Source organism: Phyllobates terribilis, unplaced genomic scaffold (assembly GCF_046119375.1).
Source record: "Phyllobates terribilis strain yellow unplaced genomic scaffold, ASM4611937v1 Scaffold_4__5_contigs__length_816908805, whole genome shotgun sequence".
In the NCBI taxonomy this organism is placed as follows: domain Eukaryota; kingdom Metazoa; phylum Chordata; class Amphibia; order Anura; family Dendrobatidae; genus Phyllobates; species Phyllobates terribilis.
The window spans coordinates 216,253,184-216,829,899 of NW_027362764.1; the positions used below are offsets into that span (position 1 = coordinate 216,253,184).

The following is a 576,716-nucleotide window of genomic DNA, read 5'->3' on the forward strand; positions in this document are numbered from 1 at the left end:
ATGGCCCGGGTTTTCCTAGATTATGGTGCGGGGAGGGGGTTGCGGGAAGTGGGGGTGTCAGAGAACCTCCCGACCAATGTTTTATCGGGGACTGATCTGGGAAGGTTGATTGCCCAACATGTTCCTGACAACCCTCCCAGATCTGATATGTCATATAATGCCAATGATATGAACACTAATATGATGCATAATGATGATATGTATTGTGGTAACAGAGTGCCCAGCCATGTCGCCCTGCGGGGTGACGTTGCTGATGACCCCAAAGATGGAGCCAGCATGAGTGCTAAGGGCGATGGGAGCAGGCACGGGGACCTTGAAGCCAGTGGCCCGTGCCACCGACCCGTGTCACTATGGACTGTGACTTTGCTGGTAGTAGCTGCCCCATGATTGGCACATCTCCTGAGGTATTGGGGGATGATGGGGAGGTGGTGCCTCCAGCCTGTCAGGCTTAATCCAAGGGGTTGTTGTCCTCCGGGGAGACGGCCTACATAGCCTCTGTCACCCGGAGTATGAGTACCCAGAATGCACGCGATGCGCTGCCTTCTGGGCCCTCATCCCATGTTGGGACAACAGAACTGGCTGTGGACCCAGAGCTGGTCCCAGACAGTTCCAGTGAGGTGGGGGCCCCAACGTCGCTTCTGGCTACCTCCAACCAGGAGTTCCAGGCGGCTCTGCGCAACCTAGAGGCATTAAGGGACCTCGCAGAGAAGCCCATCTCCGAATCTAATAAGGAGAGGGTATTCTGGGATCAGGGGAGGTTGTACCGAAAAACGGTCCCCTGTAACCCCCAACAGGAGTGGATGAGGGAGAGACAGCTGGTCGTGCCCTATCAGTTTAAGGAGGAGTTGTTGCGGGTTGTCCATGAGATTCCACTGGCTGGACACTTTGGGGGGGCTGCAAAACCAAGGCCCGGCTGTCGCACCACTTCTATTTGCCCCAAATGGGGACAGACATTGCCAACTACTGCCACTCCTGTATCACGTGCCAAAGAGTGGGGAAGTCGGGGCGTGCCCCCAAGGCTCTCCTGATCCCTTTGCCAGTGATAGAGGAGCCATTTCAGAGGATTTCTGTGGACATCATTTGCCCGCTTGCCATCCCCAGCAGCTCTGGAAAGCAGTTCATCCTTGCTGTGGTAGACTATGCTATCCGGTACCCAGAGGTAGCATCTGTCCTCCATTCGAGCCGATAAGGTGGTGGATGCCCTGCTGGCCATTTTTTCATGGGTAGGATTTCCCAGGGAGATGCTTACGGACCAGGGGACTCAGTTCATGTCTCGGTTGATGGAAGCTCTCTGTAAGAAAATGCAGGTGCAGCACTTGGTATCAAGTTCGTAGCACCCACAGACCAATGGTTTGTGTGAACGATTCAATGGTACCCTTAAGCAGATGCTTAAGATGATGGTCGAGTCCCATGGGCACGACTGGCAACGGTATCTCCCACACCTGCTCTTTGCTTACAGAGAGGTACCACAGGCCTCAACGGGGTTCTCCGCCTTTGAGCTCCTGTATGGCAGACGAGTCTATGGACCCCTTGGTCTGGTAAGAGAATCCTGGGAAAGGGAACTGAACTCACCCAAAGTGTCCGTCATAGAGTATGCCATGCAGCTCCGTGCCATGCAGCTCCGTGACATAATGCAGGCAATGACGCAGCTGGTGCATGAGAATATGGTGCACGCCCAGTCCAGCCAGAAGCTGTGGTATGACCGGAACGCCCGGGAGTGAGTGTACGAAGTGGGTCAGAAGGTGTGTGTCCCATATCCCATATGCCAGCGCCTCAATGATGTGAACTATGTGGTCACCATTGACCATGCCAGGAAGAGGCAGAAGGTCTTCCACATCAACATGATGAAAGCTCATCATGACCGGGAGGCCTGTGCACTTCCTGTACGTAGCGTCCCCGAAGAAGGTGAGACAGAAGTCCTGGTAGACTTACTGGCCGCCGCCCAGGATGGAGGGTCCATTGAGGACGCGGAATTCAACCCACAGCTATCCACGGACCAGAAGTCCCAGCTACAAGAGATGTTGCGGCCTTACCTGACCCTCTTCATGGGTGTACCAGGGAGGAAGCAGCTAGCTGTCCACCAGGTGGACACAAGGAGTCACCCCTCAGTCCGTCAGCCCACATACCGGGTCTCCCTAGAGGTGCAGAAAGACAAGAAGGCAGAGATAGGTGAGATGTTGGGCCTAGGGGTGATCCAACGGTCAAAAAGTACGTGGGCCTCGATTGTAGTCCTGGACCCGAAAAAGGACCGGACCACCCGTTTCTGCGTGGACTACAGGAGGACAAATATCATCACAGCTTCCGATTCGTACCCAATGCCACGCATCGATGAGCTGCAGGATCGCTTAGCCGGGGCCCTTTACTTGACAATTATGTACCCGAGTCGAGGATACTGGCAGATTCCTCTGTCTCAGGAGGCCCAGGAGACGTTCACCTTCATTACACCGTTCGGGCTGTATGAATCCCCCGTCATGCCCTTTGGCATGAGGAATGCCACTTTCCAGCGATTAGTCAACCAGCTGCTCGAGGGACAGGAGGGGTTCGCGGTTGCGTAACTGGATGACATTGCCATCTTCAGTCCCACCTGGGAGGAACACCTGGCGCACCTGGAGCAGGTGAGCACGTTCGCTCATCACTAGTAGAGACATAATAGTCAATCTATGTATATATATATACTATAGTATGGTTGTGTCACGCGAGGTGTAGGAAAGACTAAATGCAGCAAAAAAAAAGAGATGAGGGGAAGAGAGCCCAGACACTAGGGAAAGGGGGAGTGGAGACCTCCTAGGCTGATCTGATATCACCCTGTCTCCCATAGCGTCCCTATATTGGTTCCTCACCAATCGCCACACAGGAACCTAAACCCTGTATTTCCCTAGAGCTTGGCCCTGGATAGGAAAGGGGGGATGAGCACCAGTCAATACCCACTAACAACTAAAGACGACAAGCGAGACAAACATGGGAGAAAGTAACTTAGTTTGAGCCGACTTCAGAGAGATTACACCAAACGTCCTCCTAGGCACCAGAGCGGAAGTAAGCAGACTGCAATAGCTCCAAGCCTTCACAAGGGAACATGTGAATATCACCGGCCCCTTCCTGTAGCAAACAGAAAGTATTTAAACACCCAGGCCTGGGTGTCAATTAGCAGGAGGGAGGTAGCCACTGGGTCCTAGAGTGATGCAGATCTAAGAAGGTGTCTGTAATGCAAAACAAAGAGATCTTCTGCAACCAACTGCAGGGAGATTGTCTGTCACATCCGTGACAGTTTGTCAACAAACAAAAAGGTCCTAATTATTCAATACCTGTTGCACAATGCAAATATTAGAGGGTGTCAAGGAAATATTAATGTAAGGAAAATGTTCTTCCATATCTGCCTGACATAGATATTCACCCCCTCCCTTATCCATCTTTTGAGAGCTGTCTCCATGAAAATATACAGTATCTTCATGCAAATTATCACCCACAGTCAAAAGGCCTTACACAAACAAATGCCAGTGTAACATACCTGGCGGCGTCCTTGCATGGTGGTCCATCTCCCACTGTGCAAGAGCGCGCACTTGATCTCCAGTCCAGAATGTCTCTCTGGCTTCCCTCCATGCTGTCTGTTTGTGTCTGTTTCTGCTGCTTAAGGGCGGCGCCCGATCACTTCCTGCTTATTGTACCTGCTGTGGGTCACACCCCTTGTGCGTCCTCAGCCTATTGCTGTCTGTCACCTGGTATATAGCTCAGCTGCTCCCATCTATCCCTGCCTGAGCATAGTGTTTCTTTCAGTGTGTGCTTGCACTCTGAAGGTGCCAGGTCCCGTTCTGTGTTCTCTTGTCTGCCTATCCTGGAGGCTGTATTTCCAGGCCTGTCTGAACACGCTCCTAGCCTGTTCCTCCTGCCTTCTAGGGGCCGATTACCTAGACCCGTTCCTGTATCTTGTCTGACCTGTCTGAACTCGCTCTTAGCCTGTTCCTCCCGCCTTCTAGGGGCCGATTACCTAGACCCGCTCCTGTATCTTGTCTGTCCTGTCTGAACACGCTCCTTGCCTGTTCGTCCTGCCTCTCTGGGGGCCGTATTCCCAGACCTGCTCCTGTATTCCGCTGCAGTGTCGGTCTCCTCCGTACACTCAGTTCCAGTCTGAACTCTCTCCTATCCTTTACCTGTTTTGCCTCTATGTCCGTTCCCTTCCTTTTTCTGCAGAGTCTGAACTCGTACCTAACTCCTGCTTGTTGTCTTTGTACTCCCGTTTGTGAGTTTGTGGTCCACTCGCTACTTTTCTGCAAGTACTCTGTGAGTATCTGGCTCTGCCTTTCCCTTCCTGTCTGTTCCGTGTGAACAGAGCCCTGTCCCCCCTGCTCTGCCTTGCCAGCTCTGACTCCTTTGCTCACCGCTCCGGCGGTTCTAGCCTGCTCTGACTCCTTTGCTCGCTGCTCCGGCAGCCTTGCTCCGCTCTGACCCTTTTGCTCACTGCTCCGGCAGTCTCGCTCCGCTCTTATCCTTTTGCTCACTGCTCCGGCAGTCTTGCTCCACTCTTGCTCACTGCTCCAGGCGGTCTCGTCCTGCTTTACTCTTGCTCACTGCTCCGGCAGTCTCGCTCAGCTCTGACCCTTTGCTCACCGCTCCTGGCGGCCTTGTCCTGCTCTACTCTTGCTCACCGCTCCAGGCGGCCTTGTCCTGCCCTGTTCTCGCTCACCTCTCTGGGCGGCCTCACTCTGCTGTGTTTGTCCGCCACATCTGTGGTTCTGTTCCTGAGTCCCAGTGTGTACTGGGTCCAATCCCGCCAGTGTCCCTACCTGCTAGTGCCTCCCTGTCTGCACTCTAGCTGTGCTTGCCTGTACCCCTCTGCCTGTATTGTTCCTGAGTCCCAGTGTGTACTGGGTCCTATCCCGCCTGTGTTCCTACCTGCTAGTGCTTCCCTGTCTGCACTCTAGCTGTGCTTGCCTGTACCCCCCTGCCTGCATACCCGCCTGCCTGCATACCAGTCGTGCCTGCCTATACCCACCAGTCTGTGTGCCAGCCTACCAGTCTGTTCCTGTATTCCCCTGTGTGGGTCAACAGCCGTGTCCGGGGTCTGTCCTGGAGTAGCACCTGGTCCCTCTGCTCGGTTCCTCCTTGGTGCACTGGCGTCGTATGCCGTCGTGCGACCCTGGTCGGATCGGGTGAATACCTAGTTACGCCCCTCCAGGCATTCACTCTCCGGCACGGTCCAGTGGAATCACTACAATCACATGCACACGCCGCTCAGCCCGGGCGTGTGCATTACAGCCAGCCAAGAGGTGTCACAAACCTTCATTAAGATGCGAGCCTCTTGTCCCTGGCACACACAGGGGGGTAATTACTGGCAGGATTGCATTAATTTGCTTGTAACTGGGAAAGTTGCTTTCCCGAGCTTAACAAAGAAATCTCCAGACAATCCGACTGTGAAACGAAATATGAAATATCGTAAGTTCCATGCATCTGACAATAATGGGAACCATATTTCTAGTGACAGAAACAGCCGAGGAATGCATACATAGTTTTTCATTGTTGCAAGCCAAATCAGAGAGCTGTAGCGCATAAACACCAGAATAGCAGACTGCAGCTATGCGATGTGTGGTCTCTAACTGAAGATAAAATCATAAGGGAAAAAATGGCGTCGTTTGTAAGCTTCTGCGATCAACGAGCGATGGGTTATTGCAAAAGTTAGCGTTCTTAATAAAAATGTACAGGCTGGAGACCGGCCCACATGATGTCACCACGAGGGGTGTGTGGACAGATCTCCCCTTAGGTATAAGAGAACCCATGGACAGTACAGACTCACTCATTGCCAGGGGGGTATAAAGATTATATGCAGCGGGTCGCGTTCCATAATGCTCAATTCAAACTGGGGAGCCCCTCCTCCACCTATATTGAATCGTGTCCGCGATCGTATAGTGTAAGTTGTCTTCTTTTATCCAGTTTATTTTATGTAACTACTTATGTATTTTTAATGTCTCCTTTGTAACATTCTTGTATATATATTTCTTAAACACTGCCTCCCTTTTGGAATAAATATAAAATGTAATAGTTCTGTTTCTTTTGTTCTGTAACCATTCCCTTCTCCAAAGCCATATACGTTACCAGAATGCAGGCGTCCGGCCAGGCCTGTGGTGGCAGAGGATAATAACAATTGGGCTATCGTGAAGCTGACAGTGATGGTACGGAGGGCGTAAACCCGGATTCCAGGTTTTGGAACCCTGAGGTGTGACGCCATACTCTCCCTGGTCGCTTGCCGATATCCATATAGCGAGTAGTCTGGATCGCGTGCTCGTGGTTCCGGACGAAATACTGACAGCGTGACGACACGGTGAGATATCGCATGATCTCCCCGGTGTCGTCGCCTGTTTGGTGATCCCTGACAGAGGGACATTAACATATATGGTTGACATTGATATTTGACAATGGAAAATGTAAGTGTGACGCGAGTCACTACAGAAATAACAGTCTCAGAAGAGGAGAGAAAAGACTAATATTACTGAAAGAAATATAATATTAGAGCTACTTACTAGATAAAAATAGGGAGGTCAAACAATCCAAAGTCAAGTCCAGGAAGATGGCGCAGTACAAAGGGAGCAGACAAAAGAGTAGTCAGATAACAAGCAAATGGTCAAAATCCAGGTAAGGGAAAATAATCAGGCTGGGTCAGGCACAGAGCACAGAGAGATCAGTCCTACACAGGTCATACCAAGTGTACAATTGACACTGGGTGAAGGAGCTAGCATGCTTAAGTAGAAGACTAATCAAGGGAAGTGAACACAGATGATTGCAGAAACAACCCAGCAAACCCAAAACAGACTGACAGCCTCCACACAATAGTAACCTAGCAGACAAGGAAAGTGTGGAGACCGTGACAGTACCCCCTCTTCAAGGGGGGGCCACCGGACCCCCAGGTCTCCCAGGAAACCGCTGATGAAAGACCCGGACCAACCGATCAGCCCTCACAGAATGAGCCAGAACCCAGGACCGTTCCTCAGGTCCATACCCCTTCCAATGTACAAGATATTGAAGGGAATTCCGGACCATATGGGAATCAATGATCTTTTGTACCTCATATTCTAAGCTTCCCTCAATAGACACCGGAGGAGGCGGGGGCGAGGGAGACAGAACAGGGGGAATAAATTCCTTCAACAAAGACTTGTGGAACACATTAGGAATACGGAAAGACTGAGAGAGTCGTAGTTGGAAGGAAACCGGATTGACCACCTCCAGAATCTCATATGGACCAATGAATCTAGGACCCAACTCCAGCGAGGGTATCTTCAATCTAATATTCTTAGAGGATAGCCATACCTTATCCCCCACCTTGAAGGTGGCACCTGACGAGCGTTTCCTATCGGCCTTTTGTTTCTGTCGATGCTGAGCCACCCCAATATTCTTTTTAACCTCCCTCCAGACATCCCCCAACTCTTGAATGGTTACATCTACCCCAGGACACCCAGAACTTATCCTGGAGAACTCCCCAAAATGAGGATGAAACCCATAATTACAGAAAAACGGAGAGATTCCTGTGGACTGATTAACCCGACTGTTAAAGGCAAACTCAGCCAGAGGAAGAAAGGATGACCAATTCCCCTGCTGATCAGTGACAAAACATCTTAAAATTTGTTCCAAAGACTGATTTGTCCTTTCGGTCTGACCGTTAGTTTCAGGATGATAAGCAGAAGAAAATGACAAATCAATCCCCAACCTTCTGCAGAAAGCTCTCCAAAATTTAGAGACAAATTGTACTCCCCTATCAGATACAATATTAAGAGGAATCCCATGCAATCATACCACATGAGTAATAAACAGTTTGGAGAGCGTCTCTGAATTGGGTAACCCGAATAATGGAACGAAGTGAGCCTGTTTGCTGAATCGATCGACTACCACCCAAATAGCCGTCATCCCCCCAGACAGAGGTAAATCGGAAATGAAATCCATGGACAAATGAGTCCATGGTCTTTCTGGAATGGGCAAAGGAGCCAATTCCCCAGCCGGCCGGCAATGTTGCACTTTAGCGCGTGCACAAGTTTCACAAGCAGACACAAAATCTTTAATGTCCCTACGCATAGCAGACCACCAAAAGAGTCTAGCAACTGCCTTCTGGGTGGCAGTAACTCCAGGATGACCACTCAACACAGAATCATGGAATTCTTGCAAAAGGCGTAATCTGAGATACACAGGGACAAGCAACTTGCATTCAGGAATATTGGAATGAGCCAAGGACTGAGCAGTACGAATTTCTGCTTCCAGCTCAGAGGAAACCATGGCCACAACTATACCCTGAGGAAGAATAGAGGAAGGAGGCTCCGGAGGGAACACAGAATCAAGGCTACGAGACAGGGCATCCGCCCTCACGTTCTTAGACCCAGGCCTGAACGTAATAGAAAAATTAAATCTTGAAAAAAATAAAGACCATCTGGCCTGTCTAGGTGTCAACTGCTTAGCAGATTCGATATACGCTAGATTCTTGTGATCTGTCACCACGGTGACCAGATGAATGGCTCCCTCCAAAAAATGCCTCCATTCTTCAAAAGCCAATTTGACAGCAAGTAACTCTCGATTACCCACATCATAGTTTCTTTCAGCAGGAGAAAATTTCTTAGAGAAAAAGGCACATTGTCACAAATTAGTTAAAGTTTTAGGACCTTGAGACAATACAGCCCCCACCCCAACCTCGGAAGCATCCACCTCCACAATGAACGGCCTCTGGAGATCTGGTTGAACAAGTACAGGAGCAGACATAAAACATTTCTTCAAGTTTTCAAAAGCCCCGACAGCTTCTGACGACCAAACCTTTAGCTCCGCCCCTTTGCGAGTGAGGTCCGTAAGAGGCTTGACGATCTGAGAAAAACCTTTAATAAATTTTCTGTAATAATTTGCGAACCCTAAAAAGCGCTGCAGAGCCTTAAGGTTGCTGGGTTGAACCCAATCAATGATGGCCTGAACCTTCCCAGGATCCATCTTAAACCCGGAGGCTGACACAATGAAGCCCAAGAATGATATTTCTTGAACAGAAAAGGTACATTTTTTCATCTTGGCAAACAAACAATTATCTCTTAACCTTTGCAAAACCAAACGGACATGTTTATAATGAATATCCAGATCAGGTGAAAAAATTAGAATATCATCTAAATAAACTACAATGAATCTCCCAATATAATCAGAGAGAATATCATTCATAAAATTCTGAAAGACCGCGGGTGCATTTGTTAGCCCAAAAGGCATGACGAGATTTTCAAAAAGACCTTCAGAAGTTAAAAACGCTGTCTTCCACTCATCACCCTCTCGAATACGTATCAGGTTATATGCCCCTCTAAGATCCAGTTTGGAAAACCATTTGGCCCCCGAAAGTTGATTATATAGATCGGGGATAAGTGGAAGCGGATAAGTATTTTTAACAGTTATCTTGTTTAATTCTCGGAAATCGAGGCAGGGACGGAGACCTCCATCTTTTTTTTTAACAAAAAAGAATCCGGCTGCAACCGGCGATAAGGAAGGATGAATATGACCTTTCCGTAAACTTTCGTTAATATAAGCCTTCATGGATGCCCGCTCAGGGCCAGACAAGTTATACAAGCGAACTTTGGGTAATTTGGCATTAGGAATGAGATTAATAGCACAGTCATAGGGACGGTGAGGAGGTAAGATCTCAGACTCTACTTCCGAAAAAACATCTCCGAAGTCCTTCAGGTATTCCGGAAGACCCTCCAGACTAACGGAGCAAGCATGCACAGATTTAAGACATTTTTCAATACAATGAGGGTCCCATTTGACAATATCTTTCTGATACCAGTCAATGATCGGATTATGTATGCGCAGCCAAGGAAGACCCAACACAATCCCAGCAGGTAAATTGTCCATGACATAACAGGAGATTAATTCTGTATGCAGTGACCCCACCTTGAGTGTGAACTCCACCGTAACTAACTGAACCAGATTTTTTAGCAACGGTGTTCTATCAATAGCCACAATTTGAATAGGGTCTTCTAACTTAACTGTCCCTAATCCTAATTTCTGAACAAGTCCCGAATCAATGAAATTAGCCGCGGCTCCACAGTCAATAAAGGCAAATGTTCATAGACACTGAAACAGAAGTTCAGCATTCAACGACACTTTATCAGAGGAGTAAAAGGGTACCTGTAAGTCTGGGTGACCTCCTCGACAATCACCCAGACCTAGGCTTTTCCCGACGGCTTATTCGTTGCAGGTCGTGCTGGGCAATCCTTTAAGAGATGTCCAGATTGGCCACAATACAGACAAAGTCCAAGTTCCAGGCGGCATCTCCTCTCCTTAACCCTTGAGCTGGCAGCTCCAACCTCCATAGGTTCTGCCTCTGGTAAACGACCCGGGCGCGGTGGACAAAATGGAACCTCGTGTTGAACCTTGCATCTCTCCCGCATCCTCCGATCCATGCGGATAGCCTGAGTCATGGCCTCCCCCAAACAACCAGGTGGAGCATGCAGAGCCAGAGCGTCCTTTAGAGGCTCCGAAAGACCCCTGAGGAATTGGCACCTGAGAGCCGCGTCATTCCAGAGAACCTCAGTAGACCACTGACGAAATTCAGAACAGTAGTCTTCTGCTGTGTGGTTACCCTGTGTCAGGTTCATGATCCTTGTCTCTGCCACCTTGACCCTGTCAGGTTCGTCATAGATCTGTCCTAAAGCGTCAAAGAAAGCGTCCACAGAAAGAAGTTCAGGAGAAAAAGGGGGTAGAGAAAATGCCCAAGTCTGGGGACCCCCATGCAGAAGTGACATTATAATTCCCACCCGCTGTGACTCATTCCCTGATGACCGAGGACGCAAGGTAAACAATAATTTACAACTTTCTTTGAAAGTTCTGAACTGATCTTTCTCCCCCGAAAATTTGTCAGGGAGTGCTATAGCCGGTTCAGGGGGGCTCAAAGATACGTCAGATGGTTCAGAAGTAGTGTTGAGCGAATATGCTCGACACTGCTCGGTACTCGCCCGAGCATCACGCTACTTGGGATGTTCGGCGAGCACCGAGCATTTCCGGGTTACTCGGGCGGGAGCTCGGGTCTCCGCCCTGCATGTTTGTCGCTCTTTACAGAGCCAATGAACATGTAGGGATTGCCAGCCAGTCACTGTAATGCCGCAGCCATGTTGTTTGTGGGCATTACAGTGCTTGGCTGGCCGCACAGCGTCACCTCGAGTATTTAAAACCAGGCGCCGCCATCTTGGACACAGTCGCTCCGGATCAGACAGTGTAGGGACAGCGCTGCTGATTTAGGGAGAGATATATCCTGCAAAATAGTTAGTGTAGGGTCTGTAAAGGCTGCCAGATCAAACAAACAGTCCTTCTCAGGACTAATATCCATCCCAGGTATATCAGGCAGGCAGGCAGGCTGTATAGGAGACGCAGTGGTTATACCAGCAAACGCTGCATTACAGTCCTGTGTGCTGCTCCTGTTGCTGAAATTGCTGGACTTAGCTCCAGGTCCCGGGGGCCAGGAAAAATCCTTTTTTTTATCTAAATCCTCTTTTTTTTTTCCTCCTTCACAATGTACAAATACCCATCTTATTAACCTTTTGGTGTCCCCCCCCCCAAAAAAAAAAAGTGTGCCTCTGATTTTTCAGACACAAATATATCTGTTGAAAATAGTCTGGTGTAGGCCAGAGAAATAGAAGTGTGGTTTTGCAGTTCTATGGGCCATTTGTATCTAAAAAAAACAGTTTGAGTGTGTCGCTCACTGTTCAGCCGCAAATATATATAATTTAAAAAGTCTGGTATACACCAGTAAATTATTACTGTGGTTTTGATGTTCCACGGTAAAACATCTCTATTATCCTGTTTTTGGCATTTTTTGCTGTATAAAAATAATAATAGTGTCTCCCTGATTTTTCAGACACAAATATATCTGTTGAAAATAGTCTGGTGTAGGCTCGAGAAATACAAGTGTGGTTTTGCAGTTCCACGGTACAAGCCTCTGTATTATCCACTTTTGGGCCATTTGTATCTAAAAAAAACAGTTTGAGTGTGTCGCTCACTGTTCAGCCGCAAATATATATATATTTTAAAAAGCCTGGTATACACCAGTAAATTATAACTGTGGTTTTGCTGTTCCACAGTAAAAAATCTCTATTATCCTGCTTTTGGCATTTTTTGCCATAAAAAATAAATAGTGTCTCCTGATTGTTCAGACACAAATATATCTGTTGAAAATAGTCTGGTGTAGGCCCAAGAAATACAAGTGTGGCTTTGCAGTTTCACGGTTCAAACCTCTGTATTATCCAGTTTTGGGCCATTTGTATCTAAAAAAAACAGTTTGAGTGTGTCGCTCACTGTTCAGCCGCAAATATCTCTATTTATAAAAGTGTGGTATACCCCAGTAAACAATAACTGTGGTTTTGCCATCCCACGGTAAAAAATCTCTATTATTCAGGTTTTGGTAGTTTTTTCCGTAAAGAAAAACAGTAGTGTCTCCTGACTGTTGTGACACAAAAATATATCTGTTGAAAATAGCCTGGGTAGGCCCGACATCCCAGTGTGGTTTCGCAGTTCCACGGGTCAAATCGCTGTACTATCCAGTTTTGGGCCTTTGGTATCTAAAAAAAAAGCAGTTTGAGTGTGTCGCTCACTGTTCAGCCACAAATATCTCTATTTAAAAAAGTGTGGTATACCCCAGTAAACAATAACTGTGGTTTTGCCATCCCACGGTAAAAAATCTCTATTATTCAGGTTTTGGTAGTTTTTTCCGTAAAGAAAAACAGTAGTGTCTCCTGACTGTTGTGACACAAAAATATATCTGTTGAAAATAGTCTTGTGTAGGCCCGACATCCCAGTGTGGTTTCGCAGTACCACGGGTCAAATCGCTGTACTATCCAGTTTTGGGCCTTTGGTATCTAAAAAAAAAAGCAGTTTGAGTGTGTCGCTCACTGTTCAGCCGCAAATATCTCTATTTAAAAAAGTGTGGTATACCCCAGTAAACAATAACTGTGGTTTTCCTCTTCCACGGTTCTAATCTACTCTTTATTACCCTTTTTCCATTGATAGTGCAAGTGTAAGCTTTTTTACTTCATTTAAAATGGGCAAGGCGCGTGGCAAGGGACGTGGAAGTGGACGTTCTGGTGATGGTTCGTGCAGAGGACGGGGCCGTGGCCAAGGTGAAAATGTGCCACAACCAACAGCCACATCTTCTCGCTCCCACTTCTTGACCGAATTACTAGGGAAGCACAGAACAATACCAGTATTGAGAACTGATCAGTGTGAACAGGTTATTAATTGGATAGCAGACAATACTTCCAGTTACCTGGGCACCACCACCTCCGGTCTGTCTTCCACACGGTCAACTCTTAGTAGCCGTGAGTCTCGACCGCATACTCCTCCTCACCCTGATGCTCCTTCCTCCTACCATGCTGAGTGTCGTCAGACAGCAAGTGATCTAACACTTGGACACTCTGAAGAGCTGTTCACTGGTCCATTTCCATATTTGGGCCCCTCGCCTGATACGCTTGAAGTGGTGGAAGAGGAAATCCCATGTTGCGATGCCCAAATATTTGAACAGCCACGACCACAGGAAGTCGACGTTGGCAATCTGTCACAAGAGGTGGACGATGACGAGACACAATTGCCAGGAAGTGAGGAGGAGGATCGTGGTGCGCAAGTGGAAGAGGAGGAGTTGGAGGATGATCTAGTAACTGACCCAACGTGGAAGGAGGACATGCAGAGTGAGGCCAGCAGCACACAGGGGGAGGGAGGCAGAGTACCCCAACAGGCATGAAGAAGCAGTGTGGTGGCCGCAGACAGAAGGCAGGCAACCGTTCCCCGTAACACCAACACGAGGGACGTTGCCAGTACAAGCGGTAGGTTTTCCAGAGTCTGGAATTTTTTTAAAGACTCTGCTGATAACCTCAAAAAGGCCATATGTTCCACCTGCCATGCCAGCATCAGCAGGGGTGACAAAACTACCAGCCTGACCACCACCAGCATGATCAGGCACATGGCAGCAAAGCACCCGACTTTGTGGGGCGAAACCCAGGGTCCACGACCAGTGTCAGCGGGTGTCACCACTGCTTCTTCCACTGTTGTGCGTGCAATAGAACCCCCTGTTGTGTGTGCAAGGCAATCCCCTGTCCATACTGCATGTAAAGATGCCCCCTCCTCTCAGTCTTCACTTGTTATGGCAGTTTCTCAAGAAACAGCATCAACGTCCACGTCCATGTCCCACCGCAGCGTTCAATTGTCCATATCCCAGACCTTTGAATGAAAGCGGAAATTCGCAGCTAACGCCCCACAGGCCACAGTCCTAAATTCGCACATTTCACGACTGCTTGCATTGGAAATGCTGCCTTTTAGGCTGGTGGAGACGGAATCCTTCCGCAATCTTATGGCGGTGGCCGTCCCTCTGTACTCTGTCCCCAGCCGACACTATTTTGCCCGGTGTGCCATCCCCGCACAACACAAGCGCGTGTCCCAAAGCATCTGCCGTGCCCTCAACAACCCAGTTATTGGGAGAGTCCACCTGACAACGGACACGTGGACAAGTGCTTGTGGCCAGGGACGGTACATCTCTCTGACGGCACACTGGGTAAACATAGTGGAACCCGGGACCCAGTCGGACCTTGGGAAGGAACACATCCTCCCCACACCGAGGATTGCGGGCCCTATGTCAGTCAGAGTTGCCCCCACAGTGTACAGCTCCTGCGCATCCTCCTCCTCCTCATGTTCAGCCTCCATCTCAGATATCACCACATCAGTTACAAGCTGGAAGCATTGCAGTACTGCCTCCACCAAGCGGCAACAGGCTGTGCTGAAACTCATAAGCTTAGGTGATAAACCTCACACTGCTTGTGAGTTGTGGACAGCTGTGAAAGAGCAGGCAGATCTGTGGCTGAGACCGCTGAACCTACATCCCGGCATGGTCGTGTGTGACAATGGCCGTAACCTGGTGGCGGCTCTGAGGCGAGGTGAGATCACACACGTACCATGTCTGGCTCATGTGCTTAACCTCGTGGTTTCAGCGGTTTCACGAGTTGCCAGATCTGCTCGTGAAAGTACGCCGCCTGTCAGCTCATTTTCGCAAGTCGGCTACAGCTTCCGCCGCCCTTGCTGTGTTGCAGCAGCGTTTGCAGCTTCCGGCACACCGACTGGTGTGTGATGTCCCCACACGTTGGAACTCTACCCTCCACATGTTGGAAAGGATTTGTGAGCAGAAGAGAGCAGTTGTGGAGTACCAGCTGCAACAAGGCCGTCGATATTCAGGTCAGACTCCACACATAAGACCTCAGGAGTGGACCTGGATGTCTGACATATGTACCATCCTGACAAACTTTGAGGAAGCCACCAAGATGGTGAGTGGCGATGACGCCATCATTAGTGTCAGTATCCCACTTGTCTGTCTTTTGCAACACTCTCTGCAGAGAATTAAAGAGGAGGCATTGCAGCCAGAGTATGATGAGATGGATCAAGAAGCCGTAGCGGGCGATTACACACAGCCCAGCCTCATCTCATCCCAACGTGCATTGGGGGACAATGAGGCAGAGGAGGAGGAGGAGGAAGAACAGGAGCTGCTATCATGCGTTGTAGACGGTAGTACCTGTACAAGTGTCATACCATCGGTTCAGCGTGGGTGGCCTGAGGACAGGGGGAAGGAGGAGGAGAGCAAGGTCAGTCGTCATCTTGGTGAGGACACGGAAATCTTGCCCGTTACCAGTCTGGCACGCATGGCTGACTTTATGTTACGCTGCCTTAACCATGACCCTCGCGTTGTCAAAATGTTGGGTGACAGTCATACTGGTTGGTGACACTTGTAGACCCCCGCTACAAGGAGAACTTTCACTCTCTTATTCCTGAGGTCGAGACGTCTACAAAAATGGGGCAATACCAGAAGGCCCTTGCTGCAGAACTCTTAATAAAAATTCTCATCTGAACACGCTAGCGGCAGAGGTCACAGTTCGTTGCCCAACCAAGGCGTACAGGCGAGAGAGATGCAACTCCAACCCAGCAGAGGCAGGGGAACACTGTCAACGTTCTGGGACAGTTTTCTGACACCCGCCCAGCTTACAGGCCCTGAGGCGCGGGGTACTCTCACAAGGAGTGGAAAGTTTGAAAAGATGGTGAGGGAGTACCTTGCCGATCGTACCAGCGTCCTCCGTGATTCCTCTGTGACTTTTAATTATTGGGTATCCAAGCTGGACACTTGGAATGAACTCGCTCTGTACGCCTTGGAGGTCCTGGCCTGCCCTGCCGCTAGCGTGTTATCGGAGCGTGTTTTTAGTGCCGCTGGGGGAATTATAACTGATAAGCGCACTCGCCTGTCAACTGACAATGCTGACAAGCTGACCCTTATCAAAATGAACAAGGGCTGGATTGGGCCAGACTTCTCATCACCACTAAATGACAGCAGAGTAACATAAAGTCAAATCCACTGTGTTATTTCGGGAGGTGTATTCACATGCACCGCTTCACACCCACACATGGGTATACGCTTCCTCGTTTCGGCTGTTTAATCTTCTTCTCCTTATCCTCAGCCTCCACCACCACTATACCACCAGGGTGCCAGCATTGCAAGTTCCTCCGTCCTAATTTTTGGCAGCTTTTGCTGGGAAAGCATAAGCAAATACCATGGGACACCCACTCCCCAATAATGGGACTTATGTTTGTAATATGCTGTACTGCATGGCTCTTGTAAGGGGCATTGCAAGTTGCTCTGTCCTAATTTTTGGCAGCTTTTGCTTGCAAGGCATAAGCAAATACTATGGGACACCCACTCCCCAATAATGGGACTTATGTTTGTAATATGCTGTACTGCATGGCTCTTGTAAGGGGCATTGCAAGTTGCTCCGTCCTAATTTTTGGCAGCTTTTGCTGGGAAAGCATAAGCAAATACTATGGGAGACCCACTCCCCAATAATGGGACTTATGTTTGTAATATGCTGTACTGCATGGCTCTTGTAAGGGGCATTGCAAGTTGCTCCGTCCTAATTTTTGGCAGCTTTTGCTGGGAAAGCATAAGCAAATACTATGGGACACCCACTCCCCAATAATGGGACTTATGTTTGTAATATGCTGTACTGCATGTGACGCGCCCCCTGGGCCGTGTGTACACGTGTGTGGGATACCCGGTGCCGGGTCTCTGGGGTCTGTAGTCTCCGTGGCGGTGACCTGGTCCCATGGCTCAGGCTGGTCAAACCAGTGGCAGTCTTTCTTAGGTTTTGAGGTTAATTGTCTGACTGCGCCACCCGTGGATTGCGGTCAGGGAGTACCACCGCTGCGAGGCAGACCGCTGAGGCTGGTGTTGTGTGCGCAGCATAGAATGGGAATACTCCCCTCGGGAGGAGTATAGCCTCAGGGCAGTGAGTGTGGATGATGGGGGTGATGGTGCACGAGTGCAGCAGGAACGACTCAGAGTCTTTGCAGTGCAGTTCAGGGTCTTTACTGATGATTATAAGGTAGACCCTCCCGGGAGTACTGGCTAGCATAAGAGGCCTGGTCAGTCTGTGAGCAAGCAGGAGTTCCCCTGGCCAGGTGGAGTTGTAGGCCTCCCCGTCTGTCTGCACTCTTCCTGGCTACCTTGCTGTAAGCGGGTAGAAGTAGCCCACGTCCCTGAGTGTACCGTGTAGTGCTCACCCGTATGGCTGGTGACTTGGGGCCTTCTGTTAGCCTCCACTCCACGACGGCAGTGCTGGTCCCTTGCTGGTGACTGAGCCTCCGGGCTTTTATGGCCAGAGGACCCGAAATCCCCTGCCGGCTGGTTTCTGCTGCTGAATATATAAGTCCTCACAGCTTCGGACTCCTGTGTCCGGTTCCTATTGTCTTCTGCCAGGGCGAGCTCTGCTCAGCTTCCAGCCCCTGGTCTTTAGCTCCTAGCTCCTACAGAGCTCCTTGCTGTTACTTTCCCTTGCTCTCACTCTGACTGACTGTTCTCTGACTCACTCAATCCCGCCCCAGATCCAGTTTATAAGGGCAGAATTCTCCCCTCCCAGGACTGGGGCAGGAGGATGTTGCATGTTTAAGGGATCCTGACCAGGAAACCTCCCACTTGCTCTCCGACGTAATATCTCTATTACTGTGGTGACCAGACCCCTGGGGTGCCACACATGGCTCTTGTAAGGGGAATTGCAGTTCCTCATAATTTTTGGAAAGCCTTCCATTCACTGCTTAGGCCAACAGTGCACGGGAGACCCAGTTGCTATAAATCGAAAAAAAGGTATAGTTAATGCCCACTGACCTCCATGTCATTTCCAAGGGGCATTGGAGTGGCTTGAAATTTTTGGTAGGCATTGCACTCACTGTATGCCCTATAACTGTGTAGCCGAACCGCTCCTTTTGTTACAGAAACATATCCTACAAGACATATATGGTTGACTGGCCTGATATTGATGTGAATGGTCCCTGTTCCTCCTGCTCTTTCTCCTTTGCCACCACCTCATCCATCATTTATCACCTGAATCTTTGTTTTAATGGGAGTCATAGAACTGGGATAGTAGCAGGAAAACATTCAGCAATCCTCGGAGGAGGTAGGATATGCGCCAAAACGCGGACCACCTCAGGCCTAGCCGCTACTACATACATGTGCTTGCATTCCAAGAAAACAAAGCAGATGCTAACTTCTATCATCATCATCATGCTCCTCACCTAGGCACTCTCAACTCCCCTGATGGAGAAGCCAGGGCCCACCGGAGGAGTCTGGTTCTCTGGTGGGCTCGTCCAATGCTGCCCTAAAGCAGGCCAGGCTAAGAAAAGTGTGGGGAAAGGTGACAGGAGAAATCAGGGCAGCTGGGGACCGAGTATGGACACCTGGCCGCCACCTGGCGGCTGGGGACCGAGCGTGGACACCCGGCCGCCGGGCGGCTGGGGACAGAGTATGGATACCTCGCTGCCGAAGCGGCCATGAGGTACTGGCCAGCTTCGGCCTCCTCCAAACTAAAAGGCCCCATTTCAAGTGAAAGCTAGCAGTATGGTATTGCAGCCTGCGGGTGGGTGGGTGGTTGGCTGCATATTTTCGCTTGCATTGCAAGGAATGGGGGAGGTACAATTGAACATTGCCCTGGGACAAGGACTTGCATGGGGATAGTTGCAAGTCTGCATCTTCTGATGCGGCAAGGATCACTTCTGATGGGCACACTTTTAGACAGTGACCTGGGGGTCAGAGATGCTTCCAGGGGTCTTCCCCATGCTGATCCCTTGTCTTTTCAGCACTGTATGCATATGTCACACAGCACATGGCCAGATAAGGTTGTAAAATGTTAAAATGACATTTCCCGGTGAAAGCATTTGTCACGGTTGAAAGCAATACAAAAGTGCAAAAATGTATGAAAAATGCTACTTGTGAACATAGCCCAAGGTGTGGAGGAGTATTTTTGTTTTTGGTTATTTATTTTACCTTATACACAAGTTTTTACCCTGGAAAGGAAATTCCTTAACATATTTCACAGGAAAACCGTTTCAGTTTCGTTTTTGAACGTTTTATTGTGAGCCCGCAAAAGTGGCTTAATACCTCTGACCACGTTGTTGACAGCAGTGACCTGGGGGTCAGAAATGCTTCCAGGGGCGATCCCCATGCTGCCCCCATGTCCACACTTTTAGACCCCCTCTACAAGGAGAACTTTCACTCTCTTATTCTTGAGTTGGAGAGGTCTACAAAAATGGGGCAGTACCAGAAGGCCCTTGCTGCAGAACTATTAAAAAAATTCACATCTGAACACGGTAGCGGCAGAGGTCACAGTTCGCTGCCCAACTAAGGCATACAGGCTAGAGAGACGCAACTCCAATCCAGCAGAGGCAGGGGAACACTGTCAATGTTCTAGGACAGTTTTCTGAGACCTGCCCAGCTTACAGGCTCTGAGGCGCAGGGTACTCTCACAAGGAGTGGAAAGTTTCAAAAGATGGTGAGGGAGTACCAGCGTCCTCCGTGATTCCTCTGTGCCTTTTAAATATTGGGTATCCAAGCTGGACACTTGGAATGAACTCACTCTGTATGCCTTGGAGGTCCTGGCCTGCCCTGCCGCTAGCGTGTTATCGGAGCGTGTTTTTAGTGCCGCTGGGGGAATTATAACTGATAAGCGCACTCGCCTGTCAACTGACAATGCTGACAAGCTGACCCTTATCAAAATGAACAAGGGCTGGATTGGGCCAGAATTCTCATCACCACCAAATGACAGCAGAGTAACAAAGTCAAATCCACTGTGTTATTTCGGGAGGTGTATTCCCATGCATCGCTTCACACCCACACATGGGTATACGCTTCCTCATTTCGGCTGTTTTTTGCTTTTTGCTCTTCTCCTTATCCTCAGCCTCCACGACCACTATACCACCAGAGTGACCGTGGTCCATGTTGCCAGCATTGCAAGTTCCTCTGTCCTAATTTTTGGCAGCTTTTGCTTGGAAGGCATAGGCAAAGACTATGGGAGACCCACTCCCCAATAATGGGAATAATGTTTTTAATATGCTGTACTGCATGGCTCTTGTAAGGGGCATTAAAATCATCTTGCTAAGCTACTGTGACCTCCACGTCTCTTCCAAGGGTCGTTAATATTGTCTTTTTATTCCACTGCGACCTCCACCACTCTTCCAAGGGGCATTAAAAGTGTCTTGTTAAGCTACTGTGACCTCCACGTCTCTTCCACAGGGTGTTGATATTGTCTTTTTATTCCACTGTAACCTCCACCACTCTTCCAAAGGGGCATTGATATTGTCTTTTTATTCCACTGCGACCTCCACCACTCTTCCAAGGGGCATTAAAATGTCTTGTTAAGCTACTGTGACCTCCACGTCTCTTCCACGGGGCATTGATATTGTCTTTATTCCACTGTAACCTCCACCACTCTTCCAAGGGGCATTAAAACTGTCTTGTTAAACAACTCTGAACTCCACATCTCTTCCAAGGGGCATTAAAACCATCTTGTTAAGCTACTGTGACCTCCACATCTCTTCCAAGGGGCATTAAAACTGTCTTGTTAAACCACTCTGAACTTCACGTCTCTTCTAAGGGGCATTAAAACAGTCTTGTTAAACCACTCTGAACTCCACAGCTCTTCCAAGGGGCATTGACATGTTGTTTTTAATTACCTCTAACCTCCATGACTCTTGCAACGGGCATTGCATTTCCTCCTAATTTTTGTCAGCTTTTGCTTTTCAATGCATAGGCAAACACTAAGGGAGACCCACTCCCCATTAATGGGTAGAAGGTTTTTAATATGCTGTAATCCACGTCTGTTTCAAGGGGCATTGCAATGCCTAATAATTTTTGGAATGCCTTCCATTCCCTGCTTAGGCCAACAGGGTACAGGAGAGCCAGTTGCTATAAATGGAAAAAACTGTTTAGTTAAGGCCCTCTGACCTCCATGTCACTTCCTATGGGCATTGTAGTGCCTCGAAATTTTTGGTAGGCATTGCATTCACTGTATGCCTTATAACTGTGTAGCTGAACCGCTCCTTTTGGTACAGAAACATATCCTACAAGACATGTGTGGTTGGCTGGCCTGATATTGATGTGAATGGTCCCTGTTCCTCCTGCTCTTTCTCCTTTGCCACCACCTCATCCATCATTCATCACCTGAAGCTTTGTTATAACGGGAGTCATAGAACTGGGATAGTAGCAGGAAAACATCCAGCAATCCTCGAAGGAGGTAGAATATGTGCCAAAACGCTGACCACCTCAGGCCTAGCTGCTACTACATACATGTTCTTGCATTCCAAGGAACAGAAAGCTAAGGAGGTGGATGGCCTCATGATCATGAATAATTTACTCGTTGTGTAGGAGGCCGACCACTGCTGCTGTCTACCTTCTGAACTTTGTGTTGAAGCCTGATTGACCCAGGACCCGCAATCCTCTATGTCTGGAGGACGTGTTGCATCCCAGTGTCCAACTGTGTCCCGGCTTCCACAATATTAACCCAGTGTAAAGGCATCAGTGAGATGGACCATTCCTGGCCACATTCACTTGTCCACGTGTTTGTGGTTAGGCTGTCCTTCCCACTAAATGCACTGGAGAGCACAGGTAATGTTTTGGTATGCACGCTTGTGTATAAGGCGCACCGAGACAAATAGGGGCTGCTGGGGACCGTTTATGGACACCCAGCCACCCCCACGCGGCTGGGAACTGGGAACTGTGTGTGGGCACCAGGCCGCGGGGCGGCTGGGGACTGAGTATGGACACCCGGCCGCCCCCTGGCGGCTGGGGACCAAGCGTGGACACCCGGCCGCCGGGCAGCTGTGGACTGAGTATGAATACCAGGCTACCGACGCAGCCATGATGTGGTGGCCAGATTCCACCTCCACATGCCTAAAATGCCCAATTTCAAGTGCAAGCAAGCTAGCAGTATGGTATTGCAGCCTGGGGGTGGGTGAGTGGCAGGCTGCATACTTGCGCTTGTATTGCAAGTTATGGGGGAGGTACAATTGAACACTGCCCTGGGACAAGGACTTGCACGGGGATAGTTGCAAGTCTGCATCTTCTGATGCGGCAAGGATCACTTCTGATGGGCATACTTTTAGGCAGTGACCTGGGTGTCAGAGATGCTTCCAGGGGTCTTCCCCATGCTGTTCCCATGTCTTTTTAGCACTGTATGCATTTGTCACACAGCACATGGCCAGATAAGGTTGTAAAATGTTAAAATGACATTTCCCGGTGAATGCATTTGTCACGGTTGAAAGCAATACAAACGTGCAAAAACGCATAAAAAATGCTACTTGTGAACATAGCCCAAGGTGTGGAGGAGTATTTTTGTTTTTGGTTATTTATTTTACCTTATACACAAGTCTTTACCCTGGAAAGGATGTTCCTTAACCCCTTTCCGACCTGGTCAGTAATAGTACGCACCAGGTCGGGAAGGCCGGTTCAGCGGGGGCTCCGGCGGTGAGCCCGCACTGAAGCGAGCACATGTCAGCTGATTATTGGAATCGCAATCCACCCGCGGCTGTTAACATGTTAAATCTCTGACAGTGGCATTTAACTCGCGCTTCCGGGAGTCCTAAGCCCCGCCCATCAGTGACCCCATCACGTGATCGCGGGTCACCAATGGGTGGGCATGACAACTCAGGGTCTGCAGCAGACACCTGTGGTTGTCATGTCTCAATTGCTATGAGCGCCACCTAGTGGTCAGCGCTCATAGCAAGTGAGCATTTCTCCTGCATACAAGCGATCTGCTCATCGCTTGTATGCAGTAGAAGCAATCAGACAACTGCTTCTTCTAGTCTCCTCTGGAGACTATAGAAGCAAGCAGAAAGTGTAAAAAAAAAGTTTTAAAAAAAATAAAAAATATATAAAAGTTTAAGTCACCCCCCCTTTCGCCCCATAAACGGCGTAATGAGAAAAAAATTTTAAACGCCAGAATTAAGTTTTTTTGGTCGCTACAACTTTGCAATAAAATGCAATAACGGGCGATCAAAACATCGGATCTACCCCAAAATGGTATCAATAAAAACGTCAGCCCGGCACGCAAAAAATAAGCCCTCACCTGGCCCCAGATCCCGAAAAATGAAGAAGCTAAGGGTCTCGGAAAATGGCGTCATTTTTTTTTGTTTTTTTAAGCAAGCTTTGGATTTTTTTTTCACCGCTTAAATAAAAAAGAACCTATACATGTTTGGTGTCTATGAACTCGTAACGACCTGGAAAATAAGGATGGCAGGTCAGTTTTAGCAATCTGTGAACGTGGTAAAAAAATGACCCAAAAAACAACTGTGGAATTGCATTTTTTTTGCAGTTTCACTGCACTTGGAATTTTTTTCCCATTTTCAAGCACACGATATGGTAAAACCAGTGATGGTGTTTAAAAGTACAACTCGTCCCGCAAAAAATAAGCCCTCACATGGCCATATTAAACGAAAATTAAAAAAGTTCTGGCTCTGGGAAGAAGGGGAGCAAAAAAGGAAAACACAAAAACAGAAAGACCCATGGTCGTTAAGGGGTTAACATATTTCACAGGAAAGCACTTTCACTTTCGTTTTTGAACGTTTTATTGTGAGCCTGTAAAAGTGACTTAATACCTCTGACCACGTTGTTGACAGCAGTGACCTGGGGGTCAGAAATGCTTCCAGGGGCGATCCCCATGCTGCCCCCATGTCATTTGAGCACTGTCACTATCGTTTTGGGCACTTTTTAGGCTTTCTACAGACTGCCAGGGGAGCCGCCGCAAAAATGTTCAGGTCTCCCATAGACTAACATTGGGCTCGTTGCTCGGGTCGAGCACCCGAGTATCACAGTGAGCTTGGCCCGAGCTTCGAGCACCCGAGCATTTTAGTGCTCGCTCAACACTATTCAGAAGTCATGACAGTGGTCGGAGAGGAAAGATTCCGAGGGACTGTAAACGTACCAGAAATCTGGTCTTGTAACTGAGCCTGTGAGGACGCCAGTTTGTGTTTTTCCAAGGCCAGATCCTGAACTAACTGAGTCAGATTCGCCACCTGATCACACAAAGTACGTAACGGATCCATAGGTGGGAAAAAGGAAAAAAAAAAGTGAACGGTCAATTGTAATGTGACACGAGTCACTACAGAAATAACAGTCTCAGAAGAGGAGAGAAAAGACTAATATTACTGAAAGAAATATAATATTAGAGCTACTTACTAGATAAAAATAGGGAGGTCAAACAATCCAAAGTCAAGTCCAGGAAGATGGCGCAGTACAAAGGGAGCAGACAAAAGAGTAGTCAGATAACAAGCAAATGGTCAAAATCCAGGTAAGGGAAAATAGTCAGGCACAGAGCACAGAGAGCTCAGTCCTACACAGGTAATACCAAGTGTACAATTGACACTGGGTGAAGGAGCTAGCATGCTTAAGTAGAAGACTAATCAAGGGATGTGAACACAGATGATTGCAGAAACAACCCAGCAAACCCAAAACAGACTGACAGCCTCCACACAATAGTAACCTAGCAGACAAGGAAAGTGTGGAGACCATGACAGTAAGTATCTGTATAAGATACAAGCAAGATAGCCCTGTAAGCTCAAAGCCCATGTGAGTCCATATGTATTGTATTTAAAGTTAGACGCTGCCGGGATTATCCCACAGAATAGTACATCTAAACTGAAATAGAGGTAGCTACGGAGCAACTTACATGTCCAAGTGGCTTGATGTGTGATGTGGTCCTAGGTGCCCCAAATGTGACATCACATCCATGTTAAGCAAACTTGTTGTCCTCCATTGTGTATACTTGTTTTTAAAATTTTGCAATACTTAATAAAGATTTATTTTAGAGGCAATAAGCACCTATTGTTTTTTCTTGGTGGTATTCATATTTCATCTATTGCCTCCAGTTATAATGTTCTGGATTATTCATGCTCCTTATGTTGATAGTCATTAATTATTTTTTAATTGAGTCTGTTGATTGCTACTAAGTTAGGAGAAGACTATCTTCTTGGTTAATTTTTGTATATATTTTTTTTATGAGTGAGCACGCCAGATGGTAGCAGTAAAGCGTGGCCACCCTGAATACTTCCTGGCCAATGTGTATCTTACAGCTTACATGTGGAAGCCACCAAGCATTTAAACTAAAATAATGATGATGTTTTATAAACTTAGCTGGTAAATATGCAATAAAAAGAAACATTTTGTGTATGATAATTAATAGCCATTTCCTTATCTGCCTCTTTTTGTTGTTTTAAAGTTTTACTGTTTCTCTAATGATTGAATATGAGATTCACAGTAATGATCTTCCAATAAGTCATAGACACGTGAGAAGTCAGGAACCTCAATCCAACATTGATTTCCACAACAAAAGAGCAACTCTGCATTCTAGATGTATTGCTTTTGAGTTAAACTTATTTATTTATATTTTCTTTTTCTTTTCTAGTTGAAGCTATTTCTGTGGAATTCTCTATAACGCTGGGTTTATTATTACTAGTATATATATTCTATCTTTTCTATGCATTTTTTTGACCTTTTATTCATTGGCGGTACTGATTTGGATGGTATATCTGTGTATGTTTAGAAGTATGTGTACAGTCATGGCTGGAAGTGTTGGCAACCTTGAAATTGTGGTAGAAAATGAAGTTTTTCTCCCAGAAAATTATTGCAATTACAAATGTTTTGTTATACACATGTTTATTTCCTTTGTGTGTGTTGGAACAACACAAAAAAAAAGAGAAAAAAAGTCAAATTGGACAAAATTTAACACAAAACCCCAAAAATGGGCCTGAAAAAATTCTTGACACCTTTCCAAAATTGTGGGTAAACAAGTTTGTTTCAAGCATGTGATGCTCATTCAAACTCCCCTATGGCAAGTAACTAGTGTGGACAATATGAAAATCACACCTGAAACCAGATAAAAAGGGAAGAAGTTGACTCAATCTTTTGGTCATGACTGTACAGTATGCACTTGAGACATATTGTATGCTAATTCATACTTCAACCTTTATGTATCTTTGCTTAGTTGATGAATAGCTCTCTTCGATTACACAGTTTCACATTTCATTTGTAACAATATTCTTTATCATATATTATTTCTAAATATTTATATATACTGCTATGCATTTTATATAATATATTGTTTTATATAATAACTTAGATTTGTGTCTTAATATGTATAGCTCTGTAAAATTGTTCTGCATTTTTGTTTTTTTATATTTGATATATTTAGCATCCATGATTACCATTGGAGTAATGTATTATGTTTATGCACTTGTTGCACTTATATGCACTTTACTCACTTGTGCTTTATTCACGTATTTCTTTCACTATTGTGTTTTGTGATATAACATTTTTTGCACGATCATTTTATTATTTAATTCCTTTTACATCATGTCATGCACTTTAACAATGTATTATATGTGTATATCTATATTTTATAATTGCTGTTTTTTTTATTCTCTTATACTTTTGTCTTCGTTTTATATTTCAATTATGTTCTATCAATTATATATATATGCAACTTTGCTTTACATTTATATATAATGATGGTAGGGTATGAGATATATTTTTTGTGTTTTGTAGGTTTTGCTTCTTTTTGCTAGTGTGAACATGCTCCTATTTCTTGCATGTGTACCATCTTAGACCTCAGTTCACATTGCTTGTTTTTTTGTCTTGTTTGCATTCTGTGCAAATTAAGGGTGTGGCATCCCCTTTGTTGAGCTGATTAGTATATATGTAGCTTACCACGGGCCTAGGTGGTCTGGAGTTGGGACCCGGTCCTATTTGTCTACCCTTTTATATGCATTACTTCAACTTTGATATACAGTAAGGTTTTTAATATAGACAGTGTAGGTACCGTCCCAATTTAGGGTCACCTTGTCGCTGGTGGGACGGCTTGTATACTCTTTTTGATCAAAAATAGTTCACTAAGTGCCCTATATTTAATATGCAGCTTTGCTTTACATTTATATATAATGATGGTAGGGTATGAGATATATTTTTTGTCTTTTGTAGGTTTTGCTTCTTTTTGCTAGTGTGAACATGCTCCTATTTCTTGCATGTGTACCATCTTAGACCTCAGTTCACATTGCTTGGTTTATTATATATATATTGTAGTATATTTTCATCTTACATACTCTTTATATGACACACATCAAATTTGGTTATATTTTACTAGCCATTGAACCCGTTCTACGCCCGGGTGGCGAGCATTTTTATTGGTATATGGTCTCCCATGCTGGTATGTGCTGCCCCCCTCCTGGTATTTGTGCTGCCCCCATCCTATCCCCACCATCCCCTCACCCCCAATCCTGGTATGCATAGCACCCCTCACACCCAATCCTGGTATGCATGGCACCCCTCATCCCCAATCCTGGAAGGCATCGCACCCCTCATCCCCAATTCTGGTATGCATGGCACCCCTCACCTCCAATCCTGGCAAGCATGGCACCCCTCAACCCCAATCTTGGTATGCATGGCACCCCTCACCCCCAATCCTGGTATACATGGCACCCCTCACCCCCAATCCTGGTATACATGGCACCCCTCATCCCCAATCCTGGTATGCTTGGTACTCCTCATCCCTATACTGTTATGTGTGGTATCTCTTATCCTGGTATGCATGGCATCCCTCACCCCTAATCCCGGTATGCATGGCACCCCTCATCTCCAATCCTGGTATGCATGACACCCCTCATCCCCAATCCTGGTATGCATGGCACCCCTCATCCCCAATCCCGGTATGCATGGCACCCCTCATTTCCAATCCCGGTATGCATGGCACCCCTCATCCCCAATCCCGGTATGCATGGCTCCCTCATCCCCCATCCTGGTATGAATGGCTCCCTCATCCCCAATCCTGGTATGCATGGTACCCCTCATCACCAATCCTGGTATGCATGGCTCCCTCATCCCTAATCCTGGTATGCATGGCTCCCTCATCCCCAATCCTGGTATACATGATACCCCTCATCCCCAATCCTGGTATGCATGACACCCCTCATCCGCAATCCTGGTATGCATGGCACCCCTCATCCCCAATCCTAGTATGCATGGCACCCCTCATCCCCAATCCTGGTATGCATGGCTCCATCATCCCCAATCCTGGTATGTATGGCTCCCTCACCCCCATCCTGGTATGCATGGCACTCCTCATCCCCAATCCTGGTATACATGGTACCCCTCATCCCTATCCTGGTATGTATGGTACCCCTCATCCTGGTAGGCATGGCACCCCTTAACCCTATCACTAATCATGTTTTCTGTCATGCGATTTTCTTGTGTAAATACGGTTGAAAGAAAATCATTTAGCATATTGGCTTTTTCCTCATCCTCATCCACCATTTCACCCAGACTATTTTTAAGGGGGCCAACATTATCATTTTTTAGTTTTTTATTATTTATGTAGTTGAAGAATATTTTGGGATTATTTTTACTTTCTCTGGCAATGATTCTCTCTGTCTCAATCTTTGCTGCCTTGATTTGGTTTTTACAGAATTTATTTAATTTTCTATATTTATTTAATGCCTCATCACTATCTACTTGCTTTAGTTCTCTAAATGCTTTCTTTTTGTCACTTATTGTGCCACTCTATTTAGCCATAATGGTTTCCTCCTATTTCTAGCATGTTTATTCCCATAGGGTATATATTGTGCACAGGTCCTATTAAGGATGCTAATAAATGTCTCCCATTTGCTTTGTGTAGCTTTATGTCTCAGGATTAGAGATGAGCGTTGTTCTACTCGAACTGTTCGCCAATCTCAAATTCGAGCTGTTTTGGGCGGTGTTCGAGCCGTTCGGCGAACACGAACAATTTGAGAAAAATTCGGCTGTTCGAGGTTATGTTCGATAACTGTTCGTGCACCAAAATCATAACTGGATTTTTTCTCAGTAATGATGAAAATTAATGTTAATACGCAGTTTGAGTGTACAGCAGGGTGGGGGGAGGGGCAGGGGATGGATCTCTGCAGGAACAATGAAGATCTCCATTTTTTTTTTCTCTTTCCCGCATTTACAGTGGGGAGGTGCAATCTGTCAGCCTATCAGCAGCGCACACACGGAGCGAAGTGCTTTTTTTCACACAAGCAAGGGCATGTGTCATTGGCAGTGTATGTCACATGTCCTTGCCCTATAAGACCAAGCCATTTTCCCCGTCGCCACCATTTTCTCACTGCTGCAGCTGCGTGTTAGACGGCACCGCTGTTGCTGTGTGCGCTATACCTTGTTAATTTCAAGCCAATTTTCGCACAAATCTACAGATAGCTTGGGAGTAGGGAATAGTTGTGATTGCAGTCCTTTTAAGGACTAGGTTACAGCATTTCCTATGACTTTTATCAGGCAGGTCTGTGCTCTTAAATAGATAGGTTGTGGGAGTAAAGACTAATTGTAATTGGAGTCCTTTTCAGGACTAGGTTACATCAGTTCCTATCAGTTTTTGCCAGGCAGGTCTGTGCCAGTGATGTGCAAGTTTTTTTCACAGCATTTGGCTAAATCTAGCAAAGCTAATCCTTTTTGGCCTATTGCAGAGTGTGTTAGTCAGTGGAGTAGCCTATCTGTGTTGCAAGATATACCACCTGTGTATAGAATACCAATTTTTTTACTGCACCTAGTGAAGTAAAATCTTTTGGGCATAGCATCATTCTATTAGTCCATCTATACTGACCTCCATCAGGTTGCAAATTGAATATAATTTTTTTCTGCATCTAGCTCTGAAAAAATATTGGGCTTCTAGCTGTGTGTGGGACTTGTTGTATTAGTCCATCTATACTGACCTCCATCAGGTTGCAAACTGAATATATTTTTTTGTGCATCTACCTCTGAAAAAATATTGGGCTTCTAGCTGTGTGTGGGACTTGTTCTATTAATCCATCTATACAGACCTCCATCAGGTTGCAAACTGAATATATTTTTTTCTGCATCTACCTCTGAAAAAATATTGGGCTTCTAGCTGTGTGTGGGACTTGTTGTATTAGTCCATCTATACTGACCTCCATCAGGTTGAAAATTAAAAATAACTTTTATCTGCATCTACAGTACCTCTGAAAAAATATTTGGGCTTCTAGCTGTGTGTGGGACTTGTTCTATTAGTCCATCTATACTGACCTCCATCAGGTTGCAAATTGAATATAATTTTTATCTGCATCTAGCTCTGAAAAAATATTTGGCCTTCTAGCAGTGTGTGGGACTTTCTCTATTAGTCCATCTATACTGACCTCCATCAGGTTGCAAATTAAAAATAATTTTTATCTGCATCTACCTCTGAAAAAATATTTGGGCTTCTAGCTGTGTGTGGGACTTGTTCTATTAATCCATCTATACAGACCTCCATCAGGTTGCAAACTGAATATATTTTTTTCTGCATCTACCTCTGAAAAAATATTGGGCTTCTAGCTGTGTGTGGGACTTGTTGTATTAGTCCATCTATACTGACCTGCATCAGGTTGCAAACTGAATATAATTTTTTCTGCATCTACCTCTGAAAAAATATTGGGCTTCTAGCTGTGTGTGGGACTTGTTCTATTAATCCATCTATACGGACCTCCATCAGGTTGCAAACTGAATATATTTTTTTCTGCATCTACCTCTGAAAAAATATGTGGCCTTCTAGCAGTGTGTGGGACTTTCTCTATTAGTCCATCTATACTGACCTCCATCAGGTTGCATACTGAATATAATTTTTTTTTGCATCTAGCTCTGAAAAACTATTTGGCCTTCTAGCAGTGTGTGGGACTTTCTCTATTAGTCCATCTATACTGACCTCCATCAGGTTGCAAATTCAAAATAATTTTTTGTCTGCATCTAGCTCTGAAAAAATATTGGGCTTCTAGCTGTGTGTGGGACTTGTTGTATTAGTCCATCTATACTGACCTCCATCAGGTTGCAAATTAAAAATAATTTTTATCTGCATCTACAGTACCTCTGAAAAAATATTTGGGCTTCTAGCTGTGTGTGGGACTTGTTCTATTAGTCCATCTATACTGACCTCCATCAGGTTGCAAATTGAATATAATTTTTATCTGCATCTAGCTCTGAAAAAATATTTGGGCTTCTAGCTGTGTGTGGGACTTGTTCTATTAGTCCATCTATACTGACCTCCATCAGGTTGCAAATTAAAAATAATTTTTATCTGCATCTACCTCTGAAAAAATATTTGGGCTTCTAGCTGTGTGTGGGACTTGTTCTATTAATCCATCTATACAGACCTCCATCAGGTTGCAAACTGAATATATTTTTTTCTGCATCTACCTCTGAAAAAATATTGGGCTTCTAGCTGTGTGTGGAACTTGTTGTATTAGTCCATCTATACTGACCTCCATCAGGTTGCAAACTGAATATATTTTTTTCTGCATCTACCTCTGAAAAAATATTGGGCTTCTAGCTGTGTGTGGGACTTGTTCTATTAATCCATCCATACAGACCTCCATCAGGTTGCAAACTAAATATATTTTTTTTTCTGCATCTACCTCTGAAAAAATATGTGGCCTTCTAGCAGTGTGTGGGACTTTCTCTATTAGTCCATCTATACTGACCTCCATCAGGTTGCAAATTCAAAATAATTTTTTGTCTGCATCTAGCTCTGAAAAAATATTGGGCTTCTAGCTGTGTGTGGGACTTGTTGTATTAGTCCATCTATACTGACCTCCATCAGGTTGCAAACTGAATATATTTTTTTCTGCATCTACCTCTGAAAAAATATTGGGCTTCTAGCTGTGTGTGGGACTTGTTCTATTAATCCATCTATACAGACCTCCATCAGGTTGCAAACTGAATATATTTTTTTCTGCATCTACCTCTGAAAAAATATTGGGCTTCTAGCTGTGTGTGGGACTTGTTCTATTAATCCATCTATACAGACCTCCATCAGGTTGCAAACTGAATATATTTTTTTCTGCATCTACCTCTGAAAAAATATTGGGCTTCTAGCTGTGTGTGGGACTTGTTCTATTAATCCATCTATACAGACCTCCATCAGGTTGCAAACTGAATATATTTTTTTCTGCATCTACCTCTGAAAAAATATTGGGCTTCTAGCTGTGTGTGGGACTTGTTGTATTAGTCCATCTATACTGACCTCCATCAGGTTGCAAACTGAATATATTTTTTTCTGCATCTACCTCTGAAAAAATATTGGGCCTTCTAGCAGTGTGTGGGACTTTCTCTATTAGTCCATCTATACTGACCTCCATCAGGTTGCAAATTCAAAATAATTTTTTGTCTGCATCTAGCTCTGAAAAAATATTGGGCTTCTAGCTGTGTGTGGGACTTGTTGTATTAGTCCATCTATACTGACCTCCATCAGGTTGCAAATTAAAAATAATTTTTATCTGCATCTACAGTACCTCTGAAAAAATATTTGGGCTTCTAGCTGTGTGTGGGACTTGTTCTATTAGTCCATCTATACTGACCTCCATCAGGTTGCAAATTGAATATAATTTTTATCTGCATCTAGCTCTGAAAAAATATTTGGCCTTCTAGCAGTGTGTGGGACTTTCTCTATTAGTCCATCTATACTGACCTCCATCAGGTTGCAAATTGAATATAATTTTTATCTGCATCTAGCTCTGAAAAAATATTTGGCCTTCTAGCAGTGTGTGGGACTTTCTCTATTAGTCCATCTATACTGACCTCCATCAGGTTGCAAATTAAAAATAATTTTTATCTGCATCTACCTCTGAAAAAATATTTGGGCTTCTAGCAGTGTGTGGGACTCATTGTATTAGGCCATCTATACCAAGCTCCACCAGCTTTGAAATTAATAATAATTTTTAGCTGCATCTAGCCCTGAAAATAATTTTTCCCAATAGTGGTAGCAATAGAAATATGGGGCGCGCGCCTGGCTAACAAAAATATACGCTTCATAACACAAAACACCAGCCTAGCGCACTGCATTAATAAGATGGCATCATCGTCTCTCCCAGTGCTAGGCCTACTACGCAGGCTAGTATTCCTGTGCCTAAAACACAATGTATGGGTCCCCGCAAGCCACTATGCTGAGGGGTATAAAGCTGCTGCTAACGCTTTATAACAATTCAATTGGCAGATTTTCACAGAGCTCTTCCACAACGCCCACCCATCGGGGAACAGTTGCCCACCCTCCCTATGGGATCTAGTGGCGAATAGTTGATGCCATTAATCAGAGCGTCAGTTGCCCCGTCAACGTGGCAAGCATACGGTAAGGCATGGGAAGAGTGGACACGACTAGTAGCAGGCAGACGGGTTGACCAATGTGAACAAGCCAGATCACAAGTCACCATAGAATTTCTCCACCAGCTAATGATGAGGGGCATATCAGGGGCGTCAGCGCAGCGGTGTCTGACCGGAGTAGCATTTCACTTCCAACTACTGAATTGGGGAGATGTGACAAAGATTCATCATCAGACAATCCATAAAAGGGTGGAAAAGGGGTCAGCCAAGTCAGGAATGTAGACGTCCCATCCCGTGTCACTAAAACTGATTTCTCACATCTTATCCCTAACACCATTAACATGACACTCACAATTTGAAGCAACACTAATGTCTACTGCATTTGTGATCGCCTTCTTCGGGTCGCTATGTATAAGCGAATTAGGCCCTCAATCCAAAATTACCACCAGTGGACGCTTATTACACCAGGAAGTAGTCATAGCCAATAATGCAATACGTGTACGCATACACCAATCGAAAACGGTTCCAGCGGGCAGGGGTACTTGGGTACTTCTACAACCCACAAACGGTACACTGAGTCGGGTAACAATAGTAAAAACATATCTAACCATCAGATCACAAAGTAATTTCTTCGTATCACACATTGATGGAACGCCATTATCAAAATACCTGTTCCAAGCTATATTTAATAAATGCATAACATCGGCAGGGAACCACCCCAAAGATTACGGGACACACTCATTCCGCATAGGTGCAGCCACGGAAGCAGCAAGAGCAGGACTGTCAGAAACGGAAGTTCAGAGGATAGGGAGATGGCGATCCACGTGTTTCGCGAGATACATAAGACCGGACTTGTTATCCTAACGTGGTTTGTTTCTTTTACAGGTGACGCTAAGCCAACAGTGTGAGTGATAGGCCACTCGTATATATATTGGGCACAAAATAGGGCGAAAGTCCGCCCAGGCGGGAGGAAATTAGAGTTTCATAACACATATTTCAACTGAAGAGGTATTAGAGGCCTGCTATGGCCACAGGTACTAATGGAGGTAAGCAAGGTAGGGAGAGAGGCAAGAGGTCCGGTCATCTTAGTTATACAGGCCGGGGGAAACAACCTAGGTCATCACAAGAGCGCATAACTAATGGCAATAATGAAACTAGACACTGAGCGCTTCAGAGAATTTTTCACAAAATTAGCTATAGTATGGTCAGAGATTGTGCCGATAGCGGTATGGCAAGGTGCGCGAGACATCACGGCCATCGAATGGACAAGGCGGGTAATAAATATTCGGATGGCAAAATTTAGAAGAGACAGAGGCGGTGTAGTGATACGACACCGACAACTGGAAGGAGATAAAGCAGGCCTCATACGGCCCGACGGTGTTCACTTAATAGATATTGGACTGGACATATTCCTGTCAGGACTCCAGGACGGAGTGGAACAAGCGTTAAGAGTGATGGGTGGGGGTCAGAGTCCTGCATACGAGTACGCTGGATCCTCCGTGGCCTGGAAATAGAAAGGACATGTTGGAGAGTTACACTTGTTGGCCAACTTGCCGGAGTGGGGACCCAGGGCATGCTGCAACAAGCTGAATTATTTTAGAAATAAAATGCCTTTCTAATGGAATGAGTATAAAGAGTTAATAAAGCTGTGACCGATCCTCACCCATCCAGTTGTAAGAGTTACATTATTGGGTTGTCCATGAAAGGGGGGCGGTAGGGGGGCTGAGCATCTGGGTTTGGTTGCGGGTCCCCACAGTCTGCCTAGGCTAGATTAATTTAAAAATTCTTATTAGATACACAGGCGGTGCAGCTTGCTTCGCAGCTGGGCTACTACGCCCAAAGTATTGCCTAGGCTAGATGCAGTTAAAAATTCTACGCTGACTAGCAGACACTGAAGATTTGGAGCAGACCTCTGAGTAAACAGCTCTTCAGACTCAACCATCTGTGTTACCCCAAGCCATAGTGTATGTAGTTTCTTACAGTTAAAAGGGGGGGGTGCGACCCAACCCACCTGGAATTGACGATGCCAACGTCACGTAAGACACAGCAAGGGGACTCCCAAAATTGTGGCACAGACACCACTTAACCCTAGAACGCATACCTGTGGCCTTGCAGGCCCGCCCAGTTAATTGTTTTCTATTTTCTGCAAGATTGCTTTAGTTAGAATTTTGAAACTCTAGGTATTCTTCATGTATATAGTTGTTTGTCATTTGAGTTTGAGTTATTCCATGTTATTTGCACACGGGCCTAAAGGGCCCCAGGTATGTGAAAGTGTAGATTTTTATGGTCATGCGTTCTAGGGTTAAGTGGCATCAATTGCCCCACTGTTGCTTAAAACGGTTGGTGAGGTGATTTTACCAAATCCCCAAGCTTTTAGTCTCCCAAGGATGACACAGGGGTAGAAATGTCCTTGCGAATCCATGATTTGATCATCTTTATGAACGTGAGTCTGTCTACATTCTCAGTGGACAGCCGCGTGCGCTTATCTGTCAGCACACTACCAGCAGCGCTGAACACACGTTCAGAGAGAACGCTGGCTGCATGGCATGACAAGATCTCCAAGGCGTGAGTGGCGAGCTCCGGCGATTTTTCAAGATTGGAATACCAAAATGAGCAAGGGTCCAGTGACACAGTCATGGCTTCGATGTTCACTTGGAGATTCTCCTGTACCATCCTCTCTAGGCATTGACTATTTGTCAGACTTCTTGTCTCCTGTGGCCTTGCAAAGGATGGTCTAAAAAAGTGGTGAAACGATTCCACAAAATTGCTGTTACCAGCAGATACTGTGTTACTGTTACTGTTTGAGTGATGAAGACTCGACAGTCCCACCGTTGGCAAGTTAGAACTGTGAGATTCACTACGTGCACCACTGGTGTTTTGTGGAAAAGCACATGTAAGATTCTGCAACAGATACTCCTGCTTTCGTCAATACCTTTTTATGGCAGGAATTATTTCGGCAAATATACTTTTGTACCGGGGATCTAAGAGTGTGGCAACCCAGTAGTCGGGATTACTTCGAATTCAGACAATCCGGGGGTCATGTTGCAGGTAGTGCAGCAAGAAGGCACTCATGTGTCTTGCGCATCCAGAAGGACCAAGTCCTTGTTGTGTTGGTAGCGAGGTAAGAATCATGCTTCCTTCCTCTGCCCTCTCCCTCCAACCTCGCACAACAGAAATGTGATCAAGGTCTCCCTCATCTGATGAGTCTTCCATGCCCATTGCCAGTTCGTCCTCCACTTCTTCCTCGGCTCCTGCACCTTCCTCAACAGTTTGGCTGCTACCATGCGCCCTGGTTAATCCCTCTCCCTCACCCTCCCATGCCTGCCGCCTTGGTGCTGCCAACCGTCTGGACCTTGGAGATGTTATCCCTTCCGCATACGACTCCTCCTCTACTTCCTCCACCTCCTCTTGTCCCACCACCTGACTCCGAATTCTGTTTAACATGTGCTCCAGCATGTAAATCACCGTAATAGTCATGCTGATAATGGCATCGTCAGCACTAAACATCTTCGTCGCCATTTCAAGACTGTGCAGAAGGGTGCATAGGTCCCTGATCTGAGACCACTCCTCCAGCGTGATTTGCCCCACCTCTGGATCTCGTTGGCCCAGGCTATACGTCAGAACGTATTGCACCAGGGCTTGTCGGTGCTGCCACAGTCGCTGCAACATGTGCAGAGTTGAATTCCACCGTGTCGGCACATCGCATTTCAGCTGGTGAACTGGCAGGCCCAACGACTTCTGTAGAGATGTAAGTCGTTGAACTGCGGGATGCGAACGGCGGAAGTGAGCACACAGCGAACGTGCACTCTGAAGAAGGCCATCTAGTCCGGGATAGTGGGCTAAAAATTGCTGGATAACCAGGTTCAACACGTGAGCCATACAAGGCACGTGTGTGACATTGCCCCGGCGAAGTGCCGCACCCAGGTTTGCAGCATTGTCGCACATGGCCTTCCCTGGTTGCAGGTCCAGTGGAGACAACCTTTCATGAAACTGGGTCTCCAGAGCTGACCAAAACTCCTCAGCTGTGTGACTCACATTTCCCAGACATTTCAAAGTAAACACTGATGCGTTGAGCCCTGCTGCCAGCATAGTAAGGAGGTGTGCAGGATTCCTTCTGCGCAGTTAGAAAACAGGTGGCATTACCAGACAGGCTTTGGGTGCAGGTGAAGGACCGAGAGGAGGTTGAGGAGGCAGAAGCAGTGGAGGAAGTTCGAGATAAAGAGGATTAACACACAACTCGTGGGGACGGTAAGACTTGGACAGCAGCCCCTTGTCCTGCTGTCACCATAGTTACCCAGTGCCCAGTCAGCGACATGTAACGCCCCTGTCCATGCCTTCTCGTCCAAGTGTCTGTGGTGAAGTGCACCCTGTCACACACAGAGTTTCTCAAAGAAGCGGTGATGTTGTGTGCGACATGCTAGTGGAGCGCAGGCACACCTTTCTTTGAGAAGTAGTGCCGACTGGGCATCTGGTACTGGGGCACTGTGACGGACATAAGGTCTTGAAAATCCTCTGTGTCCTCCAGGTGGAAAGGCAGCATTTCTGTAGCCAAGAGCTTGCAGATGGTGAAATTCAACCTCTTAGCTTTCTCATGGCTAGGAGGAAATGGTCTTTTACTTTTCCACATCTGAGGGACCGAGGGCTGGCTGTTGTGCTTAGACGGTGTTGAGTAGGGTGTCCCCGGCAACTGCTGGTCTGTGAGGAAGATGCAGGCGGACATGTTAGGTTGCCTTGATCCAAAGGTGGTGCTCTCGATGTCGGAGAGCGCTCAACACTAGCAGGTGTTTCCACTTCCCAATGAACTGACGACTAGTGTTGAGCCACCCCCGTAGTGTTCGAGTTCGGTTCGGTTCGTCGAACACCCGTGTGTTCGCCGGACTGTTCGTCGAACTGTTCGTCGAACACCTTCGAACACCGTTAAAACCAATGGCAGGCAAACAAAAACACATAGAAACACATAGAAAACACCTTCAAAGGTGTCCAAAAGCTGACACATTGCTCAGAAGACGTAACTAACACATGGAAAAGTGACAAGTACATATAGTCATGCGAAAATAAAAGAGGTGGAGGAGTAAAAGGAGGGGCAGACACAGATATAGGCATGTCATGCCCTTCTAAAATCCAAAAAGTGAGAAGCCGACACGGCCAGTCCGCTCCTGCCCGTGCCACCTCCGTGTCGCCGGGTTTGTGCCAGAGCCGCGGTGAACCCTGATGGCCAGCCCCCCTCTCCCAATACTGGTGCCTGTCCGCTGGTGGTTCGAGCGAGCCCCCCTGTGGTGGAGGCAGCTCTAAGCTTTTTAATTTAAATTGTCTCTCTAATTTGAATGAATACACTTTAAATCCATTTACAAGGATCTATTGGAGGGCAAGTTCAGCTCCAGTAGCGTCCACTAAAGCTGCTGCAGTTAAAAAGCTTTTATAAGGATCGAGCTCGGCTGTCCACCGCAAGGCATCCTACTGCCAGTCCCAGCCTTTATGCCTTGGGGTGCCTCCTGATGCTCTTCACTGAGTATCCCATGGTCCCGAAGCATTTCCTTTGAAAAAATTAAGTGTCTAAACTACAGGTGGTGTAGCTTGCTTAACAGCCGGGATAATCCGCTGACTATCAGACACTGCTACTAGGCACAAAGTATTTCCTGGGCTAGATGCAGTTAAAAATTTGTAATTAGATACTCTCGTTGGATGCTGAGAAAGAATTCCATAGAGTCTCCTGGCACGCCATATATGATTCTCTTAAAAAGCTTGGGGTAGGGGTCTAGGGGACCCTTTTATAGCCAAAATCACGGCCCTGTATCACAATACGTCACCTAGGCTGAAGATAAATGGAACTGTAGCACCCTGAGGGCTCGGTTGCTACAGAGGTATTGCACCTCACCCAGAGGTGTGATATCTCACTCTCAGGTAAGGATGGAGTGTGGATCAGGACCCGACACCTGCATGCATTACACCACATTGCCGTGGGGCAGGGCGACCAATATGCCTCTGAGATGGGCACGACAGTCCCTGTCCCTGGCTGGAGTGGGGGGAGGGAACACTGAGGAAGGGGAACCCTGTAGTGCAGGAGCAGGGAGGAAGCAGTTCCTGGGTGCATTGAGAAGGGAGTATAAAAGGTGGGCACCATCTTAGTTCAGTGCAGAGAAGTCTGAGCAGAAGTGGCAGGGAGCAGGGGCTCTGCATGAGCTCTGCTCCGGAGGCGGGCCTAGTAACAGAGGCCCAGGCCTGGAAGAGGGAGAAGGAAGGAAGAGGAGCGGAGAAGGCTCCAGGAACGAGGAATGAAGGGATCCCAGGGGTGCGGACGGGCGAGTCGCCACCGCACGCCCGAATCCACCTGCGTGGAGGGGTCAGGCCAAAGGGGGAGACCGGTCCCCGAAACTAGTGGAGGCAGGAAACGACCCTCAGCTAGAAACCGGAGGCTGTGACATTTTATGTGGCGCAGCCCCTCGCTACACCCGCTAGGAAGGCACCACATAGGGTCAGGGAAACTGGCGCCAAGTTTACCAAGAGGAGGCCCGAGGCAGCCGGACAGAAGGGTTGGTAAGAAAGGCCAGACAAAGGACACACAAAGGGGGTCCTGTGAAGCGCTCCAAAGTTATCTGGGAGTTGTCTGAGCCCCTCACCTGGTGAGCACAGTACGACGTGGGCAGCCGTTACCTGCAGACGTGGTCTGGATAATAAGAACTGTGAGTAAAGGCCCTGGACTGCATCACTGACTCCGTGTCGTTACTGCTGCTGCCCTGCACCATCACCCCCATCCTCCGCATACACTGCCCTGAGGCTATACTCCTCCCATGGGGAGTTATGCTACGCTCTGCTGCACCCACAACACCAGCCTCAGCGGTCTGCCCTGCAGCGGCGGTTCACTCTGACCGCAATCCACGGGTGGCGTAGTCGGACATTTAAACATCAAAACCACATAAATAGTTCCGCCACTGGTTTGACCACCCTGAGCCACGGAACCGGGTCGCCGCCACGAAGACTACAACCACCAGCATCCACCAAAAAGGGTCCGGCTCCGGGTGTCCCAAGGCCCAGGGGGTGCATCAGAACATTTTCATCACCTTTCACAATCACCAATGGGACAAGGCAGGGATGTCCTCTGTCCCCTCTCTTATACATCCTAGTGACGGAGCACCTGCTCTCATCAATTCGCCATAACCCCAATATTAGGTGGATTGAGGTGGGAGGCACCGAGTACAAGTGCTCTCTATTTGCTGATGATGTCCTAGTATATATCACTCAATCACATATATCCATCCATGCTGTTATGGCTGAAATAGATCACTTTGTTACATGGTCAAATTTTAAAATCAATGCAGCGAAGTCTGAGGCCCTTGATGTCTCCCTCCCCAAATCCATATAGGATTCCATCCAGTCCAACTTTCCCTTTGCCTGGCCCTCACAGGGTATCAAATACTTAGGAATTCCTATTCATAGAGACCTCTCCCATCTATGTTATCTTAATTTTGGGCCCTTTATTGAACAACTCCATACAGACCACAGTTGGCAAGTTAGAACTGTAAGATTCACTACGTGAACCACTGGTGTTTTGTGGAAAAGCACAAATTATTATGCAAAAAGTGTTTAGGAGTGATAAGGGAAGAATTTGTTTGTTTGTCAGTTAAACTCATTGATGGTGATGTGTGTCAGGGCTCTTTATATCACTGTAAGCAATTGCAGACACCTGTGCTAATTAGTTTGGCAGGTGTGTCCAATGAAAGGCAAGACTACTTAAGAAGGTTGTCTCACATTATTAAGCAGCCTACATTTTCTGCCAAAATGGGAAAGAAAAAGGATGTGTCGGCTGCTGAGAAGCAACAAATTGTGGAGTGTTTAGGTCAAGGCATGACTACAATCAACATTGTGCGATGATCAGGATGAAGTGTCTTGGCAATCAAGAAGTATGTAGCTGATTCACAGTACACACGTGTGCGTGCTGATAAGGGCAAATTGAGGACTCTTTCCTACAGGCAATTACGTCAGGTTGAAAGAGCAGCGGCAAAAAAGCCTTGTCATAGCAGCAGACAAGTTTTTGAAGCTGCTTGTGCCTCCAACGTCCCCCGAACAACAAGATGCAGGGTCCTTCAGAGGTTTGCAGCTGTGCATACGCCATCCTGTCGACCTCCTCTATCCACTTCACACAAGCAGAAACGGCTCCAGTGGGCCAAACATTACATGAAGACTGATTTCAAAACTGTTTTGTTCACGGATGAGTGCCGTGCAGCACTCGATGGTCCAGATGGATGGAGTGGAGGATGGCTGGTTGATGGACACCCCACGCAAACACGGCTACAGCGCCAACAAGGAGGAGGTGGAGTAATGTTTTGGGCTGGAATCATGGGGAGAGAGATTGTCAGCCCCTTTAGGATCCCTGAAGGCGCTAAAGATGAACTCCATAATGTATGTGGATTTTCTCAAACAGCACTTCCTGCCATGGTTCAAGAAGAAGAACCGTGTATTTCACAGCAAGATCATTTTTCTGCATGATAATGCACCATCTCATGCTGCACATAAAACATCTGCATCTCTGGCTGATATGGGCATAAAAGGGGACAAACTTATGGTGTGACCCCCATGCTCCCCTGACCTCTACCCCATTCAGAACCTTTGGAGCATCATTAAAAGGAGTGTCTATGATGGCGGGAGGCAGTTCACATCTAAGCAACAGCTCTGGGAGGGTATTCTGTCCTCATGCAAAACAATTGAAGCAGAAACCATCCAAAACCTGACAAATTCAATGGACGAGAGAGTTCAGAAGCTCCTTTCGAACAAGGGGTCCTATGTGAAAATGTAACATCACCTAGAATAAAGTTTTGAGTTGAAAACTGTTTGATTTCAGTTTCTAACAACCTGCTAATGCTTATAATTTCAAAAATGACCATTTTTTTGGTCTTTATTAAAATGAAAAGGTTGATTGAAAAGTTTGGGGGATCTAAGAGTGTGGTAACCCAGTAGTCATGATTACTTCGAATTCTGACAATATGAGGGTCATGCTGCAGGTAGTGCAGCAAGAAGGCACTTATGTGTCTTGCGCATCTCGGAGCCCCAAAATTATTTTCCGGGCTAGATCCAGCTAAAAATTATTATTAATTTTAAATCTGGTGAAGCTTTAGTATAGATGGCCTAATAGGATCAGTGCTGCACACTGCTACAAAGCCCAAATTATTTTCCAGTCAAGATACAGATAAACATGATTAGTAATTTTAAATCTGGTGGAGCTTATTATAGATGGCCTAATAGAATCAGTGCTGCACACTGCTACAAAGCCCAAATTATTTTCCAGCCAAGATACAGATAAACATGATTAGTAATTTGAAAGCTTAAAACGGTTGGTAGGGTGATTTTAACCAATCATCAAGCTTTTACTCTCCCCAGGATGACACAGGGGTAGAAAAGTCGTTTCGGATCCATGATTTGTTCATCTTTATGAACGTGAGTCTGTCTACATTATCAGTGGAGAGCCGCGTGCGCTTATCTGTCAGCACACCACCAGCAGCGCTGAACACACGTTCAGACAGAACGCTGGCTGCGGGGCATGACAAGATCTCCAAGGCGTAAGTGGCTAGCTCCGGCCATTTATCCAGATTGGAAGCCCAAAAAGAGCAAGGGTCCAGTGACACAGTCGTGGCTTCAATGTTTACTTGGAGATACTCCTGTACCATCGTCTCTAGGCGTTGACTATGTGTCAGACTTCTTGTCTCCTGTGGCCTTGCAAAGGATGGGCTAAAAAAGTGGTGAAATTATTCCACAAAATTGATGTTACCAGCAGATACTGTGGTTCTGTTACGGTTTGAGTGCTGAATACTTGACGGTCCCACGGTTGGCAAGTTGGAACTGTGAGATTCACTACGTGCACTACTGGTATTTTGTGGAAAAGCACATGTAAGATTCTGCAACAGTCTCTGCTGATACTCCTGCATGCGTGCATCCCTTTCTATGGCAGGAATAATTTCTGCAAATTTACTTTTGTACCGGGGATCTAACAGTGTGGCAACCCAGTAGTCAGGATTATTTCTAATTCTCACAATTCGAGGGTCATGTTCCAGGTAGTGCAGCAAGAAGGCACTCATGTGTGTTGTGCACCCAGGAGCACCAAGTCCCTGTTGTGTTGGTGGCGAGGTAACAATCATGCCTCCTTCCTCTGTCCTCTCCCCCCAACCTCGCACAACAGAAATGTGATCAAGGTCTCCCTCATCTGATGAGTCTTCCATCAGTTCGTCCTCCACTTCTTCCTGGGCTCCTGCACCTTCCTCACTAGTTTGGCTGCTACCATGCGCCCTGGTAAAACCATCTCCCCCACCCTCACATGCCTGCCGCCTTGGTGCTGCCGACCGTCTGGACCTTGCAGATGTTAGCCCTTCCGCATACAACTCCTCCTCCTCTACTTCCTCCACCTCCTCTTGTGCCACCACCTGACTCCGAATTCTGTTTAACATGTGCTCCAGCATGTAAATCACCGGAATAGTCATGCTGATAATGGCATCGTCAGCACTAAACATCTTCGTCGCCATTTCAAAACTGTGCAGAAGGGTGCATAGGTCCCTGATCTGAGACCGCTCCTCCAGCGTGATTTGCCCCACCTCTGAATCTCGTTGGCCCAGGCTATACGTCAGAACGTATTGCACCAGGGCTTGTCGGTGCTGCCACAGTCGCTGCAACATGTGCAGAGTTGAATTCCACAGGGTAGGTACATCGCATTTTAGCCGGTGAAGTGGCAGGCCCAACGACTTCTGTAGAGATGTAAGTCGCTGAGCTGCGGGATGCGAACGGCGGAAGTGAGCACACAGCGACCGTGCCCTCTGCAGAAGGCCATCTAGTCTGGGATAGTGGGCTAAAAATTGCTGGACAACCAGGTTCAACACGTGAGCCATACAAGGCACGTGTGTGACATTGCCCCGGCGAAGGGCCGCACCCAGGTTTGCAGCATTGTCGCACACGGCCTTCCCTGGTTTCAGGTCCAGTGGAGACAACCATTCATGAAATTGGTTCTCCAGAGCTGACCACAACTCCTCAGCTGTGTGACTCACATTTCCCAGACATTTCAATGTAAAAACCGCCTGATGACGTTGAGCCCTACTGCCAGCATAGTAAGGAGGTGTGCAGGATCCCTTCTGCGCAGTTAGAAAGCTTGTGGCATGACCAGACAGGCTTTGGGTGCAGGTGGAAGACCGAGAGGAGGTTGAGGAGGCAGAAGCAGTGGAGGAACTTTGACATACAGAGGATTGACGCACAACTCGTGGGGACGGCAAGACTTGGACAGCAGCCCCTTGTCCTGCTGTCACCATAGTTACCCAGTGCCCAGTCAGCGACATGTAACGCCCCTGTCCATGCCTACTCGTCCAAGTGTCTGTGGTGAAATGCACCCTGTCACACACAGAGTTTCTCAAAGAAGCGGTGATGTTGTGTGCGACATGCTGGTGGAGCGCAGGCACACCTTTCTTTGAGAAGTAGTGCCGACTGGGCATCTGGTACTGGGGCACTGCGACGGACTTAAGGTCTCGAAAATCCTCTGTGTCCACCAGGCGGAAAGGCAGCATTTCTGTAGCCAAGAGCTTGCAGATGGTGAAATTCAACCTCTTAGCTTTCTCATGGCTAGGAGGAAATGGTCTTTTACTTGTCCACATCTGAGGGACCGAGGGCTGGCTATTGTGCTTAGACGGGGTTGATAAGGGTGTCCCCGGCAAACTGCCGGTCTGTGAGGAAGATGCAGGCGGACATGTTAGGTTTCATTGATCCAAAGGTGGTGCTATCGATGTCGGACAGCGCTCAACACCAGCTGGTGTTACCACCTCCAAAGAAAATGATGACCTGCCAATCACGCTGGCTGTTGCGGTTAAAGAGGTGGCAGGTCTGCGCCCCAAAACAGGTGTGACTGCTGTCCCCCCAGTCTCAGAGGATGAAGAGGCCGCGGATGCACAAGATATGGCAGACGGTGGTTGGCCGGGCCGGCTTGGCCGCATTGTAGCACACTGAGCTTCCCACTGCAACTTATGCTTCATGTCCATGTGCCGGTTCATGCATGAAGTACTGAAACTATGTATTTTTTGGCCTCTACTTAGCTTTTGCTGACAAATGTTACAGATAACACGAGTTGGGTCATCTTTATCGATCTGAAAAAATGCCCAGGCTATGCAAGGCTTAGCACCCATGCGACCTGAAGAGCCACCACGACTTGTGGTGAGAGGCAGAGTTGTGTTTGAGGATGCAGTTGTTGACGTGCTTCCAGTACTACGTCTCTGTCCAGGAAGGCGCAACCTGACCTCGTCGTCACTAGCATCTTCCTCCACCTCCTCTGCTGACCTCATCTCTTGGCTGACTGTGGGTTGACAGTAAGTGGGATCTCCAACCTCATCATCATCACCCTGTGCGTTATCACACCCGTCGTCCTCAGAGCCAACCTGTTCCTGCCCTGACAAAAAACTAAAGTTGTCGCTCCAATCAGGTATTTGAGTCTTCCTCATTGTCTCCACCAACAGGAGTTACAGTTTGGGAATGAGGGTCTACATTATGGTCAGAACCTTCTGCGTCTGGTCCTGGATCCGACTCATAAAGATTCTGGGCATCAGTGCAGATCATTTCCTCGTCTGGATTCACAGAAGCGCTGGAGTCGACCTCTGATTCCCAGGCTATAGTATGAGTAAACAGCTCTGCAGACTCAACCATCTGTTCTACCTCATACTCAGACGGGCAGCTGGAGATTTGGGAGCTGTGAGGAAGCAAGTGCGATTGGGGTGACACCTTTGAGGACTGGAGTATTTGTGATGTTGAAGTTGATGTGGAGGAGAGCCCACTTAAAGGAGCACTTGATATCCATTGAAGCACCTGCTGTTTTTGTGCCTCATCTGGAATTTGTAGCGATTGGCGTGGCCGTAAGAAAGGGATCTTATCACATTGTCCGCTAAAAGAAGTAGACATTTTAGTTTGGCTGGAAGATGGTCTTTCTTCTGAAGATGTTACTGTTGCTTTAACACCTACCCCACGGACACAACCTTTTTTCCCCTTTCCAACACGCCTATTCCCCTTTCCACCAGCAGCAGGCCTTTTTCCACTCATTTTGGTGGTTAACTAATTCACAACTCTGGAGTTGTTTGCACAAAAAAACAATGGATGGGAACCGAGCAGAGCTGAGTGGCCAAAACTGTGGTATTAGGCCAAAACTATTGGCTGGGTTAGATGCAGAAAAAAATTATATTCAATTTGCAACCTGATGGAGGTCTGTATAGATGGATTAATAGAACAAGTCCCACACACAGCTAGAAGCCCAATATTTTTTCAGAGGTAGATGCAGAAAAAAATATATTCAGTTTGCAACCTGATGGAGGTCAGTATAGATGGACTAATACAACAAGTCCCACACACAGCTAGAAGCCCAATATTTTTTCAGAGCTAGATGCAGAAAAAAATATATTCAGTTTGCAACCTGATGGAGGTCTGTATAGATGGATTAATAGAACAAGTCCCACACACAGCTAGAAGCCCAATATTTTTTCAGAGGTAGATGCAGAAAAAAATATATTCAGTTTGCAACCTGATGGAGGTCTGTATAGATGGATTAATAGAACAAGTCCCACACACAGCTAGAAGCACAATATTTTTTCAGAGCTAGATGCAGAAAAAAATATATTCAGTTTGCAACCTGATGGAGGTCTGTATAGATGGATTAATAGAACAAGTCCCACACACAGCTAGAAGCCCAATATTTTTTCAGAGGTAGATGCAGAATAAAATATATTCAGTTTGCAACCTGATGGAGGTCAGTATAGATGGACTAATACAACAAGTCCCACACACAGCTAGAAGCCCAATATTTTTTCAGAGGTAGATGCAGAAAAAAATATATTCAGTTTGCAACCTGATGGAGGTCAGTATAGATGGACTGGTACAACAAGTCCCACACACAGCTAGAAGCCCAATATTTTTTCAGAGGTAGATGCAGAAAAAAATATATTCAGTTTGCAACCTGATGGAGGTCTGTATAGATGGATTAATAGAACAACTCCCACACACAGCTAGAAGCCCAATATTTTTTCAGAGGTAGATGCAGAAAAAAATATATTCAGTTTGCAACCTGATGGAGGTCTGTATAGATGGATTAATAGAACAAGTCCCACACACAGCTAGAAGCCCAATATTTTTTCAGAGGTAGATGCAGAAAAAAATATATTCAGTTTGCAACCTGATGGAGGTCTGTATAGATGGATTAATAGAACAAGTCCCACACACAGCTAAAAGCCCAATATTTTTTCAGAGGTAGATGCAGAAAAAAATATATTCAGTTTGCAACCTGATGGAGGTCTGTATAGATGGATTAATAGAACAAGTCCCACACACAGCTAGAAGCCCAATATTTTTTCAGAGCTAGATGCAGAAAAAAATTATATTCAATTTGCAACCTGATGGAGGTCAGTATAGATGGACTAATAGAATGATGCTATGCCCAAAAGATTTTACTTCACTAGGTGCAGTAAAAAAATTGGTATTCTATACACAGGTGGTATATCTTGCAACACAGATAGGCTACTCCACTGACTAACACACTCTGCAATAGGCCAAAAAGGATTAGCTTTGCTAGATTCAGCCAAATGCTGTGAAAAAAACTTGCACAGCACTGGCACAGACCTGCCTGGCAAAAACTGATAGGAACTGATGTAACCTAGTCCTGAAAAGGACTCCAATTACAATTAGTCTTTACTCCCACAATCTATCTATTTAAGAGCACAGACCTGCCTGATAAAAGTCGTAGGAAATGCTGTAACCTAGTCCTTAAAAGGACTGCAATCACAACTATTCCCTACTCCCAAGCTATCTGTAGATTTGTGCGAAAATTGGCTTGAAATTAACAAGGTATAGCGCACACAGCAACAGCGGTGCCGTCTAACACGCAGCTGCAGCAGTGAGAAAATGGTGGCGACGGGGAAAATGGCTTGGTCTTATAGGGCAAGGACATGTGACATACACTGCCAATGACACATGCCCTTGCTTGTGTGAAAAAAAGCACTTCGCTCCGTGTGTGCGCTGCTGATAGGCTGACAGATTGCACCTCCCCACTGCAAATGCGGGAAAGAGAAAAAAAAATGGAGATCTTCATTGTTCCTGCAGAGATCCATCCCCTGCCCCTCCCCCCACCCCGCTGTACACTCAAACTGCGTATTAACATTAATTTTCATCATTACTGAGAAAAAATCCAGTTATGATTTTGGTGCACGAACAGTTATCGAACATAACCTCGAACAGCCGAATTTTTCTCAAATTGTTCGTGTTCGCCGAACGGCTCGAACACCGCCCAAAACAGCTCGAATTTGAGATTGGCGAACAGTTCGAGTAGAACAACGCTCATCTCTACTGACGACCTGCCAATCACACTGGCTGTTGCGGGTAAAGAGGTGGCAGGTCTGCGTCCAAAAACATGTGTGACTGCTGTCCCCCCAGTCACAGAGGATGAAGAGGCTGCGGATGCACAAGATGGGGCAGACGGTGGTTGGCCCAGCCGGCTAGGCCGCATTGTAGCACAGTGAGCTTCCCACTGCAACTTATGCTTCATATCCATGTGACGGTACATGCATGAAGTACTCAAACTATGTATTTTTTGGCCTCTACTTAGCTTTTGCTGACAAATATTACAGATAACACGAGTTGGGTCATCCTTATCGATCTGAATAAATGCCCAGGCTATGCAAGGCTTAGAGCCCATGTGACCTGAAGAGCCACTACGACTTGTGGTCAGAGGCAGAGTTGTGGTTGAGGATGCAGTTGTTGACGTGCTTCAAGTACTCCGTCTCTGTTCAGGAAGGCGCAACCTAACCTCGTCGTCAATAGCATCTGTGATGCCCCGCTGCGCTTGGTATCACAGATCCTACAAGAGTGCATTGATGGAATCCTCCACAAGAGGCCCCCATAAACATTCACACATCTCCATCTTCCACCTCAGACCAGCAGAGGGAGCCCGTTAGGGATATAAATAGGGAAGGTGGAGCTAGGCAGTTCAGTTCCTCTGAAGAGTTCCTGCAGTAGAGAAGCCTAAGAGAGGTCAGTCTGCAGTGGAGCTCAGTCTAGTCTAGAGAATGCAGTTAATATTTCAGCAGTGTAGCACGAGGCTCCTGCTTGCTAGATTCAGGGAGCCCAGATAGAGCTTAAGGTGTGCCGGTGCCGTAAGATCAGTGAAGCGCGGCAAGCTGCCGTTAGTGTGTATAGCCTAGTGAGGGCCCAAGTAGGCCGAAGGCGAGTGGCGAGTTAGTACATAAGGGGCAGAGGAGCTTAACCAGCTCACCCTGAAGCATTTACCGGACACAGGATCCGAGCTTACCGGTATCTCTATGACCCAGTAAGGCATAACCGGAATCCCTGGAGAACTACAAGTCCCAGGATCACTAAGGTGCTGATATGTAACAGAGCCAGGAGACGCTTAGGCCCCGCATACTGGGAGCGTGAACTCCAAGAGAAGGCCCTACCACAAGGTCAGCCAGCGCAGGACAGAGACAAAGTTAGGCCTAGCTCCAGGCAGGTCAGAAACTTACTACGCAGAGGCAAGAAACAGGAGGCCCTACACCCGCTCATTGGGGAGGATCCTGATATGCACCCTTCACCCTACAGTGCTCCGGGATGTGCCTGAATTTCCACCAGTAAAAGGTACTGAAGTGACTACCGTGTCCGTTCCCGTTCTTGCTCTGACCCAGCTGGGTCTCGCCTGTCCTGCATTCTCCCTGCATACGCTGCCCTGAGACCTAGCTCCACCTGTGGGGAGCTATACCATCGAGCTGCCTTATCACCGGCCTCAGTGGACTGCTGCAGCGCTGGTGCTTGTCACCAGATACCACAGGTGGCGTCATGAACTCTTATAAAATTAACAATTATCCACCCTTTTAAAGAGAGACCCCAGGGTACGGGCCAGGGAGCCGACCACCGCGACATCCCCAAGGCCAGGCAAATGCCTGGGTACCGAGTCATCCCCATCCCCAGGGCTAGTCACATCCTCCTCCACCTCCTCTGCTGACCTCATCGACTGTCTGACTGTGGGTTGACAGTAAGTGGGATCTCCAACCTCGTCATCATCACCCTGTGTGTTATCACACCCGTCACCCTCAGAGCCAACCTCTTCCTGCCCTGACCGAAAAGTCAAGTTGTCGCTCCAATCAGGTATTTGAGTCTCATCATCGTCTTCATCATTGTCTCCACCAACAGGAGTTACAGTTTGGGAACAAGGGTCTACATTATGCTCAGAACCTTCTTCATCTGGTCATGGATACAACTTAGAAAGATTCTGGGCATCGGATCAGATCATTTCCTCATCTGGATTAACAGAAGCTCTGGAGCAGACCTCCGTTTCCCAGGCTATAGTATGAGTAAACAGCTGGGCAGACTCAGCCATCTGTGTTACCCCATACTCAGACGGGCAGCTGGAGACTTGGGAGCTGTGAGGAAGCAAGTGCGATTGGGGTGACACCTCTGAGGACTGGAGTATTTGTGATGTTGAAATTGAGGTGATGGAGAGCCCACTTGAAGGAGCACTTGATATCCGTTGAAGCACCTGCTGTTTTTGTGCCTCATCTAGAATTTGTAGCGATGGGCGTGTCCGTAAGAATGGGATCGTATCACATTGTCCACGAAAAGAAGTCGACATCTTAGTTTGGCTGGAAGATGGTCTTTCTTCTGCAGATGTTACTCCCCCCCCACCGTGGGGGGCCTCGACCCACCGGCGGACAGGCACCAGTATTGGGATAGGGGGGCTGGCCGTCAGGGTCCACCGTGGCTCTGGCACAAACCCGGCGACACAGAGGTGGCACAGGCAGGAACGGACTGGCCGTGTCGGCTTCTCACTTTTTGGATTTTAGAAGGGCATGACATGCCTATATCTGTGTCTCCCCCTCCTTTTACTCCTCCACCTCTTTTCTTTTCGCATGACTATATGTACTTGTCACTTTTCCATGTGTTAGTTGTGTCTTCTGAGCAGTTTGTCAGCTTTTGGACACCTTTGAAGGTGTTTTCTATGTGTTTCTATGTGTTTTTGTTTGCCTGCCATTGGTTTTAACGGTGTTCGAAGGTGTTCGACGAACAGTTCGACGAACAGTTCGGCGAACACACGGGTGTTCGACGAACCGAACCGAACTCGAACACTACGGGGGTGGCTCAACACTACTCAGGATATCGTCCCAGTTTATTGCACTAAGATCATCTCTCAACCGTTGGAAATTTACCTTCCTGAAGTTTAGTGTCCTTGTAACCCCTCTGCTACACATCTTATTAAAGGTTACATGAAAACTTATTATTTTGTGATCACTATTACCCAAGTGACCCCCAACTCGTATATTTGATATGCGGTCTGGCCTGTTGGTTAATATTAGGTCTAGCAGTGCCCCCCTTCTTGTTGGGTCCTGAGCCAGTTGTGAAAGGTAATTGTCTCTCATAGTTGTCAAAAACCTATTACCTTTGCTTGAACTACAGGTTTCTGTTCTCCAATGTATTTCAGGGTAGTTGAAGTCCCCCATAATAATGACTTCTCCTTGAGTCGCTGCTTCATCTATTTGCTTTATGAGGATATTCTCCGCTGCTTCCATTATTTTTGGAGACTTATAACAAACCCCTATCAGTAATTTATTATTTTTACCCCTCCCCTTATTTCCACCCACAGGGACTCTACATTTTCATTAGATTCACATATATCCTCCCGCAAGATGGGTTTTATGGATGATTTTACATGTAAACACACACACACCCCTCGCTTGTTTGTACGGTCATTTCTGAACAGACTATAGCCCTGTAAATTAACTGCCCAGTCATGGCTCTCGTCCAGCCATGTCTCAGATATCCCCACCATGTCATAATTATTTTCCAACAAAATTAATTCTAATTCCTCCATTTTGTTCCCACCTCCCATCTTCCCCACCTATAAAATGAATACGCTCCCCCCAATCCCTAGTTTAAACACTCCTCCAACCTTCTAGCCATTTTCTCCCCCAGCACAGTTGCACCCTCCCCATTGAGGTGCAGCCGGTCCCTAACGTAGAGTCTGTAGCCAACTGAGAAGTCAGCCCAGTTCTCCAGGAACCCAAATCCCTCCTTCCTACACCAGTTCTTGAGCCACTTATTTTTCTCCCTAATCCCCCATTGCCTCTCTGGCGTGGCACATGGTACAGGTAGTATTTCAGAGAATACCACCTTGGAAGTCCTTGCTTTAAGCTTGCAGCCTAATTCCCTGAAATCATCTTTAAGGACCTTCCACCTACCTCTAACTTTGTCATTTGTGCCAATGTGCACCATGACCGCTGGGTTCTCACCAGCCCCTCCCAGTAATCTGTCAACCCGATCAGCGATGTGCCGGACTCTAGCGCCAGGTAGGCAGCACACTGTTTGACGATCCCTGTCTTTGTGACAGATTGCCCTATCTGTTCCCCTAATAATTGAGTCCCCCACTACCAGCACCTGCCTGGCCTGCCCTGCTCTCCTATTTCCCTCCTTACTGGAGTTGACACTCCTCCGGCTTTCAGGGGACATGCCTTGCTGCAGCAGTGCTACCCCTGTACCTTCACCCCCCTCATCTGCCAACTTTGCAAACTTATTGGGGTGTGCCAGATCACGACTAGCCTCCCTGGCACTCTTCCCTCTACCCCCCTTCTATCTGTCACCCAGCTAGCTGCCTCACTGTCCTGCAGCTCCCTACTACCACCCTCCCACACATCTACCCCAGTGAGCAGCTGCTCAGTGAGCAGCAGACTCCTTTCCATATTGTCAATGGATCTCAGTGTTGCCAGCTGCTCATTTAGATCCAGTACCTGGGCTTCCAAACGCATAACGTGCACACATCTCGCACAGCAGTATGCACCCCCGACCGGCTGTTCACGGATTGCATACATGTGGCAAGATGTACACTGGATAGCATTGCCAATAATGGAGCTCATTTCCTAATGGGGATTGCACTAGACAGAAATTTTAGGTAAAAAGAAATGTAAAGAATTAATAAAATACAGACAGCAATTCAATCCAAATTCCTCCCTTCCAAACTCCCTGAATCCAAGTCACTGAAAAACAAGTCACACACTTACTTCCGTTGGCACTTACACTCCGGTCACACTCAGCTCGTTCACACTCGCATTGTTAATCTTTATACAGTTTTGATGAACATTGCGATTAAATGAATGGTTTATAACTTTTTTCATGGTTACACTTATATTGTTATCTCTATGACCGTGCTAGGCGGCGACTATTGCTCTTTTAAAGAGAAGTGTCTACCATCATATGATCTTAGCATTTCCTGGAAAGTTCAGGCTCTGGCATCTTTCTTCATTTCCTGCCTTGGAGCTCCGTCATTATGTAAACTTCATAAGTGAAGTATGTATCTGCATAGCTCGGATTGGTACAACCACAGTTAAATAGCTCATATTTTGCATGGCTCATTAATTCCTTGACTGAGCTATATGCGAAAAGCAATTAGAATGCGTTCTCTTGGGTGAGCACACACCTAACACTGTGTGTATACAATGATGAATGTTCTTATATAGTTTAGTTTTTAATACAGTGCCAGAATTTTTATCACGTTAATAAACCATTTTTTTCACCCTCAATGTAGAGTACTACATGATCTATATCACCTATGTATTATATTATAGATCTTGAAATCTTTATACTCACCTATTTAACATAAATTTCCTTGTCTGATAAGGTATGTTTTTTATCATTTTAATTATGTAATAATAAACATTATTAGTTTCAGTTATTGAGTTCTGCACTTTTCATGTAGCACACATGATATTTTCGAGCAATACGGAACTATTTACTTTATTTAGAGTTATTCTATTTGCAGCATAGCTGGGAAGGACAGGGTTAAATCCAAGCTCTGCAGGGTCTTGATTAGATGCACATGTAGGGTTTTGCTATGAACCAGGAAGAAGCTTCATGGAGTGGTAGTCTTCTGAGGGAGTGTCAGTCTGCTGGATGTTGAGCAGAGTTGAGAGTGCTGCTGGTGATTATCCAGCCAAAATGTGAGCTGTAGATGAGAGACACATGGTGAATGGAGACTGAGCTAAGTAGACTGTTTGTGAGCTTCAGATAACCATGTGGAAGCTGCAGCCTGTTTAGTGTTAGCTGTGCTCAGAGTTGAACACTTCTGTTTGACACTGGAAGCTGCTGGAGCTGAGTTGAAGGGGATACAGAGACTGGCGGGATGTTGTCTCTTCTGTGTATGAAGTCTGCTCTGGGAGAAATGACTGTAATCTGTTGAGTGATCCCCCACTGACATATGTGATCATGATTAAAAAATGCACAGGCCATGTGCAGAGAACCGCAAGTGTCAGTGGCTGCTATGGACAATAGCTGTTTTGTTTGACTGAGCTGGAGCCAGCTTAGCAGTGTAAGGCTATGTGCCCACGATGCAGAAATGCTCAGGATTTTTCCTGAGCGTTTCTGCATCTCCCTGGCAGAAAAAATGCATGCGGATTGTACATGCATTTTTCCTGCCAGGGACAAGCGGATGTGAAGCGTTCTTCACATGCATTTCCGCATGCGGGTTGACAAGCACTTTCCAAGCGATTTTAGCATCACTTGGAAAGTGCTTGTCAACTTGGTCACACTATATAAATCCATGAAAACAGCATGGATTTACATACTGTGACCTTAAAGAATGGTTAAAAATAAAAAATAAATCTATACTTACCTTCCGATGGCCCCCACAGTCTTGCTTCGCTCCGTCCTGGCTGCCGGCAGATCGGCACTGCACTGAAGGACCTGCCGTCACATGACTATGACGTCAGCGCAGGTCCTTCAGTCCATCGCGAGCTGCCGGCATGGGAGTACGAGCGCAGCGGGGGGCCGTCAGAAGGTAAATATACCATTTATTTTTTATTTTAGTCTTTTTTTTTACAGGTTCTATGGTACCCGGGTCCGGAGGAGAGTCTCCTGTCCTCCACACCCGGGTACCATCCGCACATTGGAACGCATGGAATGCGCATCTACATATACAGTGATGCGGAATCCAAGCATTTCAATGCAAGTCAATGGCGGCGAAAACGCAGCACTTCCGAAAAATAATTGGTAGTGCTGCGTTTTTTTCCGCAATGACAATCCGCAGCGGAAATTTCCGCAGCATGTGCACAGCACATGCGGATTATCATTGGGGAACATGGCAGGCCTTCTACCATGCGTTTTTGCCGCTGCGGAAATGCTTAAAAAACGCATCGTGGGCACACAGCCAGGGTCTATTTTGTTTAGTTAGTGCCTGGACAAGGCTAGGGATTTATGTTTATGATTTGTTTTTGGTGCTGGGCAACCTGTAGAAAGCAATAAAAATTGCATATGTTGGACCAAAACTGCATTGCCTGTGTGAACGCTACCTAATGCCTAATACATACCAGAGAGAGTGAATCCCTACATATCGTTTTGGTTTATTATTTATTTATATAGCCTATAAAGCACCAACAAATTCCATGGCCCTTTACATCACTCACTGCCCTCATAAACCAAGCTCCCCATCAGTATGTTTTTGGAGTATTGGAAGAAACCAAACATACAAACTCCATGCAGATGTCTTTGATTGGGTTCAGATCACAGGACCCAAACACTGTGAAGCAACAGTACTAACACCTAGTCATTATGGTCCCTTATTTTGCTGAAAGTTTTATCAAACTGTCTTGGCTATTTTGGATTATCCTGGAATTTTTATTTAAAGTGATAGTCCAACAAATATTTATTTAATCTAAATAAGTTCAAAATTCTGTACTGATGTATCCCCTGCCCTGCATATGATAAAATAGTGCACAATATGTTGGGGCCACAATTTTTATGCAGACTCAGAACCTGTTTATGGAAGTTCCGCTTGCTGCTGTTAACCACTTAAGTGCTATTGTCAATCTCTGACAGTGGTATTTAAAGTGCATGTTCATGAGGGCACACCATTCCACATGCCCATCAGGTCCTCTGCAAAGCTGTTGTAATGTTCCAAATAAATAAAAAAGTATACATATTTGGTATAGCCGCTTCTGGAATGACCCAACCTATTAAACTGTCACACTAGTTAACCCCTTCAGTGAACACTGTAAAAAAAAACAAGACAAAAAACTATGCTTTTTTAATCATACAATCAAACAAAATGTGGAATAAAATGAGATCAAAAACACAAATGTAAATAAAAATGGTAACGCTGAAAACGCAAAAAACAAGCCACCATATAGCTCCATCAGCAGAAAAATAAAAAAAGTTATAGCTCTCAGAATACAGCGATGCAAAAATAATAATTTTTTCTATAAAATAGTTTTTATTGTGTAAAAGCACCACAGCATAAATTATATAAATGTGGTATCGCTGTAATCGTACTGACTTGAAGAATAAAGCTGCCTTTTCAATTTCACAACACGCGGAACAGCATACAAAAATTCCCCCCAAAATTTCCTGAATTCTTGGTTTTTGTTCATTCTGCCTCTCAAAAATCGAAATAGAAAGTGATCAAAAAATGTCATGTGCCCGAAAACAGTACCAATAAAAGGCCTCACATGACTCTGTCTGCAGTAATATGGGAAAATTATAAATCCAGCAAATTCTGCACTCCAAAATCCAAATGCCCATCTCCGTTCTGAGCTCCACAGTTTGCCTAAAACACATTTAGGGTATGTGCACACGATGCAGAAATGAAGCAGAAAATTTCTGCATCATTTCTGCATCTCCCTGGCAGAAAAAACGCATGCGGATTGTACATGCGTTTTTCCTGCGGAATACATGCGGATTCACATGCGTTTCTGCATGCGGATTGACAAGCGCTTTCCAGGCGATTTTAGCATCACTTGGAAAGTGCTTGACAACTAGGTCACACTATATAAATCCATGCAAACAGCATGGATTTATATAGTGTGACCGTATAAGAATGTTTAATAATAAAAAAATAAAGCTATACTTACCCTCTGATGCCCCGGTGTGTGCTGGCGCGTTCGTTCCTGGCTGCCGGGATATCGCGAGACACTGCGCTGAAGGGCCTGCGGTCACATGACTGTGACGTCACCGAAGGTCCTTCAGTCTTGCAATCGAGCAGAGGGAAGGAGATCGGGGGCCGTCAGAAGGTCAATATATGTTTATTTTTTATTTTATTCTTGTTTTACAGCTTTTTAAATGGTACCTGGGTGTTGAGGAGAGTCTCATCTTCTCCACACTCGGGTACCATCCGCACATTAGAACGCGCCAATGACGCAAGTACAAATGCAGTCTTGCGGAATTGGCGCGTTCGAATGCAAGTCAATGGCGGCGAAAACGCCGCGTTTACGCAAAATTAATTGGCATGCTGCGGATTTTTGAGCGCAGCATTTACGCTGCGGAAAAATCCGCATCATGGGCACAGCACATGCGGATTTCAATTGGGGAACATTGCTGCCCTTCTACCATGCGTTTTTAATATGTTTCCGCGGCGTTTACGCAGCTGCAAAAACGCCGCGAAAACGCATTAAAAACGCATCGTGTGAACTCAGCCTTAGGCTATGTGCCCACGATGCAGAAATGCTCAGGATTTTTTCCTGAGCGTTTCTGCATATCCCTGGCAGAAAAAAACGCATGCGAATTGTACATGCATTTTCCTGCCAGGGACATGCGGAAATGAAGCGTTCTTCACTTGCATTTCCGCATGCGGGTTGACAAGCGCTTTCCAAGCGATTTTAGCATCACTTGGAAAGTGCTTGTCAACTTGGTCACACTATATAAATCCATGCAAACAGCATGGATTTATATAGTGTGACCCCAAAGAATGGTTAAAAATAAAAAAACAAATGTATACCTACCCTCCGATGGCCCCCCGTGTCCTGCTTCACTCCGTTCTCTCTTGCCAGCAGCAGTGGATTGAAGGACCTGCCGACATCAGCGTCGCGTGACCCGTCGCATGACTCTGAGGTCAGCACAGTTCCTTCATTCCATCGCGAAGTGCCGGGAAGCAAGGAGGAGCGCAGCGCGGGCCACCGGAAGGTAAATATATATTTATTTTTTATTTTATTATTTTTTTACAGATTTTTTAATGGTACCTGGGTGTGGATGAGACTCTCCTCTCCTCCACACCCGGGTACCATCCGCACATTAGAACGCGCCAATTACGCAAGTACAGATGCAGTCTTGCGGAATTGGCGCATTCTAATACAAGTCAATGGCGGCGAAAACGCAGCACTTCCGCAAAATAATTGGTAGTGCTGCGTTTTTTTCCGCAATGATAATCCGCATGCAGATTATCATTGGGGGACATGGCAGGCCTTTTACCATGCATTTTTAAGCATTTCTGCAGAGTTTTTGCCGCTGCAGAAACTCTTAAAAAACGCATCGTGGGCACACAGCCTTAGCATCCACATGTTTGGCATTTCTGTACTGTACACTATGGCACTATAATGTACTGGACACTACAATGTAAGGACACTACAGTCATGGCCAAAAGTTTTGAGAATGACACCAAAATTATATTTTCACATGATCTGCTGGCCTCTGGTTTTTATTAGTATTTGTCTGATGTTTATATCACATACAGAAATATAATTGCAATCATATTATGAGTACCAATAGGTTATATTGACAGTTAGAATGAGTTAATGCAGCAAGTCAATATTTGCAGTGTTGCCATTCTTCTTCAAGACCTCTGTAATTCTCCCTGGCATGCTCTCAATCAACTTTTGGACCAAATCCTGACTGATAGCAGTCCATTCTTGCATAATCATTGCTTGCATTTTGCCAGAATTTGTTGGTTTTTGTTTGTCCACCCGTCTCTTGATGATTGACCACAAGTTCTCAATGGGATTAAGATCTGGGGAGTTTCCAGGCCATGGACCCAAAATCTCTATGTTTTGTTCCATGAGCCATTTAGTTATCACCTTTGCTTTATGGCAAGGTGCTCCATCATGCTGGAAAAGGCATTGTTGGGCGCCAAACTGCTCTTGGACGGTTGGGAGAAGTTGCTCTTGGAGGACATTCTGGTACCATTCTTTATTCATGGCTGTGTTTTTAGGCAAGACTGTGAGTGAGCCGATTCCCTTGGCTGAGAAGCAACCCCACACATGAATGGTTTCAGGATGCTTTACAGTTGGCATGAGACAAGACTGGTGGTAGCGCTCACCTCTTCTTCTCCGAATAAGCTGTTTTTCAGATGTCCCAAACAATCGAAAAGGGGATTCATCAGAGAAAATGACTTTGCCCCAGTCCTCAGCAGTCCACTCCCTGTACCTTTTGCAGAATATCAGTCGGTCCCTGATGTTTTTTCTGGAGAGAAGTGGCTTCTTTGCTGCCCTCCTTGAAACCAGCCCTTGCTCAAAGAGTCTCCGCCTCACAGTGAGTGCAGAAGCACTCACACCAGCCTGCTGCCATTCCTGAGCAAGCTCGGCACTGCTGGTAGTCCGATCCCGCAGCTGAAACAGTTTTAAGATACGGTCCTGGCGCTTGCTGGTCTTTCTTGGGCGCCCTGGAGCCTTTTTGACAACAATGGAAGCTCTCTCCTTGAAGTTCTTGATGATGCGATAGATTGTTGACTGAGGTGCAATCTTTGTAGCTGCGATACTCTTCCCTGTTAGGCCATTTTTGTGCAGTGCAATGATGGCTGCACGTGTTTCTTTAGAGATATCCATGGTTAACTGAAGAGAAACAATGATACCTAGAACCAGCCTCCTTTTAAAGTGTCCAATGATGTCATTCTTACTTAATCATGACTGATTGATCGCCAGCCTTGTCCTCATCAACACCCACACCTGTGTTAATGGATCAATCACTAAAACGATGTTAGCTGCTCCTTTTAAGGCAGGACTGCAATGATGTTGAAATGTGTTTTGGGGGTTAAAGTTCATTTTCTGGGCAAATATTGACTTTGCAAGTACAGTAATTGCTGTTAAACTGATCACTCTTTGACATTCAGGAGTATATGCAAATTGCCATTACAAAAAATGAAGCAGTAAACTTTGGAAAAATTACTATTTGTCTCATTCTCAATACTTTTGGCCATGACTGTACAATGTATGGGCGCTACAATAGCAGATTTGCAATTTTCACTCAGCAACATCCACTGCTGCTTGTTTCTGGAAAACACTCCTGGAGTCAAATCATTACTACACCTGTAGATAAATTCCCAAAGGGGTATAATTATCAAAATGGGGTCACATGAAGAGGGTACTCTGCTCTTCTAGCACTTAGGGGCTCTGTACATGGAACCTGTAAACTATTGTAGGAAAATCTGCACTCCAGGAACCAAATAGCGCTCCATCTCTATCGAGTCTTGCGGTGTGGCTAAGTAATGCCACATTCAGCAGAAATTGTGTGACAAATTTTTGCACCATTTTTATCAATTTCCCCTTGCGAAAATGTAAAATCTGGAGCTTAAACAAAATTTTGCTGATAAAAATGTAATTATTTTTTCTTCACTGCCCAATGGTATAAAATTCTGAGACACACCCGTGTTGTCAATATGATCACTGCACCCTTAGATGAATTAATTGAGAGGTGTAGTTTGTAAAATAGGGTCACTTATGGGAGGTTCTGCTGTTTTGGCACCTTAGGGAATCTTCCAGTGGGACATGGCACCTGCAAACCATAACAGTAAAATCTGCACTATAATATGGCACTCCTTCCCTTCTGAGTTTTGCACTGTACCTCAAAAGTATTTCCCTATTACATGTAGAGTATTGGCGTACTCAGAAGAAATTGCACAACAAACTGAGAGGTCCATTTTTCTTATTAGCCCTCATGAAAATTAAAAATTTGGGGCTAAAACAACATTTTAGAGGTAAATAATGCTGGCATGGCTTACCATCTCCCACCATGCAAGACCGCCAACTTACCTACCAGTCCAGGCTGTGCACTATGCTCCTCTACTTGCTGTGTGCATGTCTCTTGTTTGCTGGCTTAGGGCGGCGGCACTGGAACTACCCGATTCTTAAAGTTATAGTGTGCGCAGTCCTAATGCGTCCCCAGTCTATTGCTGTGAGTCACTGGATACTTAAACCTCCTCCACCCAGTAGGAGGTGCCTGAGCAACACTTTCTTACAGTGCGTTCTGTGCAACTGTGAGTTGCCAGGTCCTGTCCTGAATCTTGCTTGTGTCCGCCACACTGGGGGCTGAGTACCCAGGCCCGTACCTGTATCTGTGACTTCTAGTCTATTCCGCCACCCTGGGGGCTGAATGCCCAGGCTCGTTCCTATATCTCGTTCCTGTGTCAGTTCCTGTCTGAACTGTATCCTAGCCTATTACCTGTTTGTCTCTATGTCTGATCATTCCCTTTTCCTGCAGTGTCTGAACCAGTACCTAACTCCTACTTGTTGTCTCTGTACTTCTGTTTGTGAGTTTTGTGTCCACTCGCTACTTAATAGCAACTACCTTGTGTGTATCTGGTTCTGCTTGTCCCATTTCCCTGCCTCTGTATCTACCTCCTGTGTTCTAGCTATCTTCCTGTGTTTCCCTGTCCCTGTCTGTTCCATGTGAACAGAGCCCTGCCTGTCTGTCAGCACCTGCGGCTCTGCTCTGCCCTGTTCCGCTTCACCTCCGCACCTGCGGCTCTGCTCTGCTCTGCCCTGCTCTGCTCCACTTCGCCTCTGCACCTGCAGCTCTGCTCTGCTCTGCTTCCCCTCCACACCTGCGGCTCTGCTCTGCCCTGCTCTGCTTCCCCTCTGCACCTGTGGCTCTGCTCTGCTCTGCTCTGTTTCCCCTCCGCACCTGTGGCTCGGCTCTGCCCTGCTCCACTTCCCCTCCACACCTGTGGCTCTGCTCTGCTCTGCCCTGCTCCGCTTCCCCTCCGCACCTGCAGTTCTGCTCTGCCCTGCTCTGTTTCCCCTCCGCACCTGCGGCTCTGCTCTGTTCTGCCCTGCTCCGCTTCCCCTCCGCACCTGCGGCTCTGCTCTGCTCTGTCCTGCTCCACTTCCCCTCCGCACCTGCGGCTCTGCTCTGCCCTGCTCTGCTTCCCCTCCGAACCTGCGGCTCTGCTCTGCCCTGCTCTGCTTCCCCTCCGCACCTGTGGCTCTGCTCTGCTCTGCCCTGCTCCGCTTCCCCTTCGCACCTGTGGCTCTGCTCTGCCCTGCTCCACTTCCCCTCCGCACCTGCGGCTCTGCTCTGCTCCGCTTCCCCTCCTAACCTGCGACTCTGCTCCGCTACCCCTCCGCACCTGCGGCTCTCCTCTGCCATGCTCCGCTTCCCCTCCGAAGCTGCCGTTCTGCTCTGCTTCACTTCCCCTCCTCACCTGCGGCTCTGCTCTGTCCTCCTCCGCTTCCCCTTCGCACCTGCGATTCTGCTATGCTCTGCTCTGCCCATCTCCTCTTCACCTCCGCACCTGCGGTTCTGCTCTGCTGTCCTGTCTGAACTGTGTCCTAGCCCGTTACCTGTTTGTCTCTATGTCCGATCCTTCCCTTTTCCTGCAATTTCTGAACCAGTACCTAACTCCTACTTGTTGTCTCTGTACTTCTGTTTGTGAGTTTTGTGTCCACTCGCTACTTCATAGCAAGTACCTTGTGTGTATCTGGTTCTGCTTGTCCCGTTTCCCTGTCTCTGTATCTACCTCCTGTGTTCTAGCTATCTTCCTGTGTTTCCCTGTCCCTGTCTGTTCCATGTGAACAGAGCCCTGTCCTGTCTGTCAGCACCTGCGGCTCTGCTCTGCCCTGCTCCGCTTCACCTCCGCACCTGCGGCTCTGCTCTGCTCTGCCTGCTCTGCTCCGCTTCCCCTCCGCACCTGCGGCTCTGCGCTGTCCTCCTCTGTTTCCCCTTCGCACCTGCGATTCTGCTGTGCTCTGCTCTGCCCATCTCCTCTTCACCTCCGCACCTGCGGTTCTGCTCTGCTGTCCTGTCTGAACTGTGTCCTAGCCCGTTACCTGTTTGTCTCTATGTCCGATCCTTCCCTTTTCCTGCAATTTCTGAACCAGTACCTAACTCCTACTTGTTGTCTCTGTACTTCTGTTTGTGAGTTTTGTGTCCACTTGCTACTTCATAGCAAGTACCTTGTGTGTATCTGGTTCTGCATGTCCCGTTTCCCTGTCTCTGTATCTACCTCCTGTATTCTAGATATCTTCCTGTGTTTCCCTGTCCCTGTCTGTTCCATGTGAACAGAGCCCTGTCCTGTCTGTCTGCACCTGCGGCTCTGCTCTGCCCTGCTCCGCTTCACCTCCGCACCTGCGGCTCTGCTCTGCTCTGCCCTGCTCTGCTCTGCTTCCCCTCCGCACCTGCGGCTCTGCTCTGTCCTCCTCCGCTTCCCCTTCACACCTGCGATTCTGCTATGCTCTGCTCTGCCCATCTCCTCTTCACCTCCGCACCTGCGGTTCTGCTCTGCTGTCCTGTCTGAACTGTGTCCTAGCCCGTTACCTGTTTGTCTCTATGTCCGATCCTTCCCTTTTCCTGCAATTTCTGAACCAGTACCTAACTCCTACTCGTTGTCTCTGTACTTCTGTTTGTGAGTTTTGTGTCCACTCGCTACTTCATATCAAGTACCTTGTGTATATCTTGTTCTGCATGTCCCATTTCCCTGTCTCTGTATCTACCTCCTGTGTTCTAGCTATCTTCCTGTGTTTCCCTGTCCCTGTCTGTTCCATGTGAACAGAGCCCTGTCCGGTCTGTCTGGACCTGCGGCTCTGCTCTGCCCTGCTCCGCTTCACCTCCGCACCTGCGGCTCTGCTCTGCTCTGCCCTGCTCTGCTCCGCTTCCCCTCTGCACCTGCGGCTCTGCTCTGGTCCCCTTCCCCTCCGCACCTGTGGCTCTGCTCTGCCCTGCTCTGCTTCCCCTCTGCACCTGTGGCTCTGCTCTGCTCTGCCCTGCTCCTCTTCCCCTCCGCACCTGCGGATCTGCTCTGCCCTGCTCCGTTTCTCCTCCGCACCTGCAGCTCTGCTCTGCCCTGCTCCGCTTCCCCTCCGAAGCTGCCATTCTGCTCTGCTCCACTTCCCCTCCGTACCTGCGGCTCTGCTCTGCTCTGCACTGCTCCGATTCCCCTTCGCACCTGCGATTCTGCTATGCTCTGCTCTGCCCATCTCCTCTTCTCCTCCGCACCTGCGGTTCTGCTCTGCCCTGCTCCGCTTCCCCTCCACACCTGCAGTTCTGCTCTGCCCTGCTCCACTTCCCCTCCGCACCTGCAGCTCTGCTCTGATCTGCCCTGCTCCGCTTCCCCTTCGCACTGCTCCACTTCCCCTCCGCTCCTGTAGCTCTGCTCTGCTCTGCCCTGCTCCGCTTCCCCTCCGCACCTGCGTCTCTGCTCTGCCCTGCTCCGCTTCCCCTCCGCACCTGCGGCTCTGTTCCTGTATCCCAGTCTGTACTGGTCCCTATCCAGCCTGTTTACCTCTCTCCACAGGTGTTCTATGGGATTCAGGTCAGGACTCATTGCTGGCCACCTTAGAAGTCTCCAGTGCTTTCTCTCAAACCATTTTATAGTGTTTTTGGAAGTGTGTTTTGGGTCATTGTCCTGCTGGAAGACCCATGACCTCTGAGGGAGACCCAGCTTTCTGACACTGGGCCCTACATTATGCTGCAAAATTTGTTGGTAGTCTTCAGACTTCATAATGCCATGCACACGGTCAAGCAGTCCAGTGCCAGAGGCAGCAAAGCAACCCCAAAACATCAGGGAACCTCCGCCATGTTTGACTGTAGGGACCGTGTTCTTTTCTTTGAATGCCTCTTTTTTTTTCCTGTACACTCTATGTTTTGGCAAACTCCAGCCTGGCTTTTTTATGTCTCGGGGTAAGAAGTGGGGTCTTCCTGGGTATCCTACCATACAGTCCCTTTTCATTCAGATGCCAACGGATAGTACGGGTTGACACTGTTGTACCCTCCGACTGCAGGGCAGCTTGAACTTGTTTGGATGTTAGTCGAGGTTCTTTTTCCACCATCCGCACAATCTTGCGTTGAAATCTCTCATCAATTTTTCTTTTCCGTCCACATCTAGGGAGGTTAGCCACAGTGCCATGGGCTTTAAAGTTCTTGATGACACTGCGCATGGAAGAAACTGGAACATTCAGGTCTTTGGAGATGGACTTGTAGCCTTGAGATTGCTCATGCTGTCTCACAATTTGGATTCTCAAGTCCTCAGAAAGTTCTTTGGTCTTACTTTCTTTTCTCCATGCTCAATGTGGTACACACAAGGACACAGGACAGAGGTTGAGTCAACTTTAATCCATGTTAACTGGCTGCAAGTGTGATTTAGTTATTGCCAACAACTGTTAGGTGCCACGGGTAATTTACAGGTGCTGTTAATTAGACGAATTAGAGAAGCATCACATGATTTTTCAAAGGGTGCCAATACTTTTGTCCACCCCCTTTTTTAGGTTTGGTGTGGAATTCTATCCAATTTGGCTTTAGGTCAATTCCTTTTGTGTTTTTTTCATTGAAGACAAATTAAATGAAGAGAATAATACCAAAGAATTTGTGATTGCAATCATTTTCAGGAAGAAACTGAGTATTATCTGACAGAATTGCAGGGGTGCCAATACTTTTGGCCAGCACTGTAGCACCCTCAAACCATTCCAGCAAAATCTGAACTCTAATATGGCTATTCTTCCCTTCTGAGCTTTGCACTGTGCCTCAAAAGTAGTTTTTGACCACATATGGGATATCGGTGTACCCAGGAGAAGTTGTAAAACAAATTTTATGGTCCATTTTGCTACTGTTACCCTTGTGAAAATGAAAATTTTGGGACAAAACTAACATTTTTGTGGGAAAAATGTATTATTTAATTTTCATAATTTAATGTTATAAACTTGTGTGAAGCACCTGGGGGTTCAAAGTGCTCACCACACATCTAGATACATTCTTTGAGGGGTCTAGTTTATAAAATGGCATAATTTGTGGGGGGTTTACACTGTTTAGGCACATCAGGAAACCCGACATGGCGTCCACTAACGATTCCAGCCAATTTAGTGTTCAAAAAGTCAAATAGCGCTCCTTCCCTTCCGAGTCCTGCCATGCGTCAAAACAGTAGTTTTACACCACATATTGGATATTGGCGTACTCAGGAGAAATTGCACAGCATATTTTGTGGTGAAATTTCTCCCTTTACCCTTGTCAAAATAAAAAATTTGGGGCTAAAATAACATTTTTGTGGGAAAAATGTGACTTTATATTTTCACGGCTCTACTTTATAAAAGTCAGTGAAGCACCTGGGGGTTCAAGGTACTCACCACACATCTAGATACATTCCTTGAGGGGTCTAGTTTCCAAAATGGGTTCACTTGTGGGTGGTTTCCAGTGGTTTGGCACATTATGAGCTCTCTAAACGCGACATGGCATCTGCTAATATTTCCAGCAATTTTGCATTCAAAAAGTCAAATGGCGCTTCTTCACTTCAGAGCTCTGACATGCAACCAATCAGTAGTTTTCCTCCACATAGGGGAAGTACTTTTCCTCCACATAGGAGGAATAGGGCTAAGCAACAGCACGTGTGAAAAAAACTTGGGTATACTAGATCATAGACTGAACATGAGTCAGCAGTGTGATGCAGCAGCAAAAAAAGGCAAACACAATTCTGGGTTGCATTAACAGAAGCATAGAGTCTAGATCACATGAAGTAATTATCCCCCTCTACTCCTCTTTGGTCAGTCCTCACCTGGAATACTGTGTCCAGTTCTGAGCACCACATTTTAAAAAAGACATTGAAAAGCTGGAGCAAGTTCAGGGGAGAGCTACCAGGATGGTGACCGGTTTGCAAACTATGTCCTCTGAGAAATAGTTAGAGGATTTGGGAATGTTTAACTTGAAAAAAGAGAAGACTGAGAGGAGACTTAAAGAGAACCTGTCAAGTCCTGAGTACTATGTAAACTGCCACCACTGCGTTGTTAGTGATGCAATGTGCATCACTAACACGCTTTTTTTTTATTAAAATAGGCGCTAATATAATGTGTAAAATCCAATTTATACTGTATGTTTATATCATACCTGTTTGTTTAGTCATAAGGGTGTGAGTCCTCGCATTCAGTCAGGGTTGGCGCCACCCACGCATTTGAATTCTGCTCCCAGCTTGCGCTGATGTAAGTATGGGGTGCTTGCGCAGTATGTCATGGCCAGCAAAGCTTGACGAGCTGCTCCCCGCGCATGCGCAGTGAAGCTGTATAGTTCCCAGCTTCACTGGGCATGCACTCTGACGAATTACATATTATAACAAGGATGTTAAACTCAAACACACAGAGGGCCAAAATGAAAAACTTGGACAAAGTCGGGGACCAACGGGTATACAGCATAATGGGCACCATACAGTGACCATTTGACTCTCATACTGACACTGAGGCAAAATACAGAATAATGGGCCCCACATAGTCCTCCATACACAATAATGGGCTCCACATGGTCCTCCATATAGAATAATGGGCCCTACATAGTCCTTCATACAGAATAATGGCCCCACATAGAGGTGGTGGTTCTGATGTCGCGGGCCAAATAAAACCATCCTGCAGGCCAGATTTGGCCCATTGGCCAGAGTTTGACATGTATGTTTTAAAACCATTTAAAAAGAGAAAATAGGGGAATGTGTAGGATGCAAAAAAACAAACCCAGGGCACAAAATTCCATCCACATATACCTGGAGACCTGAGAATCAAACCACCACATTGGTTGTAAATATAAGATGGATAGGTATACACACATATAATATAAATAACATTTAAATAATGGATGGTAGTGTGATGCATAGAGTAGTGGTAGATGTAGATGTTGAGTAGTAGATAGTAGTGTGATGCATAGATAGGCATACAATGCATATATAAAAACACAAGAAAATAAACAGGGTGTGTGAAAATAATGCTCCAATGTGTGTCAGTATGAGACTCTCACAAATGTAGAACTAAGCCAGTGCAAACAAATGTGCAGACCAAGGTGCAAAATCAACCAACAACCACACATAACCATAATATGTTTAATACACCTGTAAAAAATGCAGGAGAATAGTTACCATATGAATGTGCTCCAGGGAAACCAAGGGGGAATTTGACTCTCATGTTGACACTGAGGCCAAATAGGTTATTGTTGTCTATCTCTAGAACTCTCTGCTGTATAAAAAGCATCTCTATCTCTATAGCATTCTCTGCTGTTTAAAAACGCATGCAAAAAACACAAGCAAACAATGCTATTAAAAAGCGGCACATAAACAGCAAATCCGCAATCATTTAAGACCTGCAAAAACGCTGAAAGGATTGACATGCTGCAGATTTGAATCTGTCTCAAATCTGCAAGTCACAAATAAGAAAAGTGTGAATGACATTTCTGGATTCTCATTCATTTTGCTGGCATCAGGATTCTCTTCAGGTTTTGAGACAAATCTGAGCAGCAAAAATGCTGCAAATCCATGGCAAAAACATGACGTGTGCACGCAGCCTTATTGTGCTGCAAAGTGCACTCCTTTGTTATCAAGTAGGAATTCCGGCCAGGGACTTTACTTGTCTTTCATAGGCCACTGTGCCAAACATAAGGCAGTGAGGAGACTGATTATATTATGCAGCAGAGGAACAGGAGCTTGTGTTACCTTGATAACAGCCATTCAGGGGTCATGAGCTACTAAATTTGTTAGTAGGGACAATTCTGGTATCAACGATGTCGTTCCCCTCTAACTTATATTAGAATAAATGCTGACAAAGAAGCAACAAGTGTTCGAGGAAGAATAGCAAATTACAAATTTATCCTGTTGGTCTGGTTTGTTGGGTGTATTGCCTGTTCACAAGCCGTAATATGTGGGCTTGTCCCTCATTCTTGAGTCTGTCTTTGGGAATTGATGGCGAAGAAAGTTTAACATTTAGGTATTTTATCACTGTTTTGCCACAGCTTAAACTATAAGCCATTGGTTCCCTGATTACTTATTTACCATCTTTACCATTTTTGGTAAAGATTATGATTTTAGGGCATTGACTGTTGGGAATTTCCCCAGTAGGCCCTTGTGCAGATTTCGGCTCCTGCATACCACTGGGCACAAAAAGCTAAAAAAAAATCCCCAAAAAACAAAGAGCTTTTATGATTACTACTATATTCTTTACCATCATACTCTTTTTTTTTTTTGTGAAAGTCAGTTTTTGTGTTTCAACTGGTGTGAATTCCTGCGACAGGTCCTTGTTGTCACGGGTGTGTTAGAAGTGACAGACAGTCGCCCTGCAGTTGGTTGAAGGAGATCTCTACGTTTGGCATTACAGACATCTTCCTAGAGGCTGTCTCTAGGACCCAGCGGCTACCTCCCTCTGGCTAATTAACTCCCTGGCCTGGGTGTATAAATACATGGTGTGTTCTAGAAGGAGGTGTCGGCAATATTCATTACTACCTGTGAAGGCTTTAGCAAGAGCTGTACTTTGTCCTCTCTTGAGCTTGAGGGCGAGTGCGCATTTGTCTGAAGTCGTCTAAGGCTAAGCTATTTCCCCCTGTTTGTCCTTCCTTGTTGTCTATAGTGTTTAGTGGAGATCGACTAGTGCTCATCTTCTAATTTCCCTAGCCTTAGCCATACGCCAGGGAAAGATAGGGCGAGGTACACGTGCGGCGATTGGTGAAGAGCCAACACTGGGACATTAGGGAATACAGGGTGACGCTAGATCAACTTAGGAGGTCTCCACTTCCCCCCTTTCCCTAGAGTCTGGGCTCACTTTCCCTCTTCCCTTTGTGTTGCACTAAGTCTTTCCCACACCTTGTGTGACACCTGTTCAAGATTTGGAACATAAAGACTGTTGTAGTGTTATTTTTCATCACTATCTCACGTGGTCAGAGAGGGTAATCAAACCAGGAATGGAAACCTAATTCTATGTTAGTCACATTCTGCTAAACCATGGTAGCAATAGAAAGCAATGTACAAAGCTGATAGCCCAGACAGTGATACCAGAATCGATGGTCACCACAAAGGCACCTGTCTGCCTTGTGTTCAATCTGTATAACATGCATGATTCAACCAGGTTTGGGCTGGTCTACAGACCTAGTCAATTGAATTCCACTTACAGATGTCTGCACAGGAAATTTAATTTTCCTGGATTTAGGCTGTGTGACCACGATGCGTTTTTTAAGCATTTCCGCAGTGGCAAAAACGCTGCAGAAACGCTTAAAAAACGCATGGTAGAATGCCTGCCATGTCCCCCAATGATCATCCGCATGTGCTGTGCACATGCTGCGGAAGTTTTCGCTGCGGATTATCATTGCGGAAAAAAAATGCAGCACTACCAATTATTTTGTGGAAGTGCTGCATTTTCGCCGCCATTGACTTGCATTAGAACGCGCCGATTCTGCAAGACTGCATCTGTACTTGCGTAATTGGCGCGTTCTAATGTGAGAATGGTACCCGGGTGTGGAGGAGAGGAGAGTCTCATCCACACCCAGGTACCATTAAAAAGCTGTAAAAAAAGAATAAAATAAAAAATAAATATATACTTACAGTACCTTCTGGCGGCCCGCGCTGCGCTCCTCCTTGCTTCCCGGCACTTGGCGATGGAATGAAGGACCTGCGCTGACGTCAGAGTCATGTGACGGGTCACGCGACGCTGACGTCGGCAGGTCCTTCACTCTACTGCTGCCGGCAGCCGGGACGGTGAAGCAAGACAGCACGGGCCATCGGAGGGTAAGTATATATTTATTTTTTTATTTTTTGACATTCTGTCGGTCACACTATATAAATCCATGCCGGTTGCATGGATTTATATACTGTGACCAAGTTGTCAAGCACTTTCCAAGTGATGCTAAAATCGCTTGGAAAGCGCTTGTCAACCCGCATTCGGAAATGCAAGTGAAAAACGCTTCACTTCCACATGTCCCTGGCAGGAAAACGCATGTACAATCCGAATGCGTTTTTTCTGCCAGGGATATGCAGAAACGCTCAGGAAAAAATCCTGAGCATTTCTGCATCGTGGGCACATAGTCTTACAGACAGCAACAGAAAGATATGATCCCAAAAAAAGGATAATTTTTGGACCATTTTTTAACTTTTAAAAGTCTGCCAGTGTACTATATCATTAAACAGGCTGTTTGTTACTACTGAAAGCTTGGTCACCCGCAGCCATATAAATTGGGGACAATTACTTTGTCATTGCTAAGGCTGTGTTTGTGTTAAAGAGCTTGAAAGGAGTTGGATACAGCCTAGTAGAGCTTAAGAGTGTCACACACATCTTTTAGGGCTATGGAAAGATTTTGAGGTCTTTTTATTTGCTGTTGATCAAATTTTCTGCAAAAAAATGCCAAAGTTGGAGAATTTGAACTTCAAAAGAATTGCTTGTATCCACTCAATTGTATCAAAGAAACAGGATTTTGTCTTTTCATAGAGGCTCTCTTCTTTATTTGTTGCTCCAGTTCATGTGCAAGTATTATAGTTTGAATATAGATTGCCTGTTTGAGACTCAAGCAGGATGTATCAAATTGATCAAAATGTTTTTCTTGCTTTTTTTCTCTGGGGATCTTATGAGAATTTTCTTAAGTTGTATTAAAAAAAATATAATTTTAACTTTTCACAAATACACTGTACATTGAATTTTTCAGATTATTTGGTTTACAGTTATTTTGCTAAAAATTGAGTTTAAAGAATTGTTCCAACTTGAAATAATAATATTCCACAGCAATCACCAAGGTGGGTCCATGCTTTTAACCACTAATGTTAGGCTGTTATTCATACGGGGAAACTACATGAATCTGCATTTCATTGCAAGGAAATGTATATAAGGTTGTACTGTGTCTTACAAAAGACAGCCATACATTTCAGTGCGCATCTTCTCTGTCTGCAAAAAAATCACGGTGACAAGTCCGCTTTTGAACCAAGTCACAGATCAAAACTACCCATACAAGTCTATGGATCCATGAAAATCACAGACAGCATCAGTGTACAATTCATGTGTTGTCTGTGATTAATACTGCAATGAGCAGGAAAAGCTTTTAAAGAAGTTGTCCAGTACTTTTTACAATGCCCCCAATTTATTTACCCTGTTCACATAAGGGATTTTGAAAGTACCTTTCATTGTCCTTTTGGCTGTGAGCGGCGCTATCTCTGGCTGCTCACGGGCATCACGTGACCCCCGGCTGCAGCCGACTCTGACATCCACTGATGCACTGATGTCACGTCAAATTCCGGCTGCAGCCGGGCATGACTCAGTGCTGCGCTCCCCGGTGAGTGATGGGCTGTGGGCGGGGTTACCTCGCGCGTCACACCCAGCAAAGATCGCGTGCTTTCCTCTCCTCATTCTTTGGGATTGGGGTGTGGTGTATCCCGCCCACAGCCTAGCATCCTCATCGGGGACCGCGTCACTGATGTCACGTCTCACTTGAAATGACATCAGTAGAAGGAAGAGCCGGCTGCAGCCGGGGGTCACGTGATGCCTGTGAGCGGCCAGCGATAGCGCCTCTCACAGGCCAGAAGGACAACAAAAGGTATTTACAAAAACCCTTATCTGAAAAGGGTAAATACATTGGGTGTCATTTGGGCCATTGTAAAAAGTACTGGACAACTCCTTTAAATTGATTTTGTTGTTTTCATATGTGAAAATCACTGATGAAACACAGATAGTAAAAACTAAAACTCCTACATGAAAAAACATGGATATCTGATGAGGCCTTCTCAGTGAGACTTTCTCTGCCCTAGAAATGAATTTAATTTGGTATCTGGACACTAAACATTTCAATTATAAGGCCTCCTTCACATGGTAGTTTATTGGTTAGTATTTTGCACCGGTATTTGTAAGGCAAAACTTGGAGCCTTAACACTCCTGGCTTTGGCTTCCAAATTTGGTTCCATCCATTTAGTCGTGACCGACCACTGGATACTTTGTAGGCTGTGCTTCCCCGTTTTCCACGGCTTCTTTCAATTGCTTGATGTTCACTCCCATGTGACTCCTAGTGCTATCCAGCCAACAGGGTTTTTGATCTCCTGTTTCCTTTTTCCAGTGACAATTCTGAGTACATAGTTTATAAGGCCGAAAAAAGACAAGCGTCCATCCAGTTCAGCCTATTTCTTGTGCAATGCAGCTATTCCGCTATTCCTATACCATGCGGTATAGGCCAATTTACATCATTGAGGAAAAATTCACTTCCCGACACCAATCTGGCAGTCAGATTAAATCCCTGGATTAATTAACTAAGCATAAGATGTAATTTTATTGTTCTCAAGAAAGGCGTCCAGGCCTCTCTTGAACTCTTTAAGTGAGTTGGACATCACCACTTCCTCTCCCAGAGAGTTCCAGAGTCTCACGGCTCTGACCGTAAAGAATCTCCTTCTATGCTGGTGCAGGAACCTCCTTTCCTCCAGACGCATAGTGTGCCCCCTCGTCTTTGTCACCATCCTTGGTATAAACAGGTCATGGGAGAGATCTCTGTACTGCCCCCTGATGTATTTATACATGTTTATGAGGTCTCCCCTAAGCCTTCTCTTTTCCAACGTAAATAGGCCTAATTTTGACAACCTCTCTGGGTATTCTAGTCCCTCCATTCCCTTTATTACCTTAGTCGCCCTCCTTTGTACCCTCTCTAGCTCCAATATGTCTTTCCTGAGCACCGGAGCCCAGAACTGTGCACAATATTCTAAGTGCGGCCTTACCAGCGCTTTATACAGAGGAAGAACAATGTTCTCATCATATGCCCCTATTCCTCTTCTGATGCATGCCATGACTCTATTTGCCTTCGCAGCTGCTGCCTGACACTGGGCACTCCAATTTAATTTGCTATTAACCAAGACGCCCAGGTCCTTCTCCATGTCAGATTTCCCCAACGGTTTCCCATTTAATATGTATGGGTGACTGCTGTTTTTCTTTCCCATGTGCATGACCTTACATTTATCGGCATTGAACCCCATTTGCCATTTTTTGGCCCAACTCCCCAATTTATCTAAATCCTCCTGTAGCTGTGCCCTATCCTCATCTGTATTAACTACTTTACAAAGTTTAGTATCATCTGCAAATATTGCTATTTTACTATGCAACCCTTCCACTAGATCATTAATAAATATATTAAATAATATAGGGCCCAAGACAGACCCTTGAGGCACCCCGCTAGTAACCCTGATACCCCCTGAGCTTACTCCATTGATAACCACCCTCTGCTTTCTATCACTCAGCCAGCTATTTACCCACTTGCACACATTATCCCCCAGACCAAGCATTCTCATTTTATATACCAACCTTTTGTGTGGCACGGTATCAAACGCTTTGGAGAAGTCAAGGTATACAACATCCACTTACCCTCCCCGGTCCAGCTGTGAGCTCACCTCCTCGTAGAAGGCGATCAGGTTTGTTTGGCAGGAGCGATCCCTCATGAATCCATGTTGATATGGAGTTAGACAGTTATTATCATTAAGATATTCTACAATAGCATCTCTAAGAAATCCTTCAAACAATTTACCCACAACAGACGTTAAGCTGACTGGTCTATAGTTCCCAGGGTCACTTTTAGACCCCTTTTTGAATATTGGTACCACATTTGCTTGGCGCCAGTCTAGTGGGACAGTCCCTGTCCATAAAGAGTGCTTGAATATAAGATACAGCGGTCTGTCTATCACATTACTTAATTCTCTTAGTACCCGGGGGTGTATGTCATCTGGGCCTGGTGACTTGTCTATTTTGATATTATTTAGGCGTTTCTGAACTTCCTCCTGGGTTAGGTGTGTGATATTTAGCGGAGGGTTTACTTTATCACTCTGCATTTCCTCTGATAAATTGTTTTCTTTTGTGAAAACAGTGGAGAAGAAGCTATTGAGTAGGTTTGCTTTACCCTCATCGCCCTCTATGATTTTACCCAGGTTATTTTTCAATGGGCCAATGCCATCAGTTTTAATCCTTTTACTGTTTATATAGTTAAAGAACAGTTTGGGATTCGTTTTACTTTCCTTGGCAATTAGTCTCTATGTCTGTGGAAACAGTTCTGTGGAAACTGTTTGGGTAAGAATACAAGGAGAGAACAACGGAAAGGACACCATTGTAGGCATTTACTACAGGCCACCTGGGCAAGCTGAAGATATGGATGAACTCTTTATGTATCAAATGACCAAGTTCTCCAAAAAATATGACGTAGTGGTCATGGGAGATTTCAACTATCCAGACATTTGTTGGGAATCTCTCTCAAGTAAAACTAACAGGTCAAGCAAATTCTTATCCTCTCTTGCTGACAACTTTATCTTCCAAAAGGTAGGGGAGAAAACAAGGGGATCTGCTACTTTGGATCTAATTCTTATAAACAGGGAGGAAATGGTTGAGGAGGTAAAGGTGGCTGGGACCCTAGGAGGCAGCGATCATGCTATTATAGAATTTTGGATAACTAGAGGAGGAAGACATGTGAAGACTCAAACTTCAAGGTTAGATTTTAGAAAGGCAGATTTTAAGAGACTCAGAAAGAGAATAGGAGGGATCCAATGGCTGGATGTCCTTAAGGACAAAAATGTCCAGAAAGGATGGGAAATTTTTAAAAATGAGATTCTCACAGCACAATCGTTAACAATCCCGAAAAGTAGGAAGAATGGGAAGCATTTAAGGAAACCAGGATGGATGAACACAGAACTTAAACACATGCTAAAAAGAAAGAAAGAAATGTTTATTAAATGGAAAGAGGGAGGCATATCTAAAGAAGATTATAATGCAGTCTGCAGATCCTGCAGGGCACGTATCAGGTTAGCTAAAGCTGACAATGAATTAAGGCTTGCAAGAGATGTCAAAAGCAATAAAAAAGGATTTTGGGGGTATGTCAAAAGTAAAAGAAAAGTCAAAGATGCTATAGGATTTTTACAGGATGAAAATGGAGAAATGGTAAGAGAGGATGTTGAGAAGGCCGAACTTTTTAATTCCTATTTTGCATCTGTTTTCTCTCAGAAAGAAAATGTAACATCAACTGATCTTCACTGTCCTTTTAAAGGAATAGAGGAATCCAAGTTATCAGTAAACAGAAAGATTGTGAGGGAATATTTAGCTAACATAAATGAGTTCAAGTCTCCAGGTCCAGATGAATTACACCCCAGAGTACTGAAGGAGATTGTAGAAGAAATTTTAGAACCACTCTCCATAATCTTTGAAAATTCTTGGAGAACAGGAGAAGTCCCAGAAGACTGGAGAAGAGCAAATGTTGTTCCTATCTTCAAAAAGGGGAAGAAGGTGGACCCAGGGAACTATAGGCCGGTGAGTCTGACTTCTATACCAGGAAAGATCTTTGAACAAATTATTAAACAACATGTATGTAAGTACATGGATAAGAATGAAGTGATTAACCAGAGTCAGCATGGGTTTGTAACCAACAAGTCATGTCAGACTAACTTAATTTCCTTCTATGACAGAATCACTGACTGGGTGGATCAGGGAAATGCTGTAGATATAGTATATCTTGACTTCAGCAAAGCATTTGACAAAGTATCTCACATCATCCTTATTGAAAAAATGACCAAGTATGCAATGGACCAGGCAACTGTTAGGTGGATTCATAACTGGCTTAGTGATCGGACTCAAAGGGTGGTTGTAAATGGCTTCACATCCAGCTGGATGAATGTCTCAAGTGGGGTACCACAGGGCTCCGTCCTGGGACCTGTATTGTTCAACATCTTTATCAATGATTTAGATGAAGGAATTGAGGGTAAACTGATTAAATTTGCTGATGACACAAAGCTAGGAGGGATAGCTAATACTAGAGAAGAGAGAGAGAGGATTCAAAAAGACCTAAATAAACTGGAGCAGTGGGCAGCAACCAACAGAATGGTTTTTAACAGGGAAAAATGCAAAGTACTACATCTGGGCAATAAAAATGAAAAAAGCATATACAGAATGGGAGGAATAGAGCTAAGCAACAGTACATGTGAAAAAGACTTAGGTATACTAATAGATCATAGACTGAACATGAGTCAACAGTGTGATGCAGCAGCAAAAAAGGCAAATACAATTCTGGGATGTATTAACAGAAGCATACAGTCTAGATCACGTGAAGTCATTATCGGTCTTTACTCCTCTTTGGTCAGACCTCATCTGGAATACTGTGTACAGTTTTGGGCACCACATTTTAAAAAAGACATAGACAAACTGGAGCAAGTTCAGCGAAGAGCGACCAGAATGGTGACTGGTCTGCAAACCATGTCCTATGAGGAACGGTTGCAGGATTTGGGAATGTTTAGCTTGCAAAAAAGAAGACTGAGAGGAGACTTAATAGCTGTCTACAAATATGTCAAGGGCTGTCACATTGTAGAAGGATCATCTTTATTCTCATTTGCACAAGGAAAGACTAGAAGCAATGGGATGAAACTAAATGGGAGGAGACACAGATTAGATATTAGAAAAAACTTTTTGACAGTTAGGGTGATTAATGAGTGGAACAGGCTGCCACGAGAGGTGGTGAGTTCCACTTCAATGGACGTCTTCAAACAGAGGCTGGACAGACATCTGTCTGAGATGATTTAGTGAATCCTGCTTTGAGCAGGGGGTTGGACCAGATGACCCAGGAGGTCCCTTCCAACTCTACCATTCTATGATTCTATGATTCTATGATTCTCCTCTTTTGCTATTCTTATTTGTTTCTTACAGATTTAGTTTTTTTCCCTATAAGATATTAGCGCTTCCTCGCTGCCTTCTTGTTTAAGTTTACCGAAAGCCCTTTTTTTGTTTTTCATTGCCCTCTTGACTTCCTTATTTAGCCACATTGGCTTCCTCCTATTCCTAGCCCTTTTATTCCCATAAGGTATGTACCTTCTACAGTGACTATGTAGGACTGTTTTGAAAATTTCCCATTTTCTATCCGTGCTCCTATTACTAAAGATACTATCCCAGTCTATAAGGTGAAGGGCATCTCTTAGCTGATCAAACTTTGCCCTCCTGAAGTTCAGTGTTTTTGTGACTCCCTTGCTGGGCACCCTACTGAAGCACATGTGGAATTGTATAATGTTGTGGTCACTATTTCCCAGGTGCCCCCCGACCTGCACCTCAGTTATTCTGTCTGGCCTGTTAGTTAATATTAAGTCTAAAAGGGCCGTCCCTCTAGTTGGTTCCTGCACAAGTTGTGACAAATAATTGTCTTTGATAATTGACAGAAACCTGTTTCCTTTCTGAGATCTACAGCTTTCGGTTTCCCAGTCTATATCGGGGTAGTTGAAGTCCCCCATAATAATCACCTCGTTATTTTTTGCTACTTCGTCTATTTGTCTCATTAATAGACTTTCCGTGGCTTCTGCTATATTTGGTGGTTTATAACAGACTCCTATGATAATTTTATTATTGTTTTTTGCCCCATGTATCTCCACCCATAAGGACTCGACCTCCTCATTTCCCTCCCATACATCCTCCCGTATTGTAGGCTTTAGACACGTCTTTACATATAGACAGACTCCACCCCCTTTCCGACTTCTTCGATCCCTTCTAAACAGACTGTAACCCTGTAAGTTAACTGCCCAGCCATAGCTTTCATCTAACCATGTCTCGGTTATTCCCACTATGTCATAGTTACCTGTAGATATTTCTGCTTCCAGTTCATCCATCTTGTTTGTCAGGCTCCTGGCATTTGCTAGCACGCAGTTTACACGATTTTGTTTTTTTCCAATCTTCTCCCTGTGGATTGTATTAGAAATTTTCTTACCTCCTCTCCAAGTATCCTGTCTTGGACCTTCTTTGTCGCACTTCATATCTTTCATTAGTATGTTCTCTGGTTGCATGTTCGTGTCCGGCGTTTTTCTTCCCATCCCCTCTTCTTCTAGTTTAAAGTAGTATATCCTTTTCTAGTGAATTTGTCCTCATCTCAAGTACACAAATGGTCAGTTTGTCAGGTGATCTTTCCTTCCAAGGACTACTCTGAGTTTGTATGACTAAGGACATTTTTGTTGATGATCCTAACTGTCCACAGAATGCTTAGACATCTTCTCTAGCATCACATCTCAAGGAATCAACTTTTTTTGGCTTACAATTTCACATTTCAAATACTAATGAAAATTACTGACTAAATTACTTCAAATTACAAACTAATATGCAGCAAATTACTGACTACAATGTAAAGGTGTCTTAAGGTTTGTTAGATACTTTATGCAAAGCTATGACATTCATCAGAAATAAGTGCTTTTTTAGACTAAAAATAGGTCACATTGGTGGCCAACAGTATTTTGCATAAAAAAATGTTTTTGGTTTGAGATAAAATACACAACATTTTTCTTTTTTATGTAAAGTTTATTACGTATTCATCTCTTAAAGCTCTAAAGAATTATTTAAAATTCCAAAGAATCGCATCTGTTCCAGTGTATTTGAAAGGGGAGTTACATTTATATTCAGGGGGGTGGGCTTTACATTCATTTAAATCAAATACTTCACCATCTAGTGTAACACTTGCAAGAACAGTCAGAACTCTGATATTTCAATGAAAAGGAATTTCTTCATGTACTTGTAAGTAAAACAAGTCTGCTGACAGATGCAGTTTGCTTTTCATTCTTGTTCTTTTGTGATTGTCTAGAGAGCCCAAATACAGAATAGATAATGTCCAGATCATTGTGCTAAATGCTAGTTATTCAACAGAAGATTATCATTTTGCTTAGACATTTTTTGCTGTTATTTATAAAGTGCAAAGTTCCTCTTTTCTTACTTTATATATAATTTTTTATATATATGTTTGTTAATGTAATGTGCATTGTTAAAAATATCTTTATATAGGTTGTGAATAATACATATACGTATACATATATATATTGAAATTGGGCAATTACTGATTATATTATGTTCATACCATTCAGCAACATTTTCATCGACATGCACACAAAATGTCATTAAATGATATACAGTACAATAAATTATTAATCATATGATTGTGTATATGCAAAATAACTGAATATAATGCTAGGAATTTTTTGCTTTTTATTTAATTGACTATTATGACGTTTATAATAAGAAGTTATAACTGATGACTGCTGAGACATTTGCCTTAGTTAATAATATGTAAGATTAATAGGCAGAAGTTATTTTGTTTTACAAATGAGTTTGATGTTATTTTTTTGTTTATCAACCAGCAATGAAAATGTATCATATTAGGTGAAAACTGCAGGGCTTACGAGAGATCATTCATAGCTCTATATTTATATATTATATATATGCACTTATTTATTATATTATAGTTATGTTAATAAATCTGTCTTTATGTTATATTGTACTGTAGCTCATAGTTTTGTGATGTTAAGAACAAAAATAAATGTAATCAAATAAAAATTAATATAAAAATAAAAGTATGATTTAAAGGGAACTGATTATGTCCCCAAACACTATTAACCTGCAGATATGTGGTCAATCTAAAGGTTAATAGCGTTATAAAGCTATGCTGCCACCGCACTGAAAACCAGCTACCGGCAGGAAATAAACGGTATTCCTCCCGTCAGCCTATGTCTTTTAGTCATAGATGTACCGCGCAACATCATTTATTGCTCAGTATACAGTGAGCAGAGGCTGTAAGCACGTCACGACTATTGACTGGTAATATACATACAATATACTCGCAATATCCAATACATATGTTCACCTAGAAATTCTGTTTCTTTTGTTAATGCCATCTCCCAAAAAGTGTAATAAAAAATGATCAAAAAGTCATATGAACTTGAAAATGGTACCACTTAAAAGTACAACTTGTCATGTAGAAAATAAGTCCGCACACAGCTCCATTGATGAAAAATTCTAAAACGTATGGCTCTTGAAATTTGATGACACAAAAAACAATTCACTTTTTTGTGTTTTATTGTACAAAAGTTAGAAAACATAAATTAAAATTTATGTAAATTGGAACAGCTATAATCATACTGATCGACTGATCATACTGATTCACGTACCTTAACACTTTATTTTCAAGGGACATGATTAGCGGAAAATTTAAAGCATCAAAAAACAATGGTAGAATTGCTGTTTTCTTTTACTTTCTCCCCATTAAGAGTTAATAAAAGTTACGTAAAAAGTAATCTATAACCCAAATGATTCCACTTACAAATACAACTCATCCTGCAAAAAACAAGCCATCATAAAGTTATGTTGAAAAAAAATGAAAAAGTTGTGTCTCCTGGAATACGACCTTGAAAAAAAAAATTATATCTGCAAGGCCCAAAATAGGCCTGCATGGGGCATTATAAGGGGGGAACAGCCTGCATAGGGCATTAGGTGAGGGGAACAGCCTGCATGGAGCATTAATCATAGAATCATAGAATCATAGAATGGTAGAGTTGGAAGGGACCTCCTGGGTCATCTGGTCCAACCCCCTGCTCAAAGCAGGATTCACTAGATCATCTCAGACAGATGTCTGTCCAGCCTCTGTTTGAAGACGTCCATTGAAGGGGAACTCGCCACCTCTCGTGGCAGCCTGTTCCACTCATTAATCACCCTAACTGTCAAAAAGTTTTTTCTAATATCTAATCTGTGTCTCCTCCCATTTAGTTTCATCCCATTGCTTCTAGTCTTTCCTTGTGCAAATGAGAATAAAGATGATCCTTCTACAATGTGACAGCCCTTGACATATTTGTAGACAGCTATTAAGTCTCCTCTCAGTCTTCTTTTTTGCAAGCTAAACATTCCCAAATCCTGCAACCGTTCCTCATAGGACATGGTTTGCAGACCAGTCACCATTCTGGTCGCTCTTCTCTGAACTTGCTCCAGTTTGTCTATGTCTTTTTTAAAATGTGGTGCCCAAAACTGTACACAGTATTCCAGATGAGGTCTGACCAAAGAGGAGTAAAGACCGATAATGACTTCACGTGATCTAGACTGTATGCTTCTGTTAATACATCCCAGAATTGTATTTGCCTTTTTTGCTGCTGCATCACACTGTTGACTCATGTTCAGTCTATGATCTATTAGTATACCTAAGTCTTTTTCACATGTACTGTTGCTTAGCTCTATTCCTCCCATTCTGTATATGCTTTTTTCATTTTTATTGCCCAGATGTAGTACTTTGCATTTTTCCCTGTTAAAAACCATTCTGTTGGTTGCTGCCCACTGCTCCAGTTTATTTAGGTCTTTTTGAATCCTCTCTCTCTCTTCTCTAGTATTAGCTATCCCTCCTAGCTTTGTGTCATCAGCAAATTTAATCAGCTTACCCTCAATTCCTTCATCTAAATCATTGATAAAGATGTTGAACAATACAGGTCCCAGGACGGAGCCCTGTGGTACCCCATTTGAGACATTCATCCAGCTGGATGTGAAGCCATTTACAACCACCCTTTGAGTCCGATCACTAAGCCAGTTATGAATCCACCTAACAGTTGCCTGGTCCATTGCATACTTGGTCATTTTTTCAATAAGGATGGTGTGAGATACTTTGTCAAATGCTTTGCTGAAGTCAAGATATACTATATCTACAGCATTTCCCTGATCCACCCAGTCAGTGATTCTGTCATAGAAGGAAATTAAGTTAGTCTGACATGACTTGTTAGTTACAAACCCATGCTGACTCTGGTTAATCACTTCATTCTTATCCATGTACTTACATACATGTTGTTTAATAATTTGTTCAAAGATCTTTCCTGGTATAGAAGTCAGACTCACCGGCCTATAGTTCCCTGGGTCCACCTTCTTCCCCTTTTTGAAGATAGGAACAACATTTGCTCTTCTCCAGTCTTCTGGGACTTCTCCTGTTCTCCAAGAATTTTCAAAGATTATGGAGAGTGGTTCTAAAATTTCTTCTACGATCTCCTTCAGTACTCTGGGGTGTAATTCATCTGGACCTGGAGACTTGAACTCATTTATGTTAGCTAAATATTCCCTCACAATCTTTCGGTTTACAGATAACTTGGATTCCTCTATTCCTTTAAAAGGACAGTGAAGATCAGTTGATGTTACATTTTCTTTCTGAGAGAAAACAGATGCAAAATAGGAATTAAAAAGTTCGGCCTTCTCAACATCCTCTCTTACCATTTCTCCATTTTCATCCTGTAAAAATCCTATAGCATCTTTGACTTTTCTTTTACTTTTGACATACCCCCAAAATCCTTTTTTATTGCTTTTGACATCTCTTGCAAGCCTTAATTCATTGTCAGCTTTAGCTAACCTGATACGTGCCCTACAGGATCTGCAGACTGCATTATAATCTTCTTTAGATATGCCTCCCTCTTTCCATTTAATAAACATTTCTTTCTTTCTTTTTAGCATGTGTTTAAGTTCTGTGTTCATCCATCCTGGTTTCCTTAAATGCTTCCCATTCTTCCTACTTTTCGGGATTGTTAACGATTGTGCTTTGAGAATCTCATTTTTAAAAATTTCCCATCCTTCCTGGACATTTTTGTCCTTAAGGACATCCAGCCATTGGATCCCTCCTATTCTCTTTCTGAGTCTCTTAAAATCTGCCTTTCTAAAATCTAACCTTGAAGTTTGAGTCTTTACATGTCTTCCTCCTCTAGTTATCCAAAATTCTATAATAGCATGATCGCTGCCTCCTAGGGTCCCAGCCACCTTTACCTCCTCAACCATTTCCTCCAAAGTAGCAGATCCCCTTGTTTTCTCCCCTACCTTTTGGAAGATAAAGTTGTCAGCAAGAGAGGATAAGAATTTGCTTGACCTGTTAGTTTTACTTGAGAGAGATTCCCAACAAATGTCTGGATAGTTGAAATCTCCCATGACCACTACGTCATATTTTTTGGAGAACTTGGTCATTTGATACATAAAGAGTTCATCCATATCTTCAGCTTGCCCAGGTGGCCTGTAGTAAATGCCTACAATGGTGTCCTTTCCGTTGTTCTCTCCTTGTATTCTTACCCAAACAGTTTCCACAGAACTCCCAGTCTCTGAAGCTTCAATCTCTGTGCAGATATACGCTTTTCTAACATACAATGCAACACCTCCTCCTCGTTTATCAAGTCTGTTTCTTGCAAATAAGTTGTATCCTTTTAGCCTTTTATTCCAATCATGTGTATCGTCCCACCAAGTTTCAGTGATTCCAATGACATCATATTCCTTTTCCTGCATTAGTAGTTCCAATTCTCCTTGTTTGTTGCCCATGCTTTGTGCATTTGTATAAAAACATTTTAGTTTGTGATTGGTTTCTCTTCCTCCCATATTTTTATTATTTAAATTGTTTTGTCTTTGTTCTTCTTTTCCACTTCCAGTAGCAGAGATCTCAATAGTATTTGTCAGCTGTATGGATTTTTCTGGCCTTTTGCTTCCCTTCCCACATTGTTCTAGTTTAAAGCTCTTCTGATGAGTGTAGCAAGGCGACTTCCAAATACATGTTTTCCAGTCTTCGTAAGGTGCACCCCATCTCTAGCAAGTAGTCCATCGTATAGGTAATTCATTCCGTGATCCAGAAATCCAAATCCTTGTTGACGGCACCATCGACGTAGCCAGTTGTTCACCTGTAGAATCTTATTCCACCTCATTGTTCCATGGCCATCCACTGGGAGGATGGATGAGAAGACCACCTGCGCTCCCAATTCTTTCACTTTCTTGCCTAAGTCTTCAAAGTCACTGCAGATGGTTTCCAGGTCCTTTCTTGCGGTGTCATTTGTCCCCACATGTATTAGCAGGAATGGGTAGTGATCTGTAGGTCTGAAGAGTCTTGATATCCTGTCAGACACATCTTTAATTTTTGCTCCTGGAAGACAGCACATTTCTCTTGAGGTTATGTCTGGTCTGCAGATAGCGGCCTCTGTTCCTCTTAACAGGGAATCCCCCATAACCACCACTCTCCGTTTTTTCTTCACAACATTCTTCGTTCTCCATCCAGGAGTATTCTGAGGGCTTACAAGGTTATTCATTGCTGGCAAAGTCTTATTTTGCTGTATTTCTTCATGGTTCTCCTGCGTGAGAGCCTGGTACTGGTTCCTGAGCAGTATGGGTGCTGACTGCCTCTCGATCCTCCTGCTTCTGTGGGTCACATGCTTCCATTCCTCTGTTTCGTCAGGTGCAGTTCGAATTTCTTCTCTTTCTGAATCATGAAGAGATAATTCTGCTCTGTCTAAGAACTCTTCACCTTCCTTAATGATTTTCAAGGTAGTTAACCTCTCTTCTAGATTTCGCAACTTTTCCTCCAACAGGGACACAAGCTTGCATTTCTGGCATGTGAAGTTTGGCTTTTCCACTGGCAAGTCTGTGAACATGTAGCAGGATATGCAGCTCACCAAATGGCTCCTGGACTCTTCCATGTTCTTATTGTTAATGTTCTGAAAACAGTGAAAAAAGCTTAAAAAAAAAAGCTTCAAAATGCGGTTTACTGATGTCCTCTTTTCAGCTCCAACAGCCAAAATCCAGTGTTCTTTGAGCTCTCGGAGACTCTTCACTTACCCCAAAATGCAGTGGGAATATGCAAATTATCTCCTCAGGACTCCTCCCCTGGTTTACCGATGTCCTCTTTTCAGCTCCAACAGCCAAAATCCAGTGTTCTTTGAGCTCGCGGAGACTCTTCACTTACCCCAAAATGCAGTGGGAATATGCAAATTATCTCCTCAGGACTCCTCCCCTGGTTTACTGATGTCCTCTTTTCAGCTCCAACAGCCAAAATCCAGTGTTCTTTGAGCTCGCGGAGACTCTTCACTTACCCCAAAATGCAGTGGGAATATGCAAATTATCTCCTCAGGACTCCTCCCCTGGTTTACCGATGTCCTCTTTTCAGCTCCAACAGCCAAAATCCAGTGTTCTTTGAGCTCGCGGAGACTCTTCACTTACCCCAAAATGCAGTGGGAATATGCAAATTATCTCCTCAGGACTCCTCCCCTGGTTTACCGATGTCCTCTTTTCAGCTCCAACAGCCAAAATCCAGTGTTCTTTGAGCTCGCGGAGACTCTTCACTTACCCCAAAATGCAGTGGGAATATGCAAATTATCTCCTCAGGACTCCTCCCCTGGTTTACCGATGTCCTCTTTTCAGCTCCAACAGCCAAAATCCAGTGTTCTTTGAGCTCGCGGAGACTCTTCACTTACCCCAAAATGCAGTGGGAATATGCAAATTATCTCCTCAGGACTCCTCCCCTGGTATATAGGGGCCAGTATCCTGTATGGAGCATTATAAGGGGACCAGCATCCTGTACGGAGCATTATAGGGGGACTAGTGTCCTGTATGGAGCATTATATGAGGGCCAGAATTCTGTATGGAGCGTTTTATGGGGGCCAGTATTCCGTATGGAGCGTTATATGGGAGCCAGTATTCCGTATGGAGCATTTTATGGGGGCCAGTATTCTGTATGGAGCATTTCATGGGAGCCAGTATACTGTGTGGAGCGATTCGCCGGTTTCTGAACTATGGTGGAACTTACAATAGATAGCGCTCATGTAATGTAAGAAGTGAAATCTTTGCATTGTACTATACCTATATTTCTCTGCAGTACTGTATCTGTGCATCATGAATCGTGGTATGTGTTAAAGGGGCCCACTGAGACTCTTTCACCCGGGGCCCAGAAAAACCTGGAGCCAGCCCTGCCCAGAGATTCTGCAGAGTGGTGACATCACTCAGAAGAGGACCAGAACAGAGCTGGATATCGGAAAAGGAGGTGGTAGGTGAGTATATTATCACACAGACACTATATGCTGAAAATGCCTAGAAATGAGAACCATGCTGCTTGAATCATCCTAATAGATTCTGCACATGTATGGTCTGCAGAACATTTTCATAGTTATGATTACAAAAGCCCCCAGCCAGACTTATGACTGATGAAGTCTTGCGTGAAGCACCTGCCTCACTCATATTACATAATCACAGTATGACATTTCGCAGATTCTAAGCATAACGGGTTGTGCTGGTTACAGGATGTAACAATGAAACTTTTGTGGCAAGTAGGTTACTGAATACAGAGTTAAAAATTTCCTTTTTAGTATGATTAAAGCATTTCTTTATTTTACCTTTTTATTAGAGATTGTTTGTAATTCATATATTATATTGTTATTAACTTAGTAGTAGATTCTGTCAATACAGAACACTTTAACCACTACCTAAACTTAATTTGGAAATTGGCAGCTTTAGAGGTGACTGAAGGAGATTAGTGTAAAACTTGCCTTCTTTTAGCAACTGTAAGTATTTACAATATAGCAATGGTGAAGTGGAGTAAAATAAAATGAGAATGATTGGATTCTGTTTTCCTTGGCTGCCTCTATATGCTACACACCTTGTACACCAGCCAAGATATTTCCTACACACAGCAATGTAGTATGAATATTGGCATAAAAGAAATGGTAATTATAATATGAATCTTTATTCATATAGCACTAACATATTCTGCAGAACTTTACAAAATTGAGGGTACATGTACAGAGTCAGACAATATAGATTAACAAACAAATCAACAATACAAATAATGGGAAAGATAACTCGATTTCAATAACTTAAAGGGGTTGTCCACTACTTAGACAATTCATTCTGAATCACTATGTTTACCCCAGTAAAATAATAACATTTAAACTCACCTTCGGTGCTGGCGCCATTTGAGCGGTGTTGGCACTGGCTCTTCCAGGGATCACCTGACATTTTTATGTCACGCGATCCCTGCTGAAAATCAGCGCCCCCTTCACTTTCCCCTGCTTTGGACAAATCAAGACATATTGAGAAAGTGAGAGAGCAGCCCCAGGTCTGACTTTCTTTAGATGTTTGGATAGGAGAGTGAAGCCAGCACTGATTGCCGGCAGGGATCACGTGACATAACAATGTCACATGATCCCTGGGAGAGCCAGTACCAACATCATTGGAACGGCGCTAGCACCGGAGGTGAGTATAAGTGTTATTATTTTACTGGGGTAAACATAGGAATTTAGAAGGGGTTGTCCAAGTAGTTGAGAACCCCTTTAAGCTGCATTCATACTGAAGGATTATCATGAATGAATGTTCTTAAATGAACGCCGATCCGTAAATATTTACCAGTTGGTGGCCACTTTGTAAGGGTCACTTTATTGACCAGAAGTACTATCACTTTACTGACAATATAGGTGACACAGAAGTTAAAAGAATCCTATTTCTGATATACAGAAAAAAGTGACACAGCTAAGGCACACTCCTAGGACTGCTAATAGAAATAGAGGCCCCAAAGTAGCGAGAACCAAGCTAGAGGACAGCCAGAAAACATGTTATGGAATTATTCCCCCATTCCACTGGGCCGTATAGTGATGGACTAATCTGAAGAAAACATGTAGGACAGCCTATGGACTAGTACCCGAGGGGTTGAAGGAATTCCTTGGTTCTCCAGTGCGCAAATAGCCTAATGGAAACCATATGCAATGGACGCAAGAGGAGTACTGGCCCGGAGGGTATTCCCCCATAATGTGATGGGAATACAGGCGTCTTACAAAACAATGAAAGTTAGAGTGAGCTTGGATTTTGGGGTCCTCTGGGGAATGCCAACTTAGTGGGATGAAGAAAACTCCATTGTGTCAGCCTAGACAGCAGAATAGGCTCTGACCACACACGCTGTTTATTACTCCTCATATGTACAGTATTCTGTATCTGTCGCCACGTGCCTCTCTTTTGGAACTTTGGTCATCTGAAGAATGAAATACCTTTTATGGCTGTGTACCTTTTTAGCTGCTGTCTCAGTAACGTTTCACCTGGTTTACTGCTAAGATTGCCTGCTCTTTTGTCAACCTCCACTACATGAACTCCACGGGGAACGAAAACAAACAGCAAAGAGGCGAGGGGACAGTACTACCTGTGTTAATCCCCGCAAACCCACAGCCTAGCGTCTATTTCACTACACTGAAGTGCCAGGCACTAGGCACAACCACCACCCGACATGTGACATCAAGAAGAATCCGACCCATGCCCGGTGCACTGCGCTCTGTGTGTCAAATTTCCACATAATTTAATACCCGATTTGATGTATCTAGGTCAAGATGCAAGAACATTTCCAGATAACTCATCTTCTTACTGGGGGATAATTATTTCAATTTCATTTGGTTTAGCTTTTTTGTCTTCTGGTGGATTGACGTCTCTGGGAGATATGTACTATGTGTACGTACAATTTTATCGAGCACATCTGGGATGTCATTGGTTGCTAATTGCAAGAGGAACTGCCAGCAGCAGATCTTGATAATTTATGTGCTCAAGTGCAATCAGCACTGTAGAACATTCCTCAGACAACCATTAATAAACTCACTGATAGCAGCCAAGGAGTGTAAGTGGCGCTCATACTTAATACTGAATATATCAAGACATTTCAAAAATTTGGTTTCCATTTTTTATCATTTGAATATCAGTAATATGTCTGTCCATTGTATGATTTCAATAATTCCACCACTTTTCCTTCTTGGTGCTGCTGTGTCTATGTTGAGGAATGTATTTACTAATATACCAGTGCTTTTTTGGTGGCATATTCAGATTTCAGAGATAGGCGATACATTAGGGTATGTACATTGGTATGTAAATTTCAGTAAGCGTTTTTTACTTGTGTCATTTCTCGTAATTACACATAACTTAATTTATGAACATTTATGGTTTGATATCTTTGCTTGTGTGGCTTGGATGGATTGTTAATGACATCAGATGAGAATTTCATGTCAATAGTACCTTTAGAAATATATTTACTTAGAAAATTGGTGACATGTTCAATACTTATGTGACCCTCTATATGATTAGCCAATAACTGAGCGGGGGCGACATATCATATAGCTACTTAGGATGTCAAGTTCAACCTCTTCGGTTAGGTAGGATTGAGTAGGGTTTAACAGGGACAGTTATAATTATGTGACAATCCAATGACTATGCAGCCTACAGTACCCACTCCGACTTATTTGTGGACAATGTGCTATTATTGGTATTACGAAAGTGTACTGAATGACCCTCTTTGGTATTTGTATGTCAATGTATGCTTCTATTGGAAATACACAATTTAGTACTTCCTTTTTTCATCACTAGCATATTTTATTGATTACTTGTGAAATATTTTTTAATTTTTTTTTACATTTCTGATAAAGTAATATGTGTCACCCAGGGGGAATATAGGGGACTCGGTACCCGGGCATTTTACCTTGTTTAGGAGGTCACGGCAGTCGGCTCCTGGGCCCGTACACTGGGTCTCTCTTTAAAAAGGGGCTTTAGTGTACAGTTTGTCTCGTGATGCCACCTGTGGTTTCCGGTAATGGTTACCGGCGTTGCTGCAGACCTCCGGGGGGTGATGAGACGACACGCTCCGGGGCAGTGTAGGTGGAAATTGTGGTGATGCTGGGGCTTGCAGTGCAGGAGAGATGGCGCAGCAGGAGTAACTGACAGAGACAGGGGATTCACTTCAGTACCTTTACTGGTGCGGATGTCAGGTACGGTCCAGGGTGCTCGGTAGGAAGGGTGCACTTCAAGACTTCTCCCCAGTGAGTGGGTATAAGGTCATTATTGAAAAAATGACCAAGTATGCAATGGACCAGGCAACTGATAGGTGGATTCATAACTGGCTTAGTGATCGGACTCAAAGGGTGGTTGTAAATGGCTTCACATCCAGCTGGATGAATGTCTCAAGTGGGATACCACAGGGCTCTGTCCTGGGACCTGTATTGTTCAACATCTTCATCAATGATTTAGATGAAGGAATTGAGGGTAAACTGATTAAATTTGCTGATGACACAAAGCTAGGAGGGATAGCTAATACTAGAGAAGAGAGAGAGAGGATTCAAAAAGACCTAAATAAACTGGAGCAGTGGGCAGCAACCAACAGAATGGTTTTTAACAGGGAAAAATGCAAAGTACTACATCTGGGCAATAAAAATGAAAAAAGCATATACAGAATGGGAGGAATAGAGCTAAGCAACAGTACATGTGAAAAAGACTTAGGTATACTAATAGATCATAGACTGAACATGAGTCAACAGTGTGATGCAGCAGCAAAAAAGGCAAATACAATTCTGGGATGTATTAACAGAAGCATACAGTCTAGATCACGTGAAGTCATTATCGGTCTTTACTCCTCTTCGGTCAGACCTCATCTGGAATACTGTGTACAGTTTTGGGCACCACATTTTAAAAAAGACATAGACAAACTGGAACAAGTTCAGAGAAGAGCGACCAGAATGGTGACTGGTCTGCAAACCATGTCCTATGAGGAACGGTTGCAGGATTTGGGAATGTTTAGCTTGCAAAAAAGAAGACTGAGAGGAGACTTAATAGCTGTCTACAAATATGTCAAGGGCTGTCACATTGTAGAAGGATCATCTTTATTCTCATTTGCACAGGGAAAGACTAGAAGCAACGGGATGAAACTAAATGGGAGGAGACACAGATTAGATATTGGAAAAAACTTTTTGACAGTTAGGGTGATTAATGAGTGGAACAGGCTGCCACGAGAGGTGGTGAGTTCCCCTTCAATGGACGTCTTCAAACAGAGGCTGGACAGACATCTGTCTGAGATGATTTAGTATATCCTGCTTTGAGCAGGGGGTTGGACCAGATGACCCAGGAGGTCCCTTCCAACTCTACCATTCTATGATTCTATGATAAGGCCTCCTGATCTGTGTCTCCCTCTCTCTAAGCTCCTGGCCAGCCTGCAACTGGGCCTAGCTTCTGTGTCGTGCTGTTCCTTCACCTGTCGCTTGGTAGTAGGACCTTTTTCTGACAACCACTATTCCTGGATGCCGGGGCCTTCGTCGTTCCTAGTCCTGTCTAGGGTTTAGCTTCAGGTCGACCAGGGACTTATAGTCCTCCTGGTATGCTGGTGATCCCTACTGGGTATAAAAGACCCTGTAGGCACGGACCCGGTGTCTGGTTTGTGTCTTGGGGTGAGCCTATGATGCTCCTCTGCCCCTCAACTCCTCTCTCCTCTCCTCTTTGCCTCCGGCCACACTCGGGGCCCTCAATACAGCAGCAGATGTGCTTCATCTTCACTGCTCTCAGTGGCAGCACACTCTCTGACTAAACAACTAACTGAACTGCCTGGCTCCACCCTCCATATATATATCCCTATCCGGGCTCCCTCTGATGGTATGAGGTGGAAGGGTGGAGGTGTCTGCATGTAACGAGGGCCTCTTGTGGAGAAGTCCATCCATGCACCCTTTTGGGTTCTGTGGTACCTGTGGGTAGCAGGGTGCCACATTCCCCCCTAGTACAATTCAGTACTCCTGGACTGAAGCATTTTGTAACAGGTTACAACAATAACAATAATTATAATAACAATAACAATAATAAAGTTACAGTAAGTCCTGTAACCCGGTGTCCATTTCACCGAAGAAAGTGTAACATGAGTAACATGAGGGACCCGCCTGAAAACCCTCGACGTAGGCCCTGGGCATGGCTGCGGGGCATAAGTGATCCAGGTGTTGGACCACGTCTTCGGCCACGCCAAACGGGTTTTTGTTCAGTGGTCAAATAAGGGGGCACTTTTGATGAGTGCAACTATTTACAAGGACAGTTTTTGGCTGCTCACAGTCCTCAGCCTACAAGTCTCTGTACCCTGACGGGTAACTACAGGCACACATTAATTTCAGTTTACACAATAAACAGTAGGCAATACCCAACTGGGAAACTATTTATAATGTAGCCACTTTGTGCTTATCACCTAAACCTGGCAGGGATTTGTCCTTGTGTGCTGCGTGTGGACCTTCGTAGCACTGGGGTGATACTGGTGTCTGTGCATGCACTCTTTGCTAACCTATCAGGTGTACGTGCTGGTAGATTATAAAACTGCCTCAATCTCTCTATGGGACTGGCAAGTGCACTGATTACTGGGCCTTCAGGCTCTGCTTCAACGGGTGATCCTCCTCTGACTGGGGACTCTTCCTGTTCCTGAGCAGATTCCTCTAGGGCGCTCACAGGTTCTTCTTGTGGTTGATAGAAGTGTATTACTGGTATAATAATTGCTCCATCAAGTTGAGGCCAGTCCGCAGAGAAATCTCCTAGAACTGTGTGAAGCACATCTTCCTTGGGTTCTTCCGGTGCTTTAAGAGGTACTTCTTCCTCCATTGTCTTCAGTAGACCTGGGCACACTTTCAAGTGGTCTCTTGAGACTGTTGCGGTTGTCTTACCTCCATCCTTACTAATCAGGAAGGTTTTACTGTTGTCAAATCTGGAGTTTAACACAGTGTGGGGCTCTCTTTCCCACTGGTCATCGAGCTTGTGACCTCTTCTTTTCCGCTTCAGCACTATCTCTCCAGGTGCCAAGGGTTCTGCTGGTGCATGTTTATTGTACTTCTCTTCCTGTCTTTCCCTCACCTTGTTTAGACTATCTTTGACACAGGCCTGTACCTTCCTGTACTGCTCTTGCCGACTTGTGTCCCAGTCTTCAGTGGACGTATCTGCAGCAGGTTCCACCACTCCGAGCTCCAGGTCCATGGGCAATTTTCCAGGTCTAGCTCTCATAAGGTACGCTGGGGTACAATTAGTAGAACTCACGGATATGTGGCTATACAGGTCCACTAGGTAAGGTAGCTTTTCTGGCCACTGGTTCCTCTCTTCCAAAGGTAGGGTTTTCAACAGGTCTATAATGATGTTGTTCATTTTCTCGCACATACCGTTGGTTTGCGGATGATATGGCATAGTCCGGATCTTCTTACATCCATACAGGTGGCAGAATTCCTTGAATAGCTCAGCTTTGAAAGCAGGGTCTTGATCTGTGAGTACCTTTTCCGGATATCCATGGGGTCTGCAGAAGTAGGCTTGGAACGTTCTTGCTGCAGTTTCTGCTGTCAGGGCCTTGACAGGGGCTACCACCAGGAACCGGGAATAGTGATCCACCATGGTCAGGGCATAGGAGTAGCCTGATCTGCTGGGTGACAGTTTGACGTGATCCAGAGCGACAATCTCCAGGGGTTGAGTTGTTTTGATGGACTGCAAGGGTGCTTTCAGGCTGCCGTAGTCTTTCCTCCTAAGGCTACAGGTTCCACAATTCCGGCACCATCTTTCTATGGAACTCCGCATTCCAACCCAATAGAACCGGTCCTTCAGCAGGGTTTCCAGCTTCTTCCAGCCAAAGTGACCTGCTTGGTCGTGGTAGGCCTCTAACACCATCTGGATATCTGTACTAGGTACAACAATCTGCCACACCATTTCATGGGTCTTGGGGTTGACATACCTTCTGCACAGCTTCTCTCTGTAGATGAACAGCCGGCTTCTCTCATTCCACAGGTGCTTGGCTTGTGGGGGAGCATCCTTCTCCAGGTAAGAATCTTCTTGGGTTATCAGTCTTTTGATGAGGCTGACAACCGGGTCACTGTCCTGGGTCTCCTTCCAGCTGTGATGAGGTAGAGGGTTTGGCGTCCTACCATGACATCTTCTGGAGGCGTGTTGCTCGTGGACCATTCCATTTCTGTGGAAAGCAGGTAGTTCAATTTCTTCGAGATCATCCACTTCATCCTCGGTGTCCGACTGGTGGGGCATTCTCGACAAGGCATCAGCATTGGTATTCTTGTGACCTGCCCGGTACATGATTGTGAACTGATAATTCGACAGTCTGGCCACCCAACGCTGTTCCATGGCTCCCAACCTGGCTGTCTCCAGGTGTGTCAAGGGATTATTGTCAGTAAAGGCTGTGAATTTAGTTGAGGCTAGGTAATGCTTGAATCTTTCAGTGATAGCCCAGACCAAGGCCAGGAACTCCAGCTTGAAGGAACTGTAATTCTCCGGGTTCCTCTCAGTAGGGCGAAGCTTCCTACTGGCATACACAATTACCTTTTCTCTGCCGTTTTGCTTCTGGGACAACACAGCTCCCAGTCCCTCGTTGCTGGTGTCGGTATACAACAGGATAGGCTGGCTGTAGTCAGGGTAAGCCAGGATTTCTTCACCAGTTAGGACTTCCTTCATTACTGCAAAGGATTCAGCCTGTTCCATACCCCACTGGAATGGGGGATTTTTACCTCTTTTGGACTGTCCTACCAGGAGATCTTGTAAAGGTGCTGCCTTTTTGGTGTAATACTTTATGAACCTCCTGTAGTACTTGACCAGTCCCAGAAACTGACATACTTCCTTGATGTTTTTCGGTTCAGGCCACTCCTGGATGGCAGTGACCTACTCTAGGTCTGGTGCTACTCCCTCCGAGCTGACTACGTGTCCCAGGTACTGAACCTTCTGTTTGAGCAGGTGGCACTTGGAAGGTTTTAGTTTCATCCCATACCAGGACAATGCTTCAAATACCTCCGCCAGGTGCTTCAGATGGTCTTCATACGTCCTCGAGTACACGATAATGTCATCCAGGTACAGCAGCACTGTCTCAAAGTTCCGGTGTCCTAAGCAACACTCCATCAACCTCTGGAACGTTCCGGAGGCGTTGCCGAGTCCAAACGGCATGCTGTTGAATTCGCACAGTCCCATCGGGGTGGTGAAGGCTGTCTTCTCCCGGTCTTCCTCAGCAACAGAGACTTGCCAGTACTCGCTAGTGAGATCCAATGTAGAGAAGTAATTGACAGATTTTAGTGGAGCCAGGGATTCCTCTATACGGGGCAAAGGGTATGCATCTTTATGTGTTATTCAATTAATTTGTCTATAATCTACACACATCCTCATGCTACCGTCCTTCTTTTTGACCAGGACCAGGGGAGCTGCCTAGAGGCTACAGCTATCCCTTACTACCCCTGCATTTTTCATGTCATGCAACATTTCCTTGGCCTTTTGGTAATGTGCTGGTGGTATGGGTCTGTAACGCTCCTTAATGGGTGGATGGTTACCGGTGGGTATGTGGTGTTGTACCCCTTTAACCCTTCCAAAATCAAGTGGGTGCTTACTAAACAATTGTTCATATTCCTGAACCACTCTGTAAACACCGTGTTTCTGATGGATAGGGGTGGCGTCAGTCCCAACATGGAGCTGTTGATACCAATCCTCCAGCTGAGCTTCGGAGTCATTGTCCTCCACTGTATCTGGTGGGGTCAAGGATTCCACTGTGTGTATGGCATCATCATTCACAGTATACAGTCGGGCAACAGTGGCATATCTTGGCAATTTAACGTCCTCCTCCCCACAATTTAGGAGACGTACAGGTACCCTTCCATTGCGTACATCAACTACCCCTCTAGCAGTTAAAAGGGTAGGTCTGTTTTCTGAACTGATGGGCTCCACTACCGCCTGGTACTGTAGTTCTGTCCCTTGAGACCTATTGCTGCCCTACACCAAATCAGCATTTCACTCATTGGGGGAATCACAATGGGTATCGGGTCTGTCACCGGTACATTACCAATCTCACCACCTGTTAGTTTTACCTGTTGTTGGTACAGGAGGGCTCGAATTTCTTTCTGGAGCAACTTCCTCTGCCCTGGTTTGGCAGTGTCAGCAATCTGTTGGAGTAAAAACAACACTTCGCCCAAACAGTTACCAACAATATTTGTACCAAGTATCATATACAGATTGGTATCACCAGGGTTAGATTCTATAACAATTAGTCCTTGGTCCTTTAGTTCCACTCTCCCCACCTTCACTGTCACTTCCTTAACCCCTGCTAGGTTAAGAAGAAGGCTGTTAGAGGCATACACAGAGAGGTTCGGGGCTGGCGGGTGGAGTTCATCTATGGACCAGTACCTTTTGTAGAGGACATCAGGTATGATGGTTACCTGTGAGCCGGTGTCCAGTAATGCAGGTGTTCCTATGCCGTCCAGCACGATGGACAGGAAAGGCCTTCCTCCTACAAACCGGTCGTACCAGCTTGATGGGCCTGGTTGATTTACTCCTGGGTGTCGGCCCTTGGCCCCAGGGTTTGCCCGTTTAAAGGACAGTCCCGTGCGGTGTGGCCTGCCTTGTGGCAACGGTAGCAGATGAATTCTCCCGGAGGGCGACTTTGGTCGTTGGTTCTCCCACGGGGTGGCGTTGTCCTCCTATGGGGTGGCGTTGTCCTCCTCCTTCTCCTCATCCAGGGGACATCCTCAGGACTGTCGGCGAGTAGGATTCTTCCTTCCGGCTCGGGCTCCGTCTGTAGCTGCAGGGTGCTCAGGATAGTGGTCAGGGTTTTACTTAGCTGACGCACTTTAGAGCGCAGGCTGTCCAGCTCGCTAGGGGGCACTGTTTGCATCTTTGTTTCAGCCGTTAATGAAGGAGAAGTGGGTGCTGCGGGCACTGGGGTGGCCCCACCCTGGTAATGCTGGATAGCAGAACCACCGTACGGTTCTGCTCTCCTCCTGGGACCTCAACCCCCGGATGAACTGTTCTGTCAGCATTTTGTCCTCACCATGTATGCTGGCTGGACTAACCTGTTTCAGGGCCCACAGGGCTTCCTGTAAGCGCCAGGCAAAGTCCCGGATTTCTGGGTACAGTGGTAGAACCTCATCCAGAGATCTGTCTCAGTGCGGTTTTCAAACACAGTTTGCAGTCTCTTAAAGATAATGGATACTGATTCCTGGTCTGCTGCTGGCCAGGTTTCAACTTCCCGCTCTGCGGCACCAGTCAATTGTCCCAGCACAACAGCAGCTCTCTGTTTACCAGTCATTGAGTACATATCCAGTACACCGCATATTTTCCTTTTGAATCCAGACAGGGTGTCTGGTTTGCCGTCATACTGGGGAAGCCATTTTGCTCCAGGAATATACGGCAGGGCCATGGGTATTAACAGAGTCACGACCCCTGCTGGTGGGGCGGCCGCTCCGGCCTGAGCAGCGCCGGGCGCATGTCGAGCACCAGGAGCGTTAACCGGTGCTCCGGTGTTTTGCTGGTCGTCGGCCATGGTTGCGCCCCCCTAGTGAGCCGTAGCCTACCTCCTTTACTTTTGATCGGGTAAGCTGCAGCTCTGCAGACGACGGTCTCCTTCCAGGACCTGACGCTTCCTGGTGCTGCGTCAGAGTGCGAGGCGGGGCTTGAGCTTCACGCGCTTCCAACAGTCACGCCTCTCTGATTCCCGCGGTTACGCCCCTCTTCTTCCCGCGCGGCGACGCGGTAATGGCGGCGATGTTCACCACAGTACAAACACAGGTCAATTACGGCACACAGTACCCGGTGGCAACGGGCACGAAATCCTGTTTGTAATGCCAGGAAAGAGAGATGTGTCACCCAGGGAGAATATAGGGGAATCGGTACACGGGCCTTTTACCTTGTTTAGGAGGTCACGGCAGTCGGCTCCTGGGCCCATACTCTGGGTCTCTCTTTAAAAAGGGGTTTTAGTGTACAGTTTGTCGCGTGATGCCACCTGTGGTTTCCGGTAATGGTTACCGTCCCTGCTGCAGACCTCCGGGGGGTGATGGGACGGCAGCTGGCATGTTTCTGCTCCCCACAGGTGGAGCGGGCCCCCGGGGCAGTGTAGGTGGAAATGGTGGTGATGCTGGGACTTGCAGTGCAGGAGAGATGGCGCAGCAGGAGTAACTGACAGAGACAGGAGATTCACTTCAGTACCTTTACTGGTGTGGATGTCAGGTACGGTCCAGGGTGCTCAGTAGGAAGGGTGCACTTCAGGACTTCTCCCCAGTGAGTGGGTATAAGGCCTCCTGGTCTGTGTCTCCCTCTCTCTAAACTCCTGGACAGCCTGCAACTGGGCCTAGCTTCTGTGTCGTGCTGTTCCTTCACCTGTCGCTTGGTAGTAGGAACTTTTTCTGGCAACCACTATCCCTGGACGCCAGGGCCTTCATGGTTCCTAGTCCTGTCAAGGGTTTAGCTTCAGGTCGACCAGGGACTTGTAGTCCTCCTGGTATGCCGGTGATCCCTACTTGGTATAAAGGACCCTGTAGGCACGGACACGGTGTCCGGTTTGTGTCTTGGGGTGAGCCTATGATGCTCCTCTGCCCCCTCATCTCCTCTCTCCTCTCCTCTTTGCCTCTGGCCACACTCGGGGCCCTCAATACAGCAGCAGACGTGCTGCGTCTTCACTGCTCTCAGTGGCAGCACACTCTCTGACTAAACAACTAACTGAACTGCCTGGCTCCACCCTCTATATACATATCCCTATCCGGGCTCCCTCTGGTGGTATGAGGTGGAAGGGTGGAGGTGTCTGCATGTAACGAGGGCCTCTTGTGGAGAAGTCCATCCATGCACCCTTTTGGGTTCTGTGGTACCTGTGGGTAGCAGGGTGCCACAAATACATGTTAGTGTTGTTTATTGAATTTGTTTGTGTTTGTGTGTTGGCCCCCTACTAGTATATATTTCTTCTTGTGTTGGTCACGTTTCTTGCACACTGATCAAGAGATACAGTGCACACAGTTAAAGGATACAGAAGAAAATACACAAAGAATATCAATTAGATTTGCAGTTATTTTTTGTGTGGCAGCTAAGGAATGTAAATTACTGAAGCAGTAACAGTGGGTGATCCGAGGCTTGTGTGAAGTCACCTGCTACTAATAGCAGTAGAAGAGAGAGAGAATAGTAGATGGTTCAGTGATTTATGAGACAGTTTGGACTTTGTTCAGACACTGGAATAAGATGGTTTAAGGTGTTATAAGAAATGAATAGTGTATGTGAGCTGTAAACAGGCGAAGGAATGAGAGAGGGACTGATGTGTTTAGAATGCACCAAAGGTATGAGTAGATAGTCATTTGGAAATAATACAGCAGAGAAAATGAATATGGAAGCAGAGAAAATGATGAGACAAATAGTTGTAAATAGCACAACTCTAATAAACTAGCAGGAGAGGACACTGTGGATATGAGTTTACTTCACATTTTGCCATAAGCTGTTACTTTTTGTGGGACTACAGCTCTGCATACTGCGGAGCACTGGATACTACTCCTTGTATATTGTACTTCTGTAACGTAACCCTAGTGCTGTGTCTGAACAGGGTATATAGAGTGGCATACCGCTAATAGAGGCAGATCATTTGGATGCAGATACAGTTGAAAGCAATGATGAGCGAGCCCTCAGCTGATGCTACCCCCTTTATCATTCTCCCTGTGCACCTGATGTCTCAGTGAAACAATTACGATGATGTCAACTCATTACATCATGACTGCTGTGCTGAACAGTGCAGATCACATGATTCAGAAACCGGAGCAGTGGGGTAAAGGTCAGAGGTGAGTATATATATATATATATATATATATATATATATATATATATTTTTTTTTTAATCAATGGTCATTTTGTTGGGGCCTTCATACTATTTGAAGGGCTCATTGTGGGGCCACAATATTATTTTGAGTTCTATGTGGGGGCCATTATGTTACTTTGGGAGCCATCATACAATTTGTAGTGACATGTGTGAGCCATCATGCTACTTGGGGGGGCCATAATTCTATTTGGAGGGCTACTTGTGGGGTCATCATACCATCAAACCATCCCTCGAGAAGAACTGTGCTGCTAATTACAAACACGTCTCTAATCTTCCCTTCATTTCTAAACTCCTGGAACCCTTTGTCGGCCACAGTCTGATCTGCTATATCTCAGGTAACTCTCTTCTTTTCAATCTGGTTTCCACTTATTACAGTCTATTGAAACTGCCCTTACTAAAGTCTCTAAGACTTACCAACAGCTAAATCTAATGGTCACTACTCCCTGCTGATTCATCTGTATATCTCTGCAGCATTCAACACTGTGGATCACCAGCTCCTCCTCACTATGCTCCGTTCTATAGGCCTCAAGGATACTGCTCTCTCAGTTCTCCTCCTATCTCTCTGATTGCTCCTTCACTGCATCTTTTAATGGCACATCTTCTTCTCCTCTTCCCCTTATTTCAGGGTTCCTCAGGGCTCAGTCCTAGGCCCCCTCCTCTTCTCCTTATACATTGCCCCTATTGGACAAACCATCAGTAGATTTGGTTTTTAATACCATCTCTATGCTGTTGACACCCAATTATACACCTCTCTCTGGATATCACCCCTGCATTACTGCAAAATACCAGTGATTCTCTTTCAGCTGTCTCTAACATTTTGTCCTTCCTCTATCTAAAACTGAATCTGTCAAAAACTGAACTCCTTGTGTTTCCCCCCTCTAGTAAATTACCTATGCCTGATATTGCCATCTGTGTGTGGTTCTATCATTACTCCACAGCAACATGCCGGCTGTCTTGGGGTCATATTTGATTCAGATCTTTCATTCACCACCTACATTACTTGCTCGCTCATGTCACCACCTCATAAACATCTCTAGAATTCAACCTTTTCTTACTTTTTCTTTTTTAACTTACTCTGCAAAAACTCTTACTGTCGCTCTTATTCATTCTCGTCTAGACTATTGCAACTATCTACTAATCGGTCTCCCTATTACTAAACTCTCCCCTCTTCAATCTGTCCTGAATGCAGCAGCCTGAATCATATTCCATTTCAATCATTACACCGATGCCTCAATGCTGTGCCAGTGATTGCACTGGTTGCCCATCCGCTATAGGGTCCAATAAAAATCATTCTCACCCACAAAGCTCTCCTCGGTTCAGCACCACCCTTCATTTCCTCCCTCATCTCTGTCTACCACTCTACCAGTGCCCTCCACTCCGTTAATGACCTAAGGCTAACATCCTCAATAAACTGAACCTCCCACTCAACGTCTCTAAGACTTCTCGCATGCTGCACCAATTCTCTGGACTGCACTACCCAGGACAATTTAATTAATTCCCAATACCAACAGTTTTAGGCGTGGCCTAAAAACACATTTATTTAGACTGGCCTATCAACTCATCTCACTTATGTAGCTATTCTCGTTTTGCCCTTATAAAATTTTCTTCTAAATCAGGACACTCTTAGCATCTGTTCACACACCCTCCATGCACTTAATAGCGCTCTGTATTTGTACTGTACAGATACTGGCTGGTGACCGATTCATGCAGCGTTATGTGAATACCCTATTTATTATATTGATGGCTGGACCATACAATACATGCACTTTTACCATATACCTTTTGCGTCCCTCTATTTCCTCAAAGATTGTAAGCTTGAGAGCAGGGCTCTCACACCTCTTGGTATCTGTTTAATTATGTGTTACTCTGTAATGTCTTTATTGCCTGTATAAGTCCCATCTGAAATGTGAAGTGCTGCGGAATGTGGCACTATAGAAATAAAAATTATTATCATTACTACTATTTGGAGGGAAATTTGTAGGACCATCATACTATTTGGAGGGTTATGCGGGGGCCATCATACTATTTGGAGAGGTACAGGGGGGAAAATAAGTATTTGATTCATTGCCGATTTTGCAAGTCTTCCTTGTGAGCAAGGTTGTGTGGGACCCATTATATCTTGTGGAGGGTTGTGCAGGGGCCATTTTACTTTCTGGAGGGCTATGTGGGGGGCCATGGTTGGAGGGCTAATGGCGGCATTTATAATGTGTTCAGGCCATTATATTGGCCATTGTTTGTGGGCCACTATACTGTGTGGAGGGCCACTATTCTGTTTGGAGGGCCACTATACTATATGGAGGGTCATTCTATGGCATGGAGGGCTGTGTGGGGGACATTATTTTGTGTTGGGGTCACTGCGGGGGTATCATAATTTTCTGGGGGGTACTGCTGGGTCATCATATGTGTGTGCGTGTGGAGGATACGGTAGAGGAATTCACTGTAAAGGTAACTTACTATGTTTGGGGGGCACATTTGTTGGCATCATACTTTGTGTGGACCATGAAAGAGGTCTCTTAGTATGTGGGAATACTAAGGGACTTCAATAGGGGCAAAATCACTTTTTAAGGGCTTCAAAGTTGTGGAATATAGTCTTCTGTGATCCCAATGAATATTATTTTTTTTGGAGGAATGGGGGGTGTGGCAATAGGCAATAAGTACTCCATTCCCACTAAGGAGTGCCATGATTTCTATGTATGCCCATGGATATACATATAATATATATATGTATATACAGTATATTTACAGCGGGTGAAATAAGTATTGAACACGTCACCAATTTTTTAAGTAAATATATTTCTAAAGGTGTTATTGACATGAAATTCTCACCAGCTGTTTGTAACAACCCATCCAATCCACACAGATAAAGAAATCAAACCATAGATGTCCATATATTAAGTTATGTATAATATTGAGAAATAATGACACTGGGAAAAAGTATTGAACACATGCAGAAAGAGAAGTGCAAACAGCTGTAACACAGGTACTTTAGATGCAGTGACACAGAAACACAGAGCAGCCAGTACAGGGTTAATAAACAAGGGGGATTTACTGTAACAGGGTCAATCTCCACGCAGGGAATAACAGGGGAATTATGGGGAAATATGGGGACAACAAGGGGAGTAGCAGGTAACAGACAGCGGGCGGTCTCCGGTTTGACCCGCTGAGTAGTGTTGAGCCACCCCCGTAGTGTTCGAGTTCGGTTCGGTTCGTCGAACACCCGTGTGTTCGCCGAACTGTTCGTCGAACTGTTCGTCGAACACCTTCGAACACCGTTAAAACCAATGGCAGGCAAACAAAAACACATAGAAACACATAGAAAACACCTTCAAAGGTGTCCAAAAGCTGACAAACTGCTCAGAAGACATAACTAACACATGGAAAAGTGACAAGTACATATAGTCATGCGAAAATAAAAGAGGTGGAGGAGTAAAAGGAGGGGGAGACACAGATATAGGCATGTCATGCCCTTCTAAAATCCAAAAAGTGAGAAGCCGACACGGCCAGTCCGCTCCTGCCCGTGCCACCTCCGTGTCGCCGGGTTTGTGCCAGAGCCGCGGTGAACCCTGACGGCCAGCCCCCCTCTCCCAATACTGGTGCCTGTCCGCTGGTGGGTCAAGCGAGCCCCCTTGTGGTGGAGGCAGCTCTAAGCTTTTTAATTTAAATTGTCTCTCTAATTTGAATGAATACACTTTAAATCCATTTACAAGGATCTATTGGAGGGCAAGTCTCATGCCAGCAGCCGCGGTAATTCCAGCTCCAGTAGCGTCCACTAAAGCTGCTGCAGTTAAAAAGCTTTTATAAGGATCGAGCTCGGCTGTCCACCGCAAGGCATCCTACTGCCAGTCCCAGCCCCTATGCCTTGGGGTGCCTCCTGATGCTCTTCACTAAGTATCCCATGGTCCCGAAGCATTTCCTTTGAAAAAATTAAGTGTCTAAACTACAGGTGGTGCAGCTTGCTTAACAGCCGGGATAATCCGCTTACTAGCAGACACTGCTACTAGGCACAAAGTATTTCCTGGGCTAGATGCAGTTAAAAATTTGTAATTAGATACTCTCGTTGGATGCTGAGAAAGCATTCCATAGAGTCTCCTGGCACGCCATATATGATTCTCTTAAAAAGCTTGGGGTAGGGGTCTAGGGGACCCTTTTATAGCCAAAATCACGGCCCTGTATCGCAATACGTCACCTAGGCTGAAGATAAATGGAACTGTAGCACCCTGAGGGCTCGGTTGCTAAAGACGTATTGCACCTCACCCAGAGGTGTGATATCTCACTCTCAGGTAAGGATGGAGTGTGGATCAGGACCCGACACCTGCATGCATTACACCACATTGCCGTGGGGCAGGGCGACCAATATGCCCCTGAGATGGGCACGACAGTCCCTGTCCCTGGCTGGAGTGGGGGGAGGGAACACTGAGGAAGGGGAACCCTGTAGTGCAGGAGCAGGGAGGAAGCAGTTCCTGGGTGCATTGAGAAGGGAGTATAAAAGGTGGGCACCATCTTAGTTCAGTGCAGAGAAGTCTGAGCAGAAGTGGCAGGGAGCAGGGGCTCTGCATGAGCTCTGCTCCGGAGGCGGGCCTAGTAACAGAGGCCCAGGCCTGGAAGAGGGAGAAGGAAGGAAGAGGAGCGGAGAAGGCTCCAGGAACGAGGAATGAAGGGATCCCAGGGGTGCGGACGGGCGAGTCGCCACCGCACGCCCGAATCCACCTGCGTGGAGGGGTCAGGCCAAAGGGGGAGACCGGTCCCCGAACTAGTGGAGGCAGGAAACGACCCTCAGCTAGAAACCGGAGGCTCTGACATTTTATGTGGCGCAGCCCCTCGCTACACCCGCTAGGAAGGCACCACATAGGGTCAGGGAAACTGGCGCCAAGTTTACCAAGAGGAGGCCCGAGGCAGCCGGACAGAAGTGTTGGTAAGAAAGGCCAGACAAAGGACACACAAAGGGGGTCCTGTGAAGTGCTCCAAAGTTATCTGGGAGTTGTCTGAGCCCCTCACCTGGTGAGCACAGTACGACGTGGGCAGCCGTTACCTGCAGACGTGGTCTGGATAATAAGAACTGTGAGTAAAGGCCCTGAACTGCATCACTGACTCCGTGTCGTTACTGCTGCTGCCCTGCACCATCACCCCCATCCTCCGCATACACTGCCCTGAGGCTATACTCCTCCCGTGGGGAGTTATGCTACGCTCTGCTGCACCCACAACACCAGCCTCAGTGGTCTGCCCTGTAGCGGCGGTTCACTCTGACCGCAATCCACGGGTGGCGTAGTCGGACATTTAAACATCAAAACCACATAAATAGTTCCGCCACTGGTTTGACCGCCCTGAGCCACGGAACTGGGTCGCCGCCATGAAGACTACGACCACCAGCATCCACCAAAAAGGGTCCGGCTCCGGGTGTCCCAAGGCCCAGGGGGTGCGTCAGAACATTTTCATCACCTTTCACAATCACCAATGGGACAAGGCAGTGATGTCCTCTGTCCCCTCTCTTATACATCCTAGTGACGGAGCACCTGCTCTCATCAATTCGCCATAACCCCAATATTAGGTGGATTGAGGTGGGAGGCACCGAGTACAAGTGCTCTCTATTTGCTGATGATGTCCTAGTATATATCACTCAATCACATATATCCATCCATGCTGTTATGGCTGAAATAGATCACTTTGTTACATGGTAAAATTTTAAAATCAATGCAGCGAAGTCTGAGGCCCTCGATGTCTCCCTCCCCAAATCCATATAGGATTCCATCCAGTCCAACTTTCCCTTTGCCTGGCCCTCACAGGGTATCAAATACTTAGGAATTCCTATTCATAGAGACCTCTCCCATCTATGTTATCTTAATTTTGGGCCCTTTATTGAACAACTCCATACAGACCACGGTTGGCAAGTTAGAACTGTAAGATTCACTACGTGAACCACTGGTGTTTTGTGGAAAAGCACATGTACACTGCGTTCCAAATTATTATACAAAAAGTGTTTAGGAGTGATAAGGGAAGAATTTGTTTGTTTGTCAGTTAAACTCATTGATGGTGATGTGTGTCAGGGCTCTTTATATCACTGTAAGCAATTGCAGACACCTGTGCTAATTAGTTTGGCAGGTGTGTCCAATGAAAGGCAAGACTACTTAAGAAGGCTCTCTCACATTATTAAGCAGCCTACATTTTCTGCCAAAATGGGAAAGAAAAAGGATGTGTCGGCTGCTGAGAAGCAACAAATTGTGGAGTGTTTAGGTCAAGGCATGACTACAATCAACATTGTGCGATGATCAGGATGAAGTGTCTTGGCAATCAAGAAGTATGTAGCTGATTCACAGTACACACGTGTGCGTGCTGATAAGGGCAAATTGAGGACTCTTTCCTACAGGCAATTACGTCAGGTTGAAAGAGCAGCGGCAAAAAAGCCTTGTCATAGCAGCAGACAAGTTTTTGAAGCTGCTTGTGCCTCCAACGTCCCCCGAACAACAAGATGCAGGGTCCTTCAGAGGTTTGCAGCTGTGCATGCGCCATCCTGTCGACCTCCTCTATCCACTTCACACAAGCAGAAACGGCTCCAGTGGGCCAAACATTACATGAAGACTGATTTCAAAACTGTTTTGTTCACGGATGAGTGCCGTGCAGCGCTCGATGGTCCAGATGGATGGAGTGGAGGATGGCTGGTTGATGGACACCCCACGCAAACACGGCTACAGCGCCAACAAGGAGGAGGTGGAGTAATGTTTTGGGCTGGAATCATGGGGAGAGAGATTGTCGGCCCCTTTAGGATCCCTGAAGGCGCTAAAGATGAACTCCATAATGTATGTGGATTTTCTCAAACAGCACTTCCTGCCATGGTTCAAGAAGAAGAACCGTGTATTTCACAGCAAGATCATTTTTCTGCATGATAATGCACCATCTCATGCTGCACATAAAACATCTGCATCTCTGGCTGATATGGGCATAAAAGGGGACAAACTTATGGTGTGACCCCCATGCTCCCCTGACCTCTACCCCATTCAGAACCTTTGGAGCATCATTAAAAGGAGTGTCTATGATGGCGGGAGGCAGTTCACATCTAAGCAACAGCTCTGGGAGGGTATTCTGTCCTCATGCAAAACAATTGAAGCAGAAACCATCCAAAACCTGACAAATTCAATGGACGAGAGAGTTCAGAAGCTCCTTTCGAACAAGGGGTCCTATGTGAAAATGTAACATCACCTAGAATAAAGTTTTGAGTTGAAAACTGTTTGATTTCAGTTTCTAACAACCTGCTAATGCTTATAATTTCAAAAATGACCATTTTTTTGGTCTTTATTAAAATGAAAAGGTTGATCGAAAAGTTTGGGGGATCTAAGAGTGTGGCAACCCAGTAGTCATGATTACTTCGAATTCTGACAATATGAGGGTCATGCTGCAGGTAGTGCAGCAAGAAGGCACTTATGTGCCTTGCGCATCTCGGAGCCCCAAAATTATTTTCCGGGCTAGATGCAGCTAAAAATTATTTTTAATTTTAAATCTGGTGAAGCTTTAGTATAGATGGCCTAATAGGATCAGTGCTGCACACTGCTACAAAGCCCAAATTATTTTCCAGTCAAGATACAGATAAACATGATTAGTAATTTGAAAGCTTAAAACGGTTGGTAGGGTGATTTTAACCAATCATCAAGCTTTTACTCTCCCCAGGATGACACAGGGGTAGAAAAGTCGTTTCGGATCCATGATTTGTTCATCTTTATGAACGTGAGTCTGTCTACATTATCAGTGGAGAGCCGCGTGCGCTTATCTGTCAGCACACCACCAGCAGCGCTGAACACACGTTCAGACAGAACGCTGGCTGCGGGGCATGACAAGATCTCCAAGGCGTAAGTGGCTAGCTCCGGCCATTTATCCAGATTGGAAGCCCAAAAAGAGCAAGGGTCCAGTGACACAGTCGTGGCTTCAATGTTTACTTGGAGATACTCCTGTACCATCGTCTCTAGGCGTTGACTATGTGTCAGACTTCTTGTCTCCTGTGGCCTTGCAAAGGATGGGCTAAAAAAGTGGTGAAATGATTCCGCAAAATTGATGTTACCAGCAGATACTGTGGTTCTGTCACGGTTTGAGTGCTGAACACTTGACGGTCCCACGGTTGGCAAGTTGGAACTGTGAGATTCACTACGTGCACCACTGGTATTTTGTGGAAAAGCACATGTAAGATTCTGCAACAGTCTCTGCTGATACTCCTGCATGCGTGCATCCCTTTCTATGGCAGGAATAATTTCTGCAAATTTACTTTTGTACCGGGGATCTAACAGTGTGGCAACCCAGTAGTCAGGATTATTTCTAATTCTCACAATTCGAGGGTCATGTTGCAGGTAGTGCAGCAAGAAGGCACTCATGTGTGTTGCGCATCCAGGAGCACCAAGTCCCTGTTGTGTTGGTGGCGAGGTAACAATCATGCTTCCTTCCTCTGTCCTCTCCCCCCAACCTCGCACAACAGAAATGTGATCAAGGTCTCCCTCATCTGATGAGTCTTCCATCAGTTCGTCCTCCACTTCTTCCTGGGCTCCTGCACCTTCCTCACTAGTTTGGCTGCTACCATGCGCCCTGGTAAAACCATCTCCCCCACCCTCACATGCCTGCCGCCTTGGTGCTGCCGACCGTCTGGACCTTGCAGATGTTAGCCCTTCCGCATACAACTCCTCCTCCTCTACTTCCTCCACCTCCTCTTGTGCCACCACCTGACTCCGAATTCTGTTTAACATGTGCTCCAGCATGTAAATCACCGGAATAGTCATGCTGATAATGGCATCGTCAGAACTAAACATCTTCGTCGCCATTTCAAAACTGTGCAGAAGGGTGCATAGGTCCCTGATCTGAGACCACTCCTCCAGCGTGATTTGCCCCACCTCTGAATCTCGTTGGCCCAGGCTATACGTCAGAACGTATTGCACCAGGGCTTGTCGGTGCTGCCACAGTCGCTGCAACATGTGCAGAGTTGAATTCCACCGGGTAGGCACATCGCATTTTAGCCGGTGAAGTGGCAGGCCCAACGACTTCTGTAGAGATGTAAGTCGCTGAGCTGCGGGATGCGAACGGCGGAAGTGAGCACACAGCGACCGTGCCCTCTGCAGAATGCCATCTAGTCTGGGATAGTGGGCTAAAAATTGCTGGACAACCAGGTTCAACACGTGAGCCATACAAGGCACGTGTGTGACATTGCCCCGGCGAAGGGCCGCACCCAGGTTTGCAGCATTGTCGCACACGGCCTTCCCTGGTTTCAGGTCCAGTGGAGACAACCATTCATGAAATTGGTTCTCCAGAGCTGACCACAACTCCTCAGCTGTGTGACTCACATTTCCCAGACATTTCAATGTAAAAACCGCCTGATGACGTTGAGCCCTACTGCCAGCATAGTAAGGAGGTGTGCAGGATCCCTTCTGCGCAGTTAGAAAGCTTGTGGCATGACCAGACAGGCTTTGGGTGCAGGTGGAAGACCGAGAGGAGGTTGAGGAGGCAGAAGCAGTGGTGGAAAAATGACATAAAGAGGATTGACGCACAACTCGTGGGGACGGCAAGACTTGGACAGCAGCCCCTTGTCCTGCTGTCACCATAGTTACCCAGTGCCCAGTCAGCGACATGTAACGCCCCTGTCCATGCCTACTCGTCCAAGTGTCTGTGGTGAAATGCACCCTGTCACACACAGAGTTTCTCAAAGAAGCGGTGATGTTGTGTGCGACATGCTGGTGGAGCGCAGGCACACCTTTCTTTGAGAAGTAGTGCCGACTGGGCATCTGGTACTGGGGCACTGCGACGGACATAAGGTCTCGAAAATCCTCTGTGTCCACCAGGCGGAAAGGCAGCATTTCTGTAGCCAAGAGCTTGCAGATGGTGAAATTCAACCTCTTAGCTTTCTCATGGCTAGGAGGAAATGGTCTTTTACTTGTCCACATCTGAGGGACCGAGGGCTGGCTATTGTGCTTAGACGGGGTTGATAAGGGTGTCCCCGGCAAACTGCCGGTCTGTGAGGAAGATGCAGGCGGACATGTTAGGTTGCCTTGATCCAAAGGTGGTGCTATCGATGTCGGACAGCGCTCAAGACCAGCTGGTGTTACCACCTCCAAAGAAAATGATGACCTGCCAATCACGCTGGCTGTTGCGGGTAAAGAGGTGGCAGGTCTGCGCCCCAAAACAGGTGTGACTGCTGTCCCCCCAGTCACAGAGGATGAAGAGGCCGCGGATGCACAAGATATGGCAGACGGTGGTTGGCCCGGCCGGCTAGACCGCATTGTAGCACACTGAGCTTCCCACTGCAACTTATGCTTCATGTCCATGTGCCGGTTCATGCATGAAGTACTCAAACTATGTATTTTTTGGCCTCTACTTAGCTTTTGCTGACAAATGTTACAGATAACACGAGTTGGGTCATCTTTATCGATCTGAAAAAATGCCCAGGCTATGCAAGGCTTAGCACCCATGCGACCTGAAGAGCCACCACGACTTGTGGTGAGAGGCAGAGTTGTGTTTGAGGATGCAGTTGTTGACGTGCTTCCAGTACTACGTCTCTGTCCAGGAAGGCGCAACCTGACCTCGTCGTCACTAGCATCTTCCTCCACCTCCTCTGCTGACCTCATCTCTTGGCTGACTGTGGGTTGACAGTAAGTGGGATCTCCGACCTCATCATCATCACCCTGTGCGTTATCACACCCGTCGTCCTCAGAGCCAACCTGTTCCTGCCCTGACAAAAAACTAAAGTTGTCGCTCCAATCAGGTATTTGAGTCTTATCATCGTCTTCCTCATTGTCTCCACCAACAGGAGTTACAGTTTGGGAATGAGGGTCTACATTATGGTCAGAACCTTCTGCGTCTGGTCCTGGATCCGACTCATAAAGATTCTGGGCATCAGTGCAGATCATTTCCTCGTCTGGATTCACAGAAGCGCTGGAGTCGACCTCTGATTCCCAGGCTATAGTATGAGTAAACAGCTCTGCAGACTCAACCATCTGTTCTACCTCATACTCAGACGGGCAGCTGGAGATTTGGGAGCTGTGAGGAAGCAAGTGCGATTTGGGTGACACCTTTGAGGACTGGAGTATTTGTGATGTTGAAGTTGATGTGGAGGAGAGCCCACTTAAAGGAGCACTTGATATCCGTTGAAGCACCTGCTGTTTTTGTGCCTCATCTGGAATTTGTAGCGATTGGCGTGGCCGTAAGAAAGGGATCTTATCACATTGTCCGCTAAAAGAAGTAGACATTTTAGTTTGGCTGGAAGATGGTCTTTCTTCTGCACCTACCCCACGGACACAACCTTTTTTCCCCTTCCCAACACGCCTATTCCCCTTTCCACCAGCAGCAGGCCTTTTTCCACTCATTTTGGTGGTTAACTAATTCACAACTCTGGAGTTGTTTGCACAAAAAAACAATGGATGGTAACCGAGCAGAGCTGAGTGGCCAAACTGTGGTATTAGGCCAAAACTATTGGCTGGGTTAGATGCAGAAAAAAATTATTTTTAATTTGCAACCTGATGGAGGTCAGTATAGATGGACTAATAGACCAAGTCCCACACACCGCTAGAAGCCCAAATATTTTTTCAGAGCTAGATGCAGAAAAAAATTATTTTTAATTTGCAACCTGATGGAGGTCAGTATAGATGGACTAATAGACCAAGTCCCACACACCGCTAGAAGCCCAAATATTTTTTCAGAGCTAGATGCAGAAAAAAATTATATTCAATTTGCAACCTGCTGGAGGTCAGTATAGAAGGACTAATAGAACAAGTCCCACACACTGCTAGAAGCCCAAATATTTTTTCAGAGCTAAATGAAGAAAAAAATTATTTTTAATTTGCAACCTGATGGAGGTCAGTATAGATGGACTAATAGACCAAGTCCCACACACCGCTAGAAGCCCAAATATTTTTTCAGAGCTAGATGCAGAAAAAAATTATTTTTAATTTGCAACCTGATGGAGGTCAGTATAGATGGACTAATAGACCAAGTCCCACACACCGCTAGAAGCCCAAATATTTTTTCAGAGCTAGATGCAGAAAAAAATTATTTTTAATTTGCAACCTGATGGAGGTCAGTATAGATGGACTAATAGACCAAGTCCCACACACCGCTAGAAGCCCAAATATTTTTTCAGAGCTAGATGCAGAAAAAAATTATATTCAATTTGCAACCTGCTGGAGGTCAGTACAGAAGGACTAATAGAACAAGTCCCACACACTGCTAGAAGCCCAAATATTTTTTCAGAGCTAAATGAAGAAAAAAATTATTTTTAATTTGCAACCTGATGGAGGTCAGTATAGATGGACTAATAGACCAAGTCCCACACACCGCTAGAAGCCCAAATATTTTTTCAGAGCTAGATGCAGAAAAAAATTATTTTTAATTTGCAACCTGATGGAGGTCAGTATAGATGGACTAATAGACCAAGTCCCACACACCGCTAGAAGCCCAAATATTTTTTCAGAGCTAGATGCAGAAAAAAATTATATTCAATTTGCAACCTGCTGGAGGTCAGTATAGAAGGACTAATAGAACAAGTCCCACACACTGCTAGAAGCCCAAATATTTTTTCAGAGCTAAATGAAGAAAAAAATTATTTTTAATTTGCAACCTGATGGAGGTCAGTATAGATGGACTAATAGACCAAGTCCCACACACCGCTAGAAGCCCAAATATTTTTTCAGAGCTAGATGCAGAAAAAAATTATTTTTAATTTGCAACCTGATGGAGGTCAGTATAGATGGACTAATAGACCAAGTCCCACACACCGCTAGAAGCCCAAATATTTTTTCAGAGCTAGATGCAGAAAAAAATTATATTCAATTTGCAACCTGCTGGAGGTCAGTATAGAAGGACTAATAGAACAAGTCCCACACACTGCTAGAAGCCCAAATATTTTTTCAGAGCTAAATGAAGAAAAAAATTATTTTTAATTTGCAACCTGATGGAGGTCAGTATAGATGGACTAATAGACCAAGTCCCACACACCGCTAGAAGCCCAAATATTTTTTCAGAGCTAGATGCAGAAATTTTTTTTATTCAATTTGCAACCTGTTGGAGGTCAGTATAGATGGACTAATAGACCAAGTCCCACACACTGCTAGAAGCCCAAATATTTTTTCAGAGCTAGATGCAGAAAAAAATTATTTTTAATTTGCAACCTGATGGAGGTCAGTATAGATGGACTAATAGACCAAGTCCCACACACTGCTAGAAGCCCAAATATTTTTTCAGAGCTAGATGCAGAAAAAAATTATTTTTAATTTGCAACCTGATGGAGGTCAGTATAGATGGACTAATAGAACAAGTCCCACACGCTGCTAGAAGCCCAAATATTTTTTCAGAGATAAATGAAGAAAAAAATTATTTTTAATTTGCAACCTGATGGAGGTCAGTATAGATGGACTAATAGACCAAGTCCCACACACCGCTAGAAGCCCAAATATTTTTTCAGGGCTAGATGCAGAAAAAAATTATTTTTAATTTGCAACCTGATGGAGGTCAGTATAGATGGACTAATAGACCAAGTCCCACACACTGCTAGAAGCCCAAATATTTTTTCAGAGCTAGATGCAGAAAAAAATTATTTTTAATTTGCAACCTGATGGAGGTCAGTATAGATGGACTAATAGACCAAGTCCCACACACCGCTAGAAGCCCAAATATTTTTTCAGAGCTAGATGCAGAAAAAAATTATTTTTAATTTGCAACCTGATGTAGGTCAGTATAGATGGACTAATAGACCAAGTCCCACACACTGCTAGAAGCCCAAATATTTTTTCAGAGCTAGATGCAGAAAAAAATTATTTTTAATTTGCAACCTGATGGAGGTCAGTATAGATGGACTAATAGACCAAGTCCCACACACCGCTAGAAGCCCAAATATTTTTTCAGAGCTAGATGCAGAAAAAAATTATTTTTAATTTGCAACCTGATGGAGGTCAGTATAGATGGACTAATAGACCAAGTCCCACACACCGCTAGAAGCCCAAATATTTTTTCAGAGCTAGATGCAGAAAAAAATTATATTCAGTTTGCAACCTGATGGAGGTCAGTATAGATGGACTAATAGAATGATGCTATGCCCAAAAGATTTTACTTCACTAGGTGCAGTAAAAAAATTGGTATTCTATACACAGGTGTTATATCTTGCAACACAGATAGGCTACTCCACTGACTAACACACTCTGCAATAGGCCAAAAAGGATTAGCTTTGCTAGATTCAGCCAAATGCTGTGAAAAAAACTTGCACAGCACTGGCACAGACCTGCCTGGCAAAAACTGATAGGAACTCATGTAACCTAGTCCTGAAAAGGACTCCAATTACAATTAGTCTTTACTCCCACAACCTATCTATTTAAGAGCACAGACCTCCCTGATAAAAGTCGTAGGAAATGCTGTAACCTAGTCCTTAAAAGGACTGCAATCACAACTATTCCCTACTCCCAAGCTATCTGTATATTTGTGCGAAAATTGGCTTGAAATTAACAAGGTATAGCACACACAGCAACAGCGGTGCCGTCTAACACGCAGCTGCAGCAGTGAGAAAATGGTGGCGACGGGGAAAATGGCTTGGTCTTATAGGGCAAGGACATGTGACATACACTGCCAATCACACATGCCCTTGCTTGTGTGAAAAAAAGCACTTCGCTCCGTGTGTGCGCTGCTGATAGGCTGACAGATTGCACCTCCCCACTGCAAATGCGGGAAAGAGAAAAAAAAATGGAGATCTTCATTGTTCCTGCAGAGATCCATCCCCTGCCCCTCCCCCCGCCCCGCTGTACACTCAAACTGCGTATTAACATTAATTTTCATCATTACTGAGAAAAAATCCAGTTATGATTTTGGTGCACGAACAGTTATCGAACATAACCTCGAACAGCCGAATTTTTCTCAAATTGTTCGTGTTCGCCGACCGGCTCGAACACCGCCCAAAACAGCTCGAATTTGAGATTGGCGAACAGTTCGAGTAGAACAACGCTCATCTCTACCGCTGAGCCCCTAGTCCATAACAATGCACCTCACTTGCTCGGCTCCATGTCTTCTGGCGGCAGCGGGCGGTCTCCGGTTTGACCCGCTGAGCCCCTAGTCCATAACACTGCACCTCACTTGCTCGGCTCTACGGACCCTGCATCTCTTCTCCCTCTAGTCTGGCTTGACTCCCACTGTCAACTGCCTGCTTTCCCGCACAAAACTCATTTTTCTCCCTCTTCCTAGACACACTTCCATCTCTCCGGTCACCTGACCCCTGAGGTCTGGCTCTCGACACGCCCCAGCTTCCTGGTCACCTGACTCCTATGCTCGCAGTCTGTCTTCCCCCTGCAACCAGAGGCACGGCCCCAGCAGTTCCGGATCCCTTATTCTGAAAGTACATACACCCCGGTCTTCCCCCTTACACTTCCGCTCTCCTTTAACTCGCCATTCCACGGGAGAGAGTTCCTTCACCAAACGTTCACATTCTTGGACTTCCTGAATGATACGTTGCCATATAAATTGATCTTGTTCGTAACGGTGAGGAGGCACTCCTGCTGTTGTCCGTTCTGACCGGCATAACTCAGTTTGACCGATGGGGGGGTGCAGGGACACTTGGATTCCCAATCTCCGCCTGCCCGGTGGCTTCAACCGATGGTGTTCCTTCGCCGCCTGCACTGGGGACTGCAGGTAATCGAGTGCTGGGGCTCGGAGGTAGAATCATCAATTCTTCTTCATCCACATCGTGGCTTGGGGCAACTGTGACAGGACCCTCTCTTGAAGCAGGTGATCCTTCTTCATCTTCGTCATCTTTAGACAGACAGGGCCACAGCATACTACGGTGAACCACTCTGGTAGGAGCTCCTTCAGCCCCCTCGGGTTGAACTTCATACACAGATCCTTCAGCGCCAACCCTGCGCTTCACTCGGTGCGGGGTCCATTCCCACCTCTACTCAATTTGCCTCGGGGCTGCCTGTCTCAAACCAACACCCGCTCCCCGGGCCTCAGAGCTGTCCCTCGAAGAGGCAATATCTCATGATGTTTGAGCTCCCGAAACTTTTGTTGTACCAACCATCGGAGGGTCTGCAGTCGATGACGGTGTTCCTGGACCCAGGAAGACATCCCTGTCCGTGGGTAGTCCTCCTCGGGGTTCAGCTCTAACTCGGTAATCGCTCGCCCATTTCGGCCGAACAGTAAGGTATAAGGAGTGAACCCCGTCGTACTATTCACTCAGTTGTTGCAGACCCACACCAGCTTGGCCACAAACCCAGGCCACCGTACCTTCTGATTAGAGATGAGCGGTGTTCGACTAGAACTGTTCGCCAATCTCAAATTCGAGCTGTTTTGGGCGGTGTTCGAGTTGTTCGACGAACCCGAACGATTTGCAAAAAATTCGGCTGTTCGAGTTTATGTTCGATAACTGTTCGTGCATCAAAAGCGTGTCCTGCATGTCTGGCGCTATTTAGAGCACCAATCATGCAGGGATTGTCTGCCACTCACTGTAATGCCACAGCCATGGTGGTTGTGGCATTACAGTGATTGCCCAAATCGATGGGAACAGTGCCAACAGTGAAACATGAAAAGCCGGCAATTCAGCAGCGGCATACACCGGTACCCGACAATTTAGAACCGAAAGAATAGAGCTTCACACATAGATTAGATAGATAGAAACATGTCAGTCACATATATACGAAGTACAGTGAAAGTGCTGCTTACTGTACTTGTCATTTAGCGTAAAGGATTTATCAAAAAAAATAATAGTGTTTTCATGCACCGTCTCTTTAAAAAAGCCGGCCGGCAATTCAGCATCTGTACCCGACAATTTAGAATAGAAGGAATAGAGAATCACACATAGATTAGATAGATAGAAACATGTCAGTCACATATATATGAAGTACAGTGACAGTGTTGCTTACTGTACTTGTCATTTAGTGTAAAGGATTTATTAAAAAAAATAATAGTGTTTTCATGCACCGTCTCTTTAAGAAAGCCGGCCGGCAATTCAGCAGCGGTACCCGACAATTTATAACAGACAGAATAGAGCTTCACACATAGATTAGATAGATAGAAACATGTCAGTCACATATATATGAAGTACAGTGATAGTGTTGGTTACTGTACTTGTCATTTAGTATTAAAATAAAGGATTTATTATTAAAAAAATTGGCGTGGGGTTCCCCTTAATTTTAGGCTCTAGCGGAGGTTAAGCTGACAGCTGGGGCAGATGTTTGAAGCCTGGGAAGGGGGTAATACCCACGGAGCTTCCCAGGCTACTAATATCAGCCCCCAGCTGAATACATAGCCTTTACTAGCTATTAAAATGGGGGACCCCCCCAAAAAAATGACGTGGGGTCCCCCCTAATTTAATAGCTAGCAAAGGCTAGGCAGACAGCTGGGGGCTGATATTAATAGCCCAGGAAGGGAGCCATGAATATTGGCCCCCTCCCAGGCTAGAAACACCAGCCGTCAGCCGCCCCAGAAATGGCGCATTCATAGGATGCGCCAATTCTGGCACTTAGCCTCGCTCTTCCACGCTGCCCTGGTACGGTGGCAGGGGGTAATAGGGCTGGGGTTGATGTCAGCTTATAATGCCAGCTGACATCAAGCCCAGGTTAGTAATGGAGAGGCGTCTATAAGACACCCCCATTACTAACCCCATAATCAAAGTTAAAAAAAACACAAACACCCAGAATAAAGTCCTTTAATTGAAATAAAGACACAATTCTTTATTGTTCTAAATTAAACCATACTTACCATCACGCCCATTCCAGCTGAAGCCAACGATCTCCTGTAATAAAAATAAAATAATAAAGCAACCTCATCCTTTCCTTTCCATGGTTCCCACGACAGCTTCAGCTCTGCTACATCGAGATGACAGGCTGCACCGCAGCAGAAAGCTGCCATCCAGCCTGTCATCCCGCAGACACTGAGAAGCGCAGGCATGCTTGCGCTCTGCAGTGTCTGGCTGTGACGGCATAAAGATGAGATGAGTTCATGTCCAATGAACTCGGCTCACCTCATGCACGTCACTGACAGCGTGGGAAAATTCTCACGCTGAAGCACTGAGTGCAGGAGAATTCTCCCACGCTGTCAGTGAGGTGCATGAGGTGAGCTGAGTTCATTGGACATGAGCTCACCTCATGCACGTCACTGACAGCGTGGGAGAATTCTCCTGCACTCAGCACTTCAGCGTGAGAATTTTCCCACGCTGTCAGTGACGTGCATGAGGTGAGCCGAGTTCATTGGACACGACCTCGGCTCATCTGGATGCCGTCACAGCGAGACACTGAGGAGCGCAAGCATGCCTGCTCTTCTCAGTGTCTGCGGGATGACAGGCTGACAGGATGACAGTGTTCTGCTGCGGTCCAGCCTGTCATCTCGATGTAGCAGAGCTGAAGCTGTCGTGGGAACCATGGAAAGGTAAGGATGAGGTTGGTTTATTATTTTTCTTTTATTGCAGGAGATCGTTGGCTTCAGCTGGAATGGGCGTGATGGTAAGTATAGTTTAATTTAGAACAATAAAGAATTGTGTCTTTATTTCAATTAAAGGACTTTATTCTGGGTGTTGTGTTTTTTTTAAATACTTTACTAGAAATTCATGGCTGTCATGTCTAATACTGGCGTGACTCCATGAATTTTGGGCTTGGGGCCAGCTGATAATACCAAGCTGGCCCTAACCCCTTTATTACCCAGTGAGCCACCGCACCAGGGCCCTGGATGAGTTGGGTACAGCGCCAGAAGATGGCGCTTCTATGAACGCGCCATTTTCCGGGGTGGCTGCGGACTGCAATTTGCAGCGGGGGGGGGGGCAGAAAGCTTGGGCCTCCCTGCGCTGCAGATTCCAGCCCCCAGCTGCCTAGTTGTACCTGGCTGGACACAAAAATAGGGCGAAGCCCCACGTATTTTTTTTTTAATTATTTCATGAAATTCATGAAATAATTAAGAAAAAAAGGCCTTCCCTATATTGTTGTGTCCGGCCAGATACAAATAGTCAGCTGGTGGTTGGGGGCAGCCCGTTCCTGCCTGCTGTACCTGGCTGGACACAAATATAGTGCGCAGCCCCACTTCAATTTTTTTTAATTATTTCATGAAATTCATGAAATAATTAAGAAAAAAAGGCCTTCCCTATATTGTTGTGTCCGGCCAGGTACAAATAGGCAGCTGGTGGTTGGGGGCAGCCCATTCCTGCCTGCTGCACCTGACTGGACACAAATATAGTGCGAAGCCCCACTTCAATTTTTTTAAATTATTTCAGGAAATTCATGAAATAATTAAAAAAAAATTGACGAGGGGCTTCGCACTATATTTGTGTCCAGTCAGGTGCAGCAGGCAGGAACGGGCTGCCCCCAACCACCAGCTGCCTATTTGTACCTGGCCGGACACAACAATATAGGGAAGCCCTTTTTTTCTTAATTATTTCATGAAATAATTTAAAGAAAATTGACGTGGGGCTTCGCCCTGTTTTTGTGTCCAGCCAGGTACAACTAGGCAGCTGGGGGCTGGAATCCGCAGCGCAGGGAGGCCCAAGCTTTCTGGGCCACCCCCGCTGCAAATTGCAGTCCGCAGCCACCCCGGAAAATGGCGCGTTCATAGAAGCGCCATCTTCTGGCGCTGTACCCAACTCATCCAGGGCCCTGATGCGGTGGCTCACTGGGTAATAAAGGGGTTAGGGCCAGCTTGGCATTATCAGCTGGCCCTAAGCCCAAAATTCATGGGGTCACGCCAATATTAGACATGACCACCATGAATGAAAAAAGTCCTTTAATTGAAATAAACACACAATTCTTTATTGTTCTAAATTAAACCATACTTACCGTCACGCCCATTCCAGCTGAAGCCAACGATCTCCTGAAATAAAAGAAAAATAATAAAGCAACATCATCCTTACCTTTCCATGGTTCCCATGACAGCTTCAGCTCTGCTACATCGAGATGACAGGCTGGACCGCAGCAGAACGCTGCCATCCAGCCTGTCATCCCGCAGACACTGAGAAGCGCAGGCTTGCTTGCGCTCCACAGTGTCTCTCTGTGAGGGCATCCAGATGAGCCGAGTTAATGTCCAATGAACTCGGCTCACCTCATGCACGTCACTGACAGCGTGGGAAAATTCTCCTGCACTCAGCGCTTCAGCGTGGGAGAATTCTCACACTGAAGCGCTGAGTGCAGGAGAATTCTCCCACGCTGTCAGTGACGTGCAGGAGGTGAGCTGAGTTCATTGGACATGAGCTCACCTTATGCACGTCACTGACAGCGTGGGAAAATTCTCCTGCACTCAGCGCTTCAGCGTGAGAGAATTCTCACGCTGAAGCGCTGAGTGCAGGAGAATTCTCCCACGCTGTCAGTGACGTGCAGGAGGTTAGCTGAGTTCATTGGACATGAGCTCACCTTATGCACGTCACTGACAGCGTGGGAGAATTCTCCTGCACTCAGCGCTTCAGCGTGAGAATTTTCCCACGCTGTCAGTGACGTGCATGAGGTGCGCCGAGTTCATTGGACATGAACTCGTCTCATCTTTATGCCGTCACAGCCAGACACTGCAGAGCGCAAGCATGCCTGCGCTTCTCAGTGTCTGCGGGATGACAGGCTGGATGGCAGCGTTCTGCTGCGGTCCAGCCTGTCATCTCGATCTAGCAGAGCTGAAGCTGTCGTGGGAACCATGGAAAGGTAAGGATGAGGTTGCTTTATTATTTTTCTTTTATTGCAGGAGATCGTTGGCTTCAGCTGGAATGGGCGTGATGGTAAGTATGGTTTAATTTAGAACAATAAAGGATTGTGTCTTTATTTCAATTAAAGGACTTTATTCTGGGTGTTTGTGTTTTCTTTTAACTTTGACTATGGGGTTAGTAATGGGGGTGTCTTATAGACGCCTCTCCATTACTAACCTGGGCTTGATGTCAGCTGGCATTATAAGCTGACATCAACCCCAGCCCTATTACCCCCTGCCACCGCTACAGGGCAGCGTGGAAGAGCGAGGCTAAGTGCCAGAATTGGCGCATCCTATGAATGCGCCATTTCTGGGGCGGCTGACGGCTGGTGTTTCTAGCCTGGGAGGGGGCCAATATTCATGGCTCCCTTCCTGGGCTATTAATATCAGCCCCCAGCTGTCTGCCTAGCCTTTGCTAGCTATTAAATTAGGGGGGACCCCACGTCATTTTTTTGGGGGGGTCCCCCATTTTAATAGCTAGTAAAGACTATGTATTCAGCTGGGGGCTGATATTAGTAGCCTGGGAAGCTCCGTGGGTATTACCCCCTTCCCAGGCTTCAAACATCTGCCCCAGCTGTCTGCTTAACCTCCGCTAGAGACTAAAATTAAGGGGAACCCCACGCCAATTTTTTTTAATAATAAATCCTTTATTTTAATACTAAATGACAAGTACAGTAACCAACACTATCACTGTACTTCATATATATGTGACTGACATGTCTCTATCTATCTAATCTATGTGTGAAGCTCTATTCTGTCTGTTATAAATTGTCGGGTACAGATGCTGAATTGCCGGCCGGCTTTTTTAAAGAGACAGTGCATGAAAACACTATTATATTTTTTAATAAATCCTTTACACTAAATGACAAGTACAGTAAGCAACACTGTCACTGTACTTCATATATATGTGACTGACATGTTTCTATCTATCTAATCTATGTGTGAGGCTCTATTCCTTCTTGTCTAAATTGTCGGGTACCGGTGTATGCCGCTGCTGAATTGCCGGCCGGCTTTTTTAAAGAAAGCGTCTTCTGAGCAGTTTGTCAGCTTTTGGACACCTTTGAAGGTGTTTTCTATGTGTTTCTATGTGTTTTTGTTTGCCTGCCATTGGTTTTAACGGTGTTCGACGGTGTTCTAAGGTGTTCGACGAACAGTTCGACGAACAGTTCCTCGAACATCCCGGTGTTCGACGAACCGAACCGAACCCGAACACTACGGGGGTGGCTCAACACTACTTCTGATCTTCATCCAACGTGCAGAGCATTTGGATCAGTGTCCGATTAAAGTGTTCACAGGCCCCATTTCCTTGAGAGTGGTAAGGAGTAGTCCTTGACTTCTCAATCCTGTACAACCGGTGCAGCTCTTCCATCACCCGGCCCTGGAAGCAGGCGCCTTAATTGGAATGGATCCTCTTTGGGCAGCCGTACACCCGAATGAAGTCTCGGCAGATGGCCTGCGCAGCAGATTCAGCGGTCTGGTCTCTGGTCGGGGTCACCACCGCAAACTTTGTGAAGTGGTCTGTCATCACTAGGCAATGTTCATACCCGAGATGCGCCGGTCCAACAGTCAAATAGTCGATCATCAGCACCTCCAAGGGGGCAGAAGTCACAATGGTTTATATGGGGACCCGCTGCTCCGGGGGCTTAACCAGCTCACAGCTCCGACATCTTCGACAAGTGTCTTCTATTGTTGCTAGCAGTCGAGGGTGATACACCAGCCTCTGCAACCACTGAAATGTCTTCTCTGGTCCGAAGTGAGCCCCTCATTCATGAGCCTCCTTAGCCACTACTCCGACCAACTTCTCTGGGATCACCACTTGCCAAGTGATCCCGAACTCTCGTAGTAGCTGTACCCGTTGGTACAGCAGCCCGTCTTGCAAACAAAGTCTCTCCCATTGTCCCAGCATTTTCAGGGCCCCCGGGGACAGGGTACTCCTCTCCTTTCGACTGGGGACCTGTCTCAAAGCCACCCATTGACGTAATTGGGCGACTTCTTTGTCAGTCTGTTGAAGTCGGACTCAGTCGTCTCTTGTCTGCCCTAGCACTTGTTCTTCTGATATCTCTGCGATCTGTCCCTGCTCCGCGACCAGCGGTCCCACGAAACTTCGGAAGCTAGGGACCTCATCCGCCTCCAAATCTTCATTGCGGACATGATCAGGCCGTTAATATGTCACTCCGGAGAGGGCGTTGGCGTGAGTATTCTCTGCCTTAGACCGGTAGGCGATCTTATACCGGTACCTGGCCATGCGGGCCACCCATCACTGCTCCAGGACCCCCAATTTTGCATTCTTCAGGTGAGCCAGCGGGTTGTTATCTGTTCTCACCAGTACTTTGGACCCAGACAAATACTCTGCAAACTTTTTGGTTATTGTCCAAACCTAATTTGAAAGAGCTATAATTATCTGGGTTCCCCTCAGAGTCGTGAAGGGAGCGACTGGCGTCCTTCACTGTCTTCAGGGTAGGCCACTCCTGTACGGCGGCCACCTTCACCGGACACAGTATGACCGAGATATTCGATCTGTTTGTGGAACAGGTGGCACTTCTGGGGCTTCACCTTTAGGCCATGACTCTGTAGGCGACTCAGTACTTGCTCCAGTCGCTGGAGGCGCTCCTCGAAGGTGGCAGCATAGACAATTATGTCGTAAAGATAAATCAGTGTCGCCTCGAAGTTCAAATCGCCCAGGCACCTCTCCATCAGATGCTGGAATGTCCCCGGGACGTTAGTCAGGCCGAAGGGCATCCGATTGAACTCGAACAGTCCCATGGGTAATATGAACGCCGTCTTCGCACGGTCATGTTCGGCCACGGGCACTTGCCAATACCCGCTGGCCAGATCCAAGGAGGAGAAGTATCTTGCCTTCCCTAAGGCCGACAGGGACTCTTCGATTCGGGGTAGTGGGTAAGAGTCTCGCACTGTACAGGCATTCAGTCGTCTATAGTCCACACAGAACCGCAGGGTCCCATCTTTCTTCCTGACCAGGACAATCGGGGTTGCCCATGGAATCTGACTCTCCCGTATCACACCACTCTGTAACATATGGGCTTGACCTCTTTATACATCTGGGTCAAGCCCATCTGGCGAGGTATCTGCCGGTATCTCTCCCGCACTGGGGCAGCGCTCCCCGTGGGAATCTCGTGGGTAATGGCTTCGGTGCAACTAAAAATCATCCTCATGGCGAGCAAAGACTTCCTGGTACCGCTACAGTACTTCCTCAACCTGCTGCACCTGTCGAGGTGAAAGTCCCGTCAACTCAGCCCGCATTTGTTCTTCGATTCTTCGTCCCCCCTTCGCACTAGCATGGTGGGATTCCGGCGACACGGTGACCGCCAGAGTCCAGGGGTCTCCTCGTACAGCGGACAGCTGTACCACATCAGGTTGCACCAACTTCTCTGGCATTTCCAGAATCTGGGCTATTTCCGCCCTGGGAGGGAGTGTGAGATCACCTTCGCCCAGATTAACGCACCGCACTATAACATTGCCACCCTGGAAGGTGGCCAGTGTCCGAGCCACCAGGAGTCCGGGGGGTACTTTGTCCATCGATGTTGGTTCTATCCGAACTTCGTCACCCTCAAGAGGTGTGCAGGCCCATGCGGGTAACGTGAGTACAGTTTGTCCTGGCGGTAAGGTGAGCGCCGTAGCTGCTGGTACTATTATTTTCCCCAGGATCTTCCCTTCACTCGATGTCTCCTGAGCCTGGGCGGCTCGGATTAATTGTTGAAAAACCCTCCTTTGAGGGGTTCGTGGGTCCCACTGGTCTAGAGGAATCTCTTTTGGCTCACCAATCAGGATTTGCCCAATCTCTTTCAGCACATTCATTCCGAGGGTCACTGGGGGTCCACTTCCGGTTTCCCCTGCGACCAAGATGACCCCTTTTTTTCCACATCTTTTCACACTCGGATCTTCATCCATACCACCCTTGCGATCGGGATGGGTAATTGATTAGCTGCCATGAGTCTAATTACTGGTCCCCATTCAGGCCGCACTATCTCTGGAAATTGCTGTTGAAAGTAGGCTTCTGTCATCGTAGTCACCTGGGATCCCGTGTCAATCAGGCAGTGAACAGCCCGACCGCTTATTTCGGCCCAGACAGTCGGGCTGGTGGAAACTAGGTCTTTGGGACTTCCTCTTTTTCTTTCCCCTTCCTTAGGCTCCGGGCTGTGTCCCCCAAACATGGAGCCCGTTAGTTTTAACGGCTGCCACGACAGGGGCCGTCCTCGGCTTGCACAGCCCCTGGCATAATGTCCTGCGCCTCCGCACTTCCAGGAGGTCATGTCTCTGTTTGTGTAGGGCTGCCTCACTTCTCTACGGAACTCTTCTGCAGGGCGGGGCCTGAATTCAATTCTTTCCCTAACTGGGGCAATCGATCCGGGTATCTCTGGTGTTGGAGCAGGGGTCTTCTTGAGACTGGACCATTCACCCCGCATTTCTTGTATCTCCTTTCACATCTCTGGAGCCCATTCCGGTTCAGCTGCAGGCAGGGTGGGTACCTTATTACTCCCGACCATCCATGCGAGGGCCGTCACCCCCATCTCCTGCTCTCTCACACGTGCCTCCGCCCCCACTTCTGGAAAAGTCATAAGTGGGTTAGCGCGCAGGCGCTCCTGCAAGGACTGCCTCCTGCTGCACTTGGTGAAACAGCCGTATCCTCAGCTCTCCTACATTGGTGGGATCCCCATGCATCTCCTCCAATATCCGCACCACTTTTTCTACAGTATCCCAGTCATGAGGAGGGCAGTACATGGAGTGTCCTCGCCGTCTAGGGCCATTAGGGCTATTTCGGCTTGCATCGCTGGGTTCATCGGATGCATACATAACATACTCCTAACTCTCTCAACCTAGTCCCACAGCATCATATTGTCCCCGGTGAACTTTGGGAGATTGCTGAGCATGGCCCCCAGCGGCAAGCTAGATCCAGGGGCTCCCTGGATGGATTGATCTGCAGTGTCTGTGTCTAAAGACTGCATCCTGCCGACTACACCAAATGTAACACAGGTACTTTAGATGCAGTGACACAGAAACACAGAGCAGCCAGTACAGGGTTAATAACCAAGGGGGATTTACTGTAACAGGGTCAATCTCCACGCAGGGAGTAACTGGGGAATTATGGGGAAAATTGGGACAACAAGGTCTGTAGCAGGTAACAGACTATAAATGACAATTTACAGTTTGGCTAGATGTAGCAAAGTCGACACGGTTGTAATCGGCAGTTTTACACTTAGCTGACTCTTGTTCCCAACAAGGCAGATGCTGGCTGATGCCGGTGTTGTTTTCTTCTGGCTTCCCGCCTATAAACAATGCTCCGTCTTCTGGCGGCAGCGGGCGGTCTCCGGTTTGACCCGCTGAGCCCCTAGTCCATAACAATGCACCTCACTTGCTCGGCTCCACGTCTTCTGGTGGCAGCGGGTGGTCTCCGGTTTGACCCGCTGAGCCCCTAGTCCATAACACTGCATGGACCCTGCGTCTCTTCTCCCTCTAGTCGGGCTTGACTCCCACTGTCAACTGCCTGCTTTCCCGCACAAAACTCCTTTTTCTCCCTCTTCCTAGACACGCTTCCAGCTCTCCGGTCACCTGATCCCTGAGCTCTGGCTCTCGACACGCCCCCAGCTTCCTGGTCACATCATTCCTGTGCTCGCAGTCTGTCTTCCCCCTGCAACCAGAGGCTCGGCCCCGGCAGTTCCGGATCCCTTGTTCTGAAAGTACTTACACCCCGGTCTTTCCCCTTACACAGCCATGGAAAGTAATGACAACAGCTGAAATCTATCAATAATTAGAAAGCAATCCTGCTACTTAGTGAAAAATAATATCAGTGGTTCGATAGATGGTCTATATAAAGGTGTTTCATTAGCAAGGTGCCACACAAGAAACATCGCATGATGGGTAAATCAGTGAGGTGTCTGCATTGGATACAGAAGGACTTCTAAACTACTGAAGGTTCCATTGAGCACTCTTGGGGCCATAATCCAGAAGTGGAAAGAACATCATTTCACCATAAACCAGCCACGACCAGGTGCTCCCTGCAAGATTTCAGACAGACGAGTGAAAAGAATTGTTCTCCAAGAACCAATGACCACCTGAAACTTCCTGAATCAGTGGGTACAATTGTTTCAAAGAAAGCAATAAATAAGGCAATCAACATCCAGTGCTTGCATGCACGCTCATCACGCAAGACTCCATTGCTGATCAAAAAGCATGTTCAAGCACATTTAAAATTTGCTCAACAACATTTAGACAAGCCTGTGAAATACTAGGAGAAAATAGTCTGGTCAGATATGACCAAAATTGAATTCTTCGGATGCCATATTACCCCAAACACACCATACCGACATTGAAGTTTGAAGGAGGGAACTTCATGGTGTGGGGCTGTTTTTCAGCATATGGCACTGGCAAGCTTATTTGAGGGAAGGATGAGTGGACAAATGCACCGAGACATTTTAGAAAAAAATGTGCTGCCATCTACCAGGGTGATAAAGATGAAATGAGGGCATACATTTGATACAATGATCCCAAACACAAGTCAATGAAACTCTCAGTTGGTTTCAGAGAAAAAATCAAGCTGCTAGAATGACCCAGCCAATCACTTGCCCTATATTCTACAGAAAATTTATGGATGGAACCAAAGCTCAGAGTTCATAGAAGGAGCCCACAGAACCTTCAGGATTTGAAGAGTGTTTTTGTGAAAAAATGAGCTAAAATCATACCTGAGCAATGCATGTGCCTTGTTTCTCCATACAAGAGGCATCTTGAAACTTTCATCACCAACAAAGGCTTTTGTACAAAGTATTAATTAAATTTCATTAAGCATGTTGAATACTTTTTCCCTGTGTTATTTTTCATTATTACACATAACTTAATTTATGGCCATCTGTGGTTTGATTCGTTTCCTGTGTGGATTGGATGTGTTATTACCAACATCTGGTGAAAATTTCATGTCAATTGCACCTTTAGAAATATATTTACTTAAAAAATTGGTGACAATATCAATGCTTATTTCACCCGCTGCATATATATACAGGTGCATCTCACTAAATTAGAATATCATCAAAAAGTTAATTTATTTCAGCTCTTCAATACAAAAAATGAAAATCATATAGTCATTACAAACAGAGTGATCTATTTCAAGTGTTTATGTCTGTTAATGTTGATGATTATGGCTTACAGCCAATGAAAACATATATTATAAGGCACCATTTCTGTTAGTTGAATTTGAGCATTTAGTTGTACACAAGTTCCAGTAGCTCCTGTTTCCTGCCCTAACAGCTATAATTTTAACATGACACATAGGATGACCTAATAGAAATCTCATGGCCACTGTGCTCCTTTTTTACTCAGTGCAAACTGACCTGCTTAGACAACCAATCAATAGGGTCAATGAGAGGCACTCCAAAGTTACATATAAATCCTTAAAAAATATAGAGCAATCAGCCATAATAGTAAAAATAGAGATACTTTATTTAATTAAATAGACATACACATAAGAATATTAAAAACAAATAAAAGGTGAATACTAGTGTTGAGCGAGCACTAAAATGCTCGGGTGCTCGAAGCTCGGGCCGAGCTCGACGTGATACTCGGGTGCTCGACCCGAGCAACGAGCCCAATGTTAGTCTATGGGAGACCCGAACATTTTTGCAGCGGCACCCCCAGCAGTCTTTTAAAAGCCTAACAAGTGCCCAAAACGATAGTGACAGTGCTCAAATTACATGGGGACAGCATGGGGAACGCCCCAGGAAGCATTTCTGACCCCCAGGTCACTGCTGTCAACAGTGGTCAGAGGTATTAAGCCACTTTTAAGGGCTCACAATAAAACGTTCAAAAACGAAACTGAAACTGCTTTCCTGTGAAATATGTTAAGGAAGTTCCTTTCCAGGGTAAAAACTTGTGTATAAGGTAAAATAAATAACCAAAAAAAAATACTCCTCCACACCTTGGGCTATGTTCACAAGTTACCAAGCAATGTGAACTGAGGTCTAAGATGGTAGACATGCAAGAAATAGGAGCATGTTCACACTAGCAAAAAGAAGCAAAACCTACAAAAGACAAAAATATATCTCATACCCTACCATCATTATATATAAATGTAAAGCAAAGTTGCATAATAAATATAGGGTACTTAGTGAACTATTTTTGATCAAAAAAAGTATACAAGCCGTCCCACCAGCGGCAAGGTGACCCTAAATTGGGACGGTACCTATACTGCCTATATTAAAAACCTTACTGTATATCAAAGTTGAAGTAATGCATATAAAAGGGTAGACAAATAGGACCGGGTCCCAACTCCAGACCACCTAGGCCCGTGGTAAGCTACATATATACTAATCAGCTCAACAAAGGGGATGCCACACCCTTAAATTGCACAGAATGCAAACAAGACAAAAAAACAAGCAATGTGAACTGAGGTCTAAGATGGTAGACATGCAAGAAATAGGAGCATGTTCACACTAGCAAAAAGAAGCAAAACCTACAAAAGACAAAAATATATCTCATACCCTACCATCATTATATATAAATGTAAAGCAAAGTTGCATAATAAATATAGGGTACTTAGTGAACTATTTTTGATCAAAAAAGTATACAAGCCGTCCCACCAGCGGCAAGGTGACCCTAAATTGGGACGGTACCTATACTGCCTATATTAAAAACCTTACTGTATATCAAAGTTGAAGTAATGCATATAAAAGGGTAGACAAATAGGACCGGGTCCCAACTCCAGACCACCTAGGCCCGTGGTAAGCTACATATATACTAATCAGCTCAACAAAGGGGATGCCACACCCTTAAATTGCACAGAATGCAAACAAGACAAAAAACCAAGCAATGTGAACTGAGGTCTAAGATGGTAGACATGCAAGAAATAGGAGCATGTTCACACTAGCAAAAAGAAGCAAAACCTACAAAAGACAAAAATATATCTCATACCCTACCATCATTATATATAAATGTAAAGCAAAGTTGCATAATAAATATAGGGTACTTAGTGAACTATTTTTGATCAAAAAAAGTATACAAGCCATCCCACCAGCGGCAAGGTGACCCTAAATTGGGACGGTACCTATACTGCCTATATTAAAAACCTTACTGTATATCAAAGTTGAAGTAATGCATATAAAAGGGTAGACAAATAGGACCGGGTCCCAACTCCAGACCACCTAGGCCCGTGGTAAGCTACATATATACTAATCAGCTCAACAAAGGGGATGCCACAAGGCAAGGCATTTCCTGTGAAATATGTTAAGGAACATCCTTTCCAGGGAAAAGACTTGTGTATAAGTTAAAATAAATGACCAAAAACAAAAATACTCCTCCACACCTTCGGCTATGTTCACAAGTTGCATTTTTTTTGCGTTTTTGCACTTTTGTATTGCTTTCAACCGTGACAAATGCATGCACCGGGAAATGTCATTTTAACATTTTACAACCTTATCTGGCCATGTGCTGTGTGAAACATGCATACAGTGCTGAAAAGACATGGGAACAACATGGGGAAGACCCCTGGAAGCATCTCTGACACCCAGGTCACTGCCTAAAAGTGTGCCCATCAGAAGTGATCCTTGCCGCATCAGAAGATGCAGACTTGCAACTATCCCCGTGCAAGTCCTTGTCCCAGGGCAGTGTTCAATTGTGCCTCCCCATTCCTTGCAAAGCAAGCGCAAATATGCAGCCAACCACCCACCCACCCGCAGGCTGCAATACTATACTGCTAGCTTGCACTTGAAATGGGGCCTTTTAGTTTGGAGGAGGCCGAAGCTGGCCACTACCTCATGGCTGCGTCGGTGGTGAGGTCTCCATACTCAGTCCCCAGTCGCCACTATTTGTCCCGGGAACCTTCCCCACACTTTTCTTAGCCAGGCCTGCTTTAGGGCAGCATTGGACGAGCCCACCAGACAACCAGAGACTCCTCCAGTGGGCCCTGGCTTCTCCATCAGAGGAGTTGAGAGTGCCAAGGTGAGGAGCATGATGATGATGATAGAAGTTAGCATCTGCTTTGTTTTCTAGGAATGCAAGCGTAAGTGTGCAGCCTGCCACCCACCGACCCCCAGGCTGCAATACCATACTGCTAGCTTGCACTTGAAATGGGGCCTTTTAGTTTGGAGGAGGCCGAAGCTGGCCACTACCTCATGGCTGCTTCGGCAGCGAGGTATCCATACTCAGTCCCCAGCCGCCCGGCGGCCGGGTGTCCATACTCGGTCCCCAGCCGCCCCGGGGCCGGGTGTCCACACATGGTCCCCAGCCGCCTGGGGGCGACCGGGTGTCCATAAACGGTCCCCAGCCACCCCTATTTCTCCTGTCAGCTTCCCACACACTTTTCTTAGCCTGGCCTGCTTTAGGGCAACATTGGACGAGCCCACCAGAGAACCAGACTCCTCCGGTGGGCCCTGGCTTCTCCATCAGGGGAGTTGAGAGTGCCAAGGTGAGGAGCATGATGATGATGATAGAAGTTAGCATCTGCTTTGTTTTCTTGGAATGCAAGCGCATGTATGTAGTAGCGGCTAGGCCTGAGGTGGTCAGCGTTTTGGCGCATATCCTACCTCCTCCGAGGATTGCTGGATGTTTTCCTGCTACTATCCCAGTTCTATGACTCCCGTTAAAACAAAGCTTCAGGTGATAAATGATGGATGAGGTGGTGGCAAAGGAGAAAGAGCAGGAGGAACAGTGACCATTCACATCAATATCAGGCCAGTCAACCACATATGTCTTGTAGGATATGTTTCTGTAACAGTGGTTCGGCTACCCAGTTATAGGGCATACAGTGAGTGCAAAGCCTACCAAAAATTTTGAGGCACTCCAATGCCCCATGGAAATGACATGGAGGTCAGAGGGCCTTAACTAAACCGTTTTTTCCATTTATAGCAACTGGGTCTCCTGTTCACTGTTGACCTAAGCAGTGAAGGAAGGCTTTCCAAAAATTATGAGGAACAGCAATGCCCTTTGAAACAGACGTGGATTACAGCGTACTAAAAACCTTCTACCCATTATTGGGGAGTGGGTCTCCCTTAGTTTTCGCCTATGCATTGAAAAGCAAAAGCTGACTAAAATTAGGAGGAAATGCAATGCCCGTTGGAAGAGTCGTGGAGGTTAGAGGTAATTAAAAACAACATTTCAATGCCCCTTGGAAGAGCTGTGGAGTTCAGAGTGGTTTAAGAAGACGGTTTTAATGCCCCTCGGAAGAGACGTGGAGGTCCCAGTAGCCTAACAAGACGGTTTTAATGCCCCTTGGAAAAGTGGTGGAGGTCACAGTAGCTTAACAAGATGGTTTTAATGCCCCTCGGAAGAGACGTGGAGGTTCCAGTAGCTTAACAAGACGTTTTTAATGCTCCTTGGAAAAGTGGTGGAGGTCGCAGTAGCTTAACAAGATGGTTTTAATGCCCCTTGGAAAAGTGGTGGAGGTCGCAGTAGCTTAACTATACGGTTTTAATGCCCCTTACAAGAGCCATACAGTACAGCATCTTAAAAATATTATTCCCATTATTGGGGAGTGGGTCTCCCACAGTCTTTGCTTATGCCTTCCAAGCAAAAGCTGACAAAAATAAGCACGGAGGAACTTTCAATAATGGCAACACGGACCACGGTCACCCTGGTGGTATAGTGGTGGTGGAGGCTGAGGATAAGGAGAAGAACATAAAACAGCCGAAATGAGGAAGAATATACCCATGTGTGGGTGTGAAGCGGTGCATGTGAATACACCTCCCGAAATAACAGAGTGGATTTGACTTTATGTTCCTCTGCTGTCATTTGGTGGTGATGAGAAGTCTGGCCCAATCCAGCCCTTGTTCATTTTGATAAGGGTCAGCTTGTCAGCATTGTCAGGTGACAGGCGAGTGCGCTTATCAGTTATTATTGCCCCCGCAGCACTAAAAACACGCTCCGATAACACGCTAGCGGCAGGGCAGGCCAGGACCTCCAAGGCGTACAGAGCGAGTTCATTCCAAGTGTCCAGCTTGGATACCCAATAATTAAAAGGCACAGAGGAATCACGGAGAACGCTGGTATGGTCGGCAAGGTACTCCCTCACCATCTTTTGAAACTTTCCACTCCTTGTGGAGTCCGAAGGGAGGGTCTGAGAAAACTGTCCCAGAACGTTGACAGTGTTCCCCTGCCTCTGCTGGATTGCGTCTCTCTCGCATGTACGCCTTGGTTGGGCAACGAACTGTGACCTCTGCCGCTAGCGTGATCAGATGGGAATTTTTTTAACATTTCTGCAGAAAGGGCCTTCTGGTACTGCCCCATTTTTGTAGACCTCTCAGGAATAAGAGAGTGAAAGTTCTCCTTATAGGGGGGGTCTAAAAGTGTCACCAACCAGTAATGACTGTCACCCAACATTGTGACAACGCAAGGGACACGGTTAAGGCAGCGTAACATTAAGTCAGCCATGCGTGCCAGACTGGTAACGGGCAAGACTTCCGTGTCCTCACCAAGATGACGACTGACCGTGCTCTCCTCCTCCTCCTCCCCCCTGTCCTCAGGCCACCCACGCTGAACCGACGGTATGACAGTTGTACAGGTACTACCGTCTACAGGGTATGATACAAGCTCCTGTTCTTCCTCCTCCTCCTCCTCTCCCTCATTGTCCTCCAATGCACATTGGGATGAGATGAGGCTGGGCTGTGTGTAAGCGACCGCTATGGCTTCTTGATCGATCTCATCATACTCTGGATGCAATGCCTCCTCTTTAATTCTCTGCATAGAGCGTTGCAAAAGACAGACAAGTGGAATGCTGACGCTAATGATGGCGTCATCGCCACTCACCATCTTGGTGGACTCCTCAAAGTTTGTCAAGATGGTACATATGTCAGACATCCAGGTCCACTCTTGAGGTCTTATGTGTGGAGTCTGACCTGAATATCGACGGCCTTGTTGCAACTGGTACTCCACAACTGCTCTCTTCTGCACACAAATCCTTTGCAATATGTGGAGGGTAGAGTTCCAACGTGTGGGGACATCACACACCAGTCGGTGTGATGGAAGCTGCAAACGCTGCTGCAACACAGCAAGGGCGGCAGAAGCTGTTGCCGACTTGTGAAAATGAGCTAACAGGCGGCGTACTTTGACGAGCAGATCTGGCAACTCGGGGTACGATTTAAGAAACCGCTGAACCACGAGGTTAAGCACATGAGCCAGGCATGGTAGGTGTGATCTCGCTTCGCCTCAGAGCCGCCACCAGGTTACGGCCATTGTCCCACACGACCATGACTGGATGTAGGTTCAGCGGACTCAGCCACAGATCTGCCTGCTCTTTCACAGCTGTCCACAACTCACAAGCAGTGTGGGGTTTCTCACCTAAGCTTATGAGTTTCAGCACAGCCTGTTGCTGCTTGGCGGAGGCAGTACTGCAGTGCTTCCAGCTTGTATCTGATGTGGTGATATCTGAGATGGAGGCTGAACATGAGGAGGAGGAGGAGATGCGCAGGAACTGTACACTGTGGGGGCAACTCTGACTGACATAGGGCCCACAATCCTCGGTGTGGGGAGGATGTGTTCCGTCCCAAGGTATGACTGGGTCCTGGCTTCCACTATGTTTACCCAGTGTGCCGTCAGGGAGATGTACCGTCCCTGGCCACAAGCATTTGTCCACGTGTCCATTGTCAGGTGGACTCTCCCAGTAACTGCGTTGTTGAGGGCACGGCAGATGCTTTGGGACACATGCTTGTGTAGTGCGGGGATGGCACATCGGGCAAAATAGTGTCGGCTGGGGACCAAGTGCCGAGGGACGGCCACCACCATAAGGTTGCGGAAGGATTCCGTCTCCACCAGCCTAAAAGGCAACATTTCCTACGCAAGCAGTCGTGAAATGAGCAAATTTAGGACTGTGGCCTGTGGGGCATTAGCTGCGAATTTCCGCTTCCATTCCAAGGTCTGGGATATGGACAATTGAAAGCTGCGGTGGGACGTGAACGTGGACGTTGATACTGTTTCTTGAGAAACTGCTATAACAAGTGAAGACTGAGAGGAGGGGGCATCTTTGCATGCAATATGGACAGGGGATTGCCTTGCACACACAACAGGGGGTTATATTGCACGCACAACAGCGGAAGAAGCAGTGGTGACACCCGCTGACACTGGTCGTGGACCCTGGGGTTCGCCCCACAAAGTCGGGTGCTTTGCTGCCATGTGCCTGATCATGCTGGTGGTGGTCAGTCTGGTAGTTTTGTCACCCCTGCTGATGCTGGCATGGCAGGTGGTACAAATGGCCTTTTTGGGGCTATCAGCAGAGTCTTTAAAAAAATGCCAGACTCTGGAAGACCTACAGGTTGTACTGGCAACGTCCCTCGTGTTTGTGTTACGGGGAACTGTTGCCTGCCTTCTGTGTGCCGGCCACCACACTGCTTCTTCCTGCCTGTTGGGGTACTCGGCTTCCCTCACCCTGTGTGCTGCTGGCCTCGCTCTGCATGTCCTCCTGCCACGTTGGGTCAGTTACTAGATCATCCACCACCTCCTTCTCTTCCACTTGTGCACCACGATCCTCCTCCTCACTTCCTGGCAATTGTGTCTCATCATCGTCCACCTCTTGTGACAAATTGCCAGCGTCGACTTCCGTGGCCGTGGCTGTTCAAATATTTGGGCATCGCTACATGGGATCTCCTCTTCCACCACTTCAAGCGGAGCAGGCGAGGGGCACAAATCTGGAAATGGACCAGTGAACAGCTCTTCAGAGTGTCCAAGTGTGGGATCAGTTGCTGTCTGATGACACTCGGCATGGTGGGAGGAAGGAGCATCAGGGTGAGGAGGAGTATGCGGTCGAGACTCACGGCTACTAAGATTTGACCGTGTGGAAGACAGACCAGAGGTGGTGGTGCCCAGGTAACTGGAAGTATTATCTGCTATCCAATTAATAACCTGTTCACACTGATCAGTTCGCAATACTGGTGTTGTTCTGTGCTTCCCTAGTAATTCGGTCAAGAAGTGGGAGCGAGAAGATGTGGCTGTTGGTTGTGGCACATTTTCACCTTGGCCACGGCCCCGTCCTCTGCACGCACCATCACCAGAATGTCCAGTTCCACGTCCCTTGCCACGCGCCTTGCCCATTGTAAAGGAAGTAAAATAGCTTACACTCGCACTATCAATGGAAAAAGGGTAAGAAAAAGTAAATTAGTACCGTGGAAGAGGAAAACCACAGTTCTATTTCTCTAGCCTACACCCGACTCTTTTAAACAATCTGAACAATCAGGGAGAAACTATTACTGTTTTTCTTTACGGAAAAAATAACAAAAGCTGTATAATAGAGATTTTTTACCGTGGAACGGCAAAACCACAGTTATAATTTACTGGTGTATACCAGACTTTTTTAAATATATATATTTGCGGCTGATCAGTGAGCGACACACTCAAACTGTTTTTTTTTAGATACAAATGGCCCAAAAGTGGATAATACAGAGGTTTGAACCGTGGAACTTCAAAACCACACTTTTGTTTTTCTGGCCTACACCAGACTATTTTCAACAGATATATTTGTGTCTGAAAAATCAGGGAGACACTATTAGTTTTTTTTTTACGGCAAAAAATGCCAAAAGCAGGATAATGGAGATTTTTTACTGTGGAACAGCAACACCACAGTTATAATTTACTGGTGTATACCAGACTTTTATAAATATATATATTTGCGGCTTTTTTTTTGGGGGGGGGGCACCAAAAGGTTAATAAGACGGGTATTTGTAAAGTGTGAAGGAGGAAAAAAAAAGAGGATTTAGATGAAAAGAAAAGGATTTTTCCTGGCCCCCGAGACCTGGAGCTAAGTCCAGCAATTTCAGCAACAGGAGCACATAGGACTGTAATGCAGCGTTTGCTGGTATAACCACTGTGTCTCCTATACAGCCTGCCTGCCTGCCTGCCTGATATCTGGGATGGATATTAGTCCTGAGAAGGACTGTTTGTTTGATCTGGCAGCCTTTACAGACCCTACACTAACTATTTCGCAGTATATATCTCTCCCTAGCTCAGCAGCGCTGTCCCTACACTGTCTGATCCCAGCCGTCTGTGTCCAAGATGGCGGCGCCTGGTTTTAAATACTCGAGGTGATGCTGTGCGGCCAGCCAATCAATGTAATGCCCACAACCAACATGGCTGCGGCATTACAGTGACTGGCTGGCAATCCCTGCATGTTCATTGGCACTGTAAAGAGCGCCAAACATGCAGGGCGGAGACCCGAGCTCCCGCCCGAGTAACCCGGAAATGCTCGGTGCTCGCCGAACATCCCGAGTAGCGTGATGCTCGGGTGAGTACCGAGCAGTGTCGAGCATGTTCGCTCAACACTAGTGAATACACAAGCAGAAATGTGCTCTGACCCCTCGGAGGAAACTAATGCGAAACATGTGTCTGGGGTGGTTCTTGGTGCACCTCCATCATGTTATGCCTTCCAATTTATTTCATATTTGATGCTATGTTCATTTTATATCTCCTGATGCCCTAATGTACAATATAATACACATGGTTGACCCCCCTGTTCTATAGTGTTCTAGTCTTTTCTCTGTTTGCAACCAACTGTGGTCCTGATTATATATTAGTTTTCCAACACATGTTACTACTTGACTTAACACACGTTATTACTGGGAGCAGTTCACCATTCTATAAATCCATTTTTCAGGGTTAAACCACCTCGTCTGCATATCACACACATGCATTGTGTTCAAATGTTGCACTATTCTATGTTGTAGCAGACTGTCATCCAATTGAGTGCTGGGCATAGGTCTGTAGGAGAATATTTTCTACATCTTTGATTAGTCTAGGGAATTTATGGGAGCTATGTAGCTACTTAGTTTAAATTCTATACATTTGATTGCCAGTGTGCGAGTGCACATTTGTGCTTGTATATTCACCTTTTATTTATTTTTAATATTCTTATGTGTATGTATATTTAATTAAATAAAGTATCTCTATTTTTACTATTACGGCTGATTGCTCTATATTTTTGTAGGATTTATATGACCTGTGGTGCATGTTTCAAATCCACAACATGTCCATTTCTCTTGTGGAAACTAATATTGCTTATAATAGGGGCAGTTTGGTTTCAATTAAGTTGTCCAGCATTTGATGGATAGCCTAATGGAAACTAAACAGGCCCCCATTATAGATAAAGGGATACGTATGATGGTTTTTGCAGCCATCATGTGACAAATAGAGTTTGCAACAAAACTTCTGGTGATTCTGGTGATGTATTCATGTATTGGTGGTGGTTCTGGTGTCATATTTCTGTTCTGATAGTGGTTCTGGTGACATTCATGTAGTGATGGTTGTCCTGGTGCTGTATTCATCACCAGAACCATCATTAGTACATGAAAATTAAGCCAAAATCATCATCATTACATGAATAAAACACCATAGCCGTCAATAGTACATAAATATGGCACCAGAACCACCATTAGTACATCAGTGCATCACCAGAACCACCATAAGTACATGACTACATCACTAAGCTTAGTTCAGCAATCATTGTAATCTCAAGTCAGCCCCATATACTTTTGTATCACATGAACCTACAACTCCCAGTACATCCTTAACAATGGTAAGGAGATGCTAGTAGTTGTTATCAGTCATTATCAGACTGCAGACAATACAGTTATTATTAGACTCAGGCAGGATCACAAATAAACATTTACATCTGGTACTAGTGATGAGCAAATGTGCTCGCCACTGCTCGGTACTCGCCCGAGCATCACTGTGTTCGACAAGCTCGGCGAGTATTTCCAGGTTGCTCAGGTGGGAACTCAGGTCCCCTTCCTGCATGTTTAGCGCTCTTTAGAGAGCCAATGAACATGCAGGGATTGCCTGTCACGCACTGTAATGCCGTAGTCATGTTGGTTGTGGGCATTACAGTGATTGGCTGGCCGCAGAACGCCATCAGGTCTATATAAGACCTGGCGCCGCTAAGCTCATCACAGTCTACCCCAGAATCAGGCAGAGTAGGGAGAGATGCTGCTGCATCAGGGAAGAGATTTGATTCTTTATAGTTAGTATAGGTATTCCACAACACATATATATATATGCAACTGAACTAACAGTCCTTCTGAGGACTAATCCAGCTGCATATATTCAGTGGTGATAGCAGGAGGCAGGCAGGCAGGCAGGGTATGTGGAAAACTGCAGTGCATGATACAGCACAAGAGGGTCCATTGAACATCCTGTTAGTATAGATATTCCACAACTTATATATATATATATATATATACAGTACAGACCAAAAGTTTGGACACACCTTCTCATTTAAAGATTTTTCAGTATTTTCATGACTATGAAAATTGTACTTTCACACTGAAGGCATCAAAACTATGAATTAACACATGAGGAATTATATACTTAACAAAAAAGTGTGAAACAACTGAAAAAATGTCTTATATTCTAGCTTCTTCAAAGTAGCCACCTTTTGCTTTGATGACTGCTTTGCACACTTTTGGCATTCTCTTGATGAGCTTCAAGAGGTAGCCACTGGAAATGGTCTTCCAACAATCTTGAAGGAGTTCTCAGAGATGCTTAACACTTGTTGGCCCTTTTGCCTTCACTCTGCGGTCCAGCTCACCCCAAACCATCTCGATTGGGTTCAGGTCTGGTGACTGTGGAGGCCAGTTCATCTGGCGTAGCACCCAAGAGACTCCTTCTTGGTCAAATAGCCCTTACACAGCCTGGAGGTGTGTTTGCGGTCATTGTCCTGTTGAAAAATAAATTATGGTCCAACTAAACGCAAACCAGATGGAATAGTATGCCGCTGCAAGATGCTGTGGGAGCCATGCTGGTTCAGTATGCCTTCAATTTTCCCCAACAGTGTCACCAGCAAAGCACCCCCACACCATCACACTTCATCCTCCATGCTTCACGGTGGGAACCAGGCATGTAGAGTTCACCTTTTCTGCGTCGCACAAAGACACAGTTGTTGGAACCAAAGATCTCAAATTTGGAATCATCAGACCAAAGCACAGATTTCCTCTGGTCTAATATCCATTCCTTGTGTTCTTTAGCCCAAACAAGTCTCTTCTGCTTGTTGCCTGTCCTTAGCAGTGGTTTCCTATCAGCTATTTTACCATGAAGGCCTGCTGCACAACGTCTCCTCTTAACAGTTGTTGAAGAGATGTGTCTGCTGCTAGAACTCTGTGTTGCATTGACCTGGTCTCTAATCTGAGCTGTTGTTAACCTGTGATTTCTGAGGCTTGTGACTCAGATAAACTTATCCTCAGAAGCAGAGGTGACTCTTGGTCTTCCTTTCCTGGGGCGGTCCTCATGTGAGCCAGTTTCTTTGTAGCGCTTGATGGTTTTTGCAACTGCACTTGGGGATACTTTCAAAGTTTTCCCAATTTTTTGGACTGACTGACCTTCATTTCTTAAAGTAATGATGGCCACTCATTTTTCTTTACTTAGCTGCTTTTTTCTTGCCATAATACAAATTCTAACAGTCTATTCAGTAGGACTATCGGCTGTGTATCCACCAGACTTCTGCACAACACAACTGATGGTCCCAACCCCATTTATAAGGCAAGAAATCCCACTTATTAAACCTGACATTGCACACCTGTGAAGTGAAAACCATTTCCGGTGACTACTTCTTAAAGCTCATCAAGAGAATGCCAAGAGTGTTCAAAGCAGTCATCAAAGCAAAAGGTGGCTACTTTGAAGAACCTAGAATATAAGACATATTTTCAGTTGTTTCACACTTTTTTGTTAAGTATATAATTCCACATGTGTTAATTCATAGTTTTGATGCATTCAGTGTGAATGTACAATTTTCATAGTCATGAAAATACAGAAAGATCTTTAAATGAGAAGGTGTGTCCAAACTTTTGGTTTGTACTGTATATATATATATATATATTTATATATATCTATCTATCTATCTGAACTAACAGTCCTTCTGAGGACTAATCCAGCTGCATATTATCAGTGCTAGGCAGGCAGGCAGTGTATGTGACAGACTGCACAAGAGGGTCCATTGAACATCCTCTGTCCTGCTGCTGTAAAAATTACAGACATTTGCTTATTCTCACTGCAGAATAAAGCCAGATCTGTTCCATAATTCAGCTATAAAAATCCAGAAATTTAAACTGAACATGGAAAATATTGGCCTCCTTTTCCATTGTGTTGCAGTGTGTCGGTCAAGCTATTCACACTATGTGTCTGTGAAGAATCGTATTAGTAAATTACAGGCCTGCTATTTAAAACCGTGGTTCTCTGTCAGACATATCACCTATAAGACTGTTCCAAAATCAGACATTTGTTCCATTTTCATTCCGTTGCAGTGTGTCGGTCAAGCTATTCACACTAGGTGTCTGTGAAGAATAATATTAGTAAATTACAGGCCTGCTATTTAAAACCGTGGGTCTCTGTCAGACATATCACCTATAGGACTGTTCCAAAATCAGACATTTCTTCTATTTCCATTCTGTTGCAGTGTGTCAGTCAAGTTATTCACACAATGTGTCTGTGAAGAATCGTATTGGTAAATTACACACCTGCTATTTAAAACCGTGGTTCTCTGTCAGACATATCACCTATAAGACTGGTCCAAAATCAGACATTTCTTCCATTTTCATACCGATGCAGTGTGTCGGTCAAGCTATTCACACTAGGTGTCAGTGAAGAATAGTATTAGTAAATTACAGGCCTGCTGTTTAAAACCGTGGTTCTCTGTCAGACATATCACCTATAATACTGTTCCAAAATCAGACATTTCTTCCATTTCCATTCTGTTGCTGTGAGTCAGTCAAGCTATTTAAACTAGGTCTCTGTGTAGAATATTATTAGTAAATTACAGGCCTGCTATTTAAAACCGTGGTTCTCTGTCAGACATATCACCTATAAGACTGTTCCAAAATCGGACATTTGTTCCATTTCCATTCTGTTGCAGTGTGTCGGTCAAGCTATTTACACTAGGTCACTGTGTAGAATAATATTAGTAAATTACATGCCTGCTATTTAAAATTGTGGTTCTCTGTCAGACGTATCACATATAACTGTGTTCCAAAATCATCCATTTCTCGTGAACGTGGAAAATATTGTCCTCTATTAAAAATGGGCAAGGTGTGTGGCAAGGGACGGGGAAGTGGACGTGATGGTGATGGTGCATACAAAGGCCGAGGACGTGGCCGTGGGCAAACTGAAATTGTGCCGCAACAAACATCCACATCTTTTCGCTTGACATTCCTATCCCAATTACTAGGGGACCGCAGACCACTACTATTGAACACAGAGCAGTGTCAAAAGGTTGTTGGTTGGATAGCAGATAATGCTTCCAGTCACTTTGCCACTACCACCAGTACCCTGTCTTCCACATGATCAAGTCTCAGTAGCCATGAGTCTGGACCGCATATTCCTCATTCTGATCCTCCTTCCTCCCAACATGCCGAGTGCCCGGAGACAACTGATCCCACACTTGGACACTCAGAAGAGCTGTTCACTTTTCCATTTGTAGATTAGGACCTCTCACCCGTCCAGCTTCAAGTGAGTGAAGAGAAAGCGTGTAGCGATGCCCAAATATTGGAGCAGCCATATATCATACGAAGGTGACAGTGGAAAGTGCAATTACTGTCGCAAGAGGTGGATGATGATGATGATGAGACACAATTGCCAGAAAGTCAGGAGGAGGACCAGGGTGCAGAAGGGGAAGACGAGGTGGTGGATGATATAGTAACTGACCCAAACCAACCCGAGTCTGGTTATTTTTTAAAGACTCTGCAGATAACCCCAAAAAGGCTATTTGCACCACCTGCCAGGCAAGCATCAGCAGGGGTAGAAAAACTAGCAGCCTGACCACCACCAGCATGACCAGGCACATGGCATCAAAGCACCCACCTAGGTGGGCCAAACCCCAGGGTCCAGCAACAGTGTCTGCGGGTGACACTACTGCTTGTTCCGTTGTTGTGCATGCATGCCATTCCCCTGTCCATGGTGCATGCAAATATGCCTCACGTCTACCTGTCGTTGAACACTCTCAACTAGCACCATCAGCAAGCACGTCCACGTCCTTGTCCCAGCGCAGCGATCTGTTGTCCCTACCCCAGTCCTTGGAACGCTAGCGCAAATACGCAGCCAACGCCCCACAGGCCACACTACTAAATTCACACATTTTGCGAATACTTGCACTCAAAATGTTGCCTTTTAGGTTTGTGGAGACGGAAGCTTTCCGCAACCTGATGGCGGTCCCCAGCCGCCACTATTTCTCCCGGTGTGCCATCCCCGCATTACACAAGCACGTGTCCCACAACATTAGACGTGCCCTCAACAACACAGTTACTGGGAAAGTACACCTAACTACGGACACATTGACAAGTGCTTGTGGGCAGGGACAGTACATCTTGCTGACGGCACACTGGATTAATATAGTGGAAGCCGGGACCCAGTCGGACCTTGCTATAGATGGTACTACCTGCACAACTGTCATATCGTCTGTTCAGCGTAAAATGGCCTGAGGACAGGGAGGAGGAGGAAGAGGAGGAGGATGAGGAGGAGAGCATGGTCAGTCGTCCTCTTGGTGAAGACACAGAAATATTGCCTCTTTGAAGTCTGGCACACATGGCTGAGTTTATGTTACGCTGCCTTTCCCGTGACCCTCGTGTTGTCCAAATTTTGGGTGACAGTCATTATTGATTGATGACACTTCTAGACCCACACTACAAGGAGAACTTTCTGTCTCATTCCTGCGCAGGACAGGCCTAATAAAATGGGACAGTACAAGAAGGCCTTTGTTGCGAAATTATTAAAAAAATTCCCATCTTAAAACGCTGGCGGCAGAGGTCACAGTTCGTTGGACAACCAAGGAGTACAGGCGAGAGAGACACAAATGCAATCCAGCAGAGGCAGAGAAACACTGACAAAGTTCTGGGACAGTTTTCTCAAACCCTCCCATTGTGCGGGGTACTCTCCCAAGGAGGGAAGAGTTGCGGAAGATGCTGAGGTAGTACCTTGCCGACCGTACCAACGTCCTCCGTGATTCCTCTGTGCCTTATAATTATTGGGGATCCAAGCTGGACAAGTGGCATGAACTGTCTCTCTATGCCTTGGAGGTCCTGGCCTTCCCTGCCGCTAGCGTTTTGTCAGAGCGAGTTTTTAGTGCCGCTGGTGGAATTATAGCCGCCTGTCAACTAAAAATGCTAACAGGCTGACTCTTATAAAAATTAACAAGGGCTGGATTGGACCAGACTTCTCAACACCACCGAATGATAGCAGCGTAACATAAACTCAAATACAGTGTCTTTTTTTTGGGAGGTCTAACTCTATTCCCATGCACCTCTGTCTTCACACCCAGACATGGGTATACGCTTCCTGATTTTGTCTATTTGCTCTTGTCCTCCTCCTTCTCAGCATCCTCATCCTCCATCACCATATCACCAACATATGTACCATATCAACATATCTACGTCTCTTGCAAGGGACATTGGTTGCTTCACTGCATAGGCAAACAGTGAAATTTTGGCAACCGTTGAACTCATTGCATACCCTATAACTGAATAGCAGACCCTCTCCTTTATAATGGGAACATGTCATTACTGTGTCCCAGCTCTATGTGTCTTTAAATTGTTAGTGGGGTTTTTCCCAAATTTTGGCAGCTCTTGCAGTCAAAGCATGGGCATCACCACTATAGGAGACCCGCTCCTTTATAATGGGAACATTTTTTTTACTGAGACCCTCCTCTATGTCTCTTCAAAGGGGTATTGGGTTGCGTCCAAATTTTTGGCAGCCCTTGCAGTCACTGCATATGCAATAACAGTATAGGAGACCCACTCATTAATAATGGGAACAAAAGATCATAGTCGGCTGATGGCTCTCTAACAATAGCGAGGGCCGACTGCTGACCCTTTAAGAGTAGTAAGGGCTGCCTGATGGCCCTATAAAAATAGGCTTTCAGAGTCCCTCCATCATAAATGAAACAGTATGTGTCTGATGATGTGTCACATACTACATGGCTAGATAAGGTTGTCAAATATTAAAATGATATTTCCTGGTGAATGCATTTGTCGTGGTTGAAAGCAATGCAAAAGTGCAAAACGCATCGAAAACGCTACGTGTGAACATAGCCCAAGGTATGGAGGAACATTTTTGTTTTTGCATATTTATTTTGCCTAATAAATGTCATTATCCTGGAAAGGATGTTTCTTGACATATTTCCCAGGAACATCCATTTTGGTTTCGTTTTTGTATGTTTTATTGTGAGTACGTAAAAGTGGCGTAATAACTCTGACAACATTGTTGACAGTATTGATCCGGGAGTCAGAAATGCTTCCAGGGATCTTCCCCATGCTGTTCCCATGTCATTTGAGCTCTGTTCCCATCGATTTGGGTAATTTTTAGTCCTTCTGCAGACCGCCGCGGAGAGCCACCAGAAAAATGCTCGAGTTTCCCATAGACTTATATTGGGCTCATTACTCGGACCAAGCACTCATCCATTGCAATTTGCTCGACTCGATCAACGAGTACCCGAGCATTTTAGTGTTCGCTCATCACTACTAGGTACCTTATAGGTGACATCTCTGATTGGAGTTGTTCTTTCTTTTCGTCTCCATCTTGTCCAGACTCCAGGATGACCTTTCACATCCACATCTCGTCTCTGCAGACTTCCCTCTTTTCCGGTATTCTGCAACACAACCCCATACAGTGCCCTAAAAAAAAGAGTGTTATTAAAATGCCCTCTGCATAAAAATATCTGTCCACATTATGGCCTAAATAAGCCTCTTATGATGTATGGCCTCCACGCTCTCAGCCCTATTAAACTACACATGTCGCACTGTCCACCTTAATGATCTGTAACCAGATGTATGCCATTATCAGCTATAACTGCCACACCATCCACCCTTGTGAATGACAGTCTATACCATGGCTGTCCCCTCTCCACTGTTTTCCCTTACATACTCTATCTCCACACTGCCCCTTCCAGCATGCTAATCTCTATAAATACTGTGCCACCATTTCAAGCTGTCCCCTCTGCACATTAGTTCTGTGCCCCCTCTTCACACTATACTTCATACTGCTCAACTTGCTGCCCTTTTCAGACTGTACTCCCACTTCACACTGTCTCCTACACGGTATGATGGTCACCACAGCTGCCCCTACAGTATGATACCCACAACAGCCAGCCAATATACACTTTGATGTCCATCACAGCTACTCATGCAGTATGATGTCCACCATAGCCCCCTATTACATAGTATGGTCTCCATCACAGCCCTCCATAGTGTGATGGCCCCTTCAGCTCCCCATATAGTGTTATAGCCCCCAGCCACCGAAACAGTGTAATGGTCCCAACAGCCCTTTATATACAGTATAATGTCCCACACAGCACCCCACACAGTATGAAATCCCACACAGCCCCCCAATGTACAGTATAATGCCCCTACAGCCCAGATATAATGTCCCTCAGAGCACCCCATATAATATGATGCTCTCACAGCCCAAGTATATTGTCCCCCACAGCCAGCTACCAGTATTACAGTGGTGGCCAAAAGTATTGGCACCCCTGCAATTCTGTCAGATAATACTCAGTTTCTTCCTGAAAATGATTGCAATCACAAATTCTTTGGTATTATTATCTTCATTTAATTTGTTTGCAACGAAAAAACACAAAAGAGAATGAAGCAAAAATCAAATCATTGATCATTTTATACAAAACTCCAAAAATGGGCCACACAAAAGTATTTGCACCCTCAGCCTAATACTTGGTTGCACAACCTTTAGCCAAAATAACTGCGAACAACAGCTTCCGGTAACCATCAATGAGTTTCTTACAATGCTCTGCTGAAATTGTAGACCATTCTTCTTTGACAAACTGCTCCAGGTCCCTGATATTTGAAGGGTGCCTTCTCCAAACTGCCATTTTGAGATCTCTCCACGGGTGTTCTATGGGATTCAGGTCTGGACTCATTGCTGGCCACCTTAGAAGTCTCCAGCGCTTTCTCTCAAACCATTTTATAGTGTTTTTGGAAGTGTGTTTTTGGTCATTGTCCTGCTGGAAGACCCATGACCTCTGAGGGAGACCCAGCTTTCTCACACTGGGCCCTACATTATGCTGCAAAATTTGTTGGTAGTCTTCAGACTTCACAATGCCATGCACACGGTCAAGCAGTCCAGTTCCAGAGGCAGCAAAGCAACCCCAAAACATGAGGGGACCTCCGCCATGTTTGACTGTAGGGACCATGTTCTTTTCTTTGAATGCCTCTTTTTTTTTCCTGTACACTCTATGTTGATGCTTTTTCACAAAAAGATCTACTTTTGTCTCATCTGGCCAGAGAACATTCTTCCAAAACGTTTTAGGCTTTCTCAGGTAAGTTTTGGCAAACTCCAGCCTGGCTTTTTTATGTCTCGGGGTAAGAAGTGGGGTCTTCCTGGGTATCCTACCATACAGTCCCTTTTCATTCAGACGCCGACGGATAGTACGGGTTGACACTGTTGTACCCTCCGACTGCAGGGCAGCTTGAACTTGTTTGGATGTTAGTCGAGGTTCTTTATCCACCATCCGCACAATCTTGCGTTGAAATCTCTCGTCAATTTTTCTTTTCCGTCCACATCTAGGGAGGTTAGCCACAGTGCCATGGGCTTTAAACTTCTTGATGACACTGCGCACGGAAGACACAGGAACATTCAGGTCTTTGGAGATGGACTTGTAGCCTTGAGATTGCTCATGCTTCCTCACAATTTGGTTTCTCAAGTCCTCAGACAGTTCTTTGGTCTTCTTTCTTTTCTCCATGCTCAATGTGGTACACACAAGGACACAGGACAGAGGTTGAGTCAACTTTAATCCATGTTAACTGGCTGCAAGTGTGATTTAGTTATTGCCAACACCTGTTAGGTGCCACAGGTAAGTTACAGGTGCTGTTAATTACACGAATTAGAGAAGCATCACATGATTTTTCAAACACCTTGCCAATACTTTTGTCCACCCCCTTTTTTAGGTTTGGTGTGGAATTATATCCAATTTGGCTTTAGGACAATTCTTTTTGTGTTTTTTCATTGAAGACAAATTAAATGAAGATAATAATACCAAAGAATTTGTGATTGCAATCATTTTCAGCAAGAAACTGAGTATTATCTGACAGAATTGCAGGGGTGCCAATACTTTTGGCCACCACTGTATATCCCTCACAGCCAGCACATAGTGTAATGTTCCCAATAGCAAGCCCCCAATATAATGTTCCCCACTGCCAGCCCCCAGTAAAAGTTCCTCACAGCTAGCCCCCAGTATAAAGTTCCCTCCAGCCCACAGTACAGTATAATGTCCCCCACAGCCAAGTCCAAGTGTAAGGTCCCCACAGTTAGCACCAAGAATAATGTTCCTCATAGCCAGCCCAGAGTATAATTTCCCCACAGCCAATCCGCAGTATAATGTTCCCCACAGCCAATTTTGCCCTTCTATTACTCTCCACATTAAGTATTTACTGCAAATCATTTCTGCATAAAAAATATGTCACCTGGCAAAAAGAACACTACATAAAAAAGTGCATTTTGCCACATTTTTATGTGTGCTTGTTTATGTGTTTTTTTGTGCTTTTTCCCAGTCATTAGAATTGAAGGGAAAAAATTGCTCTTCTATTAGTCCCAACAATGCAAAAAAATGCATAAAGAATGAGTGAACAAAATAAAGCCATAAAAAAACTTGTAAAAAAAATGAAATTCATGTTGCATTGTTGCAACTAGAGTGTGAAGCAAGTCTAAAACATATTTTGAAGAAGATCTAATAATTCTTTTATTTAGAATACTTACAAACTAAGTGAATAATATGGCTTTATATGCAATAGACAGTTATACATAGTATAAGCCTAGAAAAAAAATATTTATTTCTCATCACCCTATGATTGCCTCATGCTCATAGAAAGTCCCTTCATGTGAAGTGAATGTTTTTATGATGCAGATGCCTGAGCTTTGCTTTCAAGGGCGAGAGCATATTTCTCTGGCTTCTTTACAGGTCATTAAGGAGAATTGTGTAATGGACTGGCAGGTCTGCAGCAACTTCCATGAAAGCTTCTAACTCTTTTTATTCTCTTTCCTGGATATAGGTCAAGGGAATAATATGCATTAGTTGGAAAAAAATATTTGTTAAACTTAGAAACTAGCAAACCTCTCCCTTAGATAGAACTTAATTAACTTTTAGAATGTTTTCTTAAGATTGATAGAGTGATAAACTGTCACTTCAACACACATAAGATACCTATTAAGAGCTATACCAGGTGATATCAGTAGTTACAGTGGCATGTAAAAGTTTGGGCACCCCTGGTCAAAATCACTGTTATTGTGAACAGTTAAGCAAGTTGAAGATGAAATGATGTCTAAAAGGCATATTGTTAAAGATTACATATTTCAGTTGTATTTTAGGCAAATAAATATATATATTGTCTTTTTTTTCCATTTTAAAAAATTACAATAAGGGAAATGGGCCTATGCAAAAGTTTGGGCACGCTTGGAGATTTGTGTGCTTTGATAATTTTGACCAAGGTTTCTGACCTTAATTAGCCTGTTAGGGTTATGGCTTGTTCACTACCATCGCTAGGAAATGCCAGGTGATGAAAATTTCCCAGCTTTATAAAAACCAAGCCTCCTCTAACTTTATGCCAAAAAATCAGCAGCCATGGGTTATTCTAAGCAGCTGCCTAGCACTCTGAAAATTAAAATGGTGGAGGCCCATAAAGCAGGAGAAGGCTAAAAGAAGATAGCAAAGTGTTTTCAAGTTGCCCTTTCCTCAGTTTGAAATGTAATTAAGAAATGGCAGTTAACAGGAACAGTGAAGGTCAAGATAAGGTCTGGAAGACCAAGCAAAATTTCAGTGAGAGCTGTTCGTACGATTGCTAGAGAGGCAAATCAGAACCCCCGCTTAACCTCAAAAGACCTACAGAAAGATTTAGCAGACTCTAGCTTTGTGGTTCATTGTTCTACTGTTCAGAGACACCTGCACATGGAAGAGTCATCAGAAGAAAACCTCTCCTGCAGCCTCACCATAAAATTCAGCATCAGAAGTATGCAAAAGAACATCTAAACAAGCCTGATACATTTTGGAAACAAGTTCTGTCGACCAAAAAGGTTAAAATAGAAGTCTTTGGCCTCAATGATAAAAGGTATGTGTGGAGAAAAAAGGCCACCAAATTTCAGGAAAATAACATCTCGCCAACTATTAAGCATTGGGTTGGATCAGTCATGCTTTGGGGTTGTGTTGCAGCCGATGGTACAGGGGAAATTTCACGGGTAGAGGGAACAATGGATTCAATGAAATTTCAACAAATTCTTGATGCAAACATGACACCATCTGTAAAAAAGCTGAAGTTGAAAAGAGGATGGCTTCTACAAATGGTTAATGATCCTAAACAAACATCAAAATCCACAATAGGCTACCTCAAAAGGTGCAAGCTGAAGGTTTTACAATGGCCCTCACAGTCCCCTCTTCTGAACATCAATGAAAATCTGTGGCTAGACCTCAATATAGCAGTGCATGCAAGATGACCAAGGAATCTCACAGAACAGGAAGGATTTCCCAAGGAAGAATGGATGAAAATCCCTCAAACAAGAATTGAAAGACTCTTGTCTTGCTACAAAAAGCTTTTACAAGCTGTGATACTTTCAAAAGGGGATGCTACTAGGTACTAACCATGCAGGATGCCCAAACTTTTGCATTGGTCCATTTTCCTTTCTCGTCATTTTTAAAATGTAAAAGATTAAAAAATATCTATTTTTTGCCTAAAACACAAAGGAAATCTGTTATCTTTAACTTCAGGCCTTTTAGAGATCATTTCATCTTCAACTTGCTTAACTGTTCACAATAACACTAACTTTGACCAGGGGTGCCCAAACTTTTACATGCCACTGTATGCACCTGGATTAACCAGTTTGTCTATGGAGTGCACTTCTGTACATTTGATAATATAGTAGATATTTTTTAACTTTGCATTAGTCTTTTCTATATGCACACGTTGAGTATTTTTAGCAGATTTTTCTGGAGCAAAAACCAGAGTGTTAGCAAGGAAAATGCTGTGTAAAATATGCACATTTTTTACAGGTTTGCATTTTTTATGCGTTTTTACTTGCCTTCATTTGAATGTGTGTAAAACGCTGCAAAACTGTGAAATAATAGACATGCTACAGATTTGAAAAAATAAAAATGTTTCAAATCTGACAGGAAAGAATAGGCAGAATGTGCATGAGATTTAATAAATATTCACTTTATTGGTACTGTAAAAAGCTGCATTGTTAAGAAGTCTAAAGTCAGCAAGATAAATAGGACAAGCACATTAGAAACTTACATGAGAGTAATGTTAAATCTAATATTAAAGGCTTTGTCAAAGAAAATCCATAAGCTGATCACTGGCAGCAATACATATAAATAAATTAAATACCATATGTTATACACCTTTAACTCCCAACCATTCCAGCACCTTGTTTTCCACCTGCTCTCTGTTTACATTGGCTGCAAATGTCATAGCCAATCAATAGCTTCAGAAGAAAAGTATTCAAGACCACTGAGGCTAGTGATTGGATGCAGACATCACATGGGGTATACAGGCTGTGACAACTACAGCTAATATAAGCAGTGGACAAGTAGGTTGCATTGGCCTGGAGTGAAAGGTGAGTTTGTGTTATTTCATTATTTTCCATCTCATAATTCATGTTTCCAGCTTTTGGAATTATCTTGGACAACCCCCTAAGCTAAACCACTAAAATCATTATAGGGCCAATTTCTTAAGACTAGCATTGGGCACACCCCCTTATGAAGGGCTGGCTGTAATACGACGCTCCAAATTCTTTTAGAGGCACATGACACTTAATAAATTTGGCGCATCTTCTCAGTGGCGTGCGCGTCGCTACAAATGCTTCTCCATTCAGAAACTGAAGTAGCATTTCTGGCATAAGAAGCGCCAGTACTTTTGTTCAATTTGATGGGGGGAATAGTCACACTCCAAATCTTCCCCAGCTCTGCCCATTTTGGTGGATCCACTTCAAACTGGCAAGAAAACACCAAAAGATGCAACCTTTTTGTTCAAATTTGGGTTGTTTAAACATTTTACGACTTGTCAAAATATTTTATGACAGTTTTACGGGTGTAAAAGCTTTGATGAAACAGCAGCAAGTCAAAATAAATGCAGCTAATCCACTTTTTTTTTCTAAACACATAAGTACTATATAGTGAATGTGTACATGTGGTTAGAGTTGTTTAATGACGGAGCATTTTCAATTACCTTGGAAAAAATCAAGGTACGTGTTCATAATCACTGAGTAGGTCATAGTCTAGTGAGCAACAGATATTTACTTCTTTTAATTTTTCAAGCTTTTAAGGTTTCTTCAGTCTTTTTCAAAAGTATACAAAATAACATAAAAAATAAACAATTATTCAAAAAATGAGCCAGTAGGCGATTACTGGTAACTGAAAAAGATACTAGCATTCCATGTAACAAAGATCAGAAGCAAATCAGGAAAGAACAAAAAAGTAAATGTCATATAAGCAACACAATGTAAACAGTGAAATGAGAACAGGAGATGAGGTAGATCTCACTCAACTCATACTTTACAGTGAACTGTCTAGAATGGAGAGTACAAGATGAGTAAAATGAGTTAGTTAAACTTACCTAATTAATGTAAATATTCCATTGACCCCACATTGCTAGAAGTCTGTTTCGAGAATTGGTTTCCTAACTATAGATTTCCTAGAAATGGCATAACTGATGGATTTTGTCTCAACAATGGTTTCTTATTGGCGGAACTGTGCCTTTACATTTTCAAGGGAATCGATAGTTTATTGGCATGAGAGAGCCTTGAAGATTAGTAATTTATTGCAGGCCTGAGTTTTATCCTGTGGAATATGAAGGCTGCAACCAATCAGGGAAAGGATAGCAGCACCAGTCTGGGAGGTAAATGTTAGTTTTTGTGTTTTCATTACATTAAAAGGGTTTTCCAGCACTATTTTTTGTACTATGGACCTAAAACTAAAAAGCACGTATTTTCTAACTTCCTGCCTGTTTTACCCATCACTGGCACAGAGCGGTCATTGATCTCTCCTGTCAGGGATTCAGCTGTTCCATCTCAGCAGAAAAGATCTTCCTCTTCTAAACTGCTCTGTCAATGGAGCGTGACTGCCGACATCATCCTGATTGAGAGACGGTTCACCGCAGATAGGCAGTGAAGAGCTGATTGTCAATCAGCATGACACTGGCAGTTATGCCCAATCAACAGAGCAGAGCAGGAGAAAAGCCTTTGCTCTTAAAGGGGATGTCAGTGGAAGCCAGTGAATCGCCGGCAGCAGCGGTCTGTGACCGATACCGGGCACAACAGGCAGGAAGGTAGTAACTACCTGCCTGTTAGTTCTTAGGTCCATAGTAAAAAGATTAAATAGTCACAGATAACCCCTGTAAGATAACCTGCATAATAGTGGAGAACCCTTTTAACTGGCACTGAGAAAGACAAATGGATGTTGTAGAGCCCATGGGATGTTTGTGGCCAATGGCATCTCAAAGGCTCTGAAAATGATTACTATTTTGGCCATTAACAGGCATCTATGCAGCTGCACAGTTTAAAGAAAATTGCTTCCTACTGTTCACTGAGAATTACTGATGAATTACTGCAGAATTCATCAGAGATCGGCATAGCATTGAAGGTTGTATCAAAAATTAGCTCTACAGTGAGCACCTCAATTTTGAAAATCTAGCTGTTGTATAAGAAGGGGGTCATATGTTTTTCTTATATAGATCACCTCTGAAGTCTACTGCATGTCCATCCCTGATTATGGCAAATTTTTCAAATAGTCAATAAATAGCAAACAAAAATGTAAGGACCACCAAGCGGAAGAACAACAACCTTAGGATTGGTTAACAATATCAGATCCACATGGTCTGCCTATCAGCAACAACCCCCACCCCCTCCCCTGTTGGTACTGAAACTTTTCTCCCATTCACCTGCATGATAAAGTGATTGCAGTACCATTCACCTTCAACTTTGCTTGTTCTGAGCAAGGTTTTCTAGATTGGCTAGGGAAGTTAAGGAGACCTTAGTCTGGCACCCACGTGCCCTTAGAAAAGTTAAGAGATACATCTCCCTATCCTGGGTTTTCTCAAAGCAGAAGTACTGAGAGCCCATATTTGGATTCTTCATCTCTCAACAGATATCCAATAAATGGTTAGTAAATAACATGACAACATACCTATCATCAAAGTTAAGAAAGGATTTCCACCCGAAACATAAAGTTGGTTTCTCTCATTTATGGAAATAAAGGAATTTTTCGTTATATGTGTGGCAGCAAGTTTTGCAAAAGAGGGAACAGGAAGTGTAACCATATTGTTGGTTGTTACCTTTGTTTTTCAGCCTTTTTCTTTTAGAGAGGTTTCACTATAAATACACAGTATCAAGAAAGGTTCTCAGTGTGGCATCTTATCAATACAGTCCTGTTCCCATAACAAACGTTTCTAGAGATGACAACATTGATTTGATATAAATAATACATTTCAGTAGAATGATGTTATTATTACCAATCTAACATATTACATTAAGTGACTTTATGCATTCACATGCCTGTTTCATATTACTAACTGGTTTGTAGACATAAACCACACTGAGGAAAAAAACATAGAAAACATTGGCAAGACTCTCACTGTATATTTTCTTTAGTCACACTAGATCATAGCTTGGCTCATAGTTATGACTTGTAACACTGCCACCTTCATGTGTAAGCACATCCCTTTTGGCACCACCTAGATCTCAGCTGTATTCTGTAATTCCAGTGCAATAGTATGCCCAGACTTCCAGGAGGTGTGCCAAGAGACAACACATTTCAAATACCCTAGATTATCTTTGGCAGGGGAAATTATATACATTAATGTACGTCTGTGAATACATTTAAGAAGATCAAACATTTAGAATTGGTCACATGGCTAAAAAACATGGCTCGAATTCTTATGGAATAATTTAATTAAGAAATTGGTATAAGCTATTACACACATTTAATGATTTAAAGTTTATTTCATTAGTCAATATTTAGGAAGGAATGTCAATATATGAATACATGACATTTTTTCTATATATGTAGTATTTTGGTGATGAAATGTTCAGCACGTGCATTCCTTTGGTATCAGAAATCATATGTACAGTTGTTATACGCACACAGCTAGGTTCAGATAGGGTGAGACGGGTTTCATGAATTCTTTGGAATCCTGGGGGAACCTTTACTCAGGGCGACCATAGGCTGCAGCTTCTCTCAGGCACATGATAGATTCAATTGCTGACCAGACACATCTGACAAGAGTCTTTTTCAACAGTTTAACAGTGGAATCTAATCTGAAGCATGGCCAGTGCAATTCAGGGATATTACAGCACAATCTTCATTACAGTACAGTCTGAGTTTTTTGAGCAACCAGCTCCAGTAACAATATAGTAGTTTCTTCACAAGGCACAGTATTACAGTCTCTTCAGTAGCATAATTCAGCATAGATTATATCTCTTAGCAGCACACTTCTATGCATACACAACCACAGGCTTTTCCTTCACAAGGACACAATAGTACACAGCATTCTTTATCCTGCATGGAGATGGAGAGGGGAAGGGTTTGATGAGGAAGATGATCCCTGCGACACAATTCCTTCCAGTCCTTATCTTTCTGCCCAAAAATACTCTGCACGGTTAGTTCAGGGAGTTTATCTGACCTGTGTTTAGTTTCTCTCCTGATCTGAATCCTGTTCAGTTGCCTTCTGTCAGATACAGATAAAACAGCACCTTTCTCTTCGGCTTCAGCTAGACTACAATAAAATGTTCCCCACAATCCCCCTGGGGCTCTAAAACACTCCCTGTCTCCTGTGACTGTGTTAACCCCTCTAATTTCTGGATGCTTCTTATAGTTGCTGGATGCTTTTGAAGCAACAGCACTACTTCTGCATGTCACACTCTTCCCTCCTTTTTCAATGTCGTGTTCGACATTTACCTTAATTGGTCGATCTGAAGAATTCTGAGGCAGTGGTGAAAGTTGAGTAGCTTTATATACAAATTGGCATTGTCAAATTGGCATGACATTGATAATAATTGATAGCAACCTATTCTACGACCTTTTTCTTGTAGTACTCCTGTAAGAAATAAACAATTAACACAACGTCTCTTCAGCTGGAGCTTTTCGTACTTCTTCAACTCTCTCTCTCTCTCACTATGCCTTAACAGTTCTTTGTTTCTAAAAAGTCTTTTAAGGAAAATCAAAACATAAAAACAAGTCTTTCCACCAGGCAACATCTTCCATACTGCCTCTCGGTGGTGAATACCACGCCAGTGGGCTTACATGGTCCGTAGGCAGAATTGCCTGTTTCCAGTCGACAGTCCTTGGCACTTGACTCGGTTGACCAAGTGTCTCATACGTCGGCAACACGGGCCTCCTCACTTCTCAAGTCGACATCCTCCTGGTGGGTTGTTCCTCAGATTCCACGGGTTCTTCGGTCACAGGAGTTTCTTCTGCCGCACTTAATTCCCGTGCTTCCTCAGATGCTCCTGGAACTGCCTCTGTAAGTTCCTGTACTTCTCCTGAATCGCTTGGTTCCACACGGTCTGGTAATTCCGCTTCTCCTGAGTGTCGATTGGTCTCTCCAGTGACCAGTGTTTGATCATCAGATCCGAATTGGACTTCATCTGTACTCCTTGGTACAAACTCTGGAGCCTCAGGACTTAGGGTACATCCCTCTCCTTGCCGGTCCGAGAAATACAACGGTGTGCTCTTCTTCATCAGAACTTTCAAGGTCACTATCCACCACCAGAGCTTCAATCTGTGGTGGTCTCTTAGTCGATCTCGGTTGATGTCGATCTGCTTCTGGGAAGTCTTGTTGTGGTGGGAGATAATCACAGGGTAGTAGTAAATTCCGATGGACTGATCTGGTTTTCTTTTCCCCTCTTTCCAATCAGATTTCATACACTGGACTGTCAGCGGCTTTACTCTTTACGACCACATACACCTTGTCTTCCCAGTACGAACAAAGTTTTCCTGGACCACCTTTCTTACGTACGTTCTTGACTAGCACCCGGCTTCCCAGTGCCAATTCTGAGCCATAACATTTTCGATCATAGTACTTCTTACTCTTGCTCAGTCCTTGCGTAACAACTTTGGATGCTATGTTGTATGCCTCTGCCATCCGTTCCTTCCATTTCCGAACATACTCCGGATACGTTCTGTAAGGCTCTGACACTGGAGTATCGAACATGATGTCGATTGGCAGTCTTGGCGATTGTCCATACAATAGGAAGAAGTTGCATTGCTCTTTGTACAGTTATAGTTATGTACCTGACTCGCCCGGGGGGGGGGGGTATGGGGGAAACTCGGTACCCGGGCCTTGACCTTCTGTGGGATGTCACGGCAGTTGGCTCCCAGGCCTGTACCCTGGGGTCACTCTTTAAAAGGGGGGGTTTTGTTAACAGTTTGTCTCATGATGCCACCTGTGGCTTCTGGTAATGGGTACCAGCGCTGCTGCAGACCTCTGGGGGTGATGGGATGGCAGCTGGGATGTTCCTGCTCCCCACAGGTGGAGCGGGCCCCCTGGGGCAGGGTTGATGGAAGGTGATGCTGAGCGTTGTAGTGTAGGAGGGATGATGGCACAGCGGCAATAACTGACAGAGACAGTGAAGTGCAGTCCTCTGAGTTTACTCACAGTTGACAAGTTCCTCGGGTTACACTGCACAGGTTACCGCTTCCCACGTCGCGCTGCTTTCACCAAGCAGGGGGTTCAGAAGTCCCTCTGGCAATTCGAAAGTACTTATTGGGACCCCCTTTCTATATGTTCCTTTCCTCAGCCGACTTTCCGCGCTGGGTCTCTCCCTCCTGCCCTGCGCCTCGCAAACTGAGTCCCAAGATGACGTCCTCGGATCCTTCAGGGTAACCTGGAATTCCTTGATCCTAAATGGCTACCTTTCTTGGCTACTCGAATGAAAGTATGGCAACTGCACCATAAAGGTCAGAAGCCTCCGGTTTCCTAGCTGAGACTTGAAGTAACACGACTAGCCCAGGGACCGGTTCACTTCTTGTGGCCTGATCCTTCTGACACTTGGCAGATTAGGGCATACGGGTGGCTTCCTGCTCCTTCCGTACCCCGAAGACCCCTTCAGTTACCGGAGCCTTCCTCCTCTGCTCCCCTCTTCTTCTCTCCTCTGCTGGGCCTCATTCACTAGGCCCACTCTTGAGCAGAGCTCCTGCAGAGCCCCTGCTCCTCTCACTAGACTCAGAACTCTCTCTCTTTCAAGATGGCTTCCCTTTTTTTTATACCCCTAACAAATGCTCCCCTAAACTCCTTCCTCCACCCACACCCACTACTTGGTTCACCCTTGCTCTGGTTCCCCCCACTCCAGCCAGGGACAGGGCTCAGCAAAACACAGTGCTTCTTGCTCTTCCAGCCGACCTGGAGCACTGTAGTGTTGGATGCAGGTGTTAGGGTCCCGGGCTGTACTCTTTTCTTACCTGAGAGTGAGGCACCACTAGATGTAGTACCTCTGTGGCGTCTGAACCCTCAGGAGTGCCACATACCACTTTTGACAAAGAACTCTTCCAGTCTTTCTTCTCGTCAGCTGTTAAAGTGCGCAACATCGACAATAATGTCCGGTTAAAATGCTTTACTTGTCCATTACCATCTGGGTGATAGGGCATTGTGTGGGATCTCTGAATTCTACAGAACTTTCCTAGCTTGGCAAAGAGCTGGTTCTCAAATTCTCTTCCTTGATCGTGGTGTAACCTCGTAGGGAACCCAAACTTCAAATCAAAATCATTGAAGATCTTTTCTGCCGCTGTTCGACCAGCTTTATTGGTGGTGGCATATGCTTGGGCAAATCGAGTAAAATGGTCCATCACCACCAATATGCATTCATAACCATCCTTGACCGTCTCGAGATGTAGAAAGTCTATTGAGACCAACTCAAATGGATACGTAGTTTGGATGTTGCCCATAGGTGCCCGGGTTGATGTATTGGGACGTTTATCTTTAAGACACCCACACTTCCTGGTCACGTACCTCTCAATATTTCTCTGCGTGTACGGCCAGAAGAAACATTCATGGATCAAGTTGGTTGTCCTTTCCAGTCTCAGATGCCCCATGTTTTTATGGAGTTCTTTGAAGACCAACCTACGGAATACTCTGGGTAGTACCAACTGCCGGTTTTGTCCTCCTTTACGATACAGGATGCCGTCTTCACTGAGGTAGAGCTTCGTCCATTCTTTAACTGAAACAGATACTGCTGGTGACTCATTATCTCTCTCCCGTTTACTTGGAAACCGGTTTTGGTCCACATAAAGTAGTATTCTACCAATTATGTGATCTTCCCGTGGTTCTCTATGGATTTTCCTTTTGGTAGTTGTTAAATGGACAGGGGGGAATCTTGTTCTCTCGCTTTTATGGTGTTTTCCACCGTCAACGGACATCACAGTGGTGTGTCTTCCTCTTGATAAGCTTGCACTGCTTGGGTAGTGCTCTCAGTTGCTTCCAGACTGACTTCTTCCGAGCATTCTTGCTTGAACTCCTCAGGCTCTAGTGGCATTCTTGACAATCCATCAGCATCTGCATAGCATTTTCCTGGCCTGTGCTTGATGCTGAAATTGAAGTCAGGTAGGTCAGCGACCCATCTCTGACCCGTTACATTCAGTTTGGCTGTAGTGAGGACATAGGTCAAAGCGTTGTCGTCAGTGTATACCTCATACTCTTTGTTGAAGTAGAGATAAAGTCTAAATTGTTCAGAGATAGCCCATTTCAATGCAAGGAACTCCAATTTTCCGGAATGTAGATGGTAATTCTTCTCGGCATCTGTCAGTGTTCTAGAACCGTAACCGGTGACTCTCAATTTTCCATCTTGATGCTGATACAGGGCAGCTCCCAGTCCAAATTGAGAAGCGTCACAATGAAGAACAAATGGTAAGTTGAAATCAGGATATCCAAAGATGGGTGGTTTTATCAAGTAGTCTGCTAGTTCTTTCAATATCTCCTGGTGGTCTGCTGTCCAGAGAATAGGTTGTTGGGATGAAACTGAGTTGTTTCTTTTAAGCCCAGTCCTACCGGCGTTCTTCTTTTTCTCCGTGGGTGTTGTTGACTCTGTTGTCGTCCCCAAGAGGAGGAATAGCGGGGCAGCAATCCTGGAGAAGTTCCTAACATAAGTACGATAGCAGGAGAGGAATCCTAACATCTGCCTCAACTGCCTGACAGTAGATGGCCGCTTGTCTTTTAAGGCCAGTACCGGAGCGATTTCTGCTGGGTCCATGGTATATCCTTCTCTGGACACAATTTTCCCGAGAAATCGGACTTGCCTTTTGAACAGTTCACACTTCTTTGGGGTCAACTTAACTCCGTGTTGTTGATACCGCTGTAATACGGTCTGTGTACCACATTGTCATCCAAGTACGGCTGGCCGATATCGTCCCTCAATCCTTCTAAACAGGTCTCCATGCTCCTCTGAAATTCTGCTGGAGCTGAACTGAGCCCAAATGGTATGCGGATCCACTCATTTAACCCCCTTGGTGTAATGAATGCTGTCAAGGGTCCACAAACCCTTGATGAAAGCTTTACCCTGATCGAGGACAGAGAACCAGGCACTTCCTGATAGGCTATCCAGCATATCTGGAATCTTTGGTATAGGGTGCCGATCAGGTACTGACTTTCGGTTTAGTTCCCGGTAATCACAGCAGTCTCAACGTACCATCCTTCTTCCTAACACAAACAATATTAGAGGAATAAGGCGACTTTGATTTTTGGACCCAACCTCTGTTGATTAGATCTTATAAATACTCTTTTACTTCACGGTGTAATGGTTTCGGCATAGACATGTAACTTCTGGCTACTGGGATCATGTCTTTCAAATTGATTTTCAATTGTAACGACGGGATACAGCCTATATGAGAGTCATCTTTACAGAATGCATGACACTCTTCTCTCAGCATCTGTTTTGCTATCACTATATCTTCAGCACACAAGTGTTCCAGGGATACAGGGGGTTTCCAGGACCTTGAGGTGGGTCATGCAATTTCCTCCCCTGGGCAACTCCTCTTCCTTGGTGGGGAGACTGAATTCACGGTAGACCCCTTGGTGGGTCGCACACTGGCTGGATATACCGTTTTAAAGGTTTCAATGTGACCTAACACAGTCTTTGGATCCAGTCTAATTTTGTGTTTTGTAGTATTCATCACCGGTACTGTCACTCGAGCAAACCCACCAGTAGGAATCGTAAGCACAGTCTCACCTTGAACTATATGTAAAGAGAATATACAATTAGGGATGATTGTAATTTTGCTATGTGGAATAAAGGAAATATTTGATATATAGTTGAGCATTATGATAATACAAATATTTATATATCTGTATCAATATGCACATTTTTTAATGAGATTAGGAGAATTAAATTAATGACTTATCGAAAAGAATGTTCTATGAGATATACATTATTGTAATAGTGACATTCTATAGATACAATGGTAACATCAATCTCTAGTCAGTGATATATTCTTTAGCATTTACAAATAAATCGGTCTTCTTAGGGTGAAGCAATGATAAAAATATATATATAAAGAAATCTTTTTGAAAATTTATAAAAATTGATATAAAAATTATATAAATTATTAAATTCATTTATGAATATGTGGGAGTTTATATATGAGATATTGGAGATAGAATAGGTGATTGGAAGATTGATCGTGCATATAATCTATTCTGTTTTCATAAGATTAAATTATCTAGTCATTATATGATATCAGAAATTTTTATTTTTTTTTATATTTATTTTATAATATTTTTTCATTATTGTTAATTTCATAGTATATTTATGTGGATTTGATTGAAATATTCTATTATGGTTTTCTTAAATTTATGATGTCATTTCCTTAGTATTTCCTGTATATGTCTGCAAACCACCTTGTTATCCACAATTGATAAAAGCTCGCAAGGGGCTGAAACGTCTTGTAACTCTGCTATGTGGAATTAATTAATTAATTACTTCCACGTGAGTGCCGGGATTTGTTTTTCTTCAGTTGGATCACCTTGAACTAGGCCTTCCAGAAGTTCTGAGGAGTCTTTTGGCACAAACAGTCTTTTCTGGACTTTTCTTTCCGGTTCTACACGGACTCCACACCTCACTCCCACCATTTGGTTTGCAGGGATGATGGTTGGGCGCCAGCCTACCTTGACTTCTTTTAGGTCCTTTGTATTCTGTGCTTTCTTTACTCTATGAATCACATTTTCCGCCAAGGCGTTGGGTATGGCAAGCGATGTGGCTATTGCATCCAACATCAGCGTCCCTGACTTGAGTTTCGTTATGACCTCACTGATTACATTGTAACCCAGGATAAGATCCTCTGCCACGTTCTGATCACTGGTCACGAGAAAAGGTACGAAAAGCTCAATGGTGTTGCTGTTCTTCGTGGCCCTCAGCTGGAAAGCCACTTCCACCCAGCCTATAAAAGGGATTTCGGCCTGGTTGACAGCTTTGCCATAGAGTTCCACTGGTTCTAAGAGTTTTTTTAGTGACCGAAGGCAGGTATGTGGCAGGTAGCGCCTTCTCCATTCTTCATTTAAAAGGCTCACATGGGCTCCTGTGTCCCACAATGCTTTTACCAGGAGTCCATCTAGCTGGCACTGTATAAAGCACCTTTCACTGATTACGTTGATGAGACTATCTTTACTGACTGAGGAATACTCCTCCCAGGAGTACATTGTTTGACCTCCACACTGGGCACTAAGTAACTGATGCCCCTGTCTCTCTTGCAGCTGTTACAGGTGGCAACACACTTGGGAATAGTACTGACGCAGCCGTTTTACTTCATGTGCTGTTCTGGGGTTTGGTGAGATTTGTAATTGTTTCTGGGGCCTCCTCCGTGTCACGGTTATCAGTCGCCCCACAATGACAACCTCCTGTCTTTTAACCCAAACGACCGTGACCATTGGCATTCCTTGGCATAATGTCCTTCCTCACCACATCTTAGACAGGGGACACACACCGTACTCTGATTTGATGAATGGCACGATTCACAAGCCGGGTATCTTCTGTTTTGGAATCCACTCCTGGGTCTGAGGGATACAGGTTCTGGCCTGGAACGAATCAACTTTTTCACCTCAATCAACTTGGCTCGCAGTTCTCCTATTACTTCCTTCCAGTCAGCGCTGGCAGTCTTCTCTTTTGTTGGTGATTTAAGGTTCCCTCTCGGAGTTGGCACTGGAGGGTCTCCATGATGATCTTTGGACTGGCCACCAGGGGTCTCCAACTTCAGCTGACTCATTTTGGTGATTTCAGCAGCAGAAGGGAAGGAAGAGAGACACAGATTCTCTACTTCGTGGGTAGGCGGAGCCCCATAGGATAGTCACCTCAGATTGGAAAAAGACGACCGGCCCCTCCAGTATATAGGATCCTCCTACTCCCATGTTCATCAGTCTTTTTATCTGAGGTCTCAGAGGATAGTCGCTGCTTCAGCAGCTCCTCAGAAGAGTTGTTATTTCATATCCAGCGAGTCCTGGACCCCCCGTGGTCTAGAGGTCTCTGGGGGTCTCGGCGCTGCTGAGACCCCTGACCCTCCCCTGGCAGCTCTGTGTACCCCTTGAGGAGGTTCCCACTTATGCCTGCCGGCCCCGGGGGATACAGGGCGCTCCCTGACGGAGGCGCACACCACACATCTGAGAGGGTCCCTGCGTGCTCCGCCATAGGGGGGAGCAAAGGGCCATGGCGCCACACATCCCTGAGGATCCCTGTGGCGTTCAGCCGGGTAAGTGCTCTTTGGTCTAAAGAGTATCTTTGACGGCTACGGCAAGTGTACTGCCTGTGTGTTTCTTGTCTATTTCAGACGCTGCCTTGACTGGGGAGCAGAGACGGAGGCCAGTAATTTTTATTTTTATTTTTTATTTGCGCATGCTTTTTCATTTTTGCTTCCTGCCTTCATTGAGGCATGAAGCTCCCTGTATTGGCGCGCGTTTTCTTGCTTTTATTGACTTGCTTCCTGCCTTCATAGAGGTAGGAAGTTTTCTGCCCTCATTTTTGTTGTTTGAATAAGGCGGGGGCGTGGCCTAGTGGGGCGTGGCCTAGCGGGGGCGTGGCTTAGCGTCTCCTGGCTTCCTGCCATCATTACTTAGGCAGGAAGCGCTTGGTTGAGCGTGCGCTGGCGGTCCCTGCTTCTCCCTCCGGTGTCCAGCGGCGCCTCCTGCTCTCTGCTCCCCGTCCGTCCACACACTTAGGAGGAGCGGTCGCCGCAGTACCGGTGAGTCCCCTCTGCCTCTGGCAGGGGTTCTTTGTCAGTGCTGTCTCTCCAGGCTACCTATTAGGGGTCCTCAGGAGCACTGTCGCTTTCTCTCCTAAAGCTATTTACTTCACTGACCTTTTAGGCTGTGTAGTATTATAGTTGCTGTGATGTTAACCCCTTCTGAAAAAGTGGAACTTTAGGGGAAACACATGGTGTTTAAAGGAGTTTCCCCCTATTGATTTTTTGCTCGGCATTTCTGGGGTAGCTCTTTTCTAAGGGTGAGCTTTAACCCTTCAGAGCCTGTCGCATATATAAAAAAAAATAAATAAAATAAAATAAAAAATAAAATATATATATAAAAAAAAAAAAGTGAGTTTTGAAAACAGGCTGTGCAGCTTTCACACTTTTTTGCCATCCTTGTTGTACATCCTGGCATCTGGTGTGGGTGGCATGTCGGATCAGGGGCCTGGGAGTGCGGATCGGTCTCCTGATCCGTTTCAGGTTCAGTTGCACGCCTCTGATACACTCAGGCCTTCTACTACATCAAGTTCAACGCTCAATGATGTTAAGGTGGAGGCGCTCACTCGCTCCATTGATAGTCTCTCTAGTCTCCTGGGACAGTGGGTGTCAGCTAGATCACACCCAATGCCATGAGGTAAAAAGCGCCGCAAGACTATGGTGGCGTTGTCTCCCTCGCAGAGCGCATCAGAGGCTTCGGATTCACCAACAGATTCGGTTGATGAAATTTCTGAGTCCGAAGAGGAGGATCAACAGGATCGCTCTGTTTCTCTTTCTGGTCACGTAGATGGGCTTATTAAGGACATGCGGGAAGTATTAGAGCTGTCTGAAGAGCCGACAAGACCGTCTAGGTCGGGCCGTCTGTATCAGAAGATGCGCCGTGTTCGTTCTACATTACCTGCGCATGAGGAACTTAACGAAGTGGTGGAGAAGGAGCGTCAGTGTCCGGATAAACGCTTCCGAGGAACGCGTTTTTTTTATGCCTTATATCCCTGTGCCAAGGAGATGGTTACTAATTGGGTTCCCTCTCCTGAGGTGGATATATCTCTGTCTCAGCTGACCAAGTCTTCCCTGCTTCCTGTTAAAGGGAGAACCAATCTTCAGGATCCTTTGGACAGAAGATCGGAGTCAGCGGCGAAATCCATCTATGAAGCCGCGGGTCATGGTTTCCGAGCGGCCTTGGGGGCCATGTGGGCCGGTGAGGCTTCTCTGCGGTGGTTGGATCAGCTGCGTGCGGCGTGGCAGGATGGGACTTCGCGTTCAGAAGTGGAAAAGCTTTTTCAGTGAATGGAAGAAGCTATGTGTTATGGCAGAGATGCAGTACTGGACACTGCTTCAATTCTGTCCAGGGCTCAGGCTTCGGCAGTCACGATTAGAAGAGCTCTGTGGCTTAAACAGTGGACCGGGGATGCAGTATCCAAACAGGGATTGCTTAGTCTGGCATATAAGGGCGGTCAGCTCTTTGGTTCAGATCATTCGGAACTAATTGCCAAAGCTAAAGCTAAGGATTTTACTCTGCCTGGGAAAAAGGCAGTGGCATCCACAGCCAGCAGGACAGGGCCCGGCAGAGGTCTTTGGTCCTTTCGGGCTAGGGGACGATTCAGTCAGCCTTCTTGGATATTAGGTCGTCCCTCATCCTCCGGCAGATCCGCCCAGAAATCTTGTACTCCTTGGAAGCAACGGTCCCGTAAGGACAGACGGGAGGTTGATAAAAAGTCCGCTAAGGCTGACTGAAGCCAGGGATCCCCCCGAGGGCTCTCGGGTGGGAGGTCGTCTGCTACAATTCGGGTCGATCTGGGCATCCCACATAGCAGACGCCTGGGTGACACGGGTTATGTCGGCAGGCTATTTCATAGAGTTTCATTCGCTGCCTCCAGACAGGTTTCGTCTGACGGGCATTCCGTCCGTGCCAAGACTGGCTGCCGCACTATTTCAGGAGGTCGACTCTCTCCTACAGCAGGGTGTGGTGGTTCAGGTTCCTCCGGAAGACCAGGGAAAGGGTTTTTATTCCAACCTTTTTGTGGTCCCCAAAAAGGAGGACAAGTTTCGTCCGGTGCTGGATCTCAGGGATTTGAATATTTACGTCCGGACACGGAAGTTCCGCATGGAGTCTCTCCGATCGGTGATAGCGACCCTGTCGCAGTACGATTTCTTGGTGTCCATAGACATCCGCGACGCCTATTTGCATATCCCTATCGGCAGGGCTCACCAGCGTTTCTTGCGTTTCGCTATAGGTCAAACCCATTACCAGTTTGTGGCCCTGCCTTTCGGGTTGGCCTTAGCTCCCAGGGTTTTTACAAAAATTCTGGCTCCTCTCATGGCGCTTCTTCGAAGACAGGGGGTTATGATCCTCCCCTACCTGGACGACTTGTTCATAGTGTCACCCACAGCAGAGGAGGCAATAGCGGCTCGCGATCTCTCCCTTCAGTACCTGATGGACTTCGGGTGGCTGATCAATTGGAAGAAATCGTCATTGGAGCCAGCACAGTCCATTCTTTTCGATACTGTTCGGGCAGTTGTGTCCCTGCCTCCTGTCAAACAGACGAACCTTCGTCTTCTGGTCCAGGCTATGAGGTCGGCGCTGTCAATGTCCCTTCGGGAATGCATGCGCCTTCTGGGTCAAATGGTGGCAACTATGGAAGCAGTACCATTTGCACAATTTCATTCCCGGGATCTCCAGAGCCTTATTCTGACCCATTGGGATCGATCGCTAACTTCTCTGGATCGCTCGGTCATTATCTCCTGCAGGATGCGAGAATCTCTTGGATGGTGGTTACGTCCGGAGACTCTATCCGTGGGGAAATCCTTCCTTCCTTCGAGATGGTCAGTGGTGACAACAGATGCCAGCCGGACAGGCTGGGGGGGGAGTTTGGAACAACCTCTGGATTCAGGGAGTCTGGTCGCCAAAGGAGTCGTCTCTCCCGATCAACATTTTGGAGTTGAGAGCAATATTTCTCTGCCTCCAACATTGGGTGGTCTTATTGAGCGGTCTACCAGTCCGGATCCAGTCGGACAATGCTACGGCTGTCGCGTACATCAACCACCAAGGCGGGACGAGGAGTTCCAGTCTCATGTCGGAGGTCTCTCGGATCCTGCTCACTCAGGGGCCCATTCGTCACCTGAGGTCCCTTCGTTTGACGGCGTGGCTCTTGAGACCGAGATCTTGACCCGTCGCGGTTTTTCGCCCGAGGTCATTGCTACCTTGCGGGCGGCCCGGAGTCCAGCTACGTCCAGGATTTATCACAGAACTTGGGAGTCTTTCTATTCATGGTGTTCTGGATCCTCAAGAAACCCGAGGGTTTTTTCCATCCCCAACTTCTTGGCCTTTCTGCAATCTAGTCTGGCCAGGGGTTTGGCAGTTAGTACGGTGCGGGGACAGGTATCTGCTCTTTCCGCACTTTTTAGGAAGGCTATTGCCTCTCGTAGGGATGTGCGCTCTTTTTTTCGCGGAGTCGCACGTCAGTTTCCGCCACGGAGGGCAGTTATGGCTCCATGGTGGCTTAATCTAGTCCTGGAAGCCCTTCAGCATAGGCCTTTTGAGCCTATGGATTCTGCTAAACTTTCACTACTTTCTTGGAAGGTGGCCTTCTTGGTGGCAGTCACCTCTTTGAGAAGGGTATCGGAATTGGCAGCACTTTCTTGCTCACCTCCTTTTCTGGAATTTTTTCCGGATCGCGTGGTGCTTCGTACTCGTGAAGATTTTTTGCCTAAGATAGTGTCACAATTCCACATTAATCAGGACATTGTGTTGCCTTCTCTTTGTCCAGGACCTAAGAATCCAAGGGAGCAGGCCTTGCACTCGTTGGACTTAGTGCGGGCATTGAAGTTCTATCTTACGATCACCCAAGGTTTTCGGAAGTCGGACTCTCTTTTTATAATTCCGGCAGGTCGTCGGCGTGGTCAACGTGCTTCCAAGGACACGATAGCTCGGTGGATCCGTTCAGCTATCCTGGAAGCGTACCGGCTCAAGGGCGAGCCTTGTCCGGTTAAAGTTAAAGCTCATTCCACGAGAGCCATTGGCTCATCGTGGGCTTTTCGTCAGGGGCCTCGGCAGCGCAGCTCTGCCGGGCGGCCACCTGGCGCTCCGTTCACACCTTTACTAAGTTTTATAAGGTGGACGTAAGTGCTTCAGCCGATGCGGCCCTGGGACGCAGGGTCCTGCAGGCGGCGGTAATTTAAGTTATCCCTTTACTTAGTTTTCCGTTATTTTAGCGCGGTTTGCGCTCTTGCCTAAGTTTTGGGGTATGGAAGCTTCTGCCTCTATTTCCCACCCTTAAGTAGGTACTGCTTTAGGACGTCCCACGAAGTAGAGAATCTGTGTCTCCCTTCCTTCCCTTCTGCTGCTGAAAACCGGATTTTGGTAAGAACTTACCTGTAAAATCCTTTTCAGCGAAGGAAGGAAGGGAGACACAGCACCCTCCCAGGGCAGAAGTGTTTTTTTTGTGTTTCTAAATACAGCGCGTCTCCTTCCTGATGTCGATCTTCTGGACTGGGTTTAGCGCTCTACGGCTCTCCTTCCAGTTTCGCCAGCTCTACACAGTTGTCAGGTCCAATGGGGTATGCCTAAGACTGTGTGTTTCTATTACATAACCTGTTTTCTCTCATTTCTGAAATTTCAGAAGGGGATATGTTGTTCTGCTGGTTGGTCTGCTCTTGCTTAGCTTGTGTACAGACTGATGAACATGGGAGTAGGAGGAGCCTATATACTGGAGGGGCCGGTCGTCTTTTTCCAATCTGAGGTGACTATCCTATGGGGCTCCGCCTACCCACGAAGTAGAGAATCTGTGTCTCCCTTCCTTCCTTCGCTGAAAAGGATTTTACAGGTAAGTTCTTACCAAAATCCGGCTTTTAGGAGCAGAGCCTTTCTTTAACTTCTGTTCACTCTCTGACTCCAAACTAGCTGCCCCATTCATTTTTTCAATTAGGACTTCGTCCAGAATGTCAGGATCTTCTAGGTACTGTTTCAGCTGTAACTCGATGTCCTTGCTGATTAACCCCGTTCCCAATAATCTCAAGAACTTCTTCTGGACTAGTCCAGCATCAAACTTCTCCTCCACTTCTACATCTCTGGATGCAAACAACAGTCTATCCTTCAGTTCAATTGCTCTGAACAAGAAGCTTTGGGGTGATTCATTATTTTTCTGTGAGAGGTTAATGAGTCGGTGGAACAATTCTGAAGTACTCTCTTCTTTATAGTACCCTTTTAAAACCATCTTCAGCTGTTGCAAGGTCAATTGACTCTTCATTTCTAGCATACTACGGAGGTTCAGTCCTGGGCTGATCGCTTTCACCACCCCCTCAATGATCTTATCTGGCTGGTAGCCTTTCTGTAAGCCTGCATCGATTTGGTGCAACAAGTTCATATAAGACAGTTTCCCTTTCTGTTCACACTCTCTAATCTGTCACAGGATCTTGAATGTTTTTCCTTATGGTGATTTGTGGTGTTAGAGAGGACTGTCTTCCTGATTTATCTAACCCGAGTAGGGTAAAGGCTCTGTCTGAGTCTGTAACCCGTTCAGAGGTTTGGGTCAATTCCTGCAGGTCTGTTGTTAGGGCTTTGAATTGTTCTTTCAATTCCTGTAGTTCTGTCTGCGGACGGAAATTCCCGCTTTTGGTAATTGGTGTCGCCCCTCCATCCATCAACTTCCACCTGGTTAGAAACTGTGTTAGCTCCTGCAGGAACGTCCCCATGACGTCTTCAGCTTCTTTCTCCCCCAGCTCATCCATTTTTGCATTAATGGCAGCTAACAGTTGCCTGCGATTGTGTGCTTTAGAAATCTGTTCTTCTGACATCCTGTTCTGCTACTGTTCTTAATTCTTCACAGGTTAACTGAATAAGCAGCACACTGATTCTGTCCATTTGTATTTCTACATCCATTGCTGCTAGTGAGTTTTCTTTAGGGCTGGTCACCTTTAACTGGTGTAGCAGAGTTGAATTGATGTGCTGTGCTGCTCTGTTTTTCCAGACACCTTTCCTCTTCTCCCTCTACATGCTAGTTCCCGCTCAGGATTCCCCGTACGGGCCACCAATGTTACATGCACGCTGCAAGGTTCAGATTGGCGAGATGGGTTTGATGTATTCTTTGGAATCCTGGGGGAACCGTTACTCAGGGCGACCATAGGCTGCAGCTTCTCTCAGGCACACGATAGATTCAGTTGCTGACCAGACACTTCAAGAGTCTTCATAAATGGTAGAACAGTAACATTTAATGAGGCACGACCAGTGCAATGCAAATGTCTCTTTGAGCAGCAAGCTCCAGTAATAACAGTACAGTCTCCGTTGCAGCACAGCATTACACAGTCTATTATCAGGTAGCACAGTACAGCACAGTTTTAATGCATACACAACCATTGGCTTTTCCTTCACAAGGACTCAATAGTACACAGCATTCTTTTTCCTTCATGGAGATGGAGGGGGAAAAGGGTGTGATGAGAGAGATGATCTCTATGACAGGCTTCCTTCCAGTCCTCATCTTCCTGGCCGATAATACTCCATGCTGTTAGCTCAGGGAGTCTAACTGACCTTTGTTTAGCTTCCCTCCTGACTTGAATTCTGTTCCCTTGCCTTCTGTGAGATACAGATCATAAGCCACCTTTCTTTCCGGCTCCGGCCAGACAGTAAACAACCTCCCCACAATCTCCCTGGGGCTCTGCTAAAACACTCCCCTTCTCCTGTGACTGTGTTAATCCCTCTAGTTGCTGGATGCTTCTGGAGCACAACACTTCCTGTCTCCTGTCCTTGTGTTACTTCTAATAGTTGCTGAATTCTTTTAAAGCAACAGCACTACTTCTGCATGTCACATCTGCAACAGCACTACTTCTGCATGTCACAATATGCTTGTTGCCAGATGTTTTCAGACTAACACAAATTTTGGCTTTCAGTTTGCTGCTTCAGTGTTTTTAGCTCTTTTAGTTAGATATTTCTATGGTTACTTATGTACAATTCTAAGATTAATTATAAGAATTTCATAAGTTTTAAACTTTTATTGACAAACACATCAAGTTTATGTAAAGACTCAAAGCTGGGCAAATTACGAGATAGACGAAGAGCTGAAACAGTGGCCCAAGGGCCGCACCATGCCCTCGCCTGCCGCTGACCTCTGTCATTGATAGCTACATCCTCAGGATACAGACAGCGGTGAACACATTGATGGAGGATGGAGCTGTCAGCTCCTTACTTTACCATTCAGTATGTGCGACTGAAACAGCAGAGCGATGACATCATTGCATCATGTCTGCTGTGCGGATAGCGTCATTGCACGGAGACCAGAGCTGAGCGCCGGGGAATGAGAATGAGGTGATTATGTGGGTTTTTTTTGTGTTTTTTTTTCATTTTTATGGGATATTTACTGTATATAGAAGGGTATTGTAGGGCTCATATTGTACATAGTAGGCTATGTGAGGGCTCATATTGTACATAGAAGGCTATGTGAGGGCTCATATTGTACATAGAAGGCAATCTAGAGGCTCATATTATACATAGGAGGCTATGTGAGGGCTCAAATTGTATATAGGAGGCTACATGGGAGCTCATACTGTATATAGAGAAGCTATGTAGGGGTTCTCACTGTATATAGGAGGCTATGTAAGGGCTCATATTGTATATAGAGAGACTATGTGGGGCTCATACTGTATATAGTGAAGCTATGTAGGGGCTCTCACTGTATATAGGAGGCTATGTAAGGGCTCATACTGTATATAGAGAGGCTATGTGGGGGCTCATACTGAATATTGGAGGCTTTATAGTGGCTGATAGTTTATATAGGAGGCAATTGAATAGGAGGCGGATGTGCAGTACACCGCAGTGGCCACTATCACTTGACGGCAGAGCCCCGCAGGTGAGCACTTCCAGCCGGCGGCCGCCATCGCCGGCACCGCCGATGACAGCTGATAGGCGGGGGTACCCCGGCCGATCATACATTGATGCCCTATCCTACGAATAGGGCATCAATGTAAAAGTAGTGGACAACTTCTTTAATACAGTGATTATGCAATATTATAAAAATATACAAAAGTTGCATGTGCATAATGAATATAGAATATACAAACAATTAACCATGAGCATGTACAATCCAAATTCCTTATAAGTGAAGTTAACACAACATCGTAGTGTATAAAAAGTGCTACATTCCTTAAAGCACCACTCCATTGTTGTTTTTTAATGCATCGCTGGAGTGGTGCTTTAAATGTAATTCCCATAACCCCTGTGTCATACTCTCTTGTCCTCCCCTTCAATCTTTTCCAGTGTTGCTCCGGCGAAAAGTGACCTGCCGGCAGCTCCAGTGTCTATCGGAGCGCGTCAGAGGTCACTTATCAATTCAAGTCTATGAGAGCCTTGTTCTGGCTTCGTTCTGGCTCTCATAAACTTGACGTAGCTTCTCACTTCCAGCCAGTCAGAAGCTACTGTCACAAGATGGCGCCGCAGGACCAGAGCGGCTTTGGTAAGAGCTTCCATGAGGTGAGTATATCACTGAGGTCAGGGGGCTTACATTTAAAGCGCCACTCCAGTGCTGAAAAAAAAACGCTAAAGTGGTGCTTTAATAGCTCAATTAGGTTACAGATTAACAGGTTAGAAAACACAGTAATTAGATATAACATAGATGACTCAGCCTATGGTAAAAAGGAACACCTATAATGTAAAGGCGCCTTGTTCGGCATCCTAATTAGATTGCTGCACATGTCAGGGAAATCCAGCAAGTGCATAGGGTGCTTTCGTGCATGTGTGATAGCAATTGGAATTGCCAGCGCCATCTTAGTAAAGGTTTAGGAGCAAACTGGGCATGACTGCGCTCACTCAATGATGTAAGTGGGATGTGCAGCTTCTACAAAGGGCTCAAAGAGGAAATACATTGCTACACGTTAGATAGAAGCGAAAACACCATCTTTCAAAAGGGCAAATGTAAAGGCAATTCAATTATCCCTCTATAATTAGACAAGAAATGACCCAAACTCAAAAAAAGGTACAAAAAAGACCAAAAACTAACCCAGAGAACCCCCCATTAGCTGGGGTCAGTGCATCTGAGATATAAGGATGTATAAGGGGGGTTAACTCACTTATATAGCGCCATTAATTCCACGGCGCTTCACAGACATTATCAGCACTGTCCCCATTGGGGCTCACAATCTACATTCCCTATCAGTATGATATCCATTTAAAGACACAGCACTGAACTCCAAAAAGTGTATATAATGCCTAGAGAAAGGAGCATAAAGGTAACTATTTCAAAAAACAAAAGTAAAGAAAATAATATACATCCCAAATGAATAAATTGTTACATAAAGTATTTATGAAAGAGGCATTATGTCTTCAAAGAGTAGTGTTCCTTGCATAGGATGAGTCATCATATAGACAGATGATGTCCAGATAAAAATATATGTTTCTAAAAAAGAAGAAAAGAAGAATAATAATCACTAAAAATGTACTGAGGTACTAAGGAGAGGTAATAAAGAGACAAGGGAAGTAACACCTCATCAAAGGATGCAATTCATTTTATACTCTGCATTGAGGTCATGTGGTCTTAGAGTATTTAATTTAGAGATCCACGTTTTAAGTTCTCTCTTTTTTAACATCTTAACTTTATCATTATCTCTTATGATAGAGGGTATGTGATCAATAACCTAAACTGTCTTTCAGTATGTTTATATTCAGTAAAATGTTTCGAGACTGGCAAATCAAGACGATTTTTGTGAATTGTGTGGCGTGATGGTTTATCCTGGTTTTGAAATCCCAGGTAGTTTCACCTAAATACTATAATCTACAAAGGCATTCTAACAAGTAAATGACATATTTTGAGTCGCAGGTAAGGAAATGATTTCTAAAGAAAATTTCTTGTGAACTCAAATGTTGAAACTCATTACGTTTAATCGTATTGTTGCAATTAATACAACCTAAGCAAGGGAAAAAGCCTTGCCAGTGAGAGTAGATTTAGTACGTGTCTTAAAATGACCAATATCCAAATGTACTAGTCTATCATGTACACATGTGAAATGTGATATTTCAGTTTTTCTTTTTTAATAAATTTGCAAAAATTTCTACATTTCTGTTTTTTTCAGTCAAGATGGGGAGCAGAGTGTACTTTAATGAGCAAAAAAATTAACTTTTTAGCATTTACCAAATGGCTGCAATGAAACAAAGAGTTAAAAATGTAAAGGGGTCTGAATACTTTCCGTACCCACTGTATATATAAGAAAATTATATAACGTTATGGTTTATAAATAAATAATCAAAAATACAAACTAGAATCTCCCTTAAAGAAATTCTAAAATAAAGAGCAATGTCCATTAAAGAAAATGGATCCTATTAAATTAGGAAGGAAATAAAAATCTGATGCCCAGGGGATCATAAAATTGAGAAATGTTTTCAATTATGAACTTAACATTTTACCATTTTCATCCTATAGTGTTTCTAAATTACTTAATATTATAATTTCACTTACATGGATTAAATACACACAGAGTTCTGTATATTTTGGCCCACTTGATGAGTAGCAGAAATAACATGTGTTTGGCCCTATAGTTAATCCACATTCTTTCTATCTTCTATCACATAAAATAAATATTGACTGAGGGAATGTTATTGATTTTATTCCAAGAATAGTACTGTGCAATTAATTTTTTTCCACAGTAAATCAGACTTGATCATTATATAGTGTGTTTATTTACATTTAGTCAGTCTTTCTTCATGGCCAAATGATTTTAGCACACCCAAGTCTACAATTCATTTGACATATATTCAGCATGCTCTCTTTTTTTTTTGGCAGCAAATATTGGGCTGAGAAATCTGTCATCTGAGATATTTGCAAATTAGTTCTACAAATCCTATAACAGAGCTTATAAAGCAGCATTTCTGAAAAACCTTGTAATTTTTATATACACATGTGAACTGTAAGTCACAGCATTAAAGGGTTACCACCTTGGACATTTATGGTACTTCCTTTATCTAACAGTATGGGTGAGTGGATTAATCCACTTTTAATCAACTTCGAATCAAATTAACTGAAATTTACAGCTCACGGCACAATTGAAAAATTTGCTATTCGATTTGCAAGGATCGCAAAAAAAATGCCTGCAGCCATTTCACACACTGCTGTAGACTATCAGCTAGAGAGCGGGCTCATGATGTCAGTTGCGACAGCTTAGGCTTCTTCACAATGACTTGCAGCTATCACATCACATTGTCTAGTGTAGCTAAACAGGTGAACTATTACAGGGACTATTGAAAGAGAGGGCAAGGAAAGCAATGGCCATTATAGGATTTTACAGCCAGGGATAGGAGCCAATAGCGCACAACTCATTACTACAGCTAGGAGATATAAAGGCCTAAATCTGATTGTGATGTAGGCAGTAAAAAACAAAAAACTAGTAGTCTCAGTCTGTAAATAATAATACATAGATTCCAGTGACAGGGAGGTGCAGGACCTGCAGAGTCTGTGTAAATATGAATTGATTAATCTGTGATATACTGCAGAACAGCACCTTAATAATATTTTTCTTTTTATTGTCGATGCGCTGCAAAGAAGGAGGGCAGTTTAATAGCAATGTGACCTAATTTGTGTTTGTGTTAATAAGCTCAAAAGGGGTTCAATTCAATACTAGGAGACCTCAGAGTGTTACATACACCTTTTCTAGGCAATTAGATGCCACAAATCTGATTTTTGGGGAAAATTCAGCAAAGTTGGTACTTTTGAATTTCAAAAGATTCGCTCATCTCTATCAAACTTGGGTCCCACCTTTTTGGCCTCATCTATTTGTAAAATAAGGAATCTAATTGCTCCCATTTGCTGAACCAAAGTGCAATTAGTAGTGAGGGAGCAAGCCTTGCTCGTGCCTATCACCACTGAAGTCTGAAAGAGAAAGAAATAAGCAATAGGATGGATTCTCATTCTCTCAATGGGTGATTGTTACAGAAGTCAGGCCAAATCAGGCATTTGTGGCATAAGACGTGAAAAAGCCATTAATTCCTAGGGTGGAAATACACCTTTAATTAAAACACAGAATAGTTTGAAATGTATGCTGCAAATTATAATAAACTTCTCTAAGCATGGAAATGTTCACTGAGATTGCAAAACTTCAGTTCAAAGCAAGAGCTCTGCTATGGAGTCTTTGCTACCACTTACACAGAGAAATCTCCATTGAGACCCCTTAACATAACCTACATATATTCTAACAGTGAATATGAATATGGGTTTATCCACTCAGACAACGCCTTAATGTAGGTTCCCACATGTGTGGTGTTTGCATACCCAGAGACAGAATATTGAGAGAGGTGTTTTGAGGCATGTTCCTCTTTAAAGGAAACCGGTGAGCTTGGAAATGCTGTGTCTTCTATTGGCAGATTGTAAGAAAGCAGGAGGCGCTGAACAGATTGATTTAAAGAGAAACTGTCAGATGATAATCCACTCGTGGACATTGGGAGAGACCTGTCAATCACCTGGAACAGTGCGAGGAGAAGCTATCTGGAGGCAGTGTCAGTATAGTCTTGTCTCTGCCTATGGTCTCCAGCTGGATCTTCAAACTATATTTTTTCACAATTCGTTAAAGGATCGATTGTGACTTGTAGGATTGCTGCTTCCAGTAGGTGGTGCTATAGAGTTCAAGTCCTTTTTTTCTCTGAAGAGGCAATTTGCATGTTATATTTTCTCTGAAATTCCAGAGTGTTTCAGAGAAAAAAATGTATCTGGCTCCAATTTTACAGACAGGCTTTGATTCATTCTGCGTGTTGTTTTGGGCAGTATGAATCAATTGACAAGTTCCCTTTAAAGATAAGTGGGGAAATGTTCAATATAACTTTTATTTTATTCATTGAAATTTCTACTCATTCTGAGCTTAACCGGAGATTATAATCAGTGATTGACAGCTATGTTTGTATCTACGCCTGTACAAAAAGGTTGTCATAAAAAAGGCATAATATTTATAAATATTTTATACTCTCAGAACAATTGTCCGTCAAAAATATTACAGTTATTTATTCTTTAGTTTGGAACATAAGAAGCAAAACTTTAGACAACCTTTCCACTCTTTGCTTTATATGCATCAGATGTGCTGTGCTGTATTTGTTGACTTCATACATGCTTCCTAAAATGTCTGACTCTTCCCTTGTCTTTTCCACTGTCTTACATTCTCACAATCATTTATTTGTCTAGACACAGAGGTCACATGTGATATCGTATCCTGTCTGTATTATTATAAGTGCATTGATACAATTATTTATATACTGGTCTTGTGCTCATCCACTTACACTCTGGACAGTACATTCGCTCTCCATGATACTATATCTGAGTACAATTTTGTGCCAAGCCCTTTCCTCCGGTTAAGTTTCTAACACCATTAGCAGGTGTTTGGATACTTGCCTAGATTTTACAATCTACTGAGCACAGATACCTTGTTATTCCTACAAAAGGCTTTTTTCTTCCTTAAAGGAAAGTGCATTGAAACCAGGCCATACTTGTGTTATTCTCAAAATGTTCTAAAGTTTTAGTAATTAATAGTGATGAGCGAGTAGTAAAATGTTCGGGTACTCGTTGCTCGGGTCGAGCAAATTGGAATGCTCGAGACCAAGTAACGAGCCCAAGGTAAATCTATGGGAAGCATTTTTCCAGCAGCTCCCCCCGGCGATCTGCAGAGGCCTTAAAAATTGCCCAAATCGATGGGAACAGTGCTCAAATGACATGGGAACGGCATGGGGAAGACCCCTGTCAACAATGTTGTCAGAGGTATTATGCCACTTTTACGGACTCACAATAAAACATGCAAAAACAAAACCAAAATGGATTTTCCTGGGAAATATGTTAAGGAACATCCTTTCCAGGATAATGACTTGTATATAAGGCAAAATAAATATACAAAAAAAAAATGCTCCTCAATACCTTGGGCTATGTTCACACGTAGCGTTTTGGATGCATTTTTGCACTTTTGCATTGCTTTCAACCAAGACAAATGCATTCACTGGGAAATGTAATTTTAACATTTTAAAGCATTATCTGGCCATGTGGTATGTAACACATCATCAGACACATGCATACAGTGCTGAAAAGACATAGGAACAGCATGGGGAAGACCCCTGGAAGCATCTCTGACTCCCAGGTCACTGCCTAAAAGTGTGCCCATCATAAGTGATCCTTGGCACATGCGAAGATGCCTCCCGCCATGCACCTGTCATTGCAGACTTGCAACAATCACCGTCCACGTCCTTGTCCCAGTGCAGCATTCAATTGCCCCTACCCCATTCCTTGGAATGCAAGCGCAAGTATGCAGCCAGCCACTAGAGATGAGCGTTGTTCTACTCGAACTGTTCGCCAATCTCAAATTCGAGCTGTTTTGGGCGGTGTTCGAGCCGTTCGGCGAACACGAACAATTTGAGAAAAATTCGGCTGTTCGAGGTTATGTTCGATAACTGTTCGTGCACCAAAATCATAACTGGATTTTTTTTCAGTAATGATGAAAATTAATGTTAATACGCAGTTTGAGTGTACAGCGGGGTGGGGGGAGGGGCAGGGGATGGATCTCTGCAGGAACAATGAAGATCTCCATTTTTTTTTTCTCTTTCCCGCATTTACAGTGGGGAGGTGCAATCTGTCAGCCTATCAGCAGCGCACACACGGAGCGAAGTGCTTTTTTTCACACAAGCAAGGCCATGTGTCATTGGCAATGTATGTCACATGTCCTTGCCCTATAAGACCAAGCCATTTTCCCCGTCGCCACCATTTTCTCACTGCTGAAGCTGCGTGTTAGACGGCACCGCTGTTGCTGTGTGCGCTATACCTTGTTAATTTCAAGCCAATTTTCGCACAAATCTACAGATAGCTTGGGAGTAGGGAATAGTTGTGACTGCAGTCCTTTTAAGGACTAGGTTACAGCATTTCCTACGACTTTTATCAGGCAGGTCTGTGCTCTTAAATAGATAGATTGTGGGAGTAAAGACTAACTGTAATTGGAGTCCTTTTCAGGACTAGGTTACATCAGTTCCTATCAGTTTTTGCCAGGCAGGTCTGTGCCAGTGCTGTGCAAGTTTTTTTCACAGCATTTGGCTGAATCTAGCAAAGCTAATCCTTTTTGGCCTATTGCAGAGTGTGTTAGTCAGTGGAGTAGCCTATCTGTGTTGCAAGATATACCACCTGTGTATAGAATACCAATTTTTTTACTGCACCTAGTGAAGTAAAATCTTTTGGGCATAGCATCATTCTATTAGTCCATCTATACTGACCTCCATCAGGTTGCAAATTGAATATAATTTTTTTCTGCATCTAGCTCTGAAAAAATATTGAGCTTCTAGCTGTGTGTGGGACTTGTTGTATTAGTCCATCTATACTGACCTCCATCAGGTTGCAAACTGAATATATTTTTTTCTGCATCTACCTCTGAAAAAATATTGGGCTTCTAGCTGTGTGTGAGACTTGTTCTATTAATCCATCTATACAGACCTCCATCAGGTTGCAAACTGAATATATTTTTTTCTGCATCTACCTCTGAAAAAATATTGGGCTTCTAGCTGTGTGTGGGACTTGTTGTATTAGTCCATCTATACTGACCTCCATCAGGTTGCAAACTGAATATATTTTTTTCTGCATCTACCTCTGAAAAAATATTGGGCTTCTAGCTGTGTGTGGGACTTGTTCTATTAATCCATCTATACAGACCTCCATCAGGTTGCAAACTGAATATATTTTTTTCTGCATCTACCTCTGAAAAAATATTGGGCTTCTAGCTATCTGTGGGACTTGTTGTATTAGTCCATCTATACTGACCTCCATCAGGTTGCAAACTGAATATATTTTTTTCTGCATCTACCTCTGAAAAAATATTGGGCTTCTAGCTGTGTGTGGGACTTGTTCTATTAATCCATCTATACAGACCTCCATCAGGTTGCAAACTGAATACATTTTTTTCTGCATCTACCTCTGAAAAAATATGTAGCCTTCTAGCAGTGTGTGGGACTTTCTCTATTAGTCCATCTATACTGACCTCCATCAGGTTGCAAATTAAAAATAATTTTTATCTGCATCTACAGTACCTCTGAAAAAATATTTGGGCTTCTAGCAGTGTGTGGGACTTTCTCTATTAGTCCATCTATACTGACCTCCATCAGGTTGCAAATTGAATATAATTTTTATCTGCATCTAGCTCTGAAAAAATATTTGGCCTTCTAGCAGTGTGTGGGACTTTCTCTATTAGTCCATCTATACTGACCTCCATCAGGTTGCAAATTGAATATAATTTTTTTTCTGCATCTAGCTCTGCAAAAATATTTGGCCTTCTAGCAGTGTGTGGGACTTTCTCTATTAGTCCATCTATACTGACCTCCATCAGGTTGCAAATTAAAAATAATTTTTATCTGCATCTACAGTACCTCTGAAAAAATATTTGGGCTTCTAGCAGTGTGTGGGACTTTCTCTATTAGTCCATCTATACTGACCTCCATCAGGTTGCAAATTGAATATAATTTTTATCTGCATCTAGCTCTGAAAAAATATTTGGCCTTCTAGCAGTGTGTGGGACTTTCTCTATTAGTCCATCTATACTGACCTCCATCAGGTTGCAAATTAAAAATAATTTTTATCTGCATCTACCTCTGAAAAAATATTTGGGCTTCTAGCTGTGTGTGGGACTTGTTCTATTACTCCATCTATACTGACCTCCATCAGGTTGCAAACTGAATATATTTTTTTCTGCATCTACCTCTGAAAAAATATTGGGCTTCTAGCTGTGTGTGGGACTTGTTGTACTAGTCCATCTATACTGACCTCCATCAGGTTGCAAATTAAAAATAATTTTTATCTGCATCTACAGTACCTCTGAAAAAATATTTGGGCTTCTAGCTATGTGTGGGACTTGTTCTATTAGTCCATCTATACTGACCTCCATCAGGTTGCAAATTAAAAATAATTTTTTTCTTCATTTAGCTCTGAAAAAATATTTGGGCTTCTAGCAGTGTGTGGGACTTGTTCTATTAGTCCTTCTATACTGACCTCCAGCAGGTTGCAAATTGAATATAATTTTTTTCTGCATCTAGCTCTGAAAAAATATTTGGGCTTCTAGCGGTGTGTGGGACTTGGTCTATTAGTCCATCTATACTGACCTCCATCAGGTTGCAAATTAAAAATATTTTTTTTCTGCATCTAGCTCTGAAAAAATATTTGGGCTTCTAGCGGTGTGTGGGACTTGGTCTATTAGTCCATCTATACTGACCTCCATCAGGTTGCAAATTAAAAATAATTTTTTTCTGCATCTAGCTCTGAAAAAATATTTGGGCTTCTAGCAGTGTGTGGGACTTGGTCTATTAGTCCATCTATACTGACCTCCATCAGGTTGCAAATTGAATAAAAAAAATTTCTGCATCTAGCTCTGAAAAAATATTTGGGCTTCTAGCGGTGTGTGGGACTTGGTCTATTAGTCCATCTATACTGACCTCCATCAGGTTGCAAATTTAAAATAATTTTTTTCTGCATCTAACCCAGCCAATAGTTTTGGCCTAATACCACAGTTTGGCCACTCAGCTCTGCTCGGTTACCATCCATTGTTTTTTTGTGCAAACAACTCCAGAGTTGTGAATTAGTTAACCACCAAAATGAGTGGAAAAAGGCCTGCTGCTGGTGGAAAGGGGAATAGGCGTGTTGGGAAGGGGAAAAAAGGTTGTGTCCGTGGGGTAGGTGCAGAAGAAAGACCATCTTCCAGCCAAACTAAAATGTCTACTTCTTTTAGCGGACAATGTGATAAGATCCCTTTCTTACGGCCACGCCAATCGCTACAAATTCCAGATGAGGCACAAAAACAGCAGGTGCTTCAACGGATATCAAGTGCTCCTTTAAGTGGGCTCTCCTCCACATCAACTTCAACATCACAAATACTCCAGTCCTCAAAGGTGTCACCCAAATCGCACTTGCTTCCTCACAGCTCCCAAATCTCCAGCTGCCCGTCTGAGTATGAGGTAGAACAGATGGTTGAGTCTGCAGAGCTGTTTACTCATACTATAGCCTGGGAATCAGAGGTCGACTCCAGCGCTTCTGTGAATCCAGACGAGGAAATGATCTGCACTGATGCCCAGAATCTTTATGAGTCGGATCCAGGACCAGACGCAGAAGGTTCTGACCATAATGTAGACCCTCATTCCCAAACTGTAACTCCTGTTGGTGGAGACAATGAGGAAGACGATGATAAGACTCAAATACCTGATTGGAGCGACAACTTTAGTTTTTTGTCAGGGCAGGAACAGGTTGGCTCTGAGGACGACGGGTGTGATAACGCACAGGGTGATGATGATGAGGTCGGAGATCCCACTTACTGTCAACCCACAGTCAGCCAAGAGATGAGGTCAGCAGAGGAGGTGGAGGAAGATGCTAGTGACGACGAGGTCAGGTTGCGCCTTCCTGGACAGAGACGTAGTACTGGAAGCACGTCAACAACTGCATCCTCAAACACAACTCCGCCTCTCACCACAAGTCGTGGTGGCTCTTCAGGTCGCATGGGTGCTAAGCCTTGCATAGCCTGGGCATTTTTTCAGATCGATAAAGATGACCCAACTCGTGTTATCTGTAACATTTGTCAGCAAAAGCTAAGTAGAGGCCAAAAAATACATAGTTTGAGTACTTCATGCATGAACCGGCACATGGACATGAAGCATAAGTTGCAGTGGGAAGCTCAGTGTGCTACAATGCGGTCTAGCCGGCCGGGCCAACCACCGTCTGCCATATCTTGTGCATCCGCAGCCTCTTCATCCTCTGTGACTGGGGGGACAGCAGTCACACCTGTTTTGGGGCGCAGAACTGCCACCTCTTTACCCGCAACAGCCAGCGTGATTGGCAGGTCATCATTTTCTTTGGAGGTGGTAACACCAGCTGGTCTTGAGCGCTGTCCGACATCGATAGCACCACCTTTGGATCAAGGCAACCTAACATGTCCGCCTGCATCTTCCTCACAGACCGGCAGTTTGCCGGGGACACCCTTATCAACCCCGTCTAAGCACAATAGCCAGCCCTCGGTCCCTCAGATGTGGACAAGTAAAAGACCATTTCCTCCTAGCCATGAGAAAGCTAAGAGGTTGAATTTCACCATCTGCAAGCTCTTGGCTACAGAAATGCTGCCTTTCCGCCTGGTGGACACAGAGGATTTTCGAGACCTTATGTCCGTCGCAGTGCCCCAGTACCAGATGCCCAGTCGGCACCACTTCTCAAAGAAAGGTGTGCCTGCGCTCCACCAGCATGTCGCACACAACATCACCGCTTCTTTGAGAAACTCTGTGTGTGACAGGGTGCATTTCACCACAGACACTTGGACGAGTAGGCATGGACAGGGGCGTTACATGTCGCTGACTGGGCACTGGGTAACTATGGTGACAGCAGGACAAGGGGCTGCTGTCCAAGTCTTGCCGTCCCCACGAGTTGTGCGTCAATCCTCTTTATGTCATTTTCCCTCCACTGCTTCTGCCTCCTCAACCTCCTCTCGGTCTTCCACCTGCACCCAAAGCCTGTCTGGTCATGCCACAAGCTTTCTAACTGCGCAGAAGGGATCCTGCACACCTCCTTACTATGCTGGCAGTAGGGCTCAACGTCATCAGGCGGTTTTTACATTGAAATGTCTGGGAAATGTGAGTCACACAGCTGAGGAGTTGTGGTCAGCTCTGGAGAACCAATTTCATGAATGGTTGTCTCCACTGGACCTGAAACCAGGGAAGGCCGTGTGCGACAATGCTGCAAACCTGGGTGCGGCCCTTCGCCGGGGCAATGTCACACACGTGCCTTGTATGGCTCACGTGTTGAACCTGGTTGTCCAGCAATTTTTAGCCCACTATCCCAGACTAGATGGCCTTCTGCAGAGGGCACGGTCGCTGTGTGCTCACTTCCGCCGTTCGCATCCCGCAGCTCAGCGACTTACATCTCTACAGAAGTCGTTGGGCCTGCCACTTCACCGGCTAAAATGCGATGTGCCTACCCGGTGGAATTCAACTCTGCACATGTTGCAGCGACTGTGGCAGCACCGACAAGCCCTGGTGCAATACGTTCTGACGTATAGCCTGGGCCAACGAGATTCAGAGGTGGGGCAAATCACGCTGGAGGAGTGGTCTCAGATCAGGGACCTATGCACCCTTCTGCACAGTTTTGAAATGGCGACGAAGATGTTTAGTGCTGACGATGCCATTATTAGCATGACTATTCCGGTGATTTACATGCTGGAGCACATGTTAAACAGAATTCGGAGTCAGGTGGTGGCACAAGAGGAGGTGGAGGAAGTAGAGGAGGAGGAGTTGTATGCGGAAGGGCTCACATCTGCAAGGTCCAGAAGGTCGGCAGCACCAAGGCGGCAGGCATGTGAGGGTGGGGGAGATGGTTTTACCAGGGCGCATGGTAGCAGCCAAACTAGTGAGGAAGGTGCAGGAGCCCAGGAAGAAGTGGAGGACGAACTGATGGAAGACTCATCAGATGAGGGAGACCTTGATCACATTTCTGTTGTGCGAGGTTGGGGGGAGAGGACAGAGGAAGGAAGCATGATTGTTACCTCGCCACCAACACAACAGGGACTTGGTGCTCCTGGATGCGCAACACACATGAGTGCCTTCTTGCTGCACTACCTGCAACATGACCCTCGAATTGTGAGAATTAGAAATAATCCTGACTACTGGGTTGCCACACTGTTAGATCCCCGGTACAAAAGTAAATTTGCAGAAATTATTCCTGCCATAGAAAGGGATGCACGCATGCAGGAGTATCAGCAGAGACTGTTGCAGAATCTTACATGTGCTTTTCCACAAAATACCAGTGGTGCACGTAGTGAATCTCACAGTTCCAACTTGCCAACCGTGGGACCGTCAAGTGTTCAGCACTCAAACCATAACAGAACCACAGTATCTGCTGGTAACATCAATTTTGCGGAATCATTTCACCACTTTTTTAGCCCATCCTTTGCAAGGCCACAGGAGACAAGAAGTCTGACACATAGTCAACGCCTAGAGACGATGGTACAGGAGTATCTCCAAGTAAACATTGAAGCCACGACTGTGTCACTGGACCCTTGCTCTTTTTGGGCTTCCAATCTGGATAAATGGCCGGAGCTAGCCACTTACGCCTTGGAGATCTTGTCATGCCCCGCAGCCAGCGTTCTATCTGAACGTGTGTTCAGCGCTGCTGGTGGTGTGCTGACAGATAAGCGCACGCGGCTCTCCACTGATAATGTAGACAGACTCACGTTCATAAAGATGAACAAATCATGGATCCGAAACGACTTTTCTACCCCTGTGTCATCCTGGGGAGAGTAAAAGCTTGATGATTGGTTAAAATCACCCTACCAACCGTTTTAAGCTTTCAAATTACTAATCATGTTTATCTGTATCTTGACTGGAAAATAATTTGGGCTTTGTAGCAGTGTGCAGCACTGATCCTATTAGGCCATCTATAATAAGCTTCACCAGATTTAAAATTAAAAATAATTTTTAGCTGCATCTAGCCCGGAAAATAATTTTGGGGCTCCGAGATGCGCAAGACACATAAGTGCCTTCTTGCTGCACTACCTGCAGCATGACCCTCATATTGTCAGAATTCGAAGTAATCATGACTACTGGGTTGCCACACTCTTAGATCCCCCAAACTTTTCGATCAACCTTTTCATTTTAATAAAGACCAAAAAAATGGTCATTTTTGAAATTATAAGCATTAGCAGGTTGTTAGAAACTGAAATCAAACAGTTTTCAACTCAAAACTTTATTCTAGGTGATGTTACATTTTCACATAGGACCCCTTGTTCGAAAGGAGCTTCTGAACTCTCTCGTCCATTGAATTTGTCAGGTTTTGGATGGTTTCTGCTTCAATTGTTTTGCATGAGAACAGAATACCCTCCCAGAGCTGTTGCTTAGATGTGAACTGTCTCCCGCCATCATAGACACTCCTTTTAATGATGCTCCAAAGGTTCTGAATGGGGTAGAGGTCAGGGGAGCATGGGGGTCACACCATAAGTTTGTCCCCTTTTATGCCCATATCAGCCAGAGATGCAGATGTTTTATGTGCAGCATGAGATGGTGCATTATCATGCAGAAAAATGATCTTGCTGTGAAATACACGGTTCTTCTTCTTGAACCATGGCAGGAAGTGCTGTTTGAGAAAATCCACATACATTATGGAGTTCATCTTTAGCGCCTTCAGGGATCCTAAAGGGGCCGACAATCTCTCTCCCCATGATTCCAGCCCAAAACATTACTCCACCTCCTCCTTGTTGGCGCTGTAGCCGTGTTTGCGTGGGGTGTCCATCAACCAGCCATCCTCCACTCCATTCATCTGGACCATCGAGCGCTGCACGGCACTCATCCGTGAACAAAACAGTTTTGAAATCAGTCTTCATGTAATGTTTGGCCCACTGGAGCCGTTTCTGCTTGTGTGAAGTGGATAGAGGAGGTCGACAGGATGGCGTATGCACAGCTGCAAACCTCTGAAGGACCCTGCATCTTGTTGTTCGGGGGACGTTGGAGGCACAAGCAGCTTCAAAAACTTGTCTGCTGCTATGACAAGGCTTTTTTGCCGCTGCTCTTTCAACCTGACGTAATTGCCTGTAGGAAAGAGTCCTCAATTTGCCCTTATCAGCACGCACACGTGTGTACTGTGAATCAGCTACATACTTCTTGATTGCCAAGACACTTCATCCTGATCATCGCACAATGTTGATTGTAGTCATGCCTTGACCTAAACACTCCACAATTTGTTGCTTCTCAGCAGCCGACACATCCTTTTTCTTTCCCATTTTGGCAGAAAATGTAGGCTGCTTAATAATGTGAGAGAGCCTTCTTAAGTAGTCTTGCCTTTCATTGGACACACCTGCCAAACTAATTAGCACAGGTGTCTGCAATTGCTTACAGTGATATAAAGAGCCCTGACACACATCACCATCAATGAGTTTAACTGACAAACAAACAAATTCTTCCCTTATCACTCCTAAACACTTTTTGCATAATAATTTGGAACGCGGTGTACATGTGCTTTTCCACAAAACACCAGTGGTTCACGTAGTGAATCTTACAGTTCTAACTTGCCAACCGTGGTCTGTATGGAATTGTTCAATAAAGGGCCCAAAATTAAGATAACATAGATGGGAGAGGTCTCTATGAATAGGAATTCCTAAGTATTTGATACCCTGTGAGGGCCAGGCAAAGGGAAAGTTGGACTGGATGGAATCCTATATGGATTTAGGGAGGGAGACATCGAGGGCCTCAGACTTCGCTGCATTGATTTTAAAATTTTACCATGTAACAAAGTGATCTATTTCAGCCATAACAGCAGGGATGGATATATGTGATTGAGTGATATATACTAGGACATCATCAGCAAATAGAGAGCACTTGTACTCGGTGCCTCCCACCTCAATCCACCTAATATTGGGGTTATGGCGAATTGATGAGAGCAGGTGCTCCGTCACTAGGATGTATAAGAGAGGGGACAGAGGACATCCCTGCCTTGTCCCATTGGTGATTGTGAAAGGTGATGAAAATGTTCTGACGCACCCCCTGGGCCTTGGGACACCCGGAGCCGGACCCTTTTTGGTGGATGCTGGTGGTTGTAGTCTTCGTGGCGGCGATCCGGTTCCGTGGCTCAGGGTGGTCAAACCAGTGGCGGAACTATTTATGTGGTTTTGATGTTTAAATGTCCGACTACGCCACCCGTGGATTGCGGTCAGAGTGAACCGCCGCTACAGGGCAGACCGCTAAGGCTGGTGTTGTGGGTGCAGCAGAGCGTAGCATAACTCCCCACGGGAGGAGTATAGCCTCAGGGCAGTGTATGCGGAGGATGGGGGTGATGGTGCAGGGCAGCAGCAGTAACGACACGGAGTCAGTGATGCAGTTCAGGGCCTTTACTCACAGTTCTTATTATCCAGACCACGTCTGCAGGTAACGGCTGCCCACGTCGTACTGTGCTCACCAGGTGAGGGGCTCAGACAACTCCCAGATAACTTTGGAGCGCTTCACAGGACCCCCATTGTGTGTCCTTTGTCTGGCCTTTCTTACCAACACTTCTGTCCGGCTGCCTCGGGCCTCCTCTTGGTAAACTTGGCGCCAGTTTCCCTGACCCTATGTGGTGCCTTCCTAGCGGGTGGAGCAAGGGGCTGCGCCACATAAAATGTCAGAGCCTCCGGTTTCTAGCTGAGGGTCGTTTCCTGCCTCCACTAGTTCGGGGACCGGTCTCCCCCTTTGGCCTGACCCCTCCACGCAGGTGGATTCGGGCGTGCGGTGGCGACTCGCCCGTCCGCACCCCTGGGATCCCTTCATTCCTCGTTCCTGGAGCCTTCTCCGCTCCTCTTCCTTCCTTCTCCCTCTTGCAGGCCTGGGCCTCTGTTACTAGGCCCGCCTCCGGAGCAGAGCTCATGCAGAGCCCCTGCTCCCTGCCACTTCTGCTCAGACTTCTCTGCACTGAACTAAGATGGTGCCCACCTTTTATACTCCCTTCTCAATGCACCCAGTAACTGCTTCCTCCCTGCTCCTGCACTGCAGGGTTCCCCTTCCTCAGTGTTCCCTCCCCCCACTCCAGCCAGGGACAGGGACTGTCGTGCCCATCTCAGGGGCATATTGGTCGCCCTGCCCCACGGCAATGTGGTGTAATGCATGCAGGTGTCGGGTCCTGATCCACACTCCATCCTTATCTGAGAGTGAGATATCACACCTCTGGGTGAGGTGCAATACGTCTGTAGCAACCGAGCCCTCGGTGCTACAGTTCCATTTATCTTCAGCCTAGGTGACGTATTGTGATACAGGGCCGTGATTTTGGCTATAAAAGGGTCCCCTAGACCCCTACCTCAAGCTTTTTAAGAGAATCATATATGGCGTGCCAGGAGACTCTATGGAATGCTTTCTCAGCATCCAACGAGAGTATCTACTTACAAATTTTTAACTGCATCTAGCCCAGGAAATACTTTGTGCCTAGTAGCAGTGTCTGCTAGTCAGCGGATTATCCCGGCTGTTAAGCAAGCTACACCACCTGTAGTTTGGACACTTAATTTTTTCAAAGGAAATGCTTCGGGACCACGGGATACTTAGTGAAGAGCATCAGGAGGCACCCCAAGGCATAGGGGCTGGGACTGGCACTAGGATGCCTTGCGGTGGACAGCCGAGCTCGATCCTTATAAAAGCTTTTTAACTGCAGCAGCTTTAGTGGACGCTACTGGAGCTGGAATTACGCGGCTGCTGGCATGAGACTTGCCCTCCAATAGATCCTTGTAAATGGATTTAAAGTGTATTCATTCAAATTAGAGGGACAATTTAAATTAAAAAGCTTAGAGCTGCCTCCACCACAGGGGGGCTCTCTCGACCCACCAGCGGACAGGCACCAGTATTGGGAGAGGGGGGCTGGCCGTCAGGGTTCACCGCGGCTCTGGCACAAACCCGGCGACACGGAGGTGGCACGGGCAGGAGCGGACTGGCCGTCTCGGCTTCTCACTTTTTGGATTTTAGAAGGGCATGACATGCCTATATCTGTGTCTCCCCCTCCTTTTACTCCTCCACCTCTTTTCTTTTCGCATGACTATATGTACTTGTCACTTTTCCATGTGTTAGTTGTGTCTTCTGAGCAGTTTGTCAGCTTTTGGACACCTTTGAAGGTGTTTTCTATGTGTTTCTATGTGTTTTTGTTTGCCTGCCATTGGTTTTAACGGTGTTCGAAGGTGTTCGACGAACAGTTCGACGAACAGTTCGGCGAACACACGGGTGTTCGACGAACCGAACCGAACTCGAACACTACGGGGGTGGCTCAACACTACTCTCTACGCCTTGGAGATCCTGGCCTGCCCTGCCGCTAGCGTTTTATCAGAGCAGGTTTTTAGTGCTGCTGGTTTAATTATAACAGATAAGCGCATCCGCCTGTCAACTGAAAATGCTGACAGGCTGACTCCTACAAAAATAAACAAGGGCTGGATTGGGCCAGACTTCTCAACACCACCGAATGATAGCAGCATGACATAAACTCAAATCCAGTGTCTTTTTTTGAGAGGTGTATTCCCATGCACCTTTTCATACCCACACATGGGTATACACTTCCTGATTTTGTCTATTTGCTCTTGTCCTCCTCCTTCTCCTCATCCTCATCCTCCACCACCATATCACCAGGGTGACCGTGGTCCATGATGCAACACCCACATCATTTTTTTTAAAGTGTCTTTATGATGCCCGTAAAAAAATTTTTTTATACAGTATGTTCATGTACACCCCCCAGGGGTAAATGTTTATCAGCCCATGCACTTAGTGCATGGGCATTACAAGTATGGGAGACTCGCTCCTTTCTAATAGGAACAATTTTTTTATTTGGCCCTCTTCCAAGGGGCATTCGAGTGCCTCCAAATTTTTGACAGCCCTTGCATTCACTGCATAGGCCAACACTATGAAAGACCCACTTCCTAATAACGGGAACATTTTTTCATGAGGCCCTCTACGTCTCTTCCAAGGGGCATTGGAGTGCCTAACAATTTTTGGCAGCTTTTGCATTCACTGCATAGGCAGAAAGTATGGGAGAACCTCTACTTTCTAATGGGAATTTGTTGCTACTGTGGCCCTGCTCTATGTGCTTTTAAATTGTTAGTGGGGTTTTTCCTAATTTTTTTCAGCCGTTAGACTCACTGCATACCCTATAACTATATAGCACACCCGCTCCTTTGTAATGGAAACATGTCATTACTGTGACCCTGCTCTATGTGTTTTTAAATTGTTAGTGGGGTTTTTCCTAAATTTTGTTAGCCGTTGGACTCACTGCATACCCTATGACTGTATAGCACACCCGCTCCTTTGTAATGGAAACATGTCATTACTGTGGCCCTGCTCTATGTGTCTTTAAATTGTTAGTGGGGTTTTTCCTAAATTTTGGCAGCCCTTGCAGTCACAGCATGGACATTACCACTATAGAAGCCCCGTTCCTTTATAATGGGAACATTTTTTCACTGAGACCCTCCTCTATGTCTCTTCAAAGGGGTATTGGGTTGCGTCCGAAATTTTGGCAGCCCTTGCAGTCACTGCATACGCAATAACATTAAAGGAGACCCACTCGTTAATAAAGGGAACAACAAATCATAGTCAGGTGAGGACTCTCTATCAATAGCAACGGTCGACTGCTGGCCCTTTAAGAATAGGCTTTGTGACTTTCAGAGTCCCTCCATCATAAATTAAACAGGATGTGACGGATGATGTGTCACACACCACATGGCCAGATAAGGTTGTAAAATGTTAAAATGACATTTCCCGGTGAATACATTTATCTTAAAAAATAATGTAAAAAAAACAGTAATATCTTTCTTTAGTATAAAAGCAGTCACCAATGTCAATGTAATCACATTGTTCAGCTCCTGCCCCTCCTCCTTCATCTCCGAAAAGTCCACATCAGTCACAAGCTGAAAGCACTGCAGCACTGCCTTGGCCAAGCGGCAACATGCTGTGCTGAAGATAACATGCTTAATGCTTAGATGACAAACCACCCAGCGCTGTAGAGTTGTTGAAAGCTGTAACACAGCAGCCAGATCTGTGCCTCTCACCGCTGAAGATACAGCCAAGCATGGTCATGTGTGACAATGGGCGGAACCTGGTGACGGAGAAATGACATCCGGAGTAGATACGGTTTCCCTCTATGCCAGTCCTGTCACCGAGCTAAAGAATATGGCTGTAGTGAAATTCAACTCCCACTGAGAAGCTGTTTCAGATTGAAAAACATTGGGCCCACCAGAGGATTTGATTCTGAGGGCTCACCTTTCTCCTCCGCTCAAGAGCCCCATAGCAGCTGCAAAGTTTGTGCTATCATGAACTCTCCTGATGTTGAAGCCAGGGCACAGCAGAGGATTTGCACCTATCACATCACATGGTTTATTGCAGCCAATCAGGAGGGACTATAATGCCCTGTATAAAAGCCTATGCAAGGAAAGCAGAACTCATTTTAGGATTGTGAGAGTACATCAGAGCTCACAACTCAGCAATAGAGATAGGAAGAGAAAGCTCTAAAATATTGGAAAAATACTCCGGTATTGTATAACTGCAGCGCTGAAAATGATGAGAGTAGTAGTCTGGGAATAATACAGAGATTCAACTGATGGGAGAGGTACCAACAGCAGTGCCAGACTCAATGTGATAGATCAGTGATATTTTATAGCCATCATCTACTGCATTTGAATTACAATTACACATTTTTTTCTTATTATTAAAAGGAATCAGTTTGCAGGTTTTTGCTACCCCATCTGAGAGGTAGGAACACTGATTCCAGTGATGTATCACTTATTGGGCTGCTTGCCGCAGGATTGGTAAAATCATTACTGAAGTACCTTCAAATTATTTTGCTGCAAGTCTATTTTTTGGGAAAATTTCACTAAGCTTGGCATATTTGGATTTTCAAAAGATTTGATAATCTCTGAATGGAACTAAGGTCACATGCTGAATTTCAACTTACACAAGTCTTCATCAAGCATGTGAGTCTCTGTGACAAAGACTGACTTGTTGTGCACCCCTGTACTGCTGTGAGTCAGATAAAGTGCTGCTGTATCTTAAACATTTACATTTTTTTTAAAGCAAAAAATTATGTTTTACATTTTTATATTCTTCTCGTTGTTTTGAATATTACACTCACTGTTATGCATTGAGACCTTACTGTTTTTAAATTCTAAGCAGATTGTTCCCATTACACATCTGATAAGTTCTCTGAACTCAAGTATATTCCTAGGAAAAGACTGTTTGCAGTTCAAGTAAACATCTGCCAAGATGACATTGATTTTAGAATTGGGAACAGAAAGATTTCAGCTGACAGCCTATTTCTGTTCCAATCTTTCCAGTATTCTCAGTCAGAACTGTTTGAACAACTCTATTTTTGGGGTATTTTTGAACATATAATGTTCTTTATTGTTAGAAACCAATTTCTATCCATGTACCAAGAATACTACCTAATGTAAAATGTATATAAAAATGTATTTAATCACAAAGTATTCAAATTCCCAGGAAAAAAATTCTGACATATTATATGGATATGTCTGGATTTCTGCAATCTGCGGGTCGACTGGCCTGAGGCTACCATGATTAAAATGTATTATGAGTATATAAATGCATTTGAAATGAAAATGTATAATCTTAGGTGTAGAGCTTTTCCATCTACACTGTATGCAATGCTTACATGATATAAGACTTTATATTTGAATTCTTGTTTCTATGTGGTATTTTATATGTGAGTGAAACTAATCAACCTATGAGAGGTTGAATAGCAAAACACACTCCACACTCCTAATCATCAGTGATTATTTTTTGTTTTTATCTCCATAGGTTTTTAATTATTTTATAATTATTTATATATATTTTTGCATTTAAATACTAAATTAAAAGGAGTGTGTAATCAGAAAATGACCAATTGTGTAAATAAAGTTTTTGCTATATTTATAATATTATGTATATTGGTTTTAATTTAGATACTACCATCTATATAAAAAAAATTATTGCTGCAGTTTTCACACGACCCACTGTACCTCATAATAGGCAGAAACTTCCTGTTCTGTAGACATTACCTTTTATTAATTATCTCTTTATTATCACAGGCTGATTAACACTAAAAGTAACACCTACAGTATATATAACACAAAATACACAATTCACAATAGATGATTATCATAGCTTGACTCCTCTCCCTCTCTGCTTGGTGACCTCTGCGCAGGTCACAGAGCATGCCTAGAACAGTTTCCCATAGAAGTCAATCAAAATTTCCATATTACAATATTTATTGTTTGGGAGAGGTAATTTTTTAACCCGTGGTTATCACTTTTTAGCAAAAATCAGTAATATGTGAGCGTATACCTTCTCACATATGCTACTAGCATGAATTCCTATATTCCTACAGCTAACCGTCGAACAACTTCTAACTCTCCTCTCTCTGCCTGAAGTCTGTCTGCAATGGCTCCAAACTTCAGTCAACAGTTTGATGTAAAACAATTAAAAGTAGATAGGAGTGGAGAGAAGGGGAGATACTATTGCAGTCAGTTTGTGGTTAAGAGACTGTTTTGAGATGGGAGAAGGAGCAGCAGTGGAACACATTTGATTGGCTGATGGCACACTGAAAACATAGAGAACAAAAAAATTTACCAAATTAGCAACAGCGAGAAAATCTGAAAATTTCTGAAAGTATGAAAACGTACAGGTAGACACAACATGTAAAGAGGGATTGAGTTTGTGGGGAAAGAAGTTCCCTTTAAAGCCAGCATTTCCACTGTAGCATGGCAATTATATTTTTAGAGTGTTAAAAAAATAATGATTATCAGACTTGACAATGTGGCAATATTCTTATTGAAGAGTGTGCTACTCTCCATGGTCCTGAAATGGCTGGTATTCCTGGGTGAAGAACAGATGACGCTAAACTTTTTTTTACATCAATTTTTCCACCTAGGACAAAGATTTTTTGACAAATTGCCCACAAAATCGTTCTTAAAAATCAATGTACATTTATGTGCCCATATGGATTTGTACATGAGAACCGACAAGCTGGTCTGACCCAGCACTACCTATGCTGTGTGATTACCGTGCTCTATTTTACTATGTAAAGAAAACAAAAGAATGTACACTAGTGATGAGCAAGCACTAAAATGCTCTGGAGCTCGATGCTCGGGTCAAGCACATTGGAATACTTGGGTGCTCGACTTGAGCAACGAGCCCAATGTAAGTCTATGGGAAACTCGAGCGTTTTTCAGGCGGCTCCCCCCCGCGGTCTGCAGAGGGCCTAAAAATTGCCCAAATCGATGAGAACAGTGCTAAAATGACATGGGGACAGCATGGGAAAGACCCCTGGAAGCATTTCTGACTCCCGGGTCACTTCTGTCAACAACATTGTCAGAGGTATTATGCCACTTTTACGGACCCACAATAAAACAGACCAAAGCGAAGCCAAAATAGATTTTCCTGGCAAATATGTTAAGGAACATCCTTTCCAGGGTAATGACTTGTATATAAAGCAAAATAAATAACCAAAAACAAAATTGCTCCTCCACACCTTGGGCTATGTTCACACGTAGCGTTTTTGATGCGTTTTTGCACAACCGTGACAAATGCATTCACCAGGAAATGTCATTTTAACATTTTACAACCTTATCTGGCCATGTGGTGTGTGAGATATCATCAGACACATCGTGTTTCATTTATGAAGGAGGGACTCTGAAAGTCACAAAGCCTATTTTTATAGGGCTATCAAGAGGCTTTTTCTATTCTTAAATGGCCAGCAGTCGGCCCTCACTGTTCTTAGAGAGCCATCAGCTGGCTATGTTTTATTGTTCCCATTACTAAAGAGTGGGTCTCCTATACTGTTATTGTATATGCAGTGAGTGGCAGGGCTGCCCAAAATTTGGACGCACCCCAATACCACTTTGAAAATTTACATGCACCCCAATACACCTTTGAAGAGACTTAGAGGAGGGCCTCCTGAAAACAATGTTCCCATTATTAGGAAGTAGGTCCCCCATTGTGTTTGCCTATGCAGTGAATACAATGGTTGCCAAAAATTTGGAGGCACTCCAATGCCCCTTGGAAGAGACGTGGAGGAGGGCCTCATAAAAAAATGTTCCCATTAGAAAGAAGTGGGCCTCCAATACTTGTAATGCCCATGCACTAAGTGTATGGGCTGACAAACATTTACTCCTGGGGGGTATACATGGGTAAAAAAATTTTTTACGCCCATTATAATCACCCTTTAAAAAAATGATGTGGGTGTTGCATCACGGATGAGGAGAAGGAGGAGGACAAGAGCAAATAGACAAAATCAGGAAGCGTATACCCATGTGTGGGTGTGAGGAGGTGCATGGGAAAAACACCTCCCAAAAGAAGACACTGGATTTGAGTTTATGTTACGCTGCTATCATTCGGTGGTGTTGAGAAGTCTGGCCCAATCCAGCCCTTGTTCATTTTTATAAGAGTCAGTCTGTCAGCATTTTCGGTTGACATGCCGATGTGCTTATCAGTTATAATTCCACCAGCGGCACTAAAATCCCGCTCTGATAAAACGTTGGCGGCAGGGCAGGCCGGCACCTCCAAGGCAAAGAGAGCCAGTTCATTCCACGTATCCAGCTTGGATACCCAATAATTATAAGGCACAGAGGAATCACGGAGGACGTTGGTACCTGTTGGCAAGGTACTCCCTCAGCATCTTCCCAAACTTTGCACTCCTTGTGAGAGTACCCCATGCCTCAGGGCTTGTGCGATTGGAGGGGCTGAGAAAATTCTCCCAGAACTTTGACAGTGTTCCCCTGCCTCTGCTGGATTGAAGTTGTGTCTCTCTCGCCTGTACTCCTTGGTTGTCCAACGAAGTGTGACCTCTGCCGCCAGCGTTTTCAGATGGGAATTTTTTTAACAGTTTCGCAACAAGGGCCTTCTGGTACAGCCCCATTTTTGTAGACCTGTTCGCCTCTGGAATAAGAGATATAAAGTTCTCCTTGTAGCATGGGTCTAGAAGTGTCACCAACCAGTAATGATTGTCACCCAAAATTTTGAGAACGTGAGGGTCATGGGAAAGGCAGCGTAACATAAACTCAGCCATGCGTGCCAGACTACTAACAGGCAAGACTTCCATGTCCTCACCAAGAGGATGACTGACCATGCTCTCCTCCTCCTCCTCCTCTCTGTCCTCTGGCCATCCATGCTGAACAGACGGTATGACAGCTTTGCAGGTATTACTGTCTATAGCGCATGAAACTAGCTCCTGTTCTTCCTCCTCCTCCTCATTGTCCCCCAATCCACGTTGGGATGAGATGAGGCTGGGCTGTGTGTAATCACCCTGTATGGTTCCTTGCTCCATCTCATCGTGCTCCACTTGCAATGCATCCTCTTTTATTGTGAGCAAAGAGCATTTCAGAAGACAGAGAAGAGGAATGGTGATGCTAATTGTGGCGTCATCGCCGCTCACGATCTTGATGGAGTCCTCAAAGTTTTGGAGGATGGTACATATGTCTGACATCCATGTCCACTCCTTATGTGTGGAGTCTGAACTGAATACCGACGGCCTTGTTGATGCTGGTACTCAACAACTGCTCTCTTCTGCTCACAAATCCTTCCCAACATCTGCAGTGTAGAGTTCCAATGCATGGGGACATCACACACCAGTCTGTGAGCTGCAAACGATGCTGAAACACGGCAAGGACGGCGGAAGCTGTGGGTGACTTTCTAAAATGGGCACACAGGCAGTGTTCTTTAACAAGCAGATCTGGCAGCTCCGGGTAGTATTTGAGAAACCGCTGAACCACGAGGTTAAGCACATGGGTCAGGCATGGTACGTGTGTCAGCTCGCTTCGCCTCAGAACCGCCACCAGGTTCCGGCCATTGTCACACACGACCATACCTGGCTGTAGGTTTAGCAGTGTGAGCCACAGATCTGCCTGCTCTTTCAGAGCTGTGCACAACTCTTCAGCATTGTGTGGTTTGTCACCTCAGCATATTAGCTCCAGCATAGCCTGTTGCCGCTTGGCTGAGGCAGTGCTGCAGTGCTTCTAGCTTGTGACTGATGAGGTCATTTCGGAGATAGAGGCTGAAGAGGAGGAGGAAGTTGAGGAAGATGAGGTGCAGGAGCTGTAAACCGTGAGGGCAACCCTGATTGACCTAGGGCCCGCAATCCTTGGCGTCGGGAGGACGTGTTGAGTCCCAAAGTCTGACTGGGTCCCGGCTTCCACTATGTTAACCCAGTGTGCCATCATCAAGATGTACCATCCCTGCCCACAAGCACTTGTCCACGTGTCCGTGGTTAGATGGACTTTCCCGGTAACTGCGTTGTTGATGGCACGGCTAGTGTTTTGAGACATGTGCTTGTGTAATGCAGGGACGGCACACCGGGAGAAATAGTGGCGGCTGGGGACAGAGTACCGAAGGATGGCCGCCTCCATCAGTTTGCGGAATGCTTCCATCTCCACGAGCCTAAATGGCAACATTTCAAGCGCAAGCAATTGTGAAATGTGAGAATTTAGTAGTGTGGCCTGTGGGACGTTGGCTGCTTATTTGCGCTTGCGTTCCAAGGACTGGGGTATGGACAACTGAATGCTGTGCTGGGACAAGGACATGGACGTGCTTCCTGATGCTGCTACTTGAGAGTGTGCAACGACAGATGCAGGGCAGGAGGCATCTTTGCATGCACCATGGACAGGGGATTGGCTTGCATGCACAACAGCAATGGTGCCACCTGCAGACATTGTTCCTGGACCCAGGGGTTCGGCCCACAAAGTTGGGTGTTTTGCTGCCACGTGCCTGATCATGCTGGTGGTGGTCAGGCTGCTAGTTTTTCCACCCCTGCTGATGCTGGCCTGGCAAGTGGTGCAAATGGCTTTTTTGGGGTTATTGGGAAAATCTTTAAAAAACAACCAGACTCGGACAGACCTAACAGTTGTACTGGCAACTTCCTTCATGTTGGTGTTACGGGGAACGGTTGCCTGCCTTCTGTCTGTGGCCACCACACTGCTTCTTCCTGCTTGTTGGGGTGCTCGGCCTACCTCCCCCTGTGTGCTGCTGTCCACGCTCTGCATGTCCTCCTGCCAGGTTGGTCAGTTACTATATCATCCACCACCTCGTCTTCCACTTCCGCACCCTAGTCCTCCTCCTGACTTTCTGGCAATTGTGTCTCATCATCGTCCACCTTTTGTGACACTTTCCCACGGTCACCTTCATGTGACGGTGGCTGCTGAAATATTTGGGCATCGCTATATGCGATGTCATTTTGCCTCGCTTCAAGTGGACCTGGCGAGAGGCCCGAATCTATAAATGGAAAAGTGAACAGCTCTTCAGAGTGTCCAAGTGTGGGATCATTTGTCTCCGGGCACTCGGCATGGTGGGAGGAAGGAGGATCCAGGTGAGGAATATGCAGTCCAGACTCACGGCTACTGAGACTTGACCATGTGGAAGACAGGGTGGTGGTGGTGGCTAAGAGACAGGAAGCATTATCCGCTATCCAACCAACAACCTTTTGACACTGCCCTGGGTTTAATAGTGGTGTGCTGCGGTCCCCTAGGAATTGGGACAGGAAGGTCGGGCGAGAAGATGTGGGTGTTTGTTGTGGCACAATTTCATCTTGTCCACGGCCTTGGTCTCGGCCTCTGCATGCACCATCACCATCACGTCCAGTTCCCCGTCCCTTGCCACGTGCCTTGCCCATTTTAAATGGAGGACAATATCTTCTACTCTCACTACAAATTAATGAATTTGGAGCGAACTTATATGTGATACGTGTGACGGACAAACCACAATTTTAAATACCTGGCCTGTAGGTAACTATTTTGAACAGCAAACTGGTGTCAATTGCTTCACTGACACACTGAAACAAATTTTTAATGGAGGTCAGAAATGGCAGTATTTTCTGAAAACATATATGTGATCCGTGTGACGGAGAAAGCAGAGTTTTAAATATCTGGCCTGTAGGTAACTATTTTGAACAGCAATCTAGTGTCAATTGCTTCACTGACACACTGAAACAATTTTTTAATGGAGGTCTGAAATGGCAATATTTTCTTAAAACGTATATGTGATCCGTGTGACGGAGAAAACACAGTTTTGAATAGCTGGAATTTTAGCGCTGTAATATGGAAAGGACCTGGCTGTATACTGCAGTGCCAACAAGCAAATGGCGCAGAAAAACAGTGTTTGATGGATTGCATTTTAAGCAAATAATGAGGCTTAAGATCCAAAAAAATGATTCCTGGTCCCTGAGACCTGGGCCTTTTTCTAGAACTATCTAACAGCAGCAGAAGGCAGAACTGGAATGGAGCCTCTTGTGCTATATGCACTGCAGTCTGCTATGTACACTGCCTGCCTGCCTATATACACTGCCTGTCTGATATCTCTGCAGATGGATTAGTCCTCAGAAGGACTGTTTGTTGAGATGGACATGTGTAATGTACTTGTTTTCTCCCTACACTACCTAATACACAGCCAAATCTCTCCCTATCTCAGCAGCACCTCTCCCTACACTGCCTGATTGCGGAGTAGGCTGAAGAGCAAAGCGGCGCCAGGTCTGATATAGACCTGATGACGCTGTGCGGCCAGCCAATCACTGTAATGCCACAACCACCATGGCTGCGGCATTACAATGAGTGGCAGGCAATCCCTGCATGTTGATTGGCTTCCTAAAGAGCGCCAAACATGCAGGAAGGGGACCCGAGCATCCGCCCGAGCATCTCGCAAGTACTCGGCGAGCTCCGAGCATCTCCAGTACTGAGATGCTCGGGCGAGTACCGAGTACTTGCGAGTATGCTCGCTCACCACTAATGTACACCTGTCAGGGGCAGACACAGAGTGCGGAAGGCCCCTGTGAAAGAAATCCCCCCCATACCGCAACAAAGCTATGTAAACATAATGATTGTACTATTTATTGCTAGTTTAGAACACTACTATCAAATCTAATCAATAAATGTAAGTGTCATATTTAACAACTGAATATAAGACAAAGCAGTTATGCAACTGAGATGTCATACTTGGATGTGCTTATCGCGGCCTATCGCTTGTCAAGCAGTACAGAATGTCATTACTTTACATATTGGTGCTGAGCTGAAGTTTCATTGATACCATTCCGAGTTGCATATGATGTTTTGATTGCTCTTTATTTAATTATTTAGGGAAATGTGGTGAGCAAAAAAAAAAGCTAATTTGACAATTAGATTTTTTTCAGCATAGCATTATTTGTTCACATTAATCAATTTTTTATTTCCCCTGGCTGCAGCAATATCCTATTGCCACCCCTAAATTTCATCAAGGGGGGCTGATGGGAGCAGGTGCATTGGCTATCACATCATATAAATGCTGTTGTCAATGATTGACAGTGTATTTAAATGGGTAAACAGCAGTGATGAGAGCTAGCTCCAGTCACTGCTGCTACAGGCAGATCTCGGTAACACTGGCTGCATGTGTGGGTTTAGGGTTGGCTGAACTACATGTTTCCCCGCCTTGTGACCACATGTATGTAGTTTGTATACGTGTCATCACATGCTGACTGGTTGCCTTCAGCTACTTTCAATAGAAGAGAACTGTGAGAAGCTGGAGGAAAGTAGTCGTCACGTGACAATATGAATGCAAATCACATACATGCGCTCTACTCGCACAGAGAATCATGACTGCGATTTATTTTAAGAGTTGTAACCGGCTCATGTAAACAATTGTTTATTTGATCAGTATGATATCTCATGTTCAACGGACAGAAAACTGACCCAATAATAACCAATGCACCAGGGTACATGAGCGATTTTTCATATGAACTTATCGTCTATGTGAAAGAGATTTCAGCTTGCACAGATCAGGCTAATGCATGTCACTTGCAGGTCACTGTGCATACAATTTGTGACTGACACTTTCTCCAGGTGACCATTACTGCTGACATGTTTATACAGTATATAAATTTATTTTATTTTTTTTAAAACAATATCCTTACAAAATTTCCACAAGAAAGGCTGGGCCACAGTCGTCTTCTGCTGCAGCTTCATGCTCCAGCTGCAACACCAGGGCACAGGAGACACTTGCATATCATTCCCTGTCAGCCAATGACAGATGTGTTTATAAAGCAAATTCTGTGATTGGCTGACAGGCAGTGAGGCACAAATGTCACTGTGTGCAGTGCTTAGAACTTTATAAGGCTATATAAGGGGGCACTCTGGAGACCACCCCCCTTATAGTAGTTATGACATGGTTAATGTCCCACTTCAGCAATTTCCCTCTCCCTACCATAGCCTCCTCATCTTCTCATGACCTCCCATGAATCAACAGTAGGCACAGGCAGGGGTCAGCAGCACACTGAGCAGAGGGAATCACATGCTGCGAGGCTCAGCAAAAGTGACTCCCTCCGTCCCCACAGCATCTCCACATAGATACGACCAGTGGCAGCATCAACATTAACTGGTAAGGAAAGGGGCCCGTTTCAGCATAATCATCTGTAGAGTGCAGCAAAGCGGGCCCCTGTTTCTTCTGTTAGTGTTAATGCAGACGCTGGCTCTGTGATGGACTATGTTTTCAATTAGTTCTTCAGCCCCCCGTCCTGCTCGGGCCAGTGGTATGTCCACTCTTGATACCTGTTATTATTAAAACTTTTACATTACCTTTTGTTGTTTTCCAGCATCCAGCGAACATGTCCTACCTGATTTCTCCTTCTATTTGTCACAGCTACAAATCAGTAAACAGTAAATTCATACAGAAAATTTCATAAAACTCATACAAAAAAAGCTGGGCTTTTTTTTCAGCACTGGAGTGGCGCTTTAAATGTAAGCCACCTGCCCCCAGTCATATACTCACTCTCCAGCGTCTCCACTGTTTTTCAGCACCACTCTGGTCCCGCGGCACTATCTTGTGACAGTAGCTTCTGCTTGTCCAGAAGTCAGAAGCTAAGTCATGAGCTCTGAATGCAAGTCTATGAGAGCCAGAACGAGGCCAGAATGAGGCTCTCATAGACTTGTATTGAAAGTGACCTCCGCTCCTCTCCATGAAACATTGAAGCAGCCGTCAGGTCACTTTTCGCTGGAGACCGAAGCGAGTGGCAACAAAACAGATGAAAATGCCAGAAGGTGAGTATGAGACAGGGAACTTACATTTAAAGCACTACTCCAGTGATGAAATAAAGAAAAAACTCTGGAGTGGCGCTTTAATTCTATGATAATTTTAATTTGCAGTATTACTCTTTGCAATGGTTGTGGCGTTTTCTGTATTCCACATTTTTTTGCACTGTCAACTCTGGTTTTTTTTTCTCATTTCAACAGATATTAAAAAAAAATTAGAATTGGAGGGGCAGGACTGACACTAATTTTGGCAGTGTTGTAGTAAAAGCTCAAGGAACAGACAAGAGGAGGCTGAGCAGAGTCTTCTGGATTCGCTGATCAAGCAGAAGGTAAATGTTCCTACTTCCTGATGATTTCTCTAAATATCTGAAAGATCATCACAAGCAGCATTCACATAGTTAACGTATACATTATTTATACATTATTATTTATTTTTTTCATAAAGAAACAGCATCCAAGGCTCTGTTCACAATTATATAGTGTTATGTTTTCAAGTTTTTAAAGTTTTGAGGTAGAGGAAAGACACTCAAGTCCATTGAGTTCAGCCTATAACCGATCATGCTGATCAAAGGGAGGCAAAAACTCTATGAAGCAGAGCCTAATTACCCCATATAGGACAAAAAATTCCTTCCTGACACCACATATAGAAATTAGAGTTCCTTGGATCAAAGTCCCATTACAGTATCTAAGTATATTTTTCAAGGAAGGTTTTCTAGTGAGTCTTTCCAGTATTTTGATGGCAAGAATAGTATATTTATAAAAAAAAGATCCATCATGGTTGACACAGCTCAGTTTTCAACAGAATCCTTGATGCTACTGTGAACAAAGACTAATACAGAATATAAAGTAATAATATCTGGGAATTTAATTTTGTTATTTGCCTTAAGTACAATGTTTCTAATTTTCTCCTTAAATCTACACATTCTTCTATTGCAGAATCGAAAAAATCAGCATTTGAAGCAATGTTTTCATAAATCAGACAACAAGCTCTTGGATCAGAGATAGTCACTCATCTTTTATCTTGTATGTAGAACAACTATTCTTTTTTTTTTTGGTCATTTTATGGGAACCAAGATAATTGTTAATTCTGGCCAAAATACTTCAACTGTAATAATCACTTCTCTACCCCCATTACTTTTAGCAGTTAAAAACAATAATCAAGCAAAACTGCTTTTACCTTTATAGTGGTCAAGGCTTTGTTTTTTTATGATGCAGACCACCAAGCCCACGTCCACCATAGCCATAGGATTAAAATATAACATGCTGGTTTATACAGCTACCAATAAAGTGGGCTTGGTGTACAGTTTACAATTAATACATTTTGCTATACAAGCTATTTGTTTCCATGTATTTGTCTTTTTTTTATTTTTTTCTATGTTATGTTAAATTGACATTTGTCTTGCTTACTACACATTTTTATCTTTAGAAACGTTCAATAGCTCCTTTTTGGTGCTCTGAAAATGAGATTTGTGTTTGGTTTACTTGTGCTGGTTATCCAGCTGGACCTGTCATCTGCTCAGGATACTGGTAAGTTTAATAATGCAGAATACTGGTTCCTAAACTTTATCCTTGATCTATTTTTTTTGTAATTTGTTCTTTGTGATTACAGTCCCGGAATATGCAGATCTTGTATTTCTGGTGGACAATTCAAATAATATGGGAAAAAACATCTTCAACCAAGTGAAATCCTTTATATCAAGGACAGTCTCTCAAATGCAAATAGGTGCTAGCAAGTATCGAATTGGTTTAGCACGTTACAATGATGATCTACAGGTTGATTTTTCTTTATCTACCTTCAAAGCGAAAAACCCAATAGTAAATTATATAAAAAATAAGTTTGATTTTCAAGGTGGGTCTTTGAAGACGGGTAATGCCCTTAACAAAGTAAAGGAATCATTACTTAATGAAATAAATGTAAGAGATAAATCAAAGTACCCGCCGGTTCTTGTTGTGATCACGTCTGGGCCTTCACTTGATGATGTTCAATTATCAGCCGATGCTCTAAAACAGGAGAATGTCAGGATTATTGCAATGGGACTAAAGGATGCCTCTAAAAGTCAGCTGGAAGGAATGGCAACATCACCCAGGCTTGCTTTTATGATAGATGATGTCCGAGACCTAAATGCATTTTCAAAGGATTTGGTCTATACTATCCAAGATGTGGTTAAAAACAGTTATTATTTGCCAAGCACACAAGGTGAGAGCATGTCAGCTATTCTCCTTTATTTGTCCCTTCCTCTTTGTTGGATTGGCATCCTACTGGAAAGGACACCAACAGGAATATAGCTAAAGCAAATTGTGATAGTTGCCAAAACTATTAACAAATACGTTAAAACTAGAGCATGTACCTTCAAGTTACAACATCCTAACCAGAACTTAATAACTATAACTTAACATTAATAACGTCACAAATAATAGAATTCAAATTATTAACCCGTGTTTAATTAGTTTAGTCGTCAATATAACTAAACTCAAAAAGATCCTTTCAGTTTTTCACTGCATGTAAGAAGCAACTAAGTAATAAAGTAATATCTTAAAAAAAAATAAAGCAATATATAAAAAAGTAACTAACATTTACTGATTGGCACTAATAAATTGTGATAATAATGTAAAATGATTTTTATACATTATGTCATCATGATCATATTGATAACAAATATTATTATTACTAAGATTACTATTATTATTAAAAGTTGTCAACTTGAAGAGCTTTTTCAGGCTCTTAAAAATTTCATTACAGAATTGACTGTAAACTGGACTCTGCACTGTGAACCATTGTTTTATCCCCCAGTTTGCCATTGTTTCATTGATATTACAACGGCTAAATGTTGCTGCTCATAGTCTCACAATGGAGGATGTTGCTGCTCATAGTCTCACACTGGAAATGGTTTTTAAAAATCCCTAAATGTAACAATTTTGACTTTGAGCTATCTAACATTTTTCCTTTACTATTTCCATAGGAACTTTAGTATTTAGTACTGCACCTTCCCCAACAACAGTTGACAGCGTTGTGATTAACCAAACTGCAGGTAATGTTCTCTGGTGGCCTAAATATTGTGCAAATACTGGGTCATTTTCAGCCTACTGTTCTTAAAATTGATAATGCTTCTAAAGTCAGTTTGCTTTTTTTTTTATTAATTAAGGCTTCCTTCAAAAAAATATTTTTCAGTGATTTTATATAAAATTGTAAAAAGCAACGTGAGTTTAAAGCATTTTTTGCAATATTTTGTAAAGATATTTTTATTTTGCAACTTTATAATGTTATTTTTTTCTGCCAATTTGAAGTCTAAAAGAAAAACCTATGGGAAAAAAAGATTAAATATTTTATTTATATCATACTGCATTTCAATAATTTACTATAAAGTTCATAGTAACATCTGGCTATAGTGTTTATGATAGAAAAAAACTATTTTACTTAATAGCAGTTAAACTACCATGAAAAACACTGAAAAAGAATGATTGTGTATTCAGTGTGAGGCCGAATTCAGGCTTCTATTCAGACCAGGATGCACAGATTCACAGTGAGACTTTCAACTGAGACTCACATAGGCATACAGTATATGAGGCTGCAGAGTTCGGGTCAGGATACTCGTGACCAGTCTATACATCAGAGTCTAAAATCGGCCTTAGAGAATTTGTACCAAGATAACAATTTAGCACCGATTTATAAGATAGACGATAACTTATTGAACTGGGTTCCCCTAGCCCAATACAGATGGGCCCACCACTGGAGCCCAGCTGTATTGGGCTGCTGAACATAGCTTCATTCAGATGAGGCACTACAGAGTCTAGAAGTCCCAACAGCAAGAATCCCTCCGATCAACAAGTTATGCTCTGAGACTTGATAACTTGCTATCATGGTACAAACCCTTTAGTGTGTCTCATGAAAAGACCTGCCCTATCAGGACATATGGATGTCATAGAAGTGGACCTGTCCATGGGACTCCCTTTTCTAAATTAGAGTAGAGAGCTGCACAAACTCAAGTTGTTTATTTAAGCATAAGGACATTTATCTGATTTGCTAAAATGCGCTTCTAAATTTCCAGTGTAGCAGCCGTTATAGGGAATACGTCTGGATAGCAACAACTGTTCCTCGCAAAATCACCTGGTTTTGAAATGAAGATGGGCAGCTCCTTTAGTAAACGGTCTCTCTGTGGTGACACAACACCTTAAATTGGAATCAATTTGGTATCCCTCTAATAAAAAGTCTACCTTTGGAAGGAAATAAATGGCAAATTAGGAAGCTAAAAAGTAAAAGTAGCCATGAGCTTTTTCTCCACCCTGAAAGATATCAATTATGTTTTATGTTTGGAAATATTGTAACAAGAGGACACAATTTCAGTTCTTTAAAGATAGTAATAATCTGCTCATTTCTAATATTAAATGTACACATTTAATGTTATTTGAAAAGTGTTAAATTCTAAATGCAATTTTTATTTGAACCCCTTATGCTTTATTATTACTTTATTTGTCCTTGTCCAATGAGAGCTTTGTGATGTTGTATATGTGTACACAAAGAAGGGTGTATCCTCAGTGATACTATCCCCAAGATATGCTTGAATAGTTATAAGGTCTAGGTCTGGAAAATAAGATATTAAAAAGATTTCAGTGTTTTTAACTTACATTGTAATTTAAAATATGAATCTCCAAAAAAGCAATCCTCCATATGACTCTGTTGGCAAAAAAACAAAAAAATTACAGTTGTCACAAAGAAAACTAAATATTAGTGTTGAGCGAACATGCTCGACACTGCTCGGTACTCGCCCGAGCATCACGCTACTCGGGATGTTCGGCGAGCACCGAGCATTTCCGGGTTACTCAGGCGGGAGCTCGGGTCTGCGCCCTGCATGTTTGGCGCTCTTTACAGAGCCAATGAACATGCAGGGATTGCCAGCCAGTCACTGTAATGCTGCAGCCATGTTGTTTGTGGGCATTACAGTGATTGGCTGGCCGCACAGCGTCACCTCGAGTATTTAAAACCAGGCGCCGCCATCTTGGACACAGTCGCTCCGGATCAGACAGTGTAGGGACAACGCTGCTGATTTAGGGAGAGATATATCCTGCAAAATAGTTAGTGTAGGGTCTGTAAAGGCTGCCAGATCAAACAAACAGTCCTTCTCAGGACTAATATCCATCCCAGGTATATCAGGCAGGCAGGCAGGCAGGTTGTATAGGAGACGCAGTGGTTATACAAGCAAACGCTGCATTACAGTCCTGTGTGCAGCTCCTGTTGCTGAAATTGCTGGACTTAGCTCCTGGTCCCGGGGGCCAGGAAAAATCCTTTTTTTTTATCTAAATCCTCTTTTTTTTTTCCTCCTTCACAATGTACAAATACCCATCTTATTAACCTTTTGGTGCCCCCCCCCAAAAAAAAAGTATGCCTCTGATTTTTCAGACACAAATATATCTGTTGAAAATAGTCTGGTGTAGGCCAGGGAAACAGAAGTGTGGTTTTGCAGTTCTATGGGCCATTTGTGTCTAAAAAAAAACAGTTTGAGTGTGTCGCTCACTGTTCAGCCGCAAATATATATATATTTTAAAAAGCCTGGTATGCACCAGTAAATTATTACTGTGGTTTTGATGTTCCACGGTAAAACATCTCTATTATCCTGTTTTTGGCATTTTTTGCTGTATAAAAATAATAATAGTGTCTCCCTGATTTTTCAGACACAAATATATCTGTTGAAAATAGTCTGGTGTAGGCCAGAGAGACAGAAGTGTGCTTTTGCTGTTCCATGGTAAAAAATCTCTATAATCCCGCTTTTTGCATTTTTTGCTGTAAAAAAAAATAAAAAATAGTGTCTCCCTGATTTTTCAGACACAAATATATCTGTTGAAAATAGTCTGGTGTAGGCCCGAGAAATACAAGTGTGGTTTTGCAGTTCCACGGTACAAACCTCTGTATTATCCACTTTTGGGCCATTTGTATCTAAAAAAAACAGTTTGAGTGTGTCGCTCACTGTTCAGCCGCAAATATATATATATTTTAAAAAGCCTGGTATACACCAGTAAATTATTACTGTGGTTTTGATGTTCCACGGTAAAACATCTCTATTATCCTGTTTTTGGCATTTTTTGCTGTATAAAAATAATAATAGTGTCTCCCTGATTTTTCAGACACAAATATATCTGTTGAAAATAGTCTGGAGTAGGCCAGAGAGACAGAAGTGTGCTTTTGCTGTTCCACGGTAAAAATCTCTATTATCCTGCTTTTTGCATTTTTTGCTGTAAAAAAAAAATAGTGTCTCCCTGATTTTTCAGACACAAATATATCTGTTGAAAATAGTCTGGTGTAGGCCTGAGAAATACAAGTGTGGTTTTGCAGTTCCACGGTACAAACCTCTGTATTATCCACTTTTGGGCCATTTGTATCTAAAAAAACAGTTTGAGTGTGTCGCTCACTGTTCAGCCGCAAATATATATATATTTTAAAAAGCCTGGTATACACCAGTAAATTATTACTGTGGTTTGGATGTTCCATGGTAAAACATCTCTATTATCCTGTTTTGGGCATTTTTTGCTGTATAAAAATAATAATAGTGTCTCCCTGATTTTTCAGACACAAATATATCTGTTGAAAATAGTCTGGTGTAGGCCAGAGAGACAGAAGTATGCTTTTGCTGTTCCATGGTAAAAAATCTCTATTATCCTGCTTTTTGCATTTTTTGCTGTAAAAAAAAAAAAAATAGTGTCTCCCTGATTTTTCAGACACAAATATATCTGTTGAAAATAGTCTGGTGTAGGCCCGAGAAATACAAGTGTGGTTTTGCAGTTCCACGGTACAAACCTCTGTATTATCCACTTTTGGGCCATTTGTATCTAAAAAAAACAGTTTGAGTGTGTCGCTCACTGTTCAGCCGCAAATACATATATATTTTAAAAAGCCTGGTATACACCAGTAAATTATAATTGTGGTTTTGCTGTTCCACGGTAAAAAATCTCTATTATTCATGTTTTGGTAGTTTTTTCCGTAAAGAAAAACAGTAGTGTCTCCTGACTGTTGTGACACAAAAATATATCTGTTAAAAATAGTCTTGTGTAGGCCCGACATCCCAGTGTGGTCTCGCAGTTCCACGGGTCAAATCGCTGTACTATCCAGTTTTGGGCCTTTGGTATCTAAAAAAAAAGCAGTTTGAGTGTGTCGCTCACTGTTCAGCCGCAAATATCTCTATTTAAAAAAAGTGTGGTATACCCCAGTAAACAATAACTGTGGTTTTCCTCTTCCATGGTTCTAATCTACTCTTTATTACCCTTTTTCCATTGATAGTGCAAGTGTAAGCTATTTTACTTCATTTACAATGGGCAAGGCGCGTGGCAAGGGACGTGGAAGTGGACGTTCTGGTGATGGTTCGTGCAGAGGACGGGGCCGTGGCCAAGGTGAAAATGTGCCACAACCAACAGCCACATCTTCTCGCTCCCACTTCTTGACCGAATTACTAGGGAAGCACAGAACAACACCAGTATTGAGAACTGATCAGTGTGAACAGGTTATTAATTGGATAGCAGACAATACTTCCAGTTACCTGGGCACCACCACCTCCGGGCTGTCTTCCACACGGTCAACTCTTAGTAGCCGTGAGTCTCGACTGCATACTCCTCCTCACCCTGATGCTCCTTCCTCCCACCATGCCGAGTGTCGTCAGACAGCAAGTGATCCCACACTTGGACACTCTGAAGAGCTGTTCACTGGTCCATTTCCATATTTGGGCCCCTCGCCTGATACGCTTGAAGTGGTGGAAGAAGAGATCCCATGTTGCGATGCCCAAATATTTGAACAGCCACGGCCACAGGAAGTCGACGTTGGCAATCTGTCACAAGAGGTGGACGATGACGAGACACAATTGCCAGGAAGTGAGGAGGAGGATCGTGGTGCGCAAGTGGAAGAGGAGGAGGTGGTGGATGATCTAGTAACTGACCCAACGTGGCAGGAGGACATGCAGAGTGAGGCCAGCAGCACACAGGGGGAGGGAGGCAGAGTACCCCAACAGGCAGGAAGAAGCAGTGTGGTGGCCGCAGACAGAAGGCAGGCAACCGTTCCCCGTAACACCAACATGAGGGACGTTGCCAGTACAAGCGGTAGGTCTTCCAGAGTCTGGAATTTTTTTAAAGACTCTGCTGATAACCCCAAAAAGGCCATATGTTCCACCTGCCATGCCAGCATCAGCAGGGGTGACAAAACTACCAGCCTGACCACCACCAGCATGATCAGGCACATGGCAGCAAAGCACCCGACTTTGTGGGGCAAAACCCAGGGTCCACGACCAGTGTCAGCGGGTGTCACCACTGCTACTTCCTCTGTTGTGCGTGCAATAGAACCCCCTGTTATGTGTGCAAGGCAATCCCCTGTCCATACTGCATGTAAAGATGCCCCCTCCTCTCAGTCTTCACTTGTTATGGCAGTTTCTCAAGAAACAGCATCAACGTCCACGTCCACGTCCCACCGCAGCGTTCAATTGTCTATATCCCAGACCTTTGAACGAAAGCGGAAATTCGCAGCTAACGCCCCACAGGCCACAGTCCTAAACTCGCACATTTCACGACTGCTTGCATTGGAAATGCTGCCTTTTAGGCTGGTGGAGACGGAATCCTTCCGCAATCTTATGGCGGTGGCCGTCCCTCGGTACTCAGTCCCCAGCCGACACTATTTTGCCCGGTGTGCCATCCCCCCACTACACAAGCACGTGTCCCAAAGCATCTGCCGTGCCCTCAACAACGCAGTTACTGGGAGAGTCCACCTGACAACGGACACGTGGACAAGTGCTTGTGGCCAGGGACGGTACATCTCTCTGATGGCACACTGGGTAAACATAGTGGAAGCCGGGACCCAGTCGGACCTTGGGTCGGAACACATCCTCCCCACACCGAGGATTGCGGGCCCTATGTCAGTCAGAGTTGCCCCCACAGTGTACAGCTCCTGCGCATCCTCCTCCTCCTCCTCATGTTCAGCCTCCATCTCAGATATCACCACATCAGTTACAAGCTGGAAGCATTGCAGTACTGCCTCCGCCAAGCGGCAACAGGCTGTGCTGAAACTCATAAGCTTAGGTGATAAACCTCACACTGCTTGTGAGTTGTGGACAGCTGTGAAAGAGCAGGCAGATCTGTGGCTGAGACCGCTGAACCTACATCCCGACATGGTCGTGTGTGACAATGGCCGTAACCTGGTGGCGGCTCTGAGGCGAGGTGAGATCACACACGTACCATGCCTGGCTCATGTGCTTAACCTCGTGGTTCAGCTGTTTCTTAAATCGTACCCTGAGTTGCCAGATCTGCTCGTGAAAGTACGCCGCCTGTCAGCTCATTTTTGCAAGTCGGCTACAGCTTCCGCCGCCCTTGCTGTGTTGCAGCAGCGTTTGCAGCTTCCGGCACACCGACTGGTGTGTGATGTCCCCACACGTTGGAACTCTACCCTCCACATATTGCAAAGGATTTGTGAGCAGAAGAGAGCAGTTGTGGAGTACCAGCTGCAACAAGGCCATCGATATTCAGGTCAGACTCCACACATAAGACCTCAGGAGTGGACCTGGATATCTGACATATGTACCATCCTGACAAACTTTGAGGAGGCCACCAAGATGGTGAGTGGCGATGACGCCATCATTAGTGTCAGCATCCCACTTGTCTGTCTTTTGCAACGCTCTCTGCAGAGAATTAAAGAGGAGGCATTGCAGCCAGAGTATGATGAGATGGATCAAGAAGCCGTAGCGGGCGATTACACACAGCCCAGCCTCATCTCATCCCAATGTGCATTGGGGGACAATGAGGGAGAGGAGGAGGAGGAGGAGGAGGAAGAACAGGAGCTGCTATCATGCGTTGTAGACGGTAGTACCTGTACAAGTGTCATACCGTCGGTTCAGCATGGGTGGCCCGAGGACAGGGGGGAGGAGGAAGAGGAGGAGGGGGAGGAGAGCATGATCAGTCGTCATCTTGGTGAGGACACGGAAATCTTGCCCGTTACCAGTCTGGCACGCATGGCTGACTTTATGTTACGCTGCCTTAACCGTGACCCTCACGTTGTCAAAATGTTGGGTGACAGTCATTACTGGTTGGTGACACTTGTAGACCCCCGCTACAAGGAGAACTTTCACTCTCTTATTCCTGAGGAGGAGAGGTCTACAAAAATGGGGCAATACCAGAAGGCCCTTGCTGCAGAACTATTAAAAAAATTCCCATCTGAACACGCTAGCGGCAGAGGTCACAGTTCGTTGCCCAACCAAGGCGTTTAGGCGAGAGAGATGCAACTCCAATCCAGCAGAGGCAGGGGAACACTGTCAACGTTCTGGGACAGTTTTCTGACACCCGCCCAGCTTACAGGCCCTAAAGCGCGGGGTACTCTCACAAGGAGTGGAAAGTTTCAAAAGATGGTGAGGGAGTACCTTGCCGATCGTACCAGCGTCCTCCGTGATTCCTCTGTGCCTTTTAATTATTGGGTATCCAAGCTGGACACTTGGAATGAACTCGCTCTGTATGCCTTGGAGGTCCTGGCCTGCCCTGCCGCTAGCGTGTTATCGGAGCGTGTTTTTAGTGCCGCTGGGGGAATTATAACTGATAAGCGCACTCGCCTGTCAACTGACAATGCTGACAAGCTGACCCTTATCAAAATGAACAAGGGCTGTATTGGGCCAGACTTCTCATCACCACCAAATGACAGCAGAGTAACATAAAGTCAAATCCACTGTGTTATTTCGGGAGGTGTATTCACATGCACCGCTTCACACCCACACATGGGTATACGCTTCCTCTTTTCGGCTGTTTAATCTTCTTCTCCTTATCCTCAGCCTCCACCACCACTATACCACCAGGGTGCCAGCACTGCAAGTTCCTCCGTCCTAATTTTTGGCAGCTTTTGCTGGGAAAGAATAAGCAAATTCCATGGGACACCCACTCCCCAATAATGGGACTTATGTTTGTAATATGCTGTACTGCATGGCTCTTGTAAGGGGCATTGCAAGTTGCTCCATCCTAATTTTTGGCAGCTTTTGCTGGGAAAGCATAAGCATATACTATGGGAGACCCACTCCCCAATAATGGGACTTATGTTTGTAATATGCTGTACTGCATGGCTCTTGTAAGGGGCATTGCAAGTTGCTCCATCCTAATTTTTGGCAGCTTTTGCTGGGAAAGCATAAGCAAATACTATGGGAGACCCACTCCCCAATAATGGGACTTATGTTTGTAATATGCTGTACTGCATGGCTCTTGTAAGGGGCATTGCAAGTTGCTCCGTCCTAATTTTTGGCAGCTTATGCTGGGAAATCATAAGCAAATACTATGGGAGACCCACTCCCCAATAATGGGACTTATGTTTGTAATATGCTGTACTGCATGGCTCTTGTAAGGGGCATTGCAAGTTGCTCCATCTTAATTTTTGGCAGCTTTTGCTGGGAAAGCATAAGCAAATACTATGGGAGACCCACTCCCCAATAATGGGACTTATGTTTGTAATATGCTGTACTGCATGGCTCTTGTAAGGGGCATTGCAAGTTGCTCCATCCTAAATTTTGGCAGCTTTTGCTGGGAAAGCATAAGCAAATACTATGGGAGACCCACTCCCCAATAATGGGACTTATGTTTGTAATATGCTGTACTGCATGGCTCTTGTAAGGGGCATTTAAAGTTGCTCCGTCCTAATTTTTGGCAGCTTTTGCTTGCAAGGCATAAGCAAATACTATGGGACACCCACTCCCCAATAATGGGACTTATGTTTGTAATATGCTGTACTGCATGTGACGCGCCCCCTGGGCCGTGTGTACACGTGTGTGGGATACCCGGTGCTGGGTCTCTGGGGTCTGTAGTCTCCGTGGCGGTGACCCGGTCCCGTGGCTCAGGCTGGTCAAACCAGTGGCAATCTTTCTTAGGTTTTGAGGTTAATTGTCCGACTGCGCCACCCGTTGATTGCGGTCAGGGAGTACCACCGCTGCGAGGCAGACCGCTGTGCCTGGTATTGTGTGCGCAGCATAAAATGGGATAACTCCCCTCGGGAGGAGTATAGCCTCAGGGCAGTGAGTGTGGATGATGGGGGTGATGGTGCACGAGCGCAGCAGGAATGACTCAGAGTCTTTGCAGTGCAGTTCAGGGTCTTTACTGATGATTATAAGGTAGACCCTCCCGGGAGTACTGGCTAGCATAAGAGGCCTGGTCAGTCTGTGACCAAGCAGGAGTTCCCCTGGCCAGGTGGAGTTGTAGGCCTCCCCGTCTGTCTTCACTCTTCCTGGCTACCTTGCTGTAAGAGGGTAGAAGTCGCCCACGTCCCTGAGTGTACCGTGTAGCGCTCACCCGTATGGCTGGTGACTTGGGGCCTTCTGTTAGCCTCCGCTCCACGACAGCGGTGCTGGTCCCTTGCTTGTGACTGAGCCTCCGGGCTTCTATGGCCAGAGGACCTGAAATCCCCTGCCGGCTGGTTTCTGCTGCTGGATATATAAGTCCTCACAGCTTCGGACTCCTGTGTCCGGTTCCTATTGTCTTCTGCCAGGGCGAGCTCTGCTCAGCTTCCAGCCCCTCGTCTTTAGCTCCTAGCTCCTACAGAGCTCCTTGCTGTTACTTTCCCTTGCTCTCACTCTGACTCTGACTGTTCTCTGTTCTCTGATTCACTCAACCCCACCCCATATCCAGTTCATAAGGGCAGAATTCTCCCCTCCCAGGACTGGGGCAGGAGGATGTTGCATGTTTAAGGGATCCTGACCAGGAAACCTCCCACTTGCTCTCCGACGTAATCTCTATTACTGTGGTGACCAGACCCCTGGGGTGCCACACATGGCTCTTGTAAGGGGCATTGCAGTACCTCATAATTTTTGGAAAGCATTCCATTCACTGCTTAGGCCAACAGTGCACAGGAGACCCAGTTGCTATAAATGGAAAAAAAAGGTTTAGTTAACACCCTCTGACCTCCATGTCATTTCCAAGGGGCATTGGAGTGCCTCGAAATTTTTGGTAGGCAATGCACTCACTGTATGCCCTATAACTGTGTAGCCGAACCGCTCCTTTTGTTAAAGAAACATATCCTACAAGACATATCTGGTTGACTGGCCTGATATTGATGTGAATGGTCCCTGTTCCTCCTGCTCTTTCTCCTTTGCCACTACCTCATCCATCATTTATCACCTGAAGCTTTGTTTTAACGGGAGTCATAGAACTTGGATAGTAACAGGAAAACATCCAGCAATCCTCGGAGGAGGTAGGATATGCGCCAAAACGCTGACCTCCTAAGGCCTAGCCGCTACTACATACATGCGCTTGCATTACAACAAAGCAAAGCAGATGCTAACTTCTATCATCCTCATCATGCTCCTCACCTTGGCACTCTCAACTCCCCTGATGGAGTAGCCAGGGCCCACCGGAGGAGTCTGATAGTCCGGTGGGCTCGGCCAATGCTGCCCTAAAGCAGGCCAGGCTAAGAAAAGTGTGGGAAAGGTTACCGGTACAAATAGGGGTGGCTGGGGACCGAGTATGGACACCAGGCCACCCCCTGGAGGCTGGGGAGCAAGCGGGGACACCCGGCCACCAGGTGGCTGGGGACTGAGTATGGATACCAGGCCGCCGACACAGCCATGGCGTGGTGGCCAGATTCCGCCTCCACATGCCTAAAAGGCCCAATTTAAAGTGCAAGCAAGCAAGCAGTATGGTATTGCAGCCTGGGGGTGGGTGGGTGGCAGGCTGCATACTTGCGCTTGCATTGCAAGGAATGGGGGAGGTACAATTGAACCTGGGACTAGAACTTGCATGGGGATAGTTGCAAGTCTGCATCTTCTGATGCGGTAAGGATCACTTATGATGGGCACACTTTTAGACAGTGACTTGGGAGTCAGAGATGCTTCCAGGGGTCTTCCCCATGCTGTTCCCTTGTCTTTTCAGCACTTTATGCATGTGTCACACAGCACATGGCCAGATAAGGTTGTAAAATGTTAAAATGACATTTCACGGTGAATGCATTTGTCATAGTTGAAAGCAATACAAAAGTGCAAAAACGCATAAAAAATGCTACTTGTGAACATAGCCGAAGGTGTGGAGGAGTATTTTTGTTTTTGGTCATTTATTTTAACTTATACACAAGTCTTTTCCCTGGAAAGGATGTTCCTTAACATATTTCACAGGAAAAAAGTTTCACTTTCGTTTTATTGTGAGCCTGTAAAAGTAGCTTAATACCTCTGACCACGTTGTTGACAGCAGTGACCTGGGGGTCAGAAATGCTTCCTGGGGCGATCCCCATGCTGTCCCCATGTCATTTGAGCACTGTGACTATCGTTTTGGGCATTTGTTAGGCTTTTAAAAGACTGCCGGGGGTGCCACCGCAAAAATGCTCGAGTCTCCCATAGACTAACATTGGGCTCGTTGCTCGGGTCGAGCACCCGAGTATCACGGCGAGCTCGGCCCGAGCTTCGAGCACCTGAGCATTTTAGTGCTCGCTCAACACTACTAAATATAAATAATATCAATGGAGAATCTAAAAATTTCTACTATGCAAATGTCCAGTGTTCATATTTTAGTGTTTTATGTCTGACATGAAAGTTGACTTTTTATAAGAAAAATATATTCACACATTTTTTATTACTTTAGTTTGTGGCAAAGGAATAGCAACAGATCTAGTGCTAATTGTGGACACTTCAAAACACACAAGCAAAGAAAATGAAGACTTGAAGAATTTCATAACTAACGTCTTAAGCAATCTGGAGATAAATGATTATTGTGTCCATGTGGGCCTGGTGGCATTCAACAGCCAAGCAAAAGTTATTGCTTCCCTCAAGACAGGAATCAGTGACTCTGTTGTTAAAGAATTTATAGGAGAACTGTCAGCATCAAGTGAAAAGATTGCAAATATTGGAGGTGCAATTAATTATTCAAGAAGTGAAGTGTTTGGTGATACTCTGGCAAGCAGAAAGAACCAGGGAATAAAACAGATAGCCATCCTGGTATCTCATAAGTCCTCTGAAGATAGTGTATTTGAGGCTGCTCATCTACTTCAACAAGAAAATGTCAGAATTTTTACTGTGGGCATTTCTCAAGCGAATGAAACACAAATGAACCAAATTGCATCATATTCAACTTTCAACAATTATCAAGTCAAGGTGAAGACATTTTCTGATCTTTCAATAAATGTAGACATTTTACTGAAGAAAATCTGGAATGTCATTGATCAAGATGTCGTTGCCTTATCGGAACAAACTGATCTGATCAAACAAGGTAGGATTTTCATAGTCCAAATAGAAATTGTAATAAAACAGATGTTTTTGAAATGCTGTATAGTAGTACATTCAAGTTCAATAATATTATACATGGTGTACTTGCCTATGCTTCTGCTTTAATATTCAGTCTAGATACTCCAGTACTCCATCAGTTGCTGTTCTTTTCCTTAGGAGTATTTCTTCTAGAATATAACACCTTCATAGCACAGTGCCATATTGAAACACTGTTGATCATATGGACTATGTACAATAATTTTAGTTGACCAATGACACTTTTATATAAAAGGTAACCACATCTGAAATAGACAGACAAAATTCTTATGAAACATATATTATCCACAAGTGATCTTTCCTTTAAAACAATTCCCATTCCCAGAAAGATTGTTCATCCTGATTGAAAATGTAGAAATGTGGCAAAATCCATTTTGGCACATTGCAACCTACTCTGTATAAAAATCATACAGTGGCACCTATGCTATATACATAGACTGGTAGACCATTGTGCAATGTAAATGACCTGCCGGATATGCAAATTGCAAAGGTTACTTTATTGGAGTAGCTTACCTTGTTTTGCTGCATCTGTAAGGGAAGACTGGATTACTGTAATGGCCAATACGGACAAAAATTTGCATATCGGCATTTGCAAAACTATAAGTTACAAGACAATCATTCAGTCAAAGCTAGGTCAACCATCAATCTACTTGTCTAATTTGCATGATCTCCTCTAGGGTTAAAAGAATTGTTGATGTCTTTGTACCACTGTGCAATCTTAGTACATGGCTCTGTTACATTCTACAGTAAGTCAAAGGGAAACCGACAGCTGATACATGCTGCTTAAACTGTGGACAGCATGTATTAGCCACTTGCTGTAGTATCCCAGCTGGGCCGGGGACCAATCCGCACTGTAGACCAATCGGACAGGTGGGTCCCAGGCGGCATCTCCCCATCCGCCGTCAGTTACTGACAGGTCTCTGTCTAAATATGCACATAATAAAAAGATAGGCTGCGCGGCACTCGCTGTAATGTGGGTGCTCGGATAGGATTCTACTCCACAATAATATGTAAATATAGATCCGGCACTCGAAGTAGGGGAAATATGTGAATTTATTAATACAGATTAATCCACTGTAAAAATATTTCATACGATGGCACAGAGGCCTAGAGGAACATCTTATATAAGATTGTAACGGCGCTGGGGATATACACTGCTGTGCTGTTGCTTTGGCGCTTAAAGCCAATTATGAATTATGAATACTATTATGAATACCACCGCTTTGTGTTCATTAGATTTAATCACACTGATGCTCTGATGAAGGCCACATTATTGGCCGAAACATGAAAAAAATGTATTTACAGTGGATTAATCTGTATCAATAAATTCACATATTTCACCTACTTGGAGTGCCGGATCTACAGGTGCGTCTCACAAAATTAGAATATCATCAAAAAGTTAATTTATTTCAGTTCTTCAATCCAAAAAGTGAAACTCATATACTGTATATTTACATAAATATGCACGTACGCAGAGACCTGACAGTCACTATCAGCGGGCAGGGAGAGAAGTGGCTTCTTTGCTGCCCTCCTTGAAACCAGCCCTTGCTCAAACAGTCTCCGCCTCACAGTGCATGCAGAAGCACTCACACCAGCCTGCTGCCATTCCTGAGCAAGCTCGGCACTGCTGGTAGTCCGATCCCGCAGCTGAAACAGTTTTAAGATACGGTCCTGGCGCTTGCTGGTCTTTCTTGGGCGCCCTGGAGCCTTTTTGACAACAATGGAAGCTCTCTCCTTGAAGTTCTTGATGATGTGATAGATTGTTGACTGAGGTGCAATCTTTGTAGCTGCGATACTCTTCCCTGTTAGGCCATTTTTGTGCAGTGCAATGATGGCTGCACGTGTTTCTTTAGAGATAGCCATGGTTAACTGAAGAGAAACAATGATACCAAGAACCAGCCTCCTTTTAAAGTGTCCAGTGATGTCATTCTTACTTAATCATGACTGATTGATCGCCAGCCCTGTCCTCATCAACACCCACACCTGTGTTAATGGATCAATCACTAAAACGATGTTAGCTGCTCCTTTTAAGGCAGGACTGCAATGATGTTGAAATGTGTTTTGGGGGTTAAAGTTCATTTTCTGGGCAAATATTGACTTTGCAAGTATAGTAATTTCATTGCTGTATTTCGTAAGCACTTCCATTTTTAAATAGTACTACTCACAGTTGATCATGGACAAGGGAAAGAATTTCAAGTGCTTACTAGATACCAAGGTGGCATCCTATTATAGTAATTGACTGAAAATGACATCAAATGTAAAAACATCTCAGGAAAAAGGGAAATACATGCCATGAATACATACCAGTATATTGCAGGATACAGTCACATCCCAGTGGCATATGATTGAGGTAGCACAGGTACAAAATACTATAGAAAAATCACTCATACACCTATACTCCATGAGGGGGATGGTTGCTTAGTGTTAAAATTGCACAGAAAAGTCTTGTATTAAGTGCCACCAGATAAGTATACGGCACTCAATGTGAATGGTGCACAAGTACCACCCTATGAATATTTGTATCGGAGTACTCGGGGCTCAAAATTATGCACAAAATTGATGCAAAAAATATCTTTATTTCATTATTTCATGAAGCAATCCAAAGTGAATGTGATGTTTTGGCCTTATACTCTCAGGCCTTTATCAATAATAATAATAATAATAATCTTTATTTATATAGAGCCAACATATTCCACAGCGCTTAACAATTCAGAGGTTCATATACAACAGTCATAAGTAACATTGCTAAAAATAATACAATAATTACAGCAAAAATAATAACGACCCTGCTCGTAAGAGCTTACAATCTACAATGAGGTGGGGGTGACACAAAGTACAATGACTTATTTACAAGGGTGGTCCAGCCATCTTGAGGGGATGAGGGATAGATAAAGGCTGCATGAGCTCATCACCGGACAGTATCTGTAGTGCTTTTTGGTTCGGTGGAGAGTTATGTTTGGAAAAATAAGGGATGGACTATAAGAAGATAAAAGTACTTCGATTAAGGAAGGTGATAGGCCGCCCTAAACAGGTGTGTTTTTAGGGAGCGTCTAAAACTGTGTGGTTCATCCTAATTTCTTGGGTTAGAGCATTCCAAAGAATAGGTGCAGCTCGGGAGAAGTCTTGAAGCCGGGAGTGGAAGGTGCGGATTAGTGCGGATGTTAGTCGAAAGTCGCTTGCGCAGCACAGAGAACGGGTAGGCCGATAAACAGAAATGAGGGAAGAGATGTGGGGGGGGAGAGCTTTGTGGGTGAAAACAAGCAATTTAAATTGGATCCTATAATTCATGGGCACCCAGTGCAATGACTGGCGCAGAGCGGAGGAGTCTGAGTAACGGTTAGCCAAATAGATGACCCTGGCTGCAGCATTAAGGATGGACTGGAGGGGGGAAAGTCAAGTGAGGGGGAGGCGAATTAATAGAGAGTTACAGTAGTCAAGGCGGGAGTGGATCAGGGCAACAGTGATGGTTTTTGTTGTTTCCAAGGTGAGAAAGGGGCGGATTCTAAAGATGTTCTTCAGGTGCAAGCGACAAGAGCGGGCAAGAGATTGTATGTGGAAGGTGAAGGAGAGATTGGTGTCAAACACAACGCCCAGACAATGCGCCTGCTGGCTCGGAATTATTGTGGTGCCACACACGGAAAAGAGAGATGTTAGATTTAGGGAGGTGAGTAGACGGCGGGAGCAGAAGAAGCTCAGTTTTGGAAAGGTTGAGTTTCAGATAGAGAGAGGACATGATGTTAGAAACTGCGGCCAGACAGTCACTGGTGTTCTGTAGTACAGCGGGGGTAAGGTCAGTGGATGAGGTGTATAGTTGTGTGTCATCAGCATAAAGATGGTACTGCAAACCAAATTTGCTGATGGTCTGTCCAACTGGGGCTGTGTAGAGAGAGAAGAGAAGAGGTCCAAGGACTGAACCCTAAGGAACCCCAATAGTAAGAGGAAGGGGGGAAGAAGTGGAGCCAGCGAACGATACCCTGAACATCAAACTCTATGACACAAATAAAATAGAATCAAATTAATTATCAATTATATGACATGCAGTTGAAGCTATATTAACCCATTAAGGGATAAATGATGGAAAGGAAATGATATATGTATAATGTATATACCTCCATAAATCCAAATGTTCTCAGGATGTATATGTAAACAATATGAAATGTTCATGTTAATTATATATTTGTTATTTATGTGGAATGTATCATAAATTGATTGGAGCAGCATTGATATGACAAATTGCTACAATATAAATAATTATGATTATATTTTGATAAATAATTTTGCATGGATTGCAATGACATTATAATAGACTGCAAATTGATAATTAATTTGATTCTATTTTATTTGTGTCATAGTGTTTGATAAAGGCCTGAGTGTATAAGGCCGAAATGTCATATTCACTTTGGATTGCCTCATGAAATAATGAAATAAAAAATTTTTTTGCATCAATTTTGTGCATAATTTTGAGTGCTGAGTACTTGTATTAAGTGCCAGTCGCACAGATACATGTAGCGCACCATGTTAGCTAATAGCCTATTGGTCACGCCCATACTATTAGAACAGGCAGGCTATCCAGTACTAGACCAGTACACCCCACAGATACAAAAACCCTAGTTTCCCCCACCATTACAGAGCCTGGCTGCATCCCTTGCAGATGAAAACATCCGAGGTATTCGTCAATAGTTTTGTGAAAATATGCAATTCGCTTTAAGGGTCCTCATTGTCTTGTGAATCCCTACACTAAAATTAAAAGCAATTTATTGAAAAAGACATCAAATCTAAAAAAAAATCACATTAAAAGAGACCATACTTACCCCTACCTGATTACAATACCATTGTAATATATGTCATTACCACTATGTTGTATATAGGTATTGTAACCATATATTGGTAAGTATGGCCTCTTTTTTCATCCTAATCCAGCACCACACTAAACTTCAGTGAACTCTGTAGAAAGACCCATACTTTCACAAATGTTAGTAAAGGCAGATTGCATGCTCAGGGGCTGGATTTCATATACCTGTGGCTATGGGACAAAGTGAAATACCTGAATTCAATGATTAAGACATGTGTCTCAACACTTTGTCCATGTATGTATTTTATGTGTCAATATTTAATACAGTATATTCATTTTCTTATATTTTTAATTGTAAATGTGTTTTTCTGCAGGTTGTCTTAACACAGAGCTGGCTGATATTCATCTGCTCATAGATGGTTCTGGAAGTATTTATCCATCGGATTTTGTAGCCATGCAGGAATTTCTGGTGGAGCTGGTAGAAATGTACGATATAGGACCCCAGAAGGTTCGAGTAGGGGCTGTGCAGTACTCAGAAGGCAGTCAACTGGAGTTTGGTATAGGTACTGATTACAGAAAAACAGACTTAAAACTGGCCATTCAGAATATCAGGCAGCGAGGTGGAGGGACCCAAACGGGTGCTGCAATAAATTACACACATGAATTAATAATAAATCCCAACAATATCAGGCCTGGGAATGTGCCTGTATATTTTATTGTTCTTACAGATGGAGAATCTCAAGATAGTGTGAAAGAAGCTGCAATGATTCTGAGAGAAAGTAAAGTTAATGTGTATGCAATCGGAGTTAAAGAAGCCAACCAGACGCAATTGCTGGAAATCGCTGAAGATCCCAAAAGGGTCTACTTTGTGCACAACTTTGATTCTTTGAAAGACATAAAAAATCTGATAGCTCAGCAAATTTGTACTTCCAAAGGTAAAATAACATTTTATGCATTAGTTTCTATTTTAGAAAAAAATAACACAAATGTATATGTAAATATGTAAAATTATTTTCTGAATGCTTAGTCCAGTAGCTCAATAATTGAGATCAAGAGGGAAAGATTAGCTCTTTTAGGGCAGACTGCGTAATGCATTATGGATGTGAATATATCCTTTTCTCTTATCCTCTCCCATCCTTTGCTTAAACTTGAAGGACATGTGACTTGTCTCAACCATAGTAACTACATACACAGTTATATGAAAAAGTTTGGGCACCCCTACTAATCTTAAGCTTAATGTTTTATAAAAATTGGTGTTTTTGCAACAGCTATTTCAGTTTGATATATGTAATAACTGTTGGACACAGTAATGTTTCTGCCTTGAAATGAGGTTTATTGTACTAACAGAAAATGTGCGATCTGCATTCAAACAAAATTTGACAGGTGCATAAGTATGGGCACCCTTATCATTTTCTTGTTTTAAATACTCCTACCTACTTTTTACTGACTTACTAAAGCACTTTTTTTGGTTTTGTAACCTCATTGAGCTTTGAACTTCATAGCCAGGTGTATGCAATCATGAGAAAAGCTACTTAAAGTAGCCACTTGCAAGTTGTTCTCCTGTTTGAATCTCCTCTGAAGAGTGGCATCATGGGCTCCTCAAAACAACTGTCAAATGATCTGAAAACAAATATTATTCAACATAGTTGTTCAGGGGAAGTATACAAAAAGCTGTCTCAGAGATTTAACCTGTCAGTTTCCACTGTGAGGAACATAGTAAGGAAATGGAAGAACACAGGGACAGTTCTTGTTAAGGCCAGAAGTGGCAGGCCAAGAAAAACATCAGAAAGGCAGAGAAGAAGAATGGTGAGATCAGTCAAGGACAATCCTCAGACCACCTCCAGAGAGCTGCAGCATCAACTTGCTGCAGATGGTGTCACTGTGCATCGGTCAACTATACAACGCACTTTGCACAATGAGAAGCTGTATGAGACAGTGATGCGAAAGAAGCCGTTTCTGCAAGCACGCCACAAACAGAGTCGGCTGAGGTATGCAAAAGCACATTTGGAGAAGCCAATTTCTTTTTGGAAGAAGGTCCTGTGGACTGATGAAACCAAGATTGAGTTGTTTGGTCATACAAAAAGGCGTTATGCATGGCGGCAAAAAAGCACAGCATTCAAAGAAAAACACTTGCTATCCACAGTAAAATTTGGTGGAAGTTCCATCATGCTTTGAGGCTGTGTGGCCAATGCCGGCACCGGGAATCTTGTTAAAGTTGAGGGACGCATGTGTAGCGCCCTGAGGGTTCGGCCGCTACAGGGGTATTGCACCTCTGCCAGAGGTGTGGTATTCCACTCCCGGGTAAGGATGGAGTATGGACCAGGGCTCAGTTAGCTGCATACAGCACACTCACCCCATTTCCGAGGGACAGCTCAACGGTGCTCCCATTAGACAGAAATGCAGGCACGACAGACCATGTCCCTGGCTGGAGTGGGGAGGGGGGAGGAATACCCAGTGGTATAGGAGCAGATAGGGGTTGGTTCCTGAGAGCAGGTAGGAGCCCATTGGTTGCTGGTCACCTGGGCTCATGTTTCTAGAGGGAGGTATAAAAGGTGGGCACCATCTTAGGTCTTGGTCTTGTCAGTTCAGAGAAGAAGGAGAGAAGGAGTTCAGCCAGAGAGGGCTGACAGGGAGCTGTGGCTCGGTCTGGGCCCAGCTCCATGAGGCAGGCCTAGGGTGAAGGCTGGGAACAGAAAGGAACAAGAACAGAAAGGAACAGAAACAGAAAGGAACAGCAGAGAAAGAGAGAAAGAAACAGAAGGGCTTAGGAACAAGAAGGCAGAAGGGACCCTAAGAACCCACGAGAATACAGGGTGAAGGGTCAGGCAGATTAAGGGTACCGGAACCCAAGTTGGTGGAGGAGAAACTACCCTCAGCCAAAGACTGGAGGTTGTGATCATTTATTGGTGCGACACCTCATCAAACCTGCTAGGAAGGCACCATATAGGACAGCGAGGAACGGAGCCCACGTTTACCCGCGCAGATCCGCGGCAGCTGGACAAAAGTGGGTCACTAGTGAGGCAGGCCAGAGAAAGGATTGAAGGGGGTCCTGTGCCATGCTCCTGAACTGCCTGGGGGTTGACCGAGCCCCTCACCTGGTAGACGCAGCATGGCTCGGGCAGTCATTCCCTGCAGAAGTGACTCAGATAACAACTGTGAGTAAAAGACCCTGGACTGCATCACTGACTCTGTGTTTCTTACCGCGCCAGCACTAACGGTACTGGGACGCCCTGCACCACAACCCACACCATCTACGCTCACTGCCCTGAGGCTACACTCCTCCCGTGGGGAGTTATACTATTCCCTGCTGCACCCACAACACCAGCCTCAGCGGTCTGCCCTGCAGCGGCGGTTCATCCTGACCGCAATCCACGGGTGGCGTAGTCGGACAATTAACCATAAAACTTATAAAAGACTGCCACTGGTCTGACCACCCTGAGCCATGGGATCGGGTCGCCACTACTACCCCCATCGTCTCCCTATTGCCCGGTTCCGAGTGCCCCACGGCCCAGGGGGCGAGTCACATGGATTCCACTCAGTATCAGCAGATTCCTGACAATAATGTTCAAGAATCAGTGACAAAGTTGAAGTTACGCAGGGGAAGGATCTTTCAGCAAGACAATGATCCAAAACACTGCTCCAAATCTACTCAGGCATTCATGCAGAGGAGCAATTACAATGTTCTGGAATGGCCATCCCAGTCCCCAGACCTGAATATCATTGAACATCTGTGGGATCATTTGAAGAGGGCTGTCCATGCACGGCGACCATCAAACTTAACTGAACTGGAATTGTTTTGTAAAGAGGAATGGTCAAAAATACCTTCATCCAGGATCCAGGAAATCATTAAAAGCTACAGGAAGCGACTAGAGGCTGTTATTTTTGCAAAAGGAGGATCTACTAAATATTAATGTCACATTTCTGGTGAGGTGCCCGTACTTATGCACCTGTCAAATTTTGTTTGAATGCAGATTGCACATTTTCTGTTAGTACAATAAACCTCATTTCAAGGCAGAAACATTACTGTGTCCAACAGTTATTACATATGTCAAACTGAAATAGCTGTTGCAAAAACACCAATTTTTATAAAACATTACGCTTAAGATTAGTAGGGGTGCCCAAACTTTTTTATATAACTGTATATACATATATAGAGTCGGGAAAATAAGTATTTCATACACTGCCGATTTTGCAAGCTTTCCTACCAACAAAGAATGGAGAGATCTGTAATTTTTATCGTAGGTACACTTCAACAGTGAGAGACAGAATATAGAAATAAAAAAACAGAAAATCACATTGTATGATTTTTAAATAAATTGCATTTTATTGCATGAAATAAGTATTTGATCACCTACCAACCAGCAAGAATTCTCGCTTTCACAGAACTCTTAGTTTTTCTTTAAGAAGCCCTCCTATTTACCACTCATTACCTGTATTAACTGCACCTGTTTGAACTCGTTACCTGTATAAAAGACACTTGTCCACACAGTCAATCAATCACACTCCAACTTCTCCACCATGGTCAAGACCAAAGAGCTGTCTAAGGACACCAGGGAAAAAAATGTAGACCTGCACAATGCTGGGATGAGCTACAGGTCAAGCAGCTTGGTGAGAAGGCCACAACTGTTGGTACAATTATTAGAAAATGGAAGAAGCACAAGATGACTGTCAATCTTCCTCAGGCTGGGGCTCCATGCAAGATCTCACCTCTTGGGGTAAGGATGATTCTGAGAAAGGTCAGAAATCAGCACAGAACAACATGGGGGAACCTGAAGAGAGCTTAGTCCACAGTCTCAAACATTACCATTAGTTACACACTACGCCGTCATGGATCAAAATCCTGCAGGGCACGCAAGGTCCCCCTGCTCACGCCAGCACATGTCCAGACCCATTTGAAGTTTGCCAATGACCATCTGGATGATCCAGAGGAGGCATGGGAGGTCATGTGGTCAGATGAGACCAAAATAGCACTTTTTGGTATCAACTCCACTCACTGTGTTTGAAGGAAGAAGAAAGATGCGTACAACCCCAAGAATACCATCCCGACCTTGAAGCATATTGGGGAAACATCATACTTTGGGGGTGCTTTTCTGCAAAGGGGACAGGATGAGTGCACCATATTGAAAGGAGGATGGATGGGGTCATGAATCGCAAGATTTTAGCCAACAATTTCCTTCCCTCAGTAAGAGCATTGAAGATGTTGAAAATGGGTAGTGTCTGGGTCTTACAGCATGACAAGGATCCAAAACACACAGCCAGGGCAAATAAGGAGTGGCTCCGTAAGAAGCATTTCAAGGTCCTGGAGTGGCCTAGCCAGTCTCCAAACCTGAACTGAATGGAAAATGTTTGAAGGCAGCTGAAACTCAATGTTGCCCAGTGACAGCCCCAAAAGCTGGAGAAAATCTGTATTGGGGAGTGGGGCAAAATCCCTGCTGCAGTGCGTGAAAACTTGTTCAAGAACTGCTGGAAACGTTTGACATTTGTAATTGCAAACAAAGATTTCTGTACCAAATATTAAGTTCTGTTTTTCTATTGTATCAAATACTTATTTCATGCAATAAATGCAAATTAATTATGCAAAAATCATACAAAGTGATTTTCTGGATTTTTTTTAAGATTCTATCTCTCACAGGTGAAGTGTACCTAGGATAAAAATTACAGACCTCTCCATTCTTTGTAGGTGGGAAAACTTGCAAAATTGGCAATGTATCAAATACTTATTTTCCCCACTGAATAAGTATATATATATATCTACAGTAGTTACTATTAGGGATGATGGAGTATGTTCTGTTAACCCTTTCGGCGAGCATGCTCGGGTGCTCGCCGAGTATCTTCAGCGTGCTAGGGTGTTATGTTTTAGTCACTCCGAGCTCATGATTTGTGACTGTTTGACAGCTTTAATACATGTGAGGAATGCCTAAGAAACAGCCATTCTTCACATGTATTAAAGCTGTCAAACAGTCGCAAATCATGAGCATGGAGTGACTAAAACATAACACCCAAGCACACTGAAGATACTCAGAAAACACCCGAGCATGCTCATAAATCTCGAGTAACGAGCATGCTCGCTCATCACTAGTTACTATGTGTATGTGTATATATCTATATATATATAGATATATAGATATACAGTGGAAACTGAACATGCCAAAATTTTAAAGAGAGTATGACACCAGGTTTTTGCTACTCTATCTAAGAGCAGCATATTGTAGGGGTAGAGACTCTGATTCCAACTATCTGTCACTTACTGGGCTGCTTTCTCTCATTTTTATAAAATCCCTGTTTTATCTGATGCAGATCTAGCAGTTCTCTAAATGCTGAGCTCTGTATAACCCCACTCACATCACTGATTAGCAGCTTTCTAATCATGTACAGTGTACACATAAAGCTGCCAATCAGCAGAGGGGGCGGAGTTATACAGAGTTCATGAATATGCTTGACCTGGCAACAGATTTACTAGTACTCTAGTGATAATCTCTCTAAACATTTAAATATATATATACAGTACTGTACTGTATGTCTGTTTTCTTGCATGCTGTCTTTTGGCTGTTGTTCTTCTGCTAGGTGAAAAGGCAAAACGTATTTCTTCTTCACAAAAGTTGATTCCCAAACACAAAGTGGCACTGTATCTAGTATTGCCATAGAGGATAATGGCCCCTTCTTTTTGCTGATCATAGTGGAACCAAAGATCAGTACCTCATACATTGATACCCTATGCCAAAGAAATAAGATAAAGATTTAAGTATGATTTTCCTTTTAACACATTATTTAAAATGTGGTGCAGAACATGCTTTTACAATAGTCTTTGGCCAGGCTGTCACTATGGTTAGTGGGATTACATGTTAAACCAGAACACAAACACATTTTGGTATATATCTGAAAGGGTTAAAACAATGTTTTCACAAATGCAAACAAAAATCTTTGTGCTATTTTTGGACTAATTTTGACTTAAATTATTAGTTGTTTTTAGTAATTCTATAAAATGTCTTTACCCTGACAGGTTTAGAACAAATATAGTCTAAAAATTACATTTTTGTCTTTACAGCTTGTCAAAATGTAGAGGCTGATGTCATGTTTCTGGTTGACAGTTCTGGAAGCATAGGCACAGATAACTTTAATAAAATGAAGGAGTTTATGAAAAGCCTGGTTAACAAAACGAAGGTTGGGCCAAATGACTTTCAATTTGGCATTGTCCAATTCAGTGAAGACAGCATGGAGGTGCTACAGCTAAACAAGAATAGAACCAAAGCTGGTATCTGGGAAGCCATTGAGAAAATGCCATACATGCAAGGGCGTACATACACTGGGAAAGCCTTGGACTATGTCTCTCAGTATTTCACAGAAATAAAAGGTGCCAGACCTAAGGTGAAAAAGTTCCTGATACTTATAACAGATGGAAAAGCAAATGATGATGTTAAGCCTCAGTCTGCCTCTCTGAGGAACAGTAGTGTGAACATTATTTCGGTCGGCATTTTTAATGCAAATAAAACTCAACTACTAGAAATAAGTGGGAAGATAGAACAAGTGCATTATCTGGAAACTTTTGAAACATTAAAGACTATAGAAGATGAATTAATTTTTGGAATCTGCAATCCTCCTGAAGGTAAGTAAACAGTAAATCTAAATGTCCAATAGAAGTATCATTCACAACAGAAAAGAAGTCATGGCTCAACATGAAGTTCTATATGTTACACACACGCCGCTAGGTTCAGATAGGGTGAGGCGGGTTTCATGAATTCTTTGGAATCCTGGGGAACCCTTACTCAGGGCAACCATAGACCATGTGCTGCAGCTTCTCTCAGGCACACAGGGGTATTGAACCTCAGGAACAGACATGTAGGTTGTTTCACTTGCTGACCAGACACACTGGACAAGAGTCCTCATAAACGGTAGAACAGTAGCATTTAATAAGACGCTGCACAGCCATTGCAAGTTAAGTCTTATGAGCAACAGGCTCCAGTGACAATCAATACAGTTTCCTTAGCAGCACAACAGTTCACAGTCTTCCCAGTAGTACAGGACAACACAGTTCTAATGAAAAGGCACATTAATGAACACAGCATTCTTTACAGCACAGTGAGATGGAGGAGGGGGGAGGGTTTGCTGAGGGAGATAATAACTGTGACACCATTTCTGTCCTTATTTTTCTGCCTGACAATACTCTGCACTGCTAGTTCAGGAACTCTACCTAACCTGTGCTTAGCTTCACTCCTAACTTGAATCCTTTTCACTTACAGGGGCGCTTCTGTGAGATACAGAACACACACACCACCTTTCTCTTCGGCTCCAGCCAGACAGCAAACAACTTCCCCACAATTCCCCTGGGGCTCTGCTAAAACACTCCACCTTTTCCTGTGACTGTGTTAACCCCTCTAGTTGCTGGAAGCTTCTAGAGCACAACACTTCTTGTCTCCTGTGCTTGTGTTACTTCTAATAGTTGCTGAATGCTTTTAAAGCCACAGCACTTCTTCTGCATGTCACACTCTTCCCTCCTTTTTGAATGTCGACCTCGACATTCGTCTTAATTGGCGAATTTGACCAATTCTGAGACAGTGGTGAAAGTTGGATAACTTTATATACAAATTGGCATTGCGAAGTTTGGATAACGTTCAAGAACATTGATAACAACCTAATCTTACAACCTTTTTCTTGAAGGATGCCTGTAAGAAATAAACAATTAACACAATTAAAACTATCAGCATCTCTTCAGCTGGAGTTTTTCGTATGTCTTCAACCAGCTCTCTCTCTTTATGCTTTAACAGTTCTTTGTTTCTACAAAGTCTTTTAAGGAAAATCAAACCATGAAAACTAGTCTTTCCACCAGGTAACATCTTCCATACTTCCTCTCAGTGGTGAATACCACTCAAGTGGGCTTACCTAGTCTATAGGCAGAGATACCTGTTTCCAGTCGACAGTCCTTGGCACTTGACACGGTTCACCAAATGACTCATATGTCAGCATCATGGGCCTCCTCACTTCTCGAGTCGACATCCTCCTGGTGGGTTGTTCCTCAGAGACCACGGGTTCTTCGCTCACAGAAGTTTCTTCCGTCTCACTCATTTCCCATGCTTCCTCAGATGCTCTTGGAGCTGCCTCTGTAAGTTACTGTACTTCTCCTGAGTCACTTGTTTCCGCATGGTCTGGTAATTCCGCTCCTCCTGAGTGTTGATCGATCTCTTCAGGGGCCGTCGTTCGATCTGAATTGGACTTCATCTGTACTCCTTGGTACGAACTCTGGAGCCTCAGGACTTAGTTCACTCTCCTGAAGATGGTACATCCCTCTCCTTGCCGGTCCCAGAAATAGAATGGTGTGTTCTTCTTCATCGGAACTTTCAAGGTCACTATCCACCTCCGGAGCTTTAGTCTGTGGTGGTCCCTTGGTCGATATCGGACAATGTGGTTCTACTTCTGAGAAATCTTGTTGTGGTGGGAGGTAATCACAGGGTAGTAGAAAATTCCAATGGACTATTCTGGTTTTCTTGTCTTCCATTTCCAATCGGATTTCATACATTGGGCAGCTATCAGCTTTCCTCCTTACGACCACATACACCTAGTCTTCCCAGTACGAACAAAGTTTTCTTGGACCACCTTTCTCATGTACGTTCTTGACTAGCAGCCAGCTTCCTGGTGCCAATACTGCTCCATAACATTTTTGATCATAGTACTCCTTACTCTTGCTCTGTCCTTGCCTAACCACTTTGGACGCTATGTTGTGTGCCTATGCCATCTGTTCCTTCCATTTATGAATGTACTCCGGATACGTTCAGTAAGTGTCTGACACCGGAGTATTGAACATGATGTCAATTGGCAGTCTTGGCAATCGTCCATACAATAGGAAGAAGGGTGAGTAACCCATTGCATCGCTCTTTGTACAGTTATAGGCATGTACCACTTTTGACAAGGAATTCTTCCAGTCTTTCTTCTCATCAGCTGTAAAGGTACCGTCACACTTAGCGACGCTACAGCAATCCCGACAACGATACGACCTGGCAGGGATCGTTGCTGCGTCGCTGTGTGGTCACTGGTGAGATGTCAAACAGTCAAATCTTCCCAACTATGCAGCAACGATACAGCGACCCGTAGAGACCTGTATAACGATGCAACGCAAATGCACGCCTATGTGTCTCAGTTCTGAGTCGCCAACGAGGTCGTTGGTAAGGTGTCAAACACACCAATGCATGCTAGCCAGCGGGACCTCAACGATCAAAAAATGGTCCAGGCCATTTCGACACGACCAGCGATCTCACAGCAGGGGCCTGGTTGCTGCTACGTGTCAAACGTAGCGAGATCGCTACTGAGGTCGCTGTTGCATCACAAAACTTGTGACTCAGCAGCGATCTCGCTAGCGATCTCGCTTAGTGTGAAGGGGGCTTTAAAGTGCGCAACATCGACAATAATGTCCTGTTAAGACATTCCACCTGTCCATTACCCTCTGGGTGATAGGGCGTTGTGTGGGATTTCTGAACTCTACAGAACTTTCCTAGCTTGGCAAAGGACTGTTACTCAAGTTCTCTTCCTTGGTCATGGTGTAACCTCGTAGGGATCCCAAAACTCAAAGCAAAATCATTGAAGATCTTCTCTGCCGCTGTTCAACCTGATTTATTGGTGGTGGCATATGCTTGAGCAAATCGAGTGAAATGGTCCATCACCACCAAGATGTATTCTTAGCCACCCTTGCACGTCTCGAGATGTAGAAAGTCTAGTTAGACAATCTCAAACGGATACGTAGTTTGGATGTTGCCCATAGGTGCCCGGGTTGATGTGTTGGAACGTTTATCCTTTAGACACCCACACTCCCTGGTCACGTACCTCTCAATATCTCTCTGCATGTGCGGCCAGAAGAAACGTTCACGGATCAAGTTGGTTGTCCTTTCCACTCCCTGGTGTCCCATGTTTTCATGGAGTTCTTTGAAGACCAACCTACAGAATATTCTGGGTAGTACCAACTGCCAGTTTTGTCCTCCTTTATGATACAGGATACTGTCTTCATTGAGGTAGAGCTTCATCCATTCTTTAACAAAAACCGATACTGGTGATGACTCATTATCTCTCTCCTGTTTACTTGGAAACTGATTTTGGTCCACATAAAGTAGTATTCTACTATGGATTTTCCCATTTGGTAGTTGTTGAATAGACATGGGGTGATCTTGTTCTCTCACTTTTATGGTGGTTTCCACCATCAACAGACACGACAATGGTGTGTCTTCCTCCTGATAAGCTTGTACTGCTTGGGTAGTGCTCTCAATTGCTTCCAAACTGACTTCCTCCGAGCATTCTTGCATGAACTCCTCAGGCTCTAGTAGCATTCTCGACAATCCGTCAGCATCCACATTGCATTTTCCTGGCCTGTACTTGATACTAAAATTAAAGTCAGCTAGTTCAGCGACCCATCTCTTACCTGTTGCATTCAGTTTGGCTGTAGTGAGGACATAGGTCAAAGGGTTGCTGTCAGTGTATACCTCAAACTCTTTGCTGTTATAGAGATAATCTCTAAATCATTCATAGATAGCCCATTTCAATGCCAGGAACTCCAATTTTCCGAAATGTAGATGGTAATTCTTCTCGGCGTCTGTCAACGTTCTAGAACCGTAACCGATGACTCTCAATTTTCCAAGCTTGATGCTGATACAGGGCAGCTCCCAGCCCAACTTGAGAAGTGTCACAATGAAGAACAAATGGCAAATTGAAATCAGGGTATCCCAAGATGGGTGGTTTTACCAGGTAGTCTACTATTTCTTCCAATACCTCCTGGTGGTCTGCTGTCCAGAGAATGGGCTGCTGGGACAAAATGGCATTGTTTCTTTTAAGTCCCATCCTACCCGAGTTCTTCTTTTTCTCTGTGGGGGTTGTTGTTTCTCTCCCCCCCCCAAGAGGAGGTATAGTGGGGTGGCAATCCTGGAGAAGTTCCAAACGTAAGTACGATAGTAGGAGAGGAATCTTGATATCTGCCTCAACTCCCCGATGGTAGAGGGACGGTTGCCTTTTAAGGCCAGTACTGGAGCGGTTTCTGCTGGGTCCATGGTATATCCTTATCCGGACACAATTTTCTCTAGAAATCGAACTTGCCTTTTGAACAGTTCACACTTCTTTGGGGTTAACTTAACTCCGTATTGTTTTAATACGGTCCTCATATGTTCAACATGCTCTCGGAAGGTTTTGCTGTGTACCACATTGTCATCCAAGTACGGCTGGCAGATATCGTCCCTCAATCCTTCTAAATATGTCTCCATGCTCCTCTGGAATTCTGCTGGAGCTGAACTGAGCCGAAATGGTATGCAGATCCACTCATATAATCCCCGCGGTGTGATGAATGCTGTCAAGGGTCTACTGGACTCTTCGACAAACCGTTTGTGGTATGCCTTACCCTGATCGAGGACAGAGAACCAGGTGCTTCCTGATAGGCTACCCAGCATTTCTTGGATCTTTGGTATCTGGTGTCGATCAGGTACTGAATTTCGGTTTAGTTCCCGGTAATCACAACAGAGTCTCAACGTACCATCCTTCTTCCTAACACAGACAATAGGAGAGGAATAAGACAACTTCGACTTTTGGACACAACCTCTGTTGATAAGATCTTGTAAATATTTTTTCACTTCACGATGTAATGGTTTTGGCACAGACATGTAACTGCTGGTTACTGGGGTCGTATCTTTCAAATTGATTTTCAATTGCAACGATGGGATACAGCCTATTTCAGAGTCATCTTTAGAGAATGCATGACACTCTTCTCTCAGCATCTGTTTTGCCATCGTTATATCTTCAGCACACAAGTGTTCCAAGGATACCGGGGGATCCCAGGACCCTGAGGTGGGTCATGCAATTTCCTCCCCTGGGCAACTCCTGTTCATTGGTTGGGAGACTGAATTCATGGTAGTCTCCAGGGCGGGTCTTACACTAGCTGGATATACGGTTTCAATGTGTTCTAACACAGTCTTTGGATCCAGTCTAATTTCGTGTTTCGCAGTATTCATCACCGGTACTGTCACTTGAGGAAACCCACCAGTGCGAATCATAAGCACAGTCTCACCTTGAACTAGGCCTTCCGGAAGTTCTGAGGAGTCTTTTGGCATGAACAGTGTTTTCTGGACTTTTCTTCCAGTTCTACCTGGACTCCACACCTCACCCCCACCATTTGGTTTGCAGGGATGATGGTTGGGTGCCAGCCTACCTTGACTTCTTTTAGGTCCATTGTATTCTGTGCTTTCTTTACTCTATGAATCACATTTTCCACCATGCCGTTGGGTATGGCAAGCGATGTGGCAATTGCATCCACCACCAACGTCCCTGACTTGTGTTTCGTGATGACCTCACTGATTACATTATAACCCAGGATAGGATCCTCTGCCACGTTCTGATAACTGGCCACAAGAAAAGGTACCAAAAGCTCAATGGTGTTGCTGTTATTCGTGGCCCTGAGTTGAAAAGTCACTTCCACCCAGGGCTATGAAAGGGATTTCGGTCTGGTTGACAGTTTTTCCGTGGAGTTCCACTGGTCTTAAGAGTTCTTTTAGCGACTAAAGGCAGGTATGTGGCAGGTAGCACCTTCTCCATTCCTCATTTAAAAGGCTCACTTGGGCTCCTGTGTCCCACAGTGCCTTTACCAGGAGTCCATCTAGCTGGCATTGTATAAAGCACCTTTCAATGTTTAGGCTGATGAGGCTATCTTTACTGACCGAGGAATCCTCCTCCCAGGAGTACATCGTTTGACCTCCACACTGGGCATTAAGTAACTGATGCCCCTGTCTCTCTTGCAGCTGTTGTAGACGGGAACACACTTGGGGATAGTACTGACACAGCCGTTTTACCTCATGCGCCGTTCTGGGGTTTGGTGAGATTTGGATTTGCTTCTGGGGCCTCCTCCGTGTCGCGGTTACCAGTCGTCCCGCACTGGCAATCTCCTGTCTTTTAACCTAAACGACCGTGACCATTGGCACTCCTTGGCTTGGCATAATGTTCTTCCTCACCACATCTTAGACAGTGGACACATACTGTACTCTGATTTGATGAACGGTATGCTTCACAAGCTGAGTGTCTTCTGTTTTGGAACCCACTCCTGGGTCTGAGGGATACAGGTTCTGACCTGGAAGGAATCAACTTTTTCACCTCAATCAACTCGGCTCGCAGTTCTCCTATTACTTCCTCCCAGCCAGCGCTGGCGGTCCTCTCTTTTGTTGGTGCTTTAAGGTTCCCTCTCGGAGGTGGCTCTGGAGGGTCTCCATGATGAGAGACCCTCCAGAGCCACTTTGGATACTTTTGTCCAAAATGAATGCTAAACCCTAACATGACAAAGGCAATGGATATGGCAGGATGATAGAAAAAACCCTAATATCACAGACATAGCAGCAGCTCTAACACCACCAGTAGTGCTGGCAGATACTGTCCCGGCAGTAGCAGTACAAAACACAAGTCACATTTGGCCTCTTCTGCCTCTGGCAAGCACGTTAGTTGAGAGGAAGAGGAGGACATAATGGAGTCCCATCTTTCACCTCAATCACAGCAGAATGATGTAGCCTAATCGACACCTTCAGCAGGAGTCAACATTTTGTCAAGCATCTCCTTGCCTGCCTCATTGCCTCAACTACTCTGCTTCTCCTGCTACAGCCATTGAGCAGCCATGTCAGTACAGACCTTTTGGCTGTCCACTGTGTTTCATAGTGCTAGACTGTCAGAATGAGCTCACTGACTCATTCTCATGTAAAGAGGTCGGTCACTTTCGCTTGTTAGTGCAGCTTCCTTCACAGTCTGCACAGCTCTCCACTCCATGCAATGGCTGCTGGTGGAGGAGCAGTGACCAGGCCTGTCCATCAGCATCCTGCAATAGAAAAGCAGCTTTCCCATATGAGGTTTTTACTATTGGAAGAGGCTGATGGACAGGACTGGTCATATACTCCTCCACCAGCAGCCATTGTATGCCTCTTTACCCAAAGAATCCGGCATTGAGCTTGTTGCGACGGTTTAACAGGAAGGTTTGTAACTCCTTTATCTGTCTTTTTCTCACTGCTGATTTATGATCACAGACCACATTAAAGTTGAATGTGCAGACAAAGAGCCTGTCAAAGCTAAATTGTGGAAAATTTGTAATGAAACCCAATTGCAAAACTTATTTTTACACCAAAATATAAGTAAATACAAGTAAAATAAAATATTTATTTTTAAACATATATAAGAAAACACGTTTTTGCATCTCTCTGAGCTCTGCTGTATTGCAAGAATATTGCAAGAGAGGAAGAGAAACCTGAAGATCTGTCAGTTATAACCATACACAGCTCTGCAATGAGATCAGGAGAGAGCAGAGTGGTCATTACACATAACACGGGTAACGCCACCTTATATTTACATTAAGTCCTGGGAGAAGATTCTCATGCAGATCAGTGTCCGGCCCAAAGCTCATTTAGATATAAGAAAAATGAAGATTTCTTTGGAATAAGACATCGGATCTCAGATATCGAGGTATCATTTTATTCATCTTCCTATGACCTACATGCCCATATAGACGGTTTAGAAGGGTTGATCCTACTGACAGCACTCTGTATCTGTACTGTACAGATACTGGTTGATGACCGGTTCATGCAGCATTATGTGAATACCCCTATGTATTATATTGATGGCTGGACCATACAATAAACACACTTTGTGACGTTTACCATACCTTTTGTGTCTCCCCTATTTCCCCAGGCTGTAAGCTTGCGAGCAGGGACCTCTTGTTAGAACCTTGCTCTTAGGTTTTTTCCTTTGCTGGTCACATGACCTTGTTGGCCTATTTAATCCTGCTCCGCCCTTCTGGCTTTGCTGGACTTCATTGTATAACTACTTTCTAGCTAGCCTGTGCTCTGTATCTTACTCTGTTAGTTTGCTTGGTCTACGGACCTCTATGTTCTATATATTTTGTTTGTTCGTCTGTCTGCTACTATTTCTGTTAGGAGGTGTCCCATTTTCCTCCCAGTCCTTAGTACTTGTAGGGATTCCTTCCCCACATCTATAGGTCTCCGTACAGACTAGCTTAGGACTTTAGCAGGTTTGATCGCAGGATCAGGTTCCCTGTTACATCATAGGGATTCAGCTGAGTTCTATCATAGGGACAGATCTCCTCTCTTTCCTTAGCTCTGGTAGCAGAACATAACAGTAAGTCCAGCCTGCAAATTCTCTAAGGAAAGATTTTTCTGTTCCATCATGGTGTCGGTTCAGGATTTGGCTCATCACCTGCAGGGACTCTCTCTGGAGGTGGCCGAGCTCCGTCAGCACGTGAGTAACTGTCCTGGAGCACATTTCTTGGAGCCTAAGGTATGTTTGCCGGATTTATTTTTTGGTGAACACCGAGAATTTTTTTCATTTAAAAATGCTTGCTTATTGTATTTTCATTTGAGACCCAAGTCCTCTGGGGATGAATCCCAGCGCATAGGGTTCATAATGTCACTTTTGCGCAAAGAGCCTCAGGAGTGGGCCTTTTCTTTGCAACCTAGTGATACATGCTTCAGATCAGTGGATAGTTTTTTTTCTGCTTTGGGACTATTATATGATGATCCTGACCGTGTCGCATCAGCTGAGACTGAGTTGAGACGTTTGAAACAGGGATCAGGTAATGTGGAAAAATATTGTACTCATTTCCGTCGTTGGTCTACTCAAACAGGGTGGAACGATTCTGCTCTGAAAAGTGTATTTCTTGCTGGGCTCAATGAAAGGGTTAAAGACCTGCTAATTGCTTATCCTACACCTGAAGATTTGCAACAGGCTATGCAATTAGCTATACGGGTGGATAGGAGACTGCGTGCAAGGGTTAATGAGAGCAAATCCTCTGCTATGTCAGTTTCTGGTTATGAGAATGTGTGTACTAACAGTGGTGAACCGATGGAGATTGGATCGGTGGCACCTCGCTCTCAAGAAAAAGACCGTAGATTTTCTGAAGGCTTGTGTTTCTATTGCGGAAAATCTGGTCATTTGATTAAAGGCTGTGAGCTTCGTATGAAGAAAGAAAAAAAAAAGGTCAGTCATGCCCGTATTGCCTGTTTAAATTCCAAGGGTGTATTTTTAGCTGCTTCCACGATTGCTCAGGAAAAATTAATGGAATTTCGGGTGTTTGTTGATTGTGGGTCTACTCTGAATGTAATTGATGGGGGATTCTTGGAAAGACTCAATTTAAAACCCGAACCTTTATCATCCCCCATTGCTGTGGTTTCTGTGGATGGTTCCCCTTTGAAGAATATTACTCTCAAGGTCTGTGAATTTCCTTTCACTATTAATGGTGTTCACCATGAGAAATTGGATTTGGTAGTTTTGAATAACTTGCCTTCTCCAGTAATAGTGGGATTGCCCTGGTTAAAATTTCACAATCCTGTACTGGATTGGTCTACCAGTGAAATTAAATCCTGGAGCCATAAATGTTATGACAAGTGTTGTAACGGGCGTATTGCAGCTGTGGATAGGGGGGAATTGCCTGTTCCTATTCAGGATTTTTGGAGAGTTTTTTCTGAGAAGGAATCGCAGGTTTTGCCTCCCCATAGAGACTATGATTGTTCTATTGAATTTGTCCCTGGAGCGACTCTTCCTAAAAGTCGTTTATTTAATCTTACTATTCCTGAGAGAAAGGCTTTGGAGGAATACATACAGACAAGTTTGGCCGCCGGTCACATTAGGCCCTCTAAGTCTCCTGTGGCGGTTGGATTTTTTTTTGTAAAAAAAAAGGACGGCGGTTTACGTCCTTGTCTGGATTTTCGTGAGATTAACAAAATTACTGTACGCAATCCTTACCCACTGCCATTGATTCCTGAACTGTTTAACCAGTTAATGGGGGCCAAGTGGTTCTCTAAAATTGACCTTAAGGGGGCATACAATCTCTTGCGCATGAAGGAGGGTGACGAATGGAAGACTGCTTTTAACACTCCTGTGGGTCATTTTGAGAATCTGGTTATGCCTTTTGTTCTTACTAATGCTCCTGCATTTTTTCAGAATCTTATTAATGACATCCTTAGACCTTTGATCGGCAAAAATGTGGTTGTGTATTTGGATGACATTTTGATTTATTCGCCGGATCTGGAGTCTCATTGGCGGAGCGTACGTGAGGTATTACAGTTATTAATGGACAATTCGCTTTTTGCTAAGCTGGAGAAATGTGAGTTCGCTGTACAGAGAATTAGTTTTTTGGGTTACATTATCTCCAGCGAAGGTTTTGAGATGGACCCGGTTAAAGTTCAAGCTGTGCAGGAATGGCCTAGGCCTATTGGTTTGAAATCGATACAGAGGTTTTTAGGTTTCGCCAATTATTACAGAAAATTCATAAAAAATTTTTCTAGTATTGTCAAACCTCTGACCGATCTCACTAGGAAAGGTGCTGATGCGGTTCAGTGGTCTTCTGAGGCCATTGAAGCTTTTGTGTATCTCAAGGAGAGGTTCACCTCTGCTCCCATCCTTATGCAGCCTGATGTGACTAAGCCGTTTTTGGTTGAGGTTGATGCTTCCTCTGTGGGGGTTGGCGCAGTATTGTCTCAGGATAACGGGGATGGATTACATCCCTGTGCCTTTTTTTCAAAAAAATTTTCGGAGACTGAACTGAATTACGATATTGGTAATCGGGAATTATTGGCTATTAAACTCGCATTTGAACACTGGCGCCACTTCTTGGAAGGTGCGGAATTTTCCGTTCAGGTTCTTACGGATCATAAAAATTAGAGATGAGCGTTGTTCTACTCGAACTGTTCGCCAATCTCAAATTCAAGCTGTTTTGGGCGGTGTTCGAGCCGTTCGGCGAACACGAACAATTTGAGAAAAATTCGGCTGTTCGAGGTTATGTTCGATAACTGTTCGTGCACCAAAATCATAACTGGATTTTTTCTCAGTAATGATGAAAATTAATTTTAATACGCAGTTTGAGTGTACAGCGGGGTGGGGGGAGGGGCAGGGGATGGATCTCTGCAGGAACAATGAAGATCTCCATTTTTTTTTTCTCTTTCCCGCATTTACAGTGGGGAGGTGCAATCTGTCAGCCTATCAGCAGCGCACACACGGAGCGAAGTGCTTTTTTTCACACAAGCAAGGGCATGTGTCATTGGCAGTGTATGTCACATGTCCTTGCCCTATAAGACCAAGCCATTTTCCCCGTCGCCACCATTTTCTCACTGCTGCAGCTGCGTGTTAGACGGCACCGCTGTTGCTGTGTGCGCTATACCTTGTTAATTTCAAGCCAATTTTCGCACAAATCTACAGATAGCTTGGGAGTAGGGAATAGTTGTGATTGCAGTCCTTTTAAGGACTAGGTTACAGCATTTCCTACGACTTTTATCAGGCAGGTCTGTGCTCTTAAATAGATAGGTTGTGGGAGTAAAGACTAATTGTAATTGGAGTCCTTTTCAGGACTAGGTTACATCAGTTCCTATCAGTTTTTGCCAGGCAGGTCTGTGCCAGTGCTGTGCAAGTTTTTTTCACAGCATTTGGCTGAATCTAGCAAAGCTAATCCTTTTTGGCCTATTGCAGAGTGTGTTAGTCAGTGGAGTAGCCTATCTGTGTTGCAAGATATACCACCTGTGTATAGAATACCAATTTTTTTACTGCACCTAGTGAAGTAAAATCTTTTGGGCATAGCATCATTCTATTAGTCCATCTATACTGACCTCCATCAGGTTGCAAACTGAATCTAATTTTTTTCTGCATCTAGCTCTGAAAAAATATTTGGCCTTCTAGCAGTGTGTCGGACTTTCTCTATTAGTCCATCTATACTGACCTCCATCAGGTTGCAAATTCAAAATAATTTTTATCTGCATCTACAGTACCTCTGAAAAAATATTTGGGCTTCTAGCTGTGTGTGGGACTTGTTGTATTAGTCCATCTATACTGACCTCCATCAGGTTGCAAACTGAATATATTTTTTTCTGCATCTACCTCTGAAAAAATATTGGGCTTCTAGCTGTGTGTGGGACTTGTTGTATTAGTCCATCTATACTGACCTCCATCAGGTTGCAAACTGAATATAATTTTTTTCTGCATCTACCTCTGAAAAAATATTGGGCTTCTAGCTGTGTGTGGGACTTGTTGTATTAGTCCATCTATACTGACCTCCATCAGGTTGCAAACTGAATATATTTTTTTCTGCATCTACCTCTAAAAAAATATTGGGCTTCTAGCTGTGTGTGGGTCTTGTTCTATTAATCCATCTATACAGACCTCCATCAGGTTGCAAACTGAATCTAATTTTTTTCTGCATCTAGCTCTGAAAAAATATTTGGCCTTCTAGCAGTGTGTCGGACTTTCTCTATTAGTCCATCTATACTGACCTCCATCAGGTTGCAAATTAAAAATAATTTTTATCTGCATCTACAGTACCTCTGAAAAAATATTTGGGCTTCTAGCTGTGTGTGGGACTTTTTGTATTAGTCCATCTATACTGACCTCCATCAGGTTGCAAACTGAATATATTTTTTTCTGCATCTACCTCTGAAAAAATATTGGGCTTCTAGCTGTGTGTGGGACTTGTTGTATTAGTCCATCTATACTGACCTCCATCAGGTTGCAAATTGAATATAATTTTTTTCTGCATCTAACCCAGCCAATAGTTTTGGCCTAATACCACAGTTTGGCCACTCAGCTCTGCTCGGTTACCATCCATTGTTTTTTTGTGCAAACAACTCCAGAGTTGTGAATTAGTTAACCACCAAAATGAGTGGAAAAAGGCCTGCTGCTGGTGGAAAGGGGAATAGGCGTGTTGGGAAGGGGAAAAAAGGTTGTGTCCGTGGGGTAGGTGTTAAAGCAACAGTAACATCTGCAGAAGAAAGACCATCTTCCAGCCAAACTAAAATGTCTACTTCTTTTAGCGGACAATGTGATAAGATCCCTTTCTTACGGCCACGCCAATCGCTACAAATTCCAGATGAGGCACAAAAACAGCAGGTGCTTCAACGGATATCAAGTGCTCCTTTAAGTGGGCTCTCCTCCACATCAACTTCAACATCACAAATACTCCAGTCCTCAAAGGTGTCACCCAAATCGCACTTGCTTCCTCACAGCTCCCAAATCTCCAGCTGCCCGTCTGAGTATGAGGTAGAACAGATGGTTGAGTCTGCAGAGCTGTTTACTCATACTATAGCCTGGGAATCAGAGGTCGACTCCAGCGCTTCTGTGAATCCAGACGAGGAAATGATCTGCACTGATGCCCAGAATCTTTATGAGTCGGATCCAGGACCAGACGCAGAAGGTTCTGACCATAATGTAGACCCTCATTCCCAAACTGTAACTCCTGTGTAGTGCCGGCGTCCCTGCCCTCTGCTAGGCAGGGACGCTGTTCCCCTCACCGCTCTGCTCCGTGCCCGGCGTCCCTCTCCCGCTCTGCTGGCAGCGCGCGCTCCTTCCCGGCCACTGTGCTTAGGGCGCGCGCGCGCGCTCTCCCTCCCTCTTAAAGGGGCCGCGCGCGCCGTCCTAAGGAGTCCCCGGCCAATGGCCGGAGGACTTTACCATATATAAGGCACCTCCTCCAAAATGGAGGTGCCCGAGCAATGTTGTTTGCACCTGTGTCTCACCTGTGCTTCAGCCCTCAGGTCCCGTTGCCAGTTACCTGCCAGTTACCTGCCAGATTCCTGCCTGATTACTTGCTACCTGCCTGCTAGTCTGAGGTCCGACGGTCTGCCTTACTAATCCTGTCAGTCTGTCTAAGGACCAGCCTGCCCGCTCACCTGGGAGCGCACATCTGCTACCTGCCTGCTAGCCTACCTGGAGGCTCCGCCGTCACGTGCTGTGACCACCTGCCTGTCCAGTGACTCCTGCCCGCTCACCTGGGAGCGCTCATCTGCTACCAGTCTGCTTGCCTGCCCGGAGGCTCTGCCGTCACGTACTGTGACCACCCGCCTGTCCAGAGACTTCTGCCCGCTCACCTGGGAGCGCTCATCTGTCGCCTGTCCGCTGGTCTTCCTGGAGGCTCCGCCGTCACATGCTGTGACCACCCGTTCATCCAGAGACTCTCGCCTGCTCACCTGGGAGCTCACGTCTATCTTCAGCCGCCACAGGTCGTACCAACCCTATACCTAGAGACTGCCCCGGTCACTTGCCGTGACCTCCAGCCCGTTCACTCAGAGACTGTCCCGTTCACCTGCTGAGACTTCCAGCCCGTCTTCCCTGGTCGCCACCCGCTCCCTTACAAGGACCGCCCCCTTGTATAGTAGCTCAGAGGTTCCGCCTCCCAGACCCTTTACAGTTTGCTCGGGCCATGGAACCCGGTGGCACCCAAGCTCCCTCGCTCTCGGACCTGTGTCATGAACTGTCCCGTCAAAGGTCCCAACAGGAGTCCATTCTGGATCACCTGCGGAATGTCAATACTCGCCTGAACACTCTGACTGCTCCACCAGCAACCTCCGCCAGTGCCATGTCTCGCAATCCGGCAGCTCCACTGCCCACTAATACCATGGTATCTTACCCCGGACCCCGGCTTTCTGCACCTCCTCGCTTCGGAGGCGACTCCGCCCAGGCTCGGGGCTTCATAAATCAGTGCACCCTGCACTTTGAACTATTATCTCACCAGTTTAACTCCGACCGGGCCAAAATTGCATTCATCATGTCCCATCTCACCGGGGAGGCCCTGGCCTGGCTAAATCCTCTATGGGAGAGAGGAGACCCCCTGGTATCCAACTTGCCTGCTTTTCTCACGGCTTTCCGGAAAGTCTTCGACGAACCCGGATGGAAGACCTCATCCGCATCATCTCTGCTACGCCTCCGTCAGGAAAGTCTCACCGTGGGCCAATATGCCATACGGTTCCGTACCCTTGCCTCGGAGCTGGCCTGGGATAACGACGCTCTGGTATCCGTCTTCTGGGAGGGTCTGTCCGGCCGTATTAAAGATGAGCTTGCCGGTCGGGACATTCCTACCACTCTCGATGATTTAATAACTCTTGCCACCCGGATTGACCTACGGTTCCAGGAGCGTGCCAGAGAGGTCACCCGTGAGAGGAGATTACCACGTCTAGCTCCTACTTTTCAGAAACCCGTCACTCCTTCTGTCTCTTACCAGGTACACTCTCCTGAGCCTATGCAGGTCGACCAGACCAAGATGGTCAAGACCCGTCAGGACTTACGCCGTGCCGAGGGGACCTGCTTCTACTGTGGCAGTAAGGAGCACCGGATCCGTGCCTGCCCGGAGAGGTCGGGAAACGCCTGTGTCTAGGTTCGCTCAGAGAGGTCCACCTAGACAAGAATAAATCCTCTCCATCCCTGCTGTTGTCAGTTTCAATCGTCTACGGGTAGAACCGTTATTTCGAACTAGCCCAACTTGACTCTGGAGCAGCCGGGAATCTTATCTCACAGTCCCTGGTAGAGACATACCGCATCCCCACCAAACCTCTGGCTGTACCCTTGTCTGTTGCTGCCGTGGATGGGGGGCTCTTACCACGCCCCATCCAACTCATCACCGAATCCATTACTCTGCAGGTGGGAATGCTGCATTCTGAAAGTATCTCCTTCCATGTTTTGCCTGGACTCTCTCACGCCCTCCTGCTAGGTCTACCTTGGCTCCAGAGACATGCACCCGTTCTTGACTGGCAGACCGGAGAAGTCCTTCGCTGGGGACAGGGCTGCCATAAGACCTGTCTGGTTCCCGTCCATCCCGTCCATCCTTCTCCTACCCCAGCTAATCTACCTGGACTTCCGATCCCTTATTGGTCTTATGCTGATGTCTTTAATAAAAAGGAAGCAGAGACACTACCCCCTCATAGACCATACGACTGCCCTATCGACTTGTTACCTGGTACTTCTCCTCCCCGTGGGCGTATTTATCCATTATCCGCTGCTGAGACCCGCTCGATGTCCGAATATATTGAGGAGAATCTGGCCAGGGGATTCATCCGGAAATCTACCTCCCCGGCGGGAGCAGGCTTCTTTTTCGTCAAAAAGAAGGACGGCTCTCTCCGTCCCTGTATAGACTATAGAGGCCTTAACAGATCACGGTGAAGAATAAGTACCCCCTTCCGCTCATTCCGGAGTTATTTGATCGTCTGAGGGGGGCTAGAATCTTCACCAAACTAGACCTCCGTGGGGCGTACAACCTGGTTCGTATCCGTCAGGGGGATGAATGGAAGACGGCATTCAACCCCCGGGACGGCCACTATGAATATCTGGTAATGCCCTTTGGCCTCTGTAACGCTCCTGCCGTCTTTCAAGAGTTGGTCAATGACATCTTCCGGGACCTTCTCTACTCCTGCGTGGTGGTGTACCTGGACGACATCTTGGTCTTCTCTCCGGATCTCCAGACTCACCGGAGGGACGTTCGTCAGGTCCTGCTCAGGCTCAGGCAGAACCATCTCTACGCTAAATATGAGAAGTGCCTCTTTGAGCAGACCTCGCTTCCGTTTCTGGGCTACATTATCTCTCAGACCGGCCTACAAATGGATCCTGAGAAACTGTCTGCCATCGAGAAATGGCCCCGACCGGAGGGGTTGAAGGCCATTCAGCGATTCCTGGGCTTCGCCAACTACTACCGCCTCTTCATACCACACTTCTCTTCCCGGATTGCCCCAATTTCCGCGCTCACCCGTAAGGGTACTAATCCCAAAGAGTGGCCGCCCGAAGCAGAGGAGGCCTTTCTTTCCCTAAAACAGGCCTTCTCTTCCTCCCCGGTGCTGCATCGCCCGGACGGCAACAAGCAGTTCTTCCTGGAAGTTGACGCCTCCTCCTCTGGAGCCGGAGCGGTACTTACTCAAAAATCATCTTCCGGGAGAATGGTAACTTGTGGCTTCTTCTCCAAACTCTTCTCCTCTTCTGAGCGCAACTATTCCATAGGAGACCGAGAGTTATTGGCCATCAAGCTGGCGTTGGAGGAGTGGCGTTACCTACTCGAGGGGGCTCTTCATCCGGTAATAATTTATACTGACCACAAGAACTTGGCTTACCTCCAGCATGCCCAGAGACTTAACCCACGCCAAGCCCGGTGGTCCTTGTTTTTTGCTCGCTTTGATTTTGTTCTTCATTTTCGCCCGGCTGACAAAAACGTCAAAGCAGACGCCTTGTCCTGATCCTTTCTGGTGTCCGATCTCGAGGAAGAACCTAAACATATCATCGATCCCGCCAGAGTAATGCAGGTGGCTCCCGTGAGTCTAAATCGTCTCCCTCCCGGTAAGACGTTTGTTTCAGTACCTGATCGGGAGAAGATCCTACACTGGGGCCATTCGTCTAAGCTAGCTGGCCACGCCGGTCAGAAAAAGACCCTCCAGCTTATTGCCCGGCACTATTGGTGGCCTACCCTGCACAAGGACGTAATAGACTTTGTTTCTGCCTGTGTGTCCTGCGCCCGCAACAAAGTCCCGAGACATCTGCCAGCCGGACGCCTCCTTCCGCTTCCTGTGCCTGCTGCCCCCTGGCAGCATATTGCTATGGACTTCATAACTGATCTCCCCGTCTCTGTCGGTTGTACGGTCATTTGGGTGGTCGCTGACCGCTTTTCCAAGATGGCTCACTTTATTCCCCTGCCAGGCCTCCCGTCTGCACCCGAGCTGGCTAAAGACTTTATCCGCCATATCTTCCGTCTTCATGGCCTGCCCCTCCACATCGTGTCGGATCGTGGGGTACAGTTCACCTCACGTTTCTGGAGAGCCACTTGTAAACTACTTGACGTCACCCTGGACTTCTCAGCTTACCACCCACAGTCCAATGGTCAAGTGGAGCGGATCAATCAGAACCTGACCAGTTACCTCCGGCACTTCGTTAATGCCCACCATTCTGACTGGGTGGATCTCCTACCATGGGCCGAGTTCTCTTATAATAATCACGAGAGCGAATCCTCCTCCAAATCCCCGTTTTTTGTAGTTTTCGGTCAGCATCCTCGGATTCCTTTTCCTGTCTCCACCTCTGTGGACAACCCAGCTGCGGAATCTCTCGTTAGCAAATTTTCCTCCATATGGGAGAGTACCCGATCCGCACTCCTTCAGTCGTCCGAGCGTATGAAAAGACACGCTGACAAAAAACGCCTGGATCCTCCACAATTTCGTCCAGGAGATAAGGTCTGGCTCTCATCTAAATATGTTCGACTCAAGATACCTTCTTACAAGTTAGGGCCTCGGTTCATCGGTCCTCTGGAGGTCATCAGTCAGATCAACCCGGTGGCCTATAAATTGAAACTCCCGGCCAACTTACGGATCCCTAACTCCTTCCATGTATCTCTCCTCAAACCCGTGGTGCTTAACTCTTTTTCCAAGTCTACAGGTACGCCTCCTGCTCCGGTTTCCGCTGAGGACGAGTTTGAGGTAGAGAACATTCTTGCTACCAAAAGGGTAAGAGGGAAGACCTTTTTTCTGGTAGATTGGAAGGGGTTTGGTCCTGAGGAGAGAACGTGGGAGCCCCGGGAGAACATCCATGCCCCTCTCATCCTTGCTAAATTTCTGTCTGGCCTAAAAAAGGGGGGGCCTAAAGGGGGGGGTACTGTAGTGCCGGCGTCCCTGCCCTCTGCTAGGCAGGGACGCTGTTCCCCTCACCGCTCTGCTCCGTGCCCGGCGTCCCTCTCCCGCTCTGCTGGCAGCGCGCGCTCCTTCCCGGCCACTGTGCTTAGAGCGCGCGCGCGCGCTCTCCCTCCCTCTTAAAGGGGCCGCGCGCGCCGTCCTAAGGAGTCCCCGGCCAATGGCCGGAGGACTTTACCATATATAAGGCACCTCCTCCAAAATGGAGGTGCCCGAGCAATGTTGTTTGCACCTGTGTCTCACCTGTGCTTCAGCCCTCAGGTCCCGTTGCCAGTTACCTGCCAGTTACCTGCCAGATTCCTGCCTGATTACTTGCTACCTGCCTGCTAGTCTGAGGTCCGACGGTCTGCCTTACTAATCCTGTCAGTCTGTCTAAGGACCAGCCTGCCCGCTCACCTGGGAGCGCACATCAGCTACCTGCCTGCTTGCCTGTGGTCCGACGGTCTGCCTTCCAACTCCTGTCAGTCTGTCTATGGACCAGCTTGCCCGCTCACCTGGGAGCGCACATCTGCTACCTGCCTGCTAGCCTACCTGGAGGCTCCGCCGTCACGTGCTGTGACCACCTGCCTGTCCAGTGACTCCTGCCCGCTCACCTGGGAGCGCTCATCTGCTACCAGTCTGCTTGCCTACCCGGAGGCTCTGCCGTCACGTACTGTGACCACCCGCCTGTCCAGAGACTTCTGCCCGCTCACCTGGGAGCGCTCATCTGTCGCCTGTCCGCTGGTCTTCCTGGAGGCTCCGCCGTCACATGCTGTGACCACCCGTCCATCCAGAGACTCTCGCCTGCTCACCTGGGAGCTCATGTCTATCTTCAGCCGCCACAGGTCGTACCAACCCTATACCTAGAGACTGCCCCGGTCACTTGCCGTGACCTCCAGCCCGTTCACTCAGAGACTGTCCCGTTCACTCAGAGACTGTCCCGTTCACCTGCTGAGACTTCCAGCCCGTCTTCCCTGGTCGCCACCCGCTCCCTTACAAGGACCGCCCCCTTGTATAGTAGCTCAGAGGTTCTGCCTCCCAGACCCGTTACATCCTGTTGGTGGAGACAATGAGGAAGACGATGATAAGACTCAAATACCTGATTGGAGCGACAACTTTAGTTTTTTGTCAGGGCAGGAACAGGTTGGCTCTGAGGACGACGGGTGTGATAACACACAGGGTGATGATGAGGAGGTTGGAGATCCCACTTACTGTCAACCCACAGTCAGCCAAGAGATGAGGTCAGCAGAGGAGGTGGAGGAAGATGCTAGTGACGACGAGGTCAGGTTGCGCCTTCCTGGACAGAGACGTAGTACTGGAAGCACGTCAACAACTGCATCCTCAAACACAACTCTGCCTCTCACCACAAGTCGTGGTGGCTCTTCAAGTCGCATGGGTGCTAAGCCTTGCATAGCCTGGGCATTTTTTCAGATCGATAAAGATGACCCAACTCGTGTTATCTGTAACATTTGTCAGCAAAAGCTAAGTAGAGGCCAAAAAATACATAGTTTGAGTACTTCATGCATGAACCGGCACATGGACATGAAGCATAAGTTGCAGTGGGAAGCTCAGTGTGCTACAATGCGGCCTAGCCGGCCGGGCCAACCACCGTCTGCCATATCTTGTGCATCCGCGGCCTCTTCATCCTCTGTGACTGGGGGGACAGCAGTCACACCTGTTTTGGGGCGCAGACCTGCCACCTCTTTACCCGCAACAGCCAGCGTGATTGGCAGGTCATCATTTTCTTTGGAGGTGGTAACACCAGCTGGTGTTGAGCGCTGTCCGACATCGATAGCACCACCTTTGGATCAAGGCTACCTAACATGTCCGCCTGCATCTTCCTCACAGACCGGCAGTTTGCCGGGGACACCCTTATCAACCCCGTCTAAGCACAATAGCCAGCCCTCGGTCCCTCAGATGTGGACAAGTAAAAGACCATTTCCTCCTAGCCATGAGAAAGCTAAGAGGTTGAATTTCACCATCTGCAAGCTCTTGGCTACAGAAATGCTGCCTTTCTGCCTGGTGGACACAGAGGATTTTCGAGACCTTATGTCCGTCGCAGTGCCCCAGTACCAGATGCCCAGTCGGCACTACTTCTCAAAGAAAGGTGTGCCTGCGCTCCACCAGCATGTCGCACACAACATCACCGCTTCTTTGAGAAACTCTGTGTGTGACAGGGTGCATTTCACCACAGACACTTGGACGAGTAGGCATGGACAGGGGCGTTACATGTCGCTGACTGGGCACTGGGTAACTATGGTGACAGCAGGACAAGGGGCTGCTGTCCAAGTCTTGCCGTCCCCACGAGTTGTGCGTCAATCCTCTTTATGTCAAAGTTCCTCCACTGCTTCTGCCTCCTCAACCTCCTCTCGGTCTTCCACCTGCACCCAAAGCCTGTCTGGTCATGCCACAAGCTTTCTAACTGCGCAGAAGGGATCCTGCACACCTCCTTACTATGCTGGCAGTAGGGCTCAACGTCATCAGGCGGTTTTTACTTTGAAATGTCTGGGAAATGTGAGTCACACAGCTGAGGAGTTGTGGTCAGCTCTGGAGAACCAATTTCATGAATGGTTGTCTCCACTGGACCTGAAACCAGGGAAGGCCGTGTGCGACAATGCTGCAAACCTGGGTGCGGCCCTTCGCCGGGGCAATGTCACACACGTACCTTGTATTGCTCACGTGTTGAACCTGGTTGTCCAGCAATTTTTAGCCCACTATCCCAGACTAGATGGCCTTCTGCAGAGGGCACGGTCGCTGTGTGCTCACTTCCGCCGTTCGCATCCCGCAGCTCAGCGACTTACATCTCTACAGAAGTCGTTGGGCCTGCCACTTCACCGGCTAAAATGCGATGTGCCTACCCGGTGGAATTCAACTCTGCACATGTTGCAGCGACTGTGGCAGCACCGACAAGCCCTGGTGCAATACGTTCTGACGTATAGCCTGGGCCAACGAGATTCAGAGGTGGAGCAAATCACGCTGGAGGAGTGGTCTCAGATCAGGGACCTATGCACCCTTCTGCACAGTTTTGAAATGGCGACGAAGATGTTTAGTGCTGACGATGCCATTATCAGCATGACTATTCCGGTGATTTACATGCTGGAGCACATGTTAAACAGAATTCGGAGTCAGGTGGTGGCACAAGAGGAGGTGGAGGAAGTAGAGGAGGAGGAGTTGTATGCGGAAGGGCTAACATCTGCAAGGTCCAGACGGTCGGCAGCACCAAGGCGGCAGGCATGTGAGGGTGGGGGAGATGGTTTTACCAGGGCGCATGGTAGCAGCCAAACTAGTGAGGAAGGTGCAGGAGCCCAGGAAGAAGTGGAGGACGAACTGATGGAAGACTCATCAGATGAGGGAGACCTTGATCACATTTCTGTTGTGCGAGGTTGGGGGGAGAGGACAGAGGAAGGAAGCATGATTGTTACCTCGCCACCAACACAACAGGGACTTGGTGCTCCTGGATGCGCAACACACATGAGTGCCTTCTTGCTGCACTACCTGCAACATGACCCTCGAATTGTGAGAATTAGAAATAATCCTGACTACTGGGTTGCCACACTGTTAGATCCCCGGTACAAAAGTAAATTTGCAGAAATTATTCCTGCCATAGAAAGGGATGCACGCATGCAGGAGTATCAGCAGAGACTGTTGCAGAATCTTACATGTGCTTTTCCACAAAATACCAGTGGTGCACGTAGTGAATCTCACAGTTCCAACTTGCCAACCGTGGGACCGTCAAGTGTTCAGCACTCAAACCGTAACAGAACCACAGTATCTGCTGGTAACATCAATTTTGCGGAATCATTTCACCACTTTTTTAGCCCATCCTTTGCAAGGCCACAGGAGACAAGAAGTCTGACACATAGTCAACGCCTAGAGACGATGGTACAGGAGTATCTCCAAGTAAACATTGAAGCCACGACTGTGTCACTGGACCCTTGCTCTTTTTGAGCTTCCAATCTGGATAAATGGCCGGAGCTAGCCACTTACGCCTTGGAGATCTTGTCATGCCCCGCAGCCAGCGTTCTGTCTGAACGTGTGTTCAGCGCTGCTGGTGGTGTTCTGACAGATAAGCGCACGCGGCTCTCCACTGATAATGTAGACAGACTCACGTTCATAAAGATGAACAAATCATGGATCCGAAACGACTTTTCTACCCCTGTGTCATCCTGGGGAGAGTAAAAGCTTGATGATTGGTTAAAATCACCCTACCAACCGTTTTAAGCTTTCAAATTACTAATCATGTTTATCTGTATCTTGACTGGAAAATAATTTGGGCTTTGTAGCAGTGTGCAGCACTGATCCTATTAGGCCATCTATAATAAGCTCCACCAGATTTAAAATTAAAAATAATTTTTAGCTGCATCTAGCCCGGAAAATAATTTTGGGGCTCCGAGATGCGCAAGACACATAAGTGCCTTCTTGCTGCACTACCTGCAGCATGACCCTCATATTGTCAGAATTCGAAGTAATCATGACTACTGGGTTGCCACACTCTTAGATCCCCCAAACTTTTCGATCAACCTTTTCATTTTAATAAAGACCAAAAAAATGGTCATTTTTGAAATTATAAGCATTAGCAGGTTGTTAGAAACTGAAATCAAACAGTTTTCAACTCAAAACTTTATTGTAGGTGATGTTACATTTTCACATAGGACCCCTTGTTCGAAAGGAGCTTCTGAACTCTCTCGTCCATTGAATTTGTCAGGTTTTGGATGGTTTCTGCTTCAATTGTTTTGCATGAGGACAGAATACCCTCCCAGAGCTGTTGCTTAGATGTGAACTGCCTCCCGCCATCATAGACACTCCTTTTAATGATGCTCCAAAGGTTCTGAATGGGGTAGAGGTCAGGGGAGCATGGGGGTCACACCATAAGTTTGTCCCCTTTTATGCCCATATCAGCCAGAGATGCAGATGTTTTATGTGCAGCATGAGATGGTGCATTATCATGCAGAAAAATGATCTTGCTGTGAAATACACGGTTCTTCTTCTTGAACCATGGCAGGAAGTGCTGTTTGAGAAAATCCACATACATTATGGAGTTCATCTTTAGCGCCTTCAGGGATCCTAAAGGGGCCGACAATCTCTCTCCCCATGATTCCAGCCCAAAACATTACTCCACCTCCTCCTTGTTGGCGCTGTAGCCGTATTTGCGTGGGGTGTCCATCAACCAGCCATCCTCCACTCCATCCATCTGGACCATCGAGCGCTGCACGGCACTCATCCGTGAACAAAACAGTTTTGAAATCAGTCTTCATGTAATGTTTGGCCCACTGGAGCCGTTTCTGCTTGTGTGAAGTGGATAGAGGAGGTCGACAGGATGGCGTATGCACAGCTGCAAACCTCTGAAGGACCCTTCATCTTGTTGTTCGGGGGACGTTGGAGGCACAAGCAGCTTCAAAAACTTGTCTGCTGCTATGACAAGGCTTTCTTGCCGCTGCTCTTTTAACCTGACGTAATTGCCTGTAGGAAAGAGTCCTCAATTTGCCCTTATCAGCACGCACACGTGTGTACTGTGAATCAGCTACATACTTCTTGATTGCCAAGACACTTCATCCTGATCATCGCACAATGTTGATTGTAGTCATGCCTTGACCTAAACACTCCACAATTTGTTGCTTCTCAGCAGCCGACACATCCTTTTTCTTTCCCATTTTGGCAGAAAATGTAGGCTGCTTAATAATGTGAGAGAGCCTTCTTAAGTAGTCTTGCCTTTCATTGGACACACCTGCCAAACTAATTAGCACAGGTGTCTGCAATTGCTTACAGTGATATAAAGAGCCCTGACACACATCACCATCAATGAGTTTAACTGACAAACAAACAAATTCTTCCCTTATCACTCCTAAACACTTTTTGCATAATAATTTGGAACGCAGTGTACATGTGCTTTTCCACAAAACACCAGTGGTTCACGTAGTGAATCTTACAGTTCTAACTTGCCAACCGTGGTCTGTATGGAATTGTTCAATAAAGGGCCCAAAATTAAGATAACATAGATGGGAGAGGTCTCTATGAATAGGAATTCCTAAGTATTTGATACCCTGTGAGGGCCAGGCAAAGGGAAAGTTGGACTGGATGGAATCCTATATGGATTTGGGGAGGGAGACATCGAGGGCCTCAGACTTCGCTGCATTGATTTTAAAATTTTACCATGTAACAAAGTGATCTATTTCAGCCATAACAGCAGGGATGGATATATGTGATTGAGTGATATATACTAGGACATCATCAGCAAATAGAGAGCACTTGTACTCGGTGCCTCCCACCTCAATCCACCTAATATTGGGGTTATGGCGAATTGATGAGAGCAGGTGCTCCGTCACTAGGATGTATAAGAGAGGGGACAGAGGACATCCCTGCCTTGTCCCATTGGTGATTGTGAAAGGTGATGAAAATGTTCTGACGCACCCCCTGGGCCTTGGGACACCCGGAGCCGGACCCTTTTTGGTGGATGCTGGTGGTTGTAGTCTTCGTGGCGGCGACCCGGTTCCGTGGCTCAGGGCGGTCAAACCAGTGGCGGAACTATTTATGTGGTTTTGATGTTTAAATGTCCGACTACGCCACCCGTGGATTGCGGTCAGGGTGAACCGCCGCTACAGGGCAGACCGCTGAGGCTGGTGTTGTGGGTGCAGCAGAGTGTAGCATAACTCCCCACGGGAGGAGTATAGCCTCAGGGCAGTGTATGCGGAGGATGGGGGTGATGGTGCAGGGCAGCAGCAGTAACGACACGGAGTCAGTGATGCAGTCCAGGGCCTTTACTCACAGTTCTTATTATCCAGACCACGTCTGCAGGTAACGGCTGCCCACGTCGTACTGTGCTCACCAGGTGAGGGAATCAGACAACTCCCAGATAACTTTGGAGCACTTCACAGGACCCCCTTTGTGTGTCCTTTGTCTGGCCTTTCTTACCAACACTTCTGTCCGGCTGCCTCGGGCCTCCTCTTGGTAAACTTGGCGCCAGTTTCCCTGACCCTATGTGGTGCCTTCCTAGCGGGTGTAGCGAGGGGCTGCGCCACATAAAATGTCAGAGCCTCCGGTTTCTAGCTGAGGGTCGTTTCCTGCCTCCACTAGTTCGGGGACCGGTCTCCCCCTTTGGCCTGACCCCTCCACGCAGGTGGATTCGGGCGTGCGGTGGCGACTCGCCCGTCCGCACCCCTGGGATCCCTTCATTCCTCGTTCCTGGAGCCTTCTCCGCTCCTCTTCCTTCCTTCTCCCTCTTCCAGGCCTGGGCCTCTGTTACTAGGCCCGCCTCCGGAGCAGAGCTCATGCAGAGCCCCTGCTCCCTGCCACTTCTGCTCAGACTTCTCTGCACTGAACTAAGATGGTGCCCACCTTTTATACTCCCTTCTCAATGCACCCAGGAACTGCTTCCTCCCTGCTCCTGCACTACAAGGTTCCCCTTCCTCAGTGTTCCCTCCCCCCACTCCAGCCAGGGACAGGGACTGTCGTGCCCATCTCAGGGGCATATTGGTCGCCCTGCCCCACGGCAATGTGGTGTAATGCATGCAGGTGTCGGGTCCTGATCCACACTCCATCCTTACCTGAGAGTGAGATATCACACCTCTGGGTGAGGTGCAATACGTCTGTACCAACCGAGCCCTCAGGGTGCTACAGTACCATTTATCTTCAGCCTAGGTGACGTATTGCGATACAGGGCCGTGATTTTGGCTATAAAAGGGTCCCCTAGACCCCTACCCCAAGCTTTTTAAGAGAATCATATATGGCGTACCAGGAGACTCTATGGAATGCTTTCTCAGCATCCAACGAGAGTATCTAATTACAAATTTTTAACTGCATCTAGCCCAGGAAATACTTTGTGCCTAGTAGCAGTGTCTGCTAGTCAGCGGAGTATCCCGGCTGTTAAGCAAGCTACACCACCTGTAGTTTAGACACTTAATTTTTTCAAAGGAAATGCTTCGGGACCATGGGATACTTAGTGAAGAGCATCAGGAGGAACCCCAAGGCATAGGGGCTGGGACTGGCAGTAGGATGCCTTGCGGTGGACAGCCGAGCTCGATCCTTATAAAAGCTTTTTAACTGCAGCAGCTTTAGTGGACGCTACTGGAGCTGGAATTACCGCGGCTGCTGGCATGAGACTTGCCCTCCAATAGATCCTTGTAAATGGATTTAAAGTGTATTCATTCAAATTAGAGAGACAATTTAAATTAAAAAGCTTAGAGCTGCCTCCACCACAGGGGGGCTCGCTCGACCCACCAGCGGACAGGCACCAGTATTGGGAGAGGGGGGCTGGCCGTCAGGGTTCACCGCGGCTCTGGCACAAACCCGGCGACACGGAGGTGGCACGGGCAGGAGCGGACTGGCCGTGTCGGCTTCTCACTTTTTGGATTTTAGAAGGGCATGACATGCCTATATCTGTGTCTCCCCCTCCTTTTACTCCTCCACCTCTTTTATTTTTGCATGACTATATGTACTTGTCACTTTTCCATGTGTTAGTTATGTCTTCTGAGCAGTTTGTCAGCTTTTGGACACCTTTGAAGGTGTTTTCTATGTGTTTCTATGTGTTTTTGTTTGCCTGCCATTGGTTTTAACGGTGTTCGAAGGTGTTCGACGAACAGTTCGACGAACAGTTCGGCGAACACACGGGTGTTCGACGAACCGAACCGAACTCGAACACTACGGGGGTGGCTCAACACTAATAAAAATCTGATATATCTTGATGCTGCCAAGCGCCTGAATGCCCGTCAGGCTAGGTGGGCACTGTTTTTCTCGCGGTTTAATTTCTCCGTTACTTACATCCCTGGTACTAAGAATGTTAAGGCGGATGCCTTGTCTCGCAGTTTTTCTCCCATAGTCGGTGCTGAGAAAGAGGAGAACATTTTACAAGAAGGTGTTGTGATAGCTGCTTTGGACTCCGTTTTGGAAGATGAGTTTCTTAAAGCACAGGAGAATGCCCCATCTAACACTCCTCATGGGAGGTTGTTTGTGCCTGGGACCTTTAGGAGAGATTTGTTTGTTGAGTGTCACGAATCTCGGTTGGCAGGTCATCCCGGAATCTCTGAGACCAAGAGACTGGTGGGTTGCAGTTTTTGGTGGCCTGGATGGCAGAAGGAAGTCATTAAGTGGGTGCGTCAATGTACTATATGTGCTAGATCTAAGTCCTCACATACTCCTGCTGCGGGGTTGCTTTGTCCTTTGGAGGTTCCCAGTGCTCCTTGGACACATTTGGCTATGGACTTTATAACTGACCTTCCCCCCTCTGAGGGTTTTACTGTCATCTGGGTGGTCGTGGACCGTTTTAGCAAGATGTGTCACTTGGTTCCCTTCGTCAAACTGCCCTGCGCTAAAACTCTCGCTAAGGCCTTTGTCAAGGAAATTGTCAGACTTCATGGCGTTCCTATTGACATTGTTTCTGATAGGGGTCCTCAGTTCGTGGCTCGTTTTTGGCGTGCCTTTTGTGACAGGTTGGGAGTTCATTTGTCGTTCTCGTCCGGATATCATCCTGAATCTAATGGCCAGACAGAAAGGAAAAACCAGGATGTTGAGCAGTTCTTGCGTTGTTTTGTTGCAGACAATCAAGAGGGGTGGTCTGAGTTTCTGCCACTTGCTGAATTTGCTCTGAACAATCATACATCTTCTTCTGCTGGTTGTTCGCCTTTTTTTTGTTGTTCTGGGAGACATCCGTCGTTTGGGTCGTTCTCCAAGTTGGGATCTGCCGTGCCTGAGGAGGAGAATTTTTCCGGTGATTTGGAGAGAGTTTGGACGGATGTGCGTGGTAATCTTCAGGAGGCCAACAGAAAATCTAAAGACTACTTTGATAGGAAACGACAGGAGGTTTTGTTCGCTGTTGGTGACATGGTTTGGTTGTCCTCTAGGAATCTGAGGTTGAGGATTCCTTCTAAGAAATTGGGTCCCAAGTTTGTAGGGCCCTTTAAGGTGCTTCAGGTTGTCAACCAATCTGCTGTTAGGTTGGAGGTTCCTACCTCCTGGAGAATTAATCCGGTATTTCATGTCTCTCTGTTAAAAAAAGCTGTTGTGTCGGATGGTGACGCCTCTGCCTCTGTTCCTCCGGTGGTGGAGGACGGGGAATATGAAATTTCTCGCATCCTTAACTCTAGACGGTATAGAGGTAGTTTGCAGTATCTTGTGGCCTGGAAAGGTTTCGGACCCGAGGATAACTCTTGGGTGAGGTCAGATGATGTTTCCGCGTCCAGACTTATCAGAGCGTTTCACAGGAGATTTCCTGATAAGCCTGGTCCTAGGGGATCCGGAGGATCCTCTTAGAAGGGGGGGTACTGTTAGAACCTTGCTCTTAGGTTTTTTTCTTTGCTGGTCACATGACCTTGTTGGCCTATTTAATCCTGCTCCGCCCTTCTGGCTTTGCTGGACTTCATTGTATAACTACTTTCTAGCTAGCCTGTGCTCTGTATCTTACTCTGTTAGTTTGCTTGGTCTACGGACCTCTATGTTCTATATATTTTGTTTGTTCGTCTGTCTGCTACTATTTCTGTTAGGAGGTGTCCCATTTTCCTCCCAGTCCTTAGTACTTGTAGGGATTCCTTCCCCACATCTATAGGTCTCCGTACAGACTAGCTTAGGATTTTAGCAGGTCTGATCGCAGGATCAGGTTCCCTGTTACATCGTAGGGATTCAGCTGAGTTCTATCGTAGGGACTGATCTCCTCTCTTTCCTTAGCTCTGGTAGCAGAACATAACACCTCTCTCCTCTTGGTATCTGTTGAATTATGTGTTACGCTGCAATGTCTTTATTGTCTGTACATATCCCCCCTGAAATGTAAAGTACTGCAGAATATGCTGGCGCTATAGAAATAAAAATTATTATTATGACATTAGTATGTAAGAGATAGCACTTACTGTATGCCAAAAACTAACGCTCTTATATTTTAAATGCTTTTAAAAGTTGTTGTTTAATATTTATATTACATTCTTTCTTTTTTATATTCACAGAATGTGCAAAAATACAGGTTGCAGATATTGTTTTTGTTATGGATTCATCCGGAAGCATAAATATAGATCAATATAACACAATGAAAAAATTTATAATATCATTTGTGGATAAATCAGTTGTTGGGCCAAATAATGTACAATTTGGAGCTCTCAAATATTCAGATGACCCTCTTAAGTTATTTTACCTTAATGAGCACCATAGTAAACAAGAAATTATCAAGCATATTCAAGATGATCCACTGATAGCAGGAAACACATATACTGCTGAGGCCTTGGAATTTTCAAAAGCATTCTTTAGAGAAAAGCAAGGCAGCCGCCAACATAAAGGAGTCCCTCAGTATCTTATTGTTATAACTGATGGGGAATCTCATGATCGTGATAAACTTAATGAAACTTCAAAATACCTACAAGATGCTGGGATTATTATATATGCCATTGGAGTAGCTCAGGCCAAAACTGAAGAGCTAAAGACAATGGCAGGAACCAAGGGAAAATGGTTCTTTGTTGAGAACTTTGATGGATTAGGTGATATTTTTCAGAATATATCAGATGCTGCATGTGAAAGAACAGGTGAGTCATATTCTTACATATCTCTCGCTTTGTCATATATTCTGTAATAAAAAAAATACAGTTATCAAATTGGTAGAAGCAGATCTGTCTTTACAATATATCACAATTTAGTACTAATTTGTGTCTTATCTCCTGTCACTTTAATTATTTTTAAAGGTATATATACATAATTTGCAGAGCTCGGGTCCTTGGTTCGAAACCATCATCTGCAAGGAATATTTTGTGGTTGCAGGAGTTATTATATCATTGATTGACTATATTCAGGATAGACCATCAATACCTGGTCGGGGTGGGGGGACTTTGCTATCCAGCACTACCAGCTATTAGCTGAATGAATGGCTTGTGATGTATTGTTTACAAGGCAAAGTGCAGTACATTGAGTTGTGAATGTTCCTGTTAGTGGAGCACACAACAGCTCTGTTCTATTCAATTTATTAAATCTGCAATATAAGGCCAAGCCATAACCAAATGTGAGGTTAATTGGAGAATGTTTTTTCCATTCATCTGATGGGCATTGGTGCTGGAAGTCAGATCCCCACAATTGAGTTATTGATGATTTATTCTATAAATGTATCACTAGTACTATAGTCTTTGGAAAGCATCCTGAATACTAGAAATATATTTAGTTTGATCTAAGGCTAATTGAGGAAATTTATCATTTTAGTACATAATTATTAGTTAAAAAAACATTGTAAAAATTCACTATGCAGGTTTTTTTTTCAAATATTAAAATTTTTATATACAATTATAATTTTAAATAACATTTTGAACTACCTTTAGGACAGGTTCAGACAGCTATATTTCACAGCTCATATATGGACCTCAAAGCACAGACTGGCCGTGGGTCATCTTAACTGAAGCCATATATGAGGCTATAAGTTCACATTGGGAGACAGTACATGCATTGCAGTCCGTATAACAATTAGCATGAAAACCTTTCTATAATTTCATTCATTGACGCTAAACCTTCTTATAAATGGAACCGTATTATGAAGATTAAGTAATAATCAGAAGAAGACAATTAATGGTCAAGTTAAAGTCTTCTTCGATATGAAAAATGTCTTGAAATTTGAAGTCTGAAAAGAATTTCTAATGCTCATGAACTCTAACCAAAATGAGAACCATTATATATAATTGATGAACTCCTGTTAAAATGGTAGACCTTTCTATCAATAAAATACTTAAAATTGCTTATATACTTATTGGGGATGACACAATGTGGAACTAGACTGGACACAAATGTGATCTAGGAGAGCAAAGAATAGAAACTTACTACAAGGTTTTGCAGAAAATTACATTTTAGGAGCCTGCCAATTGTATTCAATATAATTAATGTAATGCAAGTCAACTTATGTCTGTTCTACAAAAACAGTAAGCTGAAATATGTCAAAAGTAATGCCAAAAAACTGATATGAAAATAAAGAGATCATTTGGTCTCAAGTATTTCTGCTGAAGGTTTTCCAAATAGTCATGATGTTTATTAGACCAATTTCTTTACTAAAACGTTTGATATGCGTATTGTATTTACTTCTTAATTGTTTTATTCATTAATTTTTCTATCATGATGACATTTTTGCAGAATGTGAAAGAACAGAGGCAGACATAACTTTTCTAATCGATGGATCCACTAGTATTTCAGACTCAAATTTTATAGAAATGAAAAAATTCATGGTTTCTGTAATCGAGGATTTTGACATTGGTCCTGACAAAGTTCATGTAGGTGTTGCTCAATACAGTGATTTGTTCAGAACAGAATTTCGACTGAAAACATATTTGGATAAGGAAACTTTGAAGGAAAAAGTTAACGAGATTCACAAACTTGAAGGAAACACCCTTATTGGGGAGGCTCTGACAAAAACAGATTCAGCGCTACTCAGTCAAGCAGCAAATAGTCGTATTAATGAAGGTGTACAGCAGATATTACTAGTGGTAACTGATGGAGTCTCACAAGATGAAGTTGCAGAACCTGCAGAAGCTCTAAGAAAGAAAGGTGTTTACACCTATGCTGTGGGAGTGGGAAGGGTGTCTGAAACGCAGCTTCTTCAGATTGCTGGATCTGCAAGTTCAAGATTTTCTGTTGACAATTTTGATAAATTAAAAAACATTAAAAAGAGAATTGTCAGAGATATATGCAATGAGCGAACATCTAACAGTGAGTACTATCTAATCTCTTCTATAGCTTTACATTTTCCATTTGCAATGATTAGATGCATCATTATATTCTAATTTGATATTACCTACAATTTACATACGTATCTTGAAATGAACTTGTGTGGAAAGAGAAGCAACATAAATGGTTGTAAGGCCTACAGGGCTTAAACTTGACATCCCAAAAAATGACATTGTGCTATAGATAAACGATCCAAAAAATGACATTGTACTATAAATAAACAATCTACTGAAAGTATTGTGCAAGATTAAGATTTCATTACATATATATTTGTAAGTAAATATGCATCTGATCTAGAGGCAGGTATCTTTGGAGACGTCATAATTAACGATAACCAAACCGATTCAATGTGGATGAAATTTGTGTAGAAGTTTTGGAAATTCGTTAGTCCTGACAAATTTGACAATTTACGTTTTGATTCGAATCACTAAAAATTCCTATAGCATTTTATACAATAATTGTAAGGGTACTTTCACATTGCGCTTTGCTCTATGTTCATTGGTCTCATCTGTCCTTACTACCAAACCATTGACTATGATGGTGCAGACAGAATCACCATGTGCTCTGTTGTACATAATTTTCGAACATATACGCCTATGGGAAGCGGACAGTCAGATGCAGTCTACCTCGTCTGAGTGTCCGCCTCCAATAGGCGTATACACCCGAAAATGATGTACAACAGAGCACATATTGACTCTGTCACCACCAATATAGTCAAAGGCCCCGTTGGCACACATGCCCAAATCCCGTTTTGTGAGTAGGTTCAGACCTAAGCTCCCATGGGACCAACGAACATGATGAAGAACACAGTGTGAAAGGGCCCTAACAGCCAGAGAAGGCTCACATGACCTTGGATGTGGCCAGATGAGCTTCCCCATATTGTCTTATATCAATCACATTACATGGTATAGTTCAGATTCTCTGGAGGGACTATCATAGCAGAGGCAGTGAATACAGCAGCCATTTTTATCATGAATCTGAGTCATATCTCTTTGTAGTAGAGATAGAGAGAGAAAGCCATAAAACACTAAATAAATATTACAAATGTACAGTACATTACAATAGTGAAAAACATTTACCATCTTATTACCCATAGTCACATATGTTGAAGCCACTATGAGATTACTAAGGATGTGCTTGCCTTAACCCCTTTACGAACTTGGGATTTTTCGATTTTGCATTTTCGTTCTTTGCTCCCCTTCTTCCCAGAGCCATAACTTTTTGTTTTTTTGTGGGACAAGTTGTACTTTTGAATGTCACCATTCATTTTACTATATAGTGTACTGGAAAACAAGAAAAAGAAATTCCAAGTGGTGAAATAGCAAAAAAACTGAAATTCCACAATTGGTTTTTTTTGCGCTATGTTCACTAAATACTAAAACTGACCTGCCATTATGATTCTCCGGGTCATTATGAGTTTGTAGATACCAAACATGTATAGGTTATTTTTTATTTAAGTAGTGAGAAAAAAATCCAAAGTTTTTTGAAAAAGATAAAAATGGTGCCATTTTCCAAAACTTATAGCTTCTCCATTTTTCATGATCTGGAGCTGGTGATGGCTTATTTTTTGAGCGCCGAGCTAACATTTATAATGACACCATTATGGGGTAGATACAATGTTTTGATCGCCTTTTATTGCAATTTATTGAATGTTGCAGTGAGCAAAAACAACAATACCAAATATGTGTACTTTTTTATTATTGTTTTATTTAGAATGGGGCAAAAGGGTGTGATTTGAATTTTTATATTTTCTTATATTTTTAAAACCATTTTTTTCTACAGGCTTGAATAGTCCTTAGGAGACTTAAAGCAGCGATCATCCGATCGCTTGTGCTACACATAGAAGAGCTTCAGCCCTGTTATGTGTAGCAAACATAATCATCTCCAACCTGAACACCGGCCTGTGGCCGGCATTCATAGGAGTTCTGCAATGATAAGCACGGGGATCTTCTGCAGACCCCCGGTTGTCATGCAAACCCCTTCGCGCCCCACGATCATGTGACAGGGGCGCCGATGGGTGGGGTTTGTGATGCCCTCCAAGCGTGCAAGAGTTAAATGTTGCTGTCAGAGATTGACAACGGCATCTAACATGTTAACAGCCGCGGGTGGATCGCGATTCCACCCACGGCTGTTAGAGTCATGTGCCGGAAAAGATGTGGGCTCAGTGCCGGAGCCTGCATCAAATGCCAGAACACGACCTATGGCATGCTTAATATGATATATATATATATATATATATATATATATATATATATATATATATATGTCATAGATCGTGCAGTCATTAAAGGGATTGCATCTTGAAATAGGTTCCACTAGTCGATGTCCTAAAGAAATTTTTTCCTGAGCTGAGATAATCTTATAATTGAGCCTCTGCTGTGTACTGTTTAATGGCTGTGACTGACCATGCAGAGATGCAGCAGCTAATGGCTGGCACATACTACATCTCCTGACAGGGGAAGAAGCATAGGAAAGTATATAGCTGACAGCAAGGGCTCACAGCTGCTGCTTCCTGAGGTGACACATTTTCCTGCCTGTTTTATCACAGTACTAAGTGTTACTTTTGTGTCACTAGCCCTCTGAGCTCATCATAAATCAAGTCAGTGACTTATGAGCTCAGCGGCCACTGGAGCTGCTTCACTGACTTGATTTATGATGAGCTCAGAGGGCCAGTGACATGGTAGAAACACTGGCTCCTGTGATAAAGCAAGATAAATGTGTTACCTTAGTAAGCTGTAAGCCCTGCTGTGTCGTCTGTATACTTCTTTATCATCAGTGACTTATCCTTTCTATGGTATGTGCCACCCATGACATGGAGCAGCTCTCCATGGTTGTGTTGTGATCTGCTACAGGGACTAAGGAAAGACAGGAGAACTGTCCCTACAATAGAACTAAACTAGATCCCTACGATGTAACGGGGAACCTGATCCTGCAATCAGACCCGCTAAAGTCCTCGGCTAGTCTGAACGAAGACCTATAGATGTGAGGGAGGGATCCCTACAAGAACTAGGGACTGGGATAAGTTGGACACCTCCTAGCAGAAATAGTAGCAGTCAAAGACAAACACACAACAAAAAGCATAGAGGTCAGAAGACCTAGCAAAACTAACAGAGAACGGCAACAGAGCACCAAGCTAGCTCAAGAGCAGTAAATACAATGGAGTCCAGCAAGACCAGGAGGGCGGAGCCGGATTAAATAGGCAAAAATGGTCATGTGACCAGCAAACTAAAAAAAACCTAACAGGAGAGTTCTAACAGTACCCCCTCTTCTAAAAGGATCCTCCGGATCCCCTAGGCCCAGGCTTACCAGGAAACCTCCTGTGAAACGCTCTGACAAGTCTGGAAGCAGAAACATCATTCGCCCTCACCCATGAGTTATCCTCAGGTCCGAAACCCTTCCAAGCGACGAGATACTGCAAACTCCCTCTATACCGTCTAGAATTTAGGATGCGGGAAATTTCATATTCCCCGTCCTCCACCACCAGAGGAACAGTGGCAGAGGCGTCACCATCAGACACATCAGCTTTTTTCAACAGAGAAACATGAAACACCGGGTTAATCTTCCAGGATGTAGGAACCTCCAACCTAACAGCAGATTGGTTAACTATCTGAAGCACCTTAAAGGGCCCTACGAACTTGGGACCCAATTTTTTAGAAGGAATCCTCAATCGCAGATTCTTAGAGGACAACCAAACCATGTCACCAACAGCAAACAAAACCTCTTGCCGTTTCCTATCAAAGTACCTCTTAGATTTTTTGTTAGCCTCCTGAAGATTACCATGCACATCCGTCCAAACTCTCTCCAAATCACCGGAAAAACTCTCCTCCTCAGGCACAGCCGAAACCAATTTGGAGAATGACCCAAAAGATGGATGTCTCCCAGAACAACAAAAAAAAGGCGAACACCCAGCAGAAGAGGATGTATGGTTGTTAAGAGCAAATTCAGAAAGTGGCAGAAACTCAGACCACCCCTCTTGATTGTCTGCCACAAAACAACGCAAGAACTGCTCAACATCCTGGTTCTTCCTTTCTGTCTGGCCATTAGACTCAGGATGATATCCAGATGAAAACGACAAATGAACTCCCAACCTGTCACAAAAGGCACGCCAAAAACCAGCCACGAACTGAGGTCCCCTATCAGAAACAATGTCAGTAGGAACACCATGTAGTCTGACAATTTCCTTGACAAAGGCCTTAGCGAGTGTCTTAGCGCAAGGCAGTTTGATGAAGGGAACCAAGTGACACATCTTGCTAAAACGGTCCACGACCACCCAGATGACCGTGAAACCTTCAGAGGGGGGAAGGTCAGTAATAAAGTCCATAGCCAGATGTGTCCAAGGTGCACTAGGAACCTCCAGAGGGCAAAGCAACCCCGCAGCAGGAGCATGCGAAGACTTGAATCTAGCACACACAGTACATTGGCGCACCCACTTAATGACTTCCTTCTGCCATCCAGGCCACCAAAAACTGCGACCCACAAGTCTCTTGGTCTCAGAAATTCCTGGATGACCTGCCAACCGAGACTCATGACACTCAACAAACAAATCTCTCCTAAAGGTCCTAGGCACAAACAACCTCCCATGGGGAGTGTTAGATGGGGCATTCTCCTGAGCTTTAAGAATCTCATCCTCCAAAACGGAGTCCAAAGCAGCAATCACAACACCTTCTTGTAAAATGCTCTCCTCTTCCTCCTCAACACCGACCATGGGAGAAAAGCTGCGAGACAAAGCATCCGCTTTAACATTCTTGGTACCCGGGATGTAAGTAACGGAAAAATTAAACCGCGAGAAAAAAAAGTGCCCACCTAGCCTGACGGGCATTCAAGCGCTTGGCAGCATCAAGATAGATCAGATTTTTATGATCAGTGAAAACCTGAATGGGAAATTCAGCACCTTCCAAGAGGTGACGCCAGTGTTCAAATGCGAGTTTAATCGCCAGCAATTCCCGATTACCAATATCGTAATTAAGTTCAGTCTCAGAAAATTTTTTTGAAAAAAAGGCACAGGGATGTACTCCATCCTTGTTTTCCTGAGACAACACCGCACCGACCCCCACCGAAGAAGCATCAACCTCAACCAAAAACGGCTTAGTCACATCAGGCTGCATAAGGATGGGAGCAGAGGTGAACCTCTCCTTTAGAAACACAAAAGCTTCAATGGCCTCAGAAGTCCACTGAACCGCATTAGCACCTTTCCTGGTGAGATCGGTCAGCGGTTTGACAATGACAGAAATTTTTTTTATGAATTTTCTGTAATAATTGGCGAAACCCAAAAACCTCTGTATCGATTTCAAACCAATAGGCCTAGGCCATTCCTGCACAGCTTGAACTTTAACCGGGTCCATCTCAAAACTTTCACTGGAGATAACGTAGCCCAAAAAACTAATTCCCTGTACAGCGAACTCACATTTCTCCAGCTTAGCAAAAAGCGAATTGTCCATTAATAACTGTAATACCTCACGTACGCTCCGCCAATGAGACTCCAGATCAGGCGAATAAATCAGAATGTCATCCAAATACACAACCACATTTTTGCCGATTAAAGGTCTAAGGATGTCATTAATAAGATTCTGAAAAAATGCTGGAGCATTGGTAAGACCAAAAGGCATAACCAGATTCTCAAAATGACCCACAGGAGTGTTAAAAGCAGTCTTCCATTCATCACCCTCCTTCATGCGCAACAAATTGTATGCCCCCCGGAGATCAATTTTAGAGAACCACTTGGCCCCCACTAACTGGTTAAATAAATCAGGAATCAATGGCGGTGGGTAAGGATTGCGTACAGTAATTTTATTAATCTCGCGAAAGTCCAGACAAGGACGTAAACCGCCATCTTTTTTTTTTTACAAAAAAAAATCCAACAGCCACAGGAGACTTGGAAGGCCTAATGTGACCGGCGGCCAAGCTTGTCTGTATGTATTCCTCCAAAGCCTTTCTCTCAGGAATAGTAAGATTAAATAAACGACTTTTAGGAAGTCGCTCCAGGGACAAATTCAATGGTACAATCATAGTCTCTATGGGGAGGCAAAATTTGTGACTCCTCCTCAGAAAAAACTCTCCAAAAATCCTGAATAGGTACAGGCAATTTCCCTTTATCCACAGCAGCAATACGTCCGTTACAACACTTGTCATAACACTTAGGGCTCCAGGACTTAATTTCATTGGTAGACCAATCCAGTACAGGATTGTGCAATTTTAACCAGGGTAACCCCAATATTACTGGAGAAGGCAAATTATCCAATACCACCAAATCCAAATTTTCTTGGTGAATACCATTAATAGTGAGGGGAAATTCACAGACCTTATGAGTAACACTCTTCAAGGGAGAGCCATCAACAGAAACCACAGCAATAGGGGATGACAAAGTTTTAGGTTCTAATCTAAGTTTTTCCAAGAATCCCCCATCAATCACATTCAGAGTAGAACCACAATCCACAAATACCCGAAATTCAATTAATTCATCCTGAGCAGCAGTAGTGGCAGATAGGAATACTCCCTTAGAATTTAAACAGGCAATACGGGCATAACTGACCATTTTTTTTTCTTTCTTCAAACGAAGCACACAGTTCTTAATAAAATGACCAGAATTTCCGCAATAGAAGCACAAGCCTTCAGAAAGCCTGCGATCTTTTTCCTGAGAGCGGAGTGGCATCGCCCCAATCTCCATCGGCTCTCCATTGTCAGCACAGACCCTCTCAAGACTCGGAGCTGACATAGCAGAGGATTTGCTCTCATTAACCCTTGCACGCAGTCTCCTGTCCACCCGTATAGCTAATTGCATAGCCTCCTGCAAGTTTCCAGGTGTGGGATAAGCAATCAGTAAATCCTTAACCCTTTCACCTAGCCCTGCAAGAAACAAGCTTTTCAAAGCTGAATCGTTCCACCCCACCTGGGCAGACCACCGACGGAAGTGAGAACAATATTTTTCCACATTACCTGATCCCTGCCTCAAACGTCTCAATTCAGACTCAGCAGATGAGACACGATCAGGATCATCATACAACAAACCCAAAGCAGAAAAAAAACTATCCACTGATCTAAAGCACGGATCACTAGGTTGGAGAGAGAAGGCCCATCCCTGAGGATCTTTGCGCAAAAGTGACATTATGAACCCTATGCGCTGTGATTCATCACCAGAGGATCCGGGTCTCAAACGAAAATACAATAAACAAGCATTTTTAAAAGAAAAAAAATCTTGTTGTTCGCCAAAAAATAAATCAGGCAGACGTACCTTTGGTTCCACAAAATGTGCTCCAGAACAGCTACTCACGAGTTGTTGGAGCTTGGCCACCTCCAGAGAGAGTCCCTGCAAGCGTTGAGCCAAATCTTGAACCGAGACCATGATGGAAAACTGGAGGTCTTTCCTTAGAGAAATTTTTTTTTTTCTTTTAGGGCTGGACTTACTGTTGTGATCTGCTACAGGGACTAAGGAAAGACAGGAGAACTGTCCCTACAATAGAACTAAACTAGATCCCTACGATGTAACGGGGAACCTGATCCTGCAATCAGACCCGCTAAAGTCCTCGGCTAGTCTGAACGAAGACCTATAGATGTGAGGGAGGGATCCCTACAAGAACTAGGGACTGGGATAAGTTGGACACCTCCTAGCAGAAATAGTAGCAGTCTAAGACAAACACACAACAAAAAGCATAGAGGTCAGAAGACCTAGCAAAACTAACAGAGAACGGCAACAGAGCACCAAGCTAGCTCAAGAGTAGTAAATACAATGGAGTCCAGCAAGACCAGGAGGGCGGAGCCGGATTAAATAGGCAAAAATGGTCATGTGACCAGCAAACTAAAAAAAACCTAACAGGAGAGTTCTAACAGGTTGGACACAGCAAATTATTTCAGCAGAGGAACATTTTTTTTAATACAACCAAATGTGTAACTTATTACTATTTCAAGATCTATTAATTAATATGTACTTTGTTCTTGGGACAACCCCTTTAAAAAGCTTAAAGTTGAGTTGGATGCAGCCCTATGAGACATCACAATATGATACAAGTCTTTTCAAAGCAATGGAAGTACTTGTGAATCAAATTTTTGGGAAAAATTTATTGAAGCTGGCGAATTTTAATTTCAAAAACTCACTCATCTTTAGTCATAATGTATCACTGATCGATGTTCTAATTACTGCAATTAATCATAATACTCCATAGTATGTAATCTTATACAACTTTATTTTCTGTTTATTTCCTTGTAGATTGTTCAGTTGATGTCGTAGTTGGTTTTGACATTTCAACCAATCCCAGTTACTCCAAATTATTCAGTCAACAAAACCTTCTTGAAGCCCATATTGCTGATATCCTAAACAATATGATGAACTTGAGAAGTCCAAGCTGCAACCCTGGTGTTAAACCTCAAATTAGTGTTGCTTTTTATTTGCCAAATGCTAATACATCAATTTCTCCTCTCTTTCACACCTATAGTCCTGATTTAGCTCAGAGCCTCAAAGAGACTAATGTGAATGGCCCTTCCAGTTTAACATCGACTTTCCTTAATTCAATGTGGAAGACATTTCACAACACAAATACAGGAAAAGCAAAGGCATGTGCAGTCATTGTTACATTATTTACCATCCATATTGCCTAAATTTCTGTTCCTCAAATTATTCATTGTTTTCTTGATTTGTAGATGATGCTGGTCTTTACAGATGGATTAGATGGAAATGTTAAAGATCTTGAGCGAACAGTAGAGGACCTTCGAAGAGAAGGTACAATTTTATTCATTCATTTTTTTTGTTGCAAAGATGGGTAATGAGAGAAAGTGTGAAATATGGATTTATGTTCTTGGCAAAAAATAGTGAGTTAAACGCTCTTACTTTCAGTGCTGCATCATGGGTCACATAATATGATGCAACATTATAAATGATGCTGCAAAATTTGAAAATGTTTTATTTATCAAACCTCTGAAGCAGCCTTATGTAATGGCAAATCATAGACTCAATTAAAGTTTTTACACCTGTGTCAGCTAAAACATTTCTGAAGGCTAATAGTTTGGTTACATGTACAGGTCCAATTCTAGCTTTTCTAAATAATATAAAAAATGTATTATTTTTTCATCAACACAGCCATATAGGGGTTTGTTTTTTGCCGGACAGGTTGTAATTTTGAATGACACCATTCACTTTATCATTAAATGAATTGGAAAACAAGGAAAAAAATAATTCAAAGTGTGGTGAGATTGCAATAAAAAAAAACATAATGCCACAACTATTTTTGGGAGTTTGTTTATTATAGCATTCATTGTGTTGTAAAAATGATCAGTTAAGATGATTTTCCAGGTTAGTATAATTATAGTGTTACCAAACTTTTTTTGTATGTAAGTGATGACATTTTTTGGGGGAAGTTTATAAAAAAAAGTAATGGAAAAATGGAAATAGTAGCTTATTTAATACTAAAATCTCACACCTATAATAGCCGCATAGCAGTTTCTCCCACCAACTGGCTATGGTCCTTAACAAAACAGAAAACGGCGCAAGTTGTTTTTCTTCATAATTTATCCAAAAATAGAAATCGATGTAAGTAATAGAAATAACTTTGGAGTATATTCACCACTGTGAACAGATCATCGAGACTGGGGTACGGGCTTGAGCAAGCTTCTGATTGGCAGACAAATTCTGGGTGTGGGTGATCCCTGTGCTGACTTGCACTTCCATAGATTTAGCAGGAGAGTAGAGACACTGACTGATGATGAGGAAAACACACCTATGGCGATGTTTCTTGGGACCTCCCCCTTTCTCAAGCCCATGAGAACCAGGTATTTTTATTTGTTTACTTTTTTTATTTCTCTATTTTTAACTTTTAGTCCTGTTAGGGAAATTGAACCTATGATCTTTAATCTCTTATACTTTATATTGCTATACAACAATATTGCAGTATACAGTGAAACTTACATTCTCATATGAAGTCCAGCCAGATGCTGTGCTTCGCGCTTCACTAGAAGACAAAGAAGGCAGCTGTGGGGGCTTCAGGAGACCCCCAGCTGCCATGACAACCCATCGATTTTCCTTGAGGGAGCAATGAAAGCTGGTGCACGCACATGATTGTGCTATTTAAATGCTGTCAAAGATTAATAGCTGCATTTAAATAACTAATCAGTAGTTGGCAGAGTTTGATCCAGTCACTGCTGTTATTCAAATTCTGGCTGTATAACACAGCCGGCATCTGCTGAGTATGGTTCCTGAGCCTGCGTCATATGTACACTGCCACCACATGATGTAATTTTTTGTTATTTAGTCGCATAATGGTTAAAGGGAGTTTGTCAGCTTTCAAATGCATATCAAAGTGCTCATAAATCCTTGTAGGGAATCTTACACTGGAAAGAAACATACCCTTAGTTTAAAAATACATTGGATAGGTTTGGAGAAAAGATTATGTTTATAAACATGGGAAGGGCCACAAAGTCCAAGACACCCATACACCAGCACACTGTTATGATCTGCAGCAAGAATTAAGGAAAGATAGGGGAAAGCTGTCCCTACAGTAAGACTAAGCTGAATCCCTACGATGTAGCGGGCTGCCTGTTCCTAGTGAACAGACCCACCTTCGTCCTCGGCTAGTCTGAACGAAGACATATAGAATTCAGGGAGGGGTCACTAAAAGAACTAAGGACTGGGACAAAAATGGGACACCTCCTAAACAGAAATTGTTGTAGAACACAAAAGACAAACTGACAAAAGTACTAAAGGTCCCAGAGGACCAAGCGAACTGACAGAGATAGGCACCAAAGCACCAGGCTAGCAAAACAGTCAAACAACATTGAAGTCCAGCAAAGCCAGAAGGGCGGAGCTGGAATATATAGGCAGATGGTCACGTGACCGCAAAACACAAGACAAAAAGCTAACAGAAGGGTTCTAACAGTACCCCCTCTTTTATGAGGATCCTCCAGATCCTCCAGGCCCAGGCCTTTCCGTAAACCTCCTGTGGAAAGATTTAAAAAGCCTAGGAGCAGAGACATCATCCGTCCTTACCCAGGAGTTGTCTTCGGGACTGAAACCCTTCCAGGAGACAAGATACTGTAATCTCCCTCTATGCCATCTAGAATTCAAGATACGAGAAATTTCAAATTCGCTGTCTTCCACCACAGGGGGAACTGTGACAGTGGCGTCCCTATCAGATACGTCAGTCTTTTTCAACAAGGAAACATGAAACACAGGATTAATCTTCTAGGAAGTAGGGACATCCAACCTAACTACAGACTGGTTAACAATCTGAAGCATTTTAAATGGACCCACAAACTTAGGACCCAGTTTTTTAGAGGGAGTCCTCAACCGCAGGTTCTTCGAGGACAACCAAACCATGTCCCCCACAGTAAACAAAACCTCTTTATGTTTCCTGTCAAAATACTTCTTGGACTTTTTGTTAGCCTCTTGAAGGTTACAACGTACATTAGTCCAAACTCTCTCCAAATCACCGGAAAAATTCTCCTCTTCCGGCACCGCCGATCCCAATTTGGAGAACGAACCAAAAGACGGATGTCTCCCAGTACAACAAAAAAAAGGAGAACACCCAGCAGAGGAGGATGTATGATTGTTAAGAGCAAATTCTGTGAGAGGCAGAAACTCAGACCACACCTCTTGATTGTCCACCACAAAACAACACAAAAACTGTTCAACATCCTGGTTCTTTCTTTCAGTCTGTCCATTAGACTCAGGATGATAACCAGGCGAAAATGACAAATGGACTCCCAACCTGTCACAAAAAGCATGCCAAAAGCGAGCCACAAACTGAGGTCCTCTATCAGATACAATATCCATGGGAACACCATGGAGCTTGACAATCTCCTTAACAAACGCCTTAGCGAGTTTCTTTGCACAGGGCAACTTAATGAATGGAACCAAATGACACATCTTACTAAAACAGTCCACGACCACCCAGATGACAGTAAAACCCTCGGACACAGGAAGATCAGTAATAAAATCCATAGTGAGATGCGTCCAAGGTGCACTGGGAACCTCCAGAGGGCAAAACAACCCCGCAGCAGGAGTATGTGAAGCCTTTGACCTAGCGCACACAGTACACTGACGCACCCACTTGATGACTTCCTTCTGCCATCCAGGCCACCAAAAACTGCGACTGATCAGTCTCTTAGTCTCCGAAATTCCTGGAAGACCTGCCAACCGAGACTCATGACACGCCACAAACAAATCTCTCCTAAAGGCTTTAGGCACGAACAACCTCCCATGGAGAGTGTTAGATGGAGCATCATCTTGAGCTTTCAGAATCCCATTCTCCAAAATGGAGTCCAAAGCCGCCACCACAAGTCATTTCTGTAAAATGCTCTCCTCCTCCTCGGCACAGACCGTAAGAGAGAAGCTGCGAGATAAAGCATCGACTTTAACATTCTTAGTACAAGGGATATAGGTAACAGAAAAATGAAACCGAGAAAAAAAAATTCCCACCCAGCTTGACGGGCATTCAAGCGCTTGGCAGCATCCAGATAGATCAAATTCTTATGATCTGTGAAAACCTGAATAGGAAATCCAGCGCCTTCCAAAAAATGACGCCAATGTTCAATAGCCAGCAACTCCCGATTTCCAACATCATAATTCAGTTCGGTTTCCGAAATTTTTTTCGAAAAGAAGGTACAAGGATGTACCCCACCCTTGTTCTCCTGAGATAAAACTGCTCCGATCCCCACCGATGAAGCATCGACCTCGACCAAAAAAGGCTTGGTCTCATCAGGCTGCATAAGGATAGGGGCAGAACTGAACCTCTCTTTGAGATACTCAAACGCTTCAATGGCCTAAGTAGTCCACTGGGCCGTATTCGCACCTTTCCTGGTGAGATCAGTTAGAGGTTTAACAATTACAGAAAAATTCTTAATGAATTTCCTGTAATAATTGGCAAAACCCAAAAATCTCTGTATAGATTTCAAACCAATAGGCCTAGGCCATTCCTGCACAGCCTGAACCTTCACAGGGTCCATTTCAAAGCCCTCGCTGGAGACAATGTAGCCCAAAAAACTAATTTCTGCACAGCGAACTCACATTTCTCCAGCTTAGCAAAGAGTGAATTATCACCTAATAACTGCAAAACTTCACGTACACTCTGCCAATGGGACTCCAGATCTGGTGAATAAATCAAAATGTCATCCAAATACACAACCACATTCTTACCAATCAGAGGTCTCAGGATGTCATTAATAAGGTTCTGAAAAAATGCAGGTGCATTGGTAAGACCAAAAGGCATCACCAGATTCTCAAAATGACCTACCGGAGTGTTAAAAGCAGTTTTCCATTCATCACCCTCCTTCACACGTAACAAATTGTATACCCCCTGGAGATCAATTTTGGAGAACCATCTGGCTCCCACTAACTGGTTAAACAAGTCAAGAATTAACGGTAATGGGTAGGAATTGCATACGGTAATCTTATTAATTTCACGAAAATCCAGACATGAACGTAAAGAATCCAACTGCCACAGGCGACTTAGAAGGTCTAATGTGACCAGCAGCCAGGCTAGTCTGTATGTACTCCTCCAAGGCCTTTCTTTCAGGGATAGTCAGATTAAACAAGCGAGTTTTGGGAAGAGTAGCACCCGGAACAAACTCAATGGCGCAATCATAATCCCTATGACGAGGTAAAACTTGCGACTCCTCCTCTGAAAAAACCCTCCAAAAATCTTGAATAGGTACAGGTAATTCCAATTTTTCCACAGCCGCAATGCGACCATTACAACATTTATCATAGCACTTCGGACTCAAAGACATAATCACATTAGTAGACCAGTCCAATAAAGGATTGTGCAGTCTTAACCAAGGCAATCCTAGAACAACTGGAGAGGGCAAATTATCCAAAACAACCAAGTCCAAAAATTCTTTGTGAACTCCATTGATAGTGAGAGGAAATGCAGCAGTCTTGTGAGTAATACATTTCAAAGGAGTGTTATCAATTGCAACCACAGAAATAGGTGATGACAAAGGTTTGGATTTCAATTTAAGGTTTTCCAAAAACCCTTTATCAATCACATTAAGTGTTGAACCACAATCCACAAATACCTGAAATTCAATCAACTCTCCCTGCAGAGTAGTACTCCCAGAAAGAAACACTCCTGCAGAGCGTAAACAGGCTATACGGGAGTAACTGACCTTTTTTTTTTCTTTACTTAAACGACGCTTACAATACTTAATCAAATGGTCAGCTTTACCACAATAAAGACACAATCCCTCGGCGAATCTCCGGTCTTTTTCCTGAGAGCGGAGTGACATCCCCCCAACGTCCATCGGTTCCCCACCATCAGAGCAGATTTTCTGGGGACTAGGACCTGACATTACAGGAGTCTTTACCTCATTGAGCCTGCACCTCAGTCTCCTATCTATACGAACAGCTAACTGCATAGCTTCCTGCAGAGTCTCAGGTGCAGGGAATGCAATTAGCAAATCCTTAACCCTTTCACTCAGACCAGCAAGAAATAAACATCTCAGCGCCAAATCATTCCACTTAACTTCTGAAGTCCATCTCCTGAAGTGTGTGTAATAATTTTCAACATCATCAGACCCCTGATTCAAACGTCTAAGTTCTGATTCAGCAGATGAGATTCGATCAGGATCGTCATATAATAGCCCCATAGCAGAAAAAAATTCTTCAACAGAACTTAAACACGGATCATTAGGCTGGAGAGAAAAGGCCCAACCCTGTGGTTCTTTGCGCAAAAGTGACATAATAAAACCAATAAAACCAATGGCCTGTGATTCATTCCCAGAGGATCTTGGTCTCAAACGAAAATATAACAAACAAGCATTTTTAAAGGAAAAAAATCTTTCTGTTTACCATAAAAAGCATCAGGCATCCCTGCAGGCGTTGAGCCAGCTCCTGGACGGAAACCATACTGATCCCCGAATTTCTTTCCTTTTAGTTTTTTTTTGGGGGCTGGACTTACTGTTATGATCTGCAACAAGAACTAAGGAAAGATAGGGGAAAGCTGTCCCTACAGTAAGACTAAGCTGAATCCCTACGATGTAGCGGGCTGCCTGTTCCTAGTGAACAGACCCGCCTTCGTCCTCGGCTAGTCTGAACAAAGACCTATAGAATTCAGGGAGGGGTCACTAAAAGAACTATGGACTGGGACAAAAATGGGACACCTCCTAAACAGAAATTGTTGTAGAACACAAAAGACAAACTGACAAAAAGTACTAAAGGTCCCAGAGGACCAAGCGAACTGACAGAGATAGGCACCGAAGTACCAGGCTAGCAAAACAGTCAAACAACACTGAAGTCCAGCAAAGCCAGAAGGGCGGAGCTGGAATATATAGGCAGATGGTCACGTGACCGCAAAACACAAGATAGAAAAACTAACAGGAGGGTTCTAACACACACTTCCTGTGGGAGAAAAGGAGCTCTGGACTGTGTTGCCCCACCCGAAGAGCACGGAGCACCTTATATGCATTTAAACATAAACAATCTTTTTCAAAAACTTTTCAACTGGATTTTGAAACTAAAGGTATGTCTCCTTATAGCACAAGAACCCCAACAAGGATCTATGATTACCGAGATGTGCATTTTGACTCTCATCAGAAGTGGGCCCACCCAATTCCCAGAAGATGATGGGTGCAAAGTTCTAAATGCCCATTAGCCCTCCTGGGGACATGATCGCGGGGTGATGATGGGTTACCATGGCAGTCGGGGGTCTACTGAAGAAGTCTGCCATGGAGATGCTTCTAAGAAAACCAGCCTGTGGTTGCATTCATATTAGACTATGATTTTTACTATGTACTGCAATACTGTACATTTATATTGGCCCAATGTTGTGTAAGTCATTATTGTATTACAGACAGAAGCAGCAGAAAGCACATATTGTCTCCAAAGAGACACACTGAATACCGGCATATGAAGTGCGTTATATATGCAATAAATAAACCAAAAAATACATGATGATTTCAAAGGGAATCTGTCATCTAAAAAACTCAAGCCACAGTGTTAATCTGTAGGTAAACATCATTTTAGATATATTTGTCAGTCTAATGGAACAAGTAGCTACAGGGAGAAAATTAAGTTGTATTCTCCCTGCACCCACTTGCCTCCAGATATTGGAGCAGTGTCAGGACTGTGAACAATCATCACTCACTGCAGAGTAAGCACGTCACCTGCACCTTGACAGTTATCTTGCTCAGCATTGTAGATACTATACCTATAATATCCACTCGTAGAGTCCCTTTATAATTATCTTCATTACTGGCTTTTGTTTCAGACATGACCCCATTCTGTACAATGCCTGGGCATCAGGGAAGAATACTGAGTTTCTAGTTAAGCACCATGGTAAAGTTTTCAGAATTGTGCTTAAAACCGAACAAAGCCTAATAATATGAAAAACGTGTGATACATATATAATGGTTTAATAACGGTCTGTATGAACTTAGTCTCATTATAAACTAATCTACAGCTGTAGTTGTCCTCTCATAGTGCTGTGAGCTCTGCTACAGAGCTGTGTCTGACTTTAACTAACACTTCTTCTGCTTCCATCTCTTAGGCAGCCAGTGTGGGGAGAGGGACAGTACAGCAGATATGAGCTTCATCTCATTAGAAACACATTTGCAGTTGTAGTTCCCTTTCCATAGTGCTGTCAGCTCCGATGTACACTTCTCCCCCCCACACTGGCTGTGTGAGATGAAAGCTGAATACATTTTAGCTGTAGCCAGGCACACCTCTGCAGCTGATCTCAATGCAGAAGAGGAGAGATACAGTTGCAAATGTGTTTGTTATCAGACAAAATTCATCTCTGCTGTATTGTGTTAGTTACACAATAGTTTTGCAGTGAAATCAGGAGAGCAGACTGTTTGTCATTACATAGTGTAAGGCGGCGGTGTTCACACCGTGCAGTAACTGAGGCAGCGACCCATCAAGTCCAACATAAAGAGCTTTATTCAGCAACTCACGGGTAAACAGAAAAGTCCTCCGGTTCGCAGCCGGGTTAACATGAGCCCTTAAACAACGGTTGCCGTGGGCAACGGCCGCGCCGGGCCGCTCAGAGCCTGACAGGTGCAGATCCCTCCCAGGCATGGGTTCAGCCACACTCAATCCTGCTGAGCTTTCCTGCTATGCTCCTAGCAGGTTCCAACATAGAACAACACTAACCCTTAATGCAGGGTTCTTAAAGGACCTGTGGCAAGAGCCACTGGAAAACCCGGGTTGGAGGGAGGAGGCCACTGCTGCCTTCCTGTAGCCTCCCCCAAGAAATGAAGGCCCTGCTGGGTTTTACTTAATCTGCCTTAGCCAGATAGACTGACCAGGTCAATGCTCACCTTCATTCCTGCATTGCAGCCGCAGGTGTGTCTGTGACTGCAATGCACTCCAATGGATTTAATAGGTCTCTGTACACATTCTGGGGATATATAACGTCCCTCATATACGATCCCAGTCACTGCCTCACATATCCCCCCCCCCTCTGTTCAAACTTGTGGGGTTGAACATTTGTCACCATACAGGGTGCCCTGGACAGGGCGTCCGCGTTTGCCTGCGACTTCTACAGAGAGACTGAAATTTTGCAGTGACAGAAACCGCCTGGTGACTCGCACATTCTTCGATGACTTCTAACTGGAGCATTTGTTTTACCTCAGCCGTGTCGGCTTGCCTCCGGGCTTCGGATACCCGGTACGGTCTCATTCGTGACAATGTCAGGTTGGAGAATCACAGTCCTACCCGGTAACTCTGAGAACACGTCGGTATTCTTTTCAGAATTTTTGTCAGTGTTTTTTTTTTTCTGTCTCAGTCTTTCCTTGGTTCCAGCAATCTTCAGGTATCCGCCTATCCCAGAGCCATCATTCTACTGGTCAGACTCTGGACTGGCTTTCACCCTCACAGTCCATAGGTCGGCCAACGTCATCTCGTGTACATCGCTCACCATGCCAGACTTTCCGTTACTCTCCGACAGCTTGTTTCCGCTGGATTTTGAGTATGTCTGGCGTGATGAGACTGCTGAGTGTCACATTCTGTCGTTGGACCTCACAGCATTCTTTCAGCGGAGGCACGACTCCCCTCAGGCACGACTTTGCCTTTGCTCAGGAACGACTTTGCCTTTGGTCAGGAACGACTTTGCCTTTGCACTTAGTGGTGATTGAAGAAGATCGTTGAGGTGGTTCCTCCATGAATAGATACGCAGATCTTTACTAGGCAGGTCAGAATTTCTCGAGTAGGGAGTGATGTCACAATACCTAAGTAGACTGCGGGAAGAAACACCATCTGATTCTAACAGACATTCAATTCATCCCTTATGAACTTCACCATTGCCAGAGTTGAAGTGGCAAATACCTTTGAAAAGGAAGGGACTTGTCCCTAGGGAACCTTACTCTTTTCCCCCATTCACACAAAACAGATTTGCACCCCTCTTACACCTGAATCATTAAAAAAAACAAAAAAAAACAATATGTATGAAACCATATATATACAGAATTACAAGGATTCAGGACTTTTTAGAGTTAGGTCCTGAACCTTCTTCGGCAGTTATATTCATGCAGCTCTGTCTGCTTCTCCTGTATCTAGTCGGCCAGTCTCTTTACTCTTCGATAAACTAAGCCCAATCCCAGGTACATAATGATAACTTGAATCAGAAGGACAATCACTGGATGAATAAAGACGTTGAAAAAGGAGGTGGCCTTCGGGCTGTAGCCAAACACACTTTCCCACCAGGACACCTCAGAATCTTTGTTTAAATCGTTGGTAATCCCCGTAATCTTGGTTCTGTCATTCTCAAGCTGGATAGTGGCTCGGTCCTCAGTCTCTTGAAGATTTTTGAGTATCTCGGCTTGTTTACCAAAATCCAACAACAGACGCTTGAGCTTGCCGCCAAAACCAAGAGGAACCTTCTGTAGTCTCACAGGAGTGTCAGGGCAGATGTCGAGTCTCTTCTCCGGTGTTATTAAAGTTCTTCCCTGCTGTTCTGCGACATCCAGACCTAGTACAGGACTAAGGGTGCAATATACTCCTGGGAGGAGATTTCCTCTTTCGGTGCAATTAGTCGCATATATGATGTGAGTCATATTTTTCCCAGGGTACCAACACCAATACCCCTGACCCATGTATTTCAGTCAAGAGGAGAGTATTGGCCTTCATCTCACAGGACCCCTCGGAGTCCTAACACTGGTGTCTAAATACCCGCTCCTGACTACCTTGGCAGAGGATGGCATCCTCTTTCCTCCAACAACCTTCTGTATCAAACAGATAAGGATGGCCTCCCTCATAAGTTAGGATATCTGAGGGTAGCTGTGGATGAAGTACCGTCTGGTTGTTAATCACAATTCCCAGATTAATGGCACTGTACCCCTGTCTGAGATTACCGGATACAGGGGCTAATGAAGACGCAGTGCAGGTGAGGTTTTGACACCCATGCCATTGCACCACCCACCAATTAGTGTGGTTGGCTGCAAAGGGAGAGATCAGGGAACTTACCCGCTGCCGGAGGTTAAATGGGTAGTGGCCCCTGAATAAAGAAGACACAATATGTTTCAGGTTGTCTGAGAGTTCACTCTGAACTTGCGTACATGCTAGGGCAAACTGAACTCTGTCTTGCACTTCCACGAGACCTTTGACTAACCTTCTAAACTTCTCTCTTAGAGCAGAAGATATAGAGGTAGTGGCATCAATGTGCGAATGCTGTAAACCTTCTAATACATGGTTTACATCAAGCTGAGTTCTGAAACCTTCCCCAGCATGTCGCGCAATGTCCCCAAGTTTACTTCTCAGGACTTCCATATCCATAGTGTTCAGGGCACCCACTCCCAATGCACCTCCGCCCAATCCCATGGCGATTAAATTCCTCCTCCCCTTGTATTTCCTGTGTCGAGGATAATCTTTTCTCACCTCTTGCCCTGCCTCTACCCACCCTTTCATCATGTCAATTAGGTTCCTCCCAATTAACTCTTCACATCTGTAATCCCAATGGTCTACTCTGAAGTCATCTGCGGAAATTCGCCAGGTGTATAGGATAAATTTTGTATCCGTGATGATCTTCCATGGGGATGACAGTTGAGGAGCTATGGGATCTGCCAATTGATGGGTAGAAACGTTGCAGGAGTCGAGTTACGATTTGACCGGTTGGAGACCTTCAGCTTGATATGGGACTCTTACCACTGTCACACATACTTGACCTCTACCCCTGAACGGATACCACTGGTCACTATTAGTGTTGAGCCACCCCCGTAGTGTTCGAGTTCGGTTCGGTTCGTCGAACACCCGTGTGTTCGCCGAACTGTTCGTCGAACTGTTCGTCGAACACCTTCGAACACCGTTAAAACCAATGGCAGGCAAACAAAAACACATAGAAACACATAGAAAACACCTTCAAAGGTGTCCAAAAGCTGACAAACTGCTCAGAAGACACAACTAACACATGGAAAAGTGACAAGTACATATAGTCATGCGAAAAGAAAAGAGGTGGAGGAGTAAAAGGAGGGGGAGACACAGATATAGGCATGTCATGCCCTTCTAAAATCCAAAAAGTGAGAAGCCGAGACGGCCAGTCCGCTCCTGCCCGTGCCACCTCCGTGTCGCCGGGTTTGTGCCAGAGCCGCGGTGAACCCTGACGGCCAGCCCCCCTCTCCCAATACTGGTGCCTGTCCGCTGGTGGGTCGAGAGAGCCCCCCTGTGGTGGAAGCAGCTCTAAGCTTTTTAATTTAAATTGTCCCTCTAATTTGAATGAATACACTTTAAATCCATTTACAAGGATCTATTGGAGGGCAAGTCTCATGCCAGCAGCCGCGTAATTCCAGCTCCAGTAGCGTCCACTAAAGCTGCTGCAGTTAAAAAGCTTTTATAAGGATCGAGCTCGGCTGTCCACCGCAAGGCATTATAGTGCCAGGCCCAGCCCCTATGCCCTGGGGTGCCTCCTGATGCTCTTCACTGAGTATCCCGTGGTCCCGAAGCATTTCCTTTGAAAAAATTAAGTGTCCAAACTACAGGTGGTGTAGCTTGCTTAACAGCCGGGATAATCCGCTGACTAGCAGACACTGCTACTAGGCACAAAGTATTTCCTGGGCTAGATGCAGTTAAAAATTTGTAAGTAGATACTCTCGTTGGATGCTGAGAAAGCATTCCATAGCGTCTCCTGGCACGCCATATATGATTCTCTTAAAAAGCTTGGGGTAGGGGTCTAGGGGACCCTTTTATAGCCAAAATCACGGCCCTGTATCACAATACGTCACCTAGGCTGAAGATAAATGGAACTGTAGCACCGAGGGCTCGGTTGCTACAGACGTATTGCACCTCACCCAGAGGTGTGATATCTCACTCTCAGATAAGGATGGAGTGTGGATCAGGACCCGACACCTGCATGCATTACACCACATTGCCGTGGGGCAGGGCGACCAATATGCCCCTGAGATGGGCACGACAGTCCCTGTCCCTGGCTGGAGTGGGGGGAGGGAACACTGAGGAAGGGGAACCCTGCAGTGCAGGAGCAGGGAGGAAGCAGTTCCTGGGTGCATTGAGAAGGGAGTATAAAAGGTGGGCACCATCTTAGTTCAGTGCAGAGAAGTCTGAGCAGAAGTGGCAGGGAGCAGGGGCTCTGCATGAGCTCTGCTCCGGAGGCGGGCCTAGTAACAGAGGCCCAGGCCTGCAAGAGGGAGAAGGAAGGAAGAGGAGCGGAGAAGGCTCCAGGAACGAGGAATGAAGGGATCCCAGGGGTGCGGACGGGCGAGTCGCCACCGCACGCCCGAATCCACCTGCGTGGAGGGGTCAGGCCAAAGGGGGAGACCGGTCCCCGAACTAGTGGAGGCAGGAAACGACCCTCAGCTAGAAACCGGAGGCTCTGACATTTTATGTGGCGCAGCCCCTTGCTCCACCCGCTAGGAAGGCACCACATAGGGTCAGGGAAACTGGCGCCAAGTTTACCAAGAGGAGGCCCGAGGCAGCCGGACAGAAGTGTTGGTAAGAAAGGCCAGACAAAGGACACACAAAGGGGGTCCTGTGAAGCGCTCCAAAGTTATCTGGGAGTTGTCTGAGCCCCTCACCTGGTGAGCACAGTACGACGTGGGCAGCCGTTACCTGCAGACGTGGTCTGGATAATAAGAATATAATAATATTTTTTCAGAGCTAGATGCAGAAATTTTTTTTATTCAATTTGCAACCTGATGGAGGTCAGTATAGATGGACTAATAGACCGAGTCCCACACACTGCTAGAAGCCCAAATATTTTTTCAGAGCTAGATGCAGAAAAAAATTATTTTTAATTTGCAACCTGATGGAGGTCAGTATAGATGGACTAATAGACCAAGTCCCACACACCGCTAGAAGCCCAAATATTTTTTCAGAGCTAGATGCAGAAAATTTTTTTATTCAATTTGCAACCTGATGGAGGTCAGTATAGATGGACAAGTCCCACACACTGCTAGAAGCCCAAATATTTTTTCAGAGCTAGATGCAGAAAAAAATTATTTTTAATTTGCAACCTGATGGAGGTCAGTATAGATGGACTAATAGACCAAGTCCCACACACTGCTAGAAGCCCAAATATTTTTTCAGAACTAGATGCAGAAAAAAATTATTTTTAATTTGCAACCTGATGGAGGTCAGTATAGATGGACTAATAGAACAAATCCCACACGCTGCTAGAAGCCCAAATATTTTTTCAGAGATAAATGAAGAAAAAAATTATTTTTAATTTGCAACCTGATGGAGGTCAGTATAGATGGACTAATAGACCAAGTCCCACACACTGCTAGAAGCCCAAATATTTTTTCAGAGCTAGATGCAGAAAAAAAATATTTTTAATTTGCAACCTGATGGAGGTCAGTATAGATGGACTAATAGACCAAGTCCCACACACCGCTAGAAGCCCAAATATTTTTTCAGAGCTAGATGCAGAAAAAAATTATATTCAATTTGCAACCTGCTGGAGGTCAGTATAGAAGGACTAATAGAACAAGTCCCACACACTGCTAGAAGCCCAAATATTTTTTCAGAGCTAAATGAAGAAAAAAATTATTTTTAATTTGCAACCTGATGGAGGTCAGTATAGATGGACTAATAGACCAAGTCCCACACACTGCTAGAAGCCCAAATATTTTTTCAGAGCTAGATGCAGAAAAAAATTATATTCAGTTTGCAACCTGATGGAGGTCAGTATAGATGGACTAATAGAATGATGCTATGCCCAAAAGATTTTACTTCACTAGGTGCAGTAAAAAAATTGGTATTCTATACACAGGTGGTATATCTTGCAACACAGATAGGCTACTCCACTGACTAACACACTCTGCAATAGGCCAAAAAGGATTAGCTTTGCTAGATTCAGCCAAATGCTGTGAAAAAAACTTGCACAGCACTGGCACAGACCTGCCTGGCAAAAACTGATAGGAACTGATGTAACCTAGTCCTGAAAAGGACTCCAATTACAATTAGTCTTTACTCCCACAATCTATCTATTTAAGAGCACAGACCTGCTTGATAAAAGTCGTAGGAAATGCTGTAACCTAGTCCTTGAAAGGACTGCAATCACAACTATTCCCTACTCCCAAGCTATCTGTATATTTGTGCGAAAATTGGCTTGAAATTAACAAGGTATAGCGCACACAGCAACAGCGGTGCCGTCTAACACGCAGCTGCAGCAGTGAGAAAATGGTGGCGACGGGGAAAATGGCTTGGTCTTATAGGGCAAGGACATGTGACATACACAGCCAATCACACATGCCCTTGCTTGTGTGAAAAAAAGCACTTCGCTCCGTGTGTGCGCTGCTGATAGGCTGACAGATTGCACCTCCCCACTGCAAATGCGGGAAAGAGAAAAAAAAATGGACATCTTCATTGTTCCTGCAGAGATCCATCCCCTGCCCCTCCCCCCGCCCCGCTGTACACTCAAACTGCGTATTAACATTAATTTTCATCATTACTGAGAAAAAATCCAGTTATGATTTTGGTGCACGAACAGTTATTGAACATAACCTCGAACAGCCGAATTTTTCTCAAATTGTTCGTGTTCGCCGACCGGCTCGAACACCGCCCAAAACAGCTCGAATTTGAGATTGGCGAACAGTTCGAGTAGAACAACGCTCATCTCTAGTCACTATTAGTGTTGAGCCACCCCCGTAGTGTTCGAGTTCGGTTCGGTTCGTCGAACACCCGTGTGTTCGCCGAACTGTTCGTCGAACTGTTCGTCGAACACCTTCGAACACCGTTAAAACCAATGGCAGGCAAACAAAAACACATAGAAACACATAGAAAACACCTTCAAAGGTGTCCAAAAGCTGACAAACTGCTCAGAAGACACAACTAACACATGGAAAAGTGACAAGTACATATAGTCATGCGAAAAGAAAAGAGGTGGAGGAGTAAAAGGAGGGGGAGACACAGATATAGGCATGTCATGCCCTTCTAAAATCCAAAAAGTGAGAAGCCGAGACGGCCAGTCCGCTCCTGCCCGTGCCACCTCCGTGTCGCCGGGTTTGTGCCAGAGCCGCGGTGAACCCTGACGGCCAGCCCCCCTCTCCCAATACTGGTGCCTGTCCGCTGGTGGGTCGAGAGAGCCCCCCTGTGGTGGAGGCAGCTCTAAGCTTTTTAATTTAAATTGTCCCTCTAATTTGAATGAATACACTTTAAATCCATTTACAAGGATCTATTGGAGGGCAAGTCTCATGCCAGCAGCCGCGTAATTCCAGCTCCAGTAGCGTCCACTAAAGCTGCTGCAGTTAAAAAGCTTTTATAAGGATCGAGCTCGGCTGTCCACCGCAAGGCATCCTAGTGCCAGTCCCAGCCCCTATGCCTTGGGGTGCCTCCTGATGCTCTTCACTGAGTATCCCGTGGTCCCGAAGCATTTCCTTTGAAAAAATTAAGTGTCCAAACTACAGGTGGTGTAGCTTGCTTAACAGCCGGGATAATCCGCTGACTAGCAGACACTGCTACTAGGCACAAAGTATTTCCTGGGCTAGATGCAGTTAAAAATTTGTATGTAGATACTCTCGTTGGATGCTGAGAAAGCATTCCATAGAGTCTCCTGGCACGCCATATATGATTCTCTTAAAAAGCTTGGGGTAGGGGTCTAGGGGACCCTTTTATAGCCAAAATCACGGCCCTGTATCACAATACGTCACCTAGGCTGAAGATAAATGGAACTGTAGCACCGAGGGCTCGGTTGCTACAGACGTATTGCACCTCACCCAGAGGTGTGATATCTCACTATCAGATAAGGATGGAGTGTGGATCAGGACCCGACACCTGCATGCATTACACCACATTGCCGTGGGGCAGGGCGACCAATATGCCCCTGAGATGGGCACGACAGTCCCTGTCCCTGGCTGGAGTGGGGGGAGGGAACACTGAGGAAGGGGAACCCTGCAGTGCAGGAGCAGGGAGGAAGCAGTTCCTGGGTGCATTGAGAAGGGAGTATAAAAGGTGGGCACCATCTTAGTTCAGTGCAGAGAAGTCTGAGCAGAAGTGGCAGGGAGCAGGGGCTCTGCATGAGCTCTGCTCCGGAGGCGGGCCTAGTAACAGAGGCCCAGGCCTGCAAGAGGGAGAAGGAAGGAAGAGGAGCGGAGAAGGCTCCAGGAACGAGGAATGAAGGGATCCCAGGGGTGCGGACGGGCGAGTCGCCACCGCACGCCCGAATCCACCTGCGTGGAGGGGTCAGGCCAAAGGGGGAGACCGGTCCCCGAACTAGTGGAGGCAGGAAACGACCCTCAGCTAGAAACCGGAGGCTCTGACATTTTATGTGGCGCAGCCCCTTGCTCCACCCGCTAGGAAGGCACCACATAGGGTCAGGGAAACTGGCGCCAAGTTTACCAAGAGGAGGCCCGAGGCAGCCGGACAGAAGTGTTGGTAAGAAAGGCCAGACAAAGGACACACAAAGGGGGTCCTGTGAAGCGCTCCAAAGTTATCTGGGAGTTGTCTGAGCCCCTCACCTGGTGAGCACAGTACGACGTGGGCAGCCGTTACCTGCAGACGTGGTCTGGATAATAAGAACTGTGAGTAAAGGCCCTGAACTGCATCACTGACTCCGTGTCGTTACTGCTGCTGCCCTGCACCATCACCCCCATCCTCCGCATACACTGCCCTGAGGCTATACTCCTCCCGTGGGGAGTTATGCTACGCTCTGCTGCACCCACAACACCAGCCTTAGCGGTCTGCCCTGTAGCGGCGGTTCACTCTGACCGCAATCCACGGGTGGCGTAGTCGGACATTTAAACATCAAAACCACATAAATAGTTCCGCCACTGGTTTGACCGCCCTGAGCCACGGAACCGGATCGCCGCCACGAAGACTACAACCACCAGCATCCACCAAAAAGGGTCAGGCTCCGGGTGTCCCAAGGCCCAGGGGGTGCGTCAGAACATTTTCATCACCTTTCACAATCACCAATGGGACAAGGCAGGGATGTCCTCTGTCCCCTCTCTTATACATCCTAGTGACGGAGCACCTGCTCTCATCAATTCGCCATAACCCCAATATTAGGTGGATTGAGGTGGGAGGCACCGAGTACAAGTGCTCTCTATTTGCTGATGATGTCCTAGTATATATCACTCAATCACATATATCCATCCCTGCTGTTATGGCTGAAATAGATCACTTTGTTACATGGTAAAATTTTAAAATCAATGCAGCGAAGTCTGAGGCCCTCGATGTCTCCCTCCCTAAATCCATATAGGATTCCATCCAGTCCAACTTTCCCTTTGCCTGGCCCTCACAGGGTATCAAATACTTAGGAATTCCTATTCATAGAGACCTCTCCCATCTATGTTATCTTAATTTTGGGCCCTTTATTGAACAATTCCATACAGACCACGGTTGGCAAGTTAGAACTGTAAGATTCACTACGTGAACCACTGGTGTTTTGTGGAAAAGCACATGTACACCGCGTTCCAAATTATTATGCAAAAAGTGTTTAGGAGTGATAAGGGAAGAATTTGTTTGTTTGTCAGTTAAACTCATTGATGGTGATGTGTGTCAGGGCTCTTTATATCACTGTAAGCAATTGCAGACACCTGTGCTAATTAGTTTGGCAGGTGTGTCCAATGAAAGGCAAGACTACTTAAGAAGGCTCTCTCACATTATTAAGCAGCCTACATTTTCTGCCAAAATGGGAAAGAAAAAGGATGTGTCGGCTGCTGAGAAGCAACAAATTGTGGAGTGTTTAGGTCAAGGCATGACTACAATCAACATTGTGCGATGATCAGGATGAAGTGTCTTGGCAATCAAGAAGTATGTAGCTGATTCACAGTACACACGTGTGCGTGCTGATAAGGGCAAATTGAGGACTCTTTCCTACAGGCAATTACATCAGGTTGAAAGAGCAGCGGCAAAAAAGCCTTGTCATAGCAGCAGACAAGTTTTTGAAGCTGCTTGTGCCTCCAACGTCCCCCGAACAACAAGATGCAGGGTCCTTCAGAGGTTTGCAGCTGTGCATACGCCATCCTGTCGACCTCCTCTATCCACTTCACACAAGCAGAAACGGCTCCAGTGGGCCAAACATTACATGAAGACTGATTTCAAAACTGTTTTGTTCACGGATGAGTGCCATGCAGCGCTCGATGGTCCAGATGAATGGAGTGGAGGATGGCTGGTTGATGGACACCCCACGCAAACACGGCTACAGCGCCAACAAGGAGGAGGTGGAGTAATGTTTTGGGCTGGAATCATGGGGAGAGAGATTGTCGGCCCCTTTAGGATCCCTGAAGGCGCTAAAGATGAACTCCATAATGTATGTGGATTTTCTCAAACAGCACTTCCTGCCATGGTTCAAGAAGAAGAACCGTGTATTTCACAGCAAGATCATTTTTCTGCATGATAATGCACCATCTCATGCTGCACATAAAACATCTGCATCTCTGGCTGATATGGGCATAAAAGGGGACAAACTTATGGTGTGACCCCCATGCTCCCCTGACCTCTACCCCATTCAGAACCTTTGGAGCATCATTAAAAGGAGTGTCTATGATGGCGGGAGGCAGTTCACATCTAAGCAACAGCTCTGGGAGGGTATTCTGTCCTCATGCAAAACAATTGAAGCAGAAACCATCCAAAACCTGACAAATTCAATGGACGAGAGAGTTCAGAAGCTCCTTTCGAACAAGGGGTCCTATGTGAAAATGTAACATCACCTAGAATAAAGTTTTGAGTTGAAAACTGTTTGATTTCAGTTTCTAACAACCTGCTAATGCTTATAATTTCAAAAATGACCATTTTTTTGGTCTTTATTAAAATGAAAAGGTTGATCGAAAAGTTTGGGGGATCTAAGAGTGTGGCAACCCAGTAGTCATGATTACTTCGAATTCTGACAATATGAGGGTCATGCTGCAGGTAGTGCAGCAAGAAGGCACTTATGTGTCTTGCGCATCTCGGAGCCCCAAAATTATTTTCCGGGCTAGATGCAGCTAAAAATTATTTTTAATTTTAAATCTGGTGAAGCTTATTATAGATGGCCTAATAGGATCAGTGCTGCACACTGCTACAAAGCCCAAATTATTTTCCAGTCAAGATACAGATAAACATGATTAGTAATTTGAAAGCTTAAAACGGTTGGTAGGGTGATTTTAACCAATCATCAAGCTTTTACTCTCCCCAGGATGACACAGGGGTAGAAAAGTCGTTTCGGATCCATGATTTGTTCATCTTTATGAACGTGAGTCTGTCTACATTATCAGTGGAGAGCCACGTGCGCTTATCTGTCAGCACACCACCAGCAGCGCTGAACACACGTTCAGACAGAACGCTGGCTGCGGGGCATGACAAGATCTCCAAGGCGTAAGTGGCTAGCTCCGGCCATTTATCCAGATTAGAAGCCCAAAAAGAGCAAGGGTCCAGTGACACAGTCGTGGCTTCAATGTTTACTTGGAGATACTCCTGTACCATCGTCTCTAGGCGTTGACTATGTGTCAGACTTCTTGTCTCCTGTGGCCTTGCAAAGGATGGGCTAAAAAAGTGGTGAAATGATTCCGCAAAATTGATGTTACCAGCAGATACTGTGGTTCTGTTACGGTTTGAGTGCTGAACACTTGACGGTCCCACGGTTGGCAAGTTGGAACTGTGAGATTCACTACGTGCACCACTGGTATTTTGTGGAAAAGCACATGTAAGATTCTGCAACAGTCTCTGCTGATACTCCTGCATGCGTGCATCCCTTTCTATGGCAGGAATAATTTCTGCAAATTTACTTTTGTACCGGGGATCTAACAGTGTGGCAACCCAGTAGTCAGGATTATTTCTAATTCTCACAATTCGAGGGTCATGTTGCAGGTAGTGCAGCAAGAAGGCACTCATGTGTGTTGCGCATCCAGGAGCACCAAGTCCCTGTTGTGTTGGTGGCGAGGTAACAATCATGCTTCCTTCCTCTGTCCTCTCCCCCCAACCTCGCACAACAGAAATGTGATCAAGGTCTCCCTCATCTGATGAGTCTTCCATCAGTTCGTCCTCCACTTCTTCCTGGGCTCCTGCACCTTCCTCACTAGTTTGGCTGCTACCATGCGCCCTGGTAAAATCATCTCCCCCACCCTCACATGCCTGCCGCCTTGGTGCTGCCGACCGTCTGGACCTTGCAGATGTTAGCCCTTCCGCATACAACTCCTCCTCCTCTACTTCCTCCACCTCCTCTTGTGCCACCACCTGACTCCGAATTCTGTTTAACATGTGCTCCAGCATGTAAATCACCGGAATAGTCATGCTGATAATGGCATCGTCAGCACTAAACATCTTCGTCGCCATTTCAAAACTGTGCAGAAGGGTGCATAGGTCCCTGATCTGAGACCACTCCTCCAGCGTGATTTGCCCCACCTCTGAATCTCGTTGGCCCAGGCTATACGTCAGAACGTATTGCACCAGGGCTTGTCGGTGCTGCCACAGTCGTTGCAACATGTGCAGAGTTGAATTCCACCGGGTAGGCACATCGCATTTTAGCCGGTGAAGTGGCAGGCCCAACGACTTCTGTAGAGATGTAAGTCGCTGAGCTGCGGGATGCGAACGGCGGAAGTGAGCACACAGCGACCGTGCCCTCTGCAGAAGGCCATCTAGTCTGGGATAGTGGGCTAAAAATTGCTGGACAACCAGGTTCAACACGTGAGCCATACAAGGCACGTGTGTGACATTGCCCCGGCGAAGGGCCGCACCCAGGTTTGCAGCATTGTCGCACACGGCTTTCCCTGGTTTCAGGTCCAGTGGAGACAACCATTCATGAAATTGGTTCTCCAGAGCTGACCACAACTCCTCAGCTGTGTGACTCACATTTCCCAGACATTTCAATGTAAAAACCGCCTGATGACGTTGAGCCCTACTGCCAGCATAGTAAGGAGGTGTGCAGGATCCCTTCTGCGCAGTTAGAAAGCTTGTGGCATGACCAGACAGGCTTTGGGTGCAGGTGGAAGACCGAGAGGAGGTTGAGGAGGCAGAAGCAGTGGAGGAACTTTGACATAAAGAGGATTGACGCACAACTCGTGGGGACGGCAAGACTTGGACAGCAGCCCCTTGTCCTGCTGTCACCATAGTTACCCAGTGCCCAGTCAGCGACATGTAATGCCCCTGTCCATGCCTACTCGTCCAAGTGTCTGTGGTGAAATGCACCCTGTCACACACAGAGTTTCTCAAAGAAGCGGTGATGTTGTGTGCGACATGCTGGTGGAGCGCAGGCACACCTTTCTTTGAGAAGTAGTGCCGACTGGGCATCTGGTACTGGGGCACTGCGACGGACATAAGGTCTCGAAAATCCTCTGTGTCCACCAGGCGGAAAGGCAGCATTTCTGTAGCCAAGAGCTAGCAGATGGTGAAATTCAACCTCTTAGCTTTCTCATGGCTAGGAGGAAATGGTCTTTTACTTGTCCACATCTGAGGGACCGAGGGCTGGCTATTGTGCTTAGACGGGGTTGATAAGGGTGTCCCCGGCAAACTGCCGGTCTGTGAGGAAGATGCAGGCGGACATGTTAGGTTGCCTTGATCCAAAGGTGGTGCTATCGATGTCGGACAGCGCTCAAGACCAGCTGGTGTTACCACCTCCAAAGAAAATGATGACCTGCCAATCACGCTGGCTGTTGCGGGTAAAGAGGTGGCAGGTCTGCGCCCCAAAACAGGTGTGACTGCTGTCCCCCCAGTCACAGAGGATGAAGAGGCCGCGGATGCACAAGATATGGCAGACGGTGGTTGGCCCGGCCGGCTAGGCCGCATTGTAGCACACTGAGCTTCCCACTGCAACTTATGCTTCATGTCCATGTGCCGGTTCATGCATGAAGTACTCAAACTATGTATTTTTTGGCCTCTACTTAGCTTTTGCTGACAAATGTTACAGATAACACGAGTTGGGTCATCTTTATCGATCTGAAAAAATGCCCAGGCTATGCAAGGCTTAGCACCCATGCGACCTGAAGAGCCACCACGACTTGTGGTGAGAGGCAGAGTTGTGTTTGAGGATGCAGTTGTTGACGTGCTTCAAGTACTACGTCTCTGTCCAGGAAGGCGCAACCTGACCTCGTCGTCACTAGCATCTTCCTCCACCTCCTCTGCTGACCTCATCTCTTGGCTGACTGTGGGTTGACAGTAAGTGGGATCTCCGACCTCATCATCATCACCCTGTGCGTTATCACACCCGTCGTCCTCAGAGCCAACCTGTTCCTGCCCTGACAAAAAACTAAAGTTGTCGCTCCAATCAGGTATTTGAGTCTTATCATCGTCTTCCTCATTGTCTCCACCAACAGGAGTTACAGTTTGGGAATGAGGGTCTACATTATGGTCAGAACCTTCTGCGTCTGGTCCTGGATCCGACTCATAAAGATTCTGGGCATCAGTGCAGATCATTTCCTCGTCTGGATTCACAGAAGCGCTGGAGTCGACCTCTGATTCCCAGGCTATAGTATGAGTAAACAGCTCTGCAGACTCAACCATCTGTTCTACCTCATACTCAGACGGGCAGCTGGAGATTTGGGAGCTGTGAGGAAGCAAGTGCGATTTGGGTGACACCTTTGAGGACTGGAGTATTTGTGATGTTGAAGTTGATGTGGAGGAGAGCCCACTTAAAGGAGCACTTGATATCCGTTGAAGCACCTGCTGTTTTTGTGCCTCATCTGGAATTTGTAGCGATTGGCGTGGCCGTAAGAAAGGGATCTTATCACATTGTCCGCTAAAAGAAGTAGACATTTTAGTTTGGCTGGAAGATGGTCTTTCTTCTGCACCTACCCCACGGACACAACCTTTTTTCCCCTTCCCAACACGCCTATTCCCCTTTCCACCAGCAGCAGGCCTTTTTCCACTCATTTTGGTGGTTAACTAATTCACAACTCTGGAGTTGTTTGCACAAAAAAACAATGGATGGTAACCGAGCAGAGCTGAGTGGCCAAACTGTGGTATTAGGCCAAAACTATTGGCTGGGTTAGATGCAGAAAAAAATTATTTTTAATTTGCAACCTGATGGAGGTCAGTATAGATGGACTAATAGACCAAGTCCCACACACCGCTAGAAGCCCAAATATTTTTTCAGAGCTAGATGCAGAAAATTTTTTTATTCAATTTGCAACCTGATGGAGGTCAGTATAGATGGACTAATAGACCAAGTCCCACACACTGCTAGAAGCCCAAATATTTTTTCAGAGCTAGATGCAGAAAAAAATTATTTTTAATTTGCAACCTGATGGAGGTCAGTATAGATGGACTAATAGACCAAGTCCCACACACCGCTAGAAGCCCAAATATTTTTTCAGAGCTAGATGCAGAAAAAAATTATATTCAATTTGCAACCTGCTGGAGGTCAGTATAGAAGGACTAATAGAACAAGTCCCACACACTGCTAGAAGCCCAAATATTTTTTCAGAGCTAAATGAAGAAAAAAATTATTTTTAATTTGCAACCTGATGGAGGTCAGTATAGATGGACTAATAGACCAAGTCCCACACACTGCTAGAAGCCCAAATATTTTTTCAGAGCTAGATGCAGAAAAAAATTATTTTTAATTTGCAACCTGATGGAGGTCAGTATAGATGGACTAATAGAACAAGTCCCACACGCTGCTAGAAGCCCAAATATTTTTTCAGAGATAAATGAAGAAAAAAAATATTTTTAATTTGCAACCTGATGGAGGTCAGTATAGATGGACTAATAGACCAAGTCCCACACACTGCTAGAAGCCCAAATATTTTTTCAGAGCTAGATGCAGAAAAAAATTATTTTTAATTTGCAACCTGATGGAGGTCAGTATAGATGGACTAATAGACCAAGTCCCACACACCGCTAGAAGCCCAAATATTTTTTCAGAGCTAGATGCAGAAATTTTTTTTATTCAATTTGCAACCTGATGGAGGTCAGTATAGATGGACTAATAGACCAAGTCCCACACACTGCTAGAAGCCCAAATATTTTTTCAGAGCTAGATGCAGAAAAAAATTATTTTTAATTTGCAACCTGATGGAGGTCAGTATAGATGGACTAATAGACCAAGTCCCACACACTGCTAGAAGCCCAAATATTTTTTCAGAGCTAGATGCAGAAAAAAATTATTTTTAATTTGCAACCTGATGGAGGTCAGTATAGATGGACTAATAGACCAAGTCCCACACACCGCTAGAAGCCCAAATATTTTTTCAGAGCTAGATGCAGAAAAAAATTATATTCAATTTGCAACCTGCTGGAGGTCAGTATAGAAGGACTAATAGACCAAGTCCCACACACTGCTAGAAGCCCAAATATTTTTTCAGAGCTAGATGCAGAAAAAAATTATTTTTAATTTGCAACCTGATGGAGGTCAGTATAGATGGACTAATAGACCAAGTCCCACACACTGCTAGAAGCCCAAATATTTTTTCAGAACTAGATGCAGAAAAAAATTATTTTTAATTTGCAACCTGATGGAGGTCAGTATAGATGGACTAATAGACCAAGTCCCACACACCGCTAGAAGCCCAAATATTTTTTCAGAGCTAGATGCAGAAAAAAATTATATTCAATTTGCAACCTGCTGGAGGTCAGTATAGAAGGACTAATAGAACAAGTCCCACACACTGCTAGAAGCCCAAATATTTTTTCAGAGCTAGATGCAGAAAAAAATTATTTTTAATTTGCAACCTGATGGAGGTCAGTATAGATGGACTAATAGACCAAGTCCCACACACCGCTAGAAGCCCAAATATTTTTTCAGAGCTAGATGCAGAAAAAAATTATATTCAATTTGCAACCTGCTGGAGGTCAGTATAGAAGGACTAATAGAACAAGTCCCACACACTGCTAGAAGCCCAAATATTTTTTCAGAGCTAAATGAAGAAAAAAATTATTTTTAATTTGCAACCTGATGGAGGTCAGTATAGATGGACTAATAGACCAAGTCCCACACACTGCTAGAAGCCCAAATATTTTTTCAGAGCTAGATGCAGAAAAAAATTATTTTTAATTTGCAACCTGATGGAGGTCAGTATAGATGGACTAATAGAACAAGTCCCACACGCTGCTAGAAGCCCAAATATTTTTTCAGAGATAAATGAAGAAAAAAATTATTTTTTATTTGCAACCTGATGGAGGTCAGTATAGATGGACTAATAGACCAAGTCCCACACACTGCTAGAAGCCCAAATATTTTTTCAGAGCTAGATGCAGAAAAAAATTATTTTTAATTTGCAACCTGATGGAGGTCAGTATAGATGGACTAATAGACCAAGTCCCACACACCGCTAGAAGCCCAAATATTTTTTCAGAGCTAGATGCAGAAATTTTTTTTATTCAATTTGCAACCTGATGGAGGTCAGTATAGATGGACTAATAGACCAAGTCCCACACACTGCTAGAAGCCCAAATATTTTTTCAGAGCTAGATGCAGAAAAAAAATATTTTTAATTTGCAACCTGATGGAGGTCAGTATAGATGGACTAATAGACCAAGTCCCACACACTGCTAGAAGCCCAAATATTTTTTCAGAGCTAGATGCAGAAAAAAATTATTTTTAATTTGCAACCTGATGGAGGTCAGTATAGATGGACTAATAGACCAAGTCCCACACACTGCTAGAAGCCCAAATATTTTTTCAGAGCTAGATGCAGAAAAAAATTATTTTTAATTTGCAACCTGATGGAGGTCAGTATAGATGGACTAATAGACCAAGTCCCACACACCGCTAGAAGCCCAAATATTTTTTCAGAGCTAGATGCAGAAAAAAATTATATTCAATTTGCAACCTGCTGGAGGTCAGTATAGAAGGACTAATAGAACAAGTCCCACACACTGCTAGAAGCCCAAATATTTTTTCAGAGCTAAATGAAGAAAAAAATTATTTTTAATTTGCAACCTGATGGAGGTCAGTATAGATGGACTAATAGACCAAGTCCCACACACTGCTAGAAGCCCAAATATTTCTTCAGAGCTAGATGCAGAAAAAAATTATTTTTAATTTGCAACCTGATGGAGGTCAGTATAGATGGACTAATAGACCAAGTCCCACACACCGCTAGAAGCCCAAATATTTTTTCAGAGCTAGATGCAGAAATTTTTTTTATTCAATTTGCAACCTGATGGAGGTCAGTATAGATGGACTAATAGACCAAGTCCCACACACTGCTAGAAGCCCAAATATTTTTTCAGAGCTAGATGCAGAAAAAAATTATTTTTAATTTGCAACCTGATGGAGGTCAGTATAGATGGACTAATAGACCAAGTCCCACACACTGCTAGAAGCCCAAATATTTTTTCAGAGCTAGATGCAGAAAAAAATTATTTTTAATTTGCAACCTGATGGAGGTCAGTATAGATGGACTAATAGAACAAGTCCCACACGCTGCTAGAAGCCCAAATATTTTTTCAGAGCTAGATGCAGAAAAAAATTATTTTTAATTTGCAACCTGATGGAGGTCAGTATAGATGGACTAATAGACCAAGTCCCACACACCGCTAGAAGCCCAAATATTTTTTCAGAGCTAGATGCAGAAAAAAATTATATTCAATTTGCAACCTGCTGGAGGTCAGTATAGAAGGACTAATAGAACAAGTCCCACACACTGCTAGAAGCCCAAATATTTTTTCAGAGCTAAATGAAGAAAAAAATTATTTTTAATTTGCAACCTGATGGAGGTCAGTATAGATGGACTAATAGACCAAGTCCCACACACTGCTAGAAGCCCAAATATTTTTTCAGAGCTAGATGCAGAAAAAAATTATTTTTAATTTGCAACCTGATGGAGGTCAGTATAGATGGACTAATAGAACAAGTCCCACACGCTGCTAGAAGCCCAAATATTTTTTCAGAGATAAATGAAGAAAACAATTATTTTTAATTTGCAACCTGATGGAGGTCAGTATAGATGGACTAATAGACCAAGTCCCACACACTGCTAGAAGCCCAAATATTTTTTCAGAGCTAGATGCAGAAAAAAATTATTTTTAATTTGCAACCTGATGGAGGTCAGTATAGATGGACTAATAGACCAAGTCCCACACACCGCTAGAAGCCCAAATATTTTTTCAGAGCTAGATGCAGAAATTTTTTTTATTCAATTTGCAACCTGATGGAGGTCAGTATAGATGGACTAATAGACCAAGTCCCACACACTGCTAGAAGCCCAAATATTTTTTCAGAGCTAGATGCAGAAAAAAATTATTTTTAATTTGCAACCTGATGGAGATCAGTATAGATGGACTAATAGACCAAGTCCCACACACTGCTAGAAGCCCAAATATTTTTTCAGAGCTAGATGCAGAAAAAAATTATTTTTAATTTGCAACCTGCTGGAGGTCAGTATAGATGGACTAATAGACCAAGTCCCACACACTGCTAGAAGCCCAAATATTTTTTCAGAGCTAGATGCAGAAAAAAATTATTTTTAATTTGCAACCTGATGGAGGTCAGTATAGATGGACTAATAGACCAAGTCCCACACATTGCTAGAAGCCCAAATATTTTTTCAGAGCTAGATGCAGAAAAAAATTATTTTTAATTTGCAACCTGATGGAGGTCAGTATAGATGGACTAATAGACCAAGTCCCACACACCGCTAGAAGCCCAAATATTTTTTCAGAGCTAGATGCAGAAAAAAATTATATTCAATTTGCAACCTGCTGGAGGTCAGTATAGAAGGACTAATAGAACAAGTCCCACACACTGCTAGAAGCCCAAATATTTTTTCAGAGCTAAATGAAGAAAAAAATTATTTTTAATTTGCAACCTGATGGAGGTCAGTATAGATGGACTAATAGACCAAGTCCCACACACTGCTAGAAGCCCAAATATTTTTTCAGAGCTAGATGCAGAAAAAAATTATATTCAGTTTGCAACCTGATGGAGGTCAGTATAGATGGACTAATAGAATGATGCTATGCCCAAAAGATTTTACTTCACTAGGTGCAGTAAAAAAATTGGTATTCTATACACAGGTGGTATATCTTGCAACACAGATAGGCTACTCCACTAACTAACACACTCTGCAATAGGCCAAAAAGGATTAGCTTTGCTAGATTCAGCCAAATGCTGTGAAAAAAACTTGCACAGCACTGGCACAGACCTGCCTGGCAAAAACTGATAGGAACTGATGTAACCTAGTCCTGAAAAGGACTCCAATTACAATTAGTCTTTACTCCCACAATCTATCTATTTAAGAGCACAGACCTGCTTGATAAAAGTCGTAGGAAATGCTGTAACCTAGTCCTTAAAAGGACTGCAATCACAACTATTCCCTACTCCCAAGCGATCTGTATATTTGTGCGAAAATTGGCTTGAAATTAACAAGGTATAGCGCACACAGCAACAGCGGTGCCGTCTAACACGCTGCTGCAGCAGTGAGAAAATGGTGGCGACGGGGAAAATGGCTTGGTCTTATAGGGCAAGGACATGTGACATACACTGCCAATCACACATGCCCTTGCTTGTGTGAAAAAAAGCACTTCGCTCCGTGTGTGCGCTGCTGATAGGCTGACAGATTGCACCTCCCCACTGCAAATGCGGGAAAGAGAAAAAAAAATGGAGATCTTCATTGTTCCTGCAGAGATCCATCCCCTGCCCCTCCCCCCGCCCCGCTGTACACTCAAACTGCGTATTAACATTAATTTTCATCATTACTGAGAAAAAATCCAGTTATGATTTTGGTGCACGAACAGTTATCGAACATAACCTCGAACAGCCGAATTTTTCTCAAATTGTTCGTGTTCGCCGACCGGCTCGAACACCGCCCAAAACAGCTCGAATTTGAGATTGGCGAACAGTTCGAGTAGAACAACGCTCATCTCTAGTCACTATCTACAGCCTGTAATGCTAGGTTCCCGATAGGTTTGGATTTGGACAGATAGACCCACTGTGTAAAAGACCAGCACCCTTCATCTACCACCTCACAAAAAGGCCACTTAAACCGACCATCTATATTTATGTCAAAGTTAATGTCCCTGCCTCTGGGGTCTTTCCAATTGGAAGACACGTATCAGCTCCGGTATTCCTCAGTCATAGGAGTTCCATCCATCCATCCATCCATCCACCGTTGGGATATCTACCCCATTGCTTACTAAGTCCCACTTCCAAGGATTAGTATCTAGCGTCACCATCTGTGTATCCGGTTCCCAGTGGGCATAGGTAACAAAATAGTATCCTGTCACCTCCGGTACACATTTGTCTCTCATGATCGTGATCATGAAAGACCGTATGGATGGGGAACCCTCTACCTGAGTATACCTCAGATCCTCGGCATCGGTCCGTACCTTTAAAACTGTGGCTCGGTACAAGCCCTCCAGTTTCACAGGACCACTCTGATCTTTCCAAATGGCCTGATCAGAGTTGCTATAGTTTAACTTCAACATCAATACACTGGTCTTTAGATAGTCCGTAGATACATGTCCTTGGACATACTTGGATTCCCTGGTGATAATCACCTGGGAATCCCTCAACATACAATATGCCTTAAGAGTGCCTTTTACTGGTATGGGTCTGTCAAAATACGTCCTCACCCTCAAACCGCCTTGACTATCCTCCCTAGTGAAGGTAGCCTGGAGAATATACCATCCACTATACTCTGCTCCAGTGACATCTTCAGGACTCAGAACTCCTGCTCTCGTACACAACACTGTGGTGGTGTTGGCTTCCACTTGCTTGTATGGGTGCAAGTGGGGCTCCCTAGATACCCATCTTAAAGACTTGATGGGTGCTGAGTCTGAGTCCTGAAAATGTCGGAAATCCTTGAGACAGAGGGCGTGCAAGTCATGTTGTATGGCAGACACATTCTCTACAGGGGTGTAATGCTGTGTGACACTTTTGGCAAAACCTTCTCTCTGGAACCCATACAAATACCATTGTCCAGGTGTGAAGGTAAAATTACTGTATGGTTCTAGGATTCTACCTTCTAAGCACTCTACCATTATGAGACCTGGCCCTCCAAGTGACAAACCATTATTAGATTCCCGATCCTTCCCTGAAGAGGCTGAGCCTGCCACAATCATGCTTACCACTAGCATCACAACCTGGAGAGGTACCCTGCTCAGGTGGTCCCTATTCCTGTGGTTATTCAATTTTGAGGTGGACCGCCATGCAATGATCTGTTGATAGCATATGGTGTTATATGTATGGTTTTGATTGATAAAAACTTTAGAGATCCACCTTCGACCTACCATCCTCCCCCTCCCGACCCAACTCTATTTGTTAAACTATTATTGAGTTGGGGAGGCTCGGGTGGCCTTTGCTTGGTCGATGTGGATCCAAAAACTTTCCTGTCGTCTACGGGAACTGTTTTTAGATGTCAGCAGCCTCTGTACTTTCAGCATTGTGTCAGGTAAGGTCCTTCCCAATTAGCATCCCATGGACCAGATCGGCTGAAGATTTTCACCATTACCTTTTTCCCTGCAGAGGGCATAGGTGTCTCCCTCTGTAGGTACAGTCTATGCAACCGTAAAGCTGCATGAGGCAGTAACTCCTTCAGGTTCTCTTGAACCTGTTGGAGAAACATGTCCCTAGCAATGGCATTCTTCATTGGTTCCGATATTTGGGACTCATTTGGTAGACACAGAGGCATTTTGCGTCCAGTCATCAGCTCGAATGGAGTGATACCGATACTGGTCGCCTCTGTTGCTCGGATATCCACCAGCACTGCTGGAAGGGACGTTACCCATGAGGAACCCTTTTCCAACAGTGCTTTAGAAAGCCGTGTTTTGAGGGTGCGGTTCATTCGTTCCACAATGCCCGCTGACTGAGGGTGGTAAGGGACATGAAACCTCTGCTTTATGTACAGTAGTCTGCCAAGAGCTTTCATGACCCTACCCGTGAAATGTGTCTCTCTGTCTGATTCTATCACACTGGAGATACCCCATCATGACAGAACCTGTTCCCAGAGAACACGGGCAGTAGTGGTAGCCGAATCATTGACCGTGGGGATGGCTTCTATCCATTTGGAGAAGAAATCCACCACCACCAGTGCGTAACGGCAGTTACGACTTCCTGTTGGTAATGGTCCGATGTAATCGATCTGGATTGCGGACCATGGACCCTCTGCTGGCAGAACTCGCTGTAGCACTGGCTTCAGGGCTGGTGCCCTTCAGTTAACCTGAGCACATACTAGGCATTGTTGGGTGACTTCCTCTACCGTTTTAGACATTGTACACCAGTATAGTTTGTCCCTTAGGAGGGACAGTAGCTTATCTCGGCCAAGGTGTCCAAACAATTGATGGTTTAGTCTCGTCAGCTCTGCCTGCAGATGCTGTGGTACTACTGGTAGAGGAAGTTGTGTACCTCCTGACCAGCTGGACTCCTTAGCTGAACCCGAACGTTGATGGTCCTCCAACGATGTGACGCGATGGACTTCCAGTAACCGTGCGCGTTGTAGGGAGCGTGTAAAGGAATCACAAAAATGTTAAAAATCAGATAAAGGTTCTTCTGTTGTGGATTTTGTATCGTGTATCACTCAGGCTGAAGAGCTGTCACTCGTATGAACTACCAGGGCACCGAACGCACAGAATAGCACAACACTTCACCGTGTATCAATGCTACCTCTGTCCACGTCTCTCCGGCCTGATCAACTCACGGATAGTGACCACAGATAATCACAGAGCAAAACATGAAAAACAAAATCACAACAGTTGGGGCTGGCTCGCCAAAATGTTACAGGACGGTATTCCGTATATTAATTATTCATGTCAGGCTTGACTATCAATAATCAATATTCTACTAATACCTCGCCTGTTACTACTCCGATTCCTTTAGTATACACTATACTAAACGGCGACTTATTGAGACAAAAAACGTGTTATCAATAAAATATATTTATTACATAAGTCTACAGTTAATTCTATTTATTACCACACTAACACTGAATATAACAATAATAATACGGATATACAATTAACCCCACAATAACCTAGTTATACTTCCCACCCACTTACCTAAAAACATACATACATTAATTACAGCCCACCCGCCTATCACTATACTATCCCTATGGAGGAAAAGAGGTTACAAGCAGTGATACTTAGCCACTTGAAGATGCCTTGGCTGCAGATGTGCTGCTGAATCAAGAGAGGCAGAAAGGGGGGTTCAAAGGGTTAACAGTGGAGCTGCTGTAGTTCTTATGGAGCACAAGGGAGTAGAGGAGGATAGAACAGATAAGTCTGGGGGCTGAGAGGTAGAGAGATGAAGGGGAGTAGAAGCAGAGCAGCAGAGTGTGACGCTGTGAGGGGTCAGTTGCTGGCTGCTGCACACAAATGCTGCTGGTTGGTCTGCAGAGTAGAGGGCAGAGAGACAGTGCAGGGAGCAGCTCAGGAGTTGCAGGAGGTCATGTGAGGCTGGAGAGGGAGGAACAGCGGCTGGGCAGGCAGGGAAGCTGGCCTAACGAGCAGGAGGACACAGAGGGGCAGACAGGACACGTGGGGCAGGAGAGGGGACACAGAGGGGAGCAAGAAAAGTGGGCAGGTGGCAGCAAAAGAAGAAGAGCGCGAGCGCTGCCGCCGCTGGATATTTAAATCAGGCGGGGCATGCTCCCATTAGGCCACGCCCCCATCTGCCTCCTGAAGGTGTGCATGCAGGGTGTGAGAGCCCAGCACATCTCTGGGCACACGCATCCCTGCAGGCATCTGTGCGCATCCTGTCGGCAGGGCACTTTGAAGTGCAGATCACCCACACAGATATGATTATATCAGTGCTGGTGCTCAGACCCTTGCAGGCAGTGTCTGCTCCAGGACAAAGGATCTCATTGATCCTCTTTGTCCTAGCAGTGTGGTGACTATCTACTGACATGGTAATTAACCATGTCAGCATATAGCCACAGATAATAAGATGGACAGATGTCCACCTCTTTTGATATGCCCAGACTTTTTTGTCCTGGGCATATTATATCAGGGGCATATGCATGGGACATTATTATAAGGCTGACATTCATATGAGGGAAACATGGGGCGACATGGGGGTACTATATATAAGTATAACCTGGGACACTTCCTTTTACACATATAAATAACAGAGGGTACTTAGTAAACACTGTTTTTGATTAAAAAAAAGTGTAAAAGCCATCCCACCAGCGTCAAGATGTACCCAAAACAGGATGGTCCTAACCTCTAGTATTAATACCTTACTATATGTCAAAAATGACCTCAATGTGAATAAGGATTGAGCAGGACCAGGGCCCAACTATGAATACCCAGCAATGGGGAATTACATAAATGTAATGACCAGCGACGAGGTGCACCCAAGATGCAGATGCAGAAATACAACAAACTGTTGCCTAAGGTGGCATAATCATCTTTCTTCATGGCAGATGTGGCTCTGACCATGTATTGCTACTATAAAGAAACAGAAACACTCACTGTTCCATAATAACCACTAACTTCCCAGTCTTCTATTTTCTTTGTATTTATTATTGATATTCCTAATCTTTTGAGTTGTTTATTTTTCATTTTTATTCCCAAAAGGTTTTTGAAAAGCTCTGTCCAAACCTAGTGATAAAATTACAGTAATGTAAACATGTTGCATTTTTTGCAATTATGTGATATTCCCAACTTTATGTATTTTAGGGCTAACTGCATTAGTAACTGTCGCTTTGGAAGGAGCAACAGGATATGATATTATCAAATATATAGAATTTGGCAGAGGTTTTGAATACAGCTATCAGATGCATATTGGAATGCCAGATATTGGAGTTAGACTAGCTAGACAAACGGTGAGTTTATGTCATCCTTGTTCAATTCTGTTATAATTAATCAACTTCAACTCTTAGTGCCTCAATTCCACAGTAACATTGCTAGATAGATAGATAGATAGATAGATAGATAGATAGATAGATAGTTAGATAGATAGATAGATAGATAGATAGATAGATAGATAGATAGATAGATAGATAGATAGATAGATAGATTCAAAGAGGTATATAAATAATTTTACATATGAATTACATTCACTCCTCAACATTGAAATTGCAACACCAAGAAAGAAAAGTGGTGAGATTATGGAAATCACAGGATCAATAGACATGTCAATTATATGTCAATTATATACAAAAAAAATGGAAACAAAATTTTCGCAATATCTAAATTTTTTCAGTATCAAGTATGCCCAGAAATACATGCACTTAGAAGCCTTGACACACTATCAATGATGTTACTAATGGCTGTCTGGGGAATGTTCTGCCATACTGAATGCTCTTGGACACATAAATCATCAAGATCCGCTGCTGGGATGTAGACAAATGACTTCCCATATGTGCTCGATAGAAGACTGCAAACGCTGCCGGCCATGGAAGCTCATTTAATCCAAGCAGGCTGCTCAAAGTAGCACAAGTAACATGTTGCCTGGTATTGCATAGCAAACCGGCTACTGGAATATTGTACAAATAACCATATCACTGGTTCCACGACCAAATCAATGTAATGCCAAGCTGTTAGAGCATTTGATATGTAGACTAGAAGGATCCAGATACTGTACATTATGCCACCCCACACTACCCCACATTATAATCACAGGGCTGGTACATTTCCTCATGAAGGCCTCTTTATGGCATTGCCCATGTAGTTTCCAGACCAAACTCTGGCTTTCACCCAAGACAAAAGCAGTGTTCATCACTGAAGAGGATTGACCTCAATTCCAGCCTCCATTGCTGTCTTGTTCTGCACCATGATAGCCTTTAAGAGCTGAGGTGTGAGGTAAATGGACACCAGTAGTTTGACGTCTGGCCCATAGCCGAATGTTTGGCAAACACCTTATGTTGGTTTGTGCAAAGACTGTTGTCTTAAGCTCAGTATATGATGTCCATATTTCACTTGTAGTTCAAAATGAATCACTACGCGCCATTCTTTTAGCCTAATTCGCATTTGTGTGAACAGGAGACATCCAACAAAACGTGATACGATTTTTGAGGTTTCAAAAAGCTAAGATAAATTGTTTTCAATTGGGCCTTTATGTCCCTCTCACATGCCACAGACTGGAGCTAGGTGCTTGAAAATCATCATGATCATTTGCAGATCTTAGCGACATCTGCTACTTCCTTTATATGCATAACTTTGAGGCTACGTTCACACACTGCGTATTTGCTGCTTTTTTTTACGCGCGGGTATTTTCCTGCAGTTTTTACCTGCATTTTTTTACGCAGGTAAAAAAAACACCTCCATTCACACACTGCGTTTTTTGCTGTGTTTTTTTTAAGCATGCGTTTTTTTTCTGCAGTGTACACTACAAAGACAGACAAAGTTTGTTGAAAAAAAAAAAGAGAAAAAAAAAGTGTCATTGATGTCATTTCCTGTCTTCTCTACTGAGAAGAGATTATACACTGGAGTGTACAGCATGGCTAATCTGGCAGCTGCAATGGCCTTGAGTCAAAGACGCTTCAGCAAGCGGAACAGACATCGGCTGGGGCTCATTATAGTAGCTGAAGTGCTACTATAAAGTACTATGAAGTGGGATTTCCAGTTCCTGTTTTCTCTAGGGCTGCCCCCGTGTGACGTCACATTCTTCATTTCTCCTGCACCTCCGTAAAAAAGCGCTGGAATTACGCAGTGTGCGAACACTGCTGCGTAATTCCATCTCTTTTAATGGGCACAATATGGGAGAAAGCGCAGGCCGCAGTGCGTAAAGAATTGACATGTCAATTCTTTACGCAGCTGCGCTTTCGCGCTGCGTAAAATTACACAGTGTCTGAACGGCAAAGTGAATTTCCCATTCACTTTGCCGGCAGACACAAGGCACATTGCGTATTTTGAAAAAGTGCGCACAAAAAAGCGCGCAAAAATACGCATTGTGTGAAGGTAGCCTGAGGCTTTTCTTTCTTGGTTTTGCAGTTTCAATGTTGTGGAGTGTATTAATTATACTTAAAGAAGCACTCCCACTGAACATTTTATTGCTTAAACCTGTGAAAATGTAGTGTACAGTAAGTGTAATAGCTACCTTCCCCGGGATTCTGCATCGGTCCTCTTCTGGGTTGCGAAACTTCTATTCCAACTTGCAGCATCCCACTGGGGTCTATATGTGAACCGGAAGTTGCTTTTACAATGTAAATCTATGTTCTAACGCTCCATAGACTTATATTTGAAAAACGGACTTTTGGATCACACATAAACCACATTGATCTGCGATCTAGAGGTCAAATGTGACTCAGAAGAGGACAGGAGTAGAGAACCAGGGAAGCTGATTGGTGACTATTAAAATACCACACTTAGACTACATTACATATACAGTACAGACCAAAAGTTTGGACACACCTTCTCATTTAAAGATTTTTCTGTATTTTCATGACTATGAAAATTGTACATTCACACTGAAGGCATCAAAACTATGAATTAACACATGTGGAATTATATACTTAACAAAAAAGTGTAAAACAGATGAAAATATGTCTTATATTTTAGGTTCTTCAAAGTAGCCACCTTTTGCTTTGATGACTGCTTTGCACACTCTTGGCGTTCTCTTAATGAGCTTCAAGAGGTAGTCACCGGAAATGGTTTTCACTTCACAGGTGTGCCCTCTCAGGTTTAATAAGTGAGATTTCCTTCCCTATAAATGGGGTTGGGACCATCAGTTGTGTTGTGCAGAAGTCTGGTGGATACACAGCTGGTAGTCCTACTGAATAGACTGTTAGAATTTGTATTATGGCAAGAAAAAAGCAGCTAAGTAAAGAAAATTGAGTGGCCATCATTACTTTAAGAAATAAAGGTCAGTCAGTCCGAAAAATTGGGAAAATTTTGAAAGTGTCCCCAAGTGCAGTTGCAAAAACCATCTAGCGCTACAAAGAAACTGGCTCACATGAGGACTGCCCCAGGAAAAGAAGACCAAGAGTCATCTCTGCTTCTGAGGATAAGTTTATCCGAGTCACCAGCCTCAGAAATCGCAGGTTAACAGCAGCTCAGATTAGAGACCAGGTCAATGCCACACAGAGTTCTAGCAGCAGACACATCTCTTCAACAACTGTTAAGAGGAGACTTTGTGCAGCAGGCCTTCATGGTAAAATAGCTGCTAGGAAACCACTGCTAAGGACAGGCAACAAGCAGAAGAGACTTGTTTGGGCTAAAAACACAAGGAATGGACATTAGACCAGTGGAAATCTGTGCTTTGGTCTGATGAGTCCAAATTTGAGATCTTTGGTTCCAACCACCGTGTCTTTGTGCGACGCAGAAAAGGTGAACAAATGGACTCTACATGCCTGGTTCCTACCGTGAAGCATGGAGGAGGAGGTGTGATGGTGTGGGGGTGCTTTGCTGGTGACACTGTTGGGGATATATTCAAAATTGAAGGCATACTGAACCAGCATGGCTACCACAGCATCTTGCAGCGGCATGCTATTCCATCCGGTTTTCGTTTAGTTGGACCATCATTTATTTTTCAACAGGACAATGACCCCAAACACACCTCCAGGCTGTGTAAGGGCTATTTGACCAAGAGGGAGAGTGATGGGGTGCTACGCCAGATGACCTGGCCTCCACAGTCACCAGACCTGAACCCAATCGAGATGGTTTTGGGTGAGCTGGACCGCAGAGTGAAGGCAAAAGGGCCAACAAGTGCTAAGCATCTCTAGGAACTCCTTCAAGATTGTTGGAAGACCATTTCCGGTGACTACCTCTTGAAGCTCATCAAAAGAATGCCAAAAGTGTGCAAAGCAGTCATCAAAGCAAAAGGTGGCTACTTTGAAGAACCTAGAATATAAGACATATTTTCAGTTGTTTCACACTTTTTTGTTAAGTATATAATTCCACATGTGTTAATTCATAGTTTTGATGCCTTCAGTGTGAATATAAAATTTTCATAGTCAAGAAAATACAGAAAAATCCTTAAATGAGAAGGTGTGTCCAAACTTTTGGTCTGTACTGTACATTTACACAGGTTTAGACAATAAAAAGTTTTGTGGGAGTTCTTTTTCAAACAGGTTGTTTAGATATTGATGGACTATCCTTAGAATCCAACACCCGTCACACCCACTAATGAACTGATAAAGCTTTGGAGATGGTTGGATGTAAACAGGGTACATAGCCAGAACAGCAAGGCTCTGCATATGTAATGGCCATTTTCGGGTACTACTGCTTAGCTCCCATTCACTTCAATAGGAGCTGAGATGCAGCACGTAAGCACAGCCACTATACAGTGCACGGGAGCTCTGTACATTATGTAAATCCAGCTGTGGTCGAAGCTCCAAACAGCTGATTATGGGGATGCCGGGTGCTGGACCCCCACCAATCTAATATTGATGACCTATCTTAATTTAAGTACAGCAATATCTAAATAATGGACAGGCACTTTAAAAATAATTGACTATGTTGTATAGCAATAATTAATAACTATTTATTTCTCTATTAGTCACATGTTAACGAGAAGACATGTTGTTGTGTATTCTGTAAATGCATTGGACAAAGTGGACCACCTGGACACCATGGAGATGAAGGCCAAAGAGTACGTATGTAAATTATAATTTAGGTCAGGAAGTAAAAATTGTACAGTTGAGATTATCAGTAGTGTAGATATAGTGAATGATACATAGAGTATTTATTTCAAGGTTTTTCCTTACTAAGGCACAGGTGATAGTGTAACTGTTATGTAGCAAAATTACTGCACCATGTTTGTGTTTGCCTGTAGCGCATCCTCCCTCCTCCTGCTCCTCCCCAGTTCATAGACTTTTACGAGCAGCAATTGTCATCTTTTTCCACAGTGAGCTGAAAATCTGAACTCACTAAATATAATACGTTAATTAAGAATGAATAATCACTAAAGGAGGAGAAAGGCATTTTTATATAATAAGAAATGATAAAGTTTCTTATATTCATTTGTACTATTGATATATGAAATACATATTGAAAACTGGGAATGCTGAAGAATTCAGCTGCCAGTTAGGCATCAATAGTAAACAATATATATAACTTTATTGCTCTGCTTACAGAATGTTCTGTAACATTCCATTAAAAATATAGAAATTTTAGCCTCTTAAAGATCTATCATGGAGCTGGCCAGGGTGTGTGAAATGGGATTCAGTACTGAATGAGCTCTATGCAGGGCAGATACAGGCTTGTTACACAGCTGGCATCTGTGACATTATCATAGGGTGCTGCTGGGTTGCTCTGGCAGTCAGTGGTCAGCTGAAGGCCCCCGTCATTGCTATGCTGGCACTCCTGTGAAGCCCAGCCACAGGTTGGGCTTTAAAAGAAACTGTATTAAGAATAATATACTGCAATACTAAAGACTGCAGTATATAGTGCAAGCAATCAATTGATTGAACGTTGAAATCCAGAAAAAAAAATAGTAAACATTAAAAAAAAAAACATTTTTTAAAAACATTAAAAAATAAAAAAATATGAACCTTTGGATCCTCCCAGTTTCCCTAAGCACCCATACAGCCCCACCGAAAAGAAAAAAAAGTTCTGGGTCTTGGAAAATGTCAACATAAGCCAAATTTTTTTTAAAGCAAAGTCTAGAATATTTTTAAGCAAGAAAAAAAAGAAAATAAATCATACAGTAAACTATACTTTGGTATCGCAGTAACTGTACTGACATGGAGAATAGTTTTTTTTTTCATGTCATTTTTACAGCCCAATGAAGACCATTAGAGCAAAATCTAAAACACAATGCTGGAATTGTTTTTTTTTTTTTTTTTACCATTCACCTCTTTTGGAATTGTTTTCCATTTTTCCGTACAGTATATGGTAAAGTAAAGGCTGTCCTTCGAGAGTATGTCGATAGAAAACTTTAAAAGTTATGGCTCTTTGAAGAAGTGTAGGAAAAAACTGTAGAAATACATTTTCTTACAAATGTGTACATACTATAACTGTGATGGTCAGCAGAAATAGTTTGGTTTCCCAGTGCTCAATTCTGTTGATTTTAATTTGCTATACAGTATGTTGCATTCAAGTTATTGGGCAATTATTTCTTTAAAAACTTTAATAAAACAGAATATGGAGATTCTAATCCTAAATTATCCCAATATTCATCAATATCTCCATATGTTAAAGCAGTGCTTCTTAAACTATGCAGTGCCCTCTAGTTGATTGTAATTTAGTGATGATATTCTGCAAATGGCTGAAGCAATCCCTGATTTGGCAACATAGCCTATTTTGGGTTTATTTCAATATTCCTTTGAGTTCACAAGATATTTCAGAAAAATCAAGATCATGTTAAAAATGTTGGCATGGGCCATGGTCAATGGCAATTGAGTACTGTCATTGGCAGTTGGCCAATTGGTCACTATGGGGCCCATAAATTGGGTCCATGCTAAACGACTCTACCCCATGCCTTCTCTGCCACCGACATCTGACTCATATATATGGCAGAAGTCAGGGGGATTTTCATGGTGCAGCCTCTCATGCTGAACCCACTCTATACTAGGTGGGTGCTGGTTGTGTTACACAGCAGACTCCTGCCAGTAACTGCTGTGATTGGAGCTTGCTCTGATCGCAGCAGTTTTGCCCCTTATATGCAAAGGTGAACAGCAATGGTGACATTAAGTGTTCATATGGGGAGACCTCTGTCACCCAACTGACCTAACTTTGACCTTCACCATGGGATTTCTATATATACATCTTACTCTTTAAGTAGGTAGAACTGAAGTGGAAAATTATTCAAAATCTGTGTGGTAAAATATTTCAATGAACCTCTTTTGGGATTTTATTGTTAGATAATATACCTGTAAGAATAAATACAGTTATTATCTGAACTCATATTCTACATACTGTAATTTTCACTTATGTAGGGACTGTCTGGACCAAAAGGAGATCCAGGGCATGTTGGAGAAGAAGGAGCAGAAGTGGGTCTTCTATTTCATTTCTATGTTTTTCTTTTTTCATTTATACACAAAAAGATGTAATGATAACAACACTGGACAATAAATATATACTTAACATTTTAGTTCTTCTAAAAGTAAGTTTCTTTCTATACAAAATCAGCAAAAAAAAATTGCTATTTTCATTCAGCTTTTGCTGTTTTATTTTTTTGTAAAACTAATTTATATTTTCATTAACTGATGAGATGCTATGAATAAACATACACTATAATTTAAAAAGAATAGAAAAAAAATCAGTAGCACAATAATTGATCGGCTGAACATGTTGACAACTGTATAAATCAATTTTACATATCTGAATTTTAGTTCAACTTTAAAACGCAAGTTGGTTTATGTATTGCATGTTATTCTTCTGTTTTTACATATACTTTGACTTTCACTTTTTTTAGGGTGATCGAGGATTGCCTGGTCAAATGGGTGAGAGTGGTGACAAAGGATGTGAAGGAGCTAAAGGGCCTAAGGTATTACTATGACCTAAAGGTATATTTTAAGTGTATTATTGGAGTATTTTAGATAAAATATTAATATATATATTTTTAAATTGGACAGGGAATGCCACATTTTCTTCTTGGCTGTTAACTTTTATACTTGGTCATGTACAATTCACACCAGATTTGCAACAGTCTCTATAAACTGTCATGATATGACCTTTGTGATGTAACAAAATCATTAGATCATGCGCAAACTATAGCTATGAAAGTTATACTTGAGAGGATGGGGGACAGAGGGATCGGACAAGATAAATTTCAACATACCCAATCCTTTGTGCTGACAGGTGATAAGCCATTGCCATTGGCTGCCATAACTAGCAATGGTTATTAACCCTCTCCCTATTAAGAGCACATGCCCACCCCAAAAGGGCCCGTGTATTAAGTTGCCATTGGGGATTGCTATCCACCAACAGCGGTTTAAGGTGTTTGAACACGTGTGACATGGAAAAAATGAGTTTTACACATGTTAGTGGTTACCTTTATTTAAAAAAACATTGCACTTTCAGTTTTAAATTTTTATTCCTTAAATCATTTTCAGGCCCTCTGTAATTTCAGATTTTTATCTTGTAGAAGTGTCACTCAGTACTTGGATTTTCGGCACAACCGTCCAGATAAAATCAAATAATTTTATTGGAAAAATGTAAAACATAATTAAAAAGAAACCTCAGAGCCTGACGTGTTTCTGGCATACTAAGCCGCCCTTAATTATTTGTCCTATGATTAAGGGTACATCTTAGTATGCCAGAAACGCTTCAAGCTGTGAGGTTTCTATTTAACTATGTTTTAAACTTTTCCAATAAAATAATTTGATTTTATCTGGATGGTTGTGCCAAAGATCACCTTCCCTTCTCCAAGTCTTCAGCTGCAATCAACAGCAGGTACAACACCGCCAGTGTCTATTCCACAGCAATGGATCACTACATAGCAACAACGTGGCCAGCTCCCAACATCTCCCCATCTGCTACCCTCTGATATCTCTCTCAGTAATATAGGCTGGATGTGGGATGTGTGTGCATTCAGGGTGCTGTTGCCTTTACTGACTCATGTATCAACACAGCTCTAATACTGTACTTATTTCTGTTTAAAGAGGTACATAGCCTCACAGGAGAGGCACATATAAAAGGCTTCAGACTAGATCCCAAACATTAGTGTACATGATACAGACAGTGTGCAAACCTCAGCCTACTGCAGATAGAAGCACAGATAAGGAGTTTCATTGAGAATAATCAAGGCTAGAAAGATTTGGAGCTGTGACCCTGGATACGTCTAGATTTTTCTAAAAAGCTTTTAAATAGTTGTCTAAAAAAAGAATGCACCAGATAATATACATTTCTCATAATATGTTAAATTTTTATGGAGAATCAGAGGGTCACTAAATTACACACAGAGGGAGTAACACTGGTCCTTCAATATACACATAGTTATGTTATCAGTTCTTTATATTTTGTGTGTTCTTTTCTTCCTCTCTGCCAGGGAACAAGAGGGTTACCAGGAGATCAGGTCTGTATTTCCGTGTCTCCATGTTGGTTTGTGTTGATTTACATCTTTTTCCATTTTCTCCTGGTTGAAGAGTCAATTTGTTCACCTCTTTACTATCCTCATAAATTCACTAAAAGCAAATGTTATACCTGCCAAATAACTTCACCAATGAATCTTGATAACGTGTGAATCTTGAGAAATCAGTGTAATTTTAACTTGATGGAAAAGTAAATGAATCTAAGAATGTTTTCTGATGTTTGAGCCCAGATAACCTCGCTATATTTAGATTAAGCTTTTTAACTTTATTTTCCTTTCCTCGTATGGTTTCCTAATGAGATGCATGTCACTGGCATATATCCATTCTGGATCTGTAACAGCTCTCTAGACGAATAATAAACATAATAAGCCAGAAACCGTTATGACATTAATTTTGATCAAATATGGAATATGTCTTCTTGAGAGTGTTACACAGATAGGGTGTATGCTATTTTTCATTTTTCCAAAGTAGTTGACTATAGAGACATAAGGAAGACCATCTTATTTTTCTGAGATTTTACAAGACTGTATCTTACCTTTCCTTTACAATAATACACCAATGCATGTAAGAAATACTAAAATATAGAAAACTTCTAGAGTTCCCAATTATACTCACATCGTCATGTAGAAACATAAAGCCTCTTGAAATTATGTACCCAGCCGAAATATATTTTCTGTAATGTGCTTTTTATGTAGAATCAAGATGGAGAAAATGGTCTTGATGGTCTTCATGGAGAAAAGGTATGTTGTTTATTAAATAGAACATGTACCCAAATTACTCTTAACATTAAAACCACCTGCATAATATTGTTGATCACATCATCAAAGAAGCTCTGAGCCTTCAATGTTTTGACTCCACTTAGCAACTGAAGGCATCATGTGGTATCTGGCACTAAGACATTAGCAGAAGGTTTTTTAAGCCATTTCCAGCATGTTCTGCAGATGATCAATCAAATATTGATCTAGGAAATTCGTAGACCTTTAACCCAAATCATATTCCTCACACCATTCCTAAACATTTTTGGCAGGGCCAGGGATCATTTATCTACTAGAAAATGCCACTGCCATTGCTGAGTACCATTATCATTAAGATGTGCACTCTGACTTATCTGTAGGTCCAGAGTGTTTTCACAAGCATTATCTTTCTAGTAATTTGTGTATTTTTTGGGAATAAATTGCAATGATTAGCGTAGGAAACTTTATTTGGTCTTGCAAATTTCATTAACTGCTGATATCTCCAAATGGTAAATGAATGTAAATAAAAACCTGGACATACGGATAACATACAGATGACAATATAAATAGAGAATCAACCATTTATTATGGATGAAAAATAGGGCAATTTATTTTATACGTTCATGTGTATTTAGCTTTTCAGTAACCCTTGGGTGGGATTGTAGCAAACAGACTAGCCTTTGCTCAAATAAACTTGTATGTCTGTGTCCCTGTTGTCAGTTCACTGATTGTCCTTCCTTGCACCACTTAGGTACAGTAGGTACTAGCCACTGCATGCTGGAAACAGCGTTTAAGCAGTGTTCCCTCTAAACTGAACAGCTTCTAATCGCACCCTGCTCTGTCCAGCAAAACTTCAGGCTGGGCTTCATAGGAGATCATCATCTTAGCTTTATACAATTGTATTGCAGTTTATACAAGCCATCAGATGATCGCAGGGTCAAAATCCCTAAGAAGATTAAAAAAAAAATTGTAAAAATAGTAAAAAGGAATTTTCATTTTTTTTTTAAATTGGAATTAACACATTTTCACTTCACCTATTAAAAGTAAAGATATACAAAAAAATAAATATATTCACTATTGACTCGCCCAGGGGGGGATATATGGGGGCTACTCAGGACCCGGGCCCGTCCTCTGTGTCACTCTTTAAAAGGGGTTTTAGTGTTTTTGTTAACAGTTTGTCTCGTGACGTCACCTGTGGTTTCTGGTAATAGTTACCAGCGCTGCTGCAGACCTCCGGGGGGTGATGGGATGGCAGCTGGGATGTTTCTGCTCCCCACAGGTGGAGCGGGCCCCCGGAGCAGTGTTGATAGAAGGGGTGCAGGGCGTTGTGGCGTAGAAGGGATGATGGCGCGGCGGCAATAACCGACAGAGACAGTGAGTGCAGTCATCCAATTTTACTCACAGTTCTTTTTAGGTTCCACAGGTACACTGTACAGGTTACCACTTCCCGCACCGCGCTGCATTCACCAAGCAGGGGTTCAGAAGTCCCTCCGGCAATTCGAGAGTGCTTATCAGGACCCCCTTTCTATTTGTTCCTTTCCTCAGCCGACTTTCCGTGCTGGGTCTCTCCCTCCTGCCCTGCGCCTCACAAACTGAGTCCCAAGATGGCATCCTCGGATCCTTCAGGGACTCCTGGAGTTCCCTGGTCCTACAAGGCTACCTTTCTTGGCTACTCGGATGCGAGTATGGCAACTGCACCATAAAAGTCAGAAGCCTCCGGTTTCCTAGCCGAGGCTTGAAGCGACACGACTAGCCCAGGGACCGGTTCCCTTCTTGCGGCCTGGTCCCTCTGACACTTGACAGATTAGAGCGTACGGGTGGCTTCCTGCTCCTTCCGTACCCCTGGGACCCCTTCAGTTACCGGAGCCTTCCTCCTCTGCTCCTGCAGAGCACCTGCTCCTCTCTCTCAGACTCACTACTTCTTCACTCCCTTTTTCTCCTCTTCTAACTAAGATGGATCCCCTATTTATACTCCTAAGAAATGCTCCCCTAAACTGCTTCCTTCACCCACACCCACTACTTGGTTCCCCCTCACTCTGGTTCCCCCCACTCCAGCCAGGGACAGGGCTCAGCAGAACACAGTGCATCTTGCCCTTCCAGCCAGCCTGGAGCAGTGTAGTGTTGCATGCGGGTGTTGGGGTCCCGGGCTGTACCCTTTCCTTACCAGAGAGTGAGACACCACTAATTGTAGTACCTCTGTGGCGACTGAACCCTCAGGGGCGCCACACTATTGCCTAGTTAAGATATGCTAAACACTGGAAAGCACAAAAAAATCGAAACACCAGCATTGTCGTTTTTGCTCTCTGCGTCCCTATATAAAAATAGTGATCAGCGTATGTCCCCAAAAATAGTATCAATATAAACAGCAGCTTGCCACAAATCAAGTCCTCACAGAGCGCAATTGACGGAATAAAAAAAAGTTATGAGTTTCGAAAAATAGCAACACAAATCAAATTTAATTTTAAAAATGTAAGAATTTTTTTACCGCTGAAATAAAAAAAACTTTACAAGTTTGCTATCACTGTGATCAAACTGTCTTGAAAAATAATGCTGCCAGGTTATTTTTGCCGCACAATGAATGCTGTAAAAACAAAACTAAAAAATAACCCCAGAATATAAAAGTGCAATAACTACAATTGTATGTGGCGTGAATGGGTTAATACTCTTTGCTTTGTGGCCCTGTATGTCTGGCTACTTTTTAGCCTCTTATTTCATCATTGTACATATACAAGTATATTTTCCAGCTAAGAGAGAGCAGCACCCTGGTCCTAAACTTCAGGGACAACATGGCACACAAGACCTACCCTTATTTGTCAAAGTTCTCAAGATCTTAGTCCTACTGTCAACATCAACTTTAAGATCTCACTGCACCCTTGCAGCCTAGACAGATGCCAATGTCACAAACTGTCCATGTTTTTTACGTTATGGCTTATTGTTATATAAACTTTTATTTATCTCTATATATGTCTTAATTACAATATTTCTTTCATCTTACTTTTTTAGGGAAAGCATGGAATGCCAGGCATAAAGGGAGAGAAGGGTGAAAAAGGAGAACCAGTAAGATGCTTGTTTGCTACAGTATACCACACTGAAGATCAGCCATAAGTAGTGATGCCATCTATAAATTCTTGGATTCCCTTAAAAATACATGATTGATACATGGTTATAATTTTAAATGTAGCAAATTAAATTGTCCATGCGCGGCACGCTACTGTAATAGTTTTGTGTATCTTTGTGTATCTATGACTTTTGTGTTGCGCCAATGCCATGCTCGTTATTCACTACCCTTTAAGAAATAAAACATGGGGCTCGTGCAGATGACTGTATCATCGGTTAGCTTGTGATCCGACAAAACATCGGATTGCACCCAGACCATTGTTATTCTATAGGGTTGCACACATGTTCAATTTTTTCATCGGAGAGAGCCCGTCCGAGGAAAAAATTGCATCATATCCGAGTTTGATTCAATATTCGGATTGCACTTGGCTATGCAAGTCAATGAGTGCAAGGCAATGAATTCCATGGACTCACAGAATGGAGAAGATGGAGACATTTTTTTCTCCATCTTCTCCTAGTCCGAAAGAATTGGAACACACTCTGATTAGAGTTTATTCAGTGTGTTATTCGTATAAATGATCCAATTTTCACAGATGACAAAAAACACACTTATCTGCACCTAGACATAGGATAAGTAATTGACTTCAAATTGCCTTTTGTTGGTGCTTTTGGCTTTATTCGCACACCCTTGTGACATATCCTAGTACTGTCCATTTTTTCCCACACAGCACACTGACTCATGTAGTTTCATTGATGCATACACACATCTGTTTTAAAAATGGATCCATGTATCCGGTCCGTGAGACTCAGAGCATGCCCCATTGTCATCCGTTTTGCGGAACAGACTCAGCCATTAAAGTCTATGGGGATTTGTGTAAAACAGATGACACACAGAAGACAGACTTTGTACTTCAGAGTTCCATCAAAGTTTTATCTTCCTACTTAAATTGTTAAGAGTCCATGGATAAAAAAAAATTCAGACTGTCTACCCGCTAAAGTGAAAAAAATACAAGAGAGAAAAAAATGGAAGCAACTAGGATGACACCTGAGAAAAAAAATGGTCCTTTTCGCTCAGTAAAACTCACATGGATGTGTGAATGTAGCCTTAAAGAAGTTGTCCAGTACCTTAGATTATCCCCCCAATGTATCCCCCCGGGCCCCCTAAGGATTTTTGTAAACACCTTACGCTGCTGTTTCTGCCTGTGAGCGGCTCTGTCGGTGGCTGCTCACAGGCAGTACGTGACCCCGCACTGACGTCATGACAAGTGAGGCGTGACTCAGCGCTGGGGTCCCTGAGGTGGCTGCTGGGTTGTGGGCGGGGTTACCCTGTGTCACACCCAGTATCCTCCGCGCGCTTTCCCAATAAAGGGGGAGAGGCAGAGCACGTGGTGGATGCTGCGTGTGACGCGGGGGTAATCCCGCCCACAGCCTGGCATCCACCGTGGAACGCAGAAGACAGAGACCCCCGGCTGCTGCCAGCACTTGTCGTGACGTCAGCGGATGTCAGAGCCGGCTGCAGCCGGGGGTCACGTGATGCCTGTGAGCGGCCAGTGATAGCGCCGCTCACAGGCAGTATCTGCAACGTAAGGTAATTACAAAAAAACTTAAGGGCCCATGGGTGATACATGGGGGGGTAATCTAAAGTGCTGGACAACCCCTTTAAGCCCATTATTGTGTCAGAGCTTGGGTCCATTCTCTTTGTTGGGCCAGACCCTTTAATTTTTTACATAATGCTCTTACTAGTTTGGACGTTTCTATGGCTATGGGTTTGAGAGTAATACAGCAGCTTTATGGCAGCAGTTAGATCTAGACTTTACACAATCTGCTGGGGCTGTGATATTGAATTAGTACGGCAGAACAACCAGGATAGAAGATGATATAATTCTGATGAACTTTCCCAACAGGGCAAATCTGGAATAAGGGGACCTAAAGGACATAAAGGATTTAAAGGCCTGAAGGGTGACCTAGTAAGTCTACATATATACATATATAATATATATATTTACACACATGGATATATATAACAACTACTAACTAAATAAAGTTACATATGATTTTCCTAGTACACATAGTAAAAACTATGTACTGATATATTGCATAATGATCCATATATTTCACTTAAAGAGTAACCGCCATTTTTAATTCATCAATAGTACACATGGAAATAAGCAACTTTGTAATATAATTTATTACAGAAATCTTTTTTCTTCTCCTGGACTGATCATTCATTCTCATTTCATGGGTAAAACTGTAATATCTGTGCTCAGTGAAGACAGATTTTCGCATTACTGAAATAGGAGATGACAATTGATGCTTTTAAGATTCAACAGTTGCAGTTTTCCATAGCACTTTATGAGCACCAACTGTCATCTCCTATCTCAGTAATGGAAAAATCTGTACTCACTGAGGACATTATATCCATGAATTGAACATTTTGAGAATGAAAATTAAGTCCAAGAGGAGAAAGAAGCAGATTTCTTTGATAAAATATATTACAAAGTGTATTATTTTCACGTGTACTATTAATTTATGAATAAAAGTTGAAATGACGACCCCTTTACGACCTTGGACGTATAGATACGTCCAAGGTCATTGAAACTCCTTTGATGCAGGCTCTGAGCCCACATCTTTCCCGGTACATGACAGCTGATTTGATCAGCTGTCATATGCCTCTAACAGCCGCAGGAGGAATCTCGATCCACCTGTGGCTGTTAACATGTTAAATGCCGTTGTCAATCTCTGACAGCAGCATTTAACTTGAGCGCGCTGGAAGCGCGTCATAAGACCTGCCCATCGGCACCTCTGTCACATGATCGAGGGGTGCTGATGGGTTAGCTTGACAGCCAGGGGTCTGCAGAAGATCTCTGTGCTTCTCATTGCAGATCTTCTATGAGATCTCCACATAGGAGATGACAATTTCTGCTATACATAGCAGGGCTATCAAGTCTCCTAAGGGGACTATTGAAGTAATTAAAAAAAATGTTTTAAAAAATATAAAAAAAATAAAAAATATATAAAAGTTCAAATCATCCCCCTTTTGCCCCATTCAAAATAGAACAATAATAATAATAAATGCACTTTTGATATCGCTGTGTTCAGAAATGTTTGATCTATCAAAATATAAAGCAAATTAATCCGATCGGTAAACAGCGTAACGAGAAAAAAAATCAAAATGTCAGAATTTGTTTTTTTTGGTCACTGCAGCATTGCAATAAAATGCAATATCAACCGATCAAAACATTGTATCTACCCTAAAATGGTATCAATAAAAACATTAGCTCGGTGTGCAAAAATAATCTCTCACTCAGACCCAGATCCCGAAAAAATGGAGACCCTATGGGTCTTGGAAAATGGCTCTGATTTTTCTTTTTTTTTCTTACAAACTTTTTATTTTGGAATTATAATGGCAGGTCAGTTTTAGCATTTAGTAAACAAAGTAAAAAAAAAAAAGCGCACCAAAAAACTGTTTTGGAATTTTACTTTTTTTACAATTTCACTGCACTTGGAATTTTTTTCTATTTTCAGTACACTATATTGGAAAATCAATGCTGCTGTTCAAAAGTACAACTCATCCCACAAAACACAAGCCCTCACATGGCCATATTGAAAAAAAAAATAAAAAAGTTATGGCTCTGGGAAGAAGGGGAGCAAAAAATGAAAACGCAAAAATGAAAAATCGCAAAGGTTGTGAAGGGGTTACATTTTATATATATTATTTCATATGCAAATTGCCTCTTCAGAGAGAAAGAGGACTTGAATTCTATAGCAATGCAGCTATCCTACAAGTCACAATCGACCCTTTAACGAGTCATGCAATATCACTTATTATAATAGCCAAATCAGAATCTCAATTTGCAGACACGGTGTTTCGGGGTATTGCCCCTCGTCAGTGCAAAGTATGAGAACTGATTTGGCTAGGTGAGAGGCTCTGGACTGAGGTCTAAGGGGTAACGCTTCTCCTTATGTAGATTGACATACCAGCTCTGGCATGCCAAGGTAAGGAGGCTTATTCTCCGTGCAATGCTGATATATTATTTCATTAATTTATGTCAATTTCTTCGCGAACTCTTTTTTTTTTTTGCTTACAGGGAAATCCGGGAAGTGAAAGCATTATTCCTGGATCGCCAGGTCTTAAGGGAGAACAAGGGAGAGAGGTGATTATTCATTTTATTATCAGCACATTTTTTGTTCCATTCAAGCTATCACCATAGTTGAGTCCTAGTAAGAGCGAAACTTTCAGACTGTAGATAACATTATGTAGCATGATGAAAAACAGAAGATTTCCTGCTATTTCCAGTCTCTTAAATCGTGTGTTTTATCTGTAGGATAGTGGGAGTGGGAGTATTTAGAAAGAACTAGAAAGCAGATTTATTAACATAACAAGCTCATTTAACACTTGAAAAATATAAATAAGGTAACTATTATGAGTGAAGGCATTGGAGTCTGAAGGGAACAAAAACTAGTTTGCCATTAAAGGAAAACTAATGCTATTCCCCTGCACTGTGCCATCACTGTGCACATTATCTTTAACTACTTCCAGACTGCCTATAGACTACAATGCCTCAGCGGCTCGCATATTACTCTACAATGGTGTTCTAAAATGTCATTGCAGACTTCCCGCACAGAAGGTAAAGTGGTTTATTCCCATCTCTGCCTTCCTGATTAATTTATACACACCGCGGAATGAGTAATGTGTATATAGTATAGAAAGCAGTTACGATTCCTCCTCCAGACCCAGCAATCATGTGATTGCTGGGTGCCAAGAGGGAGCAGGAGTTTTTGGTATCAAACAGAACTAGAATAACTTTGCAGTGGAGCCATTGAAATGCTCCCTAAGTTTTTTATGAGCTTATGGGCGAATAATGTGTGAAACAAAGGTGAGAAAAATAAATAAAATGATACCTCTGAAACTGGAGCCCCTTCTCTGTGCTGACCTTTCCTACTGATCTACTGGGATCAACATCAAACATCCAGTGCTGGGATCAACTATCAGACAAAAAGTTAATTTGCAGAAGGAGTAGAACAGTGGAGAGCACAGCACTGACTAGGGTGGAGTGTTGCAGGTCAGGGAGGTGAGTATCAATTATTTTATTTTTCTCAGCTCACTTGGCCTAATGGGCTGTCCAGGGATTGTCCAGGGGTTGTCCAGAATTGGATAAACCTTTTAACTATTACCTGTGATATTACTATATTTATTATCTATAAAATAGGCAATTAATACTTCATTTTTTGCAGTGAAAGAAGTTTGAAACCATTAAAACACCACCCCAGCGTTTTTTTTTGTTTGCTTTTCAGCGCTGGAGTGGTGCTTCTATTCTAAGAACCCTGCTCGTGGTTTTATACTTACTTGCCACAGTGTTCACCTTCTATCGGTGCAACTCCAGTCCTGCGACGCCATCTTGTGACCGCAAATTCTGACTGGCCAGAAGTCAAAAGTAACAGTCTCAAGTGCTCAATGTAAGTCTATGAGATCCAGAACAAGACTCTCATAAAATTGCATTGACAAGTGACCTCCGGCTCGCTCTAGCAAACACTGGAGCGGTTGGGGAGGTCACAAACTGCAGGAGACTGACAGAAGCGGAGTGGCGATAGATGATGAAGACGGCAGGGAGTAAGTATAAGATTAAGGTCAGGGACCTTATATTAGAAGCACCACTCCAGCGCTGCAATAAAAAAAACCTCTAGAGTGATGCTTTAAAATTCTATGGGAGTGATGCTTTTTCCTTTATAGTTTTTCCCATTAATTTGCATGTGAATTATTTGTAACCATTAAAAAACTAATCACCTAAGAACATACAGTATATCTTCTCCATATCTTGTAAAATTATATTTTTACACCTCTCTAGGGTGAATCGGGAATGGAAGGAGTACCTGGAGAACCTGGAGCCAATGGACAAGATGTAAGAATTAAATAGTGTTAGTTCCTGAAAACATATCAAATTTAATAAACCGTTTTTCTTATATTTATCAGTGTGTTAATTCTGTAGCCAGAGTCTAATCTTAGCTGTGAACAGCATATATCATCTGTCAGGTTCCCTTTAAGTCAAAAAGTGTGCCGACTGTGATTTTCACAGAGTTATAGATTTGTATAAGTGATTTGAATCTGTAACTCGAAACACAAATGGACATGTCTCCTTGATTTTTTTTTGTGGATAAATGGTCTGAACGAAAACAAGGTCATGTGAGCAGCAACATACATTATAATAAATTCGTGTTTTATGAATGAAAAATATTTATTGAAAACGTACATCTAAATGAAGCCTATTAGTGGAACTAGCTCTAGTGTGTGTGTTTTAAAAAGGGAGTGTACATTGTAGGCCCCATTGGGTACAAAGACATGTTGATAATGAAGTTATTTTTATATCATTGTGGAAAAAAAAATTTGGGAAGCAATGAGATATAAAATAAAAAATAATGCTATTCTATTGAAAGTTGGTTTTTAAAGCTTGTAATTTTATGTATTTCAGAATATCCCTGGTAGAAGAGGTGCTATCGGCCCACAGGTATGCATAGAAATGGTTGCACTTCTACAGTGTTCTAAAGTAGATCAATAAGGCTGTGTGCCCACGATGCGGATTTAATGCCTTTCCGTGGCATCATTTCCGCAGCGAAAACGCATTAAAAACGCTTGTTAAGTTGTCTGCCATGTTTCCCAATGATAATCCACATGGGCTGTGCACTTGCTGTGGAAATTTCCTCTGCGGATTATCATTGCGGAAAAATCCGCAGTACAACCATTAATTGTGCGGAATCGCGGCAAAATCGCCGCCATTGACTTGCATTGGACCGCATAACATTCGCATGACTACACGTACACATGCGGATATTATGCGATTCAATGCGCGGATGGTACCCGGATCTGGAGAAGAGGAGACTCTCCTCCAGACTCGGGTACCATGGTACCTGTAGTTAAAAAAGAATTCAAATTAAAAAAAACATATACTTACCTTCTGATGGCCTCCTGTCTGCTCCCGGCGGCGCTGCTGGCTCTTCGGCTGCATGCGGTGGTGTAAAAGGACCTTCCATGACATCATTTAGTCATGTGACAGGTCACGCGACCGCTGACGTTGGCAGTCGCGTGACCTGTCACATGACTAAATGACGTCATGGAAGGTCCTTTTTAGAGCACCGAGAGCCGCCGAAGACACCGGATGTACCGTAGAGGAGACCAGGGGCCATCGGAAGGTGAGTATAATGTTTTTTTTTATTTTTCAACATTTTTACTCTTTTTGCATTTGCAACATCGTAACTTGGTCACACTATATAAATCCATGCCGTTTGCATGGATTTATATAGTGTAACCAAGTTGTCAAACACTTTTCCAAGTGATGCTAAAATCGCTTGGAAAGCGCTTGACAACCTGCATGCGAAATCGCATGTTAAAAACGCTTCACAAACGCTTCTACCTGGCAGAAAAAACGCATGTAAAATCCGCATGTGTTTTTTCTGCCAGGGAGATGCAGATATGCTCAGGAAAAATCCGCAGCATTTCTGCATCGTGGGCCTAAGGCCTCCATGTCATTTGGTGTTTTGTGAATTGCAATTACCTTAAGGTATCAAACATAGCTTGTTTTCACATTTAGAGGGTAGCTTTAGTCTTAAGGCTATGTTTATACTGGTCAACCAGTGACTGTAAATGATTGCTGTTACTACATAGAAGCTGATAGGCGGTTGTTTAAGGCTAAGTGCCCACGATGCAGAAATGCTCCGGATTTTTCCTGAGCGTTTCTGCATCTCCCTGGCAGAAGAAACGCATGCGGATTTTACATGCGTTTTTTCTGCCAGGTAGAAGCGTAAGTGAAGCATTTTTAACATGCGAGTTCGCATGCGGGTTGTCAAGCGCTTTCCAAGCGATTTTAGCATCACTTGGAAAAGTGCTTGACAAATTGGTCACACTATATAAATCCATGCAACCGACATGGATTTATATAGTGTGACCAAGTTACGATGCTGCAAATGCAGCATCAATAGTAAAAAAAAAAAATTATATTCTCCTTCCGATGGCCCCCGGTCTCCTTAGCGATGTGTCCAGTATCTTCGGCGCCTCCCGGTGCTCTAAAAAGGGCCTTCCATGACGTCATTTAGTCATGTAATGGTCACGCGACCATCACCTGACCGCTGCCGTCAGCGGTCGCGTGACCATCACATGACTAAATGACGTCACGGAAGGTCCTTGCCGGAAGCCAAGGAGACAGTAGTGCCCTCAGAGGAAACCGGGGAGCGCGGGAAAGGTGAGTATAAGTTTTTTTTAATTTTAATTCTTTTTTTTACAGGTACTATGGTGCCCGCGCCTGGAGGAGAGTCTCCTCTTCTCCAGACCCGGGTACCATCCGTGCATTGAACAGCATGATATCCGCATGTGCACGTGTAGTTATGTGGATGTCATGCGGTCCAATGCAAGTCAATGGCGGCGAAAACGCCGCAATTCCGCAAAATAATTGGTAGTGCTGCGGATTTTTCCGCAATGATAATCCGCAGAGGAAATTTCCGCAGCATGTGCACAGCACATGCGGATTATCATTGGGGAACATGGTGGACCTTCTACCAAGCGTTTTTTAAGTGTTTCCGCGGCGGAATTGCTGATGTGGAAACAATTAAAAAACGCATAGTGGGCACACAGCCATATAGCATGTTTATACAGGCTGACCGCACTTACATGCTAAAAGAATGATTGGTATTAAATCATTCTGTGTGCATAGACTCTTATTGTTCTCGGCAGCACATGTCCTGTTTACACATAACAATGTGCTGCCAGAAAGGATGATCTTTAAGCAAGCTTAAAAATAATTTCTTATGATGAATGAGTATTCTGCTCATTTATTGAGTGATTGGGAGAATCTTTACACTACAAGCTTATCGGAAAACAAGCAATAGTAGGAACACCCATTTCCAAAAATCAGCCAGTGTAAATGCACCATAACACCTAAAACTTGGGAACTGTCAATAATCAATTTGTGATCAACAAAGTATATGATAAATATCCAGTATTGGAAGAGGAGCTTAAAATTAAGAAGAAATAATTCTAAGTGTTAATTGCAACATATTGAGGGTATACCAGAAGTTACTCATCCTTAGTAAAAAAAAAACAACAATATCAGCTTGTGGGACAATTGAATGAAAACATGAAAACAAATGATTCTAGTATTAAATGGGTATTCCCAGATTCTAAAGTTATCCCCTATCTAACCTTTTCACCACTGGGACACTCAATGATCGTGAGAACTAGGCTTTGAATTGCGGTCTACGGAGCCCAATCTTGACCTTTTCTCCATTCTGTCACGAGTCCGGGTGGTGGAACCTCTGTGCTTCGGTGCAAGAAGGGACCAGAGGGGCGTGACTAAGTACCTACTCGGCCTGAACTAGGTCGCACGGCGGCTCAATCGACTCCGTGACCCTGGGAGGGACCGAGCAGGGGGACCAGGTGCCACTCTGGGACCGACCTTGTGAGAGAGCAGGTGACTCCCACGGGTCAGATGGCAGGAACTGACCGGTACAGCGGATGAGCACGGCAGGAAGGCTGACGGGTGGTCTGGGTAGACAACTTAGCGGGCACGACAGGTAACAGGCAGGTGCTCCAGGTAAGCAGGCAGGCGGGTACAACAGGTAACAGACAGGTTCTTCCAGGTAAGCTGGCTGGCGGGCACAACAGGTAAAAGGCAGTTGCTTCCAGGTAAGCAGGCGGGTGAGCACGGCAGGTAACTAGCAGGCAGACTGGCGAGCAGGACTGACAGGCAGAGAGGCGGGCAGGACTGAGAGGCAGACAGGCGGGCAGGACTGAGAGGCAGCGGGACCTGAGGGCTGAAGCAAGTGTTAACACACGGAACAACAACCATTGCACAGGCACCTCCATATTGGAGGAGGTGCTTTAAATGGGGAAAGTCCTCCAACCATTGGCCGGGGACCTTTTAGGATGGCGCGTACGGCCCCTTTAAGAGACAGGGAGCGCAAACGCGCCCTAAGCACAGTGCCCGGGAAGCTGCATGCAGTGCGTGCCACAGTAGCTACAGGACGGGAGCTGGAAGATGCCGGACCAGGGCAGTGGCGGTGAGGGGAACGGCGTCTCTGCCAGGTCAGGCAGGAGGCAGAGACGTCGATGCTACAGTACCCCCCGCCTTAACCCCCCCCTTCTTTAAGCCCGAGAGAAATTTTTTAAGAAGATGAGGGGCATGAATGTTCTCCCTGGGTTCCCAAGACCTCTCCTCTGGGCCAAACCCCTTCCAATCCACAAGAAAGAAAGTCTTTCCTCTTACCTTCTTGGTGGCCAAAATGTTTTCTACCTCAAAGACGTCCTCAGCAGAGACTGGAGCTGGAGAGGTACCTGGTGTTATGATCTGATACAAGCACTAAGGAAAGACAGGAGATCTGTCCCTACAATAGAACTAAGCTAGATCCCTACGATGTAACGGGGAACCTGATCCTGTGATCAGACCCGCTAAAGTCCTCAGCTAGTCTGAACGAAGACCTATAGATGTGAGGGAGGGATCCCTACAAGAACTAGGGACTGGGAGAAAGATGGACACCTCCTAGCAGAAATTGTAGCAGTAAAAGACAAACAAACAACTTAGAACATAGAGGTCAAAAGACCTAGCTAAACTGACTGAGAAAGGTTACAAAACACCTGGCTAGCTTAAGAGTAGAAATTACAATGAAGTCCATCAAGGGCGGAGCAGGATTAAATAGGCAAAAACGGTCATGTGACCAGCATAATAGAAAAAACCTAACAGGAGAGTTCTAACAGTACCCCCTCTTCTATGAGGATCCTCCGGATCCCCTAGGCCCAGGCTTATCAGGAAACCTCTTGTGAAACGCTCTGACAAGTCTGGAAGCAGAAACATCATCTGCCCTCACCCATGAGTTATCCTCGGGACCGGAACCCTTCCAAGCGACGAGATACTGCAAACTCCCTCTATACCGTCTAGAATAAAGGATGCGGGAAATTTCATATTCCCCGTCCTCCACCACCGGAGGAACAGTGGCAGTGGCGTCTCTATCTGATACATAAGCTTTTTTCAATAGAGAAACATGAAACACTGGATTAATCTTCCAGGAGGTAGGAACCTCCAACCTAACAGCAGATTGGTTAACTACCTGAAGCACCTTAAAGGGCCCTAGAAACTTGGGACCCAATTTTTTAGAAGGAATCCTCAACCGCAGATTCTTAGAGGACAACCAAACCATGTCACCAACCGTAAACAAAACCTCTTGACGTTTCCTGTCAAAGTACCTCTTAGATTTTTTGTTAGCCTCCTGAAGATTACCACGCACATCCGTCCAAACTCTTTCCAAATCACCGGAAAAACTCTCCTCCTCAGGCACAGCCGATACCAATTTGGAGAATGACCCAAAAGACGGATGTTTCCCAGAACAACAAAAAAAAGGCGAACACCCAGCAGAAGAGGATGCATTGTTGTTAAGAGCAAATTCAGCAAGCGGCAGAAACTCAGACCACCCCGCTTGATTGTCTGCCACAAAACAACGCAAGAACTGCTCAACATCCTGGTTCTTCCTTTCTGTCTGGCCATTAGACTCAGGATGATATCCAGATGAAAATGACAAATGAACTCCCAACCTGTCACAAAAGGCACGCCAAAAACGAGCCACGAACTGAGGTCCCCTGTCAGAAACAATGTCAGTAGGAACACCATGGAGTCTGACAATCTCCTTGACAAAGGCCTTAGCGAGTGTCTTAGCGCAGGGCAGTTTGATGAAGGGAACCAAGTGACACATCTTGCTTAAACGGTCCACGACCACCCAGATGACCGTGAAACCCTCAGAGGGTGGAAGGTCAGTAATAAAGTCCATAGCCAGATGTGTCCAAGATGCACTAGGAACCTCCAGAGGGCAAAGCAACCCCGCAGCAGGAGTATATGAAGACTTAGATCTAACACACACAGTGCATTGACGCACCCACTTAATGACCTCCTTCTGCCATCCAGGCCACGAAAAACTGCGACCCACAAGTCTCTATGGGGAGGCAAAATTTGCGACTCCTCCTCAGAAAAAACTTTCCAAAAATCCTGAATAGGTACAGGTAATTCCCCTTTATCCACAGCAGCAATGCGCCCGTTACAACACTTGTCATAACACTTAGGGCTCCAGGACTTAATTTCATTGGTAGACCAATCCAGTACAGGATTGTGCAATTTTAACCAGGGCAACCCCAAAACTACTGGAGAAGGCAAATTATTTAATACCACCAAATCCAAATTTTCTTGGTGAATACCATTAATAGTGAGGGGAAATTCATAAACCTTGTGAGCAACACATTTCAAGGGAGTAACATCGACAGAAACCACGGCAATAGGGGATGACAAAGGTTTTGGATTTAAATTAAGTTTTTCCAAGAATCCCCCATGAATCACATTCAGAGTTGAACCACAATCCACAAATACCCGAAATTCAATTAATTCTTCCTGAGCTGTGGTAGTAGCAGAAAGAAATACACCCTTTGTGTTTAAACAGGCTATACAGGCGTAACTGACCTTTTTTTTTTTGTTGTTCATACGAAGCACACAGTTCTTAATGAAATGGTCAGATTTGCCGCAATAGAAGCACAAACCTTCAGAAAACCTGCGGTCTTTTTCCTGAGAGCGGGGTGACATCACCCCAATCTCCATTGGCTCTCCAGTGTCAGTACAGACCCTCTCAAGACTCGGAGCTGACATGGCAGAGGATTTACTCTCATTAACCCTTGCACGCAGTCTCCTGTCCACCCGTATAGCTAATTGCATTGCCTCCTGCAAGTTTCCAGGTGTAGGATAAGCAATCAGCAGATCCTTAACCCTTTCACCTAGCCCAGCAAGAAACAAACTTTTCAGAGCTGAATCGTTCCACCCCACCTGAGCAGACCACCGACGGAAGTGAGTACAATAATTTTCCACATTACCTGATCCCTGCCTCAAATGTCTCAATTCCGTCTCAGCTGATGAGACACGATCAGGATCATCATACAACAACCCCAAAGCAGAAAAAAACTATCCACTGATCTAAAGCACGGATCACTAGGTTGGAGAGAAAAGGCCCATCCCTGAGGTTCTTTACGCAAAAGTGACATTATGAACCCTATGCGCTGTGATTCATCACCAGAGGATCTGGGTCTCAAAGGAAAATACAAAAAACAAGCATTTTTAAAAAAAAAAATCTTGTTCACCAAAAAATAAATCAGGCAATTGTACCTTTGGCTCCACAAAATGCGCTCCAGAACAGCTACTCACGTGTTGTTGGAGTTCGGCCACCTCCAGAGAGAGTCCCTGCAGGCGTTGAGCCAAATCCTGAACCGACACCATGATGGAAACTGGAGGTCTTTCCTTAGAGAAATTTTTTGGGCTGGACTTACTGTTATGATCTGCTACAAGCACTAAGGAAAGACAGGAGATCTGTCCCTACAGTAGAACTAAGCTAGATCCCTACGATGTAACGGGGAACCTGATCCTGCGATCAGACCCGCTAAAGTCCTCAGCTAGTCTGAACGAAGACCTATAGATGTGAGGGAGGGATCCCTACAAGAACTAGGGACTGGGAGAAAGATGGACACCTCCTAGCAGAAATTATAGCAGTAAAAGACAAACAAACAGCATAGAACATAGAGGTCAAAAGACCTAGCTAAACTGACTGAGAAAGGTTACAAAACACCTGGCTAGCTTAAGAGTAGAAATTACAATGAAGTCCAGCAAGGCAAGAAGGGCGGAGCAGGATTAAATAGGCAAAACGGTCATGTGACCAGCATAATAGAAAAAACCTAACAGGAGAGTTCTAACACCTGGATCGTCAGAGAAGGAGTTAAGGGCAACAGGTTTGAGGAGGGATACATGAAACGAGTTGGGAATTCGTAAGGTGACCAGGAGTTTCAGCTTGTAGGCCACGAGATTTATTTGGTTCAGAACCTCAAACGGACCGATGAATCGCGGACCCAACTTATAGGAAGGTATCTTGAGACAGACATATTTTGAGGAAAGCTAGATCTTGTCTCCCGGACGGAATTGAGGAGGATCCAGACGTCTCTTATCAGCATGTCTCTTCATCCGCTCGGAGGACTGAAGAAGTGCAGATCTAGTGTCTTCCCAAATTGCTGAAAATTCGCTGACAAGAGACTCCGCGGCAGGATTGTCCACAGAAGAGGAGACGGGAAATGGAATCCGGGGGTGTTGACCGTAGACCACAAAGAACGGGGATTTAGTGGAAGACTCGCTCTCATGGTTGTTATAGGAGAACTCGGCCCAGGGCAGGAGCTCAACCCAATCATAATGGTGAGCATTGACGAAGTGCCGGAGAAAACTGGTAAGGACTTGCTTGGTACGTTCCACTTGATCATTGGATTGAGGGTGATAAGCAGAGGAAAAATCCAAGGAGACGTCTAGCAACTTGCACGTAGCTGTCTCTCAGAAGCGCAAAGTGAACTGAACCCCACGATCAGACACAATGTGGAGGGGTAAGCCATGAAGACGGAAGATGTGATGGATGAAGTCCTTGGCCAGCACAGATGCAGACGGAAGACCAGGCAGAGGGATGAAGTGGGCCATTTTAGAGAAGCAGTCAGCGACCACCCAAATGACTGTACAACAGGCAGAGACAGGGAGATCCGTAATGAAGTCCATAGCTATGTGTTGCCACGGAGCGGAAGGCACAGGAAGAGGAAGGAGACAGCCAGATGGAAGGTGCTGAGAAACCTTGTTATGGGCACAGGAGGAACAAGCCACGATGAAGTCCGCAACATCCTTGCGCACAGAAGGCCACCAGTAATGTCAGGCGATGAGCAGAAAGGTCTTCCTCTGACCAGTATGATCGGCTAGTTTGGATGAATGGCCCAGAGTAGAACCTTCTTAAGATCTGGAACCGCCACAAAAGACATACCGGGTGGAAGAAGAGACAGTTCAAATGGAGCCACAGTCATTACTTTGGAGGGGTCGATGATAAGTAGAGGCTCCTCCTCTTGGTCAGTGGACAGGAACGAGCGGGATAAAGCATCAGCCTTAATGTTCTTGTCTACTGTGCGGTAGTGCAGAGTGAAGCAGAATCGGGCAAAGAATACAGACCACCTGACGCGGATTAAGTCTTTGGGCATTTTGTAAATATGCCAGGTTTTAGTGGTCAGTGTAGATGACCACTGGGTGCAGAGCCCCCTCCAGTAGGCAATGCCACTCCTCCAGCGCCAATTTGATGGCTAGCAGCTCACGATCTCCTATGGAGTAGTTGCGCTCAGACGAGGAGAAGAGCTTGGGGAAGAAGCCGCAGATTACCATTCTCCCGGATGGGGATTTCAGGGTGAGCACCGCTCTGGCTCCGGAGGAGGATGTATCAACCTCCAGGAAGAACTGCTTGCTGCAATCCGGATGGTGCAGCACTGGGGTGGAGGAGAAGGCTTGTTTTAGGGAGACGAAGGCCTCCTCCGCTTCGGAAGTCCATTCCCTGGGATTTTCTCCCTTACGGGTGAGCGCGGAGATGGAAGCGGTCCGGGAGGAGAAATGAGGTATGAAGAGGCGGTAATAATTTGCGAAGCCCAGAAATCGCTGAATCGCCTTCAACCCCTCCAGTCGGGGTCACTTTAAGACGGCAGAAACCTTCTTGGGATCCATCCACAGACCAGTCTTGGAGATAATATAGCCCAGGAATGGAAGGGAGGTCTGCTCGAAGAGGCATTTCTCAAATTTTGCGTAAAGGCGATTCTGACGGAGCCTTAGCAGAACCTGATGAACATCCCTCCGGTGTGTGGGCAGGTCCGGAGAGAAGACCAAGATATCATCCAGGTACACCACCACGCAAGAATACAGGAGATCACGGAAGATGTCATTAACCAACTCCTGGAAGACGGCTGGGGCATTACAGAGACCAAAGGGCATCACGCGATATTCATAGTGACCGTTCCGGGTGTTGAATGCCGTCTTCCACTCGTCTCCCTGGCGGATCCGGACCAAATTGTACGCCCCACGAAGATCGAGCTTGGTGAAGATCTGCGCACCTTTAAGGCGGTCGAACAGCTCTGAGATGAGAGGCAGGGGGTACTTATTCTTGATGGTAATCTGGTTAAGACCCCTGTAATCGATACAGGGATGTAGTGAGCTGTCTTTCTTCTTAACAAAGAAGAATCCTGCTCCTGCCGGGGAGAAGATTTCTGGATGAATCCCCTAGCAAGATTCTCTTCTATGTACTCAGACACGGCCCGGGTCTCAGCCAGCGACAAGAGGTAGATATGCCCGCGGGGAGGAGAAGAACCAGGTACCAGGTCGATTGGGCAATCATACGGCCTATGAGGTGGAAGTGTCTCTGCCTCCTTTTTGTCAAAGACGTCCGCATAGGACCAGGTAGATTAGCCAGAGTAGACGGAGGTCGAGCTGGATGAACCAGAACCACGCAGGACTAGTGGCATTCCTGCCCCCAACGGAGCTCTTCACCAGACCTCCAATTCAGGACAGGTTCATGTCTCTGTAACCAGGGTAGACCACGCAAGATGGAGTGAGAGAGACCAGACAGCACATGAAAGGAGATCTTCTCCGAGTGCAGCATTCCCACCTGAAGGGTTACAGGCTCTGTGACGAGCAAGATGGTCTCCGGAAGAAGTCTCCCATCAATGGAAGCGACCGCCAATGGTTCTGCCAGACGTATGGTAGGAATCTGATACCGCTCCACAAGAGCCTGAGAAATGAGATTCCCAGCGGCTCCGGAATCCAGGTGGGCGGTCTCAAAGAAGCAGATCTCACCACTGGAACTGGAAACAGATAGAGTCAAGGACAGAGAGGATTTACTCTTGCCTAGGACGACCTCTCCAAGCGGTCCTAGACACTGGAGTTTCCCGGCTTCACCGGGCAGGAACGGATCTGATGCTCTTTACTGCCACCGTAGGAGCAACTCCCCTCGGCTCAGCGCGTCTCCTGGCAAGATTTGACCATCTTGGTTTGGTCAGTTTGCATGGGTTTAGGCGAGCATGCCCGGGGAATTGCTGGTTGGGAGGCAGGCTTTTGGAATACAGGAGTGAGACGTGGAAATCTTCTCTCCCGGGTAGTCTTCTTAGCTCGTTCCAAAAAACGGATGTCATTCTGGGTAGCTAATGACACCAGGTCGTCCAGGGTGGAAGGGATGTGACAACCGTCTAGCTCATCCTTGATCCGTCCGGAAAGGCCCTCCCAGAAGGTGGACACCAGGGCCTCATTGTTCCAGGCAAGCTCTGATGCGAGGGTATGAAAATGTATGGCATATTGGCCCACGGTGAGACTCCCTTGGCAGAGACGGAGAAGTGAGGAGGCAGTAGAAGTTTCTCATCCGGGCTCATCGAAGACCTTCCAGAAGGCAGTGAGGAAAGACAGAAGATCGGACACCAGGGATCCCGTCTCTCCACAGAGGGTTTAGCCATGCCAATGCCTCCCCGGTGAGGTGAGACATGATGAACGCCACCTTGGCCCGGTCGGAGGTGAACTGATGTGCCAGGAGTTCAAAGTGCAGCGTGCACTGATTTAGGAAGCCTCGACATAAGACTAGGTCACCATCAAAATGTGGAGGCGCAGAGAGCCGGGGTCCAGAGTCGGGTGCCATAGCGCCAGAAGGTTGAGGTGCCGCCGGAGCGGGTGCCGCTTGGCTAGAGACGGACACAGACGGGGTGGACAGCGTGTTCAGGCTAGAGTTGACTGACCGCAGATAGGACAGGATAGTCTCCTGTTGGGATCTCTGACGTGAGACCTCCTGGTACAGGTCAGAGAGCGAAGGAGACTGGGGACCAACGGGTTCCATGGCCTGTGCAAACTGTTACGGGTCTGGGTGGTGGAACCTCTGTGCTTCGGTGCAAGGAGGGACCTGAGGGGCATGACTAAGTACCTACTCGGCCTGACCAAGGTCGCACGGCGGCTCAATCGACTCCGTGAACCAGGGAGGGACCGAGCAGGGGGACCAGGTGCCACTCTGGGACCGACCTTGTGTGAGAGCAGGTGACTACCATGGGTCAGATGGCAGGAACTGACCGGTACAGCGAATGAGCAAGGTTGGAAGGCTGACGGGTGGTCCGGGTAGACAACCTAGCGGGTACAACAGGTAACAGGCAGGTGCTTCCAGGTAAGCATTCTGGTGAGCACGGCAGGTAACTGGCAGGCAGACTGGTGAGCAGGACTGACAGGCAGACAGGTGGGCAGGCCTGAAAGGCAGACAGGCAGGCAGGACTGACAGGCAGACTGGCGGGCAGGACTGACAGGCAGCGGGACCTGAGGGCTTAACCAAGTCTTAGTACACGGAACAACAACCATTGCACAGGCATCTCCATATTGGAGGAGGTGCTTTAAATAGGGGAAGTCCTCTGGCCATTGGCCAGGGACCTTTTAGGACGGCACGCGCGATCCCTTTAAGAGGGAGGGTGCGCGCGCCCTAAGCACAGTGCCCGGGAAGCTGCGCGCAGTGCGCACCACAGTAGCTGAAGGACTGGAGCCGGAAGATGCCGGACCAGGGCCGTAGCGGTGAGGGGAACGGCGTCTCTGCCCGGCAGGAGGCAGAGACGCCAATGCTACACATTCATTATTGATTCATTATCCATTCATCCTATAAGTAAGGATAAACTGAGAATGCCTCTTTACGGGTAGCACATTTTGTAAGAACTTTCTGATATTGTATTAAAGGGGTTTTACACTTTCTACAAAGTTGACTTGAAATGCTTGCAGTCATGTAAAATAACAAGATCAGATGGAACTCACCCTCCCCCAGATGCAGCGTTGCTCCTCCAACACTTCTCCAATCTTTGACTTGGCTGTGGAGGTGATGTCAAGACTACAATATGAATCACCTCCTCAGCCAATCATTGAGCTCAGCAGCTCTGCCTATGTAGACAGCACAATCCACTAAGCTCAGTGATTGACGGCAGCTGTGATGCTTGCTGTCAAAGTAAAATCACTGCTATGGCCAAACTACAGAGACTGGAGCAGCAGCGGACACAGACACTGGAGCCAGGGAGGGTGAGAACTGTCTGATTGTGTTATTTTAAATGATTGAAAGCATTTGGCGTCCACATGTTTAAAAGTGGAAAACCTGTTTAATACCTAGCGGAATGAAAATACATAACGCTCCAAAATGCATTTCAGAATTTTGTGCTCTCAAAAGTGAGGAGATAAGTCACAATGAATTAAAATTGAATTTTGCTGTTACAAATTACATCCAACAATGTGTTTTGCTTTAGCACACCGTGCAACATTCTTCAATGTATCTGTTTTGAGATCCTTTTAGTTATATTGACAGGACACATTAAAGTGACGCATGATTAATGGGATAAATGATTTTTCTAACTGTGGTAATGATATGGAAATGATGTGCCCTGCTGTTTCTTCATCAGGAATCTCTGATACTCATGATACCTCCATCTCTGCTCTTCTCTTGACTGCTCTTCACACCATTGCCTCCAAGTTATCTGATGTGCAACCCCAATATTATTGATCTCACTAAAAATCAAACTTTCATCTATCTTTGCCCTTTACCCTTAGATGCTACTAGATAACCCATCTCTTCAGAAAGCTTTTAATAACTATGCTACCCCTACACTGCGATATGAGCCTCACTACTGTCTCCTCCTCTCCTTTCCTTGTAGAGTGTAAGCTCTTGTGGTCAGGGTCCTCTATCCCTCCATACCAGTCTTTCATCATTTAGTCGTGTTTACTGTACTTGATTTCTATCTCACGGTTTATACTTATGTTATGTATTTGACGCGCCCCCTGGGACATATTCCTTTTTGAGGGGAATACCCGGCACCGGATCAGATGGGGGGGTTGTAGTCTCCGAGCGGCTGTGACCCGGCCCCGTGCCCAGGGCGTCAAGCTCAGTGTTATGTGGCAGTCCTACAGATGTTATTAAGAGTTCTTTTGTGTCGACTACGCCACCCGTTGTGATGCGGTCACTGTGGCCGCCGCTGCAGCAGGGTCCGCTGAGGCTGATGGTGGGTGCGCAGCTTGGTGGGATAACCCCCAACGGGAGGGGTATAGCCTCAGAGAGGACAGGTGCAGAGGATGGGGGTTGTGGTGGTGCAGTGCAGACGGCAATGAAGACAGAGTCGGGTTGTGCAGTTAAGGGTGTTTACTTACTGCAGATGTTGTACTGGTCACTCCAGCTCCGAGTGACCACCCGAGCCGTGCTGCGTCCACCAGGTCCTGGATCCAGCCAACCCCCAAACAAGTCCGGAGCGTGGCCCTGAGCTCTCCTTCTGTCCCGTTCTCTGGCCGTCCCCACCAGGGATCCACCTAGGTCCAGCTCCCTCGGGCCTTCTGTTGGGACACCCTTGGCCTTGGGTTCCCTGACCCTTCATGTGGTGTGCCTTCGGGGTGGATGTAATGGGTGACCGTGACAAACGCTGCCCACGGTCTCCGGTCTCTGGCTGGGGTGTGTTTTCTGCCCCCACCAGCTTGGGTTCCGGTACCCTGTGCCGACTCCTCACCCAGTGCTTTAATTTGGGTTCTTGGGTCCTCTCTGTTTTCCCCTCTGGGTACTCCTTCTTTGCTCCTCTCTCACTCAGGGTCTCTCTCTTGCTGCAGGCTGACTTCCTCTCTGCTTGCTGTCTGCTCCTCTGCAGCTGTTTTGCTGTCTCCAACTGACTTGTTCTCTGCATCTGACCCTGATTCTAGTTGGTGCCCACCTTATATACACCCTCTATGTGTGAGCTCAGGTGACCAGCACCCAATGAGCTCCTATCTTTACCCAGGCTGCTCCCCCTATCTGCCCCTACACTACATGGGATGTACCACCCCCCTCCCACTCCAGCCAGGAACAGGCTCGGTTGTACCTGCACATTTCTAAGTGGGAGTACCGTCGGCCTGCTCCTCTGAAATGGGATGTATGTAGTGCATGCAGTCTATCTGAGCTCAGTTCCACACTCCATCCTTACCCGGGAGTGGAATATCACACCTCTGGGTTGAGGTGCAATACCCCTGTAGCAGCCGAATCCTCAGGGTGCTACATTCCCCCCTGGTAAATCACAGCACGTCCTCGGGCTGTAAGACATAAAACACCAAACATACATTTTTTTTTTTCATAAACATAAACATAATAAAACATCATATAAAACATTATATATATAAAACTTTTTTATATAAACATTCTCGTAGACTTCTCTTGTCTCTGATTCCTCCTCCGGACACTGTGCACCGTGTGTCCGGGAAAAGTGCAACAGTCTCTTAGAAAATCTGGTTTTCTATAAAACCGGTAGGGGACGCTTTAGGACGCGCAACTATATACAGGGAAAGTTGGCCGCTCTCAGTCCTCGGCCAGGTAGAGGGAAGGGAATGGCTGCTCACAGTCCTCAGCCTGTAGGATGAAGGGGTTAACGGGTAACAGTTCACTGGTCCCAACGGGGACTATTTTAGCAGCAACAGTTTCAGTTTCTTTATACCCCCATGGGGTAACTTATTTACAGCACCTGCTCTGCCGCACTCAACGGCGTCTTCCTCCTGCTCTTTGAACTTCAGACCCGTCCGGGTCCTCTTGCTCCTCCTCCTCGCACCGCAACTCCTCCTCCGTCAGGCGGTGTACGTGGAGGGCGTAAGGTCCTTTGGCACACTTGTGCCGGGTAAAGGTGACCTCATCTCCGATGTAGAGGTCACGACCTCTGTGCCCCTCCGGCAGATGGGACTCCACGTCTCTGCGCGTGACAAAGACGTCGCCGTGGGTGTTGTTGTCTCGAATGAAGCCCCACCCGTGCTGCTGGTTAAACTTGATGACAGTCCCGGTGGTACGGGGACTGTGCGCTGCACGGGGGTCCCTCCTGGTCCAGCTCTTTTGCTCGGCGCTCCTTATTTGGGCCTGTTGTTCCCGGACCCGCCTCTCTCTCCGCTCCCTCGCGAACTCCTCGAGCTGCTGTCGGCAACACTCGGCGCGGTCTGCTGCAGCTGCCCTAGTTTCCTGAGTGAACCCCATTAGATCTTCTCCAGTGGGGTCCCACTCAAACTGCGCTTCCGCTAGCGGGGGCGAGATCCGTGCCACGGGCTTCGGAGCCGGAATCAGGGGTTCATCCAGGGGTCTTAGTCTCTGCTGCCGTTCCAGCTCATGGTATCCTTCGGGCCAGATGAAGGGCCGCCCGTCCGGCCATGTGAGCTGGCTGAACAAGTCCTTCCCCAGGTGTGGCACCCTTGGTTTTACGGGCGTGGGCGCGGTGGTGGTGGCGCCCGGGTTGCCCAGGCCTTGCGGCCAGGCCTGGGGCACCTGGAAGGTGAAGGGCACCGTTAGGACGGCGGCGCCCTGGGCTACCTGGCCTTGCGGCCAGGCCGGAGGCTCCGCGGAGGTAGGGGGCGCTGTTGGTGATGCGACGCCCGGGAATTCTAGGCCCTGCGACCAGGCTGGTGTTGCTTCCTGTTTTGCCACGCTCGGGGTCGTTGCGCATGGCGTCACAGGGGTCGCGGCTCCCGTTTGAGGCCTAGTCTGCGGCGGTGACATGGCGTTTTCGGGCACAGCAGGGGGACTTTCGGGCTCTGCGACGGGGAGCTGGGGCAGGTAAGCGGTTTCCCGGTTTGGGGTATAGACGTCCCCTTTACCTGCCTCCATGCGTTCGGCTCCCTTCTCGGCGCCGTCTCCGGCCTTGGGTCCTCCCGCGCCATCCTCAGAGGCGGTCTGTCTCCTCATCTTGGCTGGCGTGCTCCGGGTCTTGGTTTGCTGGGCCATCTCTCGGCTCCACTCCGCCAATGTCTCTCGCTGTACCCGGGCCATCCTCCGTGCGAGGCCCTCCAGGGCAGTCTGTGCACACTCCCGGTCTCGGGGGAGCTGTGCGAGGACCTCCACTAGGCCTAGTGGGGTCGTGGTTTCCAGCAGGCTCCTGACCAACGGGTCGGTGCTGCTCTGCTCTTCTTCCAGCAGGCTCCTGGCCAGCGGGCCGGTGCTGCTCTGCTCTCCTTCCTCTGTCTCTAGCAGGCTCCTGGCCAGCGGGCCGGTGCTGCTCTGCTTTCTCGCCATCTCCGGGTAAGCTCCTCCGCTACTCTTCTCCAGGCTTCTTGCCTCCGGGTGCGCTCGCTCTAGACTGCTCCAGGCGGCACCCATCTTTGTTCTCTCCTTTCGTCTCCTCCCCCTTAGAGGGCGGTCCCGGGGCAACTCGGTGACTGTCAGCTCCAGGGGTAGTTCTTTCACGCTGACAGACACCTCCAGCATCACAGTCTCTGTTGGTGGGGGCGGTTTCCACTTTTGGCGCCATTTTCTGTCCTGGCCCACGATGGGAGGTGGCCTCTTGCTCTCCTTTGGCACGCCCATAATGGCGTCCGCTGCTCTTCCAAGGCGGGAAATCTGCGGTTTTGGCGGGAAGCGTCGCCCAGTGGCGGGAAACTCTGCAGATGGCGGGAACAAGCTGGAAATGGCGGACAATCGGCGGGAAACGACTGGTGATGGAGTCCGATGGCGTGGACCCTCCGGAACCGGCGGGAGACTTCTTTCTGAGGTAAACTTGCACTTTTCTTCAGGCACGCAGTACCCGGGTGTTGCGGGCACGTAATCCTGCCGACTACGCCAAAGTTGACGCGCCCCCTGGGACATATTCCTTTTTGAGGGGAATACCCGGCACCGGATCAGATGGGGGGGTTGTAGTCTCCGAGCGGCTGTGACCCGGCCCCGTGCCCAGGGCGTCAAGCTCAGTGTTATGTGGCAGTCCTACAGATGTTATTAAGAGTTCTTTTGTGTCGACTACGCCACCCGTTGTGATGCGGTCACTGTGGCCGCCGCTGCAGCAGGGTCCGCTGAGGCTGATGGTGGGTGCGCAGCTTGGTGGGATAACCCCCAACGGGAGGGGTATAGCCTCAGAGAGGACAGGTGCAGAGGATGGGGGTTGTGGTGGTGCAGTGCAGACGGCAATGAAGACAGAGTCGGGTTGTGCAGTTAAGGGTGTTTACTTACTGCAGATGTTGTACTGGTCACTCCAGCTCCGAGTGACCACCCGAGCCGTGCTGCGTCCACCAGGTCCTGGATCCAGCCAACCCCCAAACAAGTCCGGAGCGTGGCCCTGAGCTCTCCTTCTGTCCCGTTCTCTGGCCGTCCCCACCAGGGATCCACCTAGGTCCAGCTCCCTCGGGCCTTCTGTTGGGACACCCTTGGCCTTGGGTTCCCTGACCCTTCATGTGGTGTGCCTTCGGGGTGGATGTAATGGGTGACCGTGACAAACGCTGCCCACGGTCTCCGGTCTCTGGCTGGGGTGTGTTTTCTGCCCCCACCAGCTTGGGTTCCGGTACCCTGTGCCGACTCCTCACCCAGTGCTTTAATTTGGGTTCTTGGGTCCTCTCTGTTTTCCCCTCTGGGTACTCCTTCTTTGCTCCTCTCTCACTCAGGGTCTCTCTCAGGCTGACTTCCTCTCTGCTTGCTGTCTGCTCCTCTGCAGCTGTTTTGCTGTCTCCAACTGACTTGTTCTCTGCATCTGACCCTGATTCTAGTTGGTGCCCACCTTATATACACCCTCTATGTGTGAGCTCAGGTGACCAGCACCCAATGAGCTCCTATCTTTACCCAGGCTGCTCCCCCTATCTGCCCCTACACTACATGGGATGTACCACCCCCCTCCCACTCCAGCCAGGAACAGGCTCGGTTGTACCTGCACATTTCTAAGTGGGAGTACCGTCGGCCTGCTCCTCTGAAATGGGATGTATGTAGTGCATGCAGTCTATCTGAGCTCAGTTCCACACTCCATCCTTACCCGGGAGTGGAATATCACACCTCTGGGTTGAGGTGCAATACCCCTGTAGCAGCCGAATCCTCAGGGTGCTACATATTTGTTAGTTACTGTAAACCCTGTTTGCATCTTTTTCACAATAACCTGAGAGCACTTTAAAATAAATAATAATATTAAAGAACATTAATATTTATCTGCAGGGAACAAAAGGTGATCCTGGTGTGCCAGGCAGTAAAGGAGATCAAGGCTTAAGAGGTCCTCAGGTAAATTATTTAATTCATCCTGTTCTATATACAAATGAAATAAAAAAAATAAAGTTTTGAAAACATTTTTGAGAGACAGAGGCATAGCTAGCTGGTTTAACAGAGGGTAAGCAAAACACATCTGAGTGGACTACTAACCTTAGCTTACATCTATGGTGGCGCACGCTCGTCACGGTGGATAAAGTGGAATCTACGGAAATGACCACACTGTTACTGAAAAGAATTGCTATACTGAGACCAAGGCTGATATTTCTTTGGTGACCATATACTGTATGAGAAGATACAAAAGATACAAGTTCTGCAGAAAACATTAGGAGATTATACTACCTTTATATTAGGTGACTCATAGTTGACGTTCCTTCTGATGAAGTTGTTCACTTTTCCCGTCTTTTTAATTTGGCCCAGACCGTCACAACAACTTCTCCAGCTAGGACTCATCTGCAGAGATTACAACAAAGACACATTTGACTTCTCACATTTCTAGCAACGTCCCTATTAATTCCTAACCTACGAAAACTCCCCATCCTGCTGACACCCCAATACTGAGGCTGCTGCTGCCGCATTTGTCCTTGTTAGTGAATCTACTGTGGTAACGGTATTCCTCTTAGTGCCCCACATATTAAAGTCCACCCCTGTACATTTCCCACTAGAAAATATTAATGCCCTCTGTGAGTGGCCTAGAAAGTAATAGTAGTGCTCATATTTTGCCCCTTGGAAAGTAATTACGGTGTGCCCCTTTGATGATTACAATACCATGAATTTGCCTATAATGTAATAATGTCTCTTACGTGCCCATTTAACATTTAATATTGTCCCCTGAGTGCATCCAAAAAGTAAAGTGTCTCCTGAATAGTGTTGAGCCACCCCCGTAGTGTTCGGGTTCGGTTCGGTTCGTCGAACACCGGGATGTTCGAGGAACAGTTCGTCGAACTGTTCGTCGAACACCTTAGAACACTGTCGAACACCGTTAAAACCAATGGCAGGCAAACAAAAACACGTAGAAACACATAGAAAACACCTTCAAAGGTGTCCAAAAGCTGACAAACTGCTCAGAAGACACTCTCTTTAAAAAAGCCGGCCGGCAAATTCAGCAGCGGCATACACCGGTACCCGACAATTTAGACAAGAAGGAATAGAGCATCACACATAGATTAGATAGATAGAAACATGTCAGTCACACATATAAGAAGCACAGTGACAGTGTTGGTTACTGTACTTGTCATTTAGTGTAAAGGATTTATTAAAAAAAATATTAATGTTTTCATGCACCGTCTCTTTAAAAAAGCCGGCCGGCAATTCAGCAGCGGTACCCGACAATTTAGAACAGAAAGAATAGAGCTTCACACATAGATTAGATAGATAGAAACATGTCAGTCACATATATAATAAGTACAGTGACAGTGTTGCTTACTGTACTTGTCATTTAGTGTTAAAGGATTTATTTAAAAAAATATTAGTGTTTTCATGCACCGTCTCTTTAAAGAAGCCGGCCGGCAATTCAGCATCTGTACCCGACAATTTAGAACAGAAAGATAGAGCATCACACATAGATTAGATAGATAGAAACATGTCAGTAACATATATAAGAAGTACAGTGATAGTGTTGGTTACTGTACTTGTCATTTAGTGTTAAAATAAAGGATTTATTAAAAAAAAAATTTGGCGTGGGGTTCCCCGTAATTTTAGTCTCTAGCGGAGGTTAAGCAGACAGCTGGGGCAGATGTTTGAAGCCTGGGAAGGGGGTAATACCCATGGAGCTTCCCAGGCTACTAATATCTGCCCCCAGCTGAATACCTAGCCTTTACTAGCTATTAAAATGGGGGACCCCCCCCAAAAAATGACGTGGGGTCCCCCCTATTTTAATAGCTAGCAAAGGCTAGGCAGACAGCTGGGGACTGATATTAATAGCTCAGGAAGGGTGCCATGAATATTGGCCCCCTCCCAGGCTAGAAACACCAGCCGTCAGCCGCCCCAGAAATGGCGCATCCATAGGATGCGCCAATTCTGGCACTTAGCCTCGCTCTTCCCACTGCCCTGTAGCGGTGGCAGTGGGGTAATAGGGTTGGGATTGATGTCAGCTTATAATGTCAGCTGACATCAAGCCCAGGTTAGTAATGGAGAGGCGTCTATAAGACACCCCCATTACTAACCCCATAGTGAAAGTTAAAAAAAACACAAACACCCAGAATAAAATCCTTTAATTGAAATAAACACACAATTCTTTATTGTTCTAAATTAAACCATACTTACCGTCACGCCCGTTCCAGCTGAAGCCAACGATCTCCTGCAATAAAAGTAAAATAATAAAGCAACATCATCGTTACCTTTCCATGGTTCCCAGGACGGCTCCAGCTCTGCTACATCGAGATGACAGGCTGGACCGCAGCAGAACGCTGCCATCCAGCCTGTCATCCCGCAGACACTGAGAAGCGCAGGCTTGCTTGCGCTCCTCAGTGTCAGGCTGTGACGGCATCCAGATGAGCCGAGGTCATGTCCAATGAACTCGGCTCACCTCATGCACATCACTGACAGCGTGGGAGAATTCTACTGCGCTCAGCGCTTCAGCGTGAGAATTTTCCCACGCTGTCAGTGACGTGCATGAGGTGAGCTGAGTTCATTGGACTTGACCTCACCTCATGCACGTCACTGACAGCGTGGGAAAATTCTCCTGCACTCAGCACTTCAGCGTGAGAATTTTTCCACGCTGTCAGTGACGTGCATGAGGTGAGCTCATGTCCAATGAACTCAGCTCACCTCATGCACGTCACTGACAGCGTGGGAAAATTCTCCTGCACTCAGCGCTTCAGCGTGAGAATTCTCCCATGCTGTCAGTGACGTGCATGAGGTGAGGTCATGTCCAATGAACTCAGCTCACCTCATGTACGTCACTGACAGCGTGGGAGAATGTGCGCTTCTCAGTGTCTGCGGGATGACAGGCTGGATGGCAGCTTTCTGCTGCGGTCCAGCCTGTCATCTCGATGTAGTAGAGCTGAAGCTGTCGTGGGAACCATGGAAAGGTAAGGATTATGTTGCTTTATTATTTTTCTTTTATTGCAGGAGATCGTTGGCTTCAGCTGGAATGGGCGTGATTGTAAGTATGGTTTAATTTAGAACAATAAAGAATTGTGTCTTTATTTCAAATAAAGGACTTTATTCTGGGTGTTTGTGTTTTTTTTAACTTTGACTATGGGGTTAGTAATGGGGGTGTCTTATAGACGCCTCTCCATTACCAACCTGGGCTTGATGTCAGCTGGCATTATAAGCTGACATCAACCCCAGCCCTATTACCCCACTGCCACCGCTACAGGGCAGTGGGAAGAGCGAGGCTAAGTGCCAGAATTGGCGCATCCTATGGATGCGCCATTTCTGGGGCGGCTGACGGCTGGTGTTTCTAGCCTGGGAGGGGGCCAATATTCATGGCACTCTTCCTGGGCTATTAATATCAGCCCCCAGCTGTCTGCCTAGCCTTTGCTAGCTATTAAAATAGGGGGGACCCCACGTCAATTTTTTGGGGGTCCCCCATTTTAATAGCTAGTAAAGGCTAGGCATTCAGCTGGGGGCTGATATTAGTAGCCTGGGAAGCTCCGTGGGTATTACCCCTTCCCAGGCTTCAAACATCTGCCCCAGCTGTCTGCTTAACCTCCCCTAGAGCCTAAAATTATGGGGAACCCCACGCCAATTTTTTTTAAAATAAATCCTTTATTTTAACACTAAATGACAAGTGCAGTAATCAACACTGTCACTGTACTTCATATGTATGTGACTGACATGTTTCTATCTATCTAATCTATGTGTGATTCTCTATTCCTTCTATTCTAAATTGTCGGGTACCGCTGCTGAATTGCCGCCGGCTTTTTTAAAGAGACGGTGCATGAAAACACTAATATTTTTTTAAATAAATCCTTTAACACTAAATGACAAGTACAGTAAGCAACACTGTCACTGTACTTATTATATATGTGACTGACATGTTTCTATCTATCTAATCTATGTGTGAAGCTCTATTCTTTCTGTTCTAAATTGTCGGGTACCGCAGCTGAATTGCCGGCCGGCAAATTGTCGGGTAAAGCTGCTGAATTGCCGCCGGCTTTTTTAAAGAGACGGTGCATGAAAGCACTAATATTTTTTTTAATAAATCCTTTACACTAAATGACAAGTACAGTAATCAACACTGTCACTGTACTTCTTATATATGTGACTGACATGTTTCTATCTATCTAATCTATGTGTGATTCTCTATTCCTTCTATTCTAAATTGTCGGGTACCGCTGCTGAATTGCCGGCCGGCTTTTTTAAAGAGACGGTGCATGAATACACTAATATTTTTTTAAATAAATCCTTTACACTAAATGACAAGTACAGTAATCAACACTGTCACTGTACTTCTTATATATGTGACTGACATGTTTCTATCTATCTAATCTATGTGTGATGTTCTATTCTTTCGGTTCTAAATTGTCGGGTACCGGTGTATGCCGCTGCTGAATTGCCGGCTTTTCATGTTTCACTGTGAGCACTGTTCCCATCGATTTGGGCAATCACTGTAATGCCACAACCACCATGACTATGGCATTACAGTGAGTGGCAGACAATCCCTGCATAATTGGTGCTCTAAATAGCGCCAGACATGCAGGACACGCTTTTGGTGCACGAACAGTTATCGAACATAACCTCGAACAGCCGAATTTTTTGAAAATCGTTCGGGTTCGTCGAACAACTCGAACACCGCCCAAAACAGCTCGAATTTGAGATTGGCGAACAGTTCTAGTCGAACACCGCTCATCTCTACTCCTGAGTTTATCCTTAGCAATTAAAAATGTCCCCAGTGCTTCAACAAAAGTAATAGTTATTCGTGAGTCCGCCCACATACTGTAATAATGTCATGAGTTCCTGCACATATAACTATAATTTCCCCTTATTCACCCTCATATACAGTAATAATGTCTGAGTCACCTTATATACAGTAATAATGTTTCCTGCTTCCCCTTTAAATACAGTAATAATTTCCCAGAGTTCCCCCCACATACAGTAATAATGTCCCTCAGTCCCCTCACCTAAAATAATAATGCCCCTAAGTCCCTCTGTATACAGTAATAATGACCCCTTTATCATTCCCCACATAAACTAATAATGTCTCCAAGTTCCACTAAAAAGAAAGTAATATAGTAGTAGTTACCCAGAGAGCTAATAGAAAATAAATGAAATAAAAAAAAATAAAATACATATATACACAGCCCTCCACATGATATAATGGCTCATGAAGGACCTCATACAGTATGATGTCTCATCAGCCCCCTCACACAGTATGATGGCCCCGACAGTCCCTCATACAGCATGATGTCCCCCCACAGTCCTCCACAGAGTATAATGCCCCCACAGCCTACCACATAGTATAATTCTCCCAAGGTATAATTGCCCCCAATTACCTACACAGCATGAGGACCCATAACCAACGCCATACAATATTATGCACACAGAGTTCCCCACAAAGTATGAAGCCCAACAGTATATCCTATGCAATCCATACAGAAGAGTCTCAGTGTATCCTATGTGATGCATACAGAGGTGTCAGTGTATCCTATATGATGTATACAACAGAGTCACAGTGTATCCTATATGATTTGTTCTGCAAAGTCTCAGTGTATCCTATGTGACATAAACAGCAGAGTCTCAGAGTATCTTATGTGATGTGTACAACAGAGTCTCATTCAATCCTATGTGATGTATATAGCAGAATCTCATTGTAATCTTTGTTTTGAATACTGCAGTCTCAGTCTCTGTATCCTATTGTAAATTTACTGCATAGTCTGCAAGTGTGTGATATGTACATCAAAGTCTCAGTTTATCGTATATGATATGTACAGTAGAGTCTCAGTGATGTGTACATACAATAAGTGCAGCTGACAAAACACAGAAGGAACACTGCAATTCAGAAAATAATGTTTAAATGTATATTAGTAATATACAAAATACATGTAATAGAATATATAGGCCTAACACGAACCATAAAAACCTAAGAGAAAAATTGGCAAACAATGCAAATCAGATCTAATAAAAATATATTTGATTAATATTAATAAACAAAAAGACAGGAAATTAAAAATGAGTCACATAAACAGTGACGACTTCACCAAAGGGAAGGACAACATCATGATCGGAAAATTAAAGTGTAACCGTCATTTTAACTTTCTTTCATAAATCAACAGTACACATGAAAATAATGAACTTTGTAATATATCTTATTCGAGAAATCTTCTTCTTTTTCCTCTTGATCTAATCATTGATTCTAAATATTATCAATTCACAGGTAAAATCTGTTTTCAGTAAATACAGATTTTTCCATTACTAAGATAGGAGATGACAGTTGGTGCTCATAAAGTTTTATAGAGAAGTGTAACTGTTGTTTCAGGAGAACTTGCAGCAGAATGTCTGTGTCGGCATCTAGCTCCTCCTCCCCTCTCCATAGAATTTTAAAAGCACCAACTGACTCCTGTTTCAGTAATGGGAAAATCTGATTTCCCTTAATACAGATTCTACCTGTGAATAGGGAGTGAAGGATCAATCCAGGAGGATAAAGAAGCACATTTTCTTGATAAGATGTAATACAAATTTATTTAAATAGATGATGATATAATTAAAAAATGCAGAACAGAAGTAATAAATAAATAAATGAAAATGTTTTTATATATAAGTGCCAGGAAATAAGTGACAAATCAGATAATGTGCTTGTGCAAAATGTCCAAATTTTGAACTCAGAAAAAAGTGATCAGATATTTGAACGATAACAAATGACAGACATGATGGATGTATTAAATAGTATAACGATTAAGCCCAATTAAGACAAGGTGTGCACACCCATTATCGATCTTCCCTCTGGGATGCTGCCAGCTGAGGTATACAGGAGAGTCTCATGTGAAGTATACAGCAGAGTCTCAGTGCATCTTAAGTGATATGTACAGTAGAGTCTTAGAGTATCCTATGTGAAGTATTTACAGCATATAAAGTAGAAATTATATCATAGGATTTCAAAAGCTATCTAAAAGAAAAACTTTGCCAACTATAGTAACCAATCATAGTGCAGCTTTCATTTTGTATTCCATGCTTGAAAAATGAAAGGCATTCTATAATTGGTTACAACAGACAGCAAAGCGTTTTTCTTTTTGTTTCGTAAGTCTTCACTTAAATCTTTACCTGCGTGGTAGGAACCTAAAGAGCAGAGGTGGTTAGGGAGGAGGCAAATCTGAGAGCTACTAGGAGAGATTTATTAGGTGATGATGTCATGCTGTAGTTCACTGGAAGTTAAAGACTTATTTTCTGTGCACACATGAAAGGAGTTATCCGGTCATAAACTACAAGTCTGGAGATACTCTATGTGACTGCAGACTTGTGAATCCTCACATTGACACATATTGTAATGTGAGGATTCTCCAGTGTTGGTGCTGGGAATAACGTCATAACACCGGCCACATTCCAACTAAACTGGCACGGCCTCAATCAATGCAAGTATATTGAGTGAGGCTGGAAACAGTCTAGTTGGAATATGGCCGGGAGTATGCATATCGCATACTTGTGGTCACATGACCGCCATTCCTGGCACCGACACCGGAGAATCCTCATAGCGTGCAGTGCGTGCAGTATGTGGTTTCACAAGCCTGCAGTCACATAGAGTATCTCCAGACTTGTAGTTTAAGACCCGACAACCCCTTTATTACATGTAGTGGACTGGTTGTGAGACTAAGGATTACATGTACCAACTTCCTATAATGAAGTAGGGAAATGTTTAGATGTAACAGAGATAGGATGAAATAAAATAAACAGTGGCAATATTGAGATGTTGTCTAATTTAGGACATAAATTATTATCATGTTTCCATTAACTCTTAAATTGTGTACAGGCAGTATCTACTTTACATACACACATGGTCAAAATTGTTGGTACCCCTTGTTTAATGAAAGAAAAACCCACAATGGTCACAGAAATGTGACAAAAGGGACAAGTTAAATCATGTTGTGTCTACTAATTAGCATCACAGGTGTCTACAATCTTGTAATCAGTCAGTGGGCCTGTATATAGGGCAACAGATACTCACTGTGCTGTTTGGTGACATGGTGTGTACCACACTCAACATGGACCAGAGGAAGCAAAGGAAAGAGTTGTCTCAGGAGATTAGAAAGAAAATTATAGACAAACATGTTAAAGGTAAAGGTTATAAGACCATCTCCAAACAGCTTGATGTTCCTTTGACTACAGTTACACATATTATTCAGAAATATAAGATCCATGGGACTGTAGCCAACCTCCCTGGACGTGGCCGCAGGAGGAAAATTGGTGACAAATCAAAGAGACGGATAATTAGAGATGACCGGTGTTCGACTCGAACTGTTCGCCAATCTCAAATCCGAGCTGTTTTGGGTGGTGTTCGAGCCGTTCGGCGAACACGAACAATTTGAAAAAAATTTGGCTGTTCGAGGTTATGTTCGATAACTGTTCGTGCACCAAAATCATAACTGGATTTTTTCTCAGTAATGCTGAAAATTAATGTTAATACGCAGTTTGAGTGTACAGCGGGGAGGGCAGGGGATGGATCTCAGCATAAATAATGAAGATCTCCATTTTTTTTTCTCTTTCCCGCATTTACAGTGGCGAGGTGCAATCTGTCAGCCTATCAGCAGCGCACACACGGAGCGAAGTGCTTTTTTTCACACAAGCAAGGGCATGTGTCATTGGCAGTGTATGTCACATGTCCTTGCCCTATAAGACCCAGCCATTTTCCCCGTCGCCACCATTTTCTAAATGCTGCAGCTGCGTGTTAGACGGCACCGCTGTTGCTGTGTGCGCTATACTTTCAGTGTTAATTTCAAGCCAATTTTCGCACAAATCTACAGATAGCTTGGGAGTAGGGAAGAGTTGTGATTGCAGTCCTTTTGAGGACTAGGTTACATAATTTCCTACGACTTTTATCAGGCAGGTCTGTGCTCTTAAATAGATAGGTTGGGAGTAAAGACTAATTGTAATTGCAGTCCTTTTGAGGTGTAGGTTACATCAGTTCCTATCACTTTTTGCCAGGCAGGGCTGTGCCAGTGCTGTGCAAGTTTTTTTCACAGCATTTGGCTAAATCTAGCAAAGCAAATCCTTTTTGGCCTCTTGCAGTGTGTGTTAGTCAGTGGAGTAGCCTATCTGTGTTGCAAGCTACACCACCTGTGTATAGAATACAATTTTTTTACTGCACCTAGCCAAATAAAACCTTTTGGGCATAGCATCATTCTATTAGTCCATCTATACTAACCTCCACCAGGTTGCAAATTCAAAATAATTTTTATCTGCATCTAACCCAGCCAATACTTTTGGGCTAATACCACAGTTTGGCCACTCAGCTCTGCTCGGTTCCCATCCATTGTTTTTTGTGAAAACAACTCCAGAGTTGTCAATTAGTTAACCACCAAAATGAGTGGAAAAAGGCCTGCTGCTGGTGGAAAGGGGAATAGGCGTGTTGGGAAGGGAAAAAAAGGTTGTGTCCATGGGGTAGGTGTTAAAGCAACAGTAGCATCTGCAGAAGAAAGACCATCTTCCAGCCAAACTAAGATGTCTACTTCTTTTAGCGGACAATGTGATAAGATCCTTTTCTTACGGCCACGCCAATCGCTACAAATTCCAGATGAGGCACAAAAACAGCAGGTGCTTCAACGGATATCAAGTGCTCCTTTAAGTGGGCTCTCCTCCACCTCAACTTCAATATCACAAATACTCCAGTCCTCAGAGGTGTCACCCCAATCGCACTTGCTTCCTCACAGCTCCCAAGTCTTCAGCTGCCCATCTGAGTATGGGGTAGAACAAATGGTTGAGTCTGAAGAGCTGTTTACTCATACTATAGCCTGGGAATCAGAGGTCGGCTCCAGAGCTTCTGTGAATCCAGACGTGGAAATGATATGCACTGATGCCCAGAATCTTTATGAGTCGGATCCAGGACCAGACGCAGAAGGTTCTGACCATAATGTAGACCCTCGTTCCCAAACTGTAACTCCTGTTGGTGGAGACAATGAGGAAGATGATGATGAGACTAAAATACCTGATTGAAGCGACACCTTGAGTTTTTTGTCAGGGCAGGAAGAGGTTGGCTCTGAGGACGACGGGTGTGATAACACACAGGGTGATGATGACGAGGTTGGAGATCCCACTTACTGTCAACCCACAGTCAGCCAGTAGATGAGGTCAGCAGAGGAGGTGGAGGAGGATGCTAGTGACGACGAGGTCAGGTTGCGCCTTCCTGGACAGAGACGTAGTACTGGAAGCACGTCAACAACTGCATCCTCAAACACAACTCTGCCTCTGACCACAAGTCGTGGTGGCTCTTTAGGTCGCATGGGTGCTAAGCTTTGCATAGCCTGGGCATTTTTTCAGATTAATAAGGATGACCCAACTCGTGTTATCTGTAACATTTGTCAGCAAAAGCTAAGTAGAGGCCAAAAAATACATAGTTTGAGTACTTCATGCATGAACCGGCACATGGATATGAAGCATAAGTTGCAGTGGGTAGCTCACTGTGCTACAATGCGGCCTAGCCAGCCGGGCCAACCACCGTCTGCCACATCTTGTGCATCCGCGGCCTCTTCATCCTCTGTGACTCGGGGGACAGCAGTCACACCTGTTTTGGGACGCAGACCTGCCACCTCTTTACCCGCAACAGCCAGCGTGATTGGCAGGTCATCATTTTCTTTGGAGGTGGAAACACCAGCTGGTGTTCAGCGCTGTCCGACATCGATAGCACCACCTTTGGATCAAGGCAACCTAATATGTCCGCCTGCATCTTCCTCACAGACCGGCAGTTTTCCGGGGACACCCTTCTCAACCCCGTCTAAGCACAACAGCCAGCCCTCGATCCCTCAGATGTGGACAAGTAAAAGACCATTTCCTCCTAGCCATGAGAAAGCTAAGAGGTTGAATTTCACCATCTGCAAGCTCTTGGCTACAGAAATGCTGCCTTTCCGCCTGGTGGACACAAAGGATTTTTGAGACCTTATGTCCGTCGCAGTGCCACAGTACCAGATGCCCAGTCGGTACTACTTCTCAAAGAAAGGTGTGCCTGCGCTCCACCAGCATGTCGCACACAACATCACCGCTTCTTTGAGAAACTCTGTGTGTGACAGGGTGCATTTCACCACAGACACTTGGATGAGTAGGCATGGACAGGGGCGTTACATGTCGCTGACTGGGCACTGGGTAACTATGGTGACAGCAGGACAAGGGGGTGCAGTCCAAGTCTTGCCGTCCCCACGAGTTGTGCGTCAATCCTCTTTATCTCGAAGTTCTTCCACTGCTTCTGCCTCCTCAACCTCCTCTCGGTCCTCCACCTGCACCCAAAGCCTGTCTGGTCATGCCACAAGCTTTCTAACTGCGCAGAAGGGATCCTGCACACCTCCTTACTATGCTGGCAGCAGGGCTCAACGTCATCAGGCGGTTTTTACTTTGAAATGTCTGGGAAATGTGAGTCACACAGCTGAGGAGTTGTGGTCAGCTCTGGAGAACCAGTTTCATGAATGGTTGTCTCCACTGGACCTGAAACCAGGGAAGGCCGTGTGCGACAATGCTGCAAACCTGGGTGCGGCCCTTCGCCGGGGCAATGTCACACACATGCCTTGTATGGCTCACGTGTTGAACCTGGTTGTCCAGCAATTTTTAGCCCACTATCCTGGACTAGATGGCCTTCTGCAGAGGGCACGGTCGCTGTGTGCTCACTTCCGCCATTCGCATCCCGCAGCTCAGCTACTTACATCTCTACAGAAGTCGTTGGGCCTGCCACTTCACCGGCTAAAATGCGATCTGCCTACCCGGTGGAATTCAACTCTGCACATGTTGCAGCGACTGTGGCAGCACTGACAAGCCCTGGTGCAATACGTTCTGACGTATAGCCTGGGCCAACGAGATCCAGAGGTGGGGCAAATCACGCTGGAGGAGTGGTCTCAGATCAGGGACCTATGCACCCTTCTGCACAGTTTTGAAATGGCGACGAAGATGTTTAGTGCTGACGATGCCATTATCAGCATGACTATTCCGGTGATTTACATGATGGAGCACATGTTAAACAGAATTCGGAGTCAGGTGGTGGCACAAGAGGAGGTGGAGGAAGTAGAGGAGGAGGAGTTGTATGCGGAAGGGCTAACATCTGCAAGGTCCAGACGGTCGGTTGCACCAAGGCGTCAGGCATGTGAGGGTGGGGGAGATGGTTTTACCAGGGCGCATGGTAGCAGCCAAACTAGTGAGGAAGGTGCAGGAGCCCAGGAAGAAGTGGAGGACGAACTGATGGAAGACTCATCAGATGAGTGAGACCTTGATCACATTTTTGATTTGCGAGGTTGGGGGGCGAGGGCAGAGGAAGGAAGCATGATTGTTACCTCGCCACCAACACAACAGGGACTTGGTGCTCCTGGATGCGCAAGACACATGAGTGCCTTCTTGCTGCACTACCTGCAACATGACCCTCGAATTGTGAGAATTAGAAATAATCCTGACTACTGGGTTGCCACACTGTTAGATCCCCGGTACAATAGTAAATTTGCAGAAATTATTCCTGCCATAGAAAGAGATGCACGCATGCAGGAGTATCAGCAGAGACTGTTGCAGAATCTTACATGTGCTTTTCCCCAAAACACTAGTGGTGCACGTAGTGAATCTCACAGTTCCAACTTGCCAACCGTGGGACCGTCGAGTGTTCAGCACTCAAACCGTAACAGAAACACAGTATCTGCTGGTAACATCAAGTTTGCGGAATCATTTCACCAATTTTTTAGCCCATCCTTTGCAAGGCCACAGGAGACAAGAAGTCTGACACATAGTCAACGCCTAGAGACGATGGTAACATAGTAACATAGTTTTTAAGGTTGAAGGAAGACTAAGTCCATCTAGTTCAACCCATAGCCTAACTTGTTGATCCAGAGGAAGGCAAAAAAAAAACATGTGGCAAACACTAAGCTCCACATTGGGGAAAAAAATTCCTTCCCGACTCCATACGACAATCAGACTAGTTCCCTGGATCAACACCCTATCAAGGGATCTAGTATTTATAACCTGTAATATTATACTTTTCAAGAAAGGCATCCATGCCCTTCTTAAATTTTAACAGTGAATCACTCATTACAACATCATGCGGCAGAGAGTTCCATAGTCTCACTGCTCTTACAGTAAAGAATCCCCGTCTGTGATTCTGTTTAAACCTTCTTTCCTCCAGGCGTAGAAGATGCCCCCTTGTCCCCGTCTCAGGCCTCAGAGTAAAAAGATCAGTAGAAAGGTCTTTGTACTGTCCCCTCATATACTTGTACATAGTAATAATGTAGCGCCCCGAGGGTTCGGCCGCTACAGGGGTATTGCACCTCAGACCAGAGGTGTGATATTCCACTCCCAGGTAAGGATGGAGTATGGACCAGGGCTCAGTTAGCTGCATACAGCACACACACCCCATTTCCGAGGGACAGCTCAACGGTGCTCCCACTAGACAGAAGTGCAGGCACGACCGACTATGTCCCTGCCTGGAGTGGGGAGGGGGGTGGAACACCCAGTGCTGTAGGGGCAGTTAGGGGTTGGTTCCTGAGCGTAGGAAGGAGCCCATTGGTTGCTGGTCACCTGGGCTCATGGTCAGAGGGAGGTATAAAAGGTGGGCACCTCTTAGTTCTGGGTAAGTTCAGTCAAAGGAGAAGACAGGGAGTAGAGGCTCTGTAGGAGCTCTACTCCAGGAGGGCCTAGTGAGAGGCCGAGGAAGAGGTGAAGGGGAGCTGGGATTTTGGCTCATCTCAGCTCCAAGAGAACGGAACAGAAAGGAACAGAGAAAGAGAAGGAGAGACAGAGAAACAGAAGGGCTCAGGAACAAGAAGGTGGAAGGGACCCTAAGAACCCACGAGAATCCAGGGTGAAGGGTCAGGCAGATTAAGGGTACCGGATCCCAAGTTGGTGGAGGAGAAATTACCCTCAGCCAAAGACCGGTCGTCGTGATCATCTATTGGTGCGACACCTCATCAAACCTGCTAGGAAGGCACCATATAGGACAGCGGAGGACGGGGCCCACGTTTAACCACACAAGTCCGCAGCAGCTGGACAAAAGTGGGTCACTGGTGAGGCAGGCCAGAGAAAGGATTAAAGGGGGTCCTGTGCCATACTCCTGAACTGCTTGGGAGTTGACCGAGCCCCACACCTGGTGGACGCAGCACGGCTCGGGTGGTCACTACCTGTACAGAAGTGACCCGGAACAAATGAACTGTGAGTAAAGACCCTGGACTGTAACTTGTTGTCTGTGTGCTCCTTCGCGCCTCCAGCACTACCGGTACTGGGACTCTCACCACCATCACTCCCACCATCCACTACACTGCCCTGGGGCCGCACTCTTTCCGTGGGGAGTCACACCATCCCAGCTGCATTCATCATCAGCCCCAGCGGACTGCCTTGCAGCGGCGGTTCCTAATAACCGCAATCCACGGGTGGCGTAGTCGGACATTATCTGAAGCACGTAGCAGACTACCATTGGTCTGACCACCCTGAGTCGCGGGACCGGGTCGCCACTACTACTCCCAGCGTCTCTCTATTGCCCGGTTCCGCGTGCCCCACGGCCTAGGGGGTGAGTCAGCTTTGGCGTAGTCGGCAGGATTTCGTGCCCGCTAACCACGGGTACTGCGCGCCTGAAAAGAGACTGTTTCACTGTACTAAAGATGGCGCCCGCCCCAGAAGAATGAGCGCCATAATGTGCGCGCCAAAAGACCACAGGAGGCCGCCTTCCATCGTGGGCCGGGTCCCAGAATGGCGCCAAAGAGGAAGCCCGCCCCCAACCACCATGAGCACGGCTGTGGAAATGTCCGTCAACGTGGGGGGGCTGACCCTGAGAGTGATTGTCAGCAGAATGCCCCAGGACCACCCCCCATGGGGGTGGAAAGAGAAGAAAACTGCTAGGCAGGGGGTGGTCTGGATCAGTCCAGACAGACCGCACCCAGGGATGGACGCCCTCAGCAGCACCAGCCTCCTGGCCCGAAGCCTGCTGCAGGCCGAACCGCTCTGCAGCCTAGCAGAAGTCCTAGCGCAGCTCCCCAGAGACCCGGAGCGTGCGCAAGCTGCACTGGAGGACCTGGAGCGGAGGATGGTCCGGGCGCAGCGAGGTGCACTCACCGAGTGGAGAGAGGAACTGGCCTGGCAGGCCGAGACCCACCAGCGACAGGCCTCAGCCGCACCCCGGGGTTTGCCTGCCTCTGAGGACGGCGCAGGAGGAGAGAGGACCGGAGGCGATGCCGCGGAGGGAGCCACGAGGACGGAGGCAAGTGAAGGGGACGTCACCACCCCAAGCCCAGCACCCGTAAGCCTGCCCCAGCCTCCTGTCGCAGCACCAGAAGCCCCACTCACCGCACCTGTTGCCACGCCGCCACTGCTCCCAGCTAGACCTCAAGCGGCGAGCTCCGCGGCCACGCCCCGCCCGGCGCCACGCCCCTTGACCCCGGGCGCCGTAAATCAAGAAGAATCATCGGCCCGGTCGCAAGGCCTGGATGACCCGGGCGCCATCGCTAAGCCTGCGCCCCTGTCCCGGATGGGACTGCCACCTAGCGCAGCCAAAAGACCCCCGGCCTGGTTGCAAGGCCGAGTGCCCCCGGGCGCTGCTCCCTGATCAGGCCCCCCACTATACCATCGCTGGGCGTGGACCTATTGGCACATCATACCGGTCCGGATGGACTGCCGCTGGAGTGGCCTGCGGAAGTGACTGGCAGTCAGCCATGGAAGGCCCAGCCCCCGCGCGAACCTCTGATACCGGCTCCAGAACCCGTAGAGGTCACCCTACCCCCACTGGAGGACGTCCAATTTGCGTGGGACCCCACCAGCGAGAACTTGATGGGGTTCTCTCAAGAGACCCGGGCAGACGCGGTCCGTCGTCTGGAGGCCTGTCATCAGCAACTGGCGACCTTTGAGCGGGAGCGACGAGAGAGGCGCGTCAGAGATGAACGGCTCCAGGCCCAGAGTGCTGAACAAAAACGTAAGGCCCGCCAAGACCCCCGAGCAGCCCGTGGTCCCCAAATCACCGGGACCATAATCAAATTTCACATGGAAAACGGCTGGGGTTTCATCAGGGGCCCAGAAACCGCAGGCGACGTCTTTGTGACCCGCAGGGACGTAGAGAGTCATCTACCTGAGGGACACCGTGCCCGTGACTTGTACCCTGGTGATGTGGTCGCCTTTACCCGCCACGTAGGTGGAAAAGGACCGTACGCCCTACATGTTCATCGGCTCACTGAGGAGGAGCTACAATACCGCGGCTATGAGGAGAGCCAAGAGGACCCGGACGGGTCTGAAGAACCATATGAGGAGGAAGAAGGAGCATATGGAGGACACCGCTACTAGTAAGTAGCAAAGTACCTGTGTACATAGTTACCCGTCAGGGTACAGAGAACTGATTATTGTTAAGAGACTGTTACCTGTGTGTCCCTCATCCCCTACCAGGCTGAGGACTGTGAGCAGCCATTCCCTTCCCAACACTGGCCGAGGACTGAGAGCGGTCAATCCCTTGTATATAGTTGCGCTTCCTAAAGCGCCCCCTACTGGTTTTATAAAAAAGACTACCACGTCTACCTCGGGATAGCAAGTCCCTCGTGTTTACAAGTTTGCCAAAGTTCCTGCACTTACAAGAAGAGTGCACACCTGGTCGCAAGTTGCACCGCCGCCAGGATCCAAGAATGTGTTGTAAAAATGTTTTCCTGCAAATGTTTTATATGAAAAGTTTTTATATGCTGCTAGATAGTAATGTGAATGTTTTCTAATAGTGTTTATATGTCAAAAGAGTTCCAGAAGTATTAGTATGTGTTTTATAATAGTGTGACAAGAAAAGAAAAGCGTTTCCCATAAAGGGAATTGAACCATGTTGCCTGTTTTCTGATGTGAAAAGTTTTAAAAAGTTTGCATGTCCTGTAATTAACTGTTTTTGCTCTTTTCCAGCCCGTGGGCGTGCTGTGCTTTACCAGGGGGGAATGTAGCGCCCCGAGGGTTCGGCCGCTACAGGGGTATTGCACCTCAGACCAGAGGTGTGATATTCCACTCCCAGGTAAGGATGGAGTATGGACCTGGGCTCAGTTAGCTGCATACAGCACACACACCCCATTTCCGAGGGACAGCTCAACGGTGCTCCCATTAGACAGAAGTGCAGGCACGACCGACTATGTCCCTGCCTGGAGTGAGGAGGGGGGTGGAACACCCAGTGCTGTAGGGGCAGATAGGGGTTGGTTCCTGAGCGTAGGAAGGAGCCCATTGGTTGCTGGTCACCTGGGCTCATGGTCAGAGGGAGGTATAAAAGGTGGGCACCATCTTACTTCTGGGTCAGTTCAGTCAGAGGAGAAGACAGGGAGTAGAGGCTCTGTAGGAGCTCTACTCCAGGAGGGCCTAGTGAGAGGCCGAGGAAGAGGTGAAGGGGAGCTGGGATTTTGGCTCATCTCAGCTCCAAGAGAACGGAACAGAAAGGAACAGAAAGGAACTGAGAAAGAGAAGGAGAGACAGAGAAACAGAAGGGCTCAGGAACAAGAAGGTGGAAGGGACCCTAAGAACCCACGAGAATCCAGGGTGAAGGGTCAGGCAGATTAAGGGTACCGGATCCCAAGTTGGTGGAGGAGAAATTACCCTCAGCCAAAGACCGGTCGTCGTGATCATCTATTGGTGCGACACCTCATCAAACCTGCTAGGAAGGCACCATATTTGACAGCGAAGGACGGGGCCCACGTTTAACCGCACAAGTCCGTGGCAGCTGGACAAAAGTGGGTCACTGGTGAGGCAGGCCAGAGAAAGGATTAAAGGGGGTCCTGTGCCATACTCCTGAACTGCTTGGGAGTTGACCGAGCCCCACACCTGGTGGACGCAGCACGGCTTGGGCAGTCACTACCTGTACAGAAGTGACCCGGAACAAATGAACTGTGAGTAAAGACCCTGGACTGTAACTTGTTGTCTGTGTGCTCCTTCACGCCTCCAGCACTACCGGTACTGGGACTCTCACCACCATCACTCCCACCATCCACTACACTGCCCTGAGGCCGCACTCTTCCCGTGGGGAGTCACACCATTCCAGCTGCATTCATCATCAGCCCCAGCAGACTGCCTTGCAGCGGTGGTTCCTAATAACCGCAATCCACGGGTGGCGTAGTCGGACATTATCTGAAGCACGTAGCAGACTACCATTGGTCTGACCACCCTGAGCCGCGGGACCGGGCCGCCACTACTACTCCCAGCATCTCCCTATTGCCCGGTTCCGCGTGCCCCACGGCCCAGGGGGCGAGTCAATAAGATCACCCCTAAGCCTTCTTTTTTCGACAGTAAATAGCCCCAAGTGTAATAACCTGTCTTGGTATTGCAGACCCCCCAGTCCTCTAATAACCTTGGTCGCTCTTCTCTGCACCCGCTCTAGTTCAGCTATGTCTTTCTTATACACCGGAGACCAGAACTGTACACAGTACTCTAAGTGTGGTCGCACTAATGACTTGTATAGAGGTAAAATTATGTTCTCCTCATGAGCATCTATGCCTCTTTTAATGCATCCCATTATTTTATTTGCCTTTGCAGCAGCAGCCTGACACTGGCCACTAAACGTGAGCTTGTCGTCCTCCAATACACCCAGGTCTTTTTCAGTTACAGTTTTGCCCAGTGTTTTACAATTAAGCATATAATTATACATTTTATTTCCTCTGCCCAAGTGCATTACCTTACATTTATCCCCATTAAAGCTCATTTGCCATTTATCAGCCCAAGCTTCTAGTTTACATAGATCCTCCTGTAATATAAAATTGTCCTCCTATGTATTGATTACCCTGCAGAGTTTAGTGTCATCTGCAAACATTGAAATATTACTCTGTATGCCCCCTACAAGGTCATTAATAAATAGGTTAAAAAGAAGGGGGCCCAATACTGACCCCTGTGGTACCCCACTGTTAACTGAGACCCAGTCTGAGTGTTTTCCATTAATAACCACCCTTTGTTTCCTATCACTGAGCCAATTCTTAACCCACATACATATATTTTCCCCTATCCCCATTGTTCTCATTTTATGTATCAACCTTTTGTGTGGAACCGTATCAAAAGCTTTTGAAAAGTCCATATACACAACATCCACTGCATTTCCTTGGTCCAGTCCAGAACTTGCCTCCTCATAAAAACTGATCAGATTAGTTTGACAGGAACGGTCCCTTGTAAACCCATGTTGATATTGGGTCATGAGGTTATTCTTCTTCAGATACTCTAGTATAGCATCTCTTAGGAAACCCTCCAGGATTTTACCCACAGTAGAGGTTAAGCTTACCGGCCTATAATTTCCAAGTTCAGTTTTTGTCCCCTTTTTGAATATTGGCACCACATTTGCTATGTGCCAGTCCTGTGGTACAGACCCTGTTATTATGGAATCTTTAAAGATTAAAAATAATGGTCTATCTATGACGTTACTTAATTCCTGCAGTACTCGCGGGTGTATCCCATCCAGGCCCGGGGATTTGTCAACTTTAGTGATTTTTAGACGCCGCCGTACTTCCTGCTGGGTTAAGCAAGTGCCATTTACTGTAGAATTTTTGTTATCATTAATCATGTTTTCTGTCATGTGATTTTCTTGTGTAAATACGGTTGAAAAAAAATCATTTAGCATATTGGCTTTTTCCTCATCCTCATCCACCATTTCACCCAGACTATTTTTAAGGGGGCCAACACTATAATTTTTTAGTTTTTTACTATTTATGTAGTTAAAGAATATTTTGGAGTTATTTTTACTTTCTCTGGCAATGGTTCTCTCTGCCTCATTCTTTGCTGCCTTGATTTTGTTTTTACATAATTTATTTAATTTTCTATATTTATTTAATGCCTCATCGCTACCTACTTGCTTTAGTTCTCTAAATGCTTTCTTTTTGTCACTTATTGCGCCCCTTACAGCTCTATTTAGCCATAGTGGTTTCCTCCTATTTCTAGCATGTTTATTCCCATAGGGTATATATTGTACACAGGTCCTATTCAGGAATTTAATAAATGTCTCCCATTTGCTTTGTGTAGTTTTATGTCTCAGGATATCGTCCCAGTTTATTGCACTAAGATCATCTCTTAACCGTTGGAAATTTGCCTTCCTGAAGTTTAGTGTCCTTGTAACCGCTCTATTACACATCTTATTAAAGGCTACATGAAAACGTATTATTTTGTGATCACTATTACCCAAGTGACCCCCAACTCGTATATTTGATATGCGGTCTGGCCTATTGGTTAATATTAGGTCTAGCAGTGCCCCCCTTCTTGTTGGGTCCTGAACCAGTTGTGAAAGGTAATTGTCTCTCATAGTAGTCAAAAACCTATTTCCTTTGCTTGAACTACATGTTTCTGTCCCCCAATGTATTTCAGAGTAGTTGAAGTCTCCCATAATAATGACTTCTCCTTGAGTCGCTGCTTCATCTATTTGCTTTACGAGGATATTCTCCGCTACTTCCATTATTTTTGGAGACTTATAACAAACTCCTATCAGTAATTTATTATTTTTCCCCCTCCCCTTATCTCCACCCACAGGGACTCTACATTTTCATTAGATTCACATATATCCTCCCGCAAGACAGGTTTTAAGGATGATTTTACATATAAACACACACCCCCCCCCCTCGCTTGTTTGTACGGTCATTTCTGAACAGACTATAGCCCTGTAAATTAACTGCCCAGTCATGGCTCTCGCCCTGCCATGTCTCAGATATCCCTACCATGTCATAATAATTTTCCAACAAAATTAATTCTAATTCCTCCATTTTGTTGGTGAGGCTTCTGGCATTAGTGTACATGCATTTTATGTATCTCTCTGTACCTCTATTCCTTCTTACTTTATTGACTGTTCTAACCCCACCCCCAATTTCTTTATTTGTGCCCAGGTCACTATCTGCACTATCTTCCCCACCTATAAAATGAATACCCTCCCCCCCAATCCCTAGTTTAAACACTCCTCCAACCTTCTTACGAAGAAAAATCCGGCCAGCTGGGGAGGAAGATTTTCGGATGAATCCCCTAGCCAGATTTTCTTCGACGTACTCTGACATGGCCCTGGTTTCGGCCAACGACAACGGGTAAATACGCCCACGGGGTGGAGTGGCACCGGGTATCAGGTCGATAGGGCAGTCATATGGCCTATGAGGTGGCAGTGTCTCTGCCTCCTTCTTGTCAAAGACATCAGCATAGGACCAGTATGGTGCCGGTAGACCGGGTAAATTAGTCGGAGTAGATGGAGGTCGAGCCGGACGAACCGGAACCAGGCAGGTCTTATGGCAATCCTGCCCACAACGGAGCACCTCACCGGATTGCCAGTTCAGAACGGGTTCATGTCTCTGTAGCCAGGTTAGACCTAGCAAAAGAGGGTGAAAGAGTCCGGAAAGCACATGGAAGGAGATCCTCTCTGAGTGCAGCATTCCCACCTGCAGGGTTACGGGCTCTGTGACGAGCAAGATGGTCACCAGAAGGAGTCTTCCATCCATGGAAGCGACTGCCAATGGTTCAGCCAGAGATTTGGTAGGAATCTGATATTTCTGTACAAGGGACTGGGAAATGAGATTCCCAGCGGCTCCGGAGTCCAGATGGGCGGTCTCAAAGAAGCGGTTCTCTCCACAGGAGATAGAGACGGACAAAGTCAAGAACGGAGAGGATTTACTCTTGTCCAGGATGACCTCTCTGAGCGGTCCTAGACACTGGAGTTTCCCGGCTTCACCGAGCAGGAACGGATCAGATGCTCCTTACTACCACAGTAGAAGCAGCTCCCCTCGGCTCGGCGTGTTTCTTGGCGAGACTTGACAATCTTGGTCTGGTCGATCTGCATAGGTTCGGGCGAGCATGCCGGGGGAGTTGCTGATTGGGAAGCCGGTTTCTGGAAAAAAGGAGCAAGGCGAAGAAATATTCTCTCCCTGGTAGTCTCCTTAGCACGTTCTAGGAAACGGATGTCAATCCGGGTTGCTGGTGACACCAGGTCATCCAGGGTGGTAGGAATGTCCCAGTCGGCTAACTCGTCCTTAATCCGACCGGAAAGGCCCTCCCAGAAGGTGGACACCAGGGCCTCGTTGTCCCAGGCAAGCTCAGAAGCGAGGGTACGGAACCGTATAGCATACTGGGCCACGGTGAGACTCCCTTGGCGGAGACGGAGCAATGAGGAGGCAGTAGAAATCCTTCGTCCGGGTTCATCGAAGACCTGGAGAAGGCAGTGAGGAAATCCGGAAGATCGGATACCAGTGAATCCTCTCTGTCCCATAGAGGGTTAAGCCATGCCAATGCTTCCCCGTTGAGGTGAGACATGACGAATGCCACCTTGGCCCGGTCGGAGGGAAACTGATGTGGCAGAAGTTCAAAGTGCAGCGTGCACTGGTTCAGAAAGCCCCGACATAGGACGGGGTCACCTCCAAAACGAGGAGGTGCAGAAAGCCGGGGTCCTAGGCTGGATGCCGTGGTATTGGTAGACAACGGTGCTGCCTGAGCGGGTGTCGCTCGACTTGGGGCGGACACAGGTGGAACAGACAGCGTGTCCAGGCGAGAGTTGACAGACCATAGGTAGGTCAGGATGGTTTCCTGTTGGGATCTCTGACGAGAAACCTCCTGGTACAGGTCAGCAAGCGAAGGGGCCTGGGGGCCACCGGGTTCCATGGCCCGTGCAAACTGTTACGGATCCGGGTGGTGGAACCTCTGTGCTGCGGTGCAAGGAGGGACCAGAGGAGCGTAACTAGGTATCAACTCGGACCGACCAAGGTCGTACGGTGGCTCAATCGACTCCGTGACCAGGGAAGGACCGAGCAGAGGGACCAGGTGCTACTCTGGGACCGACCTTGTATTAGAGCAGGTGACTCCCACGGATCAGAAGGCAGGGACTGACTGGTACAGCAGATCAGCACGGCTGGCAGGCTGACAGGTGATCCGGGCAGATGGACTGGCAGACACGGCAGGTAACAAGCAGGATCCTCCAGGTAGGCTGGCTGGTAGGAGGTACGGCAGGTAACAGGCAGGTGCTTCTAGGTAAGCAGGCTGGCAGGCACGGCAGGTAACGGGCAGGAGCCTCCAGGTAGGCTGGCAGGTAGGTTCGGCAGGTAACAGGCAGGTGCTTCCAGGTAAGCAGGCAGGCAGAGCCCTTAGACAGACTGGCGGACTGGACTGTAGGCAGACTGTTGGGCTGGAGAGTAGACAAGCTGGCGACTGGACTTGTAGTCAGGCTGGCGGACTGGACTTGTAGTCAGGCTGGCGGACTGGACGTCAGGCTGGCGGGCTGGACTGGTAGTCAGGCTGGCGGGCTGGACTGGTAGTCAGGCTAGCAGCGGGACCTGAGGGCTGAAGCAGAGTATAACACACAAAGCTACAGCCTTGCAAGGGCACCTCCATTTTGGAGGAGGTGCCTTTTATATGAGAGGTCCTCCGGCCATTGGCCGGGGACTCCTTAGGATGGCGCGCACTGCCCCTTTAAGTGGGAGGGAGCGCGCATGCGCCCTAAGCACAGTGCCCGGGGAGCTGCGCGTGCCGGCAGCAACAGAGGCAGGAGCGCCGGAGGACGCCGGGCAGGGAGCGCGGCGGTAAGTGAGACGGCGGAGGCTAAAACTCACTGTGCCACAATCCTCATTGCTGTCTCCCATAGAGAAGAATTGGAGGCATGAAGGGAGCGATCGCCATTGATATTCAACATAATGTCGGTGTGGCTGTCAGCGCCAAACCTCATCTTGAAGATCCGCCATGTGAACTGCCCCTAATAATTACCCCATATGTTGTGTATAGAGGATAAGTATTAGGTTACTACTAGTGTTGAGCGAACATGCTCGATACTGCTCGGTACTCGCCCGAGCATCACGCTACTCGGGATGTTCGACGAGCACCAAGCATTTCCGGGTTACTCGGGCGGGAGCTCGGGTCTCCGCCCTGCATGTTTGGCGCTCTTTACAGAGCCAATGAACATGCAGGGATTGCCAGCCAGTCACTGTAATGCTGCAGCCATGTTGGTTGTGGGCATTACAGTGATTGGCTGGCCGCACAGCGTCACCTCGAGTATTTAAAACCGGGCGCCGCCATCTTGGACACAGTCGCTCCGGATTAGACAGTGTAGGGACAGCGCTGCTGATTTAGGGAGAGATATAAACTGCGAAATAGTTAGTGTAGGGTCTGTAAAGGCTGCCAGAACAAACAAACAGTCCTATTCAGGACTAATATCCATCCCAGATACCAGGCAGGCAGGCTGTATAGGAGACACAGTGGTTATACCAGCAAACGCTGCATTACAGTCCTGTGTGCTCCTGTTGCTCAAATTGCTGGACTTAGCACCAGGTGTCGGGGGCCAGGAAAAATAATTTTTTTTTCCATCTAAATCCTCCTTTTTTTTTCCTCCTTCACACTGTACAAATACACGTCTTATTAACCTTTTGGTGTGTCCCCCCTCTCCCCCCCCCCCAAAAAAAAAGCATGTCTCTGATTTTTCAGACACAAATATAACTGTTGAAAATAGTCTGGTGTAGGCTAGAGAAACAGAAGTGTTGTTTTGCACTTCCACGGTTCAAACCTCTGTATTATCCATTTTGGGCCATTTGTATCTAAAAAAAAAACAGTTTGAGTGTGTCGCTCACTGTTCAGCTGAAAATATCTCCATTTAAAAAAGTGTGGTATACCCCAGTAAACAATAACTGTGGTTTTGCCATCCCACGGTAAAAAATCTCTATTATTCAGGTTTTGGTATATTTTTAGTAAAGAAAAACAGTAGTGTCTCCTGACTGTTGTGACACAAAAATATATCTGTTGAAAATAGTCTTGTGTAGGCCCGACATCCCAGTGTGGTTTCGCAGTTCCACGGGACAAATCGCTGTACTATCCAGTTTTGGGCCTTTGGTATCTAAAAAAAAAAGCAGTTTGAGTGTGTCGCTCACTGTTCAGCCGCAAATATCTCTATTTAAAAAAGTGTGGTATACCCCAGTAAACAATAACTGTGGTTTTGCCATCCCACGGTAAAAAATCTCTATTATTCAGCTTTTGGTAGTTTTTTTCCGTAAAGAAAAACAGTAGTGTCTCCTGACTGTTTTGACACAAAAATATATCTGTTGAAAATAGTCTTGTGTAGGCCCGACATCCCAGTGTGGTTTCGCAGTTCCACGGGTCAAATCGCTGTACTATCCAGTTTTGAGCCTTTGGTATCTAAAAAAAAAGCAGTTTGAGTGTGTCGCTCACTGTTCAGCCGCAAATATCTCTATTTAAAACAGTGTGGTATACCCCAGTAAACAATAACTGTGGTTTTGCCATCCCACGGTTAAAAAATCTCTATTATTCAGCTTTTGGTAGTTTTTTCCGTAAAGAAAAACAGTAGCGTCTCCTGACTGTTGTGACACAAAAATATATCTGCTGAAAATAGTCTTGTGTAGGCCCGACATCCCAGTGTGGTTTCGCAGTTCCACAGGTCAAATCGCTGGACTATCCAGTTTTGGGCCTTTGGTATCTAAAAAAAAAGCAGTTTGAGTGTGTCGCTCACTGTTCAGCCGCAAATATCTCTATTTAAAAAAGTGTGGTATACCCCAGTAAACAATAACTGTGGTTTTGCCATCCCACGGTAAAAAATCTCTATTATTCAGCTTTTGGTAATTTTTTCCGTAAAGAAAAACAGTAGTGTCTCCTGACTGTTGTGACACAAAAATATATCTGCTGAAAATAGTCTTGTGTAGGCCCGACATCCCAGTGTGGTTTCGCAGTTCCACGGGTCAAATCGCTGTACTATCCAGTTTTGGGCCTTTGGTATCTAAAAAAAAAGCAGTTTGAGTGTGTCGCTCACTGTTCAGCCGCAAATATCTCTATTTAAAAAAGTGTGGTATACCCCAGTAAACAATAACTGTGGTTTTCCTCTTCCATGGTTCTAATCTACTCTTTATTACCCTGTTTCCATTGATAGTGCAAGTGTAAGCTATTTTACTTCATTTACAATGGGCAAGGGACGTGGAAGTGGACGTTCTGGTGATGGTTCGAGCAGAGGACGGGGCCGTGGCCAAGGTGAAAATGTGCCACAACCAACAGCCACATCTTCTCGCTCCCACTTCTTGACCGAATTACTAGGGAAGCACAGAACAACACCAGTATTGAGAACTGATCAGTGTGAACAGGTTATTAATTGGATAGCAGATAATACTTCCAGTTACCTGGGCACCACCACCTCCGATCTGTCTTCCACACGGTCAACTCTTAGTAGCCATGAGTCTCGACCGCATACTCCTCCTCACCCTGAGGCTCCTTCCTCCCACCATGCCGAGTGTCGTCAGACAGCAAGTGATCCCACACTTGGACACTCTGAAGAGCTGTTCACTGGTCCATTTCCATATTTGGGCCCCTCGCCTGATACGCTTGAAGTGGTGGAAGAGGAGATCCCATGTTGCGATGCCCAAATATTTGAACAGCCACGGCCACAGGAAGTCGACGTTGGCAATCTGTCACAAGAGGTGGACGATGACGAGACACAATTGCCAGGAAGTGAGGAGGAGGATCGTGGTGCGCAACTGGAAGAGGAGGAGGTGGTGGATGATCTAGTAACTGACCCAACGTGGAAGGAGGACATGCAGAGTGAGGCCAGAAGCACACAGGGGGAGGGAGGCAGAGTACCCCAACAGGCAGGAAGAAGCAGTGTGGTGGCCGCAGACAGAAGGCAGGCAATCGTTCCCCGTAACACCAACACGAGGGATGTTGCCAGTACAAGCGGTAGGTCTTCCAGAGTCTGGAATTTTTTTAAAGACTCTGCTGATAACCCCAAAAAGGCCATATGTTCCACCTGCCATGCCAGCATCAGCAGGGGTGACAAAACTTCCAGCCTGACCACCACCAGCATGATCAGGCACATGGCAGCAAAGCACCCGACTTTGTGGGGCGAAACCCAGGGTCCACGACCAGTGTCAGCGGGCGTCACCACTGCTTCTTCCACTGTTGTGCGTGCAAGGCAATCCCCTGTCCATACTGCATGTAAAGATGCCCCCTCCTCTCAGTCTTCACTTGTTATGGCAGTTTCTCAAGAAACAGCATCAATGTCCACGTCCACGTCCCACCGCAGCGTTCAATTGTCCATATCCCAGACCTTTGAACGAAAGCGGAAATTCGCAGCTAACGCCCCACAGGCCACAGTCCTAAATTCGCACATTTCTCGACTGCTTGCGTTGGAAATGCTGCCTTTTAGGCTGGTGGAGACGGAATCCTTCCGCAATCTTATGGCGGTGGCCGTCCCTCGGTACTCGGTCCCCAGCCGACACTATTTTGCCCGGTGTGCCATCCCCGCACTACACAAGCACGTGTCTCAAAGCATCTGCCGTGCCCTCAACAACGCAGTTACTGGGAGAGTCCACCTGACAACGGACACGTGGACAAGTGCTTGTGGCCAGGGACAGTTCATCTCTCTGACGGCACACTGGGTAAACATAGTGGAAGCCGGGACCCAGTCGGACCTTGGGACGGAACACATCCTCCCCACACCGAGGATTGCGGGCCCTATGTCAGTCAGAGTTGCCCCCACAGTGTACAGCTCCTGCGCATCCTCCTCCTCATGTTCAGCCTCCATCTCAGATATCACCACATCAGTTACAAGCTGGAAGCATTGCAGTACTGCCTCCGCCAAGCGGCAACAGGCTGTGCTGAAACTCATAAGCTTAGGTGATAAACCTCACACTGCTTGTGGGTTGTGGACAGCTGTGAAAGAGCAGGCAGATCTGTGGCTGAGACCGCTGAACCTACATCTCGGCATGGTCGTGTGTGACAATGGCCGTAACCTGGTGGCGGCTCTGAGGCGAGGTGAGATCACACACGTACCATGCCTGGCTCATGTGCTTAACCTCGTGGTTCAGCGGTTTCTTAAATCGTACCCCGAGTTGCCAGATCTGCTCGTGAAAGTACGCCGCCTGTCAGCTCATTTTCGCAAGTCGGCTACAGCTTCCGCCGCCCTTGCTGTGTTGCAGCAGCGTTTGCAGCTTCCGGCACACCGACTGGTGTGTGATGTCCCCACACGTTGGAACTCTACCCTCCACATGTTGCAAAGGATTTGTGAGCAGAAGAGAGCAGTTGTGGAGTACCAGCTGCAACAAGGCCGTCGATATTCAGGTCAGACTCCACACATAAGACCTCAGGAGTGGACCTGGATGTCTGACATATGTACCATCCTGACAAACCTTGAGGAGGCCACCAAGATGGTGAGTGGCGATGATGCCATCATTAGTGTCAGCATCCCACTTGTCTGTGTTTTGCAACGCTCTCTGCAGAGAATTAAAGAGGAGGCATTGCAGCCAGAGTATGATGAGATGGATCAAGAAGCCGTAGCGGGCGATTACACACAGCCCAGCCTCATCTCATCCCAACGTGCATTGGGGGACAATGAGGGAGAGGAGGAGGAGGAGGAGGAAGAACAGGAGCTGCTATCATGCGTTGTAGACGGTAGTACCTGTACAAGTGTCATACCGTCGGTTCAGCGTGGGTGGCCTGAGGACAGGGGGGAGGAGGAAGAGGAGGAGGAGGAGGAGAGCATGGTCAGTCGTCATCTTGGTGAGGACACGGAAATCTAGCCCGTTACCAGTCTAGCACGCATGGCTGACTTTATGTTACGCTGCCTTAACCGTGACCCTCGCGTTGTCAAAATGTTGGGTGACAGTCATTACTGGTTGGTGACACTTGTAGACCTCCGCTACAAGGAGAACTTTCACTCTCTTATTCCTGAGGTGGAGAAGTCTACAAAAATGGGGCAGTACCAGAAGGCCCTTGCTGCAGAACTCTTAAAAAAATTCCCATCTGAACACGCTAGCGGCAGAGGTCACAGTTCGTTGCCCAACCAAGGCGTACAGGCGAGAGAGATGCAACTCCAATCCAGCAGAGGCAGGGAAACACTGTCAACGTTCTGGGACAGTTTTCTGACACCCGCCCAGCTTACAGGCCCTGAGGCGCGGGGTACTCTCACAAGGAGTGGAAAGTTTCAAAAGATGGTGAGGGAGTACCTTGCCGACCGTACCAGCATCCTCCGTGATTCCTCTGTGTCTTTTAATTATTGGGTATCCAAGCTGGACACTTGGAATGAACTCGCTCTGTACGCCTTGGAGGTCCTGGCCTGCCCTGCCGCTAGCGTGTTATCGGAGCGTGTTTTTAGTGCCGCTGGGGGAATTATAACTGATAAGCGCACTCGCCTGTCAACTGACAATGCTGACAAGCTGACCCTTATCAAAATGAACAAGGGCTGGATTGGGCCAGACTTCTCATCACCACCAAATGACAGCAGAGTAACATAAAGTCAAATCCACTGTGTTATTTCGGGAGGTGTATTCACATGCACCGCTTCACACCCACACATGGGTATATGCTTCCTCGTTTCGGCTGTTTTATCTTCTTCTCCTTATCCTCAGCCTCCACCACCACAATACCACCAGGGTGCCAGCACTGCAAGTTCCTCCGTCCTTATTTTTGGCAGCTTTTGCTTGCAAGGCATAAGCAAATACTATGGGACACCCACTCCCCAATAATGGGACTTATGTTTGTAATATGCTGTACTGCATGGCTCTTGTAAGGGGCATTGCAAGTTGCTCCGTCCTAATTTTTGGCAGCTTTTGCTTGGAAAGCATAAGCAAATACTATGGGAGACCCACTCCCCAATAATGGGACTTATGTTTGTAATATGCTGTACTGCATGACTCTTGTAAGGGGCATTGCAAGTTGCTCCGTCCTAATTTTTGGCAGCTTTTGCTTGCAAGGCATAAGCAAATACTATGGGAGACCCACTCCCCAATAATGGGACTTATGTTTGTAATATGCAGTACTGCATGGCTCTTGTAAGGGGCATTGCATGTTGCTCCGTCCTAATTTTTGGCAGCTTTTGCTTGCAAGGCATAAGCAAATACTATGGGAGACCCACTCCCCAATAATGGGACTTATGTTTGTAATATGCTGTACTGCATGGCTCTTGTAAGGGGCATTGCAAGTTGCTCCGTCCTAATTTTGGCAGCTTTTGCTTGCAAGACATAAGCAAATTCTATGGGAGACCCACTCCCCAATAATGGGACTTATGTTTGTAATATGCTGTACTGCATGGCTCTTGTAAGGGGCATTGCAAGTTGCTCCGTCCTAATTTTTGGCAGCTTTTGCTTGCAAGGCATAAGCAAATACTATGGGAGACCCACTCCCCAATAATGGGACTTATGTTTGTAATATGCTGTACTGCATGGCTCTTGTAAGGGGCATTGCAAGTTGCTCCGTCCTAATTTTTGCCAGCTTTTGCTTGCAAGGCATAAGCAAATACTATGGGAGACCCCCTCCCCAATAATGGGACTTATGTTTGTAATATGCTGTACTGCATGTGACGCGCCCCCTGGGCCGTGTGTACACGTGTGTGGGATACCCGGTGCCGGGTCTCTGGGGTCTGTAGTCTCCATGGCGGTGACCCGGTCCCGTGGCTCAGGCTGGTCAAACCAGTGGCAGTCTTTCTTAGGTTTTGAGGTTAATTGTCCGACTGCGCCACCCGTGGATTGCTGTCAGGGAGTACCACCGCTGCGAGGCAGACCGCTGAGGCTGGTGTTGTGTGCGCAGCAGAGAATGAGATAACTCCCCACGGGAGGAGTGTAGCCTCAGGGCAGTGAGTGTGGATGATGGGGGTGATGGTGCACGAGCGCAGCAGGAACGACTCAGAGTCTTTGCAGTGCAGTTCAGGGTCTTTACTGATGATTATAAGGTAGACCCTCCCGGGAGTACTGGCTAGCATAAGAGGCCTGGTCAGTCTGTGAGCAAGCAGGAGTTCCCCTGGCCAGGTGGAGTTGTAGGCCTCCCCGTCTGTCTGCACTCTTCCTGGCTACCTTGCTGTAAGCGGGTAGAAATAGCCCACGTCCCTGAGTGTACCGTGTAGTGTTCACCCGTATGGCTGGTGACTTGGGGCCTTCTGTTAGCCTCCGCTCCACGACGGCGGTGCTGGTCCCTTGCTTGTGACTGAGCTTCCGGGCTTCTATGGCCAGAGGACCTGAAATCCCCTGCTGGCTGGTTTCTGCTGCTAGATATATAAGTCCTCACAGCCTCGGACTCCTGTGTCCGGTTCCTATTGTCTTCTGCCAGGGCGAGCTCTGCTCAGCTTCCAGCCCCTGGTCTTTAGCTCCTAGCTCCTACAGAGCTCCTTGCTGTTACTTTCCCTTGCTCTCACTCTGACTCTGACTGTTCTCTGTTCTCTGACTCACTCAACCCCGCCCCAGATCCAGTTTATAAGGGCAGAATTCTCCCCTCCCAGGACTGGGGCAGGAGGATGTTGCATGTTTAAGGGATCCTGACCAGGAAACCTCCCACTTGCTCTCCGACGTAATATCTCTATTACTGTGGTGACCAGACCCCTGGGGTGCCACACATGGCTCTTGTAAGGGGCATTGCAGTTCCTCATAATTTTTGGAAAGCCTTCCATTCACTGCTTAGGCCAACAGTGCACAGGAGACCCAGTTGCTATAAATGGAAAAAAAGGTTTAGTTAACGCCCTCTGACCTCCATGTCATTTCCAAGGGGCATTGGAGTGCCTCGAAATTTTTGGTAGGCATTGCACTCACTGTATGCCCTATAACTGTGTAGCCGAACCGCTCCTTTTGTTTCAGAAACATATCCTACAAGACATATCTGGTTGATTGGCCTTATATTGATGTGAATGGTCCCTGTTCCTCCTGCTCTTTCTCCTTTGCCACTACCTCATCCATCATTTATCACCTGAAGCTTTGTTTTAACTGGAGTCATAGAACTTGGATAGTAGCAGGAAAACATCCAGCAATCCTCGGAGGAGGTAGGATATGCGCCAAAACGCTGACCACCTCAGGCCTAGCCGCTACTACATACATGCTCTTGCATTACAACAAAACAAAGCAGATGCTAACTTCTATCATCCTCATCATGCTCCTCACCTTGGCACTCTCAACTCCCCTGATGGAGAAGCCAGGGCCCACCGGAGGAGTCTGATAGTCCGGTGGGCTCGGCCAATGCTGCCCTAAAGCAGGCCAGGCTAAGAAAAGTGTGGGAAAGGTTACCGGGACAAATAGGGGTGGCTGGGGACCGAGTATGGACACCCGACCACCCCCTGGAGGCTGGGAAGCAAGCGGGGACACCCGGCCACCAGGCGGCTGGGGACTGAGTATGGATACCAGGCCGCCGACACAGCCATGGCGTGGTGGCTAGATTCCGCCTCCACATGCCTAATGGGCCCAATTTAAAGTGCAAGCAAGCAAGCAGTATGGTATTGCAGCCTGGGGGTAGGTGGGTGGCAGGCTGCATACTTGCGCTTGCATTGCAAGGAATGGGAGAGGTACAATTGAACACTGCCCTGGAACAAGGACTTGAATGGGGATAGTTGCAAGTCTGCAACGACAGGTGCAAGGTGGGAGGCATCTTCGCATGTACCATGAACAGGGGTTTGGCATGCACACACTACAGCGGAATAGACTCTCCTTCCCACTAAATGCACTGGTGAGGGCACAGGTAATGTTTTGGAATACGCGCTTAATCTTATGTATAAGGCACACCAGGACAAATAGGGGCGGCTGGGGACTGAGTATGGATACCTCGCTGCCGAAGCAGCCATGAGGTAGTGGCCAGCTTCGGCCTCCTCCAAACTAAAAGGCCCCATTTCAAGTGCAAGCTAGCAGTATGGAATTGCAGTCTGGGGGTGTGTGGGTGGCAGGCTGCACACTTACACTTGCATTAAAAGAAAACATAGCAGATGCTAACTTCTGTCATCATCATCATGCTCCTCACCTTGGCACTCTCAACTCCACCAATGGAGAAGTCAGGGCCCACCGGAGGAGTCTGGTTCTCTGGTGGGCTCGTCCAATGCTGCCTAAAGCAGGCCAGGCTAAGAAAAGTGTGTGGGGGGATGTTCCAAGGAGAAATAGGGGCGGCTGGGGACCGTTTATGAACACCCGGCCGCGGGGCGGCTGGGGACCGAGTATGGACACCCGGCCGCTGGGCAGCTGGGGACTGAGTATGGATTCCAGGCCGCCAACACAGCCATGACGTGGTGGCCAGATTCCGCCTCCACATGCCTAAAAGGCCCAATTTCAAGTTCAAGCAAGCAAGCAGTATGGTATTGCAGCCTGGGGGTGGGTGGGTGGCAGGCTGCATACTTGTGCTTGTGTTGCAAGGAATGGGGGAGGTACAATTGAACACTGCCCTGGGACTAGAACTTGCATGGGGATAGTTGCAAGTCTGCATCTTCTGATGCGGCAAGGATCACTTATGATGGGCACACTTTTAGACAGTGACCTGGGAGTCAGAGATGCTTCCAGGGGTCTTCCCCATGCTGTTCCCATGTCTTTTCAGCACTTTATGCATGTGTCACACAGCACATGGCCAGATAAGGTTGTAAAATGTTAAAATGACATTTCCCGGTGAATGCATTTGTCATAGTTGAAAGCAATACAAAAGTGCAAAAATGCATAAAAAATGCTACGTGTGAACATAGCCGAAGGTGTGAAGGAGTATTTTTGTCTTTGGTGATTTATTTTAACTTATACACAAGTCTTTTCCCTGGAAAGGAACTTCCTTAACATATTTCACAGGAAAAAAGTTTCACTTTCGTTTTTGAACGTTTTATTGTGAGCCCGTAAAAGTGGCTTAATACCTCTGACCACGTTGTTGACAGCAGTGACCTGGGGGTCAGAAATGCTTCCTAGGGCGATCCCCATGCTGTTCCCATGTCATTTGAGCACTGTCACTATCGTTTTGGGCACTTGTTAGGCTTTTAAAAGACTGCCGGGGGTGCCACCGCAAAAATGCTCGTGTCTCCCATAGACTAACATTGGGCTCGTTGCTCAGGTCGAGCACCCGAGTATCACGGCGAGCTCGGCCCGAGCTTCGAGCACCTGAGCATTTTAGTGCTCGCTCAATACTAGTTACTACAGTATCCCCTTTAAGACAGGCAACTGTACCGTACTGCAGGCAGGCAGCAACCAGTAGGGTTGAACTTAGTAGTACTTAGTAGTTTGCAGGCAGCAGACAGAGAAGGCCTCCAACTTCACACTGCATGAACAGGAAGGGGGCACAAGAAAAATAGTGGGTGGGTGGGCCAGCAGGTGGGTGAATGGTAGGTCAGATTGGGGAAAGGGAGGTCGGACGGACGAGTGGACTGGTGAGTGGATGGGCTGGAATGCGCACCTTATAACTTTCGGGCCCTCAAGTCCAGCGTATAATGTGCCGCAAGGGCTCAGGGCATGACGGCAGCTTAGGAACAGAGGGTGGGCCAGCAGCATCTGATGTCACTGATGTCAGATATAGCCTGCCCCCTCTACTGTGGCCATACAACATAAATAGCTGTGGCTGTGAGTGACTGAGTGGTGGAGAGGAGACTTATTAGATGTCTGCAAATATCTCATGGGTGGTCACACTGTAGAAGGATCAGCTTTATTCTCACTTGCACAAAGAAAGACTAGAAGCAATGGGATGAAACTGAATGGCAGAAGATACAGATTAGATATTAGAAAAAACTTTTTGATAGTGAGGATGACCAATGAGTGGAACATTCTGCCACGAGAGGTGGTGAGTTCTCCTTCAATGGAAGTCTTCAAACAGAGGCTGGACAGACATCTGTCTGAGATGGTTTAGTAAATCCTGCATTGAGTAGGGGGTTGGACCAGATGACCCTGGAGGTCCTTTCCAATTCTACCTTTCTATGTTTCTATGACTGGAGCCCCGGGTCTTACTATAGCTAAGTAAAGTAATTAGCCCGGGCCCCAGCATGCCACGCAGTCTGACAGGCCGTTTATACAGCAGCTCGGCTGTGCTGCCTCAGCGCAGGTGGCACAGCGTGTCTCACCCTGTCCAGGCCCACTCTTTTTGCTTCTGCTCACCGGGCCCCATGCACAAGTAATGGAAGTAATGCCCTGGCAGCCCTGCAGTCATATATCAGGGGGCATGGTTTGTCATACTCATAATGTTAGCCACGTTTCCTAAGCGAGCCTGATGTGCTGTGCGATTTATGCTCTGCCTCCTGTTAATTCGGAGCTCTCAAGTCAGAGCCTCTCTCCATGGTCCTGTCAACAAGAGCTTGTGCAGAGGCAGCCTTTGCCCATTCAAACACTGCTTTCCCTCCCTCACTAGTCAACCTGTATCTTAAGTGCCTCCTCAGCCTGAGAACAGTATCAGGACGTCTATATGCTGTGTATATGACTGACACAAGACTAACAGATATATAACCCCAGCTGCTTCCCCTAGTGTTCACTGTCATCAGGTGATACAGGAATCTTCATACATGCCTCCTGCAGTCTAGTTCAAGCTATCTGGTGACATATCTACATGTGAGTAATGGTACATATAGACAACCATAGAAACAGTGTCTCAAGCACCATACACTTGCAGCCTAGTTATGGAGTCAGAATAGGAGCCGTCTATATTGGCATGTAGATCATATGAAGGTTAATAAAACTATACCTTGATATCTGTGATCCGAAGTCTTATTACAGAGAAATCTATATTTTTCCTATATGTAAATGAGCTGTAAAGATCTAAGGACCAGACAATGATCTGCATGAGAATCTGCCTCCAGAGCTTATTTTACATGAAAGGGAAGAGTTACCAGTGTGATGTGTAATGGACGCTCTCTTCTCTCCTGATCTCACTGCAGAGCTGACAATGACAAATAGCTGATTTATAATTGACACATCTGCAGGTTCCTCTCAGCTTCAGCTTCCATCTCGCAGGCAACCAGTGTTAAAATATTGTTGAAATACAGCAGAGCTTGGAGAGAAGCAAAAAATGTGTTTGTAAGGTGACAAAGTTCAGTTCTGCTGTTCTGTGTTAGTTACTTGTCTCACACTGGTAATGCCCCCTCTTATTTAAAATAATCTTTGGAGGCAGATGTTCATTCAGATCAGTGTCCGGCCCATAGTCCTGAAAGAAAAATGTGGCTTTCTCTGGAATAAGACGTTGGATCACAGATATCAAGGTATCATTTTATTCAGCTTCCTATGACCTACATGCCCATATAAACGGCTTGAGAGGTTGATCCTACTGACAGATTCCCTTTAATTAAAAGTACTCTTCAACCATGCCATAAAACATTGGAGACATTGATTCGATGCATGAGTCTTTGTGGACTGGTTTACAAAAAGGACAGTAAGTGTATAGACAGACATTTACAACATTATACATAGCTTCCAAACAATATGTTGACTGGACAAAGAACAAGATAAGGATTATCAACATTCCTTCACTCTTTTAACATGAATCATCTCCACTTTGAGGTTTGACCCTTGCAGCTCCCATCCCCAGTTCATTGCTAATCGTTATTCTGTGTTTGGGACATAGAATATATGCAGATTATTATGAAAAATTGCATCATGGCCAAAGAATCTATGTGATGAGGGCACTGACCTCAGTAACTGAATTATTACTACATCTCTGTTTGGCACTTTGCGGAATAACAATGTGGTCAATGTGATTTGAACTTTTCAACTAAGCAACCCTCCTCCTCCATTTAATGATTAACTGGCAATGTGTGTAAATTAGTCATATAGGAGATATAACTTTATCTTATACAAACATTTTCTGTAAAGATAATTGAGTTTGCTGTATTTTATTTTCTTGTAGTCTAAACTTCTGCCAGAAAAGCTAGAAAAGGAAACAAACGTGAATCTGTCCACCACATTTCTAAAACATTTCCCATGGGATCATTCACAGGCAAATTGTTGTAAAAGAATCTTTCTTGATTCTTGATTGTGTTGTGATTTGTCAGATTAAATTGCATTGGTTGGTTGTAGTCAAACTTGTGATTTCTAAAAAAATAATAGCATTAAATTATTTTATTAAATATTATTACATAGGTGCAATTGTATAAGGATGAATCAGTTACATTTAATTTGTTTTAATAGAATAGTTGTGCCCAGCTGCAGGGACGTAACATGAAGAATCAGGCCCCATAGGAAACCTTTCATTGGGCCTCTCCCCACATGATGTGTTCCTCTCACTGTGACGATCAGACCCCTTTAAATTTTTCACTCTTTGTTTCATTGCAGCCATTTGGTAAATTCTAAAAAGTTCATTTTTTTCTCATTAAACTACACTCTGCACCCCACCTTGACTGAAAAAAAACAAAAATGTTGAAATTTTTGCAACTTTATTAAAAAAGATAAACTGAAATATCACATGGTCATAAATATTCAGACCCTTTGCTCAGTATTGAGTAGAAGCAGCCTTTTGAGCTGGTACAGCCATGAGTCTTCTTGGGAATGATGCAACAAGTTTTTCACACCTGGATTTGGGGATCCTCTGCCATTCTTCCTTGCAGATCCTCTCCAGTTCCGTCAGGTTGGATGGTGAACATTGGTGGACAGCCATTTTCAGGTCTCTCCAGAGATGCTCAATTGGGTTTAGATCAGGGCTCCGGCTGGGCCAGTCAAGAATGGCCACAGAGTTGTTCTGAAGCCACTCCCTTGTTATTTTAGCTGTGTGCTTAGGGTCATTGTCTTGTTGGAAGGTGAACCTTCGGCCAAGTCTGAGGTCCAGAGCACTCTGGAAGAGGTTTTCATCCAGGATATCTCTGTACTTGGCCGCATTCATGTTTCCCTCAATTACAACCAGTTGTCCTGTCCCTGCAGCTGAAAAACACTCCCATAGCATGATACTGCCACCACTGTGTTTCACTGTTGGGATTGTATTGGGCAGGTGATGAGCAGTACCTGGTTTTCTCAACACATACCGCTTAGAATTATCACCAAAAAGTTCTATCTTCGTCTCATCAGACCAGAGAATCTTATTTCTCATAGTCTGGGAGTCCTTCATGTGTTTTTGAGCAAACTCTATGAGGACTTTCATATGTCTTGCACTGAGGAGAGGCTTCCGTCGGGCCACTCTGCCACAAAGGCCCGACTGGTCTAGGGCTGCAGTGATAGTTGACTTTGTGTAACATTCTCCCATCTCCCTATTGCATCTCTGGAGCTCAGCCACAATGATCTTGGGGTTCTTCTTTACCTCTCTCACCTAGCCTTTTCTCCCATGATTGTTCAGTTTGGCTGGATGGCCAGGTCTAGGAAGACTTCTGGTGGTCCCAAACTTCTTCCATTTAAGGATTATGGAGGCCTCTGTGCTCTTAGGAACTTTGAGTAATGCAGAAATTCTTTTGTAACCTTGGCCAGATCTGTGCCTTGACACAATTCTGTCTCTGAGCTCCTTGGGCAGTTCCATTGAGTTCATGATTTTATCATTTGGTCTGACATGCACTGAGAGCTGTGAGGTCTTAGGCTGCGTTCACACATTGCGTATTTTCGCGCGCTTTTTTGCGTGCGCTTTTTCAAAATACGCAATGTGCCTTGTGTCTGCCAGCAAAGTGAATGGGAAATTCACTTTGCCGTTCAGACACTGTGTGATTTTACGCAGCACGAATACGCAGCTGCGTAAAGAATTGACATGTCAATTCTTTACGCAGCTGCGTCCCGCGCTTTCTCCTATTGTGCCCATTATAAGCGATGGAATTACGCAGCGGTGTTCACACACTGCGTAATTCCAGCGCTTTTTTATGGAGGCGCAGGAGAAACTATGGCTACTCACCTATCCGATGGATGGGAGAGCCGTCCGGTCTGGTCCCGCCGCTTCCAGCATCTGCCAGTGAAGCGATCAGGTAACTGTAGCTTACCAACTTCTGGTCAGCTGATTTACAAGCCGGTCACGTGACAGTCAGCTGATCGCTTCACGGCAGATGCTGGAAGCCGCGGGACCGGACCGGACGGCTCTCCCATCCATCGGATAGGTGAGTATCCATAGTTTTTTTTCTTTTAAAGCAGTGTATGTACTGCAGCCAGAAGCTGTCTGTACATACACTGCTAGGGGGACACTCACACACACACGACACATAGACACAGACAGGACACACAGACACATACATTACATTACATACATACACATACATTACATTACATACAGGTGTCCATGCTCCTCACACTTCATTTTCTCCTGCACCTCCGTAAAAAAACGCAGGAAAAAACGCAGTGTGTGAATGGAGGTGCTTTTTTTACCTGCGTAAAAAAACGCAGGTAAAAAAAGCAGGAAAATACGCGCGCGTAAAAAAACACAGGGAAATACGCAATGTGTGAACGCAGCCTTATATGGACAGGTGTGTGCCTTTCCAAATCAAGTCCTATCAGTTTACTTAAACACAGCTGGACTCCAATGAAGGAGTAGAACCATCTCAAGGAGGATCACAAGGAAATCGACAGCATGTGACTTAAATATGAGTGTCTGAGCAAAGGGTCTGAATACTTATGACCATGTGATATTTCAGTTTTTCTTTTTTAATAAATTTGCAAACATTTCTACATTTCTGTTTTTTCAGTCAAGATGGGGTGCAGAGTGTACTTTAGTAAGAAAAAAAAAATAACTTTTTAGAATTAATCAAATGGCTGCAATGAAACAAAGAGTGAAACATTTAAAGGGGTCTGAATACTTTCCGTACCCACTGTAAAAATGGAAAAGTTATGGCTGCAACTATCATGAATAAATGAACAAAAATTAAATTCTGGATTCACCGAGACAGTCCCGGATTGTTCTAGGCATCTGGTTAGTGCCTCTCACTGCCACCATGCCCTTCTGACATCTCCTGCCAGGATAGAAAGGAATGGTAAATGGGTGTGGCTGTGGCATTGCCAAAATATGCCATGTCCCCACAGTTTATCCCTCTTTCTGTTTTGTGAAAGTTGGGAGGTATGTTAAAAGGGTTACACACTCCTCTTCACTTTTCCTCTGATTGTTCCACTCCTAGTTTTGGCTTACAAATACTGATGTAAAATACTGACCAAATACTGAATATGTAAACGTGGCCTTATGATTGAGCTTTGCTTGTCGCTTCCAGCAGTTGTCATGTGATCGCAAATATGCAATTTGCATACATGTGGTAATATTCGACTAGATTCTCAGCTGCTTTGCTCAATGTTCTATTCTAGTTGGCAAGTTCTAGTGACTGCAGGTATGCAAATCACATACTTGTGATCACGGGACAACAGCTGGAACCGACAAGCTAAATGCTCACGGTTTGTAAATTACACACTGTTATGATTCTACATGCTGCGGTGCTTGCTGTCAGTTTATTCAAGGGTGGACAACCCTTTCTAAAAACATAACTGTACCAAAGCCAATATTAGCATCATTATTGCAATTTAATTGACAAATCATACTAGTCCATAACCAAATATTATCAGCATATACAGTAGTGATAAAACCACCATGCTGATCATTAATCAAAACTACTATTACTCTTGTCACCATATGATGATCATATCATGATAATATAGGTTCTACACCAGTGCTCTGCAGACCATATAGGTGTATACAGAACAGATTCAGGAATTCTCAAATATCGTAGTCATTAATTTTCCCTTTTCTTTTTCTTTCAGCCCTGGCCTTCATGACCACTTCTTCCCTATCCCTATAAGTAGTGTAATGGCTCCCACAAATTTCTTAATACAGTACAATGGCCCATAAGCTTCCTATATATAGTATGATGACTCCCACAGCTTCCTATTTACGATATGATGGCCTTTACAGCTCCTTATATACAGTATGATGTCAGCACAGCTTTTTATATAGTATTATGGCCATCACAGATCCCAATATATAGTATCGTGGGTCCCCACAGTTCTCTATATATAGTAAGGTTGCCCAACAGCTCCCTATATAGTATGAAAGCCACCAAACTTCCTATATACAGCATAATGACACCCACAATTACCTATATAAAGTATAATGACTACTCACAGCTCCCTATATACAGTATGATGCACCACAGCACCCTATATACAGTATAATGGCCCTACAGCCTCATTCAAGCCCCATAATAATAATAGTAGTAATAATAGTGCAAAAAACCTTATACTCGTCCAATCCAGTGGGCTGATGCAGGGATTGTAAGGTGGTGCGATGACATCGCTGAATGATGCCAAACACTGTTAATAGTTTTGCAGGACAATACAGGTCACAGTTGCATCTGCTCATCTGATTTGCCAGATGTACCCAATGGCAGGCCCATGAGTGATATGGAGAAGCCGCCTTGCCCAAGAAAATGATTTAAGTCTGAGCACTCCTGTACTAGGATATTGAGGGTGCCCTAACACAAATTCCAGCTAATAGTGTGGAAACCTCACCAGATAGGTCTTAATTTGATGCTAGGATTTGATTGCTGTCGGTGCACCCATGACATCTGTGGCAGGATTGGGCCTGTGTTATACAACTCAGCTTCTGCTGCAATCTTTTAGATCTTACAGTCAAAATGTCACTTTGTCATTTAAGTACAGTGCACCCTCTGTAATCCATGGCGCCCCCTCCCACCTCCTGAAATGATTGCAGGGTGGCGATAGGTTGTTAAGGCAGCTGTTGGCCTAGCAATGGCACCCATGTCTGCTATATTAGTACATTTATTCGGCTTTTTCAGTGGCAGGGCCTTAGAAGAAACCTGTGAGGGATACACTGACAGCCATAATGCACTACCAAACAGAAATATTGCAGTGTATTATGAGTATCAAATTTATTCATGTTCAAGTCTCTTCCAGCAGTTTACTTGGCCTTTATATCTACTATGTGTCAGCTTATCTTTTTCTATTCCCTTAGCGAACTATGATTTACATTTTTTTCAAAAATCGATAAATACAGCGCACTTAAGAGCTCAGCCTATTTTAAACATGGCAGATCCCGGTTTTATTAAATAGCCAACATCTGCCTGTTACAGCAGCAGCTGGTGCGATCACTGCTTTTAACCATTTAGATGATGCTGTTATTTACTGACAATGGTATTTAAATAGTTGCACTATAGTGGGGACCCTATGAGTTACCATGGCAGCCAGGGGCCTGCTGAATGCCCCCATGGCTGCCATTGTAGTTCTTATGTGATGCTCAGCCACAGACTGGACTTCATAGGGAAACTGTTATTTCACCATATACTGCAATACTGTAGTATTGCATGACATACAGTAGTATAAAGTTCAAGTCAATTAAGAAGAATAAAAAATAAAGTAACTGGTAAAAAAAAACATATCAATTTATCAATATATACATTTTGCACTGTTAGCCAAAGGCTGGGTTCCTAGTTGTCTTTACACCTTTAATCCCTTTCCGACAGTTGTTGTACATGTACACCATAAGTCAGGATTGAGTGTAAAGTGAGGTCTCAGAGGCTGAGCCCACTCCATGCCTGGCAGATAATGGATGTGGCACACAGCCAGAATCTACTTACAACAGCTACAGGTAAAGCTGTTTACAGTTTAAATGCTGATGTCAATCTCCTGGTCTGCTGATAGACCATCACAGCACTCCATTGAAAACCAAACTGTGGTTGGCTTCAAAGGAGACCATTTTTTTTAGTATATGCAGCAATACTGTGGTATTTTAGTATATGGTAGAAGCGATCAGATGATCGTAGGTTCACATCCCCTAAGGGGACTAACAAACTCAATAAAAATTAAAAAGTGTACAAAAATAGGAAAACACAAAAACAAAATTGGCCTCAGTGGGAAGGGGTTAAAGTAATTGGGAGCTATGGATAAGCTATGGATAAATTACACTGAGATTGTGCTAGATAAAGACAGATAATATTTGAACTGTTGCATGTGTTCTGGTAAATTTACAGCGTCTGTTTGTAAAGTACAGTGGTCATCTTGTTTTATGCTATAGAAATATTAGGCATATGTAGAAAGTGCATTTTTGGCACATATGTCATATGAACACCTCAAATAATGTTTGAAAGCAGTAGAGAAAAACCCTGAGAGTATGAACTTTGCATTCACGTTATCTGATTCATTAAGTAGAGAAGATTTTAATTACTGTAAATGTTTGTCTGGTAAATTTCAGCCAGTTTCAATAATCTTTATTTCTAATTACTGGGCCTAAAAATGCTTTATATTTGCCAAAAATACGCTTTTGAGAGTTTTATCAGCTATGCATTTCCCTTTCTGTCATGCATTTACAAGAAGTATTCATTCTTATTAAAATTGAATGACTTTATGACTGCTTTGTGTGCTAAAAAAGTATACATAATTGATTATTTCACATTCAACAAGATGATTTTGCATCAGTTTTTACATGTGAAAGATACTTATAATATACATGCGCAATTTAATATACAGTACAGACCAAAAGTTTGGACACACCTTCTCATTTAAAGATTTTTCTGTATTTTCATGACTATGAAAATTGTACATTCACACTGAAGGCATCAAAGCTATGAATTAACACATGTGGAATTATATACTTAACAAAAAAGTGTGAAACAACTGAAAATATGTCTTATATTCTAGGTTCTTCAAAGTAGCCACCTTTTGCTTTGATGACTGCTTTGCACACTCTTGGCATTCTCTTGATGAGCTTCAAGAGGTAGTCACCGGAAATGGTTTTCACTTCACAGGTGTGCCCTGTCAGGTTTAATAAGTGGGATTTCTTGCCCTATAAATGGGGTTAGGGCCATCAGTTGTGTTGTGCAGATGTCAGGTGGATACACAGCTACTGAATAGACTGTTAGAATTTGTATTATGGCAAGAAAAAAGCAGCTAAGTAAAGAAAAACGAGTGGCCATCATTACTTTAAGAAATGAAGGTCAGTCAGTCCGAAAAATTGGGCAAACTTTGAAAGTGTCCCCAAGTTCAGTTGCAAAAGCCATCAAGCATTACAAAGAAACTGGCTCACATGAGGACCGCCCCAGGAAAGGAAGACCAAGAGTCACCTCTGCTTCTGAGGATAAGTTTATCTGAGTCTTCAGCCTCAGAAATCGCAGGTTAACAGCAGCTCAGATTAGAGACCAGGTCAATGTGTGTCACCCTGGCCTGGATGCCACAAATGTATAATAAAGCTGTGTCTGAGAGCAAGGGGGAGGTTCTCTGGTCAAGGACCATTAGCATGCAATACCTCCTGTCCCAGGCCAGTAGGGGGAGCAGGCTGCCCCTATAAAAGCTGGAACTGGGGGCAGGGTTAGAGAGAACTGGACAACCTGTGTCTGAAGAAGGAGGTGTCCCAGAGCAGGGACAGACAGTTGTGTTGCAGCCTAAGAGACCGTGTGGCAGTAGGAGAACCACGAGCCTGGGGCAAGAGGCGAAGCGAGCCTGTCCTGGCAGATAGAGAAGCTAATCTACTGGACTTTGGTGTCCGAGGCTGTTAGGATTCCAAGTCCTTCAGCAAATAAGCAGTCCGCAGGGGACTGTATGTCCTTTGGCCTAAGAAGCCCGGAGGTTCCGCCACAGCAGAAGGGACCGGTGAAGCCGCCCCAGGCCAAGAGTAAAAAGGGACCCAAGTCGCCAGCCATATGGGCGAGAAGACACGGTGAGCTCAGGAACAGAAGGAGCGCAGAGAGCACGGTAGGCCTACACCCTCACCCTGACCAGGAGGGATTCCCACTTGTTCTCAGACATTCAGGCCCCCTCCTAGCCGGGACTGTTTTTGGATCGTCTCACCTGTTCTAATAAAGACCCTGAACTGTTTAAGAGGCCTCCGTTTCCTGGCGATTGCGGTCGGAATTATCCCCTCCATCATCCATCTATATACTGCCCTGGGGCCATACTCCTCCCATGAAGAGTTGTACTATTCAGTGCTGCACCTTTACATCTGCCCCAGCGGTCTGCACTGCAGCGGCGGTTAACCCTGACCGCAATCCACGGGTGGCGTAGTCAGACATTGGAAAACATATAGAAAACTGCCACTGGTCTGGCCACCCTGAGCCACGGACCGGGTTGCCACTACTACCCCCATTATTGCCCTGTTGCCCGGATCCGAGTGCCCCACGGCCCACGGGGCGAGTCACCTTTGGTGTAGTCGGCAGGATTGTGACCAACCCGCAATATTGCGTGCCTGAAAAAGACTATACACGTACCTTAAAAAGAGGTTTCCCGCCATCCGGAGCCGTTTCCCGCCATTTTCAGCCGTCTCCCACCATCTTCAGCCGTTTTCCCGCCATCGGACGCCATCTGCAGGACGCCGCGCGGGAAGAAGAGGGGCATGGACGTCCAAACCGCGCGAGACCTGAAGCTCCGCATTACGCACCGACGCAAGGTCCTGGAAGGGAGAGAGAGAGCGACGCTGACGTCACCAGGACGCGACGCAAGGTCCTCATCCGGAGCAGCACCAGCGGAGCCGCGGCCTACAGAAGAGGATCGTCGGTAGGTAGGCCACGCTTAACTAGGGGGGAGGAAGATGATGGACGCGGAGGGACCTTCTACCACCAGCGCAGCTGCAGCAGCGGTGATGCCATTCTCCCTGCCTTACATCCCTGGGGCGGCCTGGCTGCCCAAGTATTCAGGGGAGCCCCATGCACTAACTGACTTTAAGGAAAGGCTGTACAGTTTATTCCAAGTTTACCCCCTGACAGAGGAACAGAAGATTAGCGTACTGACAGGGCAGTTAACTGGCGCAGCCCAGCGGGAGGTTAAGTCATGGCCTGCTGAGGAGAAAAGGACCGTAAAGGACATTCTGGCCCAGCTGCGGGGTACCTTTGATACACGTACCTCCGCTGAAATTAAAATGCGGCTCTACGGATGTAAGCAGCGGGCACAGGACAGCATCAGAGACTATGCCCTAAATTTGCAGGAAGCCTTGAGAGCCATCAAACCAGCTGACCCTGGCTGCATGCAGGATATGGATAAGGTACTAACAGAACAGTTCATAGAAGGTCTGCTGTCTAGCACCCACAGGACCCAGCTTCACCTCATGTTCTTCCAGAACCCTGATCTGACCTTTGCCCAATTCAAGGACAGGGCCATAAGGGTGCTCCGTGAACCCGCCACAAGTGGCGCTATAAACCCCCGGTGCCCTTCTCTCACCTATCACCAGGAGGCAGCACCCTCCTCTATGGACTCTGTGGGGGCCGATGCACAGGCCCTGAACCAAGCCCCATTGAAAGATCTGGACCACCAAGTCCAGGAGCTGTCCAGGAACGTCGCGGCGTTGACCAGGACCGTCCAGGCGTTACAAGTGGACCCGTCAAGACCCATCGAGTAGGCTTCAAGTCCGGAGGATGTCCCGTGGCGTCGAAAGAGGAGGACCCCGTCGTTCCGAGGGAGGCCCACAGACCGCTACGTGGAGGATGGACAGCCCATTTGCCATCGATGCAACCAGCCCGGACACATTTCCAGGTACTGTAATTTAAAAGGGTCCAACCTGGGGCAGAGGGCCAACCCCCAGGCATAAGATCACTAGGCCCTTACAATTGGTGTAATAAGTAAGTTGGGGGGCGCCCGGTTTTACCCATGGTGCTGGACGGTATCCCCATGAGCGCCTTGCTGGATACCGGGTCGCAAGTAACCACTATCCCTTATGTACTTTTTAAGCAGTATTGGACTGATCCTGATATAACACGGTATCCAGACAGTGACTTGAGCATCATCGCCAGTAATGGCTTGCCCGTGCCGCAGATGGGGTTCAAAGAGATAACCATTAAGATTGGTAAAGTTGAACTGCCGGCACAGGGAGTGATTATTGTGGACATTGACCATCGTGAAAGTCACCATAAAATAACTGTGGGTACTAACGTGATTGAAAATTGTCTTTCAGAGGTAATTGTAATTTTACAACAGGTGGCGGTGAATGCTAGTTCCAGCCAACAGAGAGTCCTCAACAAAGAGATAAAATCCCTGATGAGATGGCAGCAGGTAGAACTGTCTGGTGGTGAGATCGGTAGCGAAAGAATGAGTGACCCATTCCCCATTTCCATGCCTCCCAAAAGTGAAATGATGATCTGGTGTCGGACTGCAATCGGGTTGAGAGGCAGAGACTACCAAGCCATGGTAGAACCCGTGTACTCAGACAGCAGGCCCACCATTTTGACGGCCCGGGGGGTGGTTGATGTCTGTCATGGGATGGTGCCCGTCCGCATTCTCAACATTGGGGAGAGGGAGGTACACTTACCCAGGTACGCTATACTTGCCAAACTGTTTGCTGTCGAACACAAAGCTATCAGGGCCGTGGAGCCTTTGCCTCCATCTCCACAGGCGGAGGGTAATGGCTCCCAGAAACAAAAGGAGGACTGGTGCCAGGAACTCCATGTGGGTGCTGACTCCACTCCCCTGTACCAAAAACAAGGAGTCTACTGGGTGGTTCAGGAGTGCGAGAGAATTTTTAGTAAGCACCCGCTAGACTTCGGCCGAGTGGAACACCACATCCCCACGGGGAGCCACCCACCAATAAAGGAGAGGCACAGACCTGTACCCCTTGCACATTATCAGAACGCAAAGGGCATGCTGAGGGAAATTAAAGAAGCCGGGGTCATTAGAGATAGCTGTAGCCCCTGGGCAGCCCCCTTGGTTCTGGTAAAAAAGAAAGACGGCACCATGAGGATGTGCGTGGACTATAGACAAATCAACCGTATCACCCACAAAGACGCATATCCGCTGCCTAGAATAGAGGAGTCTTTAGCCGCACTAAAATCAGCTAACTTCTTTTCTACTTTGGACCTTACTAGCGGGTACTGGCAGGTTCCTGTGGCAGAGGCTGACAAGGAGAAGACCGCCTTCACCACCCCGATGGGATTAAGTGAATTTAACTTCATGCCCTTCGGGCTCTGCAACGCCCCCGGAACCTTCCAGAGGCTGATGGAATGCTGTCTAGGGCACCGAAACTTCGAGACGGTCCTACTTTACCTGGACGACGTGATCGTCTATTCGAAGACCTAAGAGGACCACCTAAAACACCTGGCAGAGGTGTTCGAAGCCCTGGCAGGCTATGGCCTGAAGGTGAAACCATCAAAGTGTCACCTGTGGAAACCGAAGGTCCAGTACCTAGGGCACGTGGTAAGTGCAGAAGGAGTAGCCCCCGGCCCTGACAAGGTCACAGTAATCAAGAGCTGGCCAAGCCCCTCAAACATCAAAGAAGTGAGGCAGTTTCTCGGGTTGGTAGGCTACTACAGAAGGTTCATCCCCGGGTTCACTAAGATGGCAGCCCCTATGCAGGACCTCCTGATAGGACAGTCTAAGTCCAGAAGCCAAAAGCCACCCTTCAAGTGGGACAAGCCGGAAGAGGAGTCCTTCCGCCAGTTGAAGATGGCCCTCACAGGGGATGAGATCCTGGCCTACCCCACTTATGGCCAGCCTTTTATTCTTCACACAGACGCCAGTAATGTGGGGCTGGGAGCCGTACTGTCGCAAAACCAACAGGGCAAAGAAAGGGTGATCGCGTATGCCAGCCGGAAGCTGAGGCCCACTGAAAGGAACCCAGAGAATTACAGCTCCTTCAAGCTAGAATTCTTGGCAGTGGTGTGGGCCGTCACAGAACGGTTTAAGCATTACCTGGCCTCTGCAAAGTTCACCGTGTACACGGACAACAACCCGTTGACACACCTGGACAATGCAAGACTAGGTGCCCTAGAGCAGCGGTGGATGGCGAGACTCTTGAATTATGACTTCACGATCAAGTACCGGGTAGGCAGAACCAATGCCAATGCTGATGCTCTATCGAGAATGCCTTACTTACCTGACGGAGGCGAAGACCCAGAAGAGCTGGAGGAGGTAGAACTCCCTGCGTTTCACCGGTATGGAGCCACTCAATACTTCTACCGCGTGAAGGAGGAAGGCTTAACAACCGTCATGGTCAATCCCCTACCTCACCACAGCTGGGCCGAGACCCAAGATAGTGACCCTGCAATCTGCCTGGTGAAAGACCTGTTGACCCGAGAAGACACCCGTCTAGATCCGGATGCTCCAGAGGAAGCCAAGCAGCTATGGAAAGAGAAGAGAAGGCTGTTCCTCTATAAAGGTAAGCTGTGCAGAAGACTCATCAACCACCGGACGCACGAGCTGACCTGGCAAGTCGTGGTCCCAAGGCGAGATGCAGCTATGGTCCTGGAGGCTTACCATGACAGAGCGGGGCACTTCGGCTGGAAGAAACTGGAGTTCCTGATAAGAGGCCGGTTCTTCTGGGTTGGCATGAGAGGGGCTGTAGAGAAGTGGTGCAGAGACTGTGGCCCTTGTAATCTAAGGAGAAAGGACCGCACCAGCCAGAAGACACCCTTGAGGCCCATCGTCACCCAGCAGCCTCTTGAGCTGGTAGCTCTGGACCACATCAAATTGGCTCCGGTCAGGATACGTTTATGCTCTGACAATCGTGGACCACTATTCACGATTTCTAGTGGTGGTCCCTGTAAAAGACTTGACAGCTCAAACGGCGGCCAGAGCCTTCCAGCAATACTTCTGCCGCCCACACGGGTATCCGGAACAAGTCCTGACAGACCAGGGTCCAGCGTTCGAGGCTGAAATCTTCCAAGAGTTCTGCAACCTCTATGGCTGTAAGAAGATTCGGACAACGCCTTACCACCCACAAACCAACGGGATGTGTGAGAAAATGAACAATATAGTCATTGATCTCCTGAAGACGTTGCCCCTGGAGGAACGCAGCCTGTGGCCAGAAAAACTGCCGGACCTGATAGACTTATACAACAATATCCCGGTGAACGCTACAAACTGCACCCCGGCTTACCTGATGCGAGCCAGACCAGGTAAGCTGCCCATAGACCTGGAGATGGGAGTCCTAACACCCGAGGACACCTCCCCAGATGCGGACTGGGATACGGAAAGGCGACTGCAGTACAAGAAGGTACAGGAGAGTGTGGAGAAGAGCCTGGCCCAGGTGAGAGAAAGGCAAGAGAGACTCTTCAACCAACATGCCCCTGCAGGTCCCCTAGAACCTGGTGAGCAGGTCCTGAAGCGAAAGAGAAGGCTACACAAGCTGGACGCCCAGTGGGAAAGGGAACCCTACACGGCACTGCAGTCTGATCACGACAACCCGAAGGTGTGCGTGATCACCAAGGATGGAGGAGAAACCACTAGTACCGTCTCCAGAGACCATCTAAAAAGGTGCCCCAAGCAACTACGGAATGCAGAAGAGGATCAAAGTGACCTTGAACCCGCAGAGGACAAGGAAGAAATGATCAGCACCGTTCTCTTACAGTTCCCTCAGTCCTGGACTCGAATAAACGATGCCATAGTGGTACCCGTCCTGCATTTCCTGCAACCCAAGCAGCAGCAACCTACACCAGAGCAGGAAGGTGAAGAAGAACAAGCAGCCCCAGAGGCAGAAGAGCCTGTACCAGTGTAGCGCCCCGAGGGTTCGGCCGCTACAGGGGTATTGCACCTCTGCCAGAGGTGTGATATTCCACTCCCGGGTAAGGATGGAGTGTGGACCAGGGCTCAGTTAGCTGCATACAGCACACTCACCCCATTTCCGAGGGACAGTTCAATGGTGCTCCCATTAGACAGAAATGCAGGCATGACCGACCATGTCCCTGGCTGGAGTGGGGAGGGGGGAGGAAAACCCAGTGATGTAGGAGCAGGAGGGGATGGTTCCTGAGCGTAGGTAGGAGACCATTGGTTGCTGGTCACCTGGGCTCATGCTTTAGAGGGAGGTATAAAAGGTGGACACCATCTTAGATGAGGGAGAGGGTGAGAGCAGAGTCTGTTCAGAGGAGAAGACAGGGAGTAGAGGCTCTGTAGGAGCTCTACTCAGGAGTGGGCCTAGTGAGAGGCCGAGGAAGAGAGTGGAGTGGAGAGAGAGGAGAGGTGAAGGGGAGTTGTGGTTCCTTCTCAGCCCAGCTCCACGAGAAAGGAGAAGAAGGAGGAACAGAAAAGAGGAGAAGGAACAGAAAAAGAGAAGAAGAGACAGAGGAACAGAGGGGCTCAGGGACAAGAAGGTGGAAGGGACCCTAAGAACCCACGAGAATACCGGGTGAAGGGTCAGGCAGATTAAGGGTACTGGATCCCAAGTTGGTGGAGGAGAAACAACCCTCAGCCAAAGACCGGAGGCTGTGACCATTTATTGGTGCGGCACCTCATCAAACCTGCTAGGAAGGCACCATAAAGGACAGCGGGGAACGGGGCCCACGTTTATCCGCACAAGTCCGCGGCAGCTGGACAAAAGTGGGTCACTGGTGAGGCAGGCCTGAGAAAGGATTGAATGGGGTCCTGGGCCATGCTCTTGAACTGTCTGGGAGTTGACCGAGCCCCTCATCTGGTGGACGCAGCATGGCTCGGGCGGTCACTGCTGACAGAAGTGACCCGGAACAAACGAACTGTGAGTAAAGACCCTGGACTGTAACTTGTTGTCTGTGTGCTCCTTTGCGCCTCCAGCACTACCGGTACTGGGACTCTCACCACCATCACTCCCACCATCTCCTGCACTGCCCTGGGGTTACACTCTTCCCGTGGGGAGTTACACTACCTCAGCTGCATATACCATTAGCCCCAGCGGACTGCCTTGCAGCGGCGGTTCATAATAGCCGCGATCCACGGGTGGCGTAGTCGGACACATCAACAGCGCGTCGCAGACTACCAATGGTCTGACCACCCTGAGCCACGGAACCGGGTTGCCACTACTACCCCCATCATTTCCCGATTGCCCGCTCCGAGTGCCCCACGGCCCAGGGGGCGAGTCACCAGCAGCCCAGGAGAATCAACCCTCTGCTGACAGTGAGCCTGCCATGCCTGCGGTAAGCCAGAGGACCCGCAGACAGCTGCCTGCCCTGCCTGTAAGTCTAGCCAGTGACTGTACCCTAAATGGTAGTGAAGAAAACCAGGTTAGACCACCACCAGACAGTGGGTGGCGCAGGTCAACCAGGAGCACAAAGGGGCAGATACCCGCTCGCTGGAAAATATAGGGTGCACTAAAACTGTAAATAACCCTGTTGCCAAGTGTTGAAATGTTTGCAAAGTTACATGCATGATTAGTAATTGTGTATTTCAGTTTCTTACAGTTGCCGTACGGACTCAAAGGTTATGAACTTTTAATAACCGGGACTTTGTATGGACTGCGTTCGGAGCCTAACCAAGGAATGAACTAAGACTGTAAAGGACTTGGGGCTAGGACAGATCCCCACCTGGTTAAGGCTCCCCGTTGTGGTGGTGATATGGACACCCGATCACAGACCACACTGTGACCTTAAGAACTCAACCTGTGCGTCGTTTGTCTTCACTTGCCTTGTCATGTTTTAATGTTCATGCATAAGTATTCTTGTTTTAAGCTTAGTCCCGGAGTACTAAGTTTTACTAGGGGGGAATGTGTCACCCTGGCCTGGATGCCACAAATGTATAATAAAGCTGTGTCTGAGAGCAAGGGGGAGGTTCTCTGGTCAAGGACCATTAGCATGGAATACCTCCTGTCCCAGGCCAGTAGGGGGAGCAGGCTGCCCCTATAAAAGCTGGAACTGGGGGCAGGGTTAGAGAGAACTGGACAACCTGTGTCTGAAGAAGGAGGTGTCCCAGAGCAGGGACAGACAGTTGTGTTGCAGCCTAAGAGGCCATGTGGCAGTAGGAGAGCCACGAGCCAGGGGCAAGAGGTGAAGCGAGCCTGTCCTGACAGATAGAGAAGCTAATCTACCGGACTTTGGTGTCCAAGGCTGTTAGGATTCCAAGTCCTACAGCAAATAACCAGTCCGCAGGGGACTGTATGTCATTTGGCCTAAGAAGCCCGGAGGTTCTGCCACAGCAGAAGGGACCGGTGAAGCCGCACCAGGCGAAGAGTAAAAAGGGACCCAAGTCGCCAGCCATATGGGCGAGAAGACACGGTGAGCTCAGGAATGTGGGCTATTACACCACAAGGAGGGAAATAGCCAGAAGGAGCGCAGAGAGCACGGTAGGCCTACACCCTCACCCTGACCAGGAGGGATTCCCACTTGTTCTCAGACATTCAGGCCCCCTCCTAGCCGGGACTGTTTTTGGGTCGTCTCACCTGTTCTAATAAAGACCCTGAACTGTTTAAGAGGCCTCCGTTTCCTGGCGATTGCGGTCGGAATCATCCCCTCCATCTTCCATCTATATACTGCCCTGGGGCCATACTCCTCCCGTGGGGAGTTGTACTATTCAGTGCTGCACCTTTACATCTGCCCCAGCGGTCTGCACTGCAGCGGCGGTTAACCCTGACCGCAATCCACGGGTGGCGTAGTCGGACATTGCAAAACATATAGAAGACTGCCACTGGTCTGACCACCCTGAGCCACGGACCGGGTTGCCACTACTACCCCCATTATTGCCCTGTTGCCCGGATCCGAGTGCCCCAAGGCCCACGTGGTGAGTCAAATGCCACACAGATTTCTAGCAGCAGACACATCTCTACAACAACTGTTAAGAGGAGACTTTGTGCAGCAGGCCTTCATGGTAAAATAGCTGCTAGGAAAACACTGCTAAGGACAGGCAACAAGCAGAAGAGACTTGTTTGGGCTAAAGAACACAAGGAATGGACATCAGACCAGTGGAAATCTGTGCTTTGGTCTGATGAGTCCAAATTTGAGATCTTTGGTTCCAAACACCGTGTCTTTGTGCGACACAGAAAAGGTGAACAGATGAACTCTACATGCCTGGTTCCCACCGTGAAGCATGGAGGAGGAGGTGTGATGGTGTGGGGGTGCTTTGCTGGTGACACTGTTGGGGATTTATTCAAAATTGAAGGCATACTGAACCAGCATGGCTACCACAGCATCTTGCAGCTGCATGCTATTCCATCCGGTTTGCGTTTAGTTGGACTATCATTTATTTTTCAACAGGACAATGACCCCAAACACACCTCCAGGCTGTGTAAGGGCTATGTGACAAAGAAGGAGAGTGATGGGGTGCTATGCCAGATGACCTGGCCTCCACAGTCACCAGACCTGCACCCAATCGAGATGGTTTTGGGTGAGCTGGACCGCAGAGTGAAGGCAAAAGGGCCAACAAGTGCTAAGCATCTCTGGGAACTCCTTCAAGATTGTTGGAAGACCATTTCTGGTGACTACCTCTTGAAGCTCATCAAGAGAATGCCAAGAGTGTGCAAAGCAGTCATCAAAGCAAAAGGTGGCTACTTTGAAGAACCTAGAAAATAAGACATATTTTCAGTTGTTTCACACGTTTTTGTTAAGTATATAATTCCACATGTGTTAATTCATAGTTTTGATGCCTTCAGTGTGAATGTACAATTTTCATAGTCATGAAAATACAGAAAAATCTTAAAATGAGAAGGTGTGTCAAAACTTTTGGCCTGTACTGTATATGAGCAAATTGACATCTGAATAGAAGGAAGAAAAAAAAAGTGTATTGCAATAACCAAGTTCAGTAGTCAAACATTATTAGATTCTGTGTTGAAATTTTAAGAGAGTTGAACATAAATGAACACCGTCAAGAATTAATGAATTGAAGAAGAAAAAGAGGAGGGCTTATATTTCTCCAAAACCGTGTGGAAGACTGATCAGCTCCTAATGAAATGTCAACTGTAATAACTGTTGCTAAATGATAGGGTTTACCTATTTTTTGGGTTTCTGAATTCTATCTTACTTTTTGGAAATAAATACTACAAATGAAAATCTGCTGTTTTTATTTAATCAAAATAAACATTGTAAAAATAATTTACTTTTTCAACAGGGACAAAATGGGATCCCAGGAATTAATGGAGAAAAAGGAAGAAGCGGCCCAGTTGGCCTTCCGGTATAGATTATAGTTGGATATAATGCTTTCTAGTCTTATTTAGCTATAGCATATACGTATATATAAAATCTGACCATACTTTTTATTACACAGGGTCCTTTTGGCATTCCAGGTGGTGAAGGAGACCCAGGCAATTCTGGACAAAAGGGAAAAAAGGTTTGTTGAATATTATTCTAGCAAAACAATGTAATTTCATATCTTGGTCAATCCTTATATCGTTTCCTGGCATGAAGACAGACAAACAGAGCATCAAATGAATATAAAACTGGCTAGAATATCTAAGATTCTTAGCATTCCAAAGAAGTCAAATGGTTAATGGACATATTCAGTGTATTCCAAGGTTAAGTTCCCACGATGAGTTATTGCTTAACTTCTTACTTGAGTTTTTGATATTGCCCCATTTCTGCACCTATTATCTCAATTAAATTACTTGCGTTTTTTTATTGCGTTTTTGAGTGTATTTTTTACTTGCGTTTTAATCACACTTTTTTAACTATGTTTTCTGTCTCTTTTTGGTGTGTCACATTTTAAATAAAACTGCTTTGTTTTCGGTACTTCCTGTTACTTATCTTTGATAAAATTTTGTTGGTACAGGCATGTGTGAATTAGGGCTAAGTGTATTTGATTCAATGCTCATGTTCTTTTAATTACGAGGGGAAGACTATCCACCAGTTTAGAAGACGTATTCTGGAGCACGTCTGAGATGTCAATGGAAAGGAAGAGAAACCTGTCGCGAAACCCAGATATTCTTGTTTTTAACATTTTTTTCAGCTTAGAATGTTATGTCCCATTTAATTAGCATGCCATGTAACCTTGGTGAACAAAAAAGAAGCCTCATTAACAACTAATATCAGCATGTCCAAGACACTATGTGCATAAAATGAGAAAACATCTTGTTCTGTTCTTTCGCAGGGTGAGCCTGGAGATGCCGGAATGGAAGGAAACCAAGGGGAGGAAGGATTAAGGGGACTTGAGGTAACACTGTTGATTTAGTACCCCATTTAATTCTCCATTTATTCTACAGTTTGCAGTTTGAAATGTAAAATAAGCTACCACTAAACAGTTGTAATCATTTCAGTCCATTTTTTGTATATATTTCTAATAGTGAATGACATTTTTAATCTTTTCATATAAACATATTCCAATAGGGTGAAAAAGGTATAGATGGCTATGGAGCAGCTGGCAAAAAAGGAAAGAAGGTGAGTCCCATGATCTTGTATGGCTTATAGTAAGTACATAAATATCTACATGACATATTCGCCTAGGAGTTTGCTAAATACTGTTTGTTTAATTCCATAGTTATGTGATTTCTAGCTATGCTTTGGTACAGACAACAGGACAACCTGTACCAGACGACAGATCTGTAAGGGTAGACTTGTTTCTTATGTCTTCATAAAAATAACATTCATGACATAGCTCTTTTCTGTTCAGCCACCATTTAATTAATTCATTAATTTATTTTTTGCGACTTGCGTGTTGCAAGTCTTAATTTGCAGGTTAACTTAATTTCTGGTTGCGCGACGTGTGTCAAGGTTAAAGTTGTTTTCTAGCCTTAGCCTTAAATCTTTTAAAAAAAAATTTTTCCGTTGTCAATAGGGGCAACAAGGACAGCAAGGAAACATTGGCTTTAAGGTACTTGTCACACATTTATTGCCTTTCTACGTAAATTTATATCATATGCTTTATTTTCTTTTCTCCACAACGTGTTCTAAAGGTTTATTACAGAGTTTAAAACTTGCTGTTGAAATCTTATACAGTGCTGAAATAATTTATGTTTCTAATTCTATCTACACGAATCTATACTAATTTGTTTGTTGTACCAGATAAAACTAATTGTTAAAACCACTTAAAATGGTCAAAAAAGATAAAAAATGCATGTTCACCTTCCCAATACCCTGCCAGTCCTACAGATATACTGCTTGTACCCCTGCCAGTCTCTGCTAACTGTTGAAGTGATGACATCTTGACAAAGGGACATGTAACCACTTCAACTAAACACTGTTGGCGGAACAGGCAGCAACACAATGGCAATCGTGGGGAATCGATGTATAATATAATATACCTTTTATTAATTTATGCACACTATTCTTTACAATATATTTTTATTAAGAATTTACATGTTATTAGATAAAAATAAATATTACAAGAAATGTGGGTTTGGTGAAGGAAGGAGAGGAAATAAAACTAGAATTAAGAAAAACAAGGGAAATTAACTGGGGAATAATAAAGTATTAAAGTAATACTCGGTAAATGATCTAGTTATTATAAGCTTGAATATATGTGTCATAATTGTTTATTGCAAAACTGCAAGTCGAGGGATATGAGAAATAGATGGATCTAAAATTATTTCTAACCAGGGCTGACTAAATGTAGAAATTCATAGTGTCCATTCTTTCTGGAAAGATGGTAGATTGCTCCCAAGAGCAAAAACATATTCAAAAGATGCATGATTAGATAGTAATTGAGAAACATTAAATCTACTTGATATAGGGCGATCACTGATATTTATTAAGATCCCTAATTGAGGTGAGAAATGAAAAGCTTCAAAAGTTAAAGAAGATACATCAGACCAAACTAGATACATCATACATCACTAGATACATCAAACCAAACTAGATACACCAAACTAGATACAACATACATCACTAGATACAAAAAACTATGTTGTACTAGATACTTTCACTAGATTCAACAAACTATGATCATACATCATACATACTAGATACATCATGCATCACTAGATAAAACAAACTACATACAACTAGGTAGATCAAACTAGATATATCAGACCAAAATATGCACACTGGACTGTCTTAGAAAAAAGCATAGTCATCCTGATGTATGTAAATATGTATAGTGGGGAAAATAAGTATTTGATACACTATCGATTTTGCAAGTTTTCCCACTTACAAAGAATGGAGAGGTCTGTCGTTTTTATCGTAGGTACACTTCAACTGTGAGACAGAATCTAAAAATAAAAGCCAGAAAATCACATTGTATGATTTTTAAATAATTAAATTGAATTTTATTGCATGAAATAAGTATTTGATCACCTACAAACAAGCAAGAATTCTGGCTCTCACAGACCTGTTAGTTTTTCTTAAAGAAGACCCCCTACTCTGCACTCATTACCTGTATTGATTGCACCTGTTTGAACAGTTGCCCTAGCTGTGTGTTTTGGGTCACTGTCATGCTGGAAGACCCAGCCACGACCCATCTTCAATGCTCTTACTGAGGGAAGGAGGTTGTTGGCCAAAATCCCACAATGCATTACCCCATCCATCCTCCCTTCATTATGGTGCAGTCGTCCTGCCCCCTTTGCCGAAAAGCATCCCCAAAGAATGATTTTTCCTCCACCATGCTTCACGGTTGGGGCAGTGTTCTTGGGGTTGTCCTGGTGTTCTTAGACAGCTCTTTGGTCTTTGCCATGGTGGAGAGGTTGGAATGTGATTGAGTGTGTGGACAGATGTCTTTTATACAGGTAACAAGTTCAAATAGGAGCAATTAATACAGGTAATGAGTGGAGAGTAGGGGGGCTTCTTAAAGAAAAACTAACAGGTCTGTGAGAGACAGAATTCTGGCTTGTTGGTAGGTGATCAAATACTTATTTGATGCAATAAAATGCATTTGCTTTTTATAGTTAAACTCTGCCTCTCACAGTTGAAGTCTACCTAAGATTAAAATTACAGACATCTCTATTCTTTGTAGGTGGTAAACCTTAAAAAATTGGCAGTATATCAAATACTTATTTTCCCCACTGTATATATACACACACACACACAGCAGGTGAAAAAAAGTATTGAACATGTCACCAATTTTCTAAGTAAATATATTTCTAAAGGTGCTCTTGAAATGACATTTTCTCCAGATGTTGGTAACCACCCATCCAATCCACACAGGCAAAGAAATCAAATCATAGATTTCCATAAATTAAGCTATGAGTATTAATGAGAAATTACACAGGGAAGAATTATTAAACACATGAAGCAAGACAGGTGAAAAAAGTCATGGAAAGTTATGACATCAGCTAAAATGAGACTGAAATTGAACTCTTTGGATGCCATAATACACACCATGTTAAAACACCATACCAACAGTGAAGTTTGGAGGTGGGAGCCTCATGGGCTGGGGCTATTTTTCAGCATACCGCACTGGCAAACTTCATCTAATTGAAGGAAGGATGAATGAACAAATGTACCGAAACATTCTTGAACAAAAATGTTTTGTTCTACCAGGATGATGAAGTTGAAACAAAGGTGGACATTTCAGCAAGACAATAATCCCAAACACATAGCCAAGGAAACTCTCAATTGGTTTCAGAGAAAGAAAATAAAGCTGCTAAAATGGTCCAGCCAATCACCTGATCTAAATCCAATAGAAAATTTAAGGAAGGAACTAAAGCTCAGAGTTCATAGAAGGAACCCATGGAACCTTCAGGATTTACAGAGTGCTTGTGTAGAAGAATCAGAGCTGAGCAATGCATGCAACTAGTTTCTCTATTCAGGAGGCATCTTGAAGCTGTCATCACCAACATAGGCTTTTGGACAAAGTGTTAAATAAACTTCAGTAAGCGTGTTAAATACTTTTTTCCTGTGTCAATACTCATTATTGCACATAACTTAATTTATGGATATCTATGGTTTGATTTCTTTGCCTATGTGGATTGGATGGGTTGTTACCGACATCTGATGAGAATTTCATGTCAATACCACCTTTAGAAAAATATTTGCTTAGAAAATTGGTGACGTGTTCATCACTTATTATACCAGCTGTATATATTGTTAATATGTGAGTGTGTGTATGTAGTGTTGTCTACAGATATAATTCTAATTATTAAGACATGTAAAGCAAGACGGAATATTAAAAATTGTATTTACAATTAATGTGTCGCTGATATAACAGTTTCTCCCTGGATAATACTTTTAAATACAGGCATCTATTAGAAGACCATCACAAGTTAATATCAGTTGTACAGTTCAGGGTTTCTGACTGCCTGTAGCCTGCCCTTCGGAGAAGGACATGCAGCTGGGGTTTTTCTTTAATTAGTTGTGCTGCCAGAAAGATCAAGACTTTCCTTCTCAATGACCGCCAACAAGTCTTTTTTCACAAGCACTACGGGCGAAGTCAAACTGAACTCCCATATTCAGGTTCAAGCGGCAATATTTTGTCCTTATGTGCATCATACAGAAGCGTATGTTTATTTTGGAATGTAGTCAATACTTAATGCAAAATAAGATTTTCTTGTGATTGATATTTTTTAATAAAAAAGAAAATAAATGTAATTTTAGTAACCATTTTTGTAGGGAGATCAAGGAGACCCAGGTGAAGAAGGAGAACATGGACGGAAAGGAGAACCAGGAAATTCTGTAAGTATCTAGTTCATAGTAATTTACTGATGTCTGGATCAAAAGTAGCAAAGGCAAGAAAAAATAAAATCTCTCTCCACATAAGGCTGGGTTCAGACAAGCATTTGTAAAAGCATTTTTTATCGCTTTTTCATCCGGATTCTCATCAGTATGCCATAAGTATGTAATCTCTTTGTCCGTCTTTGACATCTGTATGATATCCATTTTATACATTTGTAATGCAGGTGTCAGAATGCAACGCGCAGAGTCACAAAATGAGGGCAGTCAAATAGCTATAAATAACAATATATATATATATTACAGGGTGGTCCAAAAGTAGGTGACCAGAAAATAATAACATTTATTTTGACTTATATATAAAACTAGCTGTACTACCCGGCTTAGCTCGGGTTAATAACTGCTGTTAGCAAAATAGAATGTGTTAACAAAAATTTATTCTCCACACAAAAACCACAAAACAAATAGATAGAAAGTTCATTGGCTCTTGAGGAAGCAGTTCTTGTTCTCTTGTCTGCAAGCCTCGCTTCTCTCTCCTCAGAAAGTTCATTGGCCCTTGAGGAAGCAGCTCTTGTTTTCATATCTGCAAGCCTCGCTTCCCTCTCCTCAGAAAGTTCATTGGCTCTTGAGGAAGAAGCTCTTGTTTTCATGTCTGCAAGCCTCGCTTCCCTGTCCTCAGAAAGTTCATTGGCTCTTGAGGAAGCAGCTCTTGTTTTCATGTCTGCAAGCCTCGCTTCCCTCTCCTCAGAAAGTTCATTGGCCCTTAAGGAAGCAGCTCTTGTTCTCTTGTCTGCAAGCCTCGCTTCCCTCTGCTCAGAAAGTTCATTGGCTCTTGAGGAAGCATCTGCTGTTCTCATGTGTGTCAGCCTTGTTTCTCGGTCTTCACATTTTTCATTGGCCCGTAATGCAGCTTTTCTTTTCGCATCAGCTGACATTCTTGCCATGAAATTCCTTTTCTTATGAGGCATTATTGTGGTAAAAATAGTCTGTAACTGGCAGTTTCTATATCCTCTCACATAGAAGTAACGTGACTGACATCAGCCTTTCCACCATCACACCCTAACTGACATCTTATTACCTTACACAAGCTTTGTTATACTGAGAATGTCCTTTGTTGCCTATATTAACCAATCACAGCTCAGATTAATTAACTGTACCAAAATAGAAGCTGAGCTGTGATTGGTTGCTATTGGCAGCCTGATAAATCTTTGTGAGATGAGTTTTGTGTGTGCTGAGGGTGGTATATGTGTTCAAGCACGTGGTAGTGTGTGGCGCATTTTGTGTGTGTGTTCATATTCCCGTGTGTGGTGAGTATGAGTATCCCATGTCAGGGCCCCACCTTAGCAACTGTACGGTATATACTCTTTGGCGCCATCGCTCTCATTCTTTAATTCTCCCTTGTTCACATGTGGCAGCTGTCAATTTGCCTCCAACACTTTTCCTTTCACTTTTTCCCCATTATGTAGATAGGGGCAAAATTGTTTGGAGAATTGGAACAGACAGGGTTAAAATTTCGCCTCACAACATAGCCTATGACGCTCTCGGGTCCAGACGTGTGACTGTGCAAAATTTTGTGGCTGTAGCTGCGACGGTGCAGATGCCAATCCCGGACACACACACATACATACATACACACACACACACACACATTCAGCTTTATATATTAGATTATATTTACTAACACAAGCATAACATTGACAATTAAATTTTATTCTGAACAATAATACAAAAGCCCTTAAATTTTATCAACGCAGGTGCTCAAACTGTTTTCCATTACAATTTGCACAGCTTTGAAGTCTGCCTCTAAGGGTATGTGCACACGATGCAGAAATGCTCAGGATTTTTTCCTGAGCATTTCTGCATCTCCCTGGAGGAAAAAACGCATGCGGATTGTACATGCGGTTTCCTGCCAGGGACATGCGGAAATGAAGCGGTCTTCACTTTCATTTCCACATGCGAGTTGACAAGCGCTTCCCAAGCGATTTTAGCATCACTTGGAAAGTGCTTGTCAACTTCACACTATATAAATCCATGCAGCCGGCATGGATTTATATAGTGTGTGAATGTCAAAAAATAAATATATACTTTACCCTCTGATGGCCCCAGGTGTCTTGCTTCGCTCGGTCCCGGCTACCGGCAGTGAAGACTGAAGGACCTGCCGACGTCAGCGTCACGTGACCCGTCACATGACTCTGATGTCAGCGAAGGTCCTTTTTCATTCAACCGCGAAGTGCGGGGAACCAAGCAGGAGCGCTGCGCCTGCCGTCAGAAGGTGAGTATGTATATATTTTTTATTTTATTCTTTTTTTTTTAATGGTACCTGGGTCTGGATGAGAGTCCTCTCATCCACACCCAGGTACCATCCGCACATTAGACCGCATGAAAAGCGCATCAACATATACAGTGATGCGGATTCCATGCGGTCTAATGCAAGTCAATGGTGCCAAAAAAGCAGCGTTTCCGCAAAATTAATTGACATGCTGCGGATTTTTGAGCGCAGCGTTTACGCTGCGGAAAAATCCGCATCATGGGCACAGCACATGCGGATTTCAATTGGGGAACATTGCTGCCCTTCTACCATGCGTTTTTCATGCGTTTCCGCGGCGTTTACGCAACTGCAAAAACGCCGCGGAAACGCATGAAAAATGCATCGTGTGAACTCAGCCTTACTCTTCAACAAACTTTTTTGCACAAGTCTCTTTGGGTATTTATTTCTTGAAATGCATCTCTAATGTAATTTTTCCAATCACTGACACTTTTTGGTTTTCGACTATAAACTTTGTCCCTGAGTACTCCCCAAAAGAAAAAATCCAATGGGGTCAAGTCTGGTGAACGTGCCCGCCAATCAAGTGGGCCTCTTCGGCCAATCCATTTATTAGGAAATGTTTCATCAAGATACTTGCGGACTACTCTTGAATAATGTGGAGGGGCCCCATCTTGTTGGAAATAAAGGTCATTTGAATTAGGCTGTTGCTGTAACTGGGGAACAACTTGATTCATTAGAATTTCGAGATACTTATCTCCTGTGACTGTTCCATCAAAAAATATTGGTCCTAAAACACCAAAACTTGAAATACCACCCCAAACATTGACACCAGGCTCATTTAGTTGTTGCTCTAATGTTAAATGCATGTTCTCATTATACCAGTAAATACAATTATGTCTGTTAATATGGCCGGATAATTTGAAAGAAGCTTCATCACTCCACATAATGTTATCTAAAATTACTGGATTTTCTTCAATTTCGTTAAGCATAATCTCACTAAATTGCAGCCGCCTGTCTGGATCATCCTCCAATAAACCATGAATTAGACGTGGACGATAAGCTTTCCACCCAATAGATTTCAGGATTCGCATGATAGAAACTCGTGAAATTCCCAATTCCAAATAGGCTCTCCTGGTGGACTTTTTTGGACTCTGAACAAATGTTTAAGGAACAAGTTGTTTATTATCTTCTGTACAGACTGTTTTTGGTCGACCAGTTTTTGGAGCATTAAGGATTGAGCCAGTGGCATTGAATTTGTCACGAATGCGGTAATTGGTTTGTCTCTTTGGGGCTTGAGTGCCAAATGTTTCAACCCAATTTGCTCTAACGGTTTCAGCATTTTGAGATTTCCAATACTCTGTTAAAATCCATTTTCTTTGATCTGTATTTAAATTATTTGCCATTATGTGTTATCTGAATTATCTGAAAAGAAAACAGATTTGGGGGAGATCTATCTGTGAAAACTAGATCTGTGAAACTGGCTCAGTTGCCATTAGCAACCAATCAGATTCCACCTTTCATTTTCTAAAGAGTCTGTGAGGAATGAAAAGTGGAATCTGATTGGTTGCTAAGGGCAACTGAGCCAGTTTCACTTTACACCATGTTTGATAAATCTCCCCCTTCTAGGCCTTTAAGTCTTTTTCTGACAAAGTCAATTAGATCCCGTTTGGCTTGTTCCACCTCACCCGTCCCCCTCCCAACCTGATACCCTAAACCCGATTGTTCCCGGCACCGTGAAGGCGCGGTTGAAGTGACAGCCCTGTTCAGTGATGACACGCGTCAGCTTCTGCTGACGAGATCTCTCCGGCACGACTTGTTCACCGGCAGCCACCCGTCTTGCCTTACGGGTCTCTCACACCGGTCTCTCTCGCTCGTTCAGTGCATCCAGCCTGCGTCCCGTCTCTCTCTGTGTCTGGCGCCGAAATCACCTCATGCACTGCGTGCTCGACCGTTAAATTTTGAAATCCTCTGCTGGAGGTCACCTGACCAGGTCCAGCGTGCAAACTTGAAATGCTCACCAGATGGCGCTCTTTCTCCTTATTACATACATCACACATTGATTCTCTGAAAGACTTTTCTCCTTCTATTACACATTAACAGTTTAAAATATATTAATAGTCCAAATATAGTTTTTAAGTTAATAATTAGAATGGATCCATAAACAAATGGATGCTATACCAATGGTGTCCACAAAATATCCATGCTTTTTAACACACTGGGTGAGTCCAGTATTGGACTGGGGTGTCAAGGATCCGCCAGCAATATTCACTCTATGTGGTCATTGTTCAACTACAAATATTACATTACAAATTTACATATGCTGCTATATAATATTAAACTGGGTAATTTTTTAAAAGAATGATAAGATGTTGCATTTGCCGGCACATAGTGAATTGAGTGTATTGTACAAAGTACTGCTCATACAGAGGGGTGAGAGTCCTGCTCCAAAACAGGGGCCCACCGGGTGATTCACCTGCTCCCCTGTTGGCCAGTCTGAGCCTGGGTGAGTCTACTCCGAAAAACAGATTAAAGTAGTGCACACTGTGCATGTAAGATAGTCTGTCAGTAAAAAAAAATTCTTGTCAACTGTGCCAGAAACTTCATTGGTTCATGTGCTATCTGCATGCAATCGATTTTGCATGCAGACATTATATGGACGTACAATATGCTCCCCTGAACAAGCCCAAAATATAATAAATTTTTTTTGTCCTTCAAATAGTGGAATATTTAATATATTTCTAATGATGTCATGTAAATGTACATTTTATATGGCTAGAATACTGTTTTTAGAGAGGGAGTTTTGCACTATAATTCTTGCAAAAGAAATATCTAAAATTAATGTCTGCTTTTTTTAACCAGAAATGGTGCCATTCTCAAAGACAGGCCATGTCTCATATTGCAGCTCAATTCTATTAAAGTGAATGAGATTGAAATGAAAGAACTTTCACATCCCATAGACAATAGTAGCGCAGTTCCAAATAGATTAAGGCATTTAAAATAGCATAAAAATCCTTGAAGTTTAGACATTCTGTTTCCATTGATCCAGATTTTAAAATACGTGACTTTTTCACCCTAGATCTTTGCGGAACAAGGTGGTGTCGGAGATCCAGGTTCACCAGGCGATCGCGGCAGAAGGGTAAGACTGACATTATACTATAATGTCTATGCCTCCATAATTTTTCAACCATAGTTGTGAACATGTTTTTAATTGTTGTTGACAAATGATAATGATTGCTATAGAAAGGAGCAGGGTTGCCAGCCGTCCAGAAATTCAAGGACAGTCTGTAAACATGGGCTACTTTTTTGCCCTGTTCGTAAAAAAAAAGTTTCAGGCATCCGTGTTTTTTTTTTGAAGCTGAAGAAACTTATACAAAATATTTTGACTGCACACTGTGTGCAGAATTATTAGGCAAATTGTATTTTAGAGGATTATTTTTATTATTGATCAACAGCTATGTTCTCAATCAACCTAAAAGGCTCATAAATATCCAAGCTTAATATTTTTGGAAGTTGGAGTGTTTTTTTTTTAGATTTGGCTATCTTAGGAGGATATCTGTTTGTGCAGGTAACTATTACTGTGCAGAATTATTAGGCAACTTAATAAAAACCAAATATAATCCCATCTCACTTGTTTATTTTCACCAGGTAAACCAATATCAGTGCACAAAATTTAGAAATAAACATTTCTGACATGCAAAAACAAAAAACCAAAAAAATTAGTGATGAATATAGCCACCTTTCTTTATGATGACACTCAACAGCCTTCCATCCAAAGATTCTGTCAGTTGCTTGATCTGTTTTCGATTGACATTGCGTGCAGCAGCCACCACAGCCTCCCAGACACTGTTCCCAGAGGTGTACTGTTTTCACTCCCTGTAGATCTCACATTTTATGATGGACCACAGGTTCTCTATGGGGTTCAGATTAGGTGAAGAAGGGGGCCTTGTCATTATTTTTTCTTCTTTTAGACCTTTACTGGCCAGCCACGCTGTGAAGTAGTTGGATGCATGTGATGGAGCATTGTTCTGCATGAAAATCATGTTTTTCTTGAACGATACCGACTTCTTCCTTACCACTGCTTGAAGAAGTTGTCTTCCAGAAACTGGCAGTAGGTCTGGGAGTTTAGCTTCACTCCATCCTCAACCCTAAAAGGTCCCACAAGTTCATCTTTGATGATACCAGCCCATACAGGTACCCCACCTCCACCTTGCTGGCGTCTGAGTCGGAGTGGAGCTCTCTGCCCTTTATTGATCCAGGCTCTGGCCCATCCATCTGGCCCATCAAGAGTCATGCTCATTTCATCAGTCCATAAAACCTTTGAAAAATCAGTCTTAAGATATTTCTTGGCCCATTCTTGACGTTTTATCTTATGTTTCTTGTTCAAACGTGGTCATTTTTCAGCCTTCCTTACCTTGGCCATGTCCCTGAGTATTGCACACCTTGTGCTTTTGATACTCCAGTAACGTTGCAGCTCTGAAATATGGCAAAACTGGTGGCGAATGGCATCTTGGCAGCTTCACGCTTGATTTTCCTCAATTCATGGACAGTTATTTTGCGCCTTTTTTGGCCAACACGCTTCTTGCGACCGTGTTGGCTATTTGCCATGAAACGCTTGATTGTTCGATGATCACGCTTCAAAAGTTTGGCAATTTCAAGACTGCTGCATCCCTCTGCAAGACATCTCACAATTTTGGACTTTTCAGAGCCCGTCAAATCTCTCTTCTGACCCATTTTGCCAAAGGAAAGGAAGTTGCCTAATAATTAAGAACACCTTATATAGGGTGTTGATGTCATTAGTCAACACCCCTCCTCATTACAGAGATGCACATCACCAGATTTACTTAATTGGTAGTTGGCTCTCAAGCCTATGCAGCTTGGAGAAGGACAACATGTATAAAAAGTATCAAAGTGATCAAAATACTCATTTGCCTAATAATTCTGCACGCGGTGTATTTATCATTGTTTTACAGTTTACAGAGAATGCAGCTGATGTCTTAATATCAGTATTATGGGCTGTTGACTTGTATCACTTATAATCATAATGATTTATTATGGTTTTCTAATGTGAACGTAAAAAATATTGTCCGTGATTTTTTAATAACCTGTCCAGAAAAAATAAAGAGTCAAGTTGGCAACCCTGGATAGGAGTACTAACAAAACCATTCATTAGTAGGCAGAGTAAAATATGTGCAGTAACTGCCATGTTAGAGAAGGCCAAAACTTCTGAATCAATATATATAGAATTGTTTAAGATGGTTTAGAATAAGGAAGGAGCACTGAGTATGTTGGAAATTCTTCAACTAATCATATACCTTGCTATTCTTTTCTTATGCTTCCAGGGACAGAAAGGAACTCCAGGTCAAGCTGATCAATCTGTATGTACTATTTATGTGAACTTACTGTCTAATGTTAATGCTCTATGCAGGTTACTTGCTATACATCATTAGAATGGCCAGGTTTTCCTGTTGTGTCTGAAGATTTGTCCTCCAGCAATATCAAAGGATTGTGTTTTAATTGATGAGCAATGGAGAAAAGACAAGTTTACTACTATTGTAGTTAAGCATGTAGAGTCTCTTTGCATTGAATGTTTTTTTTTCACACAAATCAAGATGACATTTGTGTTTATTTGTGTATATAAAATACACCGTCTTTTTTACAGACTAGGATTTAGGCTATGTTCACACGTTGCGTATTTACAGTGTTTTTTTCTGCAGGCAAAACCCGCTCTCTTTTCAGTAAAGAAGATACTTATAAAAAGCAGGTTTTGCTGCTTTTCTTGGTGCATTTTTACTGTGGCTTTTTTTGGTGGGACTATACTGTATAAGTCATTCGTCTACAGTAGATGTTTAATAAAGTTAGTTTTATTCACTAAAAACGCAGCAAAAATGCATGGTTGCATCTTTGGTAGTATTTTTGCACTTTCTCATTGCTTTCCATGGTGAAAAAATGCTGCAAAAATGCTGAAAGAAGTGACATGTTGCAGATTTAAAAAAACACAGTTTTTTAATTATGTCAGGAAAACAAAAACAAGTGCGTGCACAAGATTTCTGAAATCTCCTAGCTTTTGCTGTTAGTGTAAAAAACAGCTTGCAATTTGCATAAAAAAATGCAGCAAAAAAAGTTGCAATACACAACATGTATTGTTTTAGTAGCTTAAAAGTAGGTATGATGTTATATTGCATGTGTTAATGCTTAAAGGGAACCTGTATGGTGACTGAAACTTAGCCGACACTATCCTTGTGACTGACCTCCAAACACTAAAAATAAGGTTCATTTCCTCCCAGCAGTGGGGCTCTAAGTGCGGGTGCTGGGCAAGTTCAGAAGAATCAGAACACTATTAATTTACAGATTAACAGATTAACCCCACATCTGCAGGTTAATAGCGTTTTTTCATGTGACAGGTTCCCTTTAATTTGCAGAATTTATGCTATCTTTTGCTTTCATGTGCACTTGTTTGGATGGCTATAGTAGCTCTCAAAGAGGCAGCTTTTGGACTTCTGTGACTGAAGCTTCATGTTGCTGAAGGCTTTAGGGTATGGACTAAATGAGTAAGTCTTTAGGGATGTATAGTGAGGCCACTTGTCTGAGCAGTGGATACTGCACACACCTTTCCAGTGCTGCCTGCTGCAGTGTAATCAACTCCCAGATGACTGATGAAGGTCTTACTGACCGAAACGTCTTGAATCTGGAATTTCTATGAACAATAAAATATTTCAATGTACGTGAAGAAGCGAGTGCCAAGTCTTTCTTGTACTGTTTAAAGGATTGGGGTCCTACTTGTGCACTGAAGTATACCTGGAAGTGCAGTGTTTGTTGTCATAATGGTTAGGAACTATGTGACTAGTCCAATGATGAAGTTTTGTTTAATAGAACAATAAAATTCTATATGTTTGTACCGTCTTCTTAAGTGTCACCTTGAGAAGGGATCTCTCAGCTTGATATCTCTGTGTTACAACTGATTGTAAGGTTCTTTAGTACTAAGTCTAAGAACTAAAAGCTTGATGATAAGTAAACACTCCTTTTTTACTTGCTGTATAGCCATGCGAGCTAATTGACTACATCCGAAAGACCTGTCGTAAGTATGACTTTTTTTTAGACATCACATACCACTCCCCTTTTACAGTGCTTAAAAAAGTCATCGTTTTTGGGGTTCTTTTGAGATGTTCTCCACCTATTGTAAATAGATATTTAAAAACATCTGATTATTGTCTGATATGAAGAATTTTGCCTCTTGACTGATGTTAATCAATTTATTGAACTGATCAGCTTAGTCTCATGTCTTACAGGTTATACTGGATACCAAACAGTCTTTTCAAAGTGTTTTCATTATACTCCTATCAACCTGTCTGTTTCTTGTTTGGCTTAAAGGGAATATGTCACCAGATGTTTGCTGCCCCTTCTGATAGCCACATGATGTAGAGATAGAGACCCTGATTCCAGCGCTAGGTCAATTATTAGGCTTCTTGCTGTAGTTCTGATAAAGCAATGTTTTATCTGCTGCAACTCTTGTACTTCTCTCAATGATAATCCTCTGCTATGTAGTCCTCCATATTACGGAGCTCTGGCTAGCACCATCCACACCATTAATTGGCAGCTTTATTCCCATGCACAGTGTAAACAAAAGACTGTCAATCAATGGTGGAAGAAGGGTTATAATTCAGCTCATCATTGAGAGACCTAGGAGAACTGCAGCATATAAAACAGTTATATTATCAAAACTACAGCATGTAGCCCAATAAGTAACACATTGCTGGAATGAGGGTTCCTGCCCTTATTTTATGCTGTTATACCAGATGCAGATCATTAATGTGGGTGATGCTGTTTCTAAAAATTGCAATCTGTTTTTCTAATCTTAGACAACCACACCAAAACAAGCCTCTCTTCACCACTACTACCAACACCTCTATTTATTACTAACATTATCAATGTAATCTCTTTAAATGGAAATGTCATTGAGGAACCACTTTTAAAAGTTATAAGGGCATTGTATAGAGAACTCTTAATATGCTGTCATTATCAGGGTCCTCACAGTCTGCATACTGACAGGTTCAGTTGTGACTGTGCGGGCTACTACAGCTTGGTTTTACTTGCTTTAGTGAGATATAGCAGCACTAAGCAATAAGCTATAATATGAAGTGGACATAAAAATTACTATTCAGAGAAGACATTTTTTGATAACACAGTACAGTGCAAAAGTTTTAAGGAGGTATGGGAAAAATGATGCTTTAAAAAAATAGAAATATTAGACCACGTTTCCACGATGGGTATTTGGTGATTTTTTTGATGTTGCATATTTTCTGCAGCATTTCTGCACCAATTAGCTAAATTAGGTTACTTGATTTTTTTCATTGCGTTTTTAGTTAGCTTTTTACATGCATTTTACAAGCAATTTTGACATGGCTTTTTGGGTGTTGTTTTTACAGCATATATTCTGTGGTAAAAATTACTCCGAATGGTGATTCTCTCGGTCACCATGATCACAACTATACAGCACTTTTATAGATTTTTTTTTTTCATTTAAATTGAGAAAACAATTCAAATGCACAGCCAGTGGGACTCAGCTACACCCATTTACTGTTGTGATCTTAATGTAGAATTGTGGCTAAAAAGCCATGCTATCAACATGGAAACAAGGCCAAGTGACTCAACTATGCACGAAAAAATACTAACTGGTGTGAAGAAAAATAACAGAAAGTGCTCTGGATTGATGAGTCAAAAGGGGAAATACTTGGCTGTAACAGAAGGTTGTTTGTCAAAGGGCTGGAGAGTGGTACAATAATGAGTGTCTGCAGACAACAGTGAAGAATTGTGGAGGTTCTTTGCAAGTTGAGGTTGCATATCAACTAATGGAGTAGGGCATTAGGTCAGGAATAATAGTGTCCTCAATGCAGAGAAATACAGGCAGATGCTTATCCAGCATATAATACCATCAAGATGGCATCTGATTTTCTCCAAATTTATTCAGCAGCAGGACAACAACCTCAAACATCTAGGCCAGTGTTTCCCAAACCCCATCCTCACTGCCCCCCACAGGTCATGTTTTCAGGATCTCCTTAGTATTGCACAGGTGAGAGCATTCCTGATGCCTTGATGATACTTCAATCACCTGTGTAATACTAAGGAGATCCTGAAAACATGACCTGTGGGGGGCCGTGAGGATGGGGTTTGGGAAACACTGATCTATGCGATGCCAAAAAGAACCATCTTCAGCGTCAAGAACAAGCAGTCCTGAAAGTGATGATCGGGTAATCAGAGTGTCCTGATCTCAACATATTCGAGTTTGTATTACAGAAGGATTTGAACTACATCTGTGGGTAGTTCTCAAACACGTTTAGAACAACATCACTGATGACTTCCTCCAAAAACTATGTGCATCTGTACCTAGAACAATTTAGGCCGTCTTGAAGGCAAAGGGCAGTGACACCAAATATTGATTTGATTTAGATTTCTCATTTGCTCTATTCTATTTTTGAATGCGTTCTTCCTTTGCAGCATTTTTTCACACCAGCCTTATCCATGTACACACGTTCAGTGTTTGGTGAGTTTATTTCATCAGTATTTGTAAGCCAAAATCAGGAGTGGAACGATCAGAGGAAAAGTATAACAGAAACACGTCACCACTTCTGGATTTATCACCCACTCTTGGTTTTGGCTTACAAATACTGATGTAAAATACTGACCAAACACTGAATGTGAGCACGTGTCCTTTGAGTGATTGGAATTATGCCCTGATCCAATCTTAATAAAAACATTCTGCATTCTCATTTAAAACCTAAGGTTAATCCTGTGAATGTTGTGATTGTTCATGTGATATGATTTTGCAGGCTATAATGCATGGTCCAGTTGGTCCAGTAGCTTTACCGTAAGAGAATAAATTTAGCCTATATAAAACACATTTCTATTTTTTCTGTAACACTGATACTGTTTATTACTTTCCTTTCAGCTTGTTGTGAAGGTAAGCAGATCTGTTATGCTTGCACACATAAACTGATTGATATGTGATATATGCAGAATCAAATCTCATTTCCAGAGTATCAACTTCAATGCTCTTCTGTTGGTCTAGTGAAAATTGCATATGTATTAGGATATATCCATTGTTTTATTAGCTGCAGATTGAACAAATTACAAATCACTTATTCTATCCTAAGTTAGAAGTATACTGCTATAGATATATATGCGCGTATAAGCAGCACTGTATACAGTGGGGGAAAAAAGTATTGGATACACTGCTGATCTTTTTTCCCACCTACAAAGAATGGAGAAGTCTGTAATTTTTATCATAGGTACACTTCACCTGTGAGAGACAGAAAATAAAAAAAATCCAGAAAATTACATTGTATGATTTTTACATAATTAATTTGCATTTTATTGCATGAAATAAGTATTCAATATTATAGACAAACAGAACTTAATATTTGGTACAGTAACCTTTGTTTGCAAGTAAAGAGGTCAGAAGTTTCCTGTAATTCTTGACCAAGTTTGCACACACTACAGCAGGGCTATTGGCCCACTCCTCCATACAGATCTTCTCCAGATCTTTCAGGTTTTGGGGCTGTCGCTGGGCAATATTGAGTTTCATGTCCCTCCAAAGATTTTATATTGTGTTCAGATCTGGAGCCTGGCTAGGCCACTTCAGGACCTTGAAATGCATTTTATGGAGCCACTCCTTAGTTGCCCTGGGTGTGTGTTTCAGGTCATTGTCATGCTGGAAGACCCTGCCACAACCCATCTTCAATGCTTTTAGCCAAAATCTCGAGATACATGACCCAATCCATCTTCCCTTCAATACAGTGCAGTCGTCCTGTCCCCTCTGCAGAAAAGCACCCTCAAAGTATGATGTTTTCCCCACCATACTTCACAGTTGTCACAATGTTCTTGGGGTTGTACTCATCCTTCTTCTTCCTCCAAACACAGCGAGTGGAGTTGATACCAAAAAGTTCTATTTTGGTCTCATCTGACCAGATAACCTTCTCCTATGCCTCTTCTGGATCATCTAGATGGTCACTGGTAAACTTCAATCGAGCCTGGACATGTGCTGGCTTGAGCAGGGGGACCTTGACGCCCTGCAGGATTTTAATCCATGACGCTGTAGTATGTTACTAACGGTAATGTTTGAGACTGTAGTCCCAGCTTTCTTCAGGTCATTGACCAGGTCCTCCTGTGTAGTTCTGGGCTGGTTCCTGACCTTTCTGAGAATCATCCTTACCCCATGAGGCGAGATCTTGCATGGAGCCCCAGACCAAGGAAAATTGCCAGTCATCTTGTGTTTCTTCCATTTTCTAATAACTGTGCCAACAGTTGTTGCCTTCTCACCAGCTGCTTGCCTATTGTCCTGTAGCCCATCTCAGCCTTCTGCAGGTGTACAATTTTGACCTTGATGTCCTTAGACAGCTCTTTGATCTTGGCCATGGTGGAGAGGTTGGAGTGTAATTGAGTCTGTGGACAGGTGTCTTTTATACTGGTAACAAGTTCAAATAGGTGCAATTAATACAGGTAATGAGTGCAGAGTAAGAGGGCTTCTTAAAGAAAAATTAACAGGTCTGTGAGAGACAGAATTCTTGCTACTTGGTAGGTGATCAAATACTTATTTCATGCAATAAAATGCAATTTAATTATGTAAAAAATTATACAATGTGATTTTCTGTTTTTATTTTTAGATTCTGTCTTTTACAGTTGAAGTGTACCTACAATAAAAATTACAGACCTGTACATTATTTGTAGGTGGGAAAACTTGCAAAATTGGCAGTGTCAAATACTCATTTTCCCAATGTATCATAAACGGACTTTAGAAATACTTTTTCAAAAGATCTGTTTATGTGTGTAATGTAGTAAAGGGAATGTTAGGCAGGGTATTTAGCTATGTAGATACAACTTTTGTTCGATCTGGGGGCACGGGGGACCTGACAGGTTCCCTTTAAGGGCTTGTTTTAATAGCTTTGTACCACATTAAAAATTGTTGATAAATCAAATAATAATTTTGGTTAAAGATTGCCCACATTTGATCACCAGCAACTCTGTTCAGATACAATATCTATGTTTTTAGACATGTCTCTGTGAATCCAAAGAGTATATTGTATAGTATCTGGCTTATTAGTGGTAATCAGATTATTGAATTTTTACTGCATTGATTATAAAGAAATGAATGCAAACTACTGTTATACATCACTAACCCGATATAATTTTTTGCCATCCTAGGAAAAAATGCCTGCCCTGTGTATCCCACAGAACTGGTCTTTGCATTGGACATGTCAAATGGTGTGAAACCAGAAATCCACAATAAAGTGATAGAAATTGTCACATATATAATAAATAACATTACCATTAGAGGAAATAACTGTCCTGTTGGGGCAAGAATAGCTCTGTTATCCTATAACCAATATGCCAAGTATTTGGTGAGGTTTTCTGACTTCCAAAGCAAAGAAAAACTGCTAAATGCAGTGAAGAACATATCTCTGGAAATGTCAAATGAAAGTCGCAATATTGGAAAAAGCATGAGATTTGTAGCCAGAAATGTCTTCAAAAGATCTCTGCAAGGAGCTACTGTAAGGAGAATTGCCCTGTTTTTCAGCAATGGTCGTACTGATGATCCTTCTGCAATCAGCACAGCTATAATGGAATACAACGCTCTTGGCATTTTACCTGCAGTTATTACATTCACTCCAGCACCTGCATTAAAACGGGCATTTTCGGTAAGAAATTTAGGATATGTGCAGACAGTTTATTGTCAATTTAAACAAAAAAAACACTCAAAAAAGACACAAAAATTACATAAAAATTGTTTGAAAAACTCTTGCTACTTAATTCAATGTTAACCCTCTTTGCAAAGAGTTTTTTTCACCTTGAGGTTTTGAAAAACACCTGATATAAAGAAAGAAATTTCATGTCAGTTCTTTGAGGCAGATCCTTATGGAACCAACATCAAATTAAACACTGTCAAAGTACAAGGCTGTAAAAAACACTTCAGGAAAAAAACTAATTTGGAAAAGAAAAACTCCTCCAATAACAGAGCAATTCTGTAGCAGTTTCCTCTTGAAAAACTTGTTGTTTCTGAATGCATCAAAAAACCTCTGTCTGCACATACTATTAGAGTTTTATTACCAATTTGCTATGTATACTGTATATTCCATGCACACTTACACATTTTTAACTTAGGTGCTTAGGAGTGCACTTAATATTAGTTACAGCATACGATCATATGGTATTTTTTTCTAGTGAGCTTTCCTTTTTATATTTTCCTGCTAAATCAGAGTGGAAGCCCGCTACTCTTTTAGGCTGCGTGCCCACTATGTGTTTTTAAGTGGTTCCACAGCGTAATTTCCGCTGCGTAAACGCTTCAAAACTCTTTTTAATAGGTTTGCAATGGTCCCCAATGATAATCCGCATGTGCTGTGCACATGCTGCGGAAATTTCCGCTGCTCATCGACATTGCGGAAAAATCTGCATTAATTTTGTGGAATCGCAGCATTTTAGCTAACATTGATTTGCATTGGACCGCATAATATCCATATGACTACACGTGCACATGCGGATATAATGCGGTTCAATGCGCGGATGGTACCAGGGTCTGTAGTTAAAAAAGAATTAAAATAAAAAATAAACATATACTTACCTTCTGATGGCCCCCAGTCTCGTTCTCCGGTGTCTTGGGCGGCTCACGGTGGTAAAAGGACCTTCCGTGATGTCATTTAGTCATGTGACAGGTCACGCGACCGCTGACATCGGCTGTCGCGTGACCTGTCACATGACTAAATGATGTCATGGAAGGTCCTTTCACACCACCGCGAGCCGCCGAAGATACTGGAGAAGTAGACAGGGGGCCATCGGAAGGTGAATATAATGTTTTGGGTTTTTTTTTCACCATTTTTATTCTTTTTTTTACTATTGAGGCTGCATTTGCAGCATCATAACTTGGTCACACTACACTGTGTGTCGAATTATTAGGCAAATGAGTGTTTTGATCACATGATACTTTTTATACATGTTGTCCTACTCCAAGCTGCATAGGCTTGAGAGCCAACTACCAATTAAGTAAATCTGAGGATGTGCATCTCTGTAATGAGGAGGGGTGTTGACTAATGACATCAACACCCTATATAAGGTGTGCTTAATTATTAGGCAACTTACTTTCCTTTGGCAAAATGGGTCAGAAGAGAGATTTGACGGGCTCTGATAAGTCCAAAATTGTGAGATGTCTTGCAGAGGGATGCAACAGTCTTGAAATTTCCAAACTTATGAAGCGTGATGACCGAACAATCAAGCGTTTCATGGCAAATAGCCAACAGGGTCGCAAGAAGCGTGTTGGCCAAAAAAGGCGCAAAATAACTGCCCATGAATTGAGGAAAATCAAGTGTGAAGCTGCCAAGATGCCATTCGCCACCAGTTTTGCCATATGTCAGAGCTGCAACGTTACTGGAGTATCAAAAAGCACAAGGTGTGTGATACTCAGGGACATGGCCAAGGTAAGGAAGGCAGAAAAATGACCACCTTTGAACAAGAAACATAAGATAAAACGTCAAGAATGGGCCAAGAAATATCTTAAGACTGATTTTTCAAAGGTTTTATAGACTGATAAAATGAGAGTGACTCTTGATGGGCCAGATGGATGGGCCAGAGGCTGGATCTGTTAAGGGCAGAGAGCTCCACTCCGACTCAGACGCCAGCAAGGTGGAGGTGGGGTGCTGGTATGGGCTGGTATCATCAAAGATGAACTTGTGGGACCTTTTCAGGTTGAGGATGGAGTGAAGCTCAACTCCCAGACCTACTGCCAGTTTCTGGAAGACAACTTCTTCAAGCAGTGGTACAGGAAGAAGTCGGTATCGTTCAAGAAAAACATGATTTTCATGAAGGACAATGCTACATCACATGCATCCAACTACTCCACAGCGTGGCTGGCCAGTAAAGGTCTAAAAGAAGAAAAAATAATGACATGGCCACCTTGTTCACCTGATCTGAACCCCATAGAGAACCTGTTGTCCATCATAAAATGTGAGTTCTACAGGGAGGGAAAACAGTACACCTCTCGGAACAGTGTCTGGGAGGCTGTGGTGGCTGCTGCACGCAATGTTGATCGAAAACAGATCAAGCAACTGAGAGAATCTATGGATGGAAGGCTGTTGAGTGTCATCATAAAGAAAGGTGGCTATATTGATCACTAATTTTTTTTTTTTTTTTCACATGTCTGAAATGTTTATTTCTAAATTTTGTGCACTGATATTGGTTTACCTGGTGAAAATAAACAAGTGAGATGGGATTATATTTGTTTTTTATTAAGTTGCCTAATAATTCGGCACAGTAATAGTTACCTGCACAAACAGTTATCACGGTGGCTGGCCCAGTCCGTGACCCAGGGTGGTCAGTGAAATGGGGGAATGCTTTCATATGGGTATTTTTGGTATTTTTCGTGATGCCACCTGTGGATTCTGGTAAGAGGTTACCAGCGGCGCGGCAGTCCACTGAGGCGTCTGGATCAAGGCGGGCATCAGCCTGCGTCAGCATCTCTTTTACCAGGCGGACTGCTGGGTCACTGTCTTGCGTCTCCGCCCAGCTGTAGTGGGGTAAGGGATTGAACGTGGCGGAGTGCCTGTCCCTTACCCGGTGGGAATACTGGGTAATCCCATGACGGTGAAACGCGGGGAGTTCAATCTCTTCCAGTTCCTCTGGATCTTCCCCTCCGTCCGGTAAGTTCGGCATCCTGGACAGGGCGTCTGCATTGGCATTTGAGCGTCCTGCCCGGTATTTGATGGTGAAGTCATAGTTGGACAGGCGGGCCATCCATCTCTGCTCCAGGGCACCAAATTTTGCAGTGTCCAGATGTGTCAACGGGTTGTTGTCCGTGTACACGGTGACCTTGAAAGAGGCAAGGTAATGCTTGAATCATTCCGTCACTGCCCACACCACTGCCAGGAACTCTAGCTTGAAGGAGCTATAATTCTCAGGGTTTCTCTCTGTGGGCCGTAGTTTTCGGCTGGCATAAGCGATTACCCGTTCTCTCCCCTGCTGGATCTGGGACAGCACCGCTCCTAGTCCGATGTTGCTTGCGTCCGTGTGGAGAATAAAGGGCTGGCCGTAATCAGGGTACGCCAGGATTTCATCCCCCGTGAGGGCCATCTTCAGCTGGCGGAAGGACTCCTCTTCCAGCTTGTCCCACCTGAAGGGTGGTTTCTGGTTTGTGGCCTTTCTGGACTGGCCTATTAGGAGGTCCTGCATAGGAGCGGCCATTTTGGTGAAACCAGGAATGAATCTTCGGTAGTAGCCTACCAACCCGAGGAACTGCCTCACTTCCTTTATGTTGGAGGGTCTTGGCCAGTCCTTAATCACTGTGATCTTATCAGGATCAGGAGCTACTCCATCAGCACTCACCACATGTCCCAGGTACTGCACCCTTGGTTTCAGTAGATGACACTTGGAGGATTTCACCTTTAGGCCGAAGCCTGCCAGGGCATCGAACACTTCTGCCAGGTGCTTTAGGTGGTCCTCATAGGTCTTGGAATACACGATGACATCGTCCAGGTATAGCAGGACCTTCTCGAAATTTCTGTGCCCCAGACAGCACTCCATCAGCCTCTGGAAGGTCCCTGGTGCGTTGCAGAGTCCAAACGGCATACAGTTGAATTCACTGAGACCCATCGGGGTGGTAAACGCGGTCTTCTCCTTGTCTGCCTCTGCTACAGGAACCTGCCAGTACCTGCTAGTAAGATCCAAATTGGAGAAGAAGTTAGCAGATTTAATGCAGCTAAAGATTCTTTTATCCTAGGTAACGGGTAGAGATGAGCGTTGTTCTACTCGAACTGTTCGCCAATCTCAAATTCGAGCTGTTTTGGGCGGTGTTCGAGCCGTTCGGCGAACACGAACAATTTGAGAAAAATTCGGCAGTTCGAGGTTATGTTCGATAACTGTTCGTGCACCAAAATCATAACTGGATTTTTTCTCAGTAATGATGAAAATTAATGTTAATACGCAGTTTGAGTGTACAGCGGGGTGGGGGGAGGGGCAGGGGATGGATCTCTGCAGGAACAATGAAGATCTCCATTTTTTTTTCTCTTTCCCGCATTTACAGTGGGGAGGTGCAATCTGTCAGCCTATCAGCAGCGCACACACGGAGCGAAGTGCTTTTTTTCACACAAGCAAGGGCATGTGTCATTGGCAGTGTATGTCACATGTCCTTGCCCTATAAGACCAAGCCATTTTCCCCGTCGCCACCATTTTCTCACTGCTGCAGCTGCGTGTTAGACGGCACCGCTGTTGCTGTGTGCGCTATACCTTGTTAATTTCAAGCCAATTTTCGCACAAATATACAGATAGCTTGGGAGTAGGGAATAGTTGTGATTGCAGTCCTTTTAAGGACTAGGTTACAGCATTTCCTACGACTTTTATCAGGCAGGTCTGTGCTCTTAAATAGATAGGTTGTGGGAGTAAAGACTAATTGTAATTGGAGTCCTTTTCAGGACTAGGTTACATCAGTTCCTATCAGTTTTTGCCAGGCAGGTCTGTGCCAGTGCTGTGCAAGTTTTTTTCACAGCATTTGCGGGAATCTAGCAAAGCTAATCCTTTTTGGCCTATTGCAGAGTGTGTTAGTCAGTGGAGTAGCCTATCTGTGTTGCAAGATATACCACCTGTGTATAGAATACCAATTTTTTTACTGCACCTAGTGAAGTAAAATCTTTTGGGCATAGCATCATTCTATTAGTCCATCTATACTGACCTCCATCAGGTTGCAAACTGAATCTAATTTTTTTCTGCATCTAGCTCTGAAAAAATATTTGGCCTTCTAGCAGTGTGTGGGACTTGTTCTATTAGTCCACCTATACTGACCTCCATCAGGTTGCAAACTGAATATATTTTTTTCTGCATCTACCTCTGAAAAAATATTGGGCTTCTAGCTGTGTGTGGGTCTTGTTCTATTAATCCATCTATACAGACCTCCATCAGGTTGCAAACTGAATATAATTTTTTTCTGCATCTAGCTCTGAAAAAATATTTGGCCTTCTAGTAGTGTGTGGGACTTTCTCTGTTAGTCCATCTATACTGACCTCCATCAGGTTGCAAACTGAATATATTTTTTTCTGCATCTACCTCTGAAAAAATATTGGGCTTCTAGCTGTGTGTGGGTCTTGTTCTATTAATCCATCTATACTGACCTCCATCAGGTTGCAAACTGAATATAATTTTTTTCTGCATCTAGCTCTGAAAAAATATTTGGCCTTCTAGTAGTGTGTCGGACTTTCTCTATTAGTCCATCTATACTGACCTCCATCAGGTTGCAAATTAAAAATAATTTTTATCTGCATCTACAGTACCTCTGAAAAAATATTTGGGCTTCTAGCTGTGTGTGGGACTTGTTGTATTAGTCCATCTATACTGACCTCCATCAGGTTGCAAACTGAATATATTTTTTTCTGCATCTACCTCTGAAAAAATATTGGGCTTCTAGCTGTGTGTGGGACTTGTTGTATTAGTCCATCTATACTGACCTCCATCAGGTTGCAAACTGAATATATTTTTTTCTGCATCTACCTCTGAAAAAATATTGGGCTTCTAGCTGTGTGTGGGTATTGTTCTATTAATCCATCTATACAGACCTTCATCAGGTTGCAAACTGAATATAATTTTTTTCTGCATCTAGCTCTGAAAAAATATTTGGCCTTCTAGCAGTGTGTGGGACTTGTTCTATTAGTCCACCTATACTGACCTCCATCAGGTTGCAAATTCAAAATAATTTTTTGTATGCATCTAGCTCTGAAAAAATATTTGGCCTTCTAGCAGTGTGTGGGACTTTCTCTGTTAGTCCATCTATACTGACCTCCATCAGGTTGCAAACTGAATCTAATTTTTTTCTGCATCTAGCTCTGAAAAAATATTTGGCCTTCTAGCAGTGTGTCGGACTTTCTCTATTAGTCCATCTATACTGACCTCCATCAGGTTGCAAATTAAAAATAATTTTTATCTGCATCTACAGTACATCTGAAAAAATATTTGGGCTTCTAGCTGTGTGTGGGACTTGTTGTATTAGTCCATCTATACTGACCTCCATCAGGTTGCAAACTGAATATATTTTTTTCTGCATCTACCTCTGAAAAAATATTGGGCTTCTAGCTGTGTGTGGGACTTGTTCTATTAATCCATCTATACAGACCTCCATCAGGTTGCAAACTGAATATATTTTTTTCTGCATCTACCTCTGAAAAAATATTGGGCTTCTAGCTGTGTGTGGGACTTGTTGTATTAGTCCATCTATACTGACCTCCATCAGGTTGCAAATTGAATATAATTTTTTTCTGCATCTAACCCATCCAATAGTTTTGGCCTAATACCACAGTTTGGCCACTCAGCTCTGCTCGGTTACCATCCATTGTTTTTTTGTGCAAACAACTCCAGAGTTGTGAATTAGTTAACCACCAAAATGAGTGGAAAAAGGCCTGCTGCTGGTGGAAAGGGGAATAGGCGTGTTGGGAAGGGGAAAAAAGGTTGTGTCCGTGGGGTAGGTGTTAAAGCAACAGTAACATCTGCAGAAGAAAGACCATCTTCCAGCCAAACTAAAATGTCTACTTCTTTTAGCGGACAATGTGATAAGATCCCTTTGTTACGGCCACGCCAATCGCTACAAATTCCAGATGAGGCACAAAAACAGCAGGTGCTTCAACGGATATCAAGTGCTCCTTTAAGTGGGCTCTCCTCCACATCAACTTCAACATCACAAATACTCCAGTCCTCAAAGGTGTCACCCAAATCGCACTTGCTTCCTCACAGCTCCCAAATCTCCAGCTGCCCGTCTGAGTATGAGGTAGAACAGATGGTTGAGTCTGCAGAGCTGTTTACTCATACTATAGCCTGGGAATCAGAGGTCGACTCCAGTGCTTCTGTGAATCCAGACGAGGAAATGATCTGCACTGATGCCCAGAATCTTTATGAGTCGGATCCAGGACCAGACGCAGAAGGTTCTGACCATAATGTAGACCCTCATTCCCAAACTGTAACTCCTGTTGGTGGAGACAATGAGGAAGACGATGATAAGACTCAAATACCTGATTGGAGCGACAACTTTAGTTTTTTGTCAGGGCAGGAACAGGTTGGCTCTGAGGACGACGGGTGTGATAACACACAGGGTGATGATGATGAGGTTGGAGATCCCACTTACTGTCAACCCACAGTCAGCCAAGAGATGAAGTCAGCAGAGGAGGTGGAGGAAGATGCTAGTGACGACGAGGTCAGGTTGCGCCTTCCTGGACAGAGACGTAGTACTGGAAGCACGTCAACAACTGCATCCTCAAACACAACTCTGCCTCTCACCACAAGTCGTGGTGGCTCTTCAGGTCGCATGGGTGCTAAGCCTTGCATAGCCTGGGCATTTTTTCAGATCGATAAAGATGACCCAACTCGTGTTATCTGTAACATTTGTCAGCAAAAGCTAAGTAGAGGCCAAAAAATACATAGTTTGAGTACTTCATGCATGAACCGGCACATGGACATGAAGCATAAGTTGCAGTGGGAAGCTCAGTGTGCTACAATGCGGCCTAGCCGGCCGGGCCAACCACCGTCTGCCATATCTTGTGCATCCGCGGCCTCTTCATCCTCTGTGACTGGGGGGACAGCAGTCACACCTGTTTTGGGGGCGCAGACCTGCCACTTCTTTACCCGCAACAGCCAGCGTGATTGGCAGGTCATCACTTTCTTTGGAGGTGGTAACACCAGCTGGTGTTGAGCGCTGTCCGACATCGATAGCACCACCTTTGGATCAAGGCAACCTAACATGTCCGCCTGCATCTTCCTCACAGACCGGCAGTTTGCCGGGGACACCCTTATCAACCCCGTCTAAGCACAATAGCCAGCCCTCGGTCCCTCAGATGTGGACAAGTAAAAGACCATTTCCTCCTAGCCATGAGAAAGCTAAGAGGTTGAATTTCACCATCTGCAAGCTCTTGGCTACAGAAATGCTGCCTTTCCGCCTGGTGGACACAGAGGATTTTCGAGACCTCATGTCCGTCGCAGTGCCCCAGTACCAGATGCCCAGTCGGCACTACTTCTCAAAGAAAGGTGTGCCTGCGCTCCACCAGCATGTCGCACACAACATCACCGCTTCTTTGAGAAACTCTGTGTGTGACAGGGTGCATTTCACCACAGACACTTGGACGAGTAGGCATGGACAGGGGCGTTACATGTCGCTGACTGGGCACTGGGTAACTATGGTGACAGCAGGACAAGGGGCTGCTGTCCAAGTCTTGCCGTCCCCACGAGTTGTGCGTCAATCCTCTTTATGTCAAAGTTCCTCCACTGCTTCTGCCTCCTCAACCTCCTCTCGGTCTTCCACCTGCACCCAAAGCCTGTCTGGTCATGCCACAAGCTTTCTAACTGCGCAGAAGGGATCCTGCACACCTCCTTACTATGCTGGCAGTAGGGCTCAACGTCATCAGGCGGTTTTTACTTTGAAATGTCTGGGAAATGTGAGTCACACAGCTGAGGAGTTGTGGTCAGCTCTGGAGAACCAATTTCATGAATGGCTGTCTCCACTGGACCTGAAACCAGGGAAGGCCGTGTGCGACAATGCTGCAAACCTGGGTGCGGCCCTTCGCCGGGGCAATGTCACACACGTGCCTTGTATGGCTCACGTGTTGAACCTGGTTGTCCAGCAATTTTTAGCCCACTATCCCAGACTAGATGGCCTTCTGCAGAGGGCACGGTCGCTGTGTGCTCACTTCTGCCGTTCGCATCCCGCAGCTCAGCGACTTACATCTCTACAGAAGTCGTTGGGCCTGCCACTTCACCGGCTAAAATGCGATGTGCCTACCCGGTGGAATTCAACTCTGCACATGTTGCAGCGACTGTGGCAGCACCGACAAGCCCTGGTGCAATACGTTCTGACGTATAGCCTGGGCCAACGAGATCCAGAGGTGGGGCAAATCACGCTGGAGGAGTGGTCTCAGATCAGGGACCTATGCACCCTTCTGCACAGTTTTGAAATGGCGACGAAGATGTTTAGTGCTGATGATGCCATTATCAGCATGACTATTCCGGTGATTTACATGCTGGAGCACATGTTAAACAGAATTCGGAGTCAGGTGGTGGCACAAGAGGAGGTGGAGGAAGTAGAGGAGGAGGAGTTGTATGCGGAAGGGCTAACATCTGCAAGGTCCAGACGGTCGGCAGCACCAAGGCGGCAGGCATGTGAGGGTGGGGGAGATGGTTTTACCAGGGCGCATGGTAGCAGCCAAACTAGTGAGGAAGGTGCAGGAGCCCAGGAAGAAGTGGAGGACGAACTGATGGAAGACTCATCAGATGAGGGAGACCTTAATCACATTTCTGTTGTGCGAGGTTGGGGGGAGAGGACAGAGGAAGGAAGCATGATTGTTACCTCGCCACCAACACAACAGGGACTTGGTGCTCCTGGATGCGCAACACACATGAGTGCCTTCTTGCTGCACTACCTGCAACATGACCCTCGAATTGTGAGAATTAGAAATAATCCTGACTACTGGGTTGCCACACTGTTAGATCCCCGGTACAAAAGTAAATTTGCCGAAATTATTACTGCCATAGAAAGGGATGCACGCATGCAGGAGTATCAGCAGAGACTGTTGCAGAATCTTACATGTGCTTTTCCACAAAACACCAGTGGTGCACGTAGTGAATCTCACAGTTCCAACTTGCCAACCGTGGGACCGTCAAGTGTTCAGCACTCAAACCGTAACAGAACCACAGTATCTGCTGGTAACATCAATTTTGCGGAATCATTTCACCACTTTTTTAGCCCATCCTTTGCAAGGCCACAGGAGACAAGAAGTCTGACACATAGTCAACGCCTAGAGACCATGGTACAGGAGTATCTCCAAGTAAACATTGAAGCCACGACTGTGTCACTGGACCCTTGCTCTTTTTGGGCTTCCAATCTGGAAGCTAGCCACTTACGCCTTGGAGATCTTGTCATGCCCCGCAGCCAGCGTTCTGTCTGAACGTGTGTTCAGCGCTGCTGGTGGTGTGCTGACAGATAAGCGCACGCGGCTCTCCACTGATAATGTAGACAGACTCACGTTCATAAAGATGAACAAATCATGGATCCGAAACGACTTTTCTACCCCTGTGTCATCCTGGGGAGAGTAAAAGCTTGATGATTGGTTAAAATCACCCTACCAACCGTTTTAAGCTTTCAAATTACTAATCATGTTTATCTGTATCTTGACTGGAAAATAATTTGGGCTTTGTAGCAGTGTGCAGCACTGATCCTATTAGGCCATCTATAATAAGCTCCACCAGATTTAAAATTAAAAATAATTTTTAGCTGCATCTAGCCCGGAAAATAATTTTGGGGCTCCGAGATGCGCAAGACACATAAGTGCCTTCTTGCTGCACTACCTGCAGCATGACCCTCATATTGTCAGAATTCGAAGTAATCATGACTACTGGGTTGCCACACTCTTAGATCCCCCAAACTTTTCGATCAACCTTTTCATTTTAATAAAGACCAAAAAAATGGTCATTTTTGAAATTATAAGCATTAGCAGGTTGTTAGAAACTGAAATCAAACAGTTTTCAACTCAAAACTTTATTCTAGGTGATGTTACATTTTCACATAGGACCCCTTGTTCGAAAGGAGCTTCTGAACTCTCTCGTCCATTGAATTTGTCAGGTTTTGGATGGTTTCTGCTTCAATTGTTTTGCATGAGGACAGAATACCCTCCCAGAGCTGTTGCTTAGATGTGAACTGCCTCCCGCCATCATAGACACTCCTTTTAATGATGCTCCAAAGGTTCTGAATGGGGTAGAGGTCAGGGGAGCATGGGGGTCACACCATAAGTTTGTCCCCTTTTATGCCCATATCAGCCAGAGATGCAGATGTTTTATGTGCAGCATGAGATGGTGCATTATCATGCAGAAAAATGATCTTGCTGTGAAATACACGGTTCTTCTTCTTGAACCATGGCAGGAAGTGCTGTTTGAGAAAATCCACATACATTATGGAGTTCATCTTTAGCGCCTTCAGGGATCCTAAAGGGGCCGACAATCTCTCTCCCCATGATTCCAGCCCAAAACATTACTCCACCTCCTCCTTGTTGGCGCTGTAGCCGTGTTTGCGTGGGGTGTCCATCAACCAGCCATCCTCCACTCCATCCATCTGGACCATCGAGCGCTGCACGGCACTCATCCGTGAACAAAACAGTTTTGAAATCAGTCTTCATGTAATGTTTGGCCCACTGGAGCCGTTTCTGCTTGTGTGAAGTGGATAGAGGAGGTCGACAGGATGGCGTATGCACAGCTGCAAACCTCTGAAGGACCCTGCATCTTGTTGTTCGGGGGACGTTGGAGGCACAAGCAGCTTCAAAAACTTGTCTGCTGCTATGACAAGGCTTTTTTGCCGCTGCTCTTTCAACCTGACGTAATTGCCTGTAGGAAAGAGTCCTCAATTTGCCCTTATCAGCACGCACACGTGTGTACTGTGAATCAGCTACATACTTCTTGATTGCCAAGACACTTCATCCTGATCATCGCACAATGTTGATTGTAGTCATGCCTTGACCTAAACACTCCACAATTTGTTGCTTCTCAGCAGCCGACACATCCTTTTTCTTTCCCATTTTGGCAGAAAATGTAGGCTGCTTAATAATGTGAGAGAGCCTTCTTAAGTAGTCTTGCCTTTCATTGGACACACCTGCCAAACTAATTAGCACAGGTGTCTGCAATTGCTTACAGTGATATAAAGAGCCCTGACACACATCACCATCAATGAGTTTAACTGACAAACAAACAAATTCTTCCCTTATCACTCCTAAACACTTTTTGCATAATAATTTGGAACGCAGTGTACATGTGCTTTTCCACAAAACACCAGTGGTTCACGTAGTGAATCTTACAGTTCTAACTTGCCAACCGTGGTCTGTATGGAATTGTTCAATAAAGGGCCCAAAATTAAGATAACATAGATGGGAGAGGTCTCTATGAATAGGAATTCCTAAGTATTTGATACCCTGTGAGGGCCAGGCAAAGGGAAAGTTGGACTGGATGGAATCCTATATGGATTTGGGGAGGGAGACATCGAGGGCCTCAGACTTCGCTGCATTGATTTTAAAATTTTACCATGTAACAAAGTGATCTATTTCAGCCATAACAGCAGGGATGGATATATGTGATTGAGTGATATATACTAGGACATCATCAGCAAATAGAGAGCACTTGTACTCGGTGCCTCCCACCTCAATCCACCTAATATTGGGGTTATGGCGAATTGATGAGAGCAGGTGCTCCGTCACTAGGATGTATAAGAGAGGGGACAGAGGACATCCCTGCCTTGTCCCATTGGTGATTGTGAAAGGTGATGAAAATGTTCTGACGCACCCCCTGGGCCTTGGGACACCCGGAGCCGGACCCTTTTTGGTGGATGCTGGTGGTTGTAGTCTTCGTGGCGGCGACCCGGTTCCGTGGCTCAGGGCGGTCAAACCAGTGGCGGAACTATTTATGTGGTTTTGATGTTTAAATGTCCGACTACGCCACCCGTGGATTGCGGTCAGAGTGAACCGCCGCTACAGGGCAGACCGCTGAGGCTGGTGTTGTGGGTGCAGCAGAGCGTAGCATAACTCCCCACGGGAGGAGTATAGCCTCAGGGCAGTGTATGCGGAGGATGGGGGTGATGGTGCAGGGCAGCAGCAGTAACGACACGGAGTCAGTGATGCAGTCCAGGGCCTTTACTCACAGTTCTTATTATCCAGACCACGTCTGCAGGTAACGGCTGCCCACGTCGTACTGTGCTCACCAGGTGAGGGGCTCAGACAACTCCCAGATAACTTTGGAGCACTTCACAGGACCCCCTTTGTGTGTCCTTTGTCTGGCCTTTCTTACCAACACTTCTGTCCGGCTGCCTCGGGCCTCCTCTTGGTAAACTTGGCGCCAGTTTCCCTGACCCTATGTGGTGCCTTCCTAGCGGGTGTAGCGAGGGGCTGCGCCACATAAAATGTCAGAGCCTCCGGTTTCTAGCTGAGGGTCGTTTCCTGCCTCCACTAGTTCGGGGACCGGTCTCCCCCTTTGGCCTGACCCCTCCACGCAGGTGGATTCGGGCGTGCGGTGGCGACTCGCCCGTCCGCACCCCTGGGATCCCTTCATTCCTCGTTCCTGGAGCCTTCTCCGCTCCTCTTCCTTCCTTCTCCCTCTTCCAGGCCTGGGCCTCTGTTACTAGGCCCGCCTCCGGAGCAGAGCTCATGCAGAGCCCCTGCTCCCTGCCACTTCTGCTCAGACTTCTCTGCACTGAACTAAGATGGTGCCCACCTTTTATACTCCCTTCTCAATGCACCCAGGAACTGCTTCCTCCCTGCTCCTGCACTACAGGGTTCCCCTTCCTCAGTGTTCCCTCCCCCCACTCCAGCCAGGGACAGGGACTGTCGTGCCCATCTCAGGGGCATATTGGTCACCCTGCCCCACGGCAATGTGGTGTAATGCATGCAGGTGTCGGGTCCTGATCCACACTCCATCCTTACCTGAGAGTGAGATATCACACCTCTGGGTGAGGTGCAATACGTCTGTAGCAACCGAGCCCTCAAGGTGCTACAGTTCCATTTATCTTCAGCCTAGGTGACGTATTGCGATACAGGGCCGTGATTTTGGCTATAAAAGGGTCCCCTAGACCCCTACCCCAAGCTTTTTAAGAGAATCATATATGGCGTGCCAGGAGACTCTATGGAATGCTTTCTCAGCATCCAACGAGAGTATCTAATTACAAATTTTTAACTGCATCTAGCCCAGGAAATACTTTGTGCCTAGTAGCAGTGTCTGCTAGTCAGCGGATTATCCCGGCTGTTAAGCAAGCTACACCACCTGTAGTTTAGACACTTAATTTTTTCAAAGGAAATGCTTCGGGACCATGGGATACTTAGTGAAGAGCATCAGGAGGCACCCCAAGGCATAGGGGCTGGGACTGGCAGTAGGATGCCTTGCGGTGGACAGCCGAGCTCGATCCTTATAAAAGCTTTTTAACTGCAGCAGCTTTAGTGGACGCTACTGGAGCTGGAATTACCGCGGCTGCTGGCATGAGACTTGCCCTCCAATAGATCCTTGTAAATGGATTTAAAGTGTATTCATTCAAATTAGAGAGACAATTTAAATTAAAAAGCTTAGAGCTGCCTCCACCACAGGGGGGCTCGCTCGACCCACCAGCGGACAGGCACCAGTATTGGGAGAGGGGGGCTGGCCGTCAGGGTTCACCGCGGCTCTGGCACAAACCCGGCGACACGGAGGTGGCACGGGCAGGAGCGGACTGGCCGTGTCGGCTTCTCACTTTTTGGATTTTAGAAGGGCATGACATGCCTATATCTGTTTCTCCCCCTCCTTTTACTCCTCCACCTCTTTTATTTTCGCATGACTATATGTACTTGTCACTTTTCCATGTGTTAGTTGTGTCTTCTGAGCAGTTTGTCAGCTTTTGGACACCTTTGAAGGTGTTTTCTATGTGTTTCTATGTGTTTTTGTTTGCCTGCCATTGGTTTTAACGGTGTTCGAAGGTGTTCGACGAACAGTTCGACGAACAGTTCGGCGAACACACGGGTGTTCGACGAACCGAACCGAACTCGAACACTACGGGGGTGGCTCAACACTAGTAACGGGTACGCATCTTTGTGTGTGATACGGTTGATCTTTCTGTAATCTACACACATCCTCATAGTGCCATCTTTCTTTTTCACAAGAACTAGTGGAGCTGCCCAGGGGCTACTGCTATCCCTGATTACCCCAGCTTCCTTCATTTCTCGCAACATTCCCTTGGCATTCTGATAGTGTGCAGTGGGTACAGGCCGGTATCTCTCTTTTATGGGTGGATGGTCTCCTGTGGGGATTTGATGTTCTACCCCCTTTACTTGCCCAAAGTCTAGCGGGTATTTGCTTAAGACCCTTTCGTACTCCTGAACCACCCGGTAGACTCCCTGTTTCTGGTGTGGGGGAGTGGAGCCAGTGCCCACGTGCAGCTTCTGGCACCAGTCCTCCATTTGTTTCTTGGAGCCGTTACCTTCCTCTGGGGGAGATGGAGGCAAGGGTTCCACGGCCTTTACAGAGTTCTGGTTAATGGTGAACAATTTGGCTAGCGTGGCATACCGGGGCAAGTATACTTCTCTTTCCCCAATGTTTAGGATGCGGACAGATACCCCCCCATGGCGGACATCAACCACCCCCCGTGCCGTCAAAATGGTGGGCCTACTGTCTGAGTAAACGGGTTCTACCATAGCTTGGTAGTCTCTACCCCTCAGACCAATAGCTGCCCGACACCCGATCATCATCTCACTCTGTGGGGGCATGGCGATAGGGAACGGGTCACTCATCCTAATGCTACCAATCTCACCACCAGACAATTCTACCTGTTGTCGTTTCATCAGTGCCCGGATCTCCTTTCGTAGGACACGCTGCTGGCCGGAGCTGGCGTTCATGGCAACCTGCTGTAAAATGAGAATTATCTCTGCAAGACAATTTTCAATCACGTTAGTACCCAAGGTTATTTTAGGGTGACTCTCACGACGGTCAATGTCCACAATAATCAGTCTCTGCGCTGGCAGTTCAACTTTACCAATTTTGATGGTCACCTCCTTGAACCCGATCTGCGGCACGGGCTGACCATTACTGGCGATGATGCTCAAGTCATTATCTGGGTAACGGGTAATATCCGTGTCATCCCAGTATTGCTTGAAAAGTACATAGGGGATGGTGGTTACCTGCGACCCGGTGTCCAACAGTGCACTCATGGGAATGCCATCCAGTACCACAGGCAAGACCGGTCATCCCCCCACATACTTGTCACGCCAGTTTGATGGGCCTGATGATCTTACGCCTGGGGGTTGGCCCTTTGGCCCAGGTTGGACTCGTTTAAATTACAGTACCTTGCCATATGTCCTGGTTGGTTGCAGCGGCGGCAGATGGGCTGTCCGTCCTCGTTGTAGCGGTCGCTGGGTCTTCCTCTGGACGATGGGATCCTCCTCTGTCGTCGCCATGGGACGTCCTCCGGACTGGTGGCCAGCTTGATCCTTCCTGGAGAGGATACCTGTAACGACTGCACAGTCCTGGTTAATGCGGCAACGCTTTTGGTCAGTTCTTGGACCTGATGGTGCAGGTCTGCAGCCGGGTCTTTATCCAAAGCCTGCGCACCAGCTCCCACAGGCTCTGCAGACAAGGGCGCCGCCTCCTGGTGATAAGTAATAGCAGGGCACCGGTGGGTTACAGCGCCACCCGGTGCCGGTTCGCGGAGCACCCGGATGGCCCTGTCTTTGAACTTTGCAAAGTCTAACCCAGGGTTCCGCAAGGCCATTGCACGTAACTGGGTTCGGTGGGCGTTGGACAGCAGACCCTCAATGAATTGCTCAGTCAACAGTTCATCTGCATTCCGCACACTGTCAGGGTCTGCCTGTTTAATGGCTCCCAGGGCCTCCTGCAAATTCAAAGCATAGTCTCTTATACTGTCTTGGGCCCGCTGCTTGCACCCATAAAATCTCATTTTGATCTCTGCTGAGGTACGGGTATCAAAAGTGTCCTTCAGACGAGCTAAGATCTCCTTCACGGTCTCCTTGTCCCTGACTGACCAGGACTTTACTTCGCATTGGGCTGCGCCGGTTAGCTGGCCTACCAATGTGCTCATTTTTTGTCCCTCCGTCAGGGGGTACACTTTAAATAGGCTGTACAGTTTCTCTTTAAAGTCACTTAGGGTATGCAACTCCCCTGAGTATTGGGGCAGCCAGGCCGCTCCGGGGATGTAAGGCATTGTGAATGGCAATACTGCGGCAGCGGCCGCGCTGGCGGTGGCAGTCCCCTCCGCTTCCAACATCCTCCTCCCCCCCAGTCGACCGTGGCCTACCTTCTGTTGCTTCTTCTCCGTAGACCGTGGCTCCGCAGGCGATCGTCGGGGTGGAGGACCTTGCGTCGCGTCCTGGTGACGTCAGCGTCCGCTCGGCTCCTTTCAGGACCTTGCGCAGCGTCCATGCGTAAGGCGGGGCTTCAGGTCTCATGCAGTTTGGACGTCCACACCCCTCTTCTTCCCGCGTGGTGTCCCGAAGATGGCATCCGATGGCGGGAAAATGGCTGAAGACGGCGGGAAACGACTGAAGATGGCGGGAAATGACTGAAGATAGCGAGAAACGACTTTTGAGGTACGTGTACAGTCTTTTCAGGCGCGCAATACCCGTTTGTGGCGGGTTGGTCAAAATCCTGCCGACTACGCCAAAGTTGACTCGCCCCCTGGGCCGTGTGTGCACGCGTGTGGGTTACCCGGAGCCGGGTCTCTGGGGGTTGTAGTCTCCGTGGCGGCGACCCGGACCCGTGGCTCAGGGTGGTCAAACCAGTGGCAGTCTTTTATATGTTTTAGGTTAATGTCCGACTACGCCACCTGTGGATTGCGGTCAGGGTGTACCGCCGCTGCGAGGCAGATCGCTGAGGCTGGTGTTGTGTGCGCAGCAGAGGATGGGACAACTCCCCATGGGAGGAGTATAGCCTCAGGGCAGTGAGTGTGGATGATGGGAGTGATGGTGCACGGGTGAAGCAGGAACGACTCAGAGTCTTTGCAGTGCAGTTCAGGGTCTTTACTGATGATGATAAGGCAGACCCTCCCGGTAGTACTGGCTAGCATAATAGGCCTGGTCAGTCTGTGAACAAACAGGAGTTCCCCTGGCTAGGTGGAGTTGTAGGCCTCCCCATCTGTCTGCACTCTTCCTGGCTACCTTGTTGTAAGCGAGTGGAAGTAGCCCACGTCCCTGAGTATACCGTGTGGTGCTCACCCGTATGGCTGGTGACATGGGGCCTTCTGATAGCCTCCGCTCCTCGATGGCGGTGCTGGTCCCTTGCTCGTGACTGAGCCTCCGGGCTTCTATGGCCAGAGGACCTGGAATCCCCTGCCGGCTGGTTTCTGCTGCTGGACTTAGAGATCCTCACAGCCTCGGACTCCGTTGTCCGGTCGTAGTGTCTTCAGCCAGGATGAACAATATCTGCTTCCAGTCCCTGGCACTCAGCTCCTGCTCCTACAGAGCTCCTAGCTGTTGCTTTCCCTGTGTCTGGAACTTCACTCTCTCTCCTAACCCCGCCCCAGACCCTGTTTATATAGGGCAGGTTCCTCCCCTATCTGGTCTGGGACAGGAGGTGTTGCATGTTAAGTGCTCCTGACCAGGAAACTCTCACTTGCTCTCAGACGTGATATTTCTATCACTGTGGCAACCAGACCCCTGGGGTGCCACATATATAAAGAACACCATTTATAACAGCTGGTTTGGCTTCTTAACTGAGTGGGTTAAATGGGACAGTTCTGCATCCAGCGCATTAACAGGGACTGTGGAGATCTCAGATGTCGAAGCATTGTCACACATGCAACCCCACAGTATACTATTTCCTGTAGTGGGCCGGGGTGTCAAAGGAGCGACACTTGCCCATGACTGCCACCCTGAGCCCCATTACATTTGGCGTAGTCAGCAACATGCAAGTTCCTTGCATGAAGAGAGCAGGGTAGAGAAGACCCATGGTGCAGATGAGAGGGCACCGGAATACATGCAGCCTAAGATGGTGGGCAGAAGCATGGACTCCAAGATGGCGACAGCGACAGTGGAGAAAATAAGAAAGACGCAATCGTCGGCGTGGACGGCGCTTTAGAGCGCAAAAACATGTCCAGCCCTTAAGTGTGTCGGCCAGAAGGATGTGCCCTGCAGCTAGGATCCAGCCCGGAGTGGGAGGTGCAGCCTGACGGGTGGAAGATGGCGGATGCAGAAGGCGTGGCCGAATGCAGAGTTTCCAGGAGTGAAGTGTAACGCAGCAGACATGTCTGAAGTCTGGCCTATGAAGAGGCAAACTGAATGCCACCAGAAACGCGCCGTGAGTAAGAGGACGGCGCCATTTCTCATGCAGCTTCTGGAGAGAGAGGAGCTGGGGAAGACATCAGCCACCATCACCAGTTATTGTGGTTCAGCCTGAAGGGAGACACTCAGTGTACATCGCTCGGAGGACACGAGAGTCCGCGACCACTCCAGAGTACGAAGAAAAGGTGGAGCCCACTTCAGTAGGTATGCAAGCCTCAGCTCCATCCTGTCCAGTGAGGCTGGATAAAAGCCAGCAACTATTGCATTGTGCTCGGTTGTCAACCCAAAAGGAGCTGTGGTGAATTCCTCAGAAGCATTGAGCAGTGGTATGCTGAGGGGAGGAAGATGGTTGAGGAGCTCCGGGAAGGATTTTGGGCTTTGCCTTCACTGCGGGAACCTGATGTAGATGTGCAGGTAGTTCAAGTGATGACTTTGTCTGGAAGTGGCTTGACCTTGCCTGAGAGAAGCCTGGAAGAAGATGGAGAAATTCCAGGAGACACCTGAGCAGTGACCAAATTGCCCTCTGGGCAGTTGCAGTTACTCGGTTGCTCCAGTGATCTATTTTGAGGGGTCGAGTTCCGAGGAATCCTTATTTAAAAGCTGGAGAACAGTCAAGTCTCAGGAAACAAAGTTCAAGGCGCCTCACTTTAGTTATTTTTGGAAGGACTGTTGGTATCTTCGTGGCCAGAAGGCCTGTGTGTTTTCTTTTCTAAAAGGAATCGGAGGGACTGTTCGCGATACCCTCGAGGCCTGGTGGGCCTATGTTAGCCATTGATGGCTGACGTTGTTTGTTTTGCCCCTTTACTGGATTGGAGGACGTTGCAGCTGCGAGAGGGTTGCACACCTTTTGCTGGGGACTGTGCCCAATCCCATAAAAGGATGTTGCCCCCCAAAGGACTGTGTGCTTGCCACTAGAGATGAGCGTTGTTCTACTCGAACTGTTCGCCAATCTCAAATTCGAGCTGTTTTGGGCGGTGTTCGAGCCGTTCGGCGAACACGAACAATTTGAGAAAAATTCGGCTGTTCGAGGTTATGTTCGATAACTGTTCGTGCACCAAAATCATAACTGGATTTTTTCTCAGTAATGATGAAAATTAATGTTAATACGCAGTTTGAGTGTACAGCGGGGTGGGGGGAGGGGCAGGGGATGGATCTCTGCAGGAACAATGAAGATCTCCATTTTTTTTTTCTCTTTCCCGCATTTACAGTGGGGAGGTGCAATCTGTCAGCCTATCAGCAGCGCACACACGGAGCGAAGTGCTTTTATTCACACAAGCAAGGGCATGTGTCATTGGCAGTGTATGTCACATGTCCTTGCCCTATAAGACCAAGCCATTTTCCCCGTCGCCATCATTTTCTCACTGCTGCAGCTGCGTGTTAGACGGCACCGCTGTTGCTGTGTGCGCTATACCTTGTTAATTTCAAGCCAATTTTCGCACAAATCTACAGATAGCTTGGGAGTAGGGAATAGTTGTGATTGCAGTCCTTTTAAGGACTAGGTTACATAGGTTTCCTATGAGTTTTATCAGGCAGGTCTGTGCTCTTAAATAGATAGGTTGTGGGAGTAAAGACTAATTGTAATTGGAGTCCTTTTCAGGACTAGGTTACATCAGTTCCTATCAGTTTTTGCCAGGCAGGTCTGTGCCAGTGCTGTGCAAGTTTTTTTCACAGCATTTGGCTGAATCTAGCAAAGCTAATCCTTTTTGGCCTATTGCAGAGTGTGTTAGTCAGTGGAGTAGCCTATCTGTGTTGCAAGATATACCACCTGTGTATAGAATACCAATTTTTTTACTGCACCTAGTGAAGTAAAATCTTTTGGGCATAGCATCATTCTATTAGTCCATCTATACTGACCTCCATCAGGTTGCAAATTGAATATAATTTTTTTCTGCATCTAGCTCTGAAAAAATATTGGCCTTCTAGCTGTGTGTGGGACTTGTTGTATTAGTCCATCTATACTGACCTCCATCAGGTTGCAAACTGAATATATTTTTTTCTGCATCTACCTCTGAAAAAATATTGGGCTTCTAGCTGTGTGTGGGACTTGTTCTATTAATCCATCTATACAGACCTCCATCAGGTTGCAAACTGAATATATTTTTTTCTGCATCTACCTCTGAAAAAATATTGGGCTTCTAGCTGTGTGTGGGACTTGTTGTATTAGTCCATCTATACTGACCTCCATCAGGTTGCAAACTGAATATATTTTTTTCTGCATCTACCTCTGAAAAAATATTGGGCTTCTAGCTGTGTGTGGGACTTGTTCTATTAATCCATCTATACAGACCTCCATCAGGTTGCAAACTGAATATATTTTTTTCTGCATCTACCTCTGAAAAAATATGTGGCCTTCTAGCAGTGTGTGGGACTTTCTCTATTAGTCCATCTATACTGACCTCCATCAGGTTGCAAACTGAATATAATTTTTTTCTGCATCTAGCTCTGAAAAAATATTTGGCCTTCTAGCAGTGTGTGGGACTTTCTCTATTAGTCCATCTATACTGACCTCCATCAGGTTGCAAATTCAAAATAATTTTTTGTCTGCATCTTGCTCTGAAAAAATATTGGGCTTCTAGCTGTGTGTGGGACTTGTTGTATTAGTCCATCTATACTGATCTCCATCAGGTTGCAAATTAAAAATAATTTTTATCTGCATCTACCTCTGAAAAAATATTTGGGCTTCTAGCTGTGTGTGGGACTTGTTCTATTAGTTCATCTATACTGACCTCCATCAGGTTGCAAATTGAATATAATTTTTATCTGCATCTAGCTCTGAAAAAATATTTGGCCTTCTAGCAGTGTGTGGGACTTTCGCTATTAGTCCATCTATACTGACCTCCATCAGGTTGCAAATTAAAAATAATTTTTATCTGCATCTACCTCTGAAAAATTATTTGGGCTTCTAGCTGTGTGTGGGACTTGTTCTATTAATCCATATATACAGACCTCCATCAGGTTGCAAACTGAATATATTTTTTTCTGCATCTACCTCTGAAAAAATATTGGGCTTCTAGCTGTGTGTGGGACTTGTTGTATTAGTCCATCTATACTGACCTCCATCAGGTTGCAAACTGAATATATTTTTTTCTGCATCTACCTCTGAAAAAATATTGGGCTTCTAGCTGTGTGTGGGACTTGTTCTATTAATCCATCTATACAGACCTCCATCAGGTTGCAAACTGAATATATTTTTTTCTGCATCTACCTCTGAAAAAATATGTGGCCTTCTAGCAGTGTGTGGGACTTTCTCTATTAGTCCATCTATACTGACCTCCATCAGGTTGCAAACTGAATATAATTTTTTTCTGCATCTAGCTCTGAAAAAATATTTGGCCTTCTAGCAGTGTGTGGGACTTTCTCTATTAGTCCATCTATACTGACCTCCATCAGGTTGCAAATTCAAAATAATTTTTTGTCTGCATCTAGCTCTGAAAAAATATTGGGCTTCTAGCTGTGTGTGGGACTTGTTGTATTAGTCCATCTATACTGACCTCCATCAGGTTGCAAATTAAAATAATTTTTATCTGCATCTACAGTACCTCTGAAAAAATATTTGGGCTTCTAGCTGTGTGTGAGACTTGTTCTATTAGTCCATCTATACTGACCTCCATCAGGTTGCAAATTGAATATAATTTTTATCTGCATCTAGCTCTGAAAAAATATTTGGCCTTCTAGCAGTGTGTGGGACTTTCTCTATTAGTCCATCTATACTGACCTCCATCAGGTTGCAAATTGAATATAATTTTTATCTGCATCTAGCTCTGAAAAAATATTTGGCCTTCTAGAAGTGTGTGGGACTTTCTCTATTAGTCCATCTATACTGACCTCCATCAGGTTGCAAATTAAAAATAATTTTTTTCTGCATCTACCTCTGAAAAAATATTTGGGCTTCTAGCAGTGTGTGGGACTCATTGTATTAGGCCATCTATACCAAGCTCCACCAGCTTTGAAATTAATAATAATTTTTAGCTGCATCTAGCCCTGAAAATAATTTTTCCCAATAGTGGTAGCAATAGAAATATGGGGCGCGCGCCTGGCTAACAAAAATATACGCTTCATAACACAAAACACCAGCCTAGCGCACTGCATTAATAAGATGGCATCATCGTCTCTCCCAGTGCTAGGCCTACTACGCAGGCTAGTATTCCTGTGCCTAAAACACAATGCATGGGTCCGCGCTAGCCACTATGCTGAGGGGTATAAAGCTGCTGCTAACGCTTTATAACAATTCAATTGGCAGATTTTCACAGAGCTCTTCCACAACGCCCACCCATCGGGCAACAGTTGCCCACCCTCCCTATGGGATCTAGTGGCGAATAGTTGATGCCATTAATCAGAGCGTCAGTTGCCCCGTCAACGTGGCAAGCATACGGTAAGGCATGGGAAGAGTGGACACGACTAGTAGCAGGCAGACGGGTTGACCAATGTGAACAAGCCAGATCACAAGTCACCATAGAATTTCTCCACCAGCTAATGATGAGGGGCATATCAGGGGCGTCAGCGCAGCGGTGTCTGACCGGAGTAGCATTTCACTTCCAACTACTGAATTGGGGAGATGTGACAAAGATTCATCATCAGACAATCCATAAAAGGGTGGAAAAGGGGTCAGCCAAGTCAGGAATGTAGACGTCCCGTCCCATGTCACTAAAACTGATTTCTCACATCTTATCCCTAACACCATTAACATGACACTCACAATTTGAAGCAACACTAATGTCTACTGCATTTGTGATCGCCTTCTTCGGGGCACTATGTATAAGCGAATTAGTCCCTCAATCCAAAATTACCACCAGTGGACGCTTATTACACCAGGAAGTAGTCATAGCCAATAATGCAATACGTGTACGCATACACCAATCGAAAACGGTTCCAGCGGGCAGGGGTACTTGGGTACTTCTACAACCCACAAACGGTACACTGAGTCGGGTAACAATAGTAAAAACATATCTAACCATCAGATCACAAAGTAATTTCTTCGTATCACACATTGATGGAACGCCATTATCAAGATACCTGTTCCAAGCTATATTTAATAAATGCATAACATCGGCAGGGAACCACCCCAAAGATTACGGGACACACTCATTCCGCATAGGTGCGGCCACGGAAGCAGCAAGAGCAGGACTGTCAGAAACGGAAGTTCAGAGGATAGGGAGATGGCGATCCACGTGTTTGGCGAGATACATAAGACCGGACTTGTTATCCTAACGTGGTTTGTTTCTTTTACAGGTGACGCTAAGCCAACAGTGTGAGTGATAGGCCACTCGTATATATATTGGGCACAAAAAAGGGCGAAAGTCCGCCCAGGCGGGAGGAAATTAGAGTTTCATAACACATATTTCAACTGGAGAGGTATTAGAGGCCTGCTATGGCCACAGGTACTAATGGAGGTAATCAAGGTAGGGAGAGAGGCAAGAGGTCCGGTCATCTTAGTTATACAGGCCGGGGGAAACAACCTAGGTCATCACAAGAGCGCATAACTAATGGCAATAATGAAACTAGACACTGAGCGCTTCAGAGAATTTTTCACAAAATTAGCTATAGTATGGTCAGAGATTGTGCCGATAGCGGTATGGCAAGGTGCGCGAGACATCACGGCCATCGAATGGACAAGGCGGGTAATAAATATTCAGATGGCAAAATTTAGAAGAGACAGAGGCGGTGTAGTGATACGACACCGACAACTGGAAGGAGATAAAGCAGGCCTCATACGGCCCGACGGTGTTCACTTAATAGATATTGGACTGGACATATTCCTGTCAGGACTCCAGGACGGAGTGGAACAAGCGTTAAGAGTGATGGGTGGGGGTCAGAGTCCTGCATACGAGTACGCTGGATCCTCCGTGGCCTGGAAATAGAAAGGACATGTTGGAGAGTTACACTTGTTGGCCAACTTGCCGGAGTGGGGACCCAGGGCATGCTGCAACAAGCTGAATTATTTTAGAAATAAAATGCCTTTCTAATGGAATGATTATAAAGAGTTAATAAAGCTGTGACCGATCCTCACCCATCCAGTTGTAAGAGTTACATTATTGGGTTGTCCATGAAAGGGGGGCGGTAGGGGGGCTGAGCATCTGGGTTTGGTTGGGGGTCCCCACAGTCTGCCTAGGCTAGATTAATTTAAAAATTCTTATTAGATACACAGGCGGTGCAGCTTGCTTCGCAGCTGGGCTACTACGCCCAAAGTATTGCCTAGGCTAGATGCAGTTAAAAATTCTACGCTGACTAGCAGACACTGAAGATTTGGAGCAGACCTCTGAGTAAACAGCTCTTCAGACTCAACCATCTGTGTTACCCCAAGCCATAGTGTATGTAGTTTCTTACAGTTAAAAGCGGGGGGTGCGACCCAACCCACCTGGAATTGACGATGCCAACGTCACGTAAGACACAGCAAGGGGACTCCCAAAATTGTGGCACAGACACCACTTAACCCTAGAACGCATACCTGTGGCCTTGCAGGCCCGCCCAGTTAATTGTTTTCTATTTTCTGCAAGATTGCTTTAGTTAGAATTTTGAAACTCTAGGTATTCTTCATGTATATAGTTGTTTGTCATTTGAGTTTGAGTTATTCCATGTTATTTGCACACGGGCCTAAAGGGCCCCAGGTATGTGAAAGTGTAGATTTTTATGGTCATGCGTTCTAGGGTTAAGTGGCATCAATTGCCCCACTGTTGCTTAAAACGGTTGGTGAGGTGATTTTACCAAATCCCCAAGCTTTTAGTCTCCCAAGGATGACACAGGGGTAGAAATGTCCTTGCGAATCCATGATTTGATCATCTTTATGAACGTGAGTCTGTCTACATTCTCAGTGGACAGCCGCGTGCGCTTATCTGTCAGCACACCACCAGCAGCGCTGAACACACGTTCAGAGAGAACGCTGGCTGCATGGCATGACAAGATCTCCAAGGCGTGAGTGGCGAGGTCCGGCGATTTTTCAAGATTGGAATACCAAAATGAGCAAGGGTCCAGTGACACAGTCATGGCTACGATGTTCACTTGGAGATTCTCCTGTACCATCCTCTCTAGGCATTGACTATGTGTCAGACTTTTTGTCTCCTGTGGCCTTGCAAAGGATGGTCTAAAAAAGTGGTGAAACGATTTCACAAAATTGCTGTTACCAGCAGATACTGTGTTACTGTTACTGTTTGAGTGATGAAGACTCGACAGTCCCACCGTTGGCAAGTTAGAACTGTGAGATTCACTACGTGCACCACTGGTGTTTTGTGGAAAAGCACATGTAAGATTCTGCAACAGATACTCCTGCATTCGTCAATACCTTTTTATGGCAGGAATTATTTCGGCAAATATACTTTTGTACCGGGGATCTAAGAGTGTGGCAACCCAGTAGTCGGGATTACTTCGAATTCTGACAATCCGGGGGTCATGTTGCAGGTAGTGCAGCAAGAAGGCACTCATGTGTCTTGCGCATCCAGAAGGACCAAGTCCTTGTTGTGTTGGTAGCGAGGTAAGAATCATGCTTCCTTCCTCTGCCCTCTCCCTCCAACCTCGCACAACAGAAATGTGATCAAGGTCTCCCTCATCTGATGAGTCTTCCATGCCCATTGCCAGTTCGTCCTCCACTTCTTCCTCGGCTCCTGCACCTTCCTCAACAGTTTGGCTGCTACCATGCGCCCTGGTTAATCCCTCTCCCCCACCCTCCCATGCCTGCCGCCTTGGTGCTGCCAACCGTCTGGACCTTGGAGATGTTATCCCTTCCGCATACGACTCCTCCTCTACTTCCTCCACCTCCTCTTGTCCCACCACCTGACTCCGAATTCTGTTTAACATGTGCTCCAGCATGTAAATCACCGTAATAGTCATGCTGATAATGGCATCGTCAGCACTAAACATCTTCGTCGCCATTTCAAGACTGTGCAGAAGAGTGCATAGGTCCCTGATCTGAGACCACTCCTCCAGCGTGATTTGCCCCACCTCTGGATCTCGTTGGCCCAGGCTATACGTCAGAACGTATTGCACCAGGGCTTGTCGGTGCTGCCACAGTCGCTGCAACATGTGCAGAGTTGAATTCCACCGTGTCGGCACATCGCATTTCAGCCAGTGAACTGGCAGGCCCAACGACTTCTGTAGAGATGTAAGTCGTTGAACTGCGGGATGCGAACGGCGGAAGTGAGCACACAGCGACCGTGCACTCTGCAGAAGGCCATCTAGTCCGGGATAGTGGGCTAAAAATTGCTGGACAACCAGGTTCAACACGTGAGCCATACAAGGCACGTGTGTGACATTGCCCCGGCGAAGTGCCGCACCCAGGTTTGCAGCATTGTCGCACATGGCCTTCCCTGGTTGCAGGTCCAGTGGAGACAACCTTTCATGAAACTGGGTCTCCAGAGCTGACCAAAACTCCTCAGCTGTGTGACTCACATTTCCCAGACATTTCAAAGTAAACACTGATGCGTTGAGCCCTGCTGCCAGCATAGTAAGGAGGTGTGCAGGATTCCTTCTGCGCAGTTAGAAAGCAGGTGGCATTACCAGACAGGCTTTGGGTGCAGGTGGAGGACCGAGAGGAGGTTGAGGAGGCAGAAGCAGTGGAGGAAGTTCGAGATAAAGAGGATTAACACACAACTCGTGGGGACGGTAAGACTTGGACAGCAGCCCCTTGTCCTGCTGTCACCATAGTTACCCAGTGCCCAGTCAGCGACATGTAACGCCCCTGTCCATGCCTTCTCGTCCAAGTGTCTGTGGTGAAGTGCACCCTGTCACACACAGAGTTTCTCAAAGAAGCGGTGATGTTGTGTGCGACATGCTAGTGGAGCGCAGGCACACCTTTCTTTGAGAAGTAGTGCCGACTGGGCATCTGGTACTGGGGCACTGTGACGGACATAAGGTCTTGAAAATCCTCTGTGTCCTCCAGGTGGAAAGGCAGCATTTCTGTAGCCAACAGCTTGCAGATGGTGAAATTCAACCTCTTAGCTTTCTCATGGCTAGGAGGAAATGGTCTTTTACTTTTCCACATCTGAGGGACCGAGGGCTGGCTGTTGTGCTTAGACGGTGTTGAGTAGGGTGTCCCCGGCAACTGCCGGTCTGTGAGGAAGATGCAGGCGGACATGTTAGGTTGCCTTGATCCAAAGGTGGTGCTCTCGATGTCGGAGAGCGCTCAACACTAGCAGGTGTTTCCACTTCCCAATGAACTGACGACCTGCCAATCACACTGGCTGTTGCGGGTAAAGAGGTGGCAGGTCTGCGTCCAAAAACATGTGTGACTGCTGTCCCCCCAGTCACAGAGGATGAAGAGGCTGCGGATGCACAAGATGGGGCAGACGGTGGTTGGCCCAGCCGGCTAGGCCGCATTGTAGCACAGTGAGCTTCCCACTGCAACTTATGCTTCATATCCATGTGACGGTACATGCATGAAGTACTCAAACTATGTATTTTTTGGCCTCTACTTAGCTTTTGCTGACAAATATTACAGATAACACGAGTTGGGTCATCCTTATCGATCTGAATAAATGCCCAGGCTATGCAAGGCTTAGAGCCCATGTGACCTGAAGAGCCACTACGACTTGTGGTCAGAGGCAGAGTTGTGGTTGAGGATGCAGTTGTTGATGTGCTTCCAGTACTCCGTCTCTGTTCAGGAAGGCGCAACCTAACCTCGTCGTCAATAGCATCTGTGATGCCCCGCTGCGCTTGGTATCACAGATCCTACAAGAGTGCATTGATGGAATCCTCCACAAGAGGCCCCCATAAACATTCACACATCTCCACCTTCCACCTCAGACCAGCAGAGGGAGCCCGTTAGGGATATAAATAGGGAAGGTGGAGCTAGGCAGTTCAGTTCCTCTGAAGAGTTCCTGCAGTAGAGAAGCCTAAGAGAGGTCAGTCTGCAGTGGAGCTCAGTCTAGTCTAGAGAACGCAGTTAATAGTTCAGCAGTGGAGCACGAGGCTCCTGCTTGCTAGATTCAGGGAGCCCAGATAGAGCTTAAGGTGTGCCGGTGCCGTAAGATCAGTGAAGCGCGGCAAGCTGCCGTTAGTGTGTATAGCCTAGTGAGGGCCCGAGTAGGCCGAAGGCGAGTGGCGAGTTAGCACATAAGGGGCAGAGGAGCTTAACCAGCTCACCCCGAAGCATTTACCGGACACAGGATCCGAGCTTACCGGTATCTCTATGACCCAGTAAGGCATAACCGGAATCCCTGGAGAACTACAAGTCCCAGGATCGCTAAGGTGCTGATATGTAACAGAGCCAGGAGACGCTTAGGCCCCGCATACTGGGAGCGTGAACTCCAAGAGAAGGCCCTACCACAAGGTCAGCCAGCGCAGGACAGAGACAAAGTTAGGCCTAGCTCCAGGCAGGTCAGAAACTTACTACGCAGAGGCAAGAAACAGGAGGCCCTACACCCGCTCATTGGGGAGGATCCTGATATGCACCCTTCACCCTACAGTGCTCCGGGATGTGCCTGAATTTCCACCAGTAAAAGGTACTGAAGTGACTACCGTGTCCGTTCCCGTTCTTGCTCTGACCCAGCTGGGTCTCGCCTGTCCTGCATTCCCCCTGCATACGCTGCCCTGAGACCTAGCTCCACCTGTGGGGAGCTATACCATCGAGCTGCCTTATCACCGGCCTCAGTGGACTGCTGCAGCGCTGGTGCTTGTCACCAGATACCACAGGTGGCGTCATGAACTCTTATAAAATTAACAATTATCCACCCTTTTAAAGAGAGACCCCAGGGTACGGGCCAGGGAGCCGACCACCGCGACATCCCCAAGGCCAGGCAAATGCCCGGGTACCGAGTCATCCCCATCCCCAGGGCTAGTCACATCCTCCTCCACCTCCTCTGCTGACCTCATCGACTGTCTGACTGTGGGTTGACAGTAAGTGGGATCTCCAACCTCGTCATCATCACCCTGTGTGTTATCACACCCGTCGCCCTCAGAGCCAACCTCTTCCTGCCCTGACCGAAAAGTCAAGTTGTCGCTCCAGTCAGGTATTTGAGTCTCATCATCGTCTTCATCATTGTCTCCACCAACAGGAGTTACAGTTTGGGAACAAGGGTCTACATTATGCTCAGAACCTTCTTCATCTGGTCCTGGATCCAACTTATAAAGATTCTGTGCATCGGATCAGATCATTTCCTCATCTGGATTAACAGAAGCTCTGGAGCAGACCTCCGTTTCCCAGGCTATAGTATGAGTAAACAGCTGGGCAGACTCAGCCATCTGTGTTACCCCATACTCAGACGGGCAGCTGGAGACTTGGGAGCTGTGAGGAAGCAAGTGCGATTGGGGTGACACCTCTGAGTACTGGAGTATTTGTGATGTTGAAATTGAGGTGATGGAGAGCCCACTTGAAGGAGCACTTGATATCCGTTGAAGCACCTGCTGTTTTTGTGCCTCATCTAGAATTTGTAGCGATGGGCGTGTCCGTAAGAATGGGATCGTATCACATTGTCCACGAAAAGAAGTCGACATCTTAGTTTGGCTGGAAGATGGTCTTTCTTCTGCAGATGTTACTCCCCCCCCCACCGTGGGGGGCCACGACCCACCGGCGGACAGGCACCAGTATTGGGATAGGGGGGCTGGCCGTCAGGGTCCACCGCGGCTCTGGCACAAACCCGGCGACACAGAGGTGGCACAGGCAGGAACGGACTGGCCGTGTCGGCTTCTCACTTTTTGGATTTTAGAAGGGCATGACATGCCTATATCTGTGTCTCCCCCTCCTTTTACTCCTCCACCTCTTTTCTTTTCGCATGACTATATGTACTTGTCACTTTTCCATGTGTTAGTTGTGTCTTCTGAGCAGTTTGTCAGCTTTTGGACACCTTTGAAGGTGTTTTCTATGTGTTTCTATGTGTTTTTGTTTGCCTGCCATTGGTTTTAACGGTGTTCGAAGGTGTTCGACGAACAGTTCGACGAACAGTTCGGCGAACACACGGGTGTTCGACGAACCGAACCGAACTCGAACACTACGGGGGTGGCTCAACACTACTTGCCACGGAGGCAGGTTTGTATGGTGAAAAGACTGAGACCCTGGTCCTAAGGACTGTTGTTGGGGCAGGTGTGATGGATGACCTGATGCTCCAGCCAGGTCAGGAACTTTGAGGACTGTGCCCTTGGACAGGAAGAGCTGCTGCTGCATTGGCCCATGGGCCTCTGTTAAGTATGGACATGAACATTTTGTTCTGGGGTCCTTACCAAGATGGACCGGTGCAAGTAAAGTTATGGACTGTGTCAGTTGTTGTTCTTGGGCCCCTTAACCGGGAAGGACCGGACGTCTAGTGAGGAGAAGACGTCTGAAGAAGACTTCAGTCCAAATGTGTTAAAATGTTTGATTGTGATACTAACCCTTACTTTTAGGTCTTATATGGTCAAGGACAACCATAATTAAAGTATGGGGGATGTGAGGGTAGTGAGGATGGAATCCCACTCCTCTGATATTTCTGTTGGTTAATTGTGTGAAAATGTATTTTACATGTATGGTAATGCTATGTATTTAATGGTTATTTCCCTGTGGCTGCAGTGCTGACTGGAGGCCACAAGATGTCACTGTCTTACTTTTCACTCTTGTATAGAATGTAAGTGAAAGGTGAAATTTGCTTAGTAACACAGAGGCAGCAGGCACAAAGACAGTTTGAAGGTTTAGTAGAAGTAAAGCCATAGTGGGAGGGAGTTATGTGGGATTCTGGGAGAAGGGAATCCATTTTAGTCAGTATAGACTCATGGAAAAGGACCTAGTTACAGAGGCAGCAGGATGACACTGGCAAGTGGGGAACCCTACAGGAGAAAAGCTTACAAGTCCAGGAAGTGTACTGTCCAGCGAGAAAGGTGACCTTGGTATGAGATAGCACCCTGCTGTGGGTACTGAAGCGTACTGTCCAGCGAGAAAGGGACCTTGGGAAAGGCATCGCCCCGCTGTGGGTACTGAAACAGGGCGCACGTATCTATGAGCAGCCCCTGGGACTTATATAAGCAAGGACACAGGGGATCAGGGCATAGCGACACAAGTGGACCTGTATGACTCTACCCCTAAAGAAAATGCAGGCATTTAAGATCTCTCCTCATTACTGTGCCATACCTGTTGCCAGAAACAAAGGTCAGAATGTAACTCTGAGAATGAAGCCTGTGTACTGTGAGGCAAGTGATGAAAAATGCATAACCTGTTACTCTATGTTCATCTATTTGGCTGTGCCTAAAAAGAGCACAGTTTATAACAGCTGGTTTGGCTTCTTGAACTGAGTGGGTTAAATAGGACAGTTCAGCATCCAGCGCATTAACAGGGACTGTGGAGATCTCAGATCTCGAAGCATTGTTGCACATGCAACCCCACAGTACACTATTATCTGTAGCGGGCCGGGGTGTCAAAGAAGCGAATGTAAGCTAATTACAACAAAAAGTTGTTAACATTTTTTTTTATCAATAGATTGATGACTCTGGGACATTTCGGTTGGTTGAGATTTCTGGAAATCTGGATTATAAATCACAAGTACAAACCTTAATGAAGTGTACCATTTGTTATGGTAAGTTATGAGAATAAATGTGTTAGAAAGTAAAAGTGAGATTAATGTGAATGAAAACTGTAAAAATAGTGAAATACAAACAATAGAAATCATGAAAAAGATGTATAGAAGTCATAGATACAAATATAATAGTTTGATTATAAATATTTAAGAACAATTAATTAACTTTCTTGTAGCAGGTGTTATATAGGATTTGAACTCCTGACCCCTAGCCAAGCCACAGGCTACACTATATATACAGGTGCATCTCACTAAATTAGAATATCATCAAAAAGTTAATTTATTTCAGTTCTAGAGTCATTACAAACAGAGTGATCTATTTCAAGTGTTTATTTCTGGTAATGTTGATGATTATGGCTTACAGCCAATGAAAACACAAAAGTCATTATCTCAGTAAATTAGAATAATTAACAAAAAACATCTGCAAAGGCTTTCTATGCATTTAAAAAGGTCCCTTAGTCTGTTTCAGTAGGCTCCATAATCATGGGGAAGACTGCTGACTAGACAGATGTCCGCATGATTGACACATTCCATAAGGAGGGTAAGCCACAAAAGGTCATTGCTAAAGAAGCTGGCTGCTCACAGATTGCTGTATCCAAGCATATTAATGGAAAGTTGAAGAAGGTAAAAGTGTGGCAGAAAAAGATGCACAAGCAACTGGGATAATTGCAGCCTTGAAAGGATTGTTAAGAAAAGGCCATTCAAAAATTTGGGGGAAATTCACAAGGAGTGGACTGCTGCTGGAGTCATTGCTTCAAGAGCCACCACACACAGACGTATCCAGGACATGGGCTACAAGTGTCACATTCCTTGTGTCAAGCCACTTATGATCAATAGACAACGCCAGAAACGTCTTACCTGGGCCAAGGAGAAAAAGACCTGGACTGTTGCTCAGTGGTCCAAGGTGTTGTTTTCAGATGAAAGTAAATTTTGCATTTCATTTGGAAATCAAGGTCCCAGAGTTCTGGGGGAAGAGTGGAGAGGCCACAATCCAAGCTGCTTGAGGTCTAGAGTGAAGTTTCCACAATCAGTGATGGTTTGGGGAGCCATGTCATCTGCTGGTGTAGGTTCACTGTGTTTTATCAAGACCAAAGTCAGTGCAGACGTCTACCAGGAAATTTTAGAGCACTTCATGCTTCCCTCTGCTGACAAGCTTTTTGGAGATGGAAATGTCATTCTCCAGCACGACTTGGCACCCGTCCACACTGCCAAAAGTACCAATACCTGGTTTAAAAACAACAGTATCACTGTGCTTGATTGGCCAGCAAACTCGCGAGACCTTAACCCCATAGTGAATCTATGGGGTATTGGCGAGAGGAAGATGAGAGACACCAGACCAAACAATGCAGATGAGCTGAAGGCTGCTATCAAAGCAACCTGGGCTTCAATAACACCTCAGCAGTGCCACAGGCTGATCGCCTCCATGCCACGCCGCATTGATGCAGTAATTGATGCAAAATGAGCCCCAACCAAGTATTGAGTGCATTTACTGAACATACATTTCAGTAGACCAACATTTCGGATTTTAAAATCAATTTTCAAGCTGGTGTTATAAAGTATTCTAATTTATTGAGATAATGACTTTTGTGTTTTCATTGGCTGTAAGCCATAATCATCAACATTAACAGAAATAAAGACTTGAAATAGATCACTCTGTTTGTAATGACTCTATATAATATATGAGTTTCATTTTTTGTGTTAAAGAACTGAAATAAATTAACTTTTTGATGATATTCTAATTTGTGAGAAGCACCTGTATCTACAAGGGATAATAGAAAAAGAGGACTAACAGTGTGTATTAAAGGCATCATAAAAATGAGAAGAAGACTAAGCTCTCATTGAGTCTCTTTGGGAGACATAGTTTTTAATGTTATCCCTCCATTTTATTTCTATTTTGGATAATTTTCTCATAATGTCATCTCCCATATGCCTACATGCACATAATCAATCCCTCAGGTTTGAAAACTCAAAGAATTAGTGATGTGATGCAAGTTAAAATGACGAGGAATACTTTTCAACTTATCAATTGTAGACATGTTCTGGAAAGTCATGGATCTTGCCGCCCGGATGTTCAGAAAATCCATCTTCTTTCTTCTAGTGTATATAAATGTTAGATTATCTATATAAAGCCATACCTTATTGGAGAAACTAAAAGGAATTAATGGCTAGCGTTTTGCCTCGTTTCAGGTTCCAAATACATGCTTGTACATGAAGCCTTAGAGAGGATTATAATTGGTTCATCAATAGTTAATGCTGTGACAAGCCTTTATTATGCTCATCTCTAACAGGCAAGGATGCACAGAGTAGTGAAAGCTCCACCCAACAAGCTTAAAGGACCCTGCTTGCCAGGCCCTTTATATAGTCCTTAAAAAGGAGGGCACACAGGATGTAATAGTGGCTGCAGAGCAGAATAAAATGTTTTGGGTTCTTTTGCTTTGTTTTTTTATTTCACCTCTCTGTTGCTGAGATATTGACAATGAAAGTATTTGGCACCTATTGAGTTAATTTTTGCTAAGTCCATGTGGGTGTTATCATTTTTAACTGTGGGAGTTTTCTTCTTCTCCCTGTATGACACTGACCAAACAGGCAGTCAAAAACACATAAAAAGAACACTCCCCCACAGGGTGAGAAGAACACACACCCCAATAGCTTAAAACAGGTTTCTCCATAAGCGTTATGTAAGACAGACAGCCTTATCTTTTGGTCTAACCTCCTGCATGATTAGAAAGTGTTGGAGTACAGCACAGATGACTAATACTTTTCAGACTGAGTCCTTGTGGGGGAGGGGAACCACAACTCAGTTTAGCTGTGTCACATTACAAACCCTTATATCAGTTCTCCTCTTCTCATATCACTGCCACCTCTGCTGTCCTGGCTTTCCCCCAACACTGCCTGTTTGGAGGTGTGTCAGAGTTAAAATTATGTCTGTTGTGCTCAACTTTTCTCACTCTGCAGTGCGATCAGAGCTGTGTCTTATTACATTTCCTAAGACAGACTACTTTTTCTTGAGATGTAATGATGGACAGATCTGATCTCACTGTAGAGTGCATGCAAGTTGCTTGATCACATCAGGCATAATTATGATTATGTTTCGCACACTGAGAAACCTGTCCTAAGCTATTGTGGGGGCATGTTCTTCTTTCCTTTCAGTGTTGTTGCCTGCTTACAATTAGGCAACATCATACAGGTGGAAAATTAAACCACCCCAGTGTAAACTATCTGATAACACTACTTAGACTTAAAAAAAAATTAACTCATTAACTAAATATTTTAATTGCTAATATCTCTTCAGAGGTAATATTTTAAAAAAAAGTTTTATTCCACTCTGCAGTCACCACTATTACATCATGTGTCCAGTTCAATATGAAACATTTTGTGAAAGGTCCTCTTTAAGCCCCTCCATAAACTTTGGATAGCTGTCCATCTTTTGGCTGATCATTCGGCCGGCAAATATCTCGCTCGGCTCTGCTATAAACAGGTGTGCTCACTTTTTTGAGTGTTCCTGCGTCATCTATGAGAGACGCTGCCAGATATCAGTAGAAGCGGAGGACGATATCACGTTGAATGGGCTCCGCTGTGGTAAATGAGAAGCCTTTTGTGTTCCAAACTAGTTCTTTATTGTCCCAATGTTTTTGAGCGCCGCAACGGTGCTTTGTTCAAGGTAAAGAAATTAATATGAATAGCCAGATATCAGACATGCTGGTTCCTTATATACATCAACATCATTTGTACAATTCTGTTGGCAGAACCTGTTGATATTAGTGGCTTCAACCAACCTCAGTCTAATGTATATGGGGGCCTTTAGTCACAGTCACAATGAGCCCAGAAAGTCTGCTGAAATGACAACATGCAACAACGTAGATTACTCTCTAACTAAAATATCTTCTGTTAAAAAGGTCAGAAAGCTTCAACATAATGTTTAAAAAGTAACTAATTGTACATTTATAAAAATGTTGACATATCATAGAAACATACAAATTTTGATTGTTGGGGTTGGATTGCTGAAATGAAACAACCATCAATCACTAAGACAAAGGGATAAAAACATTTAGCTGAGCACTGCTCTCTTTGAGACTATAGACTGATTTGTAGACATTTTCTCAAGTCCATCTTCTGTCTCTGAGGAGAGCACTGCTTAGTTAGGCATTTCTGCCCCTCTGTTGTAGCAAACAATGAGGGTCTTAGCACCCCGATCTCCTTTAACACTTCTGAATGGATTTCAATCATGTGTACTGAAATAACTATTTATATACCCTACAAATATCTGAGATATACTAGGAGAAGACAAAAATCCTTTAAAATTCATACATGTCTCAACAGCATGTCTTTTTTATTTCATACTAAATTGTTATGTATTTTGCTTTGCCTCTGCATTTAGATACATGTAAACCAGATGTATTCTGTGCAGAAAGTAATTCTGCACTGAAAAAGGCACCTATGGATGTAGGTTTTCTCCTGGATAGTTCTTATCATATGAAATATGATGAATATGAAGCATCAAGAAACTTCATCAGTACAGTGATTGATGGACTTGATATTTCAAATACTGGTGCTCGAGTGGCCGTGGTCAGTAGTGCGCCCCCTGGCTTAAGTCCAAACTATGAAGGGAAACCATACCTTGAGTTTGATTTCTCAACATATAGTGATACAAAGTCTATGAAGCGACACCTCCAGGAAAACACCCATCACCTGCGAAATACACCTGTCTTTGGGGTTTCTTTAAAATGGATGCTCGAAAACATCATGGCTAAAACATCGGACCTAAGGAAAAATAAGGCTATTATCATGATATTATCTGGAGAGACAAGCGAGTGGGATAAAGAAACTCTGAAGGCAACTTCTTTAGAAGCAAAGTGTCAAGGTTTTGCTCTGTTTGTCGTTTATATTGGTAAAACATATAATTATACTGAACTGATGGAACTTCCGAGCTCTCCCACAGAAAATCATCTGCTTCAGCTCGGTCAAGTTCACAAACCAAATTTTGGTTATGCTACCAGATTTACCCGAGCATTTCTGAATTCTGTTAAATGTAAGTACTTAAAACATAGTACTTGTGGGAAGAGGCAATTACCAAAATTTGTTGTTGTGAGATATTGGTGGGCAATGATTTGCATTTATCAACTGATTCTTTCTGGCCAAAAAGTTTTAGACAACTATGATTCTGAATTAATATTTTATTATTGATTATAAAGTTTAAGCTATACTCTCTTATCTCTATGCTCCTCCTAGTGAGGATGGAGAACAGCTGCAAAAAATGTGGAATATCAGTGCATTACATAGACAGACTAATAATTTCTATGGGTCTAAGGGGTCATTGTAGTGAGAGAAACTATGTTCGGCTTATCGTTAGGGGACTTTTCCAACAAGCATGCAAACAGCATCTTTTTTATGCACAAAAGAAAAGCTCCATACATGGAACTTCAGAAGTTCGATGGAAGAATCACTATGATATTATGTTCTTTGGTGGTCTAAGTTTGGTTCAATAGAAATAGGTGAGGTTTGGCTATTGTGGCCCTAAAAACTGGCGACTTTATGAAATAAACTAAACAGAAGGACAGATGCAAGGGAAAATTTTTCCTTTGCACTTTTTAATTAAGGTGGCTACTTTGAAGAACCTAGAATATAAGACATATTTTCAGTTGTTTCACACTTTTTTGTTAAGTATATAATTCCACATGTGTTAATTCATAGTTTTGATGCCTTCAGTGTGAATGTACAATTTGCATAGTCAAGAAAATAGAGAAAAATCTTTAAATGATAAGGTGTGTCCAAACTTTTGGTCTGTACTGTATATGTGACACCTTAGCTTTTTGGCTCGTTTTAAAAAATATTAAAAGATGTCAATGCTAAGCTTATTTTCAGCTTTAAAATGGTGTTCTCATGTTTAAAAGTTATCCCCTATATATAGAATAGAAGATAACTTTCCGGCCACTCTAGGACCAACCACCATGGCCCTCACCGATCCCCAAGAAACGGAGCTATGAAGTCATTAATGAGCACTACTGGTCCATTCATTCTGAAAGGGGACTTGACAACTGACATCTAGTTTAATAGCCGCCATGGACCAAGCCGCATGGGAGACTAGTTGGACTGCGCCCATCCTGTTCTCCTGTGCCCTGGCATGAGAGGTCTATCCCTATACATGCACTAAGGGAGAGACTAATCTCCCGTGAAGCTCGTTTTACTGGTTAAAATTAAACAGCCAACATCTTATACTTTCTGACTGTTGATCGGGTAGCTTGTCTCAGCTGTCAGATTCCCTTTAATGGGAGTTCCAGAGATTGACAAGCACAGTGCTCAGCTGATCTTTGGCCCCGCTATAAAATGGCAGGTGTGGCTCTTCAGAGTCCTGATACTTGGAATTGTTGAGTGTCCCACTGCAGTTGCCCCCACCAATCAGACAGTTATCCCCTATCCAATAGATAGAGGATAACTATTAAACTTGAAAACATCCTTTTAATATCTACTTCATTGTATACAATTCTTGCAAGCATACATTTTGCTTTTTTTACAGTGTCAATAAACAAATATCCTCCGCCAGAGCTGAAATCAAGCTGTTCCAATGGAAATGGTATCAGAAATAAAAGACTAACGTGAGTATTATAAAATCTAGCTAATGAACATGAAATTGAAGATATGATTTGTAGCAAAGCCAGGTAGGGTAGGGTTGAATCCTAGCACTGCAGGTCTTGATTAGATACACCTGACTAGCTTTGAAAAAGAACCAGGTAATGGGTTCACCTGGTGTCAATCTGCTCAATATTGAGCAGAGCGGGGTGTGCTGAAGATGGTGAGTGAGAAGCCAAAATGTGAGCTGGAAGAGAAACAAGCCAAGGTCTCTTTCTGAATGCCGTACTCGGTCCCCAGCCACCACTGTTTCTCCCAGTGTCATCTCCGCCTTCCACAAGCACGCGTCCCACAACATAATAAATAACATGCATAAACATGTCCAATCCACATTAAAAAACAGCCATAGAGTGTCTGGGAACCTTCCCCCACACTTTTCTTAGCCAGTGCTGCTTCTCGGTAGGGTTGGACGGACCCACCAAAAAACCGGAGACTCCTCCGGTGGGCCCTGGCTTCTCCTTCAGGAGAGTTCATAGTGCCGAGGTGAGGCCATGATGATGATAGAGGCCACCATCTGCTTAGTTTTCTGTTACTTGGAATGCAAGCGCAAGTATGTAGCCAGCCACACACCCACAGGCTACAATACTAAACTGCCAGATTTCTGGGCAGCTGCTTGCACTTGAAATCTTTTAGGCTCGTGGAGGTGGAAGCTTTTCACAACCTCATGCCTCGTGTCCATACTCGGTCCCCAGCCGTCACTATTTCTCCCGGTGTGGTCTCCGCCTTCTACAAGCACGGATCCCTGAACATTACTGCTGGTACTTTTCTGGGGAAATTTGCTTGTCTCCTACCAGCCTGGAATATTTCCAGTAAACTATGGTATGTCGCCATGGTATTAGCACTGCCCCCCAGTAACAGTAGCGAAGCCATCCCAAATTTCCTTCTCAGGAATTTTATTTGGTAGACTGAGTGACTGCCCAAATACATTATTTTCTCACAAAGGAGCTGAAGATAGAGTGGCAGTAGGTGCAAGTTTCTCCAGTCTGTTAAATATTAGAGGGTGAACGGCAGCAAATTGGATCAGTGGTTAACACTGAAGCCTTGCAGCGCTGGGATCCTGGGTTCAAATCCCAGAAAGGACAACATCTGCAAGGACTTTGTATGTTCTCCCCATGTTTGCGTGGGTTTCCACCTCAGTAAAAAAGCAGCCATATAGTGTCCGGGAACCTTCCCACACATTTTTCTTAGCCAGGACTGCTTCTCGGCAGGGTTGGACGGTCCCACCAGAGAATCCTCTGGTGTGACCTGGCTTCTACATCAGGAGATTTCATGATAGCGCTAACTTTGCAACAGCTATGGGGCTCTTGAGCGGGGGAGAAAGGTGAGCCCTCAGAATCAAATCCTCTGGTGGGCACAATGTTTTTCAATCTGAAACAGCTTCTCAGTGTGAGTTGTATTTCACCACAGCCATATTCTTTAGCTCGGTGAAAGGACAGGCATAGAGGGAAACCGTATCTACTACGGCTGTCATTTCTCCGTCATCAGGTTCCGCCCATTGTCACACACGACCATGTCTGGCTGAATGTTCAGCAGTGAGAGCCAGAGATCAAGCTGCTGTGTTACAGCTTTCAACAACTCTGCAGCGCTGGGCGGTTTGTCACCTAAGCATTAAGAATGTTAGCTTCAGCACAGCCTGTTGCCGCTTGGCCAAGGCAGTGCTGCAGTGCTTTCAGCTTGTGACTGATGTGGTAATTTCGGAGATGGAGGAGGTGCAGGAGCTGAACAATGTGATTACATTGAGGTTACATTGGGTCTGTTTTATAGTAAAGAAAGATCCTACTGTTTGGGGGTTTTTTTACGTTATTTTTTAAGGCAAATGCATTCACCGGGAAATGTCACTTCAACATTTTACAACCTTATCTGGCAATGTGGTGTGTGACACATCATCAGACACATCCTGTTTCATTGATGATGGAGGGACTCTGAAAGACACATAGAGCAGGGCCACAGTAACGAGTACGACATGTTCCCATTAGAAAAGAGAGAGTCTGCTATACAGTTATAGGGTATGCAGTGAGTCCAACGGCTGACCAAATTTAGGAAAAACCCCAGTAAGAACTTAAAGACACATAGAGCAGGGCCACAGTAACGACAAATTCCCATTGGAAAGGAGGGAGTCTCCCATAGTGTTGGCCTATGCAGTGAATGCAGGGGCTGACAAAAATTGGGAGGCACTTCAATGCCCCTTGGAAGAGACGTGGAGGAGGGCCTCATAAAAAAATGTTCCCATTAGAAAGGAGCAGGCCTCCTATACTTGTAATGCCCATGCACTAAGTGTATGGGCTGACAAACATTTACCCCTGGGGGGTATACATGAAAATACCGTATACATTTTTTTTTTACGGGCATCATAAACACCCTTTAAAAAAATGATGTGGGTGTTGCATCACGAACCACGGTCACCCTGGTGATATGGTGGTGGAGGATGAGGAGAAGGAGGAGGACAAGAGCAAATAGCCAAAATCAGGAAGCGTATACCCATGTGTGGGTATGAAAAGGTGCATGGGAATACACCTCCCAAGAAAAGACACTGGATTTGTGTTTATGTTACGCTGCTATCATTTGGTGGTGTTGAGAAGTCTGGCCCAATCCAGCCCTTGTTCATTTTAATAAGAGTCAGCCTGTCAGCATTTTCAGTTGACAGGCGGATGCGCTTATCAGTTATAATTCCACCAGCGGCACTAAAAACCTGCTCTGATAAAACGCTAGTGGCAGGGCAGCCCAGGACCTACAAGGAATAGAGAGCCAGTTCATTCCATGTATCCCGCTTCTATACCCAATAATTATAAGGCACAGAGGAATCACGGAGGACGTTGGTACGGTCGGTAAGGTACACCCTCAGCATCTTCCCAAACTTTGCACTCCTTGTGAGAGTACCCCGCGCCTCAGGGCCTGTGCGATGGGAGGGGCTGAGAAAACTCTCCCAGAACTTTGACAGTGTTCCCCTGCCTCTGCTGGATTGAAGTTGTGTCTCTCTCACCTGTACTCCTTGGTTGTCCAACGAAGTGTGCCCTCTGCCGCTAGCGTTTTCATATGGGAATTTTTTTAATAGTTCCACAACAAGGGTCTTCTGGTACAGCCACATTTTTATAGACCTGTCCGCCTCAGGAATAAGAGATATAAAGTTCTCCTTGTAGCATGGGTCTAGAAGTGTCACCAACCAGTAATGACTGTCACCCAAAATTTTGAGAATGCGAGGGTCATGGGAAAGGCAGCGAAACTTAAACTCAGCCATGCGTGCCAGACTACTAACAGGCAAGACTTCCATGTCCTCTCCAAGAGGATGACTGACAATGCTCTCCGCTTCATCCTCCTCCTCCTCCTACTCCTCCTCCTACTCCTCCTCTCTGTCCTCTGGCTATCCACGCTGAACAGACGATATGACAGCTGTGCAGGTAGTACCGTCTATAGTTCATGAAACTAGCTCCTGTCCTTCCTCCTCCTCCTCTTCCTCATTGTCACCCAATCCACGTTGGGATGAGATGAGGCTGGGCTGTGTGTAATCAGCCTGTATGGTTCCTTGCTCCATCTCATAATGCTCCGCCTGCAATGCATCCTCATTGACAGAGAAGCGGGATGGTGACGCTAATTATGACGTGATCGCCGCTCACCATTTTGGTGGAGTCCTCAAAGTTTTGGAGGATGGTACATATGTCTGACATCCATATCCACTCCTGAGGTCTAATGAGTGGAGTCTGAACTGAATACCAACGGCCTTGTTGATGCTCGTACTCAACAACTGCCCTCTTCTTCTCACAAATCCTTCCCAACATCTGCAGTGTAGAGTTCCAATGCGTGGGGACATCACACACCAGTCTGTGAGCCAGAAGCTGCAAACGCTGCTGAAACATGGCAAGGGCAGCGGAAGCTGTAGCTGACTTTCTAAAATGGTCACACAGGCGGCGTACTTTAACAAGCGGATCAGGAAGCTCTGGGTGGGATTTGAGAAACCGCTGAACCACGAGGTTAAGCACATGGGCCAGGGATAGTACGTGTGTGAGCTCGCCTCGCCTTAGAGCCGCCACCAGGTTTCAGCCATTGTCACACACGACCATGCCTGGCTGTAGGCTCAGCGGTGTGAGCCACAGATCTGCCTGGTCTTTCAGAGCTGTCCAAAACTCTTTAGCATCATGCGGCTTGTCACCTAAGCATATTAGCTTCCGCACAGCCTGTTGCCACTTGGTCGAGGCAGTGCTGCAGTGCTTCCAGCTTGTGACTGATGTAGTCATTTCGGAGATGGAGGCTGAAGAGGAGGAGGAGGAGGCTGAGGAGGATGAGGTGCAGGAGCTGTAGACCGTGGGGGCAACGCTGATTGACCTAGGGTCCGCAATCCTTGGCGTCGGGAGGACGTGTTCCGTCCCAAAGACCGACTGGGTCCCGGCTTCTACTATGTTAACCCAGTGTGCTGTCAGCGAGATGTATCAACCCTGCCACAAGCACTTGTCCACGTGTCCATGGTTAGGTGGACTTTCCCGGTAACTGCGTTGTTGAGGGCATGGCTAATGTTTTCAGACATGTGCTTGTGTAATACGGGGATGGCACACCGGGAGAAATAGTGGTGGCTGGGGACCGAGTACCGAGGGACGGCCGCGGCCATCAGGTTGCGGAATGCTTCTTTCTCCACGAGCCTAAAAGGCAACATTTCGAGCGCAAGCAGTCGTGAAATGTGAGAATTTAGTAGTGTGGCCTGTGGGGCATTGGCTGCATATTTGCACTTGCGTTCTAAGGACTGGAGTATGGACAACTGAACGCTGCGCTGGGACAAGGACATGGATGTGCTTCCTGATGCTGCTACTTGAGAGTGTGCAACGAAAGGTGCGGGGCATGAGGCATCTTCGCATGCACCATGGACAGGGGATTGGCTTGCATGCAACAGCGGAATAAGCAATGGTGCCACCCGCAGACACTGTTCCTGGACCCTGGGATTCGGCCCACAAAGTCGGGTGCTTTTCTGCAATATGCCTGATCATGCTGGTGGTGGTCAGGCTGGTCGTTTCGCCACCCCTGCTGATGCTGGCCTGGCAGGTGGTACAAATGGCCTTTTTGGGGTTATCGGCAGAGTCTTTAAAAAACAACCAGACTCGGGAAGACCTAATAGTTGTTCTGGCAACTTCCTTTGTGTTGGTGTTACGGGGAACGGTTGCCTGCCTTCTGTCTGCGGCCACTACACTGCTTCTTCCTGCCTGTTGGGGTGCTTTGCCTCCCTCCCCCTGTGTGCTGCTGTCCTCGCTCTACATGTCCTCCTGCCAGGTTGGGTCAGTTACTATATCATCTACCACCTCGTCTTCTACTTCCGCACCCTGGTCCTCCTCCTGACTTTATGGCAATTGTGTTTCATCATCGTCCACCTCTTGTGACACTTTCCCACCGTCACCTTCGTGTGACCGTGGCTGCTCAAATATTTGGACATCGCTACACGCGATCTCCTCTTGCCCCGCTTGAAGTCGACCAGGCGAGAGGCCCGAATCTATAAATGGAAAAGTGAACAGCTCTTCAGAGTGTCCAAGTGTGGGATCAATTGTCTCCCGGCACTCGGCATGGTGGGAGGAAGAAGGATCAGTGTGAGGAATATGCGGTCCAGACTCACTGCAACTGAGACTTGACCGTGTAGAAGACAGGGTGGCGGTCGTGGTGGTGGCTAAGTGACTGGAAGCATTATCCACTGTCCAACCAACAACCTTTTGACACTGCTCTGTGTTCAATAGGGGTGTGCTGTGGTCCCCTAAGAATTGGGACAGGAAGGTCGGGCAAGAAGATGTGGGTGTTTGTTGTGGCACAATTTCAGCTTGCCCACGGCCTTATCCTCGGCCTTTGCATGCACCATCACTATCACGTCCAGTTCCCCATCCCTTGCCACGTGCCTTGCCCATTTTAAATGGAGGACAGTATCTTCCTCGCGCACTACAAATGACTGAGCTTGGAGCGAACTAATATATGATCCGTGTTACGGAGAAAACAGAGTTTTAAATACCTGGCCTGTAGGTGACTAGTTTGAACAGCAAACTGGTGTGAATTGCTTCACTGACACACTAAAGGAAATTTTTAATGGAGGCCAGAAATGGCAGTTTTTTCTGACAACGTATATGTGATCTGTGTAACAGAGAAAACAGAGTTTTAAATACCTGGCCCGTAGGTAAGTAGTTTCAACAGCAAACTGGTGTGAATTGCTTCACTGATACACTGAAGCAAATTTTTAATGGAGGCCAGAAATGGCAGTAATTTCTGACAACGTATATGTGATCCGTGTGACGGAGAAAACAGAGTTTTAAATACCTGGCCTGTAGGTAACTAGTTTGAACAGCAAACCGGTGTCAAAAATGTCGCTGACACAGTGAAAAAAATTGGAATGGAGGCCAAAAATGGCAGTATTTTCTGACAACGTATATGTGATCCGTGTAACTGAGAAAACACAGTTTTAAATAGCTGGATTTCTAGTGCTGTAATATGGAAAGGACCTGGCTGTATTCTGCAGTGCCAACAAGCAAATGGTGCAGAAAAACGGTGTTCTCTGGATTGCTTTTTAAGCAAATAATGAGGATTAAGATCCAAAAATAAGTAGTGAATGGAGTATATACTACCGCGCTTGCAGACGTCAAAAATAAGTGTCTGAAAGAATCTAGAACACCAGAGTAAACATATGTCAGGAGTAATGCAGATAATGCCGTAATAGACCTACCTCCAGTAGTGTCAATAATAAAATGGAAAAAAAAAAATCCCTGCACCTGCAATCCCCTATTGTGCTGCTATAGGGATCACAGAGACAACTGATAAAATCATCCAATTAGACACTACATATGGACCAATGCAGAGGATAGCACAATGGTTAAAGTACCTGTGTAGTTTGCTTTGTCCTCCTATATTGTGCTGGGTCCTGGGTCCTGGCATTATACGGGGACTCCATTCACTACATTTATTCCCACAAGCAGGTGATCACACGAAACCTGCTCTACTACCAGCAGCTGCATTTCTTCTAGCAATAGTAGTATAGCGCGAGTGGGTGATGATTTTTAATTATCCAAAAAAGTATTCCTGGCCCCTAAGACCTGGGCCTCTGTATAGAAATATCTAACAGCAGCAGAAGGCAGAATTGGAATGGAGTCTCTTGTGCTATATGCAGTCTGCTATATACCCTGCCTTCCTGATATCTCAGCAGATGGATTAGTTAGTCCTCAAAAGGACGGTTTGTTAAGATGGATATGTGTAATGTATGGTTTTTCTCCCTACACTACCAAATACACAAGCAAATCTCTCCCTGATGCAGCAGCAGCTCTCCCTACTCTGCCTGATTCCGGAGTGACTGGGACGAGCATGGCGGCGCCAGGTCTGATATAGACCTGATGGCGCTGTGTGGCCATCCAATCACTGTAATGCCACAACCACCATGGTTATGGCATTACAGTGAGTGGCAGGCAATCCCTGCATGTTGATTGGCACTCTAAAGAGCGCCAAACATGCAGAGAGGGGACCCAAGCTCCCGCCGAGCAACCCCGGAAATACTCGGGGAGTGCTGAGCATCTCAAGCAGTGATATGCTCGGGCGAGCACCGAGCAGTAGCGAGCATGCTCGCTCATCACTAATTTTTAACAGTACTTATTTAAACCTTTATTTTGTATGCCATGGTTTGTTTAAATACTCTGGGATCTTTTCTAATTCAGCACATTTTCCCTTCTGTAGGTAATTTACACTGTGCTCTGCTGTTCTTTAGGAGCAATATGAAGCGGTAGATAGCATTTCAGGCAGCATAAATCCAAGTCACCATCGTCTAGTCTGAGTTTAGGGCTATCTCAGCTCACGCAGGTACTGCTAGGGACTGCAGGGTCAGGATCTCTAGTCTGTACAGGAACCGGCAGGGTCAGTTGTAGTTTTTAGTGTGTTTCCTATTATCCCGAGTGAGTTTTATGAAAGCAATAAAACTGCACACGTTTGGACCAAACTGCATTGCCTGTGTGAATGCTAACTAATGCTTACCTGAGAGCGTGAATCCCTGTAATTGGTGGTAGATGTGACGCGCCCCCTGGGCCGTGGGGTACCCGGTGCCGGGCCGGTGGATGCTGGGGAATGTCACAGTGGCGGTGACCCGGTCCGTGACCCAGGGCGGTCGATAAAAGGGGTTATGTATAGGGGATTTATAGAGTTTTTATAGAGTTCGTGACGCCACCTGTGGAATGCGGCTCCTCTGAAGCTGATGTTACTGCAGCAGGGATTGTGTGGCTCTCCACAGGAAGAGCTAGCTCCAGGGCAGTGTGGATATGTTGCAGGTTGTGCTGGGCGTTGTAGTGCAGGGGTTGATGGCGCAGCAAGAAACACAGACAAGGAAGTGCAGTCTCAGGGTCTTTACTCAGTTATTGCAGTCCAGATTACAGGCGCCAAAGTAATTTCCCTCGTCGTGCTGTGCTTACTCAGTGAGGGGTTCAGTCCACCCCCAGATAGCTCCGGAGTACTTAGCAGGACCCCCTTCTGTGTCTTCTCCCTGGCCTTTTCCCTGCACCTCACACCTAGTATCTCCAATCCGGTACCCGCGGGCCTTGGCGGGTGACGTCTGTTCCGTCCACTGGGTCCTATATGGCTACCTTCTCAGTGAGACTGGCGTGGACTTGTGGCTACAGGACATAAAGTACTGCAGCCTCCGGTTTCTAGCTGAGACTTCCAATCTTCTACTAGTTGAGGGACCGGTTCCTCTTAGATGGCCTGACCCCTCCACCACCGGGCAGATGCGGGCGTACAGGTGGCCTTCTGCACGGCCCGTACCCCTAGGGTCCTTTCTTCTGTTCCTGGAGCCTCTCTGCTCCCTCTCCTCTCTTCTCTCCTTCCTCTCAGACTTGGGCCTCACTGGCTAGGCCCGCCTCTGGAGCAGAGCACCTGCAGAGTCTCTGCTCCTTCACTTCTCCTCCTCAGACTAGCCTTGGCTGAACTCTCTCCTCCTTCTAAGATTGCTTACCATTTTATATCTTCCTCTCATGTGCTCCTCTAAGCTACTTTCTCCACCCACACCAACTACATGGTTCCCCCCTCTCTGGGTTCCCCCCACTCCAGCCAGGAAAGGGGCTCAGCAAGTACATGGGAGGCATCTTGCCCCTCCTGCTGGCTTGGAGTGGTGTGTGTTGGATGCAGGTGTTAGGGTCCTGAACTGTACTCCTTCCTTACCTGAGAGTGAGATGCCTCATCTCTGGCTGAGATGCAACACCTCTGTGGCAACCGAACCCTCAGGGGCGCCACAGATGCGAAAAATGTAAAGATTAAATGTCCTAGATAAATGCAGCTACAGCATTGTAAACACAGTCTGAAATCATGGAAGAGGAGCTGTCGTGCCAGAAGGTGATATTGCTGCGATATTATGGCATCGCTGGTGCAACTCGGGAGACAACTGAAAGCTGGGAGCTGTCTCTTCAGTGGAGTTGTGTGAAGGAGAATTGAATTGGGGCCCGAAATGCCATGGGGCGAGGTTCACCTTGGTACAGAGAGATGGCAGAACTGACCAAGTTCCAGAACCATTGGCGGCGCAACTCCTACTTTGCCTACTATGCTGTTCCTCATCCTGGTGAGGGGCCTCATGCATGCCAGGTGACTTTGAAGAGTGTCCAAGTGATAGGACTCCTGGACTCAGGGAGTTTGGTGATCCTGCTAAGGGCCACACTTCTGCATGTGTTAGTCCCTGACAAGGGGATGGGGGTAAGTTGTATCCATGGAGATGCCAAGAATTATCCCATGGCTCATGTTGACATAAGCACAGGCTATGGTTCCAATACCACCAAGTGGGAGTGGTCAAGGACTTGTTGCATGCTATTGTTATCGGTTGAGATTAAAGATGAGTGAACATGTTTGGAAAACATTTGTTTTTTTTAAATTCGGCATGTTGCTCATTCGGATTCCTGTTTGGATTCCCGAGCCCTTTGCACAAAAATCGGCAAAAGTCGGCCCAAATATGAACATCCCTGGTTTCCAATGCTATCATCTGTGTGACAGGGCGGGAAACAGGGGCTTTGATCGACGGCTACCGCTGGTCACAGAGATGCGGGATCACTCTGTCAGATGTCAGCGTGATCCCGCAGCTGTGACAGTGACCCGGGGTAAAAAGCTTACCGCGGATGACAGGCGCCAGCTGAGAAGACTACTACCTCCATCACAGTAAACAACGAGAGCAAGCACCGATGATGGGAGGAGCAATAAAATTAATAAATAATTATTTCAATAAAAATAATAAGCACATTATACTCACCTACACCTAATCGCCGATGTTCTTGTCCCCTGTAAAAAAAGAAACATGAAAAAATATATATACTCACCTTAATGCCTAATTCCTGATTCCCATGTCGCATCTAATAAAGAAAAAATAATAAACCACCATACACCTATTCACTGTAAACCAAGTATTCCCAAGTGTCCCACGGCAATCTCATGAATAGGACAGCCACATTGTGGCTAATTGGTGAATTTCCTTTTTCTTTCCTGGCTAGAGAAGAGGATATCGTGAACGGAGCATAGACCATTGTCAGTGCATGTGTAGCAGACCTGTGTGTGAGACTCTGTGTCTGCAGAGCAGTATGAAACTTGTGCAAGAGTTAGGTGTGAAATGTGCTGGGAGCAGAGCCTGTGTGCTTGATGTGAAGGCAGCGGAGCCAGTGTGCATAATGTGTAGGCAGTGAGTGTCTTTGTAATATGTTTATAGCAGAGCTCTGTGTGTAATCTGTAGATAGCACAGCCCTGTGTGAAGTGTGTAAATGGTGTTTCCCACGAGCCGGGAGCGAATAATCATTTTCTGCAATCTCCAGACATGCAGTCAATTTAAGCCCTGTAGGCGCCGGGGACTTGGCAGATGCTGCTCAGCCCTCAGGTTTAGGAAGAGGAGGAGGATATTTAGCAAAGCCAGGTAAGCTAGGGTTAAATCCTAGCACTGCAGGTCTTGATTAGATGCTCCTGACTAGCTTTGACTAAAAAACAGGAAATGGGTTCACCTTATGTCAGTCTGCTGGATGTTGAGTCGAGTGTGTTGAAGCTGGTATGCAGCCAGCCAAAATGTGAGCTGTAGCTGGGAGAGAGGCAAGCTTGGGTCTCGCTCTAAATGGAGATTGAACAGGTCACCCAGGAAGGCTGAGCAGTCTGTACCTCTTCTGTGTAAAGTTTGATCTAGGAGAAAGGACTGTAATCTCTTCGGGTGAGCCAGCTTTGACATATATGTGCTTGCTGAATACACTGTTTATTTTCTGTTATACTTTTGTGCCAGAAGAGGCTGTTTTTATTTTGAATCACTTGGAGTTTTATGAAAGCAATTAAACTGCAAGTTTGGACCAAACCGTATTGCATATGTGAACGCTACCTAGTGCCTACTTGAGAGCATGAATCCCTAAAGATTTTATATTTGTGATTGTTTGTTTCCCATTCAAATAGCCCAAAAGTTGTAACATCACATGCTACTTTTTATTAAAATTTAGGTTTCATTAGTCTCGTGTATAAGGTTATATATAAGTATATTCATAGATAGATAGATAGAGAATAAATAATCAAATGTTCATTTCATTCACCATTTTACCTATTTATATGCAGTATTTCTAACTTATGAAGGTACATACAGTAGGTAATACTATTTAATGACTTGTTTTCTTTTTATGACCTCATAATTTAGAGTGACGAAAAATAAGATGAAAATCAAGTCACTTTCTTTGAAGAAGTCAAATGGGAACCCCATAAGTAATTGATTTTAGAAAGACTTATTTTAAGAAAATGAGTGAGTATTTAAAAATGACGCACAAGGGTGAAATAAAACATTAAGAGTGAATGTCTACATGACGCTATTAAAAATGGCCACTTCTCTGCCTGTCGGCATCCTGATTGCCTGATGCATCTAAAGACAGTTTGGGCTGGCAGCTTAGCTGAGCTGCTAGCTCAAACGCATCACTCTCAAATGCTGCTAACAAGGGCAGCTTTGTGAATGCAGTATCAAAGAATCACGGGGGCTCTGAAGATGCAGCTATAGAGGCAGTTTCAAAGCAGCAGTTGCAAGCTGTAAATCATATAGTTTGCAAGTGTGAGCTCATTGCCTAAGAAATCGGCTCCTGCAGAGGTGTCTGGTAACATTTAACATTGGCAATGAGCGATAAACTGCAGAATTAAAAATCCCTCCATTTCTAAGAACAGAGATGTTGTTTAATAAGAAGAAAATTGCAAAGTTGTCTTTACAAGCACTTTGCAATTTTAATCATTTACGAACATGAGACAACCCCTTTAAATATGTTAATGGTTTAAATTAGGTTTATGGGGTGTAATGAACTTACCTGTCCCCCGCGGCAGTGTCAGTGGTGTTGCTGCCACTAAGGCTATGTGCCCACGATGCAGAAATGCTGCATATTTTTTATTCTTCTCCCTGGCAGGAAAAATGCGTTTTTCCCACCAGGTAGAAGCATTTGTCAAGCATTTTTGCATGCATTTCTTCATGCGGGTTATCAAGCGCTTTTCCAAGCGATTTTAGCATCACTTGGAAAAATGCTTGACAACTTGGTCACACTATATAAATCCATGCAACCGGCAGGGATTTCTATAGTGTGACCAAGTAATAGTTAAAAAAAAAAAGAATAAGAATGGTGAAAAATAAAAAATAAAGATTATACTTACCTTCCGAGGGCCCCCGGTCTCTTTCTCCGCTCCGTCCGGTCTCCCCGGTGTCTTGCGGTGGTGTGAAGGACCTGCGATGACGTCATTGAGTCATGTGACAGGTCACGCGACCGCCGACGTCAGCGGTCGCATGACCTGTCACATGACTCAGTGACATCATGTCAGGTCCTCACACCACCGCGAGCCGCCGAACACAGCGGACGCATCGCTCAGGAGGCTGGGGACCATCGGAAGGTGAATATAATCTTTATTTTTTATTTTAAATTCTTTTTTTTACAGATACTATGGTACCCAGGTCTGGATGAGAGTCTCCTCTTCTCCAGACCTGGGTACCATCCGCACATTGAACAGATGCATATGCAGATGCAGTGATGCGGATGTCACATGGTCCAATGCAAGTCAATGGCGGTGATTACGCTGTGTGTCCGCAAAATTAATGGACATGCTGCGTATTGTTCCGCAATGATAATCCACAGCACATGCGGATTATCATTGGGGACCATGGGGCACGTATTACCAAGCGTTTTTTAAGCGTTTTCGCTGCGGAAATTCCACGGCAGAATCGCTTGAAAAACTAATAGTGGGCACGCAGCCTAACAGTTTTTCCATTTGCTATGTTACCTTGGCAAAAGGGGGATGAAAAACAAAAGTGCATAAATGAAAAATTTCCACGTGAGTGAGTATGGGTTATAAATGTCTGTGATAAACCTATATGTTTGGTAAGACAAAAATAAAATTACAGTGGCGATGAACTCTGTGAAACTTTAAAATAAAGAGTTTACTTACTCTTGCTGGTATAGGGAACACTGAAAATGTTTAAAATGTTCTGTATTCCTTGGAAATTTATAGCAAATAAACTAAAAACAAATTTGTTACTATTTTTATTTAAAAATGGGATTTCATTTACAGGTAACAGAAGACAAGGCTGAATAACAAGGATTGTTACCTGACAACACTCTGCAATGACTCTGACTTCAAGGAGGTCTACTCCACATCCAGTGTGACTACCATGAGACTGTAAAATGCTTTGTAATTCCTAAATTCCAAAATGTTCTTTAATGGTCCAAATGTAACATATTGATATTGAAGAACGGTTCAGTAATGCATGAATGCAATTGTACATGAGTGCGTTAGAAAAAATTGCCTCTCGCAGATTTAATTCTTCACATCAGTTTTTCATTTCAATTGCTATAATTTGTTTTCAGCAAAAGTGAACCATTGATTCCATTCAATTAGATTTTGTTTTGGGAGAAAATGTTTTCAGTTTTTGTCCATCTTAGCAATATACATCATTTAAATAAATAGGAGACTTTTGTATATATTACCTTTCTCTCTGTTGTCTTGTCCAATCTAATGTGCTAATTACTAAAGTCACTGGTTCGTTAATGCAAAAGATGAACTACACTTTAATTTTTAAAAGCAATAAATTGTAAAATTAATTTCCTAAGCAAAAAAAACTTTAAATAGTGACTAAACTTTGTTAATTAATTATCATCTAGGTATTAAAAATTATATATTTTTGTAATATACTTACCAACCTCATTTTGATTCCTTCTTTCCAAAATAGTATGCTGCAGTTCTGTTCTAGTTCAGTAACTACTCATCAAAGATCAGTACAATAAATTCAAACAGTCAATAGTATAAAAGTTTACACTAGCTCAGAGTATGCTCTTGGCTCTACACAATGTATCTGGTATTACTCACACATGGACTCATATTACTATCAAATGAGACACACTGGAATCCTGTGATAACTCTACCAAAGGAAATAACTTCTTTCCAAAACACATAGGACATTTTTTGTTTTCTCCTGGCCTCCATAGTTTGCAGTGACATCATTGAGGCCGCCTTAACATTTGTTTTTGAAAGATGCCACCCACCGTTGTGTGTTCTCACTGCTAGATCTCACCACAAATCCACCCTCTATCACTTCCAGATTCCTTTGTCACAACTGATGGATCTATCATCCTCTCTTTCGCGGTATGTGCGCAAGTGTACAGGTCAATCTAACAGTATATCATGAAGCATTATTTACTTGTATCCATAGATTTTTTCTTGGAATATCACCACTAAAGTAGTGATATAAAGGGGTGGATTACCTGATACATTGCGTAGAGCATGGGGCACACTTTATACTAATGGAGCAAAATTAAGTATCTTACAAAAATTCATAATTTCCAAGGCCAAGAGGATAATTAAATTAAAAAAAAGCGTAGTTACTCTTTGAAATTATTTAACATTCATTGAAATTTGTTGGGCAACCGATGGAAAAACTGACATCTCTCCATTTTTCACAAAGATAACAAAGCATTAGATTTTAGTCCTTTATCATCTGCAACAGATGTAATACCCATTCAGACATCAGTTGCATATAATGTGATGAAAGGTTTCTAAGTAGTTGTAAAATTAGCTGTTACATACTTGTGTCTAGCCCATTGTACTACAAAATATGATAAAGGGACTTTATTAGACATAGGATAATTGAGGTAATACAGATACATGACCCAAAGTTTCATTAGCCAACAATTACTACATTTTCTGCAGTATGATTATTATAGAATACATTTAAAAAAAATCCAATTGTGATCTATTCTCTATTAAAATCCAGCATCAGTTCTAAACAACACCAAATTTTAGCAAAAAAAGACAGTTTGAATGCAAATTAACATATTTCAGTGAAGATGTAGCAAAGTTTAATTTGCCCCAGAATTAATAACTCTTTATGTGAAGAAATATTAGGACCAGGACAATTTGTATAAAATGAACAAAATTACAAACTTAGCACTGTTACATCTGTACATGCTGTTTGTTCAGTAAACTGTGTTGAATTTATGTATAAACACTTGATGTTAAGTTGTGTGATCTTTGCTTCAGAAACACAGCCAGTAAAAACAGATATTGGTTTATGTTTACAGAATTTGCACTAGACTTTCTGGGTAAATCTTATATTTGCTGCAATTGTTAGGTTTATGTGCTTTAAGCATTTTATTTTGTTAACATTCGAGTTACTAATCTATTAAAATGTAAGAATGAAATATTCCCATTGTTAATTATTGAAAAAAATTTTTTTTAATTATCAGAGCTTATTTCTTGATAAACTAATTGAAGTGACAGACACATTGTAGTGGCAAATAACTATTTTCAGAGGAGGAGTAATAGTTTATGGTATTTATTGGATCAGATTTTCACCCATATATAAAAGCATTAAAATAGGTAACTTTTCCAGCATAAATTGATATCTAAACAAGTGATAGTTAAAGGGATACTCTCATTGCTTTAGATGGTTAGACAGCATGAAAATAAGCAAGTTTGCAATTGACTTGCTTTTTCTACCTGCTGTAATTCTCCTGCAGTGAGACCTGTTATCTTACAAAGTACACAGCTTGTTTTCAAGGAGCTTGGCCACCAGACATTGGTCAAGTGTGCATAGTAGTAGTAGGAAAGGAGTTAAGTCCGAGGATCCCAGCCACCTTTCTATAGTTCATTGATTTTTTTATATCATTTAGCTGCTCATTTCTCTTCCCCTCCCTCTCAGCTCCTAATAGGGCTATTTTCACTCCTACATAATCACAGTCACTCAGCCCCAAGCATCAGCAACTTCATGAACATCACTACTCTCACTTTCCTTAGCTGTGTGCTTGTTCAAATGCACTGCTGTCTCTATGTGTAAATTTAGTAATAACAATGCAGACTTAGAACAAGCATTGACAGATCATTAATTTGCTGTAACAAGACGAAGTTCCAAACCTAAACTGTCACTCAAATACTGACTTCCCCCATGCAGGAAGTAAGGAGACTGCACAGCTGTGAGTTGTTCAAGAGACAACATGAGAATTCCCATTTTAAGATGACTTTATAACAGTGAGAGTCAGAACTCTGAAAAAAACTGTGATAGTCATAATACAGTTAGTGTTGAGCCACCCCCGTAGTGTTCGAGTTCGGTTCGGTTCGTCGAACACCCGTGTGTTCGCCGAACTGTTCGTCGAACTGTTCGTCGAACACCTTCGAACACCGTTAAAACCAATGGCAGGCAAACAAAAACACATAGAAACACATAGAAAACACCTTCAAAGGTGTCCAAAAGCTGACAAACTGCTCAGAAGACACAACTAACACATGGAAAAGTGACAAGTACATATAGTCATGCGAAAATAAAAGAGGTGGAGGAGTAAAACGAGGGGGAGACACAGATATAGGCATGTCATGCCCTTCTAAAATCCAAAAAGTGAGAAGCCGACACGGCCAGTCCGCTCCTGCCCGTGCCACCTCCGTGTCGCCGAATTTGTGCCAGAGCCGCGGTGAACCCTGATGGCCAGCCCCCCTCTCCCAATACTGGTGCCTGTCCGCTGGTGGGTCGAGCGAGCCCCCCTGTGGTGGAGGCAGCTCTAAGCTTTTTAATTTAAATTGTCTCTCTAATTTGAATGAATACACTTTAAATCCATTTACAAGGATCTATTGGAGGGCAAGTCTCATGCCAGCAGCCGCGTAATTCCAGCTCCAGTAGCGTCCACTAAAGCTGCTGCAGTTAAAAAGCTTTTATAAGGATCGAGCTCGGGTGTCCATCGCAAGGCATCCTACTGCCAGTCCCAGCCCCTATGCCTTGGGGTGCCTCCTGATGCTCTTCACTGAGTATCCCATGGTCCCGAAGCATTTCCTTTGAAAAAAATAAGTGTCTAAACTACAGGTGGTGTAGCTTGCTTAACAGCCGGGATAATCCGCTGACTAGCAGACACTGCTACTAGGCACAAAGTATTTCCTGGGCTAGATGCAGTTAAAAATTTGTAATTAGATACTCTCGTTGGATGCTGAGAAAGCATTCCATAGAGTCTCCTGGCACGCCATATATGATTCTCTTAAAAAGCTTGGGGTAGGGGTCTAGGGGACCCTTTTATAGCCAAAATCACAGCCCTGTATCGCAATACGTCACCTAGGCTGAAGATAAATGGAACTGTAGCACCCTGAGGGCTCGGTTGCTACAGACGTATTGCACCTCACCCAGAGGTGTGATATCTCACTCTCAGGTAAGGATGGAGTGTGGACCAGGACCCGACACCTGCATGCATTACACCACATTGCCGTGGGGCAGGGCGACCAATATGCCCCTGAGATGGGCACGACAGTCCCTGTCCCTGGCTGGAGTGGGGGGAGGGAACACTGAGGAAGGGGAACCCTGTAGTGCAGGAGCAGGGAGGAAGCAGTTCCTGGGTGCATTGAGAAGGGAGTATAAAAGGTGGGCACCATCTTAGTTCAGTGCAGAGAAGTCTGAGCAGAAGTGGCAGGGAGCAGGGGCTCTGCATGAGCTCTGCTCCGGAGGCGGGCCTAGTAACAGAGGCCCAGGCCTGGAAGAGGGAGAAGGAAGGAAGAGGAGCGGAGAAGGCTCCAGGAACGAGGAATGAAGGGATCCCAGGGGTGCGGACGGGCGAGTCGCCACCGCACGCCCGAATCCACCTGCGTGGAGGGGTCAGGCCAAAGGGGGAGACCGGTCCCCGAACTAGTGGAGGCAGGAAACGACCCTCAGCTAGAAACCGGAGGCTCTGACATTTTATGTGGCGCAGCCCCTCGCTACACCCGCTAGGAAGGCACCACATAGGGTCAGGGAAACTGGCGCCAAGTTTACCAAGAGGAGGCCCGAGGCAGCCGGACAGAAGTGTTGGTAAGAAAGGCCAGACAAAGGACACACAAAGGGGGTCCTGTGAAGTGCTCCAAAGTTATCTGGGAGTTGTCTGAGCCCCTCACCTGGTGAGCACAGTACGACGTGGGCAGCCGTTACCTGCAGACGTGGTCTGGATAATAAGAACTGTGAGTAAAGGCCCTGGACTGCATCACTGACTCCGTGTCGTTACTGCTGCTGCCCTGCACCATCACCCCCATCCTCCGCATACACTGCCCTGAGGCTATACTCCTCCCGTGGGGAGTTATGCTACGCTCTGCTGCACCCACAACACCAGCCTCAGCGGTCTGCCCTGTAGCGGCGGTTCACTCTGACCGCAATCCACGGGTGGCGTAGTCGGACATTTAAACATCAAAACCACATAAATAGTTCCGCCACTGGTTTGACCGCCCTCAGCCACGGAACCGGGTCGCCGCCACGAAGACTACAACCACCAGCATCCACCAAAAAGGGTCCGGCTCCGGGTGTCCCAAGGCCCAGGGGGTGCATCAGAACATTTTCATCACCTTTCACAATCACCAATGGGACAAGGCAGGGATGTCCTCTGTCCCCTCTCTTATACATCCTAGTGACGGAGCACCTGCTCTCATCAATTCGCCATAACCCCAATATTAGGTGGATTGAGGTGGGAGGCACCGAGTACAAGTGCTCTCTATTTGCTGATGATGTCCTAGTATATATCACTCAATCACATATATCCATCCATGCTGTTATGGCTGAAATAGATCACTTTGTTACATGGTAAAATTTTAAAATCAATGCAGCGAAGTCTGAGGCCCTCGATGTCTCCCTCCCCAAATCCATATAGGATTCCATCCAGTCCAACTTTCCCTTTGCCTGGCCCTCACAGGGTATCAAATACTTAGGAATTCCTATTCATAGAGACCTCTCCCATCTATGTTATCTTAATTTTGGGCCCTTTATTGAACAATTCCATACAGACCACGGTTGGCAAGTTAGAACTGTAAGATTCACTACGTGAACCGCTGGTGTTTTGTGGAAAAGCACATGTACACCGCGTTCCAAATTATTAGGCAAAAAGTGTTTAGGAGTGATAAGGGAAGAATTTGTTTGTTTGTCAGTTAAACTCATTGATGGTGATGTGTGTCAGGGCTCTTTATATCACTGTAAGCAATTGCAGACACCTGTGCTAATTAGTTTGGCAGGTGTGTCCAATGAAAGGCAAGACTACTTAAGAAGGCTCTCTCACATTATTAAGCAGCCTACATTTTCTGCCAAAATGGGAAAGAAAAAGGATGTGTCGGCTGCTGAGAAGCAACAAATTGTGGAGTGTTTAGGTCAAGGCATGACTACAATCAACATTGTGCGATGATCAGGATGAAGTGTCTTGGCAATCAAGAAGTATGTAGCTGATTCACAGTACACACGTGTGCGTGCTGATAAGGGCAAATTGAGGACTCTTTCCTACAGGCAATTACGTCAGGTTGAAAGAGCAGCGGCAAAAAAGCCTTGTCATAGCAGCAGACAAGTTTTTGAAGCTGCTTGTGCCTCCAACGTCCCCCGAACAACAAGATGCAGGGTCCTTCAGAGGTTTGCAGCTGTGCATACGCCATCCTGTCGACCTCCTCTATCCACTTCACACAAGCAGAAACGGCTCCAGTGGGCCAAACATTACATGAAGACTGATTTCAAAACTGTTTTGTTCACGGATGAGTTCCGTGCAGCGCTCGATGGTCCAGATGGATGGAGTGGAGGATGGCTGGTTGATGGACACCCCACGCAAACACGGCTACAGCGCCAACAAGGAGGAGGTGGAGTAATGTTTTGGGCTGGAATCATGGGGAGAGAGATTGTCGGCCCCTTTAGGATCCCTGAAGGCGCTAAAGATGAACTCCATAATGTATGTGGATTTTCTCAAACAGCACTTCCTGCCATGGTTCAAGAAGAAGAACCGTGTATTTCACAGCAAGATCATTTTTCTGCATGATAATGCACCATCTCATGCTGCACATAAAACATCTGCATCTCTGGCTGATATGGGCATAAAAGGGGACAAACTTATGGTGTGACCCCCATGCTCCCCTGACCTCTACCCCATTCAGAACCTTTGGAGCATCATTAAAAGGAGTGTCTATGATGGCGGGAGGCAGTTCACATCTAAGCAACAGCTCTGGGAGGGTATTCTGTCCTCATGCAAAACAATTGAAGCAGAAACCATCCAAAACCTGACAAATTCAATGGACGAGAGAGTTCAGAAGCTCCTTTCGAACAAGGGGTCCTATGTGAAAATGTAACATCACCTAGAATAAAGTTTTGAGTTGAAAACTGTTTGATTTCAGTTTCTAACAACCTGCTAATGCTTATAATTTCAAAAATGACCATTTTTTTGGTCTTTATTAAAATGAAAAGGTTGATCGAAAAGTTTGGGGGATCTAAGAGTGTGGCAACCCAGTAGTCATGATTACTTCAAATTCTGACAATATGAGGGTCATGCTGCAGGTAGTGCAGCAAGAAGGCACTTATGTGTCTTGCGCATCTCGGAGCCCCAAAATTATTTTCCGGGCTAGATGCAGCTAAAAATTATTTTTAATTTTAAATCTGGTGGAGCTTATTATAGATGGCCTAATAGGATCAGTGCTGCACACTGCTACAAAGCCCAAATTATTTTCCAGTCAAGATACAGATAAACATGATTAGTAATTTGAAAGCTTAAAACGTTTGGTAGGGTGATTTTAACCAATCATCAAGCTTTTACTCTCCCCAGGATGACACAGGGGTAGAAAAGTCATTTCGGATCCATGATTTGTTCATCTTTATGAACGTGAGTCTGTCTACATTATCAGTGGAGAGCCGCGTGCGCTTATCTGTCAGCACACCACCAGCAGCGCTGAACACACGTTCAGACAGAACGCTGGCTGCGGGGCATGACAAGATCTCCAAGGCGTAAGTGGCTAGCTCCGGCCATTTATCCAGATTGGAAGCCCAAAAAGAGCAAGGGTCCAGTGACACAGTCGTGGCTTCAATGTTTACTTGGAGATACTCCTGTACCATCGTCTCTAGGCGTTGACTATGTGTCAGACTTCTTGTCTCCTGTGGCCTTGCAAAGGATGGGCTAAAAAAGTGGTGAAATGATTCCGCAAAATTGATGTTACCAGCAGATACTGTGGTTCTGTTACGGTTTGAGTGCTGAACACTTGACGGTCCCACGGTTGGCAAGTTGGAACTGTGAGATTCACTACGTGCACCACTGGTATTTTGTGGAAAAGCACATGTAAGATTCTGCAACAGTCTCTGCTGATACTCCTGCATGCGTGCATCCCTTTCTATGGCAGGAATAATTTCTGCAAATTTACTTTTGTACCGGGGATCTAACAGTGTGGCAACCCAGTAGTCAGGATTATTTCTAATTCTCACAATTCGAGGGTCATGTTGCAGGTAGTGCAGCAAGAAGGCACTCATGTGTGTTGCGCATCCAGGAGCACCAAGTCCCTGTTGTGTTGGTGGCGAGGTAACAATCATGCTTCCTTCCTCTGTCCTCTCCCCCCAACCTCGCACAACAGAAATGTGATCAAGGTCTCCCTCATCTGATGAGTCTTCCATCAGTTCGTCCTCCACTTCTTCCTGGGCTCCTGCACCTTCCTCACTAGTTTGGCTGCTACCATGCGCCCTGGTAAAACCATCTCCCCCACCCTCACATGCCTGCCGCCTTGGTGCTGCCGACCTTCTGGACCTTGCAGATGTTAGCCCTTCCGCATACAACTCCTCCTCCTCTACTTCCTCCACCTCCTCTTGTGCCACCACCTGACTCCGAATTCTGTTTAACATGTGCTCCAGCATGTAAATCACCGGAATAGTCATGCTGATAATGGCATCGTCAGCACTAAACATCTTCGTCGCCATTTCAAAACTGTGCAGAAGGGTGCATAGGTCCCTGATCTGAGACCACTCCTCCAGCGTGATTTGCCCCACCTCTGAATCTCGTTGGCCCAGGCTATACGTCAGAACGTATTGCACCAGGGCTTGTCGGTGCTGCCACAGTCGCTGCAACATGTGCAGAGTTGAATTCCACCGGGTAGGCACATCGCATTTTAGCCGGTGAAGTGGCAGGCCCAACGACTTCTGTAGAGATGTAAGTCGCTGAGCTGCGGGATGCGAACGGCGGAAGTGAGCACACAGCGACCGTGCCCTCTGCAGAAGGCCATCTAGTCTGGGATAGTGGGCTAAAAATTGCTGGACAACCAGGTTCAACACGTGAGCCATACAAGGCATGTGTGTGACATTGCCCCGGCGAAGGGCCGCACCCAGGTTTGCAGCATTGTCGCACACGGCCTTCCCTGGTTTCAGGTCCAGTGGAGACAACCATTCATGAAATTGGTTCTCCAGAGCTGACCACAACTCCTCAGCTGTGTGACTCACATTTCCCAGACATTTCAATGTAAAAACCGCCTGATGACGTTGAGCCCTACTGCCAGCATAGTAAGGAGGTGTGCAGGATCCCTTCTGCGCAGTTAGAAAGCTTGTGGCATGACCAGACAGGCTTTGGGTGCAGGTGGAAGACCGAGAGGAGGTTGAGGAGGCAGAAGCAGTGGAGGAACTTTGACATAAAGAGGATTGACGCACAACTCGTGGGGACGGCAAGACTTGGACAGCAGCCCCTTGTCCTGCTGTCACCATAGTTACCCAGTGCCCAGTCAGCGACATGTAACGCCCCTGTCCATGCCTACTCGTCCAAGTGTCTGTGGTGAAATGCACCCTGTCACACACAGAGTTTCTCCAAGAAGCGGTGATGTTGTGTGCGACATGCTGGTGGAGCGCAGGCACACCTTTCTTTGAGAAGTAGTGCCGACTGGGCATCTGGTACTGGGGCACTGCGACGGACATAAGGTCTCGAAAATCCTCTGTGTCCACCAGGCGGAAAGGCAGCATTTCTGTAGCCAAGAGCTTGCAGATGGTGAAATTCAACCTCTTAGCTTTCTCATGGCTAGGAGGAAATGGTCTTTTACTTGTCCACATCTGAGGGACCGAGGGCTGGCTATTGTGCTTAGACGGGGTTGATAAGGGTGTCCCCGGCAAACTGCCGGTCTGTGAGGAAGATGCAGGCGGACATGTTAGGTTGCCTTCATCCAAAGGTGGTGCTATCGATGTCGGACAGCGCTCAACACCAGCTGGTGTTACCACCTCCAAAGAAAATGATGACCTGCCAATCACGCTGGCTGTTGCGGGTAAAGAGGTGGCAGGTCTGCGCCCCAAAACAGGTGTGACTGCTGTCCCCCCAGTCACAGAGGATGAAGAGGCCGCGGATGCACAAGATATGGCAGACGGTGGTTGGCCCGGCCGGCTAGGCCGCATTGTAGCACACTGAGCTTCCCACTGCAACTTATGCTTCATGTCCATGTGCCGGTTCATGCATGAAGTACTCAAACTATGTATTTTTTGGCCTCTACTTAGCTTTTGCTGACAAATGTTACAGATAACACGAGTTGGGTCATCTTTATCGATTTGAAAAAATGCCCAGGCTATGCAAGGCTTAGCACCCATGCGACCTGAAGAGCCACCACGACTTGTGGTGAGAGGCAGAGTTGTGTTTGAGGATGCAGTTGTTGACGTGCTTCCAGTACTACGTCTCTGTCCAGGAAGGCGCAACCTGACCTCGTCGTCACTAGCATCTTCCTCCACCTCCTCTGCTGACCTCATCTCTTGGCTGACTGTGGGTTGACAGTAAGTGGGATCTCCGACCTCATCATCATCACCCTGTGCGTTATCACACCCGTCGTCCTCAGAGACAACCTGTTCCTGCCCTGACAAAAAACTAAAGTTGTCGCTCCAATCAGGTATTTGAGTCTTATCATCGTCTTCCTCATTGTCTCCACCAACAGGAGTTACAGTTTGGGAATGAGGGTCTACATTATGGTCAGAACCTTCTGCGTCTGGTCCTGGATCCGACTCATAAAGATTCTGGGCATCAGTGCAGATCATTTCCTCGTCTGGATTCACAGAAGCGCTGGAGTCGACCTCTGATTCCCAGGCTATAGTATGAGTAAACAGCTCTGCAGACTCAACCATCTGTTCTACCTCATACTCAGACGGGCAGCTGGAGATTTGGGAGCTGTGAGGAAGCAAGTGCGATTTGGGTGACACCTTTGAGGACTGGAGTATTTGTGATGTTGAAGTTGATGTGGAGGAGAGCCCACTTAAAGGAGCACTTGATATCCGTTGAAGCACCTGCTGTTTTTGTGCCTCATCTGGAATTTGTAGCGATTGGCGTGGCCGTAAGAAAGGGATCTTATCACATTGTCCGCTAAAAGAAGTAGACATTTTAGTTTGGCTGGAAGATGGTCTTTCTTCTGCAGATGTTACTGTTGCTTTAACACCTACCCCACGGACACAACCTTTTTTCCCCTTCCCAACACGCCTATTCCCCTTTCCACCAGCAGCAGGCCTTTTTCCACTCATTTTGGTGGTTAACTAATTCACAACTCTGGAGTTGTTTGCACAAAAAAACAATGGATGGTAACCGAGCAGAGCTGAGTGGCCAAACTGTGGTATTAGGCCAAAACTATTGGCTGGGTTAGATGCAGAAAAAAATTATTTTGAATTTGCAACCTGATGGAGGTCAGTATAGATGGACTAATAGAGAAAGTCCGACACACTACTAGAAGGCCAAATATTTTTTCAGAGCTAGATGCAGAAAAAAATTATATTCAGTTTGCAACCTGATGGAGGTCAGTATAGATGGACTAATAGAGAAAGTCCGACACACTACTAGAAAGCCAAATATTTTTTCAGAGGTAGATGCAGAAAAAAATATATTCAGTTTGCAACCTGATGGAGGTCAGTATAGATGGATTAATAGAACAAGACCCACACACAGCTAGAAGCCCAATATTTTTTCAGAGGTAGATGCAGAAAAAACTATATTCAGTTTGCAACCTGATGGAGGTCAGTATAGATGGATTAATAGAACAAGACCCACACACAGCTAGAAGCCCAATATTTTTTCAGAGGTAGATGCAGAAAAAACTATATTCAGTTTGCAACCTGATGGAGGTCAGTATAGATGGACTAATAGAACAAGTCCCACACACTGCTAGAAGCCCAAATATTTTTTCAGAGGTACTGTAGATGCAGATAAAAATTAGTTTTAATTTGCAACCTGATGGAGGTCAGTATAGATGGACTAATAGAGAAAGTCCGACACACTACTAGAAGGCCAAATATTTTTTCAGAGGTAGATGCAGAAAAAAATATATTCAGTTTGCAACCTGATGGAGGTCAGTATAGATGGACTACTACAACAAGTCCCGCACACAGCTAGAAGCCCAAATATTTTTTCAGAGGTACTGTAGATGCAGATAAAAATTATTTTTAATTTGCAACCTGATGGAGGTCAGTATAGATGGACTAATAGAGAAAGTCCGACACACTACTAGAAGGCCAAATATTTTTTCAGAGGTAGATGCAGAAAAAAATATATTCAGTTTGCAACCTGATGGAGGTCAGTATAGATGGATTAATACAACAAGTCCCACACACAGCTAGAAGCCCAAATATTTTTTCAGAGGTACTGTAGATGCAGATAAAAATTAGTTTTAATTTGCAACCTGATGGAGGTCAGTATAGATGGACTAATAGAGAAAGTCCGACACACTACTAGAAGGCCAAATATTTTTTCAGAGCTAGATGCAGAAAAAAATTATATTCAGTTTGCAACCTGATGGAGGTCAGTATAGATAGATTAATAGAACAAGACCCACACACAGCTAGAAGCCCAATATTTTTTCAGAGGTAGATGCAGAAAAAAATATATTCAGTTTGCAACCTGATGGAGGTCAGTATAGATGGACTAATAGAACAAGTCCCACACACTGCTAGAAGCCCAAATATTTTTTCAGAGGTACTGTAGATGCAGATAAAAATTAGTTTTAATTTGCAACCTGATGGAGGTCAGTATAGATGGACTAATAGAATGATGCTATGCCCAAAAGATTTTAGTTCAGTAGGTGCAGTAAAAAAATTGGTATTCTACACACAGGTGGTATATCTTGCAACACAGATAGGCTACTCCACTGACTAACACACTCTGCAATAGGCCAAAAAGGATTAGCTTTGCTAGATTTAGCCAAATGCTGTGAAAAAAACTTGCACAGCACTGGCACAGACCTGCCTGGCAAAAACTGATAGGAACTCATGTAACCTAGTCCTGAAAAGGACTCCAATTACAATTAGTCTTTACTCCCACAACCTATCTATTTAAGAGCACAGACCTCCCTGATAAAAGTCGTAGGAAATGCTGTAACCTAGTCCTTAAAAGGACTGCAATCACAACTATTCCCTACTCCCAAGCTATCTGTATATTTGTGCGAAAATTGGCTTGAAATTAACAAGGTATAGCGCACACAGCAACAGCGGTGCCGTCTAATACGCAGCTGCAGCAGTGAGAAAATGGTGGCGACGGGGAAAATGGCTTGGTCTTATAGGGCAAGGACATGTGACATACACTGCCAATGACACATGCCCTTGCTTGTGTGAAAAAAAGCACTTCGCTCCGTGTGTGCGCTGCTAATAGGCTGACAGATTGCACCTCCCCACTGTAAATGCGGGAAAGAGAAAAAAAAATGGAGATCTTCATTGTTCCTGCAGAGATCCATCCCCTGCCCCTCCCCCCACCCCGCTGTACACTCAAACTGCGTATTAACATTAATTTTCATCATTACTGAGAAAAAATCCAGTTATGATTTTGGTGCACGAACAGTTATCGAACATAACCTCGAACAGCCGAATTTTTCTCAAATTGTTCGTGTTCGCCGAACGGCTCGAACACCGCCCAAAACAGCTCGAATTTGAGATTGGCGAACAGTTCGAGTAGAACAACGCTCATCTCTAAATACAGTACCTGTTTAGCAGTGACAGATAAAGTGATTCACAAAAGTGAAAATCAGTGACCGATAACAGCAACAGGAATAATAGCCATAACACTCCCATAGCCACCATATCCATGACAAGTGCCCCATAATAGTTATGACAGTGCCCACATAATGGTGACAGCTATACTACCCCAATGAGTGACAGTGTCAAGCCTCAAAAAAGAGAAAAAACTGTAGCTTTCCTATATCAATGTCAGCCACAGGGACCTGAGCAGCACTATTATTTCACTCACAGAGCCTAAGGACTTTGCCAATCACGGCTCCCCAGTAATTGTGCCTTCCGCAGAATACCTAAACCTCAGAATTTATACTGAAATCTAGTGAAATTCATAAATAGTATTGTGGAAACACTACTACAAAGCTCTGCCTTCTAAACAGCATTTAAGGATTAATGATTAATGTAGGTACACTTGTACACAGTTTTTGAAGGAAGTCGGCAGGGAAATTTCTCCAAAAATCGTGGACAAATAACCACAGATCTTTTGTGGATGTAGACACTTATGCAAATCCTTCTGTCCCTGCTTGTGATCCCAGGCAGACTCGATTATGCTGAGATCACAGCTCTGTGGTGGCCATACCACCATTTCTAGGACTACTTTTTCTTCTTTAAGCTGAAGATCGTTTTTTATCATGACATTGGCTTTATGATTGGTGCCAATATCCTGCTGCAAAATGAAGTGAATCGGACGTCTCCCTAATGGGATTGCATGATGGATAAATATCTGCCTGTATTTCTGAGCATTGAGGACAAATATTGGTTAATCCTGACCAAATCCCCAACTCCATTTGTTGAAATGCAGCCTCATAATTTCAAAGAACCACCATGACGCTTTACTCTTGCCTGCAAACAATCAATATTATATCTCTCTCCAGTCATTTTGAAAACAACATGGCTTCTGTTACAGCCAAATAAAACTAATTTTGACTCATCAATCCCTGAACCCCAGTTCTTTTTTTTTGTGCATAGTTGAATAACTTGGCCTTGTTTCCAACTTGAATGTAAGGTTTTGGCTGCAATTCTTCCATGATAATCACTTCTGGCCAGACTTTTCCTAACTGTAGATGGGTTTAGCTTAGTCACACTGTTTGCTGCTATTTCTGAGCTGATGGAACTGCTGGACATCTTACGATTTTGAAAGGAAAGAAGCACAATGTGACTTTCACCTGCTGCACTGTTTCCTTTATTGATCACTGCATCTGCAATCCTCAACATTGCCCATTGCTTGGTGTCCTCAATACAGAGAAATACAGGCAGATACTTCTACATCATGCAATGCCATCAGGGTGGCGTCTGATTTACTCCAAATTTATTCTACATCAAGACAATGATCCCAAACATAAAGCCAATTTCATTAAGACCCAACATAAAGAACAAGGAGTCTTGAAAGTGATTATATCCCACAGAGCCCTTATATACACTTCATCAAATCTGTCTGGGACTACAAGAAGAGACAGAAGGATTTGCAGAAGTCTACATCAACTCACGGAAAAGGACGTACAATTCAAAAAACATCACAGAAAAAAAGCAGCCATATTTATCCCTACCAGGACACAATACCAATGCACTACATGAAGCAACAAGCCCCAAGATAAAGGTGGAGGCTGCACAGGTGCAAAATACTGATGAAGCAAACATAAATTCACCTACCATTCATGCATTATAAATGCAAATGAATAAGGTTTGTATACACATTTACATGCCTTATCTTTGTGCATTGATAATAATAGGCAATCACCCCATCCATGAATTAGTAGGTGTATGAGTGGTTGTTTTGTCAGTATTTTGTACCTGTGTTACCTCAGCCTTTATCATGGGGGCTGCTGCATCATATAGTCCATTAGTATTATGACCTGATGTTGGTAAATATGGCTGCTTTTATGTAAGTCTATATCCACAGAAATTCTGTGGTTAGCTCTCCATGATGTTTGGAACAACTTCCCTGTGAATTTCCTTCCAAAACTGAGCAAGTGTACCTAGAAGAATTGATGTTTTGATGCAGTTTTGAAGTCAAAATGTGGTGACACTACGTATTGATTTGAGTTAGATTTCTCGTTTGTTCACTCACTTTGCATTTTTTTTAATTAATACAAAATAAATTAACACTTTTATTTTAGAAAGCATTCATTCTTGTAGCATTAAGTACAATTTTTGCACAGTACTGTATATGTAATTCTTCATATGCCTAGCTGTAACTGAATATATATGTTCATATCTAGGGCTATATAGCTAGTGTTCTGGTGGTTTATTTTTCTTCCCAGATTCAAATGACTCATTCTTTTAGAAAGTAGAACTCGATGTGCATGTCATCTTCAAATTCCCTTTCTGCTCAGCACTGATCATATAAATATGATCTGATCAATTATATTATCATTGTGACCATATCCTTTAAGTAGGTTAGCTGGGTCAACTTAGATAGCATCTATTGTGAATGGTGGATCATGTATTATCAGCTGTGCATATCATTGTAATCCTGTATTTAAAAAAAACACAGTGGCCAATAGGAAAATTGTAAGATTACTAATTTTGTTTTTTAATACAGATGTAAAAAAAATGCTAACATTTTTTTTAATATATGTAATACAAAAACCTAATTTTAACAATAGATAATTTTGTGATTATAGCTTCCCTTTAAAAAGGAACCACATCAGTCATTGGAGTTTCAATGACTTTCAACCCAGTGCTGCTGGGTCCTTTTGTGTACGAGTTATAGGAAGAATTTTTATTAGGAAAGATTTTTTTCTTGATTAAAAATAATCTTTTCATTCAACTAATATATGTACAGAAGTGAGCTTTTTAACAATTCAATGGAGCTGATGGATTTATAATCTTCTAATTTTAATTATTAAAATTGACAATGAATATTTTCATAAACCTTTCCAATACTCCTTAATGTGAATTTGCTTCTCAATAAAAATCATGATCTAATTGAGTTTATTTACTTATTCACTCGGCTTTCTAAATCAGTCCCATAGAGAATGGAGCGTAGATAACTAGATGGTCAAGGTTGACCGCGGCTCCACTCAAGTCCTCTGTCCCGCAGTCTAGTAGATGTTATGTATCCTGTGTAAAGTTGATAACTTACGTCTTCTAGAATATTCATTCTGGCATTTAATTTGGTTGAAAGTGGGGCCTCTATGAATCAAACTTGTTTTTCCAGCACATCCCATATATTGGAATCAGGGGCGGACACTGTTAGCTTGGGGCCCCTGTGCTAGAAATGTGTATGGGACCACTTCCTTTTATGGTGAAAAAGCTACAGATATACATATACACTGCTTAAAAAAATAAAGGGAACACTTAACAGAATATAACTCCAAGTAAATCAAACTTATGTGAAATCAAACTGTCCACTTAGGAAGCAACACTGATTGACAATCAATTTCACATACTGTTGTGCAAATGGAATAGACAATCGATGGAAATTATTGGCAATTATCAAGACACCCTCAATAAAGGAGTGGTTCTGTAGGTGGGGACCACAGACCACATCTCAGTACCAATGCTTTCTGGCTGATGTTTTGGTCACTTTTGAATGTTGGTTGTGCTTTCACACTCGTGGTAGCATGAGACGGACTCTACAACCCACAGAAGTTGCTCAGGTAGTGCAGCTCATCCAGGATGGCACATCAATGCGAGCTGTGGCAAGAAGGTTTGCTGTGTCTGTCAGCATAGTGTCCAGAGGCTGGAGGCTCTATGAGGAGACAGGCCAGTACATCATGAGACGTGGAGGGGCCCGTAGGAGGGCAACAAGCCAGCAGCAGGACCGCTACCTCCGCCTTTGTGCAAGGAGGAACAGGAGGAGCACTGCTAGGGCCCTGCAAAATGACCTCCAGCAGGCCACCGACTCCATGAAGGTGGTATGAGAGCCTGACATCCACAGATGGGGGTTGTGCTCACAGCCCAACACCATGCAGGACGCTTGGCATTTGCCACAGAACACCAGGATTAGCAAAGTCACCACTGGCGCCCTGTGCTCTTTTCAGATGAAAGCAGGTTCACACTGAGCACATGTGACAGATGTGACAGAGTCTGTAGACGCTGTGGAGAGCGATCTGCTGCCTGCAACATCCTTCAGCATGACCGGTTTGGCAGTGGGTCAGTAATAGTGTGGGGTGGCATTTCTTTGGAGGGCAGCACAGCCCTCCATGTGCTCGCCAGAGGTAGCCTGACTGCCATTAGGTACCAAGATGAGATCCTCAGACCCCTTGTGAGACCATATGCTGGTGCGGTTGGCCCTGGGTTCCTCCTAATGCAGGACAATGCCAGACATCATGTGGCTGGAGTGTGTCAGCAGCTCCTGCAAGATGAAGGCATTGAAGATATGGACTGGCCCGCCCGTTCCCCAGACCTGAATCCGATTGAGCACATCTGGAACATCATGTCTCGCTCCATCCACCAATGTCACGTTGCACCACAGACTGTCCAGGAGTTGGCGGATGCTTTAGTCCAGGTCTGGGAGGAGATCCCACAGGAGACCATCCGCAACCTCATCAGGAGCATACCCAGGCATTGTAGGGAGGTCATACAGGCACGAGAAGGCCACAAACAATACTGAGCCTCATTTTGACTTGTTTTAAGGACATTACATCAAAGTTGGATCAGCCTGTAGTGTGTTTTTCCACTTTAATTTTGAGGGTGACTCCAAATCCAGGCCTCCATTGGTTAATAAATTTGATTTCCATTGATGATTTTTGTGTGATTTTGTTGTCAGCACATTCAACTTTGTACAGAACAAAGTATTCAATGAGAATATTTCATTCATTCAGATCTAGGATGTGTTATTTGAGTGTTCCCTTTATTTTTCTGAACTGTGTATATACAGTATGTGCAGCTCTGTCCCTTGCGTATCAGATAATCTATAGCGCCCTGTTCTTTATTACATGCCATCCTCTCTTGCTAGATATACAACCCTTGGCAAAAATTATGGAATCACCGGGCTCGGAGGATGTTCATTCAGTTGTTTAATGTTGTTGAAAAAAAGCAGATCACAGACATGGCACAAAACTAAAGTCATTTCAAATGGCAACTTTAGGGCTTTAAGAAACACTAAAAGAAATCAAGATTAAAAATGTGGTACTCAGTAAGGGTATTTTTTTTCAGACCAAGCAGAGGGAAAAAATTATAGAATCACTCAATTCTGAGGAAAAAATGATGGAATCATGAAAAACAAACACAAAAGAACACTCCAATACATCACTAGTAATTTGTTGTACCACCTCTGGCTTTAATAACAGCTTGCAGTCTCTAAGGCATGGAGTTAATGAGTGACAAACAGTACTTTTTATCAATCTGGCTCCAACTTTCCATAACTTTTGCCAGGGGTTGTATAATGCAATGACTGCTAATGGAGCATGGGAAAGCTTTTTTTCTGATGGAGGAGCTGATGGACTGATCCTCTAGTCACCGGCTACATCATTAGCAGTAGTGTTGAGCGAATATGTTTCATTAACCCTTTCGGCGAGCACGCTTGGGTGCTCGTCGAGTATTTTGGCGTGCTCGGCATTTCTTTTACTGTCGCCGCGGCTGCAAGTGTCACAGCTGTGTAACAGCTGTGACACATGCAGAGATTGACTGTTCGACAGCCAAAAGGGTTAATGAAACCTACTCGCTCAACGCTAATCAGCAGTCATTTTATATCCAACAAGAGAGGACTATGTAATAAAGAAAGGGTGCTGTGAATAACAAAAATAACAAGAATACACTATGTAAGGGACAGCACTGTACATAACATCAGAGGAAGCTATATAATAAGGGATGGCGCCATATATAACTAGAGAGGATGGTACGTAATAAGGGATGGTGTTATACATAATAAAAGAGGAAACTATGTAACTAAGGACGGCGCTATACATTATAAATGAGTACACTATATACTAAGGGACTGTGCTATACTTAATATGGCTACATTCTTGTATCAGTGTGCAGAGTCTGTGTGGTGCCCGCTTTTAGAGACATATTGAGCATGTGCTATTCAGATCTTCAAAATCAGATCAGAACAGGACAGTCTCTGACCTTCACAGATCTCATTCTCAGATCCGTGATTTTCATGGATGTGTGAATGGATCTATAAAACTCTACAAGTCCTTGTGCCATACGATAAAAAAATCTGGCCTTACACGGACATTGAGAATGCAGCCTAAGGGATTTTACAGATAACATTATCACTCCAACTCACACAGTGCAGATACAGAATATTATTTACATCCATGTACTTATCTCTAACTTCTCATCTACAGGGTTGGCCATTTATATGGATACACCTAAATTAAATGGGAATGGTTGGTGATATCAACTTCCTGTTTGTGGCACATTAGTTTATGGGAAGGGGAAAACTTTTCCAGATGGGTGGTGACCATGGCGGCCATTTTGAAGTCGGCCATTTGGATCCAACTTTATTTTTTTCAATGGGAAGAGAGTCATGTGACACATAAAACTTATTGAGCACATGGAAAATGTACAAGGTTTTACAGTAGAAGCAAAGTGAATGAGATCCCTGAAGTCTCATGCACACATTGCAGATTAAAATTTGCATAATGCCAATTCTTGCAGAGTATTTCACCCATAATAATGAGTGGGGAAAATATGCAACAAAAGCATGTCAAAAACGTGGCAAAAATGTATTTTATGCAGCATTCTTCCTGCCAACACATTAGGATGTGCAGCAGAATTTTCTCCTGCAAATCCTGAACATGTGCACATAGACTTAGTCCCTGTCCTGTGTCCCCACCATTCATTATAAGTCCTTGATAGCATCATAATTAATTTTGCGGAGGGAGCAGACATTGTCAGGTACAGGTGCATCTCACTAAATTAGAATATCATCAAAAAGTTAATTTATTTCAGTTCTCTAATACAAAAAGTGAAACTTATATATTATATAGAGTCATTACAAACAGAGTGATCTATTTCAAGTGTTTATTTCTGTTAATGTTGATGATTATGGCTTACAGCCAATGAAAACTCATTATCTCAGTAAATTAGAATACTTTATAGCAACAGCTTGAAAATAGTTTTTAAAATTCAAAATGTTGGCCTACTGAAATGTATATTCAGTAAATGCACTCAAAACTTGGTCGAGCCTCTTTTTGCATCAATTGCTGCATCGATGTGGCGTGGCACTGCTGAGGTGTTATGGAAGCCAAGGTTGCTTTATAGCAGCCGTCAGCTCATCTGCATTGTTGGGTCTGGTGTCTCTCATCTTCCTCTAGATTCTCTATGGGGTTAAGGTCAGGTGAGTTTGCTGGCCAATCAAGCACAGTGATCCAGGTATTGATACTGGCAGCGTGGACAGGTGCCAAGTCCTGTTGGAGAATGAAATTTGCATCTCCAAAAGCTTGTCGGCAGAGGGAAGTATGAAGTGCTCTAAAATTTCCTGGTAGACAGCTTCGCTGACTTTGGTTTTGATAAAACACAGTGGACCTACACCAGCAGATGACATGGCTCCCAAAACCCTCAAGCAGCTTGGATTATGTGCCTCTCCACTCTTCCTCCAGACTCTGGGACCTTGATTTCCAAATGAAAATTGAAACTCTGGGACCTTGTAGAGTGTGTCAATGACTGCATTCTGGACATCTGTCAAGTCAGCAGTCTTCCTCATGATTGTGGAGCCTACTGAAACAGACTAAGAGACCTTTTTAGACGCTTAGGAAGCCTTTGCAGGTGTTTTTTGTTAATTATTTTAATTTGCTGAGATAATCATCAACATTACCAGAGTTACCAAAGTTTCACTTTTTGCATTGAAGAACTGAAATAAATTAACTTTCTGATATTCTAATTTAGTGAGATGCACCTGTACTTAACATCCTCCGCCACCTCCTAATTCATTACAAGTCCCTGACAGCATCTTCTCTCAACTGTCAATTCATTTTAAAGTTTCCTATGCATCTTAACCCCATCATTGCTCTCCCCCACCACCCCATCATTGCTATCATTGCTATTCTCCCACCACACCTCAGTGTCCCCTCTCCCACCCTCATCATTGCTCTCCCCCACCACCCCATCATTGTTCCCCCCAACCACCCCATTATTGTTCCCCCCAACCACCCCATCATTGGTCTCCCACACAACCCCATTGTTCTCCCACACCACACCTCAGTGTCCTCTATCCCAAACCCATCATTGTTCACCCCACCACCCTAATCATTGCTCTTCCCCACCGCCCCATCATTGTTCTCATCCACCACTCCCATTATTGTGCTCCCCACTAATCCCATCATTATTCTCCCACACCACGTCAGTCAGTGTCATCTTCTCCACCCCCATCTTTGCTCTCCCCACAACCCTCATCATTGCTCTACCCCACCTGCCCATCATTGTTTTCACACACCACCCCATCATTATACTCCAGCACCACACCTCAATGTCCTCTCCCCAAACACTATCACTATTCTCCCCACCACCCCCATCATTGTTCTCCCACACCACATCTCAGTGTCCTCTCCGTCACCACCCTCATCATTTTTCTCCACCACCACCCTCATCAATGTTCTCCCACACCACACCTCAGTGTCCACTCCTACACCCTCAATATTGTTCTCCCACACCACATCCTATCAATGCTCTCCCCACAACCCCCATCATTGTTCTCCCCACCACCCCATTATTGTTTACCCCTCTCTATCATTGTTTTCCATCACCACCCTTATCATTGCTTCCCCACACCACCCCATCATTGTTCTCCCCACCACCCACATCATTGTTCTCTCCCATCACCCTCATCATTTTTTCCCCACACCTCAGTGATTTCTCCCCCACCCTCATCATTGCTCTCCCCCACTACCATCATAATTGCTTTCCCACACTACCCTCATCATTTTCCTACACCATCCCCATCATTGTTCTCCTACACCACATCTCAGTGTCCTCTCCCTCAGCCAATCATTGTTCTCTCCCACCATTGTTCTCTCTCACAATTGTTCTCCCACACCACCTCCATCATTGTTCTCCCACACCATCCCTATAATTGCTCTCCCCACCACCCCCATCCTTGTTCTTCCCCTCCACCCCATCATTGTACTTCCCCACCATGCCATCTTTGTTCTCCCACACCACCCCCTTCATTGCTCTCCCACACCACCCGCATCATTGTTTTCCCCACCACCCCATCATTGTTCTCCCACACCACAGCTCAGAGTCCTCTCCCTCACCCCATCATTGTTCTCTCCCAACATCCCTATCATTGTTGTCCCCCTCCACCCCCATCATTATTCTCCCTCACCACCCCATTATTGCTCTCCCCCACCACCCCATCATTGTTCTCCCACACCACACCTCAGTTTCCTCTCTCCAACCTCATCATTGTTCACCCCACTACCCTCATCATTGCTGTTCCCCACTACCCCATCATTGTTCTCCCACACCACATGTCAGTCAGTGTCCTCTTCCCCATCCCCATCATTGCTTTCCCCACCACCCTCATCATTGTTCTCCCCCACCATTGCCATCATTGTTCTCCCACATCACACCTTAATGTCTTCTCCCCAAACCCCCTCACTGTTCTCCCCCCCATCATTGTTCTCCCACACCACACCTCAGTGTCCTCTCTGCCACCACCCTTATCATTGTTCTCCCCCACCACCCTCATCATTATTCTCCCGCACCACCCCATCATTGATTTCCCACACCACAACTCAGTGTCCTCTCCCACACCCTCAACATTGTTCTCCCACACCACATTCTATCATTGCTCTCCCCATCACCCCATCATTGTTTTCCCCCATCACCCACATTATTTTTACCCCCTCTCTATCATTGTTCTCCCCATCACCCCATCATCATAATCCCACACCACCCCCATCATTGTTCTCCCCCACTACTCCATCATTGTACTCCCACAGCACCCCATCATTGCTCTGCCACACCTTCCCCATCATTGTTCTCCCCACCACCCCATCATTGTTCTCCCCCACCATCCCCATCATTGTCCTTCTACATCACATCTCAGGGTCCTCTCTCTCACCCCATCATTGCTCTCTCCCACCAGTATTCTCCCCCACCACCCCATCATTGTTCTCCCACATCACCCCCATCATTGCTCTCCCCCACCACCCTCATCATTGCTCTTTGGTCTTGATAAAACATAGTAGACATACACCAGCAGATGACATTGCTCCCAAAACCATTACTGATTGTGGAAACTTCACACTAGACCTCAAGCAGCTTGGATTGTGTGCCTCTCCACTCTTCCTCCAGACTCTGGGACCATGTTTTCCAAATGAAAATTGAAGCTCTGGGACCTTGTGGAGTGTGTCAATGACTGCCTTCTGGACATCTGTCAAGTCAGAAGTCTTCCTCATGATTGTGGAGCCTACTGAAACAGACTAAGGGACCTTTTTAGATGCTTAGGAAGCCTTTGCAGGTGTTTTTTTTAATTATTTTAATTTACTGAGATAATGACTTTTGTGTTTTCATTGGCTATAAGCCATAATCATCAACATTAATAGAAATAAACACTTGAAATAGATCACTCTGTGTGTAATGACTCTATATAATATATGTGTTTAACTTTTTGTATTGAAGAACTGAAATAAATAAACTTTTTGATTTTCTAATTTTGTGAGATGCACCTGTACTTAACATCCTCCGCCACCTCCCAATTCATTACAAGTCCCTGATAGCGTATTCTCCCAACTTTCAATTCATTATAAAGTGTCCTATGCATCTTAACCCCATCATTGCTCTCCCCACCCCCCATCATTGCTATTCTCCCACCACACCTCAGTGTCCCCTCGTCCACCCTCATCATTGCTCTTCCCCACCACCCCATCATTGTTCTCCCCCACCACTCCATTATTGCTCTCCCCCACCCCCATCATTGTTCTACCACACCACACCTCAGTGTCCTCTCCCCCAACCCCATCATTGTTCACCCCCACCACCCTCATCATTGCTCTTCCCCACTACCCCCATCATTATTCTCCCACACCACATGTCAGTCAGTGTCCTCTTCCCCAACCCCATCATTGCTCTCCCCACCACCCTCATCATTTTTCTCCTCCATTACCGCCATAATTGTTCTCCCACACCACACCTCAATGTCCTCTCCCCGAACCCCATCACTGTTCTCCTCACCACCCCTACTATTGTTCTCCCACACCACAACTTAGTGTCCTCTTTGCCACCACCCTCATCATTGTTCTCTCCACCACCCTCATCATAGTTCTCCCACACCACAGCTCAGTGTCTTGTCCTTCACCCTCAACATTGTTCTCCCACACCACACCCTATCATTGCTCTCCCCCACTACCCCATCATTGTTCTCCCCCACCACCCCCATTATTGTTTACCCCTCTCTACCATTGCTCTCCCCCACCACCCTCATCATTGCTTTCCCATACCACCCCCATCATTGTTCTCCCCCATCACCCACATCATTGTGCTCTCCAATGACCCTCATTATTGTTTCCCCACACCTCAGTGACTTCTCCCCCATCCTCACCATTGCTCTCCCCACCATCATATTTGCTCCCCCATACTACCCTCATTGTTTTCATACATCACCCCATCATTGTTCTCCTACACCACATCTCAGTGTCCTCTCCCCCACCCCATCATTGTTCTCTCCCGCCATTGTTCTCTCCCACAATTGTTCTCCTACACCACCCCATCATTGTTCTCCTTTACTATGCTATCATTGTTCTCCCACACAACCTCCATTATTGTTCTCCCACACCACCCCCATCATTGCTCTCCCCCACCACCCCCATTCTTGTTCTTCCCCTCCACCCCATCATTGCTCTTCCCCACCACCCCCATCTTTGTTCTTCCACACCACACCTCAGTGTCCTCTCTCCCACCCCCATCATTGTTATCCCCCACCATCCCATCATCATTCTTCCACAACACCCCCATCATTGTAGTCCCCCACCAACCCCATCATTGTTCTCCCACAACACCCCCATCATTGCTCTCCCACATCACCCCCATCATCGCTTTACCACACCACCCCCATCATTGTTATCCCTCTCCCCACCACCCCCATCATTTTTCTCTCCCACCACCCCATCATTGTCCTCCCACACCACACCTCAGGGTCATCTTCCTCACCCCATCATTGTTCTCTCCCACCATTGTTCTCCCCCATCACCCCATCATTGTTCTCCCCCACCACTCCCATCATTGTTCTCCCACACCACCCCCATTATTTCTCCCCACCACCTTTCATCATTGTTCTCCCACACCACACCTCAGTGTCCTTCCCCCACCCCACCCCACCATAGTTCTCCCACACCTCAGTGTCCTTTCCCCAATCCCCATTATTGTTCTCCCATACCACTTCCATAATTGTTCTTCCATACCACCCCTTTCATTGTTCACCCTACTACCCCATCATTGTTCTCCCCCACCACCTCACCATTGTTCTCCCACACACCTCAGTTTCCTTTCCTTCACACCCATCATTGCTCTCTCCCACCACCTTCATCATTGCTCTCCCCCATCACCCTCATCTTTGCTCTCCCCCACCACCCCATAATTGTTCTCCCACACCACATCTCAGTGTCCTGTCTCCCTCCACACTCATCATTGCTCTCCCCACCACCCCATTCATTGCTCTCCCCCACCACCCCCATTATTGCTCTCCCCCATCACCCCCTTCATTGTTCTCCCACATCACCCCCATCATTGTTCTCCAACACCACCCCCATCATTGCTCTGCCAGACCACCCCCATCACACCTCAGTGTCCTCTCCCCCACCCCATCATTGTTCTCCAACACCACCCCCATCATTGCTCTCCCGTACTTCCCCATTATTGCTCTCCCACACCATCCCCATCATTGCTCTCCCATACCACTCCCATAATTGTTCTCCCATACCACCCCTTTCATTGTTGACCCTACTACCACATCATTGTTCTCCCCCACCACCTCACCATTGTTCTCCCACACACCTCAGTTTCCTTTCCTCCACACCCATCATTGCTCTCCCCCACCACCTTCATCATAGCTCTCCCACGCCACCCTCATCATTGCTCCCCCCATCATTGCTGTCCCACACCACAGTGTCCTCTCCCCGACCCCATCATTGTTGTCCCCCACCACACCTCAGTGTCCTCTCTCACTACCCTCATCATTGTTCTCCCCACCACACCTCAGTGTAATGGTTAAACAAAAAAAACACAACACTCACCTCTCCATCCATTCCCCCGCAGCATCATCATTGCTGGAACTTTGATCTCTGACACAAGCACGCGCTGCTTGCTGACATCATCAAGCCGTGCGTGCCTGTGTCAGAGAGACAGCAGTGGGCAGGAAGCAAAGGATGGATTCTTGCAGCTGCCATTTTCCCCTGTAGGCAATGAAGATGCAGGGATCGCTCCCGCTGCGTATGATGAGGGCAATCTGGCCATGGGCCCCCGGAGCCTTGAGCTCCGGGAAACAGGCCAGATTGCCCTTCATATTATCCGCTCTGCACCTTCGAGCCACGATGCAGCAGCACCAACAGCACGAATTGTATGTCCACTCCTGATTGGAATAAGCTTTGGGGAATGTAAAGACTAAGTTAACATGAGGAACTGTTGGTCAGGTTTCTCAAACCATTCCTGAAGAATTTTTGCAGTGTGACATCTGTATTAAGCCTAGGGCAATACACGGTGACTTTGACTGCAACACAGACACAGGTATCGCTTATAAATTGCAGCACAATACAAGTGAATGGGATTGCATTTCAACACTGAAGGTACTACAACCGTGACAAGCGAGTTGCAAAAATATTACCCAATCTGATTTTTTGCAACTTACATGTCGCTGTTGCAGTTTCCTTGAGGTCGCAATATTATCCTATTGACATGTATTGCGCTGCAATGTAGCAGAAACACTTAACAATTAAACATGAGTGAATCAATCCACGGAGGATCTAATTCGAGTTGAATTTCCTAAAATCTGCAGTTTCACGTGAATTTGAACAATCTTCGATTCAGTTCATGACGATCGACAAAAAAAAATGCCTCGCTGCAGGGTGGGCTTCAGCATAATGTCCTGCAGCAATCTGACCACATGGTGTAGCACAGCCAATCAAGGGGGGCTATCATAGGCAGTATTAAGCAAAGGGTCCGGCCAAGGAACACCATCTTATGCTTGTACTGTGTAGTGATAGGAGCTCAGAGCACACAGGATATGGATAGGTAAAGGCCTAATGCGATTGTGGTGTACTACTTCAGTGCTGATGTACCAGATTGAAAATAGGAGTGATAGTCTCAGCCTGTGAATAAAAATCGAAGATTCAAGTGATGTACAGTGAACTGTTGTAGCAGTCTCATCATCATCACTCCTTGTGTGTCTGTGAATTAATAAATATGGGATGTACAGCAGCACCTTAATAGCTTCTTTTTATTGTTTTGTTTTCACACAGTGACAGCAAGAAAGGGTAGTATTTAGCCACTCATTGCAGATGTTGCAGCTAAATCCATATTCTGAATTCAATGCTTGTTTCTGTTTGTAAAGGAAAGTGCAATCATTCTGTTTCTAGACGAGCCATTTTTTTTTTTAAGAGAAATCTCTCTAATTCTGAAAGTGAAACCCAAGTATTCACCTACTAGTATGCACGTTGTTTGAGCCCAATTTATGTCACCAATAGTCTAATAGTCCAAAGGTTTAAGGCTATGTGCCCACGTTGCGGAAATGAAGCAGAAAATTTCTGCTTCATTTCCGCATGTCCTCTCCCGGAAAAACGCATGCGGAATTCCGCATCAAAAATGCTTGTAATCCGCAACGTGGGCACGCAGCCTAATTATTCTATTAGTCTATTAGACGTGTACACACCTGAATATAGCAGCCGGCTACACGTTCTTGCTACTGGGACATGCTTCCACCTAGATTATTAAAGGCGGCTTTGAGTATAGCAGCCAGTTGCATATTCCAGATCCCAGGGTTTGGGATCTGCGATTGACACCACATTCCTCTACAGGTTATATACCCTATTCCTATACCCCACTAGGTTTAAATTTGGCTACAGGTTTTCATCTGGCAATGGCCGCTTGAGTAAAACCAGAATGCTGATTTGGTAAATCTAGAGCACAAGTGTAGCCATTTGCCTGTTTGAATTACATCATGTTAGATTGTGGTGCCACCTAGTGGCTTCCCATTTGTTTACATATTTTTTTACACAATTTTAACTTTGTTATGTGACTTTTTCTAAATAAAGAGTTGATAAGATCACTTTACTAATGTGTTTTTTTTGTACAGTTTTGTTCTATATGATATACAGTGGTGGCCAAAAGTATTGGCACCCCTGCAATTCTGTCAGATAATACTCAGTTTCTTCCTGAAAATGATTGCAATCACAAATTCTTTGGTATTATTATCTTAATTTAATTTGTCTTCAATGAAAAAACACAAAAAGAATTGTCCTAAAGCCAAATTGGATACAATTCCACACCAAACCTAAAAAAGGGGGTGGACAAAAGTATTGGCACTGTTTGAAAAATCATGTGATGCTTCTCTAATTCGTGTAATTAACAGCACCTGTAGTTTACCTGTGGCACCTAACAGGTGTTGGCAATAACTAAATCACACTTGCAGCCAGTTAACATGGATTAAAGCTGACTCAACCTCTGTCCTGTGTCCTTGTGTGTACCACATTGAGCATGGAGAAAAGAAAGAAGACCAAAGAACTGTCTGAGGACTTGAGAAACTAAATTGTGAGGAAGCATGAGCAATCTCAAGGCTACAAGTCCATCTCCAAAGACCTGAATGTTCCTGTGTCTTCCGTGCGCAGTGTCATCAAGAAGTTTAAAGCCCATGGCACTGTGGCTAACCTCCCTAGATGTGGACGGAAAAGAAAAATTGACGAGAGATTTCAACGCAAGATTGTGCGGATGGTGGATAAAGAACCTCGACTAACATCCAAACAAGTTCAAGCTGCCCTGCAGTCCGAGGGTACAGCAGTGTCAACCCGTACTATCCGCCGGCGTCTGAATGAAAAGGGACTGTATGGTAGGATACCCAGGAAGACCCCACTTCTTACCCCGAGACATAAAAAGCGAGGCTGGAGTTTGCCAAAACTTACCTGAGAAAGCCTAAAACGTTTTGGAAGAATGTTCTCTGGTCAGATGAGACAAAAGTAGAGCTTTTTGGCAAAAAACATCAACATAGAGTGTACTGGAAAAAAAAAGAGGCATTCAAAGAAAAGAACACGGTCCCTACAGTCAAACATGGCGGAGGTTCCCTGATGTTTTGGGGTTGCTTTGCTGCCTCTGGCACTGGACTGCTTGACCGTGTGCATGGCATTATGAAGTCTGAAGACTACCAACAAATTTTGCAGCATAATGTAGGGCCCAGTGTGAGAAATCTGGGTCTCCCTCAGAGGTCATGGGTCTTCCAGCAGGACAATGACCCAAAACACACTTCCAAAAGCACTATAAAATGTTTTGAGAGAAAGCACTGGAGACTTCTAAGGTGGCCAGCAATGAGTCCAGACCTGAATCCCATAGAACACCTGTGGAGAGATCTCAAAATGACAGTTTGGAGAAGGCACCCTTCAAATATCAGGGACCTGGAGCAGTTTGCCAAAGAAGAATGGTCTACAATTCCAGCAGAGCATTGTAAGAAACTCATTGATGGTTACCGGAAGCAGTTGTTCGCAGTTATTTTGGCTAAGGGTTGTGCAACCAAGTATTAGGCTGAGGGTGCCAATACTTTTGCCTGGCCCATTTTTGGAGTTTTGTGTGAAATGATCAATGATTTGATTTTTGCTTCATTCTCTTTTGTGTTTTTTCCTTGCAAGCAAATTAAATGAAGATAATAATACCAAAGAATTTGATTGCAATCATTTTCAGGAAGAAACTGACAGAATTGCAGGGGTGCCAATACTTTTGGCCACCACTGTATATTGTTCTATGTACTGAAACCTCTACAGTTTCCGTGTGGAATTTCCAATACGACACACCCATATGGGGGTGCAGTTATATTGATTATGTGACTGTGGACATTTCTGTTAATCAGTTTCATAGAGTAATATTGGTACAAAAATTTAAGGATAGTAACACAGGCAGTTGATTGAAAGTAAATGGAGGCTTGCCGGTCTGGGAGCCCTACTGCTAAAGGCAACACACATGAAGGAGATGCAACAACGAGTCTCCCCATTTCAAAAAATTAGGGGCAGACTCCACCAAAGTGGCATCAATTTCACAAGAGTAGAAATAACTTAATAGGGCACTGACAATACTTCCACTACAGGAAACACACCAGATGGAGACCCAATCAGAAGTCTCCACTAGAGATGAGTGTTGTTCTACTCGAACTGTTCGCCAATCTCAAATTCGAGCTGTTTTGGGCGGTGTTCGAGCCGTTCGGCGAACACGAACAATTTGAGAAAAATTCGGCTGTTCGAGGTTATGTTCGATAACTGTTCGTGCACCAAAATCATAACTGGATGTTTTCTCAGTAATGATGAAAATTAATGTTAATACGCAGTTTGAGTGTACAGCGGGGTGGGAGGAGGGGCAGGGGATGGATCTCTGCAGGAACAATGAAGATCTCCATTTTTTTTTCTCTTTCCCGCATTTGCAGTGGGGAGGTGCAATCTGTCAGCCTATCAGCAGCGCACACACGGAGCGAAGTGCTTTTTTTCACACAAGCAAGGGCATGTGTCATTGGCAGTGTATGTCACATGTCCTTGCCCTATAAGACCAAGCCATTTTCCCCGTCGCCACCATTTTCTCACTGCTGCAGCTGCGTGTTAGACGGCACCGCTGTTGCTGTGTGCGCTATACCTTGTTAATTTCAAGCCAATTTTCGCACAAATCTACAGATAGCTTGGGAGTAGGGAATAGTTGTGATTGCAGTCCTTTTAAGGACTAGGTTACAGCATTTCCTACGACTTTTATCAGGCAGGTCTGTGCTCTTAAATAGATAGATTGTGGGAGTAAAGACTAATTGTAATTGGAGTCCTTTTCAGGACTAGGTTACATCAGTTCCTATCAGTTTTTGCCAGGCAGGTCTGTGCCAGTGCTGTGCAAGTTTTTTTCACAGCATTTGGCTGAATCTAGCAAAGCTAATCCTTTTTGGCCTATTGCAGAGTGTGTTAGTCAGTGGAGTAGTCTATCTGTGTTGCAAGATATACCACCTGTGTATAGAATACCAATTTTTTTACTGCACCTAGTGAAGTAAAATCTTTTGGGCATAGCATCATTCTATTAGTCCATCTATACTGACCTCCATCAGGTTGCAAATTGAATATAATTTTTTTCTGCATCTAGCTCTGAAAAAATATTGGGCTTCTAGCTGTGTGTGGGACTTGTTGTATTAGTCCATCTATACTGACCTCCATCAGGTTGCAAACTGCATATATTTTTTTCTTCATCTACCTCTGAAAAAATATTGGGCTTCTAGCTGTGTGTGGGACTTGTTCTATTAATCCATCTATACAGACCTCCATCAGGTTGCAAACTGAATATATTTTTTTCTGCATCTACCTCTGAAAAAATATTGGGCTTCTAGCTGTGTGTGGGACTTGTTGTATTAGTCCATCTATACTGACCTCCATCAGGTTGCAAACTGAATATATTTTTTTCTGCATCTACCTCTGAAAAAATATTGGGCTTCTAGCTGTGTGTGGGACTTGTTGTATTAGTCCATCTATACAGACCTCCATCAGGTTGCAAACTGAATATATTTTTTTCTGCATCTACCTCTGAAAAAATATTGGGCTTCTAGCTGTGTGTGGGACTTGTTGTATTAGTCCATCTATACTGACCTCCATCAGGTTGCAAACTGAATATATTTTTTTCTGCATCTACCTCTGAAAAAATATTGGGCTTCTAGCTGTGTGTGGGACTTGTTGTATTAGTCCATCTATACAGACCTCCATCAGGTTGCAAACTGAATATATTTTTTTCTGCATCTACCTCTGGAAAAATATTGGTCTTCTAGCTGTGTGTGGGACTTGTTGTATTAGTCCATCTATACTGACCTCCATCAGGTTGCAAACTGAATATATTTTTTTCTTCATCTAGCTCTGAAAAAATATTTGGCCTTCTAGCAGTGTGTGGGACTTTCTCTATTAGTCCATCTATACTGACCTCCATCAGGTTGCAAATTGAATATAATTTTTTTCTGCATCTAACCCAGCCAATAGTTTTGGCCTAATACCACAGTTTGGCCACTCAGCTCTGCTCGGTTCCCATCCATTGTTTTTTTGTGCAAACAACTCCAGAGTTGTTAATTAGTTAACCACAAAAATGAGTGGAAAAAGGCCTGCTGCTGGTGGAAAGGGGAATAGGCGTGTTGGGAACGGGAAAAAAGGTTGTGTCCGTGGGGTAGGTGTTAAAGCAACAGTAACATCTGCAGAAGAAAGACCATCTTCCAGCCAAACTAAAATGTCTACTTCTTTTAGCCGACAATGTGATAAGATCCCTTTCTTACGGCCACGCCAATCGCTACAAATTCCAGATGAGGCACAAAAACAGCAGGTGCTTCAACGGATATCAAGTGCTCCTTTAAGTGGGCTCTCCTCCACATCAACTTCAACATCACAAATACTCCAGTCCTCAAAGGTGTCACCCCAATCGCACTTGCTTCCTCACAGCTCCCAAATCTCCAGCTGCCCGTCTGAGTATGAGGTAGAACAGATGGTTGAGTCTGCAGAGCTGTTTACTCATACTATAGCCTGGGAATCAGAGGTCGACTCCAGCGCTTCTGTGAATCCAGACGAGGAAATGATCTGCACTGATGCCCAGAATCTTTATGAGTCGGATCCAGGACCAGACGCAGAAGGTTCTGACCATAATGTAGACCCTCATTCCCAAACTGTAACTCCTGTTGGTGGAGACAATGAGGAAGACGATGATAAGACTCAAATACCTGATTGGAGCGACAACTTTAGTTTTTTGTCAGGGCAGGAACAGGTTGGCTCTGAGGACGACGGGTGTGATAACGCTCAGGGTCATGATGATGAGGTTGGAGATCCCACTTACTGTCAACCCACAGTCAGCCAAGAGATGAGGTCAGCAGAGGAGGTGGAGGAAGATGCTAGTGACGACGAGGTCAGGTTGCGCCTTCCTGGACAGAGACGTAGTACTGGAAGCACGTCAACAACTGCATCCTCAAACACAACTCTGCCTCTCACCACAAGTCGTGGTGGCTCTTCAGGTCGCATGGGTGCTAAGCCTTGCATAGCCTGGGCATTTTTTCAGATCGATAAAGATGACCCAACTCGTGTTATCTGTAACATTTGTCAGCAAAAGCTAAGTAGAGGCCAAAAAATACATAGTTTGAGTACTTCATGCATGAACCGGCACATGGACATGAAGCATAAGTTGCAGTGGGAAGCTCAGTGTGCTACAATGCGGCCTAGCCGGCCGGGCCAACCACAGTCTGCCATATCTTGTGCATCCGCGGCCTCTTCATCCTCTGTGACTGGGGGGACAGCAGTCACACCTGTTTTGGGGCGCAGACCTGCCACCTCTTTACCCGCAACAGCCAGCGTGATTGGCAGGTCATCATTTTCTTTGGAGGTGGTAACACCAGCTGGTGTTGAGCGCTGTCCGACATCGATAGCACCACCTTTGGATCAAGGCAACCTAACATGTCCGCCTGCATCTTCCTCACAGACCGGCAGTTTGCCGGGGACACCCTTATCAACCCCGTCTAAGCACAATAGCCAGCCCTCGGTCCCTCAGATGTGGACAAGTAAAAGACCATTTCCTCCTAGCCATGAGAAAGCTAAGAGGTTGAATTTCACCATCTGCAAGTTCTTGGCTACAGAAATTCTGCCTTTCCGCCTGGTGGACACAGAGGATTTTCGAGACCTTATGTCCGTCGCAGTGCCCCAGTACCAGATGCCCAGTCGGCACTACTTCTCAAAGAAAGGTGTGCCTGCGCTCCACCAGCATGTCGCACACAACATCACCGCTTCTTGGAGAAACTCTGTGTGTGACAGGGTGCATTTCACCACAGACACTTGGACGAGTAGGCATGGACAGGGGCGTTACATGTCGCTGACTGGGTACTGGGTAACTATGGTGACAGCAGGACAAGGGGCTGCTGTCCAAGTCTTGCCGTCCCCACGAGTTGTGCGTCAATCCTCTTTATGTCAAAGTTCCTCCACTGCTTCTGCCTCCTCAACCTCCTCTCGGTCTTCCACCTGCACCCAAAGCCTGTCTGGTCATGCCACAAGCTTTCTAACTGCGCAGAAGGGATCCTGCACACCTCCTTACTATGCTGGCAGTAGGGCTCAACGTCATCAGGCGGTTTTTACATTGAAATGTCTGGGAAATTTGAGTCACACAGCTGAGGAGTTGTGGTCAGCTCTGGAGAACCAATTTCATGAATGGTTGTCTCCACTGGACCTGAAACCAGGGAAGGCCGTGTGCGACAATGCTGCAAACCTGGGTGCGGCCCTTCGCCGGGGCAATGTCACACACGTGCCTTGTATGGCTCACGTGTTGAACCTGGTTGTCCAGCAATTTTTAGCCCACTATCCCAGACTAGATGGCCTTCTGCAGAGGGCACGGTCGCTGTGTGCTCACTTTCGCCGTTCGCATCCCGCAGCTCAGCGACTTACATCTCTACAGAAGTCGTTGGGCCTGCCACTTCACCGGCTAAAATGCGATGTGCCTACCCGGTGGAATTCAACTCTGCACATATTGCAGCGACTGTGGCAGCACCGACAAGCCCTGGTGCAATACGTTCTGACGTATAGCCTGGGCCAACGAGATCCAGAGGTGGGGCAAATCACGCTGGAGGAGTGGTCTCAGATCAGGGACCTATGCACCCTTCTGCACAGTTTTGAAATGGCGACGAAGATGTTTAGTGCTGACAATGCCATTATCAGCATGACTATTCCGGTGATTTACATGCTGGAGCACATGTTAAACAGAATTCGGAGTCAGGTGGTGGCACAAGAGGAGGTGGAGGAAGTAGAGGAGGAGGAGTTGTATGCGGAAGGGCTAACATCTGCAAGGTCCAGACGGTCGGCAGCACCAAGGCGGCAGGCATGTGAGGGTGGGGGAGATGGCTTTACCAGGGCGCATGGTAGCAGCCAAACTAGTGAGGAAGGTGCAGGAGCCCAGGAAGAAGTGGAGGACGAACTGATGGAAGACTCATCAGATGAGGGAGACCTTGATCACATTTCTGTTGTGCGAGGTTGGGGGGAGAGGACAGAGGAAGGAAGCATGATTGCTACCTCGCCACCAACACAACAGGGACTTGGTGCTCCTGGATGCGCAACACACATGAGTGCCTTCTTGCTGCACTACCTGCAACATGACCCTCGAATTGTGAGAATTAGAAATAATCCTGACTACTGGGTTGCCACACTGTTAGATCCCCGGTACAAAAGTAAATTTGCAGAAATTATTCCTGCCATAGAAAGGGATGCACGCATGCAGGAGTATCAGCAGAGACTGTTGCAGAATCTTACATGTGCTTTTCCACAAAATACCAGTGGTGCACGTAGTGAATCTCACAGTTCCAACTTGCCAACCGTGGGACCGTCAAGTGTTCAGCACTCAAACCGTAACAGAACCACAGTATCTGCTGGTAACATCAATTTTGCGGAATCATTTCACCACTTTTTTAGCCCATCCTTTGCAAGGCCACAGGAGACAAGAAGTCTGACACATAGTCAACGCCTAGAGACGATGGTACAGGAGTATCTCCAAGTAACATTGAAGCCACGACTGTGTCACTGGACCCATGCTCTTTTTGGGCTTCCAATCTGGATAAATGGCCGGAGCTAGCCACTTACGCCTTGGAGATCTTGTCATGCCCCGCAGCCAGCGTTCTGTCTGAACGTGTGTTCAGCGCTGCTGGTGGTGTGCTGACAGATAAGCGCACGCGGCTCTCCACTGATAATGTAGACAGACTCACGTTCATAAAGATGAACAAATCATGGATCCGAAACGACTTTTCTACCCCTGTGTCATCCTGGGGAGAGTAAAAGCTTGATTGGTTAAAATCACCCTACCAACCGTTTTAAGCTTTCAAATTACTAATCATGTTTATCTGTATCTTGGCTGGAAAATAATTTGGGCTTTGTAGCAGTGTGCAGCACTGATTCTATTAGGCCATCTATAATAAGCTCCACCAGATTTAAAATTACTAATCATGTTTATCTGTATCTTGACTGGAAAATAATTTGGGCTTTGTAGCAGTGTGCAGCACTGATCCTATTAGGCCATCTATAATAAGCTTCACCAGATTTAAAATTAAAAATAATTTTTAGCTGCATCTAGCCCGGAAAATAATTTTGGGGCTCCGAGATGCGCAAGACACATAAGTGCCTTCTTGCTGCACTACCTGCAGCATGACCCTCATATTGTCAGAATTCGAAGTAATCATGACTACTGGGTTGCCACACTCTTAGATCCCCCAAACTTTTCGATCAACCTTTTCATTTTAATAAAGACCAAAAAACTGGTCATTTTTGAAATTATAAGCATTAGCAGGTTGTTAGAAACTGAAATCAAACAGTTTTCAACTCAAAACTTTATTCTAGGTGATGTTACATTTTCACATAGGACCCCTTGTTCGAAAGGAGCTTCTGAACTCTCTCGTCCATTGAATTTGTCAGGTTTTGGATGGTTTCTGCTTCAATTGTTTTGCATGAGGACAGAATACCCTCCCAGAGCTGTTGCTTAGATGTGAACTGCCTCCCGCCATCATAGACACTCCTTTTAATGATGCTCCAAAGGTTCTGAATGGGGTAGAGGTCAGGGGAGCATGGGGGTCACACCATAAGTTTGTCCCCTTTTATGCCCATATCAGCCAGAGATGCAGATGTTTTATGTGCAGCATGAGATGGTGCATTATCATGCAGAAAAATGATCTTGCTGTGAAATACACAGTTCTTCTTCTTGAACCATGGCAGGAAGTGCTGTTTGAGAAAATCCACATACATTATGGAGTTCATCTTTAGTGCCTTCAGGGATCCTAAAGGGGCCGACAATCTCTCTCCCCATGATTCCAGCCCAAAACATTACTCCACCTCCTCCTTGTTGGCGCTGTAGCCGTGTTTGTGTGGGGTGTCCATCAACCAGCCATCCTCCACTCCATCCATCTGGACCATCGAGCGCTGCACGCTACTCATCCGTGAACAAAACAGTTTTGAAATCAGTCTTCATGTAATGTTTGGCCCACTGGAGCCGTTTCTGCTTGTGTGAAGTGGATAGAGGAGGTCGACAGGATGGCGTATGCACAGCTGCAAACCTCTGAAGGACCCTGCATCTTGTTGTTCGGGGGACGTTGGAGGCACAAGCAGCTTCAAAAACTTGTCTGCTGCTATGACAAGGCTTTTTTGCCGCTGCTCTTTCAACCTGACGTAATTGCCTGTAGGAAAGAGTCCTCAATTTGCCCTTATCAGCACGCACACGTGTGTACTGTGAATCAGCTACATACTTCTTGATTGCCAAGACACTTCATCCTGATCATCGCACAATGTTGATTGTAGTCATGCCTTGACCTAAACACTCCACAATTTGTTGCTTCTCAGCAGCCGACACATCCTTTTTCTTTCCCATTTTGGCAGAAAATGTAGGCTGCTTAATAATGTGAGAGAGCCTTCTTAAGTAGTCTTGCCTTTCATTGGACACACCTGCCAAACTAATTAGCACAGGTGTCTGCAATTGCTTACAGTGATATAAAGAGCCCTGACACACATCACCATCAATGAGTTTAACTGACAAACAAACAAATTCTTCCCTTATCACTTCTAAACACTTTTTGCATAATAATTTGGAACACAGTGTACATGTGCTTTTCCACAAAACACCAGTGGTTCACGTAGTGAATCTTACAGTTCTAACTTGCCAACCGTGGTCTGTATGGAGTTGTTCAATAAAGGGCCCAAAATTAAGATAACATAGATGGGAGAGGTCTCTATGAATAGGAATTCCTAAGTATTTGATACCCTGTGAGGGCCAGGCAAAGGGAAAGTTGGACTGGATGGAATCCTATATGGATTTGGGGAGGGAGACATCGAGGGCCTCAGACTTCGCTGCATTGATTTTAAAATTTGACCATGTAACAAAGTGATCTATTTCAGCCATAACAGCATGGATGGATATATGTGATTGAGTGATATATACTAGGACATCATCAGCAAATAGAGAGCACTTGTACTCGGTGCCTCCCACCTCAATCCACCTAATATTGGGGTTATGGCGAATTGATGAGAGCAGGTGCTCCGTCACTAGGATGTATAAGAGAGGGGACAGAGAACATCCCTGCCTTGTCCCATTGGTGATTGTGAAAGGTGATGAAAATGTTCTGACGCGCCCCCTGGGCCTTGGGACACCCGGAGCCGGACCCTTTTTTGGTGGATGCTGGTGGTTGTAGTCTCCGTCGCGGCAACCCGGTTCCGTGGCTCAGGGCGGTCAAACCAGTGGCGGAACTATTTATGTGGTTTTGATGTTTAAATGTCCGACTGCGCCACCCTTGGATTGCGGTCAGAGTGAACCGCCGCTCCAGGGCAGACTGCTGAGGCTGGTGTTGTGGGTGCAGCAGAGCGTAGCATAACTCCCCACGGGAGGAGTATAGCCTCAGGGCAGTGTATGCGGAGGATGGGGGTGATGGTGCAGGGCAGCAGCAGTAACGACACGGAGTCAGTGATGCAGTCCAGGGCCTTTACTCACAGTTCTTATTATCCAGACCACGTCTGCAGGTAACGGCTGCCCACGTCGTACTGTGCTCACCAGGTGAGGGGCTCAGACAACTCCCAGATAACTTTGGAGTGCTTCACAGGACCCCCTTTGTGTGTCCTTTGTCTGGCCTTTCTTACCAACCCTTCTGTCCGGCTGCCTCGGACCTCCTCTTGGTAAACTTGGCGCCAGTTTCCCTGACCCTATGTGGTGCCTTCCTAGCGGGTGTAGCGAGGGGCTGCGCCACATAAAATGTCACAGCCTCCTGTTTCTAGCTGAGGGTCGTTTCCTGCCTCCACTAGTTTCGGGGACCGGTCTCCCCCTTTGGCCTGACCCCTCCACGCAGGTGGATTCGGGCGTGCGGTGGCGACTCGCCCGTCCGCACCCCTGAGATCCCTTCGTTCCTCGTTCCTGGAGCCTTCTCCACTCCTCTTCCTTCCTTCTCCCTCTTCCAGGCCTGGGCCTCTGTTACTAGGCCCGCCTCCGAAGCAGAGCTCATGCAGAGCCCCTGCTCCCTGCCACTTCTGCTCAGACTTCTCTGCACTGAACTAAGATGGTGCCCACCTTTTATACTCCCTTCTCAATGCACCCAGGAACTGCTTCCTCCCTGCTCCTGCACTACAGGGTTCCCCTTCCTCAGTGTTCCCTCCCCCCACTCCAGCCAGGGACAGGGACTGTCGTGCCCATCTCAGGGGCATATTGGTCGCCCTGCCCCACGGCAATGTGGTGTAATGCATGCAGGTGTCGGGTCCTGATCCACACTACATCCTTACCTGAGAGTGAGATATCACACCTCTGGGTGAGGTGCAATACCTCTGTAGCAACCGAGCCCTCAGGGTGCTACAGTTCCATTTATCTTCAGCCTAGGTGACGTATTGCGATACAGGGCCGTGATTTTGGCTATAAAAGGGTCCCCTAGACCCCTACCCCAAGCTTTTTAAGAGAATCATATATGGCGTGCCAGGAGACTCTATGGAATGCTTTCTCAGCATCCAACGAGAGTATCTAATTACAAATTTTTAACTGCATCTAGCCCAGGAAATACTTTGTGCCTAGTAGCAGGGTCTGCTAGTCAGCGGATTATCCCGGCTGTTAAGCAAGCTACACCACCTGTAGTTTGGACACTTAATTTTTTCAAAGGAAATGCTTCGGGACCACGGGATACTCAGTGAAGAGCATCAGGAGGCACCCCAAGGCATAGGGGCTCGGACTGGCAGTAGGATGCCTTGCGGTGGACAGCCGAGCTCGATCCTTATAAAAGCTTTTTAACTGCAGCAGCTTTAGTGGACGCTACTGGAGCTGGAATTACGCGGCTGCTGGCATGAGACTTGCCCTCCAATAGATCCTTGTAAATGGATTTAAAGTGTATTTATTCAAATTAGAGAGACAATTTAAATTAAAAAGCTTAGAGCTGCCTCCACCACAGGGGGGCTCGCTCGACCCACCAGCGGACAGGCACCAGTATTGGGAGAGGGGGGCTGGCCGTCAGGGTTCACCGCGGCTCTGGCACAAACCCGGCGACACGGAGGTGGCACGGGCAGGAGCGGACTGAACGTGTCGGCTTCTCACTTTTTGGATTTTAGAAGGGCATGACATGCCTATATCTGTGTCTCCCCCTCCTTTTACTCCTCCACCTCTTTTCTTTTCGCATGACTATATGTACTTGTCACTTTTCCATGTGTTAGTTGTGTCTTCTGAGCAGTTTGTCAGCTTTTGGACACCTTTGAAGGTGTTTTCTATGTGTTTCTATGTGTTTTTGTTTGCCTGCCATTGGTTTTAACGGTGTTCGAAGGTGTTCGACGAACAGTTCGACGAACAGTTCGGCGAACACACGGGTGTTCGACGAACCGAACCGAACTCGAACACTACGGGGGTGGCTCAACACTAGTCTCCACATTTCAAAAAATAATTGTTATCAGCAGCAGCAACAACAGGCACAGAAGCCACGACAAAGATATCACAGGCTGCAATTATGCGAGATCAATGCAGCACACTAAAAACCACACCAAACACTTAGTCTGCACAGTATGCGATTGGGGTGCAAAAGTCCTTGGAGATCCATGACATGTTCATCTTTATGAAAGTTAGGTGGTCTACACTTACAGGATACAGACAGATGCGCTTATCCGTCAGGACCCTACTAGCAGCTCTGAAAACACGTTCTGAGAGAACGCTGGCTGCCGGGCATGATAAAACCTCCAAGGTGTGACAGGCGAGCTCAGGCCACTCTTCCATTTTTGAAGACCAAAATGTAAAAGGGTCCAACCCTCACTGATGGGATTGTTATTGAGCTTGAGATACTCCTGCACCATCCTCTCCAGTCGTTCACCATGTGTCAGACTTGTACCTGTAGTGCTGGTGGAGCTGGTCTAAAAAATGTGTGAACGGGCTCACAGAAATTGCTTCTGCCACTTACACTGCTGCTGCTACTAATGTTTTTTCATTGATGAATTGACATTCCTGAGGTTGAAAGTCTAGAGCTGCGATGCACACTGTATGCCCCACTGCTGTCTTGGGGAAAACCACTCTTAACGCTGTCTACAAGTGTGTTTTGATACTCCAGCATGCGTGAGTCCCTTTGCAAGGCAGGAAGCATCTAGCAACGTTTATTCTTCCAACGTGGATCTAACAGAGTGGCAACCCAGTAGTCAGCACTATTTCAAATCCTAACTATACGGGAATCATGTTGCAGATAGTGCAGCAAGAAGGCGTTCATGTATCGGGCTTTTCCATGCATTCCAAGCCCATGGTGTGTTGGGGGCTGGGTAACACTGATGCTTGTTTACTCTATCCCATCCCGCCAACCACAAACAACAGAGAAGAGATAATTATCCTCTTCATCTCCTGACTGTTGCTCGCCCATAACCTCTTTCTCCTAGGCTCCAGCACCTTCAGTAACAGTTTGTCTGGTAACACGAGCTCCCCTCGATCACTGTAATGCACCCTTCCTTGGCACCCGCCGGTGTGATAACAGTGTGGAACTTAGAGATATTGTTATCCCTTCTGCAACCTCCTCTGCTTCCTCCTCTTCCTCTGGGACCGCCACCTCCTCCTGCAGGTGTGGCGCCCCTGAGGGTTTAGTAGCCACAGAGGTACTGCATCTCAACCAGAGGTGTGGTATCCCACTCTCAGGTAAGGAGGGAGTACTGCCGAGGACCCAACCACTTGCATCCATTACACTCCACTTCAGAGGGCAGGGCGAGATTGCTCCTAAGGGAGAGCACAGTCCCTGGTCCCTAGCTGGAGGGCGGAACCAGGTAGTAGGTGTGGGTTGAGGAAGGAGTACAGGGTAGCACTTCAGGAATAGTATAGAAAGGGGAGCCATCTTGGGTGTGGAGGAACAGAACAGAGAGTGTGGATAGTGAGAGGAGCAGGAGCTCTGCTCAGGAGGAGCGGGCCTGGGTGAGAGAGGCCCAGGAGGTGAGACTGACTGAAGAGAGGAGCAGGAAGGAAGGCTCCAGAGAGAAAGAGGGGATCCCAGGGGTACGGGAAGTGCAGGAGGCCACCCTTATGCCCGAATCTACCAGGACATGGAGGGATCAAGCCACAGAGCGGACCAGCCCTTAACTAGTGGGAATTGCAATATTCAGCTAGAAACCGGAGGCTTCTACATTTCCAGGGTGTAGTTGCCACAGCCGCAATTAATCGCCAAAAAGGTAGCCACACAGGATCCAGGGAACTCCAGGTTGCCCGCCAAGATCTGAGGTTACCAGCTTGGGACACTGTTTGCGAGGTGCAGGGCAGGAGGGTGAGAGCCAGCGCAGGAAGACGACTGAGAAAGGCACACAGAAAGGGGTCCCGTTAAGTGCTCTTGAATTACCTGAGGGATTGCTGAACCCCTCCCTTGGTGAACGCAGGACGGCGTGGGTGGTTATGATCTGCAGTTGTAACCAGTAGCAACGTGATAATCGTGAGTAAACCCTGAAGACTGCACCCCACTGTCTCTGTGAATTATTGCTGCGCCACCATCCCCTGCACTACACTGCACAACAACATCTACTTCATTAACTATCACAGCACCGCCCTGGAGCTAAGCTCTACCTGTGGAGAGCTGAACCAACTCTGCTGCATCATCACCAGCTCCAGAGGATCTGCACCACGGCGGCGGCCCTATATAGCCGCAAACCACAGGTGGCGTCACGAACATTAAATATAAAAACTATAAATTCCCTTTTATTGACCGTCCTGGGTCACGGAACGGGTCACTGCCACTGTGACATCCCCTCAGCAATGACTGGCCCGGCTACCGAGTACCCCACGGCCCAGGGGGCGTGTCACAGGCTATTCAAAGTCTGCTTCAGCATGTAGATGACCAAAATAGTGATGCTAATGACAACATTGTCAGTGCTAGCCATCTTAGTAGCTTTTTAAAAACTGTGCAGAAGGGTGCAGAGGTCGTTAATCTGTACCCACTCCGTACTGCGTTGGCCCAGGCTATACAACATGAGATAGTGCATCAGGGCTCGTCGCTGCTGCCACAGTCGCTACAAAAAATGTAGAGTAGAATTCCACCGTGTCGGCACATCACATATCAATAGTGGTGGAGAAATTGCTGTACCACCAGGTTGAGGATGTGAGGCATGCAAGTCATGTATGTGAGGTTGCCCCGGTGTCGGACCACCCCAGGTTCACACCGTTATCTCACACGGCCTTCCCTGGCTCCTGGTTCAGTGGAGACAGCCATTGCTAAAACTCAGCCTGGATTGCTGTCCACAACTCTTGACCTATGTGACTGCAATCTCCAAGACATATTAATTTTATGACTGCCAGGTTGCAATGAGCCCTGGCTGCTCAGTATGGAGATGGTGGGGATTGTCTCTGTACTGTCTCATTAAGGCAGAGGTTGATTGTGCAGGTGGAGGCCCTAGAGGAGGTAGGGGAGGCAGAAGCAGTGGAGTAAGTGTTAGATACAAAAGTTTGTCTCGCAAGCCTTGGGGATTCCAAGACTTGTGGAGCAGCCCCTTTCCCGCCTGCCTCCGCAGCCACCAGTCACCCAGTGCCCAGTCAGCTAAATGTAACGCCCCTGGCCAGGATTGCTCGTCCAGGTGTCGGTGGTGAAATGCATCCTGGCAGACATAGGTTTAGTCAAGGAACAGGTGATGTTGTCTGTGACATGCTGGTGTAGTGCAGGCACAGCTTTCTTAGAGAAGTAATTGCGACTGGGCAACTGATACTGGGGGACTGCGATAGCCATCAGCTTTTAGAAACCATCTGTATCCACCAGCAGGAAAGGCAGCATTTCCATGGCCAACAGATTGGAGATGGTGGAGTACAAGCTGAAAGAGGGTGAAATAGGGAGAACATGATAACCTGCTGAAGTGTGAGTAAGGTCCAGGAGGAAATGTTATGATGGATTCAGAAAGATGTGGTGTGCTCCTTGAAACAAAAACAGCAGGCATGTCCATTTCCATAACAGCTGACGGGCTTTCAATCACCCTGGCGGTAGCGGGTAAACAAGAGGAGTTCCTGTGGCCGGAGACATGTGTGAGAACACTTGCCATGGTGACGGAGGAGGAAGAAGCATCAGATGCGGTTGATGGTGTGGCTGGTGGTTGGAGAGGCCCCCTAGTCCTAGTTTTAGCGCAGTGAGATGCCCAGAATATATTGTGAGCAGAATTATTAGGCAAGTTGTATTTTAGAGGATTATTTTTATTATTGATCAATAACTATGTTCTCAATCAACCCAAAAGACTCATAAATATCCAAGCTTAATATTTTTGGAAGTTGGAGTGTTTTTTTTTAGATTTGGCTATTTTAGGAGGATATCTGTTTGTTCAGGTAACTATTTTTGTGCCGAATTTCTTTATGATGACACTCAACAGCCTTCCATCCGTAGATTCTGTCAGTTGCTTGATCTGTTTTCCATCAACATTGTGTGCAGCAGCCACCACAGCCTCCCAGACACTGTTCCGAGAGGTGTACTGGTTTTCCCTCCCTGTAGATCTTACATTTTATGATGGACCACAGGTTCTCTATGGGGTTCAGATTAGGTGAACAAGGGGGCCATGTCATTATTTTTTCTTCTTTTAGACCTTTACTTGCCAGCCATGCTGTGGAGTAGTTGGATGCATGTGATGGAGCATTGCCCTGCATGAAAATCATGTTTTTCTCGAACGATACCGACTTTTTCTTGTACCACTGTTTGAAGAAGTTGTCTTCCAGAAACTGGCAGTAGGTCTGGGAGTTGAGCTTCACTCCATCCTCAACCCGAAAAGGTCCCACAAGTTTATCTTTGATGATACCAGCCCATACCAGTACCCCACCTCCACCTTGCTGGCGTCTGAGTCGGAGTGGAGCTCTCTGCCCTTTACTGATCCAGCCTCTGGCACATCCATCTGGCCCATCAAGAGTCACTCTCATTTCATCAGTCCATAAAACCTTTGAAAAATCAGTCTTAAGATATTTCTTGGCCCATTCTTGACGTTTTATCTTATGTTTCTTGTTCAAAGGTGGTCGTTTTTCAGCCTTCCTTACCTTGGCCATGTCCCTGAGTATCGCACACCTTGTGCTTTTTGATACTCCAGTAACGTTGCAGCTCTGAAATATGGTAAAACTGGTGGCGAATGGCATCTTGGCAGCTTCACGCTTGATTTTCCTCAATTCATGGGCAGTTATTTTGCGCCTTTTTTGGCCAACACGCTTCTTGCGACCCTGTTGGCTATTTGCCATAAAACGCTTGATTGTTCGGTGATCACGCTTCAGAAGTTTGGAAATTTCAAGATTGCTGCATCCCTCTGCAAGACATCTCACAATTTTGAACTTTTCAGAGCCCGTCAAATCTCTCTTCTGACCCATTTTGCCAAAGGAAAGGAAGTTGCCTAATAATTAAGCACACCTTATATAGGGTTTTGATGTCATTAGTCAACACCCCTCCTCATTACAGAGATGCACATCACCAGATTTACTTAATTGGGAGTTGGCTCTCAAGCCTATGCAGCTTGGAGTAGGACAACATGTATAAAAAGTATCATGTGATCAAAATACTCATTTGCCTAAGAATTCTGCACACAGTGTAATGTAGTAGTCAAATTATTGCAATTTTTGCCTCTACTGAGTCATTTTTTACAAAGTTGGCAGATAACATGAGTTGGGTCATCCTTTGCGGTTTCAAAAAAGAACCACGCTAGGCAAACTGCAGATCCGCGATCGCTGCTGTCCATGCAGTGCTTGTCGTGGTTGCATCACTCCATGTCTGTGCGGGAGGCCACAACCTACCCTTCATGTCTTCCTCCTTCTCCACTCCATCTCCTCTGCTGAGCACCTCAGCTGCGTGCCTCTGGGTTCACACCAAGTGGGATCTACAGTAGAGATGAGCGTTGTTCTACTCGAACTGTTCGCCAATCTCAAATTCGAGCTGTTTTGGGCGGTGTTCGAGCCGGTCGGCGAACACGAACAATTTGAGAAAAATTCGCCTGTTCGAGGTTATGTTCGATAACTGTTCATGCACCAAAATCATAACTGGATTTTTTCTCAGTAATGATGAAAATTAATGTTAATACGCAGTTTGAGTGTACAGCGGGGCGGGGGGAGGGGCAGGGGATGGATCTCTGCAGGAACAATGAAGATCTCCATTTTTTTTTCTCTTTCCCGCATTTGCAGTGGGGAGGTGCAATCTGTCAGCCTATCAGCAGCGCACACACGGAGCGAAGTGCTTTTTTTCACACAAGCAAGGGCATGTGTGATTGGCAGTGTATGTCACATGTCCTTGCCCTATAAGACCAAGCCATTTTCCCCGTCGCCACCATTTTCTCACTGCTGCAGCTGCGTGTTAGACGGCACCGCTGTTGCTGTGTGCGCTATACCTTGTTAATTTCAAGCCAATTTTCGCACAAATATACAGATAGCTTGGGAGTAGGGAATAGTTGTGATTGCAGTCCTTTTAAGGACTAGGTTACAGCATTTCCTACGACTTTTATCAGGCAGGTCTGTGCTCTTAAATAGATAGATTGTGGGAGTAAAGACTAATTGTAATTGGAGTCCTTTTCAGGACTAGGTTACATCAGTTCCTATCAGTTTTTGCCAGGCAGGTCTGTGCCAGTGCTGTGCAAGTTTTTTTCAAAGCATTTGGCTGAATCTAGCAAAGCTAATCCTTTTTGGCCTATTGCAGAGTGTGTTAGTCAGTGGAGTAGCCTATCTGTGTTGCAAGATATACCACCTGTGTATAGAATACCAATTTTTTTACTGCACCTAGTGAAGTAAAATCTTTTGGGCATAGCATCATTCTATTAGTCCATCTATACTGACCTCCATCAGGTTGCAAACTGAATATAATTTTTTTCTGCATCTAGCTCTGAAAAAATATTTGGGCTTCTACCAGTGTGTGGGACTTGGTCTATTAGTCCATCTATACTGACCTCCATCAGGTTGCAAATTAAAAATAATTTTTTTCTGCATCTAGCTCTGAAAAAATATTTGGGCTTCTAGCAGTGTGTGGGACTTGGTCTATTAGTCCATCTAAACTGACCTCCATCAGGTTGCAAATTAAAAATAATTTTTTTCTTCATTTATCTCTGAAAAAATATTTGGGCTTCTAGCAGCGTGTGGGACTTGTTCTATTAGTCCATCTATACTGACCTCCATCAGGTTGCAAATTAAAAATAATTTTTTTCTGCATCTAGCTCTGAAAAAATATTTGGGCTTCTAGCAGTGTGTGGGACTTGGTCTATTAGTCCATCTATACTGACCTCCATCAGGTTGCAAATTAAAAATAATTTTTTTCTGCATCTAGCTCTGAAAAAATATTTGGGCTTCTAGCAGTGTGTGGGACTTGGTCTATTAGTCCATCTATACTGACCTCCATCAGGTTGCAAATTGAATAAAAAAATTTTCTGCATCTAGCTCTGAAAAAATATTTGGGCTTCTAGCGGTGTGTGGGACTTGGTCTATTAGTCCATCTATACTGACCTCCATCAGGTTGCAAATTAAAAATAATTTTTTTCTGCATCTAGCTCTGAAAAAATATTTGGGCTTCTAGCGGTGTGTGGGACTTGGTCTATTAGTCCATCTATACTGACCTCCATCAGGTTGCAAATTAAAAATAATTTTTTTCTGCATCTAGCTCTGAAAAAATATTTGGGCTTCTAGCAGTGTGTGGGACTTCGTCTATTAGTCCATCTATACTGACCTCCATCAGGTTGCAAATTGAATAAAAAAATTTTCTGCATCTAGCTCTGAAAAAATATTTGGGCTTCTAGCGGTGTGTTTGACTTGGTCTATTAGTCCATCTATACTGACCTCCATCAGGTTGCAAATTAAAAATAATTTTTTTCTGCATCTAACCCAGCCAATAGTTTTGGCCTAATACCACAGTTTGGCCACTCAGCTCTGCTCGGTTACCATCCATTGTTTTTTTGTGCAAACAACTCCAGAGTTGTGAATTAGTTAACCACCAAAATGAGTGGAAAAAGGCCTGCTGCTGGTGGAAAGGGGAATAGGCGTGTTGGGAAGGGGAAAAAAGGTTGTGTCCGTGGGGTAGGTGCAGAAGAAAGACCATCTTCCAGCCAAACTAAAATGTCTACTTCTTTTAGCGGACAATGTGATAAGATCCCTTTCTTACGGCCACGCCAATCGCTACAAATTCCAGATGAGGCACAAAAACAGCAGGTGCTTCAACGGATATCAAGTGCTCCTTTAAGTGGGCTCTCCTCCACATCAACTTCAACATCACAAATACTCCAGTCCTCAAAGGTGTCACCCAAATCGCACTTGCTTCCTCACAGCTCCCAAATCTCCAGCTGCCCGTCTGAGTATGAGGTAGAACAGATGGTTGAGTCTGCAGAGCTGTTTACTCATACTATAGCCTGGGAATCATAGGTCGACTCCAGCGCTTCTGTGAATCCAGACGAGGAAATGATCTGCACTGATGCCCAGAATCTTTATGAGTCGGGTCCAGGACCAGACGCAGAAGGTTCTGACCATAATGTAGACCCTCATTCCCAAACTGTAACTCCTGTTGGTGGAGACAATGAGGAAGACGATGATAAGACTCAAATACCTGATTGGAGCGACAACTTTAGTTTTTTGTCAGGGCAGGAACAGGTTGGCTCTGAGGACGACGGGTGTGATAACGCACAGGGTGATGATGATGAGGTCGGAGATCCCACTTACTGTCAACCCACAGTCAGCCAAGAGATGAGGTCAGCAGAGGAGGTGGAGGAAGATGCTAGTGACGACGAGGTCAGGTTGCGCCTTCCTGGACAGAGACGTAGTACTGGAAGCACGTCAACAACTGCATCCTCAAACACAACTCTGCCTCTCACCACAAGTCGTGGTGGCTCTTCAGGTCGCATGGGTGCTAAGCCTTGCATAGCCTGGGCATTTTTTCAGATCGATAAAGATGACCCAACTCGTGTTATCTGTAACATTTGTCAGCAAAAGCTAAGTAGAGGCCAAAAAATACATAGTTTGAGTACTTCATGCATGAACCGGCACATGGACATGAAGCATAAGTTGCAGTGGGAAGCTCAGTGTGCTACAATGCGGTCTAGCCGGCCGGGCCAACCACCGTCTGCCATATCTTGTGCATCCGCGGCCTCTTCATCCTCTGTGACTGGGGGGACAGCAGTCACACCTGTTTTGGGGCGCAGACCTGCCACCTCTTTACCCGCAACAGCCAGCGTGATTGGCAGGTCATCATTTTCTTTGGAGGTGGTAACACCAGCTGGTCTTGAGCGCTGTCCGACATCGATAGCACCACCTTTGGATCAAGGCAACCTAACATGTCCGCCTGCATCTTCCTCACAGACCGGCAGTTTGCCGGGGACACCCTTATCAACCCCGTCTAAGCACAATAGCCAGCCCTCGGTCCCTCAGATGTGGACAAGTAAAAGACCATTTCCTCCTAGCCATGAGAAAGCTAAGAGGTTGAATTTCACCATCTGCAAGCTCTTGGCTACAGAAATGCTGCCTTTCCGCCTGGTGGACACAGAGGATTTTCGAGACCTTATGTCCGTCGCAGTGCCTGCGCTCCACCAGCATGTCGCACACAACATCACCGCTTCTTTGAGAAACTCTGTGTGTGACAGGGTGCATTTCACCACAGACACTTGGACGAGTAGGCATGGACAGGGGCGTTACATGTCGCTGACTGGGCACTGGGTAACTATGGTGACAGCAGGACAAGGGGCTGCTGTCCAAGTCTTGCCATCCCCACGAGTTGTGCGTCAATCCTCTTTATGTCATTTTTCCTCCACTGCTTCTGCCTCCTCAACCTCCTCTCGGTCTTCCACCTGCACCCAAAGGCTGTCTGGTCATGCCACAAGCTTTCTAACTGCGCAGAAGGGATCCTGCACACCTCCTTACTATGCTGGCAGTAGGGCTCAATGTCATCAGGCGGTTTTTACATTGAAATATCTGGGAAATGTGAGTCACACAGCTGAGGAGTTGTGGTCAGCTCTGGAGAACCAATTTCATGAATGGTTGTCTCCACTGGACCTGAAACCAGGGAAGGCCGTGTGCGACAATGCTGCAAACCTGGGTGCGGCCCTTCACCGGGGCAATGTCACACACGTGCCTTGTATGGCTCACGTGTTGAACCTGGTTGTCCAGCAATTTTTAGCCCACTATCCCAGACTAGATGGCCTTCTGCAGAGGGCACGGTCGCTGTGTGCTCACTTCCGCCGTTCGCATCCCGCAGCTCAGCGACTTACATCTCTACAGAAGTCGTTGGGCCTGCCACTTCACCGGCTAAAATGCGATGTGCCTACCCGGTGGAATTCAACTCTGCACATGTTGCAGCGACTGTGGCAGCACCGACAAGCCCTGGTGCAATACGTTCTGACGTATAGCCTGGGCCAACGAGATTCAGAGGTGGGGCAAATCACGCTGGAGGAGTGGTCTCAGATCAGGGACCTATGCACCCTTCTGCGCAGTTTTGAAATGGCGACGAAGATGTTTAGTGCTGACGATGCCATTATCAGCATGACTATTCCGGTGATTTACATGCTGGAGCACATGTTAAACAGAATTCGGAGTCAGGTGGTGGCACAAGAGGAGGTGGAGGAAGTAGAGGAGGAGGAGTTGTATGCGGAAGGGCTAACATCTGCAAGGTCCAGACGGTCGGCAGCACCAAGGCGGCAGGCATGTGAGGGTGGGGGAGATAATTTTACCAGGGCGCATGGTAGCAGCCAAACTAGTGAGGAAGGTGCAGGAGCCCAGGAAGAAGTGGAGGACGAACTGATGGAAGACTCATCAGATGAGGGAGACCTTGATCACATTTCTGTTGTGCGAGGTTGGGGGGAGAGGACAGAGGAAGGAAGCATGATTGCTACCTCGCCACCAACACAACAGGGACTTGGTGCTCCTGGATGCGCAACACACATGAGTGCCTTCTTGCTGCACTACCTGCAACATGACCCTCGAATTGTGAGAATTAGAAATAATCCTGACTACTGGGTTGCCACACTGTTAGATCCCCGGTACAAAAGTAAATTTGCAGAAATTATTCCTGCCATAGAAAGGGATGCACGCATGCAGGAGTATCAGCAGAGACTGTTGCAGAATCTTACATGTGCTTTTCCACAAAATACCAGTGGTGCACGTAGTGAATCTCACAGTTCCAACTTGCCAACCGTGGGACCGTCAAGTGTTCAGCACTCAAACCGTAACAGAACCACAGTATCTGCTGGTAACATCAATTTTGCGGAATCATTTCACCACTTTTTTAGCCCATCCTTTGCAAGGCCACAGGAGACAAGAAGTCTGACACATAGTCAACGCCTAGAGACGATGGTACAGGAGTATCTCCAAGTAAACATTGAAGCCACGACTGTGTCACTGGACCCTTGCTCTTTTTGGGCTTCCAATCTGGATAAATGGCCGGAGCTAGCCACTTATGCCTTGGAGATCTTGTCATGCCCCGCAGCCAGCGTTCTGTCTGAACGTGTGTTCAGCGCTGCTGGTGGTGTGCTGACAGATAAGCGCACGCGGCTCTCCACTGATAATGTAGACAGACTCACGTTCATAAAGATGAACAAATCATGGATCCGAAACGACTTTTCTACCCCTGTGTCATCCTGGGGAGAGTAAAAGCTTGATGATTGGTTAAAATTACCCTACCAACCGTTTTAAGCTTTCAAATTACTAATCATGTTTATCTGTATCTTGACTGGAAAATAATTTGGGCTTTGTAGCAGTGTGCAGCACTGATCCTATTAGGCCATCTATAATAAGCTTCACCAGATTTAAAATTAAAAATAATTTTTAGCTGCATCTAGCCCGGAAAATAATTTTGGGGCTCCGAGATGCGCAAGACACATAAGTGCCTTCTTGCTGCACTACCTGCAGCATGACCCTCATATTGTCAGAATTCGAAGTAATCATGACTACTGGGTTGCCACACTCTTAGATCCCCCAAACTTTTTGATCAACCTTTTCATTTTAATAAAGACCAAAAAAATGGTCATTTTTGAAATTATAAGCATTAGCAGGTTGTTAGAAACTGAAATCAAACAGTTTTCAACTCAAAACTTTATTCTAGGTGATGTTACATTTTCACATAGGACCCCTTGTTCGAAAGGAGCTTCTGAACTCTCTCGTCCATTGAATTTGTCAGGTTTTGGATGGTTTCTGCTTCAATTGTTTTGCATGAGGACAGAATACCCTCCCAGAGCTGTTGCTTAGATGTGAACTGCCTCCCGCCATCATAGACACTCCTTTTAATGATGCTCCAAAGGTTCTGAATGGGGTAGAGGTCAGGGGAGCATGGGGGTCACACCATAAGTTTGTCCCCTTTTATGCCCATATCAGCCAGAGATGCAGATGTTTTATGTGCAGCATGAGATGGTGCATTATCATGCAGAAAAATGATCTTGCTGTGAAATACACGGTTCTTCTTCTTGAACCATGGCAGGAAGTGCTGTTTGAGAAAATCCACATACATTATGGAGTTCATCTTTAGCGCCTTCAGGGATCCTAAAGGGGCCGACAATCTCTCTCCCCATGATTCCAGCCCAAAACATTACTCCACCTCCTCCTTGTTGGCGCTGTAGCCGTGTTTGCGTGGGGTGTCCATCAACCAGCCATCCTCCACTCCATTCATCTGGACCATCAAGCGCTGCACGGCACTCATCCGTGAACAAAACAGTTTTGAAATCAGTCTTCATGTAATGTTTGGCCCACTGGAGCCGTTTCTGCTTGTGTGAAGTGGATAGAGGAGGTCGACAGGATGGCGTATGCACAGCTGCAAACCTCTGAAGGACCCTGCATCTTGTTGTTCGGGGGACGTTGGAGGCACAAGCAGCTTCAAAAACTTGTCTGCTGCTATGACAAGGCTTTTTTGCCGCTGCTCTTTCAACCTGACGTAATTGCCTGTAGGAAAGAGTCCTCAATTTGCCCTTATCAGCACGCACACGTGTGTACTGTGAATCAGCTACATACTTCTTGATTGCCAAGACACTTCATCCTGATCATCGCACAATGTTGATTGTAGTCATGCCTTGACCTAAACACTCCACAATTTGTTGCTTCTCAGCAGCCGACACATCCTTTTTCTTTCCCATTTTGGCAGAAAATGTAGGCTGCTTAATAATGTGAGAGAGCCTTCTTAAGTAGTCTTGCCTTTCATTGGACACACCTGCCAAACTAATTAGCACAGGTGTCTGCAATTGCTTACAGTGATATAAAGAGCCCTGACACACATCACCATCAATGAGTTTAACTGACAAACAAACAAATTCTTCCCTTATCACTCCTAAACACTTTTTGCATAATAATTTGGAACGCGGTGTACATGTGCTTTTCCACAAAACACCAGTGGTTCACGTAGTGAATCTTACAGTTCTAACTTGCCAACCGTGGTCTGTATGGAATTGTTCAATAAAGGGCCCAAAATTAAGATAACATAGATGGGAGAGGTCTCTATGAATAGGAATTCCTAAGTATTTGATACCCTGTGAGGGCCAGGCAAAGGGAAAGTTGGACTGGATGGAATCCTATATGGATTTAGGGAGGGAGACATCGAGGGCCTCAGACTTCGCTGCATTGATTTTAAAATTTTACCATGTAACAAAGTGATCTATTTCAGCCATAACAGCAGGGATGGATATATGTGATTGAGTGATATATACTAGGACATCATCAGCAAATAGAGAGCACTTGTACTCGGTGCCTCCCACCTCAATCCACCTAATATTGGGGTTATGGCGAATTGATGAGAGCAGGTGCTCCGTCACTAGGATGTATAAGAGAGGGGACAGAGGACATCCCTGCCTTGTCCCATTGGTGATTGTGAAAGGTGATGAAAATGTTCTGACGCACCCCCTGGGCCTTGGGACACCCGGAGCCGGACCCTTTTTGGTGGATGCTGGTGGTTGTAGTCTTCGTGGCGGCGATCCGGTTCCGTGGCTCAGGGCGGTCAAACCAGTGGCGGAACTATTTATGTGGTTTTGATGTTTAAATGTCCGACTACGCCACCCGTGGATTGCGGTCAGAGTGAACCGCCGCTACAGGGCAGACCGCTAAGGCTGGTGTTGTGGGTGCAGCAGAGCGTAGCATAACTCCCTGTGATGAAAGCCGGCCGGTGGGTGCAGCTCTCTGGCGCCCCCTTACCTCTCAGGTCAGTCAAGGTACTGCACCTAGAGAAAGTAGTGCCAGGAAGCTGCAACCAGCGCAGGGAACACGGTAGTGTGTTATCCCTTCAACGTCACTAAACCGTAACGTCACTACACAGCACAACTCGCTAGCGCCCTCTTAGCCTCAGGTCAGTCAAGGAACTGCACCTAGGATAAGCGGTCGCCAGGGAGACTGTCCTGTAACCTACTGGGTATCGGGGCCCTCTGTAGTAAGGGCGGTATATATATCTTCCTTGGCCGCGCCAGGAATATATATATCTGAACCTCCGACCGTCACTACCAGCCTTCCCCAATCCCCAGTTGGTATGCTGCCACCAGTCCCTATTTTAGATATACGCCCAGTCCGTGAATGGGCCTATATCGGGTCAGGAACCAACCCTGGGTAGCGTTTTTGGCTTGAGCCGAGCTCACACGGACGTGCGTTCGTTATGCAGAATAAAAGGCAGGCCCACAATTACTTGAGGTAATTGATTATAATAATACACTAGATACACGATATACAACTAAATATACACAGGTATAAGGTCAGGCTAAACTATACAACAATGGAATACAACACACAGAATCACCACAGCATATCAGTTACCGGTTTCTTGATTTTCTTGTGACGCAGGGAGAGGATTCTGCGGTCGCAGGCACGGTTCTTTGTTACAGGCTGAGGCCTACCACCGCATGGTCAAACTGCTCCTCCCCTTGGTGGCCTCAGCTGGTGCTCAGATGTTCAGCACACCACTCTTGGGTCAAGACTGACTTGTCTCTTGTCTGTCCTGCTATCTTACCTGCCCCGTCCCGCCCACTGCTGGTGAGGTCAGCTGGCTCAGTCTCCACCCTCAGGTCTAACTTCGATCAGAAGCCCAAATTCTATGGAACCCAATAACTTCTTCTGGGATGGTCTCATGATACCCCCAGGGGTTCCCATGGATTCGGGCCGCCGTAACCGACCTTTTGATATCAATTATGATACCATACGGTCCTCAGGAATGGCTCCGCGCTATATCTTGGCTTCCAGAGCACGTACAAACGTCTACCGCGGAGGCTTGTGTGCGCAATGGCTCCGGGACGCCGTGATATTTTTTTATTGGCCCATCCCACGCAACATGCGTGTACTATTCATGTTTCTATATCTTATGCCTCCATGCTTGTGACAGACAAAGAAACTAGTCCTATGGGACAAATGGTCAGGTACAGATAGACGAAGCACCCCCCCCTGCTGGCTGTGTTTCCTCTCGAAGTCTTTGAAGCTCCTAGCATTCAAGTGTTAAGTAGGCTTCTTATCTTACAGGAGCCTGGATGGGGGGAAACTATCTAGTTGACGTTTTAACAGAAGGTCCCAAGGGTGGGGGCTGCTGAAGTGTGGCCATCCCTGGATATGATTTATCATTACCAAGATGGCGGCTACAGGTTCATCACACCTCCCCCTATACGAGGGCGCGAGGGGGTAGCACATTCCTGTGTTCCCCCGTGCGTCCTTCTGCACCCTCCCCTTGCCGGGATAACCCGTCAGCGTTACCGTGGTCACGGCCTCTTCTGTGGCGAATGGAGAAGTGGTACTGCTGGAGAGCGAGGCTCCAGCGTAGCAACCTGCCATTCGACCCAGAGACCGTGTGTAACCAGCTGAGGGGGTTGTGGTCCGTCTCCACGGTGAAATGGCTCCCGTACAAGTAGGGCTGCAGACGCTGCAGGGCCCATACAATTGCCAGGCATTCTTTTTCCACCGTGGAGTAAGCCACCTCCCGGGGCAGTAGCTTCCTGCTCAGGTACAAGACAGGATGTTCCTGGCCTGTCGTGTTGACCTGACTTAGCACAGCACCGAGGCCAAAGTCACTGGCGTCGGTCTGTACCACAAACGGCCGGTCGAAGTCGGCAGCTTGCAGTACAGGGGAGCTACTTAGGGCGGCCTTGAGTGCCCCGAAAGCTGTCTCGCAGGCGACTGTCCAGTCGACTGCGACGGGCAGCTTCTTCTTGGTGAGGTCCGTCAGGGGCTTGGCCAGGGTGCTATAGTGTGGGACGAACCTCCTATAGTACCCGGCGGTCCCCAAGAAGGACATCACCTGCTTTTTGGTCCTAGGAGTGGGCCAGGATGCGATGGCATCCACTTTCCCCGGTTCTGGCTTCAGAACCCCCCCGCCTACCCGGTGACCCAGATAGAGGACCTCACTCATGCCCAGCTGGCACTTTTCCGGCTTGATGGTCAAGCCTGCCCGGTGGATCCGACCGAGCACCTGCCGCAGGTGCTCTAGGTGATCCTCCCAAGTGGGACTGAAGACTGCAATATCGTCCAAGTACGCAGCCGCGTACCCTTCAAGTCCCTCAAGCAGCGTATTGACCATCCGTTGAAAAGTGGCAGGGGCATTCTTCATGCCGAATGGCATCACTGTGGACTCGTACAGTCCAAAAGGGGTGATAAAGGCAGAGCGTTCCCTTGCCGCGGGGGTCAGAGGAATCTGCCAGTACCCCCGGCTCAGATCCATGATGGTCAGGTACTTAGCCCCGGCCATCCGATCGAGCAGGTCATCGATGCGTGGTATGGGGAACGCATCGGTGGCCGTTACAGCATTGAGCCCCCGGTAGTCCACGCAGAACCGTGTAGTTCGGTCCTTCTTTGGTACGAGGACTACAGGCGAGGCCCACGCGCTGCTGGATGCCTGGATCACCCCCAGCTTCAGCATCTCGTCTATCTCTTGGCGCATGTTTCCCTGCACCTCGAAAGAGACCCGATATGCTGATCGCCGGATCGGCGGGTGATCGCCAGTGTCCACGTCGTGGACAGCCATCTCAGTCCTTCCGGGCAGGCTGCTGAACAGCCCCCGGAAGGGGTGCAGGGTGGTCCCCAGCTGGGACCGTTGGTCCTCCGTGAGCTGGTGGCCAACCCCCACATCCTCGATGGACCCACCCGCCTTGGCTTGGGTGAGCAGATCCAGGAGGGTTTCTACCTCTCCTTCCTCGGGAAGGTTGCACACTGGGTGGGCAGTCGCTTCCCGCTCATGATGAGCCTTCATCATGTTCACGTGGAAGGCCTTCCTCCTTCCACGGGCGTGATCCAGGGTGACCAGATAGGTGACGGCATTGAGTTTCTGGTGCACGAAGTAGGGACCTTCCCAGGCTGCCTGAAGCTTGTTCTGTGGTACGGGGACCAGTACCCACACCTTTTGACCCACCTGGTAGGTCCTCTCACAAGCATTCTGGTCGTACCACCGCTTCTGGTCGGCCTGGGCCTGGGCCATATTGTCCTGCACCAGCTTTGCCAAGGCCATCATCCTGTCCCGGTGGCGCACGACATACTCGATGACCGACACCTCGGGGGTGGCCAAATCCCCTTCCCATGCTTCCTTCACCAGAGCCAGGGGGCCCCGTACCCGTCGCCCGTACAGGAGCTCAAAGGGGGAGAACCCCGTTGAGGCCTGCGGAACCTCCCGGTAAGCAAATAGGAGGTGTGGGAGGTAACGCTCCCAGTCTCTCCCGTGGGAGTCGACCAACATCTTAAGCATCTGCTTTAAGGTGCCATTGAACCGCTCACACAGGCCATTAGTCTGTGGGTGATACGGGCTGGCCACCAGATGTTGCACCTGCATTTGCTTACAGAGGGACTCCATCAGCCGCGACATGAACTGGGTCCCTCGGTCGGTGAGCATTTCTTGGGGGAAACCCACTCTGGAGAAGATCTCCAGTAAGGCGGTAGCCACCTTGTCGGCCCGAATGGACGACAAAGCTACCGCTTCCGGGTACCGGGTGGCATAGTCCACTACCGTGAGTATGAAGCATTTCCCGGAGTGGCTGGGAGTGGACAGAGGTCCAATAAGATCCACAGCGACCCTCGAGAAAGGCTCTTCGATGATTGGCAGAGTTACCAGTGGGGCTTTGGGGAGCGGCCCCGCCTTCCCCACCCTCTGACAGGTGTCACACGAACGGCAGTAGGCACCCACCGCGGCTCCCATCCCAGGCCAGTAGAAATGCTGAGCTATCCTGGCCTTGGTTTTAGCGATCCCTAGGTGTCCGGCCATCGGAATCTCGTGTGCGATCCGCAACAATTCCGCCCTGAACGGATAGGGTACCACTAACTGTCGGTCCCTGGGCCACGCCTCCGGTGAACCCTGCTGGACCGTTACCCGGTACAGCCGTCCCTGGTCCCAGACCACACGCTCGCAGTCTGACTCCATGGGAGGCTGTGCCGCCTGTTCCTTGAGAGCTTTCAGGCTGTCGTCTGCTTCCAACGCAGCCTGAAATTCCTGACTTGATGTGGCCAGAATCGACGAAACTGCCACATCCTCCGTCAGCCCCTCCGGGCATGTCACCTGGCCGCTGTCTGACCCGGCAGACACTTGGTCAGAAGTGGGGAAGCCGTCGGACCTCTGCAAGGCTCCTTGGGCTCCGGCGCTCCCACTCCTGGTGACAGCGGCTATGACCGCTGTGACCGTGGGTAGTGCCTGCTTCCCCTCTGTTTCTGACCAAGCCGCCCGATCAGGCAGGCTTCCTAGGCCTTTGGCCATCTCAGATGTGGGGAACTCCTGCCCTGGGGTCTTACCTGGCGGCTCCTCTCTTGGGACACCCCCACCTCCCATGGCCTGTTCCTCCCCCTGCAGTGGGCCTATACTCAGCAGCCTGGATACCCCTGGGAGCCCTACACTGCCGGTAGCTGCCCCCCTCTCCATCCCTGAGCTTCCCTCTACAGAATCCTGCCCGCCCCCTCCCTCACCGGAGGACAAGAGGTCACGGCACGCCGGCTGAGCACCTCTGCGGGCATCCCCACACTCCCCACCTGCTTTCACTAACCCTGTTTGTGTTGTGTCTGTGCAGGTGTTACCCTCAGGTTTCACTCCCTCCTCCTCAGCAGGACACACACTACATACAACATGGTTGGCATTAGCAGCAGACAAATCAATACACTCTTGGGGGGCCGAACTTGGGGGTTCAGAGGGTACATACTGCGATACTAGACGCCCCAAGTCGGTCCCTAATAAAACATTTGCGGGAATATTTGGCGTTACTCCCACCTCCCGCATCCCCCTTCCGGCACCCCAGTCCAAATACACCATGGCAACGGGAAGTGCCGGCTCCACGCCTCCAACCCCGGAGACGGAAAGAGTCTTTCCTGGTACCAAGTCCTGGGGGGACACCACCTCAGGCCGTACCAGTGTTCGTTCAGCGCCCGTGTCCCGCAGTCCCATGACCGCAGAACGGCCTATGGTGACGGGTTGGATGTTGTCCAGGGACCTACCACCACCCCCTCCCACACACAAAACATTGGGCGCTCTCTGGGACTGGGATGGGGTCTTTTGGCGCTGGGGACACTCAGCCCTAAAGTGTCCTGGTTTGTTGCATAGATGACAACGTCTTACGTCTGGTCCTTGCCTGGAGAGGGCAACAGGGGGATACACCCCTTGTGTTCTAGGGGCCGGGGAAACAGGGGCATGACTGGGCTTACCCCCTCTCCAGGTGCTGCTGGCAGACTTCTTCAGCTCAGGCGCCCTGTTATTGGCATACTCGTCTGCCAGGGCGGCTGTAGCAGAAGCCCCTGTTGGTTTTCGGTCACGGAGGAACTGTCGGAGGTCCTCTGGGCAGTTCCACAAGAACTGCTCCGTGACGAACAGTTCCTGGACCTCCTGGCGGGTAGTAAGCGCTAGACCCGAGGTCCAGTGCTCTGCGGCTCTCAACAGCGCCCGCATATGATCGGTCCAGGTGTCCTTGGGGCCACGCAGCAGGCTCCGGAACTTCTGGCGGTACGACTCGGGAGTGAGGTTGTACTGCCGGATCAGGGCCCGCTTGATGCAGTCGTAGTTCTGTACCTCCCCGGCAGGTAAGTCCCCCAAGGCATCCAGGGACTTACCCCTCAAACGGGGGGTCAGGTATCTGGCCCACTGATCCCGGGCCAGATGGTGCTGAAGACAGGTCCGTTCAAATGCCACCAGAAAGGAGTCCAGGTCCCCATCCTTCTCCAGTAGAGGGAAGTCCTCAGCTCGGACTTTGGACGACTTGGTCTCCTGATGGGTTGGTTGCTCTAGCGGAAGCCCCCGCTGGGCCAGGTCCAGTTGGTGCTGGCGCTCCGCAGCTCGCTCTGCACGCTCCGCAACCTCCCGGCGCTCTGCAGCTTCACGCTCCGCAGCCCGCTCCGCAGCCCGCTCTGCACGCTCCTCCTCCGCTGCCTTCTCTGATGCTGCCAGGAGGGTTTTGTAGACGGCATCGCCATGAGACTGGAGACTTGCCATAGCCGCTTGTAAAAGGGCTTGTGATCTGGACAGGCTGGGCTGGGTAGGTGGTGGGCAGCCCACTGCGGGACCGTATACTGGGGACTGGCTCCCTGAGGTGCCCGGGCTGGACTCCTCCTCGCCATGAGTAACAATGTCCTCCCCTCCTGCCACACGGACCGTAGCATTAGCCTCCTGCAGGGTCTTGCTCCTGGTGCCGTCTGCCATCTTGGTAACCGACACCGCTGCAACCCTGAGTTTGCACACACCTTGTTATACTTTTAGCCTGACCGTCTAATGTTGGGCTGACCTTAAGACTCCAGCAGTGGAAGTTACCACTGGCAGTCTTTAGTGCCTGGGAGTAGGGGTCCCACAACACTATTATTCTGCAATCCCACCGCTCTGCCACCAATGTGATGAAAGCCGGCCGGTGGGTGCAGCTCTCTGGCGCCCCCTTACCTCTCAGGTCAGTCAAGGTACTGCACCTAGAGAAAGTAGTGCCAGGAAGCTGCAACCAGCGCAGGGAACACGGTAGTGTGTTATCCCTTCAACGTCACTAAACCGTAACGTCACTACACAGCACAACTCGCTAGCGCCCTCTTAGCCTCAGGTCAGTCAAGGAACTGCACCTAGGATAAGCGGTCGCCAGGGAGACTGTCCTGTAACCTACTGGGTATCGGGGCCCTCTGTAGTGAGGGCGGTATATATATCTTCCTTGGCCGCGCCAGGAATATATATATCTGAACCTCCGACCGTCACTACCAGCCTTCCCCAATCCCCAGTTGGTATGCTGCCACCAGTCCCTATTTTAGATATACGCCCAGTCCGTGAATGGGCCTATATCGGGTCAGGAACCAACCCTGGGTAGCGTTTTTGGCTTGAGCCGAGCTCACACGGACGTGCGTTCGTTATGCAGAATAAAAGGCAGGCCCACAATTACTTGAGGTAATTGATTATAATAATACACTAGATACACGATATACAACTAAATATACACAGGTATAAGGTCAGGCTAAACTATACAACAATGGAATACAACACACAGAATCACCACAGCATATCAGTTACCGGTTTCTTGATTTTCTTGTGACGCAGGGAGAGGATTCTGCGGTCGCAGGCACGGTTCTTTGTTACAGGCTGAGGCCTACCACCGCATGGTCAAACTGCTCCTCCCCTTGGTGGCCTCAGCTGGTGCTCAGATGTTCAGCACACCACTCTTGGGTCAAGACTGACTTGTCTCTTGTCTGTCCTGCTATCTTACCTGCCCCGTCCCGCCCACTGCTGGTGAGGTCAGCTGGCTCAGTCTCCACCCTCAGGTCTAACTTCGATCAGAAGCCCAAATTCTATGGAACCCAATAACTTCTTCTGGGATGGTCTCATGATACCCCCAGGGGTTCCCATGGATTCGGGCCGCCGTAACCGACCTTTTGATATCAATTATGATACCATACGGTCCTCAGGAATGGCTCCGCGCTATATCTTGGCTTCCAGAGCACGTACAAACGTCTACCGCGGAGGCTTGTGTGCGCAATGGCTCCGGGACGCCGTGATATTTTTTTATTGGCCCATCCCACGCAACATGCGTGTACTATTCATGTTTCTATATCTTATGCCTCCATGCTTGTGACAGACAAAGAAACTAGTCCTATGGGACAAATGGTCAGGTACAGATAGACGAAGCACCCCCCCCTGCTGGCTGTGTTTCCTCTCGAAGTCTTTGAAGCTCCTAGCATTCAAGTGTTAAGTAGGCTTCTTATCTTACAGGAGCCTGGATGGGGGGAAACTATCTAGTTGACGTTTTAACAGAAGGTCCCAAGGGTGGGGGCTGCTGAAGTGTGGCCATCCCTGGATATGATTTATCATTACCAAGATGGCGGCTACAGGTTCATCACACTCCCCACGGGAGGAGTATAGCCTCAGGGCAGTGTATGCGGAGGATGGGGGTGATGGTGCAGGGCAGCAGCAGTAACGACACGGAGTCAGTGATGCAGTTCAGGGCCTTTACTCACAGTTCTTATTATCCAGACCACGTCTGCAGGTAACGGCTGCCCACGTCGTACTGTGCTCACCAGGTGAGGGGCTCAGACAACTCCCAGATAACTTTGGAGCGCTTCACAGGACCCCCTTTGTGTGTCCTTTGTCTGGCCTTTCTTACCAACACTTCTGTCCGGCTGCCTCGGGCCTCCTCTTGGTAAACTTGGCGCCAGTTTCCCTGACCCTATGTGGTGCCTTCCTAGCGGGTGGAGCAAGGGGCTGCGCCACATAAAATGTCAGAGCCTCCGGTTTCTAGCTGAGGGTCGTTTCCTGCCTCCACTAGTTCGGGGACCGGTCTCCCCCTTTGGCCTGACCCCTCCACGCAGGTGGATTCGGGCGTGCGGTGGCGACTCGCCCGTCCGCACCCCTGGGATCCCTTCATTCCTCGTTCCTGGAGCCTTCTCCGCTCCTCTTCCTTCCTTCTCCCTCTTGCAGGCCTGGGCCTCTGTTACTAGGCCCGCCTCCGGAGCAGAGCTCATGCAGAGCCCCTGCTCCCTGCCACTTCTGCTCAGACTTCTCTGCACTGAACTAAGATGGTGCCCACCTTTTATACTCCCTTCTGAATGCACCCAGGAACTGCTTCCTCCCTGCTCCTGCACTGCAGGGTTCCCCTTCCTCAGTGTTCCCTCCCCCCACTCCAGCCAGGGACAGGGACTGTCGTGCCCATCTCAGGGGCATATTGGTCGCCCTGCCCCACGGCAATGTGGTGTAATGCATGCAGGTGTCGGGTCCTGATCCACACTCCATCCTTATCTGAGAGTGAGATATCACACCTCTGGGTGAGGTGCAATACGTCTGTAGCAACCGAGCCCTCGGTGCTACAGTTCCATTTATCTTCAGCCTAGGTGACGTATTGTGATACAGGGCCGTGATTTTGGCTATAAAAGGGTCCCCTAGACCCCTACCCCAAGCTTTTTAAGAGAATCATATATGGCGTGCCAGGAGACTCTATGGAATGCTTTCTCAGCATCCAACGAGAGTATCTACTTACAAATTTTTAACTGCATCTAGCCCAGGAAATACTTTGTGCCTAGTAGCAGTGTCTGCTAGTCAGCGGATTATCCCGGCTGTTAAGCAAGCTACACCACCTGTAGTTTGGACACTTAATTTTTTCAAAGGAAATGCTTCGGGACCACGGGATACTTAGTGAAGAGCATCAGGAGGCACCCCAAGGCATAGGGGCTGGGACTGGCACTAGGATGCCTTGCGGTGGACAGCCGAGCTCGATCCTTATAAAAGCTTTTTAACTGCAGCAGCTTTAGTGGACGCTACTGGAGCTGGAATTACGCGGCTGCTGGCATGAGACTTGCCCTCCAATAGATCCTTGTAAATGGATTTAAAGTGTATTCATTCAAATTAGAGGGACAATTTAAATTAAAAAGCTTAGAGCTGCCTCCACCACAGGGGGGCTCTCTCGACCCACCAGCGGACAGGCACCAGTATTGGGAGAGGGGGGCTGGCCGTCAGGGTTCACCGCGGCTCTGGCACAAACCCGGCGACACGGAGGTGGCACGGGCAGGAGCGGACTGGCCGTCTCGGCTTCTCACTTTTTGGATTTTAGAAGGGCATGACATGCCTATATCTGTGTCTCCCCCTCCTTTTACTCCTCCACCTCTTTTCTTTTCGCATGACTATATGTACTTGTCACTTTTCCATGTGTTAGTTGTGTCTTCTGAGCAGTTTGTCAGCTTTTGGACACCTTTGAAGGTGTTTTCTATGTGTTTCTATGTGATTTTGTTTGCCTGCCATTGGTTTTAACGGTGTTCGAAGGTGTTCGACGAACAGTTCGACGAACAGTTCGGCGAACACACGGGTGTTCGACGAACCGAACCGAACTCGAACACTACGGGGGTGGCTCAACACTAATCTACAGCCTCATTGTCATCCTCTCTGTTCTCCCACTACTCGTCCTGAGAGTTACCCTCCTCCTCTTCCTGCCCTGACAGCACAGTACAGTCCACATGCACCTCAGGTATCTGAGTCTCATCAGGATCACCTCCACCCCCGGAGGGTTATGTCTGGTGACGAGGGTCTGGATTCTGCTCGGACCCCACTTTTTCCAGCCCCGGATCCAATTGAAAAAAATTTTGGGCATCAGTCCAGACGCTATCCTCCTCTTGAGTCTGTGAATCATTGGAGCAGACCTCTGATGCCCCGGAATAGAAAGTGTGAACATCTCTGCAGACTAACCCATCTGTGGGTCCCCACAGTCAGTTGGGCAGTTGAAGAGTAGTAGCGCGGGGGGAACAAGGGTTATTGGGGTGCCACCTCTGAAGACTGTACTGTGTGTGATGTTTTGGAGGAAGAGGAGAAGAGGCCACTTAATGCAGCACTTGCCATCCAATGGAGCACATGCTCTTTCTGACTGTCATCTACAAGGCGTGGTGGTGCGGCTGCCAAGGAAAGGGAGTGGAGTGGCCCGTCCAGTAACAGAAGTTGTCAGTTGTCTTTGGATAGGATGAGACGATGTTTCACTAACATTACCACCTATCCCACATACACTTTTTCCCACTCATGTTGTACCCTTCCCCTCTTTAAACCAGCTGTTTCACAACCTTAGGCCCGCACCCATCAATTATCTGTCATTAAATTAACAATCAGTATTTATTTTTCTGAGATAGTGTGGCTGGAGCACGATATTAGCATAAAAAAATTAGATTCAGAAATGTGGACTCCTGGCTGAATCAAAATTAGTTATACAAAATATTTATATACTGAAATGTGTCCTGAATTCTGTAGCACGCTATTAGTACCAAAAATTTAGATTCAGAAATGTGGACTCCTGGCTGAAGAAAAGCTAGTAGCACAAAATATTTATATACTGAAATGTGGCCTACATTCCGTAGCACACTATTAGTGCAAAGAATTTAGATTCAGAAATGTGGATTCCAGGCTGAATCAAAATTAGTTACACAAAATATTTATATACTGAAATGCGTCCTGCTTTCTGTAGCATGCTATTAGCACAAAGAATTTAAATTCAGAAATGTGAACTCCTGGCTGAAGCAAAAATAGTAGCACCAAATATTTATATACGAAATTGTGGCCTGCTTTCTGTAGCACACTATTAGCACAAATAATTTAGATTCAGAAATGTGGACTCCTGGCTGAAGAAAAACTAGTAGCACAAAATATTTATATGAAGAAATGTGTCCTACTTTCTGTAGCACACTATTAGCACAAAGAATTTAGATTTTCAAATGTGGACTCCTACCTGAAAATATTTCCAGAACAAAGTATTTATATGCACAAATGTGGCCTAGTTTCAGGATCACGCCATTAGCACAAAGAATTTATAGTTTCAAATGTGAACTCCTGCCTTGAGCACAATATTAGCAGCACAAAAGAGCTATATGCTGAAAAGTGGCTGGGTGTCTTTGGACCACACAATTAGCAGAAAGGATTGATCTGCTAGAAGGTAGATTTCACAGCCACACAGGATCCTATCTATCTGAACTAGCTGACTGACAATCAGCCGCCTACATAATTATCTCACTATCCAGTAGCAGCAGCAGGAGCAGACACTCTCTGCACTGTTATACTGACAAAATGATGCCAAAACAAGATGTCCGCTCTTTATATGGAGAGGGACATATGACTTCGGCAGCCAATGACACAAGCCCTTGTGTCTGGACACTGTGGATGGTTTCTGCTGTCTGTTTGGCTGCCGGAATTTCCACACATTGAGTTAAGAAAAAAAAATTAAGGATAACAGTCCGCTGCTCCTCTGACCTCTCCCCACCCCCTCCCCTCATCAAACACGTCCCCCCTCCCACACATTATACAGCACCACTATCCTAGCCAAAGTCCTAACAAACGCATTAGTGGAAATTAGATATTTACTGAACTTTGGCAGCATTTTGCAAATTTTGAGTAACACGCACAGGTATCCGAACATGAATCCGAATGTGCAATGTTTGTGCCGACTTTGAGATTGGCGAACGTTTTCCGAACAAGCTCTCTCATCTCTACTTTTGTGCAGAATAGTCTCACAGAAACGGATGCAGAGTGTAAACACGTAGCATAAGTTATAATCACCCACTGAACTTGCAACTCATTGGCATACAATTTCATTCATAGATTTCTCTAAAACAGCAAAACAGATTTGTAGGAGAAAGGTAAGATTTTTTTTCAGCATTAAAGCACCTTCATTTACAGTACATGCTATCAGTTTGAGGTATAAAATCCTGATGAAAGGTTCTCTTTAAATAAAGAAAGTGAGGCCAGCAGTTATTTAGATTTTGTACAATAATTTGTATATTCCAAATTCTATGCACTTGAAATTCTTTGTTAGAAAATCAACCATTTCTGTAATTGTAACGGTGACCTGCCAAATCATTTGTTACGAATTATAGTCACATTATCTACCAGAAAGCCAACTATTTGGCTGCATTGTGCATACAATTTTGAAGCAGCTGTAAATTTCCCCAACTGCTAAGGCGCCTTTGATAGAAAATTTGAAAGCATATGACAGCCACCAAAATCAGGATCACACGTTTTCAATTACATAAATATTTATCTTCTGTTGTCCTGATGAAAGTGGAGGACATAAATTACAAATTTGTGGCTATTGACATCGGTGCCTATGGCAATATTGGGGAAACAAGTGTTATTATTTACAAATGGGAGAAACTGTAAATAACCAAGTGTCTTTGAGACAACCCAGGACTTTTACAGGAACAACCCAAGCCACTTCCTTCTTATAGTGCATTATTTGGCTTTCTTGCTGACAGCGCACATGCTGTGGTCACTTCCATTGGGGGGACTGAATCCACATTTGTAATGATAATTTAAACCAAGCTAAAAGATATGTGGTGTGAGGTGTGCACCCTTGTCATTTTTATTAGTTAATGGAGGGTGTTTAATTATTATAATTGTTTGTTTCTGATGTAGATTTTGTCACAAGTGCATGTGACGTTCTCGACATCTATGGTTAAAACAAAGGTTGTCCAAAAGTAGTAGTTTATATGTGCAAGGCACCTTTGCAGAGTCTATTTTAATTCTCTTTCTCTATGTGTGTGCATGTATGTATGTATGTGTATGTATGTATATAGTGCTCAGCATAAATGAGTACCCCACAACAGATTTGTCAGAAACCTTTTGTTTCCTTACAAAGTTAACATTTACTATGGGACACCATACTATAAAATGCCCCCACAATTGTTGACCATTGGTTGCAAACAAGATTTATTTTGTACAACCAAAAAAGTTATTTTCCTAATACATTCATTCAAGATGATGTTGCAAAAATGAGTTCACCCCGATAAAAGTCCTAGGAAAAAAGGTAAAGTTTGGACAAAAAAATTCTAATGAACAAGGATTAAACAACCCATAAGTCTAAATATTCATTACATGTCCAACAGACAGCTGAATCTGAAAGGGGATTATGTAACAAAGAAAACCCCTTTCCATTTAATGCTATCAGCAATGGCACTATGGAAGAGAAATGTCACAAGACCTGAAAAAGAAAGAAATGTATTTACACAAGAAAGGTGAAGGCTAGAAGAAGATCAGCAAAACTTCAATTATCAGTTAAAATACTGTAGCAAAAATATAACTAAATTGAAACTGCAACCATCGCACAGAAATGTCTAGGCAAACCAAGAAAGTTAACACCTAAACAGTAGCGTCATCTAAGAAGAAGGGTTGAAGAAAATCGTCCGTGAGCAAAACATGCTGACATGTCCGTTTTTTGCAAGCCGCACGAGCTGCAAAACGTCCAACACACATGCACACTGATGACACACGGATGACATCCGTGTGTCATCAGTGTGACAAGTGCCGGCGGCTGGGAATCAGCAGAACAGTTCGCGCTGTTCCGAAGCGCCAGGTGCTGAAGGAATCTCTCCTCAATGTCCCCTGCTTGTGGTGCGATCAGTGCTAGCAGGGGACAATGCTGAGAATAGTATTCTCCTCCCAATGTCTCTAAAACCTGTAAAAGTAAGAATAAAGTTAAAAAAAATCATTATACTCACCTGGCTTGAGGTGACCGCACACAGTGAGGAGCAGAGGAGAACGACGCACTGCTGTGATAGGGCCCCTAAACTGCGCTAAACTCAGTACTGTTACCCCTTTATAAATCACTGGTGAGGCCACATCTAGAATATGGATCCAGTTTTGGGCTCCATGTTTTAAAAAGGATATTCAGAAGTTAGAGTCAGTTCAAAGGCGGGCAACTAGATTATTACATGGGATGGAAGGCCTCCCACATGATGAGAGGTTGGAAAAGTTGGGCTTGTTTAGCTTAGAAAAAAAGATGCCTCAGAGGAGATCTCATTTACATTTACAAATATATGTGTGGTCTGTACAAAGACTTGCACATGACTTATTCCTTCGAAAGACCGTACTAAGGACCAGGGGGAAATCATTACTGGTGGAAGAAAGGCGATTCCAGCAGCTAAACAGGAAAGGGTTCTTTACAGTCAGAGCAGTCAGACTGTGGAATGACGACCACAAGAGGTTGTAATGGCCGACACTATAACAGCTTTTAGAAAAGGGCTGGAAGATTTCCTCGATACACATAACATTGTGGGTTATAGTTAAATTAGTGACAAAATGTACAATTGATGGAGGAAGGTTGAACTTGATGGACCTAGGTCTTTATTCAACCTATGTAACTATGAGGTGAAGAAAGAATAATTAAATTTTTACCGCTAAAATGTTGTTTTAGCCCCAAATTTTTAATTTTTACAAGGGCTAATAGGAAAAAATACACCTCTCAGTTTGTTCTTCAATTTCTCCTCAGTACGCCAATACTCTACATGTAATCGGGAACTACCTTTGAGGCACACTGAAAAACTCAAAAGGGAAACAGCGCCATAATTTAGTGCAGATTTTACTGTTATGATTTGTGGGTGTTATGACCAATTGGGTGAGTGGACTTTGAGGGGCTGTGAGGCAGTGAGGGGGATCATATGCGAGCGATGATATGTATCCCCCAGGATGCACATAGAGGCATATTGAACCCGCTGGAGTGCATTGCTATCACAGACAAAGCTGTGGTTGCAGTGCAAAGTAAAAGTAAAGTTTGGACTTGGTGAAACTATTTGGCTAAGTTATATTTAAGAAAACCCAGCATGGGCTTTTATTTTGGGAGAGATCTACAGGTGGCAGTGGGGCGGGTCACTCCCTCCAGCCAGGTCTTACAAGTGGCTCATGGCCACAGATTCCATTTAAAAACCTGCAGCAAAGGTTTGGGTGTGTCAGTGTTTTGCTTGCAAGCTGGGGAGCAGGTGGCTCTGCAACACAGGCCTGTGTGAAGCTAACACAGAGCCAAGAAAAGCAAAACTCCTGGAGCACCTCAGGGCAAGCCGGCGGTGTGTCGCCCACGGCAACAGGTATTGTTTGACGCCAGGCTGAGATCCGGAGGATACCATTTGCCTTTTCTTTGTGAGTTTTTGGAAAATAAAGACATTTGAGTTGAACTTTACTGGGTCACTGCCTCATTACTGCACAGCATGAACACTGCCGCGGCCTATATATTGGAAATACCCTAAAAGTGATACCGTTTTAAAAAAACGCAAGTACTTTAAAACTGTTGTTGGGATTTTTTTTAACCCTTCAGTTGCTACACCGGAATTAATGCAAAGTGGAATGAAAAAAAAATTACCTCTAAAATTGCTTTAGTACCCCACAGTTTGTTATCCACTTTCTTATGAGCACGGCAATATCCCACATGTTTTTTTTTGGGTGTCTAACAGCCACAAAACATGCAGTGGGGACTCGAGAATGTCACTTGAGCACCCGCAATACTCAGTGCATACCGGAGCACCCAATGGAAACTCTAATAGCAAGCATTTGTGCTCAACACTAGTCATCATATCGTCATAATTTTTTTTCAACTTTTGAAAAAACAACCCTAATACCAACCCTAATCTTAACCCTTAGCCCACCTTAACCCTTAGCCCAACCCTAGCCCTAACGGCAAAGAATGAAAAAATAAAAATTATATAATAAAAACTAATTAATTTGGGAATGACACGGGGGACGATTTACTAATTATTGGCTTTTGATCACTGTGATAGGGTCTATCACAGTGATCAAAAAGCACCAATATGAAAAATCTCTGCCGGGTACCGGTTGGCTGATCTCGGCGGGTGCAGTGCGTATGCACCCGCCATTTTTTTTTCAGTGAGGAAGTGACGTGCCCCCAGGGCCGTGGGGTACTCGGTAGCCGGGCCTCTGGATGCCGGTTGGGGGATATCACGGTGGCTGGCCCGGTCCGTGGCCCAGAGTGGTCACTAAAAGGGGGAAATTTATAGGGGATTCGGAAAGTTCGTGACGCCACCTGTGGAAAGTGAGCCGCCACTGCGGAGCAGTCCTCTGGAGCTGGTGTTACGGCAGCAGGGATGGTGTGGCTCTCCACAGGTAGAGCTAGCTCCAGGGCAGTGTAGGTAGTGTGAGCTGCGCTGGGCGTTGTAGTGCAGGGAGGGAAAGATGTCGCAGATGAAAGAATGGACGGAGGCAGTGCGGTGCAGTCATCCGAGTCTTTACTCACAGTTCTTATGACAGTTCCACTGGTGCACTGTACAGGTGTCAGCCTCCCACGTCGCGCTGCGTTCACCAGGCAGGGGTTCAGCACTTCCTCAGGCAGATTAGGAGTACCTGACAGAACCCCACTTTCTTGTGTTCCTAGCTAGACCGTCTTCATTCTGGGTCCTTCTCCCTCCTGCCCTGCGCTTCCCACTCTCAATCCCGCTCGGGAGCTCTGAAGTCCTTCCAGTCTCGTCGGAGTTCCCGGACCTGCTTGACCCTCACGGAGATTAGAATGAGGCTTCGGCAACTGACTATATAAGCCAGAAACCTCCGGTTTTCCCAGCCGAGACCTGAAGTAACACGGCTGGACCAGGGGCCGGTCCCCTTCTTGCGGCCTACGATCCCTCTGTCTTCTGACAGATTCGGGGTGCACGGGTGCCGTCCCGCACTCGCCGTACCCCCTAGGATCCCTTCTGTTGATCGGAGCCTACTCCTCTGCTCCCCTCCGGGGCCTCTAGGACTGGGCCCTGCTTGTGGAGCAGAGCTCCTAAAGAGACTCTGCTCCCAGACTGTTCTCACTCATTTCTCTCACTGACTGACCTGCCACCCTAAGATGGCTTCCCATTATATATCTCCTACCATGGTGCTCCACTAAACTGCTTCCTCCACCCACTACCACTACTGGTTCCCCCTACCTTTGGTTCCCCCACTCCAGCCAGGGTCAGGGCTCAGCAGCTGCGCACATGCATGTTGCCCCTCCAGCCGGCCTGGAGCAGTGTAGTGTTGGATGCAGGCGAAGGGGTTCTGGGCAGCACTCCCTCCTTACCTGAGAGAAGGAGATACCACACCTCTGGGTGAGGTGCAGTACCTCTGTGGAGACAGAACCCTCAGGGGCGCCACAGAAGCAGAGGGCTGGGGGACAGAGCAGGAAGGCCCGGGGGATGGCAATCCAGCCCTGATCATGCGCTCCAGGGTCTCAGCTACCCCCAGTGTCTCAGCTGAAACCCCGGAGATTTTCAGACTCTTGGTGGGCACTATACACTTATTCCCAATCGCCATTTTAAGACAGCGATGAGGGAATAAGGCCCCTTAACGGCCACCGTTTTCTTGCGTATCGTCAGTCGTTAAGGGGTTAGTGTGAGGTATATTAATTTCTCCATCAACTAATTTGAGTAAGGGCTCACGCACACGAGCATACACATCGGACGAGAGCTATTTGATGTTTTATCTGATAGCACTTGGACCAATGTTATTAAATGGGGCACTACTGATCAGCGTTCTTCTTTCTCTTGCTGATTCAAAAATAACAGCATGCTGTGATTTGCAGCTCAAATCGGATACCACCCACCCTTTCAAATCTATGGGTGCGAGGAAAACGTTGGACTGTATTCGGATGACTTTCTCTACATCCCAGGATTTTGCCATTTACGCATCCCTTCAGGGATCTTCATATACTGCTTGGAACATTCAAGCTTTACTCAGGTACACCATATCTTATCTTTCTCCCAGGGTTCTCAGCCTTGTTTTACTTCAATTTATTTTAATAAACCCACTAATGGATTAAGTATATCTTGCCCTTGGTCTGTTTTCTTGTCACATGATCAATGTCAATAGGCAGCACATCCACTAAAGATCGTGTGCAACTTGTATAAAAGAGAGATATTGCAATTTTGTGTAATTGAGCCATTAAAATCGCACTATTTTTCTACAAGGAGTTCTGTCTTATATTTTTGGAGTATTTGAAGGTTTGGTATATAATATATACATTATATATATAGTGAAGGAAACAATTATTTGATCCCTTGCTGTTTTTGTAAGTTTGCCCACTGACAAAGACATGAATAGTCTATAATTTTAAGGGTAGGTTAATTTTAACATTGAGAGATAGAATATCCAAGAAAATCACATTGTATAAATTAGGTACATTTTTTTGCCTTTTGCAGTGAGAAATAAATATTTGATCCCCTACAAACCATTATGAGTTCTGGTTTCTACAAACCAGTTAGACAATGGAAGAAATACTAAATGACTGTCAATCGACATCACTCTGGGCCGCCATGCAAAATCTCACCTCGTGGGGTATCCTTGATCATGAGGAAGGTGAGAGATCAGCCTAAAACTACACGGGGGGAACTTGCTAATGATCTCAAGGCAGCTGGGACCACAGTCATCAAGAAAACTATTGGTAACACATTAAGCCTTAAAGGTTTAAAATCCTGCAGTGCCCGCCAGGTCCCCCTGTTCAAAAAGGCACATGTGCAGGCCCATCTGAAGTTTGCCAATGAACACCTGGATGATTCTGTGAGTTATTGGGAGAAGGTGCTGTGGTACTGCTACACCACATCAATGGGAGAATGGATGGAGCCATGTACCGTAAAATCCTGAGTGACAACCTTCTTCCCTCCGCCAGGACATTAAAAATGGGTCGTTGCTGGGTCTTCCAGCAAGACAATGACCCAAAACATACAGCCAAGGCAACAAAGGAGTGGCTCTAAAAGAAGCACATTAAGGTCATGGAGTAGCCTAGCCAGTCTCCAGACCTTAATCCCATACAAAACTTATGGAGGGAGTTGAAGCTCCGAATTGCCAAGCGACAGCCTCAAAATCTTAATGATTTAGAGATGTTCTACAAAGAGGAGTGGACCAAAATTCCTCCTGACATGTGCACAAACCTCATCATCAACAACAAAAAACGTCTGACTGCTGTTCTTGCCAACAAGGGTTTTGCCACCAAGTATTAAGTGTTGTTTGATAGAGGAATGAAATACTTATTTCTCACTGCAAAATGCAGAAAAATGTATCTGATTTATACAATGTGGTTTTCCTGATTTTTATTTGGACATATGTATATATATATATATATATATATATATATATATATACACAGTATATATATATATGTACACACACATACACCAAACCTTCAAATACTCCAAAAATATAAGAAAGCACTCCTTGTAGAAAAATAGTGTGATATATATATACACACATATATATATATATATATATATATATATATATATATATATACAGTGCTGGCCAAAAGTATTGGCACCCCTGGAATTCTGTCAGATAATACTCAGTTTCTTCCTGAAAATGATTGCAATCACAAATTCTTTGGTATTATTCTCTTCATTTAATTTGCTTGCAAGGAAAAAACACAAAAAAGAATGAAGCAAAATTCAAATCATTGATCATTTCACACAAAACTCCAAAAAAGGGCCGGACAAAAGTATTGGCACCCTCAGCCTAATACTTGGTTGCACAACCTTTAGCCAAAATAACTGCGAACAACCGCTTCCGGTAACCATCAATGAGTTTCTTACAATGCTCTGCTGGAATTGTAGACCATTCTTCTTTGGCAAACTGCTCCAGGTCCCTGATATTTGAAGGGTGCCTTCTCCAAACTGCCATTTTGAGATCTCTCCACAGGTGTTCTATGGGATTCAGGTCTGGACTCATTGCTGGCCACCTTAGAAGTCTCCAGTGCTTTCTCTAAAACCATTTTATAGTGCTTTTGGAAGTGTGTTTTGGGTCATTGTCCTGCTGGAAGACCCATGACCTCTGAGGGAGACCCAGCTTTCTCACACTGGGCCCTACATTATGCTACAAAATTTGTTGGTAGTCTTCAGACTTCATAATGCCATGCACACGGTCAAGCAGTCCAGTGCCAGAGGCAGCAAAGCAAACCCAAAACATCAGGGAACCTCCGCCATGTTTGACTGTAGGTTTCTTTGAATGCCTCTTTTTTTTCCCTGTACACTCTATGTTGATGCTTTTTCCCAAAAAGCTCTACTTTTGTCTCATCTGAACATTCTTCCAAAACGTTTTAGGCTTTCTCAGGTAAGTTTTGGCAAACTCCAGCCTGGCTTATTTATGTCTCGGGGTAAGAAGTGGGCTCTTCCTGGGTATCCTACCATACAGTCCCTTTTCATTCAGACGTCGACGGATAGTACGGGTTGACACTGTTGTATCCTCGGACTGCAGGGCAGCTTGAACTTGTTTGGATGTTAGTCGAGGTTCTTTATCCACCATCCGCACAATCTTGCGTTGAAATCTCTCGTCAATTTTTCTTTTCCGTCCACATCTAGGGAGGTTAGCCACAGTGCCATGGGCTTTAAACTTCTTGATGACACTGCGCACGGAAGACACAGGAACATTCAGGTCTTTGTAGATGGACTTGTAGCCTTAAGATTGCTCATGCTTCCTCACAATTTGGTTTCTCAAGTCCTCAGACAGTTCTTTGGTCTTCTTTCTTTTCTCCATGCTCAATGTGGTACACACAAGGACACAGGACAGGTTGAGTCAACTTTAATCCACGTTAACTGGCTGCAAGTGTGATTTAGTTATTGCCAACACCTGTTAGGTGCCACAGGTAAGTTACAGGTGCTGTTAATTACACGAATTAGAGAAGCATCACATGATTTTTCAAAGGGTGCCAATACTTTTGTCCAGCCCCTTTTTTAGGTTTGGTGTGGAATTATATCCAATTTGGCTTTAGGACAATTCTTTTTGTGTTTTTTCATTGAAGACAAATTAAATGAAGAGAATAATACCAAAGAATTTGTGATTGCAATCATTTTCAGGACGAAACTGAGTATTATCTGACAGAATTGGCTGGCACTGTATATATATATTTACATATATTGTACATATTGTAAACCTTTGTAAATATGATTTATGTATATGCACTGACATCCTGTTACTGTTCCCCTTTCCCCTAGAGCGACTATGCGAACAAGGAGCAGGTCGAAACATTAAGTAGCCTCTATCTTAAATACTTTTACCTTGTCCGCCACTTGCACTTGTCTTGAATTATAATTAAAAACATTTGCATTGAACTTTTGAGTGAGCGGTGAAAATTTCTGAAGGAGGTTTTGTTGCAACATCAGACCTGAATGGGATGGCACCTCCGGAAACAAGCTGGACTTTTGCTTTATCTGATGTAAGACTGTTTTTTCTTCTGCAGCCAGTGTGAATAAAACAGTGATCTTAAACTGAAAACCTGTGTCTGCCGCTTTAACGCATCCCTGCCAATGCCTACCAGAGCTAAATAACACATTTGGGGGCTTAAAAAGAGCACACGCAGTGAGACCAGTGCTCAGATCGGACATTTTTTCTTCTGCCTGGCATGACAGTGTATGTCCTGGGTAAAAGGACTGTCGCAAACCCAGATGGAGATTCCTGGAGAGATGGAGGAGGCGGTGGTGAAAGTGCTTCTGGAAGCCACCCGGCAGTAACAAATATTTAACCAACAACAAAAGGAGACCAACTAGTTGCTGGTACAGCATGTGACGGTGCTACAGACAGCAGGAGGATGGTCCACGAGGTCCGGAAAGCGGTTCGTGTGGCAATTCCCATGATGAAATCGTCAGATGATGTCGAGACCTACCTGGACGTGTTTGAAACAGTGGCCGAGAGGGATTGTCTGCCCAGGGACCAATGGGGGGAAGTCATCGCTCCGTTTCTGGGGTCAAACCGGTGACGTCCCAGTGTTATGACCTGATACAAAATTGGTTACAGCCAGAGGTCTCCCACTGCCATCGTGAACCGCATAGTGGCTGATAAATTCTGGAGAGCCTTACCCCACCCCCCTCTAGCACTGGGTCAGTCAGGCATCCCTTAGTAATGTGCTCCAGATGGTGGACCTTGTTGAGTGGTATGGGGCTACTGAGGAGCTCCAGGGAGGGTCTCTGGGAGGGTGGCTGGAAAATCCCGAAAGTCCCTGTGTCACCCAGGGGGAATATAGGGGACTCGGTATCCGGGCCTTTTACCTTGTTTAGGAGGTCACAGCAGTCGGCTCCCGGGCCCGTACTCTGGGTCTCTCTTTAAAAAGGGGTTTTAGTGTACAGTTTGTCTCATGACGCCACCTGTGGTTTCTAGTAATGGTTACCAGTGCTGCTGCAGACCTCCGGGGGGTGATGGGATGGCAGCAGGGATGTTTCTGCTCCCCACAGGCGGAGCGGGCCCCCGGGACAGGGTAGGTGCAAATGGTGGTGATGCTGGGTTTGCAGTCCAGGAGAGATGGCGCAGCAGGAGTAACTGACAGAGACAGGGGATTCACTTCAGTACCTTTACTGGTGCGGATGTCAGGTACGGTCCAGGGTACTCGGTAGGAAGGGTGCACTTCAGGACTTCTCCCCAGTGAGTGGGTATAAGGCCTCCTGGTCCGTGCCTCCCTCTCTCTAAGCTCCTGGCCAGCCTGCAACTGGGCCTAGCTTCTGTGTTGTGCTGTTCCTTCACCTGTCGCTTAGTAGTAGGACCTTTTTCTGGCAACCACTATCCCTGGACGCCGGGGCCTTCGTGGTTCCTAGTCCTGTCAAGGGTTTAGCTTCAGGTCGACTGGGGACTTGTAGTCCTCCTGGTATACCGGTGATCCCTACTGGGTATAAAGGACCCTGTAGGCGCGGACCCAGTGTCCGGTTTGTGTCTTGGGGTGAGCCTATGATGCTCCTCTGCCCCCTCAACTCCTCTCTCCTCTCCTCTTTGCCACACTCGGGGCCCTCAACTCAGCAGCAGACGTGCTGCGTCTTCACTGCTCTCAGTGGCAGCACACTCTCTCTCAGACTGAGGGACTGACTGCCTGGCTCCACCCTCAATATATATATCCCTATCCGGGCTCCCTCTGGTGGTATGAGGTGGAAGGGTGGAGGTGTCTACATGTAGTGAGGGCCTCTTGTGGAGAAGTCCGTCCATGCACCCTTTTGGGTTCTGTGGTACCTGTGCGCAGCAGAGTGCCACATTCCCCCCTAGTACAATTCAGTACTCCTGGACTGAAGCATTTTTAAACAGGTAACAACAAGTAACAATAATTATAATAACAATAATTAAGTTACAGTAAGTCCCGTAACCAGGTGTCCATTTCACCGATGAAAGTGTAACAAGAATAACATGAGAGACCCGTCTGAAAACCCTCACCGTAGGCCCTGGGCGTGGCTACAGGGCATAAGTGATCCAGGTGTTGGACCACTTCTTCGGCCACGCCAAACGGGTTTTTGTTCAGTGGTCAAATAAGGGGGGCACTTTTGATGAGTGCAACTATTTACAAGGAAAGTTTTTGGCTGCTCACAGTCCTCAGCCTACAAGTCTTTATACCCTTACGGGTAACTAAATGCACACATTAATTTCAGTTTACACAATAAATAAATAGGCAATACCCAACTGGGTAACTATTTGTAATGTAGGCACTTTATGCTTATTCCCTAAACCTAGCAGGGATTTGTCCTTGTGTGCTGTGTGTGGACCTTCGTAGCACTGGGGTGATACTGGTGTCTGTGCATGCACTCTCTGTTAACCTATCAGGTGTACGTGCTGGTAGATTATAAAACTGCCTCAATCTCTCTATGGGACTGGCAAGTGCACTGATTACTGGGTCTTCAGGCTCTGCTTCAACAGGTGATCCTCCTCTGACTGGGGACTCTTCCTGTGCCTGAGCAGGTTCTTCTAGGGCGCTCACAGGTTCTTCTTGTGGTTGATAGAAGTTTATTACTGGTATAATAACTGCTCCATCAAGTTGAGGCCAGTCTGCAGGGAAATGTCCTAGAACTGTGTGAAGCACATCTTCCTTGGGTTCTTCCGGTGCTATAGGAGGTACTTCTTCCTCCGTTGTCTTCAGTAGACCTGGGCACACTTTCAAGTGGTCTCTTGAGACTGTTGCGGTTGTCTTACCTCCATCCTTACTAATCAGGCAGGTTTTACTGTTGTCAAATCTGGAGTTTAACACTGTGTAGGGCTCTCTTTCCCACTGGTCATCGAGCTTGTGACCTCTTCTCTTCCGCTTTAGCACTATCTCTCCAGGTGCCAAGGGTTCTGCTGGTGCATGTTTATTGTACTGTTCTTCCTGTCTTTCTGTAGCATCGGCATCCCTGTCCTCTGCTAGGCAGGGACGCCGTCTCTCTCACCTCCGTGCTCCTCACGTGGGCCCCCCCAGCGCTCCTGTCTCTGTCAGTGCAGCGGCGTCCCTGCCCCATGTCAGACAGGGACACCGTCTCTCTCGCCCCCCGGCTCCTTGCGCGGCTTCTCCCTGTGCTCCGTTCCCTGCTGTGGCCGGCGGGCGTTCCTCCTCCAGCAGAGTGCTTAGGGCATGCGTGCACTCCCCCCCTCTTAAAGGGACAGTGGCCAGAGGACTTCCCACATTTAAGGCACCTCCTCCAAAATGGAGGTGCCCGAGCAAAGTTGTATGCACTGTGTCTGATCTGTGCTTCAGCCCTCAGGTTCCGCTGCTAGCCTGACTTCTCGTCCTGCCTGCCAGCCTGTTATCTGTCTGTCCGATCACCTGGGAGCACCCACCTGTTACCTGCCTCGTCTGTCTGCCCGCTCACCTGGGAGCGCCCACCTGTTACCTGCCTCGTCTGTCTGCCCGCTCACCTGGGAGCACCCACCTGTTACCTGCCAGTTACCAGCCTCGTCTGTCTGCCGGCTCACCTGGGAGCGCCCACCAGTTACCTGCCAGTTACCCGCCTCGTCTGTCAGCCCGCTCACCTGGGAGCACCTGCCTGTTTCCTGTCAGCTTGCCTGGAGACCCTGCCGTCACTTGCTGTGACCACCTTCCTGGTAAACCTAAAGACTGCTACTTGCCCTGCTTTCTCGAACTGTGACCACCTGTCTGCTACCAGAGACTTCCGCCTGCTTGCCGTGTCCATCCGCCATACCGGTCAGTCCCAGCCATCTGACCCGTGGGAGCCACCTGCTCTCTTACAAGGTCGTCCCCAGAGTAGCACCTGGTCCCTCAGCTCGGATCCTCCCTGGTCATGGTGTCGTTAGCTGTCGTACGACCAGGGTCGGTTCGGGTGGATACTTAGTCACGCCTCTCTGGGTCCCTCCTTGCACCTCGGCACAGAGGTTCCACCACCCAGACCCGTAACACTTTCCCTTACTCTGTTCACACTGTCTTCGACACAGGCCTGTACCTTCCTGTACTCTTCTTGCCGACTTGTGTCCCAATCTTCAGTGGACGTATCTGCAGCAGGTTCTACCACTCTGAGCTCCAGGTCCATGGGCAATTTTCCAGGTCTTGCTCTCATGAGGTACACTGGAGTACAGTTTGTAGAACTCACGGGTATGTGGCTATACAGGTCCACTAGGTCAGGTAGCTTTTCTGGCCACTGGTTCCTTTCTTCCAAGGGTAGGGTTTTCAACAGGTCTATAACGATGTTGTTCATTGTCTCGCACATACCGTTGGTTTGTGGATGATATGGCGTAGTCCAGATCTTTTTGCATCCATACAGGTGGCAGAATTCCTTGAACAGCTCAGCTTCGAAAGCAGGGCCTTGATCTGTGAGCACCTTTTCTGGATATCCATGGGGTCTGCAGAAGTAGGCTTGGAACGTCCTTGCTGCAGTTTCTGCTGTCAGGTCCTTGACAGGGGCTACCACAAGGAACCGGGAATAGTGATCCACCATGGTCAGGGCATAGGAGTAGCCTGATCTGCTGGGTGACAGTTTGATGTGATCCAGAGCGACAATCTCCAGGGGTTGGGTTGTTTTGATGGACTGCAAGGATGCTTTCTGGCTGTCGTAGTCCTTTCTTCTGAGGCTACAGGGCCCACAATTCCGGCACCACCTCTCTATGGAACTCTGCATTCCAACCCAATAGAATCGGTCCTTCAGCAGGGTTTCCAGTTTCTTCCAGCCAAAGTGACCTGCTTGGTCGTGGTAGGCCTCTAACACCATCTGGATATCTGTCCTGGGTACAACAATCTGCCACACCATTTCATGGATCTTGGGGTTGACATATCTTCTGCACAGCTTCTCTCTGTAGATGAACAGCCAGCTTCTTTCATTCCACAGGTGTTTAGCTTGTGGAGGAGCATCCTTTTACAGGTGAGAACCTTCCTGGGTTATCAGTCTTTTGATGAGGCTGACAACCGGGTCACTGTCTTGAGTCTCCTTCCAACTGTGATGAGGTAGAGGATTCAGCGTCCTACCGTGACGTCTTCTGGAGGCGTGTTGCTCGTGGACCACTCCGCTTCGGTGGAAAGCAGGTAATTCAACTTCCTCTAAATCATCCACTTCATCCTCGGTGTCTGACTGGTGGGGCATCCTTGACAGGGCATCAGCATTGGTGTTCTTGTGACCTGACTGATACTTGATGGTGAACTGATAATTCGACAGTCTGGCCACCCAACGCTGCTCCATGGCTCCCCACCTGGCTGTCTCCAGGTGTGTCAAGGGATTATTGTCAGTAAAGGCTGTGAATTTCGTTGAGGCTAGGTAATGCTTGAACCTTTCAGTGATGGCCCAGACCAAGGCCAGGAACTCCAGCTTGAAGGAACTGTAATTCTCCGGGTTCCTCTCAGTAGGGCAAAGCTTCCTACTGGCATACGCAATTACCTTTTCTCTGCCGTTTTGCTTCTGGGGCAACACAGCTCCCAGTCCCTCGTTGCTGGCGTCGGTGTACAGCATAAAAGGCTGGCTGTAGTCAGGGTAAGCCAGGATTTCTTCACCGGTTAGGACATTCTTCATTAATGCAAAGGACTCAGTCTGCTCCTTGCCCCATTGGAATGGGGGACTTCTACCTCTCTTGGACTGTCCTACCAGGAGATCTTGTAGAGGAGCTACCTTCTTGGTATAGTCCTTTATGAACCTCCTGTAGTACCCGACCAGGAACTGACGTACTTCCTTGATGTTTCTCGGTTCAGGCCACTTCTGGATGGCAGTCACCTTCTCCGGATCTGGTGCTACTCCCTCTGAGCTGACTACGTGTCCCAGGTACTGAACCTTCTGCTTCAGCAGGTGGCACTTAGAAGGTTTAAGTTTCATTCCATACCGGGACAATGCTTCAAATACCTCCACCAGGTGCTTTAGATGGTCTTCATACGCCCTTGAGTACACGATAACGTCATCCAGGTATAGTAGCACTGTCTCAAAGTTCCGGTGTCCCAAGCAACACTCCATCAGCCTCTGGAACGTTCCGGGTGCGTTGCAGAGTCCAAACGGCATGCTGTTGAATTCACATAATCCCATCGGGGTGGTGAAGGCTGTCTTCTCCCGGTCTTCCTCAGCAACAGAGACTTGCCAATACCCGCTAGTGAGATCCAATGTAGAGAAATAATTGGCAGATTTTAGTGCAGCCAGGGATTCCTCTATACGGGGAAAAGGGTATGCATCCTTATGTGTTATTCGATTAATTTGTCTGTAATCTACACACATCCTCATGCTACCGTCCTTCTTTCTGACTAGGACTAGGGGAGCTGCCCAGGGGCTACAGCTATCCCTTACTACCCCTGCCTTTTTCATGTAGTGTAACATTTCTTTGGCTTTTTGGTAATGTGCTGGTGGTACGGGTCGGTAACGCTCCTTAACCCCTTCAGGACCCAACCTATTTTGACCCTAAAGACCTTGGCATTTTTGTCAATTCTGACCAGTGTCCTTTTACAAGGTAAAAACTATGGAACACTTCAATGGATCCTAGCGATTCTGAGATTTTTTCGTGACATATTTGGCTTCATGTTAGTATTAAATTTAGGTCGATAATATTTGCGTTTACATGTGAAAAAATCTAAAATTTGGCAAAAATTTAGAAAATTTCGCAATTTTCAAATTTTTTATTTTTATTCTGCTAAACCAGAGAGTTATGTGACACAAAATAGTTAATAAATAACATTTCCCACATGTCTACTTTACATCAGCACAATTTTGTAAAAAAAAAATTTGGGGGTAGGAAGTTTGAAGGGTTCAAACTTCATCAGCAGTTTTTCTTTTTTCCAGCAAAATTTACAAAACCATTTTTTTAGTGACCACATCACATTTGAAGTCCATTTGAGGGGTGTATATGACAGAAAACACCCAAAAGTGACACCATTCCAAAAACTTCACCCCTCAAGCTACTCAAAACTACATTCAAGAAGATTATTAACCCTACAGGTGCATCACAGGAACTAAAGCAACGTGGAAGGAAAAAATGAGCATTTTAATTTTTCTAACAAAAATTTTCTTTTAACCTCAATTCTTTCATTTTCACATGGGCAAAAGGATAAAATGGATCCTAAAATTTGTTGGGCAATTTCTCCTGAGTACATCAATACTTCATATGTGGTTAAAACCACTGTTTGGGCGCATGGCAGGGCTCAGAAGGGAAGGAGCGCAATTTGACTTTTGGAGCTAATTTTCCATTCAAAAAGTGAAATGGCGCTCCTTCCCTTCTGAGCCCTTCCGTGCGCCCAAACAGTGGTTTATGACCACATATGAGGTATCGTTGTACTCAGGAGAAATTGCCAAACAAATTTTAGGATGCATTATATCCTGTTACCCATGTGAAAATTAAAAAATTTAGGCTAAAAGAAAATTTTTGTGAAAAAAAAAGTACTTTTTCATTTTCACAGATCAATTTGTGAAGCACCTGGGGGTTTAAAGTGCTGATTATGCATCTAGATAAGTTCCCTGGGGGGTCTAGTTTCCAAAATGGGGTCACTTGTGGGGGAGCTCCAATGTTTAGGCACACAGGGGATCTCCAAACGCAACATGGTGTCCGCTAACAATTTGAGCCTATTTTCCATTCAATTTGTTAGCGGACACCATGTCGCGTTTGGAGAGCCCCTGTGTGCCTAAACATTGGAGGTCCCCCACAAGTGACCCCATTTTGGAAACTAGACCCCCCAAGGTACCTATCTAGATGCATAGTGAGCACATGGAACCCCTAGGTGCTTCACAAATTGATTCGTAAAAATGAAAAAGTGAAAAAAAAAACACTTTTTTCATTTTTATGAATCAATTTGTGAAGCACCTAGGGGTTCCAAGTGCTCACTATGCATCTAGATAGGTGATTTGGGGGGTCTAGTTTCCAAACTGGGGTCACTTGTGGGGGAGCTCCAATGTTTGGGCACACAGGGATTCTCCAAATGCAACATGGTGTCCGCTAACAAATTGAATGGAAAATCGGCTCAAATTGTTAGCGGACACCATGTTGCGTTTGGAGAGCCCCTGTGTGCCCAAACATTGGAGCTCCCCCACAAGTGACCCCATTTTGGAAACTAGACCCCCCAAGAAACCTATCTCGATGCATAGTGAGCACTTGGTACCCCCAGGAGCTTCTCAAATTGATTCGTAAAAATGAAAAAATAAAATTTTTGTGGAAATTTTTATTTTCATTTTTACAAATCAATTTGTGAAGCACCTGGGGGTTCAAAATGCTCACCACCCATCTAGATAAGTTCCCTGGGGGTTCTAGTTTCCAAAATGGGGTCACTTGTGGGGGAGTTCCAATGTTTAGGCACACAGGGGCTCTCCAAACATGACATGGTGTCCGCTAACAAATTGGAACCATGTCGCGTTTGGAGAGCCCCTGTGTGTCTAAACATTGGAGCTCCCCCACAAGTGACCCCATTTTGGAAACTAGACCCCCCAGGGAACTTATCTAGATGCATAATGAGCACCCCCAGGTGCTTCACAATTTGTGTAGTGTATGTCAGGTTGGTGTGGGGTGTGGTATAGTGTAGTGTATACACCACACACACAAACAACCTCACATACACTACAACACACACACCAACCTTACATAGGTTGGTGCGTGTGTTGTAGTGTGCGTGAGGTTGTTGTGTGTGTGTGTGATGTTGTGTATGTCATGCTAGTGTGGGTGACTTCTGTAGGGAAGGTCAGGATGTGTTTAGTCCAGGGACATGTGATGAATTTTGAAGCATTCATTCAAACACAGTCCCGGTTTGTCAGGACACGTTTCACTTTGGAAACGGGTGACCTTTCCTATCCCCCTTTTATGGCTGACCCGGCACCTTTTTCTTACTGTGACCTCACCGGGAAAATGTTGCCCTGGTACCACACGAGAGACTCGAGTTCCAGGGGTGCTGGGGACCGCTTCTTCTTTACCTCTAAAAATCAGGGCCTTTATCACCGCCTCCTGGAAGTTGAGGAAGGTGTTGGTGGTCTGGCCTGCACATCATGATAGCACGTATGCGTTATACAGTGCCATTTGAACGATGTGTACGGACAGTTTTTTGTACCAAACCTTCGCCTTCCGGATGGCACTGTAGGGCTGGAGGACTTGATCAGAAAGATCAACTCCCCCCATGTGCTTGTTGTACCCCAGGGCACAGTCCGGTTTGTGGACTGGTGCTGGGGTACCTCTAACGTGGCCGTGGTGCCGGGACCATGGATTGTGGTCAAGAAAAAGACGTCCCTTTTGTCTTTGAACTTCACCACAACCATGTTGCCGCTACATTGGGCTCAGCTCTCACCCTTTGGGAGAGGCTGCTCAATTAGCGTCAAAGGGAGACCCCTCTGGGTTCTGCGCCCAGTACCGCAAGCAGCGGTAGTTCTGGCAGAGAGGGACTGAAATAGTGGAATGCTTGTGTAAAAGTTATCAATGTATAGATGGTAACCTTTATCAAGCAGTGGGAGGATCAAATCCCACACTATTTTCCCACTCACCGTCAGAGCAGGTGGACATTCTGGGGGCTGGATCCTCGAATCCTTTCCTTCGTACACTCTAAAGCTGTGAGTGTACCCTGAGGTACTCTCGCACAGCTTGTAAAGTTTTATTCCGCACCTGGCCCACTTACTGGGCAGGTATTGTCGGAATTGAAGCCTCCCTTTGAAGTGGATGAGGGATTCATCCACAGAAATTTGGGGAACGTACAGTTCAGTAAACTTGTTGCTGAAGTGTTCGATGACCGGACGAATTTTGAACAGTTTGTCAAAATTCGGGTCATCGCGGGGAAGGCTGTCCCTGTTATCCCTGAAATGTAGGAATTTGTGAATGACCTCAAATCTTTTGCGGGTCATCACCATTCCGAACACTGGAGTTTGATATAAAATATCGGTACTTCAGTATTGGCGGATTTCTGGTTTCTTCACAATCCCCATGTGAAGTACCAGTCCCCAATATTTCTACATTTCTACTGAGTCAACGGGACTCCAAGTAGAAAACATTGAATTTGGGTTTGCAGCCAAAAACTGTTGGGCATAGATATTGGTCTGCTCCACCATGAGACTGACAATGGCCTCAGAGAAATAGACTTTGAAAAAGTCTATTTCCCTGTGGTTTGCTGTCTTGAACTGGATTCCTGATTGGGGAAGGAAATCAGGAATCCGTGGAGTGTAATTTTCAGGGACGCGGGTCCACACGGGGGCCCTGGTGCTAGGTTGGGCGTGACTAGCACCAGGTTGAGGGTTACTCACAGATGGCTGTGGGTCTTCTTCCACGGCCTACGGATGATGTCTTGACCTGTGACAGCGTCTTGGTGCCGAGTCGGTGTCACTGGAGGAGGAAGAATGGGAGGAATAGAGTAAGGTGGGGTCCTCTCCCTCACTATCAGCTTCAGAGGCAATAATGGAATATGCCTCCTCAGCTGTGTACGCCCTAGACTGGGATGAGCGGGACGGGCGGGACATTTTGTGTGCTGTGTGCGTGTGTAAGAAAATCAAAACTTTATTATAGAGTGAGTGTATGTATGTGTGTATGTGTGAGTGCTTGGTGTAACCTTCTGCAGTCAAATGTGGGGACGGTCAGGTGTAGGGGACGGTCAGGCAGTCGGGGCGCGCTGAGGCAGAGGGGCGCAGGAGGGGGCGCACTCAGGCAAAGATGGCGCGCTCAGGCACACGGGGCGCGCTCAGGCAGAGGGGGCGCAGGAGGGGGCGCGCTCAGGCACACGGGGCACGCTCAGGCACACGGGGCACGCTCAGACACACGGGGCGCGCTCAGGCACACGGGGCGCAGGAGGTGGCGGTCAGGCGTAGGAGGGGGCAGAAAGGGGGGCAGGAAGCCGGCAGTAGCAGCAGCAGTGGGGGTGATCACTGGGGCAGAAGGGGGCAGAAAGGGGGTCTGGAGCCGGCAGCAGCAAGGGGGTAGGAGGCCGGCAGCAGCAGGGGGGGTGATCACTGGGTTGGGGGGGTGATCACTGGGGATGGGGGGGTGATCACTGGGATGGGGGGATGATCACTGGGAGGGATGGTGGGTGATCACAGGCGCAGGGGATTTACAGTGAGCCTGCTGCTGCCTGTGATCACCTTACACCGGCTGGCAGAAGGAGAGCACCAGCCGGTGGATGCAGACGTGGGAGATGGAGCGGAGGTATGAAATTGGACTGGGGTGGAGGAGGGGTGGAGGGGGGTTAGAGGGGGGGGTCGGTGGCTAAGTGGGGGCTGGAGTCAGACAAGGGGGGAAATATTACCGGCGGATCGGTGACGGCGGCGGAAATGGGGGGCGGCGGCGGATCAGTGTCAGTGGAGGATCGGTGGCGGCGGCAGCTGATCGGCGGGTGACCAAGCTCTTCAGATTCCATGGACGGGATGAAGCTGGGGAGCTTGGTCAGCCATTGTAAAAACAACCCCCTCCACATCTGATTGGAGGGCTAGCGTCACATGGACACTAGCCCCAATCAGATCTGGGGGGGGCAGAGGTGACACTCCCCCCAGCCAATGGCTGATGCTATATGCATCAGGCCATGCCCAGATCGTAAATATTTCACCGGTTTCCATGTCACAGATGCTGTGACACGGGTCGGGAAGGGGTTAATGGGTGGATGGTTACCGGTGGGTATGTGGTGTTGTACCCCTTTAACCCTTCCAAAATCAAGTGGGTGTTTACTAAACACTTGTTCATATTCCTGAACCACTCTGTAGACACCGTGTTTTTGATGGACAGGAGTGGCGTCAGTTCCAGCATGGAGCTGTTGACACCAATCCTCCAGCTGAGCTTTGGAGTCATTGTCCTCCACTGTATCTGGTGGCGTCAAGGATTCCACTGTGTATATGGCATCATTATTCACAGTATACAATCTGGCAACAGTGGCGTATCTTGCCAATTTAACTTCCTCCTCTCAACAATTTAGGAGACGTACAGGTACCCTCCCATTGCGTACATCAACTACCCCTCTAGCAGTTAGGAGTGTAGGTCTGTGCTCTGAGCTAATGTCCCAGCACAACAGCTGCTCTCTGTTTACCAGTCATTGAGTATATATCCAGTACACCACATATTTTTCTTTTGAATCCAGACAAGGTGTCTGGTTTGCCATCATACTGGGGAAGCCATTTTGCTCCAGGGATATACGGCAGGGGCATGGGTATTAACGGAGTCACGACCCCTGCTGGTGGGGTGGCCGCTCCGGCCTGAGCAGCGCCGGGCACAAGTTGAGCATCGAGAGCGTTATCCGGTGCTCCAGCATCTTGCTGGTCGACGGCCATGGTTGGGCCCCCCTAGTAAACCGTAGCCTACCTCCTGTTTCTTTAATCGGGTAGGCCGCAGCTCCGCAGACGACAGTCTCCTTCCAGGACCTGACACTTCCTGGTGCTGCGGCAGAGCACGAGGCGGGGCTTGAGCTTCGCGCGCTACCAACGGTCACGCCTCTATGGTTCCCACGGTTACGCCCCTCTTCTTCCCGCGCGGCGAAGTGGTAATAGCGGCAATGTTCACCACAGTTTAAATACAGTTCAATTACGGCATACAGTACCCGGTGGCAACGGGCACAAAATCCTGTTTGTGACGCCAGGAAAGAGAGATGTGTCACGCAGGGGGAATATAGGGTACTCGGTACCCGGGCCTTTTACCTTGTTTAGGAGGTCACGGCAGTCGGCTCCCAGGCCCGTACTCTGGGTCTCTCTTTAAAAAGGGGTTTTAGTGTACAGTTTGTCTCGTGACGCCACCTGTGGATTCCGGTAATGGTTACCGGCGCTGCTGCAGACCTCCGGGGGGTGATGGGATGGCAGCTAGGATGTTTCTGCTCCCCACAGGCGGAGCGGGCCCCCGGGGCAGGGTAGGTGCAAATGGTGGTGATGCTGGGTTTGCAGTCCAGGAGAGAAGGCGCAGCAGGAGTAACTGACAGAGACAGGGGATTCACTTCAGTACCTTTACTGGTGCGGATGTCAGGTACGGTCCAGGGTACTCGGTAGGAAGGGTACACTTCAGGACTTCTCCCCAGTGAGCGGGTATAAGGCCTCCTGGTCCGTGTCTCCCTCTCTCTAAGCTCCTGGCCATCCTGCAACTGGGCCTAGCTTCTGTGTCGTGCTGTTCCTTCACCTGTCGCTTGGTAGTAGCACCTTTTTCTGGCAACCACTATCTCTGGATGCCGGGGCCTTCATGGTTCCTAGTCCTGTCAAGGGTTTAGCCTCAGGTCGACCGGGGACTTGTAGTCCTCCTGGTATGCCGGTGAGCCCTACTTGGTATAAAGGACCCTGTAGGCGCGGACCCAGTGTCCGGTTTGTGTCTTGGGGTGAGCCTATGATGCTACTCTGCCCCCTCAACTCCTCTCTCCTCTCCTCTTTGCCTCCAGCCAAACTCGGGGCCCTCAACTCAGCAGCAGACGTGCTGCGTCTTCACTGCTCTCAGTGGCAGCACACTCTCTCTCAGACTGAGAGACTGACTGCCTGGCTCCACCCTCCATATATATATATCCCTATCCGGGCTCCCTCTGGTGGTATGAGGTGGAAGGGTGGAGGTGTCTGCTTGTAGTGAGGGCCTCTAGTGGAGAAGTCCGTCCATGCACCCTTTTGGGTTCTGTGGTACCTGTGCGGAGCAGGGTTCCACATCCCCACCTGAGATCCATTGAGCATAACCAAGGAGTGCCACTCAGCAAATATCCGGCAGGGAATTGGCCCTAATAGTCTGCTGGCGCTGCCACCTTGCTAAGCTCATGGACACAATCTTTGGGTACCGACATTCCCTGTATGATAAAAGGCTGTGTGTGGCGGGCACCATGGAAATCCCCGGTGAAAAATATTTCTGTCAAGTTGAAATAGAGGGCACCCTGGCTGTGGCCCTACTGGACTCAGGGAGCCTCGTGACCCTGGTACTGGCTAACCTGGTGAGACCCAGCGAGTTCACCGGCCAGAAAATCGGGGTGTTATGTATACACGGGGACTTAAAAGACTACACCACCACACTGGTGAAAATATTCATACCAGCCGGGAGACTATGCCAAGAGGTGAGAGTGGTTGTTAGTCTGCATTACAAACTGATAACTTGGTGGGATTTTCACTTATTCTCTGCCCTGGGGCCAATAGTTCTCCCACCCGGTGAATGTGAAACCGCGCGAGTTACGACTCCGTCGCATTGTTCAGAAATAATGCAAGAACCTTGTGGCCCCAAGGAAGAGGTGCTGTTGGGGTGACCTCCACTCCGGGGGGAGAAGGGTGAGAAAGCACTCCTGAAAGTGATGGCTGGGAAAATAGAGGACTTGCCGCAGGGACCCAAATTGTCTGACTTAAATGTCTCTGGTGACAATTTTGGTAAGGCGCAACTCAGAGACCGTATTTTGTACTGGGCCAGGGAAAATGTGGTATTTGTTGATGGGGAACCCCAGAAACTTGGGGAAGACATAATATTTCCTCGCTTTGAAGTTAACCGAGACTTGGTGTACCAGATTGATATAGTACGGGGTGAAACTATAGAACAATTGCTGGTGCTGCAGGCTTATCGCAAGCTGGTAATGGATCTTGCCCACCAACATGTACTTGGCACTAAGAAAACCCTGGATCGAATTCAGTGGTTTTACTGGCCAGGTGTCTTCCAAGAGGTGAAGTGGTATTGTGAGTCCTGTCCAGTGAGTCAGGTGACCAGTCCCCAGCTGCATTTCCAAAGTCATTTGGTACCTCTTCCAATTATAGAAGTACCGTTCAAAAGAAAAGCCATGGATTTGGTAAGGCCGATAATTAAGTCCACAAGGGGTCACCAGCATATTCTAGTAGTCTTTGATCTTTGATTACGCTACCCGGTATCTAGAGGCGGTTCCTCTGTGCCATACATTAGCTAAATTCATAGCCAAAGAACTAATGGCATGTTCTCTCGGGTGGGGATACCTAAGAAAATTTTGACAGACCAAGGGACTCCCTTTATATCTAAGGTCATGAAGGAACTCTGCCAGTTGCTAAATGTTAAACGCTTACATACATCGGTTTATGATCTTCAGATGGCCTGGTAGAAAGGTTCACCAAAACGTTAAAGAACATGCTAAAAAGTGCCGTATCCAAGGACGGGAAGGACTGGGATCTTTTGCTGTGGTTCGTGGTGTGAGCGGTGCCCCAGGCGTCCACGGAGTTCTCATCCTTCAAACTCTTGTATGGCAGACATCTCTGGGGGTTGCTCAATGTGGGCAAGGAGGCATGGGAGCAACAACCCACCCTGCATAAGAGTGTGATTGAACATGTCACAAAAATGCAGAAAAGAATGGAGGCAGTTCTGCCACTTGTCTGGGAGCATATGGATTCAGCACAATTAACTCAGAGCCGAGTCTATAACCGGGCAGCTCGGGTAAGCACTTTTAACCCTTGGGACCAGGTGTTGTGCCCACAGTGGACAGCAAGTTCCTCACGAGGTGGCAGGGTCCCTATGAGGTAATAGAGAAAGTGGGAACAGTAAACTACAAGGAACGCCAGCTGGGTCAGCGAAAACTGAATCAGATCTACCATGTCAATTTGCTGAAGCCCTGGAATGATAGGGAAGGTCTTTGTGGGGACAAACCTCTGTGTGCATTTCCTGTGGAGAAGGCTCCGTTGCCTCCAGTGGTTTCGGGTGGAGCCTCCACCGTAGTAAGAATTGAGGATACTCTGTCTGTTAAACAGGTTCAGGAGGCCTGGCAGTTTGTTAGTCGGAATACGGATGTCTTCTCCCAACTCCCCAAGTGTACCTCTGTAGTCCAGCATGACATTATCACTGAGCCTCAGGCCAAAGTCCGACTAAAGCCGTATTGGGTGCCTGAGGTGAAATCGATGCTGCGACTAGGAGTTGTTGAGAAGTCCCGGAGTGAGTGAACTAGCCTGATAGTACTAATACCTAAGCCGAATGGAACGTTACAATTCTGTGACAACTTCCGGAAACTCAATGAAATGTCCAAATTTGACACCTAACCCATGTCTCGGATAGATGAGTTGATGGAGCAGTTGGGACAAGTTTGGCATTTTTCGGTCCCGGACGTCACAAAAGGGCACTGGCAAGTGCCTTTGATGAAGACTGCTAAGGAGAAAACAACCTTTATTACACCCGCAGGGCTATATCAATATAAGGTGTTACCCTTTGGCTTGCATGGCGCTCCAGCAACATTCCAGTGGTTAATGGATATCATTCTCCATCCCAATCGGCAATATCCCTCAGCATACCTCAATGATATCGTGGTCTATAGCGTGGACTGGGAGATTCACCTACCAAAGGTACAGGCGGAGGTAGACTCCCTTCAACAAGCAGGGTTCACTGCGAACCCAAAGAAATGAGTCTTAGGGTTGGAAGAAGCTCGATATCTAGGGTATATCATTGGATTGGGAGTCATCAAATCCCAAGTGAACAAAATAGAAGCTATATAGAACTCGCCCCACCCACTCACGACGAGGTAGGTGACATATTTCCTCAGGTTAGTGAGGTATTACAGGAGATATATTCCCAATTTTGCCACACTGTTGTCTCCTTTGACGGACTGCCTGAGAGGGAGGAAGTCTGTAATGGTCCGCTGGGATGCTCAGACAGAGGAGGCTTTCGTGACATTGAAGTCGGTATTGTGTGGGACACCTGTTCTGGTCACGCCCAACTTCAAAAGAGAGTTTCTCGTACAGACACATGCCTCAAAAGTAGGTCTAGGTGTGGTACTGTGTTAGGAAATTAACAGGGAAGAGTCTCTCAATCATTATTTGCTGGGAGGGCAATCCACCTGGTGAACAATCATTTCCCTCTTAAGTGGATGAGTCAAGCCAAGAAGGGAAATGCTCGGGTCACCCGGTGGTTCCTGTCCCTACAAAATTTCAAGCTTACAGTGGAACACTGGGCAGGCACAAAGCAGGGGAATGCAGATGCCCTATTCAGAGTCCGCTGTATGGCGTTTATCCACCCCTCCAGGGTTGAACCAAGGGGGGATATGTGATGCAGTGAGCAGTATGTTGCTGGATGGGATATATATTCCTTCCAGCACGTGTCTTTTGCACTGGTAAACAGCAGGGAATGAGGTCAAAACCTGGCCTGGACCTTCTCTGCTATTTCAGGTTTTTTGGGCATCGCCTGAGTTACAAAACTGCAGGTCTTAGGACAGCATAAATAGACAGCCAGAACTCCTCAGTGTGTGTTGGTGGGTGGGAAAAAGTTGAGGGAGGTTTTGTGGTACATCAGACCTGAATGGGCTGGCACATCCGGGCCCTAACTTATGTTGTGGAAACAAGCCGGTGTTTTGCTTGTCTGATGTAAGACTGTGTTATTTTCTGCTGCTGGTGTGAATAAAACACAGCTTGGACTGAAAACCTCCATGTGCCTCTTTTCTGCATCTCTGCCACTGCCTACCAGAGCTAATCCCCACAACATATATATATATATATATATATATTTTGCAAGTTTTCCCACCTACAAAGAATGGAGAGTTCTGTAATTTTTATCATAGGTACACTTCACCTGTGAAAGACAGAATCGTAAAGAAAATACAAAAAATCACATTGATTGATTTTTACATAATTAATTTGCATTTTATTGGGCTTCACCCAACAAATCTCAAGAATTATGAAGTTAGCTTTATCATCTCAGTCGATGACAGATGCCTCTCGTCTCTGGGCTCTGCTTAAGCAGCACCGAAGTGACAGAGGCTGAGCAGCTAATGAACGAAAACACTGTGATTCATTATTGTCTTCGTACATTACTAAGAGTAGTTTTTCAGCAAAGGATAATGTTAGAACTAAGGCTAGAGTTAGGGATAATGACAGGGTTTGCTATATGGTTAGGGATAGGGCTAGGGTAATAAAATTGTTACAAAAAATAGGCTAAAAAATAACAAGCAAAAAAAATCAAACAATGTATGACTTATTTTTAAAATGTTATATCTAAATTCAGCAAAAAGAAGAAATTACATCAGTATTTTCCTCAAATTAAAATACTTGTTTTTGGAGGATAAGGAGTTCAATTCTGGTCAATACAGGTACTCAGGGAGTGCTAATGGATCACAGGTTAGGGAGCATAAAATATTTGCCTTGCCCTGGGCACTGGCAACCCATCCTATTCTACTGGCCATGGATAAAATAAGGGTCATAAAGGATATCTGACTGTACACGCTAAAAGAGGCAGAAACCATAATGCTAATATGATCAAAGTCAGCTTCACTAGGAACTTGACCCTTCAATTACAAAGCTTCAGTTACAAATATTGGAGGTTATGATTAGTTTATTTGTGCATTTCCTTCCTCTACATTGTGTAAAACTATAAACCAAAACCAATAGAGCAAAATATGGGCACTAACAAATAATTACAGAGAATAAAAAATGTAAATAATTCTTTATTCTTTATTGAGGTACAATGATTAAAAACACTAAAAAGTGACAGACCGCAGGAGGATATCATAAAGAATCAAAATATGCAATGATCAGGACAAAAGATGAGATACACTGTGTGCAGATGTAAAGGTATAGTAAAAAAACACTTGAAAAAACGGCTATAAGGAATCAAAAAAATTAATATGTATAACAATAAAGTGCATCAGTGCCATTGAATCATAAATTGATCCCCAAGTTCACATATGTGTATATCAGCAATCCAATCAAATGGAAAGTCACATGCAAGGGGGGCAGACGCCGAAACGCTCGTCGGGACGTTTGTGGTGCCAGACCACAATGAGGCTATGACACTAGGTCTGTATCATTTACCTACTCTTCTGGTCATTGTGCTATGGGACAGTTTCTTGCATTATCTATTTAGGATACCCTATGCCTTGCTGTAGATAGGATTCTCCATTAACTGTTGCATATCTAGTACCTTGCATGTGACTTTCCATTTGATTGGGCTGCTGCTATACACATATGTGAACTTGGGAATCAATTAATGATTCGATGTCACTGATGCACTTTATTGTGATATAGATTCATTTTTTTGATCCCTCATAGCCGTTTTTTCAAGTGTTTTTTTACTATACCTTTACATCTGCACACAGTGCATCCCATTTTTTGCTTTGATCATTGCATATTTTGATTCTTTTATGATATCCTCCACCCGTCTGTCGCTTTTTAGTGCTTTTAATCATTGTACCTCAAAGAATAAATAATTATTTACATTATTTATTCTCTCTAATTATTTGTTAGTGGCCATATTTTGATCTATCGGTTTTGGTTTAATGTAGGTATGACCATGCTAGTTATTTGCCTACTTAAGTAAAACATGATATTATTCATATACTTTATACATACATACTATGACATAAATACGTTTACTACTTTGTTGCAACAGAAGCAGAGAGCAGCCAAAAACTGCCAATATCTATTGCAATAGAAAAAGCTGTTAGAGTTTGTGTTGAGCAAAAATTTTGTGACTTTTCAAAGCTTTTACTACCCTTTTGCCAATGCTATCAATTCATTATTCATTTTATGACTAAAAGATAATATAAACCATTGGTTGAATGTGGAATTCAAGAGAAAAAACACATCATTTTCATATGGTTTACAGGAATTTCCTGAGAAGTAGTGATTACGTTTTATGGAGTAACAGACTTCTCTCCATGTGAAGCTTTGTAATAATTTGGCAAACAATTACAAACCAATTTCAAATGTCTATGTAGCCTCATTAATTCCTTTTCTTTTGTAACATGCTGTATACTTCCAAATTTATTTTCAAACAAAAAGATTACCATCTATATTTGTAAGCTAGAAAACTCAAAGGCGATTGAGAAAGCTGAAGATCATAAACATAAAATCATGTTACACCACTATATCATGTATACTAGGGGTGGGCAATACATTTTCCTGAGGGGTCACATCAGAGACTGTGACTGTTGTTGAGGGGCAAAGCATTAGCCTGAAACTAACTCTACTCAGACTTAATATTAACATATTAGTTATAATTATTATTATTTTATTTTATTTGTTTCACGTAATATTTAGCAGAATGAAGTATGTGTTATGTACACGTGGTAGTAAACACATGCACAAAAACTGCATAAACCCAACATGCACAGACTATAGTATCCAGTTATGAATACCCTAGCGGCTTCAACGTGACCTGAATAAGCCCTGAAGGTAAAACTAGAAAAGAGAACCTGGCTCCCCAAAAGGCCGTTGAGTGTATCACGTACCTTCTAAGGAATCGAAAGAGTGCAGCGTAAGAAAGAAACGTCGCTGCCAAAACTCTTTTGTGACACGATGCGCATGCTGATCTTCCACATTAACCCCATTGCTATCATATGAGCTGTAACCCTTCCACTTAACCAAATACTACAGCCGGCATATGTCTGGAATCCAAAACTCCCTCTACTTCAAACTCCTGATCCTCCTCTAAATCCACCTCAATAGTGCCCCAAGGACTAGGCGTCCCTTCAAACCTTTAAAGCAGAAAGGAATGAAATTAATTATTGATCCTCCATGCCACCGGAAACTAGAGTTTGACCGTCAAAGAATTAAGGATTTTAATTACTTATATCGACCAACAAACTTGGGAGCAAATTTTCTAGATGGTACTTTGAGGCGTACATTTTTGAGGACACTCACACAAATTCTCCTACCTTAATAATAGGAGTCCTCCTACGGTTAGGAGTCATCAGAAGAGCTTTTTCAACCTCCTTCCATACCTTAATCAGGCGTGAAGAAAATTTCTCCTCCTCTGGTAATGAGGACTGCAACCCCAAAATATTCCCAAACACAGGATGAAAACCTCCACAACAAAAAAAGGGCGAGGTATCGGTAGCTGTAGAGATGCGATTATTGAGAGCAAATTCAGCACGAGGTAGAAATTCAACTCAATCCTCCTGATTAAATGAAACAAAAACATCTTAAGTACTGTTCAACCTCTTCATTCATTCTTTCTGTCTGTACATTGGTCTAGGTGTGGTAACGTGAGGAAAATGAAAGCTTAACATCTAATATGGAGCAATAAGTATACCAGTACCTGGCCAAAAACTGAACCTCTCTGTCAGAAATAATATTATTAGGAGCACCATGTAATTTAACAATGTGTGAGATGAACAACGCAGCCAGATTTTTACCTGTGGCAGATTCTGTAGCGGAACCAAATGTATTATTTTACTGAAACGGTCCACCAACACCCACATTACCGTATTACCCCCTGAACTAGGCAGATCAGTGATGACTGATGAAGTCCATGGACAAGTGCGTCCAGGGCTGAGACAGGACCTCATTACAAAAGAGAAAACCTGCAGGAGCTTGGCAAAAGACTTTGGCCCTGGCACAAATTCTGCACTTACGGACGTGTGGCACCCTGCTATTACAGGTACCACAGGACCCAGAAGGGTGCATGGACAGACTTCTCCACCAGAGGCCCTCATTACATAACAGACACCTCCACCCTTCCACCTCATACCACCAGAGGGAGCCCTGTTAGGGATATATATTTGGAGGGTGGAGTGAGGTAGTCAGAGTGTGCTGACACTTAGATCAGTGAAGGAGCAGCACGTCTGCTGCTGTGTTGAGGGCCCCGAGTGTGGCCGAGTCAAGGAGAGAGGAGAGAGGAGTTAAGGGGGCAGAGGAGCATCTGAAGCTCACCCCAGGACACAAGCCGGACACCGGGTCCGCGCCTACAGGGTCCTCTACACCCAGTAGGGACAACCGGCATACCAGGAGGATTCCAGATCCCTGGTCAACCTGAAGTTACCATCATTTTACAGGACTAGGAACCACGAAGGCCCCGGCGTCCAGGGATAGTGGTAGCCAAAGAAAAGTTCTACTACAAGCAGACAGGTGAGAGAGTGAAACAGCATAGAAGCTAGGCCTAGTTCCAGGCTGGCCAGAAGCTTTAGAGAAAGGAAGAAATGGACCAGGAGGCCTACTATCCGCTCACTGGGGAGAGTCCTGAAGTGCACCCTCCTAATAAGTACCCTGGACCATACCTGCCGTTACACCAGTAAAGGTACTGAAGCGAATCCCCTGTGTGCATGTCCGTCATTCCCCCTGACCCGACCGGGCCATCTCTCACCTGCATCCCTTCCATCAACTCTACCCCGGGGGCCCGCTCTGCCTGTGGGGAGCAGAAACATCCCAGCTGCCATCCCATAACCCCCGGAGGTCTGCAGCAGCGCCGGTACTCATTACCGTGAACCACAGGTGGCGTCACGAGACAAACTGTTAACAAACCCCCTTTTAAAGAGTGACCCCAGAGTACGGGCCCGGGAGCCGACTGCCGTGACATCCCAAGGAGGTAAAGGCCCGGGTACCGAGTCCCCCATATCCGCCTGGGCGAGTCAGCTCTTCCTGGCGTCACGAACATGATTTCGTGCTCGTTGCCACCGGGTACTGTGTGCCGTATTTGAACTGTGTTTAAACTGTGGTGAACATCGCCACCATTACCGCAGCGCCGCGCGGGAAGAACAGGGGCGTAACCACGGGAACCAGAGAGGCGTGGCCGTTAGTAGCACGTGAAGCTCAAGCCCCGCCTCACGCTCTGACGCAGCCCCAGGAAGCATCAGGTCCTGGAAGGAGACCGTGATCTGCGAAGCTGCGGCCTACCTGATAAAAGTAAAGAAGGTAGGCTAAGGTTTACTAGGAGGGGCACAACAATGGCCGACGACCAGCATGACTCCGGAGCACTGGTTAGCGCTCTCGATGCTCAACTCGCGCCCGGCGCTGCTCAGGCCGGAGCGGCCGCCCCACCAGCAGGGGTCGTGACTCCAGTCATACCCATGGCCCTGCCGTACGTCCCCGGAGCAAAATGGCTTCCCCAGTATGACGGCAAAACAGACACCCTGTCTGGGTTCAAAAGGAAAATATGCAGTGTATTGGACATGTACTCAATGACTGGTAAACAGAGCGCCGCTGTTGTGCTGGGACAATTGGCTGGTGCCGCAGAGCGGGAAGTTGAAACCAGCTGCAGACCAGGAATCAGTATCTATTATATTTAAGAGACTGTAAACTGTCTTCGAAAACCGCACTGAGACAGATCTTCGGATGAGGTTCTACCACTGTACCCAGAAACCCGAGGACAGTATCCGGGACTATGCCTGGCGTTTACAAGAGGCCCTGTGGGCCCTGAAACAGGTTAGTCCAGCCAGCATACATGATGAAGACAAAATGCTGATAGAACAATTCATCCGGGGGTTAAGGTCCCAGGAGGAGAGCAGAACTGTACGGTGGTGGGCCTTAGATCATCCAAGTGCCACCTTTGATGTCCTGAAGGACATGGCTATTAAGGGCCTTCAGCCCCTGGAAACATCAGATACTGCTATCCAGCGTTACCAGGGTGGGGCCACCCCAACGCCCACGGCACTCACTGCCCCTTCATTAGCGGCTGAGGCAAAAGTGCAAGCAGCGTGTTAGGGGGGCGGTTGCAGACAACTTTATTAAAATGGAACGCAACTGACCCTGGGGTCCGCGATGCAGCCTGGAGGACTGCTGCCGAACACCTCCCGGGTGGAAAGTAAAGTAACCAACTTAAATGTTAAACCCTTCCATGTTTCTGCACACAGGAACGGGTATAGCGGTTCGCTCTTTCTCCGTTAACTCCATAGGAGAAGAGTGACCGTGATAGCACCTACTTAACTGATAAACCACTCCGTGTTAATGCACATGGAGCGGGTTTCAGCGGTTCACACAATCTCCAAGAACCGCAGGGAGACGTGCAACCGGGGGAAAAGCAGTAGCCCTGTCTTCGATACAGGCGCTACGCAGTAGGAATTGGCGCTAAGATGCGTGTGACTCACGCCGACGGGTACGTGCCCTCTGCCGGCGTGCTACCGGACAGAGGAGTGTGTCTCCACGTGGTCCACGGGAGTCTGCAGGCTGCTCGGGGTGTAAGGCGACCCCCTCTGACAGAGCCAGACTGCAAGGCGAAGCTACCTGCCTACTTTCGCTAGCCTGCCTCTATGGAGCTAACCTGCCTAGCGGAAACTACACGTGGAACACAGACGTCCACACAACAGCATCATGCTCTATGATCTGAGCGCGCCGCCATGTTTGTGGGCAGGCCTTTTAAAGACTAAGCCCTGCCCCACTGTCGCACCATTGGTGACGTCACCTGTGACCAATCAGGCGGTGCCAGGTCACCGATCAGCTGGTTCCTGAACCACCAATCACGGTCCGCCATGTCACGGGCATGCTCAGTGCGGCGCCTCTCGGACTTAGGCTGCAGTAGCCTAGTCTCTCTCCTCAACCTGTGCTTCATGTTGCTAGGCACAAATACACGAGATACTACTTGTAGATCTCGTGCATTGGCAAGGCGTTGGGACTGACGGCGATGCTGTGCAGCATCAGCCCCAGCTGGACCAGAATGGGAGACCACAGAATCCACTGATGACTCAGAACCCATTTCTGATCCAGCAAGCGCCCGGCGCCTAACACAGCGTCCCCTAGCGAGCTGGACAGCCTGTGCTCTGAAGTGCGTCAGCTAAGTAAAACCCTGGCCACTGTCCGGAGTGCCCTGCAGCTACAGACGGAACCCGAGCCGGAAGGAAGGATCCTACTCGCCGACATCCCTGAGGATGTCCCCTGGATGAGGAGAAGAGGGAGGACAGCACCACCCCATGGGAGGACCAACGACCGACCTCGCCCTCCAGGTGAACTCATTTGCTACCGTTGCCACAAGACAGGCCACAACACACGGATCTGTCCTTAAAATGGGCAAACCCTGGGGCCAAGGCCCAAAACCAAGGAGTAGATCAACCAAGCCCATCGAGCTGGTATGACCTGTTTGTAGAAGGAAGACCTTTCCTGTCTATTGTGCTGGACGGCATAGCGACACCTGCACTACTGGACACTGGGTCACAGGTAACCATCATACCTGACGTCCTTTACAAAAGGTACTGGTCCATAGATGAACTCCACCCGCCAGCCTCAAACCTCTCTGTGTATGCCTCCAATGGCCTTCCTCTTAACCTGGTCGGGGTTAAGGATGTGACAGTGAAGGTGGGAAGAGTGGAACTAAAGGACCAAGGACTGATTATAATAGAGTTTAACCATGGTGATACAAACCCATATATGATACTTGGCACAAATGTTGTTTGTAACTGTTTGGGAGAAGTGTTGTTTTTACTCCAACAGATTGCTGACACTGCCAAACCAGGGCAGAGGAAGGTGCTCCAGAGAGAGATTCGAGCCCTCCTGTACCAGCAACAGGTAAAGCTAACAGCTGGTGAGATTGGTAATGTACTGGTGACAGACCCAATACCCATTGTGATTCCCCCAATGAGTGAAATGCTGATCTTGTGTAGGGCAGCAATAGGTCTCAAGGGACAGAACTACCAGGCGGTAGTAGAGCCCGTAAACTCAGAGCACAGACCTATACTCCTAACTGCTAGAGGGGTAGTTGATGTGCGCAATGGGGGGGTACCCGTACGCCTCCTAAATTGTGGGAGGAGGAAGTCAAATTGCCAAGATACGCCACTGTTGCCAGACTGTATACTGTGAATAATAATGCCATACACACCGTGGAATCCTTGACGCCACCAGATACAGTGGAGGACAATGACTTCGAAACCCAGCTGGAGGTATGGTGTCAACAGCTTCATGTTGGGACTGACGCCACTCCTGTCCATCAGAAGCACGGTGTTTACAGAGTGGTTCAGGAATATTAACAGGTGTTTAGTAAACACCCACTTGATTTTGGAAGGGTTAAAGGGGTACAACACCACATACCCACCGGTAGCCATCCACCCATTAAGGAGCGTTACCGACCCATACCACCAGCATATTACCAAAAAGCCAAAGAAATGTTGCATGACATGAAAAAGGCAGGGGTAGTAATGGATAGCTGTAGCCCCTGGGCAGCTTCCCTGGTCCTGGTCAGAAAGAAGGACGGTAGCATGAGGATGTGTGTAGATTACAGACAAATTAATCGAATAACACATAAGGATGCATACCCTTTTCCCCGTATAGAGGAATCCCTGGCTGCACTAAAATCTGCCAATTATTTCTCTACATTGGATCTCACTAGCGGGTATTGGCAAGTCTCTGTTGCTGAGGAAGACCGGGAGAAGACAGCCTTCACCACCCCGATGGGATTATGTGAATTCAACAGCATGCCGTTTGGACTCTGCAACGCACCCGGAACGTTCCAGAGGTTGATGGAGTGTTGCTTGGGACACCGGAACTTTGACACAGTGCTGCTATACCTGCATGACGTTATTGTGTACTCGAGGATGTATGAAGACCATCTAAAGCACCTGGCAGAGGTATTTGAGGCATTGTCCCGGTATGGGATGAAACTAAAACCTTCCAAGTGCCACCTGCTTAAACGGAAGGTTCAGTACCTGGGACACATAGTCAGCTCAGAGGGGGTAGCACCAGACCCAGAGAAGGTCACTGCCATCCAGAAGTGGCCTGAACTAAGGAACATCAAAGAAGTACGTCAATTCCTGGGACTGGTCGGGTACTACAGGAGGTTCATTAAGGACTACACCAAAAAGGCAGCACCTTTACAAGATCTCCTAGTACGACATTCCAAAAGAGGTAAAAGTCCCCCATTCCAGTGGGGCAAAGAGCAGACTGAGTCCTTTGCATTGATGAAGGAAGCCCTAACCAGTGAGGAAATCCTGGCTTACCCTGACTACAGCCAACCTTTCTGGTTATACACAGATGCCAGCAACAAGGGACTGGGAGCTGTGCTGTCCCAGAAGCAAAACGGCAGAGAAAAGGTAATTGCCTATGCCAGTAGGAAGCTTCGCCCTACTGAGAGGAACCCGGAGAATTACAGTTCCTTCAAGCTGGAGTTCCTGGCCTTGGTCTGGGCTTTCACTGAAAGATTCAAAATTACCTAGCCTCAACTAAATTCACTGCCTTTACTGATAATAACCCCTTGACACACCTGGAGAAAGCCAGGTTGGGAGCCATGGAGCAGCGTTGGGTGGCCAGATTGTCGAATTATCAGTTCACAATCAAGTACCGGGCAGGTCACAAGAACACCAATGCCGATGCCCTGTCAAGAATGCCCCACCAGTCGGACACCGAGGATGAAGTGGATGACCTAGAGGAAACTGAATTACCTGCTTTCCACAGAAATGGAATGGTCCACGAGCAACGCACCTCCAGAAGACGTCATGGTAAGACGCTAAACCCTTTACCTCATCACAGCTGGAAGGAGACCCAGGACAGTGACCCGGTTGTCAGCCTCATCAAAGGACTGATAACCCAAGAAGGTTCCCACCTGGAGAAGGATGCTCCTCCACAAGCCAAACACCTGTGGAATGAGAGAAGCTGGCTGTTCATCTACAGAGAAAAACTGTGCAGAAGGTACGTCAACCCCAGAACCCATGAAATGGTGTGGCGGAATGTTGTACCCAGGACGGATATCCAGATGGTGCTAGAGGCCTACCATGACCAAGCAGGTCATTTTGGCTGGAAGAAGCTGGAAACCCTGCTGAAGGACCGGTTCTATGGGGTTGGAATGCGGAGTTCCATAGAAAGGTGGTGCCGGAATTGTGGGCCCTGTAGCCTCAGAAGGAAAGACTACGGGAGTCAAAAAACACCCTTGCAGTCCATCAAAACAACCCAACCCCTGGAGATTGTCGCTCTGGATCAAGTCAAACTGTTGCCCAGCAGGTCAGGCTATTCCTATGCCCTGACCATGGTGGATCACTATTCCCGGTTCCAGGTGGTGGCCCCTGTCAAGGATCTGACAGCAGAAACTGCAGCAAGAACATTCCAAACCTACTTCTGCAGGCCCCATGGATACCCGGACAAGGTGCTAACAGATCAAGGCCCTGCCTTTGAAGCTGAGCTGTTTAACCGATTCCAGACCGCCCACTGTACATAAACGTCGGTGCTGCATGGACTCTGTGCAGCGCCGACGTTTATGAACGGTTGGTGGTCCCGCAGCCTTCAGGACCCCCAAGGTCCTGCAAGTGCTGCGGTTGCAGTTCAGAGCCACAGCTCTGACAGGGGACATCATCGGGACCTGATTGGATCAGGTCCCAATGATGTTAACCCTTTTTTATCTTCTATATGCTGCGATCTATAGTGATCGTGGCATTTAGAAGATAGTGAGAGGAGAGGGGGTCATCCACTTACCTCTCCGACGACCCCCTGATGTCTTCCTGGACCTGCTGTTGTTATGGCAGCTGGAGGTCACATGACCGCCTTCGGATCTGCCATATATGGTGTCCTGCTAGGCTCAGTCTGCAGCTGAAGTCTAGCAGGAGACAGACAGTGTGAAACTGTCAGCAAAGTTCTCATGCAATGCAATACATGTCTATTGCATTGCATGAGAACAGTGATTAGAAAAATAAAAATTAATGTCCCATACAGGGACTAACTAAAAATGTAAAAAAAAGTCTAAAAAATGTTTTCAAACTGTTAAAAAAATCACAAAATAAATAAAAACAAATAAATAAAATATTAAACCAATAAATCCGTATATTTATGCAAAAACAAAAAAAGTACACATATTTGGTATCGCCGCATCCGAAACAACCCAATCTATAAAACTGTCACACTAATTAACTCCTTCTGTGCACACCGTAATAAAAATAAATAAAAAACGGAGCAAAAAACTATGCTTTTTCATCATATCGCCAAACAAAAAATAGAAAAAAATGCGATCAAAAAGCAAAATGGAAATAAAAATGGTACCGCTGAAAACGTCATCTTGTTCTGCAAAAAAAAAGCCACCATACAGCTCCATCAGCCTAAAAATAAAAAAGTTATAGCTCTCAGAATAAAGCGATGCAAAAAAAAATTTTTCTATAAAATTGTTTTATTGTGTAATAGCGCCAAAACATAAAAAAAATATACAGTAAGTGTAGTATCGCTGTAAACGTACTGACCCGAATAATAATGCTGCCTTATCACATTTACCACACGCAGAACAGCATAAAAAAAAACTCAAAAAACAATTCCTGAATTGTTGTTTTTTGCTAATTTTACCTCCCAAAAAATAGAATACAAAGTGATCAAAAAATGTTACGTACCCAAAAATGGTACTAATAAAAATGTCAATTCGTCCCACAAAAAACAAGCCATCATATGAATCTGTCGGCCGAAATATGGAAAAATTATAGCTCTCAAAATATGGCGATGCAAAAACTAGATTTTGCAAAAAAAAGCGTCTTTTAGTGTGCGACAGCTGTCAGTCATAAAAACCCGATATAAATCTGGTATCTCTGTAATCGCACCGACCGGAAGAATAAAGTAATCTCATCACTTATACCGCACGACGAACGGCGTAAAAAATAAATAAAACCAATTCTTCACCTGCTACTGATTTGTTTATTATGTCTCCCAAAGATCGCACTAAGGCTCTGCCCAGATTTATCCTGCGCTCTGCGCTGAGCACTTACACCAGAGTTTCCGTGTAAATCTCTGAAATACGTGATTCAGACAGAACCCATGATGGAAGATTCCCTGTAATGAGGCAGATATAGGCCACTGTGGATGCCATCTGGCCTGTGATCTCATGGTGTCAGTTTTTTTAGGAGTGCATAAAAGTGCGGTTGGCCACAGTTTTGTGCACTTCTGAATAAAAGGACACCGCTAAAGAGAGGCCAGACGGAGTCCAGAGTAACTCTGCTGCCTCATTACAGTGAATGGATCCCGCAGGGGTTTCATCTGAATTACATCACTTGGAAATTTAGATGGAAACCCCGATGTAAGTGCTCAGCCTAGAGCGCCGGATAAATGTTACGTAAAATGTTCCCAATAAAAGCTTCAACTCAGTCCTCAAAAAAAGCTAGTCTCCACTCAGGTCCATCATCTGTTAAAAATATAAGGGACTTCCAAGGTACTGGTAGCAGAAAGGCTGTGGAAAAGCGAAATGGCCCTTGCCCCCCAAAAGAAATTCAGAAAATTTTGTGCTCCCAAATCCAAATACATATTCTACAATAATTTGTTCTCCAATTGTCAAATAGCGCTCCGTCCCTCCCAGATCTCGCTGTATGGCTAAGCGGTACGATACAGCCACATATGGGGTATTGCCACTTTTAGAAGAAATTGTGTGACACATTTCGACACCATTTTTACCCATTGCCCTGTGTGAAAATGTAAAATCTGAGGG

General features: G+C 45.5%; 1 protein-coding gene across 1 annotated transcript; it reads left to right on the forward strand.

The window, feature by feature from the left end:
* Window positions 1–79,541: 79,541 nt before the first annotated feature.
* LOC141265247 (collagen alpha-6(VI) chain-like) lies at window positions 79,542–473,683 on the forward strand. Its single transcript, XM_073678075.1, has 41 exons — window positions 79,542–79,629; window positions 202,449–202,576; window positions 203,184–203,270; window positions 203,674–203,774; window positions 203,857–204,444; window positions 205,208–205,276; window positions 216,801–217,424; window positions 222,644–223,204; window positions 229,315–229,872; window positions 259,588–260,157; window positions 261,737–262,309; window positions 270,528–270,871; window positions 270,959–271,037; window positions 305,166–305,311; window positions 309,928–310,020; window positions 312,308–312,361; window positions 312,787–312,858; window positions 314,362–314,388; window positions 315,100–315,144; window positions 318,142–318,195; window positions 320,100–320,162; window positions 322,284–322,349; window positions 324,042–324,095; window positions 324,663–324,698; window positions 342,982–343,044; window positions 397,329–397,391; window positions 397,485–397,547; window positions 398,304–398,366; window positions 398,540–398,590; window positions 398,988–399,023; window positions 402,695–402,757; window positions 408,097–408,156; window positions 410,360–410,395; window positions 412,059–412,095; window positions 414,964–414,975; window positions 417,216–417,709; window positions 450,174–450,270; window positions 454,649–455,299; window positions 456,785–456,863; window positions 468,518–468,619; window positions 470,413–473,683. Exons 4-40 carry the CDS (start codon window positions 203,708–203,710, stop codon window positions 468,588–468,590), a joined length of 6,684 nt encoding a protein of 2,227 aa, XP_073534176.1. The 5' UTR covers window positions 79,542–79,629; window positions 202,449–202,576; window positions 203,184–203,270; window positions 203,674–203,707; the 3' UTR covers window positions 468,591–468,619; window positions 470,413–473,683.
* Window positions 473,684–576,716: the final 103,033 nt, after the last annotated feature.

Excerpts from the sequence above, each read along its gene's own strand:
- LOC141265247 (XM_073678075.1), top strand. The coding sequence starts at position 203,708 with ATGAGATTTGTGTTTGGTTTACTTGTGCTGGTTATCCAGCTGGACCTG. Across the intron at positions 205,277-216,800 it reads TGTGATTAACCAAACTGCAG|TTTGTGGCAAAGGAATAGCA; the intron begins GTAATGTTCTCT and ends TTATTACTTTAG. Across the intron at positions 229,873-259,587 it reads AATCTGCAATCCTCCTGAAG|AATGTGCAAAAATACAGGTT; the intron begins GTAAGTAAACAG and ends TTATATTCACAG.